The sequence below is a fragment of the Heterodontus francisci genome, chromosome 3, assembly GCF_036365525.1.
Source record: "Heterodontus francisci isolate sHetFra1 chromosome 3, sHetFra1.hap1, whole genome shotgun sequence".
In the NCBI taxonomy this organism is placed as follows: Eukaryota; Metazoa; Chordata; class Chondrichthyes; order Heterodontiformes; family Heterodontidae; genus Heterodontus; species Heterodontus francisci.
The window spans coordinates 166,513,081-167,089,796 of record NC_090373.1 but is presented as its reverse complement, the minus strand read 5'-3'; the positions used below and the strand labels follow the sequence as shown (position 1 = coordinate 167,089,796).

The 576,716-nt window shown below is 43.6% G+C and overlaps 3 protein-coding genes, 1 long non-coding RNA gene and 1 pseudogene across 17 annotated transcripts; 4 read left to right on the top strand and 1 right to left on the bottom strand.

Annotated features, from left to right (window-relative positions):
* Nucleotides 1-40,432: 40,432 nt before the first annotated feature.
* On the top strand, nucleotides 40,433-74,953 carry thumpd2 (THUMP domain containing 2). Of its 2 annotated transcripts, none has more exons than XM_068027449.1 (10): nucleotides 40,433-40,638; nucleotides 49,146-49,278; nucleotides 54,197-54,606; nucleotides 58,623-58,700; nucleotides 63,091-63,143; nucleotides 63,358-63,445; nucleotides 65,069-65,140; nucleotides 66,001-66,115; nucleotides 67,138-67,253; nucleotides 73,637-73,724. In XM_068027449.1, exons 1-10 carry the CDS (start codon nucleotides 40,534-40,536, stop codon nucleotides 73,643-73,645), a joined length of 1,179 nt encoding a protein of 392 aa, XP_067883550.1. In that variant the 5' UTR covers nucleotides 40,433-40,533; the 3' UTR covers nucleotides 73,646-73,724. The 2 variants fall into 2 exon arrangements, with proteins under 2 accessions (XP_067883550.1, XP_067883542.1); XM_068027441.1 differs by having other exon boundaries at nucleotides 40,436-40,638; nucleotides 67,138-67,258; nucleotides 73,637-74,953.
* A 58,397-nt stretch (nucleotides 74,954-133,350) lies between these two features.
* fyna (FYN proto-oncogene, Src family tyrosine kinase a) lies at nucleotides 133,351-462,098 on the top strand. 11 transcript variants are annotated; one of them, XM_068027430.1, is made up of 14 exons: nucleotides 133,352-133,501; nucleotides 258,139-258,197; nucleotides 382,509-382,778; nucleotides 384,564-384,663; nucleotides 397,386-397,484; nucleotides 420,567-420,670; nucleotides 426,288-426,437; nucleotides 431,401-431,565; nucleotides 431,993-432,148; nucleotides 434,222-434,401; nucleotides 444,191-444,267; nucleotides 444,367-444,520; nucleotides 453,539-453,670; nucleotides 460,328-462,098. In XM_068027430.1, the coding sequence occupies exons 3-14, from the start codon at nucleotides 382,520-382,522 to the stop codon at nucleotides 460,534-460,536; spliced, it is 1,785 nt and encodes a 594-aa protein (XP_067883531.1). In that variant the 5' UTR covers nucleotides 133,352-133,501; nucleotides 258,139-258,197; nucleotides 382,509-382,519; the 3' UTR covers nucleotides 460,537-462,098. The 11 variants fall into 11 exon arrangements, with proteins under 11 accessions (XP_067883509.1, XP_067883531.1, XP_067883495.1 ...); XM_068027394.1 differs by lacking the exon at nucleotides 431,993-432,148 and having other exon boundaries at nucleotides 133,353-133,474; XM_068027393.1 differs by lacking the exon at nucleotides 431,993-432,148 and having other exon boundaries at nucleotides 133,353-133,501.
* LOC137353295 (uncharacterized) lies at nucleotides 153,999-157,125 on the top strand. Its single transcript, XR_010969835.1, has 3 exons — nucleotides 153,999-154,131; nucleotides 155,533-155,706; nucleotides 156,484-157,125. It is a non-coding gene; the product is annotated as an uncharacterized lncRNA (long non-coding RNA).
* Nucleotides 462,099-518,069: 55,971 nt separating the features above from the next.
* LOC137353279 (probable G-protein coupled receptor 139) lies at nucleotides 518,070-576,038 on the top strand. Of its 3 annotated transcripts, none has more exons than XM_068019391.1 (3): nucleotides 518,070-518,144; nucleotides 545,279-545,418; nucleotides 571,992-576,038. In XM_068019391.1, the coding sequence occupies exons 2-3, from the start codon at nucleotides 545,340-545,342 to the stop codon at nucleotides 572,972-572,974; spliced, it is 1,062 nt and encodes a 353-aa protein (XP_067875492.1). In that variant the 5' UTR covers nucleotides 518,070-518,144; nucleotides 545,279-545,339; the 3' UTR covers nucleotides 572,975-576,038. The 3 variants fall into 3 exon arrangements, with proteins under 3 accessions (XP_067875492.1, XP_067875483.1, XP_067875501.1); XM_068019382.1 differs by lacking the exon at nucleotides 518,070-518,144 and adding an exon at nucleotides 532,449-532,595; XM_068019400.1 differs by lacking the exon at nucleotides 518,070-518,144 and adding an exon at nucleotides 544,363-544,387.
* Nucleotides 533,945-541,992, bottom strand: LOC137367155 (RNA-binding protein 25-like; annotated as a pseudogene).
* Nucleotides 576,039-576,716: the final 678 nt, after the last annotated feature.

The window sequence follows — 576,716 nt, the reverse complement described above, 5'->3', positions numbered from 1 at the left end:
ATTGCTATTACTGAGACTTAGTTGAGGGAAGGGCACCATTGGCAACTAAATATCCCAGGATATCGATGCTTCAGGTGGGATAGAGAGGGAGGTAAAAGGGGTGGAGGAGTTGCATTACTGGTCAAAGAGGATATCACAGCTGTGCTGAAGGAGGGCACTATGGAGGTCTCGAGCAGTGAGGCAATATGGGCAGAACTCAGAAATAGGAAGGGTGCGGTAACAATGTTAGGGCTGTACAACAGGCATCCCAACAGAGAGCGTGAGATAGAGGTACAAATATGTAAACAGATTATGGAAAGATGTAGGAGCAACAGGGTGGTGGTGATAGGAGATTTTAATTTTCCCAACATTGACTGGGATTCACTTAGTGTTAGAGCTCTAGATGGAGCAGAATTTGTAAGGAGCATCCAGGAGGGTTTCTAGAGCAGTATGTAAATAGTCCAACTCGGGAAGGGGCCATACTGGACCTGGTGTTGGGGAATGAGCCCGGCCAGGTGGTTGAAGTTTCAGTAGGGGACTACTTTGGGAATAGTGAACACAATTCCGTAAGTTTTAGAATACTCATGGACAAAGATGAGAGTGGTCCTAAAGGAAGAGTGCTAAATTGGGGGAAGGCCAACTACACCAAAATTTGGCAGGAGCTGGGGAATGTAGATTGGGAGCAGCTGTTTGAAGATAAATCCACATTTGATATGTGGGAGGCTTTTAAAGAGAGGTTGATTAGCGTGCAGGAGAGACATGTTTCTGTGAAAATGAGGGATAGAAATGGCAAGATTAGGGAACCATGGATGTCAGGTGAAATTGTTAAACTAGCTAAGAGGAAAAAGGAAGCATACATAAGGTCTAGGCGGCTGAAGAAAGACGAAGCTTTGGAAGAATATCGGGAATGTAGGACCAATCTGAAACGAGGAATTAAGAGGGCTAAAAGGGGTCATGAAATATCTTTAGCAAACAGGGTTAAGGAAAATCCCAAAGCCTTTTATTCATATATAAGGAGCAAGAGGGTAACTAGAGAAAGGATTGGCCCACTCAAGGACAAAGGAGGAAAATTATGCGTGGAGTCAGAGAAAATGGGTGAGATTCTAAACGAGTACTTTGCATCGGTATTCACCGAGGAGAGGGACATGAAGGATGTTGAGGTTAGGGATAGATGTTTGATTACTCTAGGTCAAGTCGGCATAAGGAGGGAGGAAGTGTTGGGTATTCTAAAAGGCATTAAGGTGGACAAGTCCCCAGGTCCGGATGGGATCTATCCCAGGTTACTGAGGGAAGCGAGAGAGGAAACAGCTGGGGTGAGGTCCCGGAGGACTGGAGAATTGCTAATGTTGTCCCCTTGTTTAAGAAGGATAGCAGGGAAAATCCAGGTAATTATAGACCAGTGAGCCTGACGTCAGTGGTAGGGAAGCTGCTGGAGAAGATACTGAGGGATAGGATCTATTCCCATTTGGAAGAAAATGGGCTTATCAGTGATAGGCAACATGGTTTTGTGCAGGGAAGGTCATGTCTTACCAACTTAATAGAATTCTTTGAGGAAGTGACAAAGTTGATTGATGAGGGAAGGGCTGTAGATGTCATATACATGGACTTCAGTAAGGCGTTTGATAAGGTTCCCCATGGTAGGCTGATGGAGAAAGTGAAGTCGCATGGGGTCCAGGGTGTACTAGCTAGATGGATAAAGAACTGGCTGGGCAACAGGAGACAGAGAGTAGCAGTGGAAGGGAGTTTCTCAAAATGGAGACGTGTGACCAGTGGTGTTCCACAGGGATCCGTGCTGGGACCACTGTTGTTTGTGATATACATAAATGATTGGGAGGAAAGTATAGGTGGTCTGATTAGCAAGTTTGCAGACGACACTAAGATTGGTGGAGTAGCAGATAGTGAAGGGGACTGTCAGAGAATACAGCAGAATATAAATAGATTGGAGAGTTGGGCAGAGAAATGGCAGATGGAGTTCAATCCAGGCAAATGCAAGGTGATGCATTTTGGAAGATCCAATTCAAGAGTGAACTATACAATAAATGGAAAAGTCCTGGGGAAAATTGATGTACAGAGAGATTTGGGTGTTCAGGTCCATTGTTCCCTGAAGGTGGCAACGCAGGTCAACAGAGTGGTCAAGAAGGCATACGGCATGCTTTCCTTCATCGGATGGGGTATTGATTACAAGAGTTGGCAGGTCATGTTACAGTTGTATAAGACTTTGGTTCGGCCACATTTGGAATACTGCATGCAGTTCTGGTCACCACATTACCAAAAGGATGTAGATGCTTTGGAGAGGGTGCAGAAGAGGTTCACCAGGATGTTGCCTGGTATGGAGGGCGCTAGCTGTGAAGAGAAGTTGAGTAGATTAGGATTATTTTCATTAGAAAGACGGAGGTTGAGGGGGGACCTGATTGAGGTGTACAAAATCATGAGAGGTATAGACAGGATGAATAGCAAGAAGCTTTTTCCCAGAGTGGGGGATTCAATTACTAGGGGTCACGAGTTCAAAGTGAGAGGGGAAAAGTTTAGGGGGGATATGCGTGAAAAGTTCTTTACGCAGAGTGTGGTGGGTGCCTGGAACGCGTTGCCAGCGGAGGTGGTGGACGCGGGCACGATAGCGTCTTTTAAGATGTATCTAGACAGATACATGAATGGGCAGGAAGCAAAGAGATACAGACCCTTAGAAAATAGGCGACAGGTTTAGATAGAGGATCTGGATTGGCGCAGGCTTGGAGGGCCGAAGGGCCTGTTCCTGTGCTGTAATTTTCTTTGTTCTTTGAAACCGGAGTACCCGGAGGAAACCCACGCAGACACAGGGAGAACTTGCAAACTCTACACAGGCAGTACCCAGAATTGAACCCGGGTCGCTGGAGCTTTGAGACTGCGGTGCTAATCACTGCGCCACTGTGCGGCTTGCTAGGCCATTTCGGAGAGCAGTTATGAGTCAACCACATTGCTGTGGTCTGGAGTGACATATGGGCCAGAACAGGTGAGGACTGCAGATTTCCTTTGCTAAAGGACATGAGTAAACCAGGTGGGGTTTTACATGAATCCAGTGGTGTCATGGTTATTATATAGAAATCAAAGAAATTCACAGCATGGAAGGAGGCTATTCAGCCCATCATGACCACACCAGTTGATAAGGAGCCATCCAGCCTAATCCCATTTTCCAGCTCTTGATCCGTAGCCTTGTACGTTACAGCAGTTGATACTGAGTAATTATAAATGGATGCTACTGAAAATAGCTCATGAATTTGACATCAACATTTTATAATTATATAAATGATAAAAATAAGGGACAGAAATACATAACTTCTAAGTATGCTTGACAACACAAGTTGTGTTGAAGAGTTGGATATTCAAAGGTACTGAAGGGATTTAGCTAGCTGTTGGGCTAATGACTCACAATATATTGGAAGTAAATAAATGAGATGTGGGCATAAACAATGCTTTTGATTGCATGATGAATGGCAAAGATGGAAGGGCATATCAGATGCTTTGGGGATGATTGAAGACTGGTCTTTTAAAATGTCTTTGCACAGAGAAATGATGATTAATGATGCTGGCAAGAATTTAGAGAACACTGCCAGAAGAAAGATTGGATCTTTTTATTTCCACAGAAATGGTGTTTTTGGTTGGAAACACTCCAATTTCAAGATCTGTAAACTTTGTTCTGCTTTCTTCTCAGAAAGCTTTTTACAAAGGATTACAGCCCATTTGAAGAAAAGGTTTTCCATATTGATGCATATCTTCAGTCACATCTAACTTCAATCAGTTTACACCATTCATCTATTTCTATTGCATATTTATGAACTGTGTCAAGCTCCTCTATACTGAAAGAACTCATGCTCTGAAGTATGACTCACAATGCAGCCTAGGAAGCATTTAAAACACAGCTCCTTCTCACATAACTTGAACATACCTGTGCTCTATGCATTTCTCCATCTCCATCCATATCCTGCAAATTCTGGTATATTACTACAGCAATTTTTAAAACATGCTGTTATGATCATAGCAGGTAAGTAGAGTCATCGAGAAATACAGCACTGAAACAGGCCCTTCGGCCCACTGAGTCTATGCCGACCAACAACCACCCATTTATACTAATCCTACATTAATACCATATTCCCTACCACATCCCCACCATTCTCCTACCTACAGTAGGGGCAATTTACAATAGCCAATTTACCTATCAACCTGCAAGTCTTTGGCTGTGGGAGGAAACTGGAGCACCTGGTGGAAACCCACGTGGTCACAGGGAGAACTTGCAAACTCCGCACAGGCAGAACCCAGAACCAAACCCAGGTCGCTGGAGCTGCAAGGCTGCAGTGCTAACCACTGCGCCACTGTGCTGCCCACTGTGGTCTTGGGATATGGATGAGAGTAGCAAGGCTGTATTTCTTACCTATCCCTAGCTCACTTGAGAGTAGAAAAAGAGTCAACCACATTATGTGGGACTGGTATAAAATGTAAGACGGACCAAGTAGAGATGGCACTTTCCCTCCCTGAAAGACAATAATGGGTTTTTAATGACTATCCAGCAGCTTTCATGGTCATTTTCAGGTTCTAACCCACAAATTACCAGATTTTGGGGGGAGAATTTACTTGCACAGCTTGCTATGCTGCGATTTTGAATTTATGACTTCTGGGTTGCTACTCAAATATCATCACCAATTGCCAGCACACCCTGTGTCTATAAGTAGGAGTGAGTTAGATATTGGGATTATGAACATCTGCAAAAAAGTTAATACAACCTTGCACTAAAGCACTGAGCTTTTCCCAAGGAGCTCTTCCCTAGAAAGTGCTACTCTAGTGCCACTTCTGATTTACCACTGGCCTGAATTAGAATGCTAGATATATCTGACAGGCCCAATCTCTTCTCCAGCTTTTGAAAAAAATACACATTCTCTCAGTCCTGTTGAATTTTTAGAAGATGCCCTTTTAGGCTTGTTGGGGGACCATCATAGTCAACCATGGTGTACATAACAATATTTGTAACACCTCCTTCTACACAACAGGGAAGATTTGCCAATATTCTTGGCAGTAGACGACATTTTGCTTGGAATGTGTTAAGCAGAAACAGTTATTCCTGAGTGTTGCATGCATTTTTATTTCCATGAAACCTGCCACATTCTCTAATCAGTATCTGATAAGAAGAGGAGCCTTTGATCCTGCAGATTAATTTGATATCCCAATATGTGAGAAGTTGACACACTAATTTTCAAATTCCCACTATGGATTTCTTAGCAGTAACAGCATGCAGAGTAAAATCCTCTCTACTCTGCCACAACAACCAACTGCAGCCGTAAACTGTGAAAGGTACCCCCTATTAAACTCATGTAGCATGTTTTCCCATTTTTCCCACCTGCCATCCTCTTGGCTCTGAGTCAGGTTGCCAAATATGGTCAAGTTAGGGATAGTTTTGTACAGTAGGTCCATCTCCATCAAGAAATGCATTGAGATTGCTCAAACCCATTTCACAGACAACCTACTGACCAGCATATAGGAGACTTTTATCTGATTGGTTTGGGCTGGATTTGATCCCAGGTTGAGGAGGTAAAAGGCAAGTGGTGGAAGATCAGCAGAAATCTTAGAACAACAGCATTAGTGGCCATTTTTACCATTTCTACAGGCTTCTGCTGATCATTGCTGAAGTTATGGCAGATTAGAGTGGACTTGTGGAAAATCTCTTCTTAAGAAGTCTTGCATCAAATAGCTCCTTCGCTGGCTTCAGAAAAACTGATACCACAGGTTAATTCGTAATTAAATGGAAGCCATATGTAACTGCAGTATATTTACCACTTTGTCTGCTATGATGTTGTCACTATGAAACGCAGTGTATTATTGCTGCCCATGCACATTTCTGATGCATACTGTTCTAATGAGAATGTTACACAACAGTGCCATCATACAATATCAATACTCTCAATACACTGTTGTCCAGAATGTGTTCAATCTCTCAATACGCTGTGTTGTCCTGCTTATTTGTCCTTGCTGATCTCCAAGGGATGCCATTTTGCAGCATATTGACTTTGAAATCCTCATGCTCAATTACAAATCATCCACGTCCTTCCTTCACTCTACATCTGCAGCCTTCTTCAATCCATTATTCAAGCTCTCACCCTCTGCTCTTCTGATTTTGTGCATTCAGCCCATCCTTTCACTGTACCATCGATGGCAGTCGTCAGCCAACATAAACTGTTTTCTGGAATTCTCTTCCTAAATCCTATCAACTTGGTGCTTCTTTCTTCACTCACAGATGTCCCTGATGGGACCACTGCTCTTCTCAGAATACATGACGTGAATTCAGTATAAGAGAGAACATAATAATTTGCAGATGACACAAAATTAAGGAGCATGACTAATTGGAGAGGATTATAAACAACTTCAAGTTGTCATTCTGCCATTCACACTTCCTGTAGACACATCTTTTGTTTCTTTACTTGTCCCATTACCACTTGCTTTGATCCTACACCACCAACTCTTTTGTTATTTAATCTCCCCTGTCTTCCATTTTATCACAGACCATTTTGGTTCATTTTCCACCCTCCCCCAGTAACTTACTTAATACCTTTTATTGTTTTTTAATTTCTTCACAGGATGTGAGATTAGCTGGCAAGGCCAGCATTTATTGCTCAAATCTAATTACCCTTGAGAAGGTGGTGGTGAGCGGCCTTCTTGAACCTGTACAATCCATGTGTGTTAAGGAGTTCCAGGATTTTGACCCAGCGACAGTGAAGGAATGGTGATATAGTTCCAAGTCAGGATGGTATATGACTTGAAGGGGAACTTGCAGGTAGTGGAGTTCCCATGCGTCTGCTGCCCTTGTACTTCTAGGTGGTAGAGGTCATGGGTTTGGAAGGTGCTGTTGAAGGAGGCTTGGTGAGTTGCTGCTGTGCATCTTGTAGATGGTACACACTGCTGCCACTGTGCAATGGTGGTGAAGGGAGTGAATATTGATGGGGTGCCAATAAAGGGGGCTGCTTTGTCCTGAGCCTCTTGCGTGTTGTTGAAGCTGCACTCATCCAGGCAAGTGGAGGGTATTCCATCACACTCCTGCCTTGTGCCTTGTAGATGCTGGACAGGCTTTGGGGAGTCAAGAGATGAGTTACTCACTGCAGAGTTCCTAGCCTCTGACCTGTTCTTGTAGCCACAGTATTTATACGGCTGGTCCAGTTCAATTTCTGGTCAATGGTAACCCCCAGGATGTTGATGGTGGGAGATTCAGTGATAGTAATGCCATTGAATGACAAAGGGAGAAGGTTAGATTCTCTTTTGTTGGAGATGGTCATTGCCTGGCACTTGTGTGACACGAATGTCACTGCCACTTATAAGCCCAAGCCTGAATGTTGTCCAGGTCTTGCTGCATGTGGACAAGGGCTGCTTCAGTATCAGAAGAGTTGAGAATGGTACTGAACATTGAAATCATCAGCAAACATCCCCACTTCTGACCTTATGATGGAGGGAAGGTCATTGATGAAGAAGCTGAAAATGATTGGGCCTAAGACACTGCCCTGAGGAATACCTGCTATAATGTCTTGGGGCTGAGTTGATTGGCCAACGACTACAACCATCTTCCATAGTGCTACATACAACTCCAACCAGTGGAGAGTTTTCCCCTGGATTTCCATTGACTTCAATTTTGCTAGGACTCCTTGATGCCATACTCGAACAAATGCTGCCTTGATGTCAAGGGCAGTTCCTCTTACCTGACCAATTACATTTTAAATTTTCCAGTTCTGATGAAAGGTCATCGACCTGAAACTGTTTCTCTCCCTACAGCCTGAATGGGCCCGGCCATACATATGCCTGACCTGCATATCCAGCATTTTCTGTTTTAATTTGAAATTTCTAACATTCGCAGTATTTTGCTTTTGTTTTGTTCAAGTTTACAAAGCTGTTCTTCAAAATAAAAATAATTCTAGAATTTATAAATAAGGACACACATCACAAAAGCAAAGAGTTAATGCTAAAGAGCAGGAAGAGCAGGCAGGGAGATGTTGCGGAGCACAGCGGGACTGGTGGTCTGAAGTGCATTTGTTTCAATGCGAGAAATATTTCAGGTAAGGCAGATGAACTTAGAGCTTGGATTAGTACTTGGAAATATGATGTTGTTGCTATTACAGAGACTTGGTTGAGGGAAGGACAGGATTGGCAGCTAAATGTTCCAAGATTTAGAAGCTACAGGCGGGATAGAGGGGGATGTAAAAGGGGTGGGGGAGTTGCATTACTTGTTAAGGAGAATATCACAGCTGTACTGCGGGAGGACACCTTGGAGGGGTCATGCAGCGAGGCAATATGGGTGCAGCTCAGGAATAGGAAGGGTGCAGTCACGATGTTGGGGGTTTTCTACAGGCCTCCCAACAGCCAGTGGGAGGTCGAGGAGCAGATATGTAGACAGATTTTGGAAAGATGTAAAGGTAACAGGGTTGTAGTGGTGGGTGATTTTAACTTCCCCTATATTGACTGGGACTCACTTAGTGCTAGGGGCTTAGATGGGGCAGAATTTGTAAGGAGCATTTGGAGGGCTTCTTGAAACAATACATAGATAGTCCAACGAGGGATGGGGCCGTACTGGACCTGGTATTGGGGAATGAGCCCAGCCAGGTGGTCGAAGTTTCAGTAGGGGAGCATTTCAGGAACAATGACCATAATTCCATAAGTTTTAAGGTACTTGTGGATAAGGATAAGAGTAGTCCTCGGGTGAAGGTGCGAAATTGGGGGAAGGCTAATTATAACAATATTAGGCAGGTACTGAAGAATTTAGATTGGGGGCGGCTGTTTGAGGGTAAATCAACATCTGACATGTGGGAGTCTTTCAAATGGCAGTTGATTAGAATCCAGGACCAGCATGCATGTTCCTGTGAGGAAGAAGGATAAGTTTGGCAAGTTTCGGGAACCTTGGATAATGCGGGATATTGTGAGCCTTGTCAAAAAGAAAAAGGAAGCATTTGTGAGGGCTGGAAGGCTAGGAACAGACAAATCCCTTGAGGAATATAAAGACAGTAGAAAGGAACTTAAGCAAGGAGTCAGGAGGGCTAAAAGGGGTCATGAAAAGTCATTGGCAAACAGGATTAAGGAAAATCCCAAGGCTTTTTATACATATATAAAGAGCAAGAGGGTAACTAGGGAAAGGGTTGGCCCGCTCAAGGACAGAGAAGGGAATCTATGTGTGGAGCCAGAGGAAATGGGCGAGGTACTAAATGAGTACTTTGCAACAGTATTCACCAAAGAGAAGGACTTGGTGGATGATGAGCCTAGGGAAGGGAGCGTAGATAGTCTGTCATCTCATTATCAAAAAGGAGGAGGTGTTGGGTGTCTTGCAAAGCATTAAGGTAGATAAGTCCCCAGGGCCTGATGGGATCTGCCCCAGAATACTAAGGGAGGCAAGGGAAGAAATTGCTGGGGCCTTGACAGAAATCTTTGCATCCTCATTGGCTACAGGTGAGGTCCCAGAGGACTGGAGAATAGCCAATGTTGTTCCTTTGTTTAAGAAGGGTAGCAAGGATAATCCAGGAAATTATAGGCCGGTGAGCCTTACGTCAGTGGCAGGGAAACTATTAGAGAGGATTCTTCGGGATAGGATTTACTCCCATTTGGAATCAAATGAACTTATTAGCGAGAGGCAGCATGGTTTTGTGAAGGGGAGGTCGTGTCTCACTAATTTGATTGAGTTTTTTGAGGAAGTGACGAAGATGATTGATGAAGGAAGGGCAGTAGATGTTATCTATATGGACTTCAGTCAAGCCTTTGACAAGGTCCCTCATGGCAGACTGGTACAAAAGGTGAAGTCACACGGGATCAGAGGTAAGCTGGCAAGATGGATACAGAATTGGCTCTGTCATAGAAGACAGAGGGTAGCAGTGGAAGGGTGCTTTTCTGAATGGAGGGATGTGACTAGTGGTGTTCCGCAGGGATCAGTGCTGGGACCTTTGCTGTTTGTAGTATATATAAATGATTTGGAGGAAAATGTAGCTGGTCTGATCAGTAAGTTTGCGGACGACACAAAGGTTGGTGGAGTTGCGGATAGTGATGAGGATTGTCAGAGGATACAGCAGGATATAGATTGGTTGGAGACTTGGGCGGAGAAATGGCAGATGGAGTTTAATCCGGACAAATGTGAGGTAATGCATTTTGGAAGACCTAATGCAGGTGGGAAGTATACAGTAAATGGCAGAACCCTTCGGAGTATTGACAGGCAGAGAGATCTGGGCGTACAGGTCCACAGGTCACTGAAACTGGCAACGCAGGTGGATAAGGTAGTCAAGAAGGCATACAGCATGCTTGCCTTCATCGGTCGGGGCATAGAGTATAAAAATTGGCAAGTCATGCTGCAGCTGTACAGAACTTTAGTTAGGCCACACTTAGAATATTGCGTGCAATTCTGGTCGCCACACTACCAGAAGGACGTGGAGGCTTTGGAGAGGGTAAAGAAGAGGTTTACCAGGATGTTGCCTGGTCTGGATGGCATTTGCTATGAGGACAGGTTGGATAAACTCGGATTGTTTTCACTGGAACGACAGAGGTGGAGGGGTGACATGATAGAGGTTTACAAAGTTATGAGCGGCATGGACAGAGTGGATAGTCAGAAGCTTTTTCCCAGGGTGGAAGAGTCAGTTCCTAGGGGACATAGGTTTAAGGTGAGAGGGGCAAAGTTTAGAGGGGATGTCCGAGGCAAGTTCTTTACACAGAGGGTGGTGAATGCCTGGAACTTGCTGCCGGGGGAGGTGGTGGAAGCAGGTACGATAGCGACGTTTAAGAGGCATCTTGACAAATACATGAATAGGATGGGAATAGAGGGATACGGTCCCTGGAAGTGCAGAAGGTTTTAGTTTAGGCAGGCATCAAGATCGGCGCAGGCTTGGAGGGCCGAATGGCCTGTTCCTGTGCTGTATTGTTCTTTGTTTTGTTAAACCTAAACAAAGCATTGTCAGGCCACATGTGCAATACCTTGTCCAGTTTTGGGATCTTTCTTGCATAGCTTACTGTTGGAAGAATACCAAATTCACAGAGAAGGTGCAGAGGGGATTCTCTAAAATGATACTGGGTTGAGAGGCTTCAATTACAACTAAAGAGTAGAGAAACAGGGACTTTTTTCACTTGAAATTAGATGATTAAGATAAGACCTGATTAGAAATCCTCCAAATTATATGGGGTTTTAATAAAATAAAGAAATTTTCAGTGGTTGGTGAGTCAGTAACTAGAGGGCATCAATTTAAGTTCATCACCAAAATAATAGTGGTGATTATTAGAATCTTTTTGAAGCAGAGAGTTGTTAAAAAAATGGAATGCTCCACTAGAATCAGTAGTGCAAACAGAATAACTTTTAAAAGATAAGTGGATGAATATTTGAAAAATCAAAAACAATGAAACAATATCAAGAATGGGTCGGGCAATGGGACTCTGGATAGCTCTTTGGAGAGCTGGCATAGTCCCAATGGCATGTTATTATCTATGATTCTGTATTGACAAAGACTGAATGTAAAACAACTGTTTCTCATGTGGAAAACATCCAGTTTTGGAATTATTTAACTGTTTTCTTACAAAATTATAAATTTTACTCTGAGAAAATGCTGAATCTAATGCATTGTCATGATATTGATGCAGTATGGAGAAACTAATTAACCTTATCAAAATGCTGAATGAGGGTGATATAAAATGCAATTTTAATGCACATATATGCATTTCCATTTATAAAGTCTTTTGGATGTGCAATTAAAATTTACATTATAGGGAACAAGTGCAATTATCCAGAATGGTAATAGATATTCATATTCCAAAGTAATTAGTCTCCAAGGAATTACAACAAAATAGGCCAATGTAATTTTGTCAAATGCAGACTGAAGCACCTTTTATTAAATTTTTAGTTACATTTGATTCCCTGGTGGTCATAACTTATTAAGGTTCCACATTCACATTAAATAGGTTCCTCTGAGAATCTAGAGGATGGTCATCCTTCAATTTACGACATCTGGATTTTACTGATACACAGGAGTATAGAAAGAGGAGTTGGTCATTCAGCCCCTTGATCTGTTGTGCCATTCCACTGGATTTTGGCTGTTCTGTACTTCAACTCCATTTACCAATCTGCTGCATGTCCCTTGACAGCCTCACCTAACAAAATGAAAGTGTTAATAATATACAGAAGAGCTGATAAAATAGCATAACTACAGATAAGAAAGTAGCACTGAAAATAAATTGATATAACTCAAAGTGGAAAAGGAATTACATTGTGATGGCATCCTAGAATGTTGAGGAAATTCAGGGAGGAAACAGGAGAGGCTCCCGCCATAATCTTTCAAACTTCCTTGGATATAAAGGTTGTGCCAGAGAACTGGAAGGATGTCAAATGTAGCAAATCTGTTCAAGAATAGAGAAAGGGTAAACTGAATAACAATAGACCAGTCAGTCTAACAATGGTTAACTTTTAGAAACCATAATAGAGGATACAATAAATTCTTATTTCGTAAAATATGGATTAATTAAGGACAAGCAGAATGAACCTGCAAAAAGAAAGTCATGGCTAACAAATTTATCAGTAAATTCGAGGAAATAATGGTTGGGATTTTATATGGCCCTCTGAGGTAGGGTCGGAGGCTGGGGGGGTGGCGGGTGATGGTGGGCACAGAGTATCACAACAGGTGGCGGGGAGCGGGGCCAGGATCAGCCGATGACAGCCTTCCCATCCAAAGGCTAATTGAGGCCCTTAAGTGGCCTATTATAGGGCCGCCGCCAATGGGATCTTATCAGCTCCATCACCAAGAGTGGCTCACTAGCACCACTACTGACCGAGCTGGCCGAGTCGTAAAGGACATAGCTGCTAGACTGGGTCTGCGGTAGCTGGTGAGGGAACCAACAAGAGGGAAAAACATACTTGACTTCGTCGTCACCAATCTGCCTGCTACAGATGCATCTGTCCATGACAGTATTAATAGGAGTGACCACCACACAGTCCTTGTGGAGACGAAGTCCCATCTTCACATTGAGGATGCCCTCCATCGTGTTGTGTGGCACGAGCACCATGCTAAATGGAATAGATTTCGAACATATCTAGCAACTCAAAACTGGGCATCCATGAGGCGCTTTGGGCCATCAACAGCAGCAGAATTGTACTCAACCACAATCTGTGACCTCATGACTCGGCATATCCCTCACTGTAACGTTACCATCAAGTCAGGGGATCAACCTTGGTTCAATGAACAGTGCAAGAGGCCATGATAGGAGCAGCACCAGGCATACCTCAAAATGAGATGTCAACCTGGTGAAGCTACAACCCAGGACTACTTGTGCGCCAACCAGCGTGCGATTGACAGAGCTAAGCAATCCCACAACCAATGGATCAGATCTAAGCTCTGCAGTTCTGCCGGATCCAGTCGTGAATGGCAGTGGACAACTAAACAACTAACAGGAGGAATAAAAGCAAAATACTGCAAATGCTGGAAATCTGAAATAAAAACAAGAAATGCTGGAAATACTCAGCAGGTCTGGCAGCATCTTTGGAGAGAGAAACAGAGTTAACGTTTCAGGTCAGTGACCCTTCATCAGAACAGGCAAATATTAGAAATGTAAAAGGTTTTAAGCAAGTAAAGTGGATGTGAGGCAAAAGATAAGGCTGAAGCATTTGCATCCATCTTCAGCCAGAAGTGCCAAGTGGATGACCCATCTCGGCCTCCTCCTGAGGTACCCAGCATCACAGATGCCAGTCTTTAGCCAATTCGATTCACTCCACGTGATATCAAGAAACGTCTGAAGGCACTGGATACTGCAAAGGCTATGGGCCCTGACAATACTCCGGAAATAGTACTGAAGACCTGTGCTCCAAAACTAGCCACGCCCCTAGCCAACTGTTCCAGTACAGCTACAACACTGGCATCTACCCGGAAATGTGGAAATTTGTCCAGGTATGTACTGTACACAAAAAGTTGGACAAGTCCAACCTGGCCAATTACTGCCCATCACTCTACTCTTGATCATCAGTAAAGTGTTGGAAAGTGTTGTCGACAGTGCTATCAAGCAGCACTTGCTTAGCAATAACCTGCTCAGTGATAGTCAGTTTGGGTTCCGCCAGGGGCACTCAGCTCTTGACCTCATTACAGCGTTGCTCAAACATGGACAAAACAGACAAACTCAAGAGGTGAGGTGAGAGTGACTGCCCTTGACATCAAGGCAGCACTTGATCGGGTATGGCATCAAGGAACCCTAGCAAAACTGAAGTCAATGGGAATCAGGGGGGAAAACTCTCCACTGGGTGGAGTCATACCTAGCGCAAAGGAAGATGGTTGTGGTTGTTGGAGATCAATCATCTGAGCTCCAGGACATCACTGCAGGAGCTTCTCAGAGTAGTGCCCTAGGCCCAACCATCTTCAGCTGCTTCAGACCGCATGGATCGGTTGGAGCGGCAACTGGATGCACTTAGGAGCATGCAGGTAGCGGAAAGCGTCATAGACAGGAGTTTTAGAGAAGTGGTTACACCCAAAGTGCAGGCAGATAGATGGGTGACCGCTAGAAGGGGCAGGCAGTCAGTGCAGGAATCCCCTGTGGCTATCCCCCTCTCTAACAAGTATACCATTTTGGATACTGTTGGGGGGGGTGGCCTATCAGGGGAAAACAGCAGCAGCCAGAGCAGTGGCACCACGGTTGGCACTGTTGTTCAGCAGGGAGGGACAAAGCGCAGAAGAGCAATAGTTATAGGGGACTCTATAGTCAGGGGCACAGATAGGTGCTTCTGTGGACGTGAAAGAGACTCCAGGAAGGTATGTTGCCTCCCTGGTGCCAGGGTCAAGGATGTCTCTGAACGGACAGAGGGCATTCTGAAGGGGGAGGGTTAACAGCCAGAGGTTGTGGTACACATCGGTACCAATGACATAGGCAGGAAGAGTGATGAGGTCCTGCAGGGGGAGTTTAAGGAGTTAGGTAGTAAGTTAAAAAACAGGACCTCTAGGGTTGTAATCTCTGGATTACTCCCTGTGCCACGTGCCAGTGAGGCTATAAATAGGACAATAGTGCAGCTAAACACGTGGCTGAGCAGCTGGTGTAGAAGGGAGGTTTCAGATATCTGGACCATTGGGCTCTCTTCAGGGACAGATGGGACATGTACAAGAAGGACAGGTTGCATCTAAACTGGAAGGGCACTAATATCCTGGCTGCAAGGTTTGCTAGCATCACTCGGGAGGGTTTAAACTAGTGTGGTAGGGGGGTGGGAACCAGAGCAGTAGGACAGCTAGTGAAGTAAATGAGGAGGACATAGTAAATAAGGCCAGTAGGACTAAGAGGAAGAGCAGGCAGGGAGATGTTGCTGAGCACAGCGGGACTGGTGGTCTGAAGTGCATTTGTTTCAATGCGAGATGTATAACAGGTAAGGCAGATGAACTTAGAGCTTGGATTAGTACTTGGAAATATGATTTTGTTGCTGTTACAGAGACTTGGTTGAGGGAAGGGCAGGATTGGCAGCTAAATGTTCCAGGCTTTAGAAGCTTCAGGCGGGATAGAGGGGGATGTAAAAGGGGTGGGGGAGTTGCATTACTGGTTAAGGAGAATATCACAGCTGTACTGCGGGAGGACACCTCAGAGGGGTCATGCAGCGAGGCAATATGGGTGCAGCTCAGGAATAGGAAGGGTGCAATCACGATGTTGGGGGTTTACTACAGGCCTCCCAACAGCCAGCGGGAGGTAGAGGAGCAGATATGTAGACAGATTTTGGAAAGATGTAAAGGTAACAGGGTTGTAGTGGTGGGTGATTTTAACTTCCCCAATATTGACTGGGACTCACTTAGTGCTAGGGGCATGGATGGGACAGAATTTGTGAGGAGCATCCAGGAGGACTTCTTGAAACAGTATGTAGATAGTCCAACTAGGGATGGGGCCATTCTGGACCTGGTATTGGGGAATGAGCCCGGCCAGGTGGTCGAAGTTTCAGTGGGGGAGCATTTCGGGAACAGTGACCATAATTCCATAAGTTTTAAGGTACTTGTGGATAAGGATAAGAGTAGTCCTTGGGTGAAGGTGCTAAATTGGGGGAAGGCTAATTATAACAATATTAGGCAGGAACTGAAGAATTTAGATTGGGGGCAGTTGTTTGAGGGTAAATCAACATCTGACATGTGGGAGTCTTTCAAACGTCAGCTGATTAGAATCCAGGACCAGCATGTTCCTGTGAGGAAGAAAGACAAGTTTGGCAAGTTTCGGGAAGCTTGGATAATACGGGATATTGTGAGCCTAGTCAAAAAGAAAAAGGAAGCATTTGTAAGGGCTGGAAGGCTAGGAACAGATGAAGCACTTGAGGAATATAAAGACAGTAGGAAGGAACTTAAGCAAGGAGTTAGGATGGCTAAAAGGGGTCATGAAAAGTCATTGGCAAACAGGATTAAGGAAAATCCCAAGGCTTTTTATACATATATAAAGAGCAAGAGGGTAACCAGGGAAAGGGTTGGCCCACTCAAGGACAGAGATGGGAATCTATGTGTGGAGCCAGAGGAAATGGGCGAGGTGCTAAATGAGTACTTTGCATCAGTATTCACCAAGGAGAAGGACTTGGTGGATGATGAGCCTAGGGAAGGGAGTGCAGATAGTCTCAGTCATCTCATTATCAAAAAGGAGGAGGTGTTGGGTGTCTTGCAAAGCATTAAGTTAGATAAGTCCCCAGGGCCTGATGGGATCTACCCTAGAATACTGAGGGAGGCAAGGGAAGAAATTGCTGGGGCCTTGACAGAAATCTTTGCATCCTCATTGGCTACAGGTGAGGTCCCAGAGGACTGGAGAATAGCCAATATTGTTCCTTTGTTTAAGAAGGGTAGCAAGGATAATCCAGGAAATTATGGGCCGGTGAACCTTACGTCAGTGGCAGGGAAACTATTAGAGAGGATTCTTCGGGACAGGATTTACTCCCATTTGGAAACAAATGAACTTATTAGCGAGAGACAGCATGGTTTTGTGAAGGGGAGGTCGTGTCTTACTAATTTGATTGAGTTTTTTGAGGAAGTAACGAAGATGATTGATGAGGGAAGGGCGGTGGATTTTGTCTATTTGGACTTCAGTCAAGCCTTTGACAAGGTCCCGCATGGCAGACTGGTACAAAAGGTGAAGTCACACGGGATCAGAGGTGAGCTGGCAAGATGGATACAGAACTGGCTCGGTCACAGAAGACAGAGGGTAACAGTGGATGAGTGTTTTTCTGAATGGAGGGATGTGACTAGTGGTGTTCCGCAGGGATCAGTGCTGGGACCTTTGCTGTTTGTAGTATATATAAATGATTTGGAGGAAAATGTAGCTGGTCTGATTAGTAAGTTTGCGGACGACACAAAGGTTGGTGGAGTTGCGGATAATGATGAGGATTGTCAGAGGATACAGCAGGATATCGATCGGTTGGAGACTTGGGCGGAGAAATGGCAGATGGAGTTTAATCCGGACAAATGTGAGGTAATGCATTTTGGAAGGTCTAATGCAGGTGGGAGGTATACAGTAAATGGCAGAACCCTTAGGAGTATTGACAGGCAGAGAGATCTGGGCATACAGGTCCACAGGTACACAGAAAGTGGCAATGCAGGTGGATAAGGTAGTCAAGAAGGCATACGGCATGCTTGCCTTCATCGGTCGGGGCATAGAGTATAAAAATTGGCAAGTCATGTTGCAGCTGTACAGAACCTTAGTTAGGCCACACTACCAGAAGGACGTGGAGGCTTTGGAGAGGGTACAGAGGAGGTTTACCAGGATGTTGCCTGGTCTGGAGGGCATTAGCTATGAGGAGAGGTTGGAAAAACTCGGATTGTTTTCACTGGAACGACGGAAGTGGAGGGGCGACATGATAGAGGTTTACAAAGTTATGAGCGGCATGGACAGAGTGGATAGTCAGAAGCTTTTTCCCAGGCTGGAAGAGTCAGTTCCTAGGGGGACATAGGTTTAAGGTGCGAGGGGCAAAGTTTAGAGGGGATGTGCGATGCAAGTTTTTTACACAGAGGGTGGTGAGTGCCTGGAACTTGCTGCCAGGGGAGGTGGTTGAAGCAGATACGATAGCGACGTTTAAGAGACATCTTGACAAATATATGAATAGGAAGGGAATCGAGGGATATGGGACCCGGAAATGGAGAAGGTGTTAGTTTCGGCAGGCATCAAGATCGGCGCAGGCTTGGAGGGCCGAATGGCCTGTTCCTGTGCTGTACTGTTCTTTGTTCTTTGTTCATCAACGACCTTCCCTCCAGCATAAGGTCAGAAGTGGGAATGTTCGCTGATGATTGCACAATGTTCAGCACTATTCACGACTCCTCAGATACTGAAGCAGCCATGCAGAAATGCAACAAGACCTGGACAGTATCCAGGCTTGGGCCGTTAAGTGGCAAGTTACATTCGTGCCACACAAGTGCCAGGAAATGACTGTCTCAAACAAGAGGGAATCGAACCATCTCCCCTTGCCATTCAATGGTATTACCATTGCTGAATCCCCCACTATCAACATCCTGGGGGCTACCATTGACCAGAAACTGAACTGGACCAGCCATATAAATACCATGGCTGCAAGAGCAGGTCAGAGGCTAGGAATCCTGCAGTGAGTAAATCACCTCCTGACTCCCCAAATCCTGTCCACCATCTACAAGTCACAAGTCAGGAGTGTGATGGAATAATCTCCACTTGCCTGGATGGATTCAGCTTCATCAACACTCAAGAAACTTGATACCAACCAGGACAAAGCAGTCTCGTTGATTGGCACCCCATCCACAAACATTCACTCCCTCCACCACTGATGCGCAGTGGCAGCAGTGTGTACCATGTATAAGATGCACTGCAGCAACACACCAAGGCTCCTTAGACAGCACCTTCCAAACCCATAACCTCTACCACCTAGCAGGACAAGAGCAGCTGATGCATGGGAACACCACCACCTGCAAGTTCCCCTCCAAGCCACACACCATCCTGACTTGGAACTATATTGCCGTTCCTTCACTGTTGCTGGGTCAAAATCCTGGAACTCCTTTCCTAACAGCATGGTGGGTGGACCTACCCCATATGGACTGCAGCAGTTTAAGAAGGCAGCTCACATCCAGCTTCCCAAGGGAAATTAGGGATGGACAATAAATGCTGGCCTCGCCCACATCCCATGAACGAATAAAAAAAACCACACCCCCTCGCCAAGGCCTTCCAGTCTGGCCCCGACGACACCGCCTCATCTACCTCAGGTACGGGGTTCCAGCGCTGGGTCTGGGTCCGAGGCCTCTGCAATACTGGCAGTGGCTACCACTCTCGATGTCACTGTCAGTACTGCCAAGCTGCTGAATCTTTGATTGGCCAGCAGCTCTTGGAGACATGATACCCACCTTTAAAGGGATAGGGGTCCCGGCTCCTGAAACTATGTTTTAAAAAGACTGGAGGATCGCTCCTGGGGAGGACATGAAGTGGCAGAGGAGGGCTTTCCTGACATTTTCGGCCTGGTGCCAAAGCCCCGCCTCTAGCACAAAATCCAGCCCAATATACATTCAATTGGATGCAGGGGCAGCTGTGGCTGATAAATCAGAGCAGGCAAAGAGCTGACCAGATTGGAGGCAGCAGCAGCGGCTGATAAATCAGAGCAGGTGAGGAGCTGACCTGATTGGAGGCAGCAGCAGCGGCTGATAAATCAGAGCAGGCGAAGAGCTGACCAGATTGGAGGCAGCAGCAGCGGCTGATAAATCAGAGGAGGCGAAGAGCTGACCGGACTGGAGGCAGCAGCAGCGGCTGATAAATCAGAGCAGGTGAGGAGCTGACCTGATTGGAGACAGCAGCGGCGGCTGATAAATCAGAGGAGGCGAAGAGCTGACCTGATTGGAGGCAGCAGCAGTAGCGGCTGATAAATCAGAGGAGGCGAAGAGCTGACCTGATTGGAGGCAGCAGCAGCGGCTGATAAATCAGAGCAGGCGAAGAGCTGACCAGATTGGAGGCTGCAGCGGCTGATAAATCAGAGCAGGCGAAGAGCTGACCAGATTGGAGGCAGCAGCAGCAGTGGCTGATAAATCAGAGTATGCGAAGAGCTGACCAGATTGGAGGCAGCAGCGGCTGATAAATCAGAGGAGGCGAAGAGCTGACCTGATTGGAGGCAGCAGCGGCTGATAAATCAGAGCAGGCGAAGAGCTGACCAGATTGGAGGCAGCAGCAGCAGTGGCTGATAAATCAGAGTATGCGAAGAGCTGACCGGATTGGAGGCAGCAGCGGCTGATAAATCAGAGCAGGTGAAGAGCTGACCTGATTGGAGGCAACAGCAGCGGCTGATAAATCAGAGCAGGGGAAGAGCTGACCAGATTGGAGGCAGCAGCAGCAGTGGCTGATAAATCAGAGTATGCGAAGAGCTGACCGGATTGGAGGCAGCAGCGGCTGATAAATCAGAGCAGGTGAAGAGCTGACCTGATTGGAGGCAACAGCAGCGGCTGATAAATCAGAGCAGGGGAAGAGCTGACCTGATTGGAGGCAGCAGCAGCGGCTGATAAATCAGAGCAGGTGAAGAGCTGACCTGATTGGAGGCAACAGCAGCAGTGGCTGATAAATCAGAGCAGGCGAAGAGCTGACCTGATTGGATGCAACAGCAGTGGCTGATAAATCAGAGCAGGCGAAGAGCTGACCTGATTGGATGCAACAGCGGTGCTGGCTGATAAATCAGAGCAGTTGAAGAGCGCGGACCTTCCACGGTGTTTTCCAGAAAAAGCAAGGAGTGATGTCACAGGACAATAGATAACTGCAGGATGACCTGGTTGGAGACACCAGAACTGGCAGAGAATTAAAGTGGGAGTGCGGGGAACAGTGCAGACCTAATCAGTGTATTTCCAAAGGGGAGCAGGTAGGTGATTGGTTGCTAAGTTTTAAGAATTTCTTTCCCTCTAAACCAGGACTGGCAAACTATATAGTACTGTATTAAATTTACAGCTTAGATAGTGAAACTAATTAATAGAATTTCAATCAGGGTCAGTATAACAGGAAGTGAATTATTAGCAAAGTGATTACTAATTACATAGCACAGTGGTGCAGTGGTTAGCACCGCAGCCTCACAGCTCCAGCCACCTGGGTTCAGTTCTGGGTACTGCCTGTGCGGAGTTTGCAAGTTCTCCCTGTGACCGCGTGGGTTTCCGCTGGGTGCTCTGGTTTCCTCCCACAGCCAAAGACTTGCAGGTTGATAGGTAAATTGGCCATTGTAAATTGCCCCTAGTGTAAGTAGGTGGTAGGAGAATGTAGTAGGGAATATGAGATTAATGTAGGATTAGTATAAATGGGTGGTTGTTGGTCAGCACAGACTTGATGGGCTGAAGGGTCTGTTTCAGTGCTGTATCTATAAATAAATAAGTGAGCAGGTGTAGAGGCATTAATTAAAATTAATAGTTTATACTAGTAACTAGATTCTAAAAGAGGAAATAGAATTATTTTTAGATAATGAGCTGGATTTTATAATCTCATTGCAAGATGAAAAAACAGTGACCCATCTGTGCGGGCCACACGCCATACAGCCACGACAATCTAACGTACAGCCGCTCATTTGCATCTCTGGGGCAGGCCGCCCACCCCCCTCCCCCACCCCCCAATCATGTGGAGGGGGCGGGCTGTCTGTCACCAGCAATGGCATCAGCTGCCTGCGTGCAGGTGCTGCCTCCATTTTTAAAGGGCTGTCAACCCTATCGGCTAATTGAAATATTTAAAAGTAAATTGAATTAAAATAAATAAATATATTTCTTTTGCAACTCTCCCATCCCCCCAATAACAATTAAATTTATTATTTGCCCTTTCACCCCAAAACACATGCCTTTATCCGACCTTCCACCCCCCCAAAACTGCACAAACTTTCAACTTCAGCCCTTCCCACCATTCCCTACACCCATGACGTTAACTTGACCGAATTCACTCACCCTACACCCTGTTAAAGGTACCTCCCCCCTCCCCACCAGTGTTGCACCTTATTTCCCCGGATGGGGATCCGAAGGCATGGGAGTTGGTGAGCTCTAAGGACAAGTAGCCATGTTGGAACTATGATACAGGGCAATAACGGAAACGTGGCTTAAAAATGGGGAGGACTGGGCACTTAATATTCAAGGATTCAAAGTGTCAGAAAAGATAGGGAAGGAGAAAAAGAGAGTGAGTGGCAGTATTGAATAGAGAAGACATTGTAGAGTTGGAAAGAGGGGATCTCCTTGAGGAGGCAAGGACAGAATCCATTTGATTAGAGTTGAGAAGCAAAAAGGGTATGATCATGCTATTAGGGGTATTCTATAGGCCTCCAAATAGTCAAGAGAAAGATAGAGGAGCAAATCTGCAGGGAATTCACAGAGATGTGCAAGAACTACAGTGTGGTGATGTAGGGAGATTTTAATTACCAAATATCAATTGGGATATTGTTAGAATAAAGGATAAGGAGGGGAAGGAATTTCTGAAATGTGTTCAGGAGAACTTCCTTGATCAGTATGTTCTTGATCCAACTAGGAAGGAGGCAGTGCTGGATCTGGTGCTGGGGAATGAACTGGGCCAAGTGGACAAGTGTCTGTGGGAGAACACTTGGGTAAGAGTGATCACCTATCATAAGGTTTACATTAGTAATGGAGAGGAGCAAGGAACAATCTAAAGTAGAACTTCTAAATTGGATAGGGGTAACTTCAATGGGATAAGCGAGGATCTAGCCAGAGTAAAATGGAACCAAAGATTGGCAGGTAAAACTGTAATTGAGCAATGGAAGAGATGTTTCAGGTACAGCCTCGGTACATTCCATTAAGAGGGAAGGGCAGGGGAACCAAAGCCAGGGCATCTTGGATGACAAGGGAGATAGAGAATATGATGAAATGATAAAAGGTGTATGCTGAACGTCAGGTGAATTCTTGAAGCGAGAACCAGGCCAAATACAATAAATTAGAACATAAGAAATAGGAGCAGCAGTAGGCCATTTGGCCCCTCAGGCCTGTCCCGCCATTCAACAAGATCATGGTTGATCTGCCCCAGACCTCAACTCCTCTTTCGTGCCAGCTCCTCATAGCCCTCAACTCCCCGATATTTCAAAAATCCACAACTCTCTGGGGTAGAGAATTCCAGACATTCACTACCCTCTGAAAGAAGAAATTCCTTCGCATCTCAGTTTTAAATGAGTGTCCCCCCCGTAACAATGTCCTCTAGTTCGAGATTCCCCCACTAGTGGAAACATCTTCTTAACATCCACCCTGTCAAGCCCCCTCAGAATCTTGCACGCTTCAATAAGATCACCCCTCATTCTTCTAAACTCTAATGAATAAAGGCCTAACCTGTTTAGCCATTCTTGATAGGTCAACCCCTTCATCCCAGGAATCACCTAGTGAATCTCTTTTGAACTGCCTCCAACGCCAGTCTATCTTTTCTTAAATACAGGGACCAAAACTGTACACTACTCCAGGTGCGGCCTCACCAACACCCTGTACAGCTGTAACAAGACTTCCTTATTTTTTAAACTCCAACCCCCTAGCAATAAAGGCCAAAATTCCATTTGCTTTCTTAATTACTTGCTGCACCTACATGCTAATATTTTGTGTTTCATGCACAAGAACACCCAGATCTCTCTGTGCTGCACTTTTTTGGAGTCTCTCTCCATTTAAATAATAGTCTGCCTTTTGAAGTTGAGTGGGAAGTGGAGGAAAATAAGACTGGCAAAGAGAGGATATGTGAATAGAATGGCATTCAACATAAAAGGGAACACAAGAGCATAAGAAATAGGAGCAGTAGACCATATGGCCCATCAAGCTTGCTCTGCCATTCAATATGATCATGGCTGATCTGAGGCTTCAACTCCACTTTCTTGCCCATTCGCCATATCTCTTGATTCCCTGAGAGACCAAAAATCTGTCTATCCCAGCCTTAAGTGTATTCAACCTATGAGAAAACCTATCAATTATCTGTTTATTTGACCCTAAAAACACTCAGGGACTAACACACCATTTTTAACAACGGTCAGTTAGGAGGTGAAAAGTGGAAGCCACCACACCACTTACCACCTGTCCGTAATATCTAATTTGTCAAGTAGATTAACATAGGGATGTGCAAGAGGCCAGATTGTCAGAAGCAGAGATCTCAAAGAATTATAGGGCAGGAGGTTACAAAGATAGATAGGTGTAAGGACCTGGAAACACTTTTAAAATTGAAGCATTGGCAGACAGGGAGCCAACATAGGTCAGTGAGCACAGGGGTGATAGGTGAATGGGATTTAATGGAAGTTGGGATATGGGCAGCAGAGTTTTGGATGAGCTCAAACTTATGGAGGGTGGATGATGGGAGGCATGCCAGGATGTGTAGGAATAGTTAAGTCTCGGGGTAACTAAAGGTATGGATGAGGGTTCCAGCAGCAGCATAGCTGAGGCAGGAGCAAAGTTGGGTAAAGTTCAAGAGGTGGAGGTAGGCGACCTTGGTGATGGTGCAAATATATGGTCAGAAGCTCATCTTGCGGTCCAATATACCACCAAGTTTGCGAACAGTCTGGTTCAGCCTCACACAACTGCCAGGAAGAGGGAAGGAGTTGATGGCTAGGAAACAGAGTTTATGGCAGTGACTGAAGATAATGGCTTTGGTCTTCCCATTATTTAGTTGGAATAAATTTCCATTCATCCAGTACTGGATATGTAAGAATTATTAATGATTTTCACAGCTCCATAAAGAGAACTTTTATTTAACCACTAACACACAGATTAAATAAGAAACACACTGGACCTGTCCTGGAGTCTTCAAGTGCCCGGTGGCCAAACCAACAATTACTTGAAGTCTGTTGAATCTTTAGTTGCGTCTTCTCTCTTAGACCAGGACAAGTCGGTCTTACCCAACTGAAGTAAAGGAGCCAGGTATTGTCAAATCCTTATACTCTTTGTGGCTCATGTTGTTCACAGTTGGTTCAAAGTTTTTTGGGGTTACTTCATCATACATTTATTGAAGCTTAACTTAAGACAGTATGGCTATGTTGTTCCCAAAGCAACCCAAGATTTCTCCTTGGTGACAAGTGTGTTATATACAGCTTTATAATTCATAAAGAGCTAGGAACTAATTGATATATGTAAGTGTGTGCCAATGTGCTGCATTCACTGATGCATGGGAGTCACGTGATGCATAACACTACACCTGTCTAAAAGAGTTATACTAAGCAGCAAAGACAGATGGATGAAATACACGAAGAGCTCCAGCATTTCTAAGTCTAAAGTGCAATTATTTCTAATTTATGGGAAGACATAATATGTTGGCAGCAAGTGTCTGTTCGTAAGCCTAAAACATTTTAAATGAATTTAATGCTGAATTAGTGACAAATTGACCCAAATTAGTGCCAGAGAGAGAAAAAAAACTGAGTGAATTGTGCAAAAACGAAATGGCCGCCATCACAGCAATGAATGCACAGCGACAGCCCATAATGATTTGGAAAGCTGATGATGTTGTAGAGGCATTTGAAAAGTTTAAACAAAGTGCAGATTGACATTCAGTAGCTTTCTAAAAGGCACGAGCGAAGAAGAGAGGGTCAGCTACATCCTTCTGTGGACAGAAGATAAAGGATTAAATTTGTATAATAGCTGGGAGCTGAGTGAAGAGGACAGCAGAAACACAGACAAAATTTTTGAAAAATTCATCACCCCTCTCCAGCCAAAATCAAATTGTTGGATCAACAATATGAATTTCAAGGCCTCAGATGGAATTAGGTGAGTCCTAATTTGGGCGGCACAGTGGTGCAGTGGTTAGCACTGCAGCCTCACAGCTCCAGGGACCCGGGTTCGATTCCGGGTACTGCCTGTGTGGAGTTTGCAAGTTCTCCCTGTGTCTGTGTGGGTTTTCTCCGGGTGCTCCGGTTTCCTCCCACAAGCCAAAAGACTTGCAGGTTGACAGGTAAATTGGCCGTTATAAATTGTCACTAGTATAGGTAGGTGGTAGGGCAATATAGGGACAGGTGGGGATGTTTGGTAGGAATATAGGATTAGTATAAATGGGTGGTTGATGTTCGGCACAGACTCGGTGGGCCGAAGGGCCTGTTTCAGTGCTGTATCTCTAATCTAATCTAATCATGAACAATTTCGTAACAAGATGCATCCAGAAAATGTAAATTTAAGGACTGATGAAGGGCTGATAGATCAGCTAATTTGGAGTTCTACATACCCTGAAGTACAAAAAGCTCTGATTGGAAAGGACAAGCTCACAATATCGCAGACATTACCAGAGCACATGAAGCCATGAGCAGATAGATGAAGACACTGACTACCCAAGCATCTGGCCTTCAGTTAAGCTAAGAGAAAGGCAGCAGGATTGATGCAGTGAAACAGCAACAAAAGAATGCACACTAAACTGAGAGAAGGACATGCAGGAGCTGTGGACAACCATATGAATTGAGACAGAAGGAAATGTCTCACATATGGATCAATCTGCAGAACTTGTGGAAAGGCCCATCACTGCGAAAAGATATGCAGAACAAAGGAAGAAGGTGGTAGACGAGACACCAGAGAGAGAGCAACAGGGTGAAAGAGTAGGAAAAGAAACCAAAACATCCATACACTGGAATATGATGATGAGTTTGAGAACACGATAGATATAGGAACCATACAACTATATGAAATGTCTGGATGCAACAGTCCCAGAGAAAAGAAATTTGCACCACCATTCAGATCAGGAAGAGGGTGAGAAATAAGCCCACAATGAAGGTGAAGATGAGGATTGATACAGGAGCACACAGTATCATCTCACTCAGAACACAGCAGAAGATCTTTCCAGACAATTTGGAACAAGGAAAGGATAGATGCTCTGAAACAGAACATCATCATATTAATGACATTCGGGGGAACCGAGATTCGACAGCTGGGAATAACCCAAATCAGAGGAACACACAAAGGAAAAGATGTTAACTGTATGTTCTACTTACTGAAACAGATGGTCATGCTATCCTGGTGTTGAACAAACAAAGAACAGTACAGCACAGGAACAGGCCATTCGGCCCTCCAAGCCTGCGCCGATCTTGATGCCTGCCTGAACTAAAACCGTCTGCATTTCCGGGGTCCGTATCTCTCTATTCCCATCCTATTCAAGTATTTGTCAAGATGCCTCTTAAACGTCTCTATGGTACCTGCTTCCACCACCTCCCCCGGCAACAAGTTCCAAGCACTCACCACCCTCTGTGTAAAGAACTTGCCTCGCACATCCCCTCTAAACTTTGCCCCTCTCACCTTAAACCTATGTCCCCTAGGAACTGACTCTTCCACCCTGGGAAAAAGCTTCTGACTATCCACTCTGTCCATGCCACTCTTAACTTTGTAAACCTCTATCATGTCGCCCCTCCACCTCTGTCGTTCCAGTGAAAACAATCCGATTTTATCCTACCTCTCCTCATAGCTAATGCCCTCCAGACCAGGCAACATCCTGGTAAACCTCTTCTGTACCCTCTCCAAAGCCTCCACGTCCTTCTGGTAGTGTGGCGACCAGAATTGCATGCAATATTCTAAGTGTGGCCTAACTAAAATTCTGGACAGCTACAGCATTACTTGCCAACTTTTATACTCTATGCCCCGACCGATGAAGGCAAGCATGCCGTATGCCTTCTTGACTACCTTATCCACCTGCTTTGCCACTTTCAGTGACCTGTGGACCTGTGTGCCCAGATCTCTCTGCCTGTCAATACTCCGAAGGGTTCTGCCATTTACTGTATACTTCCCACCTGCATTAGACCTTCCAAAATGCATTACCTCACATTTGTCCGGATTAAACTCCATCTGCCATTTCTCCGCCCAAGTCTCCAACCAATCTATGTCCTGCTGTATCCTCTGACAATCCTCATCACTGTCCGCAACTCCACCAACATTTGTGTCATCTGCAAACTTACTGATCAGACCAGCTACATTTTCCTCCAAATCATTTAGATATACTACAAACAGCAAAGGTCCCAGCACTGATCCCTGCGGAACACCACGAGTCACATCCCTCCATTCAGAAAAGCACCCTTCCACTGCTACCCTCTGTCTTCTATGACTGAGCCAGTTCTGTATCCATCTTGCCAGCTCCCCTCTGATCCCATGTGACTTCACCTTTTGTATCAGTCTGCCATGAAGGACCTTGTCAAAGGCTTTACTAAAGTCCATATAGATAACATCCACTGCCCTTACTTCATCAATCATCTTCGTCACTTCCTCAAAAAACTCAATCAAATTAGTGAGACACGACCTCCCCTTCACAAAACCATGCTGCCTCTCGCTAATAAGTCCATTTGTTTCCAAATGGGAGTAAATCCTGTCCCGAAGAATCCTCTCTAATAATTTCCCTACCACTGACATAAGGCTCACCGGCCTATAATTTCCAGGATTATCCTTGCTACACTTCTTAAACAAAGGAACAACATTGGCTATTCTCCAGTCCTCTGGGATCTCACCTGTAGCCAATGAGGATGCAAAGATTTCTGTCAAGGCCCCAGCAATTTCTTCCCTTGCCTCCCTCAGTATTCTGGGGTAGATCCCATCAGGCCCTGGGGACTTATCTACCTTAATGCTTTGCAAGACACCGAACACCTCCTCCTTTTTGATAATGAGATGACTGAGACTATCTACGCTCCCTTCCCTAGGCTCATCATCCACCAAGTCCTTCTCCTTGGTGAATACTGATGCAAAGTACTCATTTAGTACCTCGCCCATTTCTTCTGGCTCCACACATAGATTCCCTTCTCTGTCCTTGAGTGGGCCAACCCTTTCCCTGGTTACCCTCTTGCTCTTTATATACATATAAAAAGCCTTGGGATTTTCCTTAATCCTGTTTGCCAATGACCTCTCATAACCCCTTTTAGCCCTCCTGACTCCTTGCTTAAGTTCCTTCCTACTGTCTTTATATTCCTCAAGGGATTCGTCTGCTCCTAGCCTTCCAGCCCTTACGAATGCTTCCTTTGTCTTTTTGACGAGGCTCACAATATCCCGCATTATCCAAGCTTCCTGAAACTTGCCAAACTTATCCTTCTTCCTCACAGGAACATGCTGGTCCTGGATTCTAATCAACTGACGTTTGAAAGAATCCCACGTCAGATGTTGATTGACCCTCAAACAGCCGCCACCAATCTAAATTCTTCAGTGCCTGCCTAATATTGTTATAATTAGCCTTCCCCCAATTTAGCACCTTCACCCGAGGACCACTCTTATCCTTATCCACAAGTACCTTAAAACTTGTGGAATTATGGTCACTGTTCCCGAAATGCTCCCCTACTGAATCTTCGACCACCTGGCTGGGCTCATTCCCCAATACCAGGTCCAGTACGGCCCCATCCCTAGTTGGACTATCTACGTATTGTTTCAAGAAGCCCTCCTGGATGCTCCTTACAAATTCTGCCCCATCCAAGCCCCTAGCACTAAGTGAGTCCCAGTCAATATAGGGGAAGTTAAAATCACCCACCACTGCAACCCTGTTACCTTTACATCTTTCCAAAATCTGTCCACATATCTGCTTCTCTACCTCCCGCTGGCTGTTGGGAGGCCTGTAGTAAACCCCCAACATCGTGACTGCACCCTTCCGATTCCTGAGCTCCACCCGTATTGCCTCGCTGCACGACCCCTCCGAGATGTCCTCCCACAGTCCAGCTGTGATATTCTCCTTAACCAGTAATGCAACTCCCCCACCCCTCTGACATCCCCCTCTATCCCGCCTGAAGCTTCTAAATCCTGGAACATTTCACTGCACTATCTTCCTATTTCTAGCCTCACTGACATAGAACAAAGAACAAAGAAAATTACAGCACAGGAACAGGCCCTTCGGCCCTCCAAGCCTGCGCCGATCCAGATCCTCTAACTAAACATGACGCTTATTTTCTAAGGGTCTGTATCTCTTTACTTCCTGCCCATTCACATATCTGTCTAGATACATGTTAAAAGACGCTATCGTGCCCGCGTCTACCACCTCCGCTGGCAACGCGTTCCAGGCACCCACCACCCTCTGCGTAAAGAACTTTCCACGCATATCCCCCCCTAAACTTTTCCCCTTTCACTTTGAACTCATGACCCCTAGTAATTGAATCCCCCACTCTGGGAAAAAGCTTCTTGCTATCCAACCTGTCTAGAGGGCGGCACAGTGGCGCAGTGGTTAGCACCGCAGCCTCACAGCTCCAGCGACCCGGGTTCAATTCTGGGTACTGCCTGTGTGGAGTTTGCAAGTTCTCCCTGTGTCGGCGTGGGTTTCCTCCGGGTGCTCCGGTTTCCTCCCACAGCCAAAAGACTTGTAGGTTGAAGGGTAAATTGGCCATTATAAATTGCCCCTAGTATAGGTAGGTGGTAGAGGAATATAGGGACAGGTGAGGATGTGGTAGAAATATGGGATTAGTGTAGGATTAGTATAAATGGGTGGTTAATGGTCGGCACAGACTCGGTGGGCCAAAGGGCCTGTTCCATTGCTGTATCTCTAAATCTAAGCCTCTCATGATTTTGTACACCTCAATCAGGTCCCCCCTCAACCTCCGTCTTTCTAATGAAAATAATCCTAATCTACTCAACCTCTCTTCATAGCTAGCGCCCTCCATACCAGACAACATCCTGGTGAACCTCCTCTGCACCCTCTCCAAAGCATCTACATCCTTTTGGTAATGTGGCGACCAGAACTGCACGCAGTATTCCAAATGTGGCCGAACCAAAGTCCTGTACAACTGTAACATGACCTACCAACTCTTGTACTCAATGCCCCGTCTGATGAAGGAAAGCATGCCGTATGCCTTCTTGACCACTCTATTGACCTGCGTTGCCACCTTCAGGGAACAATGGACCTGAACACCCAAATCTCTCTGTACATCAATTTTCCCCAGGACTTTTCCATTTACTGTATAGTTCACTCCTGAATTGGATCTTCCAAAATGCATCACCTCGCATTTGCCCTGATTGAACTCCATCTGCCATTTCTCTGCCCAACTCTCCAATCTATCTATATTCTGCTGTATTCTCTGACAGTCCCCTTCACTATCTGCTACTCCACCAATCTTAGTGTCGTCTGCAAACTTGCTAATCAGACGGGCAGAGACTGCTTGAGTTGTGTACCTATCATAACCTCTGCATCACCAACTCGTTCTTTCACACTAAACCCTGTCACCAGGTTTCATGGAGGCACCCAAGATCACGTCGTTGGCACCAGCTAGACCTCATTGTCACAAGGCGAGCCGCCTTAAACAGTGTTCAAATCACACGCAGCTTCCACAGTGCGGACTGCGACACCGACCACTCCCTGGTGTGCAGCAAGGTTAGACTCAGACCAAAGAAGTTGCATCATTCCAAGCAGAAGGGCCACCCGCGCATCAACACGAGCAGAATTTCTCACCCACAGCTGTTACAAAAATTTCTAAATTCACTTGTAACAGCCCTTCAAAACACTCCCACAGGGGATGCTGAGACCAAGTGGGCCCACATCAGAGACGCCATCTATGAGTCAGCTTTGACCACCTACGGCAAAAGTGCGAAGAGAAATGCAGACTGGTTTCAATCTCATAATGAAGAGCTGGAACCTGTCATAGCCGCTAAGCGCATTGCACTTTTGAACTACAAGAAAGCCCCCAGCGATTTAACATCCGCAGCACTTAAAGCAGCCAGAAGTACTGCACAAAGAACAGCTAGGCGTTGCGCAAACGACTACTGGCAACACCTATGCAGTCATATTCAGCTGGCCTCAGACACCGGAAACATCAGAGGAATGTATGATGGCATGAAGAGAGCTCTTGGGCCAACCATCAAGAAGATCACCCCCCTCAAATCTAAATCGGGGGACATAGTCACTGACCAACGCAAACAGATGGACCGCTGGGTTGAGCACTACCTAGAACTGTACTCCAGGGAGAATGCTGTCACTGAGACTGCCCTCAATGCAGCCCAGCCTCTACCAGTCATGGATGAGCTGGACATACAGCCAACCAAATCGGAACTCAGTGATGCCATTGATTCCCTAGCCAGCGGAAAAGCCCCTGGGAAGGACAGCATTACCCCTGAAATAATCAAGAGTGCCAAGCCTGCTATACTCTCAGCACTACATGAACTGCTATGCCTGTGCTGGGACGAGGGAGCAGTACCCCAGGACATGCGCGATGCCAACATCATCACCCTCTATAAAAACAAAGGTGACCGCGGTGACTGCAACAACTACCGTGGAATCTCCCTGCTCAGCATAGTGGGGAAAGTCTTTGCTCGAGTCGCTCTGAACAGGCTCCAGAAGCTGGCCGAGCGCGTCTACCCTGAGGCACAGTGTGGCTTTCGTGCAGAGAGATCGACTATTGACATGCTGTTCTCCCTTCGTCAGATACAGGAGAAATGCCGTGAACAACAGATGCCCCTCTACATTGCTTTCATTGATCTCACCAAAGCCTTTGACCTCGTCAGCAGACGTGGTCTCTTCAGACTACTAGAAAAGATCGGATGTCCACCAAAGCTACTAAGTATCATCACCTCATTCCATGACAATATGAAAGGCACAATTCAACATGGTGGCTCCTCATCAGAGCCCTTTCCTATCCTGAGTGGTGTGAAACAGGGCTGTGTTCTCGCACCCACACTTTTTGGGATTTTCTTCTCCCTGCTGCTTTCACATGCGTTCAAATCCTCTGAAGAAGGAATTTTCCTCCACACAAGATCAGGGGGCAGGTTGTTCAACCTTGCCCGTCTAAGAGCGAAGTCCAAAGTACGGAAAGTCCTCATCAGAGAACTCCTCTTTGCTGACGATGCTGCTTTAACATCTCACACTGAAGAATGCCTGCAGAGTCTCATCGACAGGTTTGCGTCTGCCTGCAATGAATTTGGCCTAACCATCAGCCTCAAGAAAACGAACATCATGGGGCAGGATGTCAGAAATGCTCCATCCATCAATATTGGCGACCACGCTCTGGAAGTGATTCAAGAGTTCACCTACCTAGGCTCAACTATCACCAGTAACCTGTCTCTAGATGCAGAAATCAACAAGCACATGGGTAAGGCTTCCACTGCTATGTCCAGACTGGCCAAGAGAGTGTGGGAAAATGGCGTACTGACACGGAACACAAAAGTCCGAGTGTATCAGGCCTGTGTCCTCAGTACCTTGCTCTACGGCAGCGAGGCCTGGACAACGTATGCCAGCCAAGAGCGACGTCTCAATTCATTCCATCTTCGCTGCCTTCGGAGAATACTTGGCATCAGGTGGCAGGACTATATCTCCAACACAGAAGTCCTTGAAGCGGCCAACACCCCCAGCTTATACACACTACTGAGTCAGCGGCGCTTGAGATGGCTTGGCCATGTGAGCCGCATGGAAGATGGCAGGATCCCCAAAGACACATTGTACAGCGAGCTCGCCACTGGTATCAGACCCACCGGCCGTCCATGTCTCCGTTATAAAGACGTCTGCAAACGCGACATGAAATCGTGTGACATTGATCACAAGTCGTGGGAGTCAGTTGCCAGCATTCGCCAGAGCTGGCGGGCAGCCATAAAGACAGGGCTAAATTGTGGCGAGTCGAAGAGACTTAGTAGTTGGCAGGAAAAAAGACAGAGGCGCAAGGGGAGAGCCAACTGTGCAACAGCCCCAACAAACAAATTTCTCTGCAGCACCTGTGGAAGAGCCTGTCACTCCAGAATTGGCCTTTATAGCCACTCCAGGCGCTGCTTCACAAACCACTGACCACCTCCAGGCGCGTATCCATTGTCTCTCGAGATAAGGAGGCCCAAAGAAGATACTTTCCTCCCAATCATTTATGTATATCACAAACAACAGTGGTCCCAGCACGGATCCCTGTGGAACACCACTGGTCACACGTCTCCATTTTGAGAAACTCCCTTCCACTGCTACTCTCTGTCTCCTGTTGCCCAGCCAGTTCTTTATCCATCTAGCTAGTACACCTTGGACCCCATGCGCCTTCACTTTCTCCATCAGCCTACCATGGGGAACCTTATCAAACGCCTTACTGAAGTCCATGTATATGACATCTACAGCCCTTCCCTCATCAATCAACTTTGTCACTTCCTCAAAGAATTCTATTAAGTTGGTAAGACATGACCTTCCCTGCACAAAACCATGTTGCCTATCACTGATAAGCCCATTTTCTTCCAAATGGGAATAGATCCCATCCCTCAGTAACTTCTCCAGCAGCTTCCCTACCACTGACGTCAGACTCACCGGTCTATAATTACCTGGATTATCCCTGCTACCCTTCTTAAACAAGGGGACAACATTAGCAATTCTCCAGTCCTCCGGGACCTCACCCGTGTTTAAGGATGCTGCAAAGATATCTGTTAAGGCCCCAGCTATTTCCTCTCTCGCTTCCCACAGTAACCTGGGATAGATCCCATCCGGACCTGGGGACTTGTCCACCTTAATGCCTTTTAGAATACCCAACACTTCCTCCCTCCTTATGCCGACTTGACCTAGAGTAATCAAACATCTGTCCCTAACCTCAACATCCTTCATGTCCCTCTCCTCGGTGAATACCGATGCAAAGTACTCATTTAGAATCTCACCCATTTTCTCTGACTCCACGCATAACTTTCCTCCTTTGTCCTTGAGTGGGCCAATCCTTTCTCTAGTTACCCTCTTGCTCCTTATATATGAATAAAAGGCTTTGGGATTTTCCTTAACCCTGTTTGCTAAAGATATTTCATGACCTCTTTTAGCCCTCTTAATTCCTCGTTTCAGATTGGTCCTACATTCCCGATATTCTTTCAAAGCTTCGTCTTTCTTCAGCCATCTAGACCTTATGTATGCTTCCTTTTTCCTCTTAGCTAGTCTCACAATTTCACCTGTCATCCATGGTTCCCTAATCTTGCCATTTCTATCCCTCATTTTCACAGGAACATGTCTCTCCTGCACGCTAAGCAACCTCTCTTTAAAAGCCTCCCACATATCACATGTGGATTTACCTTCAAACAGCTGCTCCCAATCTACATTCCCCAGCTCCTGCCGAATTTTGGTATAGTTGGCCTTCCCCCAATTTAGCACTCTTCCTTTAGGACCACTCTCGTCTTTGTCCATGAGTATTTTAAAGTTTACGGAACTGTGATCACTATTCCCAAAGTAGTCCCCTACTGAAACTTCAACCACCTGGCCGGGCTCATTCCCCAACACCAGGTCCAGTATGGCCCCTTCCCGAGTTGGACTATTTACATACTGCTCTAGAAAACCCTCCTGGATGCTCCTTACAAATTCTGCTCCATCTAGACCTCTAACACTAAATGAATCCCAGTCAATGTTGGGAAAATTAAAATCTCCTATCACCACCACCCTGTTGCTCCTACATCTTTCCATAATCTGTTTACATATTTGTACCTCTATCTCACGCTCTCTGTTGGGATGCCTGTAGTACAGCCCTAACATTGTTACCGCACCCTTCCTATTTCTGAGTTCTGCCCATATTGCCTCACTGCTCGAGACCTCCATAGTGCCCTCCTTCAGCACAGCTGTGATATCCTCTTTGACCAGTAATGCAACTCCTCCACCCCTTTTACCTCCCTCTCTATCCCGCCTGAAGCATCGATATCCTGGGATATTTAGTTGCCAATCATGCCCTTCCCTCAACCAAGTCTCAGTAATAGCAATAACATCATACTCCCAGGTACTAATCCAAGCCCTAAGTTCATCTGCCTTCCCTACTACACTTCTTGCATTAAAACAAATGCACCTCAGACCACCACTCCCTTTGCGTTCATCATCTGCTCCCTGCCTACTCTTCCCCTTAGTCACGCTGACTTCATTATCTAGTTCCTTACAGGCTTTCGTTACTACCTCCTTACTGTCCACTGACCTCCTCATTTGGTTCCCATCCCCCTGCCACATTAGTTTAAACCCTCCCCAGCAGCGTTAGCAAAAGCACTCACAAGGACATTGCTTTCAGTCCGGCCCAGGTGTAGACCGTCCAATTTGTAATCGTCCCACCTCCCCCAGAACCGGTCCCAATGTCCCAAAAATCTGAACTCCTCCTTCCTGCACCATCTCTCAAGCCACGCATTCATCCTGACTATTCTTTCATTTCTACTCTGACTATCACGTGGCACTGGTAGCAATCCTGAGATTACTACCTCTGAGGTCCTACTTTTTAAACTTGGCTCCTAACTCCCTAAATTCTGCTTGTAGGACCTCATCCCGTTTTTTTACCTATATCATTGGTGCCTATGTGCACAATGACAACTGGCTGTTCACCCTTCCCCGTCAAAATGTTCTGCAGCCGATCTGAGACGTCCCTGACCCGTGCACCTGGGAGGCAACATACCATTCGGGAGTCTCGTTTTCGACCACAGAGCCGCCTATCTACTCCCCTTACAATCGAATCCCCGATGACTATAGCCCTTCCACTCTTTTTCCCGCCCTTCCGAACAGCAGAGCCAGCCACGGTGCCATGAACCTAGCTACTGCTGCCTTCCCCTGGTGAGCCATCTCCCTCAACAGTATCCAAAATGGTATACCTGTTTTGGAGGGAGATGAAAGCAGGGGACTCCTGCACTGCCTTCCTGCTCTTTCTCTGCCTTTTGGTCACCCATTCCCGTTCTCCCTCAGCAATCCTAATCTGCGGTGTGACCAATTCGCTAAATGTGCTATCCACGACCTCCTCAGCATCGCACATGCTCCAAAGTGAATCCGTTCTAACAAGAGCTGCAGCTGGACACAGTTCCTGCATGTGAAGGAGTCAGGGACATCAGCCGTGTCCCTGAGCTCCCACATTGAGCAAGTGGAGCATGACACGGGTCTGAGATCTCCTGCCATTTTTAATCTTAAGCTTAACTTAGATAAATGAAAAAGGAACGAAAAGTTTTTACCAATCACACAATAAAAAAAAGAGAAATAGAAAAAGCCTTACCTTATCTACACACCACCGAGTCCTTTTTTTTTGGTTAGAGGAGGAGGGCAGGTGGGAGACACTGCCCATGTAGTGTCTCGGGTTCAGAAACGGCCCAAATATATAGGGTTTTACTTACCCAGCAGCCCCCTGGTCTCCGCCGAAAACAAAAGGAAATTACGTTTACTTTGAAACTGACCTTCCCAGCTGATCACTCGCTCGCACTCTCTGCTCCCGAATAAGCTGCTGCAATGAAAGATAAGTTATTTTAAACGGCCCAAATATATAGGGTTTTACTTACCCAGCAGCCCCCTGGTCTCCGCCGAAAACAAAAGGAAATTAAGTTTACTTTGAAACTGACCTTCCCAGCTGATCACCCGCTCGCACTCTCTGCTCCCGAATAAGCTGCTGCAATGAAAGGCAAGTTATTTTAAACGGCCCAAATATATAGGGTTTTACTTACCCAGCAGCCCCCTGGTCTCCGCCGAAAACAAAAGGAAATTAAGTTTACTTTGAAACTGACCTTCCCAGTTGATCACTCGCTCGCACTCTCTGCTCCCGAATAAGCTGCTGCAATGACATGTGGCACAGGGAGTAATCCCGAGATTACAACCCTAGAGATTGCAAAGAGCTGCAGATTATCATGATCACCATGAGGTGAAGAAGGCGACACTGAGGGTTGACAATAGTACACCCATAGAAAACTGCCCTCTGATCAAAAGCAAAGATCTGGTACAAATGTACCCAGACTGCAAAGATTACTCTTGAGGCTTCAGAGTATTGATTTCACTCTGAAATACAAGTCAGGAAGAAAAATTGTGCTGGCAGATACCCAATCTTGGTTGTTACCACAGGAGAAACACGAGATGGAAGATCTAGGTACAAAGATTCATCAACTGGTGAACATAACACCACCGAAACTGAGTCAAATTAGAATGAAACCAGCAAAGACGAAGAGTTACAGACGCTCCCTCAGCAAGTGATCCAGGGATGGTCTGATAAGATAGAGCAAACACAGCCATTAATACGGCAATACTGGTCTATAAAAGATGACAACTCACTAGAAGATGGTGTTCTGCTAGTCAAATCCAGAATAATCATACCCAAAACAATGCAGGAAGAACTTCTCCAAAAGATACATGAAGGCCATATGGGAATGGAGAAGGGTAAGCTCAGAAGGATCAACTGTGTACTGTATAGGCATAGACAAATACATCGAAAATACGGTGTCTACATGCAATCTATGCCAGAAGTACAGAAACACACTGCAGAAAGAGATGATAGTTATTGAAGTACAACACAGACCATGGCATACTGTAGGAGCCGATTTATTCACACAATCAAGAATGGTATCTCACAGCTGCAGCCTACTACTCAAAGTTCCCTTTTATCTGGAAAGTGAAAGACTTGAGAGCCACAACAATCACCTCAGTAGTTCTGTTCGCTGAGCAAGGGATTCCTGCAAGATTAATATGTGGCAATGGCACCCAATTCACCTCCAGAGAATTTAAGGAATTTGTTCAGCATCACCACACTACCCACAGGGACACGGCTGTAGAAAGACATGCCCAGACGATCAAAAATCCCTTGCAAATTGCCGAGAGATGAAGAAAGACCCAAACCTTGCTTTATTGTCACTCTGATCTACACCTCTCAAGGCTGACGTGAAATCACCTGCAGAGCTGTTGAATGGAAGGAAGTGTAAGAAATTCTTTCTCTCAGAGGATCGTTAATCTGTGGAATTCTCTTCCCCAGAGATAAGTGGAGGCAGGGTCATTGAATATTTTTAAGGCTGAATTGGATAGATTCTTGATTGACAAGGGAGTCAAAGGTTATGGGGGTAGGCAGGAAAGTAAAGTTGAGGCCACAATCAGATCAGCAAGACATTAAGGCCATCACTCGGACATTAAACTGGTGGAAACGAACCACTCAAATCTAATCACTTGAACAAAGGGACCCTGGTTGTGAGAAGGGAATTCCTACACATGGACTGATTAAGTTGCAAGAGGGAATACACACTGGTAACAATCATGTTGAATCACTGGGTGACAGTCATGTGACAGGCCCACCATCTATGTTCTTTAGCTGGTTTTCTCTCTGCAGCAACCAGACAAGCAACGGACAAGAGAAGACCCAAGTGGGATCACTCCTCTTTCTCTCCAATCCACCTTGCAAACTTTGAGCAGGCTGTAACCAGCTAGGCATATCACTGCTGAGGACAGAGACCCCTTGAAGGATATCATCCGGCTCGCTGTCTCCAGGACAACCACCAAATCAGCTGTCCACATCTTCATACCGGAAGCCTCAGGACCAGCAAATTCAGCCTGAAGCCAGCTGAGTCACCAACCTCCACAGACTGTATACCCCTTTTATTTCCCTGGACTCTGATTCAACCACTCTGTCTTTCCCCTCTCTGTAACCTATTTGTGTGTGTGTGTATGTGTGAACTTCGAGTGTGAGAGTGAAAGTTGGAATGTTGTTTATTATTTTACTTAGATGGGTTTAAGTACAATAAAGCTAACCTCTTTGTTAAACGCAAGTCAGATTGGTTCTTTTTATGATCATAGCATATGGATAGTTAAATACTCACTGAATTGGCGTGTATATCCACTTCAAAAATGAAATAAACCTGTTGTGGTCAAACAAGGAGAGGGAAATGAGGGGAGCCCTTCAACCCCTGCTCACCTGATTGTAACAGAAGCCTTCGATAAGGTGCCATCTGAACATCCTTAAATATGTTAATCAGGATCTTGCACCAGTTGTAGGAGATAGAATACAAAATTGAGGAACAAATGGGCAGAGCTTGCACTGTGCCTGTTCCGCCGAGTGGTCCCTGGTCTTGAGCTACCAAGGCAGCAGATCTGAAAGGGACCTCACCTATTGCTTGACAAAGCCGGAATATGTGGCTCTCTCTTAGTCATTTGAATAAATTTATATACAACTTATTTATATACAGCTTTCAAAGCATGGGTACAATGCTGGCGAACACAGCATAACCGTGGCATTATTCTATTCAACTTAATGTAACCACCAAGAAAATGAGTCCCAAGCACAGCACATCAGTCAGTACAGTGCTCTCCCCACCCAGTCTCCCTGCCCAAATGTTAGAGTGCTCTCTGTCTCTCCCTCCCTCTGCCTAGTGGGTGCAGGAGCAGAGATTTCAAAATCATGAGGGGTTGGGACAGAGTTGATAGAGGGAACTGTTCCTGTTGGCGGAAGGATCGAGAACCAGAGGACACCTATTTAAGGTGGATAGCAAGAGAAGCAACAGCGACAGGAGAAAAAGCTTTTTCACGGAGTGTGTGGCGAGAATCTGGAATGCACAGCCTTAAGGGTGCGGTAGAGGCAGGTTCAATGGAGGCATTCTAAAGAGAACTGGATAATAATCCAAAGAGAAAAAAAAATTGCAGGGTTATGGGAAAAAGGCAGAGGATTGGGACTGGCTGGTTTGAACTTCCAAAGAGTCGGCATGGGACACGATAGGCCGAATGGCCTCCTTCCGTGCTGTAACCATTCTATGCTCTCTCTCTCTCTCCACCCAATACTAACAGTCATGTTCCACTTTGGAAACTCTGAGTTTGTTGCGCGACATTTGACCTCAGCGTACACAGCCTGATAATAAATTTCAGCTCGGGGACTGTTTAAAGGAAACATCTCCCACTGAGCTAGACCAGGCCGCACTCCCTTGGCGGCGCCAGGTGCTGTTAACGGTTTAAATTTAAAACCAGCTCCACGCGCCGCGCTCGCTCCATCACTTCCGGTAGGTTTCCCCTGACAACGGCCCTCACTGGGCTGCCCGGCCCGCTGCTGTGGTGGTGAGGCTGTTGTTACGTGTCGTAGTGAGGACGCTGATGTCGAGAGGCTGCAGTCCTGGGAGCCGGTATTTCTGCACCGCCAGCCGGGGCCTGGAGCGGCTGTTGGGGGAGGAGGTTCGCCGCAAACTGTCCGCTTCGGATGTGAGTAAAGTTCCGGCTGTCCCCTCCCCGGACAGGGAACAGCTTGTGTCAGGGTCGTCCTGCCCGAGCTGTGGCTTAACAACTCGGCCCGTGCTCGCCTTTTGCTGCGTTGAAGTTTAGATCATGAAACGTTGGGGCCTTTTCTGTGTTAAACTAACCGGAAAGTGTTTGTATATTCATCTGTGTGTGTTTGTATGTTCGTTGCGCCCGTATGCTTACACATTGTGTGTTTATATATTGATCATATATTTATTTGCACATTTGTGTGTTGGCTGATCATGTGTTTCTACATTTGTATGCATTTTTATTGTGTGTATATTTGTATAAAGTCAGATGCATTCTACTTAAAAAGAGTGAGTCACTCCATGTGTAAAACAATTATGCTTGGAAAAAGTACCCCAGTTGTTTGTGTTTACAAAGTTTTGCAAACCTTTAGTTCCAGAGTACTCTATGGAATGTCATTTAAGCATTTCACATATTTACCAATAATATCAGTCTCATAATATTTGAGCTATTACAGACCAGGAATGAATTAAAAGCAAAATACTGCGGATGCTGGAAATCTGAAATAAAAACAAGAAATGCTGGATTCACTCAGCAGGTCTGGCAGCAGCTGTGGAAAGAGAAGCAGAGTTAACGTTTCGGGTCAGTGACCCTCTGACCCGAAACGTTAACTCTGCTTCTCTTTCAACCGATGCTGCCAGACCTGCTGAGTGAATCCAGCATTTCTTGTTTTTATTCCAGTAATGAATTACTTTTTTCAGGAAGAGGGGAATTTCAATGGAGTCCTTTTTAAAAATAAAACACAAAATGAATTATGGCCTGCACCTCCTCCTCATTCGTATGTTCACATTATCAAGAGGGTTCAGAAAAGCATCCTAAGAAAGAACTTGCATTTATGTACAATTTACAATAAAATAGCACATTTAAAGTAGTCAACGTCCCAAAGTGATGATAAAAAAAACACCAAGCTGCATAACACACAACACAAGAACTAGGAGCAGGAGTAGACCATATGGCCCATCAAGCCTGCTCCACCAATCAAAACGATCATGGCTGATCTTCGGATTCAACTCCACTTTCCTGTCCACTGGCCATATGCCTTGATTCTCAGAGACCAAAACTCTGTCTATCCCAGCCTTAAATGTATTCAACAGTGAATTAGAATTAGAACGTTACAGCGCAGTACAGGCCCTTTGGCCCTCGATGTTGCGCCGACCTGTGAAACCATCTGACCTACACGATTCCATTTCCATCCATATGTCTATTCAATGACCACTTAAATGCCCTTAAAGTTGGCGAGTCTACTACTGTTGCAGGCAGGGCGTTCCACGCCCCTACTACTCTCTGAGTAAAGAAACTACCTCTCACATCTGTCCTATATATTTCACCCCTCAACTTAAAGCTATGTCCCCTCATGTTTGCCATCACCATCCGAGGAAAAAGACTCTCACTATCCACCCTATCTAACCCTCTGATTATCTTGTATGTCTCTATTAAGTCACCTCTCCTCCTCCTTCTCTCTAATGAAAACAACCCCAAGTCCCTCAGCCTTTCCTCGTAAGACCTTCCCTCCATACCAGGCAACATCCTAGTAAATCTCCTCTGCACCCTTTCCAAAGCTTCCACATCCTTCCTATAATGCGGTGACCAGAACTGCACGCAATACTCCAGGTGCGGCCTCACCAGAGTTTTGTACAGCTGCATCATGACCTCGTGGCTCCGAAACTCGATCCCCCTACTAATAAAAGCTAACACACCATATGCCTTCTTAACAGCCCTATTAACCTGGGTAGCAACTTTCAGGGATTTATGTACCTGGACACCAAGATCTCTCTGCTCATCTACACTACCAAGAATCTTCCCATTAGCCCAGTACTCTGCATTGCTGTTACTCCTTCCAAAGTGAATCACCTCACACTTCTCCGCATTAAACTCCATTTGCCATCTCTCAGCGCAGCTCTGCAGCCTATCTATGTCCCTCTGTACCCTACAACACCCTTCGACACTATCCACAATTCCACCGACCTTCGTGTCATCCGCAAATTTACTAACCCACCCTTCTACACCCTCTTCCAGGTCATTTATAAAAATGACAAACAGCAGTGGTCCCAAAACAGAACCTTGCGGTACACCACTAGTAACTAAACTCCAGGATGAACATTTGCCATCAACCACCACCCTCTGTCTTTCAGCTAGCCAATTTCTGATCCAAAGCTCGAAATCACCTTCAACCCCATACTTCCGTATTTTCTGCAATAGCCTACCGTGGGGAACCTTATCAAACGCCTTACTGAAATCCATATACATCACATCCACGGCTTTACCCTCATCCACCTGTTTGGTCACCTTCTCGAAAAACTCAATAAAGTGGAGCATCCACAACCCTCGGGTAGAGAATTCCAAAGATTCACAATCCTTTGAGTGAAGTAACTTCTTCTCCCCTCAGTCCCAAATGATCAGCCCCTTATCCTGAAACTGTGCCCCCGTGTTTTAGATTCCCCTACCAGCGGAAACAGTGTCCACCCTATCCAGCCCCTTTAGAATCTTGTATGTTTCAATGAAATCACCTCTTATTCTTCTAAACTCCAGAGAATACAGGCCCAGTTTACTTAGCCTCTCATCATCGGATATCCCCCTCATCCCAGAGACCAATTTCGTGAACCTTTTCTACACTGCCTCCAATGCAAGTAAATCCTTTCTTAAATGTGGAGACCAAAACTGCACACACCAGATGTGGTCTTACCAAAACCGTAAGGAGTAATCTGGACAGGAACGAAGTAAGGTAGAACATCTAGGTTGAAGAGGGCTAATTTCAATGTGATGAGAAGGGATATAGCCAGGGTAGAATGGGACCAAAGACTGATAGAAAGAGCTGTATTGGAACAATGGGTTATCTTTGCGAAAGTGATGCTGCAGGTACAGGCTAGGTACATTTAAACAAGGGGGAAAGGTAAGGGAACCAAAAACAGGGCTCCTTGAATGATGAGGGAGATGGAGATTGTGCTGAAACCAAAAAAGAGGGTGTATGATGCATGAATGTTCTGTTGAAGGGTCACAGACCTGAAACATTAACTGTTTCTCTCTACACAGATGCTGCCAGGCCTGCTGAGTATTTCCGGCACTTTCTGTCCTCATGTTCCCATTAATGCTACAGGGACTAGGGGACAGAGTGAAGGCTTTGGGCAAGAGATGCAGCAGGAATATGAGGAAGAACTTTTTTTTTTAAACGCAGCAGGTGGTAATAACCTGGAATTCGCAAGGGTGGTGGAAGCCGAGACAATCAATGACTTCAAAAGGAATTTGGATGGCCACTTGAAGGAAATAAACTTGCAGGGCTACAAGGTTCGAATGGAGGAGTGGGACTGACTGGATAGCTCCATGGGGGGCTGGCATGGACTCGATGGGCCAAATGACCTACATCTGTGCTGTAAATGACTCCCTGACTCTAATTAGATATACACAATAAATGCTGGCTTTGCCAGTGATACCCACATCCAATGAACAAAAAAAATTGGAGACCGAGAGCAAATAAATACAGACTTGCGTTTTGACTAAATACTACAAAACACAACATGGAGGTGGGGGAGGGGGAAACGTGGGAGGAAGAAGGCAGAAAGTGAATTTTGTGGTGTAAATAATGGAAAGTAAAGGATCCTTGGGAGAGAAGAATACTTGAATCTTTAGCAAGTTTTCTAAAGTGGGTGAATTCATTATTAGATAGACAAACCTCATGTTTTTATTTCTATAATGTACAATATTTGTACCTAGACAGTTTTGATGTATTACTTCATTAATTGATGGAGAAACCACTGTCGGATGGATAGGCCTCCGGGACCAGGCTGCTAAGGAACCATGGTAAACATCAAACTGTTGTTCAAGTTCCAAGAACAGTTCACTGGAGATCTGCTAGTGTGCATAATAACAGTATTCAAAGGGGAGAATTTTCACCCCCAAAAGCAGTTGGATTGTGAAACCTGACCCTGTCTTGCCTCCAACCTGCCCATTTCCAGTTTTAAATGGAGGCAAGACAAGCGAGCAGGCAACCAACTTAAAGCCTCGTTCCCCGACTGGACCCGACTATATGTGTCGGGTTCGGGTCGAAATTCTGAGTCCAACATTTGGGCTCGGGTCAGGCTGGGCGGTGCTGCTTCTGGGAAGTCACGGGATCAGGCTCACCCGTGATTCTTTTGCTTTATTCATTCATGGGATGTGGGCGTCGGTGACTAGGCCACCATTTATTGCCCATCCCTAATTGCCCTTGAGAAGGTGGTGGTGAGCTGCCTTCTTGAACTGCTGCAGTCCATTTGGGGTACACCCACAGCGCTGTTAGGAAGGGAGTTCCAGGATTTTGGCCCAGCGACAGTGAAGGAACGGCAATATAGTTCCAAGTCAGGGTGGTGTGTGACTTGGAGGGGAACTTGCAGGTGGTGGTGTTCCCATGCATTTGCTGCCCTTGTCCTTCTAGTTAGTAGAGGTCGCGGGTTTGGAAGGTGCTGTCTAAGGAGCCTTGTTGCATTAGAATTAGAACATTACAGCGCAGTACAGGCCCTTCGGCCCTCGATGTTGCGCCGACCTGTGAAACCATCTGACCTACACTATTCCATTTTCATCCATATGTCTATCCAATGACCACTTAAATGCCCTTAAAGTTGCCGAGTCTACTACTGTTGCAGGCAGGGCGTTCCACGCCCCTACTACTCTCTGAGTAAAGAAACTACCTCTGACATCTGTCCTATATCTATTACCCATAAACTTAAAGCTATGTCCCCTCGTGTTTGCCATCACCATCCGAGGAAAAAGACTCTCACTATCCACCCTATCCAACCCTCTGATTATCTTATATGTCTCTATTAAGTCACCTCTCCTCCTTGTAGACGGTACACACTGCTGCCACCGTGTTTCGGTAGTGGAGGGAGTGAATGTTTGCAGATGGGGTGCCAATCAAGCGGGCTGCTTTGTCCTGGATGATGTCGAGCTTCTTGAGTGTTGGAGCTGCACCCATCAGGGCAAGTGGAGAGTATTCCATCACACTCCTGACTTATGCCTTGTAGATGGTGGACAGGCTTTGGGAAGTTAGGAGGTGAGTTACTGCAGGATTCCTAGCCTTTGACCTGCTCATGTAGCCACGGTATTTATATGGCTACTCCAGTTCAGTTTCTGGTCAATGGTAGCCCCTAGGATGTTGATAGTGGGGGATTCAGCGATGGTAATGCCGTTGAATGTCATGGGGAGATGGTTAGATTTTCTCTTGTTGGAGATGGTCATTGCCCGGCACTTGTGTGGCGCAAATGTTACTTGCCGCTTATCAGCCCAAGCCTGGATATTGTCCAGGTCTTGCTGTATTTCTACACAGACTGCTTTAGTATCTGAGGAGTTGCGAATGGTGCTGAACATTGTGCAATCATCAGCGAACATCCCCACTTCTGACCTAATGATTGAAGGAAGGTCATTGATGAAGCAGCTGAAGATGGTTGGGACTAGGACACTACCCTGAGGAACTCCTGCAGTGATGTCCTGGAGCTCAGAAGATTGACCTCCAACAACCACAACCATCTTCCTTTGTGCTAGGTGTGACTCCAACCAGCGGAGAGATTTCCCCCGCCCCCCCCCCCCCCCCCCCCCCACCGATTCCCATTGACCAGTTTTGCTCGGGCTCCTTGATGCCATACACTGTCAAATGCTGGCTTGATGTCAAGAGCAGTCACTCTCACCTCACATCCTGAGTTCAGCTCTTTTGTCCATGTTTGACCCAAGGCTGTAATGAGGTCAGAAGCTGAGTGGCCCTGGTGGAACCCAAACTGAGCGTCACTGAGCAGGTTATTGCTAAGCAAGTGCTGCTTGATGGCACTGTTGATGACACCTTCCATCACTTTACTGATGATTGAGAGTAAACTGATGGGGCGGTAATTGCCCGGGTTGGACTTGTCAGGCTTTTTGTGTACAGGACATACCTGGTCAATGTTCCACATTGCTGGGTAGATGCCAGGGTTGTAGCTGTACTGGAACAGCTTGGCTAGGAGCGTGGCAAGTTCTGGAGCACAGGTCTTGAGTACTATTGCCGGAACAACTCTAGCTGCAGGAATGGCCTGCTGCCGGAATGGATGAAGGATATTCCTGTTGGGTCGGGTCAGGTCGGGCACAACAAAAAATTAAAGGGTCCGGGTCGGGTTTGGGTTGGCTGTGGTCGGGTTGGTCCCAGGTCAGGTTTTAATTTTATACCCGAGCCAGGCTTTAAACCAACTTGCTCACAGGAGACAGTTATTACTCATTTAAATATTGTAAGAGGCTGTGTGCCTTTCCACTTACTTGCTGGATCCAGTTTACCTGCTTGACCCACTCCCTGAAATCTTGACACTACACGGCATTTCTGTTCCCCTTCCCTGCCCTCCGATCTTCCACCCCGATGCCAGCCTCTGATTGTCCCTCTGGCCTTCAGTTTTCCCTCCCACCTGGCCTTTCTGATCTCTCCCTCCTCTCCGCTCCCCGGCGCTCACCAGGTCCTGAAGGCCTACCCACCCAACAGCCAGCATCTCAATCTAGTGACTGCGGCCAGGAAACTGAGGCAAAAAAATGATCAGGTCCTGTTGGTAAATGCAGCAGGACTTGAGGAAAACCCATTCTTCCGAGATTCCTGACCACCAAACTGCCCTCAACTACTATTCGACCCCCACTCACCCCGTTCCCTTCCTGCCTCCGAGATAAGATCAGGGTCAAAGTTGGTAGTTTGGTAAAATTGAGAGCCTACTTTCTTATGCAGTGTGAACCTCCAGATACATAAGGACATTATTGTGAGTGGGATGCTCATTTGCAATGATGTGGAAAAATTGCGGTATGGAACATTACAGCCAACTACTGTTGATTTTCCAAGTCGTTACTTGCTGAAACCTATTTCCTTCAAAAATAGTGAGTCTTTATAATCTAATTATTAAGTAGTTTGAAGTAAGTGAGATAAGTGGAGTATGTGTTACTCGTCCAGAGAAACTGATTTAATGGAAAATATGTTGACATGTTCCAAAGTCAATTTGAAACATCCTTTTGTGGTTTCTTCTATGCTTAACTTATTCTAGCAAATACAAAAGATCAGATTTAAAAATTGATCTGTGGGAGTTAAAAACTTACAATCGCACACAAATGCATATTCTAATGTAACATAATTTGTTGCACTTAATGAACATACGAGTTAGGAGCAAGAGTAGGCCACTCGGCTCCTCGTGCCTGCTCTACCATTCAATATGTTCATGGCTGAATTGATTACTCCACATTCCCGCCTACTGCCGATAACCTTTCACCCCCTTGCTTATCAAGAATCTATCTACCTCTGCCTTTAAAAAATTCAAAGTCTCTATTTCTACTGCCTTTTGAGGAAGAGAGTTCGAAAGACTCATGACCCTCTGAGAGAAAAAATTTCTCCTCATCTCTCTCTTAAATGGGCAACCCCTTATTTTTAAACAGTGACAATTTGAGATTCTCCCACAAGGGGAAACATCCTTTCCATACCCACCCTGTCAAGACCCCTCAGGTTCTTATATGTTTCAATGAAGTCACCTCTTACTCTTATAAATTCCAGCAGATATAAGCCAAGCATGTCCAATCTTTCCTCATAAGACAGCCCGCCCATTCCAGGTATTAGTCGAGTAAACCTTCTCTGAACTGTTCCCAACACATTTACATCCTTCCCTAAATAAGGAGACCAATACTGTACACAGTACTCCAGATGTGGTCTCATCAATGCCCTGTATAGCTGAAGCATAACCTCCCTGCTTTTGTATTCCATTCCCCTCGCAATAAATGATAACATTCTATTAGCTTTCCTAATTATGTGCTGTACCTGCATACTAACCTTTTGCAATTCATGCACTAGGACACCCAGATCCCTCTGCATCTCAGAGCTCTGCAATCTCTCACCATTTAGATAATATGCATTTTTTATTTTTCCTGCCAAAATGGACAATTTCACATTTTTCCACATTATACTCCATTTGCCAGATCTTTGCCCACTCACTTAACCTATCTATATCCCTTTGTAGCCTCCTATGTCCTCTTTACAACTTACTTTCCTACCTATCTTTTTGTCATCAGCAAATTTAGCAACCATACCTTCAGTCCATTCATCTAAGTCATTTATATAAATTGTAAAAAGTTGAGGCCCCAGCACAGATCCCTGTGGCACACCACTTGTTACTTCTTGCCAACTAGAAAATGATCCATTTATGACTACTCTCTGTTTCTTGTTAGCTAGCCATTCATGCCAATATGTTACCCCTACACCATGAGCTTTTGTTTTTTGCAATAATCTTTAATGAATGACATTTAGTTTTAAGGAATCCCTGCTACCTTTGGAAGCACTTGCAAAAACCTGTTTCAGAAGGATTTTGTCTGTATTGACTTGCTCAAATGTTTGTGTACATATGTATTTTTCTTGCAAAATTATAAATCATTGCCTTCAATCTGACAAGACATTCATAGAAACTTCTGAATACTGACCTTTGTCATTTCTCATGTAGGTGGAGCAGGTATCAGGAAAAGTTTTCTTTACAGCTGATGCAGATTTGAAAAAGCTGAAGAGTCTGAAATGTGCAGAGCGACTATTTTTACTTGTGAAAAAGCTCCCCCCGATCCAGATTTCAAGACTTAAAGGTTTCTATGCATTGTCTTCTTGACTTTCCTTTTTTTATGATTAACATTAACACTAGCTTTGTAGCAGTAAATAAGGTATGTTTATTCAGCTTTCTCAGAATTAATCCTTTTTTTTGGTGCAGTATAAATGATACTGGCATCTACTTGACGATGTGGAAAATTACCCATATATGTCCTACTTGCATAGAAACAGAGCAGTATTAGGACAAATATAACCTGCCCAATCGGCCTCTTTCCAAGATCAAGTGGTGGAAGGAGTCATCATTAGTGCCAACAACTGATACCCAATCTAATAATTACGCTGACACTCAGTTTCAGACCTTACCACACAGCCTTGGTCCAGATATGGACATGAGAGGCGAGAGTGGTTGTCTTCAAAGTCAAGGCATTTAATTAAGCTTGGCATCAAGGACCCATAGAAAAACAAAGGTTATTGGGTGTCAAAAGTAAAACCTCCGGTGGCTGCAGTCACAGCTGTCTACAAAGAAAGATGGTTGTGGTTTTGGAGGCCAATTAGCACAGCCCCAGAATATTGCTGTTTCTCAGGATCTTTGACCCACTTATCTTCATGAATGACCTTCCCTCCATTCGAAGGTCAACAATAGGACTATTTACTGACATTGTTCAGTGACATTTGCAACTTCTACAATAATGAAGCAGCCCATTCCAGCCTGCTCAGGGCTAGACAGATGAGTAAGATTTGAGCCAGATTAGTGCCAGATAATGATCATTCCAAGAAAAAGCCAGCCACCTTTCCCTGTCCTTCAGTTGGACCACCAGTGTCAACCACTTTTAACATCAGTGCACTGGAGGGGATGGACAGTGAACTGTTCTACCCTGGAAATTGTTGTTCTGGCTGCAGCTGTCCAGGCGAGTGGGGAGTATTTCATCATGCTCCTTATAGGTAATGCAGATTTTGAGGGAGGTGCACCATTTGCTGCCGATTACTCAGATTTGCCCTGCTTTTGTTGTATTGGTGTTGACAAAGCTGGTCCAATAAAGCTTCTGGTCTGTGGTGACCTCCAAGATATTGCAGATGGGTGACTCACTGACGGTGATGCCAGTGCAGGTCAAAGGAAGGTGGATGCAGTATATAAGATCAATAGGTTGCACTACAACAAACTAGGGCTACTTCAATGATACCATCCTCCCCTGCGACCTCTACTATCTGAGACAAGGTGCAATATCATCACCACCTCCAGGTTTCTCTCTCAGTTGAATACAATGTTGACTTGGACATGTATCGTCATTTCTACATCATCTCTGGGCCTATATCCTGAAAGTTTCTACTTGATATCAGAATGGAAGCAGCATTACCTCAAGGATTGCAGCAGTTGGGGAAGGCCCGTCACCAGTAACACCACCTTAGAGCGACTGGAGATAGGCAAAAGAAACAGCATTGCCAGCTTCGCCCAAATTTTGCAAACACATTGGCCTCAAATTCACAGCAATGATTACATTGGCGATAAACTCCATAAATAATTAGAATAAACCACAGCAATTATAGTAACAAAGTAACAATGGTGCAGCCAAATGACCAAAGTTCTATAGCAATGTGATGATATTTGGGCATTGAAGTGATTGAAGGTTGAACTGATGGGCAGAGACAAGCACAAATTCAAATTTATAGAGAGACGGCTTGCCTTGAGGTCTGTTTTATCTGTGTGTTTAGTTCATTAGATGGAATCGTGACGCCACTGCCCTGCTCCTCCCTCTCATTGAGATTATACGAACAACATTGAAACCAGAGGCTTTTCAGCTTTCTTTGCTCAAGGACTCTGCAATCCCAATGCTATTTCTGATTTACTACTTGGATTTTGATAAACAGGCACCTTTAGATCAATAACAACCACCATCATAATACATAGATTTACCATCCGAATTACATATAAAATAATGTTACAGTGGTAGGTTAAGCCAATACACTCCTGCCATATATATGTAATTTCTGAAGTAGCAGTAATATAAATGGCAAGCACAGTTGTAGAAGAGATAGATCTTAGCTGACGAATATCAAAAGGGAGCCAGTGGGCCCATCGTGCCTGTACAAGCTCTTTGAAAGAGCAATTTAGTCCCATGCCCCTGCTTTTTCCCTATAATCCTGCAAGTTATATTCTCTTCAAATATCTGTCGATTTGAAAGCTCCTATGGAACCTAATTCCACCACCCTTTCAGTTAGCAAATCATAGCAACCCTCTGATGAGGACATAGAGAGGCTGGTGGAATGATCGGCCAAGTGGCAGATGAAATTTAATGCAGAAAAGTGTGAAGTGATTCTGCTTTCGTTAGTGTGTTACGATCACGTTAGAGACCAGTAACATTTTAAAAAAGAAATTCGAACTCCCAGTTAATGCTGACAGAATTACGCCACAAGATTTCATATTTAAACAAAAAACTTTACAAGAGTTAAACAAAGCAAAACACTACTAACTTAACTGCAATTTTAATCACTTATACTTTAAACTCTAAATCTTAACACAGCACTCCCTTTTGGCTTTTATTCCACCCCAAGAGTTCCCCTATACTTTAGAGGATCTTGGTGATTCATTTACTTCTCCTGGGACCAATCCAAAGTGTACCACAGCTCTTAGGAATTCACTTCGATTTTCCTTAGTTTCTCAGTTGTCTTCTGACGTATGAGATCTCCTGGGGATTCTCCCTTGAGCATTCAATTGGGCAATCCTCCAGCTCTCTTTCAACACCTCCCGAATCTGGATTTCTCAACTTGAGCAAAACAGAAATATCCCTGGTCTCTGATTGCCTCTTTGCTCCTGAGTCCAGTTGCTCCCAAAGCCAACAGCTTTCTATAACCAGCTGCCTGTCTGTCAGCAAGCACACAGATTTTTTAAAAACCCTGATTAAAGGGCATCTCCCTGCATCATCTATCTCTATAGTAACATAGTACATACGGGATGTCCCATATATTAATTTAAGCTAATTACCTGCAATTCCCAAAACAGCTCTTTGATTTTGGATGCCCACATGAATAATCGATATTGCTAACAATGACAGGGCAATTCCTTCCAGACGTTCTGGCTACAATTCCCAACTAAATGAGCCCAACTGCTATTTTATGGCTCTCACCTCACTAACTCTGTCCTTTTAAGTACACTGAAAAGATTTTTGAAATGTATATCTTGGGTGATCCTGCAACCAATCTATCTGCTATAGATTTAATTTCCTCAAAACTAAAGTCATCTCTGAAATAATAATACAAACCATGGACTTGATTGTGACAAGTGACAATGCAGCTTACATGACAAAATCTTTCAAACCTGTGCTCCAAGGTGTAATGCCTAATGCTGTTCATATTACATGTAATGCACATATAATTTCTCATATCATTGATCTGTGGAAAAGCAAGTTTGGTAAAGTCGACAAACTGGTCAGCTACATTAAAAAGATCTTCAAATACTGCCCTATCACAAATGTCACCTTGCAACTGTGACTGAAAAGGGCTGAAATTGGGGAACTAAACATCGCCCTTCCTTCAGAGCCAGTAATTACACATTGGAATTCTTACGAACATACAAATTAGGAGCAGGAGTACGCTACTCGGCCCCTCGAGCCTGCTCTGCCATTCAGTAAGATCATGGCTGATCTGATTGTAACCTCGATTCCACATGCCATCCTACCCCCAATAACCTTTTGCCCCTTTGCTTATCAAGAGTCCATCTACCTCTGCCTTAAAAATATTTAAAGACTCTGCTTCCATGACCTTTTGAGGAAGAGAGTTCCAAAGACGCATGACCCTCTGAGAGAAAAACATTTCTCCTTATCTCTGTCTTAATGGCCGACACCTTATTTTTAAACAGTGACCCCTCCACCCATTCTTGATTTGGGGCAGTACAGTATCGTACAGTTCACCTGAAATACTACTCAGACATTGTCTCAGAAGAGCTCACTCTAACACCGAAAACACAGATTGTAACACTCTTCTAAATGATGCTCAGTTTGATGAGGTGGTTCAGTTTGTTGCCAAGAGTACCACACAACTGATGGATTTAATCACTTGGTTTCAATCTCAATACATCACAGTCCACAAAGCTTACAACTAGGTAATGGATGTACTGTTCTGGGCTGAAGCACAGTCAAACAAACAACACTCTGATGATGCTGAATTAAATGCCTGTGCTCAGGATTTTTTTTTGCATGGTAAAGAAGCTCAATATTACTGCTACAGGGAAGAGTGAAGAAAAAGAGACTGAGGTTTGCAGCGTTCCTAAAAGCTGTGTGTTACTTTGATTCTGTACAAATGCACTGTTGATGGTGGATTTAAACTCGTTTGATGCAATTCCTGCCTTTGTCAAGAACAATAGGCTGGAGATTCCTCCTTATAAAAGCATTGCAAAAGAAGCAGATACTACTTTTCCTGTGCTGTAGTTTTGGAACTTTGTGGAATGCAGAATCTCCCACCTCGCAAGGCTAGCCCCGCACTGTCTGACAATTCCAACAGCTCTGTGGACACGGGGAGAGCTGTGTCTAAACATGGACAGGTGTTCAGAGCACAGAGACAGGGAATAAAGAGACAATTGCAGGTTGCTCCGTGCTCACGTTCAACCACTGACTTCAGTGAGTAAAGAATGTGATCTATTTGCGATAGTTTTTGAGTATACAATAAATGCCATTTGAAACCAGAATCCTTTTTTTCTGCTTTAAATAGATCATTTTCATGGTTTGTTGCGACACTGAAGTTTACAGCTTAAATACGTGAAATCATGAAATTCTTAAAATGCTGTGACTCTGAAATTTGTAAAGTTTGACTGCGAATTTGGTAGGGCTGCTAGTTATAAATATGCGTTTCAGCAGTCCTGATTATTTGCTACTTGATGTTTTATTGGATTTGAAATGTGCTGAATTTAGGCTTGACTATATAACAACAAAGTTCAAACAAATTTTCTTTCTTTTGAATTCCAAGGAAAAGGAGTTCACATTCTTCAGAAATGTGTGATTGGAGAATCTAGTCAATGGCTGGATGTTGTTGCCAAATGGCAGTCTCTTCAGGAGTTTAGCAAAGAACAAGAATGCACTTCAGATATGATTGAAACTGGGATAAAACGGCCAACACAGCAGGAGAGCAGTGGAACAAGAAAAAGGCCAAAGTTAGAGCTGGATAAACCTCCAACCACAGTCTTGAATGAAAGTCAAACAGGACAACATGGTCTTCATTCAGTAATTCAAGAAAGTTGCCAGAATAACACACCAATACAGACAACAGCTTCACCTAATGAGCTGCTTAATCCCAAGAGCCGAGGTGCTGCATCCTGTATGCATTTTAGAGTATCTTGTCGCTGCAGTGGGAAAATTGCTAAAGCGTTTACCTCACAGGTAATTGCATTGTTTTGAAACCAATTGTGTAGTTTAACATCCAAGGAATTAAGATATCTTTTGAGCAAAGCTTCAGAGGGATATTACTCATGTATAACAATGTTTGCAGAACTATAGCAAATTTGTAACTTGGATGTTTACAATATTTGTATTAAAACTATTACTAGCACAAATATGTGTTGGCATTTGAACAAACTCTGTTGTGATGACATGAAGATATTTGCACTGCAGTTTATTACTATATTACTATAATAACAAAACAGTTCAAAACTAAAGAAATGGACAAATAGCAGGACAAATCCAATCCAGCCAATTATCGCACCATCAATCTATACTTGATCATCATCGACCAGTGCTATCAAGCAGAAATTAGTCAGCAATAACCTGCTCACTGATGCTTAGTTTGGGTTCCGCCAGGGGCACTTGGCTCGAGGCCTGATGACCACCTTGGTCCAAATATGGACAAAAAACTGAATTTCAGAGGTGAGGTGAGTGTGACTGCCCTTGACATCAAGGCAGCATTATATTGTGTGTGGCATCAAGGAGCCTGAGCAAAATTGAAGTGAATGGGAATCGGGGCAAAAACTCTCCACTGGTTGGAGTCGTACCTAGCACAAAAGAAGATGGTTGTGATTGTTGGGGGTCAGTCATCTCAGGCCCAGGAGTTCATCAGGGTAGTGTCCTAGGCCCAACTACCTTCAGCTGCTTCATCAGTGACCCTCCCTCCATCATAAGGGCGGCACAGTGGTTAGCACCGCAGCCTCACAGCTCCAGGTTCGAATCTGGGTACTGCCTGTGCGGAGTTTGCAAGTTCTCCCTGTGACCGTGTGGGTTTTCGCCGGGTGCTCCGGTTTCCTCCCACAGCCAAAGACTTGCAGGTGATAGGTAAATTGGCAGTTGTAAATTGCCCCTATTGTAGGTAGGTGATAGGGAATATGGGATTACTGTAGGGTTGGTATCAATGGGTGGTTGTTTGTCGGCACATACTCGGTGGGCCGAAGGGCCTGTTTCAGTGCTGTATCTCTTTAAAAAAAAAAATAAGGCCAGAAGTGAGGATATTTGCTGATCGCACAATGTTCAGTACCATTCGTGACTCCTCGGATACTGAAGCAGTGCCTGCCTGCATGTAGTAAGAGCCGGACAACATTCAGGTTTGCACTGATAAGCGGCAAATAATTTTAGGACTACACAAAAGGCAGGCAATGACCAACTCCAAAAAGAGAGAATCTAACCATCTCCCCTTGGCGTTCAAAAGCATTACCATCGTTGAATTTGCACCATCAACATCCTGGGGGTTACCATTGACCAGAAACTTAATTGGACCAGCTATGTAAAAACTGTGGCTACAAGAGCAGGTCAGAAGCTGGGAATAATGCAGCGAGTAACTCACTGCACTGCAGAAACTCACTAAGACTCCTTTGACAGCATGTTCCAAAACTGTGATATCTACCACTTAGAAGAACAAGGACAGCAGATGCATGGGAACACTGCCACCTGCAATTTCCCCTCCAAACCACACACCATCCTGACTTGGAACTGTATTGCCATTCCTTCACAGTGGTTGTGTCCAAATGCTGCAACTCCCTTCCTAACACCACTGTGGATGTACCTACACTATATGAACTGCAGCAGTTTAAAATGGCAGCTCATCACCACCACCTCGAGGGCAGTTAGGGATGGGTAACAAATGCAAATGATGCTCACATCTGATGAACAAATGGAAAAAAAACTGGAGAATTTTGTGAATTAAACTGAGGAAGTTTTTTAAATCGCTCACTTTTCTCCACTCCTCTTCAAGTTGTTGATTTTATTTTTGCTAGTTTACAGGTGCCAACACTGTCCAACACCTCTTCCAATTGAACATTATTCATGTGTGAGTCTTGAAAATGAGTGCCAGCATGCTGTTTGATTACTTGGGGGAATGATGCCTTTGTTCTTCACCCATCATGCAGGCAGCAAAAGCACAGCATCATTAATAGCAGAGCAAAAACTATTAATGGAAGAACTGCTTTTGGTGAGCATAATTAAACAGTAAAATAAATTATAGCCCCCATGAAATCATTTTAACAGATATACAACTTGAAGATCACCAAGATTTTCAATGATTGCCATTCTGGACAACTTGCTAATCTTAAGATGCTATTTCTGTTATGAATGATTTGATTGGGTGCTGTAAATCGCCAATTGTATCAGAGTTCAATACATTCCCTCATCCATAATTCTTCCATTATATCATTTGACCTTGCTTTTAATGATGCTGTGAATACAGCTGCATTGCGGTATAAGAGCAGCAATTGCATATGCATTGGAAGTCATTAATAGATAATTGAACTAACATGATCAGTTGTTGACTGAACATTATTCCAATCCCACTTGAAGTCCTGCAAAGTAGTACCATAGAGGTTTTCAAAGGAGAACTATACTTGTTGAAGTGTATAAATGTGCAAGCTTTGTTTCTGAACAGAGGACATTAACTTACTAAAGCTTATTGCAACCACCTTATGTGTAAAGAAATTTTTTCTAACCACCCTTTAAGTTTTATGACTTTAAAATTTTGACTCTTGTTACAGTTTCACAGACCAGATGAAACATTATCATTGGTTAGCTCATCGTCACTCTGAATAATCTTTGAAGTCACCTCTTAATCCTCTCAGCTGTAGTCAAAAAGCTCTAAATTTTAAGTCTCACTTCATAACTATAATTACTTCTCTCAGTTAACAAGCTGGTGAATCTACACTCCACCTTTTCCACTGCATTTATAGTCTTTTCAACATTCCTTCCTCAACCAAAAACAGAGGAACTGGTTAATCATTTCATTGCTGTGTGAAAGATCTTGTTGGATACAATATAGCAATAGTAATTACACTATAATAGAAATTTTGCTTCAGAATAATATAAGTAAAGTGCTTTGAGATTTTTCTTTAGGTTTTTTTTAAGAGACGTGAGGCACAATATAAATGCACGTTTTTAAGTCTATTCCTTTTGTGCTAAAAGAGAAAAAGCTTATCTTGTCAAGGGTAATCATGAAATTAATTTACAATAACAAATATGAAATTCCATGTTTGCATCGTATAACATAATTTACAGTGAGACTAACATGCTTGTGGGCAAAAAAATAAATCCTGAAAAAAATCCACATTCCATTGTCAGTATTTTAAATTGTATTTACATTTCGTCGTTTGGTAGCACAGAACTTTGTTGCTGAAAATGGAGACAAAATACAGTATTGCTGAAAATAGAGACGTCTTGTGGATTGTCCTGATGAGTGCAAGATGAAAAGCTTTGACAACATGTCTCTATTTTCAGCAATACTGTATTTACGTTATTTTCTTACTTTAAAAACCTTCTCAAAATGTATCTATTTAACCATGCTTTCAGTAATCTTTCCCAACTGTTCTGTTGCTATTTGATATGCAGATTCTCCCCTCGGGTACTTTTGGACATTTTATTATGTTGAAACCATTCATGAACTGTGATGCTCACAGTTGATGACAATATATTGTACTCCCCATCACACTGAGTTTATCACATTCAGATAAGTAACTAGATAAATCAGACGTAATTTTAAATGGGAGCTAAATTGTTTCATTGAATTTGTAAATAGTTCCAGTGGTTTTGCTTCCATGGTGTCATCTGTTCTGATTTGTGACATTCTATCTGAGATGCCAAAAATATTTCTTGGAAATTGTGTTATGATGAGCAAGAATGTTTTAGAAGTGAAATGAGAAAAGGCTATTTCATATATTAGTTGTTGTCTTCCAGAGCCAACAAACACTTTGCACCAATGTGGATTGTATCCAAATTACTTAATCTCCGAAGGGAAAGTTTCGATAAAGTTGACTTAATTCTGTGCAGACAATATGATGTGACAGTTTTCATTGTAGTAGAAGGCACAGCTTAGTAAAGCAAAGAACTTTGCAAACTTGTTACATTTCATGGCAACTTGTTTCATTTATAAATGGACACATTCTAGTAAAATAAATAAATATTTTTTCTGGGTAATTGATTCTTCACAGGAGCTAGGAAGAGCAATTGGGGTTGCCCTCGGCAGACAAATGGGCTGGAAAGCAGAATTGAGAAACCCAATGATGGAGGTAAGAACTGCAGTTTTCAATGGCTTGTGGTAATGACTGGGATGCTTAAAAGTTCAGATTGCAAAGAAACCTTTTTCTGGGGCAGTGTTAATTTAATTTATTGTATGAACAATTTTGTATTTAGTCTGTTTTTGCCTAATCGCATACTTGATATTGTCACTAAATCATGTAATCATACACTATAATTGAAACCTATCATGGCAGCAAAGGTCCTCCTATTTAGACAAAAGCAGAAATGTTGGAAATCTGAAATAAAAACACAAAATTCTGGAAATACTCAGCAGGTCTGACAGCATCTGTGGAGAGAGAGAGAGAAATAGAGTCAACAGGCCGAGTTTGCTGCTGGTCTTGGCAGTGGGCTCAAAGTGCAGGCAGCACGCTGCAGAACCGCTGCAATCTCCTGTGTGGCTGCTCATTTAAATAACCAAGGTGGCCCACCCCCCAATTGCGTAGAGGGGCCGGGCTGTCCGACGTCAACAATGGTATTAGCTGCGTGTGTGCCGCGTTGGCGCCATTTCTAAAGGGTAGCCGGCCCTGACGCCACATTTAAATTTTTAAAGATACATTTGTGGGGGGCTGTATCAAATAACATTCTAATGCCCCTTTCCCACCCCCTCAATAACAATTACATGAACTATTTGCCCTCCCCCCCGCCCGCCCCTTTGTGCCAGTCTGAACAAAATTTAAAGCTCATCCCTTCCCACCATCCCCTACACCCATGACATTTATTTGACCCAAAGTTCAGAGTTCTACAGTGTGTGTGTGTGTGTGTGTGTGTGTATATATATATATATATATATATATATATATATATATATATATACACATCTCCAGAATTCAGATTTCTATAGTATGTGCCCGGAGTTCAGATTCGTACAATATATATCCGAAGTTCACATTCGTACAGTATATAGCTGGGGTTCAGATTTTTACAGTATGTATCCGGGGTTCAAATCCGTACAGTATATAAAAGCAAAATACTGCAGATGCTGGAAATCTGAAATAAAAACAAGAAGTGCTGGAAATACTCAGCATCTGTGGGGAGAGAAGCAAAGTTAAAGTTTCAGGTCAGTGACCCTTCATCAGAACGTACAGTATATATCTGGGATTCTGATTTGTACAGTATATAGCCAATGAGATGACCACGTTTCCAGTAGTCCAATTTAAGGTTCTGTGTAGTATAGTGTACAGTAAGAAAATTGCGCAAATTTCTCAGAATGGAAAGCACTCTGGTTTCCCTTGAAAACTTTGTTTCTCAGGCCATCTTTTGAATACTGAATGTAACAGTTTTCAAATGTTTATATGTAAATTGTTGCGTACTATGAAGTAGAGTGAAATAACATTAATAAAGGATACAGTGTAATCTAGGATTGAAATCCTTTTTCAATACTCAAATGATACAATTTGATTGGCTGTCAAATTGCTGGTAAAATTTATTAAATCAAGGATCGGTGGTGCTTCTGCAAACAATTCACTTAAAACAGATGTTGTTGCTACATTGTTTTAATTAGACAGTTTTTATTTACAAATGGCCATGTACCTGCCAAATATGAGAATTTGTGGTGCTGAGTGAAGGCCATCTGCAAAAGCAGGATTTTAACATCTTTATTTTTGCTGAATGAAGCTAAAAATATTAAACACCTTTTTTAATATATGTGTATGCAATCAAGTTGCAGTATGCCAATACTTCAAAATGAAACCATTTTTTTATGTCCAGTGCAGTCATCAAGGACTCCCTTGTCAGGATACAAAGATCTTGAGTTGCAAATATTCATCTCCTTGACTCAGTAACAAAATCTGATGAAGTTGTTTGGAAATCTGAAATAACAGAATATGCTGCAAGTATACAGGTCTATCCGCATGTGTAAAGAAAAGAGTGATTAATGTTTCAGGAATAACCTCTTTTAGGTATTTCCAATTTTACAGAAAAATGATTTGCCTCAATTTATCACTGTCAGCCGGTGTGTTTTGCAATGTTTGCAACTTTGTAACTGATGAGAGAATGGAGTATTTTTGGTTGTTACACAGTGCACTATCGTCCATAGCTAGACCTCCAAATTTCTGCCTGGAATGCTAAAGCTAGAACACAGATATTTTGTATCAATTATTTAGTTTCTTATTCTTTACTTCTCTGTTTCTCCACTTTTACCCCACCCATCCCATGTTTGCTCCGTTATTCCCCAACTTGGCTGCTTTGCTGTTGATCCCAAGACCAGTGTAAGATCTGTTTCCCGCACCCCCCCCCCCCCCCCCCCCCCCCACCAACCACCTCTTGTCCTCAAGATTGCCTCACTGGAGTAACTGGGGAGAGAAGTGGGGACACAAAGTGCCTGTTTAATTTTGGCTAAAATTGATCTGTAACATAAACAATGTTTCATCAAAGTTAGCAAATATAGTACCATATTTACTCGTCTGAAAGTCGATCTCGTGTAAAAGGTGACCCATGACTCTGGACCAAAACATTTTGAATTTTTTCTATATCTCATGTAAAGGATGACCTTAACTTTAAGAACAACAGACAGATCATTCTAATCACACACTAGTATAATTAACAAATGTTCAGCTAGGATCCCCACATTTTTTCAATATGGCGTCAAGGAAGAACGACTAGTACACAGCACAGTTTAAACTAAAAGTCTGCAGAGAGGCGAATAATTGTGCGGCAGCAAAAGAATTCAAACTATCAGAGAAGAATGTCAAAGATTGGAGAAAGCTTTCCACATAGCTCATGAAGATGCCCAAGTTTAATGTGCCAAGAGGAGAAAACCTAGCAAGTGGCTGTAATTAGATGGTAAAGTTGCAGACTGGATCAGTGAACGTCGCCAGAATGGCTATGTAGTTTCCCACGCATCCATCCAACTCTACACCCTGTCTCCAGGGTGTATTATTTTATCAAGAAAAGGTGAAAAATATGACTCGTGAAGAGGTGACCTCTCACTCTTTTCCCCCCAATTTTAGCCTGGAAAATTCGACTTTTACTCAAGTACAAATGGTAATTATAAATGGGCTGTGAAAGGAGTTTATTGAGCAAAATACTTTTTGGGTTCCTCACCCCATTACTTTTCTGCTCTTGCCGAACAAAGGTGCAAGAACTTAAATTAGGTAAAGGGACATCTAATTTGCCTAGTCTCCCACTAATTTCTAGAAGTCCTCTTTCCCCCAGCAATCAGCGTTTTGCTAGTTATTGGTCAGTTCTAATATCAAAATGGCTCGGGAAGAGGGGAGCAGAGGTTGAGGGAGAGAAGGGTTATGTCAAGTTTCCTTTGCTCGAACTTATTTTAATTTAACCCCAACTTCCGAGAAGGACCACTTACTAAATTTATTTTCATAAATGTTATAGAATTCTTCTAACCCCACCCTTTCCTGCTGAGTGTTTCCCTGTCTTTTCAATTGTCATTCTCAAGCCCTACCATCCCATCCTCCCCCTGTACCTCCAGCCCTCAGCCTTTAAAGATGGGGATCCCACCTCGATGAGCTGCCGTCCAATCGCAGGGCTGGCAGCTCAGCAGTATCAGCAGAACCACCTGGAGTGGTGGCGACTGCCGGTACTGCAGAGACCTCTGACCCAGGCCCAGCAGTGAAACCCCGGACAAGAGGTATGAGGTGGGGTTGCCCCAGAAGGCCCTGAAAAGGACGTGCTGGGAGGGTGGTCGTGCAATCCAGGGGGAGGGGAGTCCTGGGGTAAAGTTGTTCCTGGTGGGGGTCCTCTGTGGGCTACAAATTGCCCATGAAGGAGGGATCCCTCCCCCCCGGCAAGTCCGCAGGGAGGGCACCTCATGTTGCAAGGCGTCCTCCCCGCATGACAGAAACCTCTCTCCCACCCCCCCAAAATGGCTGATAAGATCCCAGCAGCGGTGGGACGAGTCCCTTAATTGGCTGTTAATAGGCCACCTAAGGGCCTCTGGGTGGGTCAGCCTATCCCTCTCCCGGGACGATCGCTGGACAACAGGGAGGTGACAGACTTGTGCACCCCCCACCACCCATCGCAATACTCTGTGCCACCCGCACCTCCGACCCCGCCTCAGGGGACCACAGAAAATCCAGCCCCTCGTCTGCAACATTACAGGAGGCCAACTAGAAAAAGTATCAAAACAATGACAATATATGTCTATAAAATGGGATTGAATTACAACCATGTGTTCTGATCCAGTTGTTTCCTGCCCTCTAACCCTGCTTCATTGGAACTCTGCACTTGGCATTGACTCACTAAGTGCAACACCATGAAAAATTGACTAGTTTAATATATCATTATAGGATCAGCAACTCAGGCTCCATTTTTCTTTGTACATAGTTTCAAAGTAGTTGAGACCTTATAGCTTATAAAATAATAAACAAGACCGAGCATGTTGTTGTGCTAGCTAAGTTTAATTTGATAACATTTTCTTTGCAGGTCTACATCCATTTAAGTGACATTCATTGTGTGGTCGGTATTCCTATTGTAAGGTAGAATTTTTTTGTACTAGAATACTTAGTTTAACATGTTATTAAATTCTTCAAGATTTAACATGCAGCCTTGGTTACCATTTATCACAGGTGCAAATCTGTTAATGGTCTCTTATGAAGAACTTTTGAAGCTTTTTGTAAATAATTTGAGGAGTTCATTTTTTTCAATTTAATTGTACACACATTGCAACTAAGGAATCTTGTACATTTCTAGACTTCCTTTAGCCAGCAGGGATTATATTAAAAGTGCTGGACTGAGATCTACAGTGGCTTGGGCTATGGCATATCTTGCTGACATCAAGGTAGGTAATACAAAGAATAATTGGAATTTCTGTTCATATAGTGGATGATAAATGGAAACAAGAGCAACAAAAGGTCAATTAAATTACAAAGAGCCATTTGAATACAGAAATGAGATTATCGAATCCTACAGCAAAGGAGGCCATTCAGCCCATTGTGCCTCTGCCAGTTCTTTGAAAAACCTTTCCTATTAGTCCCACTCCCCTGCTTTTTCCTCAAAAACAAACAAAATTTTTCATGTCAAGTATATATCCAATTTTTCAATGTTATTGTTGAATCTGCTTCTGCCACCCTTTCGGGCAGTGCATTTTATATCATAACAATTTGCTGTGTTTAATTATGAAAAATTTTCCTTATCTCCCCTCTGATTCTTTTGCCAATTACCTTAAATCTGTGATCTCTGATTACTGCCCCTCTTGCCACTGCGAACAGTATCTCCTTATTTGCTCTGTCACAGCCATTCATAATTTAGAACACCTCTGTTAAATCATTCATATCTCTGAAGGTGTCCGAGTACCAAACCCTGAGGGATACCACGCTATACTACCCACAGTCTGAAAAACGACAGTTCACTATTTCCTGTTTTCTTTCTCCTATTCAATTTCGGATTCATGCTGGCAAATCTTCTTTAATCTTGTGGACTTCAATTTTTCTAACATGTCTATTATGTGTTATATTATCAAATGCCTTTTAAAAGTCCATATACGCAACATTAACTGTATTACCTTTAAAATCTTGAATTGCGCCAATGTATCCATTATGTCCCATGATCATATGTAGGGTGTTTTTAAACTCTGTCTTGGTTTTTTTCCAAGCTGCAAATCGATGTGACTGATGTGACTCTATATGTTCTCATGTCGTGACTTCCAATCTGACAAGTAACAATTTTTCAAATTTGCTGGAAGTTTGAGCGATGATTTCATTAATGGAAGTAATAGTATATTATGAAATGTTTGTTTCTGTCCTTTGTGATCTCAGTTCTGGTCCAATGTACATATCTAGTCTAAAATGAGAACTGATAAAATATAACCAACCAGGCAAGTGAGTGATGGATAGACTGGGCCTGAAGGTGGAAGTTTGGGATTCAAGTGTGCAATCACCTGGTCTAAGAGGTTAACCCTGCAGGTGTTGGAGTCATTCTGTGGTCCAAACAGGAGTGAAATTCCTTTTCAATTATTTCCATGGTTTTGTATGCTGGAAAATGAGTAAGATTTGTAAAGTTAGAATGGAAATGAGAGTGAAATGGCAGTCCAGAATATGTTGAGTGATGTAGTGCTTGCATTTCTCCTCTGCTGGAATCCACAGGGCTGCTTTCATGAAAGTGTGAAGCATTCTGGCCAATTGCATCTAATGTGTAATTGTTAATTGTAGAATTAAAATAAAATTTGGAAGTTACATCATAAAGTTATACAGCACAGAAACAGGCCCTTCGGCTCATCGAGTCCGTGCCAGCCATCAAGCACCTATCTATTCTAATCCAATTTTCCAGCACTTGGCCCGTGGCCTTGTATGCTATGGCATTTCAAGTACTTATCTAAATACGACTTAAATGTTGTGAGGGTTCCTGTCTCTACCACCCTTTCATGCAGAAAATGAACACAAAAATAGTTTTTCCTTGTTTCTAGGCTGGTTCATTTGTACTCGATCCAATGTGTGGATTAGGAACCATTTTGCTGGAAGCTGCCAAAGAATGGCCTGTAAGTAATTTCTCAACTCCAGCTTGGTGACGGTTTGTAAATGTACAGTGTAGTCATTGTAGAGAAGGTAGGACTTAACCCTTCCTTCTGAGAATATTGGAAATGGGGTCTTGCTTCAAGTACTTCATTCATGTGTCTATCTATACTTTGCATTAGTTAAAGATTGCTAATCACGAACAAAGCATTGTAGCTGTAATGCAGAAATTGCTGAGGAGGTCTGATGAATGTCAATTTCAATATGTTAAAAGCTAGAGGAAATGTATAATAAATTGCTGGATATACTAGTCATGTATTTTTAAAAAAACGTGGTGAAAATTGCTTAAAAATGCTGGAAATATTCAGGTCTGGCAGCATCTATGGGGAGAGAAACAATTAACATTTCTGATTGATGGCCTTTCATCGGAACTCTCTCTGCAGATGCTTCCAAACTTGCTGAGTATTTCCAGCATTTTCTGTTTTTATTTCAACAAAATACAAAGTCTTATTGGATAACATATTTCTACATTTACAGCACAGCTGATCTTTTTAAGCACAACTGCATGTTCTCAGTCTTGACTGCCATTATTTTGAGGTACCGATCATAGGCCACATGTTTTCCCCACGGGGAGTGACAACCTTTGGATGGCTTCTACTATTCTGATGCACTATCAAATAACTGGCTTGAGATATGTTGGCAGAGGTATGATAGCATGTTGCTTACACACCTTGGCCAACAAATAATGCTTGGCTTCGGACCTAACAGGGAAGAAATGAGACAATATTTTACCTTTTTAGAAATCATAATGAAAACCTGCCCTTTTTTTACTTATGAACATTTTCCTCTTGATGCAGTTACCTTGATTTTATCTTTGTTTTCCTAGAATGCATATTATCATGGAATAGACAATACTGCCTCACAGTTGCAGGTGGCATCTGCCAATGTGTGTTTTGCAAAGCTGACCAGCAGAATTGACTTAACAAGAGCTTCTGTCACAGGTAATAAATTTTGTAACTTATGAGGAAAGCAGGAGTTCTGCAATTCCTTGATGCAAACAAAAATTCCTTATCCAACTCTGGAATTTTTTAAATCTATTTTGTTACATAAACTTTGAATGTGACTGGTTACTTGAGAAAACATGCAGCATGATGTTTGGTCAGGCTGCCTCTTGGTGTCTGATGGAGCAATCTCTGTGTCATGGCTGTTTTAAAATGGATTGATACTGCTTTCTTTCTTTTACAAAGAGAAAAGATCTTGTTTGCATTTACAGTACAACCTCAGTGTTCCAATTTAGATCTAAATGTGAATTGCATGTCTGAAAGGATCTTTCACTTTCCTCAAATTACCATTCAAGGTTTAGGTATATTGGACAACCTCTTTTCCAGTGCTGTTGAAAGTATAAAACATTTATGTACTTCCAACACAAACTTGCAGAGGCAATGCCCATAGTAGTGAAATGATGCAGTATGTGACAAATGCAATATAATTTCAAATGGATAAGTTGCAGCCTTATTTAAGGGCACTTGTTAAAGGTATGTTTGTCAGCTCAAGTGGGATAAATGAGATCTACATCCTCTTCTGTGACCTCGCCTATATAAGGAAGCTTAAATAATGTATACAAATGATCCTTGAGTTAGATATATCCTTGATATAGAGTGTATCTCTCGAGATAATTTGCCTCCCTCACAGGTACATTTAGTAACACTCAATCATCTCATTGTTTAAAGAAAGTTATTTAAAATGAATGAGGACAGAATACAAAGTTGATCCTCATGCTTTGTATCTATTTGATTCTTTTAAAAGGAATCTTGATGTTGATACACTCTTCAAACTAGATTAGTACGAAAACTAATGAGTTAATTAGCTAATTAGTACTATAGTTGATACCTCTCAGTAGACTTTGACTATAGTCAATTCAACTTTGACTTTTATTGCTTCTAAAGAAGGGTTTGTGCTCTCAATTGAATTTTGCTTCACTTTAAAACATTTAAATTTGATTACTTTGATTTATGTGTTGCAGGATTACCTCTACTTACAGAAAGCATTGATGTAGTCATCTGTGACATTCCATTTGGAAAAAAATTTAAAATTTCCCAGGATACAAAGACAATAATGCCATACATCCTCAAAGAGATGGTGAGGTAGGATAACTCTCCTCTTTTTACACACCAGATTTGTTTTTAGCTGTTCGGTTGAAATTGGGAGTGGAGTACAGAAAGGGAGGAGAATTAATTATTTAGATGGCAAAACTATATTTTTGCAGATATTTAGAATTGCATTGAGAATGTAAATAAATATTACAACTGTTTCTGATTTCCCATGCAGTATTCTCTGTTGCATGGTTTTAAAATAGAGATTTCAAACACAGGAATACTGATGGAGGCTTCAAGTGATCAAATATCATTAATTCCTATTAAGACGACAGAATTTACTTGCAAACTCCTTGGGAATAGATTTTAAACAGAAGTTCATCTTATCAGAGTTTGATTTTCACAGATTGTAATGGAATTTCCACAGCCACATGAGGAGATGTTTAATACTTGTTAGTCCAGTCTGTGATAGAGGTGGGAAAACAAGACCATACATTCTCATTATAGGCACAGTGAAGTGTAATTCTTATTGCACCATGTTAGATTCTTTCACTTTCACTGGGACGTGTTTATGAAATGAATTTGTGATATCCTGGGAGATGTGTAAATAGGGTTATTTTATTGCAATAGAACACAAATGGGACCCTGAAATATCTAGTTTTAGACCTAAATCTGAATGGTAGTGTAGACTTTTTGATACTGCCTTTTCCTGGAGGATAAGTTTGCCCTTTTCTGGTGGACTTGTTTGTGTATTGAACCACTAGTACTTCCTCCCTGAAGGTGCTACACTGAGCATGCTATTAATAGCCTGCACCATCCTGCTTTTGTGATCACTGGGAATAACATGAGAGATGGTAACTTGGTAGTTAAGTAAGCAACCTTCACATACAGCTAATGTATTGCTGTCATCCCATGGAGGAAATTACCTGGAAACACTGCCCCTTTAAGAAATTTTTGTATGCTGAGCAGTCATATGAGGATTTTCAAATCCTCTCTGGCCACAGGAGAGGTACCAGAGGACTGGAGGACAGCGAATGTGGTACCATTATTCAAGAAGGGTAGCAGCGATAAACCAGGTAATTGTAGGCCAGTGAGTCTAACGTCAGTGGTAGGGAAACTATTGGAAAATATTCTGAGAGATAAGATTAATCTCCACTTGGAGAGGCAGGGATTAATCAAGGATAGTCAGCATGGCTTTGTTAGGGGGAGATCGTGACTAACAAATTTGAGTTTTTCGAGGAAGTGACTAGATGTGTAGATGAGGGTAGGGCAGTTGATGTGGTCTACATGGACTTCAGTAAGGCTTTTGATAAGGTCACGCATGGGAGATTGAGTGAGAAGGTAAGAGCCCATGGGACCCAGGGTAATTTGGCAAATTGGATCCAAAATTGGCTTAGTGGCAGGAGGCAAAAGGTGATGGTTGAGGGTTGTTTTTGCGAGTGGAGGCCTGTGACCAATCGTGTACCTCAGGGATCAGTGGTGTACCTCAGTGATCAGTGCTGGGATCCTTACTGTTTGTAGTGCACATTAATAATTTAGACATGAATATAGGAGGTATGATCGGTAAGTTCGCAGATGACATGAAAATTGGTGGTGTCGTGGACAGTGAGGAAGAAAGCCTTGGATCACAGGATGATATAGTTGGGCTGGTGAGATGGGTGGAGCAGTGGCCCATGGAATTTAATCATGAGAAGTGTGAGGTGATGCATTTTGGGAGGACTAACAAGACAAGGGAATATACAATGGATGGTAGGACCCTAGGGAGTACAGAGGGTCAGAGGGCCCTTGGTGTACTTGTCGATAGATCACTGAAGGCAGCAGCACAGGTAGATAAGGTGGTTAGGAAGGCATATGGGATACTTGCCTTTATTAGCCAAGGCATAGAATATAAGAGCGGGGAGGTTATGTTAGAGCTGTATAAAATGCTAGTTAGGCCACAGCTGGAGTACTGTGTACAGTTCTGGTCACCACATTATAGGAAGAATGTGATTGCACTGGAGAGGGTGCAGAGGAGATTCACCAGGATGTTGCCTAGGCTGGAGCATTTCAACTGTGAGGAGAGACTGGATAGGCTGGGGTTGTTATTCTTGGAGCTGAGAAGGCTGAGGGGGGACCTGATTGAGGTATACAAAATTATGAGGGGCATTGATAGGATGGATAGGAAGAAACTTTTTCCCTTAGTGGAGGGGTTAGTAACCAGGGGGCATAGATTTAAGGTAAGGAGCAGGAAGTTTAGAGGGGAGTTGAGGAACAAAATTTTTCACCTAGAGGGTGCTGGAATCTGGATCACACTGCCTTTTAGGGGTGGTAGGGGCAGGAACCGTCACAACATTTAAGAAGTATTTCGATGAACACTTGAAACGCCATAGCATACAAGGCTACAGGCCAAGTGCGGGAAAATGGGATTAGATTGGATGGGTGCTTCTTGGTCGGCGTAGACACGTTGGGCCGAAGGGCCCGTTTCTGTGCTTGTATAACTCTATGACTCTGAGTTTCCCTCCAAGGCATTGCTTGGGTCACTGTTTTTGGCCTGACATTTAACCCTAATGTTTTGTAGCCTGAAGGTTGTCTGCCAATTCTGAATCTTAAAGCTCTGTCCTTTCATTTGAAGGAAACATTCAAGCTGGTCACTCCTTTCCTACCTGAGTCGTAAAGATGATTAGACCAGGAAACTGGTGTGGAAAATGTGTTCTTTCACATGATAATCAAGGAAGCACCTAAAAAAAATATCAGGATGCATTTGGCCTATCATCTGCTTGCAGGATCTTCTACCAAGTATCTGTCAATTGAGGCAGTAAATCTGGGCAACTCATTTGTAAGGACGTCCTTTGCAGCAATAGTTTAGCTGGTCCAAGTGATATTGTAGCATTTGAGATTTGTGATAAAGTAACAACAGCCTATATTTATTTAGCACCTTTAACATAATAGAACTTTGCAAGGTGTTTCACAGGAGGACTATAAAACAAAATATGATAGTTACCAAGCCACATAAAGAGATGACCAAAAGCTTGGTTGAAGAGATAGGTTTTAAGGAGTGTCTTAAAGGAGGAAAGCAAGGTAGCGAGATGGAGAGGTGTAGCAAGGGTATTCCAGAGCTTAGGGTCTAGGCAGCTGAAGGTGCGGCCACCAACGGTGGAGCGATTAAAATCCGGGATGCTCAAGAGGCCTGAATTAGAAGAGTGCAAATATCTCTGAGGGTTGTGGAGATTGCACAGATAGGGAGGGGTGAGGCCATGGGGGCTTTGAAAACAAGGATGAGAATATTAAAATCAAGGCGATGCTTGACCGGAAGCCAATGTATGTCAACAAGCACAGAGGTGATAGGGGAATGGGACTTGGTGCAAGTAAAAACATGGGCAGCAGAGTCTTAGATGACCTCGAATTTGCAGTCACAGTGATGTCTGACACAAAATTGTCCTTGTAGGTAATTTCTACAGAGAAGATGGTGTAATCCATCCTCTGCCAGATAGGTGTGCCACCATTTAATAGAATATTCCGCGATTAAGACGGGATCCAAGATACATGGAGAATATTTTCTGCATATCGTGGGACTGATGACCAGTTTATTCGTGTGACACTTACAACTGAACATTCTTGCATTGGGCTGCTGAGCACTTTTCACTGCTCTTAGGAGATTCTTGTAGGTCAAAAGAGAATCACTCCTTTAGTAGTGGTCCCAGAACTCCTACAAGTTAACCAGACTCTGCTACAGCCTGCTGTAGTAAAACTGAGTTGCCTTGAACTGCTTCAAGGGCTGAACCCGTCTGTCTGAATTGTGAACATATATACTGATGACAGCATTGTTGGGCCATCACTTTATATCAGTGTAAGTTTGGATCTATATGGTCATTGATAAGTAATCTTTCTGGGTATAACCTGGATTTTTTTGTACAGGCCATTAGATTTAAAAACTATTGTGGTTATTTATTGAAACAATGTTATTGGACATTGTGTAGATTTCTTTTAAAATAGGTGATCTGTGGACCTCATGCACAAAAATAAAACCTGTGTTTCTCAACAATGATATAAAAAGCCTGGTTTAAACAGCTCATTTAGAATTATAGTTATATAATACCACATGAGATTTTAATCTCAATCACTGTAACGAAAAATCTGCTAGCAGTTAGTCTGTGTTCCATTTGTTTTTATTTGATGCTGCTAAAATCACATTCCTTCCCCTCCCAAGTTCCCTGAGTCTTTGGTGGTGGACCTTCTCCTTGAACTCCTGCAATTCCTGAGCTGATAGTGCTCCCACTAGTTGGATCCAAGTCAGGATGTAATGTGACTTAGTGTGGAGCTTGGTGTTGATGGTTTCCCTGTGACATTGTTGCTCTGGTTTGTCTTTGTGGTAGAGGTCACAGGGGATGGTGGGGCTGTCAAAGTAACTTTGAGGAGTTTGTGCAGTGCCTCCTGTACCTGGTACATATTAGAGCCACAGTGTTTGGGTTTGGATATGAAATCCTGTGCAAGGTGCCAATCAAATAAACTCCTCTGTCCTGGATAAGAGAGCTTCATGACTGTTGCTGCAGTTGGGCCTATTTCAAATTTGAGTTCAGTTAGCAGCCAGGAGGTTAAATTCACACCAGAATACTGATTGAGACTGGAGTTCTGTTATGAACATAGTGCAACCAAATGATCCACATCAGTGCTGAAGATAAGTTTGAAGCATTTGCAACAACCTTCAGCCAGAAATGCTGAGTTGATGATTCGTCTCTGCCTCCTGCTAAAGTCCCCAGCATCACAGATGCCTGTCTTCGGCCAATTCGATTCACTCCGCATGATATCAAGAAACGACTGAAGGCACTGGATTCTGCAAAGGCTATGGGCCCTGACAACATTCCGGCAATAGTACTGAAGACCTCTGCTCAGAACTTGCCACGCCCCTAGCCAAGCTGTTCCAGTACAGCTACAACACTGGCATCCACCCAGCAATGTAGAAAATTGCCTGTACACAAAATGCCGGACAGGTCCAACCTGGCCAATTACCACCCCATCAGTCCACTCCCAATTATCAATAGAGTGATGGAAGGTGTTGTTGACAGTGCTATCAAGCGGCACTTACTTTGCAATAACCTGCTCGCTGACGCCCAGTTTGGGTTCTGCCAGGGCCACTCAGCTCCTGACTTCATTACAGCCTTGGGTCAAACATGGACAAATGAGCTGAACTCAAGAAGTGAGGTGAGGGTGACTGCCCTTGACATCAAGGCAGCATTTGACCGAGTATGGCATCAAGGAGCCCGAGCAAAACTGGAGTCAATGGGAATTGGGGGAAAACTCACCACTGGTTGGAGTCATACCTAATACAAAGGAAGATGGTTGTGGTTGTTGGAGGTCAATCATCTGAGCTCCAGGACATCACTACAGGAGTTCCTCAGGGTAGTGTCCTAGGCCCAACCATCTTCGGCTGCTTCATCAATGACCTCCCTTCAGTTATAAGGTCACAAGTGGGGATGTTCGCTGATGGTTGCACAATGTTCAGCACCACTTGCGACTCCTCAAATACTGAAGCAGTCCATGTAGAAATGCAATATCCAGGCTTTAGCTGATAAGTGGCAAGCAACATTCATGCCACACAAGTGCCAGGCAATGACCATCTCCAACAAGAGAGAATCTGACCATCTCCCCTTGACATTTAATGGCAATACGATCGCTGAATCCCCCACTATCGACATCCTAGGGGTTACCATTGACCAGAAACTGAACAGTCATAAATATACCGTGGCTACAGAAGCAGGTCAGAGGCTCGGAATCCTGTGTAACTCACCACCTGACTCCCCAAAGCCTGTCCACCATCTACAAGGCACAAGTCAGGAGTGTGATGGAATACTCTCCACTTGCCTGGATGTGTGCAGCTCCAACAACATTCAAGAAGCTCGACACCATCCAGGACAAAGCAGCCTGCTTGATTGGCACCCCATCTACAAACATTCACTCCCTCCATCACCAATGCACAGTGGCAGCAGTGTGTATCATCTACAAGATGCATTGCAGCAACGCGCCAAGGCTCCTTAGAAAGCACCTTCCAAACTCGCGACTTCCACCACCTAGAAGGACAAGAGCAGGAGATGCATTGGAACACGATCACCTGCAAGTCCCCCTCCAAGCCACACACCATCCTGACTTGGAACTATATTGCTGTTCCTTCACTGTCGCTGGGTCAAAATTCTGGAACTCCCTTCCTAATGGCACTGTGGGTGTACCTACCCCACATGGACTGCAGCGGTTCAAGAAGGCAGTCCACCATCACCTCCTGAAGGGCAATGAGGTTGGGCAATAAATGCAGGCCTGGCCAGTGATTCCCACATCCCCTGAACGTATAAAAAAAAGAGTTTTTTTTAAAATTGTAAATCTCTCCTTAAAGCTTTTTCCAGAATTCAGTTTGGCTGTCGAGTAAATTCTCTAATACCTATGTCCACTTTTTTTAAACAGGGTCCTTAGCGCAGATGGAACCCTTGTTCTCCTACTTAGTCAAGAACTCTCGTTACATATGCAGCAATGGCAGAGGCCAAAGAACCACCAGAGTAACAAAGGAAAACTTGCTGCCCTGCAGAATACAGATACCACACCAGTGGAACAGAGTTCAGATCCAGTTGAAAATGTCAATGTGGAAGACATGTCAATAGCTGAAAAAGAGCAGTCTGAAGTTAAAACAAAGATTTTGGCCTCCCTATTACCAACAGGTATCTTCCAAGTGAGTCTTGGTGTAACAGAAGCTTCTATACACAGGTACAAGAAAATTCCTGTAACATGAGTGGATGTTGCCCTTCAAACAGAAGGTGTTCAATTTGTCATGGACTATGCAGGGATTCAAAGTGAGGACATTTTCAAAAAGATAAAATTAATAAATTATTGATACATCAGTCTTTGGCCTGATGGGTGAATGACGAGCCTGTGACTGACAGGCAAGCTCACCGATGTGAGATCCGGGTCACTATAAATCCCAGGCATTGTCTAAATATGTCAACCCCAACTCCAACCTGCATCCAGCATCAATGATCAAAGGTCGGTAATGAGAAGGTAGTAAGTGTTGCACTGCCACGATCTTAACCCCACAGTACATCCCAGTTTCATCGGGAGGCAACAGGTTAAAATAAGGGCTTATTTTCATCAGTCATGATTGAAAACCAACTAATGAATGGTTTTTAACTAATTACAGGCCTTTTTTTTGGATATTGCTCTTCCCTCCACAATGTGCAATGAATAGAAGCACATCTTATGTAAGAAGCAAAGTTAAAATAAAAAATGGGGTAGGGAAGGCCAGGTGAGCAGATCAAAGTCTTAATGTGTTTTATTTAAATTTGTATCTTTAGTTTATATGATTAATATTACTTGTTTCAGTATCATGGTCTGCAAGCTGAAAATTTGGCCCAATGAGTCTGAAATTCTCCTCATCTGTTGGCAGTCCAAGGGGTAAAATATGCTGTAGAACATTAACGGAGGCTGGTTTGGAGTCTCAATAATATCGAAAAATAGTGATAACCTGAATAAATTATCTGAGAAAACTGAAAATGTTATAAAACACTTCGGATTTCTATTTGAATGATATGAAAATGTATTGAGTCAACATGTGCAACTTTCTGATCATCTATGCTCGTGGTTGGTTGGGCTACGTGATCACAGTTGTATAATTTGTATTTTCAGCATGACTAAGACAAATATGTACAGGTTAACATGCAGTTTCACTGTTTTTAACAATCCTGAGTTGATTTTTTATGAATGAAGGTATAAAGATTTTACTGAAACGTCTGTTATTTGCACACTCATTTATAAATAAGCTACATTATGATTAGTACACCAGCATCCAAATAACGTCTAATAACTGATGACCTGTAACATCAGTCAGTTTACCTGGGTGCAACATATGCTGCTGCCTTATCATTAAAGAGGAAAAGTGAAATTAATATATTTTTTGGTATTGTGCATATGGTGGGAGTATACTCTATATTGAATCAATTTTTGTACTAGTAGCACTGTTAGCACAGTCTCAAAACTAGTAAATGCACTCTTCATGGAAGTACATTAACAGTTGCAATGTCAATGTTATAGGTTTATTGAGAGATTCATTGCAGTTTATCACCAGAAAATGGTACATCCTCATCAGTACGTTTTTGTGTTCAATTATTTCAAGGATTACTTTCTGTACCTACACCATTATTTAGTATACATGGCAAAAGGGAAACGCTGTATCCTTGTACATCTGGCTTCTGTGTAGAAGATGTGTTGAAAGAAATGCAGGATCTTCCACTTAGCAGAACAGACTATCTCAGGTTTGAATATAGCTTCTTTCAACATTAGTGTCTCTTGGCTCACTGCTACACTGGCTCATCCATGGTGACAGCTCTACAGTTGTACAGATAATACACGGTGTATGCAGGAGTTGGCATGAACGCATGCAGCAACTGTACAGTGACGGGCTTACATGATTTATTATCTTTCACCTGGTATCTGTTGTGAAGTTTCATCTTCTGCACAGTAGTCCAGATGAAAATTGATGAAACCGATCATGATAGGGTGGCAGAGTTCTTCTGAGCTAAAATCAGAAAGTGCTGGAAATACTCAGCAGGTCAGGCAGCATCTGTGGAGTTAATGGTCAGCATTTTATGCCCCCCAAAGGGCGGGAAGGTGGCAGCGGGGGGCATAAAATGGAGCGGCAGGTTTGAGGGCCCTTCCTAACCCGCTCCCTCCTCTGTTGCGATTTAGGCGGGGTTGTGGGGGTGGGAAACGGCCCGCCTGCCCCAGGCCAATCAAGGCCCTTAAGTGGCCAGTTAATGGCCGCTTAAGGGCCTCCCCCACAGCCACGGGGATTTTTACCCAAGGCCGGTCGGGTGGCCCAGGCTCAAGAGAAGCCGCCTGACAAAAGCAGGCAGCTTTCTTTTGACGGACTGGGGTGGGTGGTCCTCATTATCAGGCACCCTGTGCCTGACAGAGGGCTGCCCCAACCACCCCCAACAACCAACATGCCCCCTGTCCCCCCAATTGACCACCCTTGCCTCGCCGGGGCCCTACCAATCACCCCCAGCAAGGCCCCAAAACTTACCTTCGTTCCGGGGCTCCCTGACATCTTACTTCCGATGGTTGGGTTGCAGTCCCAGCAGTGGCCAGCACATCCGGTGGCGCTGCTGGCCCGCTGATTGGCCAGCATCTCCGTTAGGCAGGACTTCCTGCCTCAATGAGGTGGAAGTCCTGCCTCAGACCAATTAAAGGCTTGGGGACCGCAAAATGCAGATCGGATCCCCAGGCCAGGTGGAGGCGGGTTTGCCACCAACTTTTCAGCTGGTGGATGGGTCCCGTCAACCAAGGGTAAAATTCTGGCCAATGTTTCAGGTCAATGACCTTTTATCAGAACCCTCTTCTTTTGAGTGTTGGGCATGACAGACATCAGGGGAACGTCAAAGCTGTTCAGTAATAACCTTATGGTTCAAAAATATTTATACTCAATTACTGTTCAGGTGGTATCTGACCACAAGAGCATTATTATTCACATCAGTGATCGTGACCCATGGTGCCTCTTTGAGTGAGAAGCAACAGTGGGCCAATGGCTATTAGGAGAACAGGGCCATTCTCTGTGGGCCCTTCTGAGAAACTAAAGAAGCACCTTGACCTTAATGTCTCAGCATCTATTCGCTGTTTCTTTGCTGCCACCTTCACTTTGCAGGAAAAGTTTGCCATCCAGTTTTGGCACGATGAAAGAATGTGTGCAAGAAGTTGGGAACTACCAAACACTCTGTGAGGTACCATCTCAAGCAATTAATCAGCAACTAGTTTAGAAAGGGGGGTTATTGATTTAGAGGTAAGTTTACAAGTGATCTGATCTCAGATTAGCAGATGGAAATGCATAGTGCTTGAGATGGTACTTCACAGAGGATTCGGCAATTCCTAACCTCTGCCATGAGGAGCACAGTTCCCTTCACATCCTCCGGATACCAGAAATCAATTCTTCCTTATTTTCAGACCAAGCTTTTGTTCATCTGTTTTAATATCTCTGCTTATGGCTCAATGTCAAATTTTGCTTGATAATGCTCCTGGGATGTTTTATTATGTTGAACGTGTTCTGTAAATAAAAGTTGTTATTTTCAGCCAGGTATGAAAGATTAAAGAAAATGTGATTTTTGTTTTTAATCATTCCAACTTGTCCATTTGTAGAAATATTGTGAAAAGCAATATTTTGTGAATGGTTTATAATTGTAGCTTGAATGTTAAATGTTTTTACAAGGAAGTTATGTAACTATTTTACTGTGCTCCTTATGCCTCATTCCCATGCAATGAGCTGAATAGTCCACTAGAGGGTACCAGACACTGATCAATCATCTCCATGATGCATGATCCAGTCACTTGAAACAGGCCAGAATGAATCACGAGACAAAAAATAAAAAGCAAAGATTCCATACAAACTTTCTGCAGCCTGAATCCTGCAAAACCTACACCTCCATCAAAGCCCCATTTTGCTTCTCTGCTTCCTGTACTCTTGTGAATTGATTTCAAAATTCTTATTCTCATTATTGAACTATTTGTGGTCTTCTTCAGACATAGCCATGGAGCCCATGTTCATCTATTCCTCTGATTCCAGAATACTACTAATTCTCTGTTGCCTCTCTCCCAGCTCTCAGTTTCACTATCAATCTTTGAGCCATTATGCCCCAGCCCTCTGGAGCTCTCCTCCAAAACACTATAACTATGTCTACAAAAAGTCCTTAAAAAAAACACTACCTTCAACCTTTCCCTCTGGTTTCCCTCCCTCTCAATCTACTTCCCACTTAGTGTTCACCTTTTCCCCATTTTAAAATGTTTTGGGATGTTCTTTGATATGAGAAGCACACGGATGGGTTAGGGTAAATGGAAGCAGGCTGTTCCCAGTGGTTGGGTCTAGAATGAGGGTGCAAACTCACTACAAATACTTTTTTGTTAAATGGAGGATGGAATGAAACTTTCCTTTTTCACTCTATGTAGTTTGATCAACCATTACAGAATAGGAAGATATTCTAAATCTACACAGCTATTGAACTTTGTTTATGGTGATTTAGGTGTTAGAAAATAACAAAATTAGCACTCATTTTACAAAGTCACTGAATACTTTGTGCAAATAACATGCTTTCATCTTTTAACCTGAGATTGAATCATTTGTAAAGCTGCCTATAAAATAGTAACCCCATACTAAACTGGACGAAATTGACAAGTTTTATTGAGGTAAGGGCAATGAATTGCTGCCTGATAAGATCTTCTGTTTAAAAAAAAGCATTCTCTGTTGCCTTGTACTGTCTTAAAAGATTTCCATTTCCTTCAATCAGAAGAAAATAAACCAGTCACAAGCAAAGGGGCTGATTTTTATATAAATTGAAGATTCTATCCACAATGACATTACAAGTTGTTTTCTGTTGGGAGAAGACCTGTCAATCATTTGTTGGAAACCATAAGCTGCTTTCTGGTTATTGGAAATATTCACCATAAATCACAGGTCTGCACTAACGTAACTTTACTTTCCATTGAATTCATTTCTAAATCTGTTAAGGAAGAGGTCTGCTGACCTCATCGAAGAACATATTTGTCCAGGAGATAATCCTAAGTCTGACGTAAGTTACATTTATCTTGCAGTTCTGATATTAGAAGGAGCCTTAACTTCAGTGGCAGTGTTGGAATGTAAAAGAGATGGTGGTACTGCCTCCATAGAAGCCTAAACTTAGTTGGAGAAATGGCTCCCATTGGTTCCTTTGATGAGGGTAGCACCAAAGTAGTTACAGGAAATAGCTACTACCACCAGCCACCAATGTGAACACACCTTTCAAGGCTATAACCATCTTTATACTAGATAACTGGGTGGGTAGTCCTGTATAGGTTTTATTAGCTCCAATGACCCATATAATGAGGTGGAGGTAGCCACTGGGCATGAGTAGCCTGCTTAATGTTAAGTCCAAAAATCAGTTCAGAGCTCTAGTCTTCACTCACCTGGATTGTCCAACGGTTTGAACCCAGCCCCTTTGAACTCAGAGCAAAGTTTTTCAGTATACTTGGAAGACCTCTTTTAACTGGGGCCCGAACAGGGAAGCCACCTGGTCAGGTGAAGGCACGTTGGGCAGTTTGGGGAAGATCAAAGAGGTCTTCCAAATATAGTGAAAAACTTTCTTATGTGGGACAAGTGATCCACAAGACCCTCCTGGAAACACTTTTTCTGCAACTTGCCTGGTTGTCAGTGAGTTTTCCTTTGGTGCTGGCTGGTGGCCTCTAGGTCTCTGAACTGTCATGTTCTTTTAAATGCCAGCAAACAGTGGATACCCATTGAGAAGGTGTTAATTTAAACACCAAAAAGCAGTGGACACCCAGTACGCTGGTAGTTTAAAAACTAACTGTCATGCAGACCCCCACCTGCTAAGAATGAGGCATATTAATTTTGTCATATGAATGTTAATTTTAAACTGTTGCTGGAGTGAAAAAAGGACTTGTTAAACAAATCACCAGACACTTGGCTAGAAAAACATTTGCATACTAACAGACCATGCTTGGAGAGACAAAGGACTGTTCCATGGTCCACTTAATCCAAAATGGACTGCAATCACCAGACATTGAAGGTGAGGAAGCTCACATTCCAGGATGACTGCTAAGATGACAGAATCCACAAACAGAAGTGGTCAAACCAGCTAGTCACATGTCTAACCTGCTGGGCAGCCTGGGGTTTTTTTGAATTGTGCCACAGAGAAAGAGGCAAAAGGCAGTTGAAACTGGAGCAAGGAAGCCACTCACTCACGCACGCATGCACTGACGCTTTCTCCCAAGCCACCGGACAGAAGACACATAACCCCGGACCCCTCAAATGGTCATAACACTAACAAATAGCAGATACCCAGTACAAAGGTGTCAGAGTGTGGGGTTGGCACCTGAAAGTGTTATGTAGTTCAGCTTTCCTGCCCTTTTGAGTTCCTTGAAGCTCTTAGAGCATTGTCTCCTGATTTGAGGGACCACAATCCCACTGCTCACTTCCTCCGCCACTTCCATCCACGTCTTTTTGGTTTGAGAGACTTGTCTCTTCCTCCTGTCCTTGGCAAACGTCACCTCATTTTAATCCTGAAGCAGGACCTGTGTGGGGGGAGGGGGTGGGTGTGAGGTGAGGTGGGGTGCATGACACAGCTATCCCAGGTCTCCTTCCCATTCTTCTTGTTACTGAAGCCACAGGACAATTCAGCCATTCTGACCCCTGCCGGAGTTCCTTTAACTAGAAATCTGCCCTCCCTCTTTGATTAGTTAGGAAACCCTGAAGAGGGATGCTAATACCATGGCTGAATTAAAGAGCCATATCACGGCCCACTGACATAGCAAGCAGGTTCCCAACCCATTAACAGTAAAGACCTGCTACCCAATCCAAACCTGATGGGACCCAATGACATGTGTCGGGGTCAAGTTGGGGTTGCACTTCCTGGTCTGGCATTCGGGTCGGACATGCTCTATCACAGGTAAGTGGCTCCAATGTTAATTTAATTTTTGGACTAGAAAGGTGGTTTTGTTATAGTTATTTTAAGCTTGTGCAGATCAGCAACAAAGTGAAAAACGGAAGGTAGGTTAACTGATGGTCGGACGGAGGTAAAAATGGAAGGACTCTGGTCGGATGTGGTTCTGTCGAGGCTCGGGTTGGGTTTTTTTTTTTGCAGACCCGAGCAGGCCTTTAATTATCGGTCTCCCACTGCGAGCGGGTTTGTTAAGATAAAATTCCACCGTTTATGTTCCCTCATTATCGAATCAGTCATGTTCTGAGTGAAATTGTGGATGGGAAGACTACTGCCAATTCTCAGCGCTCTTCCTTACATCTTGGAGCTTTTTTAGAATTAGAACATTACAGCGCAGTACAGGCCCTTCGGCCCTCGATGTTGCGCCGACCTGTGAAACCATCTGACCTACACTATTCCATTTTCACCCATATGTCTATCCAATGACCACTTAAATGCCCTTAAAGTTGGCGAGTCTACTACTGTTGCAGGCAGGGCGTTCCACGCCTCTACTACTCTCTGAGTAAAGAAACTACCTCTAACATCTGTCCTATATCATCCCTCAACTTAAAGCTATGTCCCCTCGTGTTTGTCATCACCATCCGAGGAAAAAGACTCTCACTATCCACCCTATCTAACCCACTGATTATCTTATATGTCTCTATTAAGTCGCCTCTCCTCCTCCTTCTCTCCAACGAAAACAACCTCAAGTCCCTCAGCCTTTCCTCGTAAGACCTTACCTCCATACCAGGCAACATCCTAGTAAATCTCCTCTGCACCCTTTCCAAAGCTTCCACATCATTCCTATAATGCGGTGACCAGAACTGCACGCAATACTCCAGGTGCAGTCTCACCAGAGTTTTGTACAGCTGCAGCATGACCTCGTGGCTCCGAAACTCGATCCCCCTACTAATAAAAGCTAACACACCATATGCCTTCTTAACAGCCCTATTAACCTGGGTAGCAACTTTCAGGGATTTATGTACCTGGACACCAAGATCTCTCTGCTCATCTACACTACCAAGAATCTTCCCATTAGCCCAGTACTCTGCATTCCTGTTACTCCTTCCAAAGTGAATCACCTCACACTTTTCCGCATTAAACTCCATTTGCCATCTCTCAGCCCAGCTCTGCAGCCTATCTATGTCCCTCTGTACCCTACAACACCCTTCGACACTATCCACAACTCCACCGACCTTCGTGTCATCTGCAAATTTACTAACCCACCCTTCTACACCCTCTTCCAGGTCATTTATAAAAATGACAAACAGCAGTGGCCCCAAAACAGATCCTTGCGGTACACCACTAGTAACTAAACTCCAGGATGAACATTTGCCATCAACCACCACCCTCTTCTTTCAGCTAGCCAATTTCTGATCCAAAGCTCTAAATCACCTTCAACCCCATACTTCCATATTTTCTGCAATAGCCTACTGTGGGGAACCTTATCAAACGCCTTACTGAAATCCATATACACCACATCCACTGCTTTACCCTCATCCACCTGTTTGGTCACCTTCTCGAAAAACTCAATAAGGTTTGTGAGGCACGACCTACCCTTCACAAAACCGTGCTGACTATTGCTAATGAACTTATTCTTTTCAAGATGATTATAAATCCTGTCTCTTATAACCTTTTCCAACATTTTACCCACAACCGAAGTAAGGCTCACAGGTCTATAATTACCAGGGCTGTCTCTACTCCCCTTCTTGAACAAGGGGACAACATTTGCTCTCCTCCAGTCTTCCGGCACTATTCCTGTCGACAACGACGACATAAAGATCAAGGACAAAGGCTCTGCAATCTCCTCCCTAGCTTCCCAGAGAATCCTAGGATAACTCCCATCTGGCCCAGGGGACTTATCTATTTTCACACTTTCCAAAATTGCTAACACCTCCTCCTTGTGAACCTCAATCCCATCTAGCCTAGTAGTCTGAATCTCAGTATTCTCCTCGACAACATTTTCTTTCTCTACTGTAAATACTGACGAAAAATATTCATTTAACACTTCCCCTACCTCCTCTGATTCCACACACAACTTCCCACTACTATCCTTGATTGGCCCTAATCTAACTCTAGTCATTCTTTTATTCCTGATATACCTATAGAAAGCCTTAGGGTTTTCCCTGATCCTATCCGCCAATGACTTCTCGTGTCCTCTCCTTGCTCTGCTTAGCTCTCCCTTTAGATCCTTCCTGGCTAGCTTGTAACTCTCAAGCGCCCTAACTGAGCCTTCACGTCTCATCCTAACATAAGCCGCCTTCTTCCTCTTGACAAGCGCTTCAACTTCTTTAGTAAACCACGGCTCCCTCGCTCGACAACTTCCTCCCTGCCTGACAGGTACATACTTATCAAGAACACGCAGTAGCTGCTCCTTGAAGAAGCTCCACATTTCGATTGTTCCCATCCCCTGCAGTTTCCTTCCCCATCCTACGCATCCTAAATCTTGCCTAATCGCATCATAATTTCTTTTCCCCCAGCTATAATTCTTGCCCTGCGGTATATACCTGTCCCTGCCCATCGCTAAGGTAAACCTAACTGAATTGTGATCACTATCACCAAAGTGCTCACCTATATCTAAATCTAACACCTGGCCGGGTTCATTACCCAGTACCAAATCCAATGTGGCATCGCCCCTGGTTGGCCTGTCTACATACTGTGTCAGAAAACCCTCCTGCACACACTGGACAAAAACTGACCCATCTAAAGTACTCGAACTATAGTATTTCCAGTCAATATTTGGAAAGTTAAAGTCCCCCATAACAACTACCCTGTTACTCTCCGAGTTGAGTTCCGAAGAAAGGTCACTGACCCGAAACGTTAACTCTGCTTCTCTTTCCACAGATGCTGCCAGACCTGCTGAGTGATTCCAGCATTTCTTGTTTTTGTTTCAGATTTCCAGCATCCGCAGTATTTTGCTTTTATATTACCCTGTTACTCTCGCCCCTGTCGAGAATCATCTTCGCTATGCTTTCCTCTACATCTCTGGAACTATTCGGAGGTCTATAGAAGACTCCCAACAGGGTGACCTCTCCTCTCCTGTTTCTAACCTCGGCCCATACTACCTCAGTAGACGAGTCCTCAAACGTCCTTTCTGTCGCTGTAATACACTCCTTGATTAACAATGCCACCCCCCCCCCCCCCCCCCCTCTTTTACCATCTTCTCTGTTCTTACTGAAACATCTAAATCCCGGTACAGAATGTACAAAAACAATAAAACTTCACATCTGTACATCTTTGACCAAAAGTTGTGCTATTTTTGTCAATGTTTGATTACGTCCTGTGAAGTGTTTACTACATTAAAAGTGCTATATCAATGCAAGTCATTGTTGATACAGTATAGTATCTGTACATTTATATTTAAATATTTCTCTTAACCTTGAAGGGTGGAGTCATTCTATTTCTCTTTATCTCCTTGATTCTGTCCATTTCTGTAATTCTGCACCACATACTCACTCTTCTCCTGGAACTCCTGAAGACCTGTGGTAACGGTGCTTCCAGAATGGTGTTAGATAGGGAGTTCCAGGTTTTTGACCCAGCAACAGTGAAGGAATGGCACTGTATATTCAAGTAAGGAGTATGTGTGACTTGGAAGTGATTTTTTTTCCAATGACATTTCAGTTTTTGTCCTGCTTGGTGCCAGATGTTAGAGGGCTGAAAGACGCTGTCAAAGTAAGCATAGTGAGCTGCTGCAGTGCATTCTGTAGACAGTACATACTACAGCCGCTGTGAACCAGAAATAGAGTGGTTAGATAATCAAGTCTATTTCATGTAACTTGGTTTGTACGAGTGGTATCCTAAGCTCATTATAGGCTATTGCAGAAAATACGGAAGAATGGGGTTGAAGGTGATTTAGAGCTTTGGATCAGAAATTGGCTAGCTGAAAGAAGACAGAGGGTGGTGGTTGATGGCAAATGTTCATCCTGGAGTTTAGTTACTAGTGGTGTACCGCAAGGATCTGTTTTGGGGCCACTGCTGTTTGTCATTTTTATAAATGACCTGGAAGAGAGTGTAGAAGGGTGGGTTAGTAAATTTGCAGATGACACTGAGATCGGTGGAGTTGTGGATAGTGCCGAAGGATGTTGTAGGGTACAGAGGGACATAGATAGGCTGCAGAGCTGGGCTGAGAGATGGCAAATGGAGTTTAATGCGGAAAAGTGTGAGGTGATTCACTTTGGAAGGAATAACAGGAATGCAGAGTACTGGGCTAATGGGAAGATTCTTGGTAGTGTAGATGAACAGAGAGATCTTGGTGTCCAGGTGCATAAATCCCTGAAGGTTGCTACCCAGGTTAATAGGGCTGTTAAGAAGGCATATGGTGTGTTAGCTTTTATTAGTAGGGGGATAGAGTTTCGGAGCCACGAGGTCATGCTGCAGCTGTACAAAACTCTGGTGAGACCGCACCTGGAGTATTGCGTGCAGTTCTGGTCACCGCATTATAGGAAGGATGTGGAAGCTATGGAAAGGGTGCAGAGGAGATTTACTAGGATGTTGCCTGGTATGGAGGGAAGGTCTTACGAGGAAAGGCTGAGGGACTTGAGGTTGTTTTCGTTGGAGAGAAGGAGGAGGAGAGGTGACTTAATAGAGACATATAAGATAATCAGAGGGTTAGATAGGGTGGATAGTGAGCGTCTTTTTCCTCGGATGGTGATGGCAAACACGAGGGGACATAGCTTCAAGTTGAGGGGTGATAGATATAGGACAGATGTGAGAGGTAGTTTCTTTACTCAGAGAGTAGTAAGGGCGTGGAACGCCCTGCCTGCAGCAGTAGTAGATTCGCCAACTTTAAGGGCATTTAAGTGGTCATTGGATAGACATATGGATGAAAATGGAATAGTGTAGGTCAGATGGTTTCACAGGTCGGCGCAACATCGAGGGCCGAAGGGCCTGTACTGCGCTGTAATGTTCTAATTCTTCCGAATTTCACTGTTTTGAAATTAGTAAGTATGTTACAACGGGGCAGGTTGTTTTGCCTGTTGATTTCTCTCTTCCCTCCTTCAAATGTCAGAGACCAGAAAGTATACGAGTTGTAGTTTTAAAGCAACGAAGGAGCAGCAGGAAACACTGGTAAACACATACAGCTTCCCACACTTAACTGTACATTCCAGCAAGCCCACATTAGGGCATTTCAATTACATGCACTCCACCTTATGTTCTTATAATGAGAACTTATCCAGCAAATCAAAATCCTTGTTTCACAGTTGAGTTAATGACAGGTACAGTACGTTCCAATTAATAAGCACCCTTTTGATAGAATTACTTGCTTAAGGAGAACGCATACTAAAGAACCAACTAATCTCCCTCTTTCCCGTTTCCTTAACAGGATTGATTGGAATTATTAGGGTTGCCATGTGCAGCATTCTTTTTAAAGAGGCTTATACTGGATTAATTAGCAATTTTTACTCAACTATGTACAAACTGTGGCTATGCTGCCTGCCCGGTGCCAGGGTTTGGGACATCTGCTCAGGGCTGGACAAGAACTCGGGAGGTAGAGGATCCAGTTGTCGTGGTTCATGTAGGTACCAACGACATAGGTAGGACTAGGAAAGAGGTTCTGCTTGGACAATATGAGGAGCTAGGCACCAAATTGAAGAGCAGAACCTCGGTAATAATTTCTGGATTATTACATGAGTCATTTGCAAATTGACAGAGGGCACATAAGGTTAGTGAAATGAATACATGTCTCAAAGAATGGTGTGGGAGAAGTGGGTTTCAGTTCGTCAGGCACTAGCACCAATACTGGGGAAAGTGGGGCTGTATCGTTGGGATGGTCTGCACCTGAACTGTGCTGGGACCAGTGTTCTAGCAAACCATATAACTAGGGAAGTAGGGAGGGCTTTAAACTAAACAATGGGGAGAGGGATCAAGCTTGGGTAGGTGTAGCATAGAGTCAAGGCAGGAGAGCAGACTAGTAATATGGGAAATGAAGGTCAGAATGGCAGGAAGGGACGGAGAGAAAAAATCTAAGACCACACCAATCGTCAAGACTAGATGTTACAAAGATGATAAGACAAAACTAAAGGTTCTGCGTCTGAATGCACATAGCATTCATAACAAAGACAAATTGATAGCACACATTGAAGTAAATAAATATGATCTGATAGCCATTACGGAGATGTGGCTGCAGGATGTCAAGGATTGGGTCCTGAATATTGAGGGGTATATGACGTTCAAAAAGAATAGGAAGCTAGGTAATGGTGGAGGGGTAGCAGTATTAATCAAGTATGGCATTGGTGCAGTAGTTAGAGACGACCTTGGTTCAGGAGATCAGAATGTAGAATCGATTTGAGTGGAGATGAGGAATAGTAGGGGAAAGAAGTCACTAGTGAGAGTGGTCTACAGGCCCCCCAGCAGTAGGGCAAAGTATACAAGAAGAAATATTGGGTGTTTGTGATAAAAGGACAGCAATAATCATGGCTGATTTTAATCTACATATAAACTGGAAAAATCAAATTGGCAACAGTAGCCTTGATGAGTTTATAGAATGTTTTTGAGATAGTTTCTTGAGCAGCACGTTCTGGACCCAACCAGAGAGCAGGTTCTATTAGACTTGGTATTGTGTAATGTGACGAGATTAATTAATGACCTCAGAGTAAAGGCACCTCCAGGTAGCGGCGACCACAATATGATTGAATTTTACATCCAGTTTGAAAAAGATAAGAGTGGGTCTAAGACTAGTATTTTAAAATTAAATATGGGCAGCTATGTGGGCATGAAAGCTGAGCTAGCTGAAATGAACTAGGCTAGGAGATAGATCAATAGAAAAGCAGTGGCAGACATTTAAGGGGATATTTCAGAATAAGTATCTTCCTACTATAAAGAAAAATTCTAAGGGGAGGACCCACCATCCATGGTTAACTAAAGAAGTTAGGGAAAGCATCAAATTTAAGGAAAAAGCATATAATTGTGCAAAGATGAGTGGCAGTTCAGATGATTGGTCAAAATATAAAGAACAGCAGTGAATGACTAAAAGGTTAATCAGGAGAAAGAAATTAGAGTATGAGAGGAAACTAGCTAGAAATATAGAAACAGCAAGAGTTTCTACAGGTATTTAAAAAGGAAAAGAGTAAGTAAAGTGAGTGTTGGTCCTCTAGAGAGTGAGAATAGGGAGTTAATAGGTAATAAGGAAATGGCAGAAGAAATGAGCAAATATTTTGCTTCTGTCTTCATTATAGAGGATACAAAAAACATTCCAGTAATAGATGTAAATCAGGAGGTGGAAGGAATAGAGGACCAAACTGATGGAGCTGTGGGCTGACAAGTTCCCGGGTCCTGATGGGCTTCATCCTAGGGTCTTAAAGCAGGTGGCTAATGAGGTAGCAGATGCGTTTGTGTTAATTTTTCAAAATCTGCTGGATTCTGGAAAGGCTCCATCAGACTGGAAAGTAGCAAATATAACCCTACTGTTCAAGAAGGGGGTTGGTGGGGGGAGGGGGGGGGGTGCGGGGAGGCAGAAAACGGGTAACTATACGTCAGCTTGATGTCTGTCATGGGGAATGTGTTAGAATCAATCATTAATGAGGCTATAGCTGGGCACTTAGAAAAACTCAAAGTAATTGGAATAGTCGGCATGGTTTTGTGAAAGGGAAATCAGGTTTAATCAATTTATTGGAGTTCTTTGAAGGAGTAACATGCACTGAGGATAAAGGGGAGCCCGTTGACATACTGTACTTGGATTTCCAGAAGGCATTTGACAAGGTGCCACATAAAAGGTTATTGAGCACAGTAGGAGCTTATGGTGTCGGGGGTAACATATTAGCATGGATAGATGATTGGCTGGCTGGCAGAAAACAGAGTATGCATAAGTTAGTCCTTTTCTGATTGGCAGGATGTGACAAGTGAAGTCCCACAGGGGTTTGTGCTGGGGCCTCAACGTTTTACAATTTATATTGTAATGTTCATCCTGGAGTTTAGTTACTAGTGGTGTACCGCAAGGATCTGTTTTGGGGCCACTGCTGTTTGTCATTTTTATAAATGACCTGGAAGAGGGTGTAGAAGGGTGGGTTAGTAAATTTGCAGATGACACTAAGATCGGTGGAGTTGTGGATAGTGCCGAAGGATGTTGTCGGGTACAGAGAGACATAGATAGGCTGCAGAGCTGGGCTGAGAGATGGCAAATGGAGTTTAATGCGGAAAAGTGTGAGGTGATTCACTTTGGAAGGAGTAACAGGAATGCAGAGTACTGGGCTAATGGGAAGATTCTTGGTAGTGTAGATGAACAGAGAGATCTTGGTGTCCAGGTGCATAAATCCCTGAAGGTTGCTACCCAGGTTAATAGGGCTGTTAAGAAGGCATATGGTGTGTTAGCTTTTATTAGTAGGGGGATAGAGTTTCGGAGCCACGAGGTCATGCTGCAGCTGTACAAAACTCTGGTGAGACCGCACCTGGAGTATTGCGTGCAGTTCTGGTCACCGCATTATAGGAAGGATGTGGAAGCTATGGAAAGGGTGCAGAGGAGATTTACTAGGATGTTGCCTGGTATGGAGGGAAGGTCTTACGAGGAAAGGCTGAGGGACTTGAGGTTGTTTTCGTTGGAGAGAAGGAGGAGGAGAGGTGACTTAATAGAGACATATAAGATAATCAGAGGGTTAGATAGGGTGGATAGTGAGCGTCTTTTTCCTCGGATGGTGATGGCAAACACGAGGGGACATAGCTTCAAGTTGAGGGGTGATAGATATCGGACAGATGTGAGAGGTAGTTTCTTTACTCAGAGAGTAGTAAGGGCGTGGAACGCCCTGCCTGCAGCAGTAGTAGATTCGCCAACTTTAAGGGCATTTAAGTGGACATTGGATAGACACATGGATGAAAATGGAATAGTGTAGGTCAGATGGTTTCACAGGGCGGCGCAACATCGAGGGCCGAAGGGCCTGTACTGCGCTGTAATGTTCTAAATTCTAAATTCTAAATATCAATGATTTGGATGAGGGGAATGATGGCATGGTAGCTAAATTTACAGGCGACACAAAGATAGGTAGGAAAGTATGTTGTGAAGAGGCCATAAGGAGGTTGCAGACTGATATAGATAGGTTGAGTGAGTGGGCAAAAATCTGGCAGATGGAATATAATGTGGGAAAATGTGAAATAGTTTATTTTGGCAGGAAAAATAAAAAAGCAGTGTATTACTTAAACCAGGGTTGTCCAATATATGGCCCGTGGGCCAGGATCCAGCCCACCACACATTTCTGTCCAGCCCGCGGGTGTACAACTGATCCTGGGGCCATTCCTCATCCTCACCATGACTGGAGATGAGATGCGTGAGTGATGGGGAAAGACAGAGAGAGAGGGGGATCAGGTAGAGAGAAGGGGTGAGAGACAGGGGGGGATCGGGGAGAGACAGAGAGAGGGGGGAACAAAGAGAGTGGCGAACACTGAGCGGGGAACGCTGGAGACATGGGAGGGTGGTGGAGAGATACGGGGGTGGAGAGAGACAGAGAGAAGGGGGAAAAAGAAACAGAGGGCAGGGGGAAATGAGACAGGGCGGAGAGGGAGACAGAGATGGGGGCAGAGGGAGACGGACAGAGAGGGGAGAGACAGAGTCAAAATGTCATTTACCTATGGCACAGAAGGAGGCCATTCTGTCCATCAAGCTCATGCCGGCTCTCCACAGAGCTATACAGTCAGTCCCACTCCCTGGTACAAATCCCTGTAGCCCTGCAAGTCTATTTCTCTCAGGTGGCCCTCCAACCTCCTTTTGAAGTCATTGATCATCTCCACTTCCACCACCCTTGTGGGCAGCGAGTTCCAGGTCATTACCACCTGCTGCATAAAAAAGTGCTTCCTCATATTCCCCCTGCATCTTCTGCACTAAACTTTCAATCTTTTTCCCATAGTCCTAGAGGGGAGAGAATAGAGAAGAGAGAACGAGACACACACACACACACACACAGCGCGGGGAGAGGGGGAAGAGAGATCAAGGTCTCTCCTGAAAGGTGGACATTATCCAGAATATTCTGCATTGCTACAACAAGTGTGCAAGCAGAGATTGACTACTTATTAAAGCAAAAACAATGCCAGTTATGTAACTAAATGAGTTTTAAATACAATGAGAAAGTAAGTCAAATTAATCTTCTTATTTGAAGCTTCTTCACAAAAATGCACATTTATTGTTGTTTTTACTAGTAAGATAAATTTTTAATGCCTTTATCTTTAGAAATTTACTTATCAGTCCCTTAGGCTGAGCAAAAATCGTAATGTGGCCCTCTGCCCAAAAAGGTTGGACAACTCAGACTTAAATGGAGAATGGCTGCAGAATTCCTGGGTGCAAAGGGATCTAGGTGTTCTAGTCCATGAGGCACAAAAAGTTAGTATGCAGGTACAGCAAGTAATAAAGAAGGCTAATGGAATGCGACCCTTTATTATGAGAGGAATTGAAAATAAAAGTAAGGATGTTATGCTTCAGTTATACAGGGCATTGGTGAGACCACATCTCGAATACTGTGTGCAGTTTTGATCGCCTTATTTAAGGAAGGATGTGAATGTGTTGGAGGTGGTTCAGAGGACGTTTACTAGATTGATAGCTGGAATGAGCAGATTGTCTATGAGGAAATGTTGGACAGACTGGACTTGTTTTTACTGGAGTTTAGAAGAGTGCGGGGAGACTTGATTGAAGTATATAAGATCCTGAACGGTCTTGACAAGGTGGATGTGGAAACGATGTTTCCTCTTGTGGGTGAGTCCAGAATTAGGGGCTGTTTTAAAATTATGGGTCGCCCTTTTAGGACGGAGATGAGGAAAATTTTTTTCTCTGGGGGTTGTGCAACTTTGGAACTCTTTGCCTCAGAAGGTGGTGGAAGCGGGATCATTGAATACTTTTAAGGCAGAGGTAGATAGATTCTTGTTAGGCAAGGGAATCGAAGGTTATCGGGAGTAGATTGAAGTGTGGAATTCGAGACACAAACAGATTAGCCATGATCATATTGAATGGCGGAGCAGGCTAGAGGGGCCAAATGACCTACTTCTGCCCCGAATTAGTATGTTCGTATGTAACCATTAAAGCACAAGTTTGGGACAGATGCTCTTAATACAAACTGTGATTCTGTGGGCAGATTGGAAGAGGGAAAAATTCTAAAATCATTCAAGAAGCTTGCAGATGCTATGAGAGGGGTACCATAGGTTACTCTGGAAGTTGATCTTGATGGGCCAAATGGCCTCCCCAGTCGAATGCTATCTTTCCTACAGTAATGTAACAGGGATTGGTGATAGAAAAATATATCTTTATTCTGTTGTTTATTGACTTGAGATACAAGTAGCTAACAAGTGCCACTTCCTCTTTCCCAAAGTTCTCAAGGCAGGCACTGTATTGCAGAAACAATTCATTGTGTAAGTTGCTCTGAGAGAGTTCAATGCGAAAAGGTCTGACATAAGTAGGGCGGCGCAGTGGTTAGCACCGCAGCCTCACAGCTCCAGGGACCCGGGTTCGAATACAGGTACTGCCTGTGTGGAGTTTGCAAGTTCTCCCTGTGTCTGCGTGGGTTTTCTCCGGGTGCTCCGGTTTCCTCCCACAAGCCAAAAGACTTGCAGGTTGATAGGTAAATTGGCCATTATAAATTGTCACTAGTGTAGGTAGGTGGTAGGGAAATATAGGGACAGGTGGGGATGTTTGGTAGGAATATGGGATTAGTGCAGGATTAGTATAAATGTTCGGCACAGACTCGGTGGGCCGAAGGGCCTGTTTCAGTGCTGTATCTCTAATCTAATCAAGTATGCCTGCTGTTAATTGAATTGGCTTTCTCCTTTCAATTGAACCTGTGAGTTTCAAGTAAGTGAGTGACTTTTTGTGGATTAATCATCTTGAAGTTCCGAGCCTAAGTTAAACCCAGTAGAAAGGACTCTGGAATCAGATTAACACATTGTTGTTGAGTTAAGCTGCTGTTAAGGTTTGATTTAAGGTGCTTAACAGCACTAATTTAATGATGGATTATAATTGGAACATTTGCCTGAATTGAGGTATGATGGATTGCAGTAGATATAAAGGAATACGCATAGCAATGAAACAAACCAGTGTTATGATCCCCATGGAGACCACCAACAAACGAAAAGAATCAAATCCACCGATTGATCCCAATTTAGGAAAACAAACCAGTCAAGATTTCAGTTTTATAAATTTTACTTTAACACTCAAACCAAAACCTTCATAAATGAAACATGAAGCAACAGACAGATCATAGTCAATATATATTATAAATTACACCTTAACTATCAGATACAACAAAGATGAGACTCACAGTTTCACTGGACAGTCCACCCAGCATATATGGCACCAAATTACAGTCACACAGTTCTTCACAACTCTGAAGTTCCTCAGGTAGATTTTCAGCTCCTTTCTTCAAGATTTTAGCCACTGTTCCTCCGACAGCAGTTCCCTTGCAATCTGAACTCCATGGGAGCAGTTTTCACCACAAGGAGCACTTCTCCAGAACCTCCTCAGCTCTGCTCATGACACTCTTGATGGTGTGGATTTACCAGCCTTCCCTTTATCCGAGTTCTTCAGTGACAACCTGTGCACTGGCTGGTTAGTCAGCTACTTTAAGTAACAGAAACCGCTCCTGGATTCAGGCTTCACTTTCTTCTGCTTGTGAGTGCTCCACTCCTGCCGGGTCTGCCTGATATGGGGAGGACTCTGTCTCCTTTTATCTGATTCTAACCAGTGTCAATTTTCCTGGAAACCTGAAGTTGTTTTTCCAGCTTCTGTTTCAGTTTTGGTATCTATTTCTGTTTCAGTTCTAGTTGCTGTTTCAATTCTAGTTACCCTCTCAGTTAGGATCTAAAAGAAACAAGCTTTGCAACCACAGATTCCATCACACCAGCCTCTACACCTCCTGAGTCTGTCCCCTTCTATCCATATCCACGTCCCACCAGGTTTGTGGTGATGGAGCAGAATAACATGCTGCCAAATAAACAATCCACTCCATGACAGTGGTGTGGGCTGGGGCATCTAGATCAGATCTCTGAGACTAGAATTAGGAGACACAAATTGGCCTCATTCCACTCCCAAAATGTGGATTTATTGGGATAGATTTGCCACCTGCCTACTGATCAGCCACAGGTATTGAAACTGCCCATTGTCTCAATGCAATACAGTAATGAGCCTCCTGGGCTGCCCAGCAGAAGGCACCAGCAAATATAGTGGTGAAGGAGTAAAGGGATGGTAAGCGGTACACAGTGATTTTAATTCTACCAACATGCCAATTCTACTGGGAAGACCGAGTTAAAGTAAGTTCTCAGAACGGCAATCCAATGGGGAAACAAGACAGATAAATAGCCACCACCCTCAAACCGAAATGACCTCCCCTTGCAATTAAAATTATAATCCAATACGATGCTGCCCGGAATTGAGTTACACTCATTATCTCTTATCTTTCTAAATCAGCTTTTTCTTTCCCATTCATCTAAACAGCCTTTGAAATATAGGCTAATGCCACAGGGAGTACCTGAGACCTTTTAATGGAACTATAGGTTAACACTGACAGATTAAACATGGGGAGAGGGCCAAGCAGTTGGGCTTTGGATTGCTCTAGCTAAGATCCAGTACAGGCACAGTGGGCCAAATGGCCTCTTTCAATGCTGAGGACTTGGGGCTCCTGAAGTAAGTGCCGCCTGCCCTTTTCCCATTTACTGCTAGGGTCGTGGCAGGGGCGGATACCTGATTGCAAAAATTCAACGATGGAGTTTCTGGAATAATGGGCATGGATTTGGGAGGCAAAAACAAGGACTTCGGAGAGGAAAGGGAGGTTACAGATGTGAGTTTTCAAGAACAGAGGGGTTGGAGTTGTCTTTTTTGAGGAAGGAGTTGTGATGATGCTTTTGAAAGGGAGGAGGAAAGTACCTGTCGGAAGGAAACCATCTACAGTCAGCCGGCATGACGGTCACGAAGGGAAGTGACAATTGGATTAAGCACAGGAGATAGGCCTCATGGGCAAGATGAATTAAGAGAGGGCATAAGGATAGATAGGAGAGAAAGTAAAGAAAGACATGATTCAAGGCTAGGACAAGGGGAATCTTGGGGGCAGTTTGACTTGGTGGACGAGGGAAATGGAGGAATGAGGCAGAAGCACCTGAATGGATGATCTCAATCTTACAAAGAGGTCCATCAGTTCCTCGCACTTATTGGAGGTGAGGGTGGAGAGGGAAGGAGAGAAGAGTGTAGGTTTTCAATCTTGATGTAAAGCTGGGTTCACACATGCAGGCAATGACTTTGTGTTGCTGAAAACAGACATTTTATCGAAACTTTTTGTCTTACACTCATCAGGACATTTCACAAGAATACCAATGTAAGCGGAAGAAACAGATTTATACTGTATGAGAAGAGAGTGCCGATTGGTTGGCACGTGGACTCTGATTGGTGGAGGCATTGCCATGGAGAATGCACCAGTTTATGGTGATTGACAGTTAACTGTCGAGCTTTGTTTGAAATTTAAACCAGGCAGCTTGACTCTGATAGTTCAAGGCATTGCTTTGAGGAATAAACCAGCAAACGCTGTCACTTGTTTAGCTGAAACAGGCGCAATGTGTGTACATATTATAGAGTCATAGAGTTTTACAGCACAGAAACAGGCCCAACAAGCCTGCGCCGACCATCAACCACCCGTCCAAACTAATCCTATTTCCCTGCACTTGGCCTGTAGCCTTGTATGCTATGGCGTTTCAAATGCTCATCTAAATACTTCTTAAATGTTGTGCATGTTCCTGCCTCTACCACCCCTTCAGGCAGTGAGTTCCAGTTTCCAACCACCCTCTGGGTGAAAATTTATTTCCTCAACTCCCCTCTAAACCTCCTGCCCCTTACCTTAAATCTATGCCCCCTAGTTATTGACCTCTCGGCTAAGGGAAAAAGTTTCTTCCTATCTTTCCTATCAATGCTCCTCATAATTTTGTATACCTCAATCAGGTCCTCCCTCAGCCTTCTCCGCTCCAAGGAAAACAACCCTAGCCTATCCAGTCTCTCTTCATAGTTGAAATGCTCCAGCCCAGGCAACATCCTGGTGAATCTCCTCTGCACCCTCTCCATTGCAATCACATCCTTCCTATAGTGTGGTGACCAGAACTGTACACAGTAGTCCAGCTATGGCCTAACCAGCATTTTATACAGTTCCATCATAACCGCCCTGCTCTTATATTCTATATCAGCTTATAAAGGCAAGTATCCCTTCCAAACCACCTTATCTACCTGTGCTGCTGCCTTCAGTGATCTATGGACAAGCACCCATAGTGGTGCAGTGGGTAGCACTGCAGCCTCACAGCTCCAGCGACCCGGGTTCAATTCTGGGTACTGTCTGTGAGGAATTTGCAAGTTCTCCCTGTGTCTGCGTGGGTTTTCTCCGGGTGCTCCGGTTTCCTCCCACAAACCAAAAGACTTGCAGGTTGGTAGGTAAATTGGCCATTATAAATTGCCACTAGTATAGGTAGGTGGTAGGGAAATATAGGGAGAGGTGGGGATGTTTGGTAGGAAGATGGGATTAGTGTAGGATTAGTATAAATGGGTGGTTGATGGTCGGCACAGACTCGGTGGGCCGAAGGACCTGTTTCAGTGCTGTATCTCTAAAACACCCCTCTGTACTCCCTAGGGTCCTACCATCCATCGTATATTCCATTGCCTTGTTAGACCTCCCAAAGTGCATCACCTCACACTTCTCAGGATTAAACTCCATTTACCACAGCTCCGCCCACCTTACCAGCACATCTATATTGTCCTGTAATCTAAGGCTTTCTGCCTCACTATTTACGACACCACGAATTTTACTGATCATACCTCCTATGTTCACATCTAAATCATTAATGTACACTACAAACAACAAGGGTCCAGCACCGATCCCTGCGGTACCCCAGATGTCACAGGCCTCCATTCGCAAAAAAAAACCCTCTACCATCACCTCCTTCCACTAAGCCAATTTTGGATCCAATTTGCCAAATTACCCTGGATCACATGGACTCTTATGTTCTTAATGAACCTCCCATGCGGGACCTCATCAAAAGCTTTACTGAAATCCATGTAGACTACATCAACTGCTTTACCCTCATCTACACCTCTAGTCACCTCCTTGAAAAATTCAATCAAATTTGTTAGACACGATCTCCCCCAAAAAAGCCATGCTGACTATCCCTGATTAATCCCTGCCTCTCCAAGTGGAGATTAATCCTTTCATTCAGAATTTTTTCCAATAATTTCCCTACCACTGGCTCACAGGCCTGTAATTACCTGGTTTATCCCTGCTCCCCTTCTTGAATAATGGTACCACATTCGCTGTCCTCCAGTCCTCTGGCACCTCTCCTGTGGCCAGTGAGGATCTGAAAATTTGTGTCAGAGCCCCCGCTATCTCCTCCCTTGCCTCTCATAGCAGCCTGGGACACATCCCATCTGGACCTGGGGATTTATCCACCTTTAAGCCCGTTAATACAGCTAATACTTCCTCCATTTCAGTGCTAATTTGATCAAGTATATGTTCTTTCTCTCTGCAAAGAACAGAGCCCTGTGTATTAATATATGTAGCTTCCAGTACGTGCAAATGCACCACACTGCAAGCCTGAATGACAATCTTAAATTGGTTGTCAGCGTAATTCTTAGCATACAGAGGATTATTTAGCAAAATGTTGTCCAATCGCGGAATCACATCTAATGTTGGACACTATTTTGAATTTTGCAAGCATGGGCTGGTTGGGTACATGTTGTTTAAACATGTACACACATTGCGCCTGTTTCAGCTAAACAAAATAATGACAGCCATTCGCTGGTTCATTCCTCAGGGCAATGCCTTGACCAATCAGAGTCAAGCTGCCTGGTTTAAATTTCAAACAAAGCTTGGTAGTTAGCTTCCAGTCACCATAAACTGGAATGTTTATCGCCATGGCAATACCTCTACCAATCACAGTCCACTTGCCAATCAATCAGCACTCTCTTCTCATACAGTATAATTTTGTTGCTTCCCCTTACATTGGTATTCTTGCGATGTGTCCTAATGAGTGCAAGACGAAAAGCTTCCACAAAATTTTTCTGTTTTCAGCAATATTCAAGTTCTGTACTACCAAACGACTATTTGAATGACTTTGTCTTCTTTATCCTCCAATTGTGGGCAGAAATGGGGTTGGAGAACCCAGGAAATGCAGTAGAAATCTGGATTCCCACTGGCTTTGGGCCCCATTGTATCTTTCAGTCAGGCTTGGGACGAAGCAGGCCATATATAGAAAAGGGCATCACACTGTATTCTGGCCTGCAAATGTGCTGGGCACTGGTTCCTCACAGGACACTGGACACCTGATAGGAAAAACGCCATGGGCAGACCTCCAGGCAGCAGGGTCTTTTAAATGGTCTGCAGATTTCAAAACTAAGCAGTTTTAGAGGAGATGGTGGTGTAGTGGTAATGTCACTGAGCCCAGAAGCCCAGGCTAATGCATGGGATCAAATCCCATGATAGTAGCTGGTGGAATTTAAATTCAAATTAATTAATAAAATCTGGAATTGAAAGCTAGTCTCAGTAACAGTGCCATGAAACTATCATCAATTGTTGTAGGAACCCATTTAGTTCACTAATGCCCTTTAGAGAAGGAAATCTGCCGTCTTTACCTGGTCTGGCCTACATGTGACTCCAGAACCACATCAATGTGGTTGACTCTTAACTGCCCTCTGAAATGGCCTAGCAAACCACTCAGTTATCAAGTGGAAGTAGACATGGGCAACAAATGCTGGCCTTGCCAGTGATGCCCACATCCCATGAAAGAATTTTTAAAAATTCTTGATAGGACCCTTCATGTCATTATACCCTGGTCTTTTTCATGCTGGCACTATAAGTTATGAAAAATTATTCAAATGAGCTTAGACCAGAGAATTGCGCACAGAGATTCAGATAGGGGTAAAAGCAGTCCAAAACCATTGAAACTTGTGGCTTAAGTTGAAAATCAGCCCCCGTGTATCCCAGGCAGTGCTTCTTTGAACACACCGGCTGCGACTCCCATGAGTTTCTTACCAGCATACAGCTGCTATAAGAGCCACAGTTGTTACTCTGACTCAGTTCAAATTTGCACAAGACGAGTGTTGCCAAGATTTGAAAACAAAAACTGAAGCTTGTTGCAGTACTTGCACCTCATTTCCATTCCCTCTCTCCCAGGCTCCGTCTGTTCAACTCAAAAGATGGCAATCTGTGAGCTGGAGCGGAATATCTGCCTGTCGTGACCCAGCACTCTTCACAGTAAGATCCGGACAGCAGTGTGAAAGCCAATAGCAATCCTAATTCCTACTCAGGATATGCAAGACTCACTCCCGCAATCCCAGGATGATGAGGGAAATCCGATCCCTCAATCAATAAGATCTGAAAAAAGCATTGACTAGTTATTCATCTCATTGTTTTTGTGGCTCAAAATCAAGGCCATGTTTGCCAATGTAACAAATGCATTCAAAAATAACTTGTACGAAGATCTCCAAGGTATTTCTGAGCAATGGGGTCAGGCATTATATAAATGCAAGTTATTTTTAAAAATATATATGTTAAGAAATATGCCATGACAGGTGTAACACCAAGGGGGCTCCTACTGCCAAAATTACTACTTATAGCAGGCAGTGAACAGATGGCACCCGGCCCCTGAGAATGAGTCCCGCTTAAGTTTTATTTAACGCTTTTTCACAGAAAAACAGTATATGTTGTACATGCCACTGTATGAGCAAACAATTAACGTGAGAAAGTCCAACAATAAACCATGAGATTCTTCATCAGAACTGGGTGGACTTTTGCACACATTTCCTTGTAAGTGTGCATGGCTTCATGTGGTTTGCAGCAATGATGTTTAGGAGCCCACAAGTCTCTCAGAGCTTGAAGATGCTTCCTGTGTAGCCTTTGTTTCATTGTCTGAGCACTGGTGTCAACTATTTAGACAACAACTTTTGGTAAACTGTGGTTCTGGCAGAAATGTGTGCTTCTTGACCGTGCAAGATGCTTTGGATTGTTGGTCCCCGAAGTTTTTACAGGTTATCCAAAGCCAGCAGAGAAATGCAGTGATTTCAAACTGCTGGGTGGTGCAGCCCACTATGGATGTTTTTTTCACTCTGAGATTGGAGGCCATTACTTATCAGACAGTGAGATAATCCTTACCTTGCCAGTCAATACTTACACAAAGGCCCATCTTACAAGTGTGCACTGCCAATTGGGAGCCTTGAACTCTGGCCATGTATCTCAGGAAAATGGAGCGATCTTCCCTATTGCAATGGATGGAAAATCATGAGAAGCACATTTACAATTGTTCAACATGTGCAACTGATGCGTGAGATGAGCTCTCCACCTCACCCGCAGCCCAAACTCAGCTCCCAGGTGGCAGGAACAGAGGGGAGCATGATCAGGACAGCTCCCTGGCACAGTCCTGCCACCAGGGAAGTTTCAAGGAGGTGGTCTGCTAGACAGATTGGTTGCTCACTCCAGAGAGGCGGACAGCCTATTTGCATAATTAAGGCCCCAAATAGGGCTATTTTCCAGCTTCGTGGAGGAGGCCATTGGAGCTGGAGGCTCCAGCTGGATGGCCCAAAGAGGGGGCCATGGGCAGGGAAGGCTGTCCCCACAGCCCCATGGGCCATCCGGAGTGATTTCCCCTCTACCCACAGGGCCTGCTGCCCTTGGCCTCCCTAGTTCTAATCTTTACATACATGCCCAAGGGCTCCTTCATTGTGAGGTGACCCCTCAGTCTCCAGCCTGCCTCAGCAATGCCCATTTCTCCCAGTGGGGCTGCTGAGACTTCAAAGCTGCCAACCCTCTGATTGTTTAAATCATAAAAGCAGTAAAATTGCCGAGCCAGTCCCGCTGCGGCAAGTGCAGGCTCGGGACCTGCTTTTCGGCCCAACATCAGATTCCCAAAGCCAGCCCACAGAACCGACCCTAAAGTGACACTTACCCTGTGGGTGATTTGTGCTTTCCCTTCTGTAACATTTCTGTCGCGTTTCGAGAATATTCATCAAACACGCAACTGAATTAATTGTAGCTGGAATAGGGTTGCCAACTCTAGACATATTCCTGGAGGTTTCATCACATGACTTCCCTCTAACTGCTCTGCCTCCACACTTCTTCCATTGGTTGTCTGACACATCCATTCTCATGGTGTCCTGCCTTCCCACACCAATCGGAAAGCCAACATGTCCCTGTGATTTTTCTCCTGCGTTCTCCTGGAGATCAGTCTTCAGTTCTTGAGACTCCATTCTGGAGGGTTCGCAACCCTAACCTGAAATGATAACACACAAAAATCCTTTAGTCCACAATGTTTGCACGTCATCATCAGCCATGAAGGGAGGAAAAATTAAACCGAGGTTTCCACTCCTGGGCCTTGGAGTCATTTTAACAATATTGAAGTTACTATGGAGTCATAGAAGTAAAAAGGGGTTGATGACTCAACTTCACATTGGTTGCCTGACACATCCATTCTCATGGTGTCCTGCCTTCCCACGCCAATCGGCTGCAGCCCTCCCTGAAGCTATAACCATTCTTGTTGAGGATGGTGATGAGACACAGAAAAGAATTCAAATCCTTGATAAGGGGAAACTATGTGCAGCCACTGAGAACTTACCACCAAGGAAGGATCACACCAGATAGTAAGCAAAGGCCTGGCCCACCATTGTATAAGGGAATGAGGAAAAGAGGTGTGAAGACCTTGGGCAAAAGGAAGCCATCTGCAAACTTTGAAGACATGTCAAACAGCATGAAAACACATTGACTGTTCCTGCTTTGAGCTCACTCTCCAGTACACTAAAGAATCAGTAGAATTTGCAACACGGGCCAAGGGATATGTCAGCCATGCTAGTCATACGCTAGCTCTTTGATATCTGCCACACTCACACTGAAGGAATGTATTTACCTGTTATGTTAGGAATCGCAAAGCATAGAATCATAGAATGATACAGCACAGGAGTCCTTTTGGCCCATCATTCCACTGCCAGCTCTGTGGAAGAACTATCCAATCAGCCCCACTCCCCTGTCCATAGCCCCTCAAATTTCTACCCTTCAAATTCCGGCATGGACTTGACAGGCCAGAATGGCTTCTTTCTGTGTTGTAACCATTCTATGTTTTTATGATAAGTATTTATCCAATTCCCTTTTTGCAAGTTAATGTGGAATCTGCTTTGACCACCCTTTTAGGCACCCTTCCAGAATTCCAGATCATAACAACTTGCTGCGTAAAAATAAATTCCTTGTGTCACCTCTGATTCTTTTGCCAATTACCTTAAATCTGACTCATCTCCCACTGGAAACAGTTTCTCCTTATTTAGTCTATCAAATGTCCCTGCCAGAGTGTAATCTGGGTGACACCCATGCAAATAATAACATGACTACATTAAATACAAGGACAGAATAACACAGGAAAAATCAAGAATGAGAAATAGCTGTCACTCTAGTGAAATCTCCCATTATAGCATCCAGCTGCATATTGACAACTATAAAGTTTTTTGTCTCTATTACCTCACCCAAACATTTTTCATTCGAAGAAATCCTTTCCAAGATCTGCTTTAAATTTACTTTTCACCAATTTCCATCTGCTTTCCTGACCTAGTTGAAGTAAAATTCTCGGCTGACCTTAGCTCACAATTATGCAACCAGAGTGGTCACAGCTACATGGATCAGATTGTGTCCCCAGTCAGTGGATTCACTACACTAGAGCCAATTCCATCAAAGCCACCACTGGGCTCGCTACTATTTGACAACTTAACCAAATGCAAAAAGAATGTTGTTTATGGTTTCACTAGGCATGCTGATCAGAGGAAACCTTCCCACCAATGTCATTACACATAGAACAAGAGGAAACCAGCACCACATGACATCTCCTTGTAGTTCTAAGATATGAACCTTGATGTCTGAGCTCAAATCCTGGAGTGGGACTGAAACGCAATCTTCTAACTGAGAAGAATGAGTGCTAACCACTGAGTTATGGCTGACACCTTTTACACTTGAGACTTGTCCCTGATCTGATTGAAAAAAAAATCACCAAATATCTGCCAATCAGCTCCATCCCTTATGCAAACTTCACTTTAGGTATTTTTACCTCTCCCCCTGATGCTTGCACTCCCTTTACCTCCGGGCTCTCCGGTTCTTGAACTAATTGATCACAGGCGAAAAATACTAAGCAGTCAAGTATACTATATAGAAATGTATAGCTATCTAACTTATATAATTGCCTTAAACCCCTCGGGACTTGCTGCCTCTCCCTCTATGCTGCTTTAGATATAACACTGCTCTGAAATTTTCCCCTCCTCTGCCTTAGCCTCTGCTTTGCTGCACTGTCACTGAAGTCTGGTTCCCATGCTGCTTTTAAAAGTTTCTCTCTCTCAATATTTCAATTTTTTTTGGTGGGGGGGCAGGGGGATGGCGGAGGTGTGTAAGGAGAGCATTGCAGAGCACGAGACCTAGATGGATAAAGGAACAGCTGCCAATAGTGGGAAGAAGAGATGCACAAGAGGCCAGAGTCAGAGGAATGGAGGGTTAAAAAGAAAAAAAAAAGACTTGTATTTATATAGCACCTTTCATCACCACTGGACATCCCAAAGGGCTTTCCAGCCAATGAAATACTTTTGAAGTGTAGTCACTGTTGTAACGTAGGAAATGTAGCAGCCAATTTGGACACAGTAATTTATAGTCATAGTGTCATTTACAGCACAGAAGGAGGCCATTTGGCCCATTGACCACAAAACAATGTTATAATCGTAGAGAATGATAGAAAGTTTATGGTACTTGGCCCATCATGTCTGTCCCAGCTGGAAAACGAGTCACTCAGTCTAATCCTACCTTCCAGCATTTGGTCTGTAGCCCTGCAGGTTATGGCACTTGAGGTGCATATCCAGACACCTTCTAAATAAGTTGAGGGTCTTTGCCTCTACTACTCTTTCAGGCAGTGAGTTCCAGACCCCCACCACCCTCTGGGTCAAAAAGTTTTTCCTCATCTCCCCTCTAATCTTTCTACCAATCACTTTAAATCTATGCTCACTGATCTCTCTGTCTAAGGTAAATAGGCCCTTCACCTCCACTCTATCCAGGCCCCTCAAAATTTTGTACATTTCAATCAGATCTCCCCACAGCCTTCTCTGTTCCAAGGAGAACAACCCCAGCCTATTCAATATTTCCTCATTGCTGCATTTTTCCAGTCCCGGCAACATCCTTGTAAATCTCCTCTGTATCCTCCCTCGTGCAATTATATCCTTTCTGTAATGAGGTAACCAGAACTGCACACAGTACTCAAGTTGTGGTCTAACCAATATTTTATACAGTTCCAGCATAACCACACTGCTTATATTCTATACCTCGGCTAATAAAGAAAAGGATTCCCTATGCCTTCTTAACCACCTTATCTGACCTGTCCTGCTACCTTCAGGCTTCTGTGGACTTTCACTCCAAGGTGCCTCACTTCCCCCACACCTCTCAGTATTTTCCCATTAATCATGTATTCCTTTTCCTTGTTTGACCTCCCCAGATGCATCACCTCACACTTCTCCAGGTTGAATTCCATTTGCCACTTTTCTGCCCACCTGGCCAGTCCATCAATATCTTCCTGCAGCCTACAGTTATCCTCCTCACTATCTACCACATGGCCAATCTTTGTGTCATCCACAACCTTCTTGATCATGCCCCCTACATTTACGTCCAAATCGGTAATATATACCACAAAAAGCAGGGGACCTAGAACTGAGCCCTGCGGAATGCCACTGGAAACAGCCCTCCAGTTGCAAAAACACCCGTCAACAATTACCCTTTGTTTCCTGCCAGAGTCATTTGTATCCACCTTGCTGCATTTCCTTGTATCCTATGGGCTTTTATTTTTTTAACCAGTCTGCCATGTGGGACCTTGCTAAAATCTATGTAGACCACATCAACTGCATTACCCTCATCTATCCTCCTTGTTACTTCTTCAAAAAATTCAATCAATTTAGTCAGACAAGATCTTCCCTTAACAAAGCAAGCAAGTCCAGTAGACAGGCTGGGCAGGGGCATGACAGGGAGCATGGCAGGTCTGAAAGGCTAAACTGCATTTACTTTAATGCAAGAAGCCATACAGGTAAGGCAGATGAGCATGGATCGGTACATGGGATTGTGATATTATAGCTATTACGGAAACGTGGTTGACGGATGGGCAGGACTGACAACTCAATGTTCCGGGGTACCAATCCTTCCGGTGTGACAGAGGTGGAGGTAAGAGAGGAGGGGGAGTTGCACTATTGATTAGGGAGGACCACGGCAGTACTTAGAGAGGATATCCCAGGGGAATGTCCAGCAAGGCCATATGGGTAGAACTTAGAAATAAGAAAGGGGTGATCACTTTGATGGGATTATACTATAGGCCCCCCAATAGTCAGAGGGAATTGGAGGAACATATATGTAAGGAAATCACAGATAGGTGTAGGAATTATAGGGTTGTAATAGTAGGTGATTTTAACTACCCTAATATTGACTGGGACTGCCTTAGTGCTAAGGGATCAGATGGGGAAGAATTTGTTAAGTGTGTCCTGGATAGTTTTCTGAAGCAGTATATGGATGGCCCTACTAGAGAAGGGGCTACACTCGACCTCCTCTTAGGAAATGAGGATGGACAGGTGGTTGATGTGTCAGTGGGGGAGCACTTTGGGACCAGTGACCATAACTCTATGAGCTTCAAGATAGTTATGGAAAAGGAAAGGACTGGTCCTCAGGTTGAAGTCGTAAATTGGGGGAAGGCTAATTTCAATGGCATCAGACAGGAACTCTCAAAAGTTGAATGGGAGAGGCTGTTTGCAGTTAAAGGGACGTCTAGCAAATGGGAGGCTTTTAAAAGTGAGAGAGGAAGAGTTCAGGGCCGGCATGTTCCTGTTAGATGGAAGGGCAAGGCTGGCAAGTTTAGGGAACCTTGGTTGACAAAGGATATTGAGGGTCCGGTCAGGACAAAGAAGGAGGCATATGTCAGGTATAGGCAGCTGGGATCAAGCGAGTCCCTCGAGGAGTATAGGGGATGTAAGACTACACTTAAGAAAGAAATTAGGAGGGCGAAAAGGGGCCATGAGATTTCCCTGGCAGATAAGATAAAGGAGAATCCGAAAAGATTCTCTAAGTATATTAAGAGTAAAAGGGTAGCTAGGGAGAGAGTAGGTTCCCTTAAGGATCAGTGTGGCAATCTATATGTGGAGCCACGGGAAATGGGCGAGATCTTAAATGAATATTTCTCGTCAGTATTTACCGTGGAGAAGGTCATGGAAGCTAGTGAGTTCAAGGGAGGGAACAGCGATATCCTGGAGCATATCAACATTACAAAGGAGGAGGTGTTGGAGGTTTTGAAGCACAATAAGGTGGATAAATCCCCAGGGCCTGACCAGGTGTATCCTAGGATGCTATGAGAAGCAAGGGAGGAGATTGCTGGGGCCCTGACAGAAATTTTTGTATCATCGTTAGCCACGGGTGAGGTACCGGAAGACTGGAGGATAGCTAATGTTGTGCCTTTATTTAAGAAGGGCAGCAGGGATAAGCCAGGGAATTACAGGCCGGTGAGCCTTACATCAGTGGTGGGAAAGTTATTGGAAGGGATTCTGAGAGACAGGATTTATATGTATTTGGAAAGGCATGGTCTGATTAAAGATAGTCAGCATGGCTTTGTGTGTGGGAAATCATGTCTCATGAATTTGATTGAGTTTTTTGAGGAGGTGACCAAGAGGATTGACGAGGGCAGGGCAATGGACGTTGTCTACATGGGACTTTAGCAAGGCCTTTGACAAGGTCCCGCATGGTAGACTGGTCCAGAGGTTCGAACACATGGGATCCAGGGTGAGCTAGCAAATTGGATACAAAATTGGCTTGGTGATAGGAGGCAGAGGGTGGTAGTGGAGGGTTGTTTTTCAGATTGGAGGCCGGTGACCAGTGGTGTGCCGCCGGGATCGGTGCTGGGCCCTCTGTTGTTTGTCATATATATTAATGACTTGGATGTGAATGTAGGGGGCATGATTAGTAAGTTTGCAGATGACACTAAAATTGGTGGTATAGTGGACAGTGAAGAAGGTTGTCTAAGGTTACAACAGTATATAGTTCAACTGGCAAAGTGGGCAAGAGATTGGCAAATTGAGTTTAACACAGACAAGTGTGAAGTGTTGCATTTTGGGAAGTTAAACCAGGGCAGCACATATACAGTGAATGGCAGGGCCCTGGGGAGTGTTGTTGAGCAGAGAGACCTTGGGGTGCAAGTACATAGTTCCCTGAAAGTGGCAACACAGGTAGACAGGGTGGTGAAGAAGGCGTATGGCATGCTTGCCTTCATCAGCCGAGGCATTGAGTACAAGAGTTGGGACGTCATGTTACAGTTGTACTTAACGTTGGTTAGGCCGCATTTGGAGTATTGTGTGCAGTTCTGGTCGCCGCACTACAGGAAAGATGTGATTAAGCTAGAGAGGGTGCAGAAAAGATTCACAAGGATGTTGCCTGGTTTGGAGGGCTTGAGTTATAAAGAGAGATTGGATAGGATGGGTCTGTTTTCCCTGGAACGAAGAAGACTGAGAGGGGACATGATAGAGGTATATAAAATTATGAGAGGCATAGATAGGGTAGATAGCCAGAGTCTGTTTCCCATGGTAGGAGTGACTAAAACCAGAGGGCATAGACTTAAGGTGAGAGGGAAGAGGTTTAAAGGGGATCAAAGGGGTAAATTTTTCACACAAAGAATAGTGGGTATCTGGAATGAGCTGCCTGAGGAGGTGGTGGAGGCAGGAACAGTAGCAACATTTAAGAGGAATCTGGACAGGTGCTTGAATGAGCAAGGCATAGAGGGATATGGAATTAATGCAGGTAGGTGGGATTAGTATAGATAGGCATTATGGTCGGCATGGACGCGGTGGGCCGAAGGGCCTGTTTCTATGCTGTAAGACTCTATGACTCGCTAAATCAATGCTGACTATTCTTGATTAATACGTGTCTGTCTAAGTGACAGTTTATCCTGTCTCTCAGAATAGATTCCAATAATTTGCCTACTTTTGAGGTTAGACTGACTAGCCTGTAATTATTCGATCTATCCCTCGCTCCCTTTTCAAACAAAGGTACAATGTTAGCAGTTCTCCAATATTCCGGCACCACACCTGTATCCAATGAGGACTGGAAAATGATGAACAGACCTTCCACTATTTCATTTCTGGCTTCTTTTAACAGCCTGGGGTACATTTCATCTGGCCCTGGTGATTTATCAACTTTCAAAGATGCTAATCCCATTAATATTTCCTCTCTCCCTATGTTTATCGCATTCAATACTTCACACTCCTCCTCCGTAACTACAATATCTGCATCGTCCCCCTCTTTTGTGAAGACAGACGCAAAGTACTCATTAAGAACAATACCAACATCTTCCGCCCCTACACGTAGGTTACCTTTTTGGTATTTTATGGGCCTTATTCTTTCCTTAGTTATCCTCTTACTTCTAATGGTTCACCTTGATTTTGGTTACCAATATTCTTTCATGCCCTCTCTTTGCTTTCCGAATTTTCTTTTTGATTTTACCCCTCCACTTTCTATACTCCTCTTGGCTTTCTTTAGTGTTGAGTTCTTGGTGTCGGACATAAGCTTTCCTTTTCTGCTTTATCTTATCCTGTAAGCTCCTTGACATCCATGGGACTCCAGATTTGGCTGTGTCACCCTTTTTCTTTGTGGGAACATGTTTATCCTGAACTCCTTGAATCTCCCCTTTGAATGTTTGCCACTGCTCTGACACTGATTACCTTCAAGTAGCTGTTTCCGGTCCACTTTCACTAAATCACTCCTCAGTTTAGCAAAATTGGCCTTGCCCCAATTGAGAACTCTAACTCCTGTTCTATCTCTGTCCTTTTCCATTACTATGTTAAAACTGAAATAAAAACAAGAAATGCTGGAAATACTCAGCAGGTCTGGCAGCATCTGTGGAGAGAGAAGCAGAGTTAACGTTTCAGGTCAATGACCCTTCTTCAGAACAAGCAGATATTAGAAATGTGAAAGGTTTTAAGCAAGTAAAGCGGGAGTGGGGCAAGAGATAACAAAGGAGAAGGTGTAGATAGAACAAGGTCACAGAGAGTAACTGACCAGAAGGTCATGGAGCAAAAGCAAACAATATGTTAATAGTGTGTTGAAAGACAAAGCATTAGTACAAATAGGGTTTTAATGGACTGAAAACTGAACAGCTACAAGCACAAACATGAAAAAAACTGTGGGTCGGCAAACTGAATAAACTAAGATGAAATAAAATAAAATAAACACAAAAAAAAGAAAAAGAACTAAAAATAAAAGTAAAATGAGGGGCCCATCATGCTCTGAAATTATTGAACTCAGTGTTCAGTCTGGCAGGCTATAGTGTGCCTAATTGGTAAATGAAATGCTGTTTCTCGAGCTTGCGTTGATGTTCACTGGAACACTGTAGCAATCCCAGGACAGAGATGTGAGCATGAGAGCAGGGGGGAGGAGAAGATGCGTTTGGTAGTGGCATCACGCTGGAGGTGGCGGAAATGGCGGAGGATGATCCTTTGGATATGGAGGCTGATGGGGTGGGAAGGAGGGGAAGGGGTGAGGGTAGAGGTGCGGGAAATGGGCCGGACACGGTTGAGGGCCCTGTCAACCACAGTGGGGAGAATCCTCGGTTGAGGAAAAAGGAAGACATATCAGAAGCGCTGTGATGGAAGGTAGCATCATCAGAGCAGATGCCTCAGAGACAGAGAAACTGGGAGAATGGACTAGTGTCCTTACAGGAGGCAGGGTGTGAAGAAGTGTAGTGAAGTGTAGAAGTATAGTAAGTAATGAATATTAGTAGACAGCCTACCTCCAGAGATGGAGACAGAGAAGTTGAGGAAGGGAAGGGAAGTGTCGGAGATGGACCATGTTCCCTCCGTGACACCCTGGTCCACTCCTCCATTACTCCCACCACCTCGTCCCCTTCCCACGGCACCTTCCCCTGCAATCGCAGGAAATGTAATCCCTGCCCATGTACCTCCTCTCTCCTCACTATCCCAGGCCCCAAACACTCCTTTCAGGTGAAGCAGCGATTTACTTGTACTTCTTTCAATGTAGTATACTGTATTCGCTGCTCACAGTGTGGTCTCCTCTACATTGGGGAGACCAAACGCAGACTGGGTGACCACTTTGCAGAGCACCTCTGCTCAGTCCGCAAGAAGGATCCTGAGATTCCGGTTGCTTGCCATTTCAACACTCCCCCTGCTCTCATGCTCACATCTCTGTCCTGGGATTGCTGCAGTGTTCCAGTGAACATCAACGCAAGCTCAAGGAACAGCATCTCATTTACCGATTAGGCACACTACAGCCTGCCGGACTGAACATTGAGTTCAATAATTTCAGAGCATGATGGGCCCCTCATTTTACTTTTATTTTTAGTTATTTTTTCTTTTTTTATATATATATTTGTGTTTATTTTATTTTATTTTATTTCATCTTAGTTTATTCAGTTTGCCTACCCACAGATTTTTTCATGTTTGTGCTTGTGGCTGTTCAGTTTTCAGTCCATTAAAACCCTATGTGTACTAATGCTTTGTCTTTCAACACACCATTAACATATTGTTTGCCTTTGCTCCATGACCTTCTGGTCAGTTACTGTGACCTTGTTCTATCTACACCTTCTCCTTTGTTATCTCTTGCCCCACTCCCGCTTTACTTGCTTAAAACCTTTCACATTTCTAATATCTGCTTGTTCTGAAGAAGGATCATTGACCTGAAACGTTAACTCTGCTTCTCTCTCCACAGATGCTGCCAGACCTGCTGAGTCTTTCCAGCATTTCTTGTTTTTATTTCAGATTTCCAGCATCCGCAGTATTTTGCTTTTATGTTAAAACTGACTGAAATATGATCACTACTACCAAAATGCTCTCCTTCCACCTGCCTATCTTTATTTCCTAAAACTAAGTCTAAAACTGCACCCTCTCTGGTTGGACTTGCTACATACTGGCCAAAAAGGTTCTTCTGAATGCACCTCAAGAATTCTGTTCCGTCAATTCCTTTCACGTAAAACTACCCTTACTATTACTGCCCTATTGTTCTTACACTTCTCAGAGATTTGCCTAAAAAACTTCTCTTCTATCTCCCTCTGACTGTTTGGGGGTCTATAGTACACCCCCAGCAGTGTGATTGCCCCTTTTCTGTTCCTTAGCTCAATCCATATGGCCTCATTTGATGAACCTTCCAACATATCATCCCTCCTCACAGCTGTCATCGTTTCCTTGACCAATATTGCCACTCCCCCTCTTTCTTATCCTCTTCCCTATCGCATCTGAAAACCCTGTAACCAGGAACATTGAGCTGCCATTCCTGTCCTTCCTTAAGCGATGTTTCTGTAATAGCTATGATATCATACTGTCATGTGTCTATCTGTGCCCTCAGCTCATCTGCTTTATTTGCTATACTCCTTGCATTGAAATAGATACCCTTGAGCACTGACAAACTTTTTTTATGTTCTAACCTTTATTTCCTCTGCCTTCCAGACTCATCCATTAATTTTCTGTCTTCCATTTTCATTTCTGATTTTGTCCCAATTGAGTCTACCCTCAGGTCTCCATCCCCCTGCCAAACTATTTTAAACCCTCCACAACAGCACTAGCAAAACGTCCCACAAAAACCTCAGTCCCAACTCTGTTCAGGTACAACCTGTCCGGCCTGTACAGGTCCCATCTCCCCCAGAGCCGGTCCCAATGTCCCAGGAACCTAAAGCCTTCCCTCCTGCACCATCTTTCCAGCCACGCATTCATCTGTCTTATCTTTCTATTCCTGTATTTACTTAAACGTGGCACTGGGAGTAATCCGGAGATTACTTCTTTTGAGATCCTGCTTGCTAATTTCTTACCTAGCTCAGTAAACTATTTTTGCAGGACCACAATTCTTTTTCTACCTATGTTGTTGGTACCAATGTGGACCACAACTGCTGGCTGTTCACCCTCCTCCCTCAGGGTGCTCTGCAGCTGCTCAGTGACATCCTTGACCCTGGCACCAGGGAGGCGACATACCATCCTGGATTCGCATCTGCGGCCACAGAAACGCCTGTCTGTTCCCTTGACTATTGAATCACCTATCACTATTGCTCTTCCAGTCTTGCCTGTGTCGCTGAGCCACCCATGATGCCATGGCCTTGGCTCTGGCTTCACTCTCCAGATGAACCATCACCTTCCTTAGTATTCAGTACTGAATACCTGTTGGAGAGATAACCAGATAAACTATTTCTGTGATGTTGATTGAGGGATAAATATTGGCCAGGACACCAGGGATAACCTCCCTGCTCTTCTTCAAAATAGTGCCATGGGGATCTTTTACATCTGCCTAAGAGGGCAATAGTTTAACCTCCCAACCAAAAGGCAGCACTCCCTCAGTATTACACCAGAGTATCAGCCTTGATTTCAGTACCCAAGTCCTGCAGTAATACTTGAATCCACAACCTTCTGACTCTAAACCAAGACTGCAATCAACTGAGCCATAGCTAATAAGCATTCTAATTATTCTGGATATAATTACTTTGGTCTCTGGAATCTTCAGCCCCAAGTCACGTTCGTCTACTATTATTATGAGTGTCAGAACTCGTGCCTAGTGAACTAGTGGGATACAGGACCCTGCAAGCATGTAGAGACAATCATTACTAGTACCATATAGTGTGACCATACACATCAACATGAACTGAATAGAAGAAAGAACTTGCATTTATCTCACACCTTATCTCAAAAGCGCCTCACAATGAATTTCCTTTTAAGTGTAGTGAATGTTGTAGTAGGTTTAGAATATTTTATATTGTAAATTCTTTAAAAGCAGCAACAATTTGAACCTTCAGTCTGACAATAGCAATAAAACCTAGATTGAGCATAAAACACTAGTGGAGGGCACCATTCTAAAATTCAAAATGTACACAATGACAAGGTAATTTAATCTGTCCTGTCCTCCCACTCTCTATCCAAAATAATGATGTGATGTGATTCATCCACCTGCATAAAATAGCACCACCCTGCTGAATCAGAATATACAAAATGGCACAAGTATCATATTAAGGACATCCTAACAACTGGACTATGCCTTTTCCTCTAAATGGTGGGAAGTAAATGTCATGACTTCCTGGTACTTGAGTTCCTATCATATCTTATTTATCTTGTATTTTCCATACCTGTCAGAAATTACCATATTATCCATAAATAACATTCCCTTATTGATCTTGGTTGATCTGCAGGTCATTGCCATTTCTGCAGTTCTGGTATTTGTATATTGGTGAACTTTCTCTTTCAACTCTGTACAAAAGTTTTCCATTTTTTAGAGTCTTTTTCCTGTATCAAAATTTCAATTATATATTGTACTGTTCTGTGTGTGTACAGGTTTTTTAATTGCAGATGTTGGCTTGCCCGTTCTTTCCATGATGTGATTGGGTTTGTGGTGCTGATGTCATGGAAATGGCAGCACGATGCCATTGTGATGTGCTAGACGAGGATGTGCAGTGCTCAATCAGGAGTCTCAGATTTGAATGTGTTTCTTGAAGGCATTGCTTTCCACTGGACTCTGCTGTTTTCCAAGTGCTTTTATCATGCTAAAACCACCTGGTGGAGTACTGAGGTTTTTAATAATCAAGAAATCTGACCTTTACCCAGAGAGTGGTGTGATAATGAAACTTGCTACCACATTGATTAGTTGAGGCAAATAGCATGGATGCATTTAAGGGGAAGCTAGATAAGCACATGATGGAGAAAGGAATAGAGGGCTATTGCTGATAGGGTGAGATGAAGTAAGTTAGTAGGAGGCTCCTGTGGAGCATCATTTTTTTTTAATTGATTCACGGGATGTGGGCATCGCTGACCAGGCCAGCATTTATTGCCCATCCCTAATTGCCCTTGAGAAGGTGAGCTGCCTTCTTGAACCGCTGCAGTCCATGTGGGGTAGGTATACCCACAATGCTGTCAGGAAAGGAGTTCCAGGATTTTGACCCAGCGACAGTGAAGGAACGGCGATATAGTTCCAAGTCAGGGTGGTGTGTGACTTGGAGGGGAACCTGCAGCTGGTGGTGTTCCCATGTATTTGCTGCCCTTGTCCTTCTAGTTGGTAGAGGTCGCGGGTTTGGAAGGTGCTGTCAAAGGAGCCTTGGCGCATTGCTGCAGTGCATCTTGTAGATGGTACACACTGCTGCCACTGTGCGTCGGTAGTGGAGGGAGTGAATGTTTGCAGATGGGGTGCCAATCAAGCGGGCCGCTTTGTCCTGGATGGTGTCGAGCTTCTTGAGTGTTGTTGGAGCTGCACCCATCCAGGCAAGTGGAGAGTATTCCATCACAGTCCTGACTTGTGCCTTGTCGATTGTGGACAGGCTTTGGGGAGTCAGGAGGTGCATTACTCGCCTCAGGATTCCTAGCCTCTGACCTGCTCTTGTAGCCACGGTATTTATATGGCTACTCCAGTTCAGTTTTTGGTTAATGGTAGCCCCTAGGATGTTGATAGTGGGGGATTCAGCAATGGTAATGCCGTTGAATGTCAAGGCGAGATGGTTAGATTCTCTTTTGTTGGAGATGGTCATTGCCTGGCACTTGTGTGGCGCGAATGTTACTTGCCACTTCTCAGCCCAAGCCTGGATATTGTCCAGGTCTTGCTGCATTTCTACACAGACTGCTTCAGTATCTGAGGAATTGCGAATGGTGCTGAACATTGTGCAATCATCAGCGAACATCCTCACTTCTGATCTTATGATTGAAGGGTCATTGATGAAGCAGCTGAAGATGGTTGGGCCTAGGACACTACCTTGAGGTACTCCTGCAGTGATGTCCTGGAGCTGAGATGATTGACCTCCAACAACCACAACCATCTTCCTTTGCGCTAGGTATGATTCCAGCCAGCGGAGGGTTTTCCCCCTGATTCCCATTGACCTCAGTTTTGCCATACTCGGTCAAATGCTGCCTTGATGTCAAGGGCAGTCACTCTCACCTCACCTCTTGAGTTCAGCTCTTTTGTCCATGTTTGAACCAAGGCTGTAATGAGGTCAGGAGCTGAGTGGCCCTGGCGGAACCCAAACTGAGCATCACGGAGCAGGTTGTTGCTAAGCAAGTGCCGCTTGATGGCACTATTGATGACACCTTCCATCACTTTACTGATGATTGAGAGCAGGCTAATGGGGCGGTAGTTGGCCGGGTTGGATTTGTCCTGCTTTTTGTGTACAGGACATACCTGGGCAATTTTCCACATTGCAGGGTAGATGCCAGTGTTGTAGCTGTACTGGAACAGCTTGGCTGGGGGCGCGGCAAGTTCTGGAGCACAGGTCTTCAGTACTATTGCCGGAATATTGTCAGGGCCCATAGCTTTTGCAGTATCCAGAGCCTTCAGTCGTTTCTTGATGTCACGTGGAGTGAATCGAATTGGCTGAAGACTGGCATCTGTGATGCTGGGGACTTCAGGAGGAGGCCGAGATGGATCATCAACTCGGCACTTCTGGCTGAAGATTGTTGCAAATGCTTCAGCCTTCTCTTTCACACTGATGTGCTGAGCTCCCCCATCATTGAGGATGGGGATATTTGTGGAGCCACCTCCTCCAGTTAGTTGTTTAATTGTCCACCACCATTCACGGCTCGATGTGGCAGGACTGCAGAGCTTAGATCTGATCCGTTGGTTATGGGATCGCTTAGCTCTGTCTATCGCATGCTGCTTACGCAGTTTGACATGCAAGTAGTGCTGGGTTGTAGCTTCACCAGGTTGACACCTCATTTTGAGGTATGCCTGGTGCTGCTCCTGGCATGCCCTCCTGCACTCTTCATTGAACCAGGGTTGGTCTCCTGGCTTGATGGTAATGGTAGAGTGGGGGATATGCCGGGCCATGAGTTTATAGATTGTTGTTGAGTACAATTCTGCTGCTGCTGATGGCCCACAGCACCTCATGGATGCCCAGTTTTGCATTGCTAGATCTGTTCGAAATCTATCCCATTTAGCACGGTGATAGTGCCACACAACACGATGGACGGTATCCTCAATGTGAAGGCGGGACTTCGTCTCCACGAGTCACCAAGACATATTTCTGCCTGACCATATTGGCAATAGTGTGATAGTTCCTCATCCATCCCACCATATAGATTTTAAAATTTGTAACATTATAAACACATAAGAATGGTCAGAAATTAGACAAAAAACATAATTACCCAATTATTTATCCATTTTATTCTAGTCATTCCAATAACTATGAAACCTGATGCATTCCTCCAAGCCTCTAGAACATCTCAACCTTGAGCATGGTCTCCCCCAATAATTATTAGTCCATACTTTCTTTCCCTCTCTCCAGTCAGGCCCTGATTGAAGCAACACGTGCAAGAAAGCGGATGTGCCCAGAGACCTCATTGCTCCTTCTCAGGGATCTTTGACTTTTCCACCTGCACTAGTAAATTACACGCATCCCTGAGTGCTTCCTGGCCTGCACAGCTGTTTCTAGACTCTTCTGCCAAAGTGTTTCTAAGTCCCTCTTGCAGACCCCATTCTGCCAGCCTCTGACCTCTGTTCCCTGGTTTGCCAATGCTCTCCACTCGCTCCCTATGATGTTCTGCATTCTGCTCTCCTGCATGTTCAGCCTCAAGGGAGAGGCAATGGTGCGACGGGAGCAGTCTGGACTGGTGTCTTTCAGGACATCAGGATGTATGGACATTCAGCCCCCACATCTCTTCCCCACCCTGAACTATCACTGATTGACCCAGCAGTAGCTGAGTTTCAGCAGGTTGAGGACAGACCCTTGCAGGCTCGAACACCTAGAATTTATTCACCATGAACGTTCTCAAGGGCCACCACTAGATGAACAGCACTCTTCCACCAGCTGTCATCAGGCCACTAGGGGAGCACCTTGTGTAGCAGAGTTAGGAAATCTTCTTGAAGGAAAAGTGCTATAGTTTGATTATCTGGTTGATAAATGAATGGAAGGCATTTGCCATGTTTAACATTAATTTATTTTATCACACTTGGCACTTTGGTCTGCAGTGTGGTTTTATAGTAGCTTCTGAGTCTGTATTGTCAGAATAGCATTGTTATACAAGTTGTCTGAATGGTTTGACTAATCTTCAATGCAGGTTGAAGGGATTGGGGAAAAATGTAACAAGGACAGGGGGCCTCTAAGTTCTCAGCGGCGTGAGGAGCTCAGCGGAATTCCTGAGCTATGATTTAATCCCTGCAAGGCCCTCCTTCCTCTACTGCTACCTGTCCTTTTACTAGATCTTCATCGTCTGATGACGTCTGCAGCTGCTTTCTTCCTTCAAATGCAGGCCTCTCTGCAATGCCATGTTCAGCAGACCACAATGACCACAATCTATTACATGGCATCCCCCAGCAGTTCAGCTATCTAAACTCTGCTTGAGCAGTCCTGCCCATGTGCTTTATATGGATCCTGGTTGTACCCAGGCATTGATTGTGTCCATATTGCTCAGGCATGGTGAGATTGCACAAGGATGGTTATCAGCCAAGTTCTTCATCTCCGTCACAGGGTCAAATAGTGTGGGCTGGGTTGTGTATCTAAGTTTAAAAGCGTGGTGGCAGCTCTCTTGGTGCCTTGATCTGCATGATTTTGTTCCTGTGACTGGGCACTATTTGTACATTGATAGAGTGGTATTCTTTTCCATTTATGAATGGTGGCTATGTATCTAGTCAGGGAAGCCAGCCACTGTTGCCAAGCCTTGATCTCTGTCCCATTGATGGCTGCAGTCAGTAGGAAGTTAATGTAAAAGCAAAATACTGCAGATGCTGGAAATCTGAAACACAAACAAGAAACGCTGGAAATACAAAGCAGGTCCGGCAGCATCTGTGGAGAGAAAAGCAGAGTTAATGTTTCAGGTCAGTGACCCTTCAGAACAGAAGTTAATGTATATGTACACCTCCGGCAAAGAGGGCGTGTGTTTAATGCAGCTGTGAACTACAGACTGGGAGATGTGGCTGGCGTGCCCTGTAGCAGACTGAGAGTATCCAGTGGCCTAAAAGTTTAGGGCTGTGGTGACTTTGAGGGCCACTGGCACGGCAAGGGTTACAATCGTTCCTTTAATTACTGGAACAGATCATTATTAAATCACTATCATCCTTTTAGATTTAAAATCAAAATATAGGTTTTTTTGGCCACAGCATACTGTGTAGCTAAAAGTGGATCATCAAAAGATATATTTTACTGTATAGCTAAAACTGGAGTGACTAAGTTGTCCTGTTAAATTACATATGCACAATGCCAATCCTATATATTTAGACACCAAAGAAATTCACGTTTTGAAGTCTTGTGACATAAAATTCAATGTTTCCAATTCCAGCTGTCCCACCAATTCAGGTGCTTTATAAAACTGTACAAAGCGTTTACAGAAGGAGCATTATTTCATAGCATTTCTGACATTCTTGCTAATACTCAACAATTTTCTTTTATCATTTTTGCATGTTTCATTTCAATCCCAAATGTACTACTTTGAAAAGTGGAATAATACTTAGCACAGTCAGTATTGTTCTGCATGATTTTAAAACTTGTTAGCAATACAGAGGAAAGACAGAAAAAAGAAGAAAAGCAATTATGGGCCCTGCCCTGGCGGAATATCTGAGGGTCAAGGTAAGGTCAACTCTGCTAAATGTTGCATAGGTGCCTGTACCAGTTTGGGCACTGACCACAGGAGAGGGAAGTGGGCAGGAAATATGCTGGTAAGCCACTTGTTAACCAGCCAACACCACAGGCTAGACAATTTTTACCCAGCCTTCAATCATCCCCTTTCATACAGAAAGACGGAGAAGTGATATAGAATGAAAGAGACATAGAGAAAGAAACACCTACATAAAGACCTACAGATAAAAAGAGACATGCAGAAAAAGAAAGACATTGAGACAAAGAGAGAGACATACAGAAAAAGGATAGTTAACTCTGTTGATCTCCACAGATTATTTTTTATTTGTCCATGGGTTGTGAGCATTGCTGAAAGGCCATCCCTAATTGCCCTTGAGAAGATGGTGGTGAACTGTCTTCTTGAACCATTGCAGAGCTTGTGGTGCGGATACACCCACAGTGTTGTTAGGGAGGGAGTTCCAGGATTTTGACCCAGTGACAGTTAAGGAACGGCGATATAAATCCAAGTCAGGATGGTATGTGGCTTGGAGGGGAACTTGCAGGTGTTCCCATCCACCTACTGCCCTTTCCTTCTAGATGGTAGAGGTTGTGCGTTTGGAAAGTGTTGTCGAAGGAGCTTTGGCGAGTTACTGCAGTGTATCCTGTAGATGGTACATACTGCTGCCACTGTGTGCTGGTGGTAGAGGGAGTGAATGTTTAAGGTGGTGGATGGGGTGCCAATCAAGTGGGCTGCTTTGTCCTGGATGGTGTCAAGATTCTTGAATGTTAAAGCTGTACTCATCCAGGCAATTGGAGAGTATTCCATCACACTCCTGACTTGTACCATGTAGATGATGGACAGGCTTTGGAGAGTCAGGAGGTAAGTTACTTGCCACAGAATACACCACCTCTTATAGCCACAGTATTTATATGGCTGGTCCAGTTAATATTCTGGTCAATGGTGACTGCAGCATGTAATGGTGGAGTATTCAGCAATGATAATGCCCTTGAATGTCAAAGGGAGGTGGTTAGACTCCATTTTGTTGGAGATGGTCATTTCTTGGCACTTGTTACGAATATTATTTGCATTAATCAACCCAAACCTGAATGTTGTCCAGGGTCTTGGTGCATCATCATTACCTGAACACTGTGCAATCATCAGCGAGCATCCCCACTTCTGATCTTATAATGAAGGGAAGATCACTGATGAAGCAGCTGAAGACGGTTGGACCCAGGACACTGCCCTGAGGAACTGCTGCAGTGATGTCCTGGAGCTGAGATGATTGGCCTCCAATAACCACAACCATCTTCCTTTGAGCTAAGTATGACTCCAACCAGTGGAGAGTTTTCCTCCAATTTCCATTAACTTCAGTTTTACTAGGACTCCTTGCTACCACACTCTGTCAAATGCTGCCCTGATATCAACAGCAATCACTCTCACCTCACCTCTTGAATTCAGCTCTTTTGTCCATGCTTGGGCCAAGACTGAAATACAGTCTGGAGCCAAGGGGGCCTGGCAGAACTCAAACTGAGCATCGATGAATGGGTAATTGCTGAGTATGAACTGCTTAATAACACTGTCGATGATACCTATGAGAAAGCTTGCTGATGATTAAGAGTAGACTAATGGGGCAATAATTGGCCAGATTGGATTTGTCCTGCTTTTAGTGGATAGGATATACCTGGGCAATTTTCCACGCTGTTTGGTAGATGTCAGTGTTGTAGCTGTACTGGAACAGCTTGGCTAGGGACGCAACAAGTTCTGGAGCACAGATATTCAGTGCTATAGCCAGGATGTTGTTGGATTCCATAGCCTTTACAGTATCTAGTGCCTTCAGCTGTTTCTTGATATCATGTGGAGTGAATCGAGTTGACTAAAGACTGGCATCTGTGATTCTGCGGACCTCAGGAGGAGGCTGAGATGGATCATCCTCTCCGCATATCTGGTTGAAGGTGGTTGCAAACCCTTCAGCCTTGACTTTTGCACTGACGTGCTGGGCTGCCCCATCATTGAGGATGGGGATGATCATGGCTGACTTACAGTGTATATTCCAACATTTTCTCTTTTTATTACAGCACTTCCATTGTTATTTGCTACTGAGTGCAAGTGGCTTCCCTTTCGGGATTACATTTACATTTAGTAGCACCCTTTAAGTGCAGTGTCTGGCCTAATTTTGCAATTGGCATCCAGCCCCCTTGTAGACCTGTCTCTCTTCCATATATTTTCTACATATTGGCAAGTAGGAGGAGGAGACTATATCCCCTGCACTTTGGGCATGGCTATTTGAGGCAATGGCACACTCTCATTCAGTAGTGCAATATCATCCCCATAGTGTCAATGGATATTTCCAATGACTGAATGACGAGAGTTACATAAAGTGCAGTCAGTTTAAATTTCTTGCAGTCTGATATGTTTCCTTGGTAGCTACATGGATTACTCCCTCAGCCTTATCTCAAATATAACAACTTCTCCTGTTGTTTCACGTTTCCATTTAACTCCCATTATTCTGTCACTGTCGAATTGACAGCCACATCAAACCTGCGATATGTTCTGTTTTCATTCAATTTAACTGAACTTGTGTACATTTACCTGCATTACACCGGAAACCTTGCTCATTACTCTAAGAATGCTAAATCCTGTATTGTACGCATAAGGTTGTGGCAGAGGTTTTAGACATCTGGTGAAGTTAAAAATGTCCTGAATGTAGTGAATAGGCATTGTGAAGCACACACCATGACTGTAAGATCACTAAGACTGCCTATTTTCACCTCTGTAACATTGCCCAACTCTGCCCTGGCCTCATCTCATCTGCTACTGAAACCCACATCCATGCCTTTGTTACATCCTAGACTTGTCTACTCCTACATTCTGCTCTCGATAGACTTGAGGTCATCTGGAACTCTGCTGTCGTCTTCTTACTCACACCAAGTCCTGTTCATCCATCACCCCATGCTTGCTGATCTTCATTGGTTCTCGATTAAGCAATGACTCAATTTTAAAATTCTCATCCTTGTTTTCAAAATCCTCCATGGCTTTGCCTCTCCCGACCTCTGTAATCTCCTCCAGCCCCACAACCTTCCACATTATCTGCACTCCTCTAACTCTGGCCGCTTGAGCATTGCTGATTTTCATTGCTCTCCCATTGGTGCCTTCAGCTGTCAAGGCCCTAAGTTCTGGAATTCCCTCCTGACACCTCACTGCTTCTCTACCCCTCTTTCCTCTTTTAAGATGCCCCTTAAAACCAACTTCCTTGACCAAGCTTTTGATCATTTGTCCTAATATCTTCTTTATGTGTCTCGGTATTTTGCTTTATAACACTCTTGTGAAGTATCTTGGGATGTTTTATTATGTTAAAAGTGCTATATAAATACAAGTTGCTGTTGTATGTATTGACACAAAATTAAAAAGTTAGATTTCAGTTGAAAAGCATGTAGAGCACAGAAAATGCTCTAGTTACTTAGTTGCTTTTGATTTGGCAAGAATCACTCAGTGGCTTGTGGGCTTCCAAATAATGGGTTGGTAAAGCAAACTGACTGATGCAAGACAGTTCAGTGAGCCAAACGTAGGCTTAATTTACTCCTATGCCGAATCTTGGCTGCAAATCCTTCTGTCTAAATTATGAGCTCAAACCCTAGGATATGGCTTGACCCTGCAAACCTTCTGATCCAGAGAGTACAGTGCTAACACTGAACTGATATAGAAGGGCAAGGGTGATCGAGGCACTGTAAGAGGCATGGAACAGTGGGTGCAGGGAAACAAAACTGGACCAGAATTCTTTTAAAGGAGAAAACATCATGAGCATCACAGTCTTTTAAAGGTCACTTATCTTCCAGCTTGGGAGAAGAATTGCTATCTTACCAACACAGATGGCCAATATGTCATTCAGGTTTCCAATGTGGGAATATATAATCATTCTAAAGCAGTATTAGAAAGCAATGGGCAGAGAGGGCGATCAGAGGCTTTACGTCTGGCAAAGAATAGTGCTTGGGTGCAGCTGGGTGAGGGATGCATGGCAGCAGATCAATACTGATATCATTTCAAAAGCATTTTCCAACAGCTCTAATGAGACACTAAATGTGATTTCATTGGATTCAGCTACAGAGTTGAAATCTGAAATAGAGTCAGAGGAAAAGCCACACCAATATCCTGAATGTCTCAGCTGCTTCAACAGAGGACCCACGGGTGAACAATGCTCCACACAACTGATTGAGACAGGCAACAATAATTGTGGGATCTCATTAACTACCCTTCCAAATGCAGTTTCTAAATCTGGCAATACTAGCATGTTTTTACACTGTTATTCCAGTGACATGGTTACTGTTCAGGGCTGTTTAATCTAGTACATGTTCATTAATGTTGTTCCTTGTTGTTCGGATAGCTGTTAAATATGTGCCTGTGTGATTGAGTATGCAGTTTCTATCTATATTTATTTAATCTAAAGTGAATTAACAATTCTTAACTGTTCTTTCTAAATAAAAATATAAAGGTGTAGTTACAAGATAAAGAAAGTGACTCCTGACAACGCAGCCCAGCGCCGACGTCATCAGAGTGCTCCCAGCTTCGCACATTGGTAGAAGACGTTTGCTGTCAGTATGGTGCTGCGCATTTGCAGCCTACGTCAGCATCCGGGTTTGCCAGGACTAATTTGTGCATGCATGCATAAACGTCATTCACGTACTGCAATGTCTGCTCGCCGCTCGCTCCCCACCTCGCCACTTCTCCCCCCTTGGCCTCTTGTTCCCCGCTTCACCTCCCCACCATCCCCCCAACCTGTCAGCCACTCGCTCCCTGCTTCATCCACCTCCCCATCCCCCCCCCCAACCGATCTGTCAGCCATTCGCTCCCTGGCCTCGCCACTTCTTCCCCCCACCCCTGCTCTACCTCTGCTCCCTCCTGTGCTGTCTCTCTTCTCTGCACGGAGGAAGTTGGGGGGAGAGAGAGAGTGACAAGATAGGCAGGGGAGAGGAGGGAGACTGTGAGCAGGAGGGAGCGGGGACCAGAAGCAGGAGGGAGTGCGGAGCAAGAAGCGGGAGGCAGCAGGGAGCGGGAGGGAGCAGGAGCGAGAGGGAGTCGGGAGCAGAAGCAGGATGGAGAGGGGAGCATAAACGGGAGGGAGCGGGGAGCAGAGCAGAGGGGAGGAAGCGGCGAGGCAAGTGGGGGATAAGCGACAAGTGGCTTGGGGGGGAGAAGTGGTGAAGGGGGAGCGAGCGGTGGGCAGACAGTGCAGGAAGCAGTGGTGAAGAGAAGTGCGGGAGTGGGGTACTGTTGGGGGGGTGGGATGGAGGAGGCCACTGGGGTTTGAGTTTTATTTGTTTTTGTGATAAATTGAGCAGCACCATCTTTACTACTGGTGGCTGCCAAAAACATTGCAGACAGTGTCGTTTCAGTGGATGAGGCTGCATTTGCACATGTGCAAGTACTGCGCCACCTAGTGGTTGCATTGTCAGCAAACGCAGCCATAAAAGCAACACCACCAACAATAACTTATATTTATATAGTAGATTTAATGTAATCAAACACCCAAGACACTTCACAGAGACATTATAATTTAAAAAATGACACCTAGTCACATAAGGAGATATTAGGGCAAGTGGCCAAAAAGCTTATTCAAATAGGTAGGTTTTAAGGAGTGTCCTGAAGGAGGAAAGAGAGGGAGAGAGGCAGAGAGATGAAGGGAGGATATTCCAGAGCTTAGGGCCTAGGAGCGGAAGGCACGCTACCAATGGTGGAGTGATTATAATCGGTGGATGCTTAAGAGGCCAAAATTAGAGGAGCGCAGATATCTCAAAGGGCTGTAGGCATGGAGGAGATTAGCGAGATAGGGAGGGGCCAGGAAGGATTTGAAAACAAGGATGAAACTTTTAAAATTGAGGTATAGTTTAACCAGGAGCCAGTGTAAGTCAGCGAGCACAGGGGCAATGAGTAAATAGCATTTGGTGTGAATTAGGAAGCAGGCAGCAGGGTTTTGGATAACCTCAAGTTTATGGAGGATAGAATGTGGGGAGCTGGTCAGGAGTGCATTGGAATAGTCTAGTCTGGAGATAATGAAAGCATCAATGAGGGCTTCAGCAGCAGAAGAGCTGAGGCAGGGGCAGAGACGGGCAATGTTATGGAGGTGGAAATAGGTGGTCTTAGTAATCGTGTGGATATGTGGCTGAAAGCTCATCTCGGGGTCATCTATGACACCAAGGTTGTGAACAGTCTGGTTCAGCCTCTGACAGTTGCCAGGGAGATGGATGGATGGAGTTGGTAATGAGGGAGTGGAGTTTGTGGCAGGGACCAAAGACAATGGCTTCAATCTTCCCAATATATAATTGGAGGAAATTTCTGCTCATCCAGTACTGGATGTTGGATAATCAATTTTAAATGTGTAATAAATACTGCCTGTGCAAAGAACACTTGTGACCCACTTGTGGTGTAACACTCCTTTTATTGTGCCTGAAAACATTCCTTACCTCCAACTTCAGAAGAGCACCCAGTAAGAACACAGGGTTTCAGTGCCAAGGAACCAGACAAATCCTTAAACCTCCTTACGAAGAAAATCTCCACGGTTTTTAGCCAAGATTCAGTATAGAGGTGAATTAAGTCTAGGATTGGCTCTAGCATCACTCAATTTGCTTTACTAATCCTCAATTTGGATGCCCAAAAGCTACTGAATGATTCTTGCCAAATCATCAAGGAAGAGATTAGACTAGTCCTGCACAAACAACTAATTATTGACGACAAGATCACAATTACCACTACTTAAATTTAAACATTGAGTATAAATAGTTATAGACAGGGCTACCAGACAATTTGAACAACAGATAATTAATAGACAGGGTTACTCAACAAATTGAATAACAGGGATTATAAAGGCAGCTTAGTGTACCACTATAATTCAGCATTAACAAGATTACTGAACATCAAACTAGAGCTGAGATCGGTGGCTGAGACCATTGCAAATTGCTGAGACTAGACTAGAATTAACTCCTTAGACAACTGAAAGGTTAACAGCATTGGATAGCCAGTCTACTGAATAGATTAGGATCTATATGCTGGTGGTTAGCAATGTTTCCAGAGCTTACATGATCTTGTCCTTATATGACCATGATCTTCCTTAACCCTGGGAGGGTGGTGTTAGCTTCACAGAATCATAGAATCGTTACAGTGCAGAAGGAGGCCATTCAGCCCATCGTGTCTGCACTGGCTCTCTGAAAGAGCAATTCCCTCAGTTCCATTCCCCTGCCTTCTCCCTATGACACTTCACATTCTTCCTTTTCATATAACTGTCTAATTCCCTTTTGAATGTTTCAATTGAACCTGCCTTCACCACGTTCTCATGCAGTGCATTCCTGATCTTAACCACTCGCTGCGTGAAAACGTTTTTCCTCATGTCACCTTTGCTTTTTTTACCAAATATTTTTAATCTGTTCCCTCGTTCTCGATCCCTTCACGAGTGGGAACAGTTTCTCTCTATCTACTCTGTCCAGACCCCTCATGATTTTGAATACCTCTATCAAATCACCTCTCAACCTTCTCTTCTCCAAGGAAAACAGTCCTAACTTCTCCAATCTATCTTCATAACTGAAGTTCCTCATCCTAGACTCATAGGGCTGAATTTTCCCACAGGTGTCGGGAACCCATCGTCGGAACCATTTCCAAGTCCTGAGCCTGTGCATTACAGCAGATTGCCCGCCGGCTTAATTTAAAGGAGGTCACCAATTGATAGCCTCCACGTTCACCATCCAATTAGGGTAAGCAGGTGGCATGTGGACACAGGAGAGCCAATCGGAGGGCTGAAGAGAGAGCTGGCCGGCTCAAGCAGACAGAGAGCGAGAGGGCATCACAAGATGGAGGCACTCACCTAAAGGTCCAAATGGCATCCTATAAATAGCGGCCAGAACCACCTCGGCGTGCAGGGCAAATGTCTCCAGACGCCTGATGTGCTGCATACAACCTTTCTGCTTCTTAATACATGACTCTGCAAGATTATATGATAGCACTCTGACCTCCCACCATGAAGCCACATCCAATGTGTTGCTGGACTCCTAATGTAGCAAAGGGGGCTTGTGCCCAGTTTGTAAAATCTTGCCCTTTTAAATACCTTAGATACTGCTGGGAGTCCACCTCCAGGAAAAGCACATGGAGGAGGGAACATGTCAAGGAGCCAACACGATGCACTTTGTTCTGAATTTCCATGCCCCCCTCCCCCAAGCCTCTGAAAGCACCTCCACAGGACTAGGAAAATTACAGCCATGATATCATACAGGAATCAATTATGCTATTTATGATGTGGGTACAAAATATGATGATGTGTTTATTATACTATTGTCTCAGTATCTATCTGCAGTATCTGTATGTGCTTCACTGGTATAGAGGATTATCACTGTCCCTAATCGGCAGGAATGGTTACTGGAGGCCTCTCTATCTCTCTCTCAGATTGGTCCATGTTGTTTGAAGTGGATTATAGTCCTAGCCTCTTTTTGGGGCCATCCTGAATCAGGCATACTCCTCAGATGATCACTTTCACTTAAGGTTGAGAAAGACAGATCTCACTGACATTTTAATGGGTCTGAAGAACTGATATAAATCTCCCCAAGGGAAAGGAACCAGCTGAGAATATTACCGTCCTCCAGATAGATTTTAGTCAGATTATAACAACCCGGATATTATAAGGGTCTGGGCATCTCTCCTCAATAATATACCTCCCCACTGAAGAGTGTACGGAGATGGGTTCTCGAGTTTGAGATACAGAAGACTATATCAGACAATTTATTTTCTGAATTATATAGAAGTTTATTAAAGAACTGAACATGCAACTCACGTGATAGGGAGTCAATTGCAACGTTAATAGTTCTAGGAAAAGAAAGTATAATCTTATTTCTAGTAGAGAATCCAAGTTTTAAGTCTAAACATTGTTACAGTAAAATATTTGAGATACCCATCAATATTTAAAGCAGTGTTTACCTTAAATTCCCAAATAGGAAGCTACAGAGTTTAGGGAGATATCTCTATCCCAATTAAGGAGAGAGCTATCATTACAGCACCACAGTAGATCATACATTTACTGAGAGAAACGCTGGAGTGAATCCAACAAATCGAAAGATTCACTGTGTGGTTTCAATCTTTATACTATTTCTAAGCTGCATAACTTTGTTTTTTACATATCAGGTGTTACCTCTCATCCAAGTAGGTTCATCCCGATGTATTTCCCAAAAAATGTTGTATAACTGTTAATTTCTGGTTAAGATCCACCTTCTTTGATTTCTAAGAAAGGGTAGGCCAGCAGAAAGCTGGGAGCCTCTCATGGTGGTCAATTTCCTTCGTCATCTAACTGTGTTTCAGTTTCTTGGGTTTGGTCAGTTTTGCCAAAATTTCAGTTGACTGTGGTTTAGAGCTGTCCGCATAAGGCCATTGTTACGACCAGGTGAGAAATGTGTCTAGGGGTATTTTGCTATCTTTACCTGGTCTTAGTGTAACAGAGTTTAATTTTAAACACACTGTGTTTTGAGCTCCCCCTTTGAGAATCCTTGTTCACAACTTTCCAATTATAAGGCAAAAAAATGAGCACAAACATAAACTCTAATACGGTTAACGCCTATGGATATACAACACGCCCACGCTAGCATGCACACACGATACACACATGCAAATAGGGACAGAAAAGAGCAGAAGAAATGATAAGAACAGTTTGAGGCAATATCTTGTGACCGTTTTTCGAGCTCACTGTAGTCCTTGATTGAAGATATGGTCTTGCGTTTGGGGCCCAGTATTCTGCTTAAACCTTGTTCACGTAGGAGACTTTTCTCTCTTTGAGTTTACATGTCTTCAATGGTTTCCGAAGCTGGTGAGAGCGAGATGAGGGCAGACAGAAGAAGAGGTAATTCTTGCTTCAGTTCCAGGAGAGATCTTTACTCCATGAGCACACGGCTTTGTCTCGGTTCAAAATCCTTTGTTAGAAATTCAAATTCTCTGCAACAGCCAGATAGTCATGTGACTAAAACTGGCCTGACCACTTCTTCTGTGTATTGGGGAAGCTAGGACTAGGTCCCCATTGTTCCAACGTTTAGAGTACTATCCTTCCAGTCAGGGGCTTGCAACATTAAGTTTTAGTGTTCATGTGGTGAAATAATGTGTGCCTCAGTCTTGGCAGGTGGGGAGGTTTGCCTGACACCATCTTATCAACTATTACACTGTGGTAGCTTTACATGATCGGTTGCAAACTATGTTATTAATGTTTTACCGTGTGACTCTTTAGGAGTGAGTCCCTCTATGCTCTAAGATGAGGGAAGCCCTTCACCACAGAGGCATGTGTAGGAACTTCTTTTAACCTTCTAGGAAGATGAACCCTGCTTTTAATTTTTCAATCCTTAATTCATAGGAATTCATAACCCCATATTATGGCCAGATTCCTTCACAGTTTGGAGCCTTGGGGCTTCATTTAAGATTTTGCAAATGGAAATTGGATGTTGGAAGTACACGGATTTTAAATTGACCTCTGGAAGCTGGAATTGCTCAGTTCAACTGATTAAGAAATGCTAACTGTTGTCCATTTAATGAAATCTGCATTGCCGATCCATTATTCCTGTGAATTGCAGAAGGTTTGCACTGCAGTTAACATTCTAGACCTACTGTCTGGAACCCTAATTAAAAAAAGGTGCACAATACACTGCAATAAGAAAGGGGTTATATTAGTTCTGTTTGCTGCCTGGCCCACTGATCCAATGATGCTCTCTTGCACGACTCACATTACAGGAGTTGCTCTTACAAAAATTACATATATTACAAAACTATTTTTTTCCTTTTGAAATTAGTTCAATCTGTGCTGGACTCAAGTGATTTGGGCGTGGTGGGAAGTGAGGAATTCATGTTGGCATTACAACATGGTATGAAATTGTGTTTTCTCCCAGTGCGATACAATCAGAGTCTGGCCAGAATTAGGCAGGACTCTGTTAGGGGAGCTCCACCAAACTGCTACAAATAATGCCAAAAAACTCCTACTTAGAGATATGAGTGCACTTTACAGTCTCCTAGACGCAACAGTGAGTTCAACAATTTTAGATCATAACCTCTGTCCCCATTTTTGTTTCATATTTCTTTGCTGGTTTCAGTTGTTTTCTCATTTCTCTCTCGGTTCCTTCACTTTGCACTCAGGGGGCTGCTATCCAGGCATTCACAACTCCTCTAGACACATAAAAACAGAAAGTGCTGGACATACTCAGCAGGTCTGGCAGCATCTGTGAAGAGAGAAACAGAGTTAACGCTTCAGATCGATGACCTTACATCAGAACTGGCAAAGGCTGGAAATGTAGTAGCTTTTGGACAAGTACAAGGGGGGTGGGGGAGGGGAAAGGAACAAAAGGAAAGGTCTGTGATAAGCAGGGCAGGAGACAATAAATGACAAAGAAGTCATGGAATAAAAAGCTAAGGGAGTAGTTCTAGTTGTAGTGAAAGGCAAAGCATTTGTCCCGAGAGTGTTAATGGCACAATAATGAACAACTGTTGAAAACAAAAACATGAGAAACAAGTTTAAGACTGGGTCATGGTCTGAAATTATTGAACTCAATGGTGACTCCAGAAGGCTATAAAGTGCCAAATTGAAAGATGAGGTGCTGTTCCCTCAGCTGCGTAGTGCTTCACTGGAACACTGCAGCAGGCTGAGGACAGAAATGTGGACATGAAAGCAGGGTGGTGAATTAAAATGGCAAGCAGCTGGAATCTCTGGGTTATGCTTGCAGACTGAGCAGAAGTGTTCTGCAAAGCAGTCACCCAATCTGGTCAAAAGTGCGAATGTTCGCTGATGATTGTACAATGTTCAGTACCATTTGCAACTCCTCAGATTCTGAAGCAGTCCATGTCCATATTCTTATGAGGTGCTTCTATATATTTTTTGTTAATTTTTTTTGAGGATTCATGTATTTTAGCAGTATGGACATTGTTTTATTTGGGAAAACGGAAAAGGATTCCGTGGATTTTTTTTCACAGGGGTCACTGAAAGGACACTGAGAGGTCTTGTTTGAAAACATTTACTGGAAGCCTGTCTTCAGATAAATACCCAGGAGGGGATTTTTGACTTGGGGGAGTTGTTTACAGAGCAGTGACAGATCAAGATTTATAGGGGTCAGGAGGCTTGAGATATTGTTTTTGGTTTCGCTTTGGACAGTGTTGGGGTGTGAACTGTTTTGAAGGCAATTCGAGAAAACCAGCCAAGAGAGCAGTCACTATCAGCACCCTCTTCCATCTCAAGTGTAATAAATAGAGAAACTGATGCCGCATTTCTCCTGAAAAGCCTGTCAGAAACTTCGGATGCCACATTTCTCCTAGGAAGCCTGCCAAACTAACCTGCAACGTCGCCTGAAAAGAATTGTTCTAGAAAGATCCCAGTGAGCTGTCTACACGTATTTGGGATGCCCAACCAAAAAGGGACAACGGACATCTTTCCATATTTTCTCTTTTTCCTTCAAGAATTAGCAAGTATTAGGCCAAAGTGTTGGCCTTGCCAGTGATGCCCACATCCCATCAAACAATTAAAAAAAGACATTCTCCCCACATTGTATTGTCTTGGGAAAGGCAAAACGTAGAAAATCTCTTTTTTTTTGTGTGTGTGTGTGTCTGCACGTGCGTGCGTGTGAGGGGGCTAAGGTAAAAAGGGAACTTTCATATTTCAATCTGTGTGCTTTGTTACTGGTTGAGTCTTGTTTTATAATAAACTGATAATTTTGTTGTTTATTAAATAAACCTGGTTGGTATATTTTATTCTGGAATAAAAATAAGAGTCTCTGATTGACTGTATCGGTAACTGGGTAAATATTTAAATATATGTTGTGACCTGTGGAGAAGTGGAACTAGAAAAAACAGTGCACTCCTCCTGCCTCAGTCGCAACAATATGCAGCAAGACCTAAACAACATCCAGGCTTGGGCTGATAAGTGGCAAGTAACATTCATGCCACACAGTCCCAGGCAATGTCCATCTGCAACAAGAGAGAATCTAACCATCTCCCCTTGCAATTCAATGGCATTACCATCACTGAATCTCCCACCATCAACATCCTGGGGATAACTATTGACCAGAAACGGAACTGGACCAGCCACATAAATGTTCTGGCTACAAGAGCAGGTCAGAGGCTGTGAATTCTGTGTTGATTACCCAAACATCCTGACTCCCAGTGCCTGTCCACCAACTACAAAGCACAAGTCAGGAGTGTGATGGAATACTCTCCAATTGCCTAGAGGTGTGTGGCTCCAACAACACTCAGGTAGCTCGACACTATTCAGGACAAAGCAGCCCACTTGACTGGCACCTCATCCACCACCTTAAACATTCACTCCCTCCATCACCTACACACAGTGGCAGCAGTGTGTACCATCTACAAGATGCACTGCAGCAACTCACCAAGGCTCCTTCGACAGCACCTTCCAAACCCGTGACCTGTACCACCTAGAAGGACAAGGACAGCAGACACATGGGAACACCACCACCTGAAAGTTTCCCTCCAAGTCATACACCATCCTGACTTGGAACTATATCGCTGTTCCTTCACTGTTGCTGGGCCAAAATCCTGGAACTCCCTCCCTAATAGCATTGTGGGTAAACAGCATCAGATGGACTGCAGCAGTTCAAGAAGGCAGCTTGCTACCACTTTCTCAAGGGCAATTAGGGATGGGAACAAATGTTGGCCTTGCCAGTGATGCCCACATCCCAACAAACAATTAAAAAAAGACATTCTCCCCATGTTGTATTGTCTTGGGAAAGGCAAAACGTAGAAAAAAAACCAGAGCCAATAAAGGAAAAGAAAGTCTGGAAGTTTCCTTCCTGACTCACTCAAACAATCAAAACCAGTCTAGATCACGTTGACCAAGTGTTCTTTATAAAGACACTTACCTTCTATATGATGTGAACTCTGCCCCAGCTCCATTTTGAAGGCAATGCAGACAGTCAGCTCCCACTACTCCACCGGGCAACACATTCCAGAGGCTTACTACTCACCGGGAAAAGAACCGCCTAACATACAGTCTGTGTCTACTCTTACATAGTTTACAGTCACGACCCCTGGTCTTCACCAATCTGTTAAACAGGAATTGTTTAATAGCCCCCCTCCCCCCCACACCATCCAGCCCCTTAAATATTTTGTAGATCTCTATCAGGCTCAAGTTTACACTGCTCTAAACTAAATAGGCCAAGGTCCTTAAGCCTATCGGAGTAGCTGAGGTCCCTTTAAGCTAGGACTCATTTGTGTAACTCTCCTCCGTCCTTTTCCAAGGGCACTATATAACACACCATGTCGGGAACCAAAACTGTGCAAAGTACTCCATGTCTGCTCAGACCAGCGACCAATAGAGTGATAAATTGGTGCTTTGATTTATACTGAATGGTTCTAAACAAAAGTGACATTCAAGAATCTGGAGATAGTACAAAGAGCTACATGACAGATCACCTGTGTCAGGGGACATCAATTATGAGAAATATTCTAGTGCCTTGCAGCATAGAAAGCATGTGTCTGAGGGGTGATATAAAGATTCATAGAATTGCTAAGGATATAGAATAAGCTAACACACATTACTTTAAGTTAAACTATGGAAGAAACTCTAAGGGATGGATAACAGGTTCAAACTATTAAAAGGCAATTTTAGGAACGATGTCAGGAATTTCTTCACATGGAGTGATCAACGTGTGTAATAAACTTGCAGATACAGCTGCAGAGGCAAAATCCCTGGAAATATTTAAGAAACAACTGGATGATACAATGAGCTAGATTTTTAGAGATTCTGGATGGATAAATTAAGATGGGCCGAATGGTATTTCTCTTCTGTAATTATCTTGTGAACTTCGTCCCGTCTGTCTCACACTGAAAAAGAAAAACCGAGATTTTCAGTGGGATTTCCGTCAATGTCACTGACAACAAAAATCTCAGTAAACCATACAGAATAACCTTAACACTCAGCGGCAAAAGTAATCTCAAGAAGCTTCCAAAGGCAATTCTTTGGCGATAAACTCTGCAATGCATGACCTCTTTGCCGCTATAACCCTTTCCTCTTTGTCACCTGCATTAACAGGAACTGCTGGAGAATCCCGCCTCGGCAGTAGAACCCCCACTCAATTTCCATTATGACGTCAGCCGTTTGTTGCTTTCCGCCGTGACGTCACTTCCGCATAGTCATCAGATTCGGTTGCGCGTCGGAGCGGCCAAGTTCGTGTGAGAGAGCGAGTCTGGTGACGTCAGAGACTCCCCCCCCGGCCCCGCACAAAGAGCAAATCGGGCTCGAATTGGAGGCTTGAATAATAGAGGGAGCGCAGGGCAGAGGCTGGCTGGGTGAAAGAAACTAGCAAGCAAAGGATAGTCAGAGGAGATGTAAGTGCAAGCCTGCTGGCTTCTCGGGTAAGTGCGAGGGTGTCTTTTAAAAAAAAATCATCCTTGTATTTAAAATAACGAGTGTGCAGTTTTATTTGAAGTTTGGATTGAATGTTGTAGAGAGAGACAAGGAGGGTAGCTGATGGGGAGAAGGTTGTGATGTGGGAGAAAGCGAGGCTGCAGCAGGTTATTCACACACATACTACATACATTTGTCATCTACATCTAGCGGATTTCTAGTGTGTGTTTAAAATTAGAATTCGGATTGTTTTTTGTTTCAGTGTCACCATGTTTATTTATACCACTTTGCGTGTATTTTGTGAAATGTTCAGCCGAAAGAGAATTTCTGTTTTGTGCTGGGAGTTTTCAGCCTTTCATCTTGAGCTTTCAAGTACCGTTATCAATAAATAACATCCTGATGCCCAGCAGTAAACATTAAAGAAGTCATGCAGTTTTATTTGCTTGTTTTTTTTCTCTCTCACACTAACCCCCCCCCCCCCCTCACCCTGCCTATGGCCTTATTTTTCAATGTTCATTTAACGTATATATTGGTAACAAACACTGGGCTGTAACCGTACCGTGAGGATTCTAGACTCCTGTCTGTACTTCGCAGTGTAGTATATTTTTTTAAAAGATCGTGTTTTTTTCAATGTCACATTGTTTTCCAACCCACCAGCAGAAGCTTGTTACGAAAATGCTGCTTTATTTGGTGGTCAGCCCATCAGAAATGAAACTGGCACAAGTCCCGCTTGTCTACTTTTATATTAAAGGGTTTGTGCTGAAACTGGTTACTCCCTGTTAGTTTGAATGACATTACAATTGAAACGTTATCTTTTATGCTTTTGGTCGGTCCCTCCCACTAGTTTTAATCTAGTTTATAGCCAATATTTAAAATGTGCGCTTTCCTTTCTGCATGGTCATCTATGTTCATTTGACTTTTTCAATCAAATGTTAACAATCTGGAAATTGTTGGTCCAAACAAAAATCCCTTTCTCGAAACTGCTTTGTAAAGCTCCCATTTCCGTTCCCCACATCCCTGTTTCGAGCCTGAGATGTAACTGCATCAGCGACAGAACATTGACGCCCTAGACTTCACATAGTGCAGTGTCTGGTAATGTGGGTCGTTTAGCGCTGTAACAGCGATACACAGGTGCAGTTCTCGCAGTAGGAAGGGGGTTCACGCCATCTGAGATCTTGTGTTCCTTCTTTGGGATTTTGATGGGACGTTTTTCTCAAAGCAATTCCTATCTATATATGCTCCATGCACGAAGCCTTTACTATAGACTCCAAGCCTTTCCCGTAACACATGGGTGAAATGTTTCTATGTGAAACTTATCAATGTATAGAGGGAGAAAAAGCTCGATAAAACATTTCCATTGGAGAGTGTCTGTTTACAATGCTTCTACATGGGACCCGACAGAAGGAGTTTATACATTATCAATGTACGCATAAATGATCCTCAATGCGATCTTTTGCATATATTTCCTGGAACTTTTGTAGTAAAATTATTGTTTTCATGACTTGCAGTTTAGTTGCTGAACATTTAATTGATTTATTACTGATTATTTTGATGCGACTCTACAGTTACCTAGGTCAATATCTTTTCCAACAACGCTGGTTCCGAAAACATTTGGGGTAAGGTTAAATCGGAACCAAAACAATATGAAATGTAACAGGTTCTGGATGGGAGATGGTGATATTTAGTGATGATTGGAAACTGTCTACTATCATGCAGGCTCCAACCTGCCAAGCAAGAGGCATGTTAATTTTGCCACATGGACATTATATTTCAAACTGTTGTTGAGATGAAGAAAGGACTTTAAAAGATTGCCAGATCTTGGCTGGAAAGACATTTGCATATTAACAGACAGTGTTTGGAATGTCAAAGCAGCCATTCCTTGACACATTCAACTCACAATGGACTTTTGATTACCAGACGTTGAAGGTGGGGGAGCTCGCATTTCAGGTTGACTGCTAAGATGGCTGAATACACAAACAGACATGATCAAACAAGCTAGTCACATGACTAACCTGCTGGGCAATCTCTGTTTTTTGAATTTGTACAAACAGTTTGGACAGAAAGCAGAATGCTCCTGGACTGAGAAGATCTCTCCTGGCTGGGTCGCCACAGTCTCTCCTATCTGCCTACACTCATCTCTTTCTCGCAGAACTCCAAATCCACTGAAGACACATGAACCCCAAGAGACAAAAGTCGCCTACAGTGAGCAAGGTTTAAGAAGAATACTGGGCCCCAATGAAAAGCAAGATCTACCTACAATAAAGGACACTACAGTGAGCTCAAAGAACCATAACACAATAAACCTCCTCAGCTATTGCCTCAAACTTTTCCACTTTATTTTTCTTCTCTTTTCTGTCTCTATCTGCATGTGTGTATCGCATGTACATTCTAGCATGGGTGCATCGTGCATCCATAGGCATTAACCGAATTAGAACTTTAGTTTAATAAAATTTCACTTCTTTAAATCTGAGAAAACCTGTTGTGCTGGTTTCTTTGCCTTATAATTGGAAAGCGGTGAAGAAAATTCACCAATGGGGAGCTGAAGACGCAGTCTGTTTAGGTATTGAATCTTGTTGCGGTAAGACCAGGTGAAGACTGAAAGGGAACCCTAGACCTCTTTCTTACCTAGTTGTAACACTACATTTAGTAGAAGACCAACCATTGTACATTTTAAAAACCCCATATATGTCTGTACCATAGTGCCTTATTTTGACATGGGAAGTAAACTTGCTCATTATTAAACTGTACATCAGTCAAGAAAGGGCAACAATAAGCAAAGACCTGAAAGTGAGTGAATAAGAAGAATCCCACAATGATGACAACAGTGTTCTTTCTGGCCAGTTTGTATTCGTGTTTGTTTGTCACACAATCAATACTTGTAATCCCACATGCCCACTCTCTCCCCATATCCCTTTTATTCCTCTTCCATTCAACCACCTATCTAGCCTATTCTTAAATATTGCTGCTATCTCTGTTTCAGTCGCTAACCTCTGTAGTGTATTTCACAGCCTCACAACCTTGTGTTGATTTTAATTTTCTCCTGCCATCTGTCCTGAATCTCACTTTTAATCATATGTCTATGTTCCAGACTCCCCAACCACTGGAAACTGTTTATTTCAACCTACCCCATTCCATCCCTCTATAACTTTTAAGCACCTCGAACAAAAACAGCCCTAATTTGTCAAGTCTTTTTGCATTTGTTTCCTCATACCAGGCAGCATCCTAGTGAAACTCCCTCTATTGCCTCTACATCTTTCCTATAGCGCAGAGCATAAAGTTGCATGCAGTAATCCAACTGTGGTCTTGCCAAGGTTTTGTATAGATTCACCAGTACATCTTGAAAGTGTGCAAGAAAAGAAGAGTTTTGAAAATGTTAAGTACAGTAGTTAAAGGCAAACTTGCAAAAATAAAAAGCACTTTCATTTATGAATTCATGGAATTTTACAGCACAGAGGGAAGGAATCTAGTCCGATGTGGCTTTTCTTTCCTTTCTAAACAATAAAAGAAACCAATACCTTGCCCTCTTCCCATAGCTCTGTACCTTCCTCTGCTTCCAACATTTATCTACCATTGACTTAAGAGATGGTCACATCTCAGCTATTCTCTGTGCCAGTGCTCCAAGTTCCAATAACCCACTGTGTGAATAGTGGAATTGATGATAGATCTGATTCAACACATGTATCCTGTCAGTTTTGAAATCTTTCAGTGGGATTTTGGAACTGATTTGGTTTATTGCTTGCAGTGGTAGTATTGTCACTTATCAAATTAGAACGATAGTCAAAGCTGACTTTAAGATGTAATTTAAATCTCTTGAATGAGTAACTACATGTGTGTGTCAAAATTTGTTTTTAAATCAGTGTTTCTTGGTCATTGCTCCGTTAGCTAGCAGAGCATTTTACCTCTTGGAACACAGGCATGTAACTAACACAGGCTGTTTGTATGAAAGTCTTAGTTCTACATTGGCTGCCAGGATCCTGAAGGAGATGCATGTGGACAGCTTCAATCAAGTTCCCGATGAACATAGATCTACAACACAAAACTGCCCATGATTGAGTGATGGGGAGAATGGGTGGGGCAAGTGGAAAATTCTCCCTGGTGCTCTGCCGGGCATCTTTTGAGGCTGGCATTAAAGCAGAATGTTGTCATACAGTTCAAGCAACTTTGCAGTTACAGCTGGCTAACCTGGGGCTGCTTGATGATGAGTTATAAGTATAAAGATGAAAGTAATCCCTGACATTTTCCTCTTGATATAAGAATGAAAGAAATCACCCAAAAATCTATGCAATGAATGAATTCAGAATAAAATATGCTTGCTTTGATAACTCCCCATTATAAAAAGTGGTGCGTTAATGCAAACCAGCATCTGTGCTGGTTTTAGTAAGGATTTCTTGTGGTCAAATAGATGATTAAGTGAGTCTGGCGTTGACCAAGCACGACAGTGGACCTTCACTGATTGGAGCTAGTTTATAAGGAACTTGCTACCACAAGGAATCGTTGAGGCGTATAGAATAAACTGGATAAACGCATGAGGAGGAGGAGGAACAGAGGGATCTGCTGATGGAGTTAGATGAAGAAGGGTGGGAGGAGGCTCATGCAGAGCATAAACATTGGCATGGATTTGTTGGGCTGAATGGCCTGGTTCTGTGACGTAAAGACTTTATAGAGTTGTGAACTATTGGTTACAATATTCATACAATAAACATATGAAGCAGCATTTACAGTGAATTGGAATGCTACTCTTGCTCCTCCTGAAGTAGGAGGCAAGTATTGCCTATTCAGGAACTGTTCTGCTGTTGGTAATGATTGGTCTTTTGCTAGTTTTTGAGCATTAACCTTCTGAAGGTTGGGAAGGTCACTGCCAGTTTTGGCCTTTTTTAAAAAATCAGCTGCAATGTTTTTGCAGCCTGATAGAAATCAAGTTTGTATTCTACAATACTAATTTTTCCCACCCCAACATCCTCAAAATAAACATGCTATGAGTAGAAACTTGCTGCTATTGAAATGTTAACAGGTAAGATTATATAACAACAGATGACAAGTACAAGAGTTGTGCTTAATGTGGGAACCTGAAGTTATTTATATTGTCTTTTGTACATGTACACAAATGTACAATATTTGTGAAGGAATCGTGTACTTGCAATGCATTAAGCACAGAGCTCATGTCTTGTGAATCATAGGAGCCTTGTTTTGAATGATATGTGTAGCATGCATTGTATTCATTGCTGATTTTAAAATCTTTGCTGAGTTGAATTTATGTACACATCTCTCCCATTGCCGTACATGACAGTGGTGATGAAACTGTCTCTTGACATCTTATGGCATTTACTGTATAAATACTATGGCCTGCAGGTCGTTTAGTCTTAACACCATATCGAAAAATTAACGTGGCTGCTGGTGGTTCTGTAGCTCTCTTTCTTAAAACAGTGAATATGATGAATGCTGGAGGAAGGGAAAGATAGAGACTGACATTTCCCCCAGCACCAGTATCTCTTATGCTTCCGAAGATGTTGATGACCATGGTTCTCTAGGTGCTAGCAGTGCCGCACCCAGGGACCCTACTTCATGTTGGGACTTGGATGCTGGGCGTCAGCTAAAGGCCATCAGAGTCGAGCCCTGTCCTATTCACCTGATATTCCTGCAAGTGCACTTTCTAGTAGAAGACTGGAAAATGGTCAGTCATAAGTTAGCAAGTGGTGTAGATGGGAGCAGGAAATTAGAATCATAGAATGGGTACAGCACAGAAGGCTGCCATTCAGCTCTCTAAGAGTAACTCAGATAGTCCTACTCCCTTACCTTTTCCCTGTAGCTCTGCAAGTCTTTTCCCTTCTGATATTTATCTAATTCCCTTTTGAAAGCCACGATTGAATCTGCCTCCGCCCCCCCCCCCCCCCCCTCAGGCAGTGCATTCCAGATCCGAACCACTCGCTGCGCGTTAAAATAAAACGTTTTCCCTCGTGTTGCCTCTTGATACCCTCTGGTTCTTGACCTTTCCACAAATTACAAATGGACATAGGCAAATTAAGTGAGTGGACAAAACTGTTATGAATGGAGTTCGATGCAGGGAGGATGTTGTCATCCACCTTGAGTTTAAGATAAATGGGAATATTTTCTAAATGTTGAGAAACTAGATGTTTGGTGAAAGAGAGAAATTTTGGTGTCCAAGTACACACGTCACTAAAAGTTAGTGAACAGGTACAAAAAGCAATCAATCAAATCACTTTCTAAATTCCAGATACCAGGGTTGTATTCCCTGAAATTTAGAATGTTAAGGGATGATTTGATTGAAGTTTTCAAGACATTAAGGATAACCAGGTAGATTGGGAGAAACTATTTCCATGAGTTGGGGAGCCTAGGACTAGGGCGTGTAGTCTTAAAAAAATTTAGAGCCAGTCTTTTTCAGGAGCGAAACTAGGACACACTTCTTCACTCAAAGGGTGGAACTATCTTCCACAAATGACAATTGATGCTAGATCAATTGTTAAATTTAAAACTGAGATTTTTTTTTTGAGCCAAAGATATTAAGGTATATGTGGCAAAGGTGGGTATATGGAGTTAGGCCACAGATCAGCCTTGATCTCATTATATGGTGGACAGGCTCAAGGGGCTAAATGGCCAACTCATGTTTCTATGCTCCAAAGGTTGTTGGTCTTTACCTCAAGGGGGCTGGCATGCAAATGCAACAAAAGTTATTTTTCAATTGTATAGAACCTTGGCCAGACCCCACCTGGTGTACTGTGTTCCGTTTTAGACACTGCAGGAAGAATATATTGGCTTTGAGGGGGTGCAACACAGATTCACCAGAATGATAAAAGCAAAATACTGCGGATGCTGGAAATCTGAAACAAAAACAAGAAATGCTGGATTCACTCAGCAGGTCTGGCAGCATCTGTGGAAAGAGAAGCAGAGTTAACGTTTCGGGTCAGTGACCTTGTTCCGAAGAAGGTTCCGAAGAAGGGTCACTGACCCGAAACGTTAACTCTGCTTCTCTTTCCACAGATGCTGCCAGACCTGCTGAGTGAATCCAGCATTTCTTGTTTTCACCAGAATGATGTTGGGAGTTAAAGGGTTAAATTGAAGACAGGTTGCCTAAATTTAGCTTCTATTTCCTTGGGTATAGAAGATTGAAGGGGGATGATCGAATCAAGGCGTTTAAGATATGTTTCAATAGAGTCGATAAAGACAACCTGTTTCCTCTGGTGGGAGAATCTACAACAAAAGGTCATAATCATTAGGTTAAAGCAAGGCCATTCAGGAGTGAAATCAGGAAGCACCTCTTCACACAAAGGGTAGTGGAAATCTACAACACGCTCCCTGAAAAAGCTGTGGACGCAAGGACAATTGAAGCTTTCAAGAATGAGATGGACAATGTTTTGTTGGGTAAGGGTATCGACTGATGTGGATCAAAGGCAGGTAACTAAAGTTTAGGTACAATCAGCCGTGATTTAACTGAATGATGGAGCAAGCTTGAAGGTTGGAAATGCCCTTTCCCTGTTCCTATGCTCAGGAATAGGAGCCCCAATGCTAACCAAGTATATTGATATTGACTGTAGTGCCCTAGCTGATGGTGTCATTGCGATCAGTAAACCCAGAACAGACTAAATTGGCTCTCGGAATTGCTGATCCTGTTTTTGTTTTGTTGCATTTGTCAGTACCCTCACCCATTAGGGCAGCTATGGCATCCTTAGTGGCTCTTTGCCTTAGGTAGTCATAGGCTGGAAATTTACAAAATAGGCTATGTGACTGAGAGTCACATCATTGAAAATTTCTGTGTAGTTTGGGGGCGAGTGGGGAGATGGGAAGAAAGAGGATACCATGTTTTGGCACATCAGCATTTATACGTTACTTTTACACGTTGCAAAGACTGGCTGATAAATTTTGACACTGAAGGAATTGGAGGAAATAATAGTTTATGAAATGGAAGTCACTGTACCATAGTTTTCGAAAGCCCAGCTTTGCAATTTTAATCTTTTATGAACCTACAGTAAATTATTCAAAATTTTCAATTTGAGTCACCTGCCAGTATGGTTTGGAAACACCACATTGGTCCCAGGGGTTTTCAAAGCTGGAGGACTCTTGCAAATTACAATCAGAAAAACTTGAGTTGTTTAGAAGTGCCCTGTGCATGCAAACCCACCTATCTCCTGTTGCAATCTCTCAATGCAGCTGACTCTGTTATCTCAATTCTTTTGTTATAAAAGCAGCGATTCATTAACGAATAAAACTGTTCTTTTAAATTTTCATAAAATGGGTATGAATTGCCAGTGTGCACAGGGCTTCTTTCTCAGGAATGGATTGGCATTGCTCAGACCAGCTTGTTCCCATTATATTGTTCAGTCAAAATTCATGGCGGGTACATCCGGCTGATCAGCTGGAAAACAAAGCAAAGGAGCGTTGCTTTTGGATATCAACTGATCAAAATTGAGCTGTGTTCTGCAGGACAGAATCTGCAGGACTAATTTGAGTCAATTGTACAGTGATGTGCAACTTTGCAAGACATTACTGGGAAATGTAGTGTGGTACTTGCAACATTGTTGAAACTGTTGCTGCATCTACTTGCCTCTGCTTTCCAGTCAAATGAGGTAAGAAGCAATCAGGAGGCACACAACCTCACACTGAGGTTTTTTTTTAGATTAGATTAGAGATACAGCACTGAAACAGGCCCTTCAGCCCACCGAGTCTGTGCCGAACATCAACCACCCATTTATACTAATCCTACACTAATCCCATATTGCTACCAAACATCCCCACCTGTCCCTATATTTCCCTACCACCTACCTACACTGGTGACAATTTATAATGGCCAATTTACCTATCAACCTGCAAGTCTTTTGGCTTGTGGGAGGAAACCGGAGCACCTGGAGAAAACCCACGCAGACACAGGGAGAACTTGCAAACTCCACACAGGCAGTACCCACAATCGAACCCGGGTCCCTGGAGCTGTGAGGCTGCGGTGCTAACCACTGCGCCACTGTGCCGCCCAGGTTAAGTGGTTCCAATTAATGTTTATCTAGATTTTTTTTTTGAAACAAAAGAGAACATATTAATTTTAAAATGATGTTTGGAGAAAAATGTCCTCACCCACTTCCCTTTCATGGCCCCTGTTATATGATTGCCTTTAAGAGTGATGTCCCTTTATGATCTTAGTATGCGAATGAGTTATTTGCCAGGATGCAGTCATGTGACTACAAGCCAGGGTCACTGTGCAACTGTAACAGCTGGAGGAAGGTGGTGAAGGAGGGCACTATGGAGGACTCAAGCAGTGAGGCAATATGGGCAGAACTGAGAAATAGGAAGGGTGCGGTAACAATGTTGGGGCTGTATTACAGGCCTCCCAACAGCAAGCGTGAGATAGAGGTACAAATATGTAAACAGATTATGGAAAGATGTAGGAGCAACAGGGTGGTGGTGATAGGAGATTTTAATTTTCCCAACATTGACTGGGATTCACTTAGTGTTAGAGGTCCAGATGGAGCAGAATTTGTAAGGAGCATCCAGGAGGGTTTTCTAGAGCAGTATGTAAATAGTCCAACTCGGGAAGGGGCCATACTGGACCTGATGTTGGGGAATGAGCCCGGCCAGGTAGTTGAAGTTTCAGTAGGGGACTACTTTGGGAATAGTGATCACAATTCCGTAAGTTTTAGAATACTCATGGACAAAGACGAGAGTGGTCCCAAAGGAAGAGTGCTAAATTGGGGGAAGGCCAACTATACCAAAATTCGGCAGAAGCTGGGGAATGTAGATTGGGAGCAGCTGTTTGCAGATAAATCCACATTTGATATGTGGGAGGCTTTTAAAGAGAGGTTGATTAGCGTGCAGGAGAGCCACGTTCCTGTGAAAATGAGGGGTAGAAATGGCAAGATTAGGGAACCATGGATGTCAGGTGAAATTGTGAAACTAGCTAAGAGGAAAAAGGAAGCATACATAAGGTCTAGGCGGCTGAAGAAAGACGAAGCTTTGGAAGAATATCGGGAATGTAGGACCAATCTGAAACGAGGAATTAAGAGGGCTAAAAGGGGTCATGAAATATCTTTAGCAAACAGGGTTAAGGAAAATCCCAAAGCCTTTTATTCATATATAAGGAGCAAGAGGGTAACTAGAGAAAGGATTGGCCCAGTCAAGGACAAAGGAGAAAAATTATGCGTGGAGTCAGAGAAAATGGGTGAGATTCTAAACGAGTACTTTGCATCGGTATTCACCGAGGAGAGGGACATGACGGATGTTGAGGTTAGGGATAGATGTTTGATTACTGTAGGTCAAGTCGGCATAAGGAGGGAGGAAGTGTTGGGTATTCTAAAAGGCATTAAGGTGGACAAGTCCCCAGGTCCGGATGGGATCTATCCCAGGTTACTGAGGGAAGCGAGAGAGGAAATAGCTGGGGCCTTAACAGATATCTTTGCAGCATCCTTAAACACGGGTGAGGTCCCGGAGGACTGGAGAATTGCTAATGTTGTCCCCTTGTTTAAGAAGAGTAGCAGGGATAATCCAGGTAATTATAGACCGGTGTGCCTGACGTCAGTGGTAGGGAAGCTGCTGGAGAAGATACTGAGGGATAGGATCTATTCCCATTTGGAAGAAAATGGGCTTATCAGTGATAGGCAACATGGTTTTGTGCAGGGAAGGTCATGTCTTACCAACTTAATAGAATTCTTTGAGGAAGTGACAAAGTTGATTGATAAGGGAAGGGAAGATGTCATATACATGGACTTCAGTAAGGCGTTTGATAAGGTTCCCCATGGTAGGCTGATGGAAAGGTGAAGGCGCATGGGGTCCAAGGTGTACTCGCTAGATGGATAAAGAACTGGCTGGGCAACAGGAGACAGAGAGTAGCAGTGGAAGGGAGTTTCTCAAAATGGAGACGTGTGACCAGTGGTGTTCCACAGGGATCCGTGCTGGGACCACTGTTTGTGATATACATAAATGATTGGGAGGAAAGTATAGGTGGTCTGATTAGCAAGTTTGCAGACGACACTAAGATTGGTGGAGTAGCAGATAGTGAAGGGGACTGTCAGAGAATACAGCAGAATATAAATAGATTGGAGAGTTGGGCAGAGAAATGGCAGATGAAGTTCAATCAGGGCAAATGCGAGGTGATGCATTTTGGCAGATCCAATTCAAGAGTGAACTATACAGTAAATGGAAAAGTCCTGGGGAAAATTGATGTACAGAGAGATTTGGGTGTTCAGGTCTACTGTTCCCTGAAGGTGGCAACGCAGGTCAATAGAGTGGTCAAGAAGGCATACGGCATGCTTTCCTTCATCGGACGGGGTATTGAGTACAAGAGTTGGCATGTCATGTTACAGTTGTATAAGACTTTGGTTCGGCCACATTTGGAATACTGCGTGCAGTTCTGGTCGCCACATTACCAAAAGGATGTGGATGCTTTGGAGAGGGTGCAGAGGAGGTTCACCAGGATGTTGCCTGGTATGGAGGGCGCTAGCTATGAAGAGAGGTTGAGTAGATTAGGATTATTTTCATTAGAAAGACGGAGGTTGAGGGGGGACCTGATTGAGGTGTACAAAATCATGAGAGGTATAGACAGGTTGGATAGCAAGAAGCTTTTTCCCAGAGTGGGGGTTTCAATTACTAGAGGACACGAGTTCAAAGTGAGAGGGGAAAAGTTTAGGGGGGATATGCGTGGAAAGATCTTTACGCAGAGGGTGGTGGGCACCTGGAATGCGTTGTCAGCGGAGGTGGTAGACGTGGGCATGATGGCGTCTTTTAAGATGTATCTAGACAGATACATGAATGGGCAGGAAGCAAAGAGATACAGACCCTTAGAAAATAGGCGACATGTTTAGATAGAGGATCTGGATCGGCGCAGGCTTGGAGGGACGAAGGACCTGTTCCTATGGTGTAATTATCTTTGTTCTTTGTAAATAGTTTGCACTGTACCGTATATAATACTTTAGCTGTAACAAACCTGTTTGATATCTTCAGCATAACTGGACTCCACGCATCTCATTTATGTTGTATCAGACAACATAAAGAATGCATTATATGGTGGCAGTGGTGGGATATGCCTACCCCACGAGACCAGGAATTAACAGAGATGTCTTGGATTATTCAACTTCTTGGCACGTCATTCCAAATTTTTCCAACAAAGCATCATCGCTGAGAGAGCTCTTAAAGAAAGACATGCCATTTGTATGGCAGGAGGACCATCAGCATATGTTTGAGTCTCTCAAATAAGCATTGTCAGCAGAAACCTGTACCCTTCAGTACTATGATCCAAGGAAGAAAACAATCCTGGAAGTCTATACCCTCACGAGATTCCATCAGTCTCTTGGTACAAAATCGCCACTGATCTCTCTTCCATTAATGGAGACGACTTTACCTTCGTCAGTGATTAGTTCTCCAAATTTCCAATTGTCAGGCAGGTAAAAGACATTTTAAGCGTGGGCTGAATTTTATGCAGCCCCAGTGGGTTGGCTGATGGCGTGGGGGGCAGCGTAAAATTGAGCGGGAGGCTCCGGGAGGCATTTCCCACCCGCTCCCACCTCCAGCCAACCTTTTGGTAGTTGGGCGGGGGGAAATGGCCCGCCCGCCCAAGGCCAATCAAGGCCCTTAAGTGGCCACTTAACAGCTAGTTAAGGGCCCTCACCCACCTCCACAGGTATTTTACGCATGGCAAGTGAGCATGCTGGGGACGTGAAAGGATGTCCAGCGTTAGCTGTCAGCCTTTCCGCGCGCCGGGGGTGTGCCATGGTAGTCGGGCACAGGGTGCTCAATTGAGAGCCACCCCCACCTCCCAACCCACCCCCGGGACCCAAGACGCACCCCTCCCCCAAACGACTTCCCTTGCCTCGCTGCCACAACTGATCACCATTCCCCATGCCCCCCACCTCCCGGCGATACAAGCCTAACCTACCTGAAGTCCTGGCTCCATGGCGTTGGCTGGGCTGCAGTCCCAGCAGTGGCCATCGCTCTCAGTAGCACTGCTGGGACTAAGATCTACCGGCCCGTTGGTTGGCTGGCAGCTCACTGAGGCAGGGCCTCCTCCCTCAAGCGGGTGGAAGTCTCACCTCGGGACAGTTAAAGCCCGGGGACCCATAAAATGTGGGTCGGATCCCCGGGCTCGGCGGAAGCAGGTTCGACACCGGCTTTTACCTCTGTGACGATGTCCCGTCCACCTACGGTAAAATCCAGCCCATTGAGTGCCATATTCAGTCCATTTGGTGCACCTGAAGAAATCATTTCGGACAATGCCATGGTATACAGGCAAACCTTTCAGGGATATGTGCGCCAAATGGGGCATCAACCGTGTGACGTCCTCACCACATTACTCTAAATCTAATGGTCTTGCCGAGCGAATGTTTTACAAAATCAAATCAAAATTTTCGTGTTGCCATGCTCTACCTCAGAGCTACACATATGGATACAGGCTTATCGTCACCAGCAGAGATAATGTTTGGCAGACAAGTGAGGATGACTGCCGAGTCATCATCTGTCCAAATTCTCCCAGATGCAGGAGACACTGTTCAAAAAAACATGGAAGATGGTGCATGACTGGCATGCAGGGGCGGAACTACCTCAGCTACACGTAGGACAAAACGTCAGGGTCATACACCCCGCAGTGAGAACATGGTTACCCACAGAGGTATCCAAAGTTTGCAGTGAGCCTAGGTTCTTCGAGGTTAAAATATCTAGCGGAGCAGTGTTGAGAAGGAACCAAAGCCAAAGAAGAGAGGTATGCAATACATCAATTGCGCACAGCGGACTCGAAAGAACACATTCCAGTGATGAGGGTGTGACAGAACAACAGGACAACAAAACCAACACATTGACGACATGTCTGCAAGCCAGAAACAGCCAAGGATGAAATTCACATCCCAGAAGGTTATGCCGTAACCAGATCTGTCAAACCACCAAAACAATATATAGACGTTGAAGCTTATATACTTGTAAATTTTATCATCTATATCCCGTTTAACTAATTTTGATGTCTAATTTTATGTGTTTTACTTGTTGCATACGACTTCCCTTTGGAAAGGAAGGGAATGTTTGCCTTTAAGAGTGATGTCTCTTTAAGATCTTGGCATGCTAATGAGCTAAGTACCAGGATGCAGGCATGTGACTACAAGCCACGGTCACTCTGCAACTGTAACACCTCAAGGTAAGTTCTGTAAATAGTTTGCTCTCAACTGTTATAGTTTAGCTGTAATATACCTGTTTGAGATCTTCATAACAGGAATCCATGCATGTCATTTATGTTGCATCCGACAACGTAAAGAATGCATTACAGCCCCTTTCCCACCATGTGCTTTTGCAATAATCAATGGCATTTCTGCCAACCTAATCTACTGTGTCTCTTCTGTTGGGAGAGAGGGGTAAGAAGTCACTCTTGACTTTTCCAGAATTATTGTAAGACTAGGGCAAATAGTTTACTGCACGTAAATTGACATACACCAACAGTCCAGGAAATACTTTTCCTCCAGTCTCAGTCTAGTCTCCCTCCTCCCATCAACTAATACCTTTAATTTTAATTGCCTGTATGTTTGTTTTATAATGCTGCTGCCCTCCTAAGGGTGAAGGGAGGTTTCTAGCCGGCTGCGCAGGGAACAAATGCTTATCTCACCTGGCATGGAGACTGAAGTGCCAGTAAGCCGAGTGGACTGGTGCAGGTGTTCGATCTGTAAACCTAGCTGGTTAATGCAATAGTGGCTTGTAGTCAGCACATACTTTGCTGAGCAGTACATTCATTTGAACCACTAGCATGTTTTTAAAGTGTTGGTGTTGGGTGAAAAGTCAGGAAAGGTTGCACGTGACTGAATGTTTGCCCTTCTTAAGTTATTGCACGATGTTGCATTTATACCAGTCCTTTCATCACCTGGTTGTTTTAAAGAAATGAAATATTAGTACAAAATTTAAATTGTGTACAGCACTCCATCCATAGTTATAGCCTCCTTGTAAGTAGTGCCTGTCAAAGAAGAGTACCATATGTATTTCACTTGAAAAGAAATCATCTGTAGTTACATTTAGAAGTACTACCCAGACCCTACTTATTGGGCTGCAGTCTTTTAAAGTCTAATCTTCTGCTGTTGTGAAACTACTGGTACAGGATGTGGGTTTACGATAGGTGTAGCAGAGTTTCCAAGATGTGGGAGTTAGTATGCAAAAGCTCATGTAAGAGTAGATTCAATATGCAAAAGCTCCCAGCACAGTTGGCAGAAATGTTTCTTCCTTTCTTCACAAACAAAAGTACTTTTTTATTTCTAAGTAGATCTTGGCCTGGTTGAAGAATGTGTGTGCCTGATGAGCACACAGAGGTCAGCTCATGCTAAGATGGCTCTTAACAATAAATGGTACAAACCCAGTGTTTTTTGGTGGTTTTGTTGCTTCCATTCTGCAGGCGCCGGGGGATTTATTTTTCTAGTCACGTTTGAACCACTTGCATCTCAACAAGTTGAATGTTTAAGATCCCAACTCTCAGTACTCATAAATGATGTGGGGGTGGGGGGGGGGGGGGTGGGGGTGGAAGAGGGAGAAGTCTTTTTGCACTTCAAGGATGCTTAATGTCAGATTTGTAGATCAAAGGATTTTCTTTTGAATGTGTTTGCTTAGTCCTTTATGCCCTCCCCCTGTATTTTTCTAAATTGACAATGTTTTCACTCAATCTTGCAGTTCTGTTCCACTTGAGTTTTTTTGTTATGAAACAAGGGTGAGTTTGATGCAGAAGACTTTTTCAGTAAGAGGGAATGCATCCTCCACCTGAAAGAAAGTATTTATATTATGAAAAATCGTTCAGACTTTCCTTTTCAGGTGTCTCTAAATAAACCTGTTAACCCGTGAGCTAAGGAAAAGTTGAATTGTTTAGTGCTGAGTTTAACTCCTTGCTTTGATACAAATGTGTTTGAAATTTGGATATGAAACACTTTCCTTTTATTTCAACAGCAACAACTTTCATCTGTATAGCACCTTTTTAAATGTAGCAAAACATCCCAAGGCGCTTTGCAGGTTTGTTCTTAAACAAGCAAAATTTGGTGCTGAGCTGCATAAGGAGGTATTGGGGCAGATGACCAAAAGCTTGGCCAAAGAGGTGGGTTTTCAGGAGAATCTTAAAGGAAGAAAGAGAGGTGGGAAGTTTAGGGAAGGAAATTGAGAGCTTAGGTCTGTGACAGTTACCAATGATGGAGCAGTTACAATCAGGGGTCCTCGAGAGGCAAGAATTGAAGGAGCAGCGAGATTGTGGATGGTTGTAGGGCTGGAGGAGATTACAGAGATAGGGAGGGGTAAAGCTCTGGAGGGATTTCAAAGTAAAACTAAAATGTTTTTGCCAGTAAAGCTTTTTTAAAAGTGCCTTTTTGATGCAGTTTCGTTTTTAAAAGTAATTCTTTAAAATGGAATATTAATTTCCATCTATTATTAAATGAGTAGAAATCAGTCTTCTGCTTTTAAAAACATTTTTCTTCACTTTCTCATATTGACCTATCGTGGGAGGAAGGATAATCTTAAACATTTTTCTTTTCATATATTTAAACTAATTCTTACATACACAGTGAAGGATTGGAAAAGACTCTTTAGTCCATTTGGTCGATCCCAAAAAAAACTAAATATTCAAATGCCTGATTTTTTTTCCCTTTTAATTTTTCCACTACCACCTCCTGGGCAGTTTTTTCCAGATTTCCATCACCCTCTGCATGCAGTAGTTATGTTGAAATCAACTGTGCATCTTCTCTACCCTATGCTTGAGGCCATGTCCCCTAGTTCTAGAATTTACGGCCATTTCTGAACATTTCATTGGGCTCCGCCTATATATTCTCTTAAAAATATTCACAACATGAATGAAATCTTCTTGGCTTCCCCTGCACCTGAGTAAACACTCCTGGACTCTTCTAACCTTGCCTCATGGCTGGCCCGTTTGGCATTAGACAAAAAGTCTTTGGACATGTACAAAAAAAAAAGTATGATTTTGAGTCATGCTGTGATGTTTGGAGAAACTGAGTGAGTGCTATCGTGTGACTATGGAAACTAAGACGTGTTTTTGAAAAAAAAAAGCAAAACTTGATGCAAATTCTGATCTGGGAACTGTGCCTTTTAATCAAATTAAAACAACTCTTTGATCCTACCAGAGAAAGGGGATTTGGGTAAGGAAGCTTTACTGAACTTCTAGTGTTATAATTGTGTAGATTTTTTTTTTTAAAGCACCATGATCAATTCCGAAGTAATGTCAGGTTAAAAGGTTTATGAAATGATACCTGAAAGTAGCTTTCACCTCCAATCTTACATTTGCAGATCTTCTGGGAATTGGCTACAATCAGTGATCATTTAAAGTAGTGGAGTGCTTTAACTTTTTTTTGCCTTGGCTGAATCTGGAAGTACAGTTCAAGTATTTGGGGAATTTTATTTCAGCTTGCACAATAATGCAGAATTATTCTGTGACAATCTGGATTTAATACAAATGCCACGAGCATAGGCCACCCACTGTATCTCAAGGAAATTGCATTGGGACTTGATAACTTTTTATTAGTTCTGCAACTTAGAAATGTGACTGGGATAGGCACATAGACCACGGAGGGGGAAATCAATGTTAAAATTTAAAAGACTGTCAATATTTGATACAGTACCAAGAATCAGAATTGTGGCAAAGGTTGTGAGTATTGTTAATTTTCTTTGAAAATCCTGTTTTTCTTCACTTAGCCCATTTGATTCAAGCTTGACAAACCCCTGTGGCTGTTCATCATTATAGTCTGAAACTAGACTCAAACTGCAAAAGATCTGAAAGGGGCAAGTGCCGGATTTAAAAAAAAAAATTACAAATTCTCTTTGCAGAGTAATGAGTCTATTGAAAATCAGTTCTGCAATATCTGATAAATCTGTAGTTTCACTTTTTTAATCAGTTTGAATTGCTGCTCAATAAACATTTTTCTTAGAGGCTACAGCTTTATTGATCCGTATTGTTCTACCTGTCCAAATGTTCATCAACAGAGTTAAATTTCAGCAGTGGAGATGTGAGGTGTACTGAGCTCCTTTGGTGCAAATTCTGTGTTCTTAATTTCCGAATTTTGGACATCCTGAAAATATTTTTTGTATTTATAGAGCATACGACCATATGAATTAGGAGCAGAAGTAGGCCATTCAGCCCGTTGAGCCTACTCCGCCATTTAATAAGATCATGGCTGATCTGTTTCTGTCTCGAATTTCGCACTCCCATCTACCCCCCTGATAATCTTTAATTCCCTTGTCTAACAAGAAGCTATCTACCTCCGCCTTAAAAATATTCAATGACCCCGCCTCCACCACCTTCTGAGGCAGAGAATTCCAAAGTTGCACAACCCTCAGAGAAAAAATTTCTCCCCATCTCCATCCTAAAAGGGCGACCCTTAATTTTCAAATGTTGCCCCCCTAGTTTTGGACTCACCCACAAGAGGAAACATCCTCTCCATATTCACCCTGTCAAGACTGTTCGGGATCTTATATACTTCAATCAAGTCTCCCCTCGCTCTTCTAAACTCCAGTGAAAACAAGCCCAGTCTGTCCAACCGTTCCTCATAAGACAACCCACTCATTCCAGGTATCAATCTAGTAAATCCCCTCTGAACCACCTCCAATGCATTCACATCCTTCCTTAAATAAGGAGACCAAGTCTGCACACAGTATTCAAGATGTGGTCTCACCAATGCCCTGTATAATTGAAGCAGAACATCCTTACTTTTATTTTCAATTCTTCTCGTAATAAAGTATTCCATTAGCCTTCTTTATTACTTGCTGTACCTGCATATTAACCTTTTCTGAGGTTAAGAAATAATTTCACATTTATGCCATTGAATCTGTTTTGAGCTGAAGGCCCTTTTACAAAAAAATGATTTCACTAAAGTTTGCAAATTTTGACAATTTTCTGAAAGCGCTTTTTAAAAGAATAGTTTCTTTTAAACTGCATTTGATGAAAATATTTGAACTCTGTCAGTCGTGACCCAGTGGCAGCATTCTCACTCTGATTCAGAACGTCATCGATTCAAACCCCACACCAGGTTTTGAGCACTTATGAAAGTGCTTCAATTTTTCTAAAAATTTCTTTTGAGGACTTGTGTTTTATAATTGTGGAGATGGAATCCCTTCAGTCTCCAATGAATCCATGGATTTTTTTTAAAAAGGTTCACTGGAAGGACTCTGTTTAAAAACAACATTTACTGGATATTGCATGTCTTCAGCTAAGTAAACAACAGGTGCCTTCTGACTGTGGGAGTTGTTTACAAGAGAAGTGACATGTCAAGATTTATGGTGCTCCAGAGTGGGTTTCACTTTTTGAATACTGTTCAGTCTGTTGGAGGTCAGCCTGCTAAAAGAGAAGCACCCAGCTCATTTTTCTCCACCTCTCTGAGAAACCCTGCAAAATCCAGTGTGTGATAGCTAAAATCCCTGATGCCGCATTTCTCCTGAGAAGCTTCTGGAAGACTTCCTCTAGATACCTCCTGAACTGAACGAACTGCTTCTGAAAAGATCCCAGTGACCCATCTACATGTACTAGGACACCAGACTGTATGCCATCTGGAAAATAAGATATGTTATCTTTTTTCAAGAATTAACAAGTACTTTGGCCAAATCGTCTTTTATTTTTCCTTTTATGTATGTGTGTATGTATGGGTATTTAGAAGGGAATGTTTATATTTACTGCCATATTTCAAACAGTATGTTAAAGTTTTGCATCATTATTGACTGACTAAGTCTTGTTTAATAACACATTAATACCTTGGATTTTATTCTGAAATAAAAAAAATAAACAAATAAGGTTTCTTTATGTATATAATTGGCTGTATTAGTAACTGGATAAACATTTAAGTATATGTTAACCAGAGAGAGTGCACTCCTCCCACCTTGGTCGTAACAGCACATGATCTAGACTGTCATTTTGGTGTCATACTGAGGGAGTGCTTCATTGCCTCCGGTGGTGTCTTTTAGATGAGATGTTAACAAAGGACTGATTTTCTTTCCTTCTTAAAAGGAAGAGCTGAGGAGTTTCCCCTCTACCACAGCATCAACCAGATTAACTTGTCACTTATCCCAGTGCTGTTTGTGGGGTTTTGCTGTGTGCAATTTGGCTGCTGTGTTTTTATACATAACAGGAGTGGCTATGCTACCAAAGTAGTTTATTCGCTGCAAAATGTCTTCGAATGTTTCTCAGGAGGTAATAAATGCTGTGTAGGTGCAAGTTCTTTCTTCATAGTGGTTAATTTTAAATGGTCCTGTTCAGCAATGAAATGTGGACCCTGTAGATTAAGAAAATAATTTTTTTTTTCTTAAATAGGCACTTGACTGTTCTCAATCATTATAAAACTTGGATGGCAGAAAATGGACTGTTCATTATTGAGAAGTTGCAGAAATGAATTGCCATTTAGTGGGCTATGGAGGTAAAATAGAAGAAAAGTACTAACACCAGGAAGTTAGAAATTCAAAACTCTGTTGTGCCAGATGTTCACTTAAAAATATGAAATGTCCCATTTACTAAGTGACTTTTTTCTAACTTGCACTAATTTTCTTTTTCTTGTGGGTGGAAATGAATAGCTCACCAGCCTCCGTTGGCAAATGAAAATTTACAGATGCCACACAAATTTGGAGCAAGACTAAAAAGAAAGGCAGACTTGCATTTATATAGCACTTTTCATGACCACCTGCTGTCGGGAAGCACTTTACAACCAATCAGGTACTTTTGAAGTGTAGTCACTGTTCTAATGTAGGAAATGCAGCAGCTAATTTGTGCACAGCAAACTCCTACAAACAATGTGATAATGGCCAGATAATCTGTTTTTGTGATGTTGATTGAGGGATAAATGTTGGACAGGTTATTGAGAATAACTTACCTGCTCTTCCTTGAAATCATATCATGGGATCTTTTACATTCACCCGAGCAGGTATATCGGACCTCAGTTTAATGCCTCATCCTAAAGACGGCACCTCCAACAATGCCACTCCCTCAGTATTGCACTGGAGTGTCGGTGTAGATTTTTTTGCTCAAGACCCTGGAGTGGGTCTTGAACCTTATGACTCAGAGGCGAGATTGCTACCAACTGAGCCACAGCTGACGCCTAAAGAGCGAGTGGAATTCTCTGTTTTATAAAGCACAAAAGCAGTGACGATGCTCCAATTGTGAAAATACCTGGTTACATCAAAGTCAGAACATTGAGTATCCTGCTTTAGGAAGGATGTCGGGGCCACTGAGAGGGTGAAAAATAGATTTGCTAAGATAATTTCTTTTGGGCCTCCTTATCTCGAGAGACAATGGATACGCGCCTGGAGGTGGTCAGTGGTGTTTTAGTCGCTGTGAGGCAACTATGGAGTGACCTCTCCATGGCGCATGCCTGGGCAAATTTATGGAGGTTGAGAGTTGCCCAGTCGTCAAAACCCCCCTCTCGGCCTTTCTGGTGGGGTCCAAAGGAGTGCAGGACACGACGTTTGGCACCAGTATGGCTGCAGGAACTGCCGGAAACATGCCAAAGGTGACACATGACCGCCTACGGGGTTCCGCTCCGGATTTTCTGTTAGGGTTTACTCCCTTAGCCTTGGTCTCTCCCGAGACGCCCACAAGGCAGTGGGGTTGTTGGGGCCCCTACACAGGTGTAGGATGGTGCCGGTGGGAGGAGGGGATGCAAGGGGGAGGGGTAGAGGGAGGGGGTGGGGGGGGGGGTGCAGGGGAAGGGGGTGCGGGGTGAAGATGGTGCGAGGGGGGGGCGGGCTGGGACGGGGTTGTGAGGGGGTGAGCTGAGAGGGTGGAGCAGGGAAGGGGACGGGGGTGGGGGGGGGGGGGTGGAATCTGGTGCAGGTAATAAGCCATTTCCTCAGTGCCCACCATCGACGTCCGGAAAGCTCATCCACGTCCTTCGGGAGGTGAAGCATCATTTGGCAGACTTAGAGGTGATTACATTTGCTAAGGGTTTTTTTTTCTGCAGTGGTTTAAATAAAGGCATGCAGCATTGCCGACAGTGCGCTGCAGATGCTCTCCGAGCCATCTCCCGCGGGCGCTTTGAAGTTGCGGCCGGGGGGGCCGTTCGTGGATGTTTTGGGTGTTCGGGGCACCTTTTCACAGGACTTCTCTCGGGTCCCGCAGCTCCTTCTTCACCTCAATGGACTTACCGCATGCCGTGGCTGCAGACACTCTGGACTGTGAAGACAGCAGGATCGGAGATTGAAGTATCGGCAGCTGTGCTCGTCAATTTCATCCGGATCAATTTCATTGAGAAAACAAAGAGCAGGTGTGGCTGGGAGAGGGCAGTGGGCCCAGGTAACATACACTAAACTAGTCCATTCATAACTAAACACTGAAATCTGTCAAAAAACTGCACTTGTGGAAATTTAAAGACAAAGGCAGTACAACAAAAATCCTGCAAAACATTAGTTTCCAATTTGATATTAAAAGCAGCCAAATTCTTTGGGACCCATTTTAGTAATTTTATTCAAACTGGCAATAATACCTGGTGCTATTAGTTACAAGGGAAGACTAGAGAAACTGGGGCTCTTTCCATTAGAACTGAGCAAGTCAAGTAAAGGTCAGCTGAGGTAATTGTAAGTCTGTTGTATAGTGCTTTTCACAACCTCCGCACATCCCAAATTACTTTACTTTGAGCCAGTGACCAGAAGGCATAAATTTAGGATGCCAAACAAAAGGAGAGAAGATGAGAACTTTTTCTTTTAAACTGTGTTGTCAGGACACTGCCTTGCCAGAAACAGCAGTGGAAGCAGAATCCATAAAAAGGAAGTGGATAAACTTTAAAAAACAAAACAAAATGTAGAAGGGGTCTGTGGACAGCTCTCTGAGAGAACCAGCGCAGATACAGTGGGCTGAAGAGTTGACTCACACCCTTTAAACATACTATGGTTGTAGTTGGAATGTATTCTGTTTGCTATACATGTGTTTAGTCTTTTGGTGCAGCTGTGGCTCAGTGATAGCATTCTTGTTTCTGAGTCAGAGGTTGTGGGTTCAAGTCCCACTCCAGAGACTTCAGCATTTAATCTAGGCTGACATTTCCGTGTAAAACTGAGGCCCTGTCTTGCCTTTCAGGTGGACGTAAAAGATCTCATGGCACTACTCAAAGATGATCAGCAGAGTTCTCCCCAGTGTCCTGGCCAACATTTTCACCTCAGCCAACACCTACAACAGATGATATGGTCACTTATTTCATTGCTGTTTGTGGGAGCTTGCTGTGTGCAAATCGGGGTTTCCTCCTTCACAACAGTGACGCCACTTCACAAGTAATTTGTTGGCTGTAAAGTGTGTTGGGGTGTCCTGAGGTCACGAAAGGTGCTATAGAAATGCAAGTCTTTCTTTCAGATCCCCCACTTTCTTCAAGTTTCTGCTGATGTTTTACGACTGCCAGCTCTATGAAGATATACTCTGTCAGTGTTGACGTGGCCAATGAAGAAGTGGGATACTTTCATTAGAACAGAGGAGATTATTGGGTGATTTTGATGATAGGTGTTTAACATTTATGGGACAGAGTGGTTAGAAACAGCATTTCCAGTGCTTGAGGGGTCTAGAACAATTGAACACAGATACAAGATTAAATATGGTTGCTTATATTTTTAAGCAATTATAAACAATTTCAGGTTAGGGAGCAGAAAAAATGATTTTAGAGGCCTGTGAATCTCTGGCACACACTAATGATTGAAGCAGAACCATATCAACTTTTAATAACAAGTTAGATGGGGGGTAGGGGAGGGGCGATTGAAGGCAAGTGGAACAGAGGAGACACATGGGATTTGGACTACAGCTTTTGTGGTGGATAAAAACCAATAAAGTTGTGTTGAACGGCCAGTTTCTGTGTTGTAATTTCTATGTAAATGGTTACAGCTGCCATGTGTGATTTATAGCCCATAGAATAACATCTTCCAGTTCAGCTCCAAGCCATACACTGGTGTTGCAAATCCACCAATCGTTATGATTGTAAGAAATGTAAAACATCTTTGGTGGTGAATCTTTTTTTAAAAAGACAATTTCTAGGTTTTTTCTTTAAGTGATGAACAAACTGCAAAGAAAACAGCAACTCAAATGGTACGTTTCAAAGCCATGTGTTCCTGAGACTTTATTTCACTAATTATGGACAAAAGCGAGTGTTCACTTTTTTTTGTGTGTTTTTCCATTCTCTCCTCATGAGCTCTGCACTGTTACTTCTCCAAATCCGCATTGCTTGATTTAAGACACGTCCATGTCATTAGAAACTGAAGACATGGCTGTTTAATGATTAATGTGAGAGTCACCCTTTTCACGGACCAAATTCAAAACAATGGAAGGTGCTGGAGGACGAAATGCCCTTTCCATTCAATTGTGTTTGAAAGTTGACCAAATTTCTAACTGTTAGAAAACTGAAGAGCTAATTTCTAACTAAAGCCTCTTGGGATTGGTTTATTTAACAATACATCGGTTTTGAAAATAGAAAATGCAGGAAAACTACGGCAGGTCAGTCCGCATCGAAGAGGTAATGAGGGCCTAATGCTTCAGATGGGACTGTACCTTTTGAACAGCCCTGAGGAAGGGTTCCATTAGAAATGTCATTTGTTTCTACTTTCAGATGCTGGCTGACCTGCCGCTTTGTTTCCAGCTCATCTATTTTATCACAAATTGCCTGCCTTCAGTGCTTTTTAAGTGTACAATGCTTCGAAGATTAGTGGTAGGCCAGAAGATTGGGAAAACTTTAAAAACCAGCAAAGGATGACTTAAAGAGGGGAAGAAATTGAAATATGAGAGTAAACAGGCAAGAAATATGAAAACATTTAGTAAAAGCTTCTACAAATATATGGCGAGGAAGAGAATAACTAAAGTAAACATTGGTCCGTTAGAGGATGAGACTGGGGAACAAGGAAATGACAGAGACTTTGAGCAAGTATTTTGTATCTGTCTTCACAGTAGAGGACATAAAAAGCACAGTGGCGCAGTGGCTAGCACCACAGCCTCACAGCTCCAGCAACCCGGGTTCAGTTCTGGGTACTGCCTGTGCGGAGTTTGCGAGTTCTCCCTGTGACAGCGTGGGTTTCCTCCCACGTCCCAAAGACTTGCGGGTTGATAGGTAAATTGGCCATTGTAAAAAAAAAAATTGCCCCTAGTGTAGGTAGCTGGTAGGAGAATTGTGGGGATGTGAGAGGGAAAAATGGGATTAATATAGGATTAGCATAAATGGGTGGTTGATGGTCGGCATGGACTCAGTGGGCCGAAGGGCCTGTTTCGGTGCTGTATCTCTCTATGACTAAATAGCAGAAAATCAAGGAGTGAAAGAAAGGGATTAACTTGAAACAATCGCTATCACTTGAGGACAAAGTACTAGAAAACTAATGGGACTAAATGCTCACAAGTCCCCTGGACCTGATTACCTGCATCCTAGGGTCTTAAAAGAAGTTGCTGCAGAGATAGTGGAAGCATTGGTTGTAATCTTCCACAATTCCCTAGATTCTGGAAAGGTCCCAGTGGATTGGAAAACCACAAATACAGCACCTCTATTCATGAAAGGTGGGATCAGTTCGCTAGACAGCTAGTATGTGATGCAGAAAGACAGCAACAATATGGGTTCAATCCCCATACCGGCTGTGGTAGTTCATGGAGGCCTGCCTCCTTACCTTGCCTTAAGCTTGAGGAGTGGTGCCACTCAAACTACACATTACCAATGTGTCTCTCTCTCTATTCGAGAGAGATGGCTATGGTCCTATGGGATTACAGATAGAACAATTCAGGAAAGAAGGGAGACAGAAATCGGGAAACTATAGGCCAGTTAGCCTAACGTCTGTCATTGGGAAAATGCTGGAATCTATTATTAAGGAAGTAGTATGAGGATATTTAGAAAATCATAATGCAATCAGGGAGAGTCAACATGATTTTGTGAAAAGAAAATCATATTTGACAAATTTATTAAAGTTCTTTGAATTCTTTTACAAGCAGGGTGGATAAAGTGGAACCAGTAGATGTAGTGTATTTGGGATTCCAAAAGGCATGCGATAAAGTGCCACATAAAAGGTTACTACACAAGACACGGGCTCATGGTGTTTGGGGGTAATATATTAGCATGGATAGAAGATTGGCTAACTAACAGGAAACAGAGAGGCGGTAAATGGGGTAGTTTCAGGTTGCCAAACTGTAACTAGTGGATGCCACAGGAATCAGTACTGGGGCCGCAACTATTCACAATCTATATTAATGACTTGCATGAAGGGACTGAGTGTATTGTAGCCAAATTTGCAAAGATAGGTAGGAAAGCAAGCTGTGAGGTGGACATACAGTGCCTGCAAAGAGATATAGATAGGTTAAGTGAGTGGGCAAAAATTGGACAGCTGGAGTATAATGTGGGAAAATGTGAGGTTGTCCACTTTGGCAGGAAGAATAGACAAGCAGGATATTATTTACATGGATAGAGCCTGCAGAATGCTGCGGTACAGAGCGATCTGGGTGACTTCCTACCTGAATCACAAAAATGTTAGCATGCAGGTACAACAAGTAATTAGGAAGACAAATGGAATGCTGGCATTTATTATAAGTGGGTTAGAATATAATAGGTAAGTCTTGCTACAATTACACAGGGCTTTGGTGAGACCCCACTTAGAGCACTTTAGAGATAGTTTAGTTTAGTTTAGTTTAGTTTAGAGATACAGCACTGAAACAGGCCCTTCGGCCCACCGAGTCTGTGCCGACCATCAACCACCCATTTATACTAATCCTACACTAATCCCATATTCCTATCACATCCCCACCTGTCCCTATATATTTCCCTGCCACCTACCTATACTAGGGGCAATTTATAATGGCCAATTAACCTATCAACCTGCAAGTCTTTGGCTTGTGGGAGGAAACCGGAGCACCCGGAGGAAACCCACGCAGACACAGGGAGAACTTGCAAACTCCATACAGGCAGTACACAGAATCGAACCCGGGTCCCTGGAGCTGTGAGGCTGCGGTGCTAACCACTGCGCCACTGTGCTGCCCCACTTCTTCTTTGGCTTCCTTGTCTTGAGAGACAATGGGTAAGCACCCATTGAGGTGGTCAGTGGTTTGTGGAGCAGCGCCTGGAGTGGCTATAAAGGCCAATTCTAGAGTGACAGACTCTTCCACAGGTGCTGCAGATAAAATTGGTTGTCGGGGCTGTTACACAGTTGGCTCTCTCCTTGCGCTTCTGTCTTTTTTCCTGCCAACTGCTAAGTCTCTTTGACTCGCCACTCTTTAGCCCCGCCTTTTTGCCTGTCCACCAACTCTGGCGATCACTGGCAACTGACTCCCACGCCTTGTGGTTAATGTCACAGGACTTCATGTCACGTTTGCAGACGTCTGTAAAGCGGCGACATGGATGGCCGGTGGGTCTGATACCAGTGATTAGCTCGCTGTACAATGTGTCCTTGGGGATCCTGCCACCTTCCATGCGGCTCACACGGCCACACTTAGAGCACTACATACAGTTATATCCCTCCTTAAGTAAAGGTGGCTAAACTTGCATTGGAGGCAGTTCAGAGAAGGTTCATTAGGTTGCTTCCTGGGATGAAGGGGTTTGTCTTATGAGGAAAGGTTGAGCTGGTTGGACCTGTACTCATTGGAGTCGAGAAGAATGAGAGGTGATCTTATTGAAACATATAAGATTCTGAGGGAGCTTGACAGGGTGGATGCTGAGAGGATGTTTCCCCTCGTGGGGGAATCTAGAACTTGAACACAGTTTCAAAATAAGGGGTCTTCCATGTAAGACGTAGATGAGGAGGAATTTCTTTTCAGGGAGTCATTACTCTTTGGAATTCTCTTCCCCAGAGAGCAATGGAGGCTGGGTTATTGAATATATTCACGGCTGAGTTAGACAGATTTCTGATCTGCAAGAGAGTCGAGGGTTTTGGGCAGCAGGCAGAAAGGTGGAGTTAAAGCCACAATCAGATCAGCCATGATCTTAATGAATGGTGGAGCAGGATCGAAGGGGCCTGCTCCTATTTCTTGTGTTTTATCTCTTTTGGTTGCTGCAAATTACACATCACAGACCTGCTTTTTGTTGCTGCAGCAGCTGGGAGCCCTGACTGGTCAACAGAGTGGCAGCACCAGGCTTAAAGGCAGCAAAAAAGTAGCCAGATTGGGAATCTTTTTTTTTTGGCTGCTGGCAGATTGAACAAGATCAGCCAACCGGCTAAGGCCAGCAATGTGATTGGCATTTGCTGACATAAGCATGTCCTGAGATGTTGAGAGTGAATGGAAGTCCAGGTGCTTGTACGTCTTCCATACAATGCATATCTCGCCGCAACACTTTTTGCATATTACATAGTTTTTAATATTAATTACAGCACAAAAATAGGCTGTTCAGCCCAGGTGGTTTATGCTCTACATAGGCCTCCTCCCACCCTTCTTTATTTAATCCCCATCAGCACATCCTTCAATTTCTTTTTCCCTCGTGTTTATTTAACTGTTAAATGCAACGGCTCCCTGTGGTAACGAGTTCCACATTCTAATCAATCTCTGGGTAAAGAAGTTTCTCCTGAATTGGGGTTATTTGTGATGTGTTATATTTATGGCCTCTAGGTCAGGGCTCGCCCACATGTGGAAACATCTTCTCCACATCTCCACCATCAAACCCTTTGATAATCTTGAAGATCTCGTTGGCCCTCAATTTTCACTTTTCTAGCGAACAGAGCCCAAGCCTGTTTAACTTTCCTGATAGGTATAGCCTGTGAGTTATGGCATCATCCTAGTAAATTTCTTTGCACCTTCTCCAGCATCTGTATACTCTTTTTTATCATATATGGAGACCTGACATCTTTTTATTCATTCATGCGATGTGAGCGTGCTACCAAGGCCACCATTTATTGCCCATCCCTAATTGCCCAGTTCTTTTACGGGGAGGCGGTGGCGTAGTGGTATTTCATTGACTAGTAACCCAGAGACCCAGGGTATTGCTCTGGGGACATGGGTTCAGATCCCACCACAGCAGAAGGTGGAATTTGAGTTCAATTAATAAATCTGGAATTAAAAAGCTAGTCTAATGATGGCCATGAAACCATTGTCGATTGTTGTAAAAACCCATCTGGTTCACTAATGTCCTTTTAGGGAAGGAAATCTGCTGTCCTTACCTGGTCTGGCCTACATGTGACTCCAGACCCACAGCAATGTGGTTGACTCTTACATGCCCTCTGAAATGGCCTAGCAAGTCACTCAGTTGGGGCAATTAGGGATGGGCAATAAATGCTGGCCTGGCCAACGACGCCCACATCCCATGAATGAATAAAAAAAAACGGGCTCACTTTACTGAAGGACTGTTGTTCACTGTAACGTGTATGTCCTGGCTATTGGCTGCAGAGATGTACCTATCAGGAAATATTGAACAGGCTGCACCCTTTTCCCTAGAAAAGAGAAGACCAAGCAGTGAGTTGATAGAGGTCTTTAAGATTTTACAAGGGTTTAGTTGATGTTTTCTCTTGCAGGCAAGATCAGAACTAGAGGTCATAAATGAGATAGTCACTAATAAATCTATATAGGAATTCAGGAGACACTTCTTTACCTAGAGAGTGGTCAGAATGTGGAACTCCCTCCCACATGGAATAGTTGAGGCAACTAGCAATGATTCGTTCAAGGAAATGCCAGATAGTAGCCTGAGAGTCAAAGGAAGAGAAGGATATACTGATAGAGACAAATGAAGAAGGCTGGGAGGAGGTTCCTGTGGAGCATAAATATCAGCATGGATTGGGTTGTTGGGCTGAATGGCTGGTTTCTGTGCTGTAAATACTTTGTAAATGAGGCAGTGCTGATCCCTGCAGCGGAGGCTCCAATGGTAAGTGTCAATGCTGTTGCTTACTGGAGTATCTCTTTTATTTCCTAGCTGTGGGTGCTGTGAGCCCATTTATGTGCCCGTGTAATGTGGTTTGTCACTTCTTGCCTTGCGCACTCTTCGGGGGAAGGCTAGTTGATCAGAAAACAATGTTCAAATTGTGACCTTTAAAGCGAATGCAAGTGCGCAGTTTTGCTTATTGTCTCAACTGGAAATATAGGCTGGGAATTTATGGGCCCTCAGGAGGGGGGGGCGGGCACAGAGAATCATGATGGGTGGTGGGCAGAGGGCCCGTTTCCCAGTGATCTTCCCGGGGCTATGATAGACCATTGGCCTTCCTGCCAGGAGGCCAATTAAGGCCCTTAGCTAACCAATTAAGGGCTTCTTCCTGGTGCCACTTACCTGGTAAAATGAGGTGCCCTCCCTGTAAGCTTTGGGGGTGGTCCCTCAATTTGTGGCCCACAGAGGACCCCCCACAGGATTTCGCCCCCCCCCCCCCACTCTCTAGACTGCACAAAAATCCCCAAACCCCCTCGTCGGGGCCTTCTGGACTAGCACCGGTGACCTGCCTGACCTACCTGTGTTCCGGGGTTCCACCTGGGCCTGGGTCTGAGGCCTCTGCAGTATTGGCAGTGGTCACTGCTCCCAGTGGCGCTGCCAATAGAGCTGAGCTGCTGGCCCTCTGATTGGCTGGCAGCTCTTGGAGATGGGATCCCTGTCCCTTTAAAGTCTTCAAAGGGATGGGGATCCCGCTTCCTAAAACTTTGACTCAGAAAGACTGGAGGATCGCTGCCTCCAACACAAAATCCAGCCCATAATATACACATTTCATTTGTTATTGCAACTGTTTGGTTCAGTAACTTAACTGGGGCAACTGCCCTGGTTTGGCCGGAAATTAAAGATTAATCTCTGACACTGGAGAAAAATCATAGGGGCATTTTAAAAATAAAAATGTTTTCATTTTCTTTATGCACTTTCACTTATTGGTGATACATATTTTGGAGATGGGGAAAATATACTGTTTGGTGTTCACAAATCGTCTAGTTGATTTAACAGATCACTTTACTCTTGGTTCGGGAAGGCAGTGTGTTGCTAGAATGGGAGTGTGGGAGCAACGCGCATAGAGGTGAGGGGCTATGTATTGATTCCCTCTGGGAATGCCTCCAACCAGAGTTAGCAACCGTACCAGGGAGTGCTGCTATTGAACTGATGATTCGGCGCATGTTGGCAAATGGTTTGCAGTCATGCTGCTTGGACTTTGCATCAGCTGCAGTGAAACTGCAACCAGTTCATAATCAGATTTCTTTTTTTGCAAACTGTAGCAACCAGCCCCTCTGAAAGTTTAACTGCCATTTGGTTGCTCCTGAATGTCTGTGCCTGCATGTTGCACCGGTAGCTTCACTTTATCTAATCAGAGAGCAAGGCAAAGTCAGCCGTATTACCACATTGCCAACTTTGCAGGATTGTAAGCAGTGTCTGGAAACCAGTACCTGCAGTGTAACCACACCAGGAGATGGGCGGATTTTGCGGGACTGCTTGAAGCACTTCCGCATTATAAAGTGGGTTAGTAGATCGCTACAGACTGTTGTGGCTGAAGTAAATGTGCTCACGCTGTCAGCAAGATTGCAGCAGATATACCACACACCGCTTGCTGCAGCCAGACCCACCTTCAGCGGCAGTGCTGTGAGGTGTGGAAGTTACGTTACTTCCCTTGAATGTGTCGAGCCCGATTGTGGGATTTCCCCAACTGCCTCCAGCGGCAGTGCTAACGAAGCAACAATGAAAATGCTATTTCTAGCAGTGCCAGTGGATTACTACCTGAGCCAGGAGCAAATGGGCAATGAGTAAATAAGATCAGAGAGTTGAATGTGTAGCCTAAAGATTGGTGTGGGAGAAATGGATTTCAATTCATGGGGTACTGGCGTCACTATTGGGTAAGGAGGGAGCTGAACCATTGGGATGGCCTTCACCTGAACTATGCTGCAACCAGAGGCCTGGTGAATTATATAACAATGGCTGGAGAGAGGGCTTTAAACTAAATAGCGGGGAGGGTTTAGGTAAGGGGAAATTTAGAAAGATAACAAGCAAGGACAATAAAACAGTGCAGGGTAGCGATATGGGAAATGATAACCAGAGCATAGAAACATAAGAGTGCACCAGCAAATAAGGTCAGAGTAGGGAAAAATGGGAAATGGACAGAATTAAAGGCTCTTTGTCTGAATGCATGCAGCATTCATAACAAGATGGATGAATTGATAGCACAAATAGAAATGAATGGGTATGATATGATAGCCATTGCAGAAATGTGGTTGCAAGGTGACCAAGACTGGGAACCAAATATTCAGGAGTATTTCCCATTTCAGAATAATGGGAAGAAAGCAAAAGGAGTTGGGGTAGCTCTGTTAATAAAAGATGAGATCAGTACAGTAGTGAGAGATCATCTTGGCTCGGAAGATCATGATGTAGGATCAGTTTGGGTGGTTAAGAAATAGCAAAGGAAAGAAGTCACCAGTGGGAGTAGTTTATAGTTCCTCTAATAGTAGCTACACTGTAGAAAAGAATATAAATTGAGAAGTAATGGAGGCTTGTAGGAAAGGTACTACAATAATCATGGGCAATTTTAATCTTCTTGTAGATTGGACAAACCAAATTGGCAAAGGTAGCCTGGAGGATGAGTTCATAGTTTTCGGGACAGTTTCTTAGAACAATACATTTTGGAACCAATCCAGTCATAGGCTATTTTAGACCTGGTAATGTGTAATGAGACAGGATTAATAAATGACCTCTTGGAAAATGATCCTCTAGGTAAGAGTGATCATAACATGATAGAATTTCACATTCAGTTTGAAGGTGAGAAGTTTGGGTCTGAAACTAGTGTCTTAAACTTAAATAAAGGCAATTACAAGGGTATGAAGATAGAGTTGGCTAAAGTGGACTGGGAAAATGAGTTTAAAAGGTATGACCGTAGAGAAGCAGTGGCAGACATTTCAGGAGATATTTCATAACTCTCAGCAAAGATATATTCCATTGAGAAAGATGCACCATCCATAACTAAGGAAGTTAAGGATGATATCAAATTGAAAGAAAAGGCATACAATGCTTCAAAAATTAATGGTAGGCCAGAAGATTGGGAACATTTGAGAAATCAGCCGAGGAAAATTTTTTTTTTTAAAAGGAGAAATTTGAGTGTCAGAGTAAACTAGCAGGACTGATAAAAACAGACAGTAAAAGCTTCTACAGGTATAATAAAAGGGAGAGTAGTTAAAGTTGGTCCCTTAGAGGCTGAGACTGGGAATTAATAATGGGAACCAAGGAAATGGCAGAGACTTTGAAGAAGTATTTTGTATCTGTCTTCACAGTAGAAGACACAAAAAGCATCCCAAGAATAGCAGAAAATCAAGAGGCAAAAGAGAGGGAGGAACTTAAACCTATCGCTAGGAAAAAAGTACTAGGAAAACTGCTGGGACTAAGGGCTGACTAAATGGTCCGTATCCTAGGGTCTTAAAAGTGGCTGCAGAGATTGTGGATGCATTGATTGTAATCTTCCAACATTCCCTAGATTCTGGAAAGGTCACAGCAGATTGGAAAACCACAAGTGTAGCACCTCTATTCAAGAAAGGGAGTGGGGGGTGTGGTGTGGGGGCGGGGGTGGTGACACAAAGCAGGAACCTATAAGACAGCCCACCATCTGTCTTTGGGAAAAATGCTACAATCCATTATTAAGAAGTAGGAGCAGGACATTTAGAAAATCACAATGCAATCAGGCAGAGTCAACATGGTTTTGTGAAAGGAAAATTGTGTTTGGCAAATTTATTAGAGTTTTTTGAGGATGTTACAAGCAGGGTGAATAAAGGGGATCCAGTCGATGTATTGCATTTGGGTTTCCTAAAGGATTTCGATAAGGTGCCAAATCAAAGGTTACTACACAAGGTTCGTGGCTCATGGTGTTGGGGGTAATATATTAGCATGGATAGAGGATTGGCTAACTAACAGGAAACAGTGAGTTGGGATAAATAGGTCATTTGCAGGTTGGCAAAACTGTAACTAGTGATGTGCCACAGTGCACATTAATGACTTGGGTGAAGGGACTGAGTGTATTGTAGCCAAATTTGCTGATGATACAAAGATAGGTAGGAAAGCAAGTTGTGTGGAGGACGTACAGTGCCTGTAAAGAGATAAAGATAGATTAAGTGAGTGGGCGAAAATTTTGCAAATGGAGTGTAATGTGGGAAAATGAGGTTGTCCACTTGGCTAGGAAGAATAGAAAAGCAGAATATTATTTAAATGGAGAGAAACTGCAGAATGCTGCAGTACTGAGGGTTCAGGCTGTCCTTGTACATGAATCACAAAAAGTTAGCATGCAGGTACAGCAAGTAATTAGGAAGGCAAATGGAATGCTGGTATTTATTGCAAGGTGGATGGAGTATAAAAGTAGGGAAGTCTTGCTACAACTGTACAGGGCATTAGTGAGACCACACCTAGAGTACTGTGTTCAATTTTAGTCTCCTTACTTAAGGAGAGATATACTTGCATTGGAAGCAGTTCAGAGAAAGTTCATTAGGCTGATTCCTGGGATGAAGTGGTCGCCTTATGAGGAAAAGTTGAGCAGTTTAGGCCTATACTCATTGGAGTTTAGAAGAATGAGCAGTCATCTTATTGAAACATAAAATTCTGAGGGGGATTAACAGGGTAGATGCGAAGGGGATGTTTCCTCTCGGGGAATCTAGAACTAGGGAGCACAGTTTCTAAATAAAGGGCCTCCCTTAAAAGACCGAGATGATGAATTTCTTCTCGGAGGGTCATTAATCTTTGGAATTCTCTTCCCCGGAGAGCAGTGGAGGCTGAGTCATTGAATATATTCAAGGTTAAGTTCGACATATTTTTCATTGACATGAGAGTTAAAAATAATGCGGGGCCGGCAGGTAAATGGAGCTAAGGCCACAATCGGATCTGCCATGATTTTATTGAATGGCAGAGCAGGCTTCAGGGGCTGAATGGCCTACTCCTGCTCCTATTTTTATGGTCTTGTGGTCTTATTTGCTCTGGGGATAAGTGAACTGCTCCCTCCTGAATGCAGCTATGATGCATGTCGTCTCATTACTAGCTCGGTTGGGCAGTCCCTGGAATATCGGGGAAGATCTGCCAGCTGGAAGCTAACATGGTCACTTTCAATCCATTGCATTCCTTTGATTTTAAATAGATTAAAGCAAAAGAAGGGGATCTTTGTGTACAGACGCACAGATTATTGAAGCTCGCAGCATAAATAGGTACAGCCATAAATGTATCTGACAGTGTTATGCCTATGGATTGAGATTTGAGAAGTTAGTGCTCTTTTCACTAAAGCTGAGAAGGTGACTTGTTCGAGGCCGTTGAGATTACAAAGGGTTAAGTTAAAGTTAAATGATTAGCATGCCACTGATCAGTGGAAACAATGAGAAGGTGCAAATTCAAACTACTTACAAAACAAATTGAAAGTGAGGTGAGAAAAACATCATTACACAGAGAGTGTCTTGGATGTTGGACTTTGTCACAAACTATTGAAGTAGGGGTCCATAAATCTTTTAAAAAGAGAGTACATTTGAGGTAAGGAATATTAAAAGGGGTAAGGTTCGCAAACAGGAGAGTGGGGGGAGAAAAAGAACTTGCAATTATATAGTGTGTTATGACCAGGTGAGAAAGGGGTCTAGGGTTTCCTCTCAGCCTTCACCTGGTCTTACTGTAACAGGGTTTAATTTTTAAAACACCATGTTTGTAGCTCCCCCTTGGTGAATCCTTGTTCACCACTTTCCAATTCTAAGGCAAAGAAACCAGCACAAACAGGTTTTCTTCGGTTTAAAGAAAAGTGAAATTTATTAAACTTAATCTGTAATTCAGTTAACGCCTACGGATACACAACACACCCACGCTAGCATACATACGCGATACCCACATGCAGATGGAGATTGATCAGAGCAGAAGAATTAAAGTGGAAAAGTTTGAGGCAATATCTGAAGAGGGTTTTTGTTACAGATCTTCAAGCTCACTGTAGAGTCCTTGTTTGTAGGTAGATCTTGCTTTTCATTAGGGCCCAGTATTCTTCTTAAACCTTGTGCGCTGTAGGAGACTTTTCTCTCTCGGGGTTCATGTGTCTTCAGTGGATTTGGAGTTCCGTGAGAAAGAGTTGGAGAGCCAGACAGGAGAGGCTGTGGCGAGCCAGCCAGGAGAGGTCTTTTCAGTCCAGGAGCAAACAGACACTCTCAGTTCAAATTGTTTGTGCAATTCAGAAAAACCCAGGTTGCCAAGCAGGTTAGTCATGTGACTGGCTGGTCTGACCACGTCTATTTGTGGATTCTCTGGTGTTAGTCCAACCCTGGAATGTCCCTTCTTACACACAATACCTGGTGCTCAATCTACATTGTGGGTTAAATTGGAGCAGGGAATAGCTCCTTTGTCCTTCCAAGCACTGGCTGTTAGTATGCAAAAATGTTTTTCCAGCCACGGGTCTGGTAATTTTTTAGACAAGTCAGCAACAGTTTGAAATTTACGGCGAAATTAATATGCCTCATTCTTGCAGGTGGGGGTCTAGCATGACAAGTGCCTTTGACAACCTCCAGGATATTTAAAAGCATTTTACAGCCAATGAAGTGCTTTTGAAGTGCAGTCATTATTCAAATGCAGGAAACACGGCAGTCAATTTGCACACAGCAAGCTCTCACAAACAGCATTGTGATAATGACCAGATAATCTGCTTTTGTGATGTTAATTGAGAAATACATATTTGCCAGGATATCAGGAGAACTACTCTGCTGCGGTTTGAAATAGTGCCATGGGGTCATTTACATCCATCTGAGAGGGTAGACGGAGCCTTGGTTTAATATCTTATCTGTAAGGTGACATCCCTGATAGTTCAGCACTCCCTGAGTACTGCACTGGGGTGCTGGACTTGAGCACAACTGTCTAGAGTAAGAAGTGGGACTTTACCCACAATCTCCTGACTTGAGAGATGAGAATGCTATCAACTGAGCCATGGCTGACTCATAACTGAGTGGGTTTCAAATGGGTGACTGGAAAAGAATTGGTTTAATATAGATATTTGTAGAATGCCTTTGCGACAGTTTCCTGGAACTATACATTGTGGAACCAACTAAGAACAAAGCGATTTTGAATCTAGTGTTGTGAAGTGAGGCAGTTTTAATTAGTAATCTCATAGTAAAAGACGACTGGGGGGAAAAAGTGATCACCAGACCGTGGAATTCCATATTAAGTTTGAAAACAACATACGCCAGTCCCAAACAAAATTCTTAAACTTAACAAAGATAATTACATAGATAGGAGGGGAGAGCTGACTAAAGTTGATTGGCTAAATGGGCGGCACAGTGGCGCAGTGGTTAGCACTACAGCCTCACAGCTCCAGGGACCCGGGTTCGATTCTGGGTACTACCTGTGTGGAGTTTGCAAGTTCTCCCTGTGTCTGCGTGGGTTTTCTCCGGGTGCTCCGGTTTCCTCCCACAAGCCAAAAGACTTGCAGGTTGGTAGGTAAATTGGCCATTATAAATTGTCACTAGTATAGGTAGGTGGTAGGGAAATATAGGGACAGGTGGGGATGTTTGGTAGGAATATGGGATTAGTATAAATGGGTGGCTGATGGTCGGCACAGACTCGGTGGGCCGAAGGGCCTGTTTCAGTGCTGTATCTCTAATCTAATCTAATCTAAATAGTCTAAAAAATATAGTGGTAAACAAACAGTGGGGAAAAAATAAAAATATGATTCAAAATGTTCAAGAATATATTCCATTTAAAACAAAAAGCTCAGCAAGAAAGATCTATCCGTGGCTTACTAAGGAAGTTAAGGATAGTATTAGATGAAAAGGTTATAATGTTGCAAAGAGTAGCAAGTCTGAGGATTGGGAGTGTTTTAGAAACCAGCAAAGGGCCACCAAAAAGTTGATAAAAGGGGGAAAAATAGAATTAGAATAAGCTAGCCAGGAATATAAAAACAGATTATAACAGCTTTTACAAGAATATAAAAAGGAGAGTAGGTAAAGTAAAGATTACATACAAATGAACATATGAACTCGGTCCCTTGAACCTGCTCCGCCATTCAATAAAATCGTGGCTGATCTGATTGTAACCTCGACTCCACATTCCCACCTATCCTGATAACCTTTCAGCCCCTAGCTTATCAAGAGTGTATCTACCTCTGCCTTAAAAATATTCTGCTTCCATTGCCTTATGAGGAAGAGAGGTCGAAAGACTCACAACGCTCAGAGAAAAGATTTCTCCTCATCTCTGTCTTAAATGGGAAGCCCCTTTAAACAGTGACCCTAGTTCTAGATTTTCCCACAAGGGAAACATCCTTTCCACATCCACCCTTTCAGGACCGCTCAGGATCTTATATGTTTCGATCAAGTTGCCTCTTACTTTTCTAAACTCCAGTGGATACAAGCCTAGCCTGTCCAACCTTTCCTCATAAGACAACCTGCCCATTCCAAGTATTAGTCTAGTAAACCTTTTCTGATCTGCTTCCAATGCATTTACATCCTTCCTTAAATAAGAAGACCAATACTGTACACAGTACTCCAGATGTGGTCTCACCAATGCCCTGTATAACTCCCTACTTTTGGATTCAATTCCCTTCGCAATAAACGATAACATTTTATTAGCTTTCCTAATTACTTGCTGAACCTGCATACTAACCTTTTATAATTCATGCACGAGGACACCTAGGGTCCTCTGCATCTCAGAGCTCTGCAATCTCTCACCATTTAGATAATATGCTTATTTTTTATTCTTCCTGCCAAAATTGACTCTTTTGCATTTTCCCACATTATATTCCATTTGCCAGAGCTTTGCCCACTCATTTAACCTGTCTATATCCCTTTGTAGCCAGAATCAGTGCTGGTGCCTCAGCTATTTACACTCTTATATTAATGAACATACAAACATATGAATTAGGAGCAGGAGCAGGCCATTTGGCCCCTCTAGACTGCTCCGCCATTCAATAAGATTGTGGCTGATCTGTTTGTGTATCGCATTCCACACTCCCATCATATGAACATACGAATTAGGATGAAGAGACAGAGTAATGTATCTACGTTTGCTGATGATACAAAGCTTGGTGGAAAGGTAAGCTGTGGGGAGGACATAGAGAGGCTGCAAGGAGATATAGACAGGCTAAGTGAGTGGGCAACAAGATGCAATTGGAGTACATTGTAGGGAAGTGTGAAGTTGTTCACTTTGGTCGTTAAAATAGAAAAGCAGAATATTTTTTAAAAGGTGTGAAACTTCTAAGTGTTGATGTTCAGAGAGACCTGGGGGTACTCGTACAAGGAACACACAAAGTTAACATGCAGGCAATTAGGAAGGCAAATGGCATGTTGGCCTTTATTGCAAGGGGATTGGAGTACAAGAATAAAGAAGTCTTACTAAAATTGTACAGGGCTTTGGTGAGACTGCACCTGGAATACTGTGTGCAGTTTTGGTCTCCATGTTTAAGAAAGGATATACTTGCACTGGAGGCGGTGCACCAAAAATTTACTAAATTGATCCCTGGGAAGAGGGTATTGTACTATGATGAGAGGGGCTAAGTAAATTGGGCCTACATTCTCTGGAGTTTAGAAGAATGAGAAGCGATCTAATTGAGACATACAAGATTCCACTGGTTGGGGTCACTGTCTCAAGATAAGGCATCAATCATTCAGGACTGAGATGAGGAGAAATTACTTCACTCAAAGGGTTGTGAATCTTTGGAATTCTCTACCCTAGAAGGTTGTGGATGCTCCATCATTGAATGCATTTAAGGCTGGGATAGATAGAATTTTGGTCTCGCAGGGAATCAAGAGATATGGGGAGCGGGCAGGAAAGTGGATCAACCATAATTGTATTGAATGGCAGAGCAGGCTCGATGGGCCATATGGTACACTTCTGCTCCTATTTCTTGTGTTCTTGTAACCTCCTTATGTTCTCTTCATAACTTACTTTCCGACCTATCTTTGTGCCATCAGCAAATTTAGCAACCATACCTTCGGTCCCTTCATCCAAGTCATTTATATAAATTGTAAAAAGTTGAGGCCCCAGGACTGATCCCTGTGGCATGCCACTCGTTGCATCTTGCCAACCAGAAAATCATCCATTTATGCCTACTCTCTGTTTCCTGTTAGCTAGCCAATCTTCTATCCATGCCAATATGTTACCCCCTACACCATGAGATTTTATTTTCCACAATAGCCTTTGATGTGGCACCTTAGAAAATGCCTTCTGGAAGTCTAAATATAGTTCATCCACTGGTTCCCCTTTATCCACAGCACGTGTTACTTTTTCAAAGAACTCCAATTAATTGGTTAAACATGCCTTCCCTTTCACAAAATCATGTTGACTCTGCCTGATTACCTCGAATTTTATCTTAATAGCTTCTAACATTTTCCCCAAGACAGATGTTAAGCTAACTGGTCTGTAGTTTCCTGCTTTCTGTCTCCCTCCCTTGTTGAATAAAGGAGTTACATTGACTATTTTCCAATCTAATGGAACCTTCCCCGAATCTAGGGAATTTTGGAAAATTAAAACCAACGCATCAACTGTCTCACCAGCCATTTCTTTGGGGACCCTAGGACGAAGTCCATCAGGACCTGGGGACTTGTCAGCCCACTGCTCCAGCAATTTGCTCAGTACCATTTCCCCGGTGATTGTAATTTTCTCAAGTTCCTCCCTCCCTTCCATTTCCTGATTGAGAGCTATTTCTGGGCTGTTACTTGTATCCTCTATAGTGAAGACTGATGCAAAATGTCTATTCAATTCATCTGCCATCTCCTTATTTTCCATTATTAATTCCCCAGACTCACTTTCCATTGGACCAACGCTCACTTTGTTAACTTTTCTTTTTTAAATATCTATAGAAACTCTTACTATGTTTTATATTTCTAGCTAGCTTTCTCTTGTACTCCAACTTTTCCCTCCTTTATCAATTTTCTAATTTTTTGCTGTTTTTATATTCTGTCCAATCTTCTAACATGCCAACCATTTTTGCACAGTTATATGCTTTTTCTTTAAGACTGATACTATCTTTAACTTTTTTAGTCAACCACAGATAGTGGGTCCTCCCCTTGGAATTTTTCTTTCTCGTTGGAATGTATCTATACTGTGTATTCTGAAATATCCCCTTAAATGTCTGCCACTGCTCTCTATTGACCTATCCCTTAATCTAATTTGCCGGTTCACTTTAGCTAGCTCTGCTTTCGTGCCCTCATAATTGCCCTTATTTAAGTTTAAAATACTGGTCTTGGACCCATTCTTCTCTCTCAAACTAAATGTAAAATGAAATCATATGATCACTGCTGCCTAGGGGCACCTTCACTATGAGGTCATTAATTAATCCTTTCTCGTTGCACAATACCAGGTTTAATATAGATTTCTCTCTGGTTGGTTCCAGAATGTGCTGTTCTAAGGAACTATCCCGAAAACATTCTATGAACTACTCATCTAGGCTACCTTTGCCCATCTGATATTTCCACTGTATATGTTGTTTGAAACCATGCATGATTATCACTGTACCTTTTTGACAAGCACCCATTATTTCTTTCTTTATACTCTGTCCCTTAGAGGCAGAGACATGATAAATTATCATGGGGAATGAGGAAATGGCAGAGATATTGAACAAATATCGTGTGTCTTCACAAAAGAAGGCACACATTACATACCAGAAATAAAGGGTAACCCAAGGAGCTAAATAGGAGCGAGGAACTTAAGGTAATTAATATCAGAGAAAAAGTAGTGGAGGAAATTAAGGGACTAAAATCTGACATCCCCAAAACATGATGGCCAATATCCTAGAGTTCTAAAAGAAGTAGCTGCCAAGATAGTGGCTAGGCCGTTTAACCTGATATTAGTCGTTGGAAAATTGGTGGAATCTATTATTAAGGAAGTCTTAAAAATGCACCTAGAAAATCATAGTATTACCAGACAAAGTCAACGTGGTTTTACAAACAGGTGTTTGACAAAGTTATTAGTTTTTTGAGGATATAACTATAAGGGTAGATAAGGGGGAGCCAGTAGGTGTAGTCTACTTGGATTTCCAAAAGGCATTGGATAAGGTGCCACACAGAAGGTTAATACACAAGATAAGGGCACATGGAGTTGGAAGTAATATATTAGCGTGGATAGAGGATTGGTTAATTGGTTAAGTGGGTGTCTGGAATTCACTGCCCGATCGGTGGTGGAGGCAGAAGCCCTCGACTCCTTTAAAAGGTACTTGGACCTGGACCTGCAAGGCGACGGACGAGTGCTGGAAGGTGGGGATTAGATTGGGTGGCTAGCTTTTTTTTCAACTGGCACAGACACGATGGGTTGAATGGCCTTTTTCTGTGCTGTAACTGTTCTATGGTTCTAATGGACGTGAAGCAGAGAGTAGAGACAAATGGAGAATTTCAAGTTGGCAGGCTGTAACTAGTGGAGTGCTGCAAGGATCACTGCTGGCACCTCAGCTCTTTACAATCTATATTAATGACTTGGACAAAGCGATGGAGAGTAAGGTATCTACATTTTCTGATGATACAAAGCTAATTGTAGAAGTAAGCTGTGAAGAAGAAACAGGTTGTATAGAGAGATAAATAGGTTGTGAGATGGCAACAAGGTAGTAGATGGAGTAGAATATGGGGAAGTGTGAGGCAATCCTCTTTTGGTAGTAAGTATAGAAAAGCAGAATATTTTTTAAAAGGTGTGAAACTTGTAAATGTTGATGTTTCGAGGGATATTGGTGCACTTGTACAAGGAACACAAAGTTAACATGTAGGTGCAAGAAGCAATTAGGAAGTCAAATGGAATGTTGGCTTTTATTGCAAGGGGCTTGGAGTACAAGAGTAAACAAGTCTTGCAACAGTTGTATAGGGCTTTGATGAGACCACATCTGGAGTACAGTGTGCAGTTTTGGTCTCCATATTTAAGGAAGGATGTACTTGCATTGGAGGCAGTGCAACAAAGGTTCACTAGATTAGTTCCTGGAATGAGAATTGCCTTTTAATAGGCTGAGTAAATTAGGCCTCTACTGTCTGGAGTTTAGAAGAATGAGAGGTGATCTCATTGAAACATCCAAGATTCTGAAGGGGCTTGACCTGGTAGACACTGATCGGTTATTTCCCCTGGCTGGGGAATCTAGAACATGGGTGCACAATTTTGAGATCAGGGTCGATCATTTTAGGATTGAGATGTAGAGAAATTTCTTCACTCCAAATGGTTGTGAATCTTTGGAATTCTCTACCCCAGAGGGTTGTGGTTGCTCCAACGTTGAATATATCTGAGGCTGGGATAGACCAATTTTTGGTGTCTCAGGAATCGAGGGATATGGAGAGCAGGGGGGAAAGTGGAGTTGAGGCAGAAGATCAGCCATGATCATATTGAATGGCAGAGGGGATGTAAGGTCTTCTACTCCTCTTTCGTATGTTTGATGTTTGCCACTGAAGTGTGGAATCCCCTCACCCATGCCAATGGTGAAGCAATTAAAATTGGGGATGTATAAAGGCCAGAATTGGATGAGCGCAGAGGTCTTGGTGGCTGGTAACTGCTGGAGCATGTTACAGAGGTGGGAAAGATTGAGGCTGTGGAGGGATTTTAAAAATGAGGATGAGAATTTTAAAATTGTAACCAATTCAACAGCACCGAGACAATAACAAGGTTATTGTATTTTTTTAGCTTAGGGAATGAATGTTTTGATGGATTATGGCACTTTCCATCTGAATGATGCATTGTGAAATGTAGAAACTGCAATCAGTGCATGTGTATAGCACATAAGGCACTTACTGAAGTTGATTACATTTTGAAAGCAAGTGAGCGTTTTTTTTAAATATACTCCTTGTGACAATATAATTACAGGGTTGATAGTAGAATAGGGAAGGTGCCATTTCTATTTAAAATCATGGAGTAGATTTTCACTTGTCATCCAGAAGTAAAACTGTTCTTATGTATCAATACCAGGGCAGGAATTAAAGATCTTCCAGCTTGTTTCCAGTGATACCACTACATCCTTCTGAAGAGCATTTTGACTTGGAGTATGGCCACCCATTGGTTTGTGAATGAGACAGTCTGGTGTAGGATGAAAGGGATGGCTGATACTGATGAAGATTGATCAGATGGGGAAAAGTTGAACTTTCTAATGCTGGAGTTAAAATCGAACAGTACTTTTACAAATTTTACATTGTGTGCCCGTGTATTACAGTACCAAGCAGGCAGTGATTTTAAAAGACGCATAATTTCTCAGGATTTGGGTGACAGTGGTAAGGGCACATTTATTACACAGCCTGAATTGCAATGTGTGGGTGGTGGGCTTTCTCCATGAATCACTGCAGTCTTTGTGCTGATCCCTGCCACAGTGAAGTAGGGATTTCCAGCATATTAACTGATAATGAAGGCAAAGCTGTAAATGTCCAAGTTGGGATTTTGCGAGACTTGGGAGGAGATGGTGTTCCCATGATATTGCTGCTCTTGTCCTTCTTGATGGTGGAGGTCATGGGCTCAGAGGTGCTGTTGGAATGAGCTTGCTGAGCTACTTTAGTTCATGTTTTAGATGACACATTCTGTAGCCACCCTGCAGTGGTGGTGGTGGTTTAGGTGGATATTGAGGGAAGGGACGTCAGTCAAATGGACTGCTGTCTTGAGTGGTGTTGTAGCTGCAGCTGAGTACTGAATATTCCATGGTACTCTAAAACGTGAGCATTGCAGATGGTCATCTTTGAGGAATTGGACAGTAAGGCACTCATTGAAGCATACCTAGTCTCCACTCTGCTCTTATAGTAATGATGCTGATCTGGCTAGTTCACTTAAACTTCAGGTCAGTGGTGATGCCGCAGGACATCGATGGTGAGGGGCTTGTAGCTGTTGAAGGTGATTGGGCCATTTTCTTGCCACCGATGATTATCTCGATGCAGGTAATATTCGTACCTCCCATCAGCCCAAACTGGATGTTGTCCAGGTCCTTGTGGGTAGATTCGTTATGAATATAGCTGAAGTCATCTTTTTACAATAATTCCTGACTTTGAGAGAGGGTAAAGTCATTGATTAAGTGGCTGAATCCAATTCGGCTAAGGAAGCTTCCATGGGTAAGTCTGGGTCTACGATTGGCTTTCAACAACTGCAATCGTCTTCCTGTATGTTAGGTATGACCTCAGCCATTATAAGGTTTTTTACTTTGATCCTCATTGACCTCAATTTGGCGAGGAATTCTTGTTCCACACTCAGTTAAGTGCTGCTCTGATACCGAGGGCTTACCTTTTCTCTTAGCATGAGCACAAAAGTTTCCGTTAATGAGTTGCATTGAATGTACAGTATGGAAGCAGGCCATTCTACCCAACTAGCCTATGCTGGTGTTTATGCTCCACATGAGTCCCTGCTTATGTAACTCTATTGGCATAACCTTCTATCCTTTTCTTCCTCGTGCTTATCTGGCTTCCCCTTAAAAGCACCAGTGCTATTCGCCTCCATTACTCCTTGTGGTAGTGATCATGAATTTGATAAAATTCCCACCAGGTCAGAGTTTTTTTAAATTGACTTTATAGCCCAGTGGGATGTACTGTTTCAGGTTACTTGGGCAACTCAAGCTTGTTACATTTATTAAAAGCAGTACTGAATGGAAAACCAGAAGAAACCAATCCTTAGCTGATTCCTGCTGTCTTGAATTTTTTCGTTATCCTGTTGCTACCTTCCAGTGGGAGAAATTGTGTGCTTGGCTTTAATAGTAACTGTTGAGTCACAAACACCAACTGAGATCTCAATCCTGGCAATCAGTGTTTTTTGAATCCTTTTGGAAAAAATGTGAGCAGGAACGGTTGCTGATGTAGAATGTGCCAGTGGCTCATTATGAGGAGGCACCAAGTGCTGAGCAGACGCTTCCTCACAACGAAAGAGGGAAACTCTGGCGGTAAGCTAACCTGCACCATCTTTGCCCGTCTGCTAGATGGGTTATAGTTACAAAATAGCAGAGGTTTGAGAGCTAGTGGGGAGATCATGTGAGTAGGGTGGAGGGGAGGGGTGTAAAATTGTCTGATTCTGTAGATTATACTGATATATCAAACACTAGAAATGAATGGGGCAAGGGTCAGTTTTACAGCTGCTTCCCATGAAAACAGTTTTCTCATTTCACGACAGGCCTACTCCGCGAAAGAGCGGGGGAGTGGGACTAGCTGTTGCCGAGAGCTGGCACAGGCACGAAGGGCCAAATGGTCTCCTTCTGTGCTGTAACCATTCTAACTCCAAAGGATGTTTCATTACTTGGGGACTCCTGAGTGTTTTTCTACTAAGTTGTATGTAAGCAGTTTGTTTCCCTTGGTCATACTGTGCTTTCTGCTGCAGTTTTACAAAAATACAAAATCTTGGGGGAAATATACAGGTATTTGCAGGTTAGAGATCAAGAAGGTGTGACTGACAGCAGTCCTGGTAGAGGAAGGAAATTCCGGTTTGGGTAGTGTTAAGAGACAGTCGGCCTCAGCAGCCAATTTCGCTTCCTTCACTTCTACTATCCCACCCATTTTGAAGTGGAATATTAGAGGAAATTTCACCCCAAAGAAACAGAGGACAGTGAATGTGTGCGAAAGCCATGTGCAGAAAGGCAGAGGAAAGTGAGAGACAGCCAGAGTGGAAAATCAACAGAAAGACACAGAGAGGAAGCCAGAAGGTATTAGACAGTGGAGGCAATCTGAAAGTTAGTTACAACAAAGGACAGATGCAAATGTTTGTTTTCTTTGTCCCTAAGGAACAGCATAGGACATTGACTCATTAGTTTTAAATGTCTAAAATCTTCAAGTTTAATATTAATGAGCAATGGGACATTGGATAATTTATAGATGGAAAACAAATAAATTGGGTAAAATGAAGATAACTAGCAAACATAAGCCCTGATTTTGCAAAACCTCTGGTACCTCCTGTATTTCGCACCCAACTGTTCAATAAATATATTGTGCATTTTTTTTTTTTACATCCCCCCCACACCTCTGTTTTAGGAATTCATGGTTCAGGTTGCCTCTGATTCTTTTGCCAATTACCTTTCATTTCTGTCCTCTGGTTGCCGACCCTTCTGTCACTGGAGGAAGTTTCTCCTTATTTATCCTGTTAAAACTTTTCATGAGCACAGTTGAGCACCTCTATAACATTTCCCTGTATCCATCCTCTGTTCTATGGAGAACAACCCCAGTTTCTCCAATCTAACCATGTAACTAAAGTCTTTCATCCCTGTAAATCTCCTCTGCTCCCTTTTAAGGCCTTGGCACTTTATTTTAAACATTTATAAAACATTGGGAGCCAACCTCCCTGCTTTTGTACTTTACAACTTGTACTGCCACCTACATGGACTTTCTTTTGTATGTAAACTCCCAGGTGTGTCTCCATTCCTGTAATCCCTCTAAATTGTACCATTTGATACCCTCTCCTCATTCCTCCCGCACTTCACACTTCTGCTAGATTTCATCCGGCATTTGTTTGCCCATATCCTGTTGAAGTGTATTACTATCTTCCTCATTGTTTACTCCAGTTCCAAGTTTCATGCCATTTGTAAACTTTAATTATGCCCTATGTACCTAAGGCTCAGTGATTAATATATTATCAGAGCCCTGTTCCTAATACTGACCCCTGAGAAACACCACTGTATACTTTCCTCCAGTCTGAAAAACAACCGTTCACCACTATTCTCTGCTTCCTGTCTCTTAGCCACTGTCCATTTAATCCTACATGCTTCAATTTTGCTAACAAGTTTATGATGTAATTCTTTATCAAATGTCTCTTGTACAACAACTGCACTATCGTCACCAACCCTATCCATCCCTTCATCAATCAAATCATTCAAACACTATTTGCCACAGCAAATCCTTTCTAGCTTTCATTTATTAACCCTAACAAATGTAAGATAGAAATTTTTAGTTTTCAAAAAGCACAAATTATTTTCCAAACCTGCTGTGCAATCCTTAATCCTGCATTGAGATGTTACACAATCCACAAGGGAATGTTTTGGCAGGAAAGAACTGCAGTTGACACTAAGATTGGCCCCAGACTATGTAAAATAACCTCATGATAATGGCATATGGCATGTTAAATAATGCCAAGACCTATGTAGCAACATGATGCCTGTTTTTTCCTGTTGACATTGGGCTACTTTTGACAGTCATGAACTGCATCATGTGATCAGACTGGATATTAGTCTGGGTAGAGAAGCAAAAGTACTGACACACGTTAATAAGGTCATTTAAAAAAAAAATAAGGCACTTTAAAAAAAAAAAAATTCATTCACTCGCTGTGGACATGGCTGGCAAGGCCAGCATTTTATTGACAGTTCCTAATTGTCCTTGAGTAGTTGATGAGCTGCTGCAGTCCATGTGGTGTCGGTACACTCTCAGTGCTATTGTGTCGATCTGAATATGCAGTCCCTCCCCCCCCCCCCCCCAATCACTGTTTCCAGTTAAGTACTGGCACAAAAGGAATTTTTAAATTTGAAAATGCAACCTTCTTAAAACAGAACACCTTGGCATGCAAAATTACCACAGAATTAACAAAACTGCAGCTTCTGAACAATTCATACACCTTCAGTTCCTGGCCACAACTCTCAGTACATCAATCGAATTGTTAACTGGGGCTACCATGTTCTGGGACAGACTAGCTCACTTGCATGATGTAGTTTGATCCATTCTGATCTAATACAGTATCACAGCAGATCATCTATCTATTTGGTTATGCTAGTTCCTGGTAAATTTTTTTCACTCAAGAAATGTGTAGTCATTGCCTCAAGGTCATTAATCTTTGTTACCAAGTCAACAGTGTAGAGAGTCCGGCTGTAAACCATTGCTATTACACCTCTCTCCAGTTGGAAATCTAAAACCACCATAATCAGTTAAAAAAAAAATACCTAGGAGCAATTTAATATCTTCATATTGGCCCAGATTTTACATTCAGCAGTGAAGCGATGGTGCTCACCACTGACTTTGAAGAAAGCTCCCTGCATAGATCTAGTGATCTATGTAGCATGGATTTCCCCTTTCCGCTGTCAGTTTGAATCTGACCCCAAGTGAACAGGATCTCCAGGTTTATATTTTTAATTCATTTTTATGGGATGTAGGCATCACTGGCAAGGCCAGTATTTATTGCACATCCCTAATTGCCCTTGAGAAGGTGGTGGTGAGCTGTCTTCTTGAACCACTGCATTACATCTGGTGTAGGCATACCCACAGTACTGTGACCCAGTGATGGTGAAGGAACGATGATGCATTTCCAATTCAGGATGGTGTGTGACTTGGAGGGGAACTTGCAGGTGGTGGTGTTCCCATGCATCTGCTGCCCTTGTTCTTCTAGTTGGTAGAGGTCACAGGTTTGAAAGATGCTGCCAAGGAGCCTTGGTGAGTTGCTGCTGTGCATCTTGTAGATGGTACACACTGCTGCCACTGTGCGTTGGTGGTGGAGGGAGTGAATGTTTGTTTGTTTAAGGTGGTGGATTGGGTGTTAATCAAGCAGGCTGCTTTGTCCTGGATGGTATCGAGCTTCTTGAGTGTTGGAGCTGCACTCATCCAGGAAAGAGTATTCCATCACACTCCTGACTTGTGCCTTGTATTTGTTGAGTAGATTTTGGGGAGTCAGGAGGTGGGTTACCCACTGCAGAATTCCCAGCATCTGACCTGCTCTTGTAGCTACAGTATGGCCGATCCAGTTCAGTTTCTGGTCAATGGTAACATCTAGGATGTTGGTAGTGGGGGATTCAACGATGGTCATGCTGTTGAACGTCAAGAGGAGATGGTTAGATTCTCTCTTGTTGGAGATTGTCATGGCCTGGCATTTGTGTGGTGTGAATGTTACTTACCACTCATCTACGCAAGCCTGAATGCTGTCCATGTCTTGCTGTATGTGAGCACGAACTGCTTCAGTATCTGGGGAGTTGCGAATGGTACTGAACATCATACAATGTTCAGTGAACGTTCCCCCCCCCCCCCCTCCCTTCTGACCTTATGATGGAGGGAAGGTCATTGATGAAGCAGCTGAAGATGGTTTGGCCTAGGACACTACCCTGAGGAATTCCAGAAATGTCTTGGGGCTGAGATGCTTGGCTTCCTACAACCAGAACCATTTTCCTTTGTGCTAGGTATAACTCCACCCATCTGGAGTGTTTTCCCCTGATTCTCATCGACTTCAGTTTGGCTAGGGCTCCTTGATGCCACACTCGGTCAAATGCTGCCTTGATATCCAGGACAATCGCTCTCCCCTCACCTCACCTCATCTCATCTCTTAAGTTCAGCTCTTTTGTCCATGTTTGGACCAAGGCTGTAATAAGGTTAGTGGCCCTGGTGGATCCCAAGCTGAGCAGCAGTGAGCAGGTTGTTGCTGTTTAAGTGGTGCTTGATAGCACCTTCCATCATTTTGCTGATGATCCAGACTGGACTAATGGGGCGGTAATTGGCCTGATTGGATTTGTCCTGCTTTATATGGACAGGACATACAGGGCAATTTTCCACATTGTCAGGTGGATGCCAGTGTTGTACCTGTATTGGAACAGCTTGGCTAGAGGCATCGCTAGTTCTGGAGCACAAATCTTCAATACTATTGCCGGAATGTTGTCAAGGCCCAGAGCCTTTGCAGTATCCAGTGCCTTCAGCTGTTTCTTGATATCACGTGGAGTGAATCGGATTGGCTGAAGATTGGTATCTGTGATGCTGCGGACTTCAGGAGGAGGCTCAGATGGATCATCAACTCGGCACTTCTGGCTGAAGATAGATGCAAATGCTTCAGCCTTGTCTTTTGTACTGATGTGCTGGGTTCTTCATTGAGGGTGGGGATGTTTTTGGAGCCTCCTCCTCCGATTAGTTGTTTAATTGTCCACCACCATTCACAACAGCTCTGTCTGTTGATGCTGCTTCTGCTGTTTGGCACGCAAGTAGTTCTGTGTTGTAGCTTCACCAGGTTGACGCCTCATTTTTAGGTATGCCTGGTGCTGCTCCTGGCACGCTTTCCTACACATTTTATTGAACCAGGCTTGATGGTAATGGTAGAGTGGGGGATATGCCAGATCATGAGGTTACAGATTGTGGTTGAATACAATTCTGCTGCGGCTGATGGCCCACAGCATTTCAAGGTCTATTAGATTGTTCCCTCTTGGTTTGCTCGCCACCTGCAGCAGGCCCAGTCTGGCAAATATGTCCTTCAGGGCTTTGCCAGTAATGGTGCTACCGAGCCACTCTTGGTGATGGACATTGAAGTCCCCGATTCAGAGTATATTCTGTGCTTTTGTTACCATCAGTGCTTCCTCCAAGTGGTGTTCAACAAGGAGGAATACTAATCCATCAGCTGAAGGAGGGTGGTCAGTGGTAATCCGGAGGTTTCCTTGCCCATGTTTGACCTGATGCCATGAGACTTCATGGGGTCCGGTGTTGAGGTTGAGGACACCCAGGGCAACTCCTCCCCGACTGTATACCACTGTGCCGCCACTTCTGGTGAATCTGTCCTGTCGGTGGGACGGGATGTATCCAGGGATGGTGATGGTGTCTGGGACATTGGATGTAAGATATGTTTCCATGAGTATGTCTGTCTATGGCAGGCTGGTGCTTGACTAGTCTGTGGGACAGCTCTCTCAATTTTGGCACAAGCCTCCAGATGTTAGTAAGAAGGACTTTGCAGGGTTAATGGGGATGGGTTTGCTGATGTCGTTTCTGGTGACTGGGTCGATGCCGAGTGTTCTATCCAGTTTTATTTCTTTTCAACTTTTGTGCAGTGGTTATGTGCAACTGAGTGTCTTGCTGGGCCATTTCAGAGGGCATTTAAGAGTCAACCACATTGCTGTGGATCTGGAGTCACATGTAGGCCAGACCAGGTAAGGACAGCAGATTTCCTTCCCTAAAGGACGTTAGTGAACCAGATGGATTTATGACAATGAGTGGTAGTTTCATGGTCACCATTAGTGAGACTAGCTTTCAGTTCCAGATTTTTAATAATTAATTGATATTAAATTCTATAATCAAAGCAAAATACTGCAGATACTGGAAATCTGAAATAAAAATCAAAAGTGCTGGAAATACTCAGCAGGTCTGGCAGCATCTTACCTCTGCTTCTCTCTCCAGACCTACTGAACTTTTTGTGTTTGTTATTAAATTATATTCACTGCTGTGGTGGGATTTGAACCCAAGTCCCTGGAGTATTAGTCTAATTACTAATCCAGTGACATTATCACTATGCCATCATCTCTCCAGCAATGATGTTGTTTGCAGGGTAAGTAGCCAATCACACTGAAGTATTCTCACAAATAGTAAACTGGGAAGTAAAACGCACTGAATTTTTCACTTTTATTTCCCTCCCTGTAAAATTTTAATTAAATGATTGGGACGTATATATGGGATTAAGTTGCAGCTGAAATGGCATAAACTCTGATCCTTTTTTATTCCAAAGGAGAAAATTGACATTCCATAATTATAAAATTAGTTTCTTCAGGGCAAGTAGTTCAGCAGTGATTTTTGAACTTCATACACTGTTAAAACCCAGTTACACCTCATTCAGTAAGATGTAACTTTTTGTCCCGAGGGTTTTCACACTGAGAGTAATGCAATCGTATTTTTGTGAGCCAGCTTTAAAAAAAAAAAAATGCTGTAGTTGTTTGTTTTTTGCTAAATCCTACAGGCTGACTCTCAAAAATTTATTGTAGGCAGGAGCTTGACAAGGTTAATGAAAACTAACAGTAAGGGAACGCCTACCTGCATACTTAAACTAATGCGGAGACTCAGTTCTATAACAGTATTTGTGTTGTGTTAGCCCAACCATGAGAGACAGAGAGAGAGAAAACAGAAAACCGGTCTCAGTTGGAGCTTATTTTAGAAAGAAAAGGAAATGGGTTTCCATGAAAGAGCTGACATGGACTCAATGGGCCGAATGGTGGCCTCCTGTGCCATAATGACTCTTGACGATTCTGGTGTAGGTTAATGAGTAAATCAAAAGTTCGGTCATGGCTTTCAATTTTAATGTTGTGGAGTTGACTGCTTTCCATTTGAAGAGTTAAAAATCTACCAAGTGTTCTGTATCAGTATGTTTCAAGAAGGGTGTAATTGCTTTTTAAAAATTCTTTCTGGGTCATGTACCCTCAACTCAGACTATGAGGATATCTGGGCACAGATATCTGCTCACAGTGCCTTTGCGTGAACCTCAATTAGGACAGATGCCAAGGAAATATTTCTTTATCCAGAGGATGATCAACTGGTTGTCAGGGATGCACTTCCAAGTTGGAATGGATAGATTCAAGTTAAGCTCCTTCACTACTCAGGAATGAGCCTTGACCTCATGTTTTCTGATCATTTATGTACTTTGTTTTAAAACATGACTAGACATTTTAAAAGTCTCTCTTGATTTTGATATTGATCATAATATATATCGGACACTGAACTCACTGGGTATCTTGTTACCAGAGAAGCTGCATTTAACTATTGCTACTGATGTCCAACTTTGAAGTGGTGGAGTACATTTTATCCCATTAAAGGCTGTAAGTGAAGTACTGTGGGGGAAGGGCTGAAATGTAATAGCTGCATTATTGCATGGCGACCTACTGCAAATTGAGGAATTGCTTTATAACTGTTGGGGACTTAGGATTTGTGGGTGGTGAGCATCATGATATAAAGAGCAGCAACATTTTTTAAAATGTCAATAAAATTTTACGACTATCTGAACCCTGAAATAAGCATTTGAGGATTTCCTGTTGTCCTTTTATCTTTAACCGCCTTGATCAGATTCACTTGTAAGTAACGGTACCTAGCATTGATTACGTTTTATAGTTTCATGTTTTTATTTCTCTATTGAAATATGAATTTTTGGTATTTTTTGTAGGGCAATTGATGTCTGATATGTATCCATTAAGTTAATGCATCAGGCAGAAAAATGAAAAGCTCGTAAATTGACTGTGACCATGGTGCATTATTCCTCCTTGACGTTTCTAAACCCTTTGGCACAATTAATCACACAATCCTCCTCCAACACCTCTCCTCCATTAACCAGCTCTGTGGGACTGCCCTTGCTTAATTCCACTCTTATCTCTTTGATCACAGAGCATTTCTGGCAATGGCTTTTCTTCCCACCATCACCTAGAGGATCCATTCTAGATCCTCTCCACTTCCTCGTCTACATAATGCCCCTTCGGGACATCATCCAAATCCACAGGGTCAACCTCCATATCTCTACCTTTTGACTTGGTGCTGTCCAGACTGGTTGTGTACCATTCATTCTTGGATGGCCAATAACTTCCTCCAACTAAGCATAACAAAGACAAAAACAATTGTCTTTGACTTCTGTCAGAAACTCTACGTCTGCCACAAAAGCAATAACACCTTGTAGTTTTGTTGTGCCTTTAATATAGTAGAATTCCCCAAGGCACTTCGCAGGAATGTTATCAAACAAAGTTTGACACTGAGCCACATTAGGAGATATTAGGATAGATGACCAGAAACTTGGTCAAGAAGGGTCTAAAAGGAAGAGAGAGGGGTAGAGAGGCGGAGAGGTTTAGGCTGTGAATTCTAGAGTTTAGGGTCTAGGCAGCTTCCAGCATTTTCTGTTTTTATATATTTCCAGCATCTGAAATATTTTGCTTTTTTTTTTTGTACACTTATTTCCAACCTCAGTATAGATACCGTGCCCATATCCTGGCCCTATATCCTATCCATCAAAAGGACATGCTACTTCCACCTCTGTCATTGCCTGTCTCCACCCCTACCTCAGCCCATCTGCCTTTGTCAACTCCAAACTTCAATGCTCTCCTGGCTGACATTCATCCTCTACCCTCCACGAAGTTCAGCTTATCCAGAACTCTGCTGCCCATCACACCCAGCTTCACTGACCTACATTGGCTCCTGGTCTCCCCATGCCACATTTTTCATCCTTAAAACACTTATGGCCTCCTCCCTTCATCTGGCTGCAACCTTCTCCAGCCCTAATTCCCTCTGATTCCTGTCTCTTGTTCATCTCCCGAACTCTCCCTTCATTCCTCCAATGACGGCTGTACCTTCAGCTGCCTAGGCTCTGTACTCTGGAATACCCTCCCTAACTAAACACTTCCTCCTTTTAAGATGTTCTTTTTAAAACCTACCTCTGGAGTAGTGACCAAAAGCTTAGTCAAATATGTTTTTTGGCTCAGTCTCCATTTTCATTTCTTTACACTTGTGTGACGTTGCTTTTTGACATTAAAGGCACCAGACAAAATTTTAGTCATAGTTGGAACAATGGATTATCAGTGCTGGTGTTTAAAACTGCTGAGATTCTCCTGAATTTGTCTTTGATGCTCTTTTTCATCTTTCTAGTTATTATTGCTTGTTTGCTCAAAATCTGAGATGCTTATTTTACCTTTTTAATAAAACAAACTTTAAGGTTTAAAAAAAAAAGAGCCATTTGTTTGTTTTCACTGGGATTGGGTGGGAGGGGGGCTCCTGGAGTCTGAAAAACATTAGGTGGTTAGTCCTGATGTAGGCCATGTTGTATGAGGAAATTATTTTTAAAATTCATTCTGCTGCAAATCATCTGAAAAATACTCAAAGTTAGAAACCAGGCAACAGTAAACCAGTAGAGAGGACCTTCCCTACTGTGTACATCATATTATCTAGACTACAAAGATGTTGGCTCTGTTTGGTGTCAAGAGGAAATCGTAATTGGGCATGAAGAAGCCTGATCCGGCCTAGTAAACAAGAATCTGGCCCGGTAGCAAGTTTTCAAGCCTGGCAAGCACATTATATCACAAACTTTTTTATCATAATATTTGCAGCTCCAATACAAAGGGAGACTTTCTTAAAAAAAAAAGAGATAATTCTGTACACCTAAGCAGCGACCCTTTTTTTTTTAAATCAGGAAGTTCCTGAAGATTTAGAAGTTACTTTGCCATGAATTAACAGCACCTACAAGGTCAGAGAACTTTCGAAAAGAATAGCGATGGGATCTGAGATGAACATAGTCCGAGAAACTGATGAATTGAGCTCCTGAAATTGGTAAAGATCTTTAGCATTCAGAAAAGGAGAAAATAGGATCTCTATCACTGTGACGACCCTGTTATAACAGCCAAAGGCAAATGAGATTGAGAATTAAAAATCTTGAATTTGATGAAATGACATTGCAATTGGCAACAGTGAATGAATATGATGGTTTACCTCCTCAACACTCTGGCACAGTCCAAAATCTTACAAAGATCACATTTCACTCCATGGCAATTGATGAAACTGAATATAATACAAAATGATGAATGCTGGCATTGTGGATGAAAAGAAGGAAATTGCTGCCACATGTTGTAGGACTGGGCAGTCATTTCTCTATTCTTGGATGCAATTTATATTCAGCTTGAAAATCTATTCATGGTTCTCAAAGAATTGCAGTTGGCAGTTGTGGTGTTTTGGAGCCTGATTTTCTAAAAGAATGAGCCTAGTTACAACTCTTGTTTTCACGGTAAGTGACATTATCAAACCTGGGTTGAGGAGATGAAATCCATTCTTTGCTTTTTTTAAAAAAAAAGTTGGCGATTATAAAGTGGCACCAGTTCATGAAGTGTGTCAGTGTCTTTTCTTTGTGCAAGTTAGTAAAGATAGGAGTTTTACCCCAGAAGTCTAAAGATTCTCCCAACTCAGCTAAGCCAGAAAGGTGTGGATTTGAGTTTCATTCCAGGACTTAAGCACAGAGCATAGACCACTCTCCATTGGAGGGCTGCAGTGTCAGAAGTGTTGTCCTTTGGAGGAGATATTAAATAGAGATGCCCTCATTACCTAGTCAAACATTCATTAAAAGATCCTAATGCATGGCAGATGCAGTATAACGTGGATAAATATGAGGTTATCCACTTTGGTTGTAAAAACAGAAAGGCAGATTATTATCTGAATGGTGATAGATTGGGAAAGGGGAGGTGCAACGAGACCTGGGTGTTCTTGTACACCAGTCGCTCAAAGCAAGCATTTAGGTACAGCAAGCAATTAGGAAGGCGTATAGTATGTTGGCCTTCATTGCAAGAGGATTTGAGTACAGGAGCAAGGATGTCTTACTGCAGTTATACAGGGCCTTGGTGAGACCACATCTGGAGTATTGTGTGCAGTTTTGTCCTCCTTATCTGAGGAAGGATGTTCTTGCCTTGGAGGGAGTGCAAAGAAGATTTACTAGGCTGATTCCTGGGATGGCAGGATTGACATAGGAGGAGAGATTGGGTCGACTAGGCCTATATTCACTAGAGTTTAGAAGAATGAGAGGGGATCTCATAGAAACCTATAAAATTCTAACAGGTCTAGACAGGCTAGATGCAGGGAGGATGTTCCCGATGGCTGGGGAGTCCAGAACCAGGGGTCACAGTCTCAGGATACGGGATCTGCCATTTAGAACCGAGATGAGGAGACATTTCTTCACTGAGAGGGTGGTAAACCTGTGGAATTCTCTACCGCAGAAGGCAGTGGAGGCCAAGTCATTAAATATATTCAAGAAGGAGATAGATATATTAATGCCAAGAGGATCAAGGGATATGGGGAGAAAGTGGGAACAGGGTATTGAATTAGAAGATCAGCCATGATCTTTTTTGAATGGTAGAGCAGGCCCGAAGGGCCAAATGGCCTACTCCTCTTATTTTCTATGTTTTTAGTTTCCTATATTGAAAAAGAGATGGGGGTTCTACAGGTATCCTGGCCTCCAGTCTTCCCTTGGCATGCTGTATTTGCATCATGACTGCTTTTTGATGCCAAGTGAGGCCCAAAAGCTTTTGACAAGGTAACATACAGGAGACTATTGATGACGATTATGGGATATTATATATTATGGACTTGGGCAGGGGGAACGTTTGATTTTAAAAACTGGTTTGAGGGGAGGAAACCGAGCAGGAGTTAAAGGCAATTTCTCGAGTGGTAGGAAGTGAGTAACCTGCAAGGTTCTGATCTGGGATTTCTTCTGTTCACTTGTCTGCAACAGTGATTTGGCAATAGAGTTAGAGGGAGTGGTCTCCAAATTTACAGGCAATACTGAAATAGGCTGACAGAAGCCACATTGATGGAGAAATGAGCACAAAATTAGAATTCACTGTCAGTAAATGAGGGTGCATTTTATTTTAAAAAGCTATACTTTGAGGGAAAGTTGGGTGATGTGGACAGGGAGAGGGATTGAGGTTCAGGTTCAAAAGATGTTAAAAGCAGCACTCTAAGAGGAGGAGGTAATAATAAAAGCTAATGGGTTTTATGGTAAGAGGAATAGAATATAAAAGTCCAATAAGTAATGCTGAATCTCTGTAAATCACTAGGAAGGATGTTGAAGCAATACCAGCTGCTGCCTAGTATAAAGAAATACAAATAATACATTGAAACTCTCTTTGTTAGATTAAAGGAGATTATGGGGGGATTTGATAAAGATCTTTAAAAATATGGAGGAATGGGTCCGAGTAGATAGAAACAGCGTTTCTAGGGGTCGAGAACAGGGGATCTAAATGGAAGAGATTTTAGAGAGCAGGACAAGCTCTACACAGATTGTAATTGAAGCAGAGAATCCATTCATTTTAAGAATAGGCTAGATGGGTGATTAAAAAGAAAGAAAGACTTGCAATTATATAGAGCCTTTCATGACCACCAAACATCCCAAAGTGCTTTACAGCCAATAAAGTACTTTTTGAAGTGTAGCCACTGTTGTAGGAAATGTGGCAGCCAATTTGCACACAGCAAGCTCCCACAAACCGCAATGTGATAATGACCCAGATAATCTGTTTTTGTGATGTTGATTGAGGGCTAAGTATTGGCCAACACACCAGGATAACTCCCCTGCTCATCTTCAGAATAGTGCCGTGGGATCTTTTACATCCACCTGAGGGGGCAGCTGGTGTCTCCTGCGAAAGGCAGCACCTCTGACAGTGCAGCACTCCCTCTGTACTGCACTGGTGTAGCAGCCTTTTTTTTGTGTGCTCAAGTCCTAGAGTGGAACCTGAACCCACAATCTTCTGACTGAGGCGAGACTGCTACCAACTCAGCCATGGCTAACACATAATTGAAGGAAAAGGGATATGGGAACAAGGCAGGCACATGGGATTTGGCCAACTGCACATATGGAGGATAAACGCCAACATAGACTGATTAGGTCAAACAACATGTTTGTATCTTAATTTAGTACAGTTATAAGATGAGTACACCTCTCAATAGTTATTGACCTGGAGTTGAAAGCCCTGAATACTGACCTGATTCTATTCCTGCTTCTCTTCAAATGATTTTTTCCCTTGTTAATTTTAAAATTGCTGTAATTTGAATCTCTTTATATGAGGGATGGGCTTCCTTTCTCAAAAATGTAATGTGCTATTTGAAGCGTCAAGTGCCACCTTTAAATAATAAAGTAGGTCGGGTGGCAAATGTCCAGTTTTTCTCGTTTTGACTCAGGTTTCACCGGAATAGCTTTTCTTTCATTCAAAATAGCATGTTTTACATTAAAATATTGAAACTATTGAAATAATGAAACCTGGCAAATACAAGCAGTTTCCGCAGCTGTAAAACTAATGAGGGCCTTTGAAATGAAGTTCAACATGAGACGAATAGCCCTGAAATAAATACATTTATACTTGCTCAATATTGATGCCACATAATAATAGTTGAAGAATCTTGCCTTGAATGTTTTATAAAATGTTTATTTCTTCCTAAACTACACCCTGGCCTGCCTCTTTTGTCCAGTTTTGTATTCTCTGACAGGTGACAGCCCTCAGTGCAGTCGATCCAACAGCTTCCACTGATATTAGAAACTCCAACACCAAGAGCTTACAAATCAAATCTCCCCCACCTACCCTTACCAACAAATTGAACATTTCAGACAGAAATGTATTTTGAAAAGGAAATACTCAGTGGCAGAGTCTGAAAACACCTAGATGGAAAGCCCCTTATCTTGGTGCACAACCTATACTGCGTGAAGTGATGCCAGTGGTTGGAAAGTGTGATGGGTGTGTATAGAATCTGTAAAGTTAAGACTTGTGTAGCTTGCAGTGCAAAAATGTGAGATGAACTGGGTCAGGAGATACAATACCTCACAGCAATATTTTGCTCTTGTATAAACTGTGGTAATCAGCAGGAAATTGTGCATTCTGAAGGGATGGCCGATTACCTGTTTCCCTCAGCCTAAGCGATTTCGGGTTGAAACCAGGAAGCAGTTTTTGCACAAAGGATAGTGGAAATCTGAAATTTCCTCCTGCAAAAGGCTGTGGATGCTCAGTCAATTGAAATGATCAAAACTGAGGCCGATTTTATTTCTTCAATAAGGGTACCAGAGATATGGATCGCAGGTGGAAACGTGAAATTGAGGTACAGTTCAGCCACGTTCTAATTGAATGTCTCAATGGCCAAATCTTGTTCCTATATATCCGCAGAGCAAATCCCCAATAATGTTCGAATTGTTTTCCTCCAGTTAAATATTTGGAAAGACCAAAGCCATTGTCTTTGGTCCCTGCCACAAACTCTGTTCCCAAGCCACTGAGTCCATTCCTCTCCCTGGAAACTATCTGAGACTGAACCAGACAGTTCACATACTTGTTATATTTGACCCAGAGATGAGCTTCTAACCACACATCTGTGCCTTCATTAAGACCACCTATTTCCACCTCTGTAAAATTGCCCAACTCTGTTCCACCTCAGTTCATCTGTTGCTGAAGCTCTGATCCCTGCCTTTGTTATCCCTAGACTGCTTCTAGACTATTTCAATGCAGGCCTGGCAGGTTTTCCACGTTCGACCCTCCTTAAACTTGAGGTCATCCAATATTCTGCTGCCTGTGTCTTAACTCGCACCAAGGCCCGTTCACCCATTATTGCTGTGCTCACTAACCTAAATTGGCTTGCGGTTTAGTAACATTTTTTAAAAAGAAAATGTCATCCTTTTCAAATTGCTCCATTGCCTTGCCCCTCCCGATAATCTCCAGCCCTACAACCCGTTGAGATATCTGTACTCCTCCAATTCTTGCCTCTTGAGAATCTCCAGTTTTAGTCACTCCCCCATTGATGACCTTGCCTGCAGCTGCCAGGTCTGAGGTTCTCTTAGAATTCCCTCCTTAAACCTTTCTATCTCCCTCTCTTTCCTCCTTTGAGATACTCCTTAAACCAAACTCTGACTATGTAGATTGGTGTCGAATTTTGTTTGATGACTCTCTTGTGAAAAACATCTTGGGACGTTTTACTACATTTAAGGGTGCTATATAAATGCCTGGTTTAATTAATAATTTTCATATCTCTTCATTAGCCACCTAGTGGTTACTGCTATGGTAAGTCCCTGCAGAATGAGGAGGGTAGATTTGATTCCATTTGTTATGCCCTTGAGTGTAACCAATCAAAAATGGGTAGAGATCAGTTTAAAAAAATGACTTGCATTTCTACAGTGTATTTCATGACCTCAGGGCGTTTAAAAGCCCTTTGCAGCCTCTTAAGTATTTTGAAGTGTTGTCACTGTTGTAATGTAGGAAAAATGGCAGCCAATTTGCACACAGCAAGTTCCCACAAACAGTAAATGATGGCCAGATACACCTGTTTGTGATTTCAGTTGAGGATAAATATTGGCCAGGATACTTGGGGAAAACTCCCCTGCTGTTGGAAAAGGTACCCAGGGATCTTTTACATCCATCTTAAAGGGGAGACAGGACCTGGGTCTCATCCGAAAGACGGCATCTCCAACAGTAAAGCACTCCCTCAGTATTGCAATGGAGTATGAGCCTAGATTATGCGCTCAAATCTTTGCAGTGGGACTTGAACCCAGAATTGTATGATTCTGCGAGAGGGCTTACTACTGTATTACTCCAGATTATTGCCTCATCTTATTTTATGATTGTGCTTTATACTCATGTCAGAGGTGCTCATGGGTTTGCACTTAATAAAATTAACCCCCAATTACCTCACTTAGACATTCTCTGTGCAATATCATAGCAATATCCTGGTGTGCACATAGACATAATACTCAGGTGTCAGCATATAAAATGAATGTCCAGTGCGGCTTGGTGCACTGCTTACATAAATATATTTAAGGAAACCACAGGAAGTATTTTATTCTTGCTTATTTGTTGCTGTTTCTGTTTTCACGGCCTATGTGCCCTGGCAATGGACACCTTAGTATATCCATGACATTGGGACAGTGGTAATCCCTATGGGGTCTGACTTTGTTCTTGAATCCTGTGGAGGAACAATGGGGTGGGCAGTAGTGTGTTCAAAGGCAGGTCACACTATGGCCCATTTGTTGTACCCTCCAATGAACATTTTATAGCCAAGGTACACCTACCTGATGGGGCGAAGCTGGCTACCCCTGCCCTAAGTCAGCAGACAGACAGACATGAAGGACCATGCCATCTGTACGCAAGGGCACCCACAATTAACATACAGTCTGTAGCGAAAGCACTTCTATTTTTTGTTAAGTCTTTTTTGAGGACTCATATTTAAATTGTGGAGATGGATTCATTGGAAGGCTGAAGATTTTATAAATGCTGGACTCTGTTTTGTTGTTGACAGCTCATTGAAAGGACACTGAGATGTTGTTTGAAAACAACCTTTGCTGGAAATCATGTGTTTTAAGCTCAATAAACAACAGAAACCTTGGTGACCTGGGGAAGATGTTTACAGAGAAGCCACAGGGTGGCACAGTGGCGCAGTGGTTAGCACCGCAGCCTCACAGCTCCAGCGACCCGGGTTCAATTCTGGGGACTGCCTGTGTGGAGTTTGCAAGTTCTCCCTGTGTCTGCGTGGGTTTTCTCCGGGTGCTCCGGTTTCCTCCCACATGCCCAAAGACTTGCTGGTTGATAGGTTAATTGGCCTTTATAAATTGCCCCTAGTATAGGTAGGTGGTCGGGAAATATAGAGACAGGTGGGGATGTGGTAGTAATGTGGAATTAGTGTAGGATTAGTATAAAATGGGTGGTTGATGGTCGGCACAGACTCGGTGGGCCGAAGGGCCTGTTTCAGTGCTGTATCTCTAAAAAAATTTCCATGTTTATGGAGGTCAGGAAGCTGACTTTCTGTTTTGGGGTTTGAATATTGTTTTCAAGTCAGTTGGGGTGTGAACTGTTTTGAAGACAGTTGTTGTTTTGCCTGCCAAGGAAATCAAAACCACCCAGCCCACCTCTTTATCTACCTCTTTGAAAAAAACCTGCAAAGATCCAGTGTGGGAGAGCTAAAATCCCAGGTGCTGCACATCTCCTGAGAAGCTGGAAAAAAGCTGCCATATTAATTCTCAACGCCGCCTGAAAAGAAATGCTTTAGAAAAGATACCAGTGACCCTTCTCCGTATCCCTGGACACCATATGAAAAGGGACAACTGACTTCCTTCCATATCTTTTTTTCCCCTTTAAGAGTTAGCAATTATTTGGCCCAAGTATTTTATTTTGTTACAGACCTCTACAGAGAGAATTTCTGTAATGTTTTAGTTTTAGACTGTGTGTGGGGGGAATTTAAAAAGGGAACTTTCATATTTCAATCTGTGATAATGCTTTGCTTCATTATTGGATAAGTCTTGTTTGATAATAAACTGATAATTTTGTTGTTTATTCAAGAAACCTGGTTGGTGTATTTTATTCTGGGATAAAGAGTAAAGTATATGATTGACCGAATCTGTAACTGGGTAAACATTTTTATTAGATATGTTGTGACCTGTGAAGAAGTGGGACTAGAAAACACAGTGTACTTCTCCCACCTCGGTCGTGACAAGTCTAAGACTGGCACTGCCAACAGCAGTAGTGTTCAGCTGAGCCCTTCAGTCCTCTTCCATCCAAGAATGTTGCAGTGTCATCCTATTGAGATGGTGCACTGGAGTGATATGCAGGACTACCTTTGCTTCATTGTGTACCACTACCATCATACAGCACAGAAGGAAGCCATTTGGCCCATCATGCCTGTGCTGGCTCTTTGGAAAAGCGACCGAATTAGACCACTCCCATCCTCTTTCCCAATAGCCTTGGTTGCCATTGAATTGGGTTGGAGTGTTGCATTTTTAAGAAGTACGATCACCGGTACTTCAGCCAATGGTTCTATAATTTGGTGCAACCCAAATTTGGATGGACAAAATCCAGACCCCTATTGCTGAAAGTTTTCCATGGATGAAAATTTCACAAGTGCACCATCACACTTCACTGTATTCGCAGCACTAGGACTGGTGATGAAGTGGGATCAATTGGAGGAGCGAGCAGCCCTTTGAGTGCTGTACTGGAACAGAGGAGTACTTTGCAACCCTCTGGCACATCAAATTGTTTTTTTTGCTTTTGGCATTTATTTGTTCCAGAATTAGGTCATAGAAATGATTGCATTGTTTAGCACAGCCGGTGCCCAGATTTATGTCACGATGTGAATGTTTCCAATGATTAATGATATAATTACAGACACTGACAACTCTTTAGGGGAGGAATCAACTGACTCATGCAATATTTTCAATGACTCCAACTTAGAAAATCTTTCAGCTTGATAACCACATCCAGTTGGAGACTGACTCCACTCCCTCGGACACTTGACCAATGATCATGTAGTACTTGTGCAGTCCACAAGAACCCGTTCATTATGTAAAGCCTTAATGCTGAGTATTGGTGAGCTATTTAGCCTCTGCATTATGTATTGAATATTCTTGTATATTTTGACAAAATTCTGTTTACTTCATTCATGAGTACAGCCATGTGAGGAGGTGTCAGGCAAGCCCCCACCTACCAAGAATGAGGAAAATTAACTTAGCCACGTGAACATTGATTTTAAACTGCCGATGGTGAAGAAAGAACTTGCCTTAAAAAACCATTGGGGACTTTGGCTGGAGAGAGATATTAGCATATCAAAAGACAAGTATTTCAAAGGACAACGGAGCTGTTCCCTGCTGCAATTTGATCCTCAGTGGGTTTTTGATTACCAGACATTGAAGCATTCCAGGTTAACTACGAAGATACAAAAACAGATGTGGTGGGGCCAGTTTGGTCACATGACTGACTTGGAGTTTTTTGAATTTGAACTTCCAACCGGGATTTTGAAATCAGAAGGCTGTCAGCTCCTGGACTGAACACCTCTCTCCTGTCCGCTCTCGTCTCGCTCTCACCAGCTTCGGAAACCATTGAAGACACATGAATCCCAAGAGAGAAAAGCCTCCTACAGTGAATAAGGTTTAACAATACTGGGCCCCAACGAAACACAAGACCATATCTTCAATCAAGGACTACAGCAAGCTCGAAGCACAGAAAAAAAAAACCCCTCTTCAGAGATTTCCTCAAACCTCTCCATTTTATTTTTCTTCTTTTTTCTGTCTCTATTTGCATGTGTGTGTCACATGTGATTGCTAGCGTGGGCGCGGCATGTATCCGTAGGTGTTAACCGAATCTTCTTTAAACCTGAAGTAAACCTGGTCATAGAGTCGTACAGCATAGAAACAGGCCCTTCGGCCCACCGCGTCCATGCTGACCATAATGCCTATCTATACTAATCCCACCTGCCTGCATTAATTCCATATCCCTCTATGCCTTGCTCATTCAAGTACCTGTCCAGATGCCTCTTAAATGTCGCTACTGTTCCTACCTCCACCACCTCCTCTGCAAGTTCATTCCAGATACCCACTATTCTTTGTGTGAAAAATTTATCCCTTTGATCCCCTTTAAACCTCCTCCCTCTCACCTTAAATCTATCCCCTCTAGTTTTATTCACCTCTACCATGGGAAACAGACTCTGGCTATCTACCCTATCTATGCCTCTCATAATTTTATATACCTCTATCATGTCCCCTCTCAGCCTCCTTCGCTCCAGGGAAAACAGACCCATCCTATCCAATCTCTCATTATAACTCAAGCCCTCCAAACCAGGCAACATCCTTGTGAATCTTTTCTGCACCCTCTCTAGCTTAATCACATCTTTCCTGTAGTGCGGCGACAAGAACTGCACACAGTACTCCAAATGCGGCCTAACCAACGTCATGTACAACTGTAACATGACGTCCCAACTCTTGCACTCAATGCCTCGGCCGATGAAGGCAAGCATGCCATACGCCTTCACTACCCTGTCTACCTGTGTTGCCACTTTCAGGGAACTATGTACTTGCACCACAAGGTCTCTCTGCTCAACAACACTCCCCAGGGTCCTGACATTCACTGTATATGTCCTGCCCTGGTTTAACTTCCCAAAATGCATCACTTCATACTTGTCTGCGTTAAATTCCATTTGCCACTTTCCCAGTTGATCTATATCCTGTTGTAAACTTAGACAACCTTCCTCACTGTCCACTATACCACCAATTTTGGTGTCATCTGCAAACTTACTAATCATGCCCCTTACATTCACATCCAAGTCATTAACATATATAACAAACAACAGAGGGCCCAGCACCGATCCCGGCGGCACACCACTGGTCACCGGCCTCCAATCTGAAAAACAACCCTCCACTACCACCCTCTGCCTCCTATCACCAAGCCAGTTTTGTATCCAATTTGCTAGCTCACCCTGGATCCCATGTGTTCAAACCTTCTGGACCAGACTACCATGCGGGACATTGTCAAAGGCCTTGCTAAAGTCTCCCTAGCTACCCTTTTACTCTTAATATACTCATAGAATCTTCTGGGATTCTCCTTTATCTTATCTGCCAGGGAAATCTCATGGCACCTTTTTGCCCTCCTAATTTCCTTCTTAAGTATAGTCCTACATCCCCTATACTCCTCAAGGGACTCGCTCGATCCCAGCTGCCTATACCTGACATATGCCTCCTTCTTGGTCCTGACCGGACCCTCAAAATCCCTCGTCAACCAAAGTACTGCCCTACTGACACATCAACCACCTGCCCATCCTCATTTCCTAAGAGGAGGTCAAGTGTAGCCCCTTCTCTAGTAGGGCCATCCACATACTGCTTCAGAAAACTATCCTGGACACACTTAACAAATTTTTCCCCATCTGATCCCGTAGCACTAATGCAGTCCCAGTCAACATTAGGGAAGTTAAAATCACCTACTATTACAACACTATAATTCCGACACCTATCTGTGATTTCCCTGCATATATGCTCCTCCAATTCCCTCTAACTATTGGGGGGTCTATAGTATTATCCCATCAAAGTGATCACCCCTTTCTTATTTCTAAGTTCTACCCATATGGCCTCACTGGACATTCCCCCCGGATATCCTCTCTAAGTACTGCCGTGATGTTCTCCCTAATCAATAGTGCAACTCCTCCACCTCTGTCACGCCGGAAAGATCGGTACCCCGGAACACTAAGCTGCCAGTCCTGCCCATCCCTCAAACACATTTCTGTAATAGCTATAACATCACAATCCCATGTACCGATCCGTGCTCTGAGTTCATCTGCCTTACCTGTAAGGCTTCTTGCATTAAAGTAAATGCAGTTTAGCCTACCAGACCTTCCACACTCCCTGTCCTGCCCCTGCCCGGCCTGCCTACTGGACTTGCTTGCTTTAACCTCTACATTTGCCTCAACTATCTCATCTGAGAGACTCCTACTTTGGGTCCCACCCCCCTGCAAGACTCGTTTAAACCCTCCCGAGTAGTGCTAGCAAACCTCCCCGCAAGGATATTGGTCCCCCTCCAGTTCAGATGCAACCCTCCTTCTTGTACAGGTCACCTCTGCACCAGAAGACATCCCAATGATCCAAGTAGCTGAAGCCCTCCCACCTACACCAGCTCTTCAGCCACGCATTCATTTGCCTTATCCTCCTATTCCTACCCTCACTAGCACGTGGCACAGGGAGTAATCCTGAGATTACAACCCTAGAGGTCCTGCTTTTTAACCTTCTGCCTAACTCCCTACATTCACTTTGCAGGACCTCATCTCTTTTCCTGCCTATGTCGTTAGTACCAATATGGACCACGACCTCTGGCTGCTCACCCTCCCCTTTTCACAATGTCCTGCGGCCGCTCCGAGACATCCTTGACCCTAACACCAGGGAGGCAACATACCATCCTGGAGTCTCGTTTGTGGCCACAGAAACGCCTATCTGCACCCTTTACGATAGAATCCCCTATCACTATAGCTCTTCCAACTCTTTTCCTCCCCTGCTGTGCAGCAGAGCCCACCGTGGTGCCACAAACCTGGCTGTTGCTGCTTTCCCCTGGGAGGTCATGCCCACCCCACCCCACCACACCCCACCACACCCCACCACACCCCACCACACCCCACCACCAACAGTATCCAAAGCAGTATATCTGTTTGAGAGGGGGATGGCCACAGGTGAATCCTGCACTACCTGCCTGCGCCTACTACTCCATCTGGTGGTCACCCATCTCTTTTCTGCCTGTGCAGCCATTACCTGCGGTGTGACCACCTCACTAAACGTGCTATCCATGACTTCCTCAGCATCGCGGATGCTCCTCAGTGAATCCACCCGCAGCTTCAGCTCCGTAATGCAGGTAGCCAGTAGCTGCAGATGGATAGACTTCCTGCACACATGGTCGTCAGGGACACTGGAAGCGTCCCTGATTTCCCACATAGCGCAAAAGCAGCATATCACAGGGCTGAGCTCTCCTGCCATGACTTACCTTTAGGTTAATTAGTTACTCACTTAATTAAAAAATACTAGTTATACTAGGAGCCTTGTTCTACCCACTCCAATCTAAAGCCCTTAAAAAAAAAAACACTTTAGTAGTACCCACCTTATCACCAGAGGTTTTATTTTACAAAAAAAAACTTGCCCCTTATTTTTTTTTTAAGATATTCTAACAGCTGCTACTCACCAACCAATCACCTTGCAGCTCTCCTGTGATGTCACTGTTGGCTATTTTTTTTCAAAACTCAGGTGCTCATTTCTTTGCCTTATAATTGGAAAGCTGTGAACAAGGATTCACAAAGCGGGGAGCTCAAAACACTGTGTGTTTAAAATTAAACCCTGTTACAATAAGACCAGGCGAAGATAGTAAAAGGCCCCTAGACACCTTTCTCGCCTGGTCGTAACAGAAGGATTGAGAGTCCACAACCACTTGGTGTTTAAAAGCATTGGGTAGTACTGCTTTTCTTAATTGTGTGCATGTTTAAGGTATTTCCATTGTTTCATCAAGCTGGGAACCTGTCGACCACAACTGTGTAACCATCTGCTTGACAAATAGCAACAGCAGCCGAGGGTAGCTAGTGCTGTCACTGTCTCTTTGAGAGTGACAGCTAAATGCTTCCTACAATCATTCCTCTCTCCTGTTTCTTAGCCAATATCACTGTCCCGGAACAGCCCACCAGGAGGCGGTATGGTTGAATTGGAGTACTTGCCATTGGAGGAATATTGCCTGGATCATAATCCTACTATTTCATGGTTCTTCAGTAATGTAATGTTTTTATTTAAATAGCTCTTTTGTGTAGTTGTGACCTTACTCCCTCTTTGTTTTTCTCTCTTTCTGGATTGAGATGACTATGCTGCCTTTTTGCTTCAAGGTCGGATAGCTGGAACTTGATCCCCATACAATTGCAATAGATGGAATTGAAGGTGGCCTTTTCTCAGAATGGAATGTTTCCCGTTTATTCCAAGTAGCAGCATCGTGGGCTGTAAGGTCAGGCATGGCATAGTTCTTATAATCTTGATCCTGAATTACCCAGGCAATGTCCTTGGACCCCAGCAGTGGACCTTACTGAATTTGTGTGTGACCTTTGCAGTCGATACCTCTGCTACCAGGAGCAATTTGCTAAGTTACTGCCAATTGATCAAGGTTACAGGAACTCCGCTGTAGCAGGAATTATCTATCTGACCCATAGGTAGAACTTAAATGAGCAAGTATCCATCTCTACTCCCTGCAATGGTGTTTAGGCCGTTTCTCCTGAACATCCACACAGGCAAGCACAGAGACTGTGAGGCTAAATGGAGCAGTGGGCGTGTGCTCGAGTCCAGCTGTTTAGACGGGAAGTATTCTTCCTGTGGGAAGTCAGAGGAGGGGGTTGGGGTGGGAAAGTCCATTTTGCATCCTGAAACAATGTAGAATGTTTCTCTCACTCTTGTCTTATTTTGGAAGGTTCTATAATGTTGCACAACTTTAGTTCTATTCTAAATTTGAACAAGTTTTTTTGTGTGAGATAGACATGGAAACCTTGCGTCTCCAAACCAAACTTGCATATAAGTAAATCCTGTTTGTCTCCTGTGCAGTGCACACTACCTTACATTAAAGACACACCTTACTAACCTAAACCGGACAATATTAGATGCATATTTGGAAGGCTCAGCAAACTCCAGATGTTCGGTAGTACTCCTGGGGTTTAGTGGCCTATAGCTAAGTAGGTCACAAGTCCAGAGTACCAGTAAGCTTCCTGCTGCTTTTCCAGATGGTACCGCTCTATTGCTAAGAGGGTCACCTAAAACTGAGTGGAAGGATGCTGTGAAATTCAACTTTGCCAAGGATGCAAAATGGGTGGTAGCAGATTCTCTGCCCGTTATACAGCCCACCTCAGCGGAAACTAAGATTGGACGGAGTGTGGACAGGTTGGCTAGTCTACTATCATCTGTTTAGCAACCCTGCAAAAATTGAATTCCATCCCTCTATCTCCAGACCTCCAGGCTTGCTGGCCAGTTATCAACAGCTTGTTGCAGTCCTGCAAACCTGCCTTGCTCAGGTATCAAATTACTGATTTTCTTTTTCTCTATTCATCTCATGGGATATAAGCATCACTGGCAAGGCCAGCATTTGTTGCCCATCTCTAATTGCCCTTGAGAAGGTGGTGGTGAGTTGCCTTCTTGAACCACTGCATCTGGTGCGGGTACACCCACAGTGCTGTTAGGGTGGGAGTTCCAGGATTTTGATCCAGTGACAGTGAAGGAATGGCGATATAGTTCCAAGTCAGAATGATTGTGGCTTGGAGGGGGACATGTCTGCTGTCCTTGTTCTTCTAGGTGAAAGGGGTTGCTGGTTTGGAATGTGTTATTGAAGGAAGCGTGGTGAGTTGCTGCAGTGCAACTTGTAGATGGGACACACTGCTGCCACTGTGTGCTGGTGGTGGAGAGAGTGAATGTTTAAGGTGGTGGATGGGGCGCAGATCAAGCAAGTTGTTTTGTCCTAGATGGTGTTGAGCTTCCTGAGTGTTGGAGCTGCACTCATCCAGGCAAGTGGAGAGTATTCCATCACACCCCTGTGCCTTGTAGATGGTGGATAGGCTTTGGGGAGTCAGGAGGTGAGTTACTCACCGCAGGATTCCTAGCCTCTGACCTGCTCTTGTAGCCACAGTATTTATGTGGCTACTCCAGTTCAGTTTCTGGTCAATGGTAACATCCATGATGTTAATAGTGTGGGATTCAGTGATGGTAATGCTGTTGAATGTCAAGGGGAGATGGTTACATTTTCTCTTGCTTGAGATGGTCATTGCCTGGCACTTGTGCAGCGTGAATGTTATTTGCCACTTATCAGCCCAAGCCTGAATATTATCCAGGTCTTGCTGCATATGGACACGGACTGCTTCAATATCCCAGAGTCACAAATGGTACTGAACATTGTGCAACAATCAGCGAACATCCCCACTTCTGACCTTATGATGGAGGGAAGGTCATTGATGAAGCAGCTGAAGATGATTGGGCCTAGGACACTACCCTGAGAAACTCCTGCAGTAATGTCCTGAGGCTGAGATGATTGACCTCCAACAATCACAACCATCTTACTTTGTGCTTGGTATGACTCAAACCAGCGGAGAGTTTTCCCCGTGATTCCCATTGAATTCAATTTGGTTAGGGCTCCTTGATGCCATACTTGGTCAAATGCTGCCTTGATGTCAAGGGCAGTCACTGTCATCTCAGCTCTTGAATTCAGCTCTTTCTGTCCATGTTTGGATCAAGGTTGTAGTGAGGTCACGAGCTGAGTGGCCCTAGCGGAACCCAAACTGAGCATCGGTGAGCAGGTTGTTGCTGTTTAAGAGGCACTTGATAGCACTGTGGACAAAACCTTCCATCACTTTGATGATTGAGAGTACATTGGGGTGGTAATTGATTGGATTGGATTTGTCCTGCTCTTTGTGGAGTAATAGTTCAGTCCCAGTTCCTCAAGCATGGAAACCCTACTCTGCTTCCAAGATGATATAAAAGAAACTGAATTCACTCCTCTTGTGCATTGGAGAGGCAGTTGTGAGGGATTGCAAAATCCTGTCCAAGCCAATGTCCTTGCAGACTACTTTACCCTATTGAATTTCTATCATTTTAGACACCTCTCCTACATTACTCCTCCTTCTCTAATGGTATAAATAACATCACACACAAATCTTGTGTTACGACCAAGGCGGCAGGAGTGCACTGTTAATTCAGTCCCACTTCCCCACAGGTCACAATGTTATTCTTTAAAGTTTTCCCACTTGCTGAAACAGTCAATCAAATACACTATTTTCCCCAGAATAGAACACACTAACCACATTTCTTTACTTAACAACAAAATTAATAGTTTATTATAATACAAGTCTTAACTAGTAATGAAGTAAAACAATATCACATAGATCAAAATTTAAAAATCCAACATTAAATTTTAAAAAGTCCCCTTTCTACCTTAACCAAATTTTAATGTCCTTTTACCTTCGTCCCTTTACACTCACACTCACACATATACACCAGTTAAACAAAATAATTAATAAAAGGATTTTTAGATCAGAGCTCTATTACAGACAAAAGACACACCTGGGCAGATCACTTGCCCACCCCTGAAAAAATAGCACATGAGACACGCTGCACCAAACTGCACACAGTCCAACCTTTGAGCACATGCAGGCAGGATCTTTAGAATCTTCCAGAATGAGTTCTCTTCAGACGGCATTGAAAGGTAACTTAGCAGGCCTATCTCAAATACAGGAAACAAGATGAATTAACACAGTGAACTTCACAAAATCTTTTTGGAAATTGTTGGAATGCGAGCTGGGTTGTGGTTTTCTGTTCTTCCTTTGAATTCTGTCCTTCTTCTGCAGCAAACTTGACTTTCGTCTCCCTAACACACACGCACTGACCTACAAAAAAGCTTGGTGAATTCTATTTTCTGCCCATCCCAGCTGCTGGGCTTGTCCAATCAAAGGAATGCTTGTCATTTTTCTGCCCGTGTTGCCAGGGCTTCTGCTGTAAGCCTAACCCACGCCATGTGACAAAAAGCAATACTGTTGCCAATCTGGCTTCCTTGCTGTCCTCTTGATTTAAAAAACTGACCCAAGATTGATTTAGCTTAACTATAAATTCCATTTAAAAAAAAAAAAATTAACAAAACAGTCACTCTCATAACAAAGCAAGGACAGAATTTTTGACTTTAAAATGAGGAATGAGTTCAGTTAGTGCACCATCATCAAATTTATTTCCTGCTTCATCTCTAACTCCTGCAGACTACACATGGATTTTATACCCTGTGTGCGCAATCCCATGCGATGAATGCAGATATATATATTGTGTGTATAGTACATAATATAGATGTTCGAGTCTGTGTAAGATGAAATAAAATAGATATAATCTCGATTCACATCCCTTTATTTGATTGTGCTACTATCCATGTTATGTGGCAATCCTATGAACTGTTATGTATGAATTTATATAGGAACACTGGTTACAATGTGTTTTGACATTAATGTTGATGGGCTGAACAACCATTGCTTTCTCTTAAGCCCTAAGATGTGTTGCAACCATTGTAATTTGCTCCAATTGATGAAATCCCATACTCAGTTCAGAGAATTCCTATCCTTCTGAAATAGGTACAAAATGTATGAATCCAAGTGCAAGACTACTTAGTGTATTTAAATTGCATCTTTTTAAGAATGCTAAATTGTAGAGCGCACAGCGTCTGCCAGCCTTCAAAACTACAGGGGTTTCTCATTTTGCGTGCTTACCCACTGCTTTGTGTTGAAAGGTTATCTGGCTGAATAAATTCTCTCTGCAGCTTGTAATTTTCTGTATAACAGCCATCTGAGACATTGGGGATAAGCAATTTGAAGTTGCGTTTTCAAGACAGTGTATAGATACAGATGTCTTTTCAGTTTTTAAAGCAAACTTTTGTTCCTTTTCCCCTGCTCTGCCTCACTTACCTTCACTGTTCCTCTTTGATATCCCAGCTTGCCATATTTTAAAATAGTATCAGTTTAGGCACAAACTAATTACTCAGAGGGTATGTGTACTGTTTGGGATTCCTGCCCCTTTATCGTGTTTATGATGCTTCTGCGGGACAAGAACTTGCATTCATGTGGTGCTTTTTATGTAGTTAAAAAGTCCTAGGGTGCTTCGCATGACTGTCATCAAACAAAATTAGCCACATAAGGGGATATTAGGGCAGTTTACCAAAAGCTTGGTCAGAAATAAGTTTAAAGGAGAGTCCAAAACATAATGTAAGAAATAGGAGCAGGAGTAGACCATGCGTCCCCTTGAACCTGCTTTGCCTTTCAATAAGATCTTCTGCCTTAACTCCACTCTCCCACCTGCTCCCCATATCCCTTGATTCCTTGAGGGATCAAAAATGATGGAACATTCACGACCCTCTAGGGTGGCTAATTCCAAAGATTGTCAAACCTCTGAGTGAAGAAATTTCTCATCTCACTCCTAAATGATCAGCCCCTTATCCTGAGACTATGCCCCCGTGTTCTAGATTTCCCCAGCCATAGGAAACAACTTCCGTGTCTACCTTGTTAAGCCCCTTCAGAATCTTGTATGTTTTAATGCAATCACCTCACTCCTCTAAGCTCCAGAGTACAGGCCCAATTTATTCAGCGCCTCATCATAGGATAACCCCCTCATCCCAGGAACTAATGTAGTGAATCTTTGCTGTAGTGCTTTCAAGGCAAGGCTATCATTCCTTAGATATGGAGACCAAACCTGCACACAGTCATCCAAAGCCTGTACAATTATAGCAAGACTTCCTTATTATCTGTTTATAAACAGTTTATTAATAGGATAAACGTGTCATTCTCGCGTTGGCAGGCTGTGACTAGTGGGGTACCACAGGGATCAGTGCTTGGGCCCCTGCTGTTCACAATATATGTCAATGATTTGGATATGGGGACCAAATGTTGTATTTCCAAGTTCGCAGATGACAAGTGGCTTCAAGGGGATTTAGACAGACTTAGTGAGTGGGCAAGAACATGGCAGATGGAAGAGAATGTGGAAAAATGTGAGGTTATCCACTTTGGTAGGTGGATTAGATGTGCAGAGTATTTCTTAAATGGTAAGAGATTAGAAAGTGCAGATGTACAAAGGGATCTGGCTGTCATTGTCAATAAGTCACTGAAAGCTAACATAAAAGTGCAGCAAGCAATTAAGAAGGCTAATGGTATGTTAGCCTTTATTGCAAGAGGATTTGAGTACAGGAATAGTGAGGTCTCGCTTCAATTGTATAGAACCTTGGTTAGACCGCACCTGGAGCACTGTGTGCAGTTTTGGTCCCTTACATTAGGAAGGATATTATTGCCATAAAGGGAGTGTAACGAAAGTTCACCAGACTTGTTTTTGAATGGTGGGACTGTCTTATGAAGAGAATTGGGGCAACTGGGCCTGCATTCTCTAGAGTTTCGAAGAATGAGAGGTGACCTCATTGAAACCTACAAAATACTTAAAGGGATAGACAGGGTAGATGCAGGTAAGATGATTCCCCTGGTTAGGGAGTCTAGAACCAGAGGACACAATTTCAAAATAAGGAGAAAGCCACTTAGAACAGAGATGAGGAAAAATTTCTTTACTCAGAGGGTTGTGAATCTTTGGAATTCTCTACCCCAGAGGGCTGTGGAAGCTCAATCATTGGGTATGTTTAAAGCAGAGATCAACAGATTTCTAAATACAAATGACATAAGGGGATATGAGGATAGTGTGGGAAAAATGCATTGAAGTGGATGATCAGCTATCATCGTATTGAATGGCGGGGCAGGCTCGATGGGCTGAATGGCCTACTCCTGCTCCTATGTTCTTGTACTCCAATCCCCTTGCAATAAAGGCCAACATGCCATTTGTCTTCCTAATTGCTTGCTGTTCCTGCATGCTAATTTTTGGTTCCTTGTACGAGTACACCCAAGTCTCTCTGAACGTCAACATTTACAACTTTTAAAAGATATTCTCCTTTTCTTACGGCCAAAGTGAATAATCTCACATTTCCCCACATCTGCCACCTCACTCACTTAACCTGTCCAGATCTCTTTTCAGCCTCTTCGTGTCCTCCTTACAGCTTACATTCCCAACTAGCTTTATATTGTCAGCAAACATGGATACATTACCCTCGGTCTCTTCGACTAAGTCAGTAATATGGATTGTGTAGTACTTTTTAGTCTAGTTATTCTGGTTCACGCATGAGAATTACAGGAAATAATGGAGTACACTCAAACGTTTGAATTAATTATCCAACTTTATTAGTTTCACTCAAAATATATCAAAACAGGCAATACAGACCTATTCGCTACTATGGATCACTATTTGACACTAACAATAAATTGTTCGAAATATGAAGAAGTGAAATATCTACAATCACCTGAGAGCAGTCACCTTCGCATCGATTGTAGTTCTCCAGTGACTGACCAAGTCACTCCTTCCTTATGGTTGGAACACCAAAGTTTCTTGCATAATTTCTTCACAGGATCATAGGAAATAGGAGCAGGAGTAGGCCGTTCGGCCCGTCGAGCCTACTCCACCATTCAAACAGATCATGGCTGATCTTCTACCTCTATGCCATTTTTCCCCACTATTCTCATAACCCTTGATGTCATTAGTATCCAGAAATCTATTGATTTCTGTCTTGAACAAGTTCAATGATTGAGCTTCCACAGCCCTCTGGGATGGAGAATTCCACAGAGTCACCACGCTCTGAGTAAAGAAATACCTCCTCATAGTCTTAGTTATCATGTGTCTTATCTGAAGTGGTCAAAATGCGTTAATTCTCAAGGTCTGTTAGCACATTTCAAACACAGGTGTTCTATCTCTGATCACCGTGGCTTTGTTCAATTTGATAGCACTGTCTGTGAGAACACCATTACTTCAAAATACTATAGTTCAGCAAGTTTTACCAGAAACCAAGATGTCCTCAGCTCTCAAGGCATGATGGTGATTTGGTCAAGCTTTAGCATGAAGTTAACTTTTATTAAAGCCATTACTGTCTTGCAATTGTAAATAACTGGAGGCTCAGTAGTAATCCTTGCTGCACTCCACTAGTTACGGCCTGGCGGAGGCAGAAGTAACAAGATGAAGAGGGTTCGAAAGGAAATTCCAGAGCTTAGTGTCTAGCCAGCTAAAGGTGTGGCTGTTGATGGTGGAGCAAGATAAATCGGCGATATACAAAAGTCCAGAACTGGAGGAGTGCAGAGATCTTGGAGGGTTGTAGAACTGGAGTAGATTAAAAGGATAGGGAGGGGCAAGATCATGGAAGGTTTTGAAAATGAGGATGAGAATCTTAATGAATCTGATGACAGTGAAATGTACCCACAGATTGTGGCTGAGACTCATTGTTACACTTGCCCTGGAGGTGCACAGTAATTATCTGCAGTGTGGGAGGTTTGCTTGATCAACATGGACTATTACACGTGCTTCTTGAGGGTTCGGGAGGAGCGAGGACACAAATCCCCCTCAAAATGTCAAGGGAATTTTCTGAGCAGTGTCAACACGAGAAATAGGAAGAGAAAGAGAGGCCCTGTGCAAAAAATCAGAAGACAAAGCCAGTAAAATGTTATGTAAAATCATGCAATAATTCCACTAGTTGGAATGGGTATCTCCATGCTTCTCTTTGGATTATAGTTGCTTGAACTGCCTCCTTTTTTGTTGTTTCTGCAATAATTACCTAATCTACTCCTTTAGTACCCTCTTATTGATGCTGAAACATATTGTATGTGCTTGAGCAGGGTTGAGGTGGGGAAGGTAGGTGGAGTAGAAGAGCTGTTCCCACTCCTTCCCAACCTGATCTTGCAAAATGCAAGTATTTGTCTTGAGGAACTGCAGTAGATGATGCTGGAAACACTCGGTGGATCAGCCAGCCGGCAGCTGTCGAGTGAGACACCCCCACACCCGTATTCTTTCCATTTCTCCTCTTTCCCCCAACTGGCCAGAAACACCAGCATTTGCCCATTCCACACTGCCAGCTTTTCCTGTCTGAGAAAGTGGGGGTTACAATTGAGGTCTGAAGTTATTTGTTTTATTTTGTCTTCAGTGCTGCTTGTTGATTTAAAGAGGAATCTCATGGAGGGAGTCCTTAGTGAGACTGTGTTTCCTTTTCCCTTATAATCCTCTCCTTTCAAGCCACACATGTTTGCGACCGTGCTGTTTTTTACTTGGCTGGGAGAGCATGCCAGCAACATGCCTACAGCTCCCTTCTCTGCCAGTGCTGTTTTTTCAGCTGGTGTCTGAAGAGATATCTTGCGAGAGGGCCAATATGGAATGTGCCTCCCACCGCTTGTACTTGGAATAGAAGTGCTATAGATCCCGGTGTACATTTGCAAACAGAGTTTTATGTCGAAGAAAATTTCAACCTTGTTGGTTAAAGCATGGATTGTGATCACTAATTGCTTCAAATCACTGCATTAATTTTTCCTCGTTAATGTTTGTGCCTTTTTTTTTAACCCCCACTGCTGTGAACTATGCTGGATCATGCACACATGTCCCAGCCCACCGAGAATCGCTTCTCCTCTCAGTCCAAGCAATCACCCCTGGGTCATGGCTGCGGATTATTTCCCCCTCCTCTTAGGCTGCTGGGCACCGCTCATCCCTCCACCATGATGCTGCACCAACTGAGGTCTGTAGCTCTGGGGAGGTGGGGGGGATGGGTGCAGTTGAAGAGAGGGGATGGGGGGGGCGGTGTCTCTTGTGTAAATGTCAGCTCAGGTTTGGATTTGAACCAAATCTTGGTAATGCCACCATTAAAAAAAAATGGAGTAAGGTCATTACTGCATATGATCCAATTAAGGAATGAGCCTGTGCCAGCACATTTCAAAGCACAGGGAAGACAGAAAGTTTATATCTTGTGTCGAGATCAGTTTTGATACTATTTATGAAATAACTGATTGGAGGCATCAGTGAGTGGACTCGCTAATGGACTCACTCACCCCAGCCTGTTCAGCAATAAGATTTCCTGAGGGAAAAGTCAGCTGGTCATTCCCCCTATATTTTAACTGTTCTGCTCCAGTGAGCTTGACTGACTGTGAAATAAAACATTTGGCAAATGCCTCTTTTTTTTTTTTCCTCTTCTGTTTTGGGCACTTGTATTAAGAATTAAAGTTAGAAACAACAGAACTGATGGCATCTCTGTCTCATCAGAATGTGCCCAGGATCTTGTGCATTTATGCTGCAGTTTGTGTTTCGTGGGTCTGCTTGTATAACTCTCTGGGGTTCCTCTCTGACTCCTCTATCTTGTAGGCTTTGATGTGTGTCTTTGTGCCAGGAACCTTTTTAAATATTTTTCATGGCTTTTCAGACCAAGCTGTTAACTTTTTAAAAGTTGTTTGTTTTCTTCTACCTTCTTCACAGAGCAGATTTCTGTGATATGAAATCAGTTGGAGCAGTCGTTGGACTAGTAATCCAGAGACATGATTTTAAGTACCACCATTGCAGCTGTGAAATTAAAATTAAGCTAATTAAACAATTCTGGAATGGAAAACTAATATCAATAATGGTGACGGTGAGAATACTGTATTATTGTAAAAACCCACCAGGTTCACTAATGTCCTTTTCAAGGAAGGAAATCTGCCGTCCTTACCCAGCCTGGTTGATGGGTAACTAAAGAGCCACAGCAATGTGTTTAACTGTTAAGTGCCTTCTGAAAAGGCCTAGCAGGCCATTCTGTCATAGAACCATAGAAAGATATGTGGTCGGATTCAGCCGATCGTGTCTGTGCTGGTTCTCTGCAAGAGCGGCTCAGTTAGTCCCACTCCCCCACCTTTTCCCCATAGCCCTGTAAATTTTTCTCTTCAGTCATTTATCCAATATTCCAAGTGATACACGTTTGCTGGGAGCAAATGCATCTACAGGTTTAGACTGGGGTGGTGGGAGGTTGGGCCAGGGTTTGAGCTTTATTTTTGTGTGGTGGAGGAGTGCGTGGAACAGCAATGAGGCGCCGGAGCATATCTAGATTGTGGCCTTTTGTCTACCAGGTCCGTGCCCCAGTATCAGATGAGACACAGGGAAACAGACACAGACCTTAACTCAGCACCCGTTACTCTTAATTACTTGATGGGTATTGACAATACTGGCCTAAACCCTGACAACAATTCATAGGAAGGAAAAGAAAATTCTTTCGTAAGGAAGGCAGTCTCGTGTAATGTTCAGATCTTTGTCTGTGCTGGATTTTATTGTTTAATCATTGTGTCTGCTACGTTGTTTTGAGTGGCATTTGGAATATTAATACTCCCCAAAGTCCTCAGTTAGTTTCGTTAAGATTTGTGATGCTTGAACAGGGATGGTAATTGCACTTAAATGTTTTTCATTAATTTTAAGTGCATTTGGGAGCAAGTAATTTGAATCTTATTTAATGATTCACTTTCAGCTACAATTCAACATAGAAAACTGCAGGAGAGACTAACAGCACTATGTGTCTGTGCATAGTCCTGCACTATGCTTCCCAGTGCTGTGTTGAGATCCTCTGTGATGTTATGTTAAGCACATTAGGATCTAGTAGCTTTCCATGTCAGCAGACTTGTAGTTTGATATCTGTATTCCGAAAGTAAAGCATCCACACAGCAAAAACACAGGAGATAATTTGGTCCCTGTGAAGAAAAAATCGGGGGAACAAAAATAGGATAACCAATCTTATTTATAACCCTAACCTATAAGACTATAGTAGCACTCTTGCCTCTGAGTCGGACAGTTGTGGGCCCCTCCAGTGCAATACTCAGGGAATGTGAGGTGTCGTCGTTCAGATGAAATGCTAAACTGAGGCCGCTTCCACCCTCTCCAGCAAACGTGGAATATTTCGAAGAAGTGCTGGGTCTTCTCTCCGGTGGCCTGGTCAATTTATTCCTCAACCAATGTCACTAAAACAGATGATCTCATTGTTGCTTGTGGGAACTTGCTGTGTGAAAACTGGCTGCTGCATTTTCTACATTACAGCAGTGACTACACTTCAAGTCAAAGGCAACTGCCTGGGTTCGAACAAACCTGTTTGCAACCTTGCTGTCATATCTCGCCTTTATGGACTTCCGACCACATGTCTGCTCCGTTACTAACACCATCTATTTCCACCTCCAGGACATTGTCAGACTCCATCCCTGCCTTGACTCATCTGCTGCCGAAACCCTCACTGGTGCCTTTGTTACCTTCTAGACGTGTCTATTCCAACACACTCCTGGCTGACCTCCCATGTTCTACCCTCCATAAACTTAAGGGCATCCAAACTTCTACTGCCCATGTCCTAACTCGCACAAAGACCCATTCACTCACCACCCCTGTGCTTGCTGACGTACTCTGGCTCCTGGTTAAGAAACCCCTCTGTTTTTTTAAATTCTCATTCTTGTTTTCAAATCTCTCCATGGCCTCGGCCCTCTCTATCTCTGTAATCTCCTCCAGCCCTGCAACCTCTGAGAACTCTGCACTCCTAATTCTGGCCTCTCAAGGAGTCATAGTAATTTATGGCACAGAAGGAGGCCATTCGGCCCATCGAGTCCATGCCAGCATCTCCAATTTCATCATTGCACCATTGGTAGTTGCAAAGGCCCAAAGGTCTGGAATTCTCTCTCTCTCTCTCTCTCTCTCTCTCTCTCTCTCTCTCTCTCTCTCTCTCTCTCTCTAAATCTCTCTCTCAATCTCTCTCTCTCTCTCTCTCTCTCTCTCTCTAAATCTCTCTCTCTCTCTCTAAATCTCTCTCTCTCTCTCTAAATCTCTCTCTCTCTCTCTAAATCTCTCTCTCTCTCTCTAAACCTCTCTGCCTCTCTTTCCTCCTCTAATAAGCTCCTTTAAAGCCTACCTCTTTGACCAAGCTTTTGATCATCAACCTAGTGTTTCCTTATGTGGCTCAGACTCAAACCTTTCTTGATAATGTACCTGCGAAGTGCCTTGGGAGGTTTTACTACATTGCAGGCAATATATAAATGCAAATTGTTCAAAAAATTCTTCATTTGACTGTGAAGCATTTTGAGACATCCTGAGGCCAGGAAACGCACTATATAAATGCAAGTGCTTTCTTTCTTGTACAGTGTGTTCCAGTGGTTATGCTGTTTGTTTTGTAAATATGAATTACCAAATGTGAGGTGGAAGGAGAAAAAAACCAACACTATATTGGTTGGACATAGAATCACACAGTATAGGCGGCCAGTCAGCCCATTGTGTGTGTGCTGGGTCTTTGAAAGAGTTAGGTAAAGAAATATAAATAGATACATATTAAAAATATTGATCAAGTTTTCACAGTGTGGCCAAAATTAGGGAATAAGTGGAAACTTAGTGTCAATACTGTTAGTTTTTATACAGTATTTATAATGTCTGTGTACTCCCTATAATTTATAATGTCTGTACACTCCTCTACCCCCATCTACAGCTGACCTAGCATGCTCAGAGCAGTTCCACTACTTTCTTCAGTGTCACTGCACTACCAGCCTGCCTGTCATCATCTCAGAGTCACAGCAAGTGAAGCTATAGCTCTCTCTCTGGTATAGTGGCCACCAGCTTCTGAGGTTCTGTACTGTCGAGCACGACATCTCTGTTCATCTGTGAACTCATGATTTAATATTGGTAGCAGCTAAATTGAAGTTATCTGTCACCTGTACAAGGTCATGTAAATATTAACTTAATGCAGAACTCCTTTTTGTCATGAAAAGTTATACTTCTGGCTTCTTGGAAGTTACGCTCAGCAAACTTCAGATAATGGTGTATGAACTCTATTTTAATTCCCATTTTAAAAAAAAAAGCTTACTCCTTAAATAAAACTCATGTTTGCACTTGTTCTCTACTGCTAGAAATTGGTGCTGTGATCCAACTCCGCTGTCTTCTGACTCATTAAATTGAGGTTTGGAGGGGAGAGGGCCCTAAATGTACAAGATAGATGAAATTGCTTCTGACTTACTGGTTAGAGTATAGCTATGAATAATCTATCATTAGTGACTGTCATTTACTGTTGTACTTTGTTTCATTGCCCATGGCTTTGCCTGGGAACCCAATGAATGACTTCCTTCAGTTAAAAAAAAAATGGGGATTTATCACCAGTTTGTTACAAGTCTTCACTCTTTTTGGAACTAAACTGTTTCACAGCACAAACATCTTGACACCAGTCAGCCTGATGCTGTAAACAGGAAATGGTGATGAGTCCGACTTCAATGGATGTCAAGTTAACTCTTTTAGCTTCTCTATTTGTTTTATCATTGCTGAATACTTCAGGTGGCTGCTTGATTTATCTTTTATATGAAAAATGATGCAACTTTAGCATTACACAAGTAAATGCTGTCTTTTTTTTTGAGAGAGACTCTGGCTTGCTTTGGAGTTCTGAGCCTGTGGAGTTGGATTTGCTGACCTGAGAGTTGCAAACTCATTCCGTCTCAATGTGACAGGGAGCAAAACACAGAGTGTTAGAGCTTTGCTTTCCATATTGCACTTTGCTATAACGAAACTGAGCATTAAGCAACCTACCCCAGGATTGATCTAAGACCTTCGAAAATCATTTAATAATCCATGTACTCGTAACCTGTTATAATAGGACAGCAATATCATACGGATATAGGGCATAGGAAATAGGAGCAGGAGTAGGCCATTTGACCCCTCGAGCCTGCTCTGCCATACAACTAGATCATGGCTGATCTTCTACCTCAACACCATTTTCCTGCACTATTCTCATATCCCTTTATATCTTTAATATCTAGAAATCTATCGATCTTTGTCTTGAATATACACAATGACTGAACCTCCACAGCCCTCTGGGGTAGAGAATTGCACAGATTCACCACCATCTGAGTAAAGAAATTCCTCCATATCAGTCCTAAATGGTCTACCTCTTATTCTGAGACTGTAGACCCCGCCCCCCTCCCCCAGCCAGGGGAAACATCCTTCCTGCATCAACCCTGTCGAGCCCTGTAAGAATGTTGTATGTTTGAACGAAATCTCCTCTCATTCATTTAAACTCTAGAGAATACAGGTCCAGTCTCCTCAATCTCTCCTCATAGGACAATCCTGCTATCCTAGGAATTAGTCTGGTGAATCTTCATTGCACTCCCTCGATGGCAAGTATATCCTTCCTTAGGTAAGGAGACCAAAACTGTACACAATACTCCAGGTGCGGTCTCACAAAGGCTGTATACAATTGCAGCAAGACTTCTTTACTCCTGTACTCAAATTGTCTTGCAATAAAGACCAACATACTATTTGCCTTCCTAATTGCTTGCTGCACCTGCATGTTAGCTTTCAGTGACTCATGAACAAGGACATCCAGGTCTCTTGAAATATCAATGCTTCCCAACATCTCACCATTTAAGAAATACTCTGCATTTCCATTTTTCTGACCAAAGTGGGCAACTTCACATTTTTCCACATTATATTCCATCTGCCATGTTCTTGCACACTCACTCAACCTGTCTAAATCCCCTTGAAACCTCTTTCCATCCTTCTCACAACTCACATTCCCACGTAGTTTTGTGTCATCAGCAAACTTGGAAATATTACATTTAATCCCCACATCCAAATCATTGATATAGATTATGAATAGCTGGGGCCCAAGCACTTATCCTTGTGGTACCCTACTAGTCACCTCCTGCCAACCTGGAATTTTGAGGATGTAACTAGTAGAATAGATAAGGGAGAACCAGCGGATGCAGTGTATTTGGATTTTCAGAAGGCTTTTCATAAGGTTCCACATAAGAGGTTAGTCTGCAAAATTAAAGCACATGGGATTGGGGGTAATATACTGGCATGGATTGAGAATTGGTTGACAGACAGGAAACAGAGAGTAGGAATAGAACAAAGAACAGTACAGCACAGGAACAGGCCATTCGGCCCTCCTAGCCTGCGCCGATCTTGATGCCTGCCTAAACTAAAACCTTCTGCACTTCCGGGGACTGTATCCCTCTATTCCCATCCTATTCATGTATTTGTCAAGATGCCTCTTAAACGTCATTATTGTACCTGCTTCCACCACCTCCCCCGGCAGCAAGTTCCAGGCACTCACCACCCTCTGTGTAAAACACTTGCCTCGCACATCCCCTCTAAACTTTGCCCCTCTCACCTTAAACCTATGTCCCCTAGTAACTGACTCTTCCACCCTGGGAAAAAGCTTCTGACTATCAACTCTGTCCATGCCGCTCATAACTTTGTAAACTTCTATCATGTCGCCCCTCCACCTCCATCATTCCAGTGAAAACAATCTGAGTTTATCCAATCTCTCCTCATAGCTAATGCCCTCCAGACCAGGCAACATCCTGGTAAACCTCTTCTGTACCCTCTCCAAAGCCTCCATGTCCTTCTGGTAGTGTGGCAACGAGAATTGCACGCAATATTCTAAGTGTGGCCTAACTAAAGTTCTGTACAACTGCAGCATGACTTGCCAATTTTTATACTCTATGCCCCGACCGATGAAGGCAAGCATGCCATATGCCTTTTTGACTACCTTATCCACCTGCGTTGCCACTTTCAGTGACCTGTGGACCTGTACACCCAGATCTCTCTGCCTGTCAATACTCCTAAAGGTTCTGCCATTTACTGTATACTTCCCACCTGCATTAGACCTTCCAAAATGCATTACCTCACATTTGTCCGGATTAAACTCCATCTGCCATTTCTCCGCCCAAGTCTCCAACCGATCTATATCCTGCTGTATCCTCTGACAATCCTCATCACCATCCGCAACTCCTCCAACCTTTGTCATCTGCAAACTTACATTTCAGACCAGCTACATTTTCCTTCAAATCATTTATATATACTACAAACAGCAAAGGTCCCAGCACTGATCCCTGCGGAACACCACTAGTCACATCCCTCCATTCAGAAAAGCACCCTTCCACTGCTACTCTCAGTCTTCTATGACCGAGCCAGTTCTGTATCCATCTTGCCAGCTCACCTCTGATCCCGTGTGACTTCACCTTTTGTACCAGTCTGCCATGAGGGACCTTGTCAAAGGCTTTACTGAAGTCCATGTAGACAACATCCACTGCCCTTCCTTCATCAATCATCTTTGTCACTTCCTCAAAAAACTCAATCAAATTAGTGAAACACTACCTCCCCTTCACAAAACCATGCTGCCTCTCGCTAATAAGTTCATTTGTTTCCAAATGGGAGTAAATCCTGTCCTGAAGAATCCTCTCTAATAATTTCCCTACCACTGACGTAAGGCTCACCGGCCTATAATTTCCTGGATTATCCTTGCTACCCTTCTTAAACAAAGGAACAACATTGGCTATTCTCCAATTCTCTGGGACCTCACCTGTAGCCAATGAGGCTGCAAAGATTTCTGTCAAGGCCCCAGCAATTTCTTCCCTTCCCTCAGTATTCTGGGGTAGATCCCATCAGGCCCTGGGGACTTATCTACCTTAATGCTTTGCAAGACACCCAACACCTCCTCCTTTTTGATAATGAGATGACTGAGACTATCTACCCTCCCTTCCCTAGGCTCATGATCCACCAAGTCCTTCTCTTTGGTGAATACTGATGCAAAGTACTCATTTAGTACCTCGTCCATTTCCTCTGGCTCCACACATAGATTCCCTTCTCTGTCCTTGAGTGGGCCAACCCTTTCCCTAGTTACCCTCTTGCTCTTTATATATGTATAAAAAGCCTTGGGATTTTCCTTAATCCTGTTTGCCAATGACTTTTCATGACCCCTTTTAGCCCTCCTGACTCCTTGCTTAAGTTCCTTCCTTCTGTCTTTATATTCCTCAAGGGATTCGTCTGTTCCTAGCCTTCCAGCCCTTACAAATGCTTCCTTTGTCTTTTTGACTAGGCTCACAATATCCCGCGTTATCCAAGGTTCCCGAAACTTGCCACACTTATCCTTCTTCCTCACAGGAACATGCTGGTCCTGGATTCTAATCAACTGACGTTTGAAAGACTCCCACATGTCAGATGTTGATTTGCCCTCAAACAGGTGCCCCCAATCTAAATTCTTCAGTTCCTGCCTAATATTGTTAAAATTAGCCTTCCCCCAATTTAGAACCTTCACCCAAGGACTACTCATCCTTATCCACAAGTACCTTAAAACTTATGGAATTATGGTCACTGTTCCTGAAATACTCCCCCACTGAAACTTCGACCACCTGGCCGAGCTCATTCCCAATACCAGGTCCAGTATGGCCCCATCCCTAGTTGGACTATCTACATATTGTTTCAAGAAGCCCTCCTGGATGCTCCTTACAAATTCTGCCCCATCCAAGCCCCTAGCACTAAGTGAGTCCCAGTCAATATAGGGGAAGTTAAAATCACCCACCACTACAACCCTGTTACCTTTACATCTTTCCAAAATCTGTCTACATATCTGCTCCTCTACCTCCCGCTGGCTGTTGGGAGGCCTGTAGAAAACCCCCAACATCGTGACTGCACCCTTCCTATTCCTGAGCTCCACCCATATTGCCTCACTGCATGACCCCTCCGAGGTGTCCTCCCGCAGTATAGCTGTGATATTCTCCTTAACCAGTAATGCAACTCCCCCACCCCTTTTACATCCCCCTCATCCCGCCTGAAGCTTCTAAGTCCTGGAACATTTAGCTGCCAATCCTGTCCTTCCCTCAACCAAGTCTCTGTAATAGCAACAATATCATAGTTCCAAGTACTAATCCAAACTCTAAGTTCATCTGCCTTACCTGTTATACTTCTCACTTTGAAACAAATGCACTTCAGACCACCAGTCCCGCTGTGCTCAGCAACATCTCCCTGCCTGCTCTTCCTCTTAGTCTTACTGGTCTTATTTACTAGTTTCCCCCTCATTTATTTCACTTGCTGTCCTACTGATCTGGTTCCCACCCCCCTGCCACACTAGTTTAAACCCTCCCGTGTGATGCTAGCAAACCTCGCAGCCAGGATATTTGCGCCCCTCCAGTTTAGATGCAACCCGTCCTTCTTGTACAGGTCCCATCTGTTCCTGAAGAGATCCCAATTGTCCAGATATCTGAAAACCCTCCCTTCTAGACCAGCTGTTCAGCCATGTGTTTAGCTGCACTATCTTCTTATTTCTAGCCTCACTGGCACAGGGAGTAATGTTTAGTTTAGAGATACAGCACTGAAACAGGCCCTTCGGCCCACCGAGTCTGTGCCGACCACCAACCACACATTTATACTAATCCTACACTAATTCCATATTCCTACCACATCCCCACCTGTCCCTATATTTCCCTACCACCTACCTATACTAGGGGCAATTGCTAATGGCCAATTTACCTATCAACCTGCAAGTCTTTGGCATGTGGGAGGAAACCGGAGCGCCCGGAGGAAACCCACGCAGACACAGGGAGAACTTGCAAACTCCACACAGGCAGTACCCAGAATTGAACCCGGGTCGCTGGAGCTGTCAGGCTGTGGTGCTAACCACTGCGCCACTATGCCGTCCTCCCGAGATTACAACCCTATAAACGGGTCTTTTTCCAGGTGGCAGGCAATGACTAGTGGGGTACCGCAGGGATCAGTGCTAGGACCCCAGCTATTCACAATATATATTAATGACTTGGGTGAGGGAACCAAATGTAACATTTCCAAGTTTGCAGACGACACAACGCTAGGGGGGAATGTGAGCTGTGAGGAGGATGCAAAGAGGCTCCATGTGATTTGCACAAGTTTGGTGAGTGGGCAAATGTATGGCTGATGCAGTACAACGTGGATAAATGTAAGGTTATCCACTTTGGTTGTAGATACGGAAAGGCAGATTATTATCTGAATGGTGATAGATTGGGAAAAGGGGAGGTGCAACGAAACCTGGATGTCCTTATACACCAGTCGCTGAAAGCAAGCATTCAGGCACAGCAAGGAGTTAGGTAGGATGTTGGCCTTCATTGCAAGAGGATTTGAGTCCAAGAGCAAGGTACAGGGCCTTGGTAAGACCACATCTGGAGTATTGTGTGCAGTTTTGGTCTCCTTATCTGAGGAAGGATGTTCTTACCATGGAGGGAGTGCAAAGAAGATTTAGTCGGCTGATTTCTGGGATGGCAGGATTGACGTGTGAGGAGAGATTGGGTCGACTAGGCCTATATTCACTAGAGTTTAGAAGAATGAGAGTGTATCTCATAGAAACCTATAAAATTCTAACAGAACTAGACAGGCTAGATGCAGGGAGGATGTTCCCAATGACTGGGGAGTCCAGAACCAGGGGTCACAGTCTCAGAATTTGGGGTATGCCATTTAGAACCGAGATGAGGAGAAATTTCTTCACTGAGAGGGTGGTGAACCTGTGGAATTCTTTACCGCAGAAGGCAGTGGAGGCCAAGTCATTAAATATATTCAAGAAGGATATAGATATATTAATGCCAAAGGGATCAAGGGATATGGGGAGAAAGCAGGAATAGGGTGCTGAGTTAGACGATCAGCCATGATCTTTTTTGAATGGCGGAACAGGCCTGAAGGGCCGAATGGCCTACGCCTGCTCCTATTTCCTCTGTTTCTATGTAACCTCAGAATGACCCATTTATTCCCACTCTGTTTCCTGTCGGTTAACCAATTCTCAATCCATGCCAGTATGTTACTCCCAATCCCATGTGCTTTGATTTTGCTTACTGACCTCTTGTGTGGGACCCTATCAAAAGCCTTCTGAAAGTCCAATCCACTGGTTCTCCCTTATCTATTCTGCTAGTTACATCCTCAAAAGTCTCCACTAGGTTTGTCAAATATGATTTCCCTTTCATAAATCCATGTTTACTCTGCCCAATCCTACCATTATTTTCTAAGTATCCAGTTATCACATCCTTTAGAATATATTCTAGCATTTTCCCTACTACTGATGTCAGGCTAACAGGTCTTTAATTCCACATTTTCTCTTTCCCTCCTTTCTTAAATAGTGGGGTTACATTTACTATCTTCAGTTCAGGAACCGCTCCAGATCTAAATTCTGAAAGATGACCACTAAGGCATCCACTATCTCTACAGCCAACTCTTTCAACACTCTGGGATGTAGAATATCAGGTCCAGCAGATTTATCAACTTTCAGTCCCATTATTTCTCCAGTACTACCTTTTTACTAATAGTAATTTCTTTCAGTTATCATTCTTGCTGACCCCTTGGTTCTGTTGCATTTCTGGGAGGTTTTTGTATCTTCCTCCGTGAAGACAGATACAAAGTATTTGCTTAGTTGCTCTGCCATATCCTTATTCCCCATTATAAATTCCCCTGTCTCTGCCTGAAATGGGTCTTTGCTAATCTTTTCCTTTTTACATACCTATAGAAGCTTTTACGGTCCATTTTTATGTTGTTAGTTTACTTTCATATTCTATTTTCTCTTTCTTTATCAGTTTTTTGGTCCTCCTTTGCTGAATTCTAAAATGTTCCCAATCCTTGGGCTTGCTATTTTTTTGGCAACTTTATAAGCCTCTTCTTTGATCTAATACAATCTTTAACTTCTCTTGTTAGCCATGATTGGATCATTTTTCCTGCTGTGTTTTTGTGCTGCAAAGAAATGTACATTTGTTTTAAACCATGTATTAATTATTTAAACGCTCGCCATTGCCTGTCGACTGTCATACATTCTAATGTAGTTTCCCAATCTACCACAGCCAACTTGCCCCTCATACCTTTGTAGTTTCTTTTGTTTAGATTTAAGACCCTAGAACTACATTACTTTCAAACTTAAAGCACAATTTTATCATATTTGGTCACTCTCTTTCCTAGAGGCTCCTTTTAATTGAGATTATTAATTAGTCCTTTCTCTTTGTACAATACCAGATCTAAAATAGCCCATCTCTAGTTGGTTTCCCAACATACTGTTCTAGAAAACCATCTTGTGCACATTCCAGGAATTTGTCCTCTACAGCATTAGTGCTAATTACTAATTAACCTGTTGGGCAATTGCAAGGGCTGAAACTCCTCCACTTTTACCTTCTCGATCCCCATAACCTGCCTCTCTCGCAGTCACACCCTCCTCTTCCTGACCACTGACCAAATTGGAAGACCCTATCTTAATGGGTGTCACTGTCTTCTCGAACAAAGTGTCCAGGTAATTTTCCCCTTCCCTCAGGTATTGCAGTGTCTGTAGCTCAGCCTCCAGCTCATTGACTCTGAGCCGAAGCTCCTTGAGCCACAGAGACTTACTGTAAACGTGTTTGCCATGGATCACACTGGCATTCACCAACTCCCACATACTTCAGCTGCAACACATCACCTGCCCTGCCATTTTTATTATGTTAATTTATTGTTCGTAATTTTATCATTAAACCCCACTACTAATGAGCTTTACTACTGCTAATAAAGCTACTACTATGGTTAAAACCTTACTAATAAATTACCTGAGTTTCAGAAGATTCTTATTTTTATTATTTCAATTAATATTATGCTAATACTAATTAAAATTTGCTGGTTTAGCTGAGAGAAAAAGAGAAAATGTTCACCAACTAATCGCTGCTTACTTTGCTGTAACGTCACATGGCAATTTTCTTTGGAATTCTCTGAACCACAGACTCACACCCACCATCGCCACCCCCCCCCCCACTCTCCACCCTCCCACTTGCCGAGCTCTTCAATCTCTCGCTGCTGTCTCTAGGTTACCCTGTCTTTCTGGAAAGCAACTTGCGTCTTCTGCAGCTACTGGAGGCTGAAAAAGGAGCACTTCTTTCCCCTTCTGCACAGAATTCACACATGAACCAAATTCCCACTTTTACACTCTGACTACGTCTCACTCGGGTGCCGTCTCCCCTCTGTGGGCCCCTTACTTCACTTATCGTGGAAAATAAACCATTTAATCGTCGATGTTGCTGTCTGTTGCATTTAATGATGTATTTTTGTTGTTGACTGAAGACTTTGCTGCTCAGTTAGGCTATGACACTTTGCCACGCTCGTCTTGTGAAAGTACATCCTCTTTTTCACTGGATTGTGCACTGGGCCACTGTTCAATAGATTGAAGAGTTTAACAGTTATACCTTTATTCTGGTTTTTCATCAATACCTGGCTGCTGCTGTTTCCATTTCATCAGTAAAGTATTAATACCAAGGTGCTAATGGAAAAATCACACTTAAAACCAAATATGCTTCAATATTTTACAGTTCACTTCTTGTACATTAATTCTTCACCTCAAATTGTTCCAGCAAACTCAGTAGACCTAATAGCCTCCTTCTATACTGCACTATTCTATTATTCTGAGATAGACCTGTAACTGTCTGTACTCCACCATAGTGTTCTCCTCTAAGTACTCTGAACTTTTTTTTTATTTGTTCGTGGGATGTGGGCATCACTGGCTAAGCCAGCACTTCTTGCCCATCCCTAATTGCCCTTGAACTGAGTGGCTCGCTAGGCCATTTCAGAGGGCATTTAAGAGTCAACTGCATTGCTGTGGGTCTGGAGTCAAATGTAGGCCAGACCAGGTAAAGATGGCAGATTTCCTTCCCTAAAGGACCAGATGGGATTTTACAACAATCAACAATGGTTTCATTGTCGCCATTAGACTAGCTTTTTAATTCCAGATTTATTAATTGAATTTAATCCATCTGCCATGTTGGGATTCAAACTAATGTCCCCAGAGCACTAGCCTGGGCCTCTGGATTACTAATCCAGTGACATTACCACTACACCATCGCCTCCCCTGCAGCTGAAATTTGGAAGGGCAAAACCTTGACTAATCTAGTGACATTCTAATAATGACTAGACCCACGCACAAGTGTCCACAGCTGGGGGTGGAATTTGAGCTGGTGAAATTTGCCTTTTTTGATGAACGTCAGACACCGATGCGTCACGTAAGCTAAATCTTTGCTATGTTCTGTATGTATGAAACTTGAGTGTGTTTGTTGTGTAACAAGTCAATATCTATTAATGAAGTATTCCAACTGAATCAAATTTGTATAGGTGTGGTGGGCTAATTAGGAGTAAGCCATTTCCTTATCAATTCAGCTTCCACTAGGCATACAGGAGCATCGTGGTTGTTACTGGACTTGTAATTCAGAGACCTGGACTAATTATCTAGAGATCTGGGTTCACATCCCACTTTGGAAGTTGGGGAATTTTAATTCTGTTAACTAAATAAATCTGAAATAAAAAAGCTAGTATCAGTAATAGTGACCATGCAACCATTGGATTGTCATGAAAACTATCTGGTTCACCTAATGTCTGTTAGGGAAGGAAATCTGCTGTCCTTACCTGGTCAGGCCTACATGTGACTCCAGACCCACAGTAATGTGGTTGACTCTTAACTGCCCTCTGAAATGGCCCAGCAAGCCACTCAGTTGCATGGCTGGCATCCTTCCATCCATGAAAGATGATGGACATGCAGTAAACAATCCATTTGGGTGGAGTATCTTCTCTTAGGGCACCTTTTTGCTGATGGCTGTGAAGGCCAATCCTTGGGAGGCAGGTTCTGCCACAAGTGCTGCACGTGAAGCTGCCAAATGACGCTGTGAGTTGTTTTTGCCAAGCTGCTGTAGCAACTGGTCTTCATGGTAGTGCACACTAGTCCACAGGATGTGGTACCATTTCCAACTTCCAACTAGTGACTCCCAAATGCAATAGTCGACATTTAGGGCCTTCATGTCGCGCTTGCAAGCATCCTTGAAGCGGAGCTTTGGATGCCCCACTGGTCATCTGGCCCCGGCTACCTCACCATACAGAAGATCCTTGGGTATGCGACCATCTTCCATCCTGCAGACGCGTCCGATCCACTAAAGCCGCCTCTGTTTGATTAGTGCCAATGCGCTTGGGAGCTCTGCCTTGGCAAGGACTACCACATTTGTGAATTTGTCCTGTCAGGATATACCCATAATGCACTGCAGACAGCGAAAATGGAAATTGTTGAGCTGCTCTTCCTGGTAGCTGTAAGTCACCCATGTTTCACAGCCATATAACAAGGTGCTGAGAACACAGGCCTTATAAACCATCAACTTGGTCCTAAGGGTCAGCTTGGTATTATGGCCAGGTGGGGAAGGGGCCTCAGGCTCCCCTCTTGCCCTTCCTCTTATTTGACCATAACAGGGTTTTTCTTTTTAAACAGTGGTTGTGCTTACCACCTCTGTGAGCATTTTACTTTTTACCTTTACTATGATCGTGAAAGAACCAATTGGATAGAGGTAAGTTTATTCCATTGCATAATCTACTGCATTAGCCAAAACATTGTTCTGGCTCAGCTTCTTGTTCGACTTTTGTCTCCATGTCAATCTCCTGGAATTTCAGATGCAAATTGCAGTGGCCATCTTGGCTGCTCAGTTTTTAAAAAGTTAACTGTAGGATTTTTTTCCATTAAAAGTCTAATATAAGTTTCCAACCCATGAAATTAATATTTCTTTGACATACGGGTTTTTTTTGACCGTGTTAACCCATGAGTATTTTGCAAGTCTTCCAAAGATGATAGCTGCTTTTCCTATGTGTGTATCGAGCTCTGCATCAAGAGACAGATTGTCTGTCACTGTGGACCCAAGGTAGTAGAATTTCCTAACCACTTCCAGTGGGGTATTGTTTAGTGTGATCAGGGGTGGCGATGCAACACCTTGTCCCATGACCATGGGACCATGGCCTTGCCAGTTCTGTCCATAGCTGGTAAATGAATTTTAATAAAAGATTTTTTTCATTCTGTACTTCTTTCCATCTTTGCTTTTATAAACATTTTTTTTTGGATAGTTCTTTATAAACCTTCACCTTTTTAAAGGCTGGCTAGGTCATGGTGGCAACAACCAGTCACAAGGAGATGGGAGGAGACCAAGAATGTAGCTATGCCTCCCTCGGCCCCAATTCACAACATAACGTCACCCTTCTGTTCCATCTAATGAGGGAAACTGGAGTAACTGGCTCCTGTGATTCCACTATGTTAATTAACAATACTTACTGCCTCATTCAACAGGAGCAAATAAATAAAGCTCAATAATGTTTTCAGAAAGCTTGGTAATATTCATTGTCCAGTTATATCTATAATACTGAATTTATAAATGTATATTCTATATTAGAACCATAGAAAATGTATTGGCACAGAAGGAGGTAATTCAGCCCATCCTGTCTGCGCCAGCCGAAAAAAATAGCTGCCCAATCTAATCCCACCTTCCAGCACTTGATCCTTGGCCTTGCAGGTTACAGCACTTCAGGTGCATGTCCAGGTACCTTTTTTTTTTTTAAAAGAGTGGAGGGTTTCTGCCTCCACCACTGTTCCTGGCAGTGAATTCCACCACCCTCTGGGTGAAAATGTTTTTCCTCATGTCCCCTCTAATCCGTCGGGCAAACCGGTCATTCCTGTCTACTCTATCTAGGCCCCTCATAATTTTGTATACCTCAATTAAATCACCCCTTAGCCTCCTCTGTTCTAAGGAAAACAATCCGAGCCTATCCAATCTTTCCTCAAAACTGCAACTTGCAAGCCCTGGCAACATTCTTGTAAATCTCCTCTGTACTCTGTCCGGTGCAATTATGTCCTTCTTGTAATGTGGTGACCAGAACTGTACGCAATACACCAGCTGTGGCCTAAACAGCGTTTTATACTGTTCCGGCATTACATCCCTCCTTTTGTATTCTATACCTCAGTCAATAAAGGAAAGCATTCCATATGCCTTCTTCACCAATTTATCTACCTGTCCTGCCACCTTCAGGGACCCATGGACATGCACTCCAAGATGTCTCACTTATTCTACCCCTTTCAATATCCTCCCATTAAATGTGTATTCCTTCATTTTGTTTACCCTCCCCAAATGCATACCTCACATTTTTACGGATTGAATTCCATTTGCCACTTTACCGCCCACTCAACCAAACCATTGATACCTTTCTGGAGTCTACAGCTATCCTCTTCACTATCAACTACACGGCCAATTTTTGTGTCATCAGCAAATTTCCCAATCATGCCTCCCACATTTAAGTCTAAATCATTAATATATACCACAAACAGCAAGGGACCCAACACTGAGCCCTGTGGAACGCCACTGGAAACCGCTTTCCATTCGCAAAAACATCCGTTGACTACTACCCTTTGTTTCCTGTCCCTGAGCCAATTTTGGATCCAACCTGCCACATTCGCCTCGATCCCATGGGCTTTCATTTTACGGTCCAGTCTGCCGTGTAGGACCTTGTTAAATGCCTTACTAAAATCCATGTAAACCACAGCCACTGCACTATCCTCATCAATCCTCCTTGTTACTTCCTCAAAAAAATTCTATCAAGTTAGTAAGATATGACCTTCCCTTAACAAATCCATGCGGACTATCCCCGATTAATCCGTGCCTTTCTAAGTGGCAGTTTATCTTGTATCTCAGAATTGATTCTAACAATTTACCCATCACCGAGGTCAGACTGACCGGCCTATAATTATTTGGCCTATCCCTCGCACCTTTTTAAAACAATGGTACAACGTTTGCAGACCTCCAATCCTCTGACACCTCGCCCGTATCCTGTGAGGATTTGAAGATGATCCTCAGCACAACTGCTATTTCCTCCCTGGCTTCCTTTAACAACCTGGCATGCAATCCATCCGGTCCTGGCGATTTATCGACTTTCAAGGATGTCAGACCCTCTAGTACTTCCTCTCTAATTATGCTTATCGTATCTCATATTTCACAGTCCTCCTCTTTTGCTACAGTGTCTGCATCATCCCTCTCCTTTGTGAAGACAGAGACAAAAAAACTCAATAAGAACCCTGCCCACATCATCTGCATCCACACATAAGTTCCCTTGTACATCTCTGATGGGCCCTACCCTTTCCTTAGTTATCCTCTTACTCGTAATGCACTGATAAAACATCTTTGGTTTTCCTTGATTTTACTTGCCAATTTACTTTTCTAATTTCCTTTTTTACTTCACCCCTGCACTTTCTATACTCCTCTAGGCTTTCTAAAGTATTTAGTTTTTTGTGATTGTTGTAAGCTTTCTAGATTTGGCCATACCACCCTTTATCTTTGTGGGGACATGCCAACACTGTGCCTGTAGTATCGTGCTTTTGAATGCCTCCGACTGGTTTGCCACTGATAAAGGTTCCTGTGAAGGATGTTTATAAAGTCCTTGAGCAGATTTAAACTTGAATAATTTTGGATGTAGACAGGATAGCAAACTGTAAATGGCATATAATTCATAAAGTTGTTTTAATGTTAATGTTGTGTTCGAGTTGTTTTAATGTTTTTTTATTTGTTTCATGGGATGGGGCATCGCTGGCCAGGCCCGCATTTATTACCCATCCCTAATTGCCCTTAAGAAGATGGTGGTGAGCTGCCTTCTTGAACCGCTGCAGTCCATGTGGGGTAGGTCGACCCACAGTGCTGTTAGAAAGGGAGTTCCAGGATTTTGACCTAGTGACAGTGAAGGAACGGCGATATAGTTCCAAGTCAGGATGGTGTGTGACTTGGATGGGAACTTGCAGGTGGTGGTGTTCCCATGTGTCTGCTGTCCTTGTCCTTCTAGGTGGTAGAGGTGGTGGGTTTGGAAGGTGCTGCCTGTTTTCATGTTAATGCTGTGTTAAAGTTGTTTTCATGTTAATGCTGTGTTATGCTGAAACAGACTGAAAATGGCAACAGTTGGAAAATTGGATTGAACAATGGATCACAAAAGATTGTGGTTATGTTGAAGTCTAGAAATTTGAACTGTGTTGTTAAAACTGTATGAATTATGTTTTCATATGCCATTTGCAGTTTCCTTGAATCATATGCGGAACCAATTTTATTAAAGTTGCTGCAGGACTTTATAAACACACTTTACTTCTGTCTTTGCTGGTAACTCAGCTGCTGATGCCACTTCTAGAAGGGAGGGATGGGCATGTGGGGAGGTGGTGACTCCCAAGACAGAGACACCCCAAATGTCCTTGGGCTTTGTTTTTGCTGCTGCAATGTTGGCAGCTGGTGCCTAATAAGGTAAAAGCAAAATACTGCGGATGCTGGAAATCTGAAACAAAAACAAGAAATGCTGGAATCACTCAGCAGGTCTGGCAGCATCTGTGGAAAGAGAAGCAGAGTTAACGTTTCGGGTCAGTGACCCTTCTTCGGATAATAAGGTAAGCTCATTTCAGAGGAGAAAATTACAGAGGGGTGCCTCGGGAAAAGGTGCAAGTTGAGTCGAGATCAATCTGCAGGGATCAAATGTGGATCTGCCCTAACAGTCAGGAGTTGGACACTCAAAACTGCCCACCCCATGCTTGGAGATTGCTGGAGCTGCAGAATATATATTCCACTGTTTGTTAACGTTGACTCAAGCATGAAACAAGGATCCTGCTTTTTACCTGCACACTTCAATAATTTGGATAAATTAATCAATGGCCTAAACACTCGAAATGTGAACTTTACTGTCAGTCTGGGGTGCAGTGGCCAAGTGGTTTGCTGCCATATTTGACATACTGACCACATTGAGGTGTACCACTCGCAACGTCCCCACCACTGTGGGAATCGAGATGATGACTTTCAGGATCACTCTAAGGTTGGACATTCCTTTCCTGACTTTATTAACTCTTCCTGTAGATGATATTTCTGCTTCCTGTACACAGTGACTGGAGTTGTAGTGCAGCAGCTCTACATTACCTCATCATCTTTCACGTGATTGTCAGCAAGTTAATTGACCATTGCAGCCATTAAAGCCGAGCCTGATCCTGTCTGTGCACTTTCTAGCAGCTTCACTGGTCAGCAATCAGGAATGAGAATTCCAGCACCTTTTCCTAACCCGGAGATAGTGAGACAGATTTTAAAATGCCCCTGTTGTGATCCTGCCTTGGCACAAACTGACTGGCTCAGTTATGTTCTGATTTTACCCAAAGAGGGAACTACTAACACTAATCCTAATGCTTTATACGTGTGTCTGTACTTTAACACATCATTTAGTATTAGAGGCAGCTACTGTTGATTTTCTTTATTTCATCATCTATAATTGATGACTTGTTAAGCACCTTGTCACTTCTGTCTCCAGACTCTTTGTCAACGGTAAGCAATGTAATATTTCATATTTACTATTTTAAAGAGAAAGAAGTTCAAAAATGCTCCACACGGGACTGGTTCAAAGCATCTATTGGTCTTTCTCTTAATGATTTGATTATCATTGTATCAACACAACACATTGCTATTTATTCCACTGGCAAATTCATCCAAATAACACCCGGGTGATGAATAGTGATTCCATTCTGCCAGCTTATCTGTGGCAGAAATATGGGCTCACAGATGGCAATCATGACTTCTTTTGAGAATATCTAGGTTACAGATTGTGAGTGGTGCCAGGTCTAATGTCAGGCAAGTTGATGTCATGGAACGTCACACAACCTTTCTGCAGGCAGTGATGTTCGTTGGTGATTCTAGGGTTGTCGGGGTTTTGTGTGTGTGGTATTTCTTTTCTCTGCAGCAGATGGATTCTGTTGGTGTAGCGAGGAGTTTAAATCAGTTCCATGAGCATAAATGCCATGTGTGAAAAGGGGGGGGGGGGGGGGTGGAGGGGAGGAAATGATGTGCAAACTGTGTACCTTGTGGGCTTGTGCCCATGATTAAAATCCAGTAAGAGGTGGCAGCTTGGAGATGATGTGAATGCAGTCTCACCCACTCAGAAATAAAGGCACTCGTCTGTGGTAGTAAATAATCACGCCTGTAATCAACATAACTTGACATTTGACAACCCGAACAAAGATTACTTCAAGCTTCCTGTTTTCCCGTACGTTCTAATATTCAGTCAAATCATCATCTTGGCACCCTGCTGGCTCGTTCTTGGCCCCTTTCTCTCATCTCCTGTATTTGCTTCTTCTTGTTTATCTGCTTTGCTTTACTTGATCCTGTGAATGAGTTTTCAACATATTGTTACATTTGTTTGCTTTGGATTTCATTTCTGATATGCTTTATAAATCAGTTGTAAATTTGTGAAGTTGGAAATTAATCATTTTAAAATAATTGGAGTTTGTCTCATCTCAATATTTTAAAAAAAAATCTAATTTGATGTGAAACATTTTTTCCGTGCAAGCTCCTACCTTGCCTCTGTTTCCTTTTTTATTGAGTTTGATAGTTAAAAAAAAAAATTGATTTTATTAATTTTGTCACAATTTATTTAGAGTCAAATACACTATCCTCCCCAACATCTGTAATGCAGTGTAGGAGGAGGCCATTTGTCCCATTTTACCTTTGCTGACTCTTTGCTCGAGCAATCAGAAGCTAATCCCTTCCTCCTCCTCCCGCCCAAAAAATCTGCCCTAAACCATGAACCTTTCTCTACTTCAAATATTTATCCAGTTTTCCCTTTTAAAAGATGCAACACCATCTGTCTCTACCACTCTGTGGCAAAGGATTCTATGCTACTCCAACTCTATGTGCGAAGACATTTCTCCTGACCTCTTTCCTTACTTGCTCAGTGACTACTTTAACTTGTTATTCCCTCATTCCTGACTTTCCAATCACATAAAATAGAGTCTACAGGGAAAGACTAACAATGTTAACCTCCTCTTTCGTCTTCTCTGCTGCAGTGGAAATAGTCCCAGTGTCTTCAGCCTCTCTGTCTCTCTGTCTCTCGCTCCCTCTTTGTCTCTCGCTCTCTCTCTCTCTCTGTGTATATGTGTGTGTGTGTGTGTGTGTCTGTCTGTCTGTCTGTCTCTCCCCCTCCCCCCCCCAACCCCTTCAGTGGGCTCATCCTGATGGATCTGTGCTTTAAGCTGTCTTTTTTATTGATTTTCTATAATGCAACTGCACACAGTACTCTGTGGCCTAACCAGTACAAATTTATCATTACTTCTTTACTCCTATACCCTATGCCTCTATTTATAAAATCCCGGATGGTGTTGATTTTTTAAAATTTCTTTATCTCCCTGCACTTTCTGGGAATTGTACATTTGAAACTCCACGTTTCTCTTTGTCCTCTCCCTTCAGCATTTACCTTGCACTTCTTCTCCACATTGAGTTGCATCTTCCCCATGCCTGCCCATTCTGCTAACCTGCCTCTCTTTTACAGTCCTTCTCGCTGTTTGTCAAACCCCCTTGTTCAGTGTCATCTGCAGATTTTGAAATTGTGCTCCCCAGATCCAAGTATAAATTATCTGTACATTTTGAGAACCTAAATAAGCCCAGAGCAATCCACCTGATCTCTCTCTTGTTTCTGCTTTAATCCAACATGCTAAAGTCACTATATTGCAGCCAGCGGCTTCTTTCTTTACAGCTTCAGGGTCACCCCCAGTATGTCCTAGGAGTCCACCCTTTCCCCCTCCTCTCGGCTATCATACCCTTGATGACATTATCTGCAGACACAGGGCTAAAGCAGTCTACAGCTATGCTGATGGCCCCCAGCTCTAACTTGCTACCTGCTCCATTTTTCTAAATTGTCCCACAGACCTAAATTGTCTGATATTTAGTCCATGACTTCATTATCTCACACTATTATTCCTCTAGTGACTTTCTGGCTGGTCCTCTCAGCATTGGCTGCCTCACTTGCACTATCACAGGCTGGATCCTCACCAGTGCTGAAACCCCTTTGCCCATCCCTAACAGCAGAAACCCCGCACCCTCTGCCAGTGCCTAGCACCGATTCACCCACCCTCCTCCAGCATCTTCCATGAGTTCCACAGACTCTGCATTGAAGTTTCTTTCTAAAATTTTCATCTTTGTATTTCATTTCCCCATGATATGTTGTCCACCCTAAATGAATGATCTCCTTTTGTGTCCTTGCTCACATACAGCTTCTCGCTCTTGCCCCTCACTTCCCAGTTTCCACCATTGATGGCTGCTCATCTGGTCACTGTGCATCTGCCCTTTGGATATGTCCTATCCGGTTATGTCTGCCTGTGTACCTGCCTCCTTGCTGTTTTAATACCTCCCCATCACCCTGACAGCATCTTCAGTTTTCCATCCTAACCTCTCCTTTACAGTACCCACATCCCCATGCACCATGTTCATCGTATCCCTTTCCTCTTTTTTTTTAATTCTAAAGTTCACTGAGATGTGCTTCTGCAAGCGAGGAGTTCTGTGGCTTTGCCTGGCTGTGTAGTTTGTTTTTCGGTTTCAGGCATGGCGAGCAATTTGCAGCACGATGCCCGACTCCAGCAATTTCTGACCCATCAAATTCACAGATCACTTGTGCAGTCAGGCAAAATGTTAATATTGACGGGCCAACAAATATGTGCATATCAATCTTTCCATGGAAAAACTGAGTGGTGCTGTCGAGAGACTAGTGCTCACTCTTTGAAGCCTTCCGACAATTCAATAATCTGCATTGTTTGAAAATGTGAAGCAGAATGGCAAGGAAGCCAGGAAGCTGAACGAAAGAGAATATTTTTTTTGTTGAGATTTTGTTTAATTAAATGAGCCAAAGCCAATAGTAAACATTTATGAGCTTGAACAAAATCCAAGCAAGCTTTGCCCAGCAAAAGATATCCAAAAACGTCAATGCAATCACGTCGCAGGATTGGTGCAGTTTGCTGCTTGTGTGGTTCGTCTTCGTGTGTTTTTTGTGCAACTTGGTAGCGTTGGCTGAAGCCAGGAGATAAGCTGCAGCACATTAACCACCTCCCCCATAACAAACATCCGATGGGTTAGACGAAAAATACGCTACAATTTGGCCAAAGTTTTTCTGATTTATCATTTCTTTCACTGACAATAATTGGGAGTCTAGATCAATTGGATCAGACACAGATTACTGGTCTAACAGTATTGAGTGGGATCATTATTTGGAGAGCTTTTATTGAAAGTATGCTGTAAAGCTGATTTATGGAAATCTTTACAATGGTCCTTGTTTTTACTGTTCTAGTATAATTTCATCAGTGACCTCTGGACCACATACGACTCGTACATCATGTAGAGTGAGCATTGCTATCTAGTCTTTTTTAAAAATAGTTATCCAAATGACGTAATGCCTCGGTTCATGGAATCATACAGCACAGAAAGAGGCCATTCAGCCCATCGTGCCTGTGCTGGTCTTTGAAAGAGCTATCCAAATTATCCAAAAATCCACTTTCCTGCTCTTTTCCCCATAACCAGACAAATTTTGCCTTTTCAAGTATATATCCGATTTCCTTTTGAAAGTTACAAGTGAATTTGTTTCCACCACCCATTCAGACAACACATACCAGATCATCACAACTCGCTATGTAAAAATAATATTGTTATTGCTGGATGCCCTAGTTTGGGGATATAATGACTTGGAGTACAGCCTCACTTTAGAACCCAGCCTATGCCTTTGTTTAATCTTTCCATTCTACTTCATATTCTCAACCAGTGCAGATTATTGACTTGTAGGAAGGGTTCAAAGTCCAAGCATGGATCTCTTGACAACATTACTTTTTTCCCATGGAAAGATTGATATGTACATTTATTTTGGCCTGTCAATATTAACATTTTGCCTGAATGCACAAGCAATCTGTGAATTTAATGGGTCAGAAATTGCTGGAGTGGGGCATCTCTCTGCAATCGCCGTGACTTGATTTTTTTTAACCTCGTCCTTTAGGCTATATTATTGCAAGAGACCCTAGAAGGTGAAGAAATGGTTTATAAGTGAGGGTGACACTGTTGAACTTTACTTGACTGAGTATTGCACTTGGTATGTCGGCTCTCACCAAACTGGTACACTGAAGAACACACGGATGGGTAAAGGCCCTAGCATAATACTGCTGCGCTCAGCCATCTTTTTCACAAAAGTGAAGTCTTGTCCTTTTCCACAATTTAATGGACAAATTCCATCTTGCTGTGCACGATGTGTTGATGTACCTTCCTCAAAGAGCCATCCGTGCTTCACAAACTTCAAGAGCTGAGCCTCAGAAGCTACTCTTCATGATACCTTTTAGTGTAGCTCTACCCCATCGTTGGACTTGCCTCTATATTGGCAGATCTATTGAAGTCTAAATGGACTATGGGAATAGATTAGATTAGAATATTACAGCGCAGTACAGGCCCTTCGGCCCTCGATGTTGCGCCGAGCTGTGAAACCATCTGACCTACACTATTCCATTTTCATCCATGTGTCTATCCAATGTCCACTTAAATGCCCTTAAAGTTGGCGAATCTACTACTGCTGCAGGCAGGGCATTCCACGCCCTTACTACTCTCTGAGTAAAGAAACTACCTCACATCTGTCCTATATCTATCACCCCTCAACTTGAAGCTATGTCCCCTCGTGTTTGCCATCACCATCCGAGGAAAAAGACGCTCGCTATCCACCCTATCTAACCCTCTGATTATCTTATATGTCTCTATTAAGTCACCTCTCCTCCTCCTTCTCTCCAACGAAAACAACCTCAAGTCCCTCAGCCTTTCCTCGTAAGACCTTCCCTCCATACCAGGCAACATCCTAGTAAATCTCCTCTGCACCCTTTCCATAGCTTCCACATCCTTTCTATAATGCGGTGACCAGAACTGCACGCAATACTCCAGGTGCGGTCTCACCAGAGTCTTGTACAGCTGCAGCATGACCTCGTGGCTCCGAAACTCGCCCCCCCTACTAATAAAAGCTAACACACCATATGCCTTCTTGACAGCCCTATTAACCTGGTTAGCAACCTTCAGGGATTTATGCACCTGGACACCAAGATCTCTCTGCTCATCTACACTAACAAGAATCTTCCCATTAGCCCAGTACTCTGCATTCCTGTTACCCCTTCCAAAGTGAATCACCTCACACTTTTCCGCATTAAACTCCATTTGCCATCTCTCAGCCCAGCTCTGCAGCCTATCTATGTCTCTCTGTACCCTACAACATCCTTCGGCACTATCCACAACTCCACCGACCTTAGTGTCATCTGCAAATTTACTAACCCACCCTTCTACACCCTCTTCCAGGTCATTTATAAAAATGACAAACAGCAATGGCCCCAAAACAGATCCTTGCGGTACACCACTAGTAACTAAACTCCAGGATGAACATTTGCCATCAACCACCACCCTCTGTCTTCTTTCAGCTAGCCAATTTCTGATCCAAAGCTCTAAATCACCTTCAACCCCATACTTCCGTATTTTCTGCAATAGCCTACCGTGGGGAACCTTATCAAACGCCTTACTGAAATCCATATACACCACATCCACTGCTTTACCCTCATCCACCTGTTTGGTCACCTTCTCGAAAAACTCAATAAGGTTTGTGAGGCACGACCTACCCGTCACAAAACCGTGCTGACTATCTCTAATGTACTTATTCTTTTCAAGATGATTATAAATCCTGTCTCTTATAACCTTTTCCAACATTTTACCCACAACCGAAGTGAGGCTCACAGGTCTATAATTACCAGGGCTGTCTCTACTCCCCTTCTTGAACAAGGGGACAACATTTGCAATCCTCCAGTCTTCCGGCACTATTCCTGTCGACAATGACGACATAAAGATCAAGGACAAAGGCTCTGCAATCTCCTCCCTAGCTTCCCAGAGAATCCTAGGATAAATCCCATCTGGCCCAGGGGACTTATCTATTTTCACACTTTCCAAAATTGCTAACATCCCTGAAGACCAAATAAACAGCATAAGTCTAGTTAGACTCTGCCCCAGTATTGGTTGAATACTGGAGAGGGTATGACCAGCTTGGTATGCTGGACACAATTTTTGGTCCTGCACCCCAGTCACAAATCCAACCATTTTCAGAAGCAACCTAGTCATACACAAAGACCATGGGCAACATTAATGCCCCCTCGGGTCCACTACAATACATAGTGGACCTGTCTGCACGAGCATAAAGACTACTTGAGTTGGAAAGGCAAATACACAACGGTCATTGCTAACATCAGGATCGGACCTCCGTTCCTGTGTCAAAAGCCTCTCCCTTACTTGACAAACATGGATTATAGATATGTGGGACATGCTAGTCAGAGTGTGTGACATACGCATAGAACGGCACATAGAACCACTGGTTAGAATTATGCAAATAATGAGCAATCTGGATTCCCTTCCCAGAGACTAATATAACAGCCTCGCCCCCTGACCCCCCCTTGGAAACCTCACAATGTGCCCAGGTAGATGGAGAATTGTGTTAATGTAGTTCCAATTACATTACCAAAAGCCCCCAGTTGTGTAGTGTCACAGATTATTTTATCACTGGTGTCACAAACTATACACAACTGAACTGAAATGAAAAGCACCCTAGCATAGCAGTGACTATCTAAACAAATTGTCCAAATTAGCGCACACTATTTTGGTCTGTAGATGAGGTGAGAGTAAGAGAGGGATGTTAGTGGGTTTCTTTGGAGCTGAAGTGGCTGCAACAACTGATGTTTAGAAGCAATTCAACCTTCTGTGGTATATTCAGTGATCCAATTCCTGAACCAGATTGGTCTGCGCTACACAAGGGCGTTATTGAGTAATCAGCTGTTTTGGCTTGGTAATGAACCCCAGTCACCAACAACAGGCTCCTTCTATCTCAGCTTCAGGTAATTCTACAAGCCAGTATCTGAAGGTAGTGCGGCCATATCCTGACTGGAAGCTAGTGATTCCTATTGGTAGGCTGCAAGGTGTTAGCTGGTTAAGCTTAACAGTGCATATTTGGGGGTCCCTAAGCACTGGCTCTGTCAACTTGCACTTAAACTCTCTAGACTAGGGTGTATCTATCTGTGCAGGGAGAAGGTGTGCCTTCTATGTAAGGTAAACGGGAACAGTGCCAGGAGCTTGGGTTGGAGCCTGTTCAACATGCTGCGCATGTCAAACATCTGGCTGGTCAAAAGAAAGGTGAGGAGGGGAAAAGGAAGGGAACATTTCACTTTCAGTAGGGGAGGGACGTGCTGAAGCCAGCTCTGTTCTTGGAAAGTGCCAAGCGCAGTCTGGCCAAAAGATTCCATTCCATTGCTTCCTATATTGATGACTGTGCAAGATAACACACATAAAGCGGCAACGCAGTTTATTTAATGTTGGAATTTATGATTGGAATTTAAATAAATGTTTAAAAAATAATTCGATGCTGCGATGGAGGAGGGGCTTTAGGATGGAATTAGAAGTCGATGGCTTTCCTCAGCTGTAACTGTCTTGTGTGTGAAAAGTCGGATCAGCCATGATCTAATTGAATGGGGGAACAAGATCGAGGAGCTGAATGGCCTACTCCTGTTCCTTCATTCCTAACTTTGTTAAATTCTCTGAACCAAGTGGAAGTACTTTCTGCTGGTGCTAACTGAGGCACTGTGGGGGCGAGACCTGGGCCAGTGGGAGTTTTTAGTTCCTGTGACAATGTATCATTTGTAGAAGGATTGAATGGGTGATGCATGTCCTGGGGAGACCTAGAAAATGTAGAGAAAAAAATTACTCGAGATTTATATATTTTTTTAAAAACACACACTCCAAGTCACAGCTGTAAGTTGCAGGTCACAGCTTTGCTTGATCTGTTTCACATTGCTGCAGCAAATTCACAGCAGGAGTGTGCAACCTGTCTTGGCAGTGAAAATTGGGGAAGTTATGAGCAGCAATCCTGGTCTGGGCAAGGCTCCCCTGCCAGGAATACCAGGGAAGCAAAGGGAATAGGGTGGGAAACTGGGTTGATGTAGAAGTTCAGCTGTGATCCTATTGAATGGTGGAGCTGGCTTTCAGGGCTGTCTGGCCTTCTCCTCATTACTTGTGTTCTTGTATGCCACTTAAAATGTCAGGCCTCATAACCTTTATTTTTAAAAAGAAAGTTTGCCCCAGTGTATGGTTTTAAAGGGCTACACCTTTTTTAACAAGTAGGTCATGTGGGTGATGGTGCATATGGTGTCTGGTGTTGTGTATTGTTGTAGAGTAGATAGAGTCTTATCTAAAGAAGTCTCTGGTTCTTTGTAGGACTAAAGAATGAGTATTATGTACAGATATAACTATTTCCACTCTCCACAAGCCTTCTCAGCCTAATACCCATGTGACTATTACATCATCATCGCCACAATGGGAGGGATTTACTCTCACTCTCAAACTCCCTTGTACTACATCTCCATCACCACCCACCCCCCCAGCAAGTCTTTTTCCTGATCGAATTTTAATATATGTGTGTGTGTATATATATATAATATATATGTATTCATTCATTTTTGACTTTACATACTATCCCATCACCCTCCAAGTCTCTGTCCATCACAGATTCAGCCTGTCAGGAGGCTTCATGACTCTCCCCGATTGTGTTCATATCAGGTTCGGAAGATCGATAGTCTTGCTTGAAAGTCTTTTTGGACGAGTTGGGTGGCTTTGACCAATGTTTGTATGATCCATCTTCGACGTCTAGCCCTGGAAGTAATTTTCTCGGTATAAAGGGAAGTTGTTTTTTTATCTGTTTCTCCAATCAACGGCTCAGAAGGTAACAACGGAGTAAATCAATAGTTAATGCATTTGGAAGATCTTCATTCTTCTTCAACTCTTTTATGGTTCTTACTCCCCTTTCGGCCTCTCCGTTCAACTGAGGATGTCGTAGCGAACTCGTGAGATGTTCAAGTCCCCATTTTCTTGCAAATTGTGTGAAGTATTCATTTGCAAATTATGGTCCATTTTCTGACACGACTTTGTCAGAGATACTACGTGTCACAAATGTCTCCTGCAAATTTTGGATAACAGAATCTGTTGTTGAGTACAACATTTTCACTTCAATCCATCATGGGAAATAATCGATCATGATTATATAGGATTTTCCATTGTGCAGAATTAAATCCATCTTTAGCTGTTCCCAGGATCTGATTGGAAATGTTCTTGTAATCAGAGGTTCTCTCTGTTCCGGTCTATGTATTGCACATACTTGGCAGTTCAGGACCATGTTTTCTATGTCTTTGGGTATTCCTGGCCACAACCCAGATGACTGAGCCCATGCTTTGCACTTCATTATGACCATGTGGCCCTGATGTAGACATTCCAAGATATCCAATCCATGTGAACTCGGAATGACTAGTCTGTCATTATACACCAGCAAATCATCGATGATTGTGAAGTGTTTTCTGAATTTGTAGCAAGTTTTCATGTTCTTGACACTAGGATATTCTTGAGGCCAATCTAGTGTGCCGTATTTGAGTACATTCTTCACCCTGCTTTTGGTGTGGCGCACTTCCTGTAGTTTCTGTGTACTTGCTGACCACTGTTGTACAGTATATGTGAATATGACTCTATCGTGTCTGCGAAGTTCACGTCCTGTTGAGTCAGTTGGTCTACAGTCACTCTTTACAGCCCATCAGTGAAAATTTGCATCTGTCCCTGAACATATACAGTCTCGTACATGTAATCTGCTTAACAGCAACTGTTTGTCTTTGGCTGTTCGACTCCATCCATCTTTTTGAGTAGATGTAGGTCTAAGCACGCTTTTCTGCTTTAAAGGGAAAATTCTTGTTTTTTCAAAACCTATAGGGTTTCCATAACCTATCTTGCTTTTATATTGGAGAGTTGCTTGTAACTTACCCTTCACCTTTAGTTGGATCCCTCCTGGACCATACAACTGTGTGACTGCTGGTTGTAAGCAATGTCTCGTCAACCATGACAGAACTGTGACACTTGCACCTGTATCCCATCTAAAATTAGTAATATATCCATTGACATAGATGTCTGCCATCCAAAATCCTTGCTTGGGGTCATTAATTTCCATAGGAAGTCTCCTGGTTTATCTTCCACTGGAAGTTGTTCCACCTCATTCACTGCTCTATGTGAAGGATTTTTGTTGTGTAAATTTGAGAAAAGGTCTTGCACATCTTTCCGAAGTGGCCTGCCTTTTTGCAATTAAAGCATTCTGCTTTATTAGCAGGGCACTGATCGTATCTGTGGATCTTTCTGGCTCCACTGTGCTGGCACAGATTAATGGTATCTTGCACCCTCTCACCTGTGTGTACCTTCTTATCCGGAGATAGCTTTTCCATCCCAGGGTCCAGGAACTGAGCTGTCATCGGATTTTTCTGATCCAAGGCCTCTCTTCAAGCCTCAGAGTAGCTCTGTTTTGTCTTTGGACTTCTGCCTGTCACACCATCTGAATCGCTTTCTCAAGTGTGAGGTCTGACAAGGACTTGTCAGCTATTCCCACTGCTATTCGGTCCCTGATCAACTCAGACTTAGTTCTCCGTACTCGCATCCCTCAGCCAATCTGTACAAATCATTAATGAAATCATCCACGGATTTATCTATCTTCTGGACACTCATTATATTTTGCTCTTTCCAGGATCTTGCTATTTCTCAAATTAAAATATTTGTTGAATGCTTGTACCATATCTTCAGATTTGTCAGAAGCGTCATTTATACCTTGTCTTATGATCACATCATCAGCAATGGCACCCATGGAATATAAAAGAGTATTAACTTGCTCAGCCACTGATTTAGTGTGTATCTGAGAAGCTATTATAAATCTTGGAAATCTTTCTGTCCACATGGACCAATTCAATCTGATTGGGTCCTTCCCACTTCTGGAAGCTTTCAGGCATCATATGTTTCAAATGCATTTTTTGCTAGACAAAAAAAAAAATTATTTAGGATGTTGACCTTTCTTTAAGATTTTGTTTTTCTTGTCAGGCTTGCTTGCTTTAATGGAGGTGTCCCCGCTCTGTTCAGGGGTTCCTGTGCTTTTTTGGGAATTCCTGCACTTTTTTGGGAGTTCACGCTCTTTGGCATTTCCTGCCCTTTTTTGAGTGGCAGGGTGGTTTTCCCCACTCTTTAGCAGTTCATGCTTTATCAGGGTTTTCCAACTCTTCATCCTCGTATTCAGCCAGAGTTCAGGATTTGGGTTTTTTTCCCCGTTTTTTTTCTTTCTGTGCACAGTGCTGTTAGAAAATTACTGCAACATTTTCTAAAGGCTTCTTATCCGATCCCCAACTGTCAGTACCGTGACTCGCCCAATCACTGGATTCGGCTTGCAGGCCACCACGCTTCTGTGATGCAGCCGTATTTCTGTGTACTGACTCACGACTGTACGTGTCGGAACAGCTCTGGAGTGCTTCACAGCTTGTTCTGCAGGTAAGCCATTTTCTTCAGTCTTCAGGCTGTACTGTGCCAGCAAATATTTTTCTTCAAATTCTTTGGCTGTTCCCCAATGCCACCACTGCCACCATGTTGTGTATTGTTGTATTATAGATCGAGTGTTGTCTAAAGAAGTTTCAGGTTCTTTGTAGGGCTAATGGATGATTTATTTTATTATATACAAATATAACTATTTACACTCTCCACAAGCCTGTCCAGCCAGCACACCTCGTGTTGCATCCTGCTTCTTCTCATCCTAATGCCCATGTGACTATTCTATTTTCACTACAGTGGGAGGGTTTACTCTCACTGTCTCAAACATTTACCCTTTCAGGGCCTTATACTACATCTGGCATTTGTGGAACAGGTGTTTTACTTCTCTAAATTTCCTTTATGCTGAATCTTGCTCTCGGCCTCACCGTAATGAGGTGCTTTCAAGCACTTCCTGGTGACCAATCACAGTGACATTGGGAGTGCAAGCTGCCCACATCTCTTAGCCAGTAGACAGTATTAAAGAACAGAGAGAGGGAAACGGGAAGAAAACACAATTGTACTTGTTTTAAAAATATGATCGTGTCTGAGCTTCGAGAGTATTCCCTGCTGGGAAGACTTGTCATTCTGCAGCTATTTCATGTCAGATGTGTGACTCTCCTCCCACTAGTACGTAGTGTCAAAATTCTGGCTACTGCCCTGCACAACCTATTTTGCAATTTGACATGCACAGTGTATCTTTAATGAAGCTGCTTTCTGCCAAACTCTGACCATGAGGCTCTCCAGCTATAGTAAGAGAGTGACAATAGTTGACTGAATCTTCTGTTTACTATTCCATGCTGTTTCTGTCATCTGCCCATCCTTCTCTCAGTAAAGATACTTCAGCTTTGCCCGTCATTGTCCAAGGCAGTACAAATATGTAGAGACCTGGGGAGGTTCAGCAATACAACTAATGTCCTGCCTCATGTTTGAAATACCAGAGCTTAATAAACTCTGTGCTCTGTCACCAGGGTGGCTGCTAATCCAATTCTAATCTTGGCTTTATTTGGTTCTATGCTATTGATTTGTACACTTTTTTTATTTGCCATTTGGGGCACCGTGAGGAATCTCACCGAGATGGAACTGACCAGTATTTGCTAATTTGTCGCATAAATTCCATTGCATAATAAATTGCATAACACTGGCTGAAGAATTAACATGTAAAAATAACTACTCAGTGAGACAGTGCATCATTAATAATTATATGGATAAGTGTGAGTCTCCGTGGTGGATATTTAGGAGCTATAAATTATAGAATTTAATACTGTTGTGCTAGTTGACATGTACTTGCCTCTGGGTATGATTTCCAGAAATGCCACCATCTCATTAAACTTCATGTCATTCGATAAGCAGCAGTATAGTGCGTGGGTTGGAGACGACTGTATTTCTGTGTGTGAGTGCATAGCATATGCATATATCTTATTCCAAGTTGTCAAATCGATGGGGTGTATTTTTTGTAATATCTAAAGGTTGGTGATTTCTTCTACATTTGCTCCACGATGACTTGATTTGAGGTCCTACCTCACTCACTACCAATCTATAATGTCAGAAATAAGATTGCTGTCAAAAGAGAATGAATTCATGCAATATAAAATACAGCACACTAGTGGATTGTGGCCGAATCTGCGAGTTGAGCTGGTAAATGAGCTGTAGGTTTCATCATGACGATGCCCTTTTGAACCTTTTAATTGGCTTTCTGTCATGCACAGTACAGAATGTGATAGATGCCTTTATAACTCAACAAGTGTTCGGCCAAGTTGTTATCACCCAAGTCACTTGAGTTGCTTTTACTTGGCTCTTGTCACCTAAAAAGTGAGGGCACACTCTCTAGATCTTGAACCTACTTGATGTAAAACTGCAGTGAAGGGACAAAGAGAGGAAGAATGACAGAAAATGGTGAAATGTGGCTCAGTCAAGAGCCTTGCTTTTTTTTTTCTTGCATCCATTCTCAAGAGGTAGACATCACTGGCATGGCTGACATTTATTGTCCATGGCTTGTAGCCCTTAGTTTTGATAGAACTGAGGGGCTTACTAGGCCACTTCAGAGGGCAATTAAGTGTCAACCACACTGTGGAACTGAAGACTGAAGTCACGTGTTGGCCAGACTGGGTTTTGACAGTGGGTTTCTTTCTCTAAAGGATATTAGTGAACCAGTTAGGTTTTCATGGCTAGCTGACAGCTTCATGGTCACTGATGTCTGCTTTTTTTTAAATTTCTAGCTTTTTTTTCATTTCTAGCCTTTTTATTTCTGGTCTTTTTAAAAAAAAAAGACTGAATTCAATTTCTCAACTGCAATAGTAGGATTTGCGTTCTCTGATCGCCTCTGGGTTGCTTGCCAGTTCAGTAGCATAATTACTACAGTACCATACTCAGCAACTGTTTAGGTTAAAAGTAATCCCAAAGCACAGTGGCACAGTGGTTAGCACCGCAGCCTCACAGCTCCAGCCACCTGGGTTCAGTTCTGGGTACTGCCTGTGCGGAGTTTGCAAGTTCTCCCTGTGACCGCGTGGATTTCCGCCGGGTACTCCGGTTTCCTCCTACAGCCAAACACCTGCAGGTTGATCGTTAAATTGGCCATTGTAAATTGCCCCTAGTGTAGGTAGATGGTCAGAGAATGGTGGGGATGTGGTAGGGAATATGAGATTAATGTAGGATTAGTATAAAATGGGTGGTTGTTGGTCAGCACAGACTCAGGCCGAAGGGCCTGTTTCAGTGCTGTATCACTCTATGGCAGTGTGAATATTTTCTTGAGACACGCAAAAGTCAGTTGTAGGTAACTAAGGTATTCAAGGAGACAGGAGGTGGATTGTTGAAGCAAAAGTGATTGAATTTTTTTGTTACTAGTTACTAGGAAATGTATTAGGTTAGAGAATGTAGTAAGCAGCAACTGCAACTTACATTTATATATAAAACACCTTTTAATCTGGCAAAACATCCCAAGACGTTTCCCAGTTAATGATCAGATCTGAGCAAGAGGCAAGTTAGAGGAGGTGGCTGCAGATCTGGTCGATAAGATTGATTTTGTGGTGGCCGTTGAAGGTGAGGAGAAATATGGCGAGATGGAGTGACTTACACAAAATGAGGAGTCAACCGAGCTGAAGACTCCTCCATTGATGCAGGTCAAAATGAGCAAAGTGTGCTCAGCAGACCAGGGCTGGAAGAGCGGAAGGTATTGGAGCTATGATTTGGGGTCGAAGAGGTAGATGGAGCAATACCACTGAGAGATTTAAAGATGAAACTGAGGGATTTTTGAAGTCTCCACAAGCCAGTGAAAGAGAGACATTGCTAAGGGACATTTTAGATAAAATCATCAGTAAAGGATCGGAGATTGGAAAACATATTGAGTTAATTCCTGTGACTTCGTATCTAAACTGTGGACAAATTCCCATTCAGTCATTTTGGATGAGGAATTGATTGTGTCTGTGGAGTCTTATAGAGAAACTCAAATAATTAAATATTGATAAACCACTCGGACCTAATGACAACCCCCTAGAGTTCTTAAAGAAAGATAGGAAGAAATACTACAGTTCTATTAGAGATTTATTTTGGTGTTTCATAACCAGTGTCACTGGGCATGAGTTATTGTCATCCAGTAATGTTCCAGTATCCAAAGAAGGAATGAGATGTGAACCAGTTCACCTAGCATTCATAATAGGAAAATTCTTAGCACTTTATTGGATACTGTCAATCTTCACTTTTTTAGAGCAGAATGGGGATTCGAAATGGCAAGCATGGTATTTATAAATCTACTGGTGTATTTTTGGAAAAATCAAAACTAAGTTTGTGGATATCTATTCAATGGATATAAATTATTGGGATTTGCAGAAGGTATTTGGTAAAATTCCATGTGCAGTTTCACTGGATTGAAAATGTTCTTGGTTTTAGAAGGCATTAAATGGAAAGATGGGAAGTAACTGGAGGAGTTGTGTTGGGAATTTTCTGGGATCCTGCTAATCACATGGATGGACACATCAGTTATCAATGTGTTCTATCTGGTTTTGTCACAGATGCTAAGGTTAGTACTTGGGATGAGAGACTGCCAGGGAATATTGGGTGCGGTATGACTTTCTACATCCTATAACTGATAACTGTGCTCCTCATGGTCATGGATCCGGTTGACTTGCGGAGGATGTGTGAGTGTCAGCTGTTCAACATCCCCTGCAAAGACCAACTGGGGTAAATGCTATACTGCAATACTATGGGACCAGTTGGTCACTTTGATCCTGAGTTTGTCACCAAGAAAAGGCAGAACTGATGTGGAAGAGAGTACTTTTTCTGGTCATATTAAGCTCTGTGTCCAAATGATGAGCATAAGGAACATCACTGGCAATTTAAGGGGATCTGGACACATTACATAGATGGGCAGAGTAATAATAGATGGTGTTAAAATGGACCAATGTAAGTTAATAGGCTCCTGTTCCAATGTATATTAGGCTGATGTAAAGCTGGTATAGACCAGGCAAGTTAGGTGATTGGATGTATTGTAAGAGCATTCAAAAGGAAATTGCATATCTACTGAAAAAAGAAAAGTTTGCAAGGCTGTGGGCAAAGTGTAGGCAGTGGGATGAATTGAACAGCTTTTTCAAAAGGCTGATGTAGGCACGATGGGCTGAATGGCCTCCTTCTGTGCTGTAAGATTCTATGATTCATTTAAATGTGTTAAATAAAGCAAGCTAGCTTCAGCTTGCATTGATCGTTGGTGTATCATATTTGGAACTGGGCTTTTCACATTGTAGACACAATCTTCAAAAGGACACTAACAGACTGGAGGGGGTTCAGAGAAAACTTTTCTGTGATACTAAAGTTGATTAACAAAGTCGGGTAGATGAAGTGGAGGTGCAGTTCAGCTATGATCTAACTGAATGGCGGAATAGGCTAGAGGCACTGCAAGGACTACTGTCCCTATATTCCCGTGATGCAGACATTTCAAATGTAACCTGCAAATATGAACTTCCTTTCACTAGAGAAAAGAAACTTGAAAGGGGATGATTCAGAACTTTCAACAGTTAAAGAACAAAGAACAGTACAGCACAGGAAAAGGCCATTCGGCCCTCCAAGCCTGCGCCGATCTTGATGCCTGCCTAAACTAAAACCTTCTGCACTTCCGGGGTCCGTATCCCTCTATTCCCATCCTATTCATGTATTTGTCAAGATGCCTCTTAAATGTCTCTATGGTACCTGCTTCCACCACCTTCCCCGGCAACAATAAATAAACATCTATAAAGATATCGATGTAAGCAAGAAATTTAACTTTAAATATGAACAGAAAGCTATTACACACGAGTGTGAAGTTAATCACCCTTAAGCAAGGCTTGAGATATGAAGTACCCACACTTCAGAGTATTGTGAACTATTGGAACAAACTCCCAGAAAAAATTCTTAATGGTTAAACCCTTTTAAAATAAAACAGTTAACTGGGCCAGAGTTTGCTCTCAAAATAACAGGGTTAATGAGGCGTGCTACTATTTCTTGCACAAATGGTGTAGCAATTTCAAATGAGGGGCAAATGTGGGAAAATCCAAATGTTACTGTCCAAGTTGCACTGCTCCTCCATTAGCTTCACTTGCTGTATTTGCATGGTAGACATGAACTAAACTTGCCACAAAATTGGCTCATCATTCCAAATACAAGTACCTTTTAACAATGTGATAAGTGTTAATTAGCGGCAATCAACCTCTGGCACTGAAAGTTATCTATTACAAAGTTGCTGTCTCATTCCCTCCAATTCCAATTGGAGATTTTGAAATAAAAAAACAATTAAAACAAAAAATTCCTTTGTCACTTATCTCCTTCTCTCAATCCAATCTTTCTTTCTCTCTTTATTTCACTTGCTCTACCTGATTTGACGTTGAATTCAGCCACTCTAATTGACACTTCCTTCTCGGTCCTTGCGCAGTTAATTTTGCAATCCTTCAATCTGATTGGATAAGGAGATGCAGTTGCTTGCCCTGTTCGTGCAGGTTCCAAATGCTCTGTTACCCTCGCTGTCGTTGTGACATTATCAGCTCACACTTGCTTGTCACAGTATACAGCACACGGTCGTAGTAAAATATGGCCTGGAAAATATCCACAGATTCATGAGCCTTGGGGAACTGCAATAAGCTGTATCGAGGGAAAGACTTCATTCTATTCACAATAAAACCCAACAGCCACATAGAAAAGATAAGGGACAGGAAGAGGCCCACTGGTCCATCCAACCTGACCCATTTGATGTGGTGCCTAGTGCATCACAATACATGCACTCCCCACCCAACCTGGAGACATGTAATGCCCCTGGTACAGGGAAAAAAATACCGAGGGAAAATTTGCAGGGGGTGGGGGAGGTGCGGTGGTGACATCTGTAAAATTCCCCTTTGACTCCCTTCGGCAATCGAAGTAAGTCCAGGAGACCACCTTAGCCCTGATTAAAATTACAAAATGCCTACTCTTGTGCAAGGTGATCTCAGCTTCAGCCAGAAACAGCTCCAGCTTTCACCTTAAAGGAATTGAGAACCAGGGTTCACAGTGTGAGTGGGAAGCCTATTCCACAGGTTCACTATTCCCTGGGGCAAACATCTAACCTAGTTCTGCCCTTGCATAAATTGTAAGAGTTGACACGTAGTTCTTTCTGACCTATCCAGTTGACATCTTCCTTAAGTCACCACTTCTGTAAAGCGTAGCGATGCCGCTCTTTGAGCCGATCTGGGTAACTGAGCTGCTTTAAAATGGGATTTAATCTTGTGGTCCTCCAACATCAAAATCACCCATCATGAGAGGAGACTAAAACTGGACACCATATTCTAAACTAGGTCTTGGATAAGGACAAAATCATATGCTTTGTTTAATAGTGAATTGACCTGTAAATTCACCCTAGAACTCTATTCATTTTAGTGACTTTAGTGCACTTTGCAAAGTGCAGATATCATTTGCAAGTCACAGGCCGAAACCCCCAGCACATCCTAAATTACAGCACTGACTACGCTTCAAACGTACTTCATTAGCTGTAAAGAGCTTTGGGACATCCTGAGGTCGTGAAATGTAAGGCTGTTTGTCTTTTTATCTGCATCTGCTGTAGTAGTCGAGCATTCTAATCCTTTTGCATATCTTGGTATTTTTGTTTTGCAAGCCTGATCATTACCCCCAAGTGCTACTTTCTTAGCATTAGAAATATGGGTCACTGATCTCTAACAGTTCTTTTATTTGAAAGAATGGAAGAAATGGTACCCTTTACTACCCACAGTGCCCATTATTTCAGAAACTCGTTGATGCTTCGTATCAAAAAAAATTCTGTATTATATCTCTTCATATGAATTGTTTCTTCAATCGTGTGTTGTGAACACTTTTTTGTTTGGGAGCCTGATGGTAGAGCAAGTGCACAATTGGTATTGGGGAGTGAGGGCGGTGGCCCAAGGAGAAGTGTATATTAATATTTCTCTCAGCTTTGAAGTATTGATTGTACATGAAGCTTGAGATGCATAATTAGTTAATGGATGTTCTGCAACCACATTATTTGATACACAATTCAATTGTTTGATTCAAAATGCATCCATGTGCCTGAAGGTGGCAGCTCCTGTTTATCTGTCTAAAAGCTGAAACTAAATAATATAGGATTTTTTTTACCCCTAAGGTATTTGGGGGTACTGTATAAGCTGGTCTCAGTTTCAAAGGAAAGCAAGGTTGTAGCTGGACAACTGTTTATTTTTATTTATTTTATTTAGAGATGCAGCACTTCGGCCCACCAAGTTTGTGCCAACCAACAACCACCCATTTATACTAACTCTACAGTAATCCCATATTCCCTATAACCTCCCTACACTAGGGGCAATTTACAATGGCCAATTTACCTATCACTTGCAAGTCTTTGGATGTGGGAGGAAACTGGAGCACCCGGCGAAATCCCACACAGACACAGGGAGAACTTGCAAACTCTGCACAGGCAGTACCCAGAATCGAACCCGGGTCCCTGGAGCTGTGAGGCTGTGGTGCTAACCACTGCGCCGCCCCTAGTCTGCCTGTTTAGTTACCTTTCACTGTTTTCTACTTGGCAGTGCGATGAGACTCCACGGTAGAAGCCCTACAAGGTTATGATTAAAGACTAGATTAAAAAGTTTCCCAAACTGACTCTTCAGATTTTAAACACTTTGTTTTCAAGAGAGCTTAATATAGTATGCAAGTCAAACTTTCTCTTTCTGATAGTCTTGCATTTTTTAACAATATGATGGATGAGATAAGGGAGGGTTTGACATAAAATTTTGGACACTGGAATCAACATCATTTGGAAAAGTGAAGTGACTGCAGAGATAAATAGAATGAGATGAGAACAAGGGTATTTCTGCCAGCTTCAGCAAAACCTGATTTGAGTGCAGAGGTCAAATAATATCAGCATGAAGTTAAAAATTAGCCTTTTGCATCAACTTCTGTGTGGGTGTGAGATTTCTTTCTAAACATTGAGCGGAAAGAACACAGCTGTGGGTGTTCTGTATGTGGCACTGACAAAAGATCTTGCAGACTCGTACACTGCACTTCGAGCTGTTGAAGTGTAAATCAATTCATTGAAGTTGAGGAAGGTAACATTATAAAGAGAACTGGATCTGCAGGCATTGCAGTAGTAGAGAGATAAAACTGACTAATCATAGACTTCAAGATTGGTGCTTGGTAGCAGAATGAATGAAGGACAACCATGAGGCAACAGACATGCCAGGTGAGTAGATAGACTGAGATGGTATTGCCAACACAATGGTACTAAACCATCAGCACAAGGGCATCCAAAAGTGAGGACTGGTTTGTGGAAATCATTGGAAATAATTCCTTTTTCCTAATCAAGTAAAGGACTGCAACAAAATGCAAATGTCTTAAGGGATGGCTTTCAGCTGCTTGTATTTACTGCAGAACCCAGGAAGGTACTAGAACACAGTACACTAAATATTGCACAGGAAACAAAAATCCTCAAGCTGCTGTTGCTATTTAAAAAAAAAATGCCTCTGCAGGTAACCTTCAAACCCAGCATAAACCACAAAGCAAGGAAATGCTGCAGTACGGAGCTCATTTATTTCTGATCTGACATTTTCAAACTTGGCAGCGATGGTAGCCCTGACTTCATTTTAATGGTAACCACTTGCTTCATTACAGACCATAGCAAATAATGATTGTCTGTCTGAACTCCAGTACTGCAGGGTGACAGCTGGCAGAAACTGCAAGAGTGAAACTACAGATTTCCTCCACTGCTGCAGTAGCACTGCACTCATTAATCCTCTGTGCAAATGTTTTTGTGCATCAAGGACGTGCTACACATCAACAGCCAGATCTCTGCACTGGTAGCCTCTGCTGAGACAAAAGCCAAGCAGAAAATAAGTAAATCAAAACGCACCTAAAATGAAAACTCTCTGTTTAATATTTATGTTGGTAGGGTGAGAAGTGGGAGGCGGTTTATGTGGAGCATAAACAACAGCATAGACCAGCTGGGCTGAATGGCCTGTTTCAGTGATGTAAATTCTATGCAATAAGTGATGGGCAGCAGGAAATCATTTTGTGAATCTTATCAAGAGTCCAGTTGTTCTAAGCACTTTAGATTTGCTCTTGCAGTTTAGAAATTTAGCTAATGGCAGTGTTTGAGAGAAAGGAAATGGAGCTGGTTGGTGCACAGTCAACCTAGGGTCAACTGTAGCTAAGTTGGTAGCATTTTTGCCTCTGAGTCAGGAAGTTCTGGGTTCAGGTCCCACTCCAGCACTTGAGCACAAAACTCAAGGTTGACACTCCAGTGCAGTACTGAGGGAGTGCTGCACAGTTGGAGGTGCTGTCTTTCGAATGAGATGTTAAATTGAGGCGCCATCTGCCTGTTCGGGTGGATGTAAAATAACCCATGGCACTATTTCGTAGAAGAGCAAGGGAGTTATCCCTTGTACCCTAGCCAACACTTATCCCTCAATCAACATTACAAAAACAGATTATCTGGCCGTTTATCACATTGCTGTTTGTGAGTGTTTGTGACTGCTGCATTTCCTACATTACAACACAACAGTGACTATACTTCAAAAGTACTTAATTGGTGGTGAATCGCTATGAGAGGTGGTTGTGAAAAGCACTTTATAAATGCAAGCTTTTTTTGATTCATAGCATTAAAAGATGCAGCTACAGCGACTCCTGCATTCTTGGAATGAACAAAGGGCTAAAACGCTAGTCTTTGACAATGCTCATAATGCTCTTTGAGGTCTTGAGCTTTTATACTGAAGTAAAACAGTAAAATTTGAAGTTCAGTACAGGGCTTAGTTTATTGGAATTGTATTTTTTCGCTTTCTTTAATTTACCAAGTTTTTCAATAGAGTCTGTACCTTACTCAGTGTGTCACCCAGCATGAGTGACCATTGAGAACCATTGAAACACAGTAGCGATACTGGATGTTCTATGTTCTAACATCCTATCCTACAATTTCAATAAATCAAGCCCTGTACTGAACCTCAAAATACAAGCACAAATACACTAGCTTTTCTGATTTCTTTCAAAAAATAATATATTTGGGATACAACATGTGAGTAATTTGAAGCTTGGAATTTGAGTGTAACATGCTTAGTTAGGATCAGGTGTTTCCAAAGCTCTCTACACTGGGGTGATCCTCGCCTCATGTTTGGACCTGTTGTAGACTAATAGAGAGGAGTTGCAGACAAATCAGGCAATTTCTTTATGGTTGTATTATATGAGGACTAGGATGGTAGAAGGAAAACTACATGGCCGTGTTCTTTTTCTGCCTAGCAAATCCTCTGTTCCTATGCTCCTAGTTCCCAGCGACAATTCTGTTTCATCATATAGTGAATTACAACATTATAATCTAATGAGCATTGGAAAAAGTGAGGCTTGTAACCAGTTCTTAACTCCTGAGGCTAGGTTGCAGTCTTATAATGCATTACAGATGACACACAATCCTGGCGAAGCTACCATGCAATAAATCTTGCCAATATAATTTTCTAATGTTGTGCAGTGTAAGTACCTTTTATGTGATCATCATTAGGCATCAAGGAGATGGAGTCCAGTGACTAATGCTGCAGGCACAGAAGAATTTTTTCTCAATGTTGAACAGATTTTTTAAAAAATCCCAGTAACAGAATTGTGAAGTAGTGTTTGATAGGGAGTAAATTAAAGTCTGTCGTCTAGTGTTTGATTGCAGATCATATGTTTTTTTTTGACAAAATGTGGCCTCTTTTAGATGACAGCACTGGAGTGAGTTATCAGACTGCTTTCTTATGGTGGAAGCTGTTCTTGGAACTTGTATGATTCTGTCCTAGACTCTTCCATTTTCTGTATGTTGTGTCTTTAATGGTTGATCTTGGCACATAATCACAAAAAGGGGCTAATAATGCAGCTTATTTCACAGGATTCAGTCTCCACTAAGTGAAATGCAATATTACATCTAATGCTGCTAAATTAGTCAGTGAATGGGCCACAAATGAAATGTGCTGCAGATACCCTGTGGGGAATTATTCAGCTTGCAGTGCTTCATGCAGTGGGAGCTTTATAGTTGTTTGGGAGATGAGAAAAATGTTCTAATTGTTTTTGCATGCAGTTTAATGACAGTGTCTGTACTGCAATACTCTCATTTTCCATTTTCATTGGAAGGAAATCTGTAATTAGGTTGCTGCTTTGGGACAAGGTAGATTTAATGGTTGCATTTTGCTGTCTTCTCTCTATATATCTGGCTGTGCTCGATCACGTGTATTTGCATTGCTAATCATGAGTGGCATTACAGATGTGGAACTGTGTACTGTTCTCTGTTGAGATTGGTTCTAGTGCTAAAAATGACATTATAACCCTTGATTACATTCTCTCCATGGATGGAAAACCAGTTGTCCCAGTGTCTGATTTAGTATTTTCCTGCCAACTGTAAGGCAAATTGTTCATTGAGTTAGTTTTTAGAGCAATTCTCTTCACATGTTTGTACTTTGTGTTTACTCACTGAAAATACATTTAATTTTCTTGTCTCTCCTTAAAAATGTGACACCATCATTATTGCACTGCTTCGATGGAATATCTTTTCTTTTCATTTCAGCTCCATATATTGGCCCTGCTATCCTCCAGTAGGTTCCTTTTCCCTGTTATATGCATTTATTCTACAGTTAATGCTTAAAATGGAACAGTCTGCCGTTTAGTGGAAGTGAACTTGAATTTAAAAAAAAATGAAGAGATTGAAATGTATAGATTTGGGTTTGATGGCCTGACTGTGCAGATGGAAATAGCCTAACTGGGTTGTGAACAAAACCAAGAGCCAGGATGGGGTATGGGTTGGGCTCTTCTCAATCGCATTTTCTGCTTTTTTTCTCTCTCTCTCTCAAGTGTTGATATTTGAATTTTGAAGGATTTTTCTTTTTAAAGTTTGCTTTTAAAATCTGGGGTCCCAGAGACATGGTGGTTTGACAGTGTACTGAGACACATTTGTGTCCTTTAATTGCCCCATTCTTAATGTCAGCCAGGCTGCGTGAGGAAGGAGGGGAATAGGGCAGGCTAAATCCAAGGCTGTTCCACACTGATCCTAGTGCTTGGATTGTGAACAGCAGGGACCTCATTTGAAAACATAGGATTATAAGAACATAGGAGCAGGAGTAGGCCATTCGGCCCTTCGAGCTTGCTCTACCATTCAACAAGATCATGGCTGATCTTCTACCTCTTCTCTCCTCTCCTCTCCTCTCCTGCGCTTTCCTCACTATCCAAGGCCCCAAACACACCTTTCAGATGAAGCAGCGATTTACTTGTACTTCTTTCAATGTAGTATACTGTATTCGCTGCTCACAATGCAGTCCCCTCTATATTGGGGAGACCAAACGCAGATTGGGTGACCACTTTGCGGAACACCTCTACTCAGTCCGAAAGCCTGACCCTGAGCTTCCTGTCGCTTGCCATTTCAACACACACCCCTGCTCTCATGCCCACATCTCTGTCCTGGGATTGCTGCAGTGTTCCAGTGAACATCAACGCAAGCTCGAGGAACAGCACCTTGTTTACCCATTCGGCATGCTACAGCCTACTGGACTGAACATTGAGTTCAATAATTTCAGAGCATGACTGTCCTGTCCTTTTTTTTTCTAGTTTTACTATTTTTTTTATTTTTACTTTTTTTTTTGGTTTGTGTTTCATCATTACACTTTTTTTTTGCCATGCGCCTGTCCACTTTTTTCATGTATTTAACACCCTCTCTGCACAAATACTTTTATTTCACCACACCATTAACACACTCTTTGCCTTTGCCCCATGACCTCCTTGTCAGTTATTCTCTGTGACCCTCTGTCCTATCAACACCTTCCCATTTGTTCCCATTTGCCCCACTTTATTTGCTTAAAACCTATTACATTTCTGACCTTTGCCAGTTCTGATGAAAGGTCACTGACGTGAAACGTTCATTCTGTTTCTCTTTCCACAGATGCTGCCTGCCCTGCTGAGTATTTCCAGCACTTTTTTGGTTTTATTTCAGATTTCCAGCATCTCCAGTATTTTGCTTTTATCATAGTTTATACAGTTGTCCTTCTGTGCTGCTAAACCTGAAGCCTGTGCTTCCCTAATCTAGAAGGGGAGAAGTTAATAGTTGTCAGAGATTGACCTAATATTGTACATTTGACTCCAGTTTTAGTTTGTAACTGGCTATGCCTTTGCTCCAGACTTGAGCAGCTGCAAAAGCAAGATCCAAAAGCAAACAAAAAATCCAAAATCATACATCTTAACTCCAGAAAACTTGCTGAATACCTCTTGGTTCTCTGGCAGGCAAGGTATATTCAGTTCAAGAGAAAGAGCTAGAATAACACAGAACACACGCAAACGCGGCACAGTCTGCCCTTCTCTAACGCTAACTTTTGTGTTTGCTCCCACGTGTTTCCTTTCAGAAGGGCAAAATACAAACAAGTGTTTTATAGGGCAAGAAAGCGGCGCCGAATAGAAACGATGGTGATAAAAGACATCATGGCTGCTGTTTCTATTTATTGACTTATTTATTGCAGAGACCATTAGACATGAGTTGTGAGCGTCCACTTTTTCTGAATGACTGACAGGTCCTGGCAGTTGGCCAGCAGCGTAAGCTGAATGTTCAGCTGAACAGTGAAGACCAGGAAGGATCCATTTACTTTCTGCTGTGTCTGAGTAAACGCTGCATAGATTCCATGTTCACTTCTGAGAGTACCTGCTCTGCCTTGTGGTAAATTTGGTAAAAGATTCTAGTCTCTCTACTGTATCCCCCAATGGTTAAATGCAGATGAGCCCAGGAAGGATGTTAGCAGCTGTGTTTCTGCTTTCTTGCAGTTGTACTAAACGTGTCCTGAATTGATCGTTACAGTCGGTCTTTTAATTTTTTTTCTTAAAAATCCGCGTGTAATAATTTTCACTGGATCTATATAATGTGCTCTCTCCATCCCACAGATCTTCCATCATACTTGTATGTGAAGCAATGTAAAATCCTGAATGGTGGAGATCGCTTGGTAAGTGACAGTCTGTTCTTGTACTGCTGTATGACTGCGAATATTGACGAGACAATTATGCAGTTTGTTTTTGCCCAGTGTGTAATGTGACTGCATTCTCAGGGTTATGATTCAGTTCTTTTCCTTGTTTTTTTTTAATATATGTCAGAGTGAGGCACGCTAATGCTGGTGAATGGAACACCTCCGTCCTCTCAGACAGCCCAGTGTGTTCCTAAGGAGCACTCTCGGCTCCGGTGCAGCTGCCCTTACTCTTCCTCCAATAATGTAGCTTAGTCTCCGTCTCAGAAGGGAACCTCCCATTGCACCAGTCTGGGAAATGAAGATACTGCACAATAACAGGCGCCCACACAGGATCTTTTGGAAGAAGGGGGCGGGGTGGGGGTTGATTTAACATCTCGCCTAAACCGAGGCACCTCCAGCAATGCAGCGTTCCCCCAGTGTTGCAGCCAAGTGTCAACCGAGATTATGTGGGCTTTGGACCCATGACCTTTTGCGGATTGTATTGGCCTTTTAACTTTTTACAGGGGAGTCCAATGTTAGTAATGGTCTGCTAGGTTTTTTTTGTTGTGGTGTAGTCTTAATCTGAAAATGTAGATCTGATGTATGTGTGCCAATTTTTCTTTTGATCTGGGCGATGAAGGTTATGATTTGATCTGCTAACGCACCAACTTCAATTTGCACAACTGTCTTGACTGGGCGGTAGAGCTCCTCTTGTGAACTTTTCAGCTACCAAAAGTGGTTGGCAAGCTTTGTGTAAAGACTGGAAACTGTTGCTGTCAGTAACCTTTTAAGAATCAAACTTATAAAAAGAATGATTGATTGTTTTAACATCCTGTCATTACTATATCTGAGATGTGTGATCCCATTGCAATGTTAAGCTTTGCAAAGTTCCTGAAACTTGCTGCTGTGTTGGGAACAGAATCATGAACCCGAGGTGCTTTGGTTTAAGTGAAAATCGTAATTCTGCTGCCAACATTATCAGAATCCGTAATCATATTCTTGAATCTACAAGACTTCGTGTAAATTCTTCACTTAGTAACACTCTGGCCTCTGAGTCAGAACTTTGTGGGATTAAGTCCCAATTCAATGTATTGTCAGAGGTGTTGTCTTTTGAACTGTGGCTGCGTCTGCCCGGATGTGACCGATCTTGTAGCACTATTTGAAGACTAGGGTGTTCTGGCTATGTCCCAGCTGATATTTGTTTACCTCAACTAACATCAACCAAAGAGATTAGTTACTAACCTCAGTGCTATTTTGTGAAACCTTTTGTGTCACTTGGCTGCCATATTTGCCTACATAACAATAATTATTCCACTTCACAATTCTATGGCTGTGAAGTGCCTGAGGACATGAAAAATGTAAGTTCTTCTTCAGACTTGTTAACTCCTCAGAGTGCCATCAGCACACCCTAAAAGGCAACAGAAAGAATGTTAAATATAATTGCTGGTACTGATTTTGTGCATATTTTTTGTGCTCATTGAGTAATGTCTGTGGTTGCAATGGAATACGCATTTTCTCACCTTGCTCTCTACGTCAGCATCATCTTGCAGCCATGCAAACAGCGGTGTACACCAAATCTTATGCTAATGCACAATATGTTTTGTTAAATAACCAAGCTGCCTGCTGCTGACCCAGGAATAGTTAGGTTTGTTGAACTGATGTTGAAAAGTGGCTAGTTCACAGATTGAGGTGCTCTGTTATGCAGATGCACTTGTCCTATTTAGAATTATTTATGTTTAAGGTTCTGGGGCATCAAACTTAGTTTGCTTTCTTTGCAGGGATTTTCAGAACTACATATTTGCAATCATTCATGTTTTCAAGTTCCGGTGGAAATGTGATTCTGGTTATTGAGACAGTGTACACTGTACAAAAAACTGGTTATTCAGAGTTGAGTTCCGTTGTATGTATTCTAGGTACAGAAATGTTTCAGTTCACCTAACCGTCATCCATTATACTGATCCAAGTGCAAACTGAGGTCAAGCAAGGCTGTGTCATCACACCAATGCTCTTTTCCATCGTCCTCGCTGCAACACTCCACCTCATCTCCTTGAAGCTCCCTGCTGGAGTCGATCTACTCTATAGGACAAGCGTCGCCTCCAGTCCAGAACCAAGACCACTTCAACCTCTGTCATTGAGCTGCAGTATGCTGACGACACTCGCGTATGCGCACACTCAGAGGCTGAGCTTCAAACCCTAGTCGATGCATTCACAGAGGCGTATGAAAGAATGGGCTTTAAGCTAAACATCTGGGAGACAAAGGTCCTCTACCCGCCTGCTCACGCAGCGCAACACTGCCCCCCCGCGTATCAAGATGCACAGCGAACCACTGGACAACGTGGATCACTTCCCATACCTTGGGAGCTTCCTCTCAGCAAGAGCAGACATCGATGATGAAACTCAGCATTGCCTCCAGTGTGCCAGCGCAGCCTTCAGTCATCTGAGGAAAAGAGTGTTTGACGACAAAGACCTCAAACCTGGCACCAAGCTCATGGTCTACGGCGCCGCAGTGTTACCTGCCCTCCTGTATGCATCAGTAACATGGACACTGTACAGCAGATATCTCAAAGCCCTGGAGAGATATCACCAGCGGTGTCTCTGCAAGATCCTGCAAATCCTCCAATATCAGTGTCCTCTCTCAGGCTAACATTCCCAGTATTGGGATACTGGTCATGGCTAGTCAGTTACGTTGGGCGGGCCACGTTGTCCGCATGCCTGACACGACTCCCAAAACTAGCTTTCTGAGTTCTGTCACGGCAAGAGGCTACCAGGAGGGCAGAGGAAATGCTACAAGGATGTCCTTAAAGCCTCCCTGAAAAAATGACATCACCACTGATTGATTCGTGGAAATCTCTTGCCCAAGACCGCCCAAAATGGAGAAGAAGCATCCGCGAAGTTGCCAGCCAGTTAGAACAATGTCGACATGCCCAGGCAGCGACCAAGTGCAACAGCAGAAGGAGTGTTCGGACTTTCGAGCATCCCATTCACTCGCCTCACCAAACATCACCTGCCCCACCTGTGGCAGTGTGCGGATCCAGAATTGGACTATTCAGTTACCTAAGGACCCACAACCCTGGAGTGGAAGAAAATCATCCTCGTTCCCAAGGGACTGCCTAAGAAGAAGAAGACTGATAGAGTGGAACATTCAGATGTCATCAGCAGTCCAGATGTTAACTGTCCTTTGAGCTGCACTGAGAGTGAGTGAGTGGGTTCTGTTCATTGGTACATGGAATCAAGTGGGATTATTGGTGCTCTTTTGTCAAGACAAGAGTAGAAATTGACTGACTGGAATGGTATTGGCTGCAGTTCTAGATGGCCTGTTTAGATAGACTAGCAGTTCCACTTGGTTGACAGAAGAATATGATGGATGAGAGAGAATCCAGTGGGATCCCACAGCTTAAATAGGCAGAATTATTTCCCATTTTCACTGATTTTTAAGGTGAGGTACTTCAATGCTGGGTAAATTGAGATCTGTCACTCTGGTCAATATCAAGCACTCTCATATAATAAAAGCAAAATACTGCGGATGCTGGAAATCTGAAATAAAAACAAGAAATGCTGGAACCACTCAGCAGGTCTGGCAGCATCTGTGGAAAGAGAAGCAGCGTTAACGTTTCGGGTCAGTGACCCTTCTTCGGAACTGACAAATATTAAAAATGTCACAGGTTATAAGCAAGTGAGGTGGGGGTGGGGCAAGAGATAACAAAGGAGAAGGTGTAGATTGGACAAGGCCACATAGCTGACCAAAAGGTCATGGAGCAAAGGCAAACAATATGTTAATGGTGTGTTGAAAGATAAAGCATTAGAGCAGAAAAGGTGTTAATGGACTGAATATTGAACAGCAGCAAGTGCAAACATGAAAAAAAACAGCGGGTAAGCAAACTGAACAAACTAAGATGAAATGAAATAAATGCAAAAAATGTTTGTAAAAAATGTAAAAAAGAAAAAAAGAAAAAAGAAAAAAAAAGAAAAAATAACTAAAAATGAAAGTAAAATGGGGGGCTGTCATGCTCTGAAATTATTGAACTCAATGTTCGGTCCGGCAGACTGTAGTGTGCCTAATTGGTAGATGAGATGCTGTTCCTTGAGCTTGCGTTGATGTTCACTGGAACACGGCAGCAATCTCAGGACAGAGATGTGAGCATGAGAGCAGGGGGGAGTGTTGAAATGGCAAACAACCGGAAGCTCAGGGTCCTGCTTGTGGACTAAGCGAAGGTGTTCCGTAAAGTGGTCACCCAGTCTGCGCTTCGTCTCCCCAATGTAGAGGAGACCACAAGCACTCTCAGGTCGACTTGAGCACGGCTAGACTGCAGAGCCGAGCTGCTTCTACTCTGCCCAGCAATGAACGTTGAAACCCCTTCAGTGAGTTTTCCATTTCTCCCATCAGGATCCCTTATCACAGAATCTTTCAGCCCATTGTGCCTTGGCTGGCTCTTTGAAAGAGCTATCTAATTAGTCCGACTCTTTCCCCATAGAATTGTTTCAGATTTCTTCTTTTCAAGCAAATATCCTAATCCCTTTTGATCTATTTGAGTGAGTTGCCAAATTGTGGGCAGCTTTGTATTGTGGTTTGTGCGTGTAGGACTGAGTGAAGATTGCCTATGTGCAAGTTGTATAGGATCCTTGCAGCTGAGGAAGAGGTTTTTGCCTGTCACACTGGACAAGATTGAAATCTAGAGTCCAGGGGTAATTGGACAATGAAGTGAACTATTGTACCAACCAGTCCTTTTAACAATCTTTTGGGATGTTTTATTAGTTTTGTCATATTTTGTTTTACAGGATGTTTGATTGCATTAAAGGTGCAATACAAATGCAAGTTATTTGAAATATAATCCTCCATTTGAAGTGTTGCCAACGCTGGCCTGACATATTCCTGGAGATTCGATCATGTGATACCACTCATGGCATTGATCATGTGACATTTGTCCACTATTTGCAAATATTATCGCAATTAACTTAGTTGTGTGTCATTATCACCAAGCCCTGAATAAAATATTTGACTATATGCTATGTAGTGAGATGAGAGAGTGCATGCTGGACATGATTCTTCACGTCATGGTTACACTAGCAGTGCAGAATCACAATAGTTGTCCTGTACATTAGCTGTCATCTCTCGAACGGTGTGATAATTCTGGTGCTCTACTACATTTCACCAGTTTTCCTACTTTGACTTTTTTTTGGAGAGTGAAACTTTGGTTTAAAGAACAAAATGAGTGTGTAGGGGGTAGGGGCGGAAAACCCAGAGTAAAGCAGAAATAGTTGATAAATATTGTCATGGAGGCCCCCACCTGCCACGAATGAGAAATATTAATTTCACCACATAAACAATAATTTTAAACTGTTATTGGAGTGAAGAAAGAACTGGTTTTAAAAAAAACCCACAATGGATGCTTGACTGAAGAGACATTTTTTGCATATTAGCAGACAGTACTTGGAAAGGACAAAGGAGCTACTCCCTGCTCCAATTTAATCCACAATGGACTTTTGATGACCCGACGTTGAGGGTGGAGGAGTTCGCATTTCAGGTTAACTGCTAAAATGGTTGAATGCACAGAAGGCATGGTCAGATCAGTTTAGTCACGTGACTAACTGGCTGTTACAGGAATTTGAACTTCCCACAGAGTTTTGAACTGGCAGAAAGCTCCTGGACTGAGAACATCTCTCTCCTGTCCTCTCTCATCTCTTTCTCACCAGCTTCAGAATCCATTGAAGACACATGAACCCCAAGAGAGAGAAAAGTCTCCTACAGTGAACAAGGTTTAAGAAGAATACTGGGCCCCAATGAAAAGCAAGAATTACCTACAAGCAAGCACTACCTACAAAAGGACTACAGTGAGCTCAAAGCACAGTAATCAGAAACTCTTCAGATATTGCCTCAAACGTACTCCACTTTATTTTTTCTTCTGCTCTTTTCTGTCTCTATTTGCATGTGCATATCGCATATGCATGCTAGCGTGGGGCACGGCGTGTATCCGTAGGTGTTAATCGAATTAGAGTTTGTTATAATAAATTTCACTTTTCTTTAAACCCAAGAAAGCCTGTTTGTGCACACTTCAAGACCAGGTGAAGGCTGAAAGGGCCTGCTAGACACCTTTATCACCTGGTCGTAACAATAAGCTTCAGAAATGAAAATGATGCCTTCACCTGGCACAATGTAACATTACTCCCAATTCCTGACATCACACATTCAGCTACTGAGGCCACAAAGTCCTCCAATAAAATTAAATTGATTGCCAGCAACATAACTACCCATGCTTATCCAAATTTTCTCCAGAACTCTCACTCACCAGGAAAGCAAATGTGTTACAAGCTAACTCGCTAAATGGAACTACTCTATTCCCTTACAACTTTGGTAATGTAAACCGTAATTTCTCTACGAGTTAGCCATCACATTCATAGAGCATCACGGGGTTCTGTTTATGCAACTGGTTGACATGACTTGGCACAGAATGCTTAGCACTGCATCACTCGCTTGTAGTGTGGTCAGATCCACTCAGTTAAATGTCATATCATGCGACCTTTTCTGTGTCTATAATGGCCAATTCCTTCTAATAAAACGTCAATTGCTGTCATTTGTTATCCTGAAAGGGAAACCATTGCTTCCTGCTTGGTAAGCTAGTATGACTGGTTTCTACTTATTGCTGCATAAATTGCGGCACAAACAACAGCTCTCTGGAAAAATTCAAGTGAGGTGGACTAAGGGAGCAGATTTGGTCTTGTTAATTTTACCGAATATTTTAATCTTACATTTAACATTTGCACTAAAAGATGAATTTCACCCCATTTTTGTTGCTGTACTGAAACTATTTATAGATGTCAGCTGACGAGTCAATTTTTCTTCTGCCTGTAGATTAATAAACACTTAAGGAATTGAACTGGCAATGTACTGCAAACTATGTATTATATCTTTTAAGCAAGCTCAGCAGGAAATTCAACAGTGATGTTCAGTATTGTTTTCTCTGCAATTTGCATTGAGATGGTTTGAAAGAGTGTAGTTTAGTGAGTTTATTCTCTGAATTGGGGCATACACTTTTTAAAAAAAGTCTGTACTTTTTTAAAAAATTCATTCATGGGATGTGAACGTCGCTGGCCAGGCCAGCATTTATTGCCCATCCCTAATTGCCCTCGAGAAGGTGGTGGTGATCTGCTGCCTTGAACTGCTGCAGACCTTGGGATGTAGGTACATAAACCGTACTGTCAGGGAGGGAGTCCCAGGATTTTGACCCAGCGACAGTGAAGGAACGGCGATATATTTCCAAGTCAGGATGGTGCGCTGCTTGGAGGGGAACTTGCAGCTGGTGGTGTTCCCGTGCACCTGCTGTCCTTGTCCTTCTAGGTGGTGGAGAACGCGGGTTTGGAAGGTGCTGTCGAAGGAGCCTTGGTGAATTGCTGCCGTGCATCTTGTAGATGGTACACACTGCTGCCACTGTTCATCGGTGGTGGAAGAAGTGAATGTTGAAGGTGGTGGATGGGTTGCAAATCAAGCAGGTTGCTTTGTCCTGGTTGGTGTCGAGCTTCTTGAGTGTTGTTGGAGCTGCACCCATCCAGGCAAGTGGAGAGTATTCCATCACACTCCTGACTTGTGCCTTGTAAATGCCTTGGGGAGACGGGAGGTGAGTTACTCACCACAGAATTCCCAGCCTCTGACCTGCTTTTGTAACCACAGCATTTATGTTGCTGATCCAGTTCAGTTTCTGGGGTCAATGGTAACCCCAGGATGTTGATAGTGGGGGATTCAATGATGATGATGCCATTGAACATCAAGGGGAGATGGTTAGATTCTTTCCTGTTTGAGATGGTCATTGCCTGGCACTTGTGTGGCACGAATGTAACTTGCCACTTATCAGCCCAAGCCTGGATGTTGTCCAGGTCTTGCTGCATGTGGACATGGGCTGCTTCCGCATCTGAAGAGTTGTGAATGGTGCTGAACATTGTGCAATCATCAGCAAACATCCCCACCTCTGACCTTATGATTGAAGGAAGGTCATTGATGAAGCAGCTGAAGATGGTTGGGCCTAGGACACTACCCTGAGGAACTCCTGCAGGATGTCCTGGAGCTGAGATGATTGACCTCCAACAGCCAGATATGACTGTTGCTAGATATGACTCCAACCAGTGGAGCATTTTCCCCCTGACATACTCGGTCAAATGCTACCTTGATGTCAAGGGCAGTCACTTTCACCTCATCTCTGGCGTTCAGGTCTTTATTTTCATCCATGTTTGAACCAAGGCTGGAGGTCAGGAGCTGAGTGGCCCTGAGTGGCCAAACTGAGCATCACTGAGCAGGTTATTGCTGAGCAAGTGCTGCTTGATAGCACTATCGACGACTCCTACCATCACTTTGCCGATGATCAAGAGTAGACAGATGGGGTGGTAATTGGCCAGGTTGGATTTGACCTGCTTTTTGTATAGAGGACATACTTGGGCAATTTTCCACATTGCTGGGTAGATGCCAGTGTTGTAGCTGTACTGGAACAACTTGGCTAGGGGCGTGGCTAGTTCTGGAGCACAAGTCTTCAGTACAATTGCTGGAATGTTGTCAGGGCCCATAACATTTGCAGTATCCAGTGCCTTCAGCCATTTCTTGATATCACATGGAGTGAATCGATTTGGCTGAAGACTGGCGTCTGTGATGCTGGAGACCTCAGGAGGAGGCCGAGATGGATCATCCACTCGGCACTTCTGGCTGAAGATTGATGCAAATGCTTCTGCCTTATCTTTTGCACTGATGTGCTGGGCTCCCCATATTGAGGATGGAGATATTTGTGGAGCCACCTCCTCCAGTTGTTTGTTTAATTGTCCACCACCTTTCACGACTGTATATGGTAGGACTGCGGTGCTTAGATCTGATCCATTGGGATCGCCTAGCCCTGTCTATTGCATGCTGCTTCTGCTGTTTGGCATGTAAGTAGTCCTGTGTTGTAGCTTCACCAGATTGACACCTCATTTTTAAGTATACCTGGTGCTGCTCCTGGCATGTCCTCCTGCACTCTTCATTGATACTGTCCATACTGGGCATTGTAAAATTTCAAATTCAGAATTCAATGAAAAAAGGGTTTTACTCTTGGTTGTTGGAGGTCAGCTATCAAAAAGACTGCTTAAAGAATTTGAGAGAGTTTGAAGAATCTTGCGTGAAGGAAAACTATTGAATGGAATTATTTTCTTTATTCGAAAAAGGATTGAGATGAGCATGATCCAGATGTAATCTGGTTATTCAATGGGCAACATGAGCTCAAAAATCAACTGGCATTAAGAGATTAGAAGAATTTTAGCAGAGAAGTGGATGCATGCTGGCTACTTGTCTGTTCAATGAACAGCGATATTAATGTACGTGGACGATCATGAGGTACATGGCTCCTGTACTAGTGAAACCATGGATGAGATACTTCCCAAATATGAGCTACTCTGGTTTAAATAGTACGAGTTGTAAGGCAGAATTGATCCTAGAGTTCCATTTGATTGCCAACTTTGCAACTGGATACACAAATGGCAATCATTTGCCTTGGGAGGTTTGATCTGTGGTTTGTTGTCTCCTGAAAGGAGATACAAACCGGGGAAAACCGAGTAGAAAAGATTTGTTGATCTGTCGAGCCTCTTTTTATATGGTTGCAGTGTAACTTCTACACATCATTATCCACTTCCAATTGACGACAACCCCCACTCCCCACCCGCATTCACCTGGGAAACCTTGATCTAACTCGAGGAAAAACTCTGGGAAATTCATCTTCAATTCCTGACTGTTATCAAAAAGTTCTGGAAGACCACATTGACTCCCAGACACTATCTGTCTTCTATAGGCTGTCATGTTGGCTACACACAGGAACACATCCAGCTCTTTAATGCTTGCAGTGAAGCAAGCTTAGATATGGGCTTGAAGACCGAGAGGCTGGGTGGAGTTTTTGAGGAGATCAGTTGACAACAATGCTCTTGAAGTGGAAGGGAGAGAGGCTCTGAGCAAAAGGGGCTATATTTTAATAACGATCAGCATTGGGGCTAGGAAAGGTGGTTGAGTATTCAGAAGTAGAGTGGGGAGTGAGGGTATAAGGCTGGTGAAGATGGGGAAAATTTCTATTATTGGGAGGTTGGGAGGAGATAGAGCAGGAGTCGTGGCAACAAAGCTGGGCAAGCAAATTGCCTCAAATTTTAAAGTTAAGAGGTCTTTAAACTTTTGGTATTGGAAGGAGGGCCGGAGGTATAGGGTGTTTGAGGAAGTGGTTCATTGAGGATTGCTCTTGCACCCAAGTGATCCTAGAGCGGCGAGAGGAGTTGGCAATGGAGAGAGAGAGATAACGTTCCTGGACAGTGTTAAGCCAGATCTGTCGGTCGGAAATCAGGTTTTCTAAACACCCTCAAATCAAGTGCAGAGGTGGAATGGAAGCGATAGCAGAAGAATTATGGGAAAGGTAGATTGGGAGCATCCGAGGGGAATGAGGGCATTGAAGGTAGAACTGGGAAAGCTACTGAGAAAATTGACAGCATCAGTGATGTCATGGCTGGTGGAGAGTGAGTTGGGAATTTGTGGTGTTGAGGGAACTGTGAGGAGGTCTTTTCTGGAGATATAGTGAGAGGAGCTGAGATGGAAAAGGAGATGCAGAACAAAAAAGAAGGCAAGGTCGTGGTTGGGGATCATAGTCATAGAAATGAACAGCACAGAGAGAGGCTTTTCAGCCCATTGTGTCTGTGCCGGCCGAAAAAGAACGATCCAAACTAATGACACTTATCAGCTATTGGTCCGTAGCCCTGTAGGTTACAGCACGTCAACAGCACATCCAAGTACTTTTTTAAATGTGGTGAGGGTTTCTGCCTTGAACTCCCTGCCTGAAAGGGTGGTAGAGGCCCCCACCACACTCTAGGTGAAAAAAATCCTCAACTCACCTCTAATCCTCCTATGAATTACTTTAAATCTATGGTCTCTGGTATTAACCTCTCTGCTAACAGAAGTTGTCCTTCCTGCCCACTCTAACTAGGCCCCTCATAATTTTATACCTCAATTAAATATCCCTTCAGCTTCCTCTATTCCAAAAAAAAGCTCCAATCTTTCCTCAAAGCTAAAATTCTCCATTCCTGGCAGCATTCTTGTAAATTTGTTCTGTATCCTCTCCAATGCAATCACATCCTTCCTGTATTGCGGTGACCAGAATTGTGTGCAGCACACCAGCTGTGGTCTAATTTGTGTCACAGTTCCAGCATAACTTCCCTGATCTTGTATTCTATGCCTCGGCCAATAAATAAAAATATACTGTACATCCTCTTAGCAGGACAAGTAGATAAAGTGGCTATCTTCAGGGATCTGTGGACATTCACTCCAAGGTCTCCTCTGTTCCTGTACATGTGTCAGTATTCTACTCGTTATTGTGTAATTCCTTGCCTTCACCAAATGCATTACCTCACAATTCTCTGGATTTGAATTCCATTTGTCATTTCTCTGCCCACCTGACCAGTCCATTGATTTCTTCCTGCTGTCTACAGCTTTCTTCCACACTATCAACCACACAGCCAATTTTAGTATCAGCTGCAAGCTTCTCAATGATGCCCTCTACATTTAAGTCTAAATCACGAAAAGGGACCCAATACTGAGTCCTGCAGAACCCCACTCCCTTCGGGTATCAGCCATGGCTCAGTTGATAGCACACTCACCCAAGTCTAAAGGTTGTGGGTTCAAGTCCCAATCCAAAACTTGAGCACAAAAATCAAGGTTGATGCTCCAGTGCAGTATTGAAGGAGTGCTGCACTGTCAGAAGTGCTGTCTTTCGGATGAGATATTAAATGGAAGCCCTGTCTTCCTCCTCAAGTGGACATGAAAGATCCATGGTAGTATTTTTCGAAGAAAAGCAGAGGAGTTATCCCGGTGTCCTGGCCAATATATATCCCTCAATCAACATCACTAAAAACAGATTCTCTGGTCGTTATCACATGGCTGTTTGTGGGAGCTTGCTGTGCACAAATTGGCTGCTGCATTTCCTACATTAAAACAGTGACAAGACTTCAAAAGTATTTCATTGGCTGTAAAGTGCTTTGAGACATCTAGTGATCATGAAAGGCGCTATATAAACGCAAGTTTTTTCCAATCACAATAACAGCCGTTGACCATTACCTTTTGCTTCCTGCCAATTTTTTATCCAACTTGCCACTTTCCCTTGGATGCCATGGGCTTTTACTTTCTGGTCAGTCTGCCATGTGGGGCCTTATCAAAAGCCTTGCTAAAGTCCAAGTCGACTATATCAAATGCACTACCCTCATCCATCCTCCTCATTAGCTCCTGAAAAATATCAATCAAGTTAGTCAGATGGCTTGTTCAATGATTTGAATTTCAGTGGTGGCGAGGTCTTGCTGCTGTTTTGGTCCAAGAAATGTAACTGGTTGGTGCTTGACACAGAACCCCATATGTGATGAATGACTGGTTATATAATGTCATATAGGTGCTGAGTTGTGTATCTAGAATGGTATTGCTGTAATCTTGCAAGGTTTTGCTCAGGGGATGAGGGACTGTGTTCTTAAAATAAAGCTTTCAAGTTCATTTTTTTGTATCTGCCATGTAAGTGTTTGTTTTATTGTTAAACCTAAGTTAATTAGAGCCTTCCTCCTGTGCACAAGTACAATTTGATCAATGTTGACTCCAAACCTATAGGATGTGCCAGTACAAACTTTAGTTTGACCTTTTCTTAAACTTGTTAATTTTTTTAAAAAAGGTGAATATAACCTGTCTCTCCCTGTTCCTATCTTTTTCTTTTTGCGGTAAATGTGTTTTCAGTAATTCAGCAGGACGCCTGAACTAAGTAAAATACCACCTATTATGAACTTTGATCTTGCATGCCAAGTATCATAGCTCTGAAGTTCTTTAATGAAGATAAGACTGAGCTTCCCCAACATTATAGTTCATTAGGACACCCAAGTGCTGTATTGCAATGTGAGGATGTGTGTTTGTGCCCTCTTAAAATACAATTATTTCCCCTTTTCTATGTGCTTGTTCACCACAAATGAATAGCCATTTGGGTTTGAATATTGTGCACCCATCAGTCCTAATCTGTCCACTTTTGGTTCAGCATCTGAGTTCATTATAGGTCTTGGGAAATTTATCTGCATTAAAGGTACACATTTGCAGGGCTAAGGGGAAAAAGCAGGGAATTGGGAGCTAATTAGATAGCTCTTTTAAAGAGCAGGCACGAAAGGCCGACAGGCCCACTTCTGTGCTGTAAGGTTTTATGATTCTATATATTTGTTGCTGCCACTGTGCTGAATGACGGAGCTCTTTCACTTGCACTGAGGAGCCTAAGTAAGTAAAAGTAATGAACAATCATCAACCTGACCAGTTGGCTCTGATATTTATTTGGTCGTGGAGGCGTGGGTGCAGGTGAGGCTGAAAACTCTGAGGAACCCAGCATAGTCAGGGACGTGGATATTCTGCCAGACTGAACTGAACTTAGGAACGGTCCTCAGTGCTGGGGAGGTCAGAAAGGCCCCAGTGGGGGTGGTGGGGGGGGGGGAAGGTGTAGAGGCCTGTATTGGGGCTAAGGGGTGTGGGGAAGAGAGGCCTGTGATATGGTGGGGGCGAAGGGGTGTGGGTATGGAATGAGAGACTTGCAGTGGGGTCTTGAGGGTATGGAGGTGAAGAGAAGTCTGTAGTGGGGCCCAGGGAGAAACAGGCCAGCAATTGTGGGGGTGGGGAGAAGTAGAGACTGGCGATGGGGTTGGGAGGAGAGGCCACAAGCCTGAATCTCCTGGTGCACAGAAACGTTCTGAAAGAGCCGCTTACTTGGGAAAGCCGGCAGCTCCTGCCTCCCTTTCACTGTCTGGAATCCCAAGCCCTAGGAAACCCATGCAGCAGCAGTAAATGTTGAATCTGGCTCCCAATTGCACAGTGGAAGCTCATTTTAATATGTTAATGAAGTGCCGCACCTCACTGTGGCGGGACAACTCTGATGCTCTTTTTGTTTTACAGCGGAGAGGATGTGTGTGTATCTGGGGATATGTTCCTCATATTTAACTCTAACTTCTTCCTTCACCGCCGACTTGACCCAACCTTCTCCAGGCTGATATCAGTTTCTCTCTCCAAATATGCTGTCTGACCTGCTGAATGTTTCCTAGCATTTCTGTTTTAATTTAAGTGGTTTTCATGTGTTGCTTATAACAATAGTTTGTCTGACTCCCAAACATTGCTTTATAATATGAGCACTTAACTGCACAGATGGGGGACAAAATGAAGTATCTACTGCTGGTGTTAATCTCAAACTAAAGCATGTTCTTGAATTGGAGTTGACATGTTCAGCTGAGGGCTATAAATTATCCAACTGCTTTTTATGTGTTGAACCACAAATAGCAATGGAATGGCATCATCTTGTCTGTTGTGTGCTCTGTATGACGTGGGATTGAACTGAGTATGTTGGGGTCATCCGCGTGCCTGACCAAATTACACAAACAACCATTTAGACTGGAGGGAACCCGAGGGAATCATATGACTTCTGGGAAAGAGCACATGCAATAGCCTGATGCAGATGTTTGACCTGAATTGCAATCTTACTGTAATTAAGAGTTCTCCCAGAAAGCAGCCGAGCCCTGTATAACGTAAACTGCTATGCACAGACCTTAATGAGAGGAATCAAAACATCTTGAAGCTACAGTGTCCCGTCTACTCTTTATTTCTAGACTCAAACATTTGATCAGCACTTGCAAACCTTTTATATTTGATTTCTGAAACATTGACTGTTTTTGATTTGTTCTAGGAATGGTTGCAAACGTGACGTTATTTTTTGTTGACCTGATGCCTCAGTTGAACGTATCCCATGTGGGAATTTCTGGCAGTGTAGGGTATTCCCAGCTTTCAGAGCTGGCAGGTAGCAAAAAAAAAGATGAATTTCTCTCCATTAAAATTTTCTTTCTAAGTTTGCTGCTGCTGGCGCTGATACTAACTCATACTGGTGCTGCTGGTGGCACTTGCTGGTGCTGCTGGTGACGTTGGCTCGCAGTGCTGGCTGCTGTTAGTCCTGCTGGTGGTGGTGCTGGATCATGGTGCTGGTTGGTGTTCGTTCTGCTGGTGGCACTGGTTAGTGTTGGTGCTGGTGGTGGTGCTGGCTCATGCTGCTGGTGGTGCTAGCTGTGCTAGTTGGTGTTTGGATCTGCTGGTGGCACTTGCTGGTGGTGCTGGCTGGTGTTGGTGCTGCTCATGGTGCTGGCTCATGGTACTGGTACTGCTGGTGGCACTGGCTGGTTTTGGTGGTCGTGCTGGTGGCACTGGCTGGTTTTGGTGGTGGTGTTGGTGCTTGCTGGTGGCACTGGCTGGTTTTGGTGATGGTGCTGGTGCTGCTGGTGGCATTGGCTGGTTTCGGTGGATATGGTGCTGGTGCTGCTGGTAGCACTGGCTGGTTTTGTTGGTGGTGCTGGCTGGTGGTGGTGCTGGTGTCACTGGTTTTGGTGGTGCTGGTACTGTTGGTGGCACTGGCTGGTTTTGGTGATGGTGCTGGTGGCATTGGCTGGTTTTGGTGGATTTGGTGCTGGTGCTGCTGGTAGCACTGGCTGGTTTTGGTGGTGGTGCTGGCTGGTGGTGGTGCTGGTGCTGCTGGTGTCACTGGTTGGTTTTGGTGGTGGTGCTGGCTGTTGGTTGTGCTGGTGCCGCTGGTGACACTGGCTGGTTTTGGTGGTGGTGCTGGTGCTGCTGGTGGCATTGGGTGGTGGTGGTGGCACTGGCTTGTGGTGCTTGCTGGTGGCACTGGCTGGTGCTGGTGCTGCTGGTGGCACTGGCTGGTTTTGGTGGTGGTGCTGGTGCTGCTGGTGGCACTGGCTGGTTTTGGTGGTGGTGCTAGTGCTGCTGGTGGCACTGGCTGGTTTTGGTGGTGGTGCTGCTGTTGGCACTGGATGGTTTTGGTGGTGGTGCTGGTGCTGCTGGTGGCACTGGCTGGTTTTGGTGGTGGTGCTACTGTTGGCACTGGCTGGATTTGGTGCAGGTGCTGCTGGTGACACTGGCTGGTTTTGGCATTGGTGCTGCTGGTGCCATTGGCTGGTTTTAGAATTGGTGCTGGTGGCACTGGCTGGTGGTGTTGGCACTGGCTCGTGGTGCTTGCTGGTGGCGCTGGCTGGTGGTGCTGCTGGTGGCATTGGCTGGTTTTGGTGGTGTGCTGGTGCTGCTGGTGGCACTGGCTGGTTTTGGTGGTGCTGGTGCTGCTCGTGGCACTGGCTGGTGGTGTTGGCACTAGCTTGTGGTACTTGCTGGTGGCACTGGGTGGTGCTGGTGCTGCTGGTGGCACTGATTGGTTTTGGTGGTGGTGCTGCTGGTGGCACTGGCTGGTTTTGGCATTGGTGCTGCTGGTGGCACTGGCTGGTGCTAGTGCTGCTGGTGGCACTGGCTGGTGGTGGTACTGGTGCTGCTGGTGGCACTGGCTGGTTTTGGCATTGGTGCTGCTGGTGGCACTGGCTGGTGCTAGTGCTGCTGGTGGCACTGGCTGGTGGTGGTGCTGGTGCTGCTGGTGGCACTGGCTTGTTTTGGTGGTGGTGCTGGCTCATGGTGCTGGCTGGTACTGGTGCTGCTGGTGGCGTTGGCTGGTGTTGCTGCCGCTGGCTCGTGGTTCTATAGACACCAGCCCTCCAGTAACATCACCAAGTGGTCATTCTTCAAGTGTAAGCCTAGCCAATGAGTATTGGCAAAGTCACCAAAATCAGATAGAATGCCTCGATTGCTGTAATGGCTGAGGCTATCTAATTCAGCATGGTGGGGATTGATCCTGAATCCATCATAGTTTGAATGACTCATTCTCGCACTAATGGTGCATTTCTCAGCTGAATCAGCAGAGTAAAGCAGGATCAACCTCCAACTGCCTTGGTTTCTAAGCTAACACGGGCGGTTCTCTTTTTTTTAAAAAAAAAAAGGCATCCTTTCATGGATTTTATTTTTAAAATATGCCTTTCAGTCAAGAGAACAACTTTTAATCTAACTTTAATAAATAGTAGGAGTAGTGCTATTTTTATTTGCATTGCATTTTTCAGGGCTATAGTGTTCAGTGCACATTTGGGAGGGGCATTGATTTTACACATTGGATGATCGGCTTCCTAGTTTGTTTTAATTCTCCCACTTTTTATGAACTCTTATAAAAATGTTTATGGATTTTATACAGACAAATCTGAAGCAGCTGTTTGCACAAACTGGCTGCAGGCCTGCTGTGTGCTGAGGTTGCGAGGCATGCTTTAGTGGCTGCCCTTGGTGCCAGAGCCTGCAATGATTTTCATATTAAATTCCCCAAACCAGTGACTGTTTGAGTGAGATTTCTTTTTCTTTCTTCTGAAACACCTAGAACTTTAAAGTACATACTGAATGTAGGGTTGCCAACACTGCTTGGACATATTCTTGGAGGTTTTGTCACATGATCTCTTGCTCTGACCTCACTCTCCCATCATTGGTCACTTTACGTGACCAGCCTTGTCGCTCACCGCCTTCCCAGGACAATTGGAAGGTAAACGGGCTTTTATTTACCCAATTGGACGATACCTTCGTGTCAGTCAAACTGCCCTTTTATCCTGTTGCCAATATTTTTTTTAGAATTAATAAGCAAAAAGTCTCAGTTTTTCTTTTTATTGTCTGCAGTGATTTTTCTCCTGAGTTGCTCGGAGTCATGTACTGGAGATTAATCTTCAATTCATGGAGATACCCGGACAATTTGGCGGGTTGGAAACCCTAATTGAATGTCATAGATCTTGACAGTGGCTCTTCTGCTGTCAGGCCCTGTCTGCAACATTGAGTCCGATTTTCGGATACCGAGTATTGTGTATTTAATGAATGACTGACTTGTGATGCCACAACTTTCAGCTCTAGATCCCAGCCACTTGCCAGCTGACTGACTCTGATCTAATGGAACAGCAGTGATGGGCACATGCCTGCAAAATGCCCTTTTTTGTGGCACTTCTGTTACAGATCACAAGAATAGCTCCTGCTTTATAATTCCATTTGTCTTATGTTTATGTTGCCATTGGTGGTATCTTTGCCTTGTATGCAATAAAATAAGAATCTCTCCGTTAAATGACTCGTGTCATGAGGGAGGCATGTGTTCTTTCCTTCCAACAGCAAGAGGAGATTTGCGAGGGCTGTTCAAAACCATAAACGGTTTTAATAGAGTAAATAGAGAAACTGCTTTCAGTGATAGAAGGGTCAGTAAGCAGAGGGCACGGATTTAGGGTGATTGCCAAAAGAACCAAAGGAAGATGAGGAAACGTTTCTCTACGGAATGAATTGTTGTGATCTGGAATGCACTGCCTGAAAGGGTGGTGGAAACAGATTCACGAGTAATGTTCAAAGGAGAATTGGATAAATACTTGAAGGGAAAAATATTTAGAGGGCTACGGGGAAAAGGGAGGGGAGTGAGAGAAATTGGGAGGCTGTACCAAAGAGCCAGCACATATTTTCTGGGCCAAGACCTCCTGCTGTGCTCTTCATCCTATGATATAATGACCTGATGCCTCTGCCGAGTATTGTTACTTCCCCATCACCCCCCCCTCTCCCTATCCACCCCCCCCTCTCCCTATCCACCCCCCCCTCTCCCTATCCACCCCCCCCTCTCCCTATCCACCCCCCCCTCTCCCTATCCACCCCCCCTCTCCCTATCCACCCCCCTCCCCCCCCCCCTTGGATCTTGCCTCTTGGATTCCTTTTCCCAGTTGATGCTTTCCTTGTGCATATTTTTTGAACAATGACAAAGCTTTGTTTTGGATTTGTTCGCAAATGATATAATGTGCCTAATAGTTTGGTAATGTATCCAAAAGTTTAGCAAAGGGAATTCTATAACATAGCACAAAAGCTGTGTTATTTATGTCCAGCGATCACCAATGTTTAGATACATTAACATTTTAAGTGGAGTTTGAGACTGGGATGCTCCTTACTACTGGGTTAGATGATCAATTTCACAGAAGTGCAGAAGGAGGCCATTTGGCCCATCGTTTCTGCACCAGCTTTCTGAAAGAGCAATTCCCTCAGTTCCATTCCCCTGCCTTCTCCCCATAGCCCTGCACATTCTTCCTTTTCATTAAACTGTCTACAGAAAATTTGACATCCGTGTTCCTATTGTTACAAGAGTGAATAAACTTGAAAGGTACTTAATTGGCTGTGAAGCACTTTGGGATATCCTGAGGTCATGAAAGATGCGATAACTGCAAGTTATCCCTTTAATCCCTCCCAATTTATACCCACCTCACTCTTGGTTTGCATTAACCAAGCAAATATAAAACTTGTTTGTAACCAAGCTTGACGTATCCGTTCCCAGATTGAGAACATTTGAATCAATGACACAAATCTACTATTAAATATTTCCCATCACATTTATTATTTGAACATTGACAGAATGTCCCTTTTTGTAGAAGAATTATACTCAAAAGGACTTGAGCATCCTAAGACATGAACATTTTCATTTTACTAATGAACTTTAAGTAGGATCCTAGTCCAGTATTCAGAGCAATGTTGTCTGCACTGAGGGCTAAGTAAATTGTAAAGTTAGCACCTTGGGTTAGAATAGTGAGGCCCATTTTCAGTGTAGAGCCTCAGTCAGTGGGAGTGCAGGTCAGAGAATTCGGTGCGAAGGTCAGTGCTGCTGATTCCTGGCATTTCCGATTCTCCAGTGATTTTAAAGTAAACTGGAAAATTAGGGACACTGTGAATTGGACATGCTAACTTTAGCCTCTAATTCTCTAACCTGCGTGCTTCTAGTCAGCATCCTGCATAGCAGTAAAATTGGCATCGATGGAGCAGGATTTAATCAAATGTATCCACAATGCCAGTGGTGACTTTCCAAAATGTATCGTGTTGGCTGTTGTGGCCAAAACTATAGGAATGCAATTTGGTTTGCAATTTCATTCTCATCACCAAATCTTTGTTAATCATGTGAAAGTTCATTGAGGCATTGATAACTGTTGCATGATTTTTCTAACGGGAAAGAGTGGGGACACATTTGGAAGATTGTACTCAATTACATGTGTGGTATCTGAGAGCTCAGCATTCGCGACCTAAAAAACCAAAAGCATTCCCCGAGTTATTAAGCTTTCTCTGAACATGATATCAAAATCTAAAAGTGAATGGTGAAGCAACTCGCCATTCACTGAGCAACTGTCATACATAGCAATTAAATTGCCATTCTTTTCCCCAACACCATTACCCTACTTACTTGACAGTCAAAGTTATGGGACCAAGACCACAAACTGATCCATTTAAATTGTGTTCACCTATCACTGAACAAAAACAGCTTGTGGTTAAGTGTTCTTTTTTTCACTGGCATTAAATGCTTTTTTGTATCCTTTATTGTATGTGATCCTCAAAAGCACTTCTCCACATTTTGCGATATTGATGTTGATATTACACAGAGGACAAGTCACACAATACTGATCATTCAGATGTGATTCTTTCACCCAAGAAGAATCATTCTCATTATTTGCATTGAAGGAAAGAGTGCAGCTGACCTATTCTTTGGAGACTCCAATGTGAATACTTCAGAACCACTTGAGGTTTTCCTCCTCACTGTTGACCATTATCATTCTTTAGCTTGTGTTGAAGAAATATGTGCTGCCTGTACTAAAGTTCCTTTTGTCTCCTTTGATAAATGTAAAGTCACCTTTTAATCGCACGTCTGCACTCCTCTTACTCTTGAGCAAAAGATGATCATTACAAAGTATTTCCACGTGTGCTTAGAGGATCACAGGAACAGGAATAGGCTCTCTAGCTCCTCGAGCTTCTTCTGTCATTCAATGAGATCATGTGAAATAACACTATGTACCTGTCTTTGCCCCATATCCCTTAAAACTTTTGGTTAACAAAAATCTATCAACCACAGATTTAAAATTTACAGGTGACCCAGCCTCAATTATCATTTGTGGAATAGAGTTCCAGAGTTCTACCACTGTTTGTGTGTAGAAGTGTTTCTTAATTTCATTCCTGAAAGATCTGGCTATAATTTTTAGACTCCACCCCCACCCAGCAGAAATAGGGTATAGATAGTTTCTCTTTATCAGATCCCCTTGACATTTTGAACTTTGATCAAATCACCCCTCAACCTTCTAAATTCCAGTGAATACAACCCTAGTTTGTGTAATCTCCCCTTGGAGTCCAGGTATCATTCTGGTAAATCTATGCTGCACTCCCTCCATGGACAGTAGATCCTTTATAATGTGTGGTGCCCAGAATTGCTGACAGTACCCCAGGTGTGGTCTAACCAGGGGGCTTTGTACAGCTGAAGCATGACTTCTAACCCCTACATTCTAATCCTCTAGATATAAATGCCAGCATTCAGTTAGCCTTTTTGATTATTTTCTGTACCTGTCATGACATTTTAATGATCTATATACCTGAATCCCAAGTCGCATTTGGACCTCCACTGTTCCGAGCTTTTCACCATTTAGGAGTTACCCTGTTCTATCCTTTTTAGGTCCAAAATAGATGACCTCACATTTGCCGACAATGAAATCTATTTGCCACAATTTTGTCCATTCACTTAATCTATCAATATCTTTTTGTAATTTTATGCTTCCATCTACGCTGCTTACAATACCGCCTATCTTTGTTGGCAAATTTGGATATGTCTTTTTCTATCCCATCATCTAAACTGTTAATAATTACAGTTAATAGTTGAGACTCCAACATGGATCCTTGTGGGACACCGCTAGTCCACATCCTGCCAATTACAGTACCTGTCCGTTATCCCTACTCTCTGTCTCCACAAGCATCCCAGTAATTTGCCCTGGCAAGCTTCACGGTTATTGGCAGGTAATCTGCAGCAGTGGCCCTAAGACTTGACTCTGCCAAATTGCAATTACACTCTTTTTAAGCGGGTAAATGTGTGATGTTTCTGTATTAGAAACAAGTGCGCTATTTGGAATCAGCAAATGTTATAACACAGAAATGGCCAATCAAGTCCATACTTGTGGTTTTCTCCACATTGAACCACCTCGGCTAATGACGCTCTCCTGGTTCAGTCCCCATACTTTTTACTGCTAATCTTTTTGACTTTAAAAAAAAGATTCTGGGCTGTGCTTCAGTTTATGGTAGTGTTCCACTTCACATTCTTGTGTGCTTCTCTAGACTATAGAGTCACTTATGGCAGAAAAGGAGGCTATTTGGCCCATCGACTCCTTGCCGGCATGTCATGGAACAATCCAGTCAGTCCTATTCCCCTGCTCTATCCCTGTAGCCCTGCACGTTTATTTCCTTTAGAAATTATTGATTGTTTCCCCCTCCACCACCCTCATGAGCAGTGAGTTCCTTGTCATAACTGCATAAAAAAAAAGTTCTTCCTCGTATTCCATCTCTTGTCCAAAGCATTCAATCTGTGTCCCTTAGTCCTTGTAAGATCAGTTAATGGGAACAGTTTTTCCTTGTCTAACTTATCTAACTCCACTCAATCTCCTTTGCTCCAGGGAGAACAACCCCAGCTTTTTCGACCAAACCTTGTAACTAAAATCCTCCATCCCCGGAAGCATTCTGGTAAATCTCCTCTGCATCCTTTTGAGGACACTCACATCCTTGCTAAAGTGTGGTGACCAGAACTGGACACAATACTCTAGATGGGGCCTAACCAGAGCTTTATAAAGGTTCAGCATAACTTCCCTGCTTTTGTACTCAAAGCCTGTATTTACGAAGCCCAACATCTGATGTGCTTTACTAACCATTCTCTCAATATGACGAGTCAGCTGTGGCTCAGCTGGTAGCACTTTCACGTCTGAGCAGGAGGCTGTGGGTTCAATTCCCACTCCAGGACTTGAGCACAACAAGCTAGGCTGACACTCCAGTGCAGTACTGATGGGAGTGCTGCAGTGTCAGAGATGCCATTTTTCAGATGAGAGATTAAACCAAAGCCTTGTCTGCTCGCTCAGGTGGACATAAAGGGTCCCATGGCACTATTTGAAGAAGAGCAGGAGACTTGGCTTTGGTGTTCTGGCCACCAGTATGATCCCAGGGATGGGGTATTTTAGTTACAAAGTCAGGTTGGAAAAGCTGGGTTGGTTCTTCTTAAAGCAAAGGAGATTGAGGGGAGATTTAATAGAGGTGTACAAATTATGACGGGCTTAGATAAATTAGACAAGGAAAAACTGTTCCCATTAGCTAATAGTACAAGGACTAGGGGACACAGATTGAAGGTTTTGAGTATGAATCGCAAAAGGTTAGTGTGCAGGTACAGCACGCAATTGGGAAAGCTAATAGAATGTTATCATTTATTGCGAGGGGAATTGAATACAAAAGTAGGGAGGTTATGCTTCAGTTAGAGGGTATTAGTGAGACCACATCTGGAGTACTGTGCACAGTATTAGTGTCCTTATTTAAGGAAGAATGTAAATGCGTTAGAAGCAGTTCAGAGAAGGTTTACTAGACTAATAGTTCAAATGGGTGAGTTGTCTTGAGGAAAGGTTGGACAGGCTAGGCTTGTATCTGCTGGAGTTTAGAAGAGTTAGAGGTGACTCGATTGAAACGTATAAGATCCTGAGGGGTATTGACAGGGTGGATGTGGAGAGGATGTTTTCCCTTGAGAGAATCTAGATCTAGGGGCCACTTTAAAAATAAGGGGTCGCCCATTCAAGACAGATGAGGAGAAATTTTTTATCTGAGGGTTATGAGTCTTTGGAATTCTCTTCCTCAAGAGGTGGCTGAAGCAGAGTCTTTGAATATTTTTAAGGCAGAGGTAGATAGATTCTTGATAAGCAAAAGGGTGAAAGGTTATTGGGGGTTGGTGGGAATGTGGGGTTGAGGTTACAATCAGATCAGCTATGATCTATTGAATGGCGGAGCAGGCCCGAAGGGCCGAGTGGCCCTGCTTCTAATCTGTATGTTTGTATGGCAAAACATGCACGGGGAATATGAAGAAGAACTTTTTTATGCAGCAGGTGGTAATGACCTGGAACTTGCTGCCCATGAGGGTGGTGGAAGTGGAGACGATCAATAACTTCAAGAGGACATTGGATGGCTACTTGAGGGAAATAGCAGGGCTATGGGGATTGAGCCGGGAGTTGGACTGACTGCACAGCTCCGTGAAGAGCCGACATAGACTTGATGGGCCGAATGGTCTCCTTCTGTGCCGTAAATGACTCTGACTCAATGTTTATCCCTCAATCAACAACACTAAAAACCGATTCCCTGGTCATTATCACATTGCTGTTTGCGGGAGTTTGCTGTGCACAAATTGACTGCCACTTTGCTTGCATTACAACGGTGACTACACTTCAAAAGTACTTAATTGGCTGTAAAGTGCTTTGGGACATCTGGTGGTCATAAAAGATGCTATAAAAATGCACACATCATCCTGACTTGGAACTATATCGCCATTCCTTCACCGTCACTGGGTCAAAATCCTGGAAATCCCTTCCTGACAGTACTGTGTATGTACCTACCTCACATGGACTGCAGCGGTTCAAGAAGGCAACTCACCACCACCTTCTCGAGGACAATTGAGGATTAGCAATAAATGCTGGCCTTACCAGTGACACTCCCATCCCACAAATGAATAAAGACATTAGTCTTTTATTCTTACCACCCTCTGTGTAAGGAGATTTATCTTTCCAATCACTCTTTCAATCTTTGTAATGATCATAAATTTGTGACCCCTCAATACTGCCTCACTGTCAAGTGAAGTCAATCTGTGATCCTATCATAATACTTCATATATCTCCTTACCCTTAATCTGGCTCTAGTGTAAACCAGTCCTAACTCCTTAAATGTCTCTTGATCACTGTCGCCCCTCATTCTCTAACATTCTAATTAATTTAGACTGTGCCTTTTCCATTGCTTCAATACTCTTGCTATAATGAAGCACCCAATACTGTACAAAACACTCCGACCTGAGTGTTCTGAGGTTTGTTCTTGAGTTCAACAGTAACGCTTTGATTTTGTATTTCTTAAACACGAAGTCAAGGATGCTGTTTGGCTATTACCATATTGAATGTAATAACACCATTGAATGACCTGTGTGTCTACACACCAAATTCCTCTGTTCATTTGCATTCTTTAAAATATTGCTATTTCAGGTGCACTTTTTTTCTCTATAATCTTGCTTACAAAAATGTATTACTTCACATTTTCCAACATGTACGCAGACTATTGGCCTTCCTGACATCCTGCAGTCTTTCACAGTCCTTGCCACAATTTATCATAACCCCCGCCCCCCAATAGTTGTCATTACCTAATTTCAATATTGTCACTTATTTGCTTTGTCATAGAAACGTAGAAAACTATAGCACAGAGGAAGGCCAATCATCCCATCGTGCCTGCGCTGGCTCTTTGAAAGAGCAATTCTGCTTAGCACCACATCTCTGCTTTTTGTTCCTAACCCTGTACGTGCTTCATCCTCAGGTACCTGTCCGACTCCCTTTTAAAATTATTTATGGAATCAGCTTCCACCACCTTTTCAGGTAGAGCGTTCCTGATCCTGACCACTCTGAATGAAGACCTTTCTCGTCTTTTCCCCTCTAGAGCTTTTCCCAATAATTTTGAACCTGTGGCCTCTATTGATTCACTCACCAGAGGGAATCATTTTTTCCCCTCTTCTATCAAAACTCCTGACAATTTTGAAAACCTCTATTAGGTCACCTCTTAACAATCTCTGTTCCAAGGAGAACAGTCCTAAGTTTTCAAACCTCTCCTCATAACTGAAGTCCCTCATCCAAGGTAGCAGCATGGTAAACCTCCTCCGTACCCTTTCTAATACCTTTTACATCTTTCCTGAAATGTGGTGCCCAGAAATCCCCACAATACTCCAGATGAGGGCTAACCAGTGATTTTGTAAAGCTTGCACATGATCCTTTTGCTTTTATATTCTGTTCCTCTATTTATAAACCCAAGTAACTCCTGCGTTTTTTGCTAGCTGCCTTATCAACTTGCCCTACCATCTTTTTAAGGTTTTGTATAGATGGGCACCAAGATCTCTGCTTATCTACACTTTTCAAAATTGTGCCATTTATCTTTCCATATTAGTCTTTTCAAAGTACATCACTTCACACTTCATCCTGCCCTGAGGCCTATAACTATCCACCTCACCAGCTATTACTTTGTCACATTTTGTATTGTCTGCAAACTTTGAAATGCTGCTCTCTTTTTATATATTAAGAGCAGCTCCAGTATAGACCCCTGGTGAATGTCACTCCTGAGAAACCTCTTTGCTGCTCACTCTCCAGCCATCACTCAGTCAATGTCCATCTCCCATTAGCTTTGCCATGATGAGGTATTTTATTAAATATTTTTTGAAGATCTCTAAGGCCCATTCACTGCTGGCAAGGTGTAGATTCTCAGTACTTTGAATTAGAGACTCTAAAACTGGAATTGAGATACTAAAAACACAGGAGTTGCAGCATTTACTCGGGTATTATACTGCTCAGTAATCCCTCCAACAGATTCCTAATTGTTTGCACTGATCTCCTGTCCAACCCATGTCTGAAGCTGACAGTGTAGAGTACCTTGTGGGTTTGCTCAGTGATCCCAATTGTACTTCAGGGACCAGAAGAGCTAGACTGATGAAAATGAAGTCGGCACGAGGCCTGGAATCAAAACTGCCCTTGTGTTTTTTTTTTCAATTACGCACTGGAATTTCTCTTCCAAGACATCACATGCCAAGAAAATTTCAATGAAGCCACAGATGGACTTGATGTTATTGCTAGCACATGTCAACCCTGGCTGTTCCTTATTGTTCCTCATTCTGAGCCTTATGGGTTTGACTATGAGGAGTCTGTCTTTATTGCTCTCTACCCTCAGTAATAGTGCAACTTTGTCTCTTTCTGCATCCAACTCATAAGTGTCAGTAGGATGTTGGTTACCTCCAATTTACTGTTGGTTGCCTCCAATTTATCTTCACCTTGACAGTTATCTTTGCTTCTTTTTCCTCTAGTTGCAAGTTGGTTGTCAAAAGACAGAATCATATTTGTGGGTATTAGGGTTGGGGTTGCAGAGTGACTCCACCTGGTATGCAAAGCAATAGCACGTTGAAGTAGTTAAATCTGAATTTATACCAGGTTCAAAAATAAATAATGAAGTTTTATTTAACTTTTGAAGTGTGCTTGGGAGAACTGCCCATTTGCTGATGAATGGGGTTGGATGCACCAAGGTGAACTTAATGACCTATCTTACTTGGAGACCCGTCTTTCCACAGTCCGCATTCTCTTCACTTTTTCCTCCAGAACAATGTTGTCCAATTCGCTTGCCACTTGCCATATGTGGTGAATCGGCCACAGACATGTGGTGAATGGATGCTGTTCATTTTTAGAGCCATGCAATACTGAGTGGTGTTGCAGCAGATGATATGAGTATGGGTGTCACTCGCTAGACCATTATTTGTCATCTGCCCCTAATTGAGAAATGAAGAATCAACCACGTTGCTGTTAGCTAGGAGTCACATATCGGTCAGACCATGACTTGTGCTTATTGGAATATAGGTCAGTTGTCAGATTTCTAATGACCTGGAGGCCCACTTGCTCAATGAAACAAGAAAAATAATCTGCCTTTTGTTACCTTCTCTGTTCCTGTTCTCTGGGTGCCTCTAATAACAATACATTTAGATGTGCGGGACTGCTCTGTGAAGTGCTGTGAAAGGAGGGCCAGTCTTCGGAAGGGCAGCGGTCTAATCATTCTCAAAATTTTCTTGGGGACTCTAGTGACAAAGGGGATGTTAACTGAAGAGCTTGGTTTTGTTTAGCTGATAATTGGCGGTTTTCACAAAACAGTTGTGGTGTGTAAGCAGTGGATGGCGCTGCATAGCTGCCAATGAGGGCTGAAATGTGCAATTCTGGCAAGCTGGGCGGTGCAGCAACTTCAAACTGTGTTCAGCATTCATCTTAATAGGTCTGTTGAAATGAGTGATTGAAAGAAATAGGGCACGATTGGTGTAAAAGGAGAGATTACAGGAGGTTGGCAACAAACCAAAGGTCTACTAAATGTACAGATACTGCGTTCAAAAATGGCAGGGGGCAGAGCACAGAAGCCAGTACGTAGAGATTTGTGAATTCTTTTCAATCCCCGAGTCGTCATAAGAGTCATTTATGGCATGGAAGGAAGCCATTCGGCCCATCGAGTTCATGCCTGCATTTCTACTCTCTGCTGCCCCCTCCTGTGAAGTCTCTTGCCTATTGGTGCTATGGTCTGGACTGCACTTCTTCAAGGTATCGTCGCTGCCAATAGTCTCCAAAGCTGGGACACAGCCCGAAGACTCCTGTACCGTCTGCCTCTTCCTACTCTTCTGAATGGTCATGCATACTATCCATTTCATTCAGAAAGAAAGACTCTATGGGAAGGATGCACCATCCAGGGCTAACTAAGGAAGTTAAGTCAAATTGGAGGAAAAGGCATACAATGATGCAGAGATTATTGGTAGACCAGAAGATTGGGAAAATTTTAGAAACCAGCAAAGGATGGCTAAGAAAATAAAGAGGAAGAAATTAAAGAATGAGAGCAAGAAATACAAAAAAAGACAGTAAGAGCTTCTATAAATATATAAAAAGGAAGAGAGTAACTAAAATAAGCATTGGTCCCTTAGAGGATGAGACTGGGGAATTAATAATGGGAAACAAGGAAATGGCAGAGACTTTGAACAAGTATTTTGTATCTGTTTTCACAGTAGAAGACACAAAAAGCATCCCAAGAATAGCAGATCATCAAGAGGCAAAAGAGAGAGAAGAACATAAACAATCACAATCACTAAAGAAAAAGTATGAGGAAAACTAATGGAACTAAAGGTTCTCAAGTTCTCTGGATCTGATGGCCTGCATCCTAGGGTCTTAAAAGAAGTGGCTGCAGAGATAGTGGATGCATTGGTTGTAATCTTCCAAAATTTGGTAGATTCTGGAAAGATCCCAGCAGATTGGAAAACGGCAAGTGTAACACCTCTATTCAAGAAAGAAGGGAGACAGAAAGCAGGAAACAATAGGCCAGTTAGCCTAACATCTGCCATTGGGAAAATACTAGAATTGATTATTAAGGAAGTAGTAGCAGGACATATAGAAAATCTTAATGCAATCACGAGAGTCAACATGGTTTTATGAAAGGAAAATCATGTTTGACAAATTTATTAGCAATGTTTGAGGATGTAACAAGCAGGGTGGATAAAGGGGAACCAGTAAATTTAGTGTATTTAGGTTTCCAAAAGGCATTCGATAAAGTGCTACATAAAAGGTTACTACACAAGATATGAGCTCATGGTGTTGGGGGTAATACATTAGTATGGATAGAAGATTGGCGAACTAACAGAAAACAGAGGCAGGATATATGGGACATTTTCAGGTTGGCAAATTATAACTAGTGGAATGCCACAGGGATCAGTGCTAGGGCCTCAACTATTTATGATCTATATTAATGACTTGGATGAAGGGACAAAGTGTATTGTAACCAAATTTGCTGACGATACAAAGATAGGGAGAAAAGCAAGCTGTGTGGAGGCCACAGAGTCTGCAAAGAGAGATAGAGAGTAAAGTGAGTGGGCAAAAATTTGACAGATGGAGTATAATGTGGGAAAGTGTGAGGTTGTGCACTTTGGCAGACAGAATAGGAAAGCAGAATATTTACATGGCAAGATACTGCAGAATGCTGCGGTACAGAGGAATCTGGGTGCCCTTGTACATGAATCACAAAGTTAACATGCAGGTATAGCCAGTAATTAGGAAGGCAAATTAAATATTGGTCTTTATTGCAAAGGGGATTGAGTATAAAAGTAGGGAAGTCTTGCTCAACTGTACAGGCCATTGGTGAGAGCGCACCTAGAGTACTGCGTATAGTTTTGGTCTCCTTACATACGGAGGGATATAGTTGCATTGGAAGCAGTTCAGAGAAGGTTTGCTAGACTGATTCTTGGGATGAAGGGGTTTGTCTTATGAATAAAAGTTGAGCAGGTTGGGTCTATACTTGTAATGAGTTATTTTATGTTGCATTAGACAACATTATTACAGCTAACGTTATGTACAGTACAGAGAAAACTATTTACAGAACCTTACTCTAGGTGTTACAGTTGCAGAGTGACTCTGGTTCTGAGTCACATGACTGCATCCTGGTACTTGGCTCATTAGCCTACCAAGATCTTAAAGGGACTTCACTCTTAAAGGCAATCATACAGCATCCCCTTTCCAGAGATAAGTCTTGTATGCCAAAAATAAAAACACATAAAATTAGATAACATCAAAATTATTTATACAGATATAGATCATAAGATTTACAGGTATGAGGAAAGAGATTGTGAAATTTACAAGTGCAGAGGCTTACAAGTCCAGATATTGTTTTGGTGGTGTGTCAGAGAATTTGTGTCTAGCTGTTGCTGTTTTTTTTCTGAAGTTTCTCCCTTTCTGCATTCAGTTTCTGTTGCTCTGCCTTCAGCCTGCTAATATACTCTATTGCTTTTCTCAAGATGACCACTTTTGGTCTCGTCATTCTCGGAAAGTTCCGGCACCTCATCTCGAAGAATCAACAGACAATGCTTCAACTTATTACTCCTCTGCCTCTTCAGGACGTTGTGTGTCATTTGCCTCTTCTCATCCTCATGTCTGAATGCTTGAGGCTCAAGGCTGAGGACTTGTTAAAGGAAGAGTACTTGGTCTCATGGAGGTACCTGTTCGTTCTGGCTCATTGTGGTGCTGGCAGTTCTCTAGATAGCAGAAGTGAAAACGTGGCATAGTTGTGCTGTTGCTGGGTTTCCAGACTGCACTGTTTGATGCTGGCCAGAGTCTGCGAGTAGTTTCCGGTCCTTGGAGATTTCCCTTTGGTCTCTTCTGCTATAATGGGTACCTTGGTGACTTCGTGGATGGTTATGATGTTGAGGTCCTTACATGCTGGTAGTTCTGCCACTGCTGGTCCGCTCATATCTACAAAGTAGAACGTTTGTGGATTCCATGCCAACTTGCCATAGCTGCATTGCATTACTGTGTGCCACTGCAGGAATGGGTGACCCGTTGTATGCAGCTAACATGGAAGTTGTCAGTAGTTTCATTGATTTCCAATGACTCCAGTACATATCTGAGTATTTGGACCAGTAGGATATTTGCACTCTTAGTATATATTTGCCAGCTTTCATTAGGCACGTGACATTAAAGGTGTCAAAAGCTTTCAGTTGTTTGACGTCATCAATGTGATGTCAGGTTCACAACAATGTGGAACGCCCGTTCGTCTTCTGGCTGAGAATTACTCCTCGTTGAGTCTTGTCTCAGGTCTGTTTCATTGTGGAATTCATGGATCGGCTTGCGTTTACACAAGTCTCTGGCGCTCTCTTTGCTGCTGTTACTGCACTTGTCTTCTGTTTGTCTGTGTCCTGCTGCGGCTTCTGGCCACGTCTTTGGAGTCAGATTTCTTGCATAGGCGGGCCCAGTGTCCTTTTGCACCACGCGCCTTTCACAGGTCACGATATTTCGACGTGAGTGGGACAGACTGCACTTACCACACAGCTTGCTTGCCCTTTTCGACCTGGTTATGGTGCCAATACTGTTGGCTGCATCTAATGCTTGCAGGTTCTGTTGTCCAGCTACAATGGCTTCATATTTCCTGCCATCTTCCAGCAGTGCATCAATACTATGACTTTTTCCGCAGGAGATCTTTCTGAAACTCTTCAATGGGTGTCGATACAATCACCAGCTCTATTATTCGGTCTGACAGCTCAGTTTCTGAGGAGTCGCATTCGTTGCCCTTACTATTGCATCAGCTGATGAACTGGTCTATTGATTCCTGTGGCTGTAGGACATCAATTCCAGGCAGTGAATTCTAAAATTCACTCATAATCAGAGCTGATCTGCGCTTACGTATATAAAGAGCAAGAGGGTAACCAGGGAAAGGGTTGGCCCACTCAAGGACAGAGATGGGAATCTATGTGTGGAGCCAGAGGAAATGGGCGAGGTGCTAAATGAGTACTTTGCATCAGTATTCACCAAGGAGAAGGACTTGGTGGATGATGAGCCTAGGGAAGGGAGTGCAGATAGTCTCTGTCATCTCATTATCAAAAAGGAGGAGGTGTTGGGTGTCTTGCGAAGCATTAAGGTAGATGAGTCCCCAGGGCCTGATGGGATCTACCCCAGAATACTGAGGGAGGCAACGGAAGAAATTGCTGGGGCCTTGACAGAAATCTTTGCATCCTCATTGGATACAGGTGAGGTCCCAGAGGACTGGCGAATAGCCAATATTGTTCCTTTGTTTAAGAAGGGTAGCAAGGATAATCCAGGAAATTATAGGCCGGTGAGCCTTACATCAGTGGTAGGGAAATTATTAGAGAGGATTCTTCAGGACAGGATTTACTCCCATTTGGAAACAAACGAACTTATTAGCGAGAGACAGCATGGTTTTGTGAAGGGGAGGTCGTGTCTTACTAATTTGATTGAGTTTTTTGAGGAAGTGACGAAGATGATTGATGAGGGAAGGGCGGTGGATGTTGTCTATATGGACTTCAGTAAAGCCTTTGACAAGGTCCCACATGGCAGACTGGTGCAAAAGGTGAAGTCACACGGGATCAGAGGTGAGCTGGCAAGATGGATACAGAACTGGCTCGGTCACAGAAGACAGAGGGTAGCAGTGGATGGGTGTTTTTCTGAATGGAGGGATGTGACTAGTGGTGTTCCGCAGGGATCAGTGCTGGGACCTTTGCTGTTTGTAGTATATATAAATGATTTGGAGGAAAATGTAGCTGGTCTGATTAGTACGTTTGCGGACGACACAAAGGTTGGTGGAGTTGCGGATAGTGATTAAGATTGTCAGAGGATACAGCAGGATATAGATCGGTTGGAGACTTGGGTGGAGAAATGGCAGATGGAGTTTAATCCGGACAAATGTGAGGTAATGCATTTTGGAAGGTCTAATGCAGGTGAGAGGTATACAGTAAATGGCAGAACCCTTAGGAGTATTGACAGGCAGAGAGATCTGGGCGTACAGGTCCACGGGTCACTGAAAGTGGCAACGCAGGTGGATAAGGTAGTCAAGAAGGCATTCAGCATGCTTGCCTTCATTGGTCGGGGCATAGAGTGTAAAAATTGGCAAGTCATGTTGCAGCTGTTCAGAACCTTAGTTAGGCCACACTTAGAATATTGCGTGCAATTCTGGTCGCCACACTACCAGAAGGACGTGGAGGCTTTGGAGAGGGTACAGAGGAGGTTTACCACGATGTTGCCTAGTCTGGAGGGCATTAGCTATGAGGAGAGGTTGGAAAAACTTGGATTGTTTTCACTGGAACGACGGAGGTGGAGGGGCGACATGATAGAGGTTTACAAAGTTATGAGCGGCATGGACAGAGTGGATAGTCAGAAGCTTTTTTCCCGGGTGGAAGAGTCAGTTACTAGGGGACATAGGTTTAAGGTGCAAGGGGCAAAGTTTAGAGGGGATGTGCGAGGCAAGTTATTTTACACAGAGGGTGGTGAGTGCCTGGAACTTAATGCCAGGGGAGGTGGTGGAAGCAGATACGATAGCGACGTTTAAGAGACATCTTGACAAATATATGAATAGGAAGGGAATAGAGGGATATGGGCCCCGGAAGTGCAGAAGGTGTTAGTTTCGGCAGGCATCAAGATCGGTGCAGGCTTGGAGGGCCGAATGGCCTGTTCCTGTGCTGTACTGTTCTTTGTTCTTTGTTCTTACCATATCTTTGTGGGATCTTTTTGGTCTTCGTCAGATAGCCCAGAGGTGTTGATTCTGTGTCTTCCCTCGTGTTCAACTGCTATTAGTATTTTTACAGCCTGTTTTTCTGGTTCTACAATTATTTGGTCTGTAAAGAATAACTGCATTCTTTGTTTGAATGGTTGGAACTCAAATATAATATCCAAGGCCTTCCAGTTCATGCTGGGAAATTTGGTATCCATATTTCTGCTGTTCTTTTGCTTTAAAACCTGCTTTAAGACTTGTCTATGATGCTGTTCTGTTTCTTTCTTAAGAAAATGTTATTTACAGTAGCTACTTTGATTGACAGGAGCAAGTGTTTGCTAGTGCTGTGTTTATCCTGCTTCCAGCACTTAAACCTGTTCTATTTAAACAGTTGTTCAATTGGCAGTTCACTGGGGTTTTCATAAGAGTTTTTTTATGTTCTTCACACTCGAGTGGTTTTAACGTTTTATTTTCCTGTGGCTTGGTGAATGGAAGCTGTTATTCATGATCAACTAGTTTAATTTTTTTTTTAAACTTTGACTGCATGGATGAAGGCTCTACAGTGATTTGGTTTTCCCGCAATTTTTCTAACGGACATCTCCTGTAATGGCGCCGAACTCGACCAGCTCGGGAAAGGAGTCAAGTCTTCCCTGTTTTTTTTTCTACATGGAACTTTTGGCAAAAAAAATCTTTTGAAAGACTTCAGTTTTTTTTTAAGCAATATCCTTCGCCCTTTGGTACAGTGACTCATCTGATTTACTTGCAGCCTGTCATTCTGTGCTCTGTCTTCTACAGTTTGAGGTGAGTTCTTTTTTCACTGTTTGAGCAGTATTTTTCTTGAACTTTTTATCAACTGGCTGTAGGAGCTTTTTTAACTGTGGTCTTCAATCTCAAACTTTGTCTTCTCACCACAGCTGCCACCATATAATGAGTTATTTTATGTTGTCTTGATGCAACATAAATGAGATACATGGAGTCCAGGTGGTTGAAGATCTCAGACAGGTTTATCATAGCTAACTTACATACAGTACAGAGCAAACTATTTACAGAACCTTACTCTGGATGTTACAGTTGAAGAGTGACTGTGGCTCCGAGTCACATGACTGCTGTCTGGTACTTGGCTCATTAGCATACTAAGGTCTTAAAGGATAATCACTCTTAATGGCAATTATACAACAATACTCATTGGACTTTAGAAGAATGAGAGGTGATCTTACTGAAAAATATTCTGAGGGGGCTTGATAGGGTAGAAGCTGAAAGGATGTTTCCCCTCGTTGGGGAATCGAGAACTAGGGGACACAGTTTAAAATTAAGTGGTCTCCCATTTAAGACAGCGATGAGGAGAAATTTCTTCTGATGATCGTTAATATTTGGAATTCTCTTCCCCAGAAAATAGTGGAGGTTGGGTCGTTGAATATATTCAAGGCTAAGTTAAGCAGATTTTTGATCTAAAAGGGAGTCAAGGGTTAAGGGGGCAAATAGGAATGTGGAGTTAAGGCCACAATCAGATCAGCCATGCTCTTATTGAATGACAGAGCAGGCTCGAGGGAGCCGACTGCTCCTATTTCTTATGATCCTGAACTTTGCCTGTGGGGTGACCACAGCAAGACCTGCAATCCAGAAAACTCTTCTGCTCCCTGTTGCTCTGCAGTACTCCAGCTGCCCCTCAAACTCACAATTCCTGAGCCTGAGCTTGAGCTGAAGCAGTTGGATCCACTTCCTTCACACAAGGTCAGTCCAGACACATGATGTGTCCTGATGTTTCCACCTGGTGCAGGAATTGCAAGCAACAGGTCTCAGCTGCCCATCCATGAGTTAAAAAAAATCTGTATTCCCTCTTTTAGAATCCAGTTAGTACCTTGTTTAAACTGTTAATTTCTTTAATGCCTCTAGACCTGCTCTCTGCTACTACTCTCATTAATTCACTCTGTTATACTCAGCCTGATTGAGGTTTAATTTCCCGGTCCATAATTTGAAAGATTGGCCTAATTTAGAGGGAGAAAAAGAGAAATAATCACCAACCAATCACTTCCCTGCTTTTCTGTGACATCACATTTTGATTTATTTTGTCGAATGTGGTGCTTGCACTCCAAATCCCTCCCAGAGTTCCATCACCCTCCCCGCTGTCAGTCTGACTGTGCTCTCACTCTTGGGGCTGCTCTATCATCCTCCCCGCTGTCAGTCTGACTGTGCTCTCACTCTTGGGCTGCTCTATCATCCTCCCCGCTGCCGGTCTGGCTGTGCTCTCACTCTTGGGCTGCTCTATTATCCTCCCCGCTGTCAGTCTGGCTGTGCTCTCACTCTTGGGGCTGCTCTATCATCCTCCCCGCTGCCCGTCTGGCTGTGCTCTCACTCTTGGGGCTGCTCTATCATCCTCCCCGCTGCCGGTCTGTTTGTGCTCTCACTCTTGGGGCTGCTCTATCATCCTCCCCGCTGCCGGTCTGGCTGTGCTCTCACTCTTGGGCTGCTCTATTATCCTCCCCGCTGCCCGTCTGGCTGTGCTCTCACTCTTGGGGCTGCTCTATCATCCTCCCCGCTGCCGGTCTGTTTGTGCTCTCACTCTTGGGACCGCTCTATCATCCTCCCCGCTGGTCCCCTAATATCAATTCTGATAAAATAGAGACAGTTAACTCCTTAAAAAAAAATTTGTTTTTTTTTAAGTAAACTGGAGCACACTCAGAAACAGAACACTTCAGTTAACAGATTGTCACCACCCTTTGAGTTTATACAACACGCTTGCTTTGCAGCACAGTTTGGTTGCAAAACCCTTTTGTGGCTGTTCTCCTGGCTGTGGCAGTGAGTGTATCGTCCTTGGTTGCTGACGTTTTAAAACCTCAAGCCTATTTTCAAAAGATAATGCATTTGTTTTATTAATATTGCATATATTTTGTAGCATGTGGCGAATATGGTGACCTGATTGCCACAGGTTTGGCAAGCAGGGAAATCCTATTGGACAAGGTTGCTCCGGCAGCACTTTAATGGATAAATAAAGCAAAATACTGCAGATGCTGGAAATCTGAAATAAAAACAAGAAATGCTGGAAATACTCAGCAGGTCTGGCAACATCTATGGAGAGAGAAGCAGAGTTAACGTTGCAGGTCAGTGATCCTTCTTCAGAGTTCTGAAGAAGGGTCACTGACCTGAAATGTTAACTCTGCTTCTCTCTCCACAGATGCTGCCAGACCTGCTGAGGACTTTAATGGAGTTGTGTTGAAGAAATTCACAATGATAAACTGGGAACTTTCTACACCACAGTACGATATTCCATTAATATCAGACAAACCAGGTACTCCTCTTCAGAAACTGTGTGTCTCCAAGTGGTGAAACTTGCCTATTGTAAAGGAGGTGGCCCCGAATTGGGCTCTGGGCCCAAATCCCAGTGACCGACAATGAGCTGCTAATATGTTACTGAGTCACTGTCCTTATAGAATGTTCAAAAAAAAAATAGCAAGGTAAATTAAATATTTGGCGACCTTCCCCAACTAAAATATTCAGGCAAAAGCAAAACATTGTGGATGTTGGAAATCTGAAGCAAAAACAGAAAATGCTGCAAATAATCAGCAGGTTAGGCAGTCTCTGTGGAGAGGGAAAGAGTTAACGTTTCGGGTCAATGACCTTTCATCAGAACTGAGAAAAGTTAGACATGTAATAGGTTTTGAGCAAATGAAAGGGGCGGGGGGAAGAAGAGCAAAAGGGAAGGTCTGGGACAGGGTGGAGGGCAGGAGAGATTAAATGACAAGATTTCATGGTATAAAGCCAAAGGGAGTGGTAATGTGACAAGCAAAGAAACAAAAGAATGTGTCTGGATGAGGTGTGAATGGTAGGATAGCAGCCGTCTGAATGCAAAGTTTGGGATAATGAAAAAAAGAAGAGGGGAAAGAAATGACCCAGCAAAAAAGAAACGGAAAAAGGAAAAAAGAAACAAATGGGGGCACAGGTTATGATCAGCATAGTCCTTGATTAAGCCACTTGCTGTGTTAAACAGTCGGGGTCTGAGCAGGTGATTCCCAAATTAATGGGTGGCGAGCAATCTAAACTTGGCTGAAAATGTCTGATTTCATACAATTAAATCCTATAATTCGATCCAACCTGTGTCAATGGTCACCTCCCAGCGGGGGTTTGTACTGTCAATCCTGGCTATAAAGGTGCCAGTCAAATGCCTTTGGAATGCACTGTACAATAAAGCGAAGCATCTGTGTTGCAGTCTGTTTCTATCATGTCTTTCCTGATTTCTTGTGATGGAGCAGCATTATCCACAGATGTGTAATTCAGTTTTAGATCAAGTGGATTTAGTTGTGATGCTAGTGGACATGCAGAAAATCTGTGCTGAGTACTTATTGCTTATTATTCTAAAAAATGCACTCCAGTGGACAAAAAGTGTGGAAACGCTGGGAGAAGCCAGGTTCGGAAAGAACCTCAATATCTATTTTCTGTTCTGCACTCGACATCCCAATGATGCAGCTGCAACCAGTTTAGGGACCAGGATTTCATGCTTCATTGGCAGCTTACCTTGCATTCTTTGGCAATGTGCAGTATTGTATCTATTAGTCGAATGTGTTTTATTTCAATTTTTGAGGTATGCGATGGGTTTGAGTAGGCTGACTGGTGGCCTAGCCTGAGGGCTCTGGCAAAGTTGTTATGTAAATAGTTATAGAAAAGTGTGTGAGTGTGCCCCAGGACCTGTTTTATTCTCACTTTCCTTCCCCCACTCTGTGGAAATATGTGGCCTTCAACTGACAGTTGCCTAAATTGGTACAGCCAAGATAAGAAACTCCACATGTAGGGGAATCACCAGAGAGGAACATACAACTCTGGAGCCCTGTGCCACCTCAGTGCCCTTCCTGGAGGGCTGTTGTTTTCCACTGTTTGATATACATCTCAATTCTGCAGTTGTTTTCTCCGTTGTATTATACTTTGTTTTGCTGCTGGGAGCCATCATTGCCCTGCCGAATGCTATCTCAGCCCCTAGACTTATAATAAAACTAACCCTTGGCCTACTGCTCTGGGAGTTTGCCTTTGCTCACCAACGACTCATCAGAAACATCCTCCGCAATTATTTGCACAACAGCAGCAGCATCGTACAAAAACATGAGCTCACCGCAAGTTAACGATATGCCAAAGAGTTATTGTGAGGTGCTGCAGTGACCCAGTTATGTTGCCTGAGGTTTTAGCAACCCATTTGTTTTATTCATGGGTCGACAGGAAGGAGGTGGTGGGCCTCCACCTAAAATAGCCTTAGTGGTTTCCGATCACTTCCATATCCCATTACCCTGATATTTGCATGCAATTTTAATCTTGAACACTTTGGGGAAACGCAATTTGATTGAATTTAATCAGAGGTGCAGAAGTTGTCACCTATATTGATGTGTGTATCTAAGTTGCAGACTTTATGAAAAATGTGAATATGTGAAGTGCTACTAGTATCACACCAGTTGAAATAAACTTGTTTGGCTGTAAAAGATTCAAATCAATTTAAAATGCACTGAGAAGGTCAGCAATGTATATTATTTGTAAGATGAAGCAAAACCTTTTACATTAACCACAAAATGAAAAATATTGCAGTTGCTCGAAATCTGAAAAAAAAAACCTGTCACTCGACATTTCAGGAGTAAGCTGTTTCCCCAGCACACTTGAGGAAAGATCTTGGTCGGGGTTTCATGTTGGGCGGACGGAAGCCGGTCACCGACTGAAAAGTCGGTGGCGAACCCGCTTCCGCCTTGCCTGGGGATCCGACCACATTTTATGGGTCCCCAGGCTTTAATTGTTCCGAGGTGGGACTTCCACCCGCTTGAGGTAGGACGTCCTGCCTCATTGAGCTGCCGGCCAATCAGTGGGCCGGCAGTTCTTAGTCCCAGCAGCGGCACCGGGAGCGGTGACCGCTGCTGGGACTGCAGCCCAGCTGAAGACCTGGAGCTGGGACTCCAGGTAAGTTTTGGTTGCCTCGGTGGTAATCTGTCGGGCCCTGGCAAGGCAAGGGTGGTCGGTTGGAGGGAAGGGTGGGGGGTGCATGTTGGGTGTTGGAGGTAGTTGGGGTAGCGGGGGCGGCCCCCCATCAGGCACCCTGTGCCCGATGAACAGGGCCCACCCCGGGACAATCGGCAGCCACCTGGAATTTCCAGGCAGCTTTTCTAGGTCCTTGGTCACCTGCTTGTCACGTGTAAAATCCACGTGCAGGTGGGCGAAGGCCCTTAAGTGGACATTAAGTGACCACTTAATGGCCTTGATTGGCCTGGGGCGGGCGTCCTGTTTCTCATACCCGCCCCCCCCCCCCCCCCCCCCCCCGATGTAAAGTGGCGGCGGAATCGGGTTAGCAAGGCCTCCCGGAGCCTCCTGTTCCATTTAACGCCATCCCCTGCCCCAACCACCGCTTGCTGGGGTGGCATTAAATTGCGGCCCTTGTATCAAAAACAACTGCCTGGTTTCTGTTTCTCCACAGGTGCTGCCTGACCTGCTGAGTATTTCCATCTTTTTCTATCTGTTTTTTGACTTAACATTCCTGTACCAAAATTCTTCACCACATTCCAGAACCACAAATGAAAATCCAGGAATGCGTATTTTATTTTTTTTGAAACGTGGGATTCCCACCCCAAAAAAAAAGTCCTCTGTGGCAAAGCACATGTACTGACCAGTCAGCAGTAATAATGATTCCTTAGTATTTCTTAAAACATCTAGCAAGGCGTTTGATAAGGTTCCCCATGGTAGGCTCATTCAGAAAGTAAGGAGGCATGGGATACAGGGAAAGTTGGCTGTCTAGATACAGAATTGGCTGGCCCATGGAAGTCAGAGGGTGGTAGTAGATGGAAAGTATTCAGCATGGAGCTCGGTGACCAGTGGTGTTCCACAAGGATCTGTTCTGGGACCTCTGCTCTTTGTGATTTTTATAAATGACTTGGATGAGGAAGTGGAAGGCTGGGTTAGCAAGTTTGCTGATGACACGAAGGTTGCTGGAGCTGTGGATAGTGTGGAAGGCTGTTGTAGGTTGCAACGGGACATTGACAGGATGCAGAGCTGGGCTGAGAAGTGGCAGATGGAGTTCAACCTGGAAAAGTGTGAAGTGATTCATTTTGGAAGGTCGAATTTGAATGCGGAATACAGGCTTAAAGATAGGATTCTTGGTAGTGTGGAGGAACAGAGGGATCTTGGGGTCCATGTCCATAGATCGCTCAAAGTTGCCACCCAAGTTGATAGGGTTGTTAAGAAGGCGTATGGTGTGTTGGCTTTCATTAACAGGGGGATTGAGTTTAAGAGCCGCGAGGTTATGCTGCAGCTCTATAAAGCCCTGGTTCGACCACACTTGGAATATTGTGTTCAGTTCTGGTCGCCTCATTATAGGAAGGATGTGGAAGCTTTAGAGAGGGTGCAGAGGAGATTTACCAGGATGCTGCCTGGACTGAAGGGCATGTCCTACGAAGAAAGATTGAGGGAGCTAGGGCTTTTCTCATTGGAGCGAAGAAGGATGAGAGGTGACTTGATAGAGGGGTACAAGATGATGAGAGGCATAGATAGAGTGGATAGTCAGAGACTTTTTCCCATCGTGGAAAGGGCTATCACCAGGGGGCATAGTTTTAAGGTGATTGGAGGAAGGTTTCGGGGAGATGTCAGAGGTAGGTTCTTTACACAGAGAGTGGTGGGTGCGTGGAATGCGCTGCCAGCGGTGGTAGTAGAAGCAGATACATTAGGGGCATTTAAGCGACTCTTGGATAGGTATATGGATGATAGTATGAAGGGTATGTAGTTAGTTTGATGTTAGAGTAGGTTAAAGGTTCGGTACAACATCATGGGCCGAAGGGCCTGTACTGTGCTGCACTGTTCTATGTTCTATGTTAAGCCACTTAACCAGCATAGCTTTCCCAAACCCCCTTAATCCAGCTGTAGAATGGGCAATTGGGATAGACAATGATTGACTGCCAACAGAGAAAATCTCGAGTTACTCACATGTTCTCACATGGGTTACTTTCTATCCTCCTCCTCAATATTACTCAGAAGCACAATACGGATAAAAATGTTGATCTTTGACAGTGCTAACAGTTTCTTTATGTGGGACTGAATACACTCGACATTTTTCAATTTTAATTTTCCAGCAAATAGAAGTGTTTATACATATAAAACCTGCATGTGCATTGCAGTATAATTAGTGATGTAATTTTGGAGCTTTATGCACAGTTCTAGATGAAAAAGAAAATTATTTCTCTTTCACTGGGGCTGCATCATTTTTATTTTTAAACCAGGCAGAGAGAAAAAAGCTTCTAATGTTGATGATGAAAAATAAATATTTGCATTGGAAAGAGATTTATAAAGTGAAATGGAAGTATTTACTGCTACCAAAATATCTTCAAGGTTACGGGACTGAGTGAATAGGTTAAAAACTTGTAATGAAGGTGGGTGGGAGATTGAAATATGAAACACCTAGTGGTTAGGAGGATTGTAAGTCGAATATGATGCTAAATACGCATAATTTAGCTTGTTGAAACATTTTACAGGACTGGTCTTACATATTTAGCTGCTGAGTATTCTTTTGTCTCCAAGTTAGGAGACTGTAGCTTGTTATTACTTTACTAAATTAGTAACTAGTTAACTGATCAAATAAATAAATGTTGGACGTAGCAAGGCGATGGTGTGGTAACTGCTACATGTGGGAGTTTGTGGAAAAAATTGCAATCCCAGGCAACCATATCAGGAGTAAGTGCTTGCAGTTTGAGCAACTTTGGATCAGAGTTGCTGAGCTGCAGTCAGAATTGCAGACATTGCAGGGCATCAGGGAGAGGGAGAGTTACCTGGGCACTTTGTTCCAGGAGGCAGTCACAGCCCTTAGGTTAGGTAGAACTTTAGAGTTTGTCATGGACAGGAGGGTGCGACTGTGAGTCAGACAGGCATGGGGATTCAGCATTTCATGATGGAGGAGCCTCGGCCCTTGACTTTGACCACCAGGTACAAGCTACTTGTGTGGATGGGTACAAGGACGGCAGGGTGGTTGGGCAAACTGACCATAGCATCATGGTGCAGGATGCCATTCAAGTGGAGTTGCAAGTAATGTGAGAGTGATAGGGCACAGAATAGTCAGGGGATAGATACTGTTCTCTGCGGCTGCAACTAGGAGTTCTGAAGGTTGTGTTGTATGTCCAGTACCAGGGTTGATAGCATCTTCTCATGGCTGCAGACAAACCTGGAGTGGAAGGGATAGGATCCAGTTGTCATGGTCCTAATGACATAGGTAGAATTAGGAATATTCTGAGAGGGTTTGAGGAGTTAGGGTCATTATTAAAGCACAGAAGCTCAAAGGTAATAATCTCTGGATTGTTACCAGAGTCACGTGTCAATTGGCTTAGGGGGCAACAGATTAGAGAATTGAATGCATGGCTGAAAGAAAGGTGTGGGGAGAAGGGATTTCGATTCATGGAGCACTGGCACCAGTGCTGGGGAAAGAGGGAGCTGTTCCATTGGGATGGGCTGCACTTAAACCTGGCTGGTAGCAGTGTTCTGGCGAATCATGTAACTAGGGCTGCGAATAGCACTTTAAACTAAAAAGGAGGGAGGGGTCAAGTGAAGGGTGATTTAGAAATCTAAAGAAAAAAGTTGAGGCAATAGAGCAGTGTAGTGATTTGGGTAAAGACAAACAGAGTGGGACAGGAAGGGACAGAGAGTTTCATGGTAATAGTGCATTAGTAAATAAGGTCCATGCAAAGAATAGTAGTGGAAAAAACAAAATTAAAGGCTCTTTTACCACAAATGCTTTGTGCATTTAGATAAATAGATGAACTAGCAGCACAAATAGAGATAAATGGTTTAGATCTAACCGCCATTAGAGACATGGTTACAAGATGACCAAGGTTGGAAATCAATATTCCAGGATACACAACATTTTGAAAAGTTAGACAGAATGGAAATGGAGGAGGAGTAGCTCTCATAGTAAAGGATGACATAAGGACAGTAGTAAGAAAGGACCTTGGTTCAGAAGATCAGGAAGTAGAATCATTACAGGTGGTGATTAGGAATAAAAAAAGTCACGACGCTGGTGGGAGTAGTTTAGAGACCTCCTAACAGCAGTTAGACCATTGGACAGAGCATTAAGCAAAAAATAATTGTAGCTTGTGGCCAAGGCAATGTAATAACTGTGGGGGACTTTAATCTTCATATAGACTGGACAAATCAAATTGGCAAAGGTAAGCTGGAAGATGAATTTGTAGAATGCTATCACAACTGTTTTCTGGTACCAACTAGGGATAAAACTGTTTTAGATCTCGTATTGTGCAATGAGGCAGGTTTAATTAGTAATCCCATAGTAAAAGATCCTCCTGGAAAAAGTGATCATAATACAATTGAATTCCATATTAAGTTTGAAAGTGACATATTCCAGTCCCAAACAAAAATCTGGAACTTAATCAAAGAGAATTACCTAGGTCTGAGGGGAGAGTTGGCTGAGGTTGATTGGGTAAATAAAGTAAAAAGTATAGTGGAAAATAAACACCGGGAAACATTTGAAGATATGATTCAAAATGTTCATCAAAAATATATTGCATTAAAAACTAAACTCAGCAAGAAAGAGCCACTGTGACTTACTAGGGAAGTTATGGATCGTATCAGATTAAAAGAAGAGGTTTATAATGTTGCAAAGAATAGTAGTAAGACTGGGAGTGTTTTAGAAATCAGCAAAGTGAGACCAGAAAATTGATAAGGGACAAAATAGAATTAGAGTAGCTGGTCAGGAATATGAAAACAGATTGTAAGTGCTTTTACAAGTGTATAAAAAGGAGAGTAGCTAAAATAAACATCGGTCACTTAGAGGCAGAGACAGGAGAAATTATCATGGGGAATGAGGAAATGGCAGAGACTTTGATCAAATATTTTGTGTCTGTCTTCACAGTAGAAGACAGAAATAGAGGGTAACCAAGGGTCTAATAAGAATGAGGAATTTAAGGAAATTAATACAGCAGAGAAAAAGTATTGGAGGAACTGAAGGGACTAAGAGCTGGTAAATCCCCAAGGACCTGATGGCCTACAACCTAGGATTCTAAAAGAGGTGGCTGCAGAGATGGTGGATGCACTGTTTATGATTTTCCAAAATTCCCTAGATTCCAGAACGGTCCCAATGGATTGGAAGTTAGCAAATGTAATACCAAGAAAGGAGGGAGAGAGAAAATGGGGGACTACAGGCCAGTTAGCCTGACATAAGTTGTCAGAAAAATGCTAGAATCTATTGAAGAAGTCTTAACAATGCACTTAGTCATATGATCAGACAAAGTCAACATGGTTTTATGAAAGGGAAATAGTGAAATAATGTTTGACAAATTTGTGCAGTTTTTCTTTATGGATGTAACTAATAGGGTAGATAAGGGGGAACCAGTAGATGTGGTTATACTTGATTTCCAAAAGGCATTCAATAAGCATCCACACAAAAGACCAATGCGCAAGATGACAGCTTATGGAGTTGGGGGGTGATACATTAGCATGGAATGTGTATTGGTTAATGGACAGAAAGCACAGAGTAGGGATAAACTGGGCATTTTCAAGTTGGCAAAGAACGCTGCAGGGATCATGCTAGGCACTCAGCTGTTTACAATCTATAACAATAACTTGCATGAAGCGATGGAGAGTAATGTATCTGTTTGTCGACAATACAAGCTAGGTGGGAATGCAAGCTGTGAGGAGGGCACAGAGGCTGCAAAGAGATCTAGGCAGGTTAAATGAATGGGCAACAAGGTTGCAGATGGTGTACAATATGGGGAAGTGTGAGGTTATTCACTTTGGGAGTAAGAAAAGTGAATATTTTTTAAAAGGCATGAAACTTCTAATTGTTGATGTTCCGAGAGACTTGAATGCACTCGTAGAAGGAACACAAAGTTAGCATTCAGGTACAGAAACCAATTAGGAAGGCAAGTGGCATGTTGGCCTTTATTGCAAGGAAATTGGAGTACAAGAATAAGGAAGTCTTGCTACAATTGTACAAGGCTTCAGTGAGACCAACTGTGTACAGTTTTAGTCTCCCTGTTTAGGGAAGGGTATACTTGCATTGAAGGCAGTACAACAAAGGTTCACTAGATTGGTTTCTGGGATAAGGGGGTTGTCCTATGCTGAGAGGCCTATAAACTCTGGAGTTTAGAAGAATGAGAGGTAATCTCATTGAAACACAAGGGATTTTGAAGGGGTGTGACATGGTAGATGCAGTGGTTGTTTCGCCGGGCTGCGGAATCTAAGAACACGGGGGCACAGTGTCAAGTAAAAGAGTCCATTTACAACAGATGAGGTGAAACTGCTTCACGCAGAGGATTGAGATTTGAAATTCTCTACCCAAGGGTTGTAGAGGCTCCATCATTGAATATATTTAAGGCTGAAATGGGCAGATTTTTGGTCTCTCAGGGAATCGAGGGATATAGGGAGTGGGCAGGTAAGTGGAGTTGAGGCAGAAGATCAGCCATGATCAGATTGAATGGCGAAGCAGGCTTGAGGGGCTGTCTAGTCTACTCCAGCTCCTATTTATGTTCTTGTGTATCATCAGCACAGCTAAATAATTGGATCATATCGTAAAGTCTTTCCTGAAGTAGGCTCAGTAACAGTCAGTCAATGAGATAATCCTTTCATCATTCTACCATGCTACTTAGAAGTCAGAAGTAAAATGCTGATTCAGATCCCCAGTGCTGGGTTTTCTCATGATATATAGTTATGTACAGAAATAAAAGCTTCAGACACTTAATGTGCTTTTTCTATTTATGGAAATCTTAAGTTGCGAGAAAACGAACAAAGGGATTATTTTATTCTTTCATGCGTCGCTGGCAAGGCCAGCATTTTTTGCCCATCACTAATTGCCCTTGAGAAGGTGGTTGATGAGCTGCCTTCTTGAACTGCTGCAGTCCATCTGATGTAGATACGGTGCTGTTAGGAAGGGAGTTCCAGGATTTTGACCCAGAGACAGTGAAGGAACAGCGATATAGTTGCAAGTCAGGATGGTGTGTGGTTTGGAGGGGAACTTGCAGGTGGTGGTGTTCCCATGCGTCTGCTGCCCTTGTCCTAGGTGGTAGAGGTTGTGGGTTTGGAAGGAGCCTTGGTGAGCCGCTTCAGTGTATCTTTTATATTGTAAACTCTGCTGACATTGTGCACTGGTGGTGGAGGTAGTGAATGTTTAGGGTGGAGAATGGAGTGCTGATCAAGTGGACTGCTTCTTGTTGAGCTTCTTGAGTGGTGTTGGAACTGCACTCATCCAGGCAAGTGGAGAGTATTCCGTCACACTCCTGACGGTGGACAGGCTTTGGGGAGTCAGAAAATAAGTTGCTCGCTGCAGAATACCCAGCTTCTGACCTCCTGTTTTTGTCAGTATTTATATGGCTGGTCCAGTAAAGTCTCTGTTAAATGGTAACCCCTGCATGTTGGTGGTGGGGGCATTCACTGATGGTAATGTTGTTTAACGTCAAGGGGTGATGGTTAGATTCTGTCTCATTGGAGATGGTCTTGCTGCATGTGGACATGGGCTGCTTCAGGTTCTGAGGAGTCTTCAGTAGTACTGAACATTGTGCAATCATCAGCGAACATCCCCACTTCTGACCTTATGATGGAAGGAAAGTCATTGATGAAGCAGATGAAGATGGTTGGGCCTCGGACACTGCCTGAGGAACTGCTGCAGATGTTTGGCCTCCAACAACCACAACCATCTTCCTTTTGTGTTGGGTATGACTCCAGCCAGTGGAGAGTTTCCCCCTGATTCCCATTGTCTCCAGTTTTGCTACGGCTCATTAATGCCATATTTGGTCAAATGATGCCTTGATTTCAAGGACATTCTCTCCTCACCTCTGGAATTCAGCTCTTTTGTCCATATTTGGACCAAGGCTGTAATGAGGTCAGCCAAATGGCCCTGGTGGATCCCAAACTGTCAGTGAGCAGGTTGCTGCTATTTAAGTGGTGTTTGATAACACCGTTGACAACACCTTCCATCACTTTGCTGATGATCAAGAGTGGACTGATGGGGCGGTAATTGGCCGCATTGGATTTGTCCTGCTTTTTGTATACAGGACATACCTGGGCAATTTTCCACACTTGTTGGGTAGATGCCAGTGTTGCAGCTGTACTGGAACAGCTTAGCTAAGGGCACAGCTAGTTCTGCAGTATAATTGTTGGAATGTTGTCAGGTCCTATAACCTATAGCCTTTTGCAATATCCAGTGTCTTCAGCTGTTTCTTGATATCATGTAGAGTGAATCAAATTAGCTGAAGGCTGACATCTGTGATGCTGGAGAACTTGGGAGGAGGCTGAGATGGATCATCCACTTGGCACTTCTGGCTGAAGATGTTTGCAAATAATTCAGCCTTACCTTTTGCACTGATGTGTTGGGCTCCCTGATCATTGAGGATGAGAATATTTGTGGAGCCTCCTCCTCCTGTTAGTTGTTTAATTATCCACCACCATTCACAACTGGATGTGGCAGGACTACAGAGCTTTGATCTGATCTGTTAGTTGTGGGATCGCTTAGCCCTGTCTATCGCATGTTGCTTCCACTGTTTAGCACTTAGTCCTGTGTGGTAGCTTCACTAGGTTAGCACCTCATTTTTAGATACGCCTGGTGCTGCTCAGGCCTGTTGTCCTGCCCCTCCTCATTGAGCCAGGGCTGGTCCCCTGTCTTGATGGTCATGGTAGCATGGGGGTCATGGTAGCATGGGGGATATGCTGGACCCTGAGATTAAATTGTGGTTGAATACAGTTCTGGTGCCGCTGATGGCCCACAGCATCTCATGGATGCCCAGTTCTGAGCAGCTAGATCTATTCTGTATCTATTCCATTTAGCATGGTGGTAGTGCCACGCAGCATGACATAGGGTATCCTCAGTTTGAAGGCAGGATTTTGTCTCCACAAGGTGGTCATTCCTACCAATACTGTCATGGACAGGCTCTTCTGCGATGGGTAGTTTGGTGAGGCCAAGGTCAAGTAGGTTTTTCCCTCGTGTTGGTTCTTTCAGCACCTGCCGCAGACCCAGTCTGGCAGATATGTCTTTCAGGACTTGGTCAGTAGTGGTGCCACCAAGCCACTGTTGGTGATGGACATTGAAGTTCCCACACCTAGAGTACGTTCTGTGCCCTTGCTACCCTCAGTGTTTCTTCCAAGTGGTGTTCAACATGGAGGAGTACTGAGTCATCAGCCGAGAGAGGGCAGTAGATGGTAATTAGCAGGAGGTTTCCTTGCCCATGTTTGACCTGATTCCATGAGACTCCCAGGGCTGCAACTTCAACTGTATACCACTGTACTGCCACCTCTGGTAGGTTGGTCTGGCCATTTCAGAGGGAAATTAAGAGTGAAACACGTTGCTGTGGGTCTGGAGTCACATATAGGCCAGACTAGATAATGACAGCATATTTCCTTCCCTATAGAGGACATTAATGCAGCAGATGGATTTTTACATCAATCGAGTACTTTCATGGTCACCATTTCTGAGACTAGCTTTTAATTCTAGATTTATTAATTAATTGAATTTAAATTCCACCAGCTGCCGTGATGGGATTTGAACTTGTTTCCCCAGAACATTAGTCAGGGCCTCTGGATTACTAGTCCAGTAACATTACCATTACACCACCGTCCACTGACAGGTGTTCAGACGAGAGTCTCTGGCACAAAAATAAGTGCAACAGAAGGAAGGTTACTTTTTGAATTTGAGAGAGAAATCTGAGGATAAGACATGGATCTGTCACAAGTTTACCGTTTTACTTTTGAAAATTTGTATTGATAAAAATTGCTGACAATTAAGTGTCTAAGTGCAGGTAATTCCTTTACTGCAGGTATGCATTGCACCCACCAATGTATCATTTTACCTACCAGAGCCTCTTTGCTGATGAGCATAATTTTAAACTGTTATGTCCCTCTTTGGTTCATTGTTCACAACACTAAATATTTTACACTTGTGCATGTTGAACTGCGTGTGCAATCCAATGGCCAGTTAACCAAAAGCTCTCAATCTTGTCTAATCCGATTATATTGTTACTTCTCGTTCACCCTGCTTTGATATCATTTGTACATCTGCCTCTGGGAATATTATCACACTAGTGAGCTATCTATTAAAATGTTATGGGATTAATGCTTATCCCAGTAGCTGAATGGTTGTGGTACCATGGGAAGTTGAGATTGAAGTCAATGTGGCCTAGCACCAGGAGGAAATGGCCTTCCAGCTGTTCTATAACATAGAAACGTGAGTAAGTCTTTCAGCCCCTCAAGCCTGTTCCGCCATTCAGTTAGATCATGTCTGATCTGTAATTTAACCCCAGTTACCTGTCTTGGTTCTGTCACCCTTAATACCCTTGTCTAACACAAAACATTCAATCTCAGTTTTGAAATGTTCAGTTGACCCTGAGCTTAACAGCTTTTTGGGGAGGGAGTTCCAGATTTCCACTACTCTCTGTGAACATGTGCTTCTTGATAACAATGCTGAATGGTCTAGCTTTACTTTTAAGGTTATGCCCCTTTGTTCTGGACTCCACTCCCCAGAGGAAATAGTTTATCTCTATCTACCCTATCAAATCCTTCAATCATTAATTAGATCACCCTTTAATCTTCTATATTCAAGAGAATACAAGCTAAGTGATTCACTCAGGTCCTTCAGTGAAAGGACCTTTCCATCCCTGAGCTGGCCTGTATGTGACTCCTTTCCCTAGAAAGAAGAGGAGTCTTGGACAGACCTATTGCAATGACCCTGGTGTCCAAGCAGGACAATGTTTAGGCAATCCCAGCTCATTCAACTCTGTCAACTCCTTCTCAGCAAAAGACTGGGGCTGATGTCAAAGTTTGGAGAGGTGTCCTACAGACTAGTCAAGCATCAGCCTGATATAGTCCTACTTTAAGCTAATATTCCAAACCCCTTCATCACCATTCCTTGGTATATCCCGTATCATTAGCAGGATAGACCCACCAGAGGTGGGGGAACTGTGCTATATAGTTAGTGGATTCTTTGGAAGCCATTAACATTGGCTCCCGATCCCATGAAAGTTTGTGGGTTCAGGCCATGTAAGGCAAAGAACACCTGCTGATCACCACCTGCAACCCTCCCACATGCTCATTCAGTGCAGTTTCATGTTGGACCCCACTTGGAGAAAGCACTGAGGGCAGCAAGGGCACAGAATGCCTTTATTAATCTTCCAGGGTTGTCTAGGTGGATTCACATGGGATAGTAGGAGCACAACAGTTGGCCTGAACACCCTGAGTTAGGCGAAGGAAAATCAACCAGGGCTCTGCTTCTCATCACTATGCAACAATACCTGCTGGAATGTGTAGTTGCTTGCGAAGGACAGGATTGGGCTTACTCGGGTTGAATCACCTAACAATACATGATGGACAAGGTGATTAAAAAGGCGTACAGGATACTTTACTGGCCAAGGCATAGAATATAAGAGCAGCAAGGTTGTGCTAGAATTGCATAAAACACCAGTTAGGCCACAGCTACTGTACTGCATATAATTCTAGTCACCACATTACAGAAGGATGTGATCATATTGGTGAGCTTACAGAGGAGATTTAGGAGCATGTTGCTAGGAATAGAAAATTTTAAATATGAGCAAAGATTGGATCGGCTGGGGTTGTTTTCTTTGGAATAGAGGAGGCTGAGGGGAGGTTTAATTCAGGGGCCTAAATAGAGTGGATAGGAGGGACCTATTTCCCTTAGCAGAGGTGAATAACTAGGGGCATAGATTTAAAGTAATTGGTAGGAGGATTAGTCTCTGAAAACCCAGTCCAGGTTTCAAAAATTCGACGGAGATATTATTCTAGTGTGAAACCAACTACATCAAAAATAATTCCCCACCCTCCTAAAGATGTGGGGTAGAAGACACAAAAAAAGCCCCAAGAATAGTAGAAAATCAAAAGACAAAAGAAAGGGAGGAGCTTAAAACAATCACTATCACTAGAGAAAAAGTATTAGGAAAACGAATGACACTAAAGGCTGACAAGTCCCCTGGACCTGATGGCCTGCATCTTAGGGTCCCAAAAGAAGTGGCTGCAGAGATAGTGGATGCATTGGTTATAATTTTCTAAAATTCCTAGATTCTGGAAAGGTTCCAGTGGATTGGAAAACTGCAAATATAACGACCTCTATTCAAGAAAGGAGAGAAATGGAAAGCAGGAAGCTATAGGCCAATTAGCCTAACAGCTGACATTGGGAAAATGCTGGAATCTATTATTAACCAAGTAGTAGCAGAACATTTAGAAAATAATAATGCAATTAGTCAGAGTCAACATGGTTTTATGAAAGGGAAATCGTGTTTAACAAATTTATTAGAGTTCTTTGAGGGTGCAACAAGCAGGGTGGATAAAGGGGAACAGGAGTCAGCAACGTGTCCGTACACGGACACAAGTGTCTGTGCTAAAAGATTTTGAGGTCTGTGACTGGTAATTTCAAGGGTGAGAAATTTCCCATTGGCTTTCCGACCAGAGCAACAACAAAAAAATCGCAAGTAGCAGTTTCACAGCTGACAGGTGCTGGGAACGGCAACAGCAATTTCTGAACTTAGGACAGTTTTGGGATTTTCCTGCGGGTTCCGATTTTTTAAAAGCCCACTGGAAAACCCCAAATCTGTCAGAAGTTCCCGCTCTCAGCATTGGTCAGAGAGAGAGAGCGAGAGGGAGGGGATGGGAGGAGGGGGGAGAGAGAAAGAGAGGTGAGAGATGGACACAGAGAGGGGATGGGGATTGATAGAGAGGGAAAGAGAGTGAGATGGGAGAGAAAGAGATGAAGATCACTCCTGACAGATTGCCATCCACTTCGCTACATCATGTGTGCAGGCAGACATTGACTACTTGTGCAAGCAAAAACAATGCCAGGTATCTCACTAAATAGGGAGAAATAAATGTTAAATCGTACTGTGTTTTGATGGGATTAGGTTGGCTATACATTTTATATACAGATTACTTGCCCCCATGTCCATGGCTGTGTCAATAATTTTGTCAAATGTCCGCATGCAACATGTTGCTGCCTATCCCTGAAGGAGAACCAGTTGATGTAGTGTATTTTGGATTTCCAAAAGGCATTCAATGAGGTGCCACATAAAAGGTTACCACACAAGACAAGAGCTCATGGTGTTGAGGGGTAATATATTAGCATGGGTAGAGGTTTGGCTAATTAACAGGAAACAGTAAGTTGGGATAAATGGGGTATTTTCAGGTTGGCAAACTAATGGAGTGCCGCAGAGATCAGTACTGGAGCCTCAATTATTTATAAATCTATATTAATGACTTGGATGAAGGGGTCGAGTGCATTGTAGCCAAATTTGCAGACAATACAAAGGTAGGTAGGAAAGCAAGTTGTGAGGAGGACTCAGTGTCTGAAAAGGAACAAGATAAGTGAGTGGGCAAAAATTGGGCCGATGGAGTATAATGTGGGAAAATGAGAGGTTCAGCACTTTTGGGGGGAAGAATAGAAAAGCAGAATATTATTTAAATAGAGAGAAATTGCAGAATGCTGCATTATAGAGGAAGCTGAATCACAAAAAGTTAACGTCAGGTACAGCCAGTAATTATGAAGGCAAATGAAATGATGGCGTTTATTAAAAGGGGATGGTGTATCAAAGAAGGGAAGTGTTTCTACAGCTGTACAAGGCCTTAGTTAGACCGCACCTGGGGTACTGTGCACAGTTTTGGTCTCCTTACTTAAGAACAGATATAATTGCATGAGAGGCAGTTCAGAGAATGTTCACTCAAATAATTCCTGTGATGAAGAGGTTATCTTATGAGGAAAGGTTGAGCAGCTTGGAAGTTGGACTTGGAATTGTGAACTGTGAGGAGGATAGTGTAGAACTTCTAAAGGACATAGACAAGTTGGTGAAATGGGCAGATGGGTGGCAGATGAAGTTCAATGTGGAGAAATGTGAAGCGATTCATTTTGGTAGGAAGAACATGGAGAGGCAATATAAAATAAAGGGTACAATTCTAAAGGGGGTGCAGGAGCAGAGGGACCTAGGTGTATATGTGCATAAGTCATTGAAGATGGCAGGACAGGTTGAGAGAGTGATTAATAAAGCATACAGTATCCTGGGCTTTATTAATAGTGGCATAGAGTACAAGAGCAAGGAAGTTATGTTGAACTTGTATAAGACACTAATTGGGCCTCAGCTGGAGTATTGCATCCAGTTCTGGGTGCCACATTTCAGGAAGGATGTGAAGGCATTAGAGAGGGTGCAGAAAAGATTCACGAGAATAGTTCCAGGGATGAGGAACTTCAGTTATGAAGATAGATTGGAGAAGTTGAGACTGTTTCCTTGGAGAAGGCTGGGTCATTGAGTATATTCAAGGCTGAGTTAGATAGATTTTTGATTGCCAAGGGAGTTGAGGATTATGGGGGAGCATACAGGAAAATAGTGTTGAAGCCAAAATCAGATCAGCCATGTTCTTAATGAATGGCGAAGCATGCTTGAGGGGCCGAATGTCCTCTTCCTACTCTTAATTCTTGTGAACTTTTGGGCACCCAATATCTCCTGCTCTGACTCCGTATCCAGTTCTGATTGATTACGCCTCTGTACGCATCTTGGGATCTTTTTCTACATTAAAGGTGCTGCATGTTGAAATTGCAGTTGTAGAATAGGAGATTACCCAGGCTTTTAAGAGACAGCTCCCAACCAGCCAGTGAGGTCCTGAAATAAATCAAACCTCGCCTATTGCCAGAGAAATTATTCATGGTGCAGGGAACCTAAACTATAGCAAGATAGCAAATGGATGAGCGCTAATTTAGCTAGTCTTTCAAAGAAATTTTCTATAAAAGCAGTGTCTAATTTTGAAACCTATGACCAATTTCCACTAATGTAAAAAGCTAACTTATTGATTGGAATGGGTCCATTAGACTGATGCCGTCTGCCTTGTACTTTTTCTTACTCACTCCAAGGTCCCTTACTTCCTCTGCATTTCTCAGTATTCTCCCATTAATCGTGTATTCCTTTGCCTTGTTTGACCTCCCCAAATGCATCACCTCACACTTCTCCAAGTTGAATTCCATTTGTCACTTTTCTGCCCATCTGACCAGACCATCAATATCTTCCTGCAGCCTACAGCTATCCTCCTCACTATCTACCACATGGCCAATCTTTGTGTCGTCTGCAAACCTCTTGATCATGCCCCCTACATTTATGTCCAAATCGTACTGAGCCCTGCGGAATGCCACTGGAAACAGCCCTCCAGTCGTTAAAACAGCCATCAACAATTACCCTTTGTTTCCTGCCAGAGTCAATTTTGTATCCACCTCGGTACAGTTCCCTGGATCCCTTGGGATTTTTTTTTTAACCAGTCTGTCATGTGGGACCTTGTCAAAAGCCTTGCTAAAATCCATGTAACAGTCAGAACAGTGTGATTTATGACTTATGTAAATTTTGGTAGGACAGATCACATGTTCAGCCTTTCATATACCAGGAAGGTTCATTCTTATTGTAGTCCCACTTCTCCACAGGTCACAACATATATTTAAATTTTCCCACTTACTGATACGGTCAATCATGTAATCTATTTTTCCCAGAATAAAACACCCTAACCAGGCTTCTTTAATAAACATCAAAATTATCAGTTTATTATAAACAAGTCCTAACCAGTAATGAAGCAAAGCATAAACCCACAGACTGAAATTTTAGAGTTCCCTTTTTACCTTGGGGCAGCACAGTGGCACAGTGGTTAGCACCGCAACCTCACAGCTCCAGCGACCCAGGTTCAGTTCTGGGTACTGCCTGTATGGAGTTTGCAAGTTCTCCCTGTGACACTGGGGTTTCCGCGTCCGGTTTCCTCCCACAGCCAAAGACCTGCAGGTTGATAGGTAAATTGGCCATTGTAAATTGCCCCTAGTGTAGGTAGGTGGTAGGAGGTTGGTGGGGATGTGGTAAGGAATATGGGACTAATATAGGATTGGTATAAATGGGTGGTTGTTGGTCGGCACAGACACAGTGGACCGAAGGACCTGTTTCAGTGCTGTATCTTTCTGTATGACCTTAGCATCTCACACTCACACACACATACACCAGTTAACCAGAAAAATAAAATAAAAGGGATTTTTGTTCAGAACTCTGTTACAGACAAAAAAAAACACTTGCTTGCTCATTCCTGTAGAAAACAGCAGATGAGATATGTTGTGTTTCAAAACTGGCATACAGTCTAACTTCCGAGTTCACGTAGACGGGTCACTGATGTCTTTTAGAACAGTTCTTTTCAGGCGGTGTTATTATTTTCAATTTAGCAATTAAATTAATTTAGCAGGCTTCTCTTTAAAAATTCAGAAAGAGTTTTGTTTCTTTCTCTGTGACACATCTTCAGCAGCAGGTGCTAACTTTATCTCCTTTCCAGGAGGTAAACACACTGACACTACAACCAAAAGCTTGCAAGTTTTCTGTTCTCTTAGGTGCGCTGTGCTGCTCCCGGACTTGTCCTACCAATGGGCACCACTGTAATTTCTCTGCAGTTACTAGGGTTTCTCTTCTAGTTTTAACTTGAGTCATGTGACAACCAGTCAACATTGTTACCAAACCAGTTCTTTCAGTGTTCTCTTGTTGACCCTCTTGAGAAAAAAAAACTGGTCCAACATTATTCAGTTTGACTATGAATTCCTCAAAAAAATATTTTAAACAAAAACACAGAAGCAATTTCATAACAATGGTAATTAAACTTGTTGCCAATTTTATTCAGCATTCTATGAGGGGGAAGTACTGGAACTGTTTCTGCATTATTCATAGTTATTATATTTCCTCTTTGGACTGGATTTGGTTACCCTGGAGCATTTAACCAGAAAAATACTTTCTGCTTCATGCACTCACATTTACTAGTGCAGGCTGCTTTGGGAAATTTTAAATGCTGAATGCCTTCCTTTATTTGGCCCTTCATCTTGACACTATGGCCCTGTGTTTCACTGGTATAGAATGCCATGCAGTATACAACCACTGGAGGGTTGTGCCAAAGTCATGGTTGTGCATTCGTTGTTGGACAGAAGGTCTCTGCAGTGGATAGGTTACCATGACATTTAAAGCCTATAAACCAAAGAACCTGATTATTGAAGTCAACAGTTCTTTTATTATTTCAGCCCTAAGCAGATGAGTAAAAGTCTATCACGCTATCCGACAATGAGTTGCATTCATTTGGACCTTTAACGTAGAAAAAAGCACCAAGACGTTTCACTGAGGCATGGAGGAAAAAATGGATGCTGAGCCTAAGAAGGAGCTATTAAAAATGGTGGCCAAACCCTGATGCAAACAGCCATGTTGAGAAGGGCATTAAAGAAGGAGGAGTGAGATCGATGAAGAGTCAGAGTTACTTGGTGGGGAAATTTGAGGGCATGGAGCCCAGGCAACTGAAAGTACAGCCTTCAATGCTCGGTCAATGAAAGGCAGGGGAGATGCATGACAGGCTGGGGTCAAAAAAACAGTAGTTTTGGGAATTATAAGGCTGAAGGTGATTACAGAGATGGAGAGGGATGAAGCCATAGATGGATTTAAACACGAGGATGGGAATTTTAAATTTGAGGCATTGAAAGACTGGGATGCATTGTGGATCAGTGTGGACAGTTGCGATGGGTAAACGGAATCTGGTGTAGGATAGCTATTGGAAATGTGGTGATTGTACAGTTAAGAGAAAGGAGATTTGTAATTTCTACGGTTCTTGGTATCGACAGGATGGTGGATCAGGAGCATTCAAATGCAAGATCAAGTTTCGCTAGTCATAGTTTAGGCTCCATCATTCCTAAGTAACATCTGCCAATGCAACCTTAACATACTGTCTCTAGCGTAATTCATCAGTCTAGTTTTTCTGATCACTTCTATTCATTATTAGTTTACTAGCTGCTGCTGTCCATCACACACAAAGAAAGCTTAGTTTCGTGTTCTGTAAATGGTCAGACAACCCCCGTATCCGAAGTACTTAATTGGAGTAAGGCACAGAATAGAACCTACTGTTCTGCAGGGAAATAGGGATTGCCTGTGTTAAAGTGACAGTTATGCATTTGAAGACCTGAGTTATGATTCTAGTCATGACTGAGCAAAAGTAGTAAGCTCTGTTTGAGAATTCTGTATCCAGAAGCACTTTAACAATCACGTTGCACCAATACATTCTAACTCTATCATGCAACACATGTTACATTATTTCCTCATTATGGGTTATGTGCACCTAGTCTGACCTTTCCAATTCAAACCTGCTTAATTCTTTCACGTCTGTCGACAGAATGCACGTTAACAATAGTGAGGTCACTGACCGAAATGTCTGGGACAGGAGGTCATTGCTTGAAATATAACTTGCCTTTGCTACATTAGTCATCTGACCTTGTATGAGGTTGCCTTTTTTAATAAAAAATGTCTTGCTGTATGGCTAAGGAACACTAGGAAAAATGTCTTTAAACAGGGTGGGTGGCAGCTGCAGGGAGAGGAGTGGTGGTGAATGGTTGGTACAGGTTGCCATGAGTTTGAGGACAGGACACTAAACTTGTGTAGGAAATCACTAGATGCTTTCATAGGAAGATGGTGTCTGGAAGTGTGAGAGCAAATGGACCAAACAACCTTCATACGACCTAACTGTGTGACGCTACGAAATTCACTATTAGTATTGTTATTACAGTATTAGCTTAAAGTTCAGCTCTGTGTTTAGAACCAAGCACAGATTTTGTGTAAAGTTTGCATATATACTAGCATTGTGCCCTTTCTCAGGGTTTGGATGGTGGTCTTTTTAAAACATTTAAACCTAGTATGGTAGTTTGTGTGAAATCAATATATATCCGAATGTATAGAAGTATCTTATGGGGTATGTGTGACTGGGCTGTTTGGTGCCTCCACCAGTACCTTGATCTCATTGAAAATGCAGATAAGTATTCCAGGCTTATAAAACAGTGCTACATTCTTGTTGAGAGCCAGTGAACAAATAAATGTGCGTTTGAAAAGGTGAGTGAAAAGAGCCCAGCCCGCTGTACGATAGTTTGCTGAGTTTCTCCCTTCTAATGAGTGGGGAGTTGATGCTCAAATTACAGGAAAATAACAAGATGTGGGTCTTGGGTGCAAGTGAATGGGTTAGTGCACATCAGAATGATTTGTTGTGCTGCAATTATCTCTCATGGCAACAGAGTGTATTTTGAGAGTTTCAACAGTAACACAGGCGGTTATCATTTTCTACTTGTGCAATGAGGAAGATTAGTTACAGTTTTAGAAATAGTTTGAAGAAAAAATGTGAAGAAACAGCATGTCCCTTTGGCTGTTCACAATAGGCCCAGACTTGCAAAACTCTGAACACAATGTACAACGATAAATTTGATTCCATGATTGGACAGCACTTGCTCAACAATCCCAACTGTGCTAAGAATTACACAAACAACCAATTTAAGTTTGTCAGTCGGACTCACTTATGCTTGCTAGAAGCAAAAATATTCATAGCAGGGACCAGTCCTCTGCATGAAAAAGGAACATGTCCAGGTGTTGCACTTTTTTTGAATTAAAATGAGGGGGAACAATAGTTCCCTGGTGCATTCTCAATGGTAATGCTTCGAGTTGAACTTGCCAACCAATCAGCACCCGTTTTCTCATGCAATATGAATTGTTAATCTCTGAAATTTGGCATTCATGTGTCCTCACGAGTGCAAGACAAAAAGCTTTGACAGCATGCCTCTTTTATTCAGCAAAAGTTGTGTGTATGTATATATAACACACAATTATATATGGAATCCCTATTGGTTAACTAGAGTAAGTGTCTGACCATGCTGAGACGATGATCCTTCTCTGCTGCCTTCTGCAGTCCCCACCATCATAGATGCCAGTCTTCAGACAATTTGATTCACTCCACATAACGTTAATAAACAGCTAAGTGCATGGGACATAGCAAAGACCCCGGCAACATCGCAACCTGTAATGTTGAAGACCTGTGCTCCAGAACTAGCTGTGCCCCTAGCCATGTGGTTCCAGTACAGCTACAGCACCAGTATCTATGGTATGTCTTGTCCACAGAAAGCAGAACAAATCCAATCCGATCAATTACCACCCATCAGTCTACTCACAATTATCAGTGAAGTGACAGAGTCATTAACAGTGCGATCAAGTGGCACTTACTCACCGGTAAGGCTGCTCACCGATGCTCAGTTTAGGTTCTGTCAGGAACATGGGTGTAGCGAGAGTGACTGCTTTTGACACCAAGATAGTATTCAAACAAGTGTGACACCAAGAAGCCTGAGTAAAACTGATGTCATCTGGCAAAACTTTGGTGGCTGGTGTCATACCTGCTACCTGTGGTTGTTGGCAGTTAATCATTCTCAGCCTCAGGATATCACTGCAGGTGTTCCTCAGGGTAGTGTCCAAGATCCAACCATCTTCAGCTGCTTCATTAATGACCTTCCCTCCATCATACGGTCAGAACTGGTGATGTTCGCTGATTAGTGTTCAGTGCCATTCGCAATGCCTCAGATGTTGAAGCAGTCTATGCCTCAAAGCTGCAAGACTTGGACAATATTCACGCTTGGGCTGATAAGTGGCAAGAAACATTTGTGCCAAACAAGTGTCGGGTAATGACCATTTCCAGCAGAGAGCACCTACCAGCTTCGCTTGACAGATAGTGACATTACCATCCTTCACCATTGACAAAAGGCTGAACTGGACTAGGCACATAAATAAAAGCAAAATACTGCAGATGCTGGTAATCTGAAATGAAAACAAGAAATGCTGGAAATACTCAGCAGGTCTAGCAGTATCTGTGGAGAGAGAAGCAGAGTTAACGTTTCAGGTCAGTGAGCTTTCATCAGAACTGGCTGTTCATACAGCTATACTGTAGTGAATGGCTCACTTCCTGACTCTCTCGAGCCTCTCCACCACCCACAAGGACAGGTCAGGAGTGTGATGGAATATTTTCCACTTGCCTGGATGAGTGCAGCTGTAACACAAGAAGTTCAGTACCATCCAGGACAAAGCTGTCCACCTGATTTGACAGCTCATCCACCAGCTTAAATATCCCTCCCTCTATCATCTGCACACGGTGGCTACAGTGTGTTATGTACTGGATGCCCTGCAACAACTTGCCAAGACTTCTTTGGCAGCACCTCCCAAACCTGCAACCTCTACCACATTGAAGGTCAAGGGCAGTAGGCGCAAGGGCACACCACCTGCAGGTTCCCTTGCGAGTCATACACTATCCTGACTTGGACATGTATCGCCATTCCTTCATAGTTGCTGGATCAAAATCCTAGAACTGCTGCTTAACAGCATTATAGGAGTACCTTCGCCACATTGACTGATTCAAGAAAGAGGTCCACGCCCACCACCACCTCAAGGGCAACTGCAGATGGTCAAAAAAAATGCCAGCAATGCCCACATCCTGGGAATTAATTTTAAATAATGGAATTGTGGAGCACCAATAACATCTGATCACAGTGACCCTCAAGTTCTATATTATGACTGGTAGCTCCAATCTTTTATCAATTTATAACCATACTACCTCTGATTTAATCAGATTTCTTAAATGACTGTATTGTGATCATACCATCTTTCTTAGACTTGATATTTTTGCCGGCTATATCTCCTTCTGTGCTACTAATTTATTTGCTGGTACCATTTTATTTCTGTCCTGATGCAGCTGCCAATTGATTTAGTTCTTTAGCCTGATTGCCATATTGTGATGCTGTAATGAACTCCAGGCCAGACTGGGTGAAGGAGAGTGTTAGAGTGTAAACTCATTTACTGCTACTCTAGAACAGCAGATTGTCACAAAATATATCCATTTGCTTAGTCTGGACCAGCCTCTCTCGGGTAACAAAGTTAACGTTGGGAATCACATGACGAGATGGAGCCAGAGGGAGATGATTTGTGGCCACGTGCTGTACTACAGCTGACTAAAACAAGTTTTAGCTGCTAGTAATTATAATACACTGACCTAACTAGTCACCTACTTACAAGGCAGCATTTTCCAGTTGTAAACCACACAAGACCCCGAGACATTGCTGTTGGCTCCAATAAATGTTTCAGCTGACATTTTTTAATCCATCCCCAGTTGAACCCTGTGTTGTTGATGCAGCCACTGAGTTGTCCTGCTAGTCATTTGGCCTTCTAAATTGGGTACGTTAGTCTATCCTATCTGCTGTAGTCACAGAATTAACAGAATTCTTATCGCAACTGTTCAGTCAGTGCTTATGTAAAGTTTTATTTCTGGGCTTGTTATGCTGGTGTGAACCTATGTGTAACAGCCTACGATTAGCTTCTCTCTCAATCTGTACAAAGTGTGAAAGTGCTGTTTCAGTTTTTTATTTGATGGGTTTTCAGCCTTCGGTACAGGGAGAAACCATTATTTTCCTTTTCTGCTCTCCTGCCTCGATACAGCTGTCCTTGTTATTGCTCTTTATATGGTGCCACTCTTGTCCATCAGCACAGAAATCAATAGAACTGGTTTCCACTGCCGTCCATGTCATTTAAAGCAAGGTGATACTAAAATTAGAGCTGTGCCATTTAGGAGTGAAATCAGGAAGCACTTTTTCCATAAAAAAGTTGGTGGGAATCTGAAACACTCTCCCCCACAAGGCTAAGGGAGCTGAGTCAACTGAAATTTTCAGGTCTGAGATTGGGGAAGTGCCCCCAGGAGTGTTGTGTTCCATTTGTAGTTTTCCAGGTTTCTAAGCTGTGCAGGGAATCACCTGAGCATTTTTAACGTGTGGCTTTGTGACAGACTGAAGTTAGCCTGTAACCAGTCTGACCTTGGACAGCAGTGAAAGGCACTCCTCAAGGGGCCCTTGTACCACTTGGGCTTTTGAATGCCCAGTAGTCTAATAGGAACTTAACTCCCATGTCATACTGCCACTGTCCCATAAAACTACAGCTTTGGGTCAAATATCACCATTATCAGGAAATAGCCCTCTGCTGATTCAGTGCCCTCCCAAAGAACTTCTGGCAAGATTGTTTCATATTTTTGTATCTGTAAAAATATGTTGATGAACCAACAATTCTTTGATAATTGTATTGTACAAGGTAATGAATAATTGTTGCAGCTTTGAATGTGAATACAGGGATTTTACAATCTAAGTGGAAGGTGATTAATACTTACACTCGTGGAGAGAGTTAAAGGTCTAGTCTAAATGTTAGATTTTTTGCTTTAAAAAATTATCCATTATATGAATTAAGCAATTGTAAAATAACAGCATGAGGTTTTTTTTTGCTTAATTTCAATTGAATTGTCTGTCAATTTTAATTGAAGACTTGTTGATGGTTGTACCAAAATGTTTGAAGATAATGACGCTAATTTTAGTATTGTCGTGATTTTTTTTTAAATATTTGAAAGCTGCTTTGTGTCTTCGCACCACATCTGTATTCAATTTATTTGATGACGTGTTTCTATTACATCTCTGGGCCAAAGCCAATGTGTTTGGCAGCAGCAGGGGAAGCAATGGATGTTCACAAAACAGGTAAACTTTGGTGCCAGGCATATGTGATTTCTGTTTATTAAAAAGAGATCGCTGATAACTTTATAGTGTCTCGATCCATCCTAGCTGCGAATCATGTTCGTAGAAAAAAAGCTATGGATTCCGTTTAAGATGAAGACTGTTTTTGTCAAAGCTCAATTGTTTTTGTTCATTTTTAAGTCTGCCAGTATGATCAGCTTATTACTGTTGTGCCAGAGATGTTTGCTCTGCATATGTGTGTTGGGGAAGGGATTTATGGAGCAAAGGCATAAATCCACGTGTTTGACATTTGTGTGATGTGGTTTAGTGCTGTGATAATGAGCTCAATAGGATCAGTTTGTCCATTCTCTTGCTCCTCATGTGGAGCTGCACTGGAAGGGAGTGTAGGTTGGAGAATTAGGGTTGCATGTCATTGCTGTATCTCTCACCCAATCTCCAATCTAACACAGCTTCCCGAGGTGGCCTTTCTCTTGCAAGGGCCCAATACAAAGTTTTGCTTTGGGGACCAGATGCAGTCGGAGCCCATGACTGACCTCCCACCCTTGATGCCAGTGATGACGGGAAGAGCCATATGAACCAGTCATGTAGAAAGGGAATATGTTAAACCAAGAGCTCAGCCTGTCTGGATTGACCAATACTGCCAACATCGCCTCCTTATAGGGATTGGATTTGGGGCCCTAACGTTGTCCCTGCAGCTTTTTACTGCAAGCGTGAGATTGGTGAATTTCTCCAACTGTGTTGTCTCACTGCTATTGTTAATGATTCTGTATTCTTGTCTTAAATCTCCATCGTATTACCCCATGCTGCATTATGTACATTGCTGCAAAATTTAAAAATGTAGGTAAATATTATAGGAGTGAGTGCAAGGCGGTAATCATTATAAGAATTCATGTCATGTCTGGGATGGTTATCTTCATGTTCAGATCCCTCTATAGTCTTACCACTCTCTCTCTCTCTCTAACCTCCTCCAGCCCTACAACCATCCAGGATCTCTGCATTTCTCCAACTCTGGCCTCTTTGGTCCCCCACTCCCTTCATCTACCATTGGGTTGGCATCCCTCCATCTATGAAAGATGATGGACATGCAGCAAACAATCCATTTAAGTGGGGTGTCTTCCCTTGGTGCACCTTTGCTGATGGCTGTGAAGGCCAGTCCTTGAGAGGCTGGTTCTGCCACAAGTGCAGCTGTGAGTTGTTATTTTTGATGTTGGCGCCTGTTGCCAAGCTGCAGTAGCAGTTCATCGTCATGGTAGTGCACAGCAGTCCACAGGATCTTGACGCCATTTCCCTCTTTTGCCAGCTTGTGACTCCCAAGTGCGATAGTCAACATTTAGGACCTTCATGTCACCCTTACAAGCATCCTTGAATCAGGACTGTGGACACCTCACTGGTCATCTGGCCCTGGCTACCTCACCATACAGAAGGTCCTTGGGCATGCGATCATCTTTCAACCTGCAAACATTTCTGATCCACTGAAGCAGTCTCTGTTTGATTAGTGCTAACACATTTGGGGGCTCTGCCTTTGAGAGGACTGCCACATTTGGTCAGCACAGAATCGGTGGGCCGAAGGGCCTGTTTCAGTGCTGTATCTCTAAAATAAATTTTTTTTTAAAAATTTGAGATTTTGAACTGCCAGGATATATTTGCTGTAGGCAGCGAAGGTGGCAATTATTGAGCTTCTTTTCCTGGTATAGTCATAGAGAGATACAGCACCAAAACAGGCCCCTTTGGCCCAACAAGTCTGTGCCGACCATCAACCACCCATTTATACTAATCCTGCATTAATCCCATTTTTTCCCTCTCACATCCCCACCTTCGCTCAATTCTCCTACCACCTACCTACACTAGGGGCAATTTTTACAGTGGCCAATTTACTTATCAACTTGCAAGTCTTTGGCATGTGGGAGGAAACCAGAGCATACAAAGGAAACCCACGTGGTCACAGGGAGAACTTGCAAAGTCCGCACAGGCAGTATCCAGAACCGAACCTTGTTCATTGGAGCTGTGAGGCTGCGGTGCTAACCACTGCGCTGCATCTATAAGTTGCCCATGTTTCACAGCCATACAGCAAGATGCTGAGAACACAGGCCTTGTAAACCATTAGCTTGGTCCTTAGGGTCAGCTTAGTGTTATCCCATGCACGTTTCACGAGCCAGCCAAAGGTGGTAGCTGCTTTCCCTATGCATGTATTGAGCTCTGCATCAAGGGATAGATTGTCACCGTTGACCCGAGGTAGCAGAATTTGCTCCAGCTTGCAAGCCAAAAAGTTACCTTTCTTTGTTTGCTGCATAGCTTTGGCATGGTTTTAGGAGGTGCAGACTTGCCTAGGATCTGCACCCTCCCTCCCCCACAGCACCCCCCCCCCCCCCCTCCCACCCCCCAAACCACAAGGCTGGTGTTCTCAGCATCTTGCTGTATGGCTGTGAAACATGGGCAACTTATAGATGCAGCGCAGTGGTTAGCACCGCAGCCTCACAGCTCCAGCGAACAAGGAACAAAGCACCACCTAAATGCAAGTTATCACTGTTATTGTAAATCCTGGGTTAAGATCAGACCTGAAATTTCACTCGTGTTCTAATTGAAAACTGTTAACTTCCCAGGGTTAGTTTGGGACTGTCATAGCGGATACCAGCCAGTGTGTTCTTTGCTGTAAGTGACTTGATATCAATGTATGATGATCAATGTGGATTCATCAAGTGATCAACAGTTGATTAGTGTGTCAGCTTCTTAAAAAAAATTGCTTTGTAGATGTTTGTTTATGTGAGGGGGATATCTACTGTGAATAGGGTTGCCAATTCTGGACATATTACTGGAAGATCTTCACCTGATATCCCGCCTTCACCCATCCCACAGTCCCACTATTGGTTGCTTAACATGTCCATCTTCAGTGCACCGCCTTCCCATGCTGATTAGAAAGCAGACAGAGTCATCTTCACTTGATTGACTGAATCATCCAGTCTTTATTCATATTGCCCAATATTTTTATAACTAATCTAAGAGTTTTCAAAGAAAATAGAAAAAATACTCTTTTATTTTAAGGCCCTAATGATTTTTCTCCCAGGTTGCTTGCAGCAGTGTCCTGGAGATTAATCTTTAATTCCTGGAGGGTCCAGGACAATCTGGGGCAGTTGGCAACTCGAGCTGGGAAATGCGACACTCAAGAAGGAAATGGCCCAGTAAAGTTCGAGTGAGATCGGATCCCATTTCCTCTGTCGCAATCTTTTGTGATTCTGGATGCACAAATGCCAATCTCGCCAGAAGTGCATTTAAATGAGCCCATTAATTGCCCTTTGCGTCACCCAAAGTTAAGTTTTAATGGAGCCGATTTAAAAAGTGATCCTGTTCCGTTTGACAGCTTTTTGTGTGGGTCGGTTTATTTAAGCAGCATATGCCTTCTGATCAGCACCTGGAACTCACAAACTGGGAAGAAATGAAAACAGATTTGATCCAGATATCACTGAAGTTGCACATTTCTTTCAAGCTGCAAATAACATTCTGCACTCTAGAAGGTTGCTATAGTAACCAGTGTTGTGTTGTGATGCAAGAGAAAATGTTTCCACTTAAATTGGAGACCAAAAACGAGAGGCCATAAATTAAGATAGTCACGAATAAATCCAATAGGAAATTAAAATGTGGAACTTGCTACCACATGGAGTAGTTGAAGTAAATACCTTAGATGCATTTAAGGGAAGGTTAGATGCACATGAGGGAGAAAAGAGTGGAAGGTTATGTTTATAGGGTTAGCTGAAGATGTGTTGGAGGAGGCTCATGTGGAGCAGGGACTAACTGGCCGAATGGTCTGTTTCTGTGCCAAACATTCTGTGTAATTTGGCAAACAAATTGTATCTGGACTTTAAAACAGTAGATCCCTGATATCTCATTTAGACACTTCTGTGTTGACTGCTGTTAGGTTGGATTCTTTTTTTAAAAGTCTGCAAAATTTATTTAGAAGGAAAATTGCTTTGGTGAAGAGAAATATTTATCCGAAACAATAAGATATCCAGCCTTGTGTGTTCCATGTAGCAACAAAGGCTGTACAAGACAGGCAAAATTTATATGGGTTTCTATTCAGCTTTGCAGCCTGTCTGCCGACTCCTAGTTTTCACAGATGGTGAAAAACATCTCTAGGAAATGTCCCAGGTATCTTTTTCACAAAGCTACAGCTGAAAGAATAGAAAATAAAGTAACTGCATCAACAAGGTTTTAAAAACTCAGTTTTTTTAAACTTAACCCAACTGCTGGTCTCTTCAAACTACAGGCCAGTCAATTTAACCTCAGTGGTGGGAAAGCTTTTAGAGATGATAATCCAGGACACAATTCATGGTCACTTGAATGTGCAGATTAATTAGGGAAAGCCAGCATGGATTTGCAAAAGGCAAATTGTGTTTAACTAATTTTTACCAGTTCTGATGAAGGGTTATCCACCTGAAACATTAACTCTATTTCTCCTCTCACAGATGCTGCCAGACTTGCTGAATGTTTCCAACATTTTATGATTTCTTTGTGTTTAACTAACTTGATTTGTGTGTTTTTGATGCAGTAACAGAGCGGTTGATGTGTATATGGGCTTCCAAAAGGTGTTTGATACAAGTGTCATATAATAGACTTACCAGCAAAGTTAAAGCCCATGGAATAAAAGGGATGGTGGCAGCATGATATAAAATTGGCTAAGTGATGGAACAGTGGTGAACAGTTTTTTTGGGTTGGAGGAAGGTAGACAGTGATCAGTCTGAGGACCACTGCTTTTCTTGATGCAAATTAATGACCTAGACTTGGGTGTGCAGGGCATAATTTCAAAATTTGCAACTGACACAAAACTTAGAAGTATTGTGCACTGTGAGGAGAATAGTGATGGACTTCAAGAGGACATAGACTGGCTGGTAGAATAGACAGACACATGGCAGAAGAAATTTAATGTAGAAAAGTGTGAAGTGATATATTTTGGTAGGAAGAATGAGGGAAGGCAATATAAAATAAAGGATACAATTCTAAAGGGGGTGCAGGAATAGAGGGAACTGGGGTATATGTGCATAAATTATTGAAGGTGGCAGAGCAGTGTGAGAAAGTGGTTAAAAAGGCATATTAGATCCTAGGGTTTTACAGGCATAGAGTACAAATGCAAGGAAGTTATATGAACCTTTATGAAACATTCGGCCTCAACTGGAATATTGTTCAGTTCTGTGCACTGCACTTTAGGAAGTATGTGTAGGCTTTAGAGTATGTTTTTTTAAATTCTTTCATGGGATGTGGGCGTCGCTGGCAAAGCCAGCATTTATTGCCCATCCCTAATTGCCCTTTAGAAGATGGTAGTGAGCTGCCTTATTGAACCGCTGCAGTCCTTGAGGTATAGGTACACCCACAGTGATATTAGGAAGGGAGTTCTAGGGTTTTGACCCAGTGACAGTGAAGAAATGGCGATATAGTTCCAAATTAGGATGGTGTGTGGCTTGGAAGGGAACTTGCAGGTGGTGGTGTTCCCATGCATCTGCTGCTGTGACCTCTACCCCCTGGAAGGACCTTGGTGAATTGCTGCAGTTTATCTTGTAGATGGTACACATTGCTGCCACTGTGTGTCAGTGGTGGAGGGAGTGAATGTTGAAGGTGATGGATGGGGCGCCAATCAAGTGGACTGCTTTGTCCTGGATGGTGTCAAGATTCTTGAATGCTGATGGTGCTACATCACACTCCTGACTTGTGCCTTGTAGATGGTGCACAGGCTTTGGGGAGTCAGGAAGTGAGTTACTTCAGAATTCCCAGCCTCTGACCTGCTCTTGTAGCCACAGCATTTATGTGGCTTGTCCAGTTCAGTTTCTGGTTATTGGTAACTGCAGGATGTTGATATTGGAGGATTCAGCGATAGTAATGCCTTGAACGTCAAGGGGAGATGATTGGATTATCTCTTATTGGAGATGGTCATAGTCTGGCACTGGAGTGACGCAAATGTAACTTGTCATTTATCAGCCCAAGCCTAAATGTTGTCCAGGTCTTACTGCATATGGACACGGGACTGCTTCAGTATCTGAGGAGGCGCAAATGGTGCTGAACATTGTACAAGCATCAACGAACATCCCCACTTCTGACCTTATGATGAAGGCAAGATCAATGAAACAGTTGAAGATGGGCGTAGGACACTACCCTGAGGAACTTCTGCAGTGATGATTGACCTCCAACAACCATAACCTTTGTGCTCGATATGATTCCGACCAGATGAGAGTTTACCCCCCCCCTCCCCCCGATTCCCATTGACTCCAGTTTTGCTAGGGCTCCTTGCTGCCATACTCAGGCAGTCACTATCACCTCACCTCTGGAGTTCAGCTCTTTTGTCCATGTTTGAACCAAGGCTGTAATGAGGTCAGGAGCTGAGTGGCCCTGGCAGAACCAAAACTGAGCGCCAGTAAGCAGGTTATTGCTGAGTAAGTGCCGCTTGATAGAACTGTCGACGACACCTTCCATCACTTTACTAATGATTGAGAGTAAACTGATGGGGCGGTAATTGGCCAGGTTGGATTTGTCCAGCTTTTTGAGGACAGGACATACCTGGGCAATTTTCCACATTGCAGGGTAGATACCAGTGTTGTAGCTGTACTGGAACAGCTTCGCTAGGGGGCACAGCCAGATCTGGAGCACAGGTCTTCAGTACTATTGCCAGAATGTTGTCAGGGCCCATAGCCTTTGCAGTATCCAGTGCCTTTAACAGTTTGTTGATATCACATGGAGTGAATTGAATTTGCTGAAGACTGGTATCTGTGAAGCAGGGGACCTCAGGAGGAGGCCGAAATGGATCAGCCACTCGGCACTTCTGGTTGAAGATGGATGCAAATGTTTCAGCCTTGTCTTTTGCACTGATGTGCTGGCAATGGGGATATTTGTGTAGTCTTATCCTCCGGGTCGTTGTTTAATTGTCCACCACCATTCACAACTGGATGTGGCAGGACTGCAGAGCTTTGATCTGATCCATTGGTTGTAGGATTGGTTAGTTCTCACATGCTGCTTCCACTGTTTGGCATGCAAGTAGTCCTGTGTTGTAGCTTCACCAGATTGACACCTCATATTTAGGAATGCCTGCTGCTGCTCCTTGCATACTGTCCTCTTCGTTGAATCAAGGTTGGTCCCGCCGCTTGATGGTAATGGTGGAGTGGGGGATATGTCGGGCCATGACGTTACAGATTGTGGTTGAATACAATTCTGCTGCTGCTGATGGCCCACACCTTGTGGATGCCCAGTTTTGAACTGTTAAATTGTTTCAAGTCTATTCCATCTAGCACAGTGGTAGTGCTACACAACACGATGGTGGGTATTCTCAGTGTGAAGATGGGACTTCGTCTCCACTAGGACTGTGCAGTGGTCACTCCTACCAATACTGTCATGGACAGGTGCATCTGTGACAGGTAGTTTGGTGAGGGTGAGGTCAAGTAAGTTTTTCCCTTTTGTCTGCTCTCTCAAACATCTGCTGCAGACTCAATCTAGCAGCTATGTCCTTTGGGGCTCGCTCGGTTAGTAGTGCTGCTACCGAGCCACTCTTGGTGATTATCATTGAGGTCACCCCAGATGTTAATAAGGAGGCCTTTGCGGGGTTGACGGGGCTGGGTGAGCCATTGTCGTTTCCGGTGCCTAGGTCGATGTTCGGTGGCCCGTCTAGCTTCATTCCTTTTCTCTCGTGGTTTGGTACAACTGAGTGGCTTGCTAGGCCATTTCAGAGGGCATTTAAGAGTCAACCAGATTGCTGTGGGTCTGGAGTCACATGTAGGCCAGACCAGATAAGGATGGCAAATTTCCTTCCCTAAAGGACATTAGTGAACCTGATGGGTTTTTACGACAATCGATAGTTTCATGGTCGCCATTAAACTAGCTTTTAATTCCAGATTTATTAATTGAATGTAAATTCCACTAGCTGCCATGGTCGGATTTGAACAAGTGTCCCCAGGGCATTAGCGTGGGCCTCTGGGTTGTTAGTCTAGTGACGTTACCATGATGCTACCACTTGTGTGCAGGAAAGATTTACGAGAATGGTTCCAGGAATGAGGGACTTTACTATGTGGAAAGATTGGAGAAGCTTGGATTATTCTCCTTTAAAGAAGAGAAGGTTGAGAGGAGGTTTGATCGACATGTTCAAACCATGAGGGGTCTAGACAGAATAGAAAGGGAGAAACTGTTCCAGTTGGCAGAAGGGTCAAGAAGCAGAGGGCACTGATTTAAGGTGATTAGCAAAATAACGAATGGCGACATGAGGAAAACCTTATTTATGCATCGAGTGGTTCGGATCTGGAATACTGCCTGAGAGTGTGTTGGAGGCAGATACTGTCAAGGTTTTAAAAGGTCATTGGATAATCACATGAAAAGAGAAAATTTGCAGGGCTACAGGGAAAGGTGGGCGAGTGGGATGAGCTGAGTTGCTTTCAGAGTCATCACAGACACAATGGGCCGAATGGCCTCCTTCTGTGCTGTAACCATTCTGTGTTCCTCTGAACTGTAGGGCTCAGTTACTGAGTTTAGTACTTCCTTGGCCTCTGCAGTTTAATTTTGATTAAGCGGTGAGTTTTATACCTTCAGTATAAAATTTCTGCATACTGGCACAGTTCAGACAGATTTTCATGATAACAAAGGCCACGGGGCATAACTTAGAACGTAGTTGTTTAAGTAGGGAATTGGCATTTGGAACAGGTTACCAGGGAAGATGAGTGAAGCAAATAAAATAATTGCTCTCTGCACTGCTGATGAAAAGCGGGGATGGATATGGAAAGATGATGGGGTTGAGATCAACTGAAATGGGGTAGTGTTGCTCAGTCAACTGCTCTTTACTGGTGCTTAAAATTTCCTGAGCTTTCATGTGCTAACTCTTTTGTAAAGCTGAGGTTCAGAATTCACATCTTGTCACCTTATGCCATCTTCATACAAAGCCTGAATTTGTGACATTGCATTTACAGTGGGGTGCCTTGTCCACTAAAGCACATTAGATTTCATGCATTTGCAGTTATTGCACCACACAAGCTTTTTTTTGGAACCTTGGTGCACTTTTAACCTAATGCACCTGGCAGGAGACTGACTAGCTCGGATTGGCTACCTGATTTACACCCACCCGATTTTACTTTAGGTTATAATAATCCCCTTGGTTCTTTCAGTTATTTCATGAGTGAATGGATATGGACCCTTTCTGGTGACTCCATATTGCACACAAGCGGTTCTATGTTCTTACAAATTGTAATCTCTATCCTTTTTCCTGTACACCATCTTTTTCAGTCTGGCTGTGTCTTTAGAGGAGATGGAGTTTTGAAATTAGTATCTCATTCATTCACCATTGAGAGGTTATTCCTCCTCTTTTATCTGGGTTTACTGCCACAGCTGTCTTGTGTTTCTCAATATGAAGATATGTGGGCAACTCTGCAAAAAAAAAATCCAAAGAGTACATTGGTGATTTTGTGTCAGGCTTCAATTCAGAGACGTCCAATTCTGAGGCATTGCCACTTGATGTTTAATATTTAGTGTTTAATGTCAGACACCCAGTGACAAAAGGCATTTCTGGGCAATTGAGGATTCATGCAAACTCTTGTCTATAACATCTGCAACTCCACGTTGCAAGAGACATTCATGTGTGGGAGAGAGCATGAAGGTGAATGAGAATGTTCCTGAGCGTATAGGGCATGAGCTAATGAGGAAAAACTAAAGATTAAGCTCGAAAGCGTAAAAAAAAAGAGGTGGTTGGTGACCGATCTCAAGTGGTTCAAAATATTGAAACTTATTGTCCCTCGGATATTAAGTCAAGCCAATAGGATCAGAAGAAGTAAATTTAAGTGCAAGCAAATTTAAGACGGATATATTTGGTGGGGGCGGTGGGGGGGGGGGGGGGGGGGAGGTTTCTTTACTCAAAAAGAGTGATAAACATTTGGAATAATTTAGATAAGGTAGAGGAATTTAAAATGAAATTGAATGTTCAGATGGTTGTGTTAGAGTTCTTTAGAGACAAGATTTGTTCTCCCTCTTTACTTTCTCTTGCTATATTATCTATGTATGTATGAATCTCAAGAGCATACCATGAAATTTGCCCAGGGTTGAGGTACAGCTGTGTAGTACAGGTGCAAAACTTCGAGTCATGGGCTTTAGCTGCTTCAGTTTTTAGGTGTGAATCTTGAACCTTGCATGTGCCATATAGCACTTTGGGGAACAATCACTTTTGTTGAATATTCTGTTCTCTTGGGCCCAGGTGATGCTCCTTGTGGTGTTTCAGATGCAGAGGGGCTATCTTTTTGGACATTGTACTCGTGCCTGCGTGCTGATTTAAAGCACAAAATATCAGACTTTTCAGCTCCGTGCTCATCAAGGTGAATGATGCCAGTTCTGCTGAACAGCATCATTTTTCAGCTTTGGTCACCCATGCCAGAATCCAGTACTCCTTGCCAAGGCGTAGCACAGACAAATACAAAGCCCCCTTTACTGTGTATAACCCAGGTGCTGTAGCCCCAAACTGAGAAGTGCAACCACCATCCCCGCCCACCCGCCCTCCACCTGCACTGCGCCAGTGTGAGCTTTTCTTCCTAGACACACGGCAATACCTTTTGACATCTGAGTGACATTGTCAATTATGGGCAATTTTATGCTGTGGGGCCCATGCTTATAAGTGGGTTTTGGCTGCTTCCACTTCATTTCACAAGTGAGCACAGTAGTGTTGTGGTTTTGTAATTGGATTAGTAAACCAGAGGCCTAGATTAATAATCCAGAGAATGCAAGTTCAAATCCCACTTTGGCAGTTTTCAAAATTTGAATTGTGTTTTTAAAAAAGTATTGTAAAATGCAATGACAAAGCCTGGGGGTAAAGTGCTGCTTACGAATTGCCTATAACAGTGTTTTTCTAGTGATTGAGAGGTGCTGTTGCTTTGGTCAGCATTTTTTCCTATTTGATAGTTAGTAGAATATTGGTCTAAGGGGATTACTGTTTCCTATTAGTTCTCCAAAAAAAATTACATGATGTAAAGCAAAAGTGATACACAAGCAGCTCTTGGAGTTATTGAAGGTGGCCATGCCAAACTGGTTTAATGACGACTGTATGTTTGAATGCTGGCATCCGGAGTGTGATGGAGGGGAGAGCATGCAAGCTTGAAGCCACTTGGTATATCAAGCAAGGCAGTAAGAGGGGAGAACTACTTCAAAAATAGTCATAAACAAAAATGCAAATACTGTGAAGGAACTGTTTCAGACCGTGGTGATGCAGATATCAAGTGAAAGGCATGAGGAATTCCATCAACTCATTCAATGAGCTGAGAATACTCATCACTTCCTCTAGCTGCAGTGTTCAGTGAAGTGTAAGTTTAACATGAGATTGCTCAGAGTTATGAACTACAGATCATCGAGTTGGTTTGTTTAAATCCCATAAAGCATTGATTGTTATAATGATTTACCAAATCATAATTCATTATGATTGCTTGTACCGCACATTACTGTCATTTAGCTCCCAAAAAAAATCTCTTTGCTCCCATAATAATAAAAGCAAAATACTGCAGATGCTGGAAATCTGAAATAAAATCAGAAAGTGCTAGAAATACGCAGCAGGTCTGGAGAGAGAAGCAGAGTTGATGTTTCAGGTCAGTGACCTTTCATCAGAGCCTGTTCTAATGGAAGGTCACAGACCTGAAACGCTAACTCTGCTTCTCTTTGCCACCATAATTGCAGAATTTGCTCCCAAATTAATTTCTAATCTCCTAATGTGGTTAGTCTAGAACAGAGTGCAATTCTGTCCTGGGTGGAGAGAAATCCAATAGCTTCATAAGCCAAAAGGCATCATGAGATTGATTCATCTATCATCCAGCCATCAAGATGAAATTTGCCTTGTAATTCTCTCATATTTTCTATAGATTATGTAGTGGGATATATTAACATTTTGCAGTTTTTTTAACAGATGTGCTGGATGCATACTACATATTAGAACTGCACGTATCTGCTGCCTGGTTTCATTCCTGTTGCATTGAAAAAGACAGCACATGGAGTTAATCTGTAAAGATTGTACTGTGTTCTGCAAACACCCCCTCCACCCCCACCTTAAATATTTACATGGAGCAGTCTCTAAGCTTCTGTTATAAAGGTACTACTTTGATTTTTGTTTAAGTTTTTTTTATTAGCATTTTACCAGCCGTGTCGGGGACACTGCAATGAAGGTAGAAGAGGCGTAATTTAGTTCTTTTTGTTTTTTGACCTGCATCGTGATTGTCTGCAGTAAAGTCTATTATATTTCCAGGTTTGCCTTCCTGCAGTATGCATTGTGCTATGATTGGGAACTCAGCCTGTTTAATGTTTGATGTATGCAGTTTACTTTCTAGTCTGGACTAGTCTATTAACAGTTTAGCAGTTACCTAAAATTTTGTGTGGAAAGCTGTGTCCCCCCGCTTCTCTTTTCCCCGTGCGCACCTCACCGTCCCCGCCGCTGCCTCAACGGTTTCACACTAAATGTACAAGGTGATGACGTGATTTGCATTGTAGTGATGTGATGTGATTGACATTTAAAGCTTGCACTGAATCACCAACAGGAGATGTTAAGGACAATTGGTTAATATTCTGGACTAAGGAACTGGGAAACATGAGTTCAAATCCCACCATTACAGTTTGAAAAATTTGTTTTCCCTTTTTTTTAAAAATCTGGAAATAAAAAGCTGGCATCAGTAAAAGTGCCCATGAAGCTGTCAGATTGTCACAAAAACCCAACTGATCCTTCACTATCCTCCTCAGGGCAGTTCAGGGTGCACAATAACTACCAGCCCACATATGGGAAATTATTATTTTGAAAGGACCTTTACATATTAATCAGTATTAGCAGCTTCCCTGACTTCACAGCTACCAGACAACCATCCCTGATTTAAGTCTCCATGTGCTTTAACATTGCCACAGCCCCATGTCCTAGCCCATTCTGCATTTGCTAAATGCCTTATTTCAGACGCATTTGAGTGAAAAATAATTTGAGATTGTAGATGAAAGTAATTTACCCATATAGAAAATTAAATTTAGTTTTTTTGTAAATTGCCTTTACATTGGCAAATAATGAGTTTGAATTAAGCAGGTGTGTGTTTTTGCTCTTTCATTGTAGACTACTTCCCTATCAATGGATGGTTCTGTGATACTGTTAAAGATCATCATCCTTTTCTCATCCTGGGCGCCTGCCATAAATATATTTTGTAACTGATCTATCTATACTGGTGGCCAGAACTGGGAATGATGTCTACCCTGCAGTATTACTTTACAGCCATTCACGGGTATATCTGGTGAGTTTATCAGAATGGTTCTTCACATGTAGAGCTTGCAGGAGCTGAGGGAAGTGCATTAAATGTTTCTATTTTTCTCGGCCTGTGGCAAGGCCACACTTATTGTCCATTCACTAGTTCCCCTGACAAGGTAGTGGTGGTGGGCCTTCTTGCTCTGCTGCAGTCCTTCTGATAATGGTGCTCCCAGCATGATGAGTAGCGAAATGCAAGTTTACTGTTAATAATTTGGCTTGCATGTTAACATTTTACTGTCTTGGAGAACCTACTTGTATGTCAAAATGGTTTCCAATCCACTCCTTTTGAAGGAGGCCTGGCAGTGTCCAGTGGAAAGGGGGCTCACAGAGGACTGAGAAAAACCAATAACAACAATTGCTCAGAGAGGTAGCATAGTGGCGCAGTGGATAGCACCACAGCTTCACAGCTCTAGCAACCCGGGTTTGATTCTAGGTACTGCCTGTGCGGAGTTTGCAAGTTCTCCCTGTGACTGTGGGGGTTTCCGCCGGGTGCTCTGGTTTCCTCCCATAGCCAAAGGTTGATAGGTAAATTGGCCATTATAAATTGCCCCTAGTATAGGTAGGTGGTAGGGGAATTGAGGGAAGGTGGGGATGTGGTAGGAATATGGGATTAATGTAGGATTAATATAAATGGGTGGTTGATGGTCGGCACAGACCCGGTGGACCGAAGGGCCTGTTTCAGTGCTGTATCTCTAAATCAATAAATTTTTTAAAAATAGGTGAGTTTCCAAAGAGAGTTTTTCCTGGAGGGAGGAAGGTGACTACGGACTAATTTGTTTAGTATTCCCGTTCATCAATTAAACTATCACCCCTCTCCATTTTCTTCAGAGTTTATTCCTCTTTTACTCTCTCCTCCTCATCTAATTTCCCTTGGGTTTTTTTTTTGCTGCATTGGAAGGATAGGTGAACACACCACAGACTGCGGATTGTGTTCAACAATAGGTTTGTTGGGGCGGGGGAGTGGTGGAGTTGAGATGGAGGGGTTGGATGATAAGAATAATCAGCGTCTGTTCTCTCCTCCCACCAGGCAGATTGATGTACAGAGTTGTATCTTAGCTGAGAATTGACAATCATTGCAGCCTGTGTGGTCGTTTGGATTTCAGTGTCGGCTGCTCCTTGAATTGAATAATTCAACAACTGCAGCATGAGGCTGTTTCTCGGCTCCATGCTACTAAATCAATCAACAGTCCCTCAATATGGGCTCAGCGGGGGGGGGGGGAAACTTGCTCCATAAATCATCGCAGCACGAGGCCAAGATCATGATCACTGCCTTTCACTAGGCTTCATTTGGGGAAACGGAGAAGAGGCTCATGTTGGTTAGGATTTCCAACCCTCCAGAATAGACCTGGAGTCTTCAGGAATTGAGGATTAATCTTCAGAAAAATAAAATGGGCGTTCAATTTTTTTTTCTTCAATCACTTTAATTTATTAGTGATAAAAATATTTGGAGATGGGGGGGTGGGGTGAAGGGAGAAAAAGAGCAATTTCACCAACAGTATGGATTAATCCAATTAGGTGTGAGAAAGCAGTGCGCCCAAAGGATGGACCAATGGCGGGATCTTGGGGGGTGGGGTGGTTTGAGATGGGAGTCATGTGATGAAACCTCCAGAAATACATTCTAACCAAAGTTGGCAGCTCTGGTTGAAGTGTTGAACATAAGATAAAGAAATAGGAGCAGTAGGCCATTTGGCCCCTCAAGCCAGCTCTGCCATGCAATAAGATCATGGCTGATCTGATTGTGGATTCACTCCACTTTCCTGCCTGCCACCAATAACCCTTGACTCCCTTGTAGATCAAGAATCTATCTAGCTTAGCCTTGACTATCTTCAATGATCCAGCCTCCACTGCTCTCTGGGGAAGAGAATTCCAAAGAATAATGACCCTCAGAGAAGAAATTTCTCCTCATCTCCATCTTAAAAGGAGACCCCTTATTTTTAAACCGTGTCCCCTAGTTCTAGATTCCCCCACGAAGGGAAACATCCTCTCAGCATCTACCCTGTCAAGCCCCCTCAGAATCTTATACGTTTCAATAAGATCACCTCTCAATCTTCTAAACTCAAGTGAGTATAGTCCCAACCTGCCTAGCCTTTCCTCATAAGACAAACCCCTTCATCCCATGAATCAGCCTAGTGAACCTTCTCTGAACTGCCTGCAATGCAAGTATATCTCTCTTTAAATAAGGAGACTGAAACTGTACACTATAGGTGTGGTCTCACCAATGCCTTGTGCAAAATCTGTTCTACTTCCCTACTCAGCACATCTCAGTGTGTAGAAGGCAAACTCAGAAAAACCAGGGTTTCTGATTGTACACTTCTTATTATCCTTTGTTGAGATAAGTTTAAATCTTTTTAAACAAGAACTTGCCAATGCCAAAAATTTAGAGTGCAAAGTTATTAATATGTGCACATTTAGGAAGCATTTCACCCCTCGCTGTACTATTTGAAATCTTGCCTGTTATTTCCAAATTCAATTATACCTGAAATAAATTGTGCAGTTATTTTTGACTTGGTAAGTTCATCATGTTCCTGCTGATTATGATTTGCTAAAAGACAAAAACTATTGTGGAAGTGGTGTAACCGAATGTCAACTCTATGAAGCATTTAGAGGATGTCTCTATCCTGCAGAGAACTAACTGACCTGCTAGATGGTAGCTAACAAACCACTTAACCACATTCATTCACCATCAACATCCTAGCATCCAATCAGGCATCACTTTTAGCATTCAGTGTGATCAGTTGGTAACACTGCCAGTTCTTCGGGTAGAGATGTTAAACAAACTTTTTTTTTATTCGTTCGTGGGATGTAGGTGTCGCAGGCTAGGCCAGCATTTATTGCCCATCCCTAATTGCCCTTGCGAAGGTAGTGGTGAGCTGCCTTCTTGAACTGCTTGGGATGTAGGTGCACCCACAATGCTGTTTGGAAGGGAGTTCCAGGATTTTGAACCAACGACAGTGAAGGAATGGCGATATAGTTCCAAGTCAGGGTGGTGTGTGGCTTGAAGGTGATGGTGTTCCCATGCATTTACTGCCCTTGTCCTTCTAGGTGGTAGAGTTCGCAGATTTGGAAGGTGCCAATGAAGGAGCCCTGGGTGAGTTGCGGCAGTGCATCTTGTATTTGGTATACACTGCTGCCACTGTGCGTTGGCAGTGAAGGGAGTGACTGTTGACGGTGGTGGATGGGATGCCCATTAAGCGGGGCTGCTTTGTCCTGGGTGGAGTCGAGCTTCTTGAATGTTATTGGCGCTGCACCCATCCAGGCAAGTGGCGAGTATTCCATCACACTCCTGACTTGTGCCTTGTAGATGGTGGATAGGCACTAGGGAGACAAGTGATCTGCCTGCCTGTTAGATCGTATGACACAATTTGGAAAAGCACCAGACATTTTCCTGATATCCTGGCTAGTATTCTTACCTCATCCGATATCTTGTCCAAACATGTCTTGTTAATCCCAGAAATACTCAGCAGGTCAGGCAGCATCTGTGGAGAGAAAAACAGTTAATGTTTCATCTAATCAAAGGTCACAGACTTGAAACGTTAACTCTGTTTTTCTCTCTACAGATGATGCCTGACCTGCTGAGTACTTTCAGCATTTTCTGTTTTTGTTTCAGATTTCCAGCATCTGCAGTATTTTGCTTTTGTGTTCTTGTTAGTCACATTGCTCTTTGCAGAATCTTGCCTACCAAATGGTTGCTACTTTTACTTACTTAAGTGACTGCACTTCAAAGTAACTCATTTGTCTATGAAGCATTCAGATGTTTGACAAGTACTGGCAGTAAAAGCTCTAAACCAAATGCTGCAATGTATGTTGTGTTTTAGTACAGCCCCCAGCACTTGCACCATCACACCTACATCGACATAAGTGTACTAACCATTTTCCAGTAACCATAGTCAATTCCAAAGACGCCATTTAGAATCTATTCAACATGCCAACTATTTCAGACTGTCTGGGTATCATGATGGCTCCCAGTTCATTCTGTGTCTGTTCAAGAGACAAAGGTAGTTAGTTCAGTTCAAGTTAGTTCACTTTAAGAATTAACTGTGAATTGGAATCCAATGAGCCACGTGTTATCCTCTATGTTCCCATTCTCTTTCTCGGTGTCCCCAAAAGACGGAGCGGGAATTGAGTTTGGATCAACCCTGTAATGAACAGATGAGAATCCAACACTAAACTTGTTGTGTTCATTCATGGGGCATGGATTTCGCTGGTGAGTCCACCATTTGTTACCCATCCCTAATTGCCTTGAGAAGGTGGTGGTGAGCTGCTGCTTTGAACCGCTGCAGTCCATGTAGTGTAGATAAACCCACAGTGTTAGGAAAGGAGTTCCAGGATTTTGACCCAGCGACAGTGAAGGAACGGCGATATAGTTGCAAGTCGGGATGGTGTGTGGCTTGGAGGGGAACTTGCAGGTGGTGGTGTTCCCATGCATCTGCTGCCCTTGTTCTAGGTGGTAGAGATCACTGGTTTGGAAGGTGCTGTTGAAGAAGCCTTGGTGAGTTACTGTAGTGATCTTGTAGATAGTGCACACTGCTGCCACTGTGTGCTGGTGATGGAGGGAGTGAGTACAGTGTTCCCTCAGTACTGCAGTGGAGTGTCATGCTAGGGTTTATGTGCTGGCGGAAGCTGGAAGCCACTGTATCAGAACTGGCATTGTTACCAACTGAGTCCCATTAAATGCTAAAAGTGATGCTTGGTTGGGTGCTGGGATATTGACGGTGAGTGAATGTAGTTAAGTGGTTTGTTAGCTATTGTCTGGCAGGTCAGTTTTTTTTTATTCATTCATGGGACGTGGGCGTCGCTGGCCAGGCCAGCATTTATTGCCCATCCCTAAGTGCCCTTGAGAAGATGGCCAACTGAGTGGCTTGCTAGGCCATTTCAGAGGGCATGTAAGAGTCAACCACATTGTTGTGGGTTTGGAGTCACATGTAGGCCAGACCAGGTAAGGACAGCAGATTTCTTTCCCTAAAGGACATTAGTGAATCAGATGTTTTTTTTTACGACAATGGTTTCATGGCCATCATTAGACTAGCTTTTTAATTCCAGATTTATTAATTGAATTCAAATTCCACCTTCTGCTGTGGTGGGATTTGAACCCATGTCCCCAGAGCAATACCCTGGGTCTCTGGGTTACTAGTCCAGTGACAATACCACTAAGCCACCATCTCCCCTCTCTAGTTCCCTGTACGATAGATACATCCGCTAAGTGCTTCATAGAATTGACAGTTTGTTATAACAATGGCGCAATAGTGTTTTTAAGGTGTTGGATAGGCTGCCAATCAAGCGAGTTGCTTTGTCCTGGCTTATATCAAGCTGCTTCTTGTTGGAGCTGCACCTATCCAGGCAAGTGGGTCGTATTCTATTGCACTCCTGCCTTGTGCCTTGTAGATGGTGGACAGGCTTTGGGGAGTCAGGAGATGAGTTACTTTCCGCAGAATTCACCGAATCTGACCTCCTCTTGTAGCCAGAGTATGGCTGGTCCTATTAATTTTTTGGTCAATGGTAACATCTCGGATGTTGATGTTGGGGTTTCAATGATTGTAATGGTTAGATTCTCTCTTGGTGTTCATTGCAGTTGTGTGGCATGCATGTCACTTAGCACATATCAGCCCAAGCCTGAATGTTGTCCAGGTCTTGCTGCATACAGACATGGACTGCTTTGTTATCTGAAGCGTGCGAATGTACAATGTTCAGTACCAATCATCAGCGAACATCCCCATTTCTAACCTTATGATGGAGATGAAGCATCTGAAGATGGTTGGGCCTGGGACACTGCACTGAGGAACTGCTGCAGCGATGTCCTGGAACTGATGATTGGCCTTATACCTGGCACCAAAGGTAGATGATTGTGGTTGTTTGAGTCCAACCAGTGAAGAGTTTTCCACGATTCCCATTGACTTCAGTTTTGCTCGGGCTGCTTGATGCCATACTCGGTCAAATGCTGCCTTGATGTCAAGGGCAGTCACTCTGACCTCACCTCTGGAGTTCAGCTCTTTTGTCCATGTTTGGACCAAGGCTGTAATGAGGTCAGGAGCCGAGTGCCCCTGGTGGAATCCAAATTGAAAATCAGTGAGCAGGTTGTTGCTGAGTAAATGCCACTTGATAGCACTGTCGATGACACCTTCCATCACTGCAATGATGATTGAGAGTAGACTGATTGGGAGGTAATTGGCAGGATTGGACTTGTCCTGCTCTTTGATCCAAATGTGTGGAGAAGGCATATCAGGACAATTTTCACGTTGTAGCTGTACTGGAACAGCTTGGCTAGAGGAGCAGCTAGTTCTGGAGCACAAGACTTCCGTGCTACTGTCAGGATGTTGTTGGAGCCCACAGCCTTTGCTGTATCCAGTGCACTCAGCCATTACTTGATATCGTATGGAGTGAATTGAAATAGCATCTGTGTTGCTGGGTTCATTTTTAACTTGAGTTGTGATATTGCACAATCCCAAATGGTCACATAAAGCTGAAGTGAGTGGGTTGGGCTGAGTGCTCTCATTCCCTGTCCCCAGCTTTGAGGGTAGCTAGGTGTCCTATTACTGCATTTCCACCAACACCTTGAAATGTACTGTGGCAGCCTCTTAAAAACTGTATCTGATGGTTCAGTGATGCCAGTTCATCGTCTTTTACCCTAAATTTTTGCTTTAATTGACATCCGTCTTTTTTTGTGGGGGGGGGTGCGGTGGGTGAGGGTTGGTTATGAATAAATATAGCCATCCTTACAATTAGAATTAACAGTGGACTGCAGTGTAATTTTTACAACTGTCGTACATCGATTGATATCTTTGCTTTAGTTTGCTCACTTATAACAAAATGTGTCATTGGTATAAAGCAGCACAATGAAACTATTTGCTGCAGGGTCTGATTAACGTGAGCTGTTCGAGGTGACCTGTTAGCACTAAGTACTCACATTCATGGATTTGGTGTGCAGCAAAGGCAGTGAGCAGGATCTCATTTGGCCCTTGATACAAAGTATTCCATGCTTGTGTGTTTTTTTTGGTTTTGGCTAATCATTATGAAGAGGTTACTAAACATCAGTTGCTTTTATTTGCTATGTAGAGGTTTAGCAAGTTGTGAAGTTCAAGGAACAAAAATTTGTTGCTGTAAATCTTGTACTGGGACAGCTCACGTCCGTACATGATGGGTTTTTATTCTGTGCTTGGAGCATGGAAAGGGAAGCAGTGTTGAGGATGTGAAGAGTATTGGCGGTAACCCCATCCCGCACAGCTCCCAATCTGGACAAAGCGGCCAATGGTCTTCAGGTGAGGTTCAGAGCCTGAGCTGTAGCTTCTTCCTTGTTTGCTGCAGAAAAAGAGCTTTTGATTGCATCGGTCCTGAACTACAGCTTTGTACGAATGCAGCTCCTCGCCAACTGGCCTTGAACCCCTGGGCAGCAGGCCAGTTTCACCACAACAACTGTTCCTTACATAAGTGCAGTCAATTTTAGACACAGCCAGGGATACAACAGTGACTTGCCTGTTCCTGTGAACCATCCACGAATTAAATCAACTGCTTTCTTTATTTTTCCTTTTTTTTTGTTGAGGTGCAGGGGCAGGGCAATGACATTGGTGAAGGGATGATGCCAGGGCTTGCTGTATACCAAGATTCTAGTTGTATTCATTAATTTCTTTTTGTGTGCCTAGTGCAGCTGAAGGAACCTGATTGGTATGTCAAGAAGTGGATTTTTGTAATAAAATAGTTTTTCAGCCTAAACACACAGTTACCTGGGAGAGGGTTATGAAGGTAAAATTGTAGCTTGTGGGAGTAAATGCATAGGATTTCTCTCATTTCTCTGCTATCACATGCCCTGTCCAAACTCATCTTGTCTGTGATACCCACCTCTTAATCTCTCGACCCTGTTTCCATTAAACTGCTGACCACCCAACTTTCCTTTCTGATCCTTTTATGAACTGATATGGTTCCCTCTGCTCAGGTCATGCCCCCCCCCCTTTCAAATATGCCATCATCACCCCTCTCCCTTCAAAAAGCCCACCCTAGCCCCCTCTCTCTTTCCAAACTATCACTCGCATCTCCAATCTCCCATTCCTCTCCGATCTCCTTGAATGCATTCTCATCCTGTAAATCTGTGCCCACCTTTCCCTCAACTTCATATTTGAATCCCTCTGCTCAGTTTTCCACCATAGTGCCAAAACAATCCTAATCAAAGTCACAAATCAAAGACATTCTATGTGACTGTGGTCGCTGTTCTCACGAGGCATGTTAACAGGCTCTAAGGCTGTAATGAAGAAAATGTCAGGCCCCGGACACCGAGGGGAGAGCCAGATCCGGATCCCGAGGAGTGAGGATGGCCCAGGGCACAGTAAATTTTAAATGCAGTTTATTTCTGTAGTTGTTGCTCAGCAGAGGCTTGCAGTTTGATTTGATTTACTGCACTCTCTGTACTCGGGTTGATTGCCGTGTGACTGGTGTCAAAGCGTTCCTTGGTTCACTCTGTTACTGAAGCAGATGGGCAGAGCTTCTGTTTGAATGGAAGCTCTTGTGCATTGAAGTAAAGGCTCCCTTGCCAGGCAGCACCGACCTTTGCACTTAGTCGAGATCTTGCTTAGGACACTGATATTCCTTTAGAATAGAATTTATGTTTGAAGCATTTATTAGAATTAGAATTAGAATTAGAATTAGAATATTACAGCGCAGTACAGGCCCTTCGGCCCTCGATGTTGCGCCGATCATCTGACCTACACTATTCCATTTACATCCATATGTCTATCCAATGACCACTTAAATGCCCTTAAAGTTGGCGAGTCTACTACTGTTGCAGGCAGGGCGTTCCACGCCCCTACTACTCTCTGCGTAAAGAAACTACCTCTGACATCTGTCCTATATCTTTCACCCCTCAACTTAAAGCTATGTCCCCTCGTGTTTGCCATCCTCATCCGAGGAAAAAGACTCTCACTATCCACCCTATCTAACCCTCTGATTATCTTGTATGTCTCTATTAAGTCACCTCTCCTCCTCCTTCTCTCTAACGAAAACAACCCCAAGTCCCTCAGCCTTTCCTCGTAAGACCTTCCTTCCATACCAGGCAACATCCTAGTAAATCTCCTCTGCACCCTTTCCAAAGCTTCGACATCCTTCCTATAATGCGGTGACCAGAACTGCACGCAATACTCCAGGTGCGGCCTCACCAGAGTTTTGTACAGCTGCATCATGACCCCGTGGCTCTGAAACTCGATCCCCCTACTAATAAAGGCTAACACACCATATGCCTTCTTAACAGCCCTATTAACCTGGGTAGCAACTTTCAGGGATTTATGTACCTGGATACCAAGATCTCTCTGCTCATCTACACTACCAAGAATCTTCCCATTAGCCCAGTACTCTGCATTGCTGTTACTCCTTCCAAAGTGAATCACCTCACACTTCTCCACATTAAACTCCATTTGCCATCTCTCAGCCCAGCTCTGCAGCCTATCTATGTCCCTCTGTACCCTACAACACCCTTCGACACTATCCACAACTCCACCGACCTTCGTGTCATCCGCAAATTTACTAACCCACCCTTCTACACCCTCATCCAGGTCGTTTATAAAAATGACAAACAGCAGTGGCCCCAAAACAGAACCTTGCGGTACACCACTAGTAACTAAACTCCAGGATGAACATTTGCCATCAACCACCACCCTCTGTCTTCTTTCAGCTAGCCAATTTCTGATCCAAAGCTCTAAATCACCTTCAACCCCATACTTGCGTATTTTCTGCAATAGCCTACCGTGGGGAACCTTATCAAACGCCTTACTGAAATCCATATACACCACATCCACGGCTTTACCCTCATCCACCTGTTTGGTCACCTTCTCGAAAAACTCAATGAGGTTTGTGAGGCGCGACCTACCTTTCACAAAACCGTGCTGACTATCGCAAATGAACTTATTCTTTTCAAGATGATTATAAATCCTGTCTCTTATAACCTTTTCCAACATTTTACCCACAACCGAAGTAAGGCTCACAGGTCTATAATTACCAGGGCTGTCTCTACTCCCCTTCTTGAACAAGGGGACAACATTTGCTATCCTCCAGTCCTCCGGCACTACTCCTGTCGACAATGACGACTTAAAGATCAACAACAACGGCTCTGCAATCTCCTCCCTGGCTTCCCAGAGAATCCTAGGATAAATCCCATCTGGCCCAGGGGACTTATCTATTTTCACTCTTTCCAAAATTGCTAACACCTCCTCCTTGTGAATCTCAATCCCATCTAGCCTAGTAGGCTGTATCTCAGTAATCTCCTCGGCAACATTTTCTTTCTCTACTGTAAATACTGACGAAATACTTGCCTCTTCACAATTAGATCATGAAAAATGGATGGCACTGCTCCTTGAACTTTGCTTTGGTAAATCACTGCAAAGTTTGCTACCTTGGCAGGCTCACCATTTTGACTTTGTGCAAACTTCTGTACCAGCATCATTGTCCTGCAATTCACTGTCTGCTATCGGAATCGAATATTGGTGAATCAGGAATTTGTGTATACTGTCAACTCCTTTTAACTCAAAGATGCTCAATTCAAACTGAAACTGTGCCTTTTTATTGCAGTTATTTAATTTATATGAGCAAAAACTGACCTCAGCTTAACAGAAGTAAAAGACATTTTATAGTACAACGCAAATTTTTTTGTTTTATTTATTCATTCGTGGGATGTGGGCGTGGCTGGCTAGGCCAGCATTTATTGCCCATCCCTAATTGCCCTTGAGAAGGTGGTGGTGAGCTGCCTCCTTAAACTGCTGCAGTCCTTGGGGTATAAGTACACCCACAGTGCTGTTAGGAAGGGAGTTCCAGGATTTTGACCCAGCAACAGTGAAGGAACGGCGATATAGTTCCAAGTCAGGATGGTGTGTGACTTGGAGGGGAACTTGCAGATGGTGGTGTTCCCATGAATCTGCTACCCTTGTCTTTCTAGGTGGTAGAGGTCACCAGGTTTGGGGGGGTGCTATTGAAGGAGCCTTGGTGTGTTGCTGCAGTGCATCTTGTAGATGGTACACACTGCTGCCACTGTGCGTAGGTGGTGAAGGGAGTGAATGTTGACGGTGGTGGATTCGGTGCCAATTAAGCAGGGATGCTTTGTCCTGGATGGTGTTGAGCTTCTTGAGTGTTGTTGGAGCTGTACCCATCCAGGCAAGTGGAGAGTATTCCATCACACTCCTGACTTGTGCCTTGTAGATGGTGGACAGGCTTTGGGGAGACAGGAGGTGAATTACTTGCCACAAAATTCCCAGCCTCTGACCTGCTCTTGTAGCCATGGTATCTATGTGGCTACTCCAGTTCAGTTTCTGGTCAATGGTGACCCCCAGGAGGTTGTTAATGGGCGATTCAGCGATAATAATGCTATTGAACATCAAGGGGAGATGGTTAGATTTTCTCTTGTTGGAGCTGGTCATTGCCTGGCACTTGTGTGGCGTGAATGTTACTTGCCACATATCAGCCCAAGCTAGATGTTGCCCAGGTCTTGCTGCATGTGGACATGGGCTGCTTCAGTATCTGAGGTGTCACGAATGGTGCTGAACATTGTGCAATCATCAGCGAACATCCCCATTTCTGACCTTATGATGGCGAGAAGGTTATTGATGAAGCAGCTGAAGATGGTTGGGCCGAGGATACTAGCCTGAGGAACTCCTGCAGTGATATCCTGGAATTGAAATGATTGACCTCCAGCAATCGCAACCATCTTCCTTTGTATTAGGTATGACTCCAACCAGTGGAGAGTTTTCCCCCCGATTCCCATTGATTCCAGTTTTGCTCAGGCTCCTTGATGCCATACTCAGTCAAATGCTGCCTTGATGTCAAGGGCAGTCACTCTGACCTCACCTCTGGAGTTCAGCTCTTTTGTCCATGTTTGGACCAGGACTGTAAAGAGGTCAGGAGCTGAGTGGCCCTGGCGGAACCCAAACTGAGGGTCAGTGAGCAAGTTATTGTTGAGCAAGTGCCGCCTGAAAGCACTGTTGATGACCCCTTCCATCACTTTGATGATCGGGAGGATGATCACTTTGCTGATGATGGGGCGGTAATTGGCTGGGTTGGACTTGTCCTGCTTTTTATGTACAAGACATACCTGGGCAATTTTCCACATTTCTGGGTAGATGCCAGTGTTGTAGCTGTACTGGAACAGCTTGGCTAGGGACGCGGCTAGTTCTGGGGCACAAGTCTTCAGTACTATTGCTGGAATATTGTCAGGGCCCATCGCCTTTGTAGTATCCTGTGCCTTCAGTCATTTCTTGATATCACGTGGAGTGAATTGGATTGGCTGAACACAGGCATCTGTGATCCTGGAGACCACAGATGGATCATCCACTTGGCATCTCTGACCGAAGATGGATGCAAATGCTTCTGCCTTATCTTTCGCACTGATGTGCTGGGCTCCCCCATCCTCGAGGATGGGGATATTTGTGGAGCCACCTCCTCCAGTTAGTTGTTTAATTGTCCACCATCATTCACGACTGGATATGGCAGGACTGCAGAGCTTAGATCTGATCCGTTGGTTGTGGAATCGCTTATCCCTGTTGATCGCATGCTGCTTACGCTGTTTGACATGCAAGTCGTCCTGTGTTGTAGCTGCACTAGGCTGACACCTCATTTTGAGGTATGCCTGGTGCTGCTCCTGGCATGCCCTCCTGCACTCTTCATTGAACCAGGGCTGGTGTCCTGGCTTGATGGTAATGGTAGAGTGGGAGATATGCCGGGCCATGAGGTTACAGATTGTGGTTGAATACAATTCTGCTGCTGCTGATGGCCCACAGCACCTCATGGATGCTCAGTTTTGAGTTGTTAGATCCGTTCGAAACCTATCCCATTTAGCACGGTGGTAGTGCTACACAGCACAATGGTGGGTACACTTAGTGTGAAGACGGGACTTGATCTCCACAAGGACTGTGCGGTGGTCACTCCTACCAATAGTGTCATGGACAAATGCATCTATGACAGGTAGATTGGTGAGGACGAAGTCAAGTCGGTTTTTCCCTCTTATTGGTTCCCTCACTGCCTGTCGCAGACCCAGTCAAGCAGCTATGTCCTTCAGGACTCAGCCAGCTCAGTCAGTAGTGGTGCTACCGAGCCACTCTTGGTGATGGATATTTAAGTCCCCCAGTCAGAGTACATTTTGTGCCCTTGCTACCCTCAGTGCTTCTTTCCGGTTGGTATTCAACATGGAGAAGCACTGATTCATCAATTGAGCAGGGGGGGGGGGGGGGGGCGGTGGGCGCGGTGGGGTGCGGTAGGTGGTAATCAGGAGCTTTCCTTGCCCATATTTGACCTGAGACTTCATGGGGTCCGGAGTTGATGTTGAGGACTCCCAGGTCAACTTCCTCCCGACTGTATACCACTGTGCTGCCACCTCTGGTGGGTCTAACCTGCCGGTGGGACAGGTCATATACCCAGGGATGGTGTCTGGGACCTTTAATTACAGAGAACCATTTTTTATTCTTTACAGGAAGTTAAAGGCAGCTGCATAACTGGTGCTTGATGGCATAGCTGAAGAGGGTTTGAGGCAACTGTGAAAGACTATCAGGTGTCGAGATAGAGGATTTAGGGATAGAGTTTGAGTGAGGATGTGGTGCTTTAGGTCTCTGCAATCTGCAGTGGCCTGGACTGCTATGGTGGAGGGTTTGAGGGAAAAATGGGGTGAGGGACAGAGAGGAAATGACATCTGCACCTTGCACCAAAGTTGGAAGAGCAGGTAGTTTGCAAGAAATGATTTTCTAGACACACTATTGCATTAATATCAGATGTCAATTTTCTAGGAAACTCTGCCTTCCTGATGGTTGGAAGATGTTTAATCTTTTTTCCTCTTTCTGAATTAGATCCATTGTTATCTGGCCTTTGAATCCAATCAGAGATTGAATTCAATACTACATCATCTCCATTTTTTTTTGTATTGTACTTCCTTTGCACCTTATTTAAGTTGGCATTGAGGAGCAGATTTGTTTCCAGACAGATCGAAATAGTCCCCCGCCTCAAAAAAATTAAAACAAAAAGCCTCACCACACAACCGCAGTATGTTCCTGAGAATTCAAAAAGATCATTGGCCACAGCAGATCATTTAATCTGCATGTCTGTGTGTGTCTCTGGGATGAGGCCCTCGACTGCATCCGTTCCATTTCCCACACTTTTGCTCTCATCCCTTCCCCTCCATCTCTGAATCACGATAGAGTTCCTCAACTTCCACCCAACCAGCCTTCGTATTCAATGGATCATCCTCTGCCATTTCCGCCACCTCCAGCATCATGCCACCACCAAATGCATCTTCCCTTCTCCTTTCAGCATTCTGAAGGGTCCATTCCGTCCATGTTACCCTGGTCCACACCTCAATCACCCACAATGCCCCCTCCGCTTCCCATGTCACCGTTCTATGCATGCAACACCCGCCCTTTTACCTCCTCTTTTCTCACCATCCAAGACGCAAACACACTTTCCAAGTCTAAAACAGTGATTTATATGTACTACTTTCAATTTAGTGTATGGTAATTGCCGCTTACAATGCGGTCTGCTCTATCTTGGGGAGCCCAACTCAGATTGGATTACCTCTTTGCAGAACATCTCCGTTCAGTGCCCAAGCGTGACCCCAAGCTTCCAGTCGCCTGCCATTTTGATTCACCACCTTGCTGCTACTCTGACCTCTCTGTTGTCGGCCTCCAACAGTTTTCCAGTGAAGCTCACCGTAAGCTCCATGAACAGCACCTCATCTTTTAATGAAGTACTTTACAGCCTTCCAATCTCAACATTGAGGTCAAGAATTTCATATTGGGACCTCTGTCTCCATTTTGTTTCATTTCCTTTGCATGTTTCATTTTTTCTCTTGTTTTTGCTTTTGCATAGCAGCACACCTGCTAGGGACATAGGATTTAGGAGCAGGAGTAGGCCATTCGGCCCTTCGAGCATGCTGCACCATTCAATAAGATCATGGCTGATCTGGTTGTGGTCTCAACTCCACTTTCCTGTCTGCCCCCCCCCCCCCCCCCCATAGCCCTCACCTCCCTTGTCTATATAAAATCTAACTCAGCCTTGAATAAATTCTTTTGTTTCTTTTCCTGACCACTCCCTTTAGCTCTGCACAACTAACCCTTCTGTCATTTAATCTCTCCTGCCTTCCATCCCATCATAGATCTTCCCTTCTGTTCTTTTTCCATACCCTTCCTCCCTTTCACTTGCTGAAAACCTATTACATTTCAAACTTTTCCCAGTTCTGATGAAGGGTCATCCCCTGAAACATTTAACTCTGTTTCTCTCACCACAGATGCTACCAGACCTGCTGAATATTTCCAGCACTTTCTGTCTTTATTGCTAATTTCCTAATCCAGCAGGTCAGCTGCATTTGGTCAGCTTCTGTAGATGAGCAGCTTTCTTTATCCTTCTCAACTTACTTTGATGAAAAGTGAAAGGCTGCCATGAGATGCATTGGGATTGGTCAGAGAGGTTGTTCTTGCTCAATATTTATCCCTGAACCAACATCACTTAAAAAAACAATTACCTAGTCATTGTCACGTTGCTGTTTGTGGGACACAAGAAATAGGAGCAGAAGTAGACCATATGGTCCATTGTGCCAGCTCCGTCATTTAATATGATCATGGCTGATCTTGGGCTTCAATTCCACTTTCCTGCCTGCTCCCTATATCCCTCGATTCCTTGTGAGACCAAAAATCTATCTATCCCAGCCTAAAAGCTTGCTCTGCGCAAAGTGGCTGTCACATTTCCTCCATTAGAATCATAGCATGAATTATCGAATGTTTACAGCACAGAAGGAGGCCATTTGGCCCATCGTGTCTGCACTGGCTTTCTGAAGGAGCAATTCACCTAGTGCCATTCCCCTGCCTTCTCCCCGTAGCCCTGCACATTCTTCCTTTTCAGATAATAATCCAATTACCTCTTGAATGCCTCAATTGAATCTGCCTCTACCACGCCCTCAGGCAGATTCCAGATCCTAACCACTCGCTGCGTGAAAAACATTTTTCTTCATGTCACCATTGCTTCTCTTGCCCATTACCTTAAGTAGGTGTCCTCTGGTTCTCATTCCTTCCGCCAGTGGAAACAGTTTCTCCCTATCTACTCTGTCTAAACCCCTCGTGAATTTGCACACCTCTATTAAAACTCTTCTCAACTTTCTCTTCTCCAAGAAAAACAGTCCCAATTCTCCAAACTATCCACATAACTGAAGTTCCTCATCCCTGGAACCATTCTCGTGAATCTTTTTTGCACGCTCTCTAATGCTTTCACATCTTTTCTGAAGTGTGGTGCCCAGATCTGGGCACAGTACTCCAGTTGAGGCTGAACCAGTGTTTTATACAAGTTTAACGCAACTTCCTATGCCCCTGTTGATATAGCCTAGGATTCTGTATGCTTTATTAACCGTGCTCTCAACCTGTCCTGCCATCTTCAATGATTTATGCACATACACACCCAGGTTCCTCTGTTCCTGCATCCCCTTTAGAATTGTACCCTTTTTTATATTGTGTCTCCACATTCTTTCTATCTAAATGAATCACTTCACACTTCTCTGCATTAAGTTTCATCTGCCACTTGTCCGTCCATTCCACCAACCTGACCATATCTTTTGAAGTTCTGCACTATCCGCCTCACAGTTCACAATACGTCCAAGTTTTATATTGTCTTCAGATTTTGAAATTGTCCTCTATACATCAAGGTCTAGGTCATTAATATATATTAGGAAGAGCAAGGGTCCCAACACTGACTCCTGGGGAACTCCACTCAACCTTCCCCCTCCAGTCTGAAAAACGACCATTAACCACTACTCTGTTTCCTGTCACTCAGCCAATTTTGTATCCATGCTGCCACGGTCCCTTTTTTTATTCCTTGGGTTCTAAATTTGCTGACAAGCCTGTTATGTGGCACTTTATAAAATGCCTTTTGGAAGTCCATGTTAAGCAGAGACTACATTTCAGCAGTATTTCATTGGCTGGAATTCTTGAGGTCCTGAAAGGCATTGCATGAATGCAAGTCCGTCTTTCTTTCCTGAGCTTTTCGCCTTCTGTTTGAATGTTGCTTCACATGTTGTAGCGTAGTGTTGGGTTTGAAAGGGTAACAAGACCAGCTTCCAAATTTTCCTGTACAGGGAATCCCTGCAAAAAAATATTGGTGGTCCCTGGGATCCCCAACCACCACTGTTGGGACCAGCCCACTTATGGGCCTCTTAAGGAGAACAATACTACAGTTACAGAAATTGGTGTTGGTATACAGCAAAGGAAATACACGCTACAAGGTTAACAGCTGGAGAAAGGTGCACACATTGTGCTTATAGTGCACAGACTGCCTGACCACTGATGGACAGTAACCTCATGACCTCATTGACTCCTAGGCTGCACAGACCACAGTTTAAAAACCTGTGATGTACGCAGTGCAAAGCAGTAAAAGCCTAATTGTTGTCGTTCCATTTGTGGATGTGAGCCAGGCTAAAATGCTTTTACATCAAAGTAGATGTGGGGAATCCATCATGAATCGTATTTCTGGGAATTGCAAATGAAATTTGAATGAGGTCACTGCCATTTCTTAGTTTCTTTTCATTCCAGCTTGGGACTCTCCCAGCCACTTAACTAAATTGGTAAACTGATCGATTGAGTTTTTAAAAAATATTTTTGCTCGCTATTTTCTTTCCCATTTGCAATAAATAGGCGAGCGCAGAAATGAGTTCTACAATAACCAACTGGGAACCTTCTGCTTGACACTGGCTGTCATGATGGCACAAAAATGGTTTTTAGTTGGGAGAGAGGGAATATTTTGTCCATCTGTTTTGAATTTGAATTAACTTCCTGGAGAATTAAGAGACATAAACCAGGCATCAAAAGTCTTTTTAAATCTGAAAATAAAAGAAACTCGTCCTTTTATTTTTGTCTGATATTGAGGCATTAATTATTAAATAATAGCATGGGCTCAAACTTAGAAGTAGGAAGGTACACAGTCAATTTATATTTACTAATCTACACTGAGGGTAGGAATGGGTTCTCCAGGCAGGAAGGCAGTGATGTAGATTGTATGGGAGTATTGGACGGAGTGGGCAGTTTTAGTTTTTGAGACTAGTTGGATGGACTGTAGAGTCTGACCCTATCTTTTGTTCTTGTTGATCTTTTTCAATAGTAAAGCCAGCATCAACACACAAGGCACAATCTTCTATCTCTTTTCCTCCCTCCCACCTCCATCCCAGTCCAACCCTGATGCTAACAGCAGGTGGTGAAAGCTACTAAAAGGTCTAGACCATGTCACCTTACTGTGTTATCATTAAAGCTTTCACACATCTAAGGGATTGTAGCTAATTATTCTTAGCTTTACCATAGGAACAAGCTCATTTTGTCTTTATTTTGAGAGCTATGATGGGGAGAGGTCAGATGGCCTGGGGCAATAATGCTGATTCTCAATCTTGTCTTGTTGCTTCTGTTTATTTAGAAGTGCTCTTGGACCTGATTATTTTGCGTGTTTTTAACAAATTGATTTGGCAAAGGATACAAAAATGCATTCATATGAATGTGGTTTCTCATTTTGTCCTCTTTCTCCTCCTCATCTACGTGTCTCATTCCCCTCATTTCCACTCCTCCTCATCTCCTCTCCACTCCCACCCCCTCCCCAGCCACGAGAGCTGAGACAGGAAGACCACATGTGCCATTGGCATCTACTCAGCTACCATCCGGGCACGTCTTTGTCCATTGCTCCAAGGAACATTTTAAATTGCACGGTTTCAGACATAAGGTTCCGTTTATTGAGGAAGACGGACCAAATCAAAACATTATCGTTCTGAAAACGAGACTCTGCTCCTCTTTAAAAATTCTTTCTTGGGATGTGGGCGTCGCTGGCAAGGCCAGCATTTATTGCCCATCCCTAATTGTCATTGACAACTGAGTCTCTTGCTAGGCCATTTCAGAGGGCAGTTAAGAGTCAACCACATTGCTGTGGGTCTGGAGTCACGTGTAGTCCAGACTGGGTAAGGACGGCAGATTTCCTTCCCTAAAGGACATTAGTGAACCAGATGGGTTTTTACGACAATCGATGATAGTTTCATGGCATCGTTACTGTTTCCAGCTTTTAATTCCAGATATTTTTATTAATTAATTGAATTTAAATTCCACCTGCTGCCATGATGGGATTTGAGCCAGGGTTCCCAGGGCATTAGCCTGGGCCACTGGATTATTCGTTGAGTGACATTACCACTACGCCACTGTCTCCCTCCTGGTGTAAGTGTTATTCAATAGGACTACACGTGGGCAGATCTTTCAGGCAGGTCAGTGTACCTGATTTATTCCACTCACAAATGTTTCAGCCATTGAAACGAATTGGCTGCACTAACCTCCATACCACTTCAACCATTCTGCAGTATAATCAAGTTAGCGTGAAGGTTCGCCATCTCAAGGTTTTGTGCAAACTTTTTTGTATTAAAATACAATGTTGCAAAACAAGCTTGTAGATCCACTCAGAGAAGTGCTTGATATAATTTATAATGGGTGTGACTTTATATATCTTTAATGAGAATGGCCTAAAAACGTTGTGACTTGTGGGGGTAGCCATTCCTGATTGAGGACTGGGATGGCTTCCCTGAGCTGCTCTTTTCAAAGTTCTTCATTCATGGCAGGTGGGCATCACTGGCAAGGCCAGCATTTGGTGCCCATTCCTATTTACTCTGAGAAAATGGGCCTCCTTGAACTGTTTACTGTTTTAACTCAACTGAATGTCTTGCTAGGCCACTTCAAAGGGCAGTAAAGAGTCAACCACATTGGTCTGGGATTGCAGTCACATGTAGGTCAGACCAGGGAAGGACGGCAGATTTCCTTCCCTACAAGATATTAGTGAAGCAGTTGGATTTCCTCTGCCTCCCAGTCGCTGCATTTAAGGGACAGCTGGGAGCACTAGACTGGAAAAAAAAACCTGATCTTGGAAGCTAAGCAGACTCAGGCCTGGTTAGTACTTGGATGGGAGACTTCCTGGGAATACCAGGTGCAGTAGACTTTAAGAGAGACGGTGGCATAGTGGTAATGCTGCTGGACTAGTAATCCAGAGGCCCAGGCTAATGCACTGGGGACATGGGTACATATCCCACCATGGCAGTTGGTGGAATTTAAATTCAATTCATTCATCTGTCATTGAAAAGTAGTCTTAGCAATGGTACCATGAAATTATCATCAATTGTCATTGAAAACCCATCTGGTTCACGAATGTCCTTTAGGGAAGGAAATCTGCCTTCCTTACCTGGTATGGTCTACATGTGACGCCAGACCCACAGTAATGTCGCAACTGCCCTCTGAAATGGTCTAGCAAGACGCTTAGTTGAAGGGGCAGCAAATATTGGTCTTGCCAGTGATGCCCACATTCCATGAAAAGAATTATAAAAAATCATCCACCTACTGAGCAGGTAAGAGACACCAAGGAAGGAGAAAATCCACTTGCGTCCAGTGAGAGATTACAATCCAATTAGACACTAACGAAAGCTATTTAAATATGATGGTCTTCACCAAACTTCACTCCTACATGTAATATTTACTAGGCTGTGAGGCCAGCATATCAGACTTCCTTACCTTGCCTGCAGTGTCCATAATTCTGACAATTGAAAATTGGACTCTATATATTGGTTGCCCCCCCACCACCAACACGAATTGTGTCTGTTCTTCCTCTGCAGAAAATTGGGTTGCATTATTAGTTTATTAAAAATAATTTGTTTTATTTAAATGGCTGCATGTTTTACATGAGAAACCCCTTTAAAGATAAAGTACACTTTTCCTTGTTTCCCTATTGTCTTTATTCCCATCCACCTCACACAATTTTCTCTATCCAATTTTTCTTTTTCCTTTCTGAATGTGTTCTTAGCTCTTTTCTCCCACCTTGTGTTTCCATGGTGCTGGGCACCCTCCAGTACTCCACCTATTAGCCGAAAGATGTCTACCGAAAGGCCAGCACATGAACTCCGCCGGTAGTTGGTGTGACCCAAGACAGGAATGTTTAGCTGCCGGCTCCCCCTCTCCTGCACTGCTCAATGGACAGAAATGTGCAAGTTCATGGAAGCTGAGCAATATCAGTAACACTGATATCTGAGCGAGAGGATGTCGGGAGACATATAGCAAGATGATGGGGAGAACGCTCGGCACTGGGGTTTTTAATTTTGCTTTTGGGATTGTTCTGAGGGCATTAGAAGTCATCCACATAGTGTGGGACTGGAGTCACAGGTAGGCCAGATCAAGTTGGGGTGGACTTTGATTTTTACAACAATCCACCAGCTTTCACATTCAGCTGTGGCTCAGTTGGTAGTACGCTTGCCTAAATCAGAAGGTGGTGAGTTCAAGTCCCACTCCAGGATTTAAGCACAAAAATCAAGGCTGATGCTCCAGTCTGTACCGAGCGAGTGCTGCACTGTCAGAGATGCTCTTTTTTGGATGAGACATTGAACCGAGGCCCTGTATGCCCTCTCACATGGATGTAAAAGATCCCATGGCACTAATTTGAAGAGAGCAATGGAGTTATCCTTGGTGTCTTGTCCAATATTTATCCCTCAATCAACATCACAAAAACAGATTATCTGTTCAATATCACATTGCTGTTTGTGGGAGTTTACTGTGTGTAAATTGGCTGCTACGTTTCCTACGTTACAACAGTGACTGCAGTTCAAAAGTACTTCAGTGGCTGTAAATAGCTTTGGAACAGCCTAAGGTCACGAAGGGCACTAGAAGTGCCAGTCTGTCTTCTATTTTCTAGCCAGATTTATTGAATTCGGTTTTGCAATTTGCCGTGGTTGGATTTGAACTCAAACCAGTCCTGTACAATAACCTTTTGGCTTCTGTACCTGCTACTTGACAGTAATTGTGTCTGGCAAATAGAAATGCATTTTGGGTTATTTAAAAGATTGAACCGCCGAACATACTCACAGCTTCATCAGCCAAAAGATGTCTACCGAAAGGCCAGTACATGAACTCCACCAGTAGTTGGTGTGACCCAAAACAGGGAATGTTTAGCAGCCGGCTCCCCATCTCCTGCACTGCTCAATGGACAGAAAAGTGCACATTCGTGGAAGCTGAGCAATATCAGTAATACTAAGGCAGATGGTAACGCTGTATTGGCACTGTCACAGAAGCTGCGATCAAGGTCAATTATCAAGTGAATGGTGATTTTTGAACAAAGCCTACATTCAGTTAATAACTGAAGAGATGTGTCAGTTCACTGCCGTATGTGCATTTCTTGTCGGATGATTTGCATTTTAAAAAAAATAATGTTGCTTTCTGATTTAGTGATCAGAATACTTGGGGGGACATTTGTTCAGTCTTTCTGTACTTCTGAGACTCTGACTTAAAAAAAAAAATCGGCTTGTATCATTCCTGGGGGATTTTTTTAAAGCATTATTCACGCTTTCAGTTGCAATTTTGCATTTAATTTTTGTGATGTATTCTCACCATGTTTTGTACTGACAGTTTTATTAATAATTTAATGAGTTAACACAGTTAATGAAAAACCTTACCAGGGGACACATTAATTTATTTTTCTTAATGCTTTGAATGTGCACCTCCTGTGAGATTTGAAAGCAACGTTAAAAATGATGTGACAGTTTAATTTTTTTTTGTTTTTAATACATGATCACCCCCAGTGGTGCAAAGAGTTTACCCAGTGAGAAGCTGAACCACAAGTCAGGTAAATTGGCAAGAGTGATGCAGTTGGTCTCAGCATCCCCTGGGCTTAACTCAATTACAGCAGTTTTGCCTGTAAGTCAGGAGATCACAGGTTCACTCTTGGTACCTGACAATATCTAGGCTGACGCGCCAGTGCTGTACTGAGGGAGTACTGCATTGTTGGAGGTGTGGTTTTCAAATGAGACATTAAACAGCAGTGCCATCTTTAGGTGGATATAAAAGGGGGGGGGGGGGGGTGATGTGGGTGGGTGGGTGCATGGCACTATTTGAAAAAGAGCATAGGAGTTCTTCCTGGTGTCCTGGATAATACTTACCCTTGAACCACTAACAATAAGATTGTCTGATGACTTATGTCACTGCTAGTGGGATTTTACTGTGCACAAACTGGCTGCTATATTGGTCTGCAAAACAATAGTGAAAACAGTGCAAAATATTTCACTGGCTATGTAGGGTGTGAAAGGTATGCATGTGCCCTCTCTCTCTTTAGCAGCCTCTGGTAGGTTCACATGCGGTGGTTTAGCTGACCCCCCCACTTTCAGTGAACCTGATGAATGGTCACTTGCTAACGTAGCAGAGGCTTCATTCAAACATTTTGTAGTTTGCACTCATTTAGTTACTAGTAGCTTTGGAAGCTTTTAAACCAACATCACATGGTTTCATACCAAGATGTGAAGTCAAATGTGAGACAACCATCATTCTCCCAGAAAGTATTACAATAAATTGTTTAAGCACATTTAATGATGCATGTGGCATGTAAAAAGAATAATAACACTTCAAAGACGGCCACTGTTTGGGGTATTGGAAATGCAGCAAATGGTTCAGTTTAAGTGCCAGAAAGGATGGTGCATGATGTAGCCAGAGCTGAGTAATACGTGTGAACATTCAGGCTGAAATTTTGGGTGAACACTGAGGGGATTGCATCACCTAATAACAGTGCAAACAGGTGAATCTCCAGTGATGGAACTGAAGAGAGCTTCGTTGCTGACTAGCAGGCACGGAATCTGCCTTTGTTTTTTCTTCTTCATTTGTCAATTTGCACCAACTTGAAACAAAAGATGCAAGCCCTTTTTTCTCTCTCTTTCCACCACCCCAAATATATTTTAGTCAGCAGTAGAGAAACCTCTCTGTTCAGCAATGAATTAGAGTGGGAGGTGTGATTACCCCACCATGAGCACCTTGCAAACATTTAAAAACACAGCGTCCATCTTTGACCTGCACTAATCTCCGATTTGCTTATTATGTATATGTGTGTGTTTATGTATGTATATTATGGCAAATCATATGTAATTAGAGATATCAACACAAATAAATACTCTATTTTTAATAAATTAATATTAATAAAGAAACTGCAAAACCAAGGCAAATGCAATGGTTTGTTCTATCTCAACCATCTCTAGGGATTTGTCCAATGTGACTCAATTCTCCTTTGACAGTTCATAATTAGAGGAAAGTAATTGTGATCCTCTGTATAGATTGAATGTACAGTTTGCAATAAAACTGGAAATATTCCTGATTTACTGTGTGGACGGAATTTTTTAACTTTTTAATTACAGTCAGTGATGTTTGAGAACTGAGTAGTAATCTATCAACATTTATGAATGCAAATTATTTTTGCACTTATAGCAGCTATTACGTTTTTTAGGATTGAGTCAGGTGATCACTTCATTGAGACTGTTTGTTTGTCCTTAGTAAGATCTCCGATGATAAGATTTTAAATTAGGAGCTCTCCTTAGTGCGTTTTCACATCTTCCCATTTTTCTTCCCTGCTGAAAATATTCTTTCCAACAGTTCATAGAATCATAGAATGGTTACAGCACAGGAGGATGCCATTTGGCCTGTTATGTCTGTGCTGACTCTTTCTCTAAAGGAGCCATTTACCTACTGCCACTCCCCCTGCCTTCTCCTTGTAACCCTGCACCACCTTCCTTTTCAGGTAATAATCCAATTTGCTCTTGAATGCCTCGATTGAACCTGCGTCCACCACACTGTCAGGCAGTGCATTCCATCTGCTGTTTGTGGGCATTCTGTAAACAATTATACTTTGGGACTAAATTTTGGTTCATTTCCAAAGATGCAAGTGAGAGTTTTCTACTGTTGCATCTGCCTGGCAATGTATTTTCGACCTATTAAAGTGAATGGAAGGAAAGGCAGGGCCTGGCAATTGCAGAAGCAGAAAACCCAGCTATGTTCTTGTCTCTTCACCACCACCAACCCCCCACTCTTATTTCTTCCTCTCTTTTTCACTGAAGATTGTGGTTCTAGTGGTGTCCAGTGGTCCAATATCACATGCACCAACAGCCCTGTTGGTAGCTCATCATGGGTTCCGCTATGATCGTAGATAGTTTTTATTGACACGATATTTTGTCATGGGTACAATGACAGCCAAGCATGATTTTGTCCTTGCCCAGTGTACTACATTTTGCTGGATCACTATAGTGAACAGGAATCCTGGCTGGCCAGGGTACACTAAAGCCCAATTGTAGCCCCTGCTAAGAACAGTCAACTCTGCACAGAGCAGGGGTAGAAACTGGGATTAACAATGTTCTAGCTGACTGAGTGCCATAGAGTGGAGTGAGTTTACTCACAAATCCATCAGCGCTCACATACTTCTAATGCAGCATTTTGCAATCGAAAAACTTGGGCTGCATTTCTGATTTCAGATTGAATTATTCTTGCCTTTGGTTGTCAGAGTGTGAACCTACACTGGTTTTAAACATTGATTTCAGTAGAATAACCATAGGTTACAAGGCACAAAAACAAGAAATGCTGGAATCACTCAGCAGGTCTGGCAGCATCTGTGGAAAGAGAAGCAGAGTTAACGTTTCGGGTCAGTGACCCTTCTTCGGAACTGACAAATATTAGAAAAGTCACAGATTATAAACAAGTGAGGTGGGGATGGGGCAAGAGATAACAAAGGAGAAGGTGCAGATTGGACCAGGCCACATAGCTGACCAAAAGGTCACGGAGCAAAGGCAAACAATATGTTAATGGTGTGTTGAAAGACAAAGCATTAGTAAAGATTAGGTGTGAATACACTGAATATTGAACAGCAGCAAGTGCAAATCTGAAGAAAAACGACCTGAAAAAAACAGTGGGTAAGCAAACTGAACAAACTAAGATGAAATGAAATAAATGCAAAAAAAGATTGTAAAAAATGTAAAAAGGAATGTAAAAAAAGAAGGAAGAAAAAATAACTAAAAATGAAAGTAAAATGGGGGGCTGTCATGCTCTGAAATTATTGAACTCAATGTTCAGTCCGGCAGGCTGTAGTGTGCCTAATCGGTAGATGCGATGCTGTTCCTCGAGCTTGCGTTGATGTTCACTGGAACACTGCAGCAATCCCAGGACAGAGATGTGAGCATGAGAGCAGGGGGGAGTGTTGAAATGGCAAGCAACCGGAAGCTCAGGGTCCTGCTTGCGGACTGAGCGTTAACTCTGCTTCTCTTTCCACAGATGCTGCCAGACCTGCTGAGTGACTCCAGCATTTCTTGTTTTTGTTTCAGATTTCCAGCATCCGCAGTATTTTGCTTTTATTATAGGTTACAAGGCAAACTGCTCTGTCCCCTTGTTAAAATGATTATTCAGATAGATACATTCAAACCCCATGCAGGAAAAATAACATCGGTTTCTAGGCCAAGAGTATCGTCCTATTCAATGAATACCCACGTGATTTGAATATCTTTTTGAATTAAAGAGCAAAAATAAATTTGAGTCATTGGTAACGCTGATGTGAGTTAGACCAACTCTCTGTAGAAATTAACTCAATCTGAAGAATGTATAGTCCAGAGCTTATTCCCCATCATGTGTGAGAGCTTGATAATTCATTGTTTTTTTTTCTGATGATTTTGCAATCCACTAGTTGATTATAGTCAGAATATTGACCGTTATCTTTGCTTCCTTTATAATTTCTTATTGACTTCCTGTTCTTCTTTGTTCCTGCTATATTTCTTATATCATATTGGAGTTTCATTCCTCTGTAGCCCTCGAGATCTTTAATATTTCTGTAAGATCCTGCAGCCTACCCTCACAAGGAAACATTTTATATCTGTTCATGGGATGTGGGTGTCGCTGGCTAGGCCAGCATTTACTGACCGTCCCTAATTGCCCTTGAGAAGATGGTGGCGAGCTGCCTTCTTGAACCGCTGCTGTCCATGTGGTGTAGCTACACCCACAGTGCTGTTAGGAAGGGAGTTCTAGGAGTTTGACCCAGCGACAGTGAAGGAACGGTGATGTATTCCAAGTCAGGATAGTGTGTATCTTGGAGGGGAACTTTCAGGTGATGGTGTTCCCATGCATCTGCTGCCCTTGTCCTTCCAGGTGGTAGAGGTTGCGAGTTGAGAATGTTGCGTCAAAGGAGGCTTAGCGAGTTGCTGCAGCGCATCATGTAGATGGTGTACGTTGCTGCCACTGTGCACAGATGGTGGAGGGAGTGATTGTTTAAGGTTGTGGATGGGGTGCCAATCAAGCTGGCTGGATGGTGTCGAGCTGGTGTGTGTTGGAGCTGCACTCATGCAGGGAAATGGAGAGTATTCCATCACACTCCTGACTTGTGCCTTGTAGATGGTGGACAGGCATTGGAGAGACAGGAGGTAAATTACTTGCTACAGAACTCCCAGCATCTGACCTGCTCTTGTACCCACAGCATTTATGTGGCTAGTCCAGTTCAGTTTTTGGTCAATGGTGACCCCCATAATGTTGATAGTGGGGTATTCAGTGATGATCGTGCCATTGAACGTCAAGGGGAGGTAATTAGATTCTGTCTTGTTAGAGATGATCATTGCTTGGCACTTGTGGGGCACAAATGTTACTTGCCAATCTTGACATCATGTAGGGTGAATCAAACTAGCTGAAGACTAAAATTTGTGATGGTTGGGATCTGAGGAGCAGGCCAAAATGGATCATCCATTCAGCACTTCTGACTGAAGATGGTTGCACATGTTTCAGCCTTGTCTTTTGCACTGATGTGCTGGACTCCCTCATCATTGAGGATGGTGATATTTGAGGAGCCTCCTCAAGTTTTGTTTAATTATCCACCACCATTCACGACTGGATTTGGCAGAACTGCGGAGCTTTTATCTGATCCATTGATTGGGATCGTCTCTTTCATGCTGTGTCTGCTGTTTAGCATGTTTGTAGTCCTGTGTTGTAACTTCACTAGGCTGACAACTCATTTTTAGCCTCTTGGCATAGTCTCCTACACTCCTTATTGAATCAGGGTTGGTCCCTGGCTTGATGGTAATGATAGTGAGGGAGATGCCAGACCATGAGATTACAGATTATGGTGGAATACAATTCTGCTGCCGCTGATGGCCCACAGTATCTCATGGATGCCCAATTTTGAGCTGCTAGATCTGTTCTGAATCTATTCCATTTAGCACAGAGTTAGTTCCACACAACAGGATGGGCGGGTATCTTCAGTGTGAAAACAGGACTTCATTTTCGCAAGGATTGTTCAGTGGTCACTCCTACAAAATACTGTCATTGATAGATGCATCTGCAATAGGTAGATTTGTGTGGATGAGATCAAGTAGGTTTTTTCCTCTTGTTTTTTTCTCATCACCTGCTGCAGGCCCATTCCAGCAGATACGTCCTTGAGGACTCAACCAGCTTGGTCGGTAGTGGTGCCACCGAGCCACTTTTGGTAGAATCCCCCACCCAGAGTGCATTCTGTGTCCTACTACCCTCGGGTGTTTCTTCCAAGTGGTGCTCAGCATGGAGGAGTCATGATTCACCAGCTGAAGGGCGGGGGGTGGGGGGGGATGCCATAGGTGGTAATCAGCAGGAGGTTTCCTTCCCCATGTTTGACCTGATACCATGAGATTTCATAGGGTCTGGATTCAATGCTGAGGACTCCCAGGGCCCTTCTTCTGGACTGTATACCACTGTGCCATCACCTCTGGTGGGTCTGTCCTGCTGGTGGGACAGGATATACCCAGACTTGATGGAGGAGTCTGTGGTCTTGGCTGTAAGATGCAATTCTGTGACTATATCAGACTGTTGTTTGACTAGTCTGTGGGACAGCTCTCCCAATTTTGGCACAGGTCCCCAGGTGTTAATGAGGAGGACTTTATAGGGTCGACTGGGCAAGGCGTGCCTTCGTCGTTTCCGGTGCCTGTGTCGATGCTGGTGATCCGTCTGGTTTCATTCTTTGACTTTTCTTTTTTAGCGTTTTGATACAACAGTGACTTGCTGGACAAGTTCAGTGGGCAGTGAAGAGTCAACCACATTGCTGTGGGTCTGAAACCACAAGTAGGCCAGACTAGGTAAGGATGGCAGATTTCCTTCCCTAAAGGACATAAGTGAACTCGATGGGTTTTGATGACAATCCTGTGGTGGGCTATCAGCTCATGTCCTCACAGCATTAGTCCAGGCCTCTCGATTACTAGTTCAGTAACAGAACCAATGCTACTATTTCCTCGAACATTTTTGTAGCCTCTGGTCCTATCACTTAGCTATATTAAACATTTGCCACTTGTTCGTCAATCATTTTATTCAATCATTTCTCAGATGCTCGTTGCCAGCCTCTCCGGATTTGCATATCTGTCCTAATTATGGGATCATCAATGAACAGAGACGGCTTTCTTTCCTCAATTCCATTCCAATTGAATTTTATTTGCTTAACAATTAGGATATGCTCTCAAAGGGACACAGTTGTGCTTTATCAGCGGAATATTACTCTTTGTGTTTACATGTTTCAACAGTTCTTTCCTTACAAAAAAGCTCATCATCTGACTTGCCAGGAGTGGCAGCATGGGCAATTTTAATATCATAAAAGCAGCATTCCTCAAGACATAGGAATTTACAGGACTGAAAAGTGCATTCCAGTCCATCTGACTGGCCCCAGAGTTTATTTATTTTATTTAGAGATAGAGCACTGAAACAGGCCCTTCGGCCCACCGAGTCTGTGCCGACCAACAACCACCCATTTATACTAACCCTGCAGTAATTCCATATTCCCTACCACCTACCTATACTAGGGGCAATTTACAATGGCCAATTTACCTATCAACCTGCAAGTCTTTGGCTGTGGGAGGAAACCGGAGCACCCGGTGAAAACCCACGCAGACACAGGGAGAACTTGCAAACTCCACACAGGCAGCACCCAGAATTGAACCCGGGTCCCTGGAGCTGTGAGGCTGTGGTGCTAACCACTGTGCTGCAGAAACAGAATGTACAGTTCACTACTTATACAAACCGCAATTAGTTTTCTGAGCAGAGGCCCACCCAACATCATTATTTTTATTCTTTCATGAGATGTGGGTGTTGCTGGCAAGGCCAGCATTTGTTACTCAACCCAAATTCCCCTTGAGAAGGTGGTGGTGAGCTGCCTTCTTGAACTGCTGCAGTCCATGTGGGGTAGGTACATCCACAGTGCTGTTAGGAAGGGAGTTCCAGGATTTCAACCCAGCGACAGTGAAGGAACGGCGATATAATTCCAAGTCAGGATGGTGTGTGACTTGGAGGGGAACTTGCAGGTGATGATCCCATGCATCTGCTGCCCTTGTAGAGGTTGTGGGTTTGGAAGGTGCTGTTGAAGGAGCCTTGGTGTGTTGCTGCAGTGCATCTTGTAGATAGTACACACTGCTGCCACTGTGCATCGGTGGTGGAGGGAATGAATGTTGAAGGTGTGGATGGGGTGACGATCAAGCGGGCTGCTATGTCCTGGATGTTGTCGAGCTTCTTGTGTTTTGTTGGAGCTGCACCCATCCACCAGTTACAGATTGGGGTTGAATGAAATTCTGCTGCTGCTGATAGCCCACAGCGCCTCATGGATGCTCAGTTTTGAACTGCTAGATCTGTTCGAAATCTATCCCATTTAGCACAGTAGTAGTGGCAGACAACATGATGAAGGGTGTCCTCAATGTGAAGATGGAACTTCGCCTCCACAAGGGCTGTGCAGTGGTCACTCCTACCAATGCTGTCATGGACAGATGTATCTGCGACAGGTACACTAGTGAGGACGATTCAAGCAGATTTTTACCCCGTGTTGGTTCCCTCACCTGCCGCAGACCCAGTCTAGCAGCGATATCATTTAGAGCTCGGCCAGCTCAGTCAGTAGTGGTGCTACCGAGCCACTCTTGGTGATGGATATTGAAGTCCCCCACCCAGAGTACATTCTGTGCCCTTGCCACCCTCAGTGCTTCTTCCAGTAGGTGTTCAATATGGAGAAGCACTGATCCATCAGCTGAGGGTGGGAGTGGGGGGAGGGCAGTAGGTGTTAATCAGCAGGAGGTTTCCTTACCCATGTTTGACCTGTTGCCGTGAGACTTCATGGGGCCTGGAGTCAATGTTGAGGGCTCTCAGCACCACTCCCTCACAACTGTATACCACTGTACCACCACCTCTGGTGGGTCTGTCCTGTCAGTGGGACAGGACATGCCCAAGAAGGGGGATTGGAGGAGTCTGGGGCATTGGCTGTAAGGTATGATTTGGTGAGTTTGAATATGTCAGACTGTTGCTTGACTAGTCTGTGGGACAGCTCTCCCAACTTTGGCACAAGCCCCCAGATGTTAGTGAGGAGGACTTTACAGGGCCGACTGGGCAGAGTGTGCCGTTCTCGTTTCCGGTGCCTCAGTTGATGTTGGGTGTTCCGTCCGGTTTTATTCTTTTTTGACTTTTCTGTAGCAGTTTGATACAAAACATGCTTGCTCGGCCATTTCAGAGGGCAGTGAAGAGTCAACCACATTGCTGCAGGTCTGGAATCACATGAAGGCCAGACTGGGTAAGGCCGGCAGATTTCCTTCCCTGAAGGACATCTTGAAATCACTGCTGCTTGTGGCGGGTGAGCTCTGTTCTCAAGGCTGTGGAAGCTTGGGGCTGCTGCTGCAGCAGTCATGCTCAGCTCCGTGTCTGGTATTGTGATGTTCATTGGGGTGGGGAAGGAGCAGAGATGCTGACGGTTTGGAGGAGGGCAAACGTACTACTTCCCCAGTGCCAGTGTCGCTCCTGTGTGACTGGGACCTGTCCCTTCTGCTTACCTTCTGGACAGCATACTGGAGGTGATGAGTGGCTCCTTTTAAGCCACCAAGATGGGCACCTTTCTGTCCCAAGGTTTCAGCCCAGAGCCTGTGTGGCAGCCAACTGAACTTCCACCAAAGCTGTGGAGATTCCTGGCTGAGGCCCTGGCTGCATTATTTCTGGAGGTGGTCACACTCCCCATGGGAGACTGCAGCTTGCTGGGAGATCTCCAGGGCAACCCACCCTCCTTGTCAAGGGCAATAATGTTGTTACTGCTCCCCCCACCACACCCTTCGGTCCTCTTTCCTTCTGACTGTGTGTGCTCTTGCCCTGCAGGTAGAGAGGGTAACAGGTCGTGAGTGAGTGATTGCTGAAAACGCGAGTGGAGATGCATCGTGCATCAAGTGGGTGTGTTGAGAGATGGAGAAGACGCTGAGTGGATTGAGGATGGGGAAGTGATGAATATAAAGCCAAGTGTATGGGATGTGAAGTGGGGAGGAGTGCTGACAGGAGTTGACGGCTGTGCAAGTGGTAGAGTGTGAGAAGAGAATGATGTTAGCATTCTGTGTGAAGAGAACAAAGTAAGGGTGGGTGCAGTTGTAATGAGAAAGTGAGATGGTGTGATGTGCCCTTGCGATTGAGGGGAAGGAACTGTTGAGAGCACCGGGGTAGAGGTGAAAAGACTGCTGAGCTGCTCTTGAGAGAGGTGGGGATGTTAAGAGCTGTAGTCAGTTCTGCTGCTCTTGTGGGAACCTCATCCTACACTGAATAGATCCTGGGGGGCTGATGCTTTCAGCTGCCTCTGTCCATGCTTGATTCATCCTGGGCTTGGTGATACCCTTGCTGCTTGTGAGGAAAAGCTTCTCCCTCCATACTCACTCCCTCAATAAAACCTCCAGGAAGGCATCAGAGAGTCATGGGGCAGCCTTTCTGTTCAACCTGGCTATCTGAAAGTGTTTTGCAACCGCTTACACCAGTTCAACGCAGATCAATAGAGTGGTCAAGAAGGCATACGGCATGCTTTCCTTCATCGGACGGGGTATTGAGTACAAGAGTTGGCAGGTCATGTTACAGTTGTATAAGACTTTGGTTCGGCCACATTTGGAATACTGCGTGCAGTTCTGGTCGCCACATTACCAAAAGGATGTAGATGCTTTGGAGAGGGTGCAGAGGAGGTTCACCAGGATGTTGCCTGGTATGGAGGGCGCTAGCTATGAAGAGAGGTTGAGTAGATTAGGATTATTTTCTTTGAAAGACGAAGGTTGAGGGGGGACCTGATTGAGGTGTTCAAAATCATGAGAGGTATAGACAGGGTGGATAGCAAGAAGCTTTTTCCCAGAGTGGGGGATTCAATTACTAGGGGTCACGAGTTCAAAGTGAAAGGGGAAAAGTTTAGGGGGGATATGCGTGGAAAGTTCTTTACGCAGAGGGTGGTGGGTGCCTGGAACGCATTGCCAGCGGAGGTGGTAGACACGGGCACGATAGCGTCTTTTAAGATGTATCAAGACAGATACATGAATGGGCAGGAAGCAAAGAGATACAGACCCTTAGAAAATAGGCGATATGTTTAGATAGAGGATCTGGATCGGCGCAGGCTTGGAGGGCCGAAGGCCCTGTTCCTGTGCTGTAATTTTCTTTGTTCTTTGTTCAAAAGTAGATTGAACACAGGAAATAATGCGAGATTGCGTTCCCCACTTCAAGTGCAGTCAAGTGGCGGACTGTGTGGGAGGGACAAGCTGCCAAGCAATCCTGAGCTCATAGTTTAATGAGGCCTGGATGCTTAATATGGACTGGGGCCCGATGGTGACCTTACCTCACTGTTACCTGCTGATTTCTAATATATCTTCTGTTAAAATCAGCCGCTTTGGTTTGTGGCTTATGCTTAGTTAAGGAAAAATTTGATGTATTCCTGTCTAAGTAGGCCATTAATTTCTAACAGTGAAAATCCCTATTTGTAGATAATGGATTAACTGAAAACGTGCAGAAAGAGAACTGGTGAAGTTGCACCATAAAATGATAAATGTGAATGTGGCTAATAATATTTATTAAACTGAATATAATATGCACGCAGTACTCCTAAAGCAGGAGTTTAAGATCACTGGAGGACCTCCTGGAAGGGAGTATTTTAACTGTTCACTTTGTGCTGACGGTGTATTTTTTTTTAAGTTAGAGATACAGCACTGAAACAGGCCCTTCGGCCCACCAAGTCTGTGCTGACCATCAACCACCCATTTATATTAATCCTACATTAATCCCATATTCCTACCACATCCCCACCTTCCCTCAATTCTCCTACCACCTACCTATACAAGTGACAATTTATAATGGCCAATTTATCTATCAACCTGCAAGTCTTTGGCTGTGGGACGAAACCAGAGCACCCGGCAGAAACCCACACAGTCACAGGGAGAACTCGCAAACTCCACACAGGCAGTACGCAGAATCGAACCTGGGTTGCTGGAGCTGTGAGGATGCAGTGCTAACCACTGCCCCACTGTGCAGTGCATTGTTCATTCTGTGGCAGCATGCACTGATTTGATCTTTAATTTAACTTTAAGTTTACCTTTTTGTATCCCCTCTTGGGCCCCAGAGCCGAGAAGTTACAATGATTGATGCTGAAGCTGACGGAACTTGATAAATTTATGGTGACCTGGTGTGCCTAATGGTGAGACCAGTGCACTCACCAGCTGAGCCTGGCCTGATGTGCAGTCAATTGGAGCTTCATTACTGTCTAAAGCACCCAGCTGAGGACAGGGTCTTTGTAGTAAAGTTGTGTTTGCACTGTACAAACAATGGAATGCTTGCAGCTGCTTGGGATTGAGGATGATGCTGTTCTGTACACAACGAGCAACCCTAGGCTGACGTGTGGATTCTGAAATAGGACTGAAAGCGACATGGCCTCAAGCTTGAGCTGGAAATGGGTGAATTGAGATGAGGGCAAGTGAGGGAATTGAGCTTGAGGCTGGTGTGTACAAGGCTTCACAGCAGAAAATGATTGTGATAGGCTGAGAGCTTCACAAGGCAAGAAAGACCTGTATTTATGTCACTGCTTGGTCAACCTCAGGATCTCTCAAAGTTCTTTGCAGCCAACTGAGGACTTATAAAGTGTGGTGGTGCTGGTTCAGGGATAAATATTGGCCAGGGCATCAGGAAGAATGTCCCTGTTTGCCTTCGAATTTATTCCATAGAATCTTATACAACCAATTGTGAGTCATAGTCATTTGCAGCATAGAAGGAGGCCATTCGGCTCATCGAGTCCATGCCGGCTCCGCGTGGAGCAATCCAGTCAGTCCCACTCCCCTATTCGATCCCCGTAGCCCTGCACATTCATTTCCTTCAAGTGCCCATCCAGTTTCGTTTTGAAATCATTGATTGTCTGCTCTTCCTCCACCCTTGTGGGCAGCAAGTTCCAGGTCATTACCACCCGCTGCGTAAAAAAAAAAAGTTGTTCTTCTTCACATTCTCCCTGCATCTTTTGCCTGAAACATTCAATGTGAGCCTCCTAGTCCTTCTACCATCAGTTAACAGAGACCGTTTTTCGTTGTCTACCTTATCTAAGCCTGTCATAATCTTGTACACCTCTATCCAATTTCCTTTGCTCTAAGGAGAGCAACCCCAGCTCTTCCAACCTAACCTTATAACTAAAATGCCCCAGCAGGTGGGGATTTGGTTTAACGTCTCATCAGAAAGACATCACTTCTGACAGTGCAGCACTCCCTCAGCACTGCACTGAAGTGTTAGCCTGGATTATAAGCTCACGGTTGCTGGAGTAGGACTTCAACTCACAACCTTCTGACCCTGAGGTGAGCATGCTGCCCACTGAGCTGCTTTACTGCATTAGCCAAGCTTGGTCACCATGCTTAATAAGACTTGCGGGAGACAAAGAACACTCTTATCTGTTTCGGAATGTCAGTCAGTCACCCTCATGCTGTTCATCATCCATATTTGGCAACACCTGTTAGAAAAAATACAAAGGGCGGCGCAGTGGTTAGCACCGCAGCCTCACAGCTCCAGGGACCCGGGTTCGATTCCGGGTACTGCCTGTGTGGAGTTTGCAAGTTCTCCCTGTGTCTGCGTGGGTTTTCTCCGGGTGCTCCGGTTTCCTCCCACAAGCCAAAAGACTTGCAGGTTGATAGGTAAATTGGCCATTATAAATTGTCACTAGTATAGGTAGGTGGTAGGGAAATATAGGGACAGGTGGGGATGTTTGATAGGAATATGGGATTAGTGTAGGATTAGTATAAATGGGTGGTTGATGTTCGGCACAGACTCGGTGGGCCGAAGGGCCTGTTTCAGTGCTGTATCTCTAATCTAATCTAAATGCAAATGCTTTATAAAGCTCCTGTAAAGCACCTTGGGATGTTTTCTTCTGCTAAAGGTGCTATATTAATGCAAGTTGTTGTAAATGCTCATTTACTGGTGATTTTTTTTATCTTAAACTGTTGGTGAGCCGCCAGCCCACGGATATGTTAATCACATTACTCTCAGCTGTCTGATTCCAGCTGCTTCTACAATTAGACTTTTATTATCTCTGGACAAGGAAGCTGGGAATATTAGCCAGAGATCCCATTCTCAATCACTGTCGAATGACCCCTGATGGGAAGTGATTGCATGAGAGCAGGATTTTGGTAATATTTGATTTATTTTCCCCTCTTATCCTCAGCTTAATAACCTGCTGGCACTCACCATCGAAACTCACACAATGGGAATGAAGAGTGACGTATTGTCTTACATTAAAATATCTCCAAAAAGGCATTGCCTTTCCTGATGGTGATTTGCTAACCTGCAGGCTGACCTCCAATTCAGCTGCTTTCCAGCAGCGATTAAGCTTGGGCCCATGTTTTGCTCATTAGGAAGCCACGAGCAGTAGCTAGTGGGAGAGCATAGTTAATAATGGACTTTTTTTTTACAGGGAGTAGATCATGATTGCGAATTCGAGGTTTTAAGGAGTCAAATTTAGTTTTCTGAATGAGCCTCTTTGGAAATGGAATTAGCTCTCCAACTCCCTTTTTAATTTCAGCCTCTGAAGACAGAGTTAGTGGAGAGAAGCTGGGCCTTTTCAGCATTATTTCCTCTGAGTTTCAAACTACAGATTTACATTTAAATTGATGTGTTCCTTTTGTATAAAGGGCTTTGCTTCAATAGATGAAGTCTATAATAGCATGCCTGAGCTGTAGGCGTGTTATTTCATTACAGTAAAGAGACCTGCATTCCTTGCTGCTGAGTTTTTTTAAAAAACTTATTCTTGGGATGTGGGCGACACTGGCCAGGCCAGCATTTGTGGCCCAATCCCTAATTGCCCTTGAGAAGGTGGTGGTGAGCTGCCTCCTTGAACCACTGTAGCCTGCGCGGTGTAGGTACACCAACAGTGCTGTTAGGAAGGGGGTTCCAGGATTTTGACCCAGCAACAGTGAAGGACCAGTGATATAGTTCCAAATCAGGATGGTGTGTGGCTTGGAGGAGATCTTGCAGGTGGTGATGTTCCCATGCATCTGCTGTCCTTGGCCTTCTAGGTTGTAGAGGTCGCAGGTTTGGAAAGTGCTGTTGAAAGAGCCTTGGTGCATTGATGCAGTGCATCTTGTAGATGGTATACACTGCTGCCACAGTGCATCGGTGGTGGAGGGAGTGAATATTTGTTTGTGGATGGGGTGCCAATCAAGCGGGCTGCTTTGTCCTGGATGGTGTTGAGCTTCAAGTGTTGTTGGAGCTGCACCCATCCAGGCAATTGGAGAGTGTTCCATCACACTCCTGACTTGTGCCTTGTAGATGGTGGACAGGCTTTGGGGACTCAGGACATGAGTCAGTTGCCATAGAGTTCCCAGCTTCTGACCTGCTCTTGTAATTACAATATTTATATGGCTGGTCCAGTTCAGTTTCTGGTCAATGGTAACCCCCAGGTTGTTGATAGTGGGGATTCAGCGATGGGAATGTTGTTGAATGTCAAGGAGAGATGGTAAGATTGGCTCTTGTTGGAGGTGGTTATTGCCTGGCACTTGTGTGGCACAAAATTACTTGCCACTTATGAGCCCAAGCCTGAATGTTGCCAAATCTTGCTGCATGTGGATGCAGATTGCTTCATTATCTAATGGGCGCGGCTAGTTCTGGAGCACAGTCTATAGCCAGGATGTTTTCAGGGCCCATAGCCTTTGCTATATCCAATGCATTCAGCTATTTCTTGATATCACGGGAAGTGAGTTGAATTGAATGAAAATGGTCTTAGGGGATGGTAGAGACCTCAGGAGCAGGCTGAGATGGATCATCCGCTCAGCACACCTAACCCAAGATGGTTGCAAATGTTTGTGGTGTCTCCTCCTTCAGTCAGTTATTTAATTGTCCACAATTATTCACAACTGGATGTAACAGGACTGCAGAGCTTTGATCTGATCCGTTGGTTATGGGATCGTCTAGCTCTGTCTATCTCATGCTGCTACTTCAGCTGTTTAGCATGCATGTAGTCCTGTGTTGTAGCTTCACCAGGTGACACCTCTTTATTTTTCGATATGCCTGGTGCTGCTCCTGGCATGCTCTCCTACACTCCTCATTGAACAAGGGTTAATGATATTGGTAGAGTGAGGGATATGCTGGGCCATGAGGTTGCAGATTGTGGTTGAATATAACAAAAACAAGAAATGCTGGAATCACTCAGCAGGTCTGGCAGCATCTGTGGAAAGAGAAGCAGAGTTAACGTTTCGGGTCAGTGACCCTTCTTCGGAACTGACAAATATTAGAAAAGTCACAGATTATAAACAAGTGAGGTGGGGGTGGGGCAAGAGATAACAAAGGAGAAGGTGCAGATTTGACCAGGCCACATAGCTGACCAAAAGGTCACGGAGAACAGGCAAACAATATGTTAATGGTGTGTTGAAAGACAAAGCATTAGTACAGATTAGGTGTGAATACACTGAATATTGAACAGCAGCAAGTGCAAACCTGAAGAAAAATAACCTGAAAAAAACAGTGGGTAAGCAAACTGAACAAACTAAGATGAAATGAAATAAATGCAAAAAAAGATTGTAAAAAATGTAAAAAGGAAGAAAAAATAACTAAAAATGAAAGTAAAATGGGGGGCCGTCATGCTCTGAAATTATTGAACTCAATGTTCAGTCCGGCAGGCTGTAGTGTGCCTAATCGGTAGATGAGATGCTGTTCCTCGAGCTTGCGTTGATGTTCACTGGAACACTGCAGCAATCCCAGGACAGAGATGTGAGCATGAGAGCAGGGGGGAGTGTTGAAATGGCAAGCAACCGGAAGCTCAGGGTCCTGCTTGCGGACTGAGCGGAGATGTTCCGCAAAGCGGTCACCCAGTCTGCGCTTGGTCTCCCCAATGTAGAGGAGACCACACTGTGAGCAGCGAATACAGTATACTACATTGAAAGAAGTACAAGTAAATCGCTGCTTCACCTGAAAGGAGTGTTTGGGGCCTGGGATAGTGAGGAGAGAGGAGGTAAATGGGCAGGTATTACACCTCCTGCGATTGCAGGGGAAGGTGCCGTGGGAAGGGGACGAGGTGGTGGGAGTAATGGAGGAGTGGACCAGGGCGTCGCGGAGGGAACGATCCCTTCGGAATGCTGACAGGGGAAGGGAGGGGAAGATGCGACTGGTAGTGGCATCACGCTGGAGGTGGCGAAAATGGTGGAGGATGATCCTTTGGATATGGAGGCTGGTGGGATGAAAAGTGAGGACAAGGGGAACCCTGTCACGGTTCTGGGAGGGAGGGGAATGGGTGAGGGTAGAGGTGCGGGGAATGGGTCGGACACGGTTGAGGGCCCTGTCAACCACAGTGGGGGGAAATCCTCGGTTGAGGAAAAAGGAGGTCATATCAGAAGCACCGTCATGGAAGGTAGCATCATCAGAGCAGATGCGTCGGAGACGGAGAAACTGGGAGAATGGAATGGAGTCCTTACAGGAGGTAGGGTGTGAAGAAGTGTAGTCGAGGTAGCTGTGGGAGTCAGTGGGCTTATAATGGATATTGGTAGACAACCTATCCCCAGAGATGGAGACAGAGAAGTCGAGGAAGGGAAGGGAAGTGTCAGAGATGGACCATGTAAAGGTGAGAGAAGGGTGGAAATTGGAAGCAAAGTTGATAAAGTTTTCTAGTTCGGGGCGGGAGCAGGAAACGGCACCGATACAGTCATCAATGTACCGGAAAAAGAGTTGGGGGAGGGGGCCTGAGTAGGACTGGAACAAAGAATGCTCGACATATCCCACAAAAAGACAGGCATAACTAGGACCCATGCGGGTACCCATAGCGACACCTTTTACTTGAAGGAAGTGCATGGAGTTGAAGGAGAAGTTGTTCAATGTGAGAACAAGTTCAGCCAGGCGGAGGAGGGTGGTGGTGGATGGGGACTGGTTGGGCCTCTGTTCCAGGAAGAAGCGGAGAGCCCTCAAACCATCCTGGTGGGGGATGGAGGTGTAGAGCGATTGGACGTCCATAGTGAAGAGGAGGCGGTTGGGACCAGGAAACTGGAAATTGTCAAAATGACGTAGGGCGTCAGAAGAGTCACGGATGTAGGTGGGAAGAGACTGGACCAGCGGAGAAAAGATAGTCTAGATAGGAAGAAATAAGTTCAGTGGGGCAGGAGCAGGCTGACACAATGGGTCTGCCGGGACAGTCCCGTTTGTGGATTTTGGGAAGGAGGTAGAAGTGGGCTGTCCGGGGTTGTGGGACTATGAGGTTGGAAGCCGTAGAGGGAAGATCTCCAGAGGAGATGAGGTCAGTGACAGTCCTTTGGATGGTGGCTTGATGTTCGGTGGTGGGGTCATGGTCCAGAGGGAGGTAGGAAGAAGTGTCCGTGAGTTGGCGTTGAGCTTCTGCAAGGTAGAGGTTGGTACGCCATACAACAACAGCACCACCCTTGTCTGCAGGTTTGATGACCATGTCGGGGTTAGACCTGAGAGAACGGAGTGCCTCAAGTTCAGAGGGGGACAGGTTAGAGTGAGTGAGGGGGGCAGAGAAATTGAGACGACCAATATCTCGCCGACAGTTTTCAATGAAGAGATCAAGAGCGGGTAAGAGGCCAGGGGGAGGGGTCCAGGTAGAGGGAGAATGCTGGAGGCGGGTGAATGGGTCTGCTGGTCGGGGGGAGGACTCCTGGTCGAAGAAGTGAGCCCGGAGGCAGAGGCGACGGAAGAAGAGCTCAACATCATGCCGAGCGCGAAATTCATTGAGGTGGGGGCGTAAGGGGATAAAACTGAGACCTTTGCTGAGTACAGAACGCTCAGCATCAGAGAGGGGGAGGTCAGAGGGTATAGTGAATACACGGCAAGGGGTCAGATCAGAAGGGGTGGGGTCAGAGGGAAGTGAAGCGGAAGGAGGATCTGGAGGGGCATTAGTCCCCATCAGCTGCTGGAGCTTGCGTTCCTTAACACCTGAAAGGAAGAAAAAAAGTTTTTTGTTAATGCGTCGGATGAGACGTAAGATGAGATGAAACTGCGGAGTAGAACAGCTTTGAGATAAGGTGAGACGATGCTGCTGGAGAGAGAGGTCCAGTGTGTGCATGTGGCGGAGCATGGCACTGAGTGTGGATCTCAGGATGCGGCGAGCGTAGCAGTCCGAGGAACGTTGTATTTCTCGGAGATACCTGTGATCCTGGGTGGTTTCAAAGCATGATGGGTGAAACTGCAGTTGGAATCCACGTGGAATAAGTCGGAGCCGGAGACAGTCACTGAGGAAGGAGATGTGGCTGTGAAAACGAGTTTTGGTAGACACCTTATCAAACACCAGGAGGGAAATAGAAAGCAATGAAGGTGAACAAAGTAAAAGAGACAAACGAAAATCCCGTCGGAGAGAGAAGCAGAACTTCTTCAAGGTAGACATTCCTGGAAGAGAAGTGGCAGTGAATTATACACTAAAATAAAAGCAAAATACTGCGGATGCTGGAAATCTGAAACAAAAACAAGAAATGCTGGAATCACTCAGCAGGTCTGGCAGCATCTGTGGAAAGAGAAGCAGAGTTAACGTTTCGGGTCAGTGACCCTTCTTCGGAACTGACAAATATTAGAAAAGTCACAGATTATAAACAAGTGAGGTGGGGGTGGGGCAAGAGATAACAAAGGAGAAGGTGCAGATTGGACCAGGCCACATAGCTGACCAAAAGGTCACGGAGAACAGGCAAACAATATGTTAATGGTGTGTTGAAAGACAAAGCATTAGTACAGATTAGGTGTGAATACACTGAATATTGAACAGCAGCAAGTGCAAACCTGAAGAAAAACAACCTGAAAAAAAAGTGGGTAAGCAAACTGAACAAACTAAGATGAAATGAAATAAATGCAAAAAAAGATTGTAAAAAATGTAAAAAGGAAGAAAAAATTGAATAAAATTGAATATAATGAAGTTGAATATAATTCTGCTGCTGCTGATGGCCCACAGCTCTTCATGGATGCACAGTTTTGAGCGGCTAGATCTCTTCTGAATCTATCCCATTGAGCACAATGATAGTGCCACACAACACGATGGAGGGTATCCTCAATGTGAAGTTAGGACTTTGTCTCCACAAGGTCCGTGGGGTGGCCATTACTCCCAATACTGTCATGGCCAGATGCATCTGTAACAAGTAGATTGGTGAGGGCAAGGTCGTCAATTTTTCTTTCGTCTTGGTTCTCTTAGCACCCGCCGCAGGTCCAGTCTGGCAGATATGTCCTTAAGGGCTCGGTCAGTGGTGGTGCTACCAAGCCACTCTTGGTGATGGACATTGAAGTCCCCCACCCAGAGTACATTCTGTGCTCTTCCTACCCTCAGTGCTTCTTCCAATTGGTATAATTAGTATTTTTTAATTCAGGGAGTAACTAATTAACCTAAGGGTAAGTCATGACAGGAGAGCTCAGCCCCGTGATATGCTCCTCCTGCGCTATGTGGGAAATCAGGGATGCTTCCAGTGTCCCTGATGACCATGTGTGCAGGAAGTGTATCCATCTGCAGCTACTGACTACCCGCATTACGGAGCTGGAGCTGCGGGTGGATTCACTGTGGAGCATCCGCGATGCTGAGGACGTCGTGGATAGCACGTTTAGTGAGGTGGTCACACCGCAGGTAATGGCTGCACAGGCAGAAAAGAGATGGGTGACCACCAGACGGAGTAGCAGGCAGAGGCAGGTAGTGCAAGAGTCCCCTGTGGCCATCCCCCTCTCAAACAGATATTCCACTTTGGATACTGTTGGTGGGGGGGGGGGGGGATGACCTCCCAGGGGAAAGCAGCAACCGCCAGGTTCGTGGCACCACGGTGGGCTCTGCTGCACAGCAGGGGAGGAAAAGGGTTGGAAGAGCTATAGTCAGAGGGAAGTGGAGGAGCATATATGTAGGGAAGTCACAGATAGGTGTCGGAACTATAGGGTTGTAATAGTAGGTGATTTTAACTTCCCTAATGTTGACTGGGACTGCATTAGTGCTACGGGATCAGATGGGGAAGAATTTGTTAAGTGTGTCCAGGATCGTTTTCTGAAGCAGTATGTGGATGGCCCTACTAGAGAAGGAGCTACACTCGACCTCTTCTTAGGAAATGAGGATGGGCAGGTGGTTGATGTGTCAGTAGGGCAGTACTTTGGTTGACTAGGGATTTTGAGGGTCCGGTCAGGACAAAGAAGGAGGCATATGTCAGGTATAGGCAGCTGGGATCGAGCGAGTCCCTTGAGGAGTATAGGGGATGTAGGACTATACTTAAGAAGGAAATTAGGAGGGAAAAAAGGGGCCATGAGATTTCCCTGGCAGATAAGATAATGGAGAATCCTAAAAGATTCTATGAGTATATTAAGAGTAAAAGGGTAGCTAGGGAGAGAGTAGGTCCCCTTAAGGATCAGTGTGGCAATCTCTGTGGAGCCACAGGAAATGGGCGAGGTCTTAAATGAATATTTCTCGTCCATATTTACCGTGGAGAAGGTCATAGAAGCTCGTGGGTTCAAGGGAGGGAACAGCGATATCCTGGAGCATATCAACATTACAAAGGAGGAGGTGTTGGAGGTTTTAAAGCGCATTACAGGTGGATAAATCCCCAGGGCCTGACCAGGTGTATCCTCGGATACTATGGGAAGCAAGGGAGGAGATTGCTGGGGCCCTGGCAGAGATTTTTGTATCATCGTTAGTCATGGGTGAGGTACCGGAAGACTGGAGGATAGCTAATGTTGTGCCTTTATTTAAGAAGGGCTGCAGGGATAAGCCAGGGGACTACAGTCCGGTGAGCCTTACATCAGTGGTGGGAAAGTTATTGGAAGGGATTCTGAGAGACAGGATTTATACGCATCTGGAAAGGCATGGTCTGATTAGGGATAGTCAGCATGGTTTTGTGTGTGGGAAATCATGTCTCATGAATTTGATTGAGTTTTTTGAGGAGGTGACCCAGAGGATTGACGAGGGCAGGGCAATGGACGTTGTCTACATAGACTTTAGCAAGGCCTTTGACAAGGACCCGCATGGTAGGCTGGTCCAGAAGGTTCGAACACATGGGATCCAGGGTGAGCTAGCAAATTGGATACAAAATTGGCTTGGTGATAGGAGGCAGAGGGTGGTAGTGGAGGGTTGTTTTTCAGATTGGAGGCCGGTGACCTGTGGTGTGCCGCAGGAATCCGTGCTGGGCCCTCTGTTGTTTGTCATATATATTAATGACTTGGATGTGAATGTAAGGGGCATGATTAGTAAGTTTGCAGATGACACCAAAATTGGTGGTATAGTGGACAGTGAAGAAGGTTGTCTAAGGTTACAACAGGATATAGATCAACTGGAAAAGTGGGTAAGCGAGTGGCAAATGGAATTTAACGCAGACAAGTGTGAAGTGATGCATTTTGGGAAGTTAAACAAGGGCAGGACATATACAGTGAATGGCAGGGCCCTGGGGAGTGTTGTTGAGCAGAGAGACCTTGGGGTGCAAGTACATAGTTCCCTGAAAGTGGCAACACACGTAGACAGGGTGGTGAAGAAGGCGTATGGCATGCTTGCCTTCATCGGCCGAGGCATTGAATACAAGAGTTGGGACGTCATGTTACAGTTGTACATAACGTTGGTTAGGCCGCATTTGGAGTACTGTGTGCAGTTCTAATCGCCGCACGACAGGAAAGATGTGATTAAGCTAGAGAGGCTGCAGAAAAGATTCACAAGAATGTTGCCTGGTTTGGAGAGCTTGAGTTATAAAGAGAGATTGGATAGGCTGGGTCTGTTTTCCCTGGAGCGAAGGAGGCTGAGGGGGGACATGATAGAGGTATATAAAATTATGAGAGGCATAGATTGGATAGATAGCCAGAGTCTGTTTCCCATGGTAGGGGTGACTAAAACTAGAGGGCATAGAATTAAGGTGAGAGGGAGGAGGTTTAAAGGGGAATCAAAGGGGTAAATTTTTCACACAAAGAATAGTGGGTATCTGGAATGAGCTGCCTGAGGAGGTGGTGGAGGTAGGAACAGTACCAACATTTAAGAGGCATCTGGACAGGTACTTGAATGAGCAAGGCATAGAGGGATATGGAATTAATGCAGGCAGGTGGGATTAGTATAGATAGGCATTATGGTCGGCACGGACGCGGTGGGCTGAAGGGCCTGTTTCTATGCTGTACGACTCTGACTCTATGGAGAAGCACTGATTCATCAGCTGAGGGGGGGGTGATAGGTGGTAATCAGCAGGAGGTTTCCTTGCCCATGTCTGACATGATTCTTTGAGACTTCATGTGGTCCGGAGTCAATGTCGAGGACTGCCAGGGCCAGCTCCTCTCTTGACATTTATCCCACTGTGCCGCCGCCACCTCTGATGAAGCAGGAAATACCTCGGGCTGGTTATGGAGGAATCTGGAATGTTGGTTGAAAGGTATAATCTGTGAGTTGCTTGACTAGTCTGTGGAATGCTCTCCCAATTTTGCCACAAGTCCCCAGCCAGGTGCTAGTGAAGCTTAAAAAAAAATATCCATACAACTTGTCTGTTTTTGCAGAGTTGGGTACAATACAGCTAATGGCAGATAAACCAGAATGCAATATTGTATGTGAGCCAGTATGTTCGCTCTTTTTTTTCCCCTCTCTCTTTGCTGAGCAGGAAATGATTTGTGGCCTTTGGAGAATGTGAGAGCAGGCTGCCAGCATACTGTAGCTTTGCATTTCTGGTCCAGTAATAGTGTCTCAGAACTGCTGAGGTGACAATCTGGCTTTTAATGCCCAGATTTCCTTGGACATTCACACTGCAGTAGTCTAAACGATCGATAGTACAATCTGGTTCATCCTCATCGTAGCACAGTTAACCCTCTCATGCCTTGAGCTCCTCCACACACTCTGGCGGGTCGGATTGTTTTGTTAGAGCGTGAGGTTTGCAGTAACAGTTTTTCTACAATACATTTCTACAGTGGAATATTATCTGCAGATTATGCAGAATAACATGATTTTATTATTTGTAATAGGCTGAGCAGTGTAACTGCATCAATACAGCTCCGTATTATGTACAAGGTAATTCATATTCTATTGTAACAGCACTGCAGTATGATCAGTACTACAAAAGCTTTTTTTGGGTGCTGATCAGAATTGCGTTGCACCTTCTAACACACATTTCTTTCAGACCTGTTTTCCAATTCACACATAACGTAATATATTTCTCTTGGGTCTGAAATGCTCCAATTTCCTGATGAGTTTCATCTCTGACGTAAATGAATTTTGAAGCTGATGGCTAATTTGATCAAGAAAAAAACATTGCCTGTCAAATGTTTTGTAAAAAACGTTAAGATGCTGGATCACAGAATGTGGGTATAAACTCCTGTCTGGGGATTGTTTTACTGAAAGATGAGGTTTGTTGGAATGTATATTACCTTGTACATATTCTAGTGCTGTTACATACTGGAATGTATATTGTACATACTACAGTACTGTTATATCCTGGAATATGGATTACCTTGTGAGTTTTACAGTGCTGTTGCATTGCAAAATGGATTAAGTTTTCCTTGTGCATGTTACAGTGCTGTTACATACTCGATGTCTGAGGCGCTATTTGGTCTATTGCTAAACAATAATGACCCAATCTGTGAAGGTAACCACTAAAATATCAAGATAAATCTTGTTCTGAATTTGTTCACTGTGTTTTGAGAACGAGGGTCAGCGTCCAGCCTCTGTAAGGCACACATCCCTATTCAATGTGCTGAGTACTAGTGAAAGGCAGCATATTGCACTCTTTATGCAGGTAGGGGAGGCCACCATACCCGATGTGGAGACTCCAGTACCAGCATCTCGGGGAATTTAATCAGGGGTGTGTGTATTGAAATGTGATATGTTGCACATGTTACAACTGGTGTGCGGAATACATGATGATGCTCCGAAGAACAGGTCTCAGACATACTCAATCACGCTGACACCACCATTACGTGAACTGGATGTTGTAGCTCAGAAGAGAAAGAAAACCTTTTAATCAACGCACTGCTGCGTGCTCCATGGAGAAACTGACTTTTTACTGTCACAACCAAATTGGGTTGAAAATACTGCTTCTGATCAGAGGGCTGGAAGTTCAAGTAGCAAAAGTTGCAAAATTTAAAATTCCAAGATTTAAGATGAATTCCCCCAAATTGACACTAGAAAGGATAAAAGTCATTCTAAACTATTTTTTCCAGTGTTCACACTGGGGTAATATTATAAATTTAAAGCACCTCCCCCTGCACCCTCACCCCGTCCCCATTGTGCTCTGAGGATTTAATTTTCAAACTAAATTATCACTCCTTTACTCTTGATGACGATAATGGGTTGCAGTGTGTCTAGGTGTAAATCAGTGTAGAATCAAATTTTCAGTTTCATGTTTAAGAAAATACAAACATGAGTTTACGTTGCAAGTTGCAAAATGTGTACTCGGTTGTCATATCTCTAAGGGGACTGTGCTGATTGGTATCACTCCTGCTCTGCAGTCAGCTAGAAGTAAATACAAGACAAGGAAATGTGAAGTATAGGTTAGAGCCATAGAATCATAGAAAAGTTACGACACAGAAAAGGGGCCATTCAGCCCATCCTGTCTGCGCCAGCTGAAAAAACCAGCTGCCCAATCTAATCCCACCTTCCATCACCTGGTCCATAGTCTTGCAGGTTATAGCACTTCAGGTGCAGGTCCAGGTACCTTTTAAATGAGTTGGGGGTTTCTGCCTTCACCACTGTTCCTGGCAGTGAATTCCAGACACCCACCACCCTCTGGGTGAAAAAGATTTTCGTGATGTCCCCTCTAATCCTTCTAGCAATCACCTTAAATGTGTGCCCCCTGGTAATTGACCTCCCTGCTAGGGGAAACAGGTTCTTCCTGTTTTGTACACCTCAATTAAATCACTCCTCCACCTCCTCTGTTCTAAGGAAAACAACCCTAGCCAATCCAATCTTTCCTCATAGCTGCAACTAGTTATCCAGTTTGTCATCCTTGCTTTTGTTCTATGTGGCTGGGAATGGATGACACTATTCCAACAAGCACCAGCAAGTTCAAGTGAGTAGAAGTAGTCATAGTCTCAGACTTGTGCCATTTTGATTGGGAACCAAATGTTCAGCTCCATAAACCATTGGTGAATCTCCATGCTGCACCTGGGAAATGTCAAAATGTATCAAATTGCAACATCGCTGTAGTATTACGCAATGGTAAAAAAATGAATCTTGAAAGCAAAAAATGAAAGCGTAAATGGCAGTGGATTCTAAGACTGGCTTCATTGGGTTTTTTTTTTCCAGGTGTTTAGATAATGGGCTGTGTGCAATGCAAGGACAAAGAGACAACAAAAGCAGCAGTGGATGAAAGAGCTGGTTCCATTCCCCAGAACCCAGGCTATCGTTATGGGCCCGACCCTTCTCCTCAGCACTATCCTAACTTTGGTATCACGGGAATTCCCAATTACAACAGTTTCCATGGAACAAGTGGGCAAACACTGACCGTCTTTGGCGGGGTTCATTCTTCCTCTCACACAGGGACACTGCGTACTCGGGGCGGAGGATCCTTAACTGGTAGGGAAAATGCCCACATGGGTTTAATTTTTTTTTTTAAACAGTTTTTTTCCCTGAAAATGGTACCATTGTTTAATGAAGACCCCGTGTGTTGAACAACCCTTCCACCAGAACAAAGATTTCTTTGTCAGAAGAAAACGGTATAAACTGGTGAACAACTTGCCTTTGTTTTGTTCTTGTGCAGCCAATAGCTTTTTAATGATTTTCTGTATAAACGATTGTTATATGGTGCAACTGCTCCAATGAAACACCTTGGGATGTTTTACTACATTCAAGGATGCTATATAAATGCAGGTTTTTATGTGGAGGCAGTGTAATGAGAAAACGTAATTAAATATTTAAATAATATTGCACGGATCAGTTAAGATCATAAGAAATAGGAGCAGGAGTAGGCCATTTGGCTCCTCAAGCCTGCTCTGTCATTCAATAAGATCACGGCTGATCTGAGTGTGGCCTCAACTCCACTTTCCTGCCTGCCGCCAATAATCCTCGACTCCCTCGTAGATCAATAATCTGTCTAACACAGCCTTGAATATATTCAATGACCCAGCCTCCACTGCTCTCTGGGGAAGAGAATTCCGAAGATTAACCACCCTCTGAGAGAAGAAATTCCTCCTCATCGCCATCTTAAATGGGAGACCCCTTAATTTGAAACCGTGTCCCCTAGATCCAGATTCCCCCATGAGGAGAAACATCCTCTCAGCATCTACCCTGTCAAGCCCCCTAAGAATCTTATATGTTTCAATAAGATCACTTCTCATTCTTCTAAACTCAAATGAGTATAGGCCCAAAGCTAGACCAGAAAGAAAGCTGTAACTTGTTTCACTTGTATGTTTAAGTATATTCATGTCAAGTGATTGATTGGAAATAATTCTACCTGATCATTCAACTTAGAGCGGCACAGTGGCGCAGTGGTTAGCACCGCAGCCTCACAGCTCCAGCGACCCGGGTTCAATTCTGGGTCCTGCCTGCCTGTGATCGCGTGGGTTTTCGCCGGGTGCTCCAGTTTCCTCCCACAGCCAAAGACTTGCAGGTTGAGAGGTAAATTGGCCATTATAAATTGCCCCTAGTATAGGTAAGTGGTAGGGGAAGGTGGAGATGTGGTAGGAATGTAGGATTAGTATAAATGGGTGGTTGGTGGTCGGCACAGACTCGGTGGGCCAAAGGGCCTGTTTCAGTGCTGTATCTCTAAATAAAAACAAAAGTTGTAGCATCACCTAAAAGCATGCCATTGCACTCTGAATACTGGTCTCAGACTGGTATCTGGGTTGAGTGATCCACAACTGGTGGAATTGTGTTACAATGCCGCCTGCATCTCATACTCTGCCCAGTAAAGGAGACAGCTCTGCACGTTGTGTCTCCACCTTTTGGCCAAATGACCTGTAGTGCTAGGAGAGAGTAAGTAGTAATTCATCTCCCAATACAAACTTCAAAAGCAAATTTTGAAAACGTTCCACAGAATCCAGTGAAATCCTGGGCACTTCTCGAATGTGGCTTCACATTGAGCTGGAGGTAGAACTAAAATGATCAACCTGAGTCTGTGAAATAGGACGTTTGTGGAAGACCATTGATGAAGGGGAGATGAGCTGTGAATGCCTCCTTGAGGCAATATCCTGAACATTGCTGCAACTACGCTGTCCTGCAACTCTAGTTTAAAATCAGACAGACTGTTTTCCTATACTGTGTAAGGAGATACTGAGCACTAAAGAATGAGCTGTGATGTATAGTTTTATTCCAAGCCATGAGCATGCTGCTGACTGATATCCTTTTGCTTTCTGTCTCCAGTTGGGGTAACCCTTTTCGTAGCCCTGTACGACTACGATGCCAGAACGGATGATGACCTTAGTTTTAGAAAAGGAGAAAAGTTTCAAATTCTTAATAACACGTAAGTACCGAGAGAGAGATATGAATATTGCAAAAACCACAGCTCAAGTCTTTGAAACGTGTTCCTTTCTTCACCCAGTGTTGAGGTTTGTGCACAGTGCAGATGAACAGTATAAATGATTCTGTGTGATCATTATCTGTTGTCGTCATGCACCATTTCCCATCAGTTATGAAGCCAGATTCCTCATTGGTTGGTCTGTACTCAGTGTTTTTTTAAATAAAACATTAAAAGGAATCATTAAGGTCTCCTGTCACCATGGCTGTTTAATCTGATTTGTAGAGTAAAGGAATTTAAATGTGGAACTCACTGCCAATTGGAGGCACATAGCATTGACGCATTTAAGGGGAGGCTTGAAGCAAATGTAAGTAAATGAGAAGGGAACAGAGGGATAGCAGGGTAGGAAAGTAATTAGAGTGGGAAGAGACTTATGTGGAGTTTAAATACTGCGTTGACCAATTGGGATGAATGGCTTGTTTCTGTGCTGTAGACTCAATGTAATTCTATTTATGTCCATCATAGCAGTTGAATGACCTGTACCTTTACCAGTGTTCCCAGATGCAGCTGTATGATAAAATTATAGGCTCTGAAATTACAATAGATTCACTGAGCATCCCTTTATATTTTCTCCTTCCCTGCAGTAACGGAGGAGTGAAATCATTAATTCCAAACTAGTTAACGCCTCTGCTAGAGAGAGACTCAGAGCAAATGTTCTACGTGTTTATGCATTTGGTCTTCCACAATTTTGTTTTATAGCCTTAATGGTTTTTTTTTTTAAAAATCTGTAAATTTCACAAAAAAATGTTTTTTTCCCTGGACTGAGCAGAGTTTGATGCTTTCCTTGAACAAATAGCAAAATATTGCAGATGCTGCTGATCTGAAAGCAGCACAGAAAATGCTGGAAACGCTCAGGCAGTTAGAAAGCATCTGTGGAGTCAACAGGCAGAACGTTTAACATGAGGAAAGGTCTGCACCCGAAATTTGTCTGTTTTATCAACAGATACTGCCTGATGGCTTCCAAAATTGAATTGGATATGTACCTAAAAGGGAAAAAAATATTGGGGCTATGGGGAAAGAGCAGGGGAGTGGCATTAATTGGACAGCTCTTTCAAAGATCCAGCACAGGCACAATGTGACAAATGGCCTCTTTCTGTGCTGTCTAATTACATATAACCTTGCTGCAATTTCCACAAGTGTTTGTGGTCATAGACTGTGGCATTTACATCCTTAATACAGAGTACAATGCAAATCTGATTTGTGACCCTTCATTTTTCTCTGGGCTGACACACTTCACAGTCTTTGAGCACTGAGTGACGTTTTTTGAGCAGCAAGTTTCATAAGGAAACATAAGAAAAATCATGTGCCCATTTCCTGCAGCTGAAAAAGCTGCTTTCTTCAGAAGATGAGGGTACAATACATTCCATCCATTTAATTGCAAGAGATAAAAGCACTGCTTATTTCTACAGTGGCCAATATAAAAACCACAATGTAAAGGTGAATCTATACAAAACCTTTTAAGTAAGACCACAGTTGGAGCTATGTATGCAGTTTTTGGGCTGCACATTATAGGGAGGATTTTGAGGCAACAGAGTGCGGACAGCACACTGCTTACTATGAGGAAGTAGAAATACAAAAAGATATGGAAAAATTGGGGCTGTTTTCATTTCAACAGAGGAGATGATAGGTAACATGATCGAGGTGATCAAAATTATAAAAGGATGGACCAAAGTAGGCAGGGAAAAATCCTTTGCAATGATTGAGGGATCTAGAACAGGGAGACCTAAATATACGATTAAATGCAAGAAGCTTAAGACAAAGAGGAGGAGAAAAGTTTTTAGCCAGTGAGTTGTGAAGCTGTGGAGGAGTTGGTGACTGCAGCGGAGACTGTGTCAACATTTAGGAATAGGTTGGATAAGTGGTTAAAAGAAAGGGATGTGAGACCAGAGACAGTCACATTGGATTAGGACAACTGTTCATGTGAAGGATACAGAACAATACAGCTAAACAACCCATTTGTTATATTTTCAAATTCAGTTTTAGTTGTTGGTTATTTCCTACAAGGGAGTCCATGCTTGTTTGAAGTGCAGTGAATGATGAGGATTTTTAAAGAGCATCACTGGTTGACTCTTGGCCAGGTGATTAGAATTTGAGGTTCCATCAAAATAACAAACCATTTCAGTTGTATGTAAGTACAACTTTATCAATGCAGGAAACTCCCTACTGACTGGAGCAGCTGGCTGAGACTGATTCTTCCATCCCTGGTTGATGTCATCCCAGGTGTCTCTGCTCCATCCAGCCTATGTGACACCAAGATTCGCATGGTTACCCAAAGCAATACTGTAAACAGACATTTTTTTTGATCTGCAAGCTAAGTCCCTGTGGAAGCTGCAGTCTATCTATGCTGGTATTTTGTTACTGAGCGAGTTTTGCCCTCAGCCTGACACTGGTGCTTTTAGGTATTGTATTGAGTGATCTGTGCCGTCACTGAGACGTAGCCCCATTTCACCCCACCCTTCAAAAAATAGTGTTAGCTGTCATTCCTCCAAGTGGGCCGCAGCTGAGACAGCAGATCAGCCTCAAACTCTGGCACAAAAGCAAAATACTGTGGATGTTGGAAATCTGAAATGAAAACAGAAAATGCTGGAAATACTCAGCAGGTCTGGCAGCATCTGTGGAGAGAGAAACCATTAATGTTTCAGGTCTGTGATCTTTCATCAGAACTCTGGAGATCTACTCTCCATGGCCTCCAACCTCATGGGCCCCCAACCCTGGACAGCCTGCTTCTACCTCCTTCCCAAGATTCACAAATGGGACTTCCCTGGTAGACCTATTGTTTCAGCCTGTTCCTGCCCCACTTAGCTAATTTCTTCCAATCTTGACTCATTTCCCTTGTCCTGTCTCTCCCCTTCTACATCTGTTAAACTCCAGAAAGCTTGTTCTGGAAGGATGATGCTGGAGCCTATCTTTACTCAGTTTTACATTTATTGTACAGAGTAAAAGAATTCTAAACATGTAGCTCCTCACTCAAAGTCCTTCACCAGTCTCAGTAAGTGTCTGCTTATAAGTGCTCAAGTAAGACCCCAATTAACGCCCTGCACCTGCATACAGTCAAACAATTGATACACAATTAACATCTGTGACTCTTGTGATGCCATCTGTCACTTTAACAGTTTCTAATATCCTGGCCCTAACCATTTCCACTTCACCACCGGCATTCAATCTCTTTATACCGGCATCCCCCACCAGGACAGTCTGAAGTCTCTCCACTTCTTCCTTGAACATAGGCCCAACCAGTCTCCATCCACCACCACCCTCTTCCGCCTGGCTGAACTTGTTCTCACATTGAACAACTTGTCCTACAACTCCAACTCCACCCACTTCCTCCAATTAAAATGTGGCATTTTAATTCTCCACTTTGCTGTCACTCTGACCATTCTGTCCTCAGCTTTCTGCAGTGTTCCAATGCAGGACAATGTAAGCTTGAGGAACAGCACCTCATCTTTCGACTAGGCACTTGACAGCCTTCCAGACTCAAAATTGATTTCAACAGGTTCAGTCCATAATCTCTGTCCCTATTTTGTTTCCTTTTTCTTTGCAGATTTTGGTTTTACTCTTGTTTTTCTCTTTCTTTGCTTTCAAGCGGCAGCTGTTCATCATTCTGCCATTCACACCTCCTCTAGACACAGCTTTTATTTCTTTAGTTATCCCATTACCCCTCCCTTTGGCTTTGCACCACCAACTCTTCTGCCATTTAATCTCTCCTGTCTTCCACCCTATCACCGACCTTCCCTTTTGCTGTTCTTCCCACCATCCCCTTTTTCACTTCTCAAAAGCTATTGCATTTCTCATTTCTCCCAGCTCTGATGAAAGGTCATTGACCTGAAATGTTAGCTGTTTCTCGCTCCACAGGTGCTGCCAGACCTGCTGAGTATTGCCAGCATTTTCTGTTTTCAGCCCAAACTCTGGGCTTCATTACAATTCTGTATGGTACTGAGATATGCTGTCTGCCTCAGTAGCATCTTGTGGTGAAGGATTCCATGTTCTGTTAACCATCTGGGGGGGCATTTATAACTGGAAAGACCAACAATGGTGACTTTTGCTTCCTGCCCATGGAATGCACCATTATCACAGCCTTGAATGACACCTGATGGCCATCTGGTGGGATGTCCCATTGTCACAGTGCACCAAGTCATTCTTGATGAAACAAGTCAAACAGCTTCCCTAGTTAGTGCTGTAGGTTGACTATACGTAGATATCATGGGGAGACGACATTGTGTGGATTATTTGTGTGTGTGAGATTCATTCTTTTTTCTCTCCCCTCTCACATCTCACAGAAACCAGGAGCAGATGTGTTGAAGGAAGTCCCGTAGCTTTGAGACTCTCCCACACATTTGCCTAACTACTTGGCTGATGACGCGAAACACAACCGCTTCCGTCTCAAGAAGTAACGTTTGCATTTCACTGAGATTGCTGTTCACCAGTTATCCAGTTCCTCATTCATGAAAACAGTCACTTTTCAGACTGAGGCGTTGATTGTTCTGCCAGTATAGGGTTATTTTAATATGAACCATGAAATTCTTGATCGAATTAATTGAACTCATGGCAAGGGTTGGATCCCGGCCCTTTTGTTTCTGTTTATCTCTTTAACACCAGATGCTTAGTCACATTGCTCAGACTGAGTAAAACCAGCTGGCTTTCTTCAGTTTTGGCCATCTAAAATTTTGAAGTTATGTGAAATCTGCTGAATACTTCCCAGAAGGGCCAGCTCCACGATTAAAAACAGAAGGAATTTCAAAAACGCAGATGGATTTCTAAAACAATGGCTCTCAAACTTTCTTGGTTGAAGGATCCCTTTTCAATTGGATCAGTAATCATGGAACCCCTCCGCATCTAAATTTAAATACTATATAATCTCATAATATGAAAGCACTGCATGTAGTGTTTTAATAATGCTTTTAAGAACACAGGTATTTACCTACTGCCTAAGTGAGATGGACATGCCTGCTTCTCATGCAGAGTCTGTCTATCCATGCACACTCCCCTCCGAGGTCAGGCAGCCAGCCCTCTCTACGTTGTACTTTTCCCTACGCACTCCGCTCCTACTTCCCGGCTGGCACCAAGCCCGCCTCATGCTGCCCATCATTTGTTTAAGTGCTCGGTAAACACTTTTGCCTTTTGCAATGCTTTGCAGACCCCCAGGGATTCACGGATCCCAGTTTGAGAACCACTGTTCTAAAACACAGAGCAAGAACAGGAACAGATACATTGATGTTTTATGCTTTTCATGAGATGTGGGCGTGCCTGGCTTGGCCAGCATTTATTGCCCATCTCAAATTGCCTTTGAGAAGGTGGTGGTGAGCTGCCTTCTTGAACCGCTGCAGTACAGCTGGTGCAGGTACACCCACAGTGCTGTTAGGAAGGGAGTTCCAGGATTTTGACCCAGCAACAGTAAAGGAACAGCGATATAGTTCCAAGTCAGGATGATGTGTGGCTTGGAAGGGAATTTGCAGGTGGTGGTGTTCCCATGCATCTGCTGCCCTTGTCCTTCTAGGTGGTAGAGGTCACGGATTTGGAAGGTGCTGTCTAACGAGCCTTGGTGAGTTGCTGCAGTGCATCTTGTAGATGGTGCACACTGCTGCCACTGTGCGTCAGTAAGTATTGATTATTCATTTTACCCATTGTGCTTGGAGGATATTGGGTAACTGAGGAAGGGTATTACTGTGGACACGTGTTTAAGATACTTTCATACAGCATCAACATAACTCACACTCTACCGTTACCATCTGGGATACCAACCCTGGTTCAATGAAGAGTGCAGGAGGGCATGCCAGGAGCAGCACCAGGCATACCTCAAAATGAGGTGTCAACCTGGTGAAGCTACAACACAGGACTATCTGTGTGCCAAACTATGTAAGCAGCATGCGATAGACAGAGCTAAGCGATCCCATAACCAACGGATCAAATCTAAGCTCTGCAGTCCTGCCACATCCAGCTGTGAATGGTGGTGGGCAATTAAACAACTAACTGGAGGCGGTGGCTCCACAAATATGCCCATCCTCAATGATGGGGGAGCCCAGCACATCAGTGCGAAAGATAAGGCTGAAGCATCTGCAACAATCTTCAGCCCGAAGTGCCGAGTTGATTTTTAGATTTTAGATTTAGAGATACAGCACTGAAACAGGCCCTTCGGCCCACCGAGTCTGTGCCGACCATTAACCACCCATTTATACTAATCCTACACTAATCCTATATTCCTACCACATCCTCACCTATCCCTATATTCCCCTACCACCTACCTTTACTAGGGGCAATTTATAATGGCCAATTTACCTATCAACCTGCAAGTCTTTTGGCTGTGGGAGGAAACCGGAGCACCCGGAGGAAACCCACGCAGACACAGGGAGAACTTGCAAACTCCGCACATGCAGTACCCAGAATTGAACCCGGGTCACTGGAGCTGTGAGGCTGCGGTGTTAACCACTGCGCCATTGTGCCGCCCCTGGATGATGATCCATCTCAGCCTCCGCCTGAGGTCCCCAGCACAGATGCCAGTCTTCAGCCAATTCGATTCACTCCACGTGATATCAAGCAACACAGGGCGGCACAGTGGCGCAGCGGTTAGCACTGCAGCCTCACAGCTCCAGGGACCCGGGTTCGATTCTGGGTACTGCCCAGAGTTTGCAAGTTCTCCCTGTGTCTGCGTGGGTTTTCTCCGGGTGCTCCGGTTTCCTCCCACAAGCCAAAAGACTTGCAGATTGGTAGGTAAATTGGCCGTTATAAATTGTCACTAGTATAGGTAGGTGGTAGGGAAATATAGGGACAGGTGGGGATGTTTGGTAGGAATATGGGATTAGTGTAGGATTAGTATAAATGGGTGGTTGATGGTCGGCACAGACTCGGTGGGCCGAAGGGCCTGTTTCAATGCTGTATCTCTAATCTTTAATCTAATCTAAACATCTGAAGATACTGGATACTGCAAAGGCTTTGGGCCCTGACAATAGTACTGAAGACCTGTGCTCCAGAATTAGCCGCGCCCCTAGCCAAGCTGTTCCAGTACAGCTACAACACTGGCATCTACCCGGCAATGTAGAAAATTGCCCGGGTATGTCCTGCACACAAAAAGCAGGACAAGTCCAACCCAAACAATTACCACCCCATCAGCCTACTCTCGATCATCAGTAAAGTGATGGAAGATGTCATCGACAGTTCTATCAAGCGCCACTTGCTTAGCAATAACCTGCTCAGTGACAGTTTGGGTTCTGCCAGGGCCACTCAGCTCCTGACCTCATTACAGGAGGTTCAAGCACAGACAAAAGAGCTGAACTCAAGGTGAGGTGAGAGTGACGGCCCTTGACATCAGGCAACATTTGACTGAGTATGACATCAAGGAGCCCTAGCAAAACTGGAGTCAATGGGAATCGGGGAAAATTCTCCACTGGTTGGAGTCGTACCTTGTGTAAAGGAAGATGGTTGTGGTTGTTGGAGGTCAATCATCTGAGCTCCAGGACATCACTGCAGGAGTTCCTTAGGGTTGCGTCCTAGGCCCAACCATCTTCAGCTGCTTCATCAATGACCTTCCTTCAATCATAAGGTCAGAAGTGAGGATGTTCGCTGATGATTGTGCAATGTTCAACACCATTCGCGACGACTCAGGTACTGAAGCAGTCCGTATAGAAATGCAGTAAGACCTGGACAATATCCAGGCTTGGGCTGATAAGTGGCAAGTAACATCCATGCCACACAAGTGCCAGGCAATGACCATCTCCAATATGAGAGAAACTAACCATCTCCCCTTGACATTCAATGGCATTACCATCGCTGAATCTCCCACTATCCACATCCGAGGGGCAACCATTGACCAGAAACTGGAGTAGTCATATAAATACTGTGGCTACAAGAGCAGGTCAGAGATTAGGAATCCTGTAGTGAGTAACTCACCTCCTGACTCTCCACAGCCTGTCCACCATCTACAAGGCACAAGTCAGGAGTGTGGTGCAATACTCTCCACTTGCCTGGATGGGTGCAGTTCCAACAACACTCAAGAAGCTCAACACCATCCAGGACAAATCAGCCCACTTGATTGGCACCCCATCCACAAACATTCACTCCTTCCACTACCGACACACAGTGGCAGCAGTGTGTACCATCTCAAAGATGCACTGCAGCAATGCTCCTTCGACAGCATCTTCCATGGAAACCTACAAAATTCTAACAGGACTGGACAGACTAAATGCAGGAAAGGTGTTCCTGATGGCGGGGGAGTCTAGGACCAGGGATCACAGTCTAAGGATATGGGGTAAGCTATTCAGGACTGAGATGAGGAGAGACTTCTTCACCCAGAGAGTGGTGAACCTGTGGAACTCTCTACCACGGAAAGCAGTTGAGGCCAAATCATTAAATATATTCAAGAAAGAATTAGATATAGTTCTTAGGGATAATAGGATCAAGGGAGAGGGGGAGAAAACGGGAACAGGTTACTGAATTTGGACGATCAGCCATGATCGTTTTGACTGATGGAGCAGGCTCAAAGGGCCAAATGGCCTACTCCTGCTCCTATTTTTCTATGTTTCTAAACCCACGACCTCTACTACCTAGAAGGACAAGGGCAGCAAATACATGGGAACACCACCAGCTGCAAGTTTCCCTCCAAGTCACACACCATCCTGACTTGGAACTATATCGCCGTTCCTTCGCTGTCGCTGGGTCAAAATCCTGGAACTCCCTTCCTAACAGCACTGTGGGTGTACCTACCCCTCATGGGCTGCAGCGGTTCAAGAAGGCAGCTCACCACCACCTTCTCAAGGGCTATTAGGGTTGGACAATAAATGCTGGCCGAGCCAGCGATGCCCACATACCATGAATGAATAAAAAAAAAAGCTGACCTTTCTTTCCTATTGTTTTTTTTCTAGTAACTTGATTGTTTTTCCCATCTACTTGGATACTCTCACTTTTTCTTTCAATTCTCTCATGCTTGCGCTGTTTCATATTTCCCTCTCACACCTCCCTTTCTGTCTCGCATGCACCTCTCTCTCTCACACTCTTTCTGTCTCCCTCTAGTATCTCTCTCTCATTAGCTCTGTCTCGCCTTTTTCCCTCCATCATTTTTCACTCTACCAGCATCAGTCTATCCTTTCGGCTCCCATGACTGAAGAACAACCTTTGTCACTGGAGTCACCAAGCCTGTTTTTAGCTCACATGCTATATAATTTAGACTGTAGCAGAAGCTACCAATATGAACCATGCCAGAAGTGTCACCAAGTCACAATGGTTGAGCTGAAAAGCTCAACTTGTAAAAGAAAATGGAGACAATCAGACACATCAGTTTTTGGAGAGAGAGTTTGAGACGATATTCGCACCAATGAAGGAGCAGGAGCAGGCAGAGGAGGAAAGGTGGGAAAAGGCAAGAATGGTAGGTTGCAACAGCTGTACCGGAACAACTTGTGTCAGACGGATTTGAAGCTCTAGCTTTCTGTGGGCAGAATGAGGATTCTGGGCGGGGCTATCAAATAAATATCCATGGCACTCCCAAATGCAAGATGGCTCAAGTAATGGAAAAAGATCAGCAACACAGTCCGGACTGGCTGTCCCGCATTCTTTTTTCCTCTCAGAAACTAGGGTTAGTGACATACTGAATCGACTGGAAAAAACTTTGCAACGGAAGGGTGAGAGTAGCCAGTTATTGTGCTCCATGTGGGAGCCAATGATCTCAGTAAAGAAGGACCTGACGTCCTCCAAGATTAGGAAACCAGTTTAGGAGCAGGACTTTTCAAGTGGTAATCTCAGCATTACTTCCTCACTCATGGGCTTGAATAGGGAAGGGCAGAATGATTAGAAAAGCCAACACAGGGGTTAAAATGAGATATCAGGAAGAGGGATTGGAACCAGTTCTGGGACAGTTGAGAGCTATTCTGCAAGGTTGGGCCAAATGTGAATAGGTTAAGTAGGGAAATCATTAAGCATTTAAATGAGGACGGGGCTCCAATCAGGGTCAGCTGATATTGAAGGGAGAAATAGATGAGGCTAATCATGCAAAAAACAAGTTAGGAAGGGCAATATAATTGAGGAATAAAATCGAATGGACTACTTCTAAACAGGGAAAAGACTGAAATAAAATTAGATAAATTCAACAAAAAAGGAAAAGTTTTTTTTAAAGAAAAGGATTAAATGCATTTATCGCAATGCTTTGCTGTCCCATCTCTTCAGAGTGTGTGCAGCTCTGGAGTTGTAACCTGGTAGAGTATTGTAATTTTCATCTCAGTATTAACTGGACTTGTGGACAAATTCCAGTTTTGTGAGGTGGGGACAAAAATGTCTATAAATGGATTAAAATATACTTGTGAATTTTTTTTTAAATGGATTTGTAAAAGCCAAAAGACTAAAACGTAGTCAAATTTATCCATATATTCTTTATCTGTCTTAGCCCAAATGCTTGTAACGAATGGCCCAAATAAAATATCCTAGTTCCTTTAATTGATTGCTCCTGAAATAAATCGTAGGAATAGGCAGCATTAATATTTTATCTCAGGGTAGCTCCTGTACCCTTGTTTCACTCGGGTGCCGCAGCCCCTCACCAGTGTATGTCCTCAAATGGGTGATGTCTATAAGTGCAGGTTGCCAAGCAGTTAACAAGTGCTGCTTCCACCCACACAGTTTAAGTGTGCTGTTCAAAATGTCTTCTCCGCCCACTTTGGTTAGTCTGGAGAACACTCTGGCACTCCATGGTGATGCACAGCATCTTATAAGTGGTATTTTTTTCCCTTTCTCCAACTTCACTGATCTATTCTGCACAATCACTCGAGTGAAGAAATTTTGTACGTCTCGAAGGGATCTTCAATGAGTCAGGAAGATACTGGGGCCACTTTCTTCTATTGCTATTTTCAGCTGTAAAAAACTCTAAAAATTGCTGAGGTGATGTAGGATGGTGGATATAGTTTAACCCGATCTTGCTCAGCTGCAAAGTGACAGGGTGGGGTTGCAATTGAACCAAGTCAACTTATGGACAGGTGGGGACCTACTTAACATTCAAAAGCTGCGGCTCATTGGACTTCTTGGTGCCTTGAGCATAATCTTAGCAATGTGGGAATGGGAGTCCCACACTGTCTGCAGCCCAGCAGCAGAACCACGGTGGGAGGCACCAATGAGTCAGAGGAGGCCAAAGCAAGTCCAGCAATCTCTCTATCAGATCACAGTAGAGACCGCACAATGTCTTTACTGGTATCACATTCAACACAGAGATATTTGATTGTGCCAATATGCCAACATACAAGGTGCTGCTTTAATAGGGAGGGTAACTCGATTACCTTGCCTAGTTTGGTCAAGTTGTTAAATTTTTCCCACACTGTGTTGCTGATTTTGGAGTTGAGACACAACTGTTTCTGCTGTGACCCTCCACTATGCCTTCACTGATGCCCAAGATGGTCTCTTGCCCTGTGTGCCAAACAGACCTGCCAACCTTCCCTTCATTGCCCACAACAGGCCCTCCATCTCGCTGCTATTTTTGTTTTTATGTATTCTCGGAATATGGGCGTGGCTGACAAAGCCAGCATTTATTGCTCATCCCTAGTTGAACTGAGAGGGAGATGGGGAGCTGTCACCTGGAGCCACTCTCGTCATGTCGTGAAGCTCCCATAATGCCACGGGTTTGGTGCAGCTGACTTGCAAGGCCACGTCGGAGAGTCAACCTGGAGTGTGAGACTGCCATCACATATAGGCCAGGCCGGATAAGGATGGCATGTTTCCTTCCCTAAAGGACGTTCAGCAATCATTTGGGTTCTTTCGGCAATCCAACAGCGTTATGGTCACTTTTATGGATACCATATTTTTCAAACTCGAGCCACAAATTCTCAAACTGCCACAGTGGGATTTGAACTCGTGTTCTTTGGATTATTAAAGTAGGCTTGTGGATTACCGGTCCATTACTGGTGGTACATTACTGTAACTCTGGTTCAAGCTCTCTTTCCTGCCAATTTTCTGGCTGCCGTCACTTCGTCCCTCTTCTCCTTTGCTCTTTCTACTTTCACTTTCACTTTAAGCTGCTGAAGGCTTTTAAATCCCGTAGCGGTGTCCAAGTTTCTACTCCCAGGTTCATGCCTGACCAATTGCTGTCTGGTGTCCTGGAGGACTGTGGTGATGATTATGTAAGTGAGCTGATCCGAGGAAATCTGCTGCAGTCAGAGGGCAGGGTGGAAGCCCATGTCCACTGCACCTCTGCCAGCACTGGGAAGTCTAGGCCCAATCGTGCAGATTTCCCGACAGATTACTCGCATAAATAAAAGCAAAATACTGCGGATGCTGGAATTCTGAAATAAAAACAGAAAGTGTTGGAAATACTCAGCAGGTCAGGCAGCATCTGTGGAGAGAGAAACCGAGTTAACGTTACAGGTCATTGACCTTGCATCAGAACAGATGACTCACATTTTCAAAGATACTACCTTGTCATTATGATCCTAAATTCAGTGCCTCTAAAATTAGGCAGTGAACCTCAGACTTTTTTACAAGGAACAGATCCTCGCGTAATTGAGAATAGTTGCAAGGTAAAGACAGATGGGTTTGAGATTCACTGCGGTCACTGAGACGCCATTGTGTTACGTTTCAGGTCAAATTGCATATTTGAATAAAGATTTGTCAGCAGTCCTATTGCAATTAATAATCACCATGTTGCCTCTTCCCTGCGTTCTTCCTTTCAGAGTTTTTTTTAATGTTCTGACGTTTCTCTCTTTTTGCAGAGAGGGGGATTGGTGGGAAGCCCGATCCTTGCAGTCCGGAGGAACTGGATACATTCCCAGTAATTACGTGGCTCCAGTCGACTCCATCCAGGCAGAAGAGTAAGTTTTAATTTGTTTTGACATGAAGGGCACATTCATTTCGAGCTGTCAACTCTCCAGGGTTGTCCTGGGCTCTCTGGGGGTAAAGGTTAATCTCCAGGACACTGCTGCAAGCAACCAGGGAGAAAAATCATAGGGCCAGTTTAAATTTTTTTTTTAAATATGGGATTCCTTATGTTTCCTAGTTATAAAAATATTCAGGATGGGAAAGGGGTTGTTTCGACGGTGATGAAACCTCCAGGGATACGCCCAACCAGAGTTGGCAACTCTAATATTAATGGAGCTGAATTGGCAAAAGAAAAATGTTCCTTTTATGTTGATCCATCCCAGCATTTTCATTTGCAAGTTTCTTAAAGAAAAAGGCTAATGTTCTCATTAACCCTTCCCTCAGTGAATTTGAATGCCGCCACTTGTGCAGTAAGGCTTAAGTGGCTAAAGCCTGAATTTGCTCTTAAATCTTGGGTCCCCAATCCTGTTGACAGTTTCACAGGATGCTATTTAATGCAGATGTTCATGTGAATGCCTCCTATAAAAAAAAGACAGGCCTGTTTAAAGTATGGATATTGCCAACGGTGGCTGTATTATTTTTGTCTTATCCAACTGAAACAGTGTAAAACCAATAAAATCTAACCGATGACATCCATAACATTCCATAGCAATGCTGGAAGCTTCCTCGAGGTTCAAAGCAAAACAACTTCTCTTCTCCCTCCTCCATCCAGTAGTTCATTAATTAAAAATAATGACAATCACTTGATACATACAGGGCATTCAGTTTTTTTGCTCGGAGCAAGATGCACAACTTCGAAAGATGAATCAGTTTTCCAGTCTTGGAGTAAACTCTAGTGTTTTGTTCTAAACATCATATGTGTCTGACAGACAGCAATGAATTGCCGAAGGACTTTTTTTTTTAAAGCACACTGCTGAAACTCTTGGAGAGCAGCAAGCTGTTTTTTTTTTTAAAACAATGCCCTCTTTCTTTAGTAGCCGATCGCTGACTGAGCTTGGCACATTTAGATTACTGTGCATATATAAATATATCATTACCTATATAATTATATAGTATATTCATTACCTTGTCATGCAGCATTATTCTTACATGAAAGTAAACATGGTGGCTTCCCGACATTACTGTCCACATAGTTCCCTGGTGCCGAGGTTAAGCGTACCGTCTCGTGTAGAACTGGACTTTAAAGATCAATAAAGATACAGGGTGTTCGACCCCTGATCTGTGCTGTGTCTGTTGACCTTCATTGGAGAAGCAGTAAGGGCACTACATGATTGGTCACAGCATCACTGTGTTTCAAAGAGGAGAATGTAGCCAGAGTTCCCAGTCTTGAGTGCTGTCCAGCAACTCCTGGAGCTTGACTTGAAAAGACCATGATAATCACTTGTAAGTACAAAGGTGATGTGGCTACTACTGTACAGCCTAAGGGAAGTTAAGTACTTAGCAAGAATATTAAAAGATGGAGGGAATTTGGATTTTTAAAAAAAGGCAGAACAGGCTCGATGGGCCATCTATTTTAAGAATAGGTTTTAAGAATAATAAAAGCAAAAGCTCACCATTGTTTTGCAAGAGCTGAGTATCTCAGCAGAGCCAGTGAGCTCCAGGAATTGTGTGACTGGTAAAATGATGACTTGAGATGTTTCCACACTTACGAAGGAATAGCTGAGATTCGCCATCATCTGCCGACTGGATGTTTTTTTAAAGAAAAAGAAATAGCTATGATCTTGTTAGATCACTGTTCGATAGTGATCTATATTCCCAGGACAGCACTAAATCATTTATAATATGCAAATTAAAATATCTGCAATGGATAGCAAAAAGCAAATTCCTGACACATTGCCTTGGCACTCCACTAAATCGAAGGAACCAGCTGCTTGTGTTGGGGCTGTTGGTTTTGGAACAAAATCTTTGCTGCATTGCAAGGTGAAGATACTGTTCATTAACAGTAACAGTATATGGCAGATTGAATCTGCCGGGCCTTGTCTCGGAGGTAATGTGTTAGATACTATCTGTGTCCAGTTGTTACATGTTTGGGGGTTTCCATGCTAATTCTCTTCTGGGACAGAGCCATTCTGCAGTGGAATTCACCCCCCACCCCCACTCCCACCTCCCGGGAATCAGTGTGCTGAATAACAAGGTAAATATGCAAGATCCAGGAGAGGAGCAGGAAGCCCTTGTCATTGTATTCCATGTCCATCATGTTCCACCATGTGACCTCACTTTTGCTCATGAGGAATACCACTCAATAGACCATGGTTCAGCTGGACACTACTAAGCAAGTTTCTTCATTAGAAAACCAGTGAGAGCAACATACAAACTCCAGACTTACAGTAATTCCAAACTTTAGCATTCTTGAAATCAAAATGAGGTTTGAATCAAATGATTCCTGCCATAACACTAAACACGACCTTTGAAGCACAGTTCCTTTATTTCCTAACTAGCACAGAGCCTGCTCACCGACCCAGGGCTGAATTTTTAGGCCCTGGGTGGGAGCAGGCGCAGAATTTTACGCTGCCAGCTGGCATGCCGGTTTGCTGGCACCAGCTGACCCCGGGCCATTTTCCTAGAGGCGAAATAAGCGGGGGAGGGTGCGGGTGTAGCACTAGCCACCCATAAGTGGCAGGTAGCTGTTTAAGGCCATTTAAAGGTCTTTTAAAGCCTACAGTTGGCCTTTAGGCACCCGGAGGCATTGGAGAATAGGCCAGCTGCTTGGAGGCAGTCTCCCAGTGGCAGAAGTGGGTTTCCTAGGATGGATATTTATCTCTAAATGCCTAGCTATACTCCTTAACTCTTCAACTGACAGGGCTTTTAAACTGTCCCAAGTTACCTCACTCTGTTCTGGGATAGTACTGGCCTCAAATGTGAGCATTTTAATACACTAGCACTGGAAACCACAAGAAAACCTGTATTGAAGTTATTTTTTAAATTATTGCTAGGGATCAATTTGGTTTTCTGCTTCCAATTTCCCATTTGTCTTTGGGTTTGATCCGGGACGTAAAGCCCCCACATTTCTGTTACGATCAGGTGAGGAGGGGTTGAAGAGCTCTCCTCTTTTCCCTAACAGGAACCCTCACAACATTTAAGAAGTATTTAGATGAGCGTTTGAAACGCCATAACATACAAGGCTATGGGCCATGTGCTGGAAGATGGGATTAGAATAGATAGGTGCTTGATGGCCAGCACAGACACGATGGGCCAAAGGGCCTGTTTCTGTGCTGTATAACTCTATGACTCTCCTTGTTTGATCACAACAGGTTTATTTCTTTTTGGAAAGGATATACTTGTCAATTCAGTGAGTGTTTAACTGTTCATTCTCCATGATCGTAAAAGAACCAATTGACTGGTTTTCTCGAGTTTAACAAAGAAAGAGGTTAACTTTATTGTACTTAAACCAATCTATGTAAAATAATAAAATATACTCCAACTTTCACTCACACACACACATACAGACACAAATAGGTTACAGAATGGGGATGTATAGATCGGTCAAATTAAAGTCCAGAGAAATAAAGGGGTATACAGTCTGTGGAGGTTGGTGACTTGGCTGGTTTCAAGCTCAATTCGGTGGTCATGCGACGTTCCTCTGGTGGATCTGAGGCTTCCAGTTTGAAGATGTGGACGCTGATTTGGTAGTTCTCCGGGGACGGTAATGCGGCTGAATTCCTTCGAGAGGGGTCTCTGTCTGTTCTTTTCAGAAAGTTCTGTACTCTCTAGCTCCCCCATCAGGCTTAAGTCTTTAAGCACAGTGAGCATCGATCCGTGAACAGACTAGCATAATCAAACACAGATCAATTAAACCACTGAACACTAGAGTCTGCAGCAGGGAATATGCCTCAATGCTCACTGCCAGCAGACAGAGTTTGAAGCTTGCAAGGTTTAATATTCAGGTTTCCAGCTGGTAGATTAAAATCATCATTTGACCTAGCACATTTTTGTGACACCATATAGAATGTCAGCAAGATCTTCCTGAACTACAGCGGAGGTGGGGGAAGCGGGAATTTTAACCCCCAAGGGGGCTGCGAGCCTTTGAAAAGATTTTTTTTGAAATTTAAATCCCAAACCCAACTCCAACCAGCCCACTTCCAGTTTTCCCGGAGGCGAATTAGGGGAAGGGCTGCTCTCAGCAGGCGGGTCACTTTCCCAACTCTTCTAACCCTTTAAGACTGGATTCTCGGGGCTCGGGAATTCTGGGAGGTCAAAGGAGGCAACAAGGGTGACGAGAAACTGCATCAACAACAGCCACATTTGCTGATGTAGTGACATTATGCACTTGTGTTTACAGACCTTGTAAAGTCAAATCCATTTTATGAGGATGGCACAGGCCCTTTAAAAACGGCAGCTCTGGCTCCTGCCTATGTTTTTATTTAAACATTTAACATTCAGTAGTGAACGTCAACTGTTAGCAGTTTGCCATCTGTGTACACATTTAACAGCTAGTTCAGCTGCAAGAGCCTGTCCCTTAGCCGCATCTAACTAAGGGCTTGAAGGTCCCTTGACATCTACATCTGCATCACTGACTACACACTCTGTGATGGTGTGTCTTTTACTAACACTCATGCTTATCTCATGGGAATTTCCACCTCTAAGTAGGTAACTTGGCAGCACATTCAGACAAGACATCCTCTGTGGATCTTATCCCATGTGTTGCAGAGAGAGTAATGGATGAGCTTTGGTACAAGACACGAATACGTTGGGAGCTGCAGTCAGTTTATCTATGTCGCCTGGACTCCGAAACGTGGCACCATCTGAACATACGCTCTCAATCCTGCTGAGTTTAGGGTACTGGCCAATTTAGGATGGCAATAAGTTACCCCTGTACCTTCTGCATGCATCACCTCTCGATGTTTGGAGCAAGATTTGAACATTGTGCATTCCAGCTTTTCTTGGCAGGATGAGGGTGCTGCATTTAGTAGCAGTGATGTGACGTGAGGGATGCTAACTCACAGACAACAGTTTCCTGGAATTTAGATTAAATGAGTATCAGTGGAAACGTGTCTTTTTAACTTGCCATGCAGCACCATGGTAAAGACAGGACCTTTCCTGCTAACCTTGTAAAGGGTTATGATTACCTTTGGTAGGCTTTTTCTCTTGCACTGTACTCTTAGAGCAATTTCTTTTTTTAAATCTAGCAGTGAAAGCTTTGATGCATCTTTGGGAGGGACTGGCTTGGAAGGGTGACTGAACCTTACATTGTAGAGAAAGTGAGTTGCATACATGCCAAAGATGGAGCAACACTGGGTCACTGGCTGTGTCCCTACTGATTCAGACATTGTGCGCATGTAGTCAGGTGCAAGAGTTTCCTCAAGCCATTACCAACAGGCTGCAAATACTGTCCAATTAAACTAAATCATTTTCAATTCAGACAAATAATGTGCAAAACAACCTCGATAATGTTCATTTACAATTCTTTGTAATTATCTGAAAGAAGGGGGCCTGAGGATTCCTTTAATCTACCCACTGACCTGCCAGACTAGCCAGTGTTTATTTTTTAATCCCCTGACTGCCCCACACACCCTCCGTTCGAAAGAGTGCTTCTATTTGAAGAGGGCTGTGAGATAGTCTCCTGACTTTCTGCACTGAGTTTCTGTAGATTTGCTGCCTCTGCTGTAGTCACAGCTTAAGAACAAATTGCATCAGCAATAACTTGCACTGATACAGAGCCTTTAATGCAGAAAAGTACCCCAAGGCGCTTCACCGAGGTGTAAGCAAAACACATGCCGAGCCTAGGAAGGAGAGATGAGAAGGGGTGACCGAAAGCTTGGTCAAAGAGGTGAGGTTTAAGGTGGCTCTTAAACAAGGAGAGAGGTTGAGCGACAGAGGGCTTTAAGGGTGGAATCTACGTCACCAAACTGCATGTGTATTTAGGAGGGGCCCCTGTGGGTGGCGGAGGAAGGGTGATGAACAAGAAACTGGAGTCGGAGGAACTGAGGGTTTGGAGGGGAGGAAGTAAGCACTGAAGAATGTTAGAGATAGAGGGGGACAAAACCATTGAAGGATTTAAGAACAAAGATTGGCGACATTGATGGAGTGGGAGCCAGTGTCGATCAGTGAAGAAGGGTGTGACAGGCAAGCAGGATAGGAGATTGGCAGCAAAGTTTTGGATGAGTTGAAATTTATAGAGGGTGAATGATGGGAGGCTGGCCAGAAAATATTCGAGTATTCTCGAGGTGACAAAAGGCATGGATGAGTGTTTCAGCACCAGATGGGCTGAGATTTACAAATAAATCTCAAGATGAGACTTGCCTGAATAAAGCTCTTCTCTTATTCTCTGTCTTTGTAAAATATGATGGTCATTGACAGACTCTGCCACCTCCATTAACCTTGTACAGTTGAGGTAAATGTGATGAATGTTAACTAAAATCCAAGTGGACTGGACATTATTAATTCAGTTCAAATTGCTGCATCTTTATTGTTGGATCCCAATTCGTCACTGCAAAGTAAAGCTTTTTTTTCCCCTGTTATGTCCTCCTTTTGCCAATGCCAGCAGAAAGAACTTTGCACATTCCCTAAATCTCTCAAAATCCAAAAGCTGAGTCGGGGAATGAGCAATTACAAGAGGCGACCAAAACCTTAATTGCAACCCTGCCATCTGAAAAATGTATGGGCAAGAAGTTATCTCTGCACATAAATTTGCTGACTTAATCCACCATCCCCAATCCAAGAGTTCAGCCATGACAACCCCAGGTCCCAGTTACCTAGGCTTCTATCTTTCCCCCTTGCTAGTGGTTGGCAGTAGCAGCAGAGGGAAAAGCGAGGAGCTGGAAGGTGATAATGGGTCTGTGGGGATAGAGAAAGAACAGCACAAAAGCTGTTACTCTTTCATTTCATGTTCTGTGGTCCTGCAGCTAGAGAACTACAAAAGTCATTTTGGATTAGACAAAAGCAGGTAAAATGCGACTCTGGTGCAAGAACTTTGAATGTAAATTAAAAACTTAAGTTTGTCTTTTCCAACTACTTCTTTTCATGAACGAGAAAATCATTTGCTGCATGTGCCTTGAATTAGACCTCATGATGTTGAACATGGTGGTTTTGATGCTTATTTCTACAGGCATTTTATTCGAACTTCTGGATAAATATTTAGAATGGATTTGAAGGCTTTCCTCATGCCAAATTAAACAGTTACTTCAATAGCATGCACCTCGATAATGTTCCAATAACAACAATCTTTCTGAACAATCCTGTTTCATCGAAGCATAAGCAAGATATAGAAAATACAAAATATTTTGGTCTGGGGTTTCTATGCAGTTGTGCTAGTTTTAGTGGCACAAGTTGAATGCTATAATTGTAACCAGTGCAAAAGGTGATGGAATTTTAAGTGCAAATTGCATTCAGTGTAACTTGAGTTTCCACGATCATTTGCGCTAGTTTTATAAACATTGTGCTGGAAGCAGCCCCTGCCCACAAAACTAGCCTTGTGAATTAATCCCCATTGGGCGTTTCTGCTAATTCCCCTCATTTGCAGGCCTTCAAAGAGGCTTCAAAAATTAGAGTCATAGATTCATAGTTATACAGCACAGAAACAGGCCCTTCGGCCCATCGTGTCTGTGCCAGCCATCAAGCACCTATCTATTCTAATCCTATTTTCCAGCACTTGGCCCGTAGCCTTGTATGCTATGGCGTTTCAAGTGCTCATCTAAATACCACTTAAATGTTGTGAGGGTACCTGCCTCCACCACCTCTTCAGGCAGTATGTTCCAGATTCCAACCACCCTCTGAGTGAAAAAATATTTCCTCAAATCCCCTCTAAACCTCCTGCCCCTTATCTTAAATCTGTGCCCCCTGGTTATTGATCCCTCCACTAAGGGAAAAAGTCTCTTCCTATCTATTAAAAATTAAGCTGGAACATTTGGGCACGAGGGTATGCTTAGAAAGATTTTGAATTTTTTAATTTACTAAGGAACTCACTACTGTAGCCCATTCCAGTTGGAAAATATTTTGGATTTTTGAAATCATTTTCAGTAATCTACCATGTGGTTACTCTCAGCTGGTGTGTATAGATGCTGTAATTTAAAATGCTTTTATTTTGTGATTAAACCCACTTTCAGCTGTATTAATCCAATTTTAACAAGTAAGTACTCTTACACATATAAAGGAATATTTTTAAAGCAGAAAGAAATTACATTTTAAAACTCTGCCCGATTCTGCTGGTTCATGGCAGATTTAGTTTGGGAATGTGCAAATGAGTGTACACCCAAAGCACAAACTGTACTCCTTTTTTGTTCAAAGTACTTGATCTTTTTATAGAAGAAAATAATAAACTCTCTCAATAAATTTCTTTGCTTTTTTTTTTAAAGAAAAGGCAATTCTGTTGCTGACGTGAAGATCCTCTAGTTGGGCTCCTTTCCTGTTAAGTGGCTCTGGTGAAGTCAACAACAGGAAGAATCTTCATATAAACATAGAAGTTCAGAGCGCAAATTGAGTCCTTTCAGCCTATCACATCCGTCCCAGTTCTTTACTTGAGCCATCTAAGGTTAATCCAAGGTTCTTCCCTCTCCCCATAGTCCTGCATCATCCACTGCTTCAAATATTTATCAGTTTTCCCTTATGGGGGGTTTTATCTCTGGGTTATTGAGGGTTACTGGGAGGCCTGGTCCCTAGACGTGTGGCATTCAGGCCCATTGCTGTGTTGTTCCACCCTGGTGCCTGGAAGCAGACTCCCAGCCATGGATCTCCCAGCCTCACTGTCTTGGGTGTCTTGGGAGAGAAGAAGGCTTAGGGAGTAAACCTCGACAGAAAATCTGGAGTGGAGTCCCGTAGGCGGTTATCTGTTACTTATCAAGTAGTTTCTCAGCAACTCCTTCAGCAGAGCTGGTACCAATCAGTATTGTTTTGTTTTCTTTCCTTTGGACAATACTAGCAATGTTGAGAGGGGGTGCTCCTGATGCTTAGGCAACTCGGGGTCTCCATACTATTTGCTCAGGCCTGTGCCCTGGAAAATGCACTCCAGCTTTGTGGTTAAACGTTGCCACAACACAGGAAGAAACAGTTACTGGTTAGATTAGATTAGATTAGATTAGATTAGATTAGAGATACAGCACTGAAACAGGCCCTTCGGCCCACCGAGTCTGTGCCGACCATCAACCACCCATTTATACTAATCCTACACTAATCCCATATTCCTACCAAACATCCCCACCTGTCCCTATATTTCCCTACCACCTACCTGTACCAGTGACAATTTATAATGGCCAATTTACCTACCAACCTGCAAGTCTTTTTTGGCTTGTGGGAGGAAACCGGAGCACCCGGAGAAAACCCACGCAGACACAGGGAGAACTTGCAAACTCCACACAGGCAGTACCCAGAATCGAACCCTGGTCCCTGCAGCTGTGAGGCTGCAGTGCTAACCACTGCGCCACTGTGCCGCCCTTATAAGCTTTCGCTTGATTGGCGTAGAGTAAGAGCGCCAGGGCTTACTTTCAATGGTGGGAGAGATCATCATGTCTCATTGCATAGCTATCGCCCGCCCCAAGCTGGCAGCCCCCAGTTAGTTAGGTGCTGTCCTGCCATGACCTGTTGGCCTCAATGGGTGCTCGGAGCTTAGAGAGTCATCTCTCAATAGGCGGGTCAATAATCTATGCACCAGGCAGGACAAACTTAACAAAGACGACACCAGTCCTTCGCATTGCAAGCTGGAACATAAGAACCATGGACCCTGGCCTTACTGACGACCTTCTGCAGGTTGATGGCGCACACAAGACAGCTATGATCAAAAAAGAACTTACAAGGCTCAATGTGGACATTACTGCAAGAAACTAGGCTCGCTCAAAGTGGTTCCCTTAAAGAAACACTACAGACTCTTCTGGCAGGGGAAAGCCAAAGAGGCAACGTGTGAACATGGAGTGGGTTTCGTTGTAAAAAAGCACACTCCATGTGGTGATAGAACCCCCCATAGAAGGCTCAGAGAGACTTCTTACTCTTTGCTTGTCATCAAACGCGGGCCCAGTTAATCTCATGTGCATCTAAGCCCCAACACACACCTCTACCCCAGGTGTCAAGGGTCAGTTCTATGAGACACTTGACTCTGCCATCAGCAGAATTTCCAGCACCGAGAGACAGTACCTTCTAGGGGACTTCAACACAAGGGTGGGTACTGACTACACAGTTTGGCCAACATGTATACAGTGCCAAGGGATTGGCAAGACAAACAAAAATGGATAGAGTTTGCTAGAGCTATGTTGTCACCATGGGCTCTGTGACAAACAGCTACTTCCAGGTCAAGCCATGTCACAAGGTGTCCTGGAAACATCTGAGATCATGCCACTGGCACTGCCTAGACACAGCACCCTTAACATTGTCTTCGACACTCATAGCTGACTGTGAGTGATCCTCATCAGAGCTGACTGTGACACTGACCACTCCCTGGTCAGCTCAGGCTTTAGCAAAGGCCCCTACACTGCTCCAAGACAAAAGGTCGCCCTCGGATTGACACTTGTCGCACCGCTGACCCAAAAAGGACCCAGGGGTTGCTCAACATCAAGTTCTTTCGGACAGCAATGCCTAAGGCTTGAGTGTGGTATCAAAATGGGATCATCTGCACGTCACCATCTATAACTCAGCACTCACTGCATATGGGAAGAGAGATCGGTGGAATGCTGACTGATTTGAAGTTTATTGGACTGAAATGGAGTCAGTTACCCTAACCAAGAGGAGAGCCCTCATGATCTACAAGCAAATCCCCAGCAAAAAAAACTTAGATGCTGTCAGAGCTGCTGGAAACAAGTCTCAGCAGACTGCTCGGCACTGCGCCGATCAATACTGGTTGAAACTCTGCAGCAAATCCATGAACCTTTGTGTCTCTGTTGGAAGGAAGGATCTGTGCCTCAAGACATGCATGATGCAAATATAGTCACCTTGGAGAAAAACAAAGGGAGATCGCAGTGACTGCAACTATTGCTAAGTATTGTGGGGAAGGTCTTTGCTCACGTTGCTCTGACCAGATTGCAGACCCTGGCGTCACGCATCCATCCTGAGGCTCAGGGCGGCTTCAGAGCTGGTAGATCGACAGTCGACATGATCATCTCACTTTGGCAGTTACAGGACAAGTGCCATGAACAGCACAGACCACCCTACACTGCCTTCATAGACCTCACCAAGGCCTTTAAACTGGTCAGCAGAGACGGACTCTTCAAATGACTACGGAAAGTAGGCTGTCCTCCTGGACCCTTGGGCACTATCACTTCTATCCATGAGAACATGCACAGTTCTGTCAATTACAATGGAGCAACATCAGACGCATTCAAGATCAACAGCGAGGTAAAGCACAGCTGTGTCCTGGCGCCAACTCTCTTGGGCATATTCTTCTCCATGCTGCTATTGATGCTTTTGGCAATTCAAATGAGGGTGTCCACCTGCAATACCAGAGCTGACGGAAAGCTGTTCAACTTGGCAAGACTGCACGCCAAGATCAAAGTACGTAAAGTCTTAATCTGTGAGTTGCCGTTTGCTGATGATGCTGCGCTGACATCCCATAATGAAGCTCACTTGCAGCAGCTTGTCGATCAGTTCTCCTGGGCCTGCAAGGAGTTTGGACTGACAGTCAGCATCAGGAAGGCCAAAGTTATGGGCTGGGATGTAGAGTTTTCACCTTCCATCAGCATCAACAGCTTCACATATCTATTGATCTGAGGACGACCTTTTGTCTTGGAGCAGTGTAGGGTTCTTACCACACACCAGAGAGTGGTCAGTGTCACAGTCAGCTCTGATGAGGATCACTTACAGTCAGCTATGAGTGTTGAGGGTGCTGTGTCTGGTGATGATAAGGTCTAGGTGGTGCCAGTGGCATGATCTCCGATGTTTCCGGGGAACCTTATGACCAGGCTTGACCTGGAAGTAGCTGTTCTTCAGAGTCCATGGTGACAGCATAGCTCTAACAAACTCTATCCATTTTTGTTCGTCTTGCCAATCCCTTGGTACCGTATACACGTTGGCCAAACTGTATAGTCGGTACCCACCCTTGTGTTGAAGTCCCCTAGAAGATGCTGGGAATTCTGCTGATGGCAGCATCAAGTGTCTCATAGAACTGACCCTTGACACCTGGGGTGGAGGTAAGTGTTGGGGTGTAGATGCTCATGAGATTAACTGGGCCCGCGCTTGATGACAATCACCAACAATCTGTCTCTTGATGCTGAAATCAGCACCAGGATTGCCAAGGCTGCAGCTGTCATGTCAAAGTTAAGAAGATGAGTGTGGACCAACAGCAAACTAACAATCAATACAAAGCTCCACATGTACCAGGCTTGTGTTCTCAGCACCCTCCTTTATAATAGTGAAGCATGGATTACTTATGCAAGCCAAGAAAAGCAGCTGAACAGCTTCCACCTCCGCTGTCTCAGACAAGTATTGGGCATCTCCTGGCAGGACGGAGTGCTGAATAAGGAAGTACACCAGCGTGCAGGGATCCCCAGCGTGCTTGCCCTCTTGAGTCAGCGGCGACTCCGTTGGCTGGGTCATGTGAGCTGAATGGATGATGGCCGTATCCTGAAGACAAGCTCTATGGTGAACTTGCTATCAGCACAAGACCAACAGGTCACCTACATCTAGGATGGCAGCGAGCAAGCTCTCAAGTTGACCGGGATCGGTTTCAATGCATGGGAAGTCCTTGCTGTTGACCGGAGTGCGTGGAGATTGGCAGTCAGGAAGGGTGTGGAAAAAGCAGAGGACAAAAGAAGTGACCAGATGATGGAAAAGAAAGCCCAGTGGAAGGAAAAAAACATCTGTCGACATCATGCCAACGATATTCATCTGTGCCAGCTGCGGAATGGATGGCCACTCACAGGTTGGCCTCCATAGCCACATCAGACAATGTTTAAGCCAGAAGTGACATACACCTCGGGCTTAGTCCATTGTCTTCTGAGACTGACAGATGCCTACTACTTTCCCTTATCAGATGCAATAGTCTCTACTGCTACCACACCCTAAGCCACTCTACCCCTCTCTCCTCCTTTCAAACCCTCCTTAAGCTTTTGGTCAGCTATCCTAATATGCCTTGATGTGGATTGGTGTCAAATTTTGTTAACGCTCATGTGAAGCCCCTTGGGGTGTTTTGCTACATTTAAAGGTGCTATAACAATGCAAGTTGTTGTTGCATGACAAAGCATCCCATACTGTAACATCTCTATGGAAAATAAATTTCTCCAAACATGTCTCCTCACTCTTACTGACAGGTTCCCGAATTTAAAACATCGCTCTAGTCGCCATCTCTCGAAGCAGAGGAGATACTCCTTCCTTATTCACTTGCGGAACCCTTCATTATAAAAACTTCCAATTGAATTTAATCTTGGCTTTCTCTGTTCCAGTGAAAATAGTCCCAGTATCTGGAGACTCTCTGAATGCTGTAACTAACCATCCCTAGCATCATCCTGTTAATTCTACACAGTGCGCCCTCCATGGCTTAATATCCTTTCTATAATGGGGAAGTAAAACTACACACGCTATTCAAACTGTGACCTAACAACGTGCTTTGTAGAAGTGTATTTAATCTTTACCCTGTTAGTCTAAAGCTGAAAATGCTGTTGGCCTTTATTCACCTGCACTTGTAATTTTACCCCTCGATCCCATTATTCCTTCAGAAAGGGGAAATACTGTGAACAAAAATTACCCTCAACTGGTAAAGAGGGTGGGGGTTCTACTCGCTATAATAGTAACCTAAAGAGTAAAAGAGAGATAAAGATAACAAATACTGCGGGATCGGAAATGGTTATAGGATGCAATAACAAAATGTGTGGCAAAAATAATGCAAGAGTAATGAAAAATAAAAGCACATGAAAATGCCTGTACAGCAATGCACAGAGCATCAGCAATGAAATAGAGGAATTATAATTAGAAGTGAGACAACAGATGTAATGGGGAAACACGGCTGTAGACGGGCAAGTTGTAATGTATTTGGAAACAATAAGGAAGGAAGACGAGGTGGTTGTTTTATTAATCAGAAATAATGACAGCAATAAGAAAGGACATAACTAACAGAAATAGAATTCATGCGGATTGAGATAAAGGATAAGTCGTACTAATAGGGATATTCTACAGCCTACAGAGCAGTGGGGAGAAAATATGTAGGTAAATGTATGAAATAAGTTTTTTAAAAATCATAATCATGGGGATTTCCAAATAAATTGGCAGGGAAAGGGAGTGAAAAGGAAGATGGAGATTTTACCGTTTGTACAAGACTTCTTCCTGACCCAATATGTAAGAATCCAACAAGGGAGGAAGCACTGCTAGACCTAATAATGGAAAAAGAAAATAAATCTTACAAGAGATATCAAAGCTAACAGCTCAAGTTTTTTATGAACATTAAAGACAGATGCAGGCCAGAATGTAATGGACAATAAGGAAATGACAGATTTGTTAAAGGAGTAGGAAGAGGACAAAATACTAGGAAATCTAAAAGTAAGTCAAAGGATGCAGCTGGACTTCATATAAGTTTTAAAAAGGGTAATGGAGAATATAATTGGGCTTAAGGACTGAATAGTTTCCACCCCAGAGTATGAGAAGATGTAGAGGTCATCATGTCCAATGCTTGCTAGGTTCAGGAACTTTTAAAAGTGGATTCTCGGGATGTGGGCTCTGCTGTCAATGTCATCCTATCCAATGCCCCTTGCTCGTTGCCTTGAGAAGGTGATGGTGGGCCGTTTTCTTGAACCACTATTGTGGTTTGATACCCGGAAATGTTTGGGATATGACCCTGAAGTTTTAATTTGAATGATATTATAGGCAAGTTGTAGCAATATATAATTGAAACTCCTCTTCCCATCAGTTCTGTTGTGTAAAGGAAGCTGTTGAATGGCACATCCAGCAAGAATGAAGTGACGTGGCCTCCACTGCAGCTAAATTTGACCCGCTAAATACCAGCAACCAGTTTAATTTGTGCTGTTAAAACCTTCAGGAAACTTTTTTTTTTACAAACCTGGCTGATGTAGCTGTTTCACTGACCTGAAACTAAGAACAAGAGACATGCTTATACTGCAGTTGTCAGAGTGCATCCATGTGTAAATCCATCTCCGGGCCTATCAGTTCTCCTCCTTTTCGCAGGACAATCTTGCGACGCTTTGAACAGTGCTGGTTAATTCCTGGCACGACCCACTTTTTATTGCTGGAGAAGAAGAAAATGCTTTAGAGACCAGAATCCCAGCACTCCTGGTGACTGAAAAAGCCTTCTAATTACAGCTATGAAACCTATTGTTTTAAAAGTTTTTTATTCACTACGTATGGATGGCAAAATAGCTCCACTTCCGTGGTGGAGATAGAAATCCTTTCAAATCTCTTAGCAAGGCCAACTAGGCACAGAGTCGAGAATTACCTACCCCGCCCCTGGCAGTTGAAAATCTCCCATCGGATTTATCCCACATCGAATCGTCCGCCCATCCTGCTGAATTGTAAATGAGCCTCAAGTTAAGTCCCGGGGTCCATCCATTTTTTCAATACTCAGCACACTTCAGTCATAACTCTCAGCTGAAGTTGCAGAACTGGGCAGAGATGAATCCCCTGCATTCAAAATATCACCCTCCCTGATGCTTTCTTGTATGATTCACAGCCTTAAGAAAAGCGCAGTGGCAGCCATCCAAAAATACACATGCTCTGGGCTTGTGTTGCAATGAAGCATTAGGCAGAGTTGTTTTCCCGATCTAATTGCCTTATTTTGGTACATGGGGCCATCTTGTGGGCAGATAGTTTAATCCTCCACCTTGCTCTCTATTGTTTTATATAATAAATCTACAGAGTACACTGCCTTTCTTAATTCACAGTTAATTCAGTTAACTGATAATTCAATTCAATTTATTTTAAACTTATATTGATACTTCTGTGTTATTTACTTGACTTAATTAAGTTACTGGATAATTTCTTTTATATTAATCCAAAAAAACTTTAAATTAGCAGTCTATATTAGACAACCAAATAAGAGTATCCTGGAAATATCTTAAGTCAGCAGCAGCCATTAATGCAGAGGCCTCAGGCCTGCTGCTGGGATCAAATTTCCCTCCTGCTTTTCTGGCACTTAGCCTGATCAGGAGAGGCCTAAAGGCCAGGGATAAGGAATTCCAGTGTGCCTAGGGCTGGACATGCAGAGCATGCTTCTGGTGCGTTCAAACCTCCATCCTGATTTTCCGGGAGTTGGCAGACCTGCCAGCCGGAGTGCCCTGGGCCTCCCTAATGGCCTGCGACAGGGAGTCTCAGTGCACTGATCCTGTACAGGCAGTGGACCCAGAAAAGGAGGGATCGCAGCTTGCGCTACTTTTATTTTTCTGTTATTGTTGACTTGTGCTAAATCCCCTTGATATTCACGGGCTGCCATTGATTCAAATGGTACTAATCTTGACACTTATAGCCAAATATTTCCTTTAGGTGAAATCCCGAGTGTAAGTATGTCTGGGCATGATTCACACCCGCTCAATGAGAAGTGGAGCCCACCCTTGCTGCATTTTCTGGGGTCTGCTTTGTAATGACCCACTGCTGCCACCATGTAATGGGGAGCTTTCACCATGTACTGAGTTCTTTTTATGTTGTCTTGTGCAACATAAATGAGATGTGTGGAGTTCAGCTGGTTGAAGATCTCAAACAGGTTTATTTACTGCTAAACTATAATACACAGTACAGAGTTAACTATTTACAGAACCTGCCCTTAAGTGTTACAGTAGCAGAGTGACTCTGGCTCTGAGTCACATGACTGTATCCTAATACTAGTCTCATTAGCATATTAAGATCTTAAAGGGACATCACTCTTAAAGGCAATCACACAACAAGCCCTCTTGGCAGCATGGATATCGTTTGGCAGTGGGAGCTGGTGCTACTGCAGCAAGATTGAAAGGCCTGCAGCAAATTAAAGTAGTGATCCCAGTAACAATGATTTTGAAAGCAGAACTAAAACTTGACCCAAGAAGATCTGTCGGGTGCAGCAGGACTCAACCGCCATTGGTTCACTGAATAATAGTTAGAGCTCTTTCTAGATGAAGTCAGGCAGAGAGGTGTGGTACTGTTGGGAACAGGCTGGAAAGGAGAACAGCACTGTAGAATGTGGCCAGGGCAGTCAGTGCCAATTTGACTCATGACAATGCAGTGCCAGAGAAAAGTAATGCCCTTGGGTCAGCCACACGGTCCACGAATTTGTGGTTCCGATCATGACCAGCCATTTGCACTGGCTTTGCTTCTCAAGTGTACAGGAGCTTTGTTCACCGTCAGTACCCAGGAGGCTGCCTGCACTGGTGCTCTTTGCACCAGACTTCACCAGGAAGCTTTCCTCTTCTTTCAGTCTTTCTCAGTCACTTCACTAAAAGCCTCACGTGGTTTGAATTGCTGAGCATGAGCTTCTTCCACATCCTTGATTCTAACTGCCTCACCATTGGCTTTCAGCTGCCTAGGCCCTAAGCTCTGGAATTCCCTCCCTAAACTGCTGCCCTCTCTATTTCGCTGTAAGATGCTCCTTAAAACTTAGCTCTTCAACTGTCCTAATGTTTCTTTAAATTAAAACACATGGGATTGGGGGTGAGGTACTGACATGGATAGAGATAAAAGCAAAATACTGCGGATGCTGGAAATCTGAAACAAAAACAAGAAATGCTGGATTCACTCAGCAGGTCTGGCAGCATCTGTGGAAAGAGAAGCAGAGTTAACGTTTCGGGTCAGTGACCCGAAGAAGTTCCGAAGAAGGGTCACTGACCCGAAACGTTAACTCTGCTTCTCTTTCCACAGATGCTGCCAGACCTGCTGAGTGAATCCAGCATTTCTTGTTTTTGTGACATGGATAGAGAACTGGTTGGCAGACAGGAAACAAAGAGTAGGAATAAATGGGTCTTTTTCCTAGTGGTAGGCAGTGACCAGTGGGGTACCGCAGGGATCAGTGCTGGGACCCCAGCTATTCACAATATATATTAATGATATAGGTAAGAGAATGAAATGTAATATATCCAAGTTTGCAGATGTCACAAAGCTGGGTGGGAGTGTGAGCTGTGAAGAGGAGGCAGAGAAGCTCCAATGTGGTTTGGACAGGTTGAGCGAGTGGGCAAATACATGGCAGGTGCAGTATAATGTGGATAAATGTAAGGTTATCCATTTTGGTGGCAAAAACAGAAAGGCAGATTATTATCTGAACGGCGATATATTGGGAAAGAGGGAGGTGCAGCGAGACCTGGGTGTCCTTGTGCACCAGTCGCTGAAAGTAAGCATGCAGGTGCAGCAGGCAGTTAAGGCGGCAAATGGTATGTTGGCCTTCATAGCGAGAGGATTCGAGTACAGGAGCAAGATGTCTTGCTGTAATTATACAAGGCCTTGGTGACACCACATCTGGAGTATTGTGTGCTGTTTTGATCTCCTTATCTGAGGAAGGATGTTCTTGCTATGGAGGAAGTGCAGCGAAGGTTCACCAGACTGATTCCTGGGATGGCAGGACTGACGTATGAAGAGAGATTGAGTCGATTAGAAGAATGAGAGGGGATCTCATAAAAACCTACAAAATTCTAACAGGACTGGACAGACTAGATGCAGGAAGGATGTTTCCAATGGCGGGGAGTCCATGACCAGGGGTCACAGTCTAAGGATAAGGGGTAAGCCATTTAGGACTGAGATGAGGAGAGACTTCTTCATCCAGAGAGTGGTGAACCTTTGCAATTCTCTACCACAGAAAGCAGTTGAAGCCAAATCATTAAATATATTCAAGAAAGAGTTAGATATAGTTCTTGGGGCTAAAGGGATCAAGGAATACGGGGAGAAAGCGGGAACAGGGTACTGAGTTTGGATAATCAGCCATGATCGTATTGAATGGCGGAGCAGCTTGAAGGGCCGAATGGCCTACTCCTGCTCCCATTTTTCTATGTTGCTATGTTATGTAGCTAGATGCCAAATTTTGTTTCACAACTTTCCTGTGGAGCCCCTTAGGAGGCTTTACTACATGAAAGGCGTTGTTGAATTTTTTTTTATTTGTTCATGGGATGTGGACGTCGCTATCTAGGCCAGCATTTATTGCCCATCCCTAATTGCCCTTGAGAAAGTGGTGGTGAGCTGCCTTCTTGAACCGCTGCAGTCATTGGGGTGTAGGTGCACCAACAGTGCTGTTATGGGAATTCCAGGATTTTGGCCCAGCAACAGTGAAGGAGCAGCGATATAGTTCCAAGTCAGGAAGGTGTGTGACTTGGAGGGGAACTTGCAGGTGGTGGTGTTCCCATGCATCTGCATGCCTTGTACTTCAAGGTGGTAGAGGTCATGGGTTTGGAAGGTGCTGTCGAAGGAGCCTTGGTGAGTTGTTGCAGTGCATCTTGTAGATGGTACACACTGCTGCCACTGTGCATCGGTGATGAATTTGAATGTTGAAGTTGGTGGATGGGGTGCTGATCAAGCAAGCAACTTTGTCCTGGGTGGTGTTGAGCTTCTTGAGTGTTGTTGGAACTGCACCCATCCAGACAAGTGGAGAGTATTCCATCACACTCCTGACTTGTGCCTTGTAGATGGAGGACAGGCTTTGGGGAGACAGGAGGTGAGTTGCTCGCTGCTGAATTCCCAGCCTCTGACCTGCTCTTGTAGCCATAGTATTTATATGGCTGATCCAGTTCAGTTTCTGGTCAATGGTAACCCCAGGATGTTGATAGTGGGGGATTCAACGATGGTAATGCCATTGAACATGAAAGGGAGATGGTTAGATTCTCTCTTGTTGGAGATGGTCGTTGCCTGGCACTTGTGTGGCGTGAATGTTACTTGCCACTTATCAGCCCAAGCCTGGATATTGTCCAGTTTTTGCTGCATTTCTACACAGACTACTTCAGTATCTGAGGAGTTGCGAATGGTGCTGAACATTGTGCAATCATCAGCGAACATCCCCACTTCTGAACTGATGATGGAGGGAGTGTCATTGATGAAGCAGCTGAAGATGGTTGGGACTAGGACACTACCCTGAGGAACTCTTGCATTGATGTCCTGGAGCTCAGATGATTGACCTCCAACAACGACAACCATCTGCCTTTGCGCTAGGTATGACTCCAACCGGCAGAGAGTTTTCCCCCTGATTCCCATTGACTCGAGTTTTGCTAGGACTCCTTGATACCATACTCAGTCAAATTCTGCCTTGATGTCAAGGGCAGTCAATCTCATCTTACCTCCTGAGTTCAGCTCTTTTGTCCATGTTTGGGCCAAAACTGTAATGAGGTCAGGAGCTGAGTGGCCTTGGCGGAACCCAAACTGAACGTCAGTGAGCAGATTATTGCTGAGCAAGTGCTGCTTGAAAGCACTGTCGACGACCCCTTCCATCACTTTGCTGATGATCGAGAGTAGACTGATAGGGCGGTACTTGGCCGGGTTGGATTTGTCCTGCTTTTTGTGGAGGTACCTGGGCAATTTTCCACATTACCGGGTAGATGCCAGTGTTGTCTCTGTATTGGAACAGCTTGGCTACGAATGTAAGTTGTTATTCACCTGTATGGCCTGCGGACTGAAATCTGGGTTTTAATGAGTCTCATTGGTACCCTTAGGCCTACTTTCCTGCAGATTAGTGTTCATGTGGAGACAGGGCATGGCAGGTATGGTCAGGCATGATGCTCGCTTTCAAAAGGATGCAAGGTCAGTCTGCGTGTCTAGCCGCAGAAAAGGTGCAGCCTGTAAATGTTGTGTCAATGGACTGGGCTCCCATGCAATCGGAGCCACTTTAGTCCCACAAGGCCCCTGCAGCAATGCAACAGCAGCCACCCAGTACTCCTGCTACTGAGGTAACATCTAGGAGAAGTGCTAAACAGGCCTCTGGTTCATCCAGCACACAACTGGCACTAAAGGAAAGTTATGGCAGTAAGAAACAGGTAGGCGCAGGGCTGGTGAACAGAATTATGGTCGTCATGCTGGCGGAGATTTTTCTTGGCAAAGTTCCGAAGTGGCTTTGTGTCGTGAACGTGAGTTGATGAGCACACAATAGAGTTTGTATATGATGGTGGGTAAAGGGAAGCAGATGTTGGCACGATTGTTCATGCAGTTGTCAAATGTGGTCGTCGAGCAAAGGCCTCCCAGATCTGATTGGCTTGAATGTATTTACAAGGAGTGGCAGGATTTCTTCTATATCTTCAAGCTTCATGTAATTAATAATGAAGTTCGTGGGGAAAAAAAAAACACTCGCGCAATGCATTGTGTTCATCGCTCGCAAGAAAAGCCACTGGGTTTGGCAGCAGTTGTGATCCAGTAACAAGGATTTATTTGGCAATTGTGGCTAAGTAGCAAATCTGATGGAGTTTTCCCACTTGGTTGGTTGGGAGTTTTAGAAATGAAAGCTAAATGAGAGACTATAGTTTGTAACTGATCTTCGACCCAGTCACAAGAAAGGTCCTGGCCCACAGGTGAGAAGTAGGGAGAGTTGGCATCTTTTAACAAGTGTCTGGTGAAGGAGGAGTTTCCATCTATCTTTGTACTTTGTTCCTGTTTTAATGTACCGGCCTCTTAAAGATAGTGTACAGTACTTGTAGGGCATGCATGGAAAGTCTGTGGGTTTTAGGTGCACACACCAGATTTTCACATCCGGTTCCCATGCTACTACTGCAGCAAATTGTATTTATATTTTCACCTTTTTAAAATCAAGAGCCATCCAAGGCACTTCACTGAGCCAAAAAGGGGAGATACTCGGCAGGGTGACTAAAAACTTGATCAAAGAGGTTGATTTTAAAACGGGCCTTAAAGGAGGAGAGGGAGGTGGAGAGGTTAGTGGGGTGTGTGGAATTCCAAACCCTGGGGCCCAGGCAACTGAAGGCCGGTTTCTGAGGGTGGGGTGAGGGTGGGGGCTGTGTGAGCACTGTTGGAGGTGGTGGGTGTTGGTCATGCACTGGAGGCCAGTGTCAGATGAATGGAGATTTCGGCATGGGGGTGGCGTCATGGGGTTGGTGCTGCTTAAAACTTTGGTCACCTGTCCTAATATCTCTATATAGCTCAGTGTCAATTTAAGAGTGCAATAAATAGTAATGGTACGGGCTATTATTATGTAAGTGGTGTGCTATCCTGGCTCCACAGCTATCTTATTTTTCTGCTTAAGCATCATAAAATGTGAATACTTGGCGAGCTGTAGTTGTAACTGGATATTACAGCAGCTCTTGTTGGTCTTTATATAGTGTCTTTAAACTAAAGAATAACTCAAGGCACCTCACAGAGAAGAAGCTGGTGCCACATACAGCGGAAGATGATGGAACTGGTTTATAAAAGACGGATTTTGAGAAGCTTATAGAATCAGGGAAAGGAGCAGCAACTCATTGGAGTTGGGGAGACAGTTAACATCACCTGACTGCACTCCTGCCTCAGTTTATCCGCTGCTGAAACCCTCATACATGCTTTTATTACCTTGAGGCTTGACTATTCCAGTGTTTTCTCGGCTACCTCCCCACCACCATCTTCCTCCATCTGATGTAAACTATGTTCCTCAGTGTCAAACTTAGCTTGATAACACACCTTTGAAGCACCTTTGGATATTTTACTACATCAAAGGCACTATATAAATGCGAGTTATTATGGTAGTGCTGATGACAATAGGACTGATGCAGCTGAACACTCTCCTAATGATGGTGGAATGAGAGAAAGGGAGATAGATAATGCACAGGAGGAGGCCAGTCAGAAGACCAAAGGGGACAGCCCGGACATGAGGTTGGAGAAGTCTGTGGAGGGATTTGTAAATAAGGGTGAGGGTTTTGAATCTGACATTAGGACACAGGAAGCCAATGGAATTCAGCATGGTCGGAGGTTTGTGGGCGAGTGGGACTTGGTGCGGAACAGGATACAGACTGCAGAATTTTGGTAGTGTTGGAGGCTGTGTGGGCTGAAGTTCAGAGGACAGCATTGGAGATAGGGAGAAGGCAGGTTCTTACAGAGATGATGAACCTGGTGACAGCACATGGGGAAATGAGGAGTTACAGTGATATCAGGTTGCCAAGGGAAGGCAGATGTGCAGACGTTAAGATTTTTTAGGAAAAAGAGTTCGAATGCTCCTTATAGATGTTGTTGGACGTGATTCGTGGGAAAGAGCTTTCTGGGATTGTCCTCAACCTCGCATTAAAGCCTTCTGAATTCTTGAAAGTTCTGTTTAACTGTATGTGGTGTTTTCCAGTTCTTATAATAAAATCTTCTCTGTCAACCAGGTGGTACTTTGGTAAACTTGGCCGCAAAGAGGCTGAGAGACAACTTCTGTCTGTCTGTAACCCAAGAGGAACATTCCTCATTCGTGAAAGTGAAACCACCAAAGGTAAGGATTTTTCTCTCATTTTCTGCTAAAACACATAACCATTTTGTTCTGAGAAGGGCTTCCCCTTAGATTTTAAACCCAGTCAAAAACTGAATATTGTTTACCGAAATAATAAATACAGCACATTTCACAGCCAAAACTTGATTCAGTTTATTAATTTCATAAAACTCATATGGCCCCCTTCCCAACCACTGGCAGGAAAGCGTGTCAAAGCCATGTCACGAAATCCTGAGTTAAACAAATGTCATCTGGACACAAACTTTGAATCATGAAATGCTGGTTAATCATTCTCTTCCCTTTATTCACTTTGTTTTTTTTTAAAAGAAAGTTCTAATGGCTTAACTAAAAGAAAAGACAATGTTTAGTTTATAGCTACAGTGGCGCAGTGGTTAGCACCGCAGCCTCACAGCTCCAGCGACCCGGGTTCAATTCTGGGTACTGCTTGTGTGGAGTTTGCAAGTTCTCCCTGTGTCTGCGTGGGTTTCCTCCTGGTGCTCCGGTTTCCTCCCACAGCCAAAGACTTGCTGGTTGATAGGTTAATTGGCCATTATAAATTGCCCCTAGTATCAGTAGGTGGTAGGGAAATATAGGGACAGGTGGGGATGTGGTAGGAATATGGAATTAGTGTAGGATTAGTATAAATGGGTGGTTGATGGTCGGCACAGACTCGGTGGGCCGAAGGGCCTGTTTCAGTGCTGTATCTCTAAAACTAAATTTATCTGGGAAAGGTTATAAATGTCGGTCCAGATTTATGTAGCATTGCATCTACAAAACATTCTTCATAGCTGGTTGAATACCCTTCTGATCAAAGTCTTTTTGATTTTGAGTTGCCCCTCCTGCATTTAAGTGGTGGTTGTGTGAGTTGTCTATCAACCTGCTACTCTGACACACTGTGGTCCGAATTTCCGCCACAGAGGCGGGAAGCAGGAGCCAAGTTTGCTTTCAGGTTAGAAACCCACCTCTGGTGGGAAACTGATTAAAGTTAAGCTCTTCATGGAGATGAGCCCTTAATTGATATGGAGGCGGGTTTCCTGTCCAATTGGAGCCCATGGGGGGGTGGGCCAGATGAAGTGTGGGACTGATTTAGACTCTCCAAGGCAGCCATCACTGAGGCTGCTGGCTGTCCTAAGGGAGAAATCTGCAGACTGTAATAAAGCCTTCCACAGCACCAGAGGGAAGCGAGATGTCACAGGACAGCTGGAGACCGGGCACCAAGGGCAGGGCTGCCTCTCACTTCATCGATGCTGACCTGGATCTAATGCTGGAGGCTGTGATGGGGAGGAGGGAGATCCTCTACCCAGAGGGTGGGAGGAGGAGCTCACCTTGTCGTGCAACAGGGGCACCTCTCTATTCAGTGTCATCTCCCTCCATCACCATTTCCTCCTGACTGAGAGTGTGGTGGAGGTAGGTTCAATTGAAGCATTCACAAGGGAATTTGACTGTTGTATGAAAGGGAAGAATGTGCAGGGTTACGGGGAGAAGGCAGGGAAATGGAACTGAGGGAATTGATCTTTCAGAGAGCCAATACAGATGGTTGAATGGTTACCTTCTGCGCTGTAACAGTTCTGTGATTCCTCTCTCGTCTCCTGCTCGTTCCTCTCCCGATGAGCTGTCTCCTTACAGGGCCTCACTGTTCTCAAGGTCCACACCTCTCTGGAGAGCCATATTATGGAAAGCGCAGCAGATCACCACAATGACCCTTGTCGATGGGTATTGGAGGGCGCCACTCAACCAGTTTGGGCACTGGAATCGCATCTTCAGTAGCCCGATGGCTATTCAATGGTTGCCCTACTTGGCAGATGGCGTTGGTTGTATTGCTTCTGTGACTCTGCCTGGAACTCCCATAAGAGAGATCAGTAGCCATGTCTTCAAGGGATATCCCTTCTCCCTAGGATCCATCCAGGCACTTTGGGGGTTTGAGTGAATATCTGAGGCAGTGTGGACTGTCAGAGGATGAAGTCGTCATAGCAGCTGCCAGGAAATGATGCACACATGGAGGAAGCTCTTGTTGTGGTCGCAGACCAGTTGAACATTGAGGGAGTGGAAGGCCTTACACTGATTGGCCATTCACTGGGTACCTTGATGGTCACATGGGCGCAATCGATGATGCTCTGCACCTGGACAAATCCAGTGACGGCAGCAAAACCCTCTGCCCTCTGTCTCTGCGAGGCTGTGTCTGCTTTAAAATTAAGGTACTGTCCAGCTCTGGCAAAGAGGGCATCAGTGACCTGCGAGATGCAGTGGTGTACAGATGCTTGCGAGATGCCACCAAGGTCCACAGCTGATCCTTGGAAGGAGCCAGAAGTAAAGAGATTCAAGGCCACAGTGACTTTGATGGCTACTAGAGGGCACAGCAACCAGTGCTGTAAGGTGCAAGATCTTTGGTGATGAAGGCACAGATGTCTGTGACCATCTGCCTGGAGAGTCGCAGTCTCCTCCGGCACTGGGTCTCAGTCATCTCCAGGTAGCTCCGTCATCGGCGTTAGATCCTGTGTGAGGCTATAGCCTCCATTGCCTTCCTGCCCCTCTTTTCTCTTCTGTGCCCACCTGCTGTTCGAGGTTCTGACTTTCCTGGAAAGAGTGTTGCCCCTCATCACTACTGGGCCCAAAATCTGACAGTCTTACCTCCATTGCAAACTGCAGCCTTCCTTTTGGACACCTTTGAGTTCCTCAGGGTAATGTCTTAGGCCCAACCAGCTTCAGCTGCTTCATCAATGGCCATCTTTCAATCATAAGGTCCGAAGTGGGGATGTTCGCTGATGATTGCACAATGTTCAGCACCATTTGCTACTCCTCCGATACTGAAGCAGTCCTTGTAGAAATGCAGCAAGACCTGGATAGTATCCAGTCTTGGGTTGATAAATGGCAAATAACATATGTGGCACACAAGTGCCAGGCAATGACTATACAAAAAAAAATCTAACCATGTCCCCTTGACATTCAATGGCATTACGATCGCTGAATCCCCTATTATCAACATCCTAGGGGCTACCATTGACCAGAAACTGAACTGGAGTAGCCATATAAATACTGTGGCTACAAGAGCAGGTCAGAGGCTAGGAATCCTGAGGTGAGTAACTCACCTCCTGAGTCCCCAAAGCCTGTCCACCATCTACAAGGCACAAGTCAGGAGTGTGATGGCATACTCTCCACTTGCCTGGATGGGTGCAGCTCCAACAACACTCAAGAAGCTCGACACCATCCGGAACAAAGTAGCCCACTTGATCGGCAGCAGTGTGTACCATCTACAAGATGGGCTGCAGCAATGCAGCAAGGCTCCTTAGACAGCACCTTCCAAACCCGCGACCTCTACCACCTAGAAGGACAAGGGCAGCAGAAGCATGGGATCACCACCACCTGCAAGTTCCTCTCCAAGCCATACATCATCCTGACTTGGAACTATATCACCATTCCTTCACTGTTGCTGGGTTAAAGTCCTGGAGCTCCCTTCCTAACAGCACTGTGGGTGCACCTACACCACATGAACTGCAGCGGTTCAAGAAGGCAGCTCACCTCCACCACCTTCTCAAGGGCAATTAGGGATGGGCAATAAATGCTGGCCTGGCCAGCGACACCCACATCCCATGAATGAATAGACAAAAAGGTACCCCTGCCCCCTTATTGACTTTGGCAACTTGCCTCCTGCTCTTCTGCTGAGAGCCTATTCTCTCCGCCATCTGTGCAGCACCAAGGCACCTCCTTACCAAATGCTGTGTCCCGCTTTGCCCCGCTGACCCTCATATCGGGCTGGGCTGATGCCCTGGGGCAGCCATGACTGGCTTCCCACTCTGTACCCACCTCCCTTCAACAGTTCTGAAACTCATGCGTCCCCTTCTAACTTCCACCCTCCCACTCCAACAAGCTCTTTCAATACTTTAATTGGCCTCAATGAGGAGGAGAGCGGGTTCCCTGACTCACCCTCCCCCTACCCTGGTTAACATTGCTGGAATCAAGGATGGCTTCATGAAACTGACACGCTGCCAGCATTGGTATTTTAAGGCCCCCGCCCACAGCCTCTATTCACACCCTCAGGCAAATCAGGAAATTCACCCCCCTGTGTCTCCCTCCCAGACAGTTAAACCAATATGTAAAACAATGTAACATTCTTAATTATTGTCTTTGTAATTATTGTTTCTTTAACTCTTGTACTGGGGTGAATCTTGTGAATATGTAACTTAATCCTAATGTGTTCTTATTCTTAATCACTGACCATCTGATCAGATGCCTCTGCCACTTCCCTCCCTTTCCCTCACTCACCAGGCCTAACACCCTCTGAGATTCCGCCTGCCCTAGCCCTGACCATGTATCTTTTTCTAGTTCCTTACCTATATCCTCTCATATCCTGTCCAAACTCATCTTTTCTGTGATGCCCACCTCCCGATCTGTTCACCCTATTACCACTAAACTGCTGAAAACCCAACTTCACTTCCTGGTTCCCATGTTAGCTGATATTGTTAATGATTCTCTCCTCAGGTAAACTCCCCCTCTCCTTCAAATCTGCCATCATCAACCCTCTCCTCAAAAAATAAAACCCCCAACCCACTCCTGGCCAGCCTCCCACGTTCTACCCTCTATAAACTTGAGGTCATCCAAAACTCTGCTACCTCCATCCATACTCACACCAAGTCCCATTCACCATCACCCCTGTGCTCACATCTATATTGTCTCCCAGTTAAGCAAGGCCTCTATTGTAAAATTCTCATCCTTGTTTTCAATTCCCTACATGGCTTCACCCTCTCCCTGAGTCTAGTCTGCTCCAGCACTCCAACCCTCAGATATCTGCGCCCCTCCAATTCTGACCTCTTGAGTATCTCTGATTTTAATTGCTCCACCATTGATGGGCCTGCCTTCAGCTACCTGGGCCCGAAGATCTGGAATATCCTCCCTAAACCTCTCTTCCTCTCTACCTCCTTTTAAGACACTCCTTAAAATCTACCTCTTTGACCAAGCTGTTGATCATCTGACCTGATATCGCCTTATGTGGCTCAGTGTCATATTTTATAACACTTCTGTGAAGCACGTTGGGATGTTCTATTACGTTGAAGGCGCTGTATAAATACAAGTCGTTGTTAAGTCTCAGTTACAGTTTTGCCTTATATTGACACTGTAATGTTCTTTGTTGTGAGTTGTCTTGGCTAACTGGTTTGCCACCACAGTCAGGTAATTAATTGGACTCTCTAGTAAAAAGACAGTATGGTTAGGATCTCCATAGTATTGAACAACCAAAACTGGCAAAAAAGGTAGTTGTTCTTATAAAATTGTTAGTCTGATACCGTTCTATAGAATTGAAGCACTCCACAGGAGTTAGCTGTGTGCCAGCCTTAGATTATACGCTCACGTGCTTGTGTAGGGCAGCAACTCAAGGCACTAGGTCATGAATCAAACCATGCTGGTTGTCAGCTGCTACTGGCTGACAAACTGAAAGTGGTAACATCAATTTTTCCGAAGACCAGAGAGAGATTGAGCCAAGCTAATAGACTGACCTGATAAGTTGTCAGGGCCTTTTATGAGAGACCTATGTAGGTGGTGGGGGTACATGATTGTAAAAGACTCAGAGGAATGTGATTCTGAGTATCACTGAACTAAATAACAGCGCCACTTCATTTGATGCATGCAGGTGCCTATTCTTTGTCAATACGTGACTGGGATGATACAAAAGGAGACCACGTTAAACACTATAAGATCCGCAAACTGGATAATGGTGGGTATTATATAACGACCCGGGCACAGTTTGAAACGCTGCAGCAGCTGGTTCAACATTACGCAGGTGAGTGCTATTTTCAAGCTGTACTTGTGACCAGTCGACACTCTGTTCAAATTTCCTAATGTGCATTTTCGTTTGAAAGTAAATGAAAAATTGCAACAGCATCCACCAGAGTAGTGAAACCTGTTTTCAAATGTAAAAGTTAGTCAAATAATATAGTAATCTTGTGTCATTTAAAAAAAATAATATTTAACATTTACGTGTGGAAAATATAATGCAACTGCATATCGAAGATTTATTGTTCTGTTGGTTTAATTTTTGGGATGTGGGTGTGAAATGCACTACAAAGTGGCTACCTGTTCTACAATAAGGAGATTATTATCTACTGTTAAGTAGAGTACAAGTAATGGTGTTTATTATGTGTGCTTGAGCAGCTCATTCCTCTGTTTAGCGTTACTCTGTTGTTCATGTTAATACATGCAATGTTCTTTAGTCTTAGTGATGTAATTGCGATCTTTCAAACAGCAGCTACTAATTTTATGACCTTCAAGTAGTGACATGTCACAATTCCATTCATATATTGTCTGCTCCCCACTGATTCAGTTATAAATGGACTCGCCCCTGTTGAACTGAGCCATACAGTCCCGAACCATCCTGGGTCCAGTTGTTTGGACTGTGCTGATTTAGCAGATCCTCAACCAGAGCAACCACTGAAGTCATCTGATGGCCTCTGAGGTTTTCCTTATTACCCACATGCTAAATTGCTTTACTAATAAACACATACATGGATGCTCCAATTTGAACAAGCTCCTGAGGGTTAGGAGGGAGAAAATCAGCTGAGGTCCCCACTCCTGACCGTTATCCAGTGACTGTAGCTGGAAAATCAATGTCAGTGCATTTTAAAAAAAATTCGTGCTCAAGTTTGTAGACGTCGCTGGCAAGGTCAATCCTTACTGTCTATTCATAGTTGCTACTGAGAAGGTGGTGTGTTTATTTTTATTTGTTCTTGGGATGTGGGCATCACTGGTAAGGCCAGCATTTATTGCCCATCCCTAATTGCCCTCGAGCAGCTGGTGGTGAGCAGCCTACAACTGAGAGGCTTGCTGGGCCAATTCAGAGGGCAGTTAAGAGTCAACCGCATTGGTGTGGCTCTGGAGTCACATGTTGGCCAGACCGGGGAAGGATGGCAGATTTCCTCCCCTGAAGAACATCAGCGAACCAGATGGGTTTTTACAACAATCTGTTAGTTTCATGATCGTTATTAATTAATTCCAGATTTATTAATTAATTGAATTTAAATTCCTGCAGCTGCCATAGTAGGGTTTGTACTCATGTCTCTGGAGCTTTAGTCTGGGCCTCTGGATTACTTGTCCAGTAACATTACCACTATGCTACTGCTCTCTGCTGAGCTGCCTTCTTGAGCCACTGCATTCGGGGAGGGTGAAGGTGCTCTCTCACCCGGTACCGAGGGAGTTCCACATGAAGTCAGGATCAAGTGTTGTTCTGAAATCCTCCAAGTGGAAATTTCCTCATTGCCTCGACTCAAACATGAAGGACAGCCATTTGGATGAGATATCAGAAACTATCTGGTACCCGAAGAGCACACACCAGCGAGTAGTCAGCACACTCAACAAACATCTTCATTTTTATTTTTATACAATTTTCTGACACAATTTTTTCGAGTGCAACTATATTTTTTTTTAATCGGTGAAGTGGGCTTTTTTCCACCTTTCTGCGAAGTAACGTTGGAATCTTCTAGTGATTGCTAGATGTTGGTTCCATTTCCGGGTCCCGACCCAGTACGGGAGGGCAGTGTGCACTCCGGAGCGATCGTATGTGGCTGCCTCCACTGCTCAATAAGGACAGCAGGCAGGTTCCAGAGGCTGCAGCCTGTTCAACAAGCCCTAGAAAGTTAGTCATATGACCAGCTGGTCCAACCAGTCCTGGTCCCTGTGGAGTGCATCACCCAGCAGGCCCTGGAATGCACTTCCCCACCCCCTCACTGTCTGATGATCAACATCCGTTGTGGGTTGCATGTGTCAGGGAATGGTCATTTGTCTACACAAGCACTGTCTGTTAGTATGCAAATGTTTTTTCCAGCCACGGCTGATCTGTTCAACAAGTCATTTCCTCGCTCCAGCAACAGTTCAAAATCAGTGTTCATATGACAAAATCAATGTGCCTCATTCTTGGCAGGTGGGGGCCTGCATGACAAGTGGCAAGTAACATTCGCACCACACAAGTGCCAGGCAATGACAATCTCAAACAAGAGAGAATCTATCCATTCCACATCGCACCCCCCACATTTAATGGCATTACCATCACTGAATCTCCCACTATCAACATATTGGGGGTTACCAGTGACCAGAAACTGAACGGGACCAGCCATATAAATACTGTGGCTACAAGAGCAGATCAGAGGCTGGGACTTCTGCAACGAGTAACTCACCTCCTGACTCCCAAAATCTGTCCTCAATCTACAAGGCACAAGTCAGGAGTGTGATGGAATACTCCACTTGCCTGGATGGGTGCAGCTCCAACAACACTCAAGGAGCTCGACACCATCCAGGACAAAGCAGCCTACTGATTGGCACCCCATCTACTACCTTCAACATTCCTTCCCTCCACCACTGATGCACAGTGGCAGCAGTATATACCATCTACAAGATGCACTGGAGCAACTCACTAAGGCTCCTTCGACAACACCTTCCAAACCCACGACCTCGACCACCTAGAAGGACAAAGCCAGCAGATGCGATGGAACACCACCACCTGCAAGTTCCCCTCCAAGTCACACACCATCCTGACTTGGAACTATATCATTGTTTCTTCACTGTCACTGGGTCAAGATCCTGGAACTCCCTTCCTGACAGCACTGTGGGTGTACCTACCTCACATGGACTGCAGCGGTTCAAGAAAGCAGCTCACCACCATCTTCTCAATGGCAATTAAGGCTGGGCAACAAATGTTGGCCTAGCCAGCAACACCCACATCCCCCGAATGAATGAAAAAAAAAGGATTCATTTGTGCTGCGAGTGTGGCCTTTCGTACCTGTGGTCCATCATTCGGGACACGGAGCCTCTGGCTCCAATAACCACCCGGCCTGCCGTCACTTCTGTAAGGTATTCATGGTCCTCTGGTGTTCTGTGTCTCTCTTTCCCTCTCTCTATCTGTGTCTCTGTCTCTCTCTCACTCTCTGTCTCTCTCTCACTCTCTGTCTCTGTCTCACTCTCTGTCTCTGTCTCTCTCACTCTCTGTCTCTGTCTCTCTCACTCTCTGTCTCTGTATCTCTCTCTCTCTCTGTCTCTCTCTCTCTTGTCTCTCTCTCTCTCTGTCTGTCTCTCTCTGCGTGTCTCTCGCTTTCTCTCTCTCCCTATCTCGCTCCATCTCTTTCTGTCTCTCTTTCTGTCAGTGTGTGTCTGTCTATCTGTGTCTCTCTCTTTCTCTCTCTCTCTCTCTCTCTCTGTCTCTCTCTGTCTCTCTCTGTCTCTCTCTGTCTCTCTCTGTCTCTCTCTGTCTCTCTCTCTGCGTGTCTCTCGCTTTCTCTCTCTGTCTCGCTCTATCTCTCTCTGTCTCTGTTTGTCTGTGTGTGTCTCTCTCTCTGTCTCTGTCTGTGGGTGTGTGTTTGTGTGTGTGTGTCTCTCTCTTTCTCTCTCTCTCTCTCTCTCTCTCTCTGTCTCTCTCTGTCTCTCTCTCTGCGTGTCTCTCGCTTTCTCTCTCTGTCTCGCTCTATCTCTCTCTGTCTCTGTTTGTCTGTGTGTGTCTCTGTCTCTGTCTCTGTCTGTGGGTGTGTGTTTGTGTTTGTGTGTGTGTGTCTCTCTCTTTCTTTCTCTCTCTCTCTCTAGACTTGCCCAATGAGACCAGGCGGGCTTGAATGTCACTTCACACTGGAATCCAAATTGTGATTCCCAGAGTTAGGAATCCAGTCACAAGTGATAGCACAACGCAATTCCCTACCATCGATTTATTCATTTATTTTAAATAAGCACTATAAAACTACACTACATATTAGTTGCCTAATATTGATGTAATGCTAGCCTTCAGGATGCAATCTTGTTCTCAGTTCAACGTGCTATTGATCTGTTTATGCTTATCACACCACTGCTTGTTTTGACTGTGAGGTTGAAGATGTCTTAATATGGCACAACAATTTATAGAATAGATCTGTGGGGGATAAGGACATCAACATAATGTGGGAATGACTGAAATTTAGACCAGCAATTCCTTTCTCTCAACAAAACAATCCATTTTTTAAAATGTTGCGCATTTTGTGCGGAATATATCGCAAAATGTGGATCAGACCTGAGAATGCCTTTCCAAAGGCTGCTTTTTTCATTTCTAATAACAGAATAAATGTACCTTCTTTAAACAACTTCAATATTGGAAGGTTATTTTACCTCTTACCCCATTCTTTATAACCTGACCTACCAAATATTCAAAGGATGTGGTTTGAATTATGATACTAAATGGCCTATTGGATAAATGTATTTCAAATTCTAATTGGTTGCCGGTAGTTTACCAGGCCTCATGGAGGGAGTAGTCATCCTGATCTGATGGAACTGTTCAATTAAATTGCAAGTTTTCAGGACACATCCAAGTTTCTTTTTTTTTGCTGTTTGCAAATTAATTTGGTGAACCATATATAATTTTTGTTGACTAAAATAGCCAATCAGCAATGCACCCTCTAAGGCAGCACAGCCACCTGAAATAGGCTGTGCACAAGTCGGCCCCTTTAAGTTACTGCGTGTGCACAGCCACGCAAAAAACAAAACTCAAGGGGCCGCACAATTAAATTGCCTGCACGCACCACGAAAAAATTCAAGGGTAATTTGCCATTTGGGCTTGGTTGATTCTAAACCCCACAGACCTATTAGTCACAGTGGAAGCAATGCTTCAGGTGCTTGTCAGTGAGATATCTCGTTCCGTTTTGCTCTTGTACGATTTATTTCCTTGTCTCTCTCTGTCTCTTCTCTTCCTGTGTGGCTTTTGTACCAACGACTCTGCTAACCCCCCTCACCCCCTGCAGAGCGAGCTGCTGGTCTCTGCTGTCGCTTAGTGGTTCCCTGCCATAAGGGGATGCCGAGGCTTGCTGACCTCTCTGTGAAAACCAAAGACGTGTGGGAAATTCCCCGTGAATCTCTGCAGTTAATCAAGAGGCTTGGAAATGGGCAGTTTGGGGAAGTCTGGATGGGTATGAAACTTGAACTATTTTGTACCTTCTCCTAGATACCTGGGAGGGGGTCTGGTTTACATGCGGAGTGATGGAAGGCAGAAGGAGTACAGTGTGCATATTTAGATTGACTCTGATCATAAGCGTGGTTCATAAATTCACCCAAAAATACCTGGTGTAGTCCATTGGCCACCATTTCCCAGGATCCAGTCATGGTTCCCAATTCCACCACATCCAGGAGAAAACCTCCTCATTTGAAAATGGTCACACGGCAGTGAAAAGTGTGAATTGATCACTTTCGGGAAAAAAAAGAAACAAACATTTGGGCTGTTTGGAAGTGCTATGATCCAACAATGAGTTGCACTTTGCCACCTCAACTTCCATCCTCCTGACTGCATGCGCTTCATTGAATTTTAAATCCTGTTCCCATTGCATCTATTCTCCATAGAGTCAGCTGATGGTTTGTGCCATAACTTAACAATGATTTGTACAAACATGATACCGCAAACTGTTGGATTAGCTAAAGATTCATGGGAAATTTTACGGGAATCCCTAATCTTGGAAAAAAGGCTTGGTCAGGGATGTTTCGCCGACGTGTGGTATGGTAAGGTGGTCAAGAGGCTTTCTTTATAATCTTAAGATCTTTCTCAAAATTCGCTGAAACGTTGAAAACCACAAGGCGGCTCATTAACCAAGAGACGGCCGGGCTGCTGGGCATTCATAGGTAACAAGTCGTCAGCAGCGCCTTGTTACTTAATTGATCTTTAATGAGGAACATATTGTGCGTCATATGTCAAAGGGCAAGAGTTATGGGGAACACTGTTCTAAATTAAACAAACCCATTCACAAGTAGGTGCCAACTTCCTTTAATCGGAGTCCAGAACAAAGAGGCATAACTTTAAAATTAAAGCTGGGCTTTACAGGAGGTAATGTTAGGAAGTACTTCTTCACACAAAGGGTATTGGAAATCTGGAACTCTCTTTCCCACCCCCCCCCCCCCACCGCCTCCAAAAAAAGCTGTCAAGGCTGGCATCAGTTGAAAATTTCAAAATTGGGATTGAGAAATTTTTATTAGGGAAAGGTATTGAAGGAATACAGCACCAAGGAAGTTGAGATAGAAATCGGCCATCATCTAAATGAATGGGGGAACAGGTTTGAGAGGCTGATTGATCTACTGCAGTTTCTCTGTTCCTTTGACCTTACAATGTTGAACGCTGGAGGCCAGATTCTCTCTGAAATCACCCGAGTGCCAAATCCTTCCTGCGAATTTCCAGACTCTCCTCAGCAGTTTGTTTTCCACTGCTGCCAAATCCGGCACACGTTTGTTTTAATGGTGAACTAAGTGACCTCCCTAGACCCCTTGTAGCAGCATCTCTGTACAGTGCACTGTATCCCTCACCCTGCCATTCAGGAAAACTTTGCAGTTATGAAGATCAGTAGCCTGTGTGAATACATGTGACATGCTTGTGTCCAAGACAACATGGAGAGGAATTTTCCAGATCCCACACCCCCCCCGCCCCACCACATAAATTACCCTGGAAATGACCTCGTGTCTCGCCTATCCCAGAGGGCTGCATGGTTTCAGGTAGGGAGGGGGTGTACATATTTTGATGTGCAATATGTTGCAAATTGTATAGGACAGGCTGGATGGACCAGAAGGCCTTTTCCTGTCCGTCCTTGTTCGCCTGAAGCTACCACTATGAGGGTCGCCAATGTATCCGGGGGAAGTTCTCCCAGTCTGCCTGCTCGGATTTCTTAGTGAGCCCTGATAACAAACTGATCCTCGCTATGCCACTGGTACCAGAATCTAAGTGTTGCCTCTAATCATTTGATGACATAAGCTGCAGTTCCATTTCTTGTTGAACTGCAGGACACAGTACCTGAATCATAGCATAAGAGATAATACCTCAGTTAGTTCAGCCCTCAACATTCTAAACTCAAGGGAATACAAGCCAAGTTTATAGAACCTACCTCACAATTTAGCCCTTTAAGCCCCAATGTTCTGGTGAATCTGCGCTGTCTCCCTGATGGGGCCAATGCTTTCCCATTTACAATAGTGTTTTCCTCTCTGAGCACATTACACACCATTACACAACCAAGAGGGCATTTGGTCACCTGCAGGTGTTATATGCATCAGAACAGTTAACACCTTGCTTCCCCTGCTCCAAATGGAATGGAGCCTAATCTCTCAATTCCAGTTAGATCCTTAGCAGCTCAGTTATAACTCAACACCAAATCAAGTTGGCTTTTCATGCTTTATTTGTAGCTTCAAATTTGGGTGCTTATGGAGTGGCATCCTCAAAGTTGCATCATGTGATCAATCCCACATACAATGCTTTAACAGCATGTTATATTGGCTTAACATGGTTTCTAAACCTAAAATGACAGATTATCTTAAACTGCTGTAAGTCTGGCTCAGACACTGCATGTATTTTGCTATTAATCAGTAACCTAAGTTAAATATACAGGCATGCAGACAAAGTCTGGCTGAAAAAATCCTCTTAAAACCAGTGGTTGTGCAAAATAAATGGCTGCTTCACTATTACACTGATCTCAAAGCTAACCAAAAGATATAGCCATTAAGAACGTATCAGGGTTTTGCTTTTGTTACCTTTTCACAAAAAAATCATTTTACATTTATGTAAATTAAACCTTTCTTTGTCTGCTTTGGGTGAAGGTACTTGGAATGGGACCACTAAAGTTGCAGTGAAGACGCTGAAACCGGGCACGATGTCTCCTGAGTCCTTCCTTGAAGAAGCTCAGATCATGAAAAAATTGAGACATGACAAATTGGTTCAGCTTTACGCTGTTGTGTCTGAAGAGCCTATCTACATTGTCACTGAGTACATGAGCAAAGGTAGAATCGCCTTGTCATTTTGTTACAATGCCAAGGTTAACACTCTTAATGTTCGTACCTTTGAGAGTTATCCTGTGTTTTATATTGATTTCTCTTGCATTGCAGATGAATTTATTTAATTATGTAAAATGGTCATGTATGAACACTTAAGGGAAGTTTCTTGTACCGTTGAACTCCAAAGCCCATGTCAAAGATACGACCATAGGAAATGATTTGAATTCATTACAAACCTTTGAAAATGGTGATTTGATGGAGGGCTATTTGTACAAATGAAACAATGTTGGTCAACAGTGGCGCAGTGGTTAGCACCGCAGCCTCACAGCTCCAGTGACCCGCGTTCAATTCTGGGTACTGCCTGTGTGGAGTTTGCAAGTTCTCCCTGTGTCTGCGTGGGTTTCCTCCGGGTGCTCCAGTTTCCTCCCACACGCCAAAGACTTGCCGGTTGATAGGTTAATTGGTCATTATAAATTGCCCCTAGTATAGGTAGGTGGTAGGGAAATATAGGGACAGGTGGGGATGTGGTAGGAATATGGAATTAGTGTAGGATTAGTATAAATGGGTGGTTGATGGTTGGCACAGACTCGGTGGGCCGAAGGGTCTGTTTCAGTGCTGTATCTCTAAAACTAAGAACTAAAACTTTCTTGTTGCTGTAATTCTGCTTTTTAAGTTAACCTGTAAGTTGTCTTGTTCACCACCTTGCTTTTGCTTTTATTGGAGTAGAGAGGAGAGCTAGTTTAGAGGCAAATCCAGTAGTCCTGAACTGTAGAATATTTTGGATATTTTTTTTATTCATTTCATGGCATGTGGGCGTCACTGGCTAATCCCTAATTGCCCTTGAGAAGATGGTGGTGAGCTGCCTTCTTGAACCGCTGCAGTCCATGTGGGGTAGGTACACCCACAGTGCTGTTGGGAAGGGAGCTCCAGGATTTTGACCCAGTGACAGTGAAGAAACGCCGATATAGTTCCGGGTCAGGATTGCTTGTGGCTTGAAGGGGAACTTGCAGCTGGTGGTGTTCCCATGCATCAGCTGCCCTGGTCCTTCTAGGTGGTAGAGGTTGCAGGTTTGGAAGTTGCTGTTGAAGGAGCCTTGGTGAGTTGCTGCAGAGCATCTTGTAGATGGTACACACTGCTGCTACTGTGCGTCGGTGGAGGAGGGAGTGAATGTTTGTGGATGGGGTGCCAATCAAGCGGGCTGCTTTGACCTGGATGGTGTTGTGCTTCTTGAGTGTTGGAGCTGCACCCATCCAGGCAACTGGAGAGTATTCCATCACACTCCTGACTTGTCACTTGTAGATGGTGGACAGGCTTTGGGGAGTCAAGAGGTGAGTTACTCGCCACAGGATTCCTAGCCTCTGACCTACTATTGTAGCCACGGTATTTATATGGCTGCTCCAGTACAGTTCCTGGTCAAAAGTAATCCCCAGGATGTTGATAGTGGGGGATTCAGCGATGGTAATGCCATTGAATGTCATGGGGAGATGGTTAGATTCTGTCTTGTTGGAGATGGTCATTGCCTGACACTTATTTTCCCATATTTCTCTCCTGGAGTCCCTCTGCATCATGTAAGTTCCTAGACCAGAGACGGGAACGCTGCTGAAAAACTAATTGCTAGGATTGCTGAAAGAAGAGATATGCTGTCGAAGCCTTTCGTCTTGCGCTCATCAGAAAAGGTGCAAGAATGCCAAATTTCAAAGGGAGCAACAATTGGTACTGCATGAGAAAAGGGCTGATTGGTTGGCACAACCACTCTGGTCAAGGCGTTGCCAGGGAGAATGCCTTCCCTTCTTAACAGCACTATTGGTGTACCCATACCCCAAGGACTGCAGTGGTTCAAGAAGGCAGCTCACCACCACCTTCTCAAGGGCAATTAGGTATTGGTAATAAATGTTGGCCTAGCTAGCGATGCCCACATCCCATGAACGAATCAAAGAAATTGCACCAGGGAACTATTGTCCCTCACGCTTTTGTTTACTTTAAAAAGGCTCAAAGCCTAGACATGTTCCTTTTGCCTGCAGTGCTTGGGTCCCTGAGTATGAGTATGTGCATTTTCTAGCACGCCTAAGTGAGCCACATTTCAAGCCCGATGAGGGCAGACCATGTGAACCCTGAGTTTTCGCTCCCTCTGGGTAATGTCTGGGGCTTTGCCTCAAGCTTAGTGTCAAAATACGAAAAATAGGCAACAAATTGGCCACAAGAGAATCAGTTGCTCTCAAAGTCTATAATGTTTTTGTGTTGTTGATCAAGAAATATTCCATAATTCCATATATTCATTTAATATTGCATAAATATTGAAAAGGTAATTGTATCCACTAACTTTTTACCACAAAAAATTCCCAATCTAGGGGGTGGCCTCTTGGTTTCTTGGCTTCCTGTCTCAGTTTATTGGAATTGGAATCATGGCTGTTAATGAGCAACAATCCTACTCATCTGGGCAGGTTATATTTCCAGTGTGAGGCGCTTTATGACCAATGCAGGTTATATTTTCTTATAACAACTTTTATGAGGAAAACTGCAACATGCATCAGCGGAGAGGGGGTATGTTTCGAATCTACAGTACCGGATCTCCCAGTAGAGTGATGTACGTTGTCCATTTTAGGCCTGAAGACAGTTCCTTCTAAACCAGTCACAATATACTAGGGAATTTAAAAGCCAGCTGCAGTCAGAATGATGTCCCGGTTTAACCCTATACAAATGTGCCATTTCACATTGTTATCTGGGGGAAAATTTGCTTGAAGAAGGAACCGAGTCAGGTATTTCTAGCATATATACAAAAGCAAAATACTGCAGATGTTAGAAATCTGAAACAAAAACAGAAAATGGCAGCATCTGTGGAGAGAAAAAGAGTTCATGTTTCAGGTCTGTGATCGTTCATCATCAAGTCTCCTCCTACCCATACTTCATCGAAGTAGTGAAGATGTGATGAATGCAGTTCATGGTAGTCTGGGACACAAAGGGAATACTTCAGTAGTTCATTAAAGCAATCAGTCTGGTGTGCAAAGGAAATAAACACGATTCCAGTGTACATCGACAGATAGAGCAAAGGTCCAATGGATGATGATGGGCTTGTGTAAAGCATTAGTTTAACCTGCCCTGAAATACAGTATACAGTATATAATTCCCATCACCGTGTCATTCTGGCTTTGAAGAAGGTATAGAGGAGAACAGCAGCTACCCGGGATTGGACATCCATGATAAGAGGAGAGACTAAGGGAGCTTGAAATGTTTGCACTGGAGGAACAAAGGCTTAGAGGAGACCTTATTAAAGTCAGGGAGACCATGGCAAACTAGGCGAGATTGTAGGAAGTCATAGGTTAACAAGAGGGGGCAAAGGGTTGATGGTTTCAGTTCAATTCAGACAAATATTAAATACATTCTGGTGGCAGGAAGGGAACCCTAAATGGCAAGACGCAGCTGGGAGTCAGTGGAGGTATGTAGAGCTTAATGGTAAAAATAGCTGTAGAAAAGAGCATAAAAAGGCAAACATGATTCTAGGTTTTGATAATGGGGGCAGTGAATATAAAACCAGGAAGTAATGTTGAATTTGGAAGTTGGTTAGGCCACAGTTGGAGAACTTGTGGTGTTCTGCACACCTTCTTATTTGAACTTTATTAGAGCCTGGAAAGATTGCAATGAAGATTCACTAGAATAATGCATGAAGAAAATCTGGACAAATTGGGGCTTTTACACTGGAACAATGAAACTTAAGAGTGGATCTAATGAGGTTTTTAAGATTCTGAATGGTTTTGGTAGGGTTAATAGTAAAAGATTGTTCCCACTGATTTACAGCAGGGGGCATGGACTCAGGTTTATCACTAGAGGAATGAAGGGAGGAATTTGAAGAACTATTTTCACTGAGAGTTACGAGAACATTGCATGTTTTACCATAAATGGCTATTGAGGCAGAGATTCTAAGTTGTAGCCCTAAACTCTCTGCCTCAATAACCACATGTGGTAAAGCACTCCATGCCCAAATAAACATCTGTGGGTAGCATGTTGTGAGCTGAGTACAAACAATTTCTTGATATGCACATTCCATATCCACACAGGCAATGTTCTACTTCGGGAGTACACACCTTACAAATTTACCCTGGAGCATAATTTTAAAGGAGATTGACTAGGCAATTGGCTAAGATCATCAAAGGATATGGGGAAAGGGCAGGGAAATTGGATTTGTGTAGATAGCCACAGTTGAAGAGCTATTGCTCACATGTTTACAATTTTTAACAATTCCAAGGGATACAGGTAAACTGATGCCTATTAAATTGAAATAATCTCAAACTCTTAACCATGGGTAATAGATGTAAGCTTAGAAGTGGGGAAGTGAGCAGACAGTTTAAATTTAACTACTCTATGCAGAAGATGGGGAATTTGTGGAACTGATTGCCCAGTGAAACTATGGCGGTGAATAGTGTCGACAAATTCAAGAAGAAGCTGCTTTGTTTGTTTGTTGCGCTGAAAGAATCCTTTCCAGGTATAAAAGAATGTGGCCTGAATCTTGGGACGGGAAGACTGACCTTGATGCTCTTTATTCTAGCTGTGTGCAATCCTGTGTCTGTTTGCATAAATGTGGCTTAGTTGAAATGCTGCTCTTAGTGAAACCAAAGAAAAGGTCGGTTTTTTATATATATACGGCACAATCTTATTGTTCATCCAGAGTTAATGTCAATTATATGCATGAAATCTGCTGATTAGATTGTAACATATACTATTTTGCATTTGGGTAGGCTCAAAAATTGTAGAACTGGACAGGAGCAGAATTTCTGTTGCTTCTGCCGAGAGAGTCGTACTACCCTCATCAGGTAGAAAATCTAGCCTGGAACAGTCCAGAAAAAAGCTTTACTAGATCTAACACTATACCATCAGATAAAATGGGCACAGTCCATTTCCCAGCATCATTACCACTCACCCAGCCTTTTACAAAATAAAGGAAAAATCCTATGTCGGAAAGCCCGAATGTGTTGTGAAGACAGTGAGGAAATACTTCCCAAGGGTTAAAGCAAATAGCTACGAGTAAATGGCACAGAAACCCTGCACATTAAATAATCCATTTCATTGGTCTCAAATGGCTGTACTTAAGCACTTAAGGTGGATATCTACACAATGCTGCCCTAAGCAGTTTTATAAGGTCACTGGCAAACCTTGCAAATCTGTCAAAGCAAGTAACTCATCGATTAGTTTTGCTTATCTTTGACTACTGAAGAGGAGGATGTATTTCTTTCATTATTTCTCTACTGTATTGTGTCCTTTTCCACAATAGATCCCTCCCAATGTTTCCTTTAGCAGTTGGCCTGAATATTCTTTTCTTCCATTTGTCTTTATTGATTGATACATTCTGTCCTTTTGGGCAGTGCTGGTCCTCCCAGCTTTTTACCGCCTTTGCCCTTGTTTAAAAGCAGGGTTCCACAGCAGGGCATCTCTTATTGCAACTAAACTACTGAAGCCCTGGCACAAGTAAAGCTCATTGCAGTTTCTGCTTCGAGAGCACTCGTGCCGTACAACATGTTGATGCTCCGTGTGGCGATTCAGGGCACAAGCTCAAGACAATCCGATGTCTGACAACAACCGTACCATCAGCGTGGCATTTCCTTGCATGGGGGGGGGGGGGGGCGGTGAATCAGAGGGACACGTTCCAAGGATTCACCTTGAGGACCGTGAGATGTTCAGACCACAAATAGAATTGACAGCATTGCTAAGAGTCTGCATGCCTGAGGCTGAAAATTAAAGATATATATTTGCAACCCCAGTGAAAGGAAGTAGCAATGCTGGTTGCGTGAGAAAGTGCAATTATGTTCCTCCATCACTCTCCCTTCAAAGGGAAAAAGCAAATACTGTATGACACCCAATTGTTGAGATTGCAGCAGCTCAGTAAAGCCAAGCAATTAAATCTGCACTAAATAAGGAGGGTTTCAGAAAGTGCTCTAGACTATATATGTATATATATATAAAAGTAGAAAGAATGACCGGTCCTAATGTACAAAATGAGGATGAGTAATACTTTTTATAGACCTTCACAGTGATGTATAGGGTAATTGTATTCATCTGTTTTCATTAAAAAAAAATCCTCCAGCTCAAAATGAGCAACTGAAAGTGGTGGCAGAGTTTGCTAAACCTCCAGCACTCAATAGATTTTTCTATTTGTCCTTACTAGTAAAAGTGCCTCCCATCCAGAGAGTGATCAATCTGCCTTTGTTTTACAACTCTGGTGAGTTGGTTTCCTCCCAGCTCACTGTCTATCTATGAGAATTGACAGGTAACAAATCCACTTTGGCTGAGCAGTATTGGTCCTCCCAGCTTCACCACCTTCGCACTGTTGAAAATGGAGATGTCATGCAAGGCTTTTTTTCAAACTGAACCCCAGCATGAATAAAGCTCATTATATATGAGAAAAAGTGCTGAAGTTAAAAGTCCGAATTGTAACTGCAGTTGTGGCTAAAACGGCACAAATACTGATGCTAAACATGGGATGTAGTGAAACTGATCATCACTTTTTGCCTGAATTATGTACTTCATTTAAATTGTACAGTGTTGGGATCCGGACAATTTATTCCCGACTTGCACAAAACAACATGATTCATCAATTATTAAATTTGTCATTTCATACATAAGACCTAAACAGGTTGGGCATGTGTCTCATTTTTTAAAAAGAAATTACATGATTTCTTTATTCATTCTCAGGATATGGGTGTCACTGGCAAAGATGTCACTTATTGCCCATCCCTGAGATGATGTTGGGTTCCTTTCTAGAACGGTACCATAATACATTCATCATCAAACCCATTGTGTAAATATAGAAATATCCATGGAATTCAAGACACTGATATTCCCAGAATAAAAACACCTTTGACTTATTTAAGTAGTGTAAATTACTGGCCTTCATAACATATTGTTGGTAAAACAGCATATCCTGCAATGCATCATAGGCAACACCACAGGATATCTGTTACTTCAGTACAATATTCAAAGCTGCACAATTGTTCTTCGCACTCAGTCTCCAGTGGTATCCATAAGGAGTACCAATTAGCCCTTCATGTACCGAGGTAGAACAAGCTGAAACCTAAAAACTCCAAGATTGTCTCTTGATTATATGGATGTATTTTCTTTTGTAGTTCAATTTCTTTGCAGCAACCAGGCAGCCATTGAGCCATCGCAGTTTACCGAACAGAAGGAGACTATTGTGCTGTCTTTTTGCCAGAACAGTTGAAAACTAATCCCTCTGCCCTGCTCTCCCTCCCTATAGCTAGATGTATATATAAGTAGATATATTCCTCTTCCTCATCCAAATGTTAAGTCATTACACCTTGGCAGATAAAGTGGTTATGACTTCCTGATACAGAATAGCCGCCTTGTGTTTGGCACCACACAGTATTTTATGGTCTAGCAATGCACCCTGGGCACTAACCAGCACAATGTTATTTTAATTGCTCTTTGGACAATAAGCACCTTTATTTTACTAAACTGCAAAATGAAAGATAACAGCCTGTATTTTTTGCATTATCTGTTTCTAAAATCAAGTAAAATAAAAAAAACATTCTTGTCTTTGTCACATCTCTTTGCACCATCAAGTTTTTGCTGGTGTAAATCTAGTTTTAAAGCTGCTCAGGTATAATATCAATATTGTAAATCCTACTGATATAAAGATGATGTCAGATTGCTACCCTCTAGTTTTCATGCTAATTATATCACAATTGTAAGGGCACTATGTAGAGTGAATTCAGTATTGTTTAAGCCTTGTTGTCCCCTTTATTTCAGTGGGTGTGCAAATTTTGCAGAATGCGCATGTATGTTTTTGAAGCACATTCTATGTAAAGATGCTGCACAGAAATCAAAGTGGCAGAAATGTTCTGATTACATTGCATAGAATGCAAAGCCCTTTTAGTTTTAAATGGAAGAAAATGGTACGTTGTTGTATAAAAAGATTCCAGACCACAGTCTGCTTACTCCGAACAACTTTAAATTTTATATGCAAACATCATGAGTGGGCAAATTCAAACTACATTCCTGATGTTAAAGGATAATTTGTTAATTCACTAAAGATCAGTCTCAAAATTAGTATGACCTGTTTATGGCAATATTTGCACCTGTTGTATTACAAATATATTAGTTAACAATACCAAACACTGGGCAACAAAAGTTATACAACTTCTTGTTTGCCTGTTAAGACTGTAAAGCACCAGGTAAAAATCATACAATCTTACAGCTTCCATGCCCCTTTCCTTCATTATTAGAATGTCTGGGCCCGATTTTAACCCACTCTGCGCCATAACATTGGTCAGTTGCATTTAGGCTGGGTAATAAATTCCTTATACTTGAAAGGAGATGATTGAGTGCCAGGCTGTTGGACTTCTCACTTGTAATGGTTGCTTGGCACTGCACAACTTTACTAAGTTTAGCACCTTTGCCACTGCCCTGCTGAGATCAGTGAACACAGCAGGGATCAGGGACTTGGCTGAGTACCACATTAGACAGTGCATATACCCGCTGAACCCATTGAGGAAGCATCATATCCTTCCTTTTTCAGTGCAAGGTTTTGATGTTAAATCACACATCGTAGATTGGGTTATTTCTTGTGCTATTGTGAGCTCATGGGAGCTGATGGTGCGAAGGGACACACTTTCATCAGTTTTTGTGTAGGGAGGGATGCAAGAAACTATCCCTCATGAACAAAAGTCAGTCCTTCAGTTTCTGTGCAACTGTGATGCAAAAGAGCAAGAGCACATCCATCTCAGAGAAGATACATTACATCAATGAAAGCCATGTAATTCATTCAGAAATCCATTTGTAGTTCTTACAGCAAAGCTTGAATTTGATAACTAGACTGTAATCCATAGTGTATCTGGGTAAGTGTCTGGTCTTCCTGTAAAGCTGTCAAGCAGAAATTTTCTCCAACCAAACATCAGGAAGAACAAAGAAGCCAACGTCTTTCATCTGCTACAATCTCCATTCCCTGTCCACTGACTCTGTCCCCGTCCCTGGCAGAACCAGACTTTTCACAACCTTGGTGTCATATTTGATCCTGATATGAGCTTCCCAGCACACGACAGCAACAGCACTAAGACCGTCTATTTGAACCTCCCTCACATCACCCGACTCTGCTCCTAACTCAGCTCGTCGGCTGCTGAAACCCTCATCCCTGCCTTTGTTACCTCTAGACTTAACTATTCCAACGCACTCCTGACCGGCCCTTCACGTTCTACCCTCGGTGAACTTGAGGTCATCCAAAACTTTGCTGCACTTGTCCTAAATTGCACCAAGTCCCGTTCACCCTTCACCCCTGTGCTCGCTGGCCTTGTTTTTAAATCCCTCCATGGCCCTACCTGTCACTATCTCTGTCACCTCCTCCAGCACTTACAACACTCAGAAGTATCTGCACTCCTCCAATTCTGGCTGATTTTAATCACTCCACCATTGGCGGCCATGCCTTCAACTGCCAAGGCCCAAAGCTCTGAAATTCTCTCCATGAACCTCTCTGCCTCACTTTCTCCCTTTTCTCCTTTAAGATGTTCCTTTAAGACTTATTGTTTTGACCAAGCCAATGATCATTTGCCCTAATATCTGCTTATGTGGCTCAGTGTCAAAGGTTGTTTGATAGTGCTCCTGCAAAGCACCTTGAGGCATTTTACTACAGTGAAGGTGCTATACAAGTTGTTAAATTTCACTGGAAGTCAATGTTATGGATGTGTTGAATTATTAAAATTGTTTAAACCGCACAGACATTGTTTCAGTACTTCAGTGTGCAAGTTAGCGCATAGCTGTGACATTACTTTAACACTTTCTCACCTTGTATTTCAGGAAGCCTGTTAGATTTCCTAAAAGATGGAGAAGGAAGAGTCTTGAAGTTGCCCAACTTAGTGGATATGGCAGCGCAGGTGAGGAATAAATTCTAAGGAACTCTCAAACTATTTCTTTAATCGAGTTTTTTTCCACAGCCTCATTGACTAACTTTTTGTTGACCTGCATTGGAACAGGTTGCCGCAGGTATGGCCTACATTGAGAGGATGAACTACATCCACAGGGACCTGCGATCGGCCAATATTCTGGTTGGAGACAATCTGGTGTGCAAGATTGCTGACTTTGGATTAGCAAGGTTGATTGAGGACAATGAGTACACAGCACGTCAAGGTGGGTTATTTGTGTGTTTGTATGTTGCCGGTTCTCCCGTGCACTAATCTCCAAGCTTGTTTATGTTGAAATACATTTTTTGACACTACAATAATGAGTGCAAACTTATAGCAACTTTATTTTTTTTTTATTGTTCTGTTGCTTCGGGTTGGATTTCCCTACATTCCAACACTTCAGAAGAATTTCATTCATTGCAAAGCATTTTGGGACATCCTGAGGTGGTGAAATGTGCTATAGAAATGAAGCTTTCTTTTCTTTGTAGGTGTTGGAACCACTCCATATGATTCTTTGGACCTTAAAGAATGCAATAACTGTTACCAACACGTGCAATAACCTTACAGATTCTGATTTGAAAAGCATTAAATATATTCTAACAGTGGTATTCGTAATGCAGCCCACCTTACTGACACTTCATCTACCCCTCCAAAACTGTGGCTGTTAGCCAGAGCACCAGCTTGGAGATGCAGCTGGCATCAATATCTATGAGGAGTGAGAGATTGGGATTGTAACTGTCACCAAAACAGGCAGTGGGTAATTCTGCTCTGGAGGATAACTTTGAACAATGTTCTGTGATGGTCCAACAGATTTATCCAGTGACTAGCTGAGCACACAAAATTGGGAGATCCAAGGTTAAATCCCAGCTCTGTGCTGAACTCTGCCAGAGTGAGGTAGGGAGAAGAAAGTGTGTCAGGATCCTTGCTCCTGATTGTGATGCCCTGACCTCTGCTGGATGTAGGGATATCTTGTGAAGAGATAATTGAGAGGAGTATAGAAAACCGATGAGAAAAAGGAAATGTTTTTTCTGTGTTGTTGGCCACAGTTTTTTCGACTTTCCTGTCGGGAATGAAACTGGTTGTTCACCAGTCATTTTCAGTATATCATAAATCAGTGAAAAGTAAGCCGAAACAGTGAGTAAAGCTCAAATAACCAGGTGATGTGGGAGAACAAGCATCAACTTAAGTGTAATGTGGCTCTGGTTGTTTATACGTGTTGACTTTGATTAATATCAGCCCAATGATCTTTTGAACCCTGGATGTAACATTTAATTAAGTAATAAAGAAATTCTTGGGGAATGGAGTGTTGTTCGTTGGATTAAAGAGTGAGGCCTTTTCCTGTATTTAATTATTTATGCAGTGTTTAATTTCCCAGTAATGTGTTCTTATCATTTGATCACAGTTTTGGCCAATACACTTGGAGAAGGTGAAATAAAGTATCTATTGTTGAGCACAGGAGAATGCTGAGCAGGAGCCTTGGTGACCAGTCAGCAGTGGCGCTTTTGGCTTCTCTCCTGCTGTGAGTGATTCGATAGATAAACTCAGAGAGCAGACGGGAGCACTGCTCAATTTTAACTTTTATTTCACAATTTCTTGATTTGATATCAAATATAAACCTTCTTCTCATAAAACACAATTATTTCATGGTCTTTAATAATTTTGGTTCTCTGGAGATAATTTGGGTCAGTACAGTATGAACGGAATATATACAATATTGTTTTTGGGAATGGTTATGGTCTGGGCAATGCCCTTGCGAGATTGTTCATCAGCACCAGGCGACTTCTTAACCTTTCACCTTAATTCCTCCTCGAGGAACCATCTGGGGTTTACCACCCAGTTTATGCCAAGGTGTTAATGATGCCTAAACTTGAAACACTGCACTCTCTCATCAGCCAGTTCTGATTACATTGGCATTTACACAACCAACTTCCTGTCAGAATCTGCCCAAGCTACCAAATGAATAAATTAACTCTTTCTTGCCAATTATCTAAGAAAGCAGACAACAAAGTCATGAACTAACGATAATTTATTAACGTTGGAATCATAGTTGTGCTTAAATTTAAATATTGAGTATGCCAGTAATTAGTCGATAGGGTTAATTAACAAAATAAGGAACAGGGGTTAGAACACAGTTCAGTTTTGTCACAGTAATTTAGCATTAACTGCTACTATTTATAAATTTACTGGCATGTCTTGGGTAGCTGACAAGTTAACAGCATTAGATAGTCTATTGACTATATTAAAGTCTATTTGCTTATAGTTAGCAATGTTTCCAGAACTTAATCAACACTGTCCTTATGAGCTGGCGTGGATGAACTGGCTGGCTCGCCTTCCTCTGAGAGAATGATGTTGGTCTTCTGAGACATCACAGTGAATAATCTGCACCTGGAGAGGTGCTGTCCACTATTCTCTGCTTGTGGGTAAGTCCACCTCTGTGTGCTGATAGCCAGCTAGCCCAGGTATAGCTGAAATTGTGATTATTTTTCCCAGTTTAAAAATACTTCATTTGTGATATACTGAAGATGTACTGCACCTCAATCATATAAAGGTAGACAAAAAATCTAATAGTTATTTGTCTGCCAACTGCTGTCTGTATAGCAACAATGAAACTAGTTTTTCTAGCCCTGGATCTGGATTTATAAAGTACACCAATTTGCCTCCTCTGTGCATGTGCAACATTTGCAGCACGCAAGCCACACTTGCACAGAATTGCTGTATACAGTTACAGGTCTTCTTGCTAGAATTGAAGATAACAAAATCTGTGGCCCATGTGTGGTGAATTGCAGTTGCTGATTAAGCAGGAATAAATATAATACCAAGAAAAATGAACTTGTATAGATTAAAGTTAAGAAAACCAAAAACAGTGAGTAAAATTGCTGGAATATAATCAAGGAATATTTAGTTCCTTCATTCCTCTGGGGTAACCAAATATTTATAATATACAAATGTAAATATTGTACATAAAACAGTGCAATAAAGCTGAGGTCATTTCCACTGGCTTTATGAAAGGTGAGTTTCTATTACTGAATTGCCCACTAAATATATTTTTTCAATACATTTCTAAAATGGAATCCACCATTCTTAATGCGAATGTTTAATTGTTTTAAACTATGCATACCTTTCAAAACACACATTAGCCTTGTATCTTCAGGCTTCCAGTTCAGGCAGCCTCCAGGCAAAATGCAGTCCAATAGATGTTTGGTCACGTCACATCTAAATTTGAACAGCTCTCCAACATTTAGTATGTAAAAGGCCTTCTGATTCTCTGCTTCTCACTTAATATGCAGTAGGCACGCTCATTAGGTTTGAGGGTAAGGTTTGGATCATGCATCTGGTACCTACTGATTGGTGCAGTGCTGACTGATGAAACTTGATAAATTCTATTCTCATTATAAATTGGAGAGTCACCCCTTTGGCTCATAGCTGCAGTAGATTTCCTTTTGAAAATGTATTTGGGATTTAGCACAGAAAATGGGGCAAAATGATGTATGACATTGCAGCAAGGTTATCACTATTGGTGTCAAACGCCTGGAAAAGGATGGAATGAGGTAGCACATTCGCTTTGTAAGATGAGGCACAGTGTGCAGGTCCAATAGATCCAATATTGCACTATCATACAAGTAGGTATTGTGTACTGTGCGTCTTCTACAGCTCATAAGGGGCATGGGATCCATTTATGGGAGCATTTGTTGCCACTGAACCATAAGACCCGTATTTGTAACACCACAAAGAAATCAAGTCCCTCAAACCATCTTGACATTAAAGGAGCATCTTTTGAATAACTAAAATTTCTAATGCTCAAAATAAGGTATTAAAGCAAGTGAAAAAGTCCACAACTATGTTTCACGATAACATGATTAAATGTACCTATAGAATTATCAGTTGTGCATTTCAGTATCTTTAATAAAGTTTTTATTTGAAGATGTCAACTTCTCCTGGGTTTGGATTTGATGTATTTTTTCCCCAGAGCTTTGGGGCTGATTTCAGCCTAACCCAGCCAGTGGCAATAGGACATCTGCCACCAACCTTAGCACCCCATTCCCACCCTCTGACACCTTATCTGGCTCCTTTTAGGCAGCTGAGGCACCCGCCTGACTCAGGCAGAACCCTCGTTGCATACAAATTGGGGTCCAGTGATGTCATGAGGACCTCATTGACATTTTAAATGCAACTGTGCACTCAGTAAAACCCATCAAGAAAGTAACAAAGGCCCTAAAAGAAAAGTTTTAAACTCCGCTTTGGGCCAGGTGCAGTACGTGCTCTGTAGAATCTCTGGGAAAATCTGGGCCTCGGCTGCCCAGGGCTTGCCCCCTTCCTCTTCCCACCTGTGAGACCCTGTCAAGCCCTTGCCCACTGCCCCCTCCCCCAACCTATCCCCTGTCTCCTACCTGCGTCCCAGTAGACGGTCTCCAAGCTACTTGATCTTCATCTGTCTGCAGCTGACCAACTGTTCCTTAAAGTCCAATAGGGGCAGGCAGCTGGATGTAACTGAGGGCCTCAAATTGCTAATGTGGGGGTTTGATACTACCTCATCCCACCTCTTGCCCCACCTCCACCCACCTTTCACTCCAGGCCTTTACCCATGATATTGTTAGCCAAAGGAAGATTCAGTATACATGCTGTGTGAATATAGATGCATCAGTAACATTTTAGGCTGAAGTTTAAGGTGCAGATGGCCTAAGCTTTACGCCACCGGCTGGCATGCCAGTTCCCCAGTTCCATTCCCCTCCTGGGCCATTTTCCTGGAGAACGGGTTCGGAGGAATGGCAGGGCTGCCTGCCCATAACTGGTGGATAGCCAATTCAGCTAGTTAAAGGCCTATTTTCCAATCGGCCTCCAAGTCCCTAGAGACGCAGGGAGCAGTGTAGCTGCCTGGAGGTGATGTCCTGGTGGCAAACCAGGGGGCCAGCGCTGCAGGCAGGATTCAAGACCTTCCCTGCCTGCCTGACATCAGCTGCAGCCGCAGGCCACCCTGTGGAGGAGCTCCCCACTCCCCCTCCACAATTGTGGCCTGGCTGCTAAGGCCATTTTTTAATCTAAAGTTCAAGTTAAAATCTTGGGGCACCCTTTCTCTCACTTAGCTGAAAAGGCAGCCTGCTGCCTCCTAAAGCCCTCCAGCTCAGAGAGCCCAACCTCTGGCCACAAATTGGTCAGTTCAGGGAAAATCACTGCCGGGGGACTGTTCCCCACACAGTGGGGGCTTTTGACCCCCATTTGACCCTGACGGCGGGATTCCGATGCCCGCAGGAAAAAGCTTGTCTTTAATTAGTCCAGCTGATATGCTGCTTTGAACTTTATCAGTAACTGGTTGTTTTCCACAATGATTTGAAGAAAAGTTGCAGGATAAATTTCAAATGCTTTATTCAGCTCAAGTGCTTTCTTTTTTTTAAAAAAAACTGAGTAACGTGTGTGTTTCTTTTTATTCACTCATGGGATGTGGGCCTCACTGGCAGGACTAGCATTTGCCATCCATCCGTAACAGTGTGAGAATGACAGAGAAAGGGAGACCTGTTGTAAACTCAGTCGTCCACCGCATGTGTTAATAATTGATGAGGAAATTGCAGAAGTATTAGTCATAATCTATCAAAGAGAGTTTCGCCCCGATTCCCATTGACTCCAGTTTTGCCCGGGCTCCTTGATGTCAAGGGCAGTCACTCTCACCTCACCTCTTGAGTTCAGCTCTTTTGTCCATGTTTGGACCGAGGCTGTAATGAGGTCAGGAGCTGAGTGGTCCTGGCAGAACCCAAACTGAGCGTTGATGAGCAGGTTATTGCTGAACAAGTGCCGCTTGATGGCACTGTTGACGACCCCTTCCATCACTGTGCTGACGATTGGGAGTTGAGTGATGGAGCAATAATTAGCCGGGTTGGATTTGTCCTGCTCTTGGTGCATAGGATCTACTTGGGCAATCTTCCACATTGCTGGGTAGATGCCAGTGTTGTAGCTGTACTGGAACAGCTTTGTTAGCGGTGCGGCAAGTTCTGGAGTACAAGACTTCAGTACTATTGCCGGAATGTTGTCAGGGCCCATAGCCTTTGCAATATCCAGTGCCTTCAAGGATTTCTTGATCTCACGGATTGGCTGAAGACTGGCATCTGTGATACTGGGGACCTCAGGAGGAGGCTGAGATGGATCATCCACTTGGCACTTCTAGCTGAAGACTGTTGCAAATACTTCAGTTCTCTGTTGCTATGCTTCCGTGTATAGAGCCTTGGCTGGATTCCATCTGGAGTACTGTAGTCAGTTTTGGCCACTCAAAGGATATTTTGACCTATAAATCACAGATTTATCAGACTGATACCAGGGACTAAAGGATTAGATTATGAGGACCCCGGTTGCATAAATTTAGTTTGTATTCCCTTGAGTAAAGCAGATTGAGGTGTGATCTGATCGCGGTATTTAAAGCATTAAAAGGAATTAAAGCGGTTCTCTTCCTCCTAAAAGGCTATGGATGCTGGAACTTTCGAGACTGAACTTGATAGATTTTTGTTAGATAATGTTATCAAGGGATATGGAGCAAAGGCAGGTAAATGGGAGTTGAGGTACAGATCAGCCATTAAGTTTCTAGATCCTGTTCCTCATATGTATCAGACATCTTCTTAGGCAGTCCATCGGGACCGATGATTACTTGCTTCCACTCCAGTTCAGTGCGTTCTAACATGCCTCATGAGTCCGATGCACAAACCACAGACTCTACCACATGTGGGGCAGGTGGAGTTTGAAGTGTTGCAAAGGCAAGAGTGCTCCTTCTGCTGTCTGGACTTGACTTCCATGTGCTCCCATTGAAATCTCACGAGGTGCTCAGTACCTTCCCGAATGCACCTTCTCCACTTTGAGTGGTCAAGGGACAAGGACTTTCCGACCAGTTGCTGGGCATGTTGGACTTCTTCAGGGATGCCTTGAGTTCATCCCTAAAGTGTTTCCTCTGTCCTGCTGGGAGAGTGTACAGCTGTTGCTTCGAGAGTCTGTTGTCAGGCATGCGAAGGACGCAGCCCACCTAGCGAAGCTGGTTTTGGGTGATTAACACCTCGATGCTGGAACTGTTGACTTGGGAGAGGATGCTGACATTGGACCGCCCATGCTGCCAACAAATGTGAAGGATTTTGCAGAGACAGCATTGGTGGTATTTCTCCAGTGCCTTGCGATGCCTGCTGTAGATTGTCCCAGACTCCGAAGCATATAGGAGCACAGGGTTCACTGTTGCCCGGTACACTATGATATTAGTCCCGGGTTTGAGGTTCTGGTTCTCAAATACTCTGTCCCTCAATCAGTCAGAGCTGGCACGTTGAAGCCAGTGGTGGACTTTGTCATCTATATCTCTCTTCATTGAGAGGAGACTCCTGAGATATGGAAAATGGTCCACTTTTTCCAGGGTCTCACCGTGGATCGTGATCGACAAAGGATGATGTGCTGTGGGAGTGGGTTGCAAGAGGACCTTTAGTTTTCCGGACATGACATACTGTCCTGAGTGAACACCTGCTGTAGCTTTTGTTTTGGATTGAATTATATCCTACTTTGCTCAGTGAAAAATCCTAACTATATTTAAGATGTCAGCCTTGGCTCAGAGGTAACACTTCTTGCTCTATCAGAAGGTTTTTGGTTCAAGTCCCACTCCAGTGATTTGAGCACATAATCTCGTCTGAGGGAGTACTATACTGAAGTGTCAGATTACCCTTCAATAGTATTTCATTCACTGTAAAGTGCCTTAGGGCATCCTGAGATTGGCGAAGGTGGAATATTAATGCAAGCTGTCACTTCATCTTGGTTTTTGTGCTTTTGAAAATGATTTGAATACAGTGAATTTGAATAGATTTTCAAATAAACTTAAAATAAAAGCTATTAATTTAATTTTATTTCAGAAAGTAGATCAACCTGAGAAATGCAATCTTTGCTCATCCTTGCTTGTGCTAACATAGTCAAGGACCCACCCCTATCACGGACAGCCATGCTTCCCGAATTGAGTGTTTGCAGAGATCTTTCCTAAACACACAAGCCAACGCTGAACAGGCCAATCCTCAGCCCTACCCAATGTGGTCAGTCAGTGCCCTTCTCACTTCCCTCACTGTTGGCAGATTTCGATTCTACTATGATCCAAACCACCACATTCCACTCCTGTTATCTAAGAAATGTAATAATGACCAGATAAGCTGTTTTTGTGATGTTGGTTGAAGCATAAATGTTGGGAGAGCTCCCCTATTCCTCTTCAAAATCGCGCCGTGGATGTTTTACGTTACCTGAGAGAGCAGGCGGGGCCTAGGTTTAACGTCTAATCAAAAATACAACACCTCCGACAGTGCAGCACATTGACAGAAATGATGCTCTGGGTGTTTAGATAAAAAGGTGCTTTGGAGGTAGCATCATGACACCATCATGGCAGTATGAGCTATGTTGCACGAGGGGTGAAGTAAATGGAATCTGTGCTGCATCCCAGGACTGTAGATTAGAATTAGAACATTACAGCGCAGTACAGGCCCTTCAGCCCTCGATGTTGCGCCGACCTGTGAAACCATCTGACCAACACTATTCCATTTTCATCCATATGTCTATCCAATGACCACTTAAATGCCCTTAAAGTTGGCGAGTCTACTACTGTTGCAGGCAGGGCATTCCACGCCCCTACTACTCTCTGAGTAAAGAAACTACCTCTGACATCTGTCCTATATCTATCACCCCTCATCTTAAAGCTATGTCCCCTCGTGTTTGCCATCACCATCCAAGGAAAAAGACTCTCACTATCCACCCTATCTAACCCTCTTATATGTCTCTATTAAGTCACCTCTCCTCCTCCTTCTCTCCAACGAAAACAACCTCAAGTCCCTCAGCCTTTCCTCGTAAGACCTTCCCTCCATACCAGGCAACATCCTAGTAAATCTCTGCACCCTTTCCAAAGCTTCCACATCCTTCCTATAATGCGGTGACCAGAACTGCACGCAATACTCCAGGTGCGGCCTCACCAGAGTTTTGTACAGCTGCAGCATGACCTCGTGGAAGGTCAAGATGGGGTATTGTGCTTGTGTGGTGCCTGGTGCCTCTCCTAGTGGGCCATTATTGGGACATTGGTAGTTTGGAAGGATAATCTATACTCACCTTCCTGGCTGTAATGTGTCAGAAAAAAAATTGCCTAAAGTAAAGGGATGCAGACTTGTCAGTGAATTCCCCACGTGACAGTGTTTTTTTGGAGAGGTTGTTTTCTCTAAAAAAAAAAAAACAAATTTATGGAAAATCTTATTTGCCCCCTTTGCAGGTGCAAAATTTCCCATAAAATGGACTGCACCAGAAGCCGCATTGTATGGGAGGTTCACAATCAAGTCAGACGTCTGGTCCTTTGGCATTCTACTGACAGAACTGGTGACAAAGGGGAGAGTGCCATATCCAGGTAAGAACTGCAGAGAATGGACACACTTATTTGGTGTGATGGAACAGCGTGTTCAGCTGTCAGCACTGTCCTGACCTCAACAACGATCTGAAGGAGTCCTATTTTCTGCCCATTTTTAAATGAAGTATTGAAGCATTCTTTCTCCAAAAAAAAACGTGCGATAAGCTTGAAACCAGCTATTTTTAAAAAGTCAATTGATTCCTTAACAGGAAATGTTCCTGCTCATCGTTGTACATTTTAAACTCTGCAAATTAATTTTGATTCAAGTCTGTGGACTTTTTGGTTTTAATGTTAATTCCACTTTAAAACCTGTAACATGGCTATTGCCGGTACTTGAGATAGATTTTTTCTCTGAATGTCAACTCAAAACTTGTAATCTCCTCAAGTATAATAGTTCATGTAAGTGTGCAGGGCTGCTCTTTAACACTGCCATCTTGCCAGATGCAAAAAAAGCAATATTTTCATGAATTATACAAGTCAAAAGCTGTTATTGTGGTTAAAGGGAATGGAGTTGGTTGGAGAGTAACTTTTCAGTTGTTGGGTGTGAGTTCAAATACGGCCGAAACCAGTTGATAGTGAGCACAGTGCACTTCAGGAGTCTTGCTTGGTTTTATAATGGATATTCACCAACAGCACCAGTGTCAATTAAATTCAATACTGATTCAGCGACTACAGACAGTATGGATAGCTGGGATGGGAAATGGCTGCACTCAGTTGATAAGGTAGAAGGGGAGACCAGAGACAAAGTGTTTTCCATGCAAGAATTAGCCATTTTGAATTCTGCTGCGGGAGTGGGGGATGTTTAGATGACATTAACACCCAGTGTTAAGAACTGCACTGGGCCACGAACTCTTCATTTATATAGATTGGTTCCAATCCTGAGATCACCACACAAGGAGGGTGTTGTATGCTGAGCTAATATCCAGTGGCATTAGTTCAATAACTTTTTTTTATTCTTTCATGGGATGTGGGCGTCGCTAGCTAGCATTTATTGCACATCCCTAATTCCCCTTGAGAAGGTGGTGGTGAGCTGCCTTCTTGAACCGCTGCAGTCCTTGGGGTGTAGGTACACCCACAGTGTTGTTGGGAAGGGAGTTCCAGGATTTTGACCCAGCGACAGTGAAGGAACAGCGATATAGTTCCAAGTCAGGATGGTGTGTGGCTTGTTGGGGAACTTGTAGGTGATGGTGTTCCTATACATCTGCTGCCCCTGCCCTTCTAGGTGATAGAGGTCACGGGTTTGGTAACTGCTCTCAGGAGCCTTGGTGAGTTGCTTCACCATTCCAGTTTTATTTTTTTCTTTATTTGTTCATGGGATGTGGGCATCACTGGCTAGGCCGGCATTTTATTGCCCATGAACTGAGTGGCTTACTACATTTAAGAGTCAACCACATTGCTGTGGGTCTGGAGTCACATGTAGGCCAGACCAGGTAAGGACAGCAGATTTCCTTCCCTAAAAGACATGAGTGAACCAGATGGGTTTTTACAACAATCGACAATGGTTTCATGGTCACCATTAGACTAACTTTTTTTAAATTCCAGATTTATTAATTAAATTCAAATTTCACCATCTACCGTGGTAGGATTCGAACCCATGTCCCCAGAGCAATAGCCTGGGTCTGTCGACTACTAGTCCAATGACATTACCACAATGCTACTGCCTCCCCAAGATGCATCCAGTGAAGGCTGGACACAAACTCCCAGTGTTTCCCAAGGGACGAATCAATGAGTGCTAAATCTGGGCCTGATGCCACAGATACAACCCATTGTTCAGAGCATAGTACAAGGAACTTTCACCTCGCTTTCACACATGGCGACAGATAGAAGGACCTACCTTTGGGTATTCTCGACTCAACAGTAAAAGAGAACAAACTTGCATTTATGTTGCATCTTTCACAACTCCAGGCTATCCCAACGCACATTACAGCCAATGAAGTTGTTTTGAAGTCTAGTAGTATAGTTACTGTCGTGATGTAAGGAAACACGACTGCCAATTTGTGCACAGCAGGATCCCACAAACATGATAACTGGGTCTTTTTATTTAGGTGTTGGCTGAGGAATAAATATTGGCCAGGACACCAGGGAGAACTCTCCTGCTCCCCCTGCTGTTCTTTGATATAGCGCCTGGGAGGGATGACGGGCCTCAATAATGTCTGATCTGAAAAACGGTGCTTTCGATAGTGCAGTACTCCCTCAGCGCAGCACTGATTTTGTGCTCCAGTCTGTAGAGTGGGACAGGAACCCACAAACTTCTAACTCAGAGGCTGGAGCACTACCATGGAGCTAACTCGGGCAGTAAAAGGTCGGTTTTTAACAAATTGCTTGTCTTTTTTGTAAACACACCTGGAGTGAGGACTGCCACCAGCGGAAAAAGGTGGAGAGAATGGGTTGGATCCAGGCTATTTGGAAATGACTAGAATTGCACAGCCTGTTTCAAATTGTTGAGAATTCACACAACTGGAACCCTGCCCACTGAGAATGAGGTGCCTCCTTTACAAGGGAGGGAATGTGAAAAATTTCTGGGGCAGTGGCACGATGTAGATGGTTGTGCTGCTTTTTTTGTTTTGCTGTTATCGATATACCAGGTTTTGTACAAGGGTGTAGCAGTCACTGCCCAACCTTACTCTTGCCAGTAATAATACAGCTGCAGGAGCATTAAGCTCACGTGTGCAGCCTGGGGAAGCTTCTCTACAAAGTAGAGGCTGGATAACAACATCATTCAAAAGATCAGCCAATGTTCCTACTGCCCATCTGAAAATATTCCCCAGGGAGCTTGCTGCCAACGTTAGATGCCAAATGTTGAGAGTTTTGGATTCCACAGCACCAGCAGAGACCATCTCAATGTTTACAAAAATCAGAAAATGTATGGAAGGAACTTTTTTTTTACTTAAACAATTAGAAATATTTATGTACTTGCATTTCATTAGCTACTGGTATCTTCATGAGTAAGTTATAAAATAGAAGTACCTAACTGTCAGTGACAATTGAGCAATTGAGTATATGATGATTGGGTCTCTGCTGCTCCCAGTCTAGCGGGTGCAGTAAAAGAAACCAGGCAGTGTCCTCAGTCTTCATCACTGTCCCGTGACTGCTACTGCAGCAGTCACTTGGTGTGGATGTTGGGTGACAGAGCAATTCTATCCAGGCTCTCACATGCATGGGGCAGCAATAGGCTACTGACACATGTGAGGCTGGGGACACAGGGGGCAGGGGGAGGAATAGGAACAGAATCAAGTGAATTTATTTATTTTGCTTGAACATATCTGTTCATTTTGAATTACTGCCCTCCCAGTCTGTGGTACCCATAGAACCATAGAAACCACAGAAAAATTACAGCACAGAAGGAGGCCATTCAGCCCATCATGTCTGTGCTGGCCAAAACAAACGAGCCGCCCAATCTAATCCCACCTTCCAGCACCTGGTCCGTAGCCTTGCTGGTTACAGCACTTCAATTCATATCCAGGTACCTTTTAAATGAGTTGAGGGTTTCCTCCTCCATCACCGTTCCTGGCAGTGAATTCCAGACGCCCACCACCCTCTGGGTGAAAATGTTTTTCCTCATGTCCCCTCTCATCCTTCTGCCAATCACCTTAAATCTGTGCCCCCTGGTTATTGACATCTCCACTCGGGGAAACGGGTCCTTCCTCTCTATCTAGGACCCTAATAATTTTGTACACCTCATAAATACCATAAATTGGCATATCTCACCACCACAATCCTTTTTGATTCCCCTCTCCCCTCAGAGTCATTTACAGCACAGAAGGAGGCCATTCAGCCCATCAAGTCCATGTCAGCTCTCCACAGAGCTCTCCAGTCAGGCACACTCCCCCGTTCGCTCCCCATAGCCCTGCAAGTCTATTTCCTTCAAATGGCCATCCAACTTCCTCTTGAAGTAACTGATTGTCTCCACTTCCACCATCCTTGTGCGCAGCGAGTTCCAGGTCATTACCACCCACTGTGTAAAAAAAGTTCTTCCTCATGTTCCGTCTGCATCTCGTGCCCCAAACCTTCAATCTGTGTCTCCTAGTCCTTGTACCATCAGCTAATTGGAACAGTTTTTCCTTGGTCTATCTTATCTAAGCCTGTCATAACCATGTACACTTTGAACCATAGAACCCTAGAAAATTACGGCACAGAAGGAGGCCATTCAGCCCATCGTGTCTGCGCCGGCCACAAAAAACTAGTCGCTCAATCTAATCCCGCCTTCCAGCACCTGGTCCATAGCCTTGCAGGTTACAGCACTTCAAGTGCATGTTCAGGTATCTTTTTAAATGAGTTGAGGGCTTCTGCCTCCACCGCTGTTCTATTAAATTATTAATGTCTATTAAATCTCCCCTCGGTCTCCTTTTGATCTAGCTTTTCCAACCTAACCTTGGAACTAAAATCCCCCATCCCTAGAACCAATCTGGTAAATCTCCTCTGCACCCTCTCAAGGACCCTCACATCTTTCCTAAAGTCTGGTGAGCAGAACTGGATGCAGTACTCCAATATGGCCTAACCAGAGCTTTATAATGGGTCAGCATAACTTCCCTGCTTTTGTACTCAATACCTCTATTTATGAAGCCCAAGATCCCATATACTTTGCTAACTGCTTTCTCAATATGTCCTGCCACCTTCAAAGATTGATGCACATGCACCCCCAGGTCCCTCTTTAGAGCTGTGTCATTAAGTCTATATTGCCTCTCCCTATTTCTTCTGCCAAAATGCATCACCTCACACTTGTCTGTATTAAATTCCATCTGCCACCTGTCTGTCCATTCCGCTAGCCTGTCTATGTCCTGTTCTGGTGGAAGGTCACAGACCTAAAACGTTAACTCTGCTTCTCTCTACACAGATGCTGCCTGACCTGCTGAGTATTTCCAGTACTTTCTGTTTTTATTACTTTTGTTGTGTATTTGCAAAATGCGATATTTTCAGCGTGACTTGTTTTGTTTTAAAAACAGACATAATTTATGTGGTACATGGTACATTAGCTTAATGATTACCGGACTCACAGCCCAGAAGTTGTCAGCTCAAATCCCACCATGGCAATTTGATAATTTGTGGGCTAGCATCAGCTAAATGACGATGAAAGTTGCCGGATTGTTGGATAAACCTAATGTATATCCTACAGGGAAGGGAACCTGCCACCCCTACATAGTCCAGCCTTTGTGTAATGCCAGTCCCACACTACATGCACTTAACTCTAAATGTGTTCAGGGCAATTAATGATGGGCAATAAATATTGCCTCACCAGTGTTGACCATATCCCTTAAAACAAAATTGAGATGTTGGGGTATGGTTAGAATTAGTTATAATCATTTCTTGACCATACTTTATTACACTTAACAAAATTGATGGTGTGCACATTGTTACAGACAGGTCTGGGTGGCCTGCACTTTTCATCTCTCAACTGGCCGCAGATAGTGTTTTTTTTTTAATAGTGCTTTAGTTCCTGAGTGTTTTAAGGGTCAAATAAACACACAAATGACAGGTTTTCTCATAGGTCCAGAAAGAAAGATAACTATTAACAGTACCTGAAAATGTTCACAACCTCACCCACACACATGTATACACATAAGAAAAAATAGAGATTAGAGGATAGCATGCATTTAAGTCCAATTGTTTTCAAAAAAGTTCACTTTGAAACAAGAAAGGCTGGAAATACTCAGCAGGTCTGGCAGCATCTGTGGAGTGAGAAGCAGAGTCAATGTTTCAGAATGTAAACTCTGCTTCTCTCTCCACAGATGCTGCCAGACCTGCTGAGTATTTCCAGCCTTTCTTGTTTTTATTTCAGATTTCCAGCATCCGCAGTATTTTGCTTTCACTTTGAAACATTTTTGGTTTTCTGGGAGAAATTTTTAATGGCGTTAAAGGCCTGATGTTCCTTGTCTTGGTTCACTGAAGTATCGCAGATTCCTTTTTTAAGACGAAGTCAAAGTTGGTGGACAATCTTATTAAAAATTCTCAGTTGGGGAGTTTTCAAGGTCACTTTTTTCAGTCGCTGCCTTGTTGGTTTAAAGATGTTATAGACAGCGTCCTCTTCTTGGCTGAAATGGATATCTCAACTGCTATCTTTCTCTCTCTCTCTCTGTCCCTCTCTGACTGTCTTTCAGAGACCTTTTTTTTAAAGAAAAGCCCTTATCAGGTTTGGTTTCATCAGGTGACCATGGATGCTGTTCCCTGGTGTATTTATACAATGTCTTTGAACATGTGGCTATTGTAACACAATGGGGTTGAAATGTGGTTTATCTTGATAAAGTGGAGTTATATCCCACCTATTATCTTGGCTTTGCATCTGGAGTCACTCTGTCTGTGAACGTCATTGCCAACCCAATTCTTGAAGATAGGAGCCACTGAGCATTGAATGGTCTGTTTAACATTTTAAAGTGTCTTCCCAGAACTAGTCCAGACATGATGATGGATTTTAGTCTCCAACAGTAACAATGTATATTTGCAGTACAGGAGGGGTCACCTGACCTCATTCTCCATCTTTTCTGCAGCAAAATGTGTCAATTTTTGGGAGTTTAATTCACCAGTTCAATTTTATAGTTCGTTATTGCTCCAGTTCACTTTATAGTCTGTAACTGATTCTTGCGTGAGTGTGGCAATATATGTTCTGTATGTTTTTTTTAAACTTAAATACTGCTTTAACCAACCTCTTTTGTCCTTAATCAGGTATGAATAATCGTGAGGTGTTGGAGCAGGTGGATCGTGGTTACAGGATGGCATCTCCACAGGATTGCCCCAGCTCCCTTCATGAGCTCATGATACAGTGTTGGAAGAAAGACCCAGAGGAGAGGCCGACCTTTGAGTATCTACAGGCCTTCCTGGAGGACTACTTCACTGCAACAGAGCCTCAGTATCAGCCAGGAGATAACCTGTGACCGGCTGGGCTATTAAAAACTGCTTGTCTATGGGTGCTCCTCCCCTTTTTCCATTGCCGTTACACGTTACCCAATTGGGTGATTTCCAGAGTCTGAATCGTCATTCTGCAGAAACTGGTATCTTCTAATATCATGCCCTTGCTCCCTTGCCATGGAAAACAGGCTCTTTTCCTTCACCTTGAGAAGCCATGTGGCTTTTTATGAATATGTCAGAACGTTAGTATTGTATAATAGTCATTGTTGAACTGATGGAGAACCATCTCTAAAATGCTACTTATTGCCCAAAATATTGTCTTCCCCATGCCCCCACTGCCTGCCTGTCAGTTCAGCTGAACTCTTCAATGTTAACAAAACTCAAGGGGTTTCAAGTAGTCACGTTTTTCCCCTGTACCACGTTAAGTCAGTGGCATTGAGTGAATGTCTCCTTCCTTTACTGCAAGACCACCAGTTCCTTTCTAAAGAGATTTTGCATAAACCTCCGCAGACATCCGGAAATTTTCAGTCAATGTTACTGCAGCTCAGAAGATAAGAGGAAGGTTGTTTGCAGCTGAAAATCTTGCAAAGTATAAAACTGAGACTCACATTGACTTTTTTCCCCATTCCCCAGATACTTGCATATTGCTATGTTTGTGAGCCACTTGGTGACATAGGATGCTGCCAAAAGCAATTGTTTTTTAAAAATTTGTTTGCATATTGTTGCACCACCTTTATCACCGTTGCGCTGATTTGTTTTTATTACTACTCAGTTTAAGTTTATAGACTTGTAAGAAATTTTTTTAAAACCTAGTGATGTAATATTATGTCATCTGAAAAGATATATTTAAAGAAATTGTGCTGAAGTTCTACTTACTGAATCATGTACCCTGACGATGATGATCATGATGATTTCCAGTGATGCAAAGCAGACTGCAATTCATGTGGCAAAACGCACAGGCAACAGACATGAAGGTGATGATATTTCTTGCATCACTGAGTACAATAGCTCAGTGCTGAGAACTGGTGAGAGATTGAATTTCACTGTACAGATTACACCTTGTGGGAGCATTGTGTTAACACTTCTGACAATTCACAGTCATGCTGAATATTCTCAAGTGCAAGAGACTAACCCTTGCCTTGAGAAGTACACAGGGACTCCAGTGGGGGGGTTAGCACAACCAATACAGTCACTAGTGCTTTAAAGGATAAAATGACAGAGCTGCCGCCATTCCAGAGCATCCTTTACTTCACTTGCTGATTTTTTTTTTTAATGCTTTTGTACGTGTAACTTTGACCTATGTGCAGTAACCAATTGCATTTCCGGATTGCTTCCTGTACGACCAATGACATCCTAAAGGATTATTTTAAGAGAATTACTATGCACTCTAACTTTGATAGCAGATGCACAAATGTAGTAATGTGTTTTCGGATGTTACTACATTCCTTTTAATTGGCCGTGTGGTCTAAACTTTGGATTCTTGGTATTTGTACATTTTAACCAGATGATGCCTCTGCATTAGTTTTTTTTCTCCCAACTCACATTATAAATATAAGATTTCAGTTGCCATTAAATATACATTTTACAATTTCTGTATCAGTTGACATGTTTTACATAGCTATTCAATTTTCCTAATCCAGTTCTTGTCATTTTAAAACCTGTACAATAAAGATCTTAGCTAGGTCAGCCCACTTCTGGAATCGTTCGTACTATGTCCAAATTCAGCTGTACATAGGGCAATAAAAAGTGTTTGCCAGGAGAGGTTAACACCTTTTATTTTTTACAGAACCGTACTAATATATAATGATGGGAACCTTTTTGAGTGCAATTGGCCAATGTAATCACTTGCATGAGGGAACTGCATCTGCAACTGATATGCAGTCTGTTTGGACAAGGTTTGAACTGTGGGTGCAACATTCCAAGAAGACTTCATCTGTATACACAATATTAAATGCAATCTTCATTCAGAGCTATTACACATTGGATGCAGTCACCATTCAGAATGACTACACAGAACACTCCACTGAAGCCAGGATGCAGCACTCTACTCTCCAACTGTGGGATTAGAGGAAGGTATACAGATGGTTAACAACAAAAAAATCAATTCAATTGGCGTTTGGACTAAATGCACTTGAGATTTTGTTGTTTCTTACCCTGCATGCCATGTTTGATGTGGGTCGACTGTTACTTAAAGGGGCAATGTTGAAATAATTTCCAGTGAGAAAATGGAAAGGTAGATTGTGAACAGTAGAGCAGAATGAAAGACGACCCAGAACTAACAAATGTGAACTGGGCAAAAGGCAAGTGAAAGCAATAGACGGCAGCCTCTGCATCATGTACCTTCAGATTTGGAGAGAATAATATAGATAATACAGGGGAGATACCTGGTGTAGTCTGTGCATCCAGCTAAGGGGAGCAGGGGTGGCAGATGCCACAAAGTAGTACACTACTGGGTTCCACCTACTAGCTATCGTCCATGTACAACATGTACATAAGGTTCAGGGGATGAAGCAATGTGTCTGTGACCTAGAGGGACAGCAGAAAGGGCAAATCTCTCAATTCAAGACACAAATGAGTGTCCATTCATCCCATCGTAGCTCATAAATCTAAGATAAAACAATAACATGTATGTCTTGAATGAATCTAAGATTTCTGTCTCTTTTCCGAGTGGTGATCACTATTTGTATGAAGAGCTTCTGTCTGGTGTTGATCCTAAATTGTCCTTCATTGTTTTAGCCTATGGCTCCTTCTTCTAATATAGATTGAGTGCTCTGATTTACTGTCTGTATTCTCCTATCAGGTTCTCATTTGTTGCCTTTCATGGCTAAAGCCCAGTTGCATTGATCATCCATCCACAAACATTCACTCCCTCCACCGCCGACGCACAGTGGCAGCAGTGTGTACCATCTACAAGGTATACTGCAGCAATGCACCAAGGCTCCTGAGACAGCACCTTCCAAACCCGCGACCTCTACCAACTAGAAGGACAAGGGCAGCAAATGCATGGGAACACCAGAACCTGCAAGTTCCCTTCCAAGTCGCACACCGTCCTGACTTGGAATGATATCGCCGTTCCTTCACTGTCCCTGGGTCAAAATCCTGGAACTCCCTCCCTAACAGCACTGTGGGTGTCCCTACCTCACATGGACTGCAGCAGTTCAAGAAGGCAGCTCACCACCACTTTTTCGAGGGCAATTAGAGCTGGGCAATATATGCTGGCCTAACCAGCGATGCCCACATCCCATGAATGAATTAATAAATAGATAAGAATTAACAATAAAAGAAATATTAAATGTTGGCCTTCATAGCGAGAGGATTTAAGTACAGGAGCAGGATGTCTTGCTGCAATTATACAAGGCCTTGGTGAGACCACATCTGGTGTATTGTGTGCAGTTTTGCTTTCCTTATCTAAGGAAGGATGTTCTTGCTATGGAGGGACAGCAGCGAAGATAGATTGAATTGATTGGGATTGTATTTTCGAGAGTTCAGGAGAATGAGAGGGGACCTCATAGAAACCTACAAAATTCTAACTGGACTGGACAGACTAGATGCAGGAAGGATGTTCCCGGTGACAGTGGAGTTCAGGACCAGGGGTCACAGTCTAAGGATAAGGACTTAGGACTGAGATGAAGAGAGATTTCTTCACACAGAGAGTAGTGAACCTGTGGAATTCTCGACCACGGAAAGCAGTTGAGGCCAAATCATTAAATATATTCAAGAAAGAGCTAGATATAGTTCTTTGGGCTAAAGGGATTCGGGGAGAAATTGGAAACAGGGTACTGAGTTTGGATGATCAGCCATGATCGTATTGAATGGCGGAACAGGCTCGAAGGGCAGAATGGCCTACTCCTGCTCCTATTTTTCTACATTTCTATGTTGCTGCAATCTTTTCTTTTAACTCATGCCTTTCATTGCCAGACATTAGCCTTGTGACTCTTTTCATCACCATTCCCTGCTGTCGTTTTGTTTCACTTGTCATCACCTTGCTACAGAAACTCTCAAACTAGGCCTTTGTCACCTCCAGACTCGTCTAATACTCCCCTGGCAGGCCTTCCATTCTCCAGCCTCTGTAAACTTCACCTTATCAAAAGCTTTGTTGGCCGTATCCTATCCTGTACAAAACCCTGCTCAACTTGCCAATCTACAGCGGCTCCTGGTGTTCCAAACCTTATTTAAAATTCCCATCCTCATTTAAATCCCTCTGTGGCCTCACCCTTCCTGTCTCTGTAACCACCCACCCTACAATCCTCCCAGTCCTGAAACTGCTAGTTTTTCTGATTCTGCCCCATTGTACATACCCCCGCCCCACCCCCCCCCCCCCCCCCCCCCCCCCACCCCACCATACCATTGAGGGTTGTGCCATCAGCCGTATCGTCCCCAAACTCAGGAATTCCAAAGCTAAACCTCTCCACTTCCCTCTCCTTTAAGGCCCTCCTTTTAAAACCCCTCTCCTTGACTAAGCTTTCAGCCACCACTCCTAATATCTCTTTCTTTGGCTCAGTATCCATGTTTGTATGATTACACCTCAACGCCACATATTCGGATGCTTTTCTACATTAAAGGTGCTCCATAAATCCATGTTGTCATGGTGTACAGTTTTAGGCTCCTTATTTAAGGAGGGACATGCTTGCATTGGAAGGAGAAGATTCACTAGGCTGATTCCTGGGATGAAGGGGTGTCTTATGAGGAAGGGTTGAGCAGGTTGGGCCTAAACTCACTGGATTTTAGAAGATTGAGAGGTGATCTTATTGAAACACATAGGATTCTGAGGGGGCTTGACAGGGTAGATGCTGAGAGGATGCTTTCCCTCGTTGGGGAATCTAGAACTGGGGGCAGTTTCAAAATAAGGGGTCTTCCTTTTAAGACGGAGTGAGGAATTTTGTCTTTGAGGGTTGTTAATCTTTGGAATTCTCTTCCGCAAAGAGCAGTGGAGGCTAGGTCATTGAATATATTCAAGGCTGAGATGAACAGATCGTTGATCTGCAAGGCAGTTAAGGGTTATGCAGGGCAGGCAGGAAAGTGGAGTTGAAACCATAATCAGATCAGCCATGATCTTACTGAAAAATGGAGCAGACTCAAGGGAGCCAAATGGCCTATTCCTGCTCCTATTTCTTTCTGTTCTAATGCGACCAAAATCAAATATTAACACTTAGAATTTTGTTGTTCTAATGTCCAGATAATCTAAGCTGGGATAATATGAGTGAGATGCAGTTTCAGAGGCAATTATAACTGGCATCAGTGGTAAAAGTGAGCTGGTCATTCCCTTCTCCTCACTCCATCCCATTTAATGCAAAGTTCTTGCATAATGATTATTATTTCCCGGTTATGATAATTTAATAAATTATAAGTGATTACATCGCATCGTTGATCCTTAGTGCAACATTGGCAAAGGCAGCTTTTATCCCCGCCCCGCCACTGCCTGCATTAATATCACCATGGTTCCAAATAGCTTTACAACGGAATTAAATTATTTCCAGGATCTGTGCAGTATGTCTTGTACCAGTTCACGCACTCCACTCTTGCAGTTCTGGTTTACTGGGCAGCCCCACCACCGCTGCAGGCAGGGCTATCAACTTTTAGCATCACCAGAAGCCACTGCACCCTCTAAGCCGGTGAGATCACAGTCCTGTGAGGATGGAGTGAAGTGGAGCAGGCTCGTGTGGAGCATAATTGGCAGTACAGATCAGATATACTAAGTGGCCTCTTCCTGTGCTGTGAATATTGTGTTATCACTACTTGATTATGCTCTCTAATCTTCTTTTGTAGATTTGTTTCTACATGTGAGTTTCAAATTAATAATAATGTTTTGGTTTAAAAGTACCTGGCTCTATGATGCAGTGTTTCTTGTAGTTGAACATCTAGGAACAGAGGAGTGTGCTCAGGGCGCCTGTCTGGGCCTACAAACCCAGACTGAGGTACTAGTGAGGGACACAAAGTATGGTTCTCACGAAGCAGCACCAGTCATGTAATGTTAGTTCAGTTACATGTAAGTAGGTTTAAAGCAGAGTAAGAGTTCAACACGCAACATGGATTTGTTAAGGGAAGATCTTGTGTGACCAACTTGATTGAATTTTTTGAAGAAGTAATAAGGAAGATAAATGTGGGTGGTGCAGTTGATGTGCTCAACATGGATTTTAGCAAGGCTTTTGACAAGGTCCCACATGGCAGACTGGTTAAAAAAATAAAATCCCAAGGGATCCAGGGAAATGTAGCAGGGTGGATACAAAATTGGCTCAGTGGCAAGAAACAAAGGGTAATTGTTGACGGCTGTTTTAGCGACTGGAGGATTGCTTCCAGTGATGTTCCACGGGGCTCAGTACCGGGTCCCTTGCTTTTTGTGGTATATATTAACGATTTGGATGTAAATGTAGGGGCATGATCAAGAAGTTTGCGGACGACACAAAGATTAGCCGTGTGGCAGGTAGCGAGGAGGATAGTTATAGGCTGCAGGAAGATATTGATGGTCAGTTGGGCAGAAAAGTGGCAAATGGAATTCAACCTGGAGAAGTGTGAGGTGATGCATTTGGGGAGGTCAAACAAGACAAAGGCATACACGATTAATGGGAAAATACTGAGAAGTAGAGGAATTGAGGGACCTTGGAGTGAATGGCCACAGATCCCTGAAAGTAACAGGACAGGTCGATAAGGTAGTTAAGAAGACATATGGAATTCTTTCCTTTATTAGCCGAGGTATAGAATACAAGAGCAGGGAGGTTATGCTGGAACTGTATAACTCATTGGTTAGGCCACAATTTGAGTACTGTTTGCAGTTCTAGTCACCTCATTACAGAAAGGATATAATTGCACTAGAGAGGGTACAGAGCAGATTTACGAGGATGTTGCCAGGACTGGAAAAATGCAGCTATGAGGAAAGATTGGATAGGCTGGGATTGTTCTCCTTGGAACAGAGAAGGCTAAAGGGAGATCTGATTGAAATGTACAAAATTTTGAGGGGCCTGGATAGAGTGGAGGTGAAGGGTCTATTCACCTTAGCTGAGAGGTCAGTGATGAGGGGGCTTAGATTTAAAGTGATTGGTAGAAAAATTAGAGGGAAGATGAGGAAAAGCTTTTTCACCCAGAGGGTGGTGATGATCTGGAACTCACTGCCTGAAAGGGTAGTTGAGGCAGAAACCCTCAACTCATTCAAAAGGAATCTGGATATGCATCTCAAGTGCTGTAAGCTACAAGGCTACAGACCAAATGCTGGAAGGTGGGATTGGAATAAGTGGATCGTTTTTTGGCTGGCACAGACACAATGGGCCAAGTGGCCTCTTTCTGTGCCTTAAACTTTCTATGATTCTAAGTTGGTTTGGAATGTTCATGTAGAGTGAAGCTCTGTTAAGCAATGATGATCACAAGCACCACTTACTTTAAAAAAGAAAAATCTGAGGGTAGGTTCTCATCTTTATAGAATAGGTGGAGCACAGGAAGGAAAATGTGGTGGGACAATCACTCACCTCTTACAGAATTTGCCAGAACTTTCTTCCAATGAAGGGAAGGGGAGGAAAATGGAGCAAGTTCTGTTGCAGCCAAGTGATTTTTCTTCTACGGCCCTACCTCCTGATGATAGATTTTCCCCTCTGCACTGCTCCCAGGCAAAGTTTCACACCCAGGTGGTAAAGACACAAATCTGGCCCTACATTTCTCTCTGTGACAATTTTCCAAGCTGTCTCTCATAGGAACTTAGGAGCAGGAGTAAACCATTCAGCCCATCGAGACTGCTCTGCCATTCAATACAATCATGGCTGATCATCCACTTCAAAGTTCACAGGTTATGTGGTCAGCGAAATCATCAATAAGTGGATAATGCTTTAATCAAAAAAGAACCAAGCGTAGAAGTGGAGAATGTTAGTATCCTTGGATGGGTAGGGAGGGAGAGTAGCCAAAGATTCTGTCAGGACATTTTTGTCTTTCACCTCTTGGGCTGCTTTGTGAGCTCGGAGCATGTATTGAGAGTTCAAGTGAGTGCCCAATTCACCAGCCCACTATCTGTGCTCATTTCTTTGCCTTATAATTGGAAAGTGGTGAACAAGGATTCACCAAGGGGAAGCTCCAAATACAGTGTGTTTAAAAATTAAACCCTGTTACAGTAAGACCAGGTGAAGGTGAAGACCCGTAGACACCTTTCTCACCTGATTGTAACAGTATGTATTTTTGTTTTCAAATCTCAAGTGTGCATACACAGATTCTCTTATGCTTTTATTTTAACCATGCACAGGTACACAATGTTACAAGTACACAATGGGAGGTATTTTGTGCTGACGGCAGTGGTCTGGGGAAACTGACGCCGAGATCCCTGTGTCACCTCCTTTCCAGAAGGTCTGCTGAATTTAGCGCCAATAGGCACTTAAGTGGACAGCGGCAGGCCTTTCATAGGATGTAGGGCCCCGTCATCAGAAGTCCCGCCCATGCAGAGCTGCTGGCCATTCAGAGGCTGGCAGCTGCAGCGACAAGACACCAAGGAGCAGCGCTGGAACCAGGCTTAAGGTAGGTCAGGGCGGGTGGGGTCTCATGCGGTGGGGGTTGCAGGGGAGGGGGTCAGCAGCAAGGGCAGGGGGATGACCCTCAGCAGGACCATCCCACCCCCCCACCCTTCCCGAAGTTGGAGCCTTTGTTCAGGCACTAAGTGCCTTTGAGCAAGGGATCACCCCACCCCACCCCTGGAGCTGGGAATAAGCCTGCATGATTTTTCCTACCATGCTTCCCATGCGGTGACAGGACAGCTCACTGCTGCTTGGCTAATTAGGGCTGCGGTGGGAAGAGGCCGTTAAGGGCCTCAGTTGGTCGTGGGGCAAGAAGGCCTTCCCACCCCAGACTAAATTTCAACGGAGGCAGGATGGTGGAGGCAGCAACCCCCTGCCACCATCCCACCCGATTTTATCCTCTTCCTGCCTCCAAACCCACCACAGAGGAGAACATAAAATTACATACAATGTTGCAAATACGCAATGTGGGCAATGATGCAATGTTGCAAATGCGCAATATCATGCACGCATGTGTGAGAAGAGATAATGTGCCAGTAAAGCCCATTCTTTCACAGACTCTTTCACAGGCTAATTGTGGACTCTCTCTAAAATTTATTGATTCTCCTGATGAAGGTGAATCACCTTTAATGATAAAACTCCTGTAATAAAAGTGCTGACAGTTTTTTTTAATGCTAAAGGAATCAATGCGACTCCAATTTCTCTGTCTTGCACCATGATGGGCTTCTGTGGGAGTGACCCTGTCGCTTTGCTCATGTTTTTCTGCCATGATTTTTATTTGTAAACCTTAGGAGGTGTTCAGTCCATTCCCTGCTCTGTTGTACTTGTTCTTTTGTCTACCTGTTTTATTCTTTTTAATTTGGAGATACAGCACTGAAACAGGCTCTTCGGCCCACTGAGTCTGTACTGACCAACAACCACCCATTTATACTAATCCTACATTAATTCCATATTCCCTACCACATCCCCACCATTCTCCTACCACCAACCTACACTAGAGGCAACTTACAATGGCCAATTTACCTATCAGCCTGTAAGTCTTTGGCTGTGGGAGGAAACCAGAGCACCCGGCGGAAACCCACGTGGTCACAGGGAGAACTTGCAAACTCTGCACAGGCAGTACCCAGAACCGAACCCGGGTCACTGGAGCTGTGAGGCTGTGGTGCTAACCACTGCGCCACTCTAAATGTTTCAATGTAATTATTTTTAATAATGTGTGTGTTTGTACTGCACAGTGCACACTGTCATAATTATTTTGCTGTTTTCAGCTCGACTGATCTGATTGCTGCATGATCTTATATATGTGTTCTAAAAGTCAGATATAAGCAGCGCAAAAGAAACTTACATAGAATGTACAACACAAAATCAGGCCATTCGGCCCAACAGGTCCGTGGTGTTTTTGCCCTGCATGAGCCTCCTCCGCCCCTTCATCTAGCCCCATTAACATATCCTTCTATTCCTTTCTCCTTCATGTGTTTATCTAGCTTTCCCTTAAATGCATCACCAAAATCACCACGCATTACAAATTCATCTTATTCCATTGGAACCAGCTACAATCCACAGATGGTATTCCCATGGCTACACAAGAACGAAGCTTCCTAATGCTGCACTCCTGACCTCTAGTTTTGCAATCCTGTGTTAAATACCTTGCCTACATTTACATTGCCTGGAATTTTCAAAACCTAGATCATGTCTCCCACATTTAGTCACCTATTCTGCATTGGAACTAAGCTCAGTCTGTTAGGCTTGGACCTCCTTACTTGGAGCGCTAAACCCCATATTTATCCTAGCTTCTCCATTCTGAGTCCTAGCCCAGTACATAAAATGTAGTGTTTCTCTTACCAGTGCCATTCTGCAGATAATATTAGGCGCAAACCACTACACGAGATGGGGAGCTAGCTACAAAGATTGGTTGGGGGAAGTGGCAGGCAATTTTATTTCCGCCTCTCACCTCATGAATCTGTAACCCACTGCGTAAACAAGGATAACCCTGAAGGAAGATAGATATCACATCCACATGCAACATCCATTTTGATGCTAAAGTACATTTTGTGCCATTATAAACGATTATCACATTTTACAATCTCTGTACCAGATTCAGCACATGTGGACAGAACTCTTATCTTTGCTAATATTTACCTCCTCAGCTGGATTAATTTTATTTTTAAAGTTCTACTTTGAAAACCTGGCTGACCTTTATTTTTTTTTCTACAGATCAGTGAATGAGATACAGAACCAAATAGCAGTAAATAACTGGAAGGGATGTATGTGTCTGGAGTCGTGCCGCAGCCGTATTTGGTTCTGCATTCAGTGAAGTTATTGCTGGTATGGTAAATAGTCTGTTTAAGCTTTCTTTTTATTCAATTCATGTTATCATTACTATTTAACTTAAAAGGGATAATTTTAGGAATTTGCTCTTCCAATGAGCAAAGCTTTCCACATATCAGCTCTTCTCACATCTCTGCCCACCCTCCCTGATTTCCTCCTCATTAAAATTAATCGAAAGAAAGTCTTGATTTTCATCGGACGATGAGATAAAGGTCCATATGGAAAGCCATACATTTAGAAAATTACCACTCAAAGGAAGAAAATTGCAAATGCTGAAGATCTGAAATAAACCAAGATGATGCTGAAATGTCGCAGCAGGTTTTATCCACACCCGAAAAACACCATGAATCTGTTTGTTGTCTCCCTTCATTTTGCTGTCAGTCTTGATGTTTATTTTCACCACTTTATTTATTTTTTTGACCCGTACAGCGAGAAATTTATTTTTCCATGTCTTTGTTGACCTGCTGAAACTTGATGATGATGATGAAGAACCAAAGTTCTGCTGTTAACACAGACAAAATAGACGAGGAAAACATGCTGCAATTAGTTCTACTATATTATAGCAGGCCTGTGGGACCCCTTGGCGAATTTTCCTTCTCCCCCTTACTCAGTTCCTCAGTATTGTTCGCTGCTGCTTAACTGACAGAACATTTTAGCTTCACTTGGGTGGGGCCTCATTTTAACACCTCCTCTGACAATGCAGCACTCCCTCAGTACCCACTGAAGGAGTCTAGGATATGTGGTGCTCAGGTCTCTGGAATGGGGTTTGAAGCCACAACCTTCTGACACAGTTACAACTTAGTCAAAAATGTCTTTTAATTAGAATAAGGTTTTGTTTTGGCTCCCACCTGTGGATAGGTGCAACTTCTTCCTTTCCATATAGCAGTCTGATTCCCTTTTGAATACCTCGATTGAACCACACTCATGCATTGCATTCCAGACCCTAAGCACTTTCTGCGTGAAGACGTTTTTCCTCATGTTGCTTTTGTTTCTTTTGCCAATCACTTTAAATCGTTCTCGATGTTTTCATGAGTGGGAACACTTTCTCCCCATCTACTCTGTCCAGATCCTTCATGATTTTGAATACCTCCATTAAATCTCCTCTCATCCTTTTCTTCTGCAAGGAAAACAGTCCCAAATTCTCCAATCTATCTTCATACCTGAAATTCCTCATCCCTGGAATCTTTTCTGCACTCTCTCCAATGCCTTCATATCTTTCCTGAAGTGCAGCGCTCAGAACTCCAGCTGAGGCCGAATTAGTGTCTTATACAAGTTTAACATAACCTCCTTTCTCTTGTACTCTATGCCCCTATTAATAAAGCCCAGGATACAGTATGCTTAATTAATTGCTCTCACAACCTGTCCTGCCACAAGCCTGTTCAGTCTTATACACATGTAGCCCCAGGTCCCTCTGCTTTTGCACTCCCTTTAGAGTTGTATCCTTTGCTATATTGTCTCTCCATGTTCTTCTTACCAAAAGAAATAACTTCACTTTTCTCCGCATTGAACTTCATCTGCCACTTGTCTGCCCATACCAACTTGTCTACATCCTTTTGAAGTTCTACACTATTCTCCTCACAGTTCACAATTGTTCCAAGTTTCGTATCCTATGCAAATTTTGAAATTATGCCCTGTACACCAAGGTCTGGATCATTAATATATATCAGGAATAGCAAGGGTCTCAACACTGACCCCTGGGGAACTCCACTACAAACCTTCCTCTGGCCCGAAGAACATCCATTAACCACAACTCTCTATTTCCTGTCACTCAGCCAATTTCATATCCATGTTGCTACTGTCCCTTTTATTTAATTTTGCACACAAGGCACACTGTATCAAATGCCTTTTGAAAGTCCATGTACACCACATCAACAGCATTGTCCTCATCAACCCTCTCTGTTACCTCTTCAAAACAAACTCCAGCAAATTAATTAATCGTGATTTTCCCTTAACGACTCCATATTGGCTTTCCTTCATTAATCCACATTTGTCCATGCCACTATTAATTTGGTCCTAAATTATTGTTTCTAGAAGTTTCCCCACCACTGAAATAAACTGACTGGCTAGTAGTTGCTAGCTTATCTTTACATCCTTTTTTGAACAAGGCTGTGACGTTTGCAAATCTCCAGTCTTCTGGCACCACCCGAGTCTAAGGAAGACTGGAAAATTATGGCCAATGCCTCGGCAATTTCCACTCTCACTTCCCTCAGTATCCCTGGATGAATCTCATCAGGCCCTGGTGCTTTATCAACTTTAAGTATAGCCAGCCTTTCTAATACTTGCTCTTTATCAATTTTAAATCCTTCTAGTGTCTGGATTACTTCTTCTTTCACTGTGGCCTGGGTTGCATCTTCTTCCTTGGTAAAGACAGATGCAAAGTATTCATTTAATACCTCAGCTATTCCCCTGCCTCCGTGCGTAGATATCCCTTTTGGCCCCGAATTGACCCTACTCCACCTTTTACTATTTATATGCCTATAGAAGACTTTGGGATTCCCTTTTATGTTAACTGCCAGTCTCTTTTCATACTCTCTTATTGCTTCGCTTATTTGCTTTTTCACTTCCTGAGGCAAGGGAGGAGATTGCAAGGGCTCTGACACAAATTTTCAAATCCTCTCTGGCCACAGGAGAGATACCAGAGGATTGGAGGACAGCGAATGTGGTACCATTATTCAAGAAGGGTAGCAGGGATAAACCAGGTAATTACAGGCCGGTGAGTCTAACATCAGTGTTTGGGAAACTATTGGAAAAAATTCTAAGGGACAGGATTAATCTCCAGTTGGAGAGGCAGGGATTAATCAGGGATAGTCAGCATGGCTTTGTCAGGGGGAGATTGTGTCTAACAAACTTGATTGAATTTTTCGAGGGGTGACGAGATGTGTAGATGAGGGTAAAGCAGTTGATGTAGTCCACATGGACTTCAGTAAGGATTTTGATAAGGTCCTGCATGGGAGATTGGTCAAGAAGGTAAGAGCCCATGGAATCCACGGCAATTTGGCAAATTGGATCCAAAATTGGCTTAGTGGCAGGAGACAGAGGGTAATGGTAGAGGGTTGTTTTTGCGAGTGGAAGCCTGTGACCAGTGGTGTACCAAAGGGATTGGTGCTGGGACCCTTGTTGTTTGTAGTGTACATTAATGATTTAGACGTGAATATAGGAGGTATGATCAGTAAGTTCGCAGATGACATGAAAATTGGTGGTGTCGTAAATAGTGAGGAGGAAAGCCTTAGATTACAGGATGATATAGATGGGCTGGTAAGATGGGTGGAGCTGTGGCAAATGGAATTTAATCCTGACAAGTGTGAGGTGATGCATTTTGGGAGGACGAACAAGGTAAGGGAATATACAATGGATGGTAGGACCCTAGGAAGTACAGAGAGTCAGAAGGACCTTGGTGTACTTTTCCATAGATCACTGAAAGCAGCAGCACAGGTAGATAAGGTGGTTAGGAAGGCATATGGGATACTTGCCTTTATTAGTCAAGGCATAGAATATAGGGCAGGGAGGTTATGATGGAGATGTATAAAACGCTAGTTAGGCCACAGCTGGAGTACTGTGTACAGTTTTGGGCACCACACTATACGAAGGATGTGATTGCACTGGAGACGGTGCAGAGGAGATTCACCAGTATGTTGCCTGGGCTGGAGCATTTTAGCTATGAAGAGAGACTGAAAAGGCTAGGCTTGTTTTTCTTAGAGCAGAGAAGGCTGAGGGAAGATATGATTGAGGTACAAAATTATGAGGGGCGTTGAAATGTTAGATAGGAAGAAACTTTTTCCCTTAGCGGAGGTGTCAATAACCAGGGGGCATAGATTTAAGGTAAGGTGCAGGAGGTTTAGAGGGGATTTGAGGAAAAATGTTTTCACCCAGAGGATGGTTGGAATCTGGAACGCACTGCCTAAAGAGGTGGTAGAGGCAGGAACCCTCACAACATTTAAGAAGTATTTGGATGAACACTTGAAATGCCATAGCATACAAGGCTACGGGCCAAGTGCTGGAAAATGGGATTAGAATAGTTAGGTGCTTGATGGCCAGCACAGACATGATGGGCCGAAGGGCCTGTTTCTGTGCTGTATAACTCTATGACTATGACTCTGAACCTTCTATATTCAGCCTGGTTCTCCATTGTATTATCTACCCGACATCTGTCATAAGCACACTTTTTCTTCTTCATCTTCATCTCAATCTCTTTTGTCATCCAGGGAGCTCTGGATTTATTTGCCCTACCTTTGCCCTTCAAGGGAATATACCTTGCCAGTGCCTGAACTATCTCTTCTTTGAAGGCAACCTAATGTTCAGCTACTGTTTTTCTCCCAACCTTTGATTCCAATTTATTCAGCCCAGATCCATTCTTACCCCACTGAAGTTGGCTTTCCCCCAGTTAATTATTCTTACTCTGATTGTTCTTTGTCCTTTTCCATAACAAGCCTAGACCTTATGATACAATGATCACTGTCCGCTAAATGTTCTCCTACTGATATTTGATCCACCTGGCCCACTTCATTCCCAAGAACCAGGTCTAGCATTGCCTCCTTTCTTGTTAGATGAGCAACATACTTAAGGAGAAAATTTTCCTGACAGACTCTTGCCCCTCACTGCCCTTTACACTACCGCTATCCCAGTCTATATCCGACTAATTAAAGTCCCCCATTATAACTACTCTGTAATACTTGCATCTCTCTGTAATTTCCTTACAATTTTTTTCCTCTTCATCCTTTCCACTAGTTGGTGGCCTATAGACTACACTGAGCAATGTAATTGCACCTTTTTTGTTTCTTAGCTCTAGCCAAATAGATTCTCACCTTGATCCTTTGGGGATATCCTCTCTCTCTCTCTCCAGCACTGCAATACTCTCATTTATCAATACCGCCACTCCTCCCCCTTTTCTTCTTTTCTACTCTCAAGCCTTCCTGGCAGCTCCCTCTTAATGAAATTGAAAATAAATGTCTTGTTGGTAATGTGGATTTCCCATTATCAACAGCTAAAGAAACAGATTTTCTTTGTTTTTGTTCCAGTGAAACTCCTGTCGTGCCCTGTGTGCTTCATTTAAACTCATTTGCAGTGCTGTATTGTCTAAAGTTACATATCAGTCAAATGTGTTTGTTTAACTTAGATCCGTATTGTCTTCAGATTAGTTGCATGGTTAAGTTTATCTTGATAAGATGCATTATGCAAGCATCAACAACTCATGCAGAATAAGATAATAAAAGCATTTGCCAGTGCAGGGCACGAGCTCTATATATTCCAAAATAAAGGCAAAGAAAAAATTATTTTCTGTACTAATTGGAATCTGTGAAATTTTACACCAAGATATAGGGCTGGATGTTACCTTAGGCGGACGGGAATTTGCCGCCGACATTTATGCCTGTGGCGAACCCGCTTTTGCCTAGCCTGGGGAACCGTCCTGCATTTTACGGGTCCCCAGGCTTTAATTGTCCCGAGGCAGGACTTCCACCCACTTGAGGGAGGAGGTCCTGTCTCGGTGAGCTGCCAGCCAATCAGCGGGACAGCAGCTCTTAGTCTCAGCAGCGCCACTGGGAGTGGTGGTCACTGCTGGGACTGCAGCCCAGCCGACACCATGGAGCCTAGAGATGAGGAAAGTTGGGCTTGCCTCACCAGGGGGATTGGTCCTTTCCTGGTGAGGCTGGAGTGGTCGTTTAGGGATCGGGCGGGGGCTGCGTCTTGGGTCCCAGGAGTGGGTTGGGAGGCGGGGGCGGCCCTCAATCGGCACTGCCATGGCCCCCCAGGTCACAGAAAGGCCGGTAGCTATCGCTGGGTGGCCTTTCACGTCCCCAGCACACCTGCTTGCCATGGATAAAATATCCGTGGAGGCGGGCACGGGCCCTTAAATGGCCATTAAGGGCCTTGATTGGCTTCGGGCGGGCGGGCCATTACCCACCCACCCCCCCCCACTCCAGCCTGACCAGTGGCAGGAGCGGGGCGGGTAGGCCTCCCAGAGCTTCCCGCTCAATTTTACGCCTCCCCCACACCACCAACTGACCCGCTGGGGGTGGCACAAAATTCAGCCCATAGAGTCAGAGTCATTATTATGGCACAGAAGGTCGCCATTCGCCCCATCCAGTCCATGCCAGCTCTCTGTAGGCCAAATCAGTCAGTCCTATTCCCCCCACTCTATCCCTGTAGCCCTGCAACTTTATATTCCTCACGTGCCAATCCAATTTCCTTCTGAAATCATTGATTGTCTTCGTTTCCCCCACCCCTGTATGTAGTGAGTTTCAGGTCATTACCATTTGCTGTATAAAAAAAAGTTCTTCCTCACACTCCTCCCTGCATCTCTTGTCCAAAACTTTCAATCTGCATCCCTTAGTCCTTGTACTATCAGCTAAAGGGAACAGCTTTTCTTTGCCTTCCTGTTATAATCTTGTATACCTCTATCAAATCTTCCCTCAATCTCCTTTGCTCGAAGGAGAACAAACCCAGCTTCTCCAACCTAATCTTGTAGCTAAAATCCTCAGCCCTGGAACCATTCTGGTAAATCTCCTCTGCAGCCTCTTAAGGACCCTCACACCCTTCCTAAAGTATGGTGACCTGAACTGGGTGCAATACTCCAGTTGTGGCCTAAGAAGAGCTTGATAAATGTTCAGCAGATCTTCCCTGCTTTTGTACGCAATGCCTCTATTCATGAAGATCCCATAAGCTTTACTAACCACTCTCTCAATATGTCCTGCCACCTTCAAAGATTGATGCACATGCACCCCACCCCAGGACCCTCTGTCCCTGCACACTCTAGAACTGTGCCATTCAGTCTATATTGCCTCATCATCACCGGAGAAAGTTCCTAGAACTGTAGGGTCGGCAGTCCCATCATCTTTTATTGTGAGGTAATCGAACTGAGGATCAGGTGAATCTTACTCGCTTAACGTGGCACCTATCAAGATCGCATTTACTGCATTAAACAAAGAATCTCTGTATAAATGCTCTCTAGTTTTATGCAGTTCTGCTGCTCCTGCCAATGGCCACAGGGTTCTATGATGTACTTAATCTGTACCATGATGGTAATGCCACGCTACCTAATGGGGGATGTTCTCATTGTAGAAATTATACTTTGTCTTTATAAGACCTGTGTGATGGTCACTCCCCCATACTATTACAGATAGATGTTTCTGTAGCAGGTTGGTTGATGAGAATTAAGTCAAGTATGTCAGTGGTTCTCAAACATCGTTGGTTGAAGGGACCCTTTTCAAATGGATTAGTAATCACGGACCGTCACCCCATATAAATGATATACACTGTGAAAGTGCTACATATAAATAGTATTTCAATTATGCTTTTAAGAAATTAGGTGTTTACTTACAGGTATCAGTGAGATGGTGCTCCTGTTTCTCTCCGCACATTATGTAGTACTTCCATATTTATAAGCTCCCCTCTCTTGTTCAAGGCTGCACTCACCTGGCGCCCACCACCAGTCTTAATAACTGTGGGTCTACCTGGCGATCTTTGTGCCACTCCAGTACTCTTCCGTGTGCGCTCTCCTAGGTCAGACAGCCGGCCCACTATGTGCTGTACATGTAGCGGCCACACTCCATTCCTAGCTCCCGGCTCACACCAAGCCTGCCTCTGGCTGCCTCTCAATTACCACCGAAAAATCTGTACAGACCCCAAGGGGTCTGCCACAGTTTGAGAACTACCAATCTACACAACCTCAAAAATTAACACTTGGAGCCCTGGTATCATTCTGGTGAATCTGTGCTGCACCTCCGCCAAGGTCACAAGATGTCCTTCCTGAAGCACGGTGCCCAGAACTGAATGCAGTGCTCCGGATGGGTGTGAGTAGATCAAACCCCCTCTAACCCAGCAGTAAGCCAATGAGGAGTTTGACAGCGTAACCATTATTTCAAACTTTACAAAAACAATCTTTTGATTCTTTTCCAGTGTTGTGGTTTAGTTTATTTTACATAGAACAGAACAAAGATGATGAGTGAGACAGCCAGAACAAACTGTTGCCATTACCTGTGTTATTTGAATAAATAGTTAATAGTCAGGAAATATCAAAAATTGGGGTGCAGTAATACTCTTGGGCATTGTGATTTTTCTCTAGTATTTTTAAAGACCTTTAGAGCAGTAGTTCTCAAACTGGGGTGACATCTTGCCGCTGCACTCCCACTCGCCTCCTGGCTCACATCAAGTCGTCGTTCAAATATTTTTCGGACCCCTGGAAATTCTCCATGGACCAGCAGGGATTCACGGATCCCAGTTTGAGAATCACTGGAGTAGGTGAATCTCTCATGTTGGTTCCTTGCACCATTTTTTTTTAAAAATTCGTTCATGGGATGTGGGTGGCATTGGCCAGGCCAGCATTTATTGCCCATCCCTAATTGCCCTTGAGAAGGTGGTGGTGAGCTGCCTTCCTGAACCGCTGCAGTCCATGTGGAGTAGGTGCACTTACAGTGCTGTTGGGAAGGGAGTTCCAGGTTTTTGACCCAGCGACAGTGAAGGAACGGTGATACAGTCCCTAGTCAGGATGGTGTGTGACTTGGAGGGGAACTTGTGTTCCCATGCATCTGTTCCCCTGGTCCTTCTAGGTGGAAGTGGTTGGAGATTTGGAAGATGCTGTCGAAGGAGGTGTGGTGAGTTGCTGCAGTGCATCTTGTAGATGGAATAGATGCTGCCATGTGCATCAGTGGTGGAGGGAGTGAATGTTGAAGGTGGTGGATGGGGTGCCAATCAAGTGGGCTGCTTTGTCCTGGATGGTGTCAAGCTTTCTGAGTGCTGTTGGAGCTGCAACCATCCAGGCAAGTGGAGAGTATTCCATCACACTCCTGACTTGTGCCTTATAGATGGTGGACAGGCATTAAGGAGTCTGGAGGTGAGTTACTCGCCGCAGAATTCCCAGCCTCTGACCTCTTGTAGCTCTTGTAGCCACAGACTTTTTGTGACTGGTCCAGTTCAGTTTCTGGTCAATGGTAACTCCCAAGATGTTGATAGTGTGGGATTCAGCGATGGCAATGCTGTTGGATGACAACGGGAGATTGTTAGATTTTCTCCTATTGCAGATCGTAATGGCCCGCAACTTGTGTGGTGCAAATGTTACTTGCCATTTATCAGCCCAAGCCTGAATGTTGTCCAGGTCTTGCTGCTTATTGTTACAACTGAGGTGGGAGGAATGCACTGTCTTTTCTAGTTCCACTTCTCCACAGGTTACAACATATACTTAAATGTTTACCCAGTTACCCATACGGTCAATCATAGACTCGACTCTTTATCCCAGAGTAAAATACACCAACCAGGTTTCTTTAATAAACAACAAAATTATCAGTTTATTATAAAGCAAGACATAACCAGTAATGAAGCAAAGCATTAACACACAGATTGAAATATGAGTGTTCCCTTTTTACCTTAGCCCCTCAATCACACACACACACCCTGGATAAACGAAAAATAGAGATTTTCTCTTTAGAGCTCTGTTACAAAATAAGATGGAAAAAGAATACTTTGGCCAAATACTTACTAATCCTTGAAGAAAAAAAAAGATACGGAAAAATGTCAGTTGTCCCTTTTTGGATTGGTGTCCCAAATATACGTAAGTGGCTGGCACTGGGATCTTTCTCAGACAGTTCTTTTCAGGCGACATTGAAGATCAGTTTGGCAGGCTTTCCAGGAGGGATGTGACAACAGGTGTTTTTGGCAGGCTTTTCAGGAGAAATGCATCATCAGTTTCTCTATTTCTTACTAAAATAAAAGCAAAATACTGCAGATGCTGGAAATCTGAAATAAAAACAAGAAATGCTGGAAATATTCAGCAGGTCTGGCAGCATCTGTGGAGAGAGAAACAGAGTTAACGTTTCAGGTCAGTGACCCTTCTTCAGGTTCTGATGAAGGGTCACTGACCTGAAACATTAACTCTGCTTCTCTCTCCACAGATGCTGCCAGACCTGTTGAGTATTTCCATTACTTCTTGTTTTTAATCTCTATTTCTTACACTTGATTCTCAAAGTTCTCAGAGATAGAAGAGGGTGCTGATGGTGACTGCTCTCTTGGCTGGTTTTCTCCAACTTCCTTCAAAACAGTTCACACCCCAACACCGCAAAGTGGAACCAAAAACAATATCTCAAGCGTCAAGCCTCCTGACCCCTATAAATCCTTACCTGTCATTTCTCTAAACATCTCCCCCCCCCCCAACCCCCCACCCCCATGTCAAAAAGCCCCTGTTTGGTATTTATCTGAAGACAGGTGACTTCCAGTAAACTAAAAGCAAAATACTGCGGATGCTGGAAATCTGAAATAAAAACAAGAAATACTAGAAATACTCAGCAGGTCTGGCAGCATCTGTGGAGAGAGAAGCAGAGTTAACGTTTCAGGTCAGTGACCCTTCTTCAGAACTGGCAAATATTAAAAATGTGAAAGATTATAAGCAAGTAAAGCGGGGGTGGGGCAAGATATAACAAAGGAGAAGGTGTAGATAGGACAAGGTCACAGAATAGCTGACCAGAAGGTCATGGAGCAAAGGCAAACAATATGTTAATGGTGTGTTGAAAGACAAATCATTAGTACAGATAGGGTGTTAACGGACTGAAAATTGAACAGCAGCAAGTACAAACATGAAAAAAAAAAGTGGGTAAGCAAACTGAACAAACTAAGATGAAATAAAATAAAATAAAGACACAAAAAAAATATAAAAAAGAAAAAAATAACTAAAAATTAAAGTAAAATGGGGGCCTGTCATGCTCTGAAATTATTGAACTCAATGTTCAGTCCGGCAGGCTGTAGTGTGCCTAATCGGTAAATGAGATGCTGTTCCTCGAGCTTGTGTTGATGTTCATTGGAATACTGCGGCAATCCCAGGACAGAGATGTGAGCATGAGAGCAGGGGGGGGGAATGTTGAAATGGCAAGCAACCGGAAGCTCGGGGTCATGCTTGCGGACTAAGCAAAGGTGTTTCGCAAAGCGGTCACCCAGTCTACGTTTGTTCTCCCCAATGTAGAGAAGTACACATTGTGAGCAGCGAATATAGTATACTACATTGAAAGAAGTACAAGTAAATCGTTGCTTCACCTGAAAGGAGTGTTTGGGGCCTGGAATAGTGAGGAGAGAGGAGGTAAATGGGCAGGTATTACACCTCCTGCGATTGCAGGGGAAGGTGCCATGGGAAGGGGACGAGGTGGTGGGGGTAATGGAGGAGTGGACCAGGGTGTCACGGAGGGAACGATCCCTTCGGAATGCTGACAGGGGAATGCTGACTCCCAGTAAACGTTGTTTTCAAACAAGACCTCTGTGTCCTTTCAATGACTCCAGTGAAAAAAATCCTTGGAATCCGTTTAAGTTTTCCCAAATAAAATAATGTCCATAATTCTAAAATACATGAGTCCTCAAAAAAATACTTAATATAGAAGCACGGTCATAACACCTCCATCCTTGGAGGAATGAGATGGCATTTTCAAATGCATTTCATTTCAAAGAGTGGGAAAAAACAGAAGATGAAAAATATTTTACAACACAATTTCACTCTCATACTCACTCTTTACTGGAGCTAATACAGTTCTGCTTTGTACCATCTTTGCACTCAGATAACACAAAGCAAAGTTAAATCCTAGACAAACAATGACATTATTTTCCCCCACAATGTGGATAATCTTTAAGTGATAAGGTTGCAATTGTAAACTCCATCAGAAGAGTCTGGCATTCTAGTTTTTGAATTTTTCCACAAAGTCCAGGGGATTATGATCAGTATTTACCAGTGTCTCTCTGTATTCGTGGCAGACATCGACATCAAAATACTTAAGAGCTAGTAATAAGCCTAGGGTTTCTTTTTCCACTGTCGAATATCTTTTTTGGTGATGGTTAGCCTTTTGGTAAAGTATCCCACTAACCTTTCTACGCGTGATGCATCATCTTGTAACAGGACTCTACCGACCCCCAGGTCACTAGCATCAATTGCTACCTTGAAGAGCTTAGTGAAATTTGGAGCAGCCAACACTGGTTCATTAATCAAAATGGATTTTAGCCTCTCAAAAGATGCTTGACACTCCCCTGACCACACTACCTTGGCTTTCTTTTTTTTGTAGCAAATCTATCAGTGGAGCAGCTATACTACTAAAACTTGGTACAAACTTGCAGTAGAAACTACACATCCCAAAAACCTCATGATTTCTCATTTACTCTTAGGAGTAGGAAACTCCACTACTGCTTTTACTTTTGCTGTTCTTGATAATACTTGTCCTTGCCCTACTGAAAAGTGGCTGGGGCATTTTTTTTTAGCCCGAATGGCATCACTCAGCATTGGAAAAGACTGTCTGGTGTGACAAAGGCTGATATTTCTTTAGCTCGGGGTGTTAGGAACCTGCCAGTATTCCTTTAACAAATCTATTTTTGTAAGAAACATGGCATTGCCCACTCTGTCAATACAGTCTTCCAAGTGAGGAATTGGGTAGGAGTTTGTCTTTGTTACTGCATTAACCTTTCTGTAGTCTATGCAGAATTTAGTTGAAACATCAGATTTAGGTACTAACACCACTGGGGAACTCCAGCTGCTTTGACTGAGTTCGATTAAGTGGTTTTCCAACATGAATTGGATTTCTGCTTTCACTTGGCCCGTTTCTCTGGACTCAAGTGATAAGGATGGCGTTTTATAAGAAAGGATTCTGCTACATCCATATCATGTGTGGCTAAGGTTGTACATCCTGGCTTGTCCTTACAGACTCATTTAAATGTTGTGAGTAACCGTGTAGGTCTTCTTGTTCTGCATCTAAACAGGAAAACATAGTGTCCAATGTCCCTAACGATTTAGTATTAGTTAACTGGATGGTAGGAGGTTCAATTTGAGAATTGATTAGGTTTCCTTGTGCCTCATCCTCACTATGCCTCTCATTCTTCACGGTCCCTACTACCTGAGATCCCTTTGCAGTTTTGGTCTCCTTATCTGAGGAAGGATGTTCTTGCTATCGAGGGAGTGCAGCGAAGGTTTACCAGACTGATTCCTGGGATGGCGGGACTGATGTATGAGGAGAGATTGAGTCGGTTAGGATTATATTCGCTGGAGTTCAGAAGAGTGAGGGGGGGATCTCATAGAAATCTATAAAATTCTAACAGCACTTGACAGGGTAGATGCAGGAAGGATGTTCCCGATGGTGGGGGAGTCCAGAACCAGGGTCATAGTCTAAGGATACGGGGTAAAGCATTCAGGACTGAGATGAGAAATTTCTTCACCCAGAGAGTGGTGAATCTGTGGAATTCGCTACCACAGAAAGCAGGTGAGGCATTGTATGTTTACAAGAAGGAGTTAGATATTGCTCTTGGGTCTAAAGGGATCAAAGGATATGGGGTGAAAGCGGGAACAGGTTACTGAGTTGGATGATCAGCCATGATCATAATGAATGGCAGAGCAGGCTTGAAGGGCCGAATGGCCTACTCCTGCTCCTATTTTCTATGTTTCTCCTCCCAGTGATAATATTGTTTCAACATATTGATATGACACAGCCAATTCTTTTTCCGGCGATCTGGGGTGTCAATCAAATAATTTACTTTACCAATTCTTTTGACCACTTTATATGGACCACTGCACTGTGCTTTCAGTGGTACACCCTGTAAAGGCAGTGATACTAACACCTTATCCTCAGGTTTAAATGTTTGAGTCTTGGCATGCTTGTCTGCCCATTTCTTCATAGTTGTTTGGGAAGCTTTAAGGTGTTCCTGAGCCACTTTGCAGGCTCTCGTGAGCCATTCCAAGAACACGGATACATAATCTAACAGAAGATTCATCTCTCTGTTCTAAAAACCTTCCTTTAATTCGTTTTAGAGGACCTCTTATCTCATGTCCATCAACTAATTCATAAGGACTAAAAACGGAAGACTCATTCAGCGAATCCCTGGTGGCAAACAAAATAAATTCTAGACCTTTATCCTAGTCATGGGGATATTCAATACAGTATGCCCTGAACATCGTTTTCAGGGTCTGATTGTACCTTTCTAAAGCTACTTATGTCTGTGGATGGTATGAAGACTTTAACTGTGTTATGCCAAAATTACCCATAACTTACTGAAAAATTTTAGACATAAATTTAGAACCTTGAACCAACTGACTCTCAATCAGTAATCCATATCTAGTGAAGAACTGGGTAAACTTCTCTACCTCTACCTGAGCAGAAATTGTTCTCAAGAGAATGGCTCCTGGGAACCGAATAGCCATACCCATGATGGTGAGTATATATTGGTGTCCCACTTTTGTTTTTGGTAAAGGTCCTGCACAGTCTACCAACACTAAATGGTTCCCCAAAAACTGGTATGGGAATTAGAGGTGCCGGTTTTATGGCAGGTTGCGTTTTCCCACAATCTGGCACGTATGGCACGTTTTACAAAACTGCACCATGTCCTTGGAAAGACCCGGCCAGTAAAAATGTTGACCTGTACATGATTGGGTCTTCTAGATCCCCACATATCCCGCTATAGGAATTTCGTGGGCTATCCTTAATATTTCCCAGGGATATTTTGGCTGTTCCACTATCTGATGAATAACCATCCATTCTTCATCCACAGGACTGTAAGGAGGTCTCCAATTCCTCATCAAAATCCAATTTTTAATATAGTAGCCTTTTAGAACTCCCTTTGCCTCAATTTCATTTACAGCTGATTGTGCCACTTTATTTAACTCTGGATCGCCACGCTGAGCCTTGATCAGAGAGGACTTATGAACATTTCCTTTGGATTATCCAAATCCCCAAAGAAAGGTTCAGATATTCGACTATCTGATTGTGGTGCCAATTTTACCTCAACAATGGAACTTGTTTAGCCATTGCTCGGGTCACTGCACGTGAAGGAAAAATACCTGGAACATTTTTCTGCAACTGTTCTGTCTCTTTGACCTTCCTTGGTTTTTCCGTGACTACTGGAGAAGCTACTCCCTTCACTTGGGCCAAATCATTCTCCAGGAGTAGGTCAACTCCATCTACAGGCAAACTATGGACAACTCCTACAGTTACCATTCCAGACAGTAGGTCACACTCTAGATACACCCAATACAAAGATATGGGTATATACTCCCTGCCAATACCATTCACTAAAACATTGAAGATCAGTTTAGCAGGATTTCCAAGAGAAATGCGACAACAGGGGTTTCTGGCAGGCTTTTCAGGAGAAATGCAGCATCAGTTTCTTTATTTCTTACGCTTGATTCTCAGGAAGTTCTCAAAGAGATGGAAGAGGGTGCTAATGGTGACTGCTCTCTTGGCTGGTTTTCTCCAATTTCTTTCAAAACGGTTCACACCCCAACACACTGTCTAAAGCAAAGCCAAAAACAATATCTCAAGAGTCAAGCCTCATGACCCCTATAAATCTTGACTTGTTACTTCTCTGTAAACATCTCCCCCAAGTCAAAAAGCTCCTGCTGGGTATTTATCTGAAGACAGGTGACTTCCAGTAATGTTGTTTTCAAACAAGATCTCTCAGTATCTTTTCAATGACCCCGGTGGGAAAAAAATCCATGGAATCCTGTTCAGTTTTCCCAAATAAAACAATGTCCGTAATTGGAAAATACATGAGTCCTCAAAAAAAATTAACAAAAATATAGAAGCACCATCCTAACAATATAGATATGGACTACTTCGGTATCTGAGGAGTTGCAAAGCTACCATCTGTGGGATTATGACTGAATGCCTCTAAGTCAGAACCCCCCCCCCCCCCCCACTAAACAGGCCAATAGGGTAGCTAAGCCCATTGGTATTTGGCCAGGTCCGTTAGTGCTGTTGCCATCAATAATTTACATTGACATTCCCCACCCTGAGTACATGTTTTGCTCTTGTTTCCATTAATTCCTCCACTAAGTGATGTTCAGTATGGGGGTGGGGGAGGGTTACTGCTTCGTCTGATGAGTGAAGACTATCTGATGGTATTTGACCTCGTCATGAAAATTCAGTGGATAGTCCTGAATAACCAGCTGACATTGACACTGTGGGGAACCCTGAGTGTGCCACATATTTTGACAACAGGTTGCTCTGCACACTCTACACAATGAGCAGGACATTCAGTGCTCCCCCAACACTGGACATGGTTGAGGAAGATGAACAGAATCACAAAAAAAACTGTCTCAACCTATGCCATCCAGCAGGTGTACAGTTCATGCACTAGCATGAACAGTTCCTTTCGAAAGGCAATCGCCAATATCTGCCATCTTCTAGACCTTATCTGCAATCCAGACTGCACTTCCAATGACAGCCGAGGAACCATGACACTCAATTTTTATACTTTCAGCTCCTTTCACAGGAACAGGAGACATCCATCATGTCATCCAGGTCGAGGCATTAAGAAGGTAACTGATACTTTATTCAGAAAGCACTTCCTCTGTGTGATCATAGCTTTTAATAAACATGAATTCATAGTTTTAAACCTGAATTATACTGTCTGTAAATATGGTATTCCATCCTCGTCCTTCTCGGCACCTAGCTCCACATCACCGCCACCTCTCTCAACTCCTCCACTATTGCTAAATTATTAGACTGCTTATCCGACATCTAGCACTGGATGAGCAGAAATTTTCTCCAATCAAATATTGGAAAAACTGAAGACATTGTTTTTGATCCCTGCTCCAAACTCCAGTCCCTAACTATCCACTCCATCCGTCTCCCTGGCAGCAGTTTGAGATTAAACCAGTCTGTTCGCAACCTTAGTGTCACATTTGACCCCAAGACAAGCTTCTGACCACAGATTTGTGCCAGCATTAAGACTGCCTATTTCCACCCCCGTAACATCGGCCGACTTCACCTGTCTCAGCTCATCTGCTGCTGAAACCCTCCTTCATGCCTTTGTTACCTCTAGACTTGACGATTCCAATGCACTCCTGACTGGTCTCCCACATTCTACTCTCCGTAAACTTGAGATCATCCAAAACTCTGCTGTCCATGTCTTAACTCACACTAAGTCCCATTCATTTATCACCCCTGTGCTCGCCGACCTACATTGGCTCCTGGTCAAGCAAGTCCTTGATTTTAAAATTCTCATCCTTGTTTTCAAATCCCTCCATAACCTCGCCTCTCGCTATCTGTGTAATCTCCTCCAGCCCCACAACCCAGTGAGATATCTGTGCTTCTCTAATTCTGACCTCTTGAGCATTCCCAATTTTAATCGCTCCAACGTTGGTGGCTGCACCTTCTGTTGCCTAGCCCCTAAGCTTGAATACCCTCCCTACACCTCTCTGCCTCCCAACTCACTTTCCTCCTTTAGGACCCTCCTTAAAACTTACCTCATTGACTAAGCTTTTGGTCATCTGATCTAATATCCCCTTATGTAGCTCGGTGTTATATTTTGTTTTATTATTCTGCTGTGTAACGCCTTGGGATGTTTTATTATGTTAAAGGTGCCATATATATATATATAAATTGTTGTTGGTTCAGAGAAATCAGCACACAGTGAGTAGGCTGTACTAATTTCAGTACGTACTCCAACAGCAGAAGGGCTTGTCTACCTTGCAGCCTGCCACCTAAAAACTTTTCCATTGGTTAAGTTTTGGTTCATAAGAATCATGGGCTTGCCTTTGGAAGCTAACTTTTGTGTTCAGCAAGAGTAAAAGGCACTGGGAAGAATCCTAAATTGTAATGCACGCTATCAAATTGGAGTACAAATTATAGCTGTCTGAAATGATCATGATCTAGAGCTATTTTCCAATTGGATTTGATAGGGAGATGAACCTAATCCTTTTGCACATGCTGGTTTGTGCCAAATGTTAATAACTGACGTTCCAGTTCACAAAAGGGATCTGTATACTTTAACTCATCATGGGTTGTGTACTTGGTGATTCACAAACTTGTGCAACTTTCCTTTCCTCCCACAGGTTTCATGGGATATGGAACAAAGGTGGCTAAACGGAGTTGAGGTACAGAATTGTGGGACAGGCTCAAGGGGCTGAATAGCCCGCCCCTGTTCCTTATGTTCCCCTTACTATGGTGACTGTAGGTCTTAATAATATCCAGGAAGACAGTGTATTCTTAGGCCATTCATTGACATGGTGAAATCTATCATGGATCTGAGAGCTGTATGTTATGTGGCATGATGTGAGGGTAATCAACTTAGATGGATTGATGCCTGCCTAGTGACATATACAAGTCACATTCCACATATTCTGCTTGCTTGGATGCTAAACTGTACTCATTTGTGTCTTTTACCAATAGCAGTAAGTTAAGCTGCTACTTATTGAATATGATAATGTCACCACTTGGCCAATTCATGAAAGCATTTACCATTCCATAATTGTTTAAATGTTATTCAGATGTGCATGTCTGAATATCATCCCTGTTTTATTTCCGCAGAAGGGTTTACATGTATTTCTGTAATACATTAAAGTTTGTACATGGGTGTTTACTGCACCAAGCCACCCAGGCTCTAGAATATTAGTGTTTATCTCTACAGAAGATTAAAGTGTACAGAGTTTACTGACAAAATGTTTGTTACTTTAAGCAAATGCTGCAAAAGGTCACTTTAAAAGCCAATGTGGAATATTTACATGAGTTTTACTCAGTAAAGATACATGAGTATGTTGGGTTCAAAATAGGGAAACAATTCAATCTTTTTAAAAAAATAGTTTTTACTTCTTTCATTTGGATATCCAAATGCTATAGTCATACTCAGTTTCAAAGGTCCAATAGGATTCAAAATTAGTCAAAATTAGTCAAGCTGTGGTGAATGTTAACTGAGATATTTAAAGACCATCACCACCAGACTGGGTTTAATCTTCATCATGAAATTGAAAATAATGTTTGGAACAAAGACAGAAAATCCTGTAAACGCTCAGCAGAACAGCCGCATCTGTGGAGAGAGAAAAACAGTTAATGGGTTGAATCTTCCAGACTTCAAAAATTTTTGGCAGTCGAGACCATTTTTGGGTCCCAATCGCGTTTGCAGCAGCATCACGCCTCCCGGGGTAACTTTACAAGAGGTGCCCAATTAGGAGGATGCTTCCAGAATTGCCATCCAATTAGAGATGGCGAGCAACTTGTGGAGTGGGGGGGGGTGAGTCAGCGTATGAGACTGCAAGGCTTGCCAGCAGTATGTGGTGAGAGTGCTGCTGGTGGGCATGAGACACAGGAGGTAGAGGCCCTGCTCGGGTCAGGAAAAAAGAACCCGACCCAAACCTGACCAAACCTACAGCAGACCCGAGCCCGACCCGACCCGAGTCCCTCCGATTTTGCCCTGAGCCCGACGTGATCCGAACCCTCCCTCTAACAGGAGGGCTGGACATAATGCAGGAGTGAAACAGCTGGCGACAATGGCTGCCACTTCCTGACCACCTGGAGACAATGGCCACCACCTGTTGTCTCCAGGAGATTAGGAGACTGCAAGCCTCTGCCTGCAGAGGACTTCAGGCTTGCTGATTTGTATCTTAAGGCACAGATTTGATTTATTTGTTGTGGCGCTCTGAACTCCTGTGTTGCCTGACAAACTGCAGACACACCCGTGCGACACTGGTAAAATCTCATTTACACTGGCAAATTGCTGCTAATTGGCTGCTTCCCACCATTGCCGGGCGGGTTGAAACACACAAGGAGGCGGGAACACGTTGGGGAACAGGCACAACCTCTTTGCCATTTTCCGCCCCTCCGCCTCCAAGTGCCTGGGAAAATTGCCCCCGATGTTTTGGGCTGATGATATTTCAACAGAACTGGAAGAAGTTCGAGAAAAATAGTTTTTATGCAACTACAGAGGCAGAGCCAGGATAAGAGCAAAAGGTCTATGATAGGCGAGAGGGCAGAAGAGATTCAATTACAAAACTGATGGTGCAAGGCAAAAGGAGGTGATGAGCAGATAAGTGTCAGAACAAGAGTTCAGTCCTTTTTTATATTATTTGTTCTTAGGAAGTGGGCATCGCTGACAAGGCCAGCATTTATTGTCCATCCCAATTCCCCTTGAGAAGGTGGTGGTGAGCCGCCTTCTTGAATAGAACTGAGTGGCTTGCTAGGCCATTGCAGAGTCCACCACATTGCTGTGGATCAACAACAGCTTATATTTATATAGTGCCTTTCACATAATGAAATGTCCCAAGGTGTTTTACAGGAGCATTATGAAACAAAGTATGACCCTGAGCCACAAAAGCTTGGTCAATGAGGTAAGTTTTAAGGAGTGTCCTAAAGGAGGAAAGTGAGTTGGGAGGCAGAGAGGTGTAGGGAGGGAATTCCAGAGCTTGGGGCCTAGGCAAATGAAGGTGCGGCCACCATAATGTAGCGATTAAATTCACGGATGCACAAGAGGCCAGAATTAGAGGAGCGCAGATATCTGGGAAGGTAGTGGGGCTGGAGGAGATTACAGAGGAGTGAGGTCATGGAGGGATTTGAAAACAAGGATGAGAATTTTAAAATCAAGATGTTGCTTGACCGGGAGCCAATGTAGGTCAACATGCACAGGGGGTGATAGGAGAATGAGACTTGGTGCCAGTTAAGACACAGCCAGTAGAGTTTTGGATGATCAGGTTTACAGAGAGCAGAATGTGGGAGACCAGCCAGGAGTGCATTGGAATCTTCAAGTCTAGAGGTAACGAAGGCATGAGTGAGGGATTCAGCAGCAGATGAGCTGAGACCGGTGAAGTCGGCCGATATTACGGAGATGTAAATAGGCAGTGTAATGTAGTGTAGTAGTGACTTCACCTTTAAGAACCTTTAAGAGGTCAGGCCACTGATGCAACTAATGACATCATCAGACACATATTAGGAGGAGAAGCCATTTTGTGAGCCTAACTCAGCACATGGCTTTACAGGGAACAGACACACGCCAGCAAGGAAAAGACCTGTACATAAAACCATGCAATGTAGATAAGTAAGACAATAAATAGTGTTTGTCTTGAATCTGAATATAAAGCCTGCGGTTCTCATTTGAAGAAGACTTAAGAACACAACACAACACGACAGGCAGTCTTAGTGATAACATGAATATGAGGTCGGAAGCGCATCTCGGGGTCAGGTGTGACACCAAGGTTGCAAACAGACTGGCTTAATCTCAGACAGTTGCCAGGGAGAGGAATTTTCACCCTTCTCTCACCTTCACATGGTCCATCTCTGACACTTCCCTTCCCTTCCTCGACTTCTCTGTCTCCATCTCTGGGGATAGGTTGTCTACTAATATTCATTATAAGCCCACCGACTCCCACAGCTACCTCGACTACACATCTTCACACCCTGCCTCCTGTAAGGACTCTATTCCATTCTCCCAGTTTCTCCCTCTCCGACGCATCTGCTCTGATGATGCTACCTTCATGACAGTGCTTCTGATATGTCTTCCTTTTTCCTCAACCAAGGATTCCCCCCGACTGTGCTTGACAGGGCCCTCAACCGTGTCCAGCCCATTTTCCGCACTTCTATCCTCACCCCTTCCCCTCCCACCCGGAACCGCGACAGGGTTCCCTTTGTCCTCACTTTCCACCCCACCAGCCTCCAGATCCAAAGGATCATCCTCCGCCACTTCCACCACATCCAGCGTGATGTTACCACTGAACGCATCTTCCCCTCCCTTCCCTTGTCAGCATTCTGAAGGGATCATTCTCTCCGCACCACCCTGGTTCACTCCTCCATTACCCCCAACACCTCGTCCCCTTCCCACGGCACCTTCCCCTGCAATCGCAGGAGGTGTAATTTAGGCCCATTTACCTCCTCACTATCCCAGGCCCCAAACACTCCTTTCAGGTGAAGCAGCGATTTACTTGTACTTTTTTCAATTTAGTAAACTGTATTCGCTGCTCACAGTGTGGGAGCCCAAACGCAGACTGGGTGACCGCTTTGCGGAACACCTCCGCTCAGTCCGTAAGCATGACCCCGAGCTTCCGGTTGCTTGCCATTTCAACACCCACCCCCTGCTCTCATGCTCACATCTCTGTCCTGGGATTGCTGCAGTGTTCCAGCGAACATCAACGCAAGCTCGAGGAACAGCATCTCATTTACCGATAAGGCACACTACAGCCTGCCGGACCGAACATTGAATTCAATCATTTCAGGGGTTGACGGCCCCCCACCTTTTTTATGTTTTGTTGTTTAGTTTTTTTTTTATTTGGTTATTTTTTTTTTTAGTTAGCTTAGTTTGTTTCTATTGTGCCTACCTACTGTTTCTGTTTTTTTGTAATTTTTAATGTTTGTGCTTGGAGTGCTTTATGCTTTACAGTCAATTGACACCCTCTCTGTACTAATGCTTTGTCTTTCACAGCACCATTAACATACCATTTACCTTTGTTCCATGACCTTCTTGTCAGTTATTCTCTGTGACCTTGTCCTATCAACACCTTTTCTTTTGTTATCTCTTGCCCCACCCCTTGCTTTACTTGCTTAAAACCTTTTACATTTCTAATATTTGTCAGTTCTGAAGAAGGATCACTGACCTGAAATGTTAACTCTGCTTCTCTCTCCACAGATGCTGCCAGACCTGCTGAGTATTTCCAGCATTTCTTGTTTTTATTTCAGATTTCCAGTATCTGCAATATTTTGTTTTTATTATTATTAGAGGAATGGAGTCGGTAGCTAGAGAACCGAGTTTGGAACGGAGACAGAAAATAATGACTTCAGTTTTCCCAATATTTAACTGAAGGAAATTTTTGCTCATCCAGTACTGGATCTTGGAAAAGCAGTCTGATAATTTAACAACAGTGGAGGATTCGAGGGAGATGGTGGAGGTAGAGCTGTCGTCAGCATATATGTGAAAACTAATGTTGTGCTTTCGGATGATGTCGCCAATGGGCAGCATGTAGACGGGAAATAGGAGGGGGCTACGGATAGATTCTTGGGGGACACCAGAGGTAATGGTGCGGAAACAGGAAAAGAAGCCATTGCAAGTGATTCTCTGGCTATAATTAGATAGATAAGAATGGAACCAGCTGACAGCAGTCCCACCCAGCTGGACAACAGTGGAGAGGTGTTGAGGGAGGATGGAGTGGTCAACTGTGTCAAAGGCTGCAGACAGGTCGAGAAGGATAAGGAGGGAATGCTTATTTTTGCCACAGTCACATCGGATGTCATTTGTGATTTTTATAAGAGCTGTTTCAGTATTGTGGCGGGGGTGAAAACCTGATTGGCGGGATACAAACATGGAGTTCTGGGAAAGATGGGAAAGGATTTAGGAGCCGACAACATGTTAGAGGATTTTGGAGAGGAAAGGGAGGTTGGAGATGGGTTGGTAGTTTGCAAGAGCGGTGGGGTCAAGGGTCATAGAGGCCAGACTGGGTAAAGAAGACAGGTTTTCTTCCTTGAAGGATGTTAGTGATGGATTTTTATGACAATCCAGTAGTTTCATGATCACCATTATTAATTCTTTTGATTCCAGACTTATTTAATTCATTTGAATTTAAATTCCCCAGCTGCCATTTTGGGACTTGAGCTCATGAGTCTGGATCATTTAACTAGGCCTCTGGATTACCAATAAATTATCATTATGCTATTGTATTCCTAAGAAGAGGTGTACATGGTTATAACTGATGGCGGAAAGAAATAAGGACTATCTGGCAACAAGAAGGCTCCCATGGCTCAGATATCTGAGAAAGAAAAGCAGTTGGACTCGGGGGTGTGGACCACCCCACTGGCTGTTTACTGCTGGGGTCACCACCCCAAACACCGGCTCTCACCACCTATACTCCCAGTGGCTCTGATACAGCCATCCTCCATTCCCAGCAACTGCTGTCTGAGCAGTGTTTAATGTCTAAAGTTGTTGAACCCAGTGTTAACGCCAGAAGGCCGTAAAGTACCTATTAGAAAGTTGAGGTGCTCTTCCTCGAGCTTGCAATGAGCTTCATCAATTAAAAGGTGAAGGACAGAGAGAATAAGCCCAGCAACTACAAGCCAGTCAGTTTAACCTCAGTGGTGGGAAAGCTTTTAGAGACAGAAAACTTTATTACGCAGCGAGTGTTTAGGATCTGGAATCCACTGCCTGAGAGTGTGGTGGAGGCAGATTCAATCATGGCTTTCAAAAGGGAATTGGATAATTATCTGAATAGAAAAAAATTTCAGGACTACAGGGAAAAGGCAGGGGAGTGGAATAGCTGAGTTCCTCTTGCAGCCAACAGGCACAAACATGGCGGTCCGATTGGCCTCCTCATTCTATGATTTTATAAGTGAATGTTTGGTCCTGCCAGTCCTGACCTGTCATGAAAATACTGAGATAAGATCCAAGATCTTTAAAATATGTAAATACTGCAATTCTAGGCTGACTCCTCCTGCTGATTTGAATGGAAGTTTAAACACCAAACAAGTTATGTCTGAAAGATACATTATCAAAAGGTTCTGAAGGGTCACAGAATGATCGGGAGAGATGAGGACCCAGAGACCGGCGGCAGCGGCCATAAAAGTGCGGGAGAGAGGAGGACCCAGACAGCGGAATTCCAAGTGACGCAGGATTCAAAATGTGACCCGGGCGCAGGGAAGCAGCTGATTGGTAAGTAGGTTCAGGTGACTTCTCCAGTTTTTCTACTATTTATACGACTGCATTAGCTTCAAAAGTAAAGGAAAGGACTTTAGATTGTAAGGGGTAGTGTTTGGAGTAGAACAAGGCCCCTAGCATAATTAGTATTTTTTAATTAAAGGGAGTAACTAAGTACTCTAAAAGAAAAAGGAAGCATTCGTAAGGGCTGGAAGGCGAGGAACAGACGAATCCCTTGAGGAATATAAAGACAGTAGGAAGGAACTTAAGCAAGGAGTCAGGAGGGCTAAAAGGGGTCATGAAAAGTCATTGGCAAACAGGATTAAGGAAAATCCCAAGGCTTTTTATATGTATATAAAGAGCAAGAGGGTAACCAGGGAAAGGGTTGGCTCACTCAAGGACAGAGAAGGGAATCTATGTGTGGAGCCAGAGGAAATGGGCGAGGTACTAAATGAGTACTTTGCATCAGTATTCACCAAGGAGAAGGACTTGGTGGATGATGAGCCGAGGAAAGGGAGTGCAGATAGTCTCAGTCATCTCATTATCAAAAAGGAGGAGGTGTTGGGTGTCTTGCAAAGCATTAAGGTAGATAAGTCCCCAGGGCCTGATGGGATCTACCCCAGAATACTAAGGGAGGCAAGGGAAGAAATTGCTGGGGCCTTGACAGAAATCTTTGCATCCTCATTGGCTACAGGTGAGGTCCCAGAGGACTGGAGAATAGCCAATGTTGTTCCTTTGTTTAAGAAGGGTAGCAAGGATAATCCAGGAAATTATCGGCCACTGAGCCTTACGTCAGGGAGGGAAATTAATAGAGAGGATTCTTTGGGATAGGATTTACTCCTGTTTGGAAACAAATGAACTTATTAGCGAGAGGCAGCATGGTTTTGTGAAGGGGAGGTCGTGTCTCACTAATTTGATTGAGTTTTTTGAGGAAGTGACGAAGATGATTGATGAAAGAAGGGCAGTGGATGTTATCTATACGGACTTCAGTAAAGCCTTTGACAAGGTCCCGCATGGCAGACTGGTACAAAAGGTGAAGTCACACGGGATCAGAGGTGAGCTGGCAAGATGGATACAGAACTGGCTCTGTCATAGAAGACAGAGGGTATCAGTGGATGGGTGTTTTTCTGAATGGAGGGATGTGACTAGTGGTGTTCCGCAGGGATCAGTGCTGGGACCTTTGCTGTTTGTAGTATATATAAATGATTTGGAGGAAAATGTAGCTTGTCTGATTAGTAAGTTTGCGGACGACACAAAGGTTGGTGGAGTTGCGGATAGTGATGAGGATTGTCAGAGGATACAGCAGGATATAGATCGGTTGGAGACTTGGGCAGAGAAGTGGCAGATGGAGTTTAATCCAGACAAATGTGAGGTAATGCATTTTGGAAGATCTAATACAGATGGGAAGTATACAGTAAATGGCAGAACCCTTAGGAGTATTGACAGGCAGAGAGATCTGGGCGTACAGGTCCACAGGTCACTGAAAGTGGCAACGCAGGTGGATAAGGTAGTCAAGAAGGCATACGGCATGCTTACCTTCATCGGTCGCGGCATAGAGTATAAAAATTGGCAAGTCATGCTGCAGCTGCACAGAACTTTAGTTAGGCCACACTTAGAATATTGCGTGCAATTCTGGTCGCCACACTACCAGAAGGACGTGGAGGCTTTGGAGAGGGTACAGAAGAGGTTTACCAGGATGTTGCCTGGTCTGGAGGGCATTAGCTATGAGGAGAGGTTGGATAAACTTGGATTGTCTTCACTGGAACGACGGAGGTGGAGGGACGACATGATAGAGGTTTACAAAGTTATGAGCGGCATGGACTGAGTGGATAGTCAGAAGCTTTTTCCCAGGGTGGAAGAGTCAGTTACTAGGGGACATAGGTTTAAGGTGAGAGGGGCAAAGTTTAGAGGGAATGTGCGAGGCAAGTTCTTTACACAGAGGGTGGTGAGTGCCTGGAACTTGCTGCCGGGGGAAGTGGTGGAAGCAGGTACGATAGCGACGTTTAAGAGGCATCTTGACAAATACATGAATAGGATGGGAATAGAGGGATACAGTCCCCGTAAGTGCAGAAGGTTTTTGTTTATGCAGGCATCAAGATCGGCGCAGGCTTGGAGGGCCAAATGGCCTGTTCCTGTGCTGTACTGTTCTTTGTTCTTTGTTTTTTTGTAAGTCATGGCAGGAGAGCTCGCACCCATGATATGCTCCTCTTACACTATGTGGGAAATCAGGGACGCTTCCAGTGTCCCTGACAACCATGTGTGCAGGAAGTGTATCCATCTGCAGCTACTGGCTACCCGCATTACGGAGCTAGAGCTGCAGGTGGATTCACTGTGGAGCATCCGCGATGCTGATATCATCGTGGATAGCACGTTTAGCGAGGTGGTCACACCGCAGGCAAATGCTGCAAAGGCAGAAAGGGAATGGGTGACCACCAGGCAGAGTAGAGGAAGGCAGGTAGTGCAGGAGTCCCCTGTGACCATTCCCCTCTCGAACAGATATACTGCTTTGGATATTGTTGGGGGAGATGGCTCGGGGGAAAGCAGCAAGAGCCAAGTTCATGGCATCATGGTTGGCTCTGCTGCACAGGAGGGGAGGAAGAAAAGTGGCAGGGCTATAGTGATAGGGGATTCAATTGTCAGGGGAACAGACAGGCGTTTCTGCAGCCGCAAAAGAGACTCCAGGATGGTATGTTACCTCCCTGGTGCTAGGGTTAAGGATGTCTCTGAGTGGCTGCAGGGTATTCTGAGGGGAGAGGGCGAGCAGCCAGTTGTCCTGGTACATATCGGCACCAACAACTTAGGTTAAAAAAAAGGGATGAGGTCCTACAAGCTGAATCTAGGGAGTTAGGACGTAAATTAAAAAGTAGGACCTCAAAGGTAGTAATCTCAGGATTACTACCAGTGCTACGTGCTAGTGAGAGCAGAAATAGCAGGATATATCAGATGAATACATGGCTGTAGAAATGCTGTAGGGGGAGGGATTCAGATTCCTGGGTCATTGGGACTGGTTCTGGGGTAGGTGGGACCAGTACAAGCTGGACAGGTTACATCTGGGCAGGACCGGGACCAATTTCTTCGGGGGATGTTTGCTAGTGCTGTCGGGGAGGGTTTAAATTAGAATGGCAGGGGGATGGGAATGTGAGCAAGGAGACAGAGGAGGGGGAAACAAGAATAGAAATGAAAGACAGAAAGGTGAGAAGCAAAAGTGGAAGGCAGAGAAAACAAGGTCGAGAAACAAATAAGGCCACAGTGCAAAATAAACCTAAGATAGAGTCATACAGCACAGAAACAGGCCCTTCGGCCCATCAGGTCCGTGCTGGCCATCAAGCACATAACTATTCTAATCCCATTTTCCAGCACTTGGCCCATAGCCTTGTATGCTATGGCGTTTCAGGTGTTCATCTAAATACTTCTTAAATGTTGTGAGGGTTCCTGCCTCTACCACCTCTTTAGGCAGTGCGTTCCAGATTCCAACCACCCTCTGGGTGAAAAAATGTTTCCTCAAATCCCCTCTCAACCTCCTGCACCTTACCTTAAATCTATGCCCCCTGGTTATTGACCCCTCCGCAAAGGGAAAACGTTTCTTCCTATCTAACATTTCAATGCCCCTCATAATTTTGTATACCTCAATCATATCTCACCTCAGCCTTCTCTGCTCTAAGGAAAACAACCCTAGCCTTTTCAGTCTCTCTTCATAACGGAAATGCTCCAGCCCAGGCAATATCCTGGTGAATCTCCTCTGCACCCTCTCCAGTGCAATCACATCCTTCCTATAGTGTGGTGCCCAGAACTGTATACAGTACTCCAGCTGTGGCCTAACTAGCATTTTATACAGCTCCATCATAACCTCCCTGCTCTATATTCTATGCCTCGGCTAATAAAGGCAAGTATCCCATATGCCTTCCTAACCACCTTATCTACCTGTGCTGCTGCCTTTAGTGATCTATGGACAAGTACACCAAGGTCCTTCTGACTCTCTGTACTTCCTAGGGTCCTACCATCCATTGTATATTCCCTTACCTTGTTCGTCCTCCCAAAATGCATCACCTCACACTTCTCAGGATTAAATTCCATTTGCCACAGCTCCACCCATCTTACCAGCCCATCTATATCGTCCTGTAATCCAAGGCTTTCCTCTTCACTATTTATGAACCCAGCAATTTTCATGCCATCTGCGAACTTACTGATCATACCTCCTATATTCACATCTAAATCATTAATGTACACTACAAACAGTAAGGGACCCAGCACTGATCCCTGCAGTACACCACTGGTCACAGGCTTCCACTCGCAAAAACAACCCTCTACCATTAGCCTCTGCCTCCTGCCACTAGGCCAATTTTGGATCCAAATTGCCCTGGATCCCATGGGCTCTTACCTTCTTAATCAATCTTCCATGTGGGACCTTTTCAAAAGCCTTACTGAAGTCCATGTAGACTACATCAACTGCTTTACCCTCATCAACACATCTCGTCACTGCCTCAAAATTCAATCAAGTTAATTAGACACAACCTCCCCTTGACAAAGCCATGCTGACTATTCCTGATTAATCCTTGCCTCTCCAAGTGGAGATTAATCCGGTCCCTCAGAATTTTTTCCAATAGTTTCCCAACCACTGACGTTAGACTCACCGGCCTGTAATTACCTGTTTTATCCCTGCTACCCTTCCTGAATAATGGCACCACATTCGCTGTACTCCAATCCTCTGGTACCTCTCCTGTGGCCAGAGAGGATTTGAAAATTTGTGTCAGAGCCCCTGCAATCTCCTCCCTTGCCTCACATAAAAACCTGGGATACATCTCATCTGGGTCTGGGGATTTATCCACTTATAAGTCCGCTAAAACATCTAATACTTCCTCCCTTTCAATGCTAATATGTTCAAGTATATCACAACCCCCCTCTCTGATCTCTACACCTACATCGTCCTTCTCCACAGTGAACACAGATGAAAAGTGATCATTTAAAACCTCACCTTTGTCCTCTGGCTCCACAAGCAGATTGCCACTTTGGTCCATAATGGGCCCCACTCTTTCTCTGGTTATCCTCATGCCCTTAATATACATATAAAGTGCCTTAGGATTTTCCATTATCTTGCCCACCAGTGCTTTTTTCATGTCCCCTCTTCGCTCGCCTAATTACTTTTTTAAGTACCCCCCTACACTTTCTATACTCCTCTAGTGCCTCCACTGTTTTCAGCACTCTGAATCTGCCATAAGTGTCCTTTTTTTTCCTGATCCAATCCTCTATATCCGTTGACATCCAGGGTTCCCTGAACTTGTTGTTCCTACCCTTAACCTTAACGGGTACATGTTGGCTCTGAACTCTCACTATTTCCTCTTTGAATGACTCCCACTGATCTGATGTAGATTTTCCTACAAGTAGCTGCTCCCAGTCCACTTTGGCCAGATCCTGTTTTAACATCTTAAAATTGGCCTTCCCCCAATTCAGTACCTTTATTTCCAGTCCATCTTTGTCTTTTTCCATAACTACCTTAAATCTTAGAGTTATGGTCACTATCCCTGAAATGTTCCCCCACTGACAGCTTCATTCCCTAGGATTAGGTCCAGTAATGCCCCTTTTCTTGTAGGACTTTCTACATGCTGGGTCAAAAAGCTCTCCTGTATGCACTTTAAGAATTCTGCCCCCTTTAAGCCTTTTGCACTAAGACTATCCCAGTTAATATTGGAGAAGTTGAAATCCCCCACTATTATTACCCTATTATTTTTACACCTCTCTGAGAATTGCCTACATATCTGCTCCTCTATCTCTCCCTGACTGTTTGGAGGTCTGTAGTACACTCCCAGCCAAGTGATTGCCCCTTTTTTGTTTTTAAGTTCTACCCATATGGCCTCATTACAGGAACCTTCTAAGACGTCATCCATCCTTACTGCAGTAATTGACTCCTTGATCAACAGTGCAAAGCTAAGATGACTAACAATGTTAAAAAGACGAGCTTAAAGGCATTGTGTCTTAATGCACAGAACATTCACAATAAGGTAGATGAATTAACAGCGTAAATAGTTATAAATGTTATGATATAGTTGCGATTACGGAGACATGGCTGCAGGGTGACCAAGGATGGGAACTGAACATCCAGGGGTATTCAATATTTAGGAAGGACAGGCAAAAAGGGAAAGGAGGTGGGGTAGCATTATTAGTAAAGGAGGAAATCAATGCAATAGTGAGGAAGGATATTGGCTCGGAAAATTATGATGTGGAATCTGTATGGGTAGAGCTAAGAAACATCAAGGGGCAGAAAACGTTGGTGGAGGTTGTCTATCGGCCCCCAAACAATAAATGTAAGGGATGGCATTAAACAGGAAATTAGAGATGTGTGCAATAAGGGTACAACTGTAATTATGGGTGACGTTAATTAACACATAGATTGGGCAAACCAAATTAGCAATAATACTGTGGTGGAGGATTTCCTGGAGTGTGTATGTGATGGTTTTTTAGACCAATACGTTGAGGAACCAACTAGAGAACAGGCTATCCTCGACTGGGTATTGTGTAATGAGAAAGGATTAATTAACAATCTTGTTGTGCGGGGTCCCTTGGGGAGGAGTGACCATAACATGATAGAATTCTTCATTAATCTGGAGAGTGAAGTAGTTGAATCTGAAACTAGGATCCTGAATCTAAATAAAGGAAACTACAAAGGTATGAGGCGCCAGTTGGCTATGGTAGATTGGGGAACTTTACTATAAGGATTAACAGTGGATAGGCAATGGATAATATTTAAAGAACGTGTGCATGTATTACAACAATTATTCATTCCTGTCTGGTGCAAAAATAAAACTGGAAAGATGGCTCAACTGTGACTTACAAAAGAAATTAGAGATAGTATTGCATCCAAAGAGGAGGCATATAAAATGGTCAGAAAAAGCAGCAAGTCTGCGTCTTGGGAGTTTAGAATTCAGCAAAGGAGGACAAAAAGGATGATTAAGCAGGGGAAAATTGAGTATGAGAGTAAACTTGCAGGGAACATTAAAACAGACTGTAAAAGCTTCTATAAATATGTGAAGAAAAAAGATTAGTGAAGACAAATGTAGGTCCCTTACAGTCAGAAATGTGGGAAATTATAATGGGGAACAAAGAAATGGCAGAACAATTAAACACATACTTTGGTGCTGTCTTCACAAAGGAGGACACAAGTTACCTCCCAGAAATGGTAGGGAACCAAGGGTCTAATGAGAGGGAGGAACTGAAAGAAATCAGTATTAATAAAAAAGTAGTGCTAGGGAAATTAATGGGGTTAAAGGCTGACAAATCCCCAGGGCCTGATAATTGACTTCCCAGAGTACTAAAGGAAGTGGCCCTGGAAATAGCGGATGCATTCTATAGACTCTGGAGCAGTTTCTGCAGATTGGAGGGTGGCAAATGTAACCCCACTATTTAAAAAAGGAAGGAGAGAAAAAACAGGAAATTACAGACCAGTTAGCCTTATATCAGTAGTGGGGAAAATGCTGGAGCCTATTATAAAGGGTGTGATAGCAGAACAGGAAAGTCCTCATCAGGGAACTCCTCTTTGCTGACGATGCTGCATTAACATCCCATACAGAACAGTGTCTGCAGAGACTCATTGACAGGATTGCAGCTGCCTGCAACAAATTTGGCCTAACCATCAGCGTCAAGAGAACGAGCATCATGGGACAGGACGTCAGAAATGCTCCATCTATCAATATCGGCAACCACGTTCTGGAAGTGGTTCAAACGTTCACCTACCTAGGCTCAACTATCACCAGTAACCTGTCTCTCGATGCAGAAATCAACAAGCGCATGGAAAAGGCATCCGCTGCTATGTCCAGACTGGCCAAGAGGGTGTGGGAAAATGGCGCACTGACACGGAACACAAAAGCCCGAGTGTTTCAAGCCTGTGTCCTCAGTACCTTGCTCTACGGCAGTGAGGCCTGGACAACGTATGTCAGCCAAGAGCGATGTCTCAACTCATTCCTTCTGCGCTGCCTCCAAAGAATCCTTGGCATCAGGTGGCAGGACCGTATCTCCAACGCAGAAGTCCTCGAGGCATCCAACGTCCCCAGCATATACACCCTACTGAGCCAGCAGCGCTTGAGATGGCTTGGCCATGTGAGTCACATGGAAGATGGCAGGATCCCCAAAGACGCATTGTCCAGCAAGCTCGTCACTGGTATCAGACCTACCGGCTGTCCATGTTTCCGCTTTAAAGACGTCTGCAAATGCGACATGAAGTACTGTGACATTGACCACAAGTCGTGAGAGTCAGTTGCCAGTGATTGCCAGAGCTGGCGGGCAGCCATAAAGGCAGGGCTAAAGAGTGGCTAGTCGAAGAGACTTAGCAGTTGGCAGGAAAAAAGACAGAAGTGCCAACTGTGTAACAGCCCCGACAACCAATTTTATCTGCAGCACCTGTGGAAGAGTCTGTCACTCTAGAACTGGCCTTTATAGCCACTCCAGGCGCTGCTCCACAAACCACTGACCACCTCTAGGTGCTAACCCATTGTCTCTCGAGACAAGGAGGCCAAAGAAAGAAGATAGCAGAACACCTGGAAAGCATGAACAGGATTGGGCAAAGTCAGCATAGGTTTACGAAAGGGAAATCATGCCTAACAAATCTACCGGAGGATGAAACTAACAGAATAGATAAGGGAGAAGTAGCGGATGTGGTGTATTTGGATTTTCAGAAGGCTTTTGATAAAGTCCCACATAAGAGGTCAGTGTGCAAAATTAAAGCACATGGGATTGGGGGTAATATACTGGCATGGATTGAGAACTGGTTGACAGACAGGAAACAGAGAGTAGGAATAAACGGGTCTTTTTCTGAGTGGCAGGCAATGCCTAGTGGAGTACTGCAGGGATCAGTGCTTGGGTCCCAGCTATTCACACTATATATTAATGACTTGTGTGAGGGAACTAAGTGTAACATTTCCAAGTTTGCAGATGACACAAAGCTGGGGAGGAAAGTGACCTGTGAGGAGGATGCAAAGAGGCTCCAATGTGATTTGGACAATTCTGGTGAGTGGGCATATGCAAGACAGACGCAATATAATGTGGATAAATGTGAGGTTATCCACTTTGATTGTAAAAACAGAAAGGCAGATTATTATCTGAATGGGGATAGATTGGGAAAGGGGAGGTGCAACGAGACCTGGGTGTTCTTGTACACCAGGCACTGAAAGAAGCATTCAGATGCCGCAAGCAGTTAGGAAGGCAAATGGTATGTTGGCTTTCACTGCAAGAGGATTTGAGTACAGGAGCAAGGATGTCATATTGCAGTTATACAGGGTCTTGGTGAGACCACATCTGGAGTATTGTGTACAGTTTTGGTCTCCTTATCTGAGGAAGGATATTCTTACCATGGAGGGAGTGCAAAGAAGATTTACTGGGCTGATTCCTGGGATGGCAGGATTGACGTGTGAGGAGAGATTGGGTCGACTAGGCCTATATTCACTAGAGTTTAGAAGAATGAGAGGGGATCCCCTAGAAACCAATAAAATTCTAACAGGACTAGACAGGCTAAATGCAGGGAGGATGTTCCCGATGGCTGGGGAGTCCAGAACCAGGGGTCACAGTCTCAGGCCGGGGGTATGCCATTTAGAATCGAGATGAGGAGAAATTTCTTCACTCAGAGGGTGGTGAACCTGTGGAATTCTCTACTGCAGAAGGCAGTGGAGGCCAAGTCATTAAATATATTCAAGAAGGAGATCGATATATTTCTTAATGCCAAAGGGATCGAGAGATATGGGAAGAAAGTGGGAACAGGGTACTGAATTAGACGATCAGCCTTGATCTTTTTTGAATGGCGGAGCAGGTCCGAAGGGCCGAATGGCCTACTCCTGCTCCTATTTTCTATGTTTCTATGATTTCAAATAGGGAATAATCAAAGGTAAGCATTCAAAAGAATAAAATATCTAAAACTAAAGTGACAAAGTACTGAAGTAAGTAGTTAAAGTAAATAAAAGGGCTGCTAAAACAGCAACAGTGTATAATTAGCAAAGCTTTAAACCGTTGCCTAGATAAGCCAATTACAGACAGCCAGAAGTGAAAGAAGCTGGCAAAATCCTTTAAACAATTGCATAGGTAACTCTGGTTACAGACAGCCAGATGTCCCTAATGATAAATCCATCTTTGGATTGAACTAAATTGCCTTTAAACTGTCTTTCCACAGCTGCTCTCACTTTCTGCTGTAATTCAGAGAGAGCAGGGAACAATGATATTGGTTACAGCCCTCTGGTTTATAGCGGCCGACAGCTTCATTTTTAATATCAGTCTATGTTCATAAGGAATATCTGTGGCCAATCTCGCCAATGTGGACTTTGCCACGCTCGCACTGGCAGGGGCTGCATTAGGACTGTGCAACTGCATGGGCCTTGAGCCAGTCAGGGGACCCCAAGTGGATCTGGTGAAATGACCCCTACACAATGGTAATAGCTAATCCCTGATCGTTTTGGTCAACTATTTTTATACTACCTACTGCCGATAAGCCTTTTCACCATTATACGTGTGAGGATGTGACACCAGATTAAGTAGGTAGTATTTAGCATCAGTGTCTAGTAAAATTTGACTTATTTGAGGGGAACAGGTGACATTGGACATATGGTTCCCAAAGCTGTCCACTATTGGGTTTTCCACACCTCATGCTGTAGACTAATTGATAGAGATTGATTGCTATGATTAGTCATCAACTCCATTATCATTGTATCATACACTGGCCAAAATGGCAGAAGGTCAAATACATGGATCTTGGTCTTTTTTTCATCTCGTAATTCCTATAATCCTGGGCAGTCCCAAATTGAACCTTTGAACGGAGCTCCAGCAAAGTAAATATTGCTCTTAATTGTACGAGATGGAATTGCTGTCATGTTTACTAGGTATGGGATTCTTAGTTTATGATACTATGCATCTTGTGAGGTGCCACAGAATGACTGTTATCATCTGCACAAAAACCTAGTGATGTCTCTCAACACCCTATGGTTTGTGATGTCCTATGGATGTGATCAGAAGTTATATCAATGCAATTTCATCAGCATCTGTTAAAATAAAAATATGGACATTACAGCATAGAAGGAAGCCATGCACCTGTGTGGTGTTGCGCATATTGAAGAGTTAAGTTAATAGTCAAACTGAACTGTATAAACCAGAACTGGTCAATGCAACAACAGGCTACCAATATAGAAGGAGAGGTGTAGCCGCAGAATGCTGGCTGTGAGCAAGGGGTATGGGGTGGAGGAATGAATTATGTTCCGCTCCAGGTGTCTTCCTATCGTCTGCAAAGAATGCCTGTGCAAGGAAATCTGTGACTCGAACACTGACCATGAGTGATCAATGTATAACTTTAATGGTTAGTGTAACAAATCTAAGCAGAGAAATCAATTGACCATAGTATAGAGAGGATGATACAATTTGGGTAAACAAGCCGTTCTTGGAAAGCTTCGGAAACAGTTAAATCATAAAGTTTGGAGATAGTTAATCATGAAGGAGTTAGATGGGGTTAGAAGTCCGAAGATCTACTTATCTGTGAAATGTACTTTTGAACATATATAAGGAGGGTTTCAAGGGATAGTTAGGTATCTGCAGATTGAGGAACCCAGTGCTACCAGTCAGATCACTGATACTGTACAAATAAAGCCAATTCCGTATAATCAACTGTTTTATGCTCACTAAAGTACGTTGGAAGGGCCACAAAGGGAAGGAAAGCAAAATACTGTGGATGCTGGAAATCTGAATTATAAATAGAAAATGTTGGCAATACTCAGCAGATCGGTTTGATTATTAACTCTTAACATTGCAACATTTCCGATACAGTCGAGGAGCAATGGCCCCAAATGTCTTCCTTACTTGCTGTAATACTCCCCAAAAAAATTAACAAGCGCTGAAAGAAAGTAGCACTCATCACATCCACAGGACATCACAAAGTGTTTCACAGCTCATTACTTATGAAATGCACTAACTGTTACTCAGGCTTAGGCCAATGTTTATTGTTTTTATTTCAAACCTTTCAGCATTGGTGGATTTTTCTATTTTAATCTCTAGTATTTGTAACAGCTGGGCTTGTGGGCTTAGAAATGCCATAAATTTTACTTAACTTAAAAGCAAAATGACACTGAGATTCCCATATTTAGGATTTTATGACCATGTACTACCTTGCGTGACGTGGACCAATTTGTAGGCAAGTTATTTGTGCCAAGGTTATGTTCTGTAACTTTGAGAACAATTTTTACACATTCCTTTAATTGTCACGTGTTAACAAGGGAGTGAGTTCACACCATGCCTATATTGAAGCAACATTCACAGGGAGGTGTGAAACAACATTACTAATCAATGAAACAAAAACAAAAGCTTCTGTGCTGTGTCAGAGTTCTGATGAAAGGTCACACAAACCACCAGGCAGAGTAATTGGCGCAGGCAGGTAGTGCAGGAGTCCCCTGTGGCCATCCCCCTCTCAAACAGATATACCGCTTTGGATATTGTTGGGGGGGGTGGCCTCCCAGGGGAAAGCAGCAACAGCCACATTTGTGGCACCATGGATGGCTCTGCTGCACAGCGGTGGAGGAAAAAGACTGGGAGAGCCATAGTGATAGGAGATTCAATTGTAAGGGGAACAGACAGGCATTTCTGTGGCCGCAAGCGAGACTCCAGGATGGTATGTTTCCTCCCTGGTGCTAAGGTCAAGGATGTCTTGGAGTGGCTGCAGGACATTCTGAAGGGGGAGGGTACCAACAACATAGGTAGAAAAAGGGATGAGGTCCTGCAAGATGAATTTAAGGAGTTAGGAGCTAAATTAAAAAGCAGGACCTCAAAGGTAGTAATCTCAGGATTACTTCCTGTGCCAAGTGTAAGTGAGTATAGGAACAGAAGAATAGACCAGATGAATATGGGGCTGGAGAAATGGTGCAGGAGGGAGGGATTTAGATTCCTGGGACATCGGGACCGGTTCTGGGGAAGGTGGGACCTGTACAAGCGGGACGGGTTACACCCAGGCAGGACCGGAACCGATGTCCTTGCAGGGGCATTTGCTAGTGCTGTTGGGGAGGATTTAAACTGGAATGGCAGGGAGATGGGAACCTGAGCAGGGAGTCTGTGGAGGAGGAAACAAGGATAGAAATGAAAGACAGGAAACAAAAAAGCAAAAGTGGAAGGCACAGAAATCAAGGGAAAGAGACAAATAGGGCTGTAGTGCGAAATAATGCTAAGAATGTTAAAAAGACAAGCCTAAAGGCATTGTGTCTCAATGTGTGGAAAATTTGCAATAAGATAGGTGAATTAACCGCACAAATAGATGTAAATGGATACGATATAGTTGCGATTATGGAGACATGGCTACAGGGTGACCAAGGATGGGAACTGAACATCCAAGGGTATTCGATATTTAGGAAGGACAAGCAAAAAGGGAAAGGAGGTGGAGTAGCGTTGTTAGTAAAAGAAGAAATCAATACCATAGTGAGCAATATGAACTCAGAGAATCCTGATGTGGAATTTGTCTGGGTGGAGCTAAGAAACACCAGGGGGCAGAAAACATTGGTGGGGGTTTATATAGACCCCCAAACAGCAGTGGTGATGTAGAGGATGGCATGAAACAGGAAATTAGACATTCATGCAATAAGGGTGCAACTGTAATTATGGGTGACTTTAATCTACATATAGATTGGGCAAACCAAATTAGCAATAATACTGTAGAGGAGGAATTCTTGAAGTGCATACATGATTTATTTTGGACCAATACGTTGAGGAACCAACCAGAAAACAGGCCATCCTAGATTAGGATTAGTTAACAATCTTGTTGTGCGGGGTCCCTTGGGGAAGAGTGACCATAATATGATAGAATTCTTCATTAAGATGGACAGTGATGGAGTTGATTCTGAGACTAGGGTCCTGAATCTAAATAAAGGAAACTATGAAGGTATGAGGGGTGAATTGGCTATGATAGACTGGGGAACGTTACTTAAAGGGTTGACAGTAGGTAGTCAATGGCTAGCATTTAAAGGGCACATGGATGAATTACAACAATTGTTCATTCTGGTCTGGCGCAAAAATAAAACAGGAAGGGTGGTTCAACCGTGGCTTACAAAAGATATTAAGGATAGTATTAGATCCAAGGAGGAGAAATATAAAATGGCCAGAACAAGCAACAAACCTGAGGATTGGGAGCAGTTTAGAAATCAGCAAAGGAGGGCAAAGGGATCGATTAAGAAGGGGAAAATAGAGTATGAGAGTAAGCTTGCAGCGAATATAAAAACTGACTGAAAAAGCTTCTATAGGTATGTGAAGAGAAAAGATTAGTGAAGCCAAATGTGGGTCTCTTACAGTCAGAAACGGGGGAATTTATAATGGGGAACAAAGAAACGGCAGACCAATTAAATGCATACTTTGGTTCTGTCTTCACAAAGGAGGACACAAATTACCCCCCAGAAATGTTGGGGAACATAGAGTCTAGTGAGAAGGAGGAACTGTATGAAATCAGTATTAGTAGGGAATGGTGTTAGGGAAATTGGGATTGAAGGCTGATAAATCCCTAGGGCCTGATAATCTACATCCCAGAGTACTTAAGGAAGTGGTTCTAGAAATAGTAGATGCATTGCTGGTCATTTTTCAGCATTTATAGACTCTGGAACAGTTCCAACGGATTGGAGGGTAGCTAACGTAACCCCACTATTTAAAAAAGGAGGTGGAGAGAAAACAGGGAATTATAGACCGGTTAGCCTGACATCAGTAGTGGGGAAAATGCTAGAGTCCATTATAAAAGATGTAATAGCAGAGCACTTGGAAAACAATGACAGGATCGAGCAAAGTCATCATGGATTTATGAAAGGGAAATCATGCTTGACAAATTTACTGGAATTTTTTGAGGATGTAACTAATAGTATAGATAAGGGTGAACCTGTGGACGTGGTGTAGTTGTACTTTCAGAAGGCTTTCGATAAGGTCCCACATAAGAGATTAGCGTACAAAATTAAAGCACATGGGATTGGGGGTAAGGAATTGACATGGATAGAGAACTGGTTGGCAGACTGGAAACAAAGAGTAGGAATAAACGGGTCTTTTTCCGAGTGGCAGGCAGTGACTAGTGGGGTATCGCAGGGATCAGTGCTAGGACCCCAGCTATTCACAATATATATTAATGATATAGATGAGGGAATTAAATGTAATATATCCAAGTTTGCAGACGACACAAAGCTGGGTGGGAGTGTGAGCTGTGAGGAGGATGCAGAGAAGCTCCAGTGTGATTTGGAAAGGTTGAGTGAGGGGGCAAATACATGGCAGATGCAGTATAATATGGATAAATGTGAGGTTATCCACTCTGGTGGCAAAAACAGAAAGATTATTATCTAAATGGCGATAGATTGGGAAAGGGGGAGGTGCAGCGAGACCTGGGAGTCCTTGTGTACCAGTCGCTGAAAGTAAGCATGCAGGTGCAGCAGGCAGTTAAGAAGGCAAATGGTATGTTGGCCTTCATAGTGAGAGGATTCAAGTACAGGAGCAGGGATGTCTTGCTGCAATTATACAGGGCCTTTGTGAGACCACATCTGGGGTATTGTGTGCAGTTTTGGTCTCCTTATCTGAGGAAGGATGTTCTTGCTTTGGGGGGAGTGCAGCGAAGGTTCACCAGACTGATTCCTGGATGGCGGCACTGACGTATAAAGAGAGATTGGGTCGATTAGGCTTGTATTCGCTAGAGCTTAGAAGAATGAGAGGAGATCTCATAGAAAACTACAAAATTCTAACAGGACTGGACAGATTTGATGCAGGAAGGATGTTCCCGATGGCGGGGGAGTCCAGGACCAGGGGTCACAGTCTAAGGATAAGGGTTAAGCCATTTAGGACTGAGATGAGGAGAGACTTCTTCACCCAGAGAGTGGTGAACCTGTGGAATTCTCAACCACGGAAAGCAGTTGAGGCCAAATCATTAAATACATTCAAGAAAGAATTAGATACTGCTCTTAAGGCTCATGGGATCAAGGGATTCGGGAAGAAAATGGGAACAGGTTACTGAGTTTGGATGATCAGCCATGATTGTATTGAATGGCGGAGCAGGCTCAAAGGGCCGAATGGCCTACTCCTGCTCCTATTTTTCTATCTTTCTAAACCTGAAAACGTTGGGCTGGATTTTACCAAGCACTTGACGTTGTGAGCTGCAGTGGTTTGGTGGGGAGGAGGGGGGTTGGTGGTTGCCTGAAGATGGCTCCGGATGAGTCATGCCACGGACCTCAATGCCAGGAGGGCCCGGACGATTCTCCTGGTGGCGGTGAGGCTCCGTGGGCCCCACCCATCCGCCGCTGGGCGACGGGACCTCATTTAAAATATTCAAATGAATAAAACTGATAAATTTACATAGACTTACCTCCAATCTTCAGAGCCCGCCACGATCTTTGGTGTGGCAGCCGGCACTCCCGTGCCTCAGTTCCCCGTCTGGGGAAAGGTGGCATGACACTGGTGGGGAGAAGATAAGATTTTTGTTCCCGGGGAGACGGGGGATGTGGGACAGGAGAAGGGGTCAAATGTACTAATGGGTGTAGGGGATGATGGGATGGATTGAAGTTCAAAGTTTGTGCAGTTTTTGAGTGGGTAAGGACAAATGTAAAAGGTAAGTGTTTTGTGGGGGTGGGAAGGGCAAATAGTTAATCTAATCATTATTGGGGGGTTGGAAAGGGGCATTAGAAATGTACTTAATTTTGGGGGTTACGTGTTTAAAAATTTAAGTTAGGCGGCAGGGCTGGCTGCCCTTTAAAAATGGCACCAGAGCCTGCGCACAGGCAGCTGACGCCATTGCTGGGGACAGACAGCCCACCCCCTTTACGTTATTGGGGTTTGGGGTGGGGGGGTGGTGGTGGAGTGGTAGGCCGCCCCGACTGTTTAAATGAGCCGCTGCGCCTGAGATCGCGGTGGCTCTTTGGCGTATTTTTTGAGCACGCCGCCGATCAATCTTAAAATCCAGCCCGTTAACTCTGTTTTTCTCTTCACAGATGCTGCCTGACGTCCTGAGTATTTCCAGCATTTTCTGTTTTTGTTTCAGATTTCCAGCATCCTCGGTATTTTGCTTTGTGCTCCATCTGAGAGCACAATGCTCAGCCTCATCCCCATTCTTGTTCACTTAGTTTATTTTAGAATGATTGTGGTGTGTGGTGATTTTTATTCCCAAATATAAGAAAATGACCCTGTATGACAGGTTCAAATAAGTTTGAAATCACTGTTGGCAATAACAGTGAGCGAATCCTCCTAATATTTTAAACAAGTTTATACTTCAGTTAAAGCAGCAGACAGGAATGCCAACATTCAGCCACTAATATCGCCAATGGTCATTTTTAGCCTAATGTTTAAGGTTTTAACAATGCTTAATGTTTAAAATATGCTGTATGTTGAGCATCGAAATGAGAGGTGTGACCTTTTATCAAAACTCAGTTCTAAGGGCATGATTCAACGATATTGATTTCCTCTTAAACCCTCCTGAAGCTAACTAAAAATAAAAATGATTTTTTATTTACAGTGGAAAACAGTTGATCAGCATCCAGTTAATCTGGGTAATGTCTGTCAGACCCTTAGCTGCAAAGGGATCTGGGACAGGACAAATGCTTCAGAGACAGTTCAGTCTTGGGTACAGGGAATGTACGACCAGTTAGCATTAGAGTAGGTGTGACAGAGGCTATCAGTTCATAAATTAATATTATGTTCTGTATTAGATTCACAGTGGAAACAATTAGACCCTGTGAACATATTCAGGTCTGCACAACTAATTCTATTTTTCTATGTAAAATATATTTCCAAGAAAGATTGGGATTAATTTTAAGAATATAAGAACACTAGGAGCAGGGGTAGGCCAATCAGCAAGACCATGACTGATCATCTACCTCAAGTCCACCTTCCCACATTGTCCCCATATCTCTTGATTCCCTTAGTATTCAAACATTTATCCATCTCTATCTTGAAAATATTTAACAACTGAGCATCTACCGACCTCTGGGGTAGAGAATTTCAAAGATTTACAACCTTTGAGTGAAGAAATTTCTCCTCATTTCTGTCCTAAATGACCAACCCCTTATTCTGAGACGTTGACTCCTTATTCTAGACTCCCCAGCTATGGGAAGCATCCTCCCAACATCTATCCTGTCAAGCCTCTTTCATAAATCCCTGTGATTCTGCCCAATTATATTATGCCCTATTAACACATCCCTAATAATAGATTCTACTACTGGTCTTTATAGAGTTTTACAGCACAGAAACAAGCCCTTTGGCCCAACGCGCCTGCGCCGACCATCAAGCACCCGTCCAAACTAATCCCATTTTCCCGCACTTGGCCCGTAACCTTGTATGCTATGGCGCTTCAAGTGCTCATCTAAATACTTCCTAAATGTTGTGAGTGTTCCTGCCTCTACCAGTTCTTCAGGCAATGTGTTCCAGATTCCAACTCGCTGGGTGAAAGTTTTTTTCCTCAACTTCCCTCTAAACCTCCTGCCCCTTACCTTAAACCTATGTCCCCTGGTTATTGACCCCTCCACTAAGGGAAAAAGTTTCTTCCTATCTATCCTATCAATGCCCCTCATAATTTTAGACACCTCAATCAGGTCCCCCCTCAGCCTTCTCTGCTCTAAGGAAAGCAACCCTAGCCTTTTCACTCTCTCTTCATAACTGAAATGCTCCAGCCCAGGCAACATCCTGGTGAATCTTTTCTGCACCCTCTCCAGTGCAATCACATCCTTCCTATACTGTGGTGACCAAAGCTGTACACAGTATTCCAGCTGTGGTCTAACCAGCGTTCTATACAGCTCTCTAACACAACCACCCTGTTAGTTCCCTGTTTTCTCTTTCCGTCCTTTCTTAAAGCTTTTAAGAATTGCTGAAAATAGAGACATGTTGTTGAAGCTTTTCATCTTGCACTCATCAGGACAATATGCAAGAATAACCAACTGGTGCATTCTCCATGGCAACGCCTCTACCAATCAGAGTTCACTTGCCAACCAATCAGCACTCTCTTCTCATGCAGTATAAGTTGTTGTTTTCCCTTACATTGGCTATTCTTCCGTTTTGTCCTGATGAGTGCAAGATGAAAAACTTGTCAACATGTCTCTATTTTCAGCAATTCTCAAGCTCTGTACTACCAAATGACTATTTGAATCATAGAAAGTTAGTATGCAGGTACATCAAGTGATGAGGAAGGCAAATGGTAAATTGTTGTTTATTGCAAAGGGAATAGAATATAAAAGTAGGGAAGTTTTGCTACAGCTGTACGGGGCCTTGGTGAGACCACATCTGGGGTACTGTGTACAGTTTTGATCTCCTTACTTAAGAAAGGATAGAATTGCATTAGAAGTAGTTCAGAGAAAGTTCACTCTATTGATTCCTGGGGTGAAGGGGTTATCTTATGCAGAAAGCTTGAACAGGTGGGGCCAATAGAAGAATGAGAGGTGATCTTATTGAAACATATAAGATCCTGAGGGGACTCGACAAGGTGGATGCTAGAAGGATGTTTCCACTTATGGGTGAAACTAGAACTAGGGGATACAGTTTAAAAACATCTCCCACGTAAGATGGAGATGAGAATTTTTTTCTCTCAGAGGGTTGCTCATCTGTGGAATTCACTTCCTCAGAGGGCAGTAGAGGCTGGGTCATTGAATATATTCAAGGCTGTGTTAGATCGATTCTTGATAGACAAGTCAGGTGTTCTGGGGGACAGACAGGAAAGTGGAGTTGTGGTCACATTCAGATCAGTCATGATCTTATCAAATGGCTCGAGGGGCCGAATGGCCTACTCCTGCTCCTAATTCATATGTTTGTATGTTCACACAAGTGATATATGATAATATGTATTGTTTCCCTTTAAATTGCAGTTTTGATTAAGGTTGATTGGGCCTCTGAAACTTTCTTACATTGCAACAGTGACTAGACTTCAAAAGTACTATTTGCCTGTAAAGTGCTTTGGGATATCCTGAGGTCAAGAAGGTGCTTTATAAATAAAAGGTTTTTCCCTTACTTTCCACAGAACATAAATGTAGCTCCCCATTAGACCACCTGACATCAAGTGTGCACTCACTATAATGCTGCCAGATGTATCGATACATACCAACCACAACATCACTAGAAATTTTGCATGTTCCTACAACCAGAATTCAGATTAATTATACCGCAATAGAATTTTAATTGTTATTTTTAAATATTACATTTTTTACTGTGCTTCTAATCATGGGTGGCACAGTGGCGCAGTGGTTAGCACCACAGCCTCACAGCTCCAGCGACCCGGGTTCGATTCCGGGTACTGCCTGTGTGGAGTTTGCAAGTTCTCCCTGTGCCTGCGTGGGTTTCCTCCGGGTGCTCTGGTTTCCTCCCACAGCCAAAAGACTTGCAGGTTGATAGGTAAATTGGCCATTATAAATTGCCCCTAGTATAGGTGAGGATGTGGTAGGAATATGGGATTAGTGTAGGATTAGTATAAATGGGTGGTTAATGGTTGGCACTGACACGGAACACAAAAGTCCGAGTGTATCAGGCCTGTGTCCTCAGTACCTTGCTCTACGGCAGCGAGGCCTGGACAACGTATGCCAGCCAAGAGCGACGTCTCAATTCATTCCATCTTCGCTGCCTTCGGAGAATACTTGGCATCAGGTGGCAGGACTATATCTCCAACACAGAAGTCCTTGAAGCGGCCAACATCCCCAGCTTATACACACTACTGAGTCAGCGGCGCTTGAGATGGCTTGGCCATGTGAGCCGCATGGAAGATGGCAGGATCCCCAAAGACACATTGTACAGCGAGCTCGCCACTGGTATCAGACCCACCGGCCGTCCATGTCTCCGTTATAAAGATGTCTGCAAACGCGACATGAAATCGTGTGACATTGATCACAAGTCGTGGGAGTCAGTTGCCAGCATTCGCCAGAGCTGGCGGGCAGCCATAAAGACAGGGCTAAATTGTGGCGAGTCGAAGAGACTTAGTAGTTGGCAGGAAAAAAGACAGAGGCGCAAGGGGAGAGCCAACTGTGCAACAGCCCCAACAAACAAATTTCTCTGCAGCACCTGTGGAAGAGCCTGTCACTCCAGAATTGGCCTTTATAGCCACTCCAGGCGCTGCTTCACAAACCACTGACCACCTCCAGGCGCGTATCCATTGTCTCTCGAGATAAGGAGGCCCAAAAGAAAAAAAAAAGAAATGGTTGGTACAGACTCGGTGGGCCGAAGGGCCTGTTTCAGTGCTGTAACTCTAAATCTAAAAAAAAAAGGCCTTTTTTGCAGTTGGTGTCAGTTTTTTGAACCTATTGGTCAGTATTTTGCCAGATTTCTAGATTCCTTGCAGAAGGTGGTGTGGGACAGTTTAAGAGTGGGAGATCCAAGCCTTAATTTTAACAATGGGGCGGGGGGGAGGGGGGGGGGGCGGGAGGGGGAGGTGAGTTAAAATGTCAAATATGGGAAAAGCGGCCCTAACCCGCTGGGTAGGTGCTCGTTGCTTTTTTTTATGGCAGTAAGTTTTGTGGCATCTGGGTGTCCTGGCAGAGAGGTGGGCATTTCATGAACACATTTTAATCAGGACCTTTGCATAGGAAGGTCTTGCCTTTATATATTGCCTATCACATCCTAGCGAATTACAGCCAATTAAGCACTCTTGAAGTATAGTCACTGTTGTAATGTAGGAAACGTGGCAGCTAATTTCTGCACAGCAAGCTCCCATAAACAGCAATTAACCCAATAATCTATTGTAATGCCATTGGTTGAGGAGTGAATGTTGGCTGTGAGCTCCTTTACATTAACCTCAGAGGGTGGCCTGGTTACAGTTTAATCTGCATCTAGATGAAGTAACACACTCCCTGTGCCAGGACTGTCAGCCTAGATTTTGTGCTCAAATCTCCAGAGTGTGGCTTGAACCCAACACCTTCTGACTTGGAGGCAGAAGTGTTACCAGCTGAACCACAGCTGCTCATTTGATATAAGGTACAATAGTTCCACCCATCCCATCTTTCCTCACTCTCCCCAACTGGAAAGCTTGCAACAGACCCCAACTGCAGGTGATTTGTTCCCCTCACCCGAACTTCTCTGCTGTTATTGTTTCCTCCAGAGTGCCTTCCTTCTTACTTGCTCCAGCCCCAGTTTATTTTGGGGGATGTCCTAAATGGTTACAGTACAGAAGGCTATTCGGCCCATCGGGTTCCTGCCCGCTCTCCGCAAGAGCAACTTTCTCGTCCCGCCCTTTCCCCCGGTTCTGTATTTTTCTTTCAGCTGCTTATCCAGTCCCCTTTTGAAAGCCACCAGGCAGTGCATTCCAGGACAATCACTTCAAACCGTGATGTTACGTTTTGGAGCAATGGTTGTGAAAGCCTCCGGCTGGCAGGATGGTAGCGCGGGATCAGCTGAGATCCTGCCAGTACCGAGTGAGTGGAGGGAGAGACTGAGCGAGCAGGAGGGAGGCGCAAAGAGCAGCTCAGGAACTGTCACAACACTCAGCCACACTTGGCCAAAGCCAGCGGCAGAGAGAGAAGGCGAGGAGGGGATAAAGAACCAATCGCTCCCCCCCCCCCAAAAAAAAAACAATTCAAAAACAGGTAAGAGAGAAGAACTGATTCACTGTGATAAACGTTGATTCGAGGACGTTGAAATTGAATTTAAATGTAAAGAAAGAAAATAGATACGCTGACCTGGTGGAGACGGGCTGAAAATTAGACGAGCGGGGATGGAAGTTCAACTCTTTGTTTGAGGAGCTTTGAGGTTCCCGAACCAGAATAACTGAAGCAACGATGTCACTTAGAGGGAGTGGGTCCATTTCCATCACTGCTGGTGAACCTGCTCATGCTCGAGTTGAGTTTTATTTCTATGTATACCGAAGTGACACTCAAACCTGGGCTGTGTGTGTATATATAATGCATTGTCTTATCGATAAGGCGGCTCAGGGCGCTTTTCCTTCACAGTAGACTGTTTTGATGTCAGTATTACAGACTCAAAACTTGGCCGAGGAAGGATGAGTCCACACGGATATATAGCGACTTCAAACCTGCCTGGAAACCACCGTCCTTCTGGGAGCCTTTCTTCCAATTTTACTGACCCTGTGTGTGTTTGACAACACTTCTCTGTTTGAATAAGTAACCTGCGGTTCAGCTGCACGCCCCCACCCCGCCTTCCTATATTCCCTTTTCTGAGATATTGCCGGGAACTGTGAGGAAGATGATCTTTTGTAAGGACACGAGTTTCAGAAAGATGTCCCAAGTGCTTGGCTGGTGGCTCTGCGCCTGAACCTGCCCAGATGGGTCAAGGATGGGGCTGATGTTGAGCTTTTAGTTTGATTGAACTGGTGGTTCGCTGACAGTGGCACTGACCTGAAACGTTAACTCTGCTGCTCTTTCCACTGATGCTAACCATTACTTTAACAGCTGATGAGTGCTCCTCACAGGCACAGACAGCTGGAACCAAGCTTGTAATTGTGGCACATTTCAATCATCTTATACACACACTGGTGATCCTGGGCTGGCCTGGAGAGTTCAGATCCTGTCCAGCAATTAGAATAACTGTTGGAAACATTTTTTTTCTTTGTATTATTTTAATCCAGTTTTGCCCCTGCTAAAATTATCCCAACCTTTTAAGATCTCTTAATCACCTCACTGCTGTGCATTAGCACATTCAGATGAGACATTAAACTGAGGTCCCACCTGCCCTGTCAAGCAGATGGAAATGAACACATGCATCTGCTCGAAGATTTGGGAGTCTAAGTACGTGACTCACTTAAAGCTAGTAATCAGGTATAAAACAAAGTGTTACGGCCACGTGGTGCGATGCAGGTGGTTGCCATGATTTAACTCCCCACCTGACTGCAGCAAGTGTTTTGTTATTAGCGTTTAACCCCTTGGTGTTTTAGTTTTCAAATAAACAGACAGTGACAGGTTTCCAAGGCCCCAAACACTCCTGTGAGGTGAAACAGTGATTTACTTGTACTTCTTTCAATTTTGTATACCGTATTTGCTGCTCACAATGCGATTGTCTCTATGCTGGGGAGACCAAATGTAGGTTGGGTGACGACTTTGCGAAACACCTCCACTTAGCCCGCAAGCATGATTCCGAGCTTCTTGTCGCTTGACATTTTAATTCACCACCCTGCTCTCATGCCTACATTTCTGTCCTCGGCCTGCTGCAGTGTTCCAGTGAACATCAATGCACACTCGGGGAACAGTACCTCACTTTCCGATTAGGCACTCTACAGCCTTCTGGACTCAACATTGAGTTCAACAACTTCAGAGCATGACTGCCTTTTTTATTTTATTTTAGTTTTTTAAACATGTTCTTGTCTTAAACTTGGTTTTTCATGTTTGTGCTTTTGGACAGAGCTGTTCATTATTCTGCCATTAACACTCTCTCTGGACTAATGCTTTGTCTTTTACTACAACTATTACCACTGCCTTTGCCTTTGTTCCATGACATCTTGATCATTTAATCTCTCCTGCCTTCTCCCCATCACACACCTTCTCTTTTGTTCTTCTTCCCACCCACCCCCCTGCTTTCACTTGCTCAAAGCTGATTACTTTTCTAACCTGTGCCAGTTCTGATGAAAGGTCACAGACCTGAAATATTAACTGTTTCTCTCCCCACAGATGCTGACAGACGTGCTGGGTATTTCTCACACTTTCTGTTTTATAATAGGTTTTCTTGCAGGTTTTAAAAAACAGAAAACCAATTGTTTATTAATCAATACGTCTTAAACCTGTCTGCAGGTAGATGTTAAAGATCCTATGGCACTGTTCAAAGTAGAGAAATACTAGCAAACAAAGACATCATTAAATTGTCATTCATCATGGTATGAATGAGCTGCTGCATTTGTCTGTCTGACAATAGGCACAGCCACGGATACAACTTCGTTGTCGGGATTCCAGAGGCCTGACATTCCAAGGTTCTCTCAAGCTAATTTTCATACTGGACAATAAATTTGAACAAAACTCCCTGAGATACCAAGAATCTATTGATCTTAGCCTTGAATATGCTTCAATAACTGAGCATCCACAGCCCTGTGGGGTAGAGGATCCATTGACCAGAAACTGAACTGGACCAGCTACATAAATCATAAATACTGTGTCAACAAGAGCAGGTCAGAGGCTGGGAATTCTGTGGTGAGTAACTCGCCTTCTGACTCCCCAGTGCCTGTCCACCATCTACAAGGCACAAGTCAGGAGTTTGATGGAATATTCTTGACTTGCCTGGATGAGTGCAGCTCCAACAACACTCAAGAAGCTTGACATCATCCACTACCTTCAACATTCACTCCCTTCACCACGAACGCACAGTGGCAGCAGTGTGTACCATCTACAAAATGCACTGCAGCAACTCGCCAAGGCTCCTTTGACAGCACCTTCCAAACCCGTGACCTCTACCACCTAGAAGGATAAGAGCTGCAGATAAGAACAAAGAACAAAGAAAATTACAGCACAGGAACAGGCCCTTCGGCCCTCCAAGCCTACGCCGATCCAAATCCTCTATCTAAACCTGTCGCCTATTATCTAAGGGTCTGTATCTCTTTGCTTCCTGCCCATTCATGTATCTGTCCAGATACATCTTAAAAGACGCTATCGTGCCCGCGTCTACCACCTCCGCTGGCAATGCGTTCCATGCACCCACCACCCTCTGCGTAAAGAACTTTCCACGCATATCCCCCCTAAACTTTTCCCCTTTCACTTTGAACTCATGTCCCCTAGTAATTGAAACCCCCACTCTGGGGGAAAAAGCTTCTTGCTATCCACCCTGTCTATACCGCTCATGATTTTGTACACCTCAATCAGGTCCTCCCTCAACCTCCGTCTTTCTAATGAAAAATAATCCTAATCTACTCAACCTCTCTTCATAGCTAGCGCCCTCCATACCAGGCAACATCCTGGTGAACCTCCTCTGCACCCTCTCGAAAGCATCCACATCCTTTTGGTAATGTGGCGACCAGAACTGCACGCAGTATTGCAAATGTGGCCGAACCAAAGTCTTATACAACTGTAACATGACCTGCCAACTCTTGTACTCAATACCCCGTCCGATGAAGGAAAGCATGCCGTATGCCTTCTTGACCACTCTATTGACCTGCGTTGCCACCTTCAGGGAACAATGGACCTGAACACACAAATCTCTCTGTACATCAATTTTCCCCAGGACCTTTCCATTTACTGTATAGTTCATTCTTGAATTGGATCTTCCAAAATGCATCACCTCGCATTTGCCCTGATTGAACTCCATCTGCCATTTCTCTGCCCAACTCTCCAGTCTATCTATATTCTGCTGTATTCTCTGACAATCCCCTTCACTATCTGCTACTCCACCAATCTTAGTGTCGTCTGCAAACTTGCTAATCAGACCACCTATACTTTCCTCCAAATCATTTATGTATATCACAAACAACAGTGGTCCCAGCACGGATCCCTGTGGAACACCACTGCTCACACGTCTCCATTTTGAGAAACTCCCTTCCACTGCTACTCTCTGTCTCCTGTTGCCCAGCCAGTTCTTTATCCATCTAGCTAGTACACCTTGGACCCCATGCGCCTTCACTTTCTCCATCAGCCTACCATGGGGAACCTTATCAAACGCCTTACTGAAGTCCATATATACAACATCTACAGCCCTTCCCTCATCAATCAACTTTGTCACTTCCTCAAAGAATTCTATTAAGTTGGTAAGACATGACCTTCCCTGCACAAAACCATGTTGCCTATCACTGATAAGCCCATTTTCTTCCAGATGGGAATAGATCCTATCCCTCAGTATCTTCTCCAGCAGCTTCCCTACCACTGACGTCAGGTCAGGCTCACCGGTCTATAATTACCTGGATTATCCCTGCTACCCTTCTTAAACAAGGGGACAACATTAGCAATTCTCCAGTCCTCTGGGACCTCACCCGTGTTTAAGGATGTTGCAAAGATATCTGTTAAGGCCCCAACTATTTCCTCTCTCGCTTCCCTCAGTAACCTGGGATAGATCCCATCCGGACCTGGGGACTTGTCCACCTTAATGCCTTTTAGAATACCCAACACTTCCTCCCTCCTTATGCCGACTTGACCCAGAGTAATCAAACATCTGTCCCTAACCTCAACATCCGTCATGTCCCTCTCCTCAGTGAATACCGATGCAAAGTACTCGTTTAGAATCTCACCCATTTTCTCTGACTCCACGCATAACTTTCCTCCTTTGTCCTTGAGTGGGCCAATCCTTTCTCTAGTTACCCTCTTGCTCCTTATATATGAATAAAAGGCTTTGGTATTTTCCTTAACCCTGTTTGCTAAAGATATTTCATGACCCCTTTTAGCCCTCTTAATTCCTCGTTTCAGATTGTGCCTACAATCCCAATATTCTTTCAAAGCTTCGTCTTTCTTCAGCCGCCTAGACCTTATGTATGCTTCCTTTTTCCTCTTAGCTAGTCTCACAATTTCACCTGTCATCCATAGTTCCCTAATCTTGCCATTTCTACCCCTCATTTTCACAGGAACATGTCTCTCCTGCACGCTAATCAACCTCTCTTTAAAAGCCTCCCACATATCAAATGTGGATTTACCTTCAAACAGCTGCTCCCAATCTACATTTCCCAGCTCCTGCCGAATTTTGGTATAGTTGGCCTTGCCCAAATTTAGCACTCTTCCTTTAGGACCACTCTCGTCTTTGTCCATGAGTATTCTAAAACTTACGGAATTGTGATCACTATTCCCAAAGTAGTCCCCTACTGAAACGTCAACCACCTGGCCCGGCTCATTCCCCAACACCAGGTCCAGTATGGCCCCTTCCCGAGTTGGACTATTTACATACTGCTCTAGAAAACCCTCCTGGATGCTCCTTACAAATTCTGCTCCATCTAGACCTCTAACACTAAGTGAATCCCAGTCAATGTTGGGAAAATTAAAATCTCCTAACACCACCACCCTGTTGCTCCTACAGCTTTCCATAATCTGTTTACATATTTGTACCTCTATCTCACGCTCGCTGTTGGGAGGCCTGTAGTACAGCCCCAACATTGTTATCGCACCCTTCCTATTTCTGAGTTCTGCCCATATTGCCTCACAGCTCGAGTCCTCCATAGTGCCTTCCTTAGCACAGCTGTGATATCCTCTTTGACCAGTAATGCAACTCCTCCACCCCTTTTACCTCCCTCTCTACCCCGCCTGAAGCATCGGTATCCTGGGATATTTAGTTGCCAATCATGCCCTTCCCTTAACCAAGTCTCAGTAATAGCAATAACATCATACTCCTAGGTACTAATCCAAGCCCTAAGTTCATCTGCCTTACCTATTACACTTCTTGCATTAAAACAAATACACCTCAGACCACCAGTCCCTTTGCTTTCATCATCAGATGCATGGGAACACCACCACTTGCAAGTTCCCCTCCAAGTCACTCATCATCTTGACTTGGAACTATATTGTTGTTCCTTCACTGTCGCTGGGTCAAAGTCCTGGAACTCCCTTCCTAACAGCACTGTGGATGTACCTACCCCACATGGACTGCAGTGGTTCAAGAAGGCAGCTCACCACCACCTTCTCAAAGGCAATTAGGAATGGGCAATAAATGCAGGCCTGGCCAGCGACGCCTGCATACCATGAATGAATTTTTAAAAATCCAGAGATTCATAACCCTTTGAGTGAGGAAATATCATCTCAAGACTATGACCCCTAGTTCTAGACTCTCCAGCCAGGTGAAAACAGCCTCTCAACATCTACCCTATCAAGCCCCCTCACAATCTTATATGTTTCAATTAGATCATCTCTCATTCTTTTAAACTCCAGAGAGAATAGGCCCACATCAACTCAAACTCTCCTCATAGGACAACCCTTTCATCCCAGAAAAAAGTCTAGTGAACCTTCATTGCACCCGCACTTAGGCAAGTAACTTGCTTAGGTATGCAGACCAAACCTGTACATAGTACTCCAGGTGTAGTCTCACCAAAGCCTTAGACTTCCTTACTCTTGTGATCCTACCCCTTTGCAATAAAGGCCAATGTAACATTTGCCTACTTCATTGTTGCTGTTTCTGCATACTAACTCTCTGCATTTTTGCAAAGACATCCAAATCCCTCTAAATGCCAACATTCTCCATTTTTAAAAAAATTCTGTTTTTCTATTCTCCCTAGCGGAGTGAATAACCTCACATTTCCACACATTATGCTCCATCTGTCACCACCTTGCCAATTCAGTTAACCTATCCATATCCCTTTGCAGACTTCTCACTACTTACTTTCTCTCCTAGCTTTGTATCATCAGCAAACTTGGAAACCTTACACTTGGTCTCTTCATGTAAGGCATTAATATAGATTGTGAGTAGCTGAGGCCCCAGCAGTGATCCTTGTGGCACCCCACTAGTAGCAGCCTAGCAACCTGAAAATTACCCATTAATTCCTACTCTCTGTTTTCTGTCCTTTACCGAATCCTCTATCCATGTTAATATTTTCCACAATCCCATGAGCCCCTATCTTGTACAACCACATCTCGTGTGACATCTTATCAAATGCCTTCTGAAAATCCAAATACACTACTTCCACTGCGTCCCCTTTATCTATCCTGATAGTTACACCTTCAATAAAAATCTTTCATAGATTTGCCAAACACAATTTCCTTTTCATAAAATCGTATTGACTCTGCTTTCTTGTGTTTCCTTTAACCTGGATCCCACCAAAAGGATCTCTGCTCTTCCCATCCCACCCCCTACACTAGCTAAGGATACTGGTGATACAAAGGAAACGTCTCACTCATCTCCTTCACTCTTGATCTCTCTACTGCGCTTCTGTCTCAGTCTCCAATTCCACTTATGTTTCTCTCCTGCTCCACTGTTCTGCTCTCTCCTTTTTAATCTGTTTCTCTCTCTTTCTCAGACTCACTTCTGTTTCTCTTATCTGCATTCTTTTGCTTTCACTTTCATGTCTCTCTCACTTGGCCTCCTTCTGTGCTGTAATAATTTTCTGATTCCCACTTCCTTCTCTTAACTTTTTTTCCCTTTTGCCTCTTCACCGATTTTCTTTCCTCTTTCCTGACAGGATTGGAGTTTGAGGAAGATGAGTGAGCAGAACAGGCCTCTCAATTGTAATCAGCAAGTGGCACTTTAGAAAACAGGATTTATATATATATTTTTAAATTACAGCAGTGGAAATTCAAGATGAGAACGAGGAACGGGAAAGTAGGAAGCAGCAGCTGTTGTGAACTTTTGTTCCAAACAGACTGGCCAGTCACCGCATTTCAAAGGAATTTATTATGAAATGCTTTGTTTCAACATGGGAAGGTCTCTAATTGCAAGTACCAGAGATGGTGCTATAGAAAGAGAGAGGAAGTGGAAGTTCTGCCATACTGACAGTCACAACTTTTGTTTAACTGTATGCACTATACTGTTAGAACTAAGAATATAAAAAATAGGAACTTGAGTAGGCCATACAGCCCAATGAGCCCGCTCCGCCGTTCACTAAAATCTTTTTTTTGAATTAGTTCTTGGGATGTGGGAATTACCGGTCAAGCCAGCATTTATTACCCATCCTTAATTGCCCTGGACAAGGTGGTGATGAGCCGCTTTCTCGAGCCGCTGCAGTCCATGTGGTGAAGGTACACCAAAAGTGCTGTTAGGGAGGGAATTCCAGGATTTTGACCCAGCAATAGTTCCAAGTCAGGATTGTGTGTGACTTGAAGGGGAGCTTGCAGGAGGTGGTGTTCCCATATGCCTGTTATCCTTGTTCTTTAAGGTGGTGGAGTCCGCGGTATTGGGAAGATGCTGTCGAAGGAGCCTTGGCGAGTTGAACTTCTACATCAACTCCTCTTTTCTGCCATATCCCCTTATCCCTTGACTCCCTTTGTGCCTCAAAATCTATAAATTGTAGTCCAGAATATAGTCATCAAGAGAGCATCCACAGCCCTCTTGGCTAGAGAATTCCAAAGATTCCAAAGTGAAGAAATTTCTCCTCAGCTGGGTCCTAAATGGACAGCCCCTTATCTGGAGACTAATACATCTACTTCTCGACTCTCCAGTCAGAGTGCAGCCTCTCAGCATCTATCCAAACAAAGAACAAAGAAAATTACAGCACAGGAACAGGCCCTTCGGCCCTGCAAGCCTGCGCCGATCCAGATCCTCTATCTAAACCTGTCGCCTATTTTCTAAGGGTCTGTATCTCTTTGCTTCCTGCCCATTCATGTATCTGTCTAGATACATCTTAAAAGACGCTATCGTGCCCGCGTCTACCACCTCCGCTGGCAACACGTTCCAGGCACCCACCACCCTCTGCGCAAAGAACTTTCCACGCATATCCCCCCTAAACTTTTCCCCTCTCACTTTGAACTCGTGACCCCTAGTAATTGAATCCCCCACTCTGGGGTGAAAAAGCTTCTTGCTATCCACCCTGTCTATACCTCTCATGATTTTGTACACCTCAATCAGATCCCCCCTCAACCTCTGTCTTTCTAATGAAAATAATCCTAATCTACTCAACCTCTCTTCCTGTTTAAGGATGTTGCAAAGATATCTGTTAAGGCCCCGACTATTTCCTCTCTCGCTTCCCACAGTAACCTGGGATAGATCCCATCCAGACCTGGGGACTTGTCCACCTTAATGCCTTTTAGAATACCCAACACTTCCTCCCTCCTTATGCCGACTTGACCTAGAGTAATCAAACATCTGTCCCTAACCTCAACATCCGTCATGTCCCTCTCCTCGATGAATACCGATGCAAAGTACTCGTTTAGAATCATTTTCTCTGACTCCACGCATAACTTTCCTCCTTTGTCCTTGAGTGGGCCAATCCTTTCTCTAGTTACCCTCTTGCTCCTTATATATGAATAAAAGGCTTTGGTATTTTCCTTAACCCTGTTTGCTAAAGATATTTCATGACCCCTTTTAGCCCTCTTAATTCCTCGTTTCAGATTGGTCCTACATTCCCGATATTCTTTCAAAGCTTCGTCTTTCTTCAGCCGCCTAGACCTTATGTATGCTTCCTTTTTCCTCTTAGCTAGTCTCACAATTTCACCTGTCATCCATGGTTCCCTAATCTTGCCATTTCTATCCCTCATTTTCACAGGAACATGTCTCTCCTGCACGCTAATCAACCTCTCTTTAAAAGCCTCCCACATATCAAATGTGGATTTACCTTCAAACAGCTGCTCCCAATCTACATTCCCCAGCTCCTGCCGAATTTTGGTATAGTTGGCCTTGCCCAAATTTAGCACTCTTCCTTTAGGACCACTCTCGTCTTTGTCCATGAGTATTCTAAAACTTACGGAATTGTGATCACTATTCCCAAAGTAGTCCTCTACTGAAACTTCAACCACCTGGCCGGGCTCATTCCTCAACACCAGGTCCAGTATGGCCCCTTCCCGAGTTGGACTATTTACATACTGCTCTAGAAAACCCTCCTGGATGCTCCTTACAAATTCTGCTCCATCTAGACCTCTAACAGTAAGTGAATCCCATTCATTGTTGGGAAAATTAAAATCTCCTATCATCACCACCCTGTTGCTCCTACATCTTTCCATAATCTGTTTACATATTTGTACCTCTATCTCACGCTCGCTGTTGGGAGGCCTGTAGTACAGCCCCAACATTGTTACCGCACCCTTCCTATTTCTGAGTTCTGCCCATATTGCCTCACTGCTCGAGTCCTCCATAGTGCCCTCCTTCAGCACAGCTGTGATATCCTCTTTGACCAGTAATGCAACTCCTCCATCCCTTTTACCTCCCTCTCTATCCCGCCTGAAGCATCGATATCCTGGGATATTTAGTTGTCAATCATGCCCTTCCCTCAACCAAGTCTCAGTAATAGCAATATCATCATACTCCCAGGTACTAAACCAAGCCCTAAGTTCATCTGCCTTACCTACTACACTTCTTGCATTAAAACAAATGCACCACAGGCCACCAGTCCCTTTGCATTCATCATCTGCTCCCTGCCTACTCTTTCCCTTTGTCACGCTGACTTCATTATCTAGTTCCTTACAGGCTTTAGTTACTACCTCCTTACTGTCCACTGACCTCATTTGGTTCCCATCCCCCTGTCACATTTGTTTAAACCCTCCCCAACAGCGTTAGCAAAAGCACCCCCAAGGACATTGGTTCCAGTCCGGCCCAGGTGTAGACCGTCCAATTTGTAATAGTCCCACCTCCCCCAGAACCGGTCCCAATGTCCCAAAAATCTGAACCCCTCCCTCCTGCACTATCTCTCAAGCCACGCATTCATCCTGACTATTCTTTCATTTCTGCTCTGACTATCACATGGCACTGGTAGCAATCCTGAGATTACTACCTCTGAGGTCCTACTTTTTAACTTGGCTCCTAACTCCCTAAATTCTGCTTGTAGGACCTCATCCCGTTTTTTACCTATATCATTGGTGCCTATGTGCACAACGACAACTGGCTGTTCACCCTCCCCCTTCAGAATGTTCTGCAGCCGATCTGAGACATCCCTGACCCGTGCACCTGGGAGGCAACATACCATTCGGGAGTCTCGTTTTCGACCACAGAACCGCCTATCTACTCCCCTTACAATCGAATCCCCTATGACTATAGCCCTTCCACACTTTTTCCCGCCCTTCCGAACAGCAGAGCCAGCCACGGTGCCATGAACCTGGCTACTGCTGCCTTCCCCTGGTGAGCCATCTCCCTCAACAGTATCCAAAACGGTATACCTGTTTTGGAGGGAGATGACCGCAGGGGACTCCTGCGCTGCCTTCCTGCTCTTTCTCTGCCTTTTGGTCACCCATTCCCTTTCTCCCTCAGCAATCCTAATCTGCGGTGTGACCAATTCGCTAAACGTGCTATCCACGACCTCCTCAGCATCGCGGATGCTCCAAAGTGAGTCCACCCGCAGCTCCAGAGCTGTCATGCGGTCTAACAAGAGCTGCAGCTGGACACACTTCCTGCACGTGAAGGAGTCAGGGACATCAGTCGTGTCCCTGAGCTCCCACATTGAGCAAGAGGAGCATAACACGGGTCTGAGATCTCCTGCCATTTTTAATCTTAAGCTTAACTTAGTCTTAACTTAGATAAATGAAAAAGGAACGATAAGTTTTTACCAATCACACGGTAAAAAAAAAAGAGAAATAGAAAAAGCCTTACCTTATCTACACACCACCGAGTCCTTTTTTTTTGGTTAGAGGAAGAGGGCGGGTGGGAGACACTACACGTGTAGTGTCTCAGGTTCAGAAACGGCCCAAATATATAGGCTTTTTACTTACCCAGAAGCCCCCTGGTCCGCCGAAAACAAAAGGAAATTAAGTTTAAGTTGAAACTGACCTTCCCAGCTGATCAGTCGCTCGCACTCTCTGCTTCCGAATAAGCTGCTGTCAAAGTCCTTTTATATGTTTGAATAAGATCACCTGTCATTCTTCTAAACTCCAGAGAATATCGGCCTGTTCTACTCAATCTCACCTGATAGGTCAGCCCTCCTATCCCAGGAATCAATCTAGTGAAAATTTGTTGCACCGATCTGATGCAATATATCCTTTCTTAGGTAAGGTGACTAAAACTATATAAGTACTCCAAATGAGGTCTCAACAAACCCCTATATAATTGCAACAAGACTTCCTTATTCTTCTACTCCAACCCCTTTACAATAAAGGCTAACAAACCATTTGCCTTCCTAATTACCTGCTGTACCTGCTAATACAAATATCACTAGACTATAGACCAGGTGCTGGGAGGTGGGATTAGATTGGGCAGCTAGATTTTCAGCCGGTGCAGACACAATGGGCTGAATGGTCCCTTTCTGTGCTGTAACTTTTCTATGATTCTATGATATTCCAAGATACTTGAATATGAATGAGTATAAATACAGATAAAATAAACAATCTGTACATTGGGTATGAATGATATTGGGCATTAGTTTAGTTGTAACCTATGGAAAGACAGAGCCTGAAACAGTTTGGATAGATTCTGGAACATTTTCCAAGTTTCTCTCAGTTTGATAATCCTTGGTATCCACCTTCTGTAAGTAATAATAAGTGCAACTGTCACTCATTTAATTATGACCTTGAATATATACTGAGCGCTTTCTAAAATTAGTTCACACTAAGCAGTTACATTTTGTTTACAGGACTAACCTATATTGATTTAGTGTATTCTTATGGTTGATATTTTCTAATTGCCAGTAAATTAATGGCAGTGACACATAAAAGGCTAACTTGATAAATCTCACGTTATACAAAGAACAAAGAACAGTACAGCATAGGAACAGGCCATTCGGCCCTCCAAGCCTGCGCTTGCGATGTATACATATATACATCTAGAACCACTAACAGTAGCAACAAATTCTGATTTCACAATGAGTAGGTTTGGTTGGTAATTCATGATTATTTTGCAGGATTTGATGTCTTTAGCCAGATCTTAAGGACCAAAGCATTAAATTGTGATAAATTTAATTTACTGTCATAGAACTACTCTGTAAAACAAAGGACAAAAGCCATTTAGTCTTGAGGTCTGGTTAGTGTTTGTCACTCTGATAATCAAATTGATTCTTACTGAATCATATTATCTACGTTAGGTTTGGCTACTTCTCATTGACGTTTCATTCCTGTGCCATCAGGTGAAAGTCATTTAAAAACCTGTCTAATGTAAATATGCGTCTGTCAGTTACAAAGATGTATGAAGGCTGGACTGTGGTTTTGTTCACCCAAAGAATAGCTCAAACATTTGGTTGACATTCTGCCTGGATTCCACAGCCAAAAGTAATTAAACTCGAATGCTTCAGACTAAATGCTTGAATTTATGAGGTGATTATTTTCTTTGCAGTCACCAAGTACTATTTTTCTGTTGAATGGATCTTTGTGATCAAATGTAAGTGAATAATCTTATTTCTTGATGGGCTAACAATAAATCAGAATACAGTGATGAATTTTAGTAATAAGGCTGTCCTTGTGAATTCAAGCACAGGCACTATTATTGCACAAATTTATTATTCAAACTCAAACTTTAATCTCAGACTACTTGTGCCTCCAGCATCTTATGCCTGTGTTCTCAGCCTGTTGACAAAGTGCCTTCATCACACTATGTGTCTGATCCTAGGTATTTTAGTGACTGTTCCCACATAAATTCAACTCGTTTTTGTAACCTAAAAATCTATCAACTGTGTAAAGTACTCAGAACATATTATTTTAATAGCAAGTTACGAAATTATTTGCAGAGGAGATGCCTAATCACTCCATCCCAAGAGTGTGAAGCCTTGCTCAAGGAACAATTGGCAGGAATATGTACAGCACAACCCTGGAGAATGGAATGTTTGTTCGACATTCTTCATCACCCAAATTGAATCTAGGCTTGGGGCTCTATAAATATCTGTTTATTATACAATAAACAGATTTCAAAGGGCAAGTGTCAGTACTGGGCCTTGGCTAAATGACTCAGAAGAGGGTGCTGGATTGGTAGCTATGGAAATGCATGGCAAGATAATGCATTAAAAATGGGAATAATTAAAGCTTCTTAGAGGGGGTGGGAGTGGAGGTGAAGGAGGGGAAGAGGAGGACGGGGTTGAGGGAGGGGAAGAGGGAAAGGAGGGGGCAGAGCAGGATGGAGGGAGAGGGGGGGATGAGAAGAAGGGAGGGCAAGAGAGAGAGAGAGAGAGAGGGAGAGGGAGTGGGAGAGAGAGAGAGGGCACGGGAAGGAGGGAGGAAGAGAGGAGGATGAGGAGAGAGAGAAGGGGAGGAAAAGAGACGGAAAGAGAAAGGGGGGGGTGAGTGAGAGAGGGGAGGGGGAGAGAGAGCGAAGGAGGGAGAGGAGGTAGCCAGGGAGGGAGAGGGAAAGAGAAGAGGGAGAGAATGGAAACGTTTCAGTAAAAATCAGTAATAACTAAAATTACGGAGCTGCAAACAGGATGTAACATTGTAGTTTGAAAGCACTTGGCACATTGACCAGTGAGCTCATTTTCCTGTAGAACAAGGCAAAGGTACTTCCTGAGATCTCCATTTCTGTTGGAGCTAATTTCATCGCAATATTAGAATTTTAAATAAGTGTGTTGAAGTTAAGAGTACACATTTGTACATTAAATCGTTGAAATAGAAGCTCAGCAAGATATGTCTACTGCTGTTGGGGTAAGTATTAATAGCAATTCAAATAAAACCTGATTAATTAATTCCTTTGTTACAGATTGTTGTCGTTAAAGGAAAAGTTAACTTAACTGAATTACTTGCCTGTTCAAGTTAATTTAGAGGATCTGTCAATATATTTTTCAGTCTTTGTCAAATGTCGTAGTTTGCTGTTTTAAACTGCTGGTTAGAATCTAGTTTGCCAAGTAGATTGATTCTTTTGTTTATTATTTGCCACATACAGAAGTTTTTTTCATGCAAGTTCCTGAGAGTCATGGGTTTTTAATAACTGTATTTTAGGAGCTTTCCCTCTCTCAAAATAATTAGGTCAAAATAATTTGAACATTCCAACAGTGATCAAAACTATACACAGGTATTACTTGGTCAGAACATAAGAAACTGGAGCTGGAGTTGGCCATTCGGCCCCTCGAGCTGCTTTGTCATTCAATAAGATAATGGCTGACCTTATAGCTCGACTCACTTCGCCACTTGATCCCCATATCCCTTGATTCCCTTAGAGTTCAAAATCAGCCTAGAATATACTCTTCGACTGAGCATCCACAGCCCTCTGGGGTAGAGAATGCTGAAGAATCACAATCCTTCTGAGTGAAACATTTCTCCTCATCACAGTCCTAAACAGCTGACCCCTTCTCCTGTGACAATGCTCCCTAATTCTAGACTCTCAGCCAGGGAAAATAGCCTCTCAGCATCTACCCTGTCAAGTCTTTCAAGATTGTTATATGTTTCAATGAGATCAGCTCTCATTTTTTTTTTAAGTCTGGAGAATATAGGCCATTCTAATTAATCTGTCCTCAGAGGACAGCCCTCTAATTCCAGGAATCAGTCTCATGAGCCTTTGTTTCACCCCTCCAAGGCAAGTATATCCTTCCTGGATAAGGAGACCTGTACATAGTACTCCAGGTGTGGTCTCACCAAAGCCTTATATAATTGCAGCAAGACGTCTTTACTCTTCTATACTCCAATCGCGTTGCAATAAAGCTTAATTACCATACCATCTACCTTCCTAATTGTTTGATGTACCTACATGTTAGTTTTCTGTGATTTGTGTACAAGGACCCCTAAATCTCTCTGCATACCAACATTTACCAGTATCTCACTGTTTTAAAAAATAAGTCTGCTTTTCTATTCTTCCTACCAAAGTGAATAATTTCACCCAATCACTTAACCTGTATACATCCCTTTGCAGCCTCTTTTCATACTCCTCACAGCTTACTTTCCCACCGAGATTTGTGGCATCAGCAAGCTTGGATACATTATACTCAGTGCCCTCGTCTAGGTCATTGATATAGATTGTAAATAGCTGAGGCCCAAGCACTGATCCTTGTGGCACTCCACTAGTTGCAATCTGCTGTCCCTAAAATGTCCTGTTTATTCCTATTCTCTGTTATCTGTTCATAACATAAGAGCATAAGAAATAGGAGCAGGAGTAGGCCATTCAGCCCTTTGAGCCCACTCCGCCATTCAATGAGATCATGGCTGATCGTCTACTCAACACCATTTTCCTTCACTATCTCCGTAACCCTTGATGGATCCTTGTTCCATTCTAATGTATTAACCCAATCCCATGAATCTTAACCTTGTATAACAACTTCTGTGTGGCACCTTATTGAATGGCTTTTGAAAATCCAAATATACTACATCCACTGGTTCCCCCTTATCTACCCTGCTAGTTGCATCTTCAAAGAACTGTAATAAATTTGTCAAATACAATAATAAAAACAAGAAACGCTGGAACCACTCAGCAGGTCTGGCAGCATCTGTGGAAAGAGAAGCAGAGTTAACGTTTCAGGTCAGTGACCCTTCTTCGGAACTAGCAAATACAAATTCCCTTTCATAAAATCATGTTGACTCTGTCTAACAATCATTTGGTTTTCTAAGTGCCTTGTTACCACATCTAATAATAGATGTCAGGCTCACTAGCCTACAGTTTCCTGTTTTCTCTCTCCTTTCTTGAATAGCAAGTAGAAATAATTCTTAAAAAAAAGTCTCTTCCAAATTGAGCAGCTTTTTCCTGTGGTAATCGACCAGACAGTCTGCAGCGCTGTCCTCCAACCAGTCCTGTTGTTACAGATGATTCTAACATCTTTTCACCTACACTGGCTGATGTTCAGTATTTGGGGATCTTGCACCTTGTGTGGCCTTCATCAAGCAGAGCTGTAATGAAGCTGGAAGCTGATGTGTTTGGAGCAGTCCATCAGCCTGGATCTGCAGCCCAATTTCTTGTGAGCGGCCCAATGACACTCCATTGGAACAAGCGCAAGTTGCATTGTCTTCTCTGCATTATTTGTGCCCCCCCCCACCCCCCTGAAAAGAGCACCTTGGTATCAAATCATTGTATTACCTTGTTTTCTTTCTGATGTTTTGGTGGAATTAACATTATTACAAAGAACTGATAACAATGCAGGCAGCACCTGTTCCATTGGATCAGTCAGGAGTTAATTATTTTGTCCCTGTTAAAATATTAAGCATTACTGTGCATTACGTGCTTTCACTCTGCATAGATTTCACGGCTGAACAGTGTGCTTGTAGGAAGTAGCAATGGTGTATCAATGAACTTAGTCTATATTAAATTTAAACAATCATATTAGGTTTCATAGAAACTTGTGTCTATTGTGTGTTGTGTTCCTGTCAAAAGTGCTCTGTGCCATAATCCTGCATGTCTTCTCCCAGGTTTGGTTGTGACCAATCTTACTATAATTGACTTTTAAAAAAAAATTAAGTTTTATCAACTATGAAGGAGAAAAGGTATTCTAAAACTAACTAGAATGCACGATTTACAATGTAAAATTCAAAATGTCATAATGGGAGGCAGAATTTGGACAGAGCTGATGCAATTTTATATTTGCTGCCCTTACTCTTGGCTTAACAGAATATTTTAAGAAAATAAGTTGCTTGTGCAAATAACTAGGATTTCTCCATTGCTTAATTCAACCAGGCATAGAATACAAATATCACCAGGGTAGCAGCCATAACTAAATACAGGGCCAATTATAGAACTGCCAAGTGTTTCTGACATGCACTGATCTGGGAGTGTACTTTTCCTTGGGTGGTTCAGTCATATAATTCAGTCAGGCATACTGCAAAACCATGACCAGCTACAAGTATGTATAAGGTCAACACACACAGAATCATCCAAGTGTTCTTGGCTAATCCTTGCCGTGCTGGTGGCTAGTGACTCTGGGAAGCACAGGCTTGGTTTGATAATTCTTGTGCTTCAGTAATTTGCTATTTTAGTAGTGGCAGTCTAAAATATGTTCACTAGTCCTTGAGTGAGTCTTCAATCCCCCCTCAATCATCTGCTTAGAGACAGGAGTGCTGCTAACTGATTCAACCATAACAGCATAATTTGCATTTATATAGCACCTTTAGTATACTTTCACAGGGGACATAAATGTTTCTTTTCAACCATAGTTTTAGTAAATTACCACATTATGGTTAAATGTGAAGTAGAGAATATGGATGCCCAGAAAAGACCAAACCTCCGCAGGCTTTGAGTGGTACTGTAAACTGGAATAGCAAAGTTCAAGTGTGTACAGCCATCACCTATAGCCTGAGATGAGATAGCAGCCTCATAATCCTCCCTATTGGAACTGTTATCACACAATATCGATTTGGCTGAACACAGCCCTTCAGCCCATTAAATTTCATTAGCCTGGGCTCACGAGTAGCACTGTTGCCTCTGAGTTGAAGGCCACACGTTCAAGGCCCACTGCAGAAGTTTGAGCATCAAATACAAACTGAGATTCCAGGGCAGTTCTAAGGGCATACTGCACTTTTGGAGTTGCTGTCTTTGGATTATTCATTAATTGAGGCCCTGTCTGCTCTCTCAGGTGACAGTAAATAATCCCATGGCACTACTTTGAAGAAGAGAAGGGGAATTATCCCTGGTGTCCTGGCCACTATTTATCCCTCGACCAACATCACCATTATCACATTGCTGCTTATGGGAACTTGCTGTGTGTAAATTGGCAGCTGTGTTCCCTACATGATAACAGTGACTACACTTCAAAAAGTTCCTCATGGGCTGTAAAACATTTTGGGGTGTTCTGAGGTCATGAAAGGTGCCATATAAATACATTTCTCTCTTTCTGTCTGTCTTCCTCTTTCTCTCCCTCTTTTCTCTCTCTTTCTTTCTTTCTCTCTTTTTCTCTCTCCCATTCTCTCTCTCCTCTCTCTATCTCTCTCTCTTTGTCTCTCTATCTCTCTCTTTCATTCTCCTCTGTCCCTTCTCCCTTTTTTCTCTCTTTCTTTCTCCCTTTTTTCTCCCTTTCTCTCTATCTTTATATCTTTCTCTCTCTCTCTCTCTCTCTTTCTCATTCAGTCTCCTCTCTTCCTCTTTTTCTTTCTTTTCCCTTCTTCATTCTTTCCCTCTTTCTTCCTTCCCCTTGCTCATTCAGTCTCCTCACTCTTTCTTTCTCTCTTCTTTGTCTCTCTCTCTTTCATTCTCTCTGTCTCTCGTTTTCTCTTTTATTCTCTCTCTTTCTATCTCCATTTTGCCCTCTTTCTCTTTCTTTCTCTCTTGCTCTCTTCCATCTCTCTCTGGCCTTCTCTCTATCTCCCTTTCTCTCTCTCTTTCTCTTCTTTTCCTCTTTCTTTCTCTCTCTCTCTTTCTTCCTCACTTTTTTAATCTCTTTCCTTCTTTCCTTCTCTCTCTCCTTCTCTCTCTCCTTCTCTCTCTCCTTCTCTCTCTCTCCTTCTCTCTCTCCTTCTCTCTCTCCTTCTCTCTCTCCTTCTCTCTCTCCTTCTCTCTCTCCTTCTCTCTCTCTCTTCTCTCTCTCCTTCTCTCTCTCCTTCTCTCTCTCCTTCTCTCTCTCCTTCTCTCTCTCCTTCTCTCTCTCTCTTCTCTCTCTCCTCTCTCTCTCCTCTCTCCTCCTCTCTCTCTCCTTCTCTCTCTCCTTCTCTCTCTCCTTCTCTCTCTCCTTCTCTCTCTCCTTCTCTCTCTCCTTCTCTCTCTCCCTTCTCTCTCTCTCTCTCTCTCTTCTCTCTCTCTTTCTCTCTCTCTTTCTCTCTCTCTTTCTCTCTCTCTTTCTCTCTCTCTTTCTCTCTCTCTTTCTCTCTCTCTTTCTCTCTCTTCTTCTCTCTCTCTTCTCTCTCTCTTCTCTCTCTCTTTCTCTCTCTCTTTCTCTCTTCTCTTTCTCTCTTTCTCTTTCTCTCTTTCTCTTTCTCTCTTTCTCTTTCTCTCTCTTCCACTCTCCCTTTCTGCCTCTCTCTTTCTCTCTTTCACTCTCACTTTCTCTTTCTCCCTTTCTCTTTCTCTTCTCTCTCCCTCTCTCTCTCTTTCTCTCACTCTTTCTCACTTTTCTTCTCTCCTTCCTTCTCACTTTGCTTCCTCTTTCTTTTCCTCTTTCCTCCTCTACCTTCCGTCTATCTCTCTCTTCTGTCTTTTTCTCTCTTTCTCTCTTCGCTCTCTTCTTTCTTTTTCTTTCTCTCTTTCTCTCCCACTCCCTTTCTGTCTCTCTCTCTCTCTCCCTCTTTTTCTCTCTCTTCTCCCTTATTCTTTCTTTCTAATTCTCACCCTCTCTCTCATTCTCACTCTCTTCTTTCTCTCCTTCACTCTCTCTCTTTCTCATTCTCTTCTTTCTCTCTCCTTCTGTTCTTTCTCTCTCCTTCACTCTCCCTCACTCTTTCTCTTTCACTCTCTCTTCGTCATTCTCTCTTTCCCATTCTCCTCTCTTTCTCGCTCTCTTCTTTCTCCCCTTCTTTCTCCCTCTTCTCTCCTTTCTGTTTTTCTGTTTTTCTCTCTCTATTTCTCGCTTTATTTTTCTCTTCCTCTCTCTTTCTCTCTTCTCTCTTCCTTTCTCTCTCTTTCGCTCTCTCTCTTTCTCCCTCTCTTCTTTCTCTCACTCTCCTGTTAGGAACATAAGAGCAGGAGTAGGCCATTCAGGCCATCGAGCCTGCTCTGCCATTCAATACGATCCTGGTTGATCATCCACTTCAATGCCTATTTCCCACACTATCTTCATATCCCTTAATGTCATTGGTATTTAGAAATCTGTCAATCTCTGCTTTAAACATACTCAATGACTGAGCTTCCACAGCCCTCTGCAGTAGAGAATTCCAAAGATTCACAACCCTCTGAGTGAAGAAATTTCTCCTCATCTCAGTCCTAAATGGTTTCCCCCTTGTTTTGAAATTGTGCCCCCTGGTTCTAGACTTCCCAACTAGGGGAAACATCTTGGCTGCATCTACCCTGTCTATCCCTTTAAGTATTTTGTAGGTTTCAATGAGATCACCTCTCATTCTTCGAAACTCTAGAGAATACAGGCCCCAATCTCTCTTCATAGGACCATCCCCCTATCCCGGGAACAAGTCTGGTGAACCTTCATTGCACTCCCTCTATGGCAATAATATCCTTCCTAAGGTAAGGGGACCAAAGCTGCACATAGTACTCCAGGTGCGGTCTAACCAAGGTTCTATACAATTGAAGCAAGACTTCACTACTCCTGTGCTCAAATCCTCTTGCGATAAAGGCTAACATACCATTAGCCTTCCTTATTGCTTGCTGCACCTGCATGTTAGCTTTCAGTGACTTATTGACAAGTTCACCCTTTGTACATCTACAGTTTCTAATCTCTTACTGTCATGCTAGGCCCCCACTATTGCTCTCCCTCTCTTTCTCTCCCTCTCTTTCTTTTTCTCTCTCTCTTTCTTTCTCTCTCTCTCTCTCTCTCTCTCTCTCTCTCTCTCTCTCTCTCTCTCTCTTTCTTTCTCTCTCTCTCTCTTTCTTTCTCTTTCATCCTCTTGCTCGTTCTCTCTCCTTCTCTCTCCTATCTTTCATTCTTTCTTTCTTTCTCTGTCTCTTCCTCCCTCATTTTCTCTCTTTTTCTCTCTCTCTCTTCTTTCTCTCTCATTTTCTCTTTCTCTCTCTTACTTTCTCCTTCTATTTCTCTCTTTCTCTTTCTCTCTCTTACTTTCTCCTTCTATTTCTCTCTTTCTCTCTATTTCTCCTCTCTCCCTTTCTCTCTCCTCTCTCCTCTCTCTTTCTCATTCTCTGCTCTCACGTTCTCTTTCTTTCTCTGTCTCTTTCTCCCTTGTTTTCTCTCTTTCTCTCCTCTCTCTCCTTTCTGTCTCTTTTTCTCTTTCTCTCTTCTTTCTCTCTCTCTTTCTCCTCTCTCTTTCTCTCTCATTCTCTCTTGCTCTTCCTTTCCCTTTCCTCTCTTTCTCTCTCTCTCACACTCTCTTTCTTTCCCTTTCTCTTTCTTTTGCTTTCTCTTTCCCTCTCTTTCTCTCTCCCTCTTTCTGTATTTCTCTCTTTCTCACTGTCACTCTCACTCTCTTTCTCTTCCCATTCTTTTTCTCTTTCTCTCTCCCTCTCTTCCTCTCTCCTTTCTCTCTCTCTCTTTTTCTCACTTTCACTTTCTCTCTTGCTCTCTTTTTCGTGGTCTCTCTTTCCCTCTTTCTCTCTCCTCTCTCTCCCACTTTCTCTCTTTCTCATTTTCTCTCTCTCTTTCCTTCTCTTTCCCTTTCTTTCTCACTCCCTCTCTTTCCCTCTCGCTCTTTCCTTCTCTCTCTCTTTGACTTTATCTCTCTTTCTCTCTCTTTCAAACAAGACTCTTAAACTTAAACAAAGTCAGTTATGTCGGCATGAGGGGAGAACTGGCTAAGGTAAATTGACTTAAAGGTATGGTGGTAAATGAACAATGGGGAATCTTTAAAGAAACAATTCAAAATGTTCAACAAAAATGCGTTCCTTTGAAAAACTAAAACTCAGCCAGAAAGACTCATCCGTGACTCACTCAGGAAGTTAAGGAAGGATTCGATTAAAAGAAAAGGGTGACCCCTAGTTCTGGACTCTCCCACAAGAGAAAACATCCTTTCCACATACACCTTGTCACATCTGGAATACTGTGTGCAGTTTTGGTCTCCACATTTAAGAAAGGATATACTTGCATTGGTCCCTGGGATAAGAGGTTAAGTAAATTGGGTTTGTATTCTCTGGAGTTTAGAAGAATGAGAGGTGATCTCATTGAAACATATAAAATTCTAAAGGGGCTGGATAGAGTGGACACTGAGTGATTGTTTCCACTAGTCAGGGAATCTAAAACAAGGAGCCCATCATTCAGGACTGAGATGAGGAAAAATTTCTTCACTCAAAGGGTTATGAATCTTTGGAATTCTCTACCCCAGAGGGAAATGGATGCTCCATCATTGAATACATTTAAGGCTGGGAATGATAGATTTTTGGTCTCTCAGGGAATCAAGGGTTATGGGGAGCAGGTGGGAAAGTGGAATTGAATCCTAACATCAGCCATGATTGTTTTGAATGGCGGAGCAGGCTCGATGGGCCATATGGTCTACTCCTGCTCCAATTTCTTGTGTTGTCTTTTTCTTTTTCTCTTTCTCTTTCTATTTCTCTTGCTCTCTCTCGCTTTCTTTCTCAATCCCTCTCTTTCTCACTTTCTCTCTCTCCTATCTCTTTCCCTTGCTCTCTTTCCCTCTCTCTCTTTCTCTTTGACTTTCTCTGTCTCCTTCCCTCCCATTCTCTCTCTCTCTCCTTTTCTCTTTCTCTTTCTTTCTCATTATTGTTCTCTCTCTTTCCTTCTCTCTCTCTCTTTCCCTCTCTTTCTTCCTATCTTCCTCTCTCTTTCTCCTCTTTCGTTCTCTCTCTCTTTCCCTCTTTCTCTCTTTCCATCTCTCTCTGATTACAGACAGGTAGAAAATGATAGGTGTGGTTTTCCTTTTCACCTCTCACCTGACTGCAGATGGTATTTTATTAGAATTATGTTTTAAACCCCTTGAGTATTTTAATGGTCAATAAACACAAATGGTATATTTTCTCAACTGTTTTCAGAAAGATAAATATTTATTAAACAAAATCCTGAAAAATCGCAACTTCACACACACACACACACACACACACACACACACACACACACACACACGGTAGAGATTAAAAGATAACATACATTTAGGTCTGGTGTTTTTTAAAAGAGTTCATTGTGAAACCTTGTTTGTTTTTCTGGGAGGAAAATTTAAATGCTGAAGAACTGTCCTTCCTTTTCTCCTGGGTCACTGGAGTCGAGCTTTGGAGAGTTTCAGGTGGATGGTTACTTTGCTGCAGACTTCTTTGGTTAAATCTCAGTTACAGCCCGATGTCGAAGATCCTGTTTTAATCTCTTGGATGGGGCTCTTTCAGAGGTCACCTTTTTGTCTCTACCTCTTGGTAGTTTTTCTGATGGTATTTGGCAGGGTCTCCTTCTTGGCTGGAATAGATCCCTCTCAGCCTCCCAGCTGCTGGCTTTCTGTCTTCTGCTCTGCTCTGGCTGCTTGCAAAGAAAAGTCTCTTTTTTTTTGAAAAAAAAACCTCATCAGGCCTGGTTCCTGTCAGGTGACCAAAGTTGCTCTCCCCTGGTGTTTTCATACAATGTCTCTGTGCGGCCATTGTTAGACAATGGCGTTTGAACGTTGCTCATCTTGTTAAAGTGTTGTTTGGTTAAACCTATTATCCAGAGTTTCAGTCTGGAGAGCAGGCCTCTGGATGACTAGTCCAGTAACATAACCACTATGCTACCATCCCCTTTTTGCTCTCGCTGGAGGGGTGTTGATCTTTGAAGATTTAGTGCAATTCTCTCCATCCAGACAAGTGGGGTGCATTCCATCACAGCCTTGAATTGAGCCCTTTAGCTGATGGGGAGGCTTTGAGGAGCACAGCTATAGTAGTTGTAAAATGCTGAAAAATGTTAAGGATCCATTCATTAACAGCACATCGATTTTCTAATTTTATCAGTTGTGGGTGTGAGAGCAGTTTAAAATTGTTGAGCTTGGGAATTCATGTGTGTGAGGAAGAGTGCGGTGCGTAGTGTCACGAGTGACATTGTCTGCACAGTGGGTAGTGAATGGGACTGAGTTGGGGTGGCGGGAACAGCAAGCTCCTAGTTAGAGCACTGAGCAACCGCCAATAATACCACACACACACCTCCAATCTGAAATGGACATTTAGGCAGAAATCACTGGTCTGTCCTACTGCTTATTTGTAATTAGACTCCACCAAATTCCAAGCTGATCTCTGAAATAAGGAAAAAGATTAAAAGTGATTGGTTGCTAAAACTTCCTGATTTGGGGCATACTAAACATCTTGGACAATAGTGTATTCATGGCAGGTCCAATGGATCTCAGATCATTCAGATTGTATTACTCAGGCAATAAAGTCTCATTACAAGTATCCTTTAAAATAAACACTTCAAAATTTGTGTTTTGTTGCTGGAAAATTGGCAGCAGCTTTCTGCAGAACAGGGTCTGAAAGCCTACAGGGAATGTGCATGTGTGCACTCCTGAGCCAAAAGCTTATGGGTTGATGCCAGTTAAAGGGGCACTGCCTTCATGAAAAAGCTCTTCAATGTCCTTTTCCTTTTATTTCAGATAGGGAAAGTGCTGTGCACCAGGTCGTAACACAATAATACAATCACGAGTTAATTACAGAAGGGAGAGGCTACCCAGCTCATCTTAATTCATTGGTGCCTCAAACGTCCCCTCCCTACCCTCTCTCAGCTCTCCATGGCTTCAGGAGCCATGAGTCATTAGGAGTCATTCAGGAGTCATTAGTCCCAAAAGTGCAGCCACTTGCTCTGGACGCTAGCCTTTCTCCAGCAGCCTTCCATTCTCTGAGCCTCCAATCCTCCTCGGACCTCTTAGTCTGTTTACCATCCCTAGCTCTAGACTCTAGCTAACGCTTACTTTTCCCCTTCCCCTCCCCACTGCCACCACCCCTACCCCCAGACTCTAACCTCTCCCTTCCACTCAAGCCCTCTTACCTGCTCTATTCTTGCCTTCCCCCTTCTGGCTTTTATCATCAGTGCTCCTTCAGGCCTGCTGTAACTAGCCCTTGCTGTCTGTGCCTAAAGACCCTACTTGGTCTTGACTCTCAATGTGTGGTACCACGGTAGATCAGAGAATCTAATCATTTATTCAAGCAATGGTCTTCTTGCTGAAAGAATTTATGTACTTTGTGGCAGACTGTTAGACATTCTAGCCACATTTTATATGATAACGTTTTTTTTTACCTTCCATTTTAATTCTTTTTGTGATTATCTTAAATGTTTATCTGTCCAGTGGAAACAATCTATCCGTATTTCTCCTATCATAATGCTTCATTACCTTCTTAGCATTAGTGATAAAAGATCTGACTTCTCAAATTCCTCTTCATACCTGTAAATGTTTGTAAATACTTGTAAATGGTGTCAGTCCAGAAGTAGACTATGTCAGCAGGCTCTTGGTTCCAGGCAACCAAAAAAAGGTCGACTGTAACTATGTAACCTCCTCCAGCCACACAGCCCTCCAAGATCGCTGTCTGTGCTGCTCCCAGTCTAGCCTCTTCTGCATCTCTAATTTTGATCACTCCACCATTGACGGCCGTCCCTTCAGCTGCCGTGGTCCAAAGCTCTATAATTCCCTCACTAAATTTCTCCACCTCTCTCTCCTCCTTTAAGTTGCTCGTTCAAACCTATCTCTGAGACCAAAGGCAGAATTTTCCCAGCCAGGTAGAGGCAGGTTCCGGTTCGTGCAGGCTGGGAAAGTCCCAGTAAATGTCAGGTCGGGATCCGAGACCTGCAGGACACCCTTGTAAGTCTGGCGGGAAAACATTTGAGGTGATTAAAAAAGCAATTAAGAATTTTTTAAACTATGATTTCCTTCTTTTCCAACAGCGTATTGCTTCTGCACTGTGTCTGCACCTTGCCAGGGTCACCAGGAAAAATGCACAGCAGGAAGAGTTCTTCAGTGAAACTGACAAGCTGGGAAGGCTTTGATCAGTTACACTGAAGAGCTGCAGCCATGCCCAGGTGAGAGGCTGCTGTTCAAAGCACTTCTTCTCTGAGAGCGCTCTCACTGCTTGACAGCTGATTGCCAACTTCACCTTCAGCTGTACTTCCCTACTGCCAACCTTCAACATAGCATGGGAGCAGCTCTACCTTGCACCTCTGCTGAGGGGCAAGAGCAGAAACCACACCACTACCAACAACTCCAACAGCAGCAGAAGCAACACCAGCAGCAGCAACAGCTGCCTTCTCACCTGGGTAGATGGGATGGACACTGAGTTCAGGCTGTAAGGAGTCAAGACCCCTAACTAAGCATCTACAGGTAGAGGATCAGCTCTCTTGTTGTGTCTGAGTAGCAGTGCTTCAGGAGGCTTAGGCTCTCACAGAAGGTAGTTGCTGACATCTGCAGCCTCCTGAAACAAGATCTCCTTCCTAGTGGACTAGGTGGACACTCATTGCCAATGGCCGACAAGGTGCCTGTCACTGGACTCATCACCCTGCCTGCCTTCCCTAATTGTTCAGGGAGCCCGGAGGCAGGACAATAATTAGTTTACTCTGGTAAGAGCAACACCAGGGCATGGAAGCCAGTTGGGTTCCCGATGTGAAAGTGGTTCTGCCATTCTGGCAGAAACTAAAGTGAGGCGATTCCGCCCCAAGCTTTTGGTCAGCTGCCCTAATACCACCTCTTGCGACTTGGTGTCAAATTCTGTTTGATAACGCTCCTGTGAAGCACCTTGGGACATTTTACTATGTTCAAGGTGCTGTAGAAATGTAAGTTGTTTTTGTTTGTGCCTGAAACATCCCCATAAAAAAGACACGGTTTTGATTTTCATGTTTGTGCAAGGCTCCGTTCTTGTGGCTGGTGCAATTAAACTGTAAATAACTCACATTAATACTGGGTCATGTACTTTTCAGGAACTGAACAGAAGAATGAGCAACTCCTTTTAGTTTCCCTGACGAAAACTACCTGCTGGACATGGCTCCTACAGTCAGCAGTGCATTTGTCATTGTACAGAAAATCTATTACCCGTCACTATGTGCTATCGGAATCCCAGGTAAGCCTCAATAGTTTGTGAAGTGGAAATGAAGGAAGACTGACCTACAGAGGCACGGCAAAGGTAAAATGGAAGAAGCAGGAGCAATGGTCGACCAGGACAAAGAGATGGTGGGGGAGTTTAGTTTGAGGTCCTTAAAATTATAAAACTAAATTAGCAATGTGTTCTTTATAAAAAGGTTTATAATCTTTGTTACACGTAAAACACAGAGGAAATATTCCAACCCATGTCATCACTTACAATAATAGTATTCATCCTTCGTAGTTGAAAGATGACCGTGACATCAACTAGAATTCATAGAGTTAGGTTTTAGGCACAATGTTTATGAAGATGACTAATCAGTCCAATTTGAGCACGAGAAGATCTGTTGCATATTGGACACACATGTATTGTTGGTGCGGAAGAGGTGCGTGCAGCTCTGGACTTGTGAAGCTCACGTTTTCTGTTGGCCAGTGCGACTCTATTCTGTTCATAGGAGGTGACTGATGCGACTGTGCCGGATAGAGCGATCCTGGGCGAGGTTCTCCCATGTCTCAGACGATGTTGAAACTCTTCAGTGAGACCCTTCAGGGTGTCCTTGAAGTACTTTTTCTGGCTTCCATGTAAACAGTTCCCTTCAATTAGCTCATTGGAGAAGAGTTTTGTTTGGCAAGCACTCATCAGGCATTCTGCCAATATGTCCTGGCCATCTTATCTGAGCTCTCTGAAGCAGAATGTGGATGCTAGGCATGTTGGTCAGGGAGAGAATCTCAGTATTAGGAACCACATTAGTGCACATTAAACAACATCTGCAGTTTTTTGGCCTAATCCCTAATATATCCAAGATCATTCTGTATGGTTTTGTTTATATATTGACCTTGGAGGGCTGCAGTGCAGATGCATCAAAATGATACCAGGGCCAAGAAGCTTATTATGAGGACAGGTTGCATAGACTGGGCCTGTATTCTCTTGGGTTTAGAAGGTGAAGGCATGATTGATTTGAGGTCCTTAAAATTATAAAGTTGAATCCCAGAACAAGAGGGTGTAACCATAAAATTAGAGCTTGGTCTCTTAGGAGTGAAATCAGGAAGCATTATTTTACACAAAGTGTAGTGGAAATCTGGAACTCTCTGCTCTAAAAGACTGTAGCTGCTGGGTCACTTGAAAGTTTCAAAACAGTTTTTTTTATTTAAAGGTAAAAGTGGATATGGATCAAAGGTGGAGAAATGGAGTTGAGGAACAAATCAGCTGTGATCAAATTGAATGGTGGAACAGACTTGAGGGGCTGAATGGCCTTACTCCTGTTTCTATGTTCCTATTCCCTGTTATTTTTAATTCTCCCCATTCTCCTCACCTCCTAATCATTTATGTACGCTTTGCCCTCAGCCTGAACCCTGATGCGAGATATTTCCTTCCAGGCTGACGTAGCTGCAACCAAATTATCGTCTGCTTCCTCCAATTCAGCTAAATTTCAACACACTTTAAAAACCTGCCCTGCAAATGAGTTATGAATCAATCGCCTGTTTTGCTAAAATTGAAATATAGAAATCCCAGCTTTCCTTGCTCTGTCCTGCCGGCTTTCTGGTGGATCTGGGCCTACAGTAGGGTGGCCAACCCTTCAGGATTGGCCTGGAGTCTCCAGGATTTGAAGGTTAATTTCCAGTACACTGATTGGAGCAAACCTGGAGAAAAATCACAGGGGCATTAAAAAAAATTGGTGCCATTTGTTCACATTTTCTTTTTAACACTTTTGCTTTTTCATTATAAAATTACTGGGGAGGGAGAAAAGTCTGTTTGACAGCCAGGTCCAGAATCATCCAATCAGAGAACTGGCGTGGGAAGGTGGGGCATGGTGAAGATGGGTGTATCAGGTGACCAATGACTGGAACATGGCGTGGGATGGGGGTGGAGGATGTGGGCAGGAGGACGGAGGTCATGGGATGAAAACCCAAGAAATACGTCCAATCAGGGTCAGCAATCTGAGCCTACAGGATTGGAAATGTGTTTGGTGATGTGTATCTCTCTTCCCAACCCCATTCCAGAAAGTGGGGCAGGCGGTTTAAAATGCAGCTGCCCATATATGGGGTGGAGATGCGTCAAATTAAATCACAATTTGAACTCTTCTTGAATGCTGACACACCAGCACTGCCTGCTAGATCCTGATATGCCAAGTTCAAATGTTGAAATTGAATGCAGACCAGACCAGATCCATAGAGGCTTTCTAGTGCCTGAGTCCTTTGCAAGCTGGGAATGAGCACCCTGACCTCCACAGGGACTCCATGCCAAAACAGGGCCAGAACGTATCCAGGCTGAGTCTCCTGTGTAGAGAGAGGAAGAGGCAACCCCTGAAGTGCTGAAAAAGAACCTTTTTTTTCCCCGAATTTCAGCTTGTGTTCTTGGAGTCTGCACAGGAAAATAGTCAGAGTAATTACATAGCCCCCTCCCTCCTAACAGAAGGACATTCCCCACCCCCTGCTCTAATTCCAGGATGTGCTCCGACAGACAGGAAATAAACAAATTTTCCTTTGTGCACCATCTGTATGTTTTTCTACAAATCACATCATAGAGTCACAGAGTCATTTATGGCACGGAAGGCGGCCAGGCCTCTCTCCACGGAGCTATCCAGTCAGTCCCACTCTCCTGCTCGATCCCTGCAGCCCTGCAAGTTTATTTCCTTCAAATGCTCATCCAATTTCCTTTTGAAATCATTGATTGTCTCCGCTTCCACCACCCTTGTGGGCAGCGAGTTCCAGGTCGATATCACCCACTGCATAAAACAAAGTTCCTCCTTATATTCCCCCTGCATCTCTTGCCCACTGCCTTCAACCTATGTTTGCTAGTCCTTGTACCATTAGAACAACAAAGAGAACAAAGAAAATTACAGCACAGGAACAGGCCCTGCGGCCCTCCAAGCCTGCGCCGATCCAGATCCTCTACCTAAACATGTCGCCTATTTTCTAAGGGTCTGTATCTCTCTGCTTCCTGCCCATTCATGTATCTGTCTAGATACATCTTAAAAGACGCTATCGTGTTCGCATCTACCACCTCCGCTGGCAACGCGTTCCAGGCACCCACCACCCTCTGCGTAAAGAACTTTCCACGCATATCCCCACTAAACTTTTCCCCTCTCACTTTGAACTCGTGACCCCTAGTATTTGAATCCCCCACTCTGGGAAAAAGCTTCTTGTTATCCACCCTGTCTATACCTCTCATGATTTTGTACACCTCAATCAGGTCCCCCCACAACCTCCGCCTTTCTAATGAAAATAATCCTAATCTACTCAACCTCTCTTCATAGCTAGCGCCCTCCATACCAGGCAACATCCTGGTGAACCTCCTCTGCACCCTCTCCAAAGCATCCACATCCTTTTGGTAATGTGGCGACCAGAACTGCACGCAGTATTGCAAATGTGGCCGAACCAAAGTCTTATACAACTGTAACATGACCTGCCAACCCTTGTACTCAATACCCCGTCCGATGAAGGAAAGCATGCCGTATGCCTTCTTGACTACTCTATTGACCTGCATTGCCACCTTCAGGGAACAATGGACCTGAACACCCAAATCTCTCTGTACATCAATTTTCCCCAGGACTTTTCCATTTACTGTATAGTTCACTCTTGAATTGGATCTTCCAAAATGCATCACCTCGCATTTGCCCTGATTGAACTCCATCTGCCATTTCTCTGCCCAACTCTCCAATTTATCTATATTCTGCTGTATTCTCTGACAGTCCCCTTCACTATCTGCTACTCCACCAATCTTAGTGTCGTCTGCAAACTTGCTAATCAGACCACCTATACTTTCCTCCAAATCATTTATGTATATCACAAACAACAGTGGTCCCAGCACGGATCCCTGTGGAACACCACTGGTCACATGTCTGCATTTCGAGAAACTCCCTTCCACTGCTACTCTGTCTCCTGTTGCCCAGCCAGTTCTTTATCCATCTAGCTAGTACACCCTGGATCCCATGCGACTTCACTTCCTCCATCAGCCTACCATGGGGAACCTTATCAAACGCCTTACTGAAGTCCATGTATATGACATCTACAGCCCTTCCCTCATCAATCAACTTTGTCACTTCCTCAAAGAATTCTATTATGTTGGTGAGGCATGACCTTCCCTGCACAAAACCATGTTGCCTATCACTGATAAGCCCATTTTCTTCCAAATGGGAATAGATCCTATCCCTCAGTATCTTCTCCAGCAGCTTCCCTACCACTGACGTCAGGCTCACCGGTCTATAATTACCTGGATTTTCCCTGCTACCCTTCTTAAACAAGGGGACAACATTAGCAATTCTCCAGTCCTCCGGGACCTCACCCGTGTTTAAGGATGCTGCAAAGATATCTGTTAAGGCCCCAGCTATTTCCTCTCTCGCTTCCCTCAGTAACCTGGGATAGATCCCATCCAGACCTGGGGACTTGTCCACCTTAATGCCTTTTAGAATACCCAACACTTCCTCCCTCCTTATGCCGACTTGACCTAGAGTAATCAAACATCTGTCCCTAACCTCAACATCCGTCATGTCCCTCTCCTCGGTGAATACCGATGCAAAGTACTCGTTTAGAATCTCACCCATTTTCTCTGACTCCACGCATAACTTTCCTCCTTTGTCCTTGAGTGGGCCAATCCTTTCTCTAGTTACCCTCTTGCTCCTTATATATGAATAAAAGGCTTTGGTATTTTCCTTAACCCTGTTTGCTAAAGATATTTCATGACCCCTTTTAGCCCTCTTAATTCCTCGTTTCAGATTGGTCCTACATTCCCGATATTCTTTCAAAGCTTCGTCTTTCTTCAGCCGCCTAGACCTTATGTATGCTTCCTTTTTCTTCTTAGCTAGTCTCACAATTTCACCTGTCATCCATGGTTCCCTAATCTTGCCATTTCTATCCCTCATTTTCACAGGAACATGTCTCTCCTGCACGCTAATCAACCTCTCTTTAAAAGCCTCCCACATATCAAATGTGGATTTACCTTCAAACAGCTGCTCCCAATCTACATTCCCCAGCTCCTGCCGAATTTTGGTATAGTTGGCCTTCCCCCAATTTAGCACTCTTCCTTTAGGACCACTCTCGTCTTTGTCCATGAGTATTCTAAAACTTACGGAATTGTGACCACTATTCCCAAAGTAGTCCTCTACTGAAACTTCAACCACCTGGCCGGGCTCATTCCTCAACACCAGGTCCAGTATGGCCCCTTCCCGAGTTGGACTATTTACATACTGCTCTAGAAAACCCTCCTGGATGCTCCTTACAAATTCTGCTCCATCTAGACCTCTAACACTAAGTGAATCCCAGTCAATGTTGGGAAAATTAAAATCTCCTATCACCACCACCCTGTTGCTCCTACATCTTTCCATAATCTGTTTACATATTTGTACCTCTATCTCACGCTCACTGTTGGGAGGCCTGTAGTACAGCCCCAACATTGTTACCGTACCCTTCCTATTTCTGAGTTCTGCCCATATTGCCTCACTGCTCGAGTCCTCCATAGTGCCTTCCTTCAGCACAGCTGTGATATCCTCTTTGACCAGTAATGCAACTCCTCCACCCCTTTTACCTCCCTCTCTATCCCACCTGAAGCATCGATATCCTGGGATATTTAGTTGCCAATCATGCCCTTCCCTTAACCAAGTCTCAGTAATAGCAATAACATCATACTCCCAGGTACTAATTAGTTAATGGGAACAGTTTTTCCTTGTTTCACCTATCTAAGCCTACATTATCTCTTATATATCTCACTCAAATCTCCCCTCAATCTGCTTTGTTCTAAGGAGAACAACTCCAGCTTTTCCAATCTAACCCTGTAACTAAAATCCTCCATCCCATTCTGGTGAAGCTCCTCTGCACCCTCTCAAGACCCTCACATCCTTCCGAAAGTGTAATGACCAGAACTGGATGCAAAACTCCAATTGAGGCCTAGCCAGAGCTTTATAAAGGTTCAACATAACTTGATTTTGTACTCATTGCTTCTATTTATGAAGCCCAAGATCCCATATGCTTTACTAACCACTCTCTTTTTATACCCTGCCACATTCAAAGATCAATGCACATGCACCTCCAGGTCCCTCTGTTCCTGCAGACTCTTCAGAAATGTGCTGTAAAGTATATATTGCCTCTCCCTATCCCTTCTGCAAAAATGCATCACCTCACATTTGTCAGTATTAAATTCCATCTGCCACATCTCTGCCCATGCTGCTAGCCTATCCATGTCCTGTTGCAGGTGATTTATATTATCCGTATGTCCGTAAGCCAATTATTTATCCAATTGGACACTGACCTCCTATTCCATGAACCTCAATTTTGTTGAGCAGCCTTTTATGTGATTCTTTATCAAACACTTTCTGAAAATCCATGTAGACAACATCCACCACATTCCTTTCATCAACTTTCTCTGTTACTTCATCAAAAAATTCAGATTAGTCAAGCATGATTTCCCTTTTACAAATCCTTGCAGACTATCCTTAATTAACTCGAACCTCACCAAGTGCCTTTTGATTTTTTTCCCTGAATATTGTTTCTAAAACCTTAACCACCAGTGATGTTAAACTAACACTGGCTCAGTGGCTCAGAAGGGAAGGGGGGAGAACAGGAGAGCGATAGTGATAGGAGATTCAATGGTTAGAGGAACAGACAGGAGATTCTGTGGTCGCGAACGAGACTCCCGGATGGTATGCTGCCTCCCGGGTGCCAGGGTCAGGGATGTCTCGGATCGAGTCCACAGGATTCTTAAGGGGGAGGGGGAGCAGCCAGAGGTCGTGGTACATATCGGTACCAATGACAAAGCTAGGAAAAGGGATGAGGACCTGAAAAGCGAATATAGGGAGTTAGGTTGGAAGCTGAAAGGTAGGACGAGCAGAGTAGTAATCTCAGGATTGTTACCGGTGCCACGTGCTAGTGAGGCTAGAAACAGGGAGCGAGTGCAGCTGAACACGTGGCTACAGAACTGGTGTAGGAGGGAGGGATTCAGATATGTGGAGCATTGGGATACCTTCTGGGGAAGGTGGGACCTGTACAAAAAGGACGGGTTGCATCTGAACTGGAGGGGCACCAATATCCTGGGCAGGAGGTTTGCTAGAGCTCTTCGGGAGGGTTTAAACTAGTTTGGCAGGAGGATGGGAACCGGAGCTATGGATCAGTGGATGGGGTAGCTGTTGAACAGGCAGATATCGAGTGCAGAGAGTTTGTGAGGAAGGTTGGACAATTGACACGACAAAGTTGCAGCCAGTATGATGGGTTGAAGTGTGTCTATTTTAACGCACTAAGTGTCAGGAATAAGGGTGATGAACTTAAAGCATGGATCAGTACTTGGAGCTACGATGTTTACATTACGGAGACGTGGATATCACAGGGGCAGGAATGGATGTTGGATGTTCCGGGGTTTAGATGTTTCAAAAGGAATAGGGAGGGAGGTAAAAGAGGTGGGGGAGTGGCATTGCTAATCAGGGATAGTATCACAGCTGCAGAAAGGGAGGTCGTCGAGGAGGGTTTGTCTACTGAGTCATTTTGGGTGGACGTCAGAAACAGGAAAGGAGCAGTCACTTTATTGGGAGTTTTCCATAGACCCTCCAATAGCAACAGAGACACGGAGGAACAGATTGGGAGGCAGATTTTGGAAAGGTGCAGAAGTAACAGGGTTGTTGTCATGGGTGACTTCAACTTCCCTAAATATTGATTGGAACCTCCTTAGTGCAAATAGTTTGGATGGAGCAGTTTTTGTCAGGTGTGTCCAGGAAGGTTTCCTGACTCAACATGTAGATAGGCCGACTAGAGGGGAGGCTATGTTGGACTTGGTGCTTGGCAACGAACCAGGCCAGGTGGCAGATCTCTCGGTGGGAGAGCATTTCGGTAATAGTGATCACAACTCCCTGACCTTTACTATAGTCATGGAGAGGGACAGGAGCAGACGGGATGGGAAAATATTTAATTGGGGGAGGGGGAATTACAATGCTATTAGGCAGGAACTGGGGAGCATAAATTGGGAACAGATGTTCTCAGGGAAATGCACGACAGAAATGTGGAGGTTGTTTAGGGAGCACTTGCTGCGACTGCTGGATAGGTTTGTCCCGATGAGGCAAGGAAGGGATGGAAGGGTGAAGGAACCTTGGATGACAAGAGATGTGGAACAGCTAGTCAAGAGGAAGAAGGAAGCTTACTTAAGGTTGAGGAAGCAAGGATCAGACAGGGCTCTAGAGGGTTACAAGGTAGCCAGGAAGGAACTGAAGAATGGACTTAGGAGAGCTAGAAGGGGACATGAAAAAGTCTTGGCGGGTAGGATTAAGGAAAATCCCAAGGCCTTCTACACTTCTGTGAGGAACAGGAGGATGGCCAGAGTGAGGGTACGGCCGATCAGGGATAGTGGAGGGAACTTGTGCCTGGAGTCGGAGGAGGTAGGGGAGGTCCTAAATGAATACTTTGCTTCAGTATTCACTAGTGAGAGGGACCTTGTCGTTTGTGAGGACAGCGTGAAACAGGCTGATATGCTCGAACAGGTTGAGGTTAAGAGGGAGGATGTGCTGGAAATTTTGAATGATATGAGGACAGATAAGTCCCCGGGGCCAGACGGGATATACCCAAGGAGATTACCGGAAGCGAGGGAAGAGATTGCCGCACCTTTGGCGATGATCTTTGCGTCCTCACTGTCCACTGGAGTAGTACCGGATGATTGGAGGGTGGCAAATGTTATTCCCTTGTTCAAGAAAGGGAATAGGGATAACCCTGGGAATTATAGACCAGTCAGTTTTACGTCGGTAGTGGGCAAATTATTGGAGAGGATTCTGAGAGACAGGATTTATGATTATTTGGAAAAGCATGGTTTGATTAGAGACAGTCAGCATGGCTTTGTGAGGGGCAGGTCATGCCTCACAAGCCTTATTGAATTCTTTGAAGATGTGACAAAACACATTGATGAAGGAAGAGCAGTGGATGTGGTGTATATGGATTTTAGCAAGGCGTTTGGTAAGGTTCCCCATGGTAGGCTCATTCAGAAAGTGAGGAGGCATGGGATACTGGGGAAGTTGGCTGTCTGGATACAAAATTGGCTGGCCCATAGAAGACAGAGGGTGGTAGTAGATGGAAAGTATTCAGCATGGAGCTCGGTGACCAGTGGTGTTCCACAAGGATCTGTTCTGGGACCTCTGCTCTTTGTGATTTTTATAAATGACTTGGATGAGGAAGTGGAAGGCTGGGTTAGCAAGTTTGCCGATGACACGAAGGTTGCTGGAGTTCTGGATAGTGTGGAAGGCTGTTGTAGGTTGCAACGGGACTTTGACAGGATGCAGAGCTGGGCTGAGAAGTGGCAGATGGAGTTCAACCTGGAAAAGTGTGAAGTGATTCATTTTGGAAGGTCGAATTTGAATGCAGAATACAGGCTTAAAGACAGGATTCTTGGTAGTGTGGAGGAACAGAGGGGTCCATGTCCATAGATCGCTCAAAGTTGCCACCCAAGTTGATAGGGTTGTTAAGAAGGTGTATGGTGTGTTGGCTTTCATTAACAGGGGGATTGAGTTTAAGAGCCGCGAGGTTATGCTGCATCTCTCAAGCCCTGGTTCAACCACACTTGGAATATTGTGTTCAGTTCTGGTCGCCTCATTATAGGAAGGATGTGGAAGCTTTAGAGAGGGTGCAGAGGAGATTTACCAGGATGCTGCCTGGACTGGAGGGCATGTCTTACGAAGAAAGATTGAGGGAGCTAGGGCTTTTCTCATTGGAGCGAAGGATGAGAGGTGACTTGATAGAGGGGTACAAGATGATGAGAGGCATAGATAGAGTGGATAGCCAGAGACCTTTTCCCAGGGTGGAAAGGGCTATCACCAGGGGGCATAATTTTAAGGTGATTGGAGGAAGGTTTCGGGGAGATGTCAGAGATAGGTTCTTTACACAGAGAGTGGTGGGTGCGTGGAATGCGCTGCCAGCGGTGGTAGTAGAAGCAGATACATTAGGGACATTTAAGCGACTCTTGGATAGGTACATGGATGATAGTAGAATGAAGGGTAGGTAGTTAGTTTGATCTTAGAGAAGGTTAAAGGTTTGGCACAACATCGTGGGCCAAAGGGCCTGTCCTGTGCTGTACTGTTCTATGTGCTATGTTCTAACTGGCCTGTAGGTGCTAGGACTGTCCTTACACCCTTTCTTCAATAAGGGTGTCACATTTGCTACTCTCCAATCCTCTGGCACTTTGATTGGAAGATTATGGCAAGCCCTTCCGCTATCTTCACTCCCACTTCCTTTAGCAGTCTGGGATGCAAACCATCCGGACCAGGTGACTTATCTACCCTAAGCATACCCAGCCTTTCGAGTACCTCCTCCTTCTCAATTTTCACCCTATCCATTGCCTCTACTATTTCCGCTTCTTCCGATATTTTGTCAGATTCCTCTTCCTTAGTAAACACCAATACAAAGTACTCATTACGTATTTGAGCCTTACCCTGCACCTCTAAGCCCTCTTTGTCTTGAATCGGCCTACTCCATCTCTTACTACTCGCTTACTATTTAAATGCCGGTAGAAGATTTTTGGGTTCCCTTTTATGTTAACTGGCATTCTATTCTCAAATTCTCTCTTTGCCAGAGTTTCCTCTCACCTCCCCTCTTAACCTGTTTTATTTGACCCAGTTCTCACTTGAAGAACTCACCTGACATGCATCATACATCCTTTTTTTTGTTTCATCATAATCTCTACCTCCCGCGTCATCCAAGGAGCCCTGTTTTTGGTTCCCCACCTTTAACTCTGGTTGAAATGTACCTAGCCGGTACCAGAAGCATTTCTTCTTTAAAGGTCACCCATTGTTCCGTTACAGTTTTGCCTGTCAGTCTTTGGTTCCATTTTACCCTCACCAGATCCCTTCTCATTGCATTGAAATTAGCCCTCTTCCAATCTAGACATTCTACCTTATATGGTTCTTTGCTTTTCTTTTGCTTTAGTAGTTTACACCTTATGTTACGATGATCACTCTTACCCAGTGCTACCCGGCAGACACTTGGTCCACTTGGCCCAACTGATTTCCCAGCATCAGATCCAGAAATGCCTCCATTCTAGTTGGATTGAGAACATACTGATCAAGGAAGTTTGCCTGCACACATTTCAGAAATTCCTCCCCCTTCTTACCCTTTATTTTAAAATTATCCCAATCAGTATTTGGGCAATTAAAGTCTCCCACTATCACCACCGTATAGTTCTTGTATATCTCTGTGATTTCCCTGCAGATTTGCTCCTCTATCTCTCTGTCAATATTTGGAGACCTATAGAATACACCTAGTCGTGTGATCATACCCTTTTTGCTTCTCAACCCTAACCAAATGATTCTTTCCTTGCCCCCTCAAGGACATCCTCCCTTTCCAACACTACAATGTCTTCCCTAATCAGTACTGCCCCCCACCTCCCTTTTATCCTTCTCTATCTTTTCTGAACACTTTATATCTTTGTATATTAAGCACCTAGTCCTCGCCATTTTTAAGCCACGATTCCATTTTGTCAGTACATCATATTCCCATACCGCTAATTGTGGTTGTAGCTCACCAACCTTATTCACCACACTTTGTGCATTTACACACATGCATTAGAATCCTGTCTTGGCATTCCTCATAATCCTTCTCAATCCACTCCTATCTAATATGGAACTAATCCTTCTCTAGTACTGTCTAACACTCACACCTTTTGCACCTTATTCCTTTTTTCTACTTTTATATGCTGGTGCCCATCCCCCTATCAAATCCTCCCCAATCACACTAGTGAATCTCCCCACCAGGACATTGGTCCCAGTCCTGTTGAGGTGCAACCCATCCCTTTTGAATAGGTGCCTGCCCTAGAACTGGTCCCAATGCCCCAAGAATTTGAAGCCCTCTGTCCTGCACCATGCTTCAAGCCAAGCATTGATCCTCCCTATCTTCCTATTTCTACTCTTGCTAGCACGTGGCACTGGGAGTAATCCAGAGATTACTACCCTCAAGGTCCTACTTTTTAACTTCCTCCCTAGCTCCTGAAAATCTGACCGTAAGACCTCAATACCTGCCCTTGCTATGTTGTTGGCACCAATGTGTACCACACCTTCTGTCTCACTCCCTGCCCCCTGCAGAATATCCTGCATTCTCTCCGTGATGTCCTTTACCCTGGCACCAGGGAGGCAACACATCATGTGGGACTCACAATAACGGTTACAGAAATGCCTGCCGGTCCCCCTGACTATGGCTTCTCCTATAACAACTGCATTTATTGGTGCCATGGTTTGGGCTGCACTCCTTCAGGATATTGTCACTCCCAGAAATCTCCAATGGTGAGTACCGGTTTGAGAGTGGCACACACCCCGAAGACTCCTGCACTTCCTGCCTCTTCCTACTCTTCCGGATGGCCACCCACCTAGTATCCTGAAGTCTCTCTGCCTGTGGGGTGACCACCTCTTGGAATGTACGATCCAGGAAACTCTCCTGCTCCCTGATTCTCCGCAGTGACTCCAGCTGCCACTCAAGCTTAGAAATCGTGGTGCCCAAGACACGTGAGGAGTCCTGGAGTTCCCACATGGCACAGGAATTGCAATGAGCAGGACACAGCTGCCCATCCATGATCTAAAATGAAAACCCATTGATTGTTATCTGGCGTACTGACCTCTACCTAGCAAAGGCCGAGCACCAACTCTCTGACACTTCCTCCTACCTTCTGCTGGACCATGACCGAACATCAAGCCACTGTATCCAGGACTGTCACTGACCTCATCTCCTCTGGAGATCTTCCCTCCATGGCCTCAAATCTCATAGACCCCCAACCCCAAACAGCTCACTCCTACCACCTTCCCCTTGTCCAGTCTCTTCCCACCTACATCCATGACCCTTCCAACCTCCTCCGCCAAATTTAATAATTTCTGGTTTCCTGGCCCTACCCATCCTCCTCTCACCATAGACATTCAATCCCTCTATACCTCCACCCCCACCAGAATGGTCAGGAGGACTCTCTGCTTCTTCCTAGAATGGAGGCCCAACCAGTCCCCATCTACCACCACCCTCCTCTGCCTGGCTGAAGTTGTTCTCACGTTGAACAACTTCTCCTTTAATTTTGCTCACTTCCTCCAAATCAAAGGTGATGCTGTGGGCACCCAAATGCGTCCTAGTTATGTCTGCTTTTTTGTTGGATATGTGGAATATTCCTTGTTCCAGTCCTACTCAGGTCCCATCCCTCACCTTTATTCCCAGATCATGACTGTACCAGTGCCATTTCCTTCTCTCACCTTCACATAGTTCATCGCCAACTCTTCCCTTCCTCGACTTCTCTGTCTCCATTTCTGGGAGTCAGTGGGCTTTTTACAAATATTCAATATAAGCCCACTGACTCCCACAGTGACCTTGACTACCCTTTCTCCCATCTTGCTTCCCTTTCTCCTGAACCAAGGATTCCCTCCAATGTGGCTGACAGGGTCTTTGACCCTATCTGTTCCATTTCCCACACATCTGCTCTCACCCTTTCCCATCCATCCCAGAACCACAATAGGGTTCCCCGTGTTCTCATCTTCCACCCCACCAGCCTCCACATTAAACGACTTATCCTACACCATTTCCACCACTCCAATGAGATGCTACCACCAAACACATCTTTTCCTCCCCTGCTCTTTCTGCATTCCAAAGGGACCGTTCCCTCCGTGACACACTGGTCCAATCCTTAATGACCCCCAACACCCGCATCCGTGGCACCGTTCCATGGAAGTGCACGAGCTGTAACACGTGCCCTATTACCACCTCCTTTCTCGCTGCCCAAGGCCCCAAACACTCCTTCCAGGTGAAATAGAAATTTACTTATACTTCTTCTAGTTTAGTGCTGTATTTGCTGCTCTCGCTGCCATCTCCTCTACCTTGGGACGACCAAACGCAGATTGGGTGAATGTGTGTTGGAACACCTCCGTTCAGTCTGCACGATGGGCTTCCTGTCGCCTATCATTTTAATTCTCCACCTTGTTCCCATTCTGACCTTTCTGTCCTTGGCCTGTTAGTGTTACAATGAAGCTCAACGCAAGCTTGAGAAATAACACCTCAACTTTAGACTGGGCACTTTACAGCCTTCCAGACTTGACATTGAGTTCAACAATTTTACATCATAACCTCTGCCCCCTTTTGTTAATCTGTTTTGATGCTTTGTTTTTGGATGGCAGCTGTTGGTGATGCTTTTCCCATTTTACACCTTCTCTAGACTCAACATTTGTGTTTCTTTACTTGTCCCATTTGCCTTACACCATCATCCCTTTTGTTATTTAATCTTTCCTGCCTTCCACTCTATAACGCACCTTCCCTTTTGCTCTTTATCCCCCCTCCTTTTCCTGCATCTGTACTTGCTTTAAAGCTGTTACATCTCTAACTTTTTCCAGTTTGGGATGAAAGATCATTGACCTAAAACGTTAAACCCTGTTTCTCTCTCCACAGATGCTGCCGAACCTGCTGAGTATATCCAGCATTTTCTGTTTTAATTAAAGAAACAGAACATTGGTCTAGAGGAGCTGTAAATGCTCCTGCCCCTGCTGTCCAAAAGAATAGGAACAGTGTTTATGATCTGAAGTTATTGAAATCAGTGTTGAGTCATGTAGGTTGTAAAGTGCCTAATCAAAGGATAGTGCATTTCCTCAGACTTCCGTTAAGCTTGACTGTGTGGGATAGGCTGGATGGAGCATTAAGTATGACTGTGTGGGATAGGCTGGATAGAGCACTAGGTATGACTGTATGGGATAGGCTGGATGGAGCACTAAGCTTGACTGTGTGGGATAGGCTGGATGGAGCACTAAGTATGACTGTATGGGATAGGCTGGATGGAGCACTAAGCTTGACTGTGTGGGATAGGCTGGATGGAGCATTAAGTATGACTGTGTGGGATAGGCTGGATGGAGCACTAGACTGTGTGGGATAGGCTGGATGGAGCATTAAGTATGACTGTGTGGGATAGGCTGGATGGAGCACTAAGTATGACTGTGTGGGATAGGCTGGATGGAGCACTAAGCTTGACTGTGTGGGATAGGCTGGATGGAGCACTAAGTATGACTGTGTGGGATAGGCTGGATGGAGCACTAAGCTTGATTGTGTGGGATAGGCTGGATGGAGCACTAAGTATGACTGTGTGGGATAGGCTGGATGGAGCACTAAGTATGACTGTGTGGGATAGGCTGGATGGAGCACTAAGTATGACTGTGTGGGATAGGCTGGATGGAGCACTAAGCTTGACTGTGTGGGATAGGCTGGATGGAGCACTAAGCTTGACTGTGTGGGATAGGCTGGATGGAGCACTAAGTATGACTGTGTGGGATAGGCTGGATGGAGCACTAAGCTTGACTGTGTGGGATAGGCTGGATGGAGCACTAAGTATGACTGTGTGGGATAGGCTGGATGGAGCATTAAGTATGACTGTGTGGGATAGGCTGGATGGAGCACTAAGTATGACTGTGGGATAGGCTGGATGGAGCACTAAGTATGACTGTGTGGGATAGGCTGGATGGAGCACTAAGTATGACTGTGTGGGATAGGCTGGATGGAGCATTAAGTATGACTGTGTGGGATAGGCTGGATGGAGCACTAAGTATGACTGTGTGGGATAGGCTGGATGGAGCACTAAGTATGACTGTGTGGGATAGGCTGGATGGAGCACTAAGTATGACTGTGTGGGATAGGCTGGATGGAGCACTAGACTGTGGGATAGGCTGGATGGAGCACTAAGTATGACTGTGTGGGATAGGCTGGATGGAGCACTAGACTGTGTGGGATAGGCTGGATGGAGCACTAAGTATGACTGTGTGGGATAGGCTGGATGGAGCACTAAGTATGACTGTGTGGGATAGGCTGGATGGAGCACTAAGTATGACTGTGTGGGATAGGCTGGATGGAGCACTAAGTATGACTGTGTGGGATAGGCTGGATGGAGCACTAAGTATGACTGTGTGGGATAGGCTGGATGGAGCACTAGACTGTGTGGGATAGGCTGGATGGAGCACTAAGTATGACTGTGTGGGATAGGCTGGATGGAGCACTAAGCTTGACTGTGTGGGATAGGCTGGATGGAGCACTAAGTATGACTGTGTGGGATAGGCTGGATGGAGCACTAAGCTTGACTGTGTGGGATAGGCTGGATGGAGCACTAAGTATGACTGTGTGGGATAGGCTGGATGGAGCACTAAGTATGACTGTGGGATAGGCTGGATGGAGCACTAAGTATGACTGTGTGGGATAGGCTGGATGGAGCACTAAGTATGACTGTGTGGGATAGGCTGGATGGAGCACTAAGTATGACTGTGTGGGATAGGCTGGATGGAGCATTAAGTATGACTGTGTGGGATAGGCTGGATGGAGCACTAAGTATGACTGTGTGGGATAGGCTGGATGGAGCACTAAGTATGACTGTGTGGGATAGGCTGGATGGAGCACTAGACTGTGTGGGATAGGCTGGATGGAGCACTAAGTATGACTGTGTGGGATAGGCTGGATGGAGCACTAAGTATGACTGTGTGGGATAGGCTGGATGGAGCACTAGACTGTGTGGGATAGGCTGGATGGAGCACTAAGTATGACTGTGTGGGATAGGCTGGATGGAGCACTAAGTATGACTGTGTGGGATAGGCTGGATGGAGCACTAGACTGTGGGATAGGCTGGATGGAGCACTAAGTATGACTGTGTGGGATAGGCTGGATGGAGCACTAAGTATGACTGTGTGGGATAGGCTGGATGGAGCACTAGACTGTGTGGGATAGGCTGGATGGAGCACTAAGTATGACTGTGTGGGATAGGCTGGATGGAGCACTAAGCTTGACTGTGTGGGATAGGCTGGATGGAGCACTAAGTATGACTGTGTGGGATAGGCTGGATGGAGCACTAAGTATGACTGTGTGGGATAGGCTGGATGGAGCACTAGACTGTGTGGGATAGGCTGGATGGAGCACTAAGTATGACTGTGTGGGATAGGCTGGATGGAGCACTAAGTATGCTCCTGTGTGTCATCTTCATATGTTCATTTTTCCAGGTGCGTTATTATTTCCTCCTTCAGGATCTCCTTTAATCTTTATGTCTCAGGAGTATCTGTGTTTTTGTTTTTAATACTCTTTTCCAATCCTTCAGCACCTATTCTGGTTTCCAACGATTCACTTGCCATGATGTAGCTGACATGAGTGTTGCTAGGCAACCCAACTGTGGGGAAACATCACAGCCAAGCTCAGTTTTACTTCCCAGCGTGGGTCTAGATAGTGTTCAGGAAGAAGGCACAGGCTTATGTAGTTCATTGTAGCCCCCAGACTGTTCTCATTACTGTGATCACAGCATTACCCCGGGACCTTCCTATTCTATTATCATCGAATCGTGCAGCACAGGAAGAGGCCATTCAACACATCACATCCATACCAGCTCTTTGAAAGATTAATCCCACTCCCCTGCTCTTTCCCTGCAAATTTTTCCTTCTCAGGCTTATACTCAATTCCCTTTTGAAAGTTCCCATTGAATCTGTTGCCACCAATACTCTCATGCATCACAGGAAAAGCTGGCTAAGAGTTGACAACTGACAAACAGCCCTGGGTATTAACCTATGACTAGAGACATTGTTTTTTCACTGACTGAACAAGTTCAATTACATGTTGATTATATGGGTTTCCAGCACTTGCACCAGTAATGCAGGGTAGCATTCCACAATCCCGCAAGCTGAAACACGTGAAAACAGATTGTCACACTGCAAGTACAGGGGGACATAAACTTGTCGTAACTTGACCTGAAGGCATACCCAATATTCTATTGCTTATATTGCAAAGACAGACTGAAATATGCAAAGCCGATTTTTTTTCTTTCACTAGTGGATAGACTAAAAATGAAAATGGGAGTGCAGTCAGACTGAGGTACTGTGCTATCAACAAGTGAATGAAAAAGAGCGGGTTAAGCAAACAGGCCATTCATTCATTGGTTGGTGATACTGACACACTAATGCATAAGAGTAACTGTTCATAAGTTCAAATATTTTATTTGGCCTTTTGTACTTTAACTTGAAACAATTATAACAAAACTTCTTTGGTAACAAAGACTAACATGCCACCAAATAAGGTAAATTAAGCATTCAGCTGGTGAGAATAAGAGACTCAGTGAGTTGGCTGCACCAAAAACTTCTGGGGATGGTGTTAAAGGAGACACACACAGATACACACACAGACACACACACAGACACACACACAGACACACACACAGATACACACACAGACACACACACAGACACACACACAGACACACACACAGACACACACACAGACACACACACAGACACACACACAGATACACACGTATATACACGAAAGGCCTGCTTTAGGTCGGGAAAAAGAACCCAACCAAACCACAGCGGATCCGAGCCCAACCCAACCCGACCCGACCCAACCCGAGCCTGACCCGACCATCACTTTACTTACCTTCCCACTGGGAAGCTTCACCGAGCTACAGCGTATGCACGATGACGTCACTATGACGTCATCGCGCATGCGCAGACTCAGTTTCGTCCTGGACTCCCAGCTCAGTAATTTTTTTTAAATTTCAATACTTACCAACAGAGCACATACCGTGTGTGACCGGCCCGACCCGACCCGACTCGACCTGGACTCGGCCCGACCCGATCCGGCCTGACCTGACCTGAGCCCGAAAGCCAGCCCCGGAAGATAGACCCGACCTGACCCAAACCCGAAGCATGTTGTCTGGTTCGGGTCGGGTAGCAGGCCTCTAATATACACAGACACACACACACAGACACACACACACACAGACACACACACACACAGACACACACACACACAGACACACACACACACAGACACACACACACACAGACACACACACACACAGACACACACACACACAGACACACACACACAGACACACACACACACAGACACACAGACACACAGACACACACACACACACACACAGACACACAGACACACAGACAGACACAGACACACACAGACACAGACACACACAGACACAGACACACACAGACACAGACACACACACACAGACACACACACACAGACACACACACACAGACACACACACACAGACACACACACACAGACACACACACACAGACACACACACACAGACACACACACACAGACACACACACACGTACAGTCACACGTATATATACGTGCACACACATCCAGCTGGTCAGAACAAGAGACTCAGAGCCACAAATCATCTTCACTTCCAGGGCTGGGTTTTAAAGGGTCTCCGACGCCAGGAACAGTGGCTGGGGGGCATGAAGATGCAATGGATGAGACCCACCACCGACCCCGGCAGGCCCCGTCCCGATCTCAATGGAGGCAGAGAGGCCTCGTGGCACTGACCCCCAACCAACCCTACTGCTCAGCTCGATGGGACCACGATTTCCATATTTAAATATATTAACCTACCTGTATTAATGAAGCTCCTGTCACCTCCTTATTTGCTGCACCGATCTGCATTTGGGCAGCCGGCAGTGCCACGCCTTCAAATCCACATTCAGGGAAATGAGGCGCAACTCCTGTGGGGAGGGGGAGGAGGTACTTCTCTCAATGTGGGAGGTGGGGAGCAGGGTCAAACTCCTTGGATTAGTTGTGGGGGGGAGGTGCGGTGATGGGAAGGGGTCAAGGACAAAGGGTCTGAACTTTGATGGGGGGGGGGATGGTCATATATTGACGGTAGGTATTCTGGGGGCGGTGGGGGGAGGAAGAGCAGGAATGATGTGTAATGCCATTGGGAGGGTGGGAGAGGGCTTGGAAAGTTTTTTTTATTCATTTGTATTAACTGTAAAATGACTGTCACTTTAAAATTTTAAATGGTCATTTAGGGCTGTCCACCCTTTAAAAATGGCTGGACGCCATTGCCGGGGATGACTCGCCCGTCCCCTCCACGTCATCAGGGAGGGCGGCTGCCCTGGCCATGCTAATGAGCTGCCACATTTGGAATCGGCGGCAGGCTTTAAAAATGCAGCCCCAAGTGTCAGTGGTTAAAATGGAATGTGTTAAGAGGGAATATTCATCATGTTCGTGTGTGTGGGTCATTTAACACTACCCTCTGAAGCTTTTGGTGCAGCCAACTCGATCAATGTTGGACCCAGCATTCATTCCATAAAGTTCATCATTCCAGGATAAAAATAGGAATGAATTCAGTGAACCTTATTATGACATTTTTTTTCCAATCTAAAAGGAATCATCCATCATGTATTTTTTGATGTTAGGTATGTGTTAAGACGAGTGTAAGTAATACACTGCTATGGTTAGTCAACAACTCCATTATTCTTGTACCATGTGATGACCAGGATGGAAGCAAACAAACTAAATGGACCTTGTGTTTTCTTTTCATCCAGCACGTCATATGTTCCTATGCAACAGTGAGATCGCAATAATTAAAATCTGAATTATTTAAGCTAAAGCAAAATAATTGGCTGCTTCTCCAAAGCAGGAGAATTATAAAACAACATATTTTGTTAAATTTTTTTTAAACGTCAAATTCCTGCCAGTGTGGAAGAGATCCTACCATCCTTACACTATCCTACGGAACAACCCCACCACCTTTACAATACCCTTGCTATGCTTCTTCCTCACTCTCATGGCAACACTCATGGACTCCCTTCTGCATGTTGCACTGACACAAATGGACCAACAGTAGAAGAGGAAATATAGTTTAAGGACTGGGTCAGTCTGCTGGACAACTTTACCACCCAACTTTAACCATCATCTAGGACTGCTGTGTGTGTCCGCACTCAGGCACTGAGTTAGCTACCTCACATTTACTGACAACCATGGCGGTCACCTGAACAAGCTAGCAGGGTTTTACCCAGTGACACTCCAGGTGACCTCGGCAAGTTTAAATCCATCCGGAAATGCTGACACGCAGCCACTTGTAATAAAATACTGACTGTTGGCTTGAATATTCTCGAAACGAATTTGAATTCTGAATCCATGCCAATTTAGTGGGTGCAAGTACATTTGTTTAAGTCTAAAATTCTGGATTTTGCATCCAAATTTGGATTCAGAGGCACTAATTGTATTAGGAACATGTGTTAGGGTGAAGGCAAATAGATCTAATTCAAAGCTGTGTGGAATACAGAAGATCTTGAGCTGCTGGAGCAAGGGAAATGTTACACAGTGAAAAGCCAATAAAGAACTCGAGAGAAACTTCTTTACCCATAGAGTTAGAATGTGAAATGTGCCACTACATGATGCAATTGAGGTGAGTAGCAGAAATGCCTTAAAGGGAAGCTAGATTGGCACATGAGGGAGAAAGGAAGAGAAGGTGATGCTGATACAGTTAGATGAAATAGGATCGTGAGTGGAGGCTCGTGTGGACCATAAACATCGGCATGGAACTTTACGACTTTTAATCTTTCATGGGATGTGGGCATCACTGGCAAGTCCAGCATTTATTGCCCATCCCTAATTTCACTTGAGAAGGTGGTGGTGAGCTGCCTTCTTGAACCGCTGCAGTCCATGTACAGTAGGTACATCCACAGTGCTGTTAGGAAGGGAGTTCCAGGATTTAAACTCAGTGAGAGTGAAGAAACAGTGATATAGTTCCAAGTCAGGATGATGCATGGGCTGAATGGCCTGTTTCTATGCTATAAATTCTACGTAAGAGGAGTGGGATTTCAAAGTCAGACAGATATTCTGAAGTTTCACTAAATTACCTCGTGATCAGGAAGAAATTTAGTTGAATCTTCCCCCGGGGGATTAAGTTAGTTGAGTACTGTGCATGATGTGGAAGTATTGTCAAATCTCGGATGACCAGGTGGTGAAAGGCAGAATACTGGAGCCTGGTCTTTAATCTTTTACAAACTATTATTTAGAGACACGCATTGTATACTGTGAACCTCCAACAAAACTCCTCTTTGAGCCTGCTCCTCTCTAAAAAGCACAGGTCAGTCCCCAACTTACACCCACTACCTGGATACAATTAACACCCAATTGAGATACAATTAACAGATTCCCTTGTCTCTTCAAAGATTAAAAAAAATAGATTTTATGTATCACCAAAATTTCAAAACAAAATGAAAGACTTCCATACTCTGTACAAAGCATTACATTGATAAATGACCATCCTTCAGGATTGCTGATAGTTTATACATGTATTTCGTTTTGTGAAACGATCTGGCAGTTGATGGCTTGAAGCCATCCATTTAACTTTAGAGATTTCCATTCTCTGCAGCATTTGTTTCGTTTTTTAGCTGCATACCATTCAATGGATATACTATCTTCAGTGTCCCCACTGTAGAGGATCTCACTTCAAATATTTGCCAACTAGGATCCCATAGCCACTGCCTCCATGAGAGTCGATGTTTAAGCAGCCAGAGTATTTTTAAATAGCCCTTTTTATTTCCCAAGCTAAAGGACAACATTTCCTATTCTCAACCATAAGACATACACTAGCTCCACCAGAATACCCATCAGGAAGATTAGCATGTGAAGCATTGCTAAATATAACATGTTTCATGCTCTTTGGATCACCCAAGGATGGGAAATTAAGTACACATTTATCCAGATTTAATTTTTGTAATGTTTTATTTGCCCTTAAAACATTCTCTACTTCAGGGTATTTCGTCGAAGTATTTAACTCCAATGCATCAAAGCTGGCAACTGGTCTATTCTGAGAGTACAAACAGTTCAACTAACAATTGCTCTGTCTCCTCTTTAGACATAACATTACCTTTCTGTGATGACCTATTACGATTAACGGGGATGGAAGTTACACTCTCTAAATGGGACTGTTGATTTAAACTTACACCAGACCTAATTTGCTTGATATTTGTATCAATATATTTAAAAGCCCCACAAGACTGACTCCCAATTTTAAATTCTCCTTTAATCTTATTAATGATGCATTTCTCAGTTTCCGCAGTCCCGCCACATAAGAAATCAGCAACACGCTGATGAGGATGTCTGAATGTTTTTCTTTATAGTACCAATAAAACATTGTGGGATCTGATTTTTGTTGAACACAACTGATTTTCAGCAAAAACCGATCTCACTGCAAGTTAGCACCCCCGGAAGCATCATTCAGGACATAGATGCATTTGTTTCATTTCAATGGTTTTCTTTCTGCACATGATGCTTCTTTGGGTGGTTTCAGAAACACTTCTCTCTGAAAATTATTGCCCTGCAGAAATACAGCTTTTATGTTGATTGACATACACTCCCATGAATATAGGGCCAAAGTAACTTTTAGGGTTACTTTTCCAGTAGTGGAAGAGTCCATTCTAACATCTGTATTACCCAGTTTGTCTTCAAAACCCCTCATTTTAGCCTGTTATGGACAAGTGGTAAGGGGTGTGGGTAGTTCCCACTGTTCACCTCTCAACTGACCCCAATTGTGTTTTGTTAAACTGATGTTTTAGCCCCTGAGTATCTTTTCTGTCAAATGAACAGAAAAATTGCAGGTTTTCTTGTAGGTAAAAGTGATAACTATTTTTATACAAATTCTGAAATGATTGCAACCTTACTCACTCACATGTTCACCCACATATACATACACAAGAATAGATAGAGTGAAAAAGGTAATAGGTAGTTTAAAGTCCCAAGTGAGGTATGTTTTCGTGGTTTACAGAATATTATTGTGTCTTCTCAGGAGGAAAAGTCTTTTTTAAAGTTGCTGGCCTGATTGTTCGCAGGCTTTAACTTGCAGAGGTATTGTCGAGCTCTAGTGGTTGTAGTACAGCCTAAAGCTGGTCGTGTGTAATTTGTTACCTTCACAGATGGTTAGTCTCAAAGTCACTTTGTGATTTCTCTGCTGTAGTGGCCATTCTTGGTCAGCAGGGTTCTTCACTCGCCTGCTGGATCCTTCTCATGGGCTTTCCGTGATGTTGGCTTGATCGCTGTCCTCTCTCTCCAGACAGCTACCTTTTTAAGGTCAAGTCTATCACGTTGGATTTTCTGTTAGGAGATGCATGGCCTTCTCTCCTGTTGTGACCACACCATGGGCCAGGGTGATAACCATGGCCATCGTTTGATGTTTGAATGGGAATCATTCAGTTATGATGCTACTGCTTAACAGCTTATTCATCTTGGTTTGGTTATGAGTCAGGCTGCCTCCAGCATCCTTTGTTAGTTCATTCATGCCAATCAGAGTCATTGATATGTAGCAGCTCCTTTCAATTTCAAAGGGGTTTTCTCCAGGGCTATTTCAGTCAAGGTTAACAAGCCTCATCTTTGCAGACGAGTTTGTGGATTTCCAGTACAGGAGGGGTCACATGGCCGCTACTCCATTTTGACTGTGGTTTAAATGTTCTTGTGATTTAGTTTTAACAGTTGAGTTTTTAACTTTATGATTCCTCCATTTCATTGTTTATTTCATCATGACTCCTTCCATGCATGACAATCCTTCTAAGTCCCATCTTTTTCAGTACCAATCCACCTATTTGACAAAGCTGGTTAACCTTTATCTGGTACCTCAGAAGAAACTGGAAGGCTCTATTCATGTTCTCACACATCCCAGAACTCATCATTCACGAATTCAGCTTCATTATCGGCCTTTGCTGGTGTCCCAAGCCCAGTCCCTATCCCTTTTTCTATAATTTTATCTGTAATAATTTTCTTCTTCTTACTTAGAAATACATTTAAAGCCCTGGCTACAAGATTTGGTAAGATGAAAACATTTCTCCCATTGCCCACCCATGGCAACTATCTCATAAAAGGCATGTGCCAATGGAACGCTTTCAATACAGATTTCACAATTCTCACTAATCTATTAGCCTTGTATACTCATCAACTACACCCGCATCTTTGAGCAGGATTTTTGACCATTAACAAGTAGGGTGAGCAAATTGTCCATGCAACTTTAGGACAATTTTTTAAATCTCTCTTATCCTTATCACCTGATGCCGTTAATACTTCCCTAACACTCTGATGAGGTTTTCTTAGCAGGATGCAATAATGCCCTGACTGGGTAAACTGCAGATCAACTGACTTTCCAAAAAATAATTGTCTTATCGTGCTCCATGTCATGTTTCATTTGTGCCTTTTTCATGGAATGTCTATTCAACAGCATAGGTATCTCTCTAGAGGTTACATCAGTCCTTATACAATGGCTTTTTCCAACTATTTTACACGGAATTGCCATTCAAGTGACTCCAGGTGTTGTCATTGCCAAACCTAAAGCAATTAGAGCTTTTATATTCCTTAACCTTGCATGGATCATCACTAACATCAATATAACAACTTAACCAATCTACTGACATGCTGTTAAAGTACATGCACTAACACTGCACAATTTAAGGACAAAATCATTCATCACAGCATTTAAAAATCCTGGGACCAGTACAATCTGTTCATTTTCATCATCCTCCTCTTCCTCAAGCCTATTTTCTTCATGTGCCATTTAAAGACCCTGCCTCTTCGCTCTGTAGTTTGCTGCATAATAATACTTGCAATCATATCTGAAGCATCTATTAACCTTTCTCTTGGGTATTCCTGGAAATCATTTGTGCATTATTACTGTTCCAATTTCATCTTCTAGTTATATAAGTATTTGCTGCATGTGCTTTCATCACTGGTCTGTCTGTCTTTAATCCTTCCACTATATTGACCCTCCCGTGTCCAGTGTCTGGTATATTTCAAAACCTGGTAATCATAGAGTTCTCTATTCACAGTGGAGCCCTACTTGTTCCGTGAGGGTTGAAGGGAATGACTGTTACACCAGGAATTTTTTCAAGGCAGCAGATATCTGATCCAACAGGATCTCCTTCCCTGAGAACCGCACACCAGTTAAGACCAGTTGCCTGTCCATATGAGATACCTTAGCGCAATCCAGTAATTTAAACGTTAGTACTGATCAAGGGATCCCCAAATTGAATTTTGACAATCTTTTATACGATCTGTTAAAGTCCATGGTTTACTCTTCCATGGAATGTCCATCCATTTTCTGAAAGTTATCAAATTCTGACTAGGCCTCATAGGGCATGTAACAGGTCATCTTTCTTGTAGATTTCATCCAGGAATGCTATGAGAAAGTCCAAACCTTCATCGTTATCCAAATAAGTGGCACCATCTCAGAAAATCCCTTATTTCTGATTTTACTTCATTCCGGAAACAACATCACCCAAGACTATGCTTTGTTTTCCTTTTAGTAGAGTAGTAACTTGTGTCAACCTCATTCTTCCACTGATTTATGGTTCAAACTCTCAGAACATCAGAGGGTAATCATATATCAACAATATAAACTTGCTTTATGCCATTTAGGATTTCAAGTTCTATATCCAAAAAAAAAGTCATAGTTTCCAACCTCCACCTTTAGGTAACCCTCCTCAGCTGCCATGTCAAAACTCAGAGAGCCAGGTAATGAAGGACAGAACACTGGAGCCTCATCTTTATTCACTTACAAGAGACACACATTGCCGATCATGCATCTTCATCAAAAACCCTGTTTTCAGCCTGCTCCTACCTATAAGCAAAGGTGAATCCCTAGTTGTCACCCACTACCTGAATACAATTAACACCCAATTGATATATATCAAATATAATTGGTTGAATGGCCTTTTCATGCTTTTTTTTATAGTTGTCCCATCATCAGAATTCATGCTCCTGTCATGTCACAAATGAAATGTCTAATGGTTTGTTTCTCTCTCTCTCTCTCTCTCTCTCCAGCAAATCTCTTGACAGTGTACACCATCCACTGTAGAAAATGCGGCATGTCCAAGGTTGCAAGACTCTATCTGACTTCCCTGGCAATTGCAGACACAATGTGCTTGTTCTGGGGTGGACTGATAGACCTGAGCTTGGTTTGGCTGGACCCTAACCCTTTCTGGAACAGCTCCCCGTGGTGTGGGCTGGTCACAGTCCTGGAGTATGGCTCCGTATTCAGCTCCATTTGGATTGTGATTGTTTTTACCCTGGAGCGGTACTTGGTGCTAAGGAGCACCAGGGCCAGACAGCACTGCTCCCAGACTAAGGTGACTATCAGAATCATCCTGAGCGTCATCCTAGTCTCACATCTGATTGCCCTCCCTACCTATTGGATCAACAGCTCAGAGTTACTGAATGTCACCTGGCACAATGAGACCCTGAAGCTGCCCGTCTGTGCTTACAATGATAGTTTCTATTCCACTGTGGTGGTTTGGTTCCATACATTCATCTCAGGTGGCATACCCTACATCCTCCTCATCTTGTTCAACTGCCTGATTAGCCAGCAACTCTACGCGGCCACCAAGATGTTCACCCAAGAGCAGCTGAAGTCAATAAATGGCGTCACCACACGAAGCCTAGTGAAGAAGTCCATCCTGATACTCTTCACTGTCTCCTTCGCCTTCGTCCTCCTGTCCCTCCCTCGCTTTGTCACCTACTGCATCCTGAGGACAGCCTACAACACACCAAAGCACGACAGGGACGACTACAAGCAGCTCATCAATCTGTTTGCAGACATCGCTATTATGCTGCAGTGGTTGAATTCTGCCATCAATTTCCTCCTCTACTGCGTCATCAGTAAAGAGTTTCGCAGGGAGTTCTTTCTGGTCCTGACCTGCAGAAGCAGGATTGCCAAGGCTCCCACTCCACAAACACCCTTGAAAGTCTATAGTGTTCATGGTGCTTCGACTGAAGCTTCTTCAATAATAATAGTCCAACGTAAATAGTACGCCACTGAATTTGCATCTCGCAATGGATTTCTGCTCTCATAGTATAAGATCCTCTTGGATAAAGTGATTGTAATACAATTGAATTCCATATTAAGTTTGAAATTGACATACTCCAGTCCCAAACAAAATCCTCAACTATAACAAAGTCAATTACATAGGTATGAAGGGAGAGCTGTCTTATGTTGATTGGGTAAATAGACTAAAAGATATGGCGGTAAATGAACCACGGGAAACATTTAAAGAAACAATTAAAAATGTTCAACAAAAATGCATTCCATTAAAAAAAGATCAGCAAGAAAGATCCATCCATGGCTTACTAAGGAAGTTATGGATAGTATAGATTAAGAGAAGTGGCTGATAATGTTGTAAAGAACAGTAGTAAGCCTGAGGATTGGGAGTGATTTAGAAACCAGCCAAAGGGCGACCTAAAAGTTCATAAAAAGGAAAAAATAGAATGAGAGTGCACTAGCCAGGAATATAAAAGCAGATTGTAAGAGCTTTTACAAGTATATAAAAAGGAGAGTAGCCAAAGTAAACATTGACCCCTTATAGGCAGAGACAGTAGAAATTATCATGGTGAATGAGGAAATGGCAGAGATGATGAACAAATATTTTATGTCTATCTTTGCAGTAGAAGACACAAATCACATACCTGAAATAGAGGGTGACCAAGGGGTAAGAGTGAGAAACGTAAGGCAATTATATCAGCAAAGGAAAAAGTATTGGAAAAATTTAAGGGACTGAAAGCCGACAAATCCCCAGGACCTGATGGCATACATCCAAGGGTTCTAAAAGAGGAAGCTGCAGAGATAGTGGATGCATTGGTTATGATTTTCTAAAATACCCTAGATTATAGAACAGTCTCAGCGGATTGGAAGTTAACAAATATAATTCTGCGATTCAAGAAAGGAGGGAAAAGAGAAAACAGGGAACTACAGGCCAGTTAGCCTGATATCAGTAGTCAGGAAAATGCTGGAATTAATTGTTAAGGAAGTCTTATCAATGCACTTAGAAAATCATAGTACGATCAGACAAAGTCAACATGGTTTGATAAATTTATTAGAGGCTTTTGAGAATGTAACTAGTAGGGTAAATAAAGGGGCACCAGTAGATGTAGTATACTTGGATTTCCAAAAGGCATTCAATAAGATGTCACAGCAAAGGTTAGTATGCCAAGATAAGGGCTCATATTGGGGATAATATATCAGTATGGATGGAGGATTGGTTAATGGATAGGAAGCAGAGATCAGGGATAAACAAGGCATTTTCAAGTTGACAGGCTGTGAATAGTGGAGTGCTGCAAGGATCCGTGCTGGGCCCTCAGCTATTTACAAACTATATTAATGATGAAGAGACAGTGAGTAATGTATCTAGGTTTGCTGATGATACAAGGTTAGATGGGAATGTAAGCTGTGAGGAGGACACAAAGAGGCTGCAAAGAGGGAAAGACAGGTTAAGTGAGTGGGCAACAAGATGGCTGATGGAGCATAATCAGGGGAAGTGTGAAGTTATTTACTTTAGTAGCAAGAATAGAAAAGCAGCATATTTTTTCAAGGTGTGAAACTTGTAAATGTTGATGTTCAGAGGGACTTGAGTGTGCTTGCACAAGGAACACATGTTAACATGCAGGTACAGCAAGCAATTAGGAAGGCAAATGGCACGTTGGCCTTTATTGCAAGGGGATTAGAGTAAAAAAATAATGAAGTCTTGCTATAATTGTATAAGGCCTTGGTGCAACCATACCTGGAATACTGTGTGCAATTGTGATCTCCATATTTAATGATGGATATACTTGCACTGGAAGTGGTACAGTAAGCATTCACTGGATTGGGATGAAACGGTTGTCCTATGATGAAAGGCTGAGTAAATTGGGCCGATACTCTCTGGAATTTAGAAGAATGAGAGGTGATCACATTGAAATATACAAGATTGTGAAGGGGCTTGAAAGGTTAGACACTGAGAGGTTGTTTCCCCTGGCTGGGGAATTCAGAACACGGAGGCACAATCTCAGGATAGGGGTTAATCATGAGGACTTTCTTCACTCAGAGGGTTGTGAATCTTTGCAACTGTCTACCCCATTATTGAGTCTTTCTACACATTCCTGGCTGCTCTCCAACATTCTACTCTCTGTAAACTTGAGGTTGTCCAAAACTCTGCTGTCCATGTCTTAACTTGCACCAAGTCCCATTTCCTCTATTACCCCCTGTGCATGTTGACCTACATTGGCTCCCAGTCAAGCATCATCTTGATTTTAAAATTCTCATCCTTGTTTTCAAATCCCTCCAAGGTCTCACCCCTTCCTATCTCTGTAATCTCCTCCAGCCCTACTACCCTCTGAGATATCTGCACTCCTCTAATTCTGGCCTCTTGTGCATTGCTGATTTTAATCACTTCACCATTGATGGCCACCCCTTCAGTTGCCTGGGCCCCAAGCTCTAGAACACCTCCCTACACCTCTCCACCTTTCCACATTGCTTTCCTCCTTTAAGACACTCCTTCAAACCTATCTCTTTGACCAAGCTTTTGGTCATCTGACCTACTATCTCCTTTTGTAGCTTAGTGTCATACTTTGTTTTATAATGCTCCTGAAAAATGCCTTGGGATGATTTATTATGTTATAGGTTCTATATAAGTAGTCGTTATATTCAAGACAGAGATCAATAGATTTGATCTTTCAGAGAATCAAGGGATATGGGGAGTGAGCAGGAAAATGGAGGTGAGATAGAAGATCAGCCATGATTGTATTGAATGGCAGCACAGGCTCAAGGGGCTGAATGGTCTATTCCTGCTCTTGTTCCTTATGTTCTACCTGATTTACAGATCATGTTTGAGTCAGACCTGAACTAAAGCTGTCTGTGGAGAATGAAAGAAAGAAATGCTTTAAAACTCACCATTTTATGGGACATACCTGTGAGAGCAGAAATTCAACTTTCCAGATCCCATATGATCCTGGACCCTAGTTGTAAGTGTGGAGTAGCTACACTGTTAGTAATGAAAAGCAATTGTAGATTTATTGTGTACACAACTGTAAACCAGAGTAACACGAAGGCTGCATACAAAATTCCACAATTCTTTCTTGTGTATATGTGTTTATATGAACATACACAATTGCACTAAATGCTTTCGTGTGCTTCCATGACTCAGCAAATAGCATCCAACACACATTTTACTGTAAATAAAAATCTAAAGAGCTGAAGATGCTGCAAATCTGAAATAAACACTAATAATGCTGGAATCAGTGAGTGGAGCCCAAGAGGTAAGTTAGCATTTTGGGTACTGTCACATGAAGGCTTATTACCTGAAACATAACTCATCAATTCTCTCCACTAATACTGATTGGCCAGCATTTCCCATTTTTTTATTTACAAATTTTTTATTGTGAAATGTAATAATTTCTTTCTCTCAGTAGCACACAGCTGACAAATTTATTGTTGAGAACTTTTAAATTATTGAGGTCTTTTTCTTGATTTTAACTGGATAGCATAATAGATGGCCAGCAACTGAAAGTCCAAGAGCCCATCAAGACGATGACAGCTGACCTTTCAACCCCACCGTGTAGAAGTTGTCTGAAATGGCATGTACGCAGCTAAGAAAGGAATGATCCAAATTCAGGTTGCAAAGTGGCACTGAGCAAATAGTTCTGGCATATATAGAGACTATACATGAACAATCATTTTACAGTGCTTAAATGGATAACTGCTATATGTCTAGGAAGGAAACATAAATGGGAGAACATGTT

Excerpts from the sequence above, each read along its gene's own strand:
- LOC137353279 (XM_068019391.1), top strand. The coding sequence starts at position 545,340 with ATGGCTCCTACAGTCAGCAGTGCATTTGTCATTGTACAGAAAATCTAT. Across the intron at positions 545,419-571,991 it reads ATGTGCTATCGGAATCCCAG|CAAATCTCTTGACAGTGTAC; the intron begins GTAAGCCTCAAT and ends CTCTCTCTCCAG.
- fyna (XM_068027430.1), top strand. The coding sequence starts at position 382,520 with ATGGGCTGTGTGCAATGCAAGGACAAAGAGACAACAAAAGCAGCAGTG. Across the intron at positions 382,779-384,563 it reads GGGCGGAGGATCCTTAACTG|TTGGGGTAACCCTTTTCGTA; the intron begins GTAGGGAAAATG and ends TTCTGTCTCCAG. Across the intron at positions 432,149-434,221 it reads TTTCGCCGACGTGTGGTATG|GTACTTGGAATGGGACCACT; the intron begins GTAAGGTGGTCA and ends CTTTGGGTGAAG.
- thumpd2 (XM_068027441.1), top strand. The coding sequence starts at position 40,534 with ATGTCGAGAGGCTGCAGTCCTGGGAGCCGGTATTTCTGCACCGCCAGC. Across the intron at positions 49,279-54,196 it reads CCAGATTTCAAGACTTAAAG|GAAAAGGAGTTCACATTCTT; the intron begins GTTTCTATGCAT and ends TTGAATTCCAAG. Across the intron at positions 58,701-63,090 it reads TGAGAAACCCAATGATGGAG|GTCTACATCCATTTAAGTGA; the intron begins GTAAGAACTGCA and ends TTTTCTTTGCAG.